The sequence below is a fragment of the Gambusia affinis genome, linkage group LG24 (genome assembly GCF_019740435.1).
Source record: "Gambusia affinis linkage group LG24, SWU_Gaff_1.0, whole genome shotgun sequence".
Lineage (NCBI taxonomy): Eukaryota > Metazoa > Chordata > Actinopteri > Cyprinodontiformes > Poeciliidae > Gambusia > Gambusia affinis.
The window spans coordinates 8,800,404-9,360,540 of NC_057891.1; the positions used below are offsets into that span (position 1 = coordinate 8,800,404).

At 39.2% G+C, this 560,137-nt stretch overlaps 26 protein-coding genes, 3 long non-coding RNA genes and 1 other non-coding gene across 71 annotated transcripts; 19 read left to right on the forward strand and 11 right to left on the reverse strand.

Moving 5' to 3' along the window:
• Positions 1-12,276: 12,276 nt before the first annotated feature.
• LOC122826894 (DNA-binding protein SATB2-like) lies at positions 12,277-36,727 on the reverse strand. Of its 2 annotated transcripts, none has more exons than XM_044109246.1 (12): positions 36,583-36,727; positions 31,171-31,419; positions 28,263-28,442; positions 25,460-25,586; positions 24,753-24,876; positions 22,378-22,480; positions 20,170-20,220; positions 19,505-20,037; positions 19,205-19,429; positions 18,292-18,444; positions 15,392-15,583; positions 12,277-14,370 (listed from the first exon to the last, which is right to left on the reverse strand). In XM_044109246.1, exons 2-12 carry the CDS (start codon positions 31,373-31,375, stop codon positions 13,753-13,755), a joined length of 2,511 nt encoding a protein of 836 aa, XP_043965181.1. In that variant the 5' UTR covers positions 31,376-31,419; positions 36,583-36,727; the 3' UTR covers positions 12,277-13,752. The 2 variants fall into 2 exon arrangements, with proteins under 2 accessions (XP_043965181.1, XP_043965180.1); XM_044109245.1 differs by lacking the exon at positions 36,583-36,727 and adding an exon at positions 35,587-35,664.
• On the forward strand, positions 35,668-45,986 carry LOC122826895. Its single transcript, XR_006369889.1, has 3 exons — positions 35,668-35,889; positions 36,698-36,758; positions 45,932-45,986. It is a non-coding gene; the product is annotated as an uncharacterized LOC122826895 (long non-coding RNA).
• LOC122826893 (potassium voltage-gated channel subfamily H member 3-like) lies at positions 41,656-72,813 on the reverse strand. 3 transcript variants are annotated; one of them, XM_044109242.1, is made up of 15 exons: positions 72,377-72,813; positions 63,273-63,506; positions 63,045-63,176; positions 61,812-61,957; positions 61,394-61,652; positions 59,942-60,099; positions 58,688-58,895; positions 56,939-57,310; positions 56,295-56,494; positions 54,920-55,169; positions 51,514-51,728; positions 45,187-45,461; positions 43,016-43,125; positions 42,879-42,931; positions 41,656-42,422 (listed from the first exon to the last, which is right to left on the reverse strand). In XM_044109242.1, exons 1-15 carry the CDS (start codon positions 72,450-72,452, stop codon positions 41,790-41,792), a joined length of 3,321 nt encoding a protein of 1,106 aa, XP_043965177.1. In that variant the 5' UTR covers positions 72,453-72,813; the 3' UTR covers positions 41,656-41,789. The 3 variants fall into 3 exon arrangements, with proteins under 3 accessions (XP_043965177.1, XP_043965176.1, XP_043965179.1); XM_044109241.1 differs by having other exon boundaries at positions 51,502-51,728; XM_044109244.1 differs by lacking the exons at positions 58,688-58,895; positions 59,942-60,099 and having other exon boundaries at positions 51,502-51,728.
• Positions 72,814-76,673: 3,860 nt separating this feature from the next.
• fam184aa (family with sequence similarity 184 member Aa) lies at positions 76,674-112,184 on the forward strand. 7 transcript variants are annotated; one of them, XM_044109251.1, is made up of 25 exons: positions 76,674-77,023; positions 81,916-81,993; positions 83,447-83,581; positions 83,674-83,772; positions 85,493-85,699; positions 86,161-86,334; positions 86,420-86,581; positions 87,545-87,680; positions 88,832-89,013; positions 89,101-89,286; positions 92,438-92,560; positions 92,635-92,796; positions 96,382-96,503; positions 97,378-97,528; positions 101,494-101,608; positions 102,122-102,219; positions 103,021-103,174; positions 103,786-103,913; positions 104,001-104,185; positions 105,538-105,684; positions 105,826-105,970; positions 106,311-106,415; positions 109,727-109,852; positions 109,976-110,091; positions 111,335-112,184. In XM_044109251.1, exons 1-24 carry the CDS (start codon positions 76,862-76,864, stop codon positions 110,081-110,083), a joined length of 3,390 nt encoding a protein of 1,129 aa, XP_043965186.1. In that variant the 5' UTR covers positions 76,674-76,861; the 3' UTR covers positions 110,084-110,091; positions 111,335-112,184. The 7 variants fall into 7 exon arrangements, with proteins under 7 accessions (XP_043965186.1, XP_043965184.1, XP_043965182.1 ...); XM_044109249.1 differs by having other exon boundaries at positions 109,727-110,091; XM_044109247.1 differs by having other exon boundaries at positions 109,727-110,079.
• Positions 112,185-114,826: 2,642 nt separating this feature from the next.
• Positions 114,827-122,905, reverse strand: pln (phospholamban). 2 transcript variants are annotated; one of them, XM_044109259.1, is made up of 3 exons: positions 122,664-122,905; positions 121,601-121,679; positions 114,827-117,229 (listed from the first exon to the last, which is right to left on the reverse strand). In XM_044109259.1, exons 1-3 carry the CDS (start codon positions 122,863-122,865, stop codon positions 117,145-117,147), a joined length of 366 nt encoding a protein of 121 aa, XP_043965194.1. In that variant the 5' UTR covers positions 122,866-122,905; the 3' UTR covers positions 114,827-117,144. The 2 variants fall into 2 exon arrangements, with proteins under 2 accessions (XP_043965194.1, XP_043965195.1); XM_044109260.1 differs by lacking the exon at positions 122,664-122,905 and having other exon boundaries at positions 121,601-121,851.
• A 3,552-nt stretch (positions 122,906-126,457) lies between these two features.
• Positions 126,458-155,031, forward strand: LOC122826898 (muscle M-line assembly protein unc-89-like). 4 transcript variants are annotated; one of them, XM_044109254.1, is made up of 21 exons: positions 126,458-127,271; positions 127,443-127,499; positions 127,573-127,649; positions 130,839-131,022; positions 131,214-131,420; positions 132,593-132,868; positions 133,055-133,128; positions 133,444-133,633; positions 136,747-137,022; positions 137,209-137,282; positions 137,633-137,822; positions 138,790-139,065; positions 139,252-139,325; positions 139,765-139,954; positions 143,461-143,736; positions 151,372-151,451; positions 151,762-151,942; positions 152,144-152,218; positions 152,828-152,905; positions 153,055-153,317; positions 153,505-155,031. In XM_044109254.1, exons 5-21 carry the CDS (start codon positions 131,339-131,341, stop codon positions 153,592-153,594), a joined length of 2,745 nt encoding a protein of 914 aa, XP_043965189.1. In that variant the 5' UTR covers positions 126,458-127,271; positions 127,443-127,499; positions 127,573-127,649; positions 130,839-131,022; positions 131,214-131,338; the 3' UTR covers positions 153,595-155,031. The 4 variants fall into 4 exon arrangements, with proteins under 4 accessions (XP_043965189.1, XP_043965190.1, XP_043965193.1 ...); XM_044109255.1 differs by lacking the exons at positions 151,372-151,451; positions 151,762-151,942; positions 152,144-152,218; ... (1 more) ...; positions 153,055-153,317; positions 153,505-155,031 and adding exons at positions 144,002-144,081; positions 144,395-144,575; positions 144,708-144,764; positions 144,859-144,936; positions 145,140-146,009 and having other exon boundaries at positions 126,487-127,649; XM_044109258.1 differs by lacking the exons at positions 126,458-127,271; positions 127,443-127,499; positions 127,573-127,649; ... (10 more) ...; positions 139,765-139,954; positions 143,461-143,736 and adding exons at positions 146,593-146,740; positions 147,597-147,684; positions 150,832-151,107.
• A 3,194-nt stretch (positions 155,032-158,225) lies between these two features.
• Positions 158,226-206,528, forward strand: ptgfrnb (prostaglandin F2 receptor inhibitor b). Its single transcript, XM_044109262.1, has 15 exons — positions 158,226-158,685; positions 162,249-162,361; positions 162,511-162,769; positions 167,997-168,410; positions 171,097-171,513; positions 181,467-181,613; positions 181,695-181,855; positions 181,939-182,059; positions 182,974-183,187; positions 183,280-183,467; positions 187,877-188,005; positions 202,050-202,236; positions 202,348-202,466; positions 202,551-202,601; positions 202,781-206,528. Exons 1-15 carry the CDS (start codon positions 158,640-158,642, stop codon positions 202,891-202,893), a joined length of 2,679 nt encoding a protein of 892 aa, XP_043965197.1. The 5' UTR covers positions 158,226-158,639; the 3' UTR covers positions 202,894-206,528.
• Positions 206,529-220,223: 13,695 nt separating this feature from the next.
• Positions 220,224-225,884, forward strand: LOC122826903 (sodium/myo-inositol cotransporter-like). Its single transcript, XM_044109268.1, has 5 exons — positions 220,224-220,305; positions 222,244-222,947; positions 223,045-223,240; positions 223,685-223,812; positions 223,901-225,884. Exons 2-5 carry the CDS (start codon positions 222,308-222,310, stop codon positions 225,106-225,108), a joined length of 2,172 nt encoding a protein of 723 aa, XP_043965203.1. The 5' UTR covers positions 220,224-220,305; positions 222,244-222,307; the 3' UTR covers positions 225,109-225,884.
• Positions 225,885-227,314: 1,430 nt separating this feature from the next.
• Positions 227,315-238,228, forward strand: ddx3xb (DEAD-box helicase 3 X-linked b). Of its 5 annotated transcripts, none has more exons than XM_044109263.1 (20): positions 227,315-227,832; positions 229,271-229,313; positions 229,880-229,927; positions 230,120-230,179; positions 230,462-230,665; positions 230,774-230,876; positions 230,961-231,074; positions 231,561-231,660; positions 231,752-231,887; positions 231,976-232,073; positions 232,606-232,704; positions 232,783-232,943; positions 233,037-233,181; positions 233,321-233,465; positions 233,940-233,990; positions 235,208-235,389; positions 235,463-235,580; positions 235,672-235,825; positions 235,906-236,030; positions 236,108-238,228. In XM_044109263.1, exons 1-20 carry the CDS (start codon positions 227,788-227,790, stop codon positions 236,185-236,187), a joined length of 2,211 nt encoding a protein of 736 aa, XP_043965198.1. In that variant the 5' UTR covers positions 227,315-227,787; the 3' UTR covers positions 236,188-238,228. The 5 variants fall into 5 exon arrangements, with proteins under 5 accessions (XP_043965198.1, XP_043965200.1, XP_043965201.1 ...); XM_044109266.1 differs by having other exon boundaries at positions 227,316-227,646; XM_044109265.1 differs by lacking the exon at positions 230,120-230,179.
• Positions 237,950-249,791, reverse strand: LOC122826905 (dTDP-D-glucose 4,6-dehydratase-like). Of its 2 annotated transcripts, none has more exons than XM_044109273.1 (12): positions 249,690-249,791; positions 245,651-245,717; positions 244,823-244,891; positions 244,650-244,740; positions 244,426-244,574; positions 244,254-244,352; positions 244,114-244,173; positions 243,998-244,041; positions 243,763-243,928; positions 243,640-243,695; positions 243,413-243,510; positions 237,950-243,265 (listed from the first exon to the last, which is right to left on the reverse strand). In XM_044109273.1, the coding sequence occupies exons 1-12, from the start codon at positions 249,743-249,745 to the stop codon at positions 243,174-243,176; spliced, it is 1,047 nt and encodes a 348-aa protein (XP_043965208.1). In that variant the 5' UTR covers positions 249,746-249,791; the 3' UTR covers positions 237,950-243,173. The 2 variants fall into 2 exon arrangements, with proteins under 2 accessions (XP_043965208.1, XP_043965209.1); XM_044109274.1 differs by lacking the exon at positions 249,690-249,791 and adding an exon at positions 245,872-246,045.
• gpr180 (G protein-coupled receptor 180) lies at positions 246,117-249,860 on the forward strand. Of its 3 annotated transcripts, none has more exons than XM_044109272.1 (10): positions 246,117-246,264; positions 247,716-247,862; positions 247,938-248,032; positions 248,126-248,231; positions 248,343-248,523; positions 248,819-248,868; positions 248,959-249,116; positions 249,267-249,464; positions 249,540-249,617; positions 249,705-249,860. In XM_044109272.1, exons 1-10 carry the CDS (start codon positions 246,243-246,245, stop codon positions 249,858-249,860), a joined length of 1,191 nt encoding a protein of 396 aa, XP_043965207.1. In that variant the 5' UTR covers positions 246,117-246,242. The 3 variants fall into 3 exon arrangements, with proteins under 3 accessions (XP_043965207.1, XP_043965205.1, XP_043965204.1); XM_044109270.1 differs by lacking the exon at positions 246,117-246,264 and adding an exon at positions 246,340-246,826 and having other exon boundaries at positions 247,719-247,862; XM_044109269.1 differs by lacking the exon at positions 246,117-246,264 and adding an exon at positions 246,341-246,826.
• A 2,516-nt stretch (positions 249,861-252,376) lies between these two features.
• trnas-cga lies at positions 252,377-252,458 on the reverse strand. Its single transcript has one exon. It is a non-coding gene; the product is annotated as a tRNA-Ser (tRNA).
• A 584-nt stretch (positions 252,459-253,042) lies between these two features.
• Positions 253,043-262,081, forward strand: LOC122826907 (small integral membrane protein 11A-like). 2 transcript variants are annotated; one of them, XM_044109276.1, is made up of 8 exons: positions 253,043-253,145; positions 253,619-253,828; positions 253,910-255,038; positions 256,043-256,135; positions 256,243-256,356; positions 256,524-256,598; positions 258,044-258,118; positions 261,933-262,081. In XM_044109276.1, exons 1-2 carry the CDS (start codon positions 253,131-253,133, stop codon positions 253,808-253,810), a joined length of 207 nt encoding a protein of 68 aa, XP_043965211.1. In that variant the 5' UTR covers positions 253,043-253,130; the 3' UTR covers positions 253,811-253,828; positions 253,910-255,038; positions 256,043-256,135; positions 256,243-256,356; positions 256,524-256,598; positions 258,044-258,118; positions 261,933-262,081. The 2 variants fall into 2 exon arrangements, with proteins under 2 accessions (XP_043965211.1, XP_043965212.1); XM_044109277.1 differs by having other exon boundaries at positions 253,913-255,038.
• rnasel3 (ribonuclease like 3) lies at positions 259,024-261,898 on the reverse strand. The gene is made up of 2 exons (XM_044109275.1): positions 260,678-261,898; positions 259,024-259,598 (listed from the first exon to the last, which is right to left on the reverse strand). The coding sequence occupies exon 2, from the start codon at positions 259,592-259,594 to the stop codon at positions 259,130-259,132; it is 465 nt and encodes a 154-aa protein (XP_043965210.1). The 5' UTR covers positions 259,595-259,598; positions 260,678-261,898; the 3' UTR covers positions 259,024-259,129.
• A 1,583-nt stretch (positions 262,082-263,664) lies between the features above and the next one.
• Positions 263,665-314,736, reverse strand: LOC122826908 (E3 ubiquitin-protein ligase HECW2-like). 5 transcript variants are annotated; one of them, XM_044109278.1, is made up of 30 exons: positions 314,184-314,736; positions 307,298-308,351; positions 306,102-306,209; positions 304,427-304,521; positions 300,050-300,125; positions 298,345-298,514; positions 298,009-298,151; positions 296,119-296,219; positions 295,137-295,963; positions 293,405-293,546; positions 291,755-291,856; positions 290,734-290,884; positions 290,370-290,473; positions 287,793-287,917; positions 286,266-286,451; positions 286,031-286,180; positions 284,913-285,015; positions 280,361-280,457; positions 279,436-279,519; positions 277,094-277,203; positions 276,895-277,015; positions 276,686-276,799; positions 276,447-276,599; positions 274,497-274,595; positions 274,199-274,328; positions 273,020-273,166; positions 272,807-272,921; positions 271,448-271,533; positions 270,981-271,093; positions 263,665-269,076 (listed from the first exon to the last, which is right to left on the reverse strand). In XM_044109278.1, exons 2-30 carry the CDS (start codon positions 307,701-307,703, stop codon positions 268,965-268,967), a joined length of 4,470 nt encoding a protein of 1,489 aa, XP_043965213.1. In that variant the 5' UTR covers positions 307,704-308,351; positions 314,184-314,736; the 3' UTR covers positions 263,665-268,964. The 5 variants fall into 5 exon arrangements, with proteins under 5 accessions (XP_043965213.1, XP_043965216.1, XP_043965214.1 ...); XM_044109281.1 differs by lacking the exon at positions 314,184-314,736 and having other exon boundaries at positions 307,298-307,399; positions 307,536-307,621; XM_044109279.1 differs by lacking the exon at positions 291,755-291,856.
• Positions 314,737-315,831: 1,095 nt separating this feature from the next.
• On the reverse strand, positions 315,832-332,539 carry gtf3c3 (general transcription factor IIIC, polypeptide 3). Of its 2 annotated transcripts, XM_044109284.1 has the most exons (20): positions 332,433-332,539; positions 332,190-332,343; positions 331,655-331,721; positions 329,523-329,830; positions 329,331-329,454; positions 329,071-329,262; positions 327,916-328,081; positions 327,696-327,843; positions 327,475-327,619; positions 326,900-327,000; positions 326,646-326,817; positions 323,635-323,837; positions 322,158-322,259; positions 319,604-319,736; positions 319,272-319,497; positions 319,137-319,191; positions 318,913-319,048; positions 317,374-317,498; positions 317,128-317,280; positions 315,832-316,641 (listed from the first exon to the last, which is right to left on the reverse strand). In XM_044109284.1, exons 2-20 carry the CDS (start codon positions 332,280-332,282, stop codon positions 316,519-316,521), a joined length of 2,772 nt encoding a protein of 923 aa, XP_043965219.1. In that variant the 5' UTR covers positions 332,283-332,343; positions 332,433-332,539; the 3' UTR covers positions 315,832-316,518. The 2 variants fall into 2 exon arrangements, with proteins under 2 accessions (XP_043965219.1, XP_043965220.1); XM_044109285.1 differs by having other exon boundaries at positions 332,190-332,529.
• Positions 332,540-333,091: 552 nt separating this feature from the next.
• LOC122826910 (protein downstream neighbor of son homolog) lies at positions 333,092-342,518 on the forward strand. Its single transcript, XM_044109286.1, has 12 exons — positions 333,092-333,577; positions 335,885-335,953; positions 336,036-336,245; positions 338,014-338,192; positions 338,273-338,348; positions 338,419-338,521; positions 339,571-339,676; positions 339,790-339,930; positions 340,039-340,237; positions 340,392-340,461; positions 341,974-342,104; positions 342,206-342,518. Exons 1-12 carry the CDS (start codon positions 333,098-333,100, stop codon positions 342,347-342,349), a joined length of 1,908 nt encoding a protein of 635 aa, XP_043965221.1. The 5' UTR covers positions 333,092-333,097; the 3' UTR covers positions 342,350-342,518.
• A 1,254-nt stretch (positions 342,519-343,772) lies between these two features.
• runx1 (RUNX family transcription factor 1) lies at positions 343,773-361,570 on the reverse strand. Its single transcript, XM_044109287.1, has 8 exons — positions 361,292-361,570; positions 358,191-358,342; positions 357,995-358,105; positions 354,809-354,965; positions 353,099-353,203; positions 349,541-349,744; positions 347,931-348,077; positions 343,773-347,854 (listed from the first exon to the last, which is right to left on the reverse strand). Exons 1-8 carry the CDS (start codon positions 361,317-361,319, stop codon positions 347,307-347,309), a joined length of 1,452 nt encoding a protein of 483 aa, XP_043965222.1. The 5' UTR covers positions 361,320-361,570; the 3' UTR covers positions 343,773-347,306.
• A 23,557-nt stretch (positions 361,571-385,127) lies between these two features.
• LOC122826913 lies at positions 385,128-410,377 on the forward strand. The gene is made up of 4 exons (XR_006369890.1): positions 385,128-385,205; positions 395,025-395,067; positions 395,334-395,427; positions 407,567-410,377. It is a non-coding gene; the product is annotated as an uncharacterized LOC122826913 (long non-coding RNA).
• Positions 410,378-412,588: 2,211 nt separating this feature from the next.
• LOC122826914 lies at positions 412,589-413,190 on the forward strand. The gene is made up of 3 exons (XR_006369891.1): positions 412,589-412,759; positions 412,844-413,059; positions 413,130-413,190. It is a non-coding gene; the product is annotated as an uncharacterized LOC122826914 (long non-coding RNA).
• A 5,220-nt stretch (positions 413,191-418,410) lies between these two features.
• Positions 418,411-421,649, forward strand: urp2 (urotensin II-related peptide). Its single transcript, XM_044110504.1, has 5 exons — positions 418,411-418,552; positions 418,655-418,689; positions 418,867-419,017; positions 421,087-421,297; positions 421,452-421,649. Exons 1-4 carry the CDS (start codon positions 418,411-418,413, stop codon positions 421,116-421,118), a joined length of 360 nt encoding a protein of 119 aa, XP_043966439.1. The 3' UTR covers positions 421,119-421,297; positions 421,452-421,649.
• Positions 421,650-423,694: 2,045 nt separating this feature from the next.
• Positions 423,695-434,153, reverse strand: LOC122826915. Its single transcript, XM_044109288.1, has 6 exons — positions 431,701-434,153; positions 426,265-426,374; positions 425,966-426,091; positions 425,428-425,534; positions 424,271-424,452; positions 423,695-424,191 (listed from the first exon to the last, which is right to left on the reverse strand). The coding sequence occupies exons 1-6, from the start codon at positions 433,903-433,905 to the stop codon at positions 424,030-424,032; spliced, it is 2,892 nt and encodes a 963-aa protein (XP_043965223.1). The 5' UTR covers positions 433,906-434,153; the 3' UTR covers positions 423,695-424,029.
• A 4,291-nt stretch (positions 434,154-438,444) lies between these two features.
• LOC122826916 (calcipressin-1-like) lies at positions 438,445-444,377 on the forward strand. The gene is made up of 5 exons (XM_044109289.1): positions 438,445-438,605; positions 438,723-438,875; positions 440,124-440,297; positions 440,547-440,706; positions 442,768-444,377. The coding sequence occupies exons 2-5, from the start codon at positions 438,738-438,740 to the stop codon at positions 442,950-442,952; spliced, it is 657 nt and encodes a 218-aa protein (XP_043965224.1). The 5' UTR covers positions 438,445-438,605; positions 438,723-438,737; the 3' UTR covers positions 442,953-444,377.
• A 1,840-nt stretch (positions 444,378-446,217) lies between these two features.
• Positions 446,218-459,463, forward strand: LOC122826917 (zonadhesin). Of its 10 annotated transcripts, none has more exons than XM_044109294.1 (12): positions 446,218-446,572; positions 446,809-446,878; positions 452,036-452,196; positions 453,562-453,709; positions 454,843-454,979; positions 455,386-455,510; positions 456,931-457,202; positions 457,296-457,460; positions 457,579-457,746; positions 457,852-458,004; positions 458,700-458,783; positions 458,860-459,463. In XM_044109294.1, exons 2-12 carry the CDS (start codon positions 446,818-446,820, stop codon positions 458,988-458,990), a joined length of 1,605 nt encoding a protein of 534 aa, XP_043965229.1. In that variant the 5' UTR covers positions 446,218-446,572; positions 446,809-446,817; the 3' UTR covers positions 458,991-459,463. The 10 variants fall into 10 exon arrangements, with proteins under 10 accessions (XP_043965229.1, XP_043965231.1, XP_043965232.1 ...); XM_044109296.1 differs by lacking the exon at positions 446,218-446,572 and having other exon boundaries at positions 446,734-446,878; positions 456,931-457,004; positions 457,119-457,202; positions 457,308-457,460; XM_044109297.1 differs by lacking the exon at positions 446,218-446,572 and having other exon boundaries at positions 446,734-446,878; positions 456,931-457,004; positions 457,146-457,202.
• Positions 459,464-463,314: 3,851 nt separating this feature from the next.
• Positions 463,315-480,579, forward strand: plcd4a (phospholipase C, delta 4a). The gene is given in 15 exon segments (XM_044109302.1): positions 463,315-463,390; positions 466,873-466,920; positions 467,087-467,245; positions 467,441-467,669; positions 468,515-468,644; positions 468,736-468,967; positions 469,039-469,240; positions 469,588-469,732; positions 471,495-471,647; positions 473,503-473,670; positions 476,203-476,359; positions 476,478-476,594; positions 478,479-478,787; positions 479,429-479,578; positions 479,863-480,579. Coding segments are annotated over 14 exon segments (2,268 nt in total). The 5' UTR covers positions 463,315-463,390; positions 466,873-466,895; the 3' UTR covers positions 479,955-480,579.
• An 828-nt stretch (positions 480,580-481,407) lies between these two features.
• slx9 (SLX9 ribosome biogenesis factor) lies at positions 481,408-491,728 on the forward strand. The gene is made up of 6 exons (XM_044109303.1): positions 481,408-481,934; positions 482,519-482,636; positions 486,229-486,297; positions 489,273-489,444; positions 489,610-489,675; positions 490,608-491,728. The coding sequence occupies exons 1-6, from the start codon at positions 481,758-481,760 to the stop codon at positions 490,732-490,734; spliced, it is 729 nt and encodes a 242-aa protein (XP_043965238.1). The 5' UTR covers positions 481,408-481,757; the 3' UTR covers positions 490,735-491,728.
• Positions 491,729-503,344: 11,616 nt separating this feature from the next.
• LOC122826920 (double-stranded RNA-specific editase 1-like) lies at positions 503,345-524,323 on the forward strand. Of its 4 annotated transcripts, none has more exons than XM_044109306.1 (10): positions 503,345-503,597; positions 512,209-512,283; positions 514,397-515,331; positions 517,277-517,391; positions 517,591-517,759; positions 517,944-518,098; positions 518,199-518,367; positions 520,575-520,713; positions 520,784-520,914; positions 521,613-521,695. In XM_044109306.1, exons 1-9 carry the CDS (start codon positions 503,510-503,512, stop codon positions 520,865-520,867), a joined length of 1,929 nt encoding a protein of 642 aa, XP_043965241.1. In that variant the 5' UTR covers positions 503,345-503,509; the 3' UTR covers positions 520,868-520,914; positions 521,613-521,695. The 4 variants fall into 4 exon arrangements, with proteins under 4 accessions (XP_043965241.1, XP_043965240.1, XP_043965242.1 ...); XM_044109304.1 differs by lacking the exon at positions 520,784-520,914 and adding an exon at positions 522,105-524,323 and having other exon boundaries at positions 503,350-503,597; positions 520,575-520,756; positions 521,613-521,791; XM_044109305.1 differs by having other exon boundaries at positions 520,575-520,914; positions 521,613-521,785.
• Positions 524,324-526,870: 2,547 nt separating this feature from the next.
• cep70 (centrosomal protein 70) lies at positions 526,871-533,973 on the forward strand. 4 transcript variants are annotated; one of them, XM_044109312.1, is made up of 15 exons: positions 526,871-527,002; positions 527,108-527,163; positions 527,462-527,483; positions 527,846-527,945; positions 528,050-528,173; positions 529,368-529,548; positions 530,602-530,802; positions 530,876-530,964; positions 531,613-531,685; positions 531,769-531,909; positions 531,982-532,125; positions 532,205-532,370; positions 532,443-532,530; positions 532,629-532,708; positions 532,809-533,973. In XM_044109312.1, the coding sequence occupies exons 3-15, from the start codon at positions 527,472-527,474 to the stop codon at positions 532,868-532,870; spliced, it is 1,461 nt and encodes a 486-aa protein (XP_043965247.1). In that variant the 5' UTR covers positions 526,871-527,002; positions 527,108-527,163; positions 527,462-527,471; the 3' UTR covers positions 532,871-533,973. The 4 variants fall into 4 exon arrangements, with proteins under 4 accessions (XP_043965247.1, XP_043965245.1, XP_043965246.1 ...); XM_044109310.1 differs by having other exon boundaries at positions 526,873-527,002; positions 532,202-532,370; XM_044109313.1 differs by lacking the exon at positions 527,462-527,483 and adding an exon at positions 527,529-527,600 and having other exon boundaries at positions 526,874-527,002; positions 532,202-532,370.
• A 588-nt stretch (positions 533,974-534,561) lies between these two features.
• On the forward strand, positions 534,562-536,725 carry LOC122826921 (ankyrin repeat domain-containing protein SOWAHC-like). The gene is given in 2 exon segments (XM_044109308.1): positions 534,562-536,100; positions 536,103-536,725. Coding segments are annotated over 2 exon segments (1,638 nt in total). The 5' UTR covers positions 534,562-534,782; the 3' UTR covers positions 536,423-536,725.
• Positions 536,726-539,359: 2,634 nt separating this feature from the next.
• On the reverse strand, positions 539,360-546,861 carry dhrsx (dehydrogenase/reductase (SDR family) X-linked). The gene is made up of 7 exons (XM_044109314.1): positions 546,714-546,861; positions 545,528-545,635; positions 545,158-545,226; positions 542,410-542,511; positions 542,104-542,311; positions 541,808-542,015; positions 539,360-541,738 (listed from the first exon to the last, which is right to left on the reverse strand). Exons 1-7 carry the CDS (start codon positions 546,811-546,813, stop codon positions 541,559-541,561), a joined length of 975 nt encoding a protein of 324 aa, XP_043965249.1. The 5' UTR covers positions 546,814-546,861; the 3' UTR covers positions 539,360-541,558.
• Positions 546,862-560,137: the final 13,276 nt, after the last annotated feature.

Here is a 560,137-nt window from a genome sequence, read left to right on the forward strand (position 1 = left end):
CACATGTTTTCCTGACACTGAATCGCATTAGCACAAGGAAAACGTCCCTTTTATGGCTTTCTCCAGTGGTTGTTTGTTCTTTTGTGAAAATGCCTCACCACAATGGTGTTGCATTCCACAGCAACACCCGATGATTTCTCTAAATGTAGACATATTATTTAGGGTTTTATATGCCGGGGCCCCGGCTGTAGTTAGTGGGTGTGCACACACTGACCTATAATAAAGTAAACATAGTCAACTGAGTTCTGGCCGGTGAATTCTCAGCAAAGACACGGTTTTGTATTCTTACTCTTAATGCCTTTATTGGAGGTAAAACATGTTCTGATTTAGGAAGGAAAAATATTAATTTAGGTTTTAGGGGGGGAAACACAAAAAAAAAACTGCAATCTCTCTAACCCTGGTTGTTAGGTGATTTACTGTAGAAGGGACTGGAAGTGACGAGAAAGTTTCATCTTCAAAATGATATATTCCTGAAAATATAAGGAAATTATATTTGATAACAAAGGATGGTTCTGTTCTGGAGACCATTCTGAAACTTCTGGAGATCACTATGCAAAGGATTCTCCATAAAAGAAAGAACATTACGGACAACTCTGAAGCAATTGATGAAAGCGAGCCATAAGATGTCCTTTTTGCTATTTCTCACATACGGAAGAAGGCTCCCTCTTCATCATATGAAGTAATGGTAGAGGTTTGGTGGTGGCAGCACGGTGCTATGGGGACACGTTTTGCTAAGCAGGGACAGGGAAGAGGACTGCAGCTGAACGTAGAACAATCCTGGAAGAAAAGCTGATGGAGGCTGCAAGTCTTGAGACTCAAACCCATGACAGTCCAATAAACAATAAAGTTTGCACTTAATATCTTCAAATTACAGTCATACTTTTGCAGGGCCTTGTCTATTGTCTATTGCAATCTCAACACTGCAGACTTTATCCTTTTTTTTTGTGCTTGTGAAAAGACGGAAACTTGAGTTTTTATGTGAGCAAAGTAATACTCAAACTAGTATTTCATTTTTGGTTTTTTGGTTCATTTATCTCATTGTTAAACTCTGGCCCAAAAAGATCCATCAAGGATCAAATCAGACAATTGCCAAATTGCAGCAGCGCTTATTTACCAGATTCTGCTCCGTGTTTCGTTCTAAATAAAACATGGTTCATCGGGGAGTGTGACAAAGACAGAGGGGATGACAAGTTGAGTCATTCCGCAGTCTTTTGGATGCGGGCTCATGAATTATTCGGCAGGAAGGTAACACTAATTTTGCATTAGATTCACGGCCCAGTGCACCTGCAGATTTTCAACCCCGACACACACACACACACACACACACGCACGCACGCACGCCGGTCTGCCTCTCCTGACACCCCATTGTTTTGTGTATAGTGAATGTAGGTCAGGAATGCGTGCGTTAGCGCGCTTGTGTGTATTTACTGTAAGGAATGCAGCAGACACACATTGTTCCATGAGAATCCCCCCCGACACATCTCCCAATATAAACCCACACAAACACACTGCAGCGGTAGGTCAGTTTAATATTTCATTTGGCTGATGGACGGCTACCACTGCTCAGTGAGCTAAACATCATTACGACACACTAAGTGACTTAACTCTAATTAGAGCTGAAAATCACATTAAATCTGCTCTGTGATACAGAAAGGAGCATTTTGATTCCCACTACCAATGCATATATATATATGTGAATATATGGGTTGAATTGATAAATGTTGAGAGCGTAAACATGCTTGAGTAACGCATGTTTAGACTTTGATTTGACTTGTTTTGGTATAGAAGGATTGCCGTGACGTTTATGTTTCCATTCTTCTGATTAATCTATGCTCGGGTCAAAGAGCAAAGACCAGAGCAAACCTGCAGGACGTCATTGTTCGATATTTAACCACCAGTTTCTACGAAGATGAAATAAAAAAACCAATAAAATAATTTGAAATCTATGAGGCGAAACTGCTGTGAATATAGGATTGAAGCGAAGCCTTTAGTAGTAACTTTTCAAAACAGAAATAAGCCTAAATGTAAAAAAAAAAAAAAAAAGTACATTGTTCACAGTTTTTGAAATCATTTAATCAACATATGTTTATTTGTGGTACCTTTATACCCAGCCTAAATTTGATTTGTCAGTAAGTTTTATGAAGTGATTAAAATGTAAAATGGCTCAAAATGTAAAGTAAATAAATACATACATTTAGCTTTTCAAACAAAAAAAGCTTATTAAAAATGGCAAAATGGAATATATTAAAATATGTTATTTTTGGTTTGTAGCTTGGCTTTCTTTTTGTCTTAAAGGCTGTCTACTTAAAAAAGGGATTTAAAATTTTAGTTTAATGTGACTTAAAATTGCTTTAAATGTTAAAGGACTAAAATGTTTTAGTTCCCCCCCTTTCTTATACAGCAGTTTTACTTTATACTGCATTAGCTTTGGATGATGTTCATTTAGTGACATTGTAGCTCTGATTTCTTGGATAAATAAACATTAATATTTTTATTTCATTTGCTGAATATTTTGTCATTAAACAAACCAACTAAAGATACAAGTAGACAGAGTTTCTCTCTTTTTTTTTTTTTTTACACTTTTAAGATGTTGAGAAAGGCAAAAGAACAAAAAAATTAAGCACGGATTCTTGGAAATATAAATAATAAATGTATATTTACAAAGATTTACATCGTCACTAACTTCCCTCCCCCCCACGTTCGCCTGCACAGTACCGTGCTTCACCTGTGGTGGGAGTCAGAGATGTCCTTGTTTTCTCCTCCCTCTGTCTCTTCGCCCCTCGCTGTGTTCAAGCTGAACAGATGCCAGTGCTGGGTAAAGTCTTCTCCAGAGGGACTGCCAGCAGCATATTGGTTTATAATTAATGAAATTAGGGCTGCTGTCTGTTGAGGAGGCTTCAGTCCCAGCGTAGGACAGGCTGCTGCTGCCTACCAGGAAGAGAGGCAACTTTAGAGAGAGAAACTTGGATTACACTCATGTTAATCCATGGGACGAACATCGGATCTTCCGAAATACAGTCAGGATCTCGTTGAAAACTGGCCTTTAGTCTCCATGTGGTAGAATTCTGGTCTTTCTCTGTGTTTTCTTTGGAAATCTGTAGTCGAGTTGTCATGTTTAACCTTTTGGAGAAAGGTTTCATCACACCATTTGCAGCCTATGTTTGATGAACTTTGATATCAAGAGTATTAAATGCCAACTAGGCCCCACAATGACATTTTAGGGTTTTTACTCTCCTGACTCAGCCTTAAAGCATCCACTTACTTCGTAGTGCACTATTAGTTTTTTTTTTTATACAGGGGGTTCCTGTTTACACAAAAGGGTGATGCATAACCCCGTGTGAGGTGACTGTGTGAAATAAATGTTCCCACAAAACACACGCAGACACACCCCTAATCAGGACCCACTAACTTGTTTTGTTCATGTTAAGGCTCTTTTCCTAACTGAGTTAAAGCTGCTCAATAAAACCCTCCTGCTGCGTCCTGATGGAGTCGAACCATCGGTTCTCCTGAACCCATATAATGCACCTTCAGCTTTATGTGAACCGAGAGTTTGGATTCTTTGTATTCCCGCAGTCCCTTTGTTTGCGTTTATAGCTTTCTTTTTGCCAATCTTTGTTCTGTCCTCTAATATTTTCTGCAGTTTTTCAACTTTTAAGGTGCGACAAGATGCTTTAAACTGACAGGTGAACTAACTGACATCGCTAACAGGCAACCTGATTGCTAACAGGGTGCAGCTAGGAGGGAAGGGCAGACAGGCAGACTGAGGGACAGTTAAAAATTAAAACTGGCAGCTGATCTGCAGTTCAATGAAATGGCAAATAAGGGAAGAGGAGGAATCAAACAGAACAAAATCCAATACGCAAAAAGAACAAAATACAAGAACACATATTATTTATTAGAAACGTGGATGAATTATTAAATGTAAATCACAGTTGTAATCTCAGTGTTATTTTCGGTCCTGTGGAGACTCTGTGTTTTACTTTATTTAGTCGATTTATTTCAGTCTACAGCATCAGAGTGAGATATTATTACCATTTCTGTTTAACTTGCAGTAAATGAAGACTGATTCCAGACCTCCTATTCTCCTCTCCTCTGGACTTTGGGTATCTACTTGGTAGTGCATCTTGTTTGTCTCAAAACTCCACTGTTATGACATTTGTGCTCCATCATATTACAAACAGGCAGAGTGGGTGCTGGCAATGCCAAACCACTAATGGTTGTAATTGTTAGCAGTTGTTTAGGCTGCTTGGGCTACACACTATCCGTGTATTTCTATGAACATGCTCCTGAGTATATCTTTGTGTTCGCTCTTATTTACACGTAAAACTCCTTTCTGCGAGGTTTTAACTTTCAAAACAGGTTTTCTGTAGCTCCCTTTTTGCATATTTACATATTTAAGATCAGTCAGACTTTCATCTCAAGCAAAAGAGGAAACAATCTGAGAAAAATAAAAACGGTTTATGAATGATGTTTACATTTATTTAGAAAAAATAATAATAAAAATCCAATCCAAACAAATCAGGCTCTGTGTGAAAACATAATCTCGAACCAACCGTGATTTAACAACAGAATCTGTCTGACAACACAAAGTAGATGAAGAAATCTCAAAAGAAACGCATCAAATTAACACATCTGACCTCTATCATTTTAGAAATCCACTTCTAAGACTACAGGACCCCCAATGAGAGCCATTATTCTCCAATGGAATAAACATAAAACAATTGTGAACCCTCCTGCCTATAAAAAAGGACTCCACTGGAGCTTCCATGACTCACAAAATAACTCAGAATAACATGTGAAGCTCTGCAGATGTCACTGGCCTCAGTTCACGATTCAACAATAACTAAAGGAGACTGAGGAAAGATTTCCTCCATGGGATAGTTCCTTGGCAAAAACCGCTCCTGTTCCAAAAAAACACTACAGTCGTCTGGACTAATGTGGAAAAAGGAAGCTGCTTCAGAAACAGTCAAACACGGTGGTGGTAGTGTGATGGTGTTGTGCTTCTTTGCTCCTTTAGGACCTTTTACGAGTAGCTTTACCATGTCATGCTTTATGCTACTACTACTTGAGTAAACTTTCTGGATACTCTACCCACTGTGAATAACTTCTTAAGGAAGAACAAACATGTTTTAAGCAAAAATGCACGCAAACTTTAATATTACTCAGGCTACCTTAAAGTTTGTATAATGATCTGAAACATTTAAATGCAATACCAGGAGGAATCTATTATTTAAAGAAATAAAAATAGGTTGAAAATCTAGATAGACTGTGAAAAAAGGCCATTTTTGAGAGTCATTTAACCAAAAAGGTAAAAGTTTGGTCAATTCATGTGCATCGTATTACAATACTAAGTAGGAATGACATCAGCATGTATCTAGGAAATCCTTGCTGCCATGAAGAGAGGTCAGTTTAAGTTTTCGTTTGAGCGTATTGGACAGGCTCAGGTGCAGGAAACCGGGCAGCTGAAGGGAATAAACAGAACTTTACAAACAATCCCTAATATGCTGCACATGCAGGAAGTCGAGGTAATGCAAAACAGAGCTCTGTGTGATAAACAGAAAAAAAATAATGCAACCTGTAGGCTTTGGACAAGGATACGAGACATGGCATAAAATCTGCAAACCCTAAAAGAAGAGCAAAATTATCAAAATCAAATCAGACAAAAATAGAGATAGAGAAACCATTCAGAAGCTGAAAGTTGTCTTATATTTTCCCCTGGCTGGATTTTCTTCCCATCCATTCCAGATCTTCGCTTTTCCAGAATCGATGCTTGAGGAGGAAACAAACAAACAAAAAAAAGGATGCTTTTTTCCTCTTTTAAGCAGAAAGAGCAGTACACACACGGAGAGAACAGGGGGGGAGGGCGTGGGGGAAGTACAAGTTTTCCTGGAAGCTACTCTCCTCAAGTGCATCGAAATAAACTTCAAACACTCTCGGCTGCTTGTGGTGTTCGGCGTGAGGGAAGACATGCAGTAAAGCATGCTAATCTGTCGGCCCGTGTGGCGCTGTGGGGTAACAGCCGGTGCCAATCCAACCCAGTAACGGTCCAGCAGGCCGCAGTGGGAGCCAGCGGAGGAGGAGGAGGGGAGGAGCGTGAAATCCCAAACACCTGGTAGCTCTTTCTGTACAAGAATCCGCAGCTGGTGCCGGGAGCCCGCAACCATTTGCCCAGCTGTGGTTCTTCGACGACTAGACTGGTTTACAACTAGGCAACACCAGTACTTACTCCGTCTGAGTTTGTTTAGAGGACAAAAAAAAAGAAAAAAAAAAGAAAAAAAAAATCAGCTGAGGTCCATTCAGCGTCAATAACACGCTAACTTATGTGAAACCGAATGAATACATGTGACACAACTAGCTTTTGTTTGACTTCATGCAACGACGAAGAACATGTCTGGTTATCAGCTGCAAGGATTTTTAAGTCAAGCTAAGTTGGCAGCTAGCATGTCTGTAACCATGGCCATTTGCCACAAATATCAAAGATCAAATATCAAAGTGGAAGAAGATGCTGAGCTTTTAGCCCTGAGTGTATAAAGGTGCCATTTTACGTTAAGTGTTTCTCTACTGCAGGGAAGATAATGACTACTCATAACTCAACCGACTGACTCTGATGACATAGATCTTCCAGAGCTCTTAAAAAAAAATCTTTTCTAAAGTCCTTTAAACTCCACAATATTCAGCTTTCAAGATAAGTTTGTTTAGCAATAAATTTCATCAATAAATATTCGGGTGACGACAAAGAATTTTGCTCTTTCGCCCGTTTCCTGTTTCTCAACCAATTGTGACAATAGTATTAATCAGCAGTCGTATGAAGCAGTTTGTTTTCATCCTTTTCTGTACTTTTTAAATTTTATTAAATTTTTTTCGGAATGTGTTGGAGTTAAAAGGGAATTTTGCTGCTTAGAAACCACAACAGACGAACCACTTCTGAAGATTATCATCAACACCCTTTAAGATTTAAAGGAGACAGTTTGTGAAGAAAAAGAAAAGCCTCTTCATAGAGCTTGTGGACATTTATTTGGATGTCTGAGCTTAAAAATGTCATTTTGTTTTTCTCTCCTTCCAGGATGGAAAGCATTTCTGTGACTGAGCATAAATTTGTTCCTCAGTGTAGAGCAAAATGAGTTGATACTGACAGGTAATTTACAACACCCTTAAGGCTTATTAACTCCGAAATCTTGAAAATCTTTAGCTTGAATATATCTAATCAATATAGGGTTAGTCACTGATTTTCCAGAATCACTGTGCTAAAATTAATATCAGTCCTGTTGGTATAAACGTTTTGTATAACGGATCCTTGTATGGAGCTAAATAATATTCATGGATGTTATGAACAACAACCAACCAAATCCAGTAGCACTAGAAGTCCTCCTCTTTAAAAACACAGAATATACACCATGTCCCAAATAATTATTAACAAATGATATATTCTTAGATTTTCATAAATGGTCAATGCAAATGATGATCAGTATAACTTTCAAGTCGTGAACTATTTCAGTATAAATCTAATTTTACTGAACAAAGCTCCGCATGAGAACAGTATTATTTTCCAAAAATAAAAAACTCAAAATGCACGGTTCCAAATTATTATGCACAGCAGATTTTCTAAGCAATTTGTGGATTATAAAGAACTGCAAAGAGTCATTCTTTAAATGTGCATTATTAAGTGGTCACATGCACTAACATCAAAAGTTACATGTTAACATAGAACCCCTTCTTTGATATCACCTGCTCAACTCTTGCATCCACTGAACTTGTGAGTTTGTGGAAAGTTTCTGCTTGAATCTCTTTGCAGGATGTCAGAAAATCTTCCCAGAGCTGCTGTTTTGATATGAACTGCATTCCACCCTCAGATATTTTGCTTGAGGAAACTGCAAAGGTTCTCAATAGGGTTGAGGTCAGAGGTCAGAGGAGGATGGTGACCACACCATGAGTTTCTCCCGTTTTATGCCCATAGCAGTCAATGACACAGTGGTATTCCTTGCAGCATGAGATGTTGCATTGTCATGCATGAAGATGATTTTGCTACGAAAGGTACTGCTCTTCTTTTTGAACCATGCAAGAAATGATCAGTCAGAAAGTCCATATCCTTTGCTGAGGACTTGCTGAGGACTGTGAAGGGGCCGACCAATGATTCTCTCCCCATGATTTCAGCCCAAAGCATGACTCCACCACCTCCTTGCTGACGTCACAGCCGTGTTGGGACGTGGTGGCCATCCACCACCAATCCACTACTACATCCATCTGGACCATCCAGGGTTGTACAGCAGTCATCAGTGAACAAGTCTGTTTTCCGGCACTACACTATCTGATGATTTTCATCAGCAGAGATCCTTTCTCTTTCCCATATTGCTTGAAACCTGTGGCCTGCTTAATAATGTGGAACATCCTTCTTAAGTAGATTTCCTTTAATTGAGCTCACCAGACAAACTAATCAACCAGCTCTCTGAAATTAATTATAGTGATTCAAAGAGCCCTGACACACAATACCATCTATAAATTTAATAGCACAACAAAAAATGTAATCCTTATGACACTTAAATCCAATTTGCATACTAATTTGGAACACAGTGTACTGTAATATGCATTAATACAACAGCGGGCTACGCACTGCAGCAGAAGCTAATGTATAAAATGTACAATGTTCCTTTTCTTGGCTTCTAGGGGAAGCCCTGTTGTGAACACCGGCCAAAAAGTATTTCAAATATCATTTTGTCTATGTATTTCAGTGTCCCTGGCTGCATTTTCTTTCAAATATTTTAGAAATGATGCACAAAATAAAATAAAATAAAAAATCAGCAAATTTTCCACAAATAATTCGGAGTCACATTTCACAGGAAAATTCTCAGTCAGCCTCGTTTAACATAAAATGTATCATTAGCTCTGATTGTCCTAAACACACGGGTCTCACTTGGGTGCCATGTTCTCTCGCGCCTTTAATTTTTCTGAGCGAGACAAAAAGAAACGACAGGCTGAGTCGTGTTATTTTATTTATTTATTTTTATTCCTGTCCAATCTGATCGAATTGAAAAATCCATGAGAAAATAATAATAAAAAAGTTCTCACAACGGTTTATTTTAAAGTCATTGTCAAGATTACAGGCACAGGATTAAGCAACAGCTATAAAAGATTTATTCATCTTCGTACTTTCCTTTTATGCTCACATTTTTCCCAGGCATGTCAATAAATGAGGGGTGATGCATTTCCTCACCAAACCATCCAGCAGAAACCTTCTGAGGGAACTCAAATCAATATTAGGTGGATTTAACACGTTAAATATTCTCTTGGCTGCAACAAACAAAATCATTTTTATGAAAACTTGTTTAGTTTTAGAGAAAACCAAAACATAACCAAGAATGAATCCATTTGTTGCACTGAAATGAGGAGCTAGCTCCATAATTTGACATAAAATCCATTTGGTGGCAAGTTTTTGTGTTTTCCACAAATGTAGCCTTTTATTACTCGAAATGGGACATTAAATTATCCGATTCCAGACTGTTAGAAGCTAAAGCCGTATTAATTTGGAATTTTCTTTTTCATTTTCCCTTTAAAGGGATTTGCTTTGAGTGTCTTTTTGTGGGTGTAAAAATGTTACTGGCTCAAAGTAACGCTATTTAGTGGCGCACATCAAAACCCGCCGCTCTGCCAATAATGCGGCATAGCTGCTATAATTAAATGTTTGTTTTTCAAGGAGATGTGATGTGGTTGTTTGCTGACTCGTTTCATCTTCGGTTGTTTTCAGGGTGTGTTTTACCATCTGTGTGTGTGTGTGTGTGTCAAAGTTTGTGTTACCATGCTCGGCCGATGGCAGAGAGAACAAGTTGCTGTTAATCCACACTTTGCCTCCAAACGCATCTCTAAAATTTCCTGAAAAAAGTCATTGCCCCTTTCCAAATTTGTTCTTTTTCTGCTGAAACCTTTTAGGTCAAATACAAAAAAAATATATATACTAGGCTACTACACAGTCTCAGCTGTTTTATAATTTCTTTAGCTCAGGGAAAGATGTGTTGCCTTTTGAAAACTTTAACCACAAGTGATTTTGTTTCCATTCTACAGGTCTGGGATTAATCAGGACTCATAAAACTGAACAAAACAAATTTTGGTTATCAGCTAATTCATGACTTAAGAAAGAAGTATGGAGGGTGGTGAGGGCTCTGAGAACGACCATAATGGACCTCTGCATCAATTTTATCAGACATAGATGCACACACACACTCACATGCAAATTTTTGGACAGCGAGACAAAGATTTTCACAACTCATTAGCATTCACACAGCAGACATGTCTGGTAAATCATTGTTTTTAAACCTAATTCAACAATTGGACTTGTTCTATTTGGTTCTTTTTCAGAACATTCAATCCAGAAAGTGCTTTTATTTTGAAGAACCTAACAGTGAGAAACTTAGGTCAATGAATCACTCATTATTAGACTCTAAACAGAATTTATTCTGTACAATTTTAAACAATACTGATATGAAGTTCATTAAAACAAATGACTGCATCTGCATAACATTTCCATCTCATATTTTGCAACGTTTCCTTTGTTTTAGTTTCGAGTCTTATTTAAGGAGTTTCTTGAGCTTTGCAGAGCTTCAGCGGCCACAACCACGTCTGTTATGGTCGTGCATCATAGCAAATGTTGCAAATTTGCCACAGTCCAGCAGAAATAATCCCTAAAAGCGCACCATCCAGAGCCGCGTGGTTTTTAATAGTTATCACTGAAAAACGGCTGAAAAATCTCGACTAAAAGCCAAGAAACAATTCGCCGAGCTGTTTCTTCTGTGAACAGCTTCCTGTACCTGTTCACTGTGTTCAGTCAACGCGAGATTAACTCAGAAAACCTCCACAAACATCACGCGCGAGCACTCCGAGCCATGTGTTGCGTTCAATGGTGTGTAAAGTGCTGCCACTGCGAGTATTAGCCTGTTTATCAGAGTGTATATTAACGTGCTGCAGTGCAGGAGCTGAGGAAACTGCGTGTGTGTGGGTGTGTGAACACTTTAGCAGGGGATCACAGGTGTGGCTGCGAGCTCCACGGAGAGCCTCCTTTCCCATATAACCTGAACACCCCCCAACTAGGGCATCCTGGGTGATATCAGCCCATAGAGCACCTGCGTCCCTGTCCCACAGCTCTCTGTCTCTCTCTCACACACACCTCTAATGGCCATGTATCAGCTCGCCATACGGCTCTAATAGCCAGCTGTGTGAGCAGGAAAGCGGTGGAGCGTACCGGCACTCACTGATGAGTTAACTGATCTCAGATTAGTTTTCATCACACTAAAAAACAGCCGATGAACACAAGGAAAAAGCGACATGAAAGCACAAATACTTCACGCAACGTTTACGTGACACGGAGCTCATGGACTTTTACCCTTTAAAACTCCCCATGTACTGTTCTCATTTCCTTTCCACATGATTTAAAAAAAAAAAGAAAGAAAGAAAAGAAGTTAAAAGTATACAACACATTTGCATTTTAAATCCAATATCACTGGAAGTCTGTGTATAAAAGTTAAAGTGAAGGCTTTAGTTAATCTGTTGTTCCTTAATCTGCTCTGAAGAGACAGCTACAGATTGCAGAGGACCTCACACGCCAACCTCCTGGCTCTCCAGCACCAGTGTGAAGAAGTAAAGCAGCATGTTCAAATTGTTAGCAGGTGTTCTGGCAAGTCAAGAAGACAAGAAGCTGCACACAGTTAGCAGGACTCATAAATTAATCCCTTCCTAATGATTCCCAGATCCGATAATTCAGCACAGACATCCACATAGCTGAAGATTTACTCCTGTTGGGATTCACAGGTATGATAGAGAGATAAAGCACAAGTTGAGTGAATCTCACTTACTGGTCATAGGAGAAAGTTAAATAAAAAAAAATAATAAAAAAAGGAGAAGTGGAAACTTTTGATATTCAGTTTTATGCAAAAAAAAAAAAAAAATAGGTTATGGGAGATTAAACATGGCTGAAAAATCCACCCAATGGCAGTGAACACTAGTATATGTTTGGTCTGTGTGTGGTCAGAGACCGCACATTCTTCAGATTTACTAGTCATTTTACAGTTTGTGAACCTTAAGTTATGGTTTGTAACGGAATCAAGAGCAGAATGAACATTTACATGCAGAACTATTATTTTTAAAAACATTTCAATGATCAGATACTCAAATTCTGTTGGGGGGGAAAAAAAGCTCAAATTATGGGTTCTACATGAAAATTTAATATTCAGTTTAAACCATTTGGCTTTTTAATAGTGAAATTTAATTGAAAAAAGGAAACCAAAACATGTCTTGGAGTGATGTTGTGAAACTGTTTTATTATCAACAGAGGCTTATGTGACAATTTCACATACAGATCAGTCAATGAAGAGTCTCTGTACAATAAAGGAACATCTCAGTGGACATCATCTTTGAAAACTATCAGAATTTTGTGCTCTAAAAATGAGCATATTTCAAATATTTATTTTTTTGTGTCAATTTTGATGATTGTGGTTTGCAGGTGATGAAAATCCAATATTCAGTTCTTTGAGAAACATGACCAATCAGAAAAAAATTATAATACATAAAGAATCCTTGCCTACCTGCCACAAATAACCAAAAAACAGATTTGATCTTCTTCTGCAGCTTACCCTGAGAGCTGCACCCAAAGCTATTAATGGAAAGTTGAGTGGAAGGAAAAATAAATCGGGGATAATTTTGAATCACTTCATTCTTTCCCGTGTAAACTACTGGCAGTGTGGAGAGGCACAGGATGGTTGACTTTTTATGGCTCTCTTTACAGCACCAAAATAAAGAAAGAAAGAAAAAAAGGACCAATATATGGTGTACCATCATTGCTACGCCGCATTGATGCTGTTGTTCATGCAAAAGTAGTCCTGACCCAGAACTGCATGGACGTTCTGGTCAGTATCTTTATACTTCTGTATTTAAATGATTTAGCAGTTTTATGCAGAACTCACATTTTGGGTTTTCACTCACTTTCAACCACTCAAAATTAAATGAAATAAATGATTAAAATAGAAATCACCGTGTGTGTGAAGATTCTAGAATGAGCAACTTTTTCAATTAAATTACTGAAATAAATTAACAGAGGATATTTACTGTTAGAGATGCACCTGTACAAAGGACATGGGTGAGGGAATGATTCAAATGATATATATATAAATCAGGTGATGTTTGGGCAGAAGTATTTCCCTGTTTACTGATACAAAACGTTAAACTGAAACATTGTTAGATTTACTAGTCTAACATAACCTGAGTAAGTGGTAGAAAGGATGTGAAATCATGCATATAACGTATATGCAAAATTTTATATTAATCTATAAATTACTGGATTAAAAATGGGTGGTGACTGAAACTGAATTGTTGGAAATGCAAAATAAATGGCAGAAAGGATTTACTTTGGCTGGTTTAGCAGCAGTTTAGACAACTGTTGGCGTTTCATATTTCGATATTTAACTAAAACATCAAACTTAATGAATCAATGCCTTCCATAAGAGTTTTCTCGTAGTTCAATTACAGTTTTGATGATTTCCAATCAACTTGGGGTAAAAAAAAAAGTGAAAATCCTCTGCAGGCCACGTCCAACCTCAAAGGTCCTCACACTACCTTCAGGCCATGTTTCAATCAGTCCTTGGATAATTATTTGTCCACAGTTGTTCAGATATTAACGAGCTCTGATCAGCAGCTCTAGTAAAGATGATAGTGATGATGATGATGGGAGGTTCTTCACAGGCTCTGGGGGTTCGATGGCGTCCTTCGCTGCTGTTATCTCTGCTGCTCAGCAGAGTGGGGGCTGTCCACGCTGCTGTAGGGAGACAGAGAGGAAGTTGGCGGTCCTGAGGTTTTCTCATCGTCTCCCTCTTCCTTCTCCGCCTCCATCTCCGCCTCGCCGTCGTTCACGTCCCGCTCTGTTCTGAACATCTCCACTGAACCCCTGCCATCCTCGCTGAGCTCCTCAGAAGGGGACAGGGCCTCCTCCTCCTCTCTGCTCTCGGCGGCGCAGGCGCCTCCTTCGCTGGGGCTGGAGCTCTCCTGGTCGTCCTCTCGGGTCTGGCTGTGATGTTTCACGTTGTAGCGCTGGTTCTGGAAGAACTTGACGATGGTGTGCTTGGGCAGGTCTAGCTGGGCCGACAGGGTGTGAATGGCCTCCTGGTCCGGGTAGAGTCCCACGTCGCCGATGAAGCTCTGCAGGATCCCCAAGGCCTCCAGGGAGATCTTCGTCCGAGATCTGGACTTCTTCGCTCCGCCTCCCAGGCCAGGACTCAAACCTCGCTGTGGCATGTCCTCCGGGCCCTGCAACGATGGCATCAGGGCGACGGGCTGAGGCTCTTCATGGACTGGCGATGGAGTGGTCAAAGGAGGAAGAGGATGTCTGTGGAAAGGCTGAAGAAGAGAGAAATGAGGACTCCAATCCAATTTTTGGATAAAAAGTTTTTGCGTTCGGATGAGGAACCAAGATAAATCGAAATGGATTTACTTTGCAAAACTGAAACACTTCACGGGTTACATGATCAACAACCTGATGTCACTACCAGCAAAAACAATGAAGACAGGAAGTAGGACGAGGATTATTACTATTTTTCTTTTTCCAGACAACATGCACAGTATGGCACAGTTCAGAAAAAGTTGTCATTTGCTTGTGTTCAGCTTAAATTACACAGAGGTAGACTCGATTTACTGAAGATGTTATCTGTAATCCAAACAATGGATTACATTATTGAGGTTTCCATTGGAGGAAACCTCAATAATATCAAAATTTGCTGTTGCAAGTTATTCTCATGGACTCTTTTTAAAGATTTATCATCCAGCTCAAAATTTTTCCTCCGCTAATAAATGAGCAGCTCGACTTGTCTGCCTCTGCTGAGTCAAAGGAAACAAAAAACAAGAGGAAGTGTGATTGACCAGCCTCCATCAACCTACGACATGCACTCTGAGCTCCCAAATTCACAAACAGGCAGACTACTACAGCCTATTAACAGGGTGGGGTGGCCAGCACACCCAAACACAGGAATCCGACACCATAAATCTGTGGTCCATCAAAATTAAAGGACCTAAATAAAGATAATGGCAATTCCTTTTTTCTCAGCTTCAATAATTACAGGCTGTGTTCTGAATAATATTGAGGTTAGAGCCAGACTGGAGAGCGTTTTGGTTTCGGGGAGAGGGTGGGATGGAGGAGTGTTTAGCAGGAAATGTGTGGGCCGGTCATTTACCACTTCTATTTTCAATGAGTTATGGGACAAACATGACAGAGAGGAGGGTGGTAGAGAGAAGCAGGTGGTGGGATCAGGCAGATATGTTTTCAGTGCCGAACCAGCTGATTTTACAGTGAAGCTATTTTTTTAAAGTTTGCACAACAGAAAGCATTTTCGAGCTTGAATGAGTCAAACTGAATCCCGTTTACCTGCTGATCTGGGATGTGCAGGACGGTGTGGAGTCTGTCGCTGTGCTGCTGCCTGGACTCCTCCTCGTAGACCTGGTCTCTGTCGACCTGCGGTAAGGCCAGGAACCGTCGGATGGTGCACAGGTTCTCCCACAGGGTGCGGTTCTCAGGGCTCGGACTCTCCTTCCACCTGAGCAGCTCACATAGCCAACCCTAGAACAAACAGAAAGAGGAGAATTTATTCATGTAATCTTAAAATATCTATAGGGGGGGGAAAAAAATAAAAATAAATCAGAGCTCGCTTTCTGAGGTTGCTAGGTAACGGCGCTGTGCTTGTCGGATGTGACGTATTGGGACGTTTTGGAAGCAGTTGATTTTCCAGACACCAAAAACATCAACTTGTTGCCAAAAACCGGCTGGGATGATTTTAGAACCGTTGGAAGATCCAAGTGGAAACACAAACACGTGCAAAACAAGAATTTCGCGTAATAGGTTCTCTTCTAAATCTGACCCTTTTTGGGATCCGTACACACAGGATGGTCATAATTCTTGACAAAGCACTTTACTGGCTTCATGATCATGTATTAGTTTGGACAGATTTTTCTCAATGCAGCTACAGAAACAGAAGCAATTTCATGGCAGCTTAATATTACAAAACCAAATAAAATTGTTGCTTTCCAAGTTTTTCTGTAAAGCATGTAAAATGACAGCTCCTCCGAGTTTATGGGCTTTTTCATACTTTAATAAATCAGAGGTTAGTGTCAAGCTGCCAAAAACAAAGTGGGAAAAATGCGTGACTTTCAGAAAATGAACTGAAAACTGTAAAAATAAAACTCATAACAGGTCAAGATGGCTCATAGATTAAAAAAAAAAATACTGAAGCTTTTGGAAAACGTGAGCAATAAAGGAAAAGCTTTTCAACCATGTTTGCCCTTCTTCATATTACACTTCTGAACTATCAAATATTAAAACAAAACCTGACTGCAAATTGAGACAAAATTATTTTTTCTTTTCGTTTTTAACTGGTCAATTTGCTATTTTGCAGAATCAAGAGATGAAATAGTTCTAAAAAACAAAAACAGAATGTTTTTAAGCTCCTCTGAGCGACTGATACTGTTTTCTCCAACTAATCAGAATAAATACAAACATTAGAGAAGGTAAAAAGAGCAAAATTGAAGGGAATAATGGATGCATTTTTGTTGTCATTAAATAAATTTTTTAGATGCATGTTTGCGAGCGTTTATTTACGAAGAACACGTAAAAATTTGTAGTTGGATCAAAGTGCTATGGAGTCAAATATCCCTAAAACACAAAGACATGAAATGGATAAAAGTAATCTTAAAGAGATAAAAGCACAGCTAAAGTTTACTGCCAATATGTAAATGTGATTGAAAAAAAGGGTTTGGGTTTTGTCAATTGAGCTGAACAAGCTGGATTTTCAATGTTCAGGTTAAACGAGGAATACATTTTTCCATTTTTCCAGGTTAAATAAGGACAAGGACTCTCCAAAATCAGCAGCCGTAAGACAATCTCATCGGGCATCAGGTGTTTGGATCGTCCAATCAGCTGTAGCTTAGTAAGCAGTGAGTTCCTATTGGCAACAGATCTGACAACAAGTAGCTCTGATATTATCAGATATACTGAGGATCATTGGTCGGACAAGTTTGATGCGTATACGTTATTAAACGTAACTGCATCAAACTTGTCCGACAGGCGCATTTTTGACTTGCATTATGCGTTTGGTGTGAACGCACCATTAGACTCAGCAGTAAGTGCAGCTGTAGGTTTCATAGTGACATTTTAGCATTTTTGGAAACCTCTTTTAGCATCTTACTGCCTGGTTTCAGGATAAACCTGCTTCAAACGTCCTTCATTTGTAGGCAAGACAGAAAAGCCGTTAGTACACCCATAAGCTTCTTCCTGAAGACCTCAGACACATTTAGATATTATAATGTTCATTCTGACTGCAGTTAGGAGAACTTAGAGAGCAAGTTAGAACGAATGCACGGGTGTTTCAATTAATTCCGTACGGGAAAAAGTATTAAATTGTATGCACCATTTTATATACTGTATTTCTTCACGACATGAGATAATTTCAGTTCAGCAACTTGTGGTCCATGTTAGCTCTTTAGCACTCTCCCAACACTTCAGAAGATAACAGCAAATGTTATTCCCACGGTAAAGGTTGGAAGAGAAGCAGAATCCGAGTCGAGTGGTGAGAATGTGCAAAGATCGCTTTCTCTGACCCAGAATCTGCCACCAGCTGTTTAACAAGCAGCTTTCATCTTATGAATTAATGCTACTAAACCGATCATCCATCTGTGTCTTGCTTCTTTTATGGCATCATCCTTCAACTCTCAGGCATTTTTTTTTTTTTTAGATGTTTTGTTCAGATTCTTTCTGCAGCTATGAAAATATGTCTGTTCTGCACAGAGAATCGGCAGAGATTTGTTATTTTCACTCTGAACTCTCCTGATGTTGTCTCCATCTCCAGCGCTAGACTGCGCTTTGATCTTGATCGCCCGCATTGTTTATCGGAGAACGCAGTCATGATGGTATGCCACAGCGGGTAATCAGATACCCCACACGCCCACACACACACCTCATCAGCTCCTTCAAACATGATCAACTCAGCTAGTGTTTCTATGTGTCTGTGTACATGATTGTATAACAGGAGTTTAATGTGTGTAAACATGTTTAAGTTGAATCAGAGAAGCCTCAGGTTTTTAAGCTTTGAATATTTTTGGGTTCATGTTTTGTTGTTTTTTTTATCTGGAGGAGAGTCTGTGGCAGCAGGACATCATTCATACAGGTTTAGACTTGAGTTTTTGTAGATAATCTGGTGTTTGTGCGTGTTTGGATTATCACAGTAACATCAAGAGGTGTGGAGGCGTTTTTTTGTTGTTGTTGTTGAAACTGACCTGACTCTTATTAGCAGCGACCTTAGCGAACAGAGCCTGGGAGACCTTCGCCCGCTTCATCTCCTGCTGGATCTCCTCGTAGATCCCCGATGTGATGTTGGCGAGCGAGTCGAGCTTCAGCTGCAGCTCTGGACCGGAGATGGTGCATTTAGTCTGGGAAGGGACAGAAAATGTAAACATGATTCAAAAAAAGAGAGTCGTACACTTTTAAATTATTCATATTTAGTCAAATTTGTATAGTTTTCTTTATACATAAGAATCTAAGAATCACATTGTATTGTTTAATTGTATTTAAACTTCAAGTAATTTGACCAATTTTGTCTTTGCAAACTTTCAAGCTCAGTCAGATTGGAGGGAAATCGTCTGTGAATATCAATTTTTATATCTGGTCACAAAATAATTCAGGTCTGTACATTGACTGGGCTGTTCTAAATATGTTCATTGAAAAAAACAAAAAAGTAAAACAAATCTAGAAAAGTTGTAAGTAGCTCTTCAGCAAAATATAGGAGCTTGTTTTAAGTCATTATTGATGAAAAAATAGTAACATTTGAAATAATTTGCCATTGGAAAAAAACCCCATCTTTACTTTTAATATTTGAAAAAATATCTTTTTCTACTGGTTGATTATTTCACTTGTTACTAGTACCCTTTGATCAATATTAAGGAACTGACTTAAAACAAGCTCTTTTTTTTGCTGCAAAATCACATGCAAGTTAGTTTTTGGTTTAACTTACATGTAGACCAAAAACTACCAAGTTAGTTTTGAAATAAGACAAAACTAACTTACAAGTTATTCAACATTTTAAAATATTAAAATTTGCTGTTGCAATGTATTATAATGTGATATGTGTTGAGCTAACATAACTTTAGCTAGAAGAAGAAAAATCCTTCACAGAGTTTAGTGTGTGTGTACCTGTGTGTGTCTGATTGTGCTGCTGCTGCTGCTGCTGCTGCTGCTGGAGATGTGGGTGGTGGTGTGGTTGGTGCTGGTGCTCCGCTCTCTCTCCTCCTGGTAGATGCGGTCTCGCTCGGCCTCTGGCAGGTTGAGGAAGTTTTGCATCGCCTTGAGGTTGACGAGCAGAGACTGCGAGGCCGAGCGAGGATCCTCCTCTTTCCGAAGGATCTCTGACAGCAACCCCTGCAGGAGATCCGGCTTCATTTTATGAAGTTCTTTTCTTTGCAACAGCATTAAATCTAGAAGAGCAACTCCTACCTGTGTGCGGTTGAAAGCAACGCGCGCAAACACGGCTTGAGAAACGCTCGCTCTTTTCAGTTCATTCCTAACTTGCTGATAGATGTCAGAGGAGACTTCAGCGCCCGAGCAGCTCAGGCCGGGGTCTGCAGCAACCCCAGACACCTTACAGGTCCGCGAGATGGGCGGGTGGTTGAGGAACTGCTGGTTGACTCCCTGAGGGTGCTGGTGGGCGAGCAGGCGGCTGACTGCCAGCTGCTGGTTGATGAGGTGAGCCATGGCGAGCTGCTGGCGAACGAGCTGCGGGGAGAGCTGGGGGGACAGGAGTCCGCCGTGACCCAGCAGGGTGGAGGCCTGCGGACGGAGTGGGGGTCTCGGGTGGTTCGGCCCGGCAGGATGAGGCAGACTGTGAGGCTGAGGGGGGGAGTGAGCGTCACCCAGGGTGCTCTTGATGGGAAGGGCTCCTGGAGCGCCCAACGGGGCCAAATGGCCGGGAGACGGCAGCAGAGGAGGAGGACGGTGGTTGAGGATACTCAGTTCCAAATCCCTCTCCACTGTAGCAACACACAGTAAAAAAAAATTAAAATTTAGAAATAAAACCCCATCACACTCCCTCCCAAAAAAGGAAGAAAAAAATTTTTTTTGAATTTGTGAATACTGAATATGGACAAATTAGGTACAAATACCTTTTATGTCCGACTTTTCCAGTGAGGACCACATCTTCTCGTTGTATTCACCTGGGGTGACATGACACAACAGCAGGTCTTTAAATAAAATTCACAACAATTCCTCTCAACCAGATTGCTGAGAAACATGCAATGAACCCGATTTAAAAAAACCTCACATTCTACTGATTTTTATTCAAACATTTACACTTTTTTCATACAGTTTTACAAATGCATAAAAAGATACAACAATTCAATTCCTTTTTCTAATACGAGAAATATTTTATTGCCTAAAATGCTAAAATTTAGTAAATCTGAACTAAAGCTACACATTAGCCAAAATTTAGTTTACAGACAAAGGTATTTTTATGTTAAATGCAAAATGTACATATTGTTTGTGCAGTTTTGAATTTTTCTTTTTCCACCCATCAGAAGTCGTTCTGAGTCTGCATACTCCAGTTAACAATTAATAGATAACTAAACTAATTTAGTTAATTTCATTGATTCATCTAAACATGTCAAGTCTACTTAAAATTAAAATGAAACTACCACGCTGTACGGATGTTGCCTTTATATTTTTAATGGTCATTTTCTGTATTTATAGTCACATTTTCTATTATTTGGCAACTTAAAAACTTGATACACCTTGGTAGGGCGTCAGATTTTCTCTTTAAGTGTGCGACTCTTGATGTTTGCTAGTTTAGAGAGACAGCGTGCGTGTGTGTATGTGGGGAGGAGGTACTGCTGTTTTCCATTAGGAGTTAAGAGCATTTAGTTTTGTCATGTGTATTAAGGGTGACGTTAATGTGAACCATGTGTGACAGTTCCTTCCTAACGAGAGCCGTCGCTGACGGACGTCTCATGCAGCACAGTCGGCACGTAAAGGCCGAGGTAAATATTCATATGCATACAGGGGGCGGACAGGGGAGTGTGAAAACATCAGGAAAATGAAGGCACTTGGGCAGGTGAGTTATTAACTTAAGACATGACAAGCAGTAAGTGTCGGTTTTAGAGTGTCTGAGTGTCTTTAGGAGGTTTCATTAAGTAAAAAAAGCTGTATAAACACTGCTGGTGGCTGAGGTGCAGGGGAGGCAGACTGTCAAAGTTTCTAACGTGACGGCAGGGAGACAACTTTTGAGGGAACAAACGTGACAAATGAGAGAATAAACATATTTTAAAAAAACACAAAAGAAACCAGTGCCAAGACAAAGGATTAATCTGGTGAGGAGTAGTTTGGCGTTAACGTCTGAAGCCGTTTTATGTGTTTGGATTTAGAGCACTTTGTAATCATTTAAGTAGAAGTTTATCTATCTTTGCGAGTCGTTTAAGGAATGTCATTATTATCAAAGATAGTGAATCTGTCTATCAAGATAGTATATAGGCATGCTGGAGATGACGTGCTGGAACTCAAACTGAAACGCAGGATGAGGGGGAAAATGAATTCTGGAAGACGGGGTGGTCAGAGCATTTCAACACTGATGATTTACTGGGATTTTCACATTCAGCCATTTTCCTGCTTTCCTGAGAATGGACTCAAAAATGACAAAGTACTCAGTTTGGAGAACAACATCTTGTTGATGTCAGAGCACACCACATGTGGCTGTCAAGAAGATCAGGAGCTAAGAGGTCAAGGAAAGTCCTCAAAATGTGATATTATGGTTCAGACTTTTTACTAAAACTTTTGTATAGACCAAATAGATCTATACCAAACATATATAGAGTCACCTTGCTAAAATTCATAGCTTTATTAAAAAAAAACAAAATGTAAGCTCACCCAATTGGACAAAACTAGTTTTTTTAGAAGGGATTTCAATTCTTACAATCAGTTGTGTACTACTTGAAGTCATTGGCAACATCGGGTAACCATAAACAAATTAGTTTTACTGAAACTGGTGAAATATAAAAGAACATTTTTCTCTTGAGACAGCTTTTAGTTAAAAAAAAGAAAAAAACAACAACAAGAAAAAAACATCTTACAACTGTAATTGATTCAGGAATTCAAATGGCATTAAGCACTGCAGCTAATTACTAACTGATCTGGTAAATCTTTGCATGCTGTTGTCTGTGACAGATACCAAACATTTCCAACATCGTTGTGTTGTGATGAAAAACGGGGATTTGCCTCATAGGGAGCAGAAACCTCAGAGGCTAACGTAGTGCTTTAGAGCTCCAAAGGATTTTATTATTTTATTAACTCATTTAAAATCAGACTATGGGTTTTAAAATTACCTTTGAAGCGTTTGTATCTCTTGTACCAGCGCCCAAACTCGTGGCATTTGGAGGTGGAGACGGTTGCATAGTAGGAACTGTTCACAATCGCTGAGATCATACTCTTAGGGAAAAAACAAACAAACAGAAAAACACATTAGCTGGAGCTCAATGGTTACTGAAGCTAAAGGAAGGCCCGACTACAGGGCTTTGTGTTCAAATCATTTGAACCAGTCTGTCAAATTGCATCCAGAAATGTGAGAAATGTCAAGGCTGAGACAAGCGAACAAAAAGTAGATCATAACTGAGGTTTTACAAATAAAAACATAAAGTGTGCGGTATGCATTTCCATTCAACTTTTTTTTAAATCCGACACCCTTGAATAAAATGCTGTTGACAAAACAAACCTACAAATACATTTTCAGCAAGCTGCAGGAGTTTGTTTTAAGTAAATAATTCCTTAATATTGACTTCCTGTTTATTTCAAGTGCACAAGCTTTGAATATTTTACAGTCTTGCTCTATCTATCATCTGAAATAGAAAGATTACGGCACTAATGTGGAGCTCTGACTAAACTGAGAGACCAGACAAGAAGAGCACAAGTCATGACAGACAGTTGTCTGCCAGATTCTCCAAACAAATGTCGTTCATTAAAGGGAGGCGAAAAGAAAGCAATAAAAATGCCATTTGCCACAAACCACGTACAGGGCACGGTAAACAGATGGAAGAAGATCCTCGGTCTGAAATTTAAGATCCTGACCTACGAGGACATCATACTCAACACACCTTTCCCAAAGTAAAACATGGTGGTGTCAGCATCATTATTTTTTGGGAGTGATTGCTTTCATTGGCAGGCAAGCTATCAGAGTTGACTTCAAGATGAATGGAGAAGAACATCCTGGAGGAAAACCCTGTTAGAGGCTGCAAAACATTCAACACTTCCTGCAGGACAACTAAACATACTGGTTTAGATCAGATTATTTTCATCTGTTAGGATGGACCAGTCAAAGTTTTTAGCCAGGGGTGTCCAAAGTGCGTCCCAGAGGGCTATTTGTGGCAACACAAAGTATTTGTCTTTTTACGAGTAGGCTTTTTGCCTCGTCTTTAATTTCATAGTAAATAGGACCACATCTATCCAGAGACTTTTACTCAAAAAAGAAAAAGACTTTGATGCACCCAAATCTGTGTTTAATTAGTTTAACTTTGTTTGAAAACAATTGCTGTATTTAACAAAGAGCAACCAAAACCCTGTTATTTCTGAGAATAGACTGTTCCTGTTTTTGTTTCCTTTAAAAAAAAAAAGAAAAAAGTAGAGCTCTTCAAAAAAATTTTGCAAACTGGACATTTTTCTTCCAATAAGGTAAATGTCCAAAGCCCTTTGAGTTTCGGCTCTACCTGATGTACACGTCCTTTTCCCACCAAAAAAACTGGCAAATGAAATGAAATGAAAGCTTGTTGAGGAGAGTGTAAATCAAAGTATATTCAAAGATGTTCTCCATCCAATCTGAGTGAGTTTAATCAATTTTGCACAGAGTGATGAAAACTTTCAGTCTCTCAACCTGCAAACCTGATGGAGGCATATCTTAAAAGTGCTGTCTCAGCAGGGCAGAAAATGAATTAAACTCTTGGATCATTTTGTTTCCTCTTTACAACCAAGCAACAATTGTTTGCACTTCTGTCACACGAAATCGCTGCAAACAATCAAGTTTGCGGTTGTGTCGGGACAAAACGTGAATACATTTTCACAAAAACAAATCTATTTCACAGTTCTTCAGAGGACGTCACTCTGCAGTGCTCCAAAACTCATCTTTGACACCACTTCACCTGCATATTTGTGCTGGGAGTGACGGCATTTTGGGACTCGGTGCTGATTTATAAACACTTACTGCCCTCCCTTCCTAATATAACCTGTGGTCACCTCCGCAGAGCAGGGGACGCACAAACCCAACATGGGAAATGCTGAAGATGAAAACTCACATGAATCAGGCTGCGAATGTACACCACCCACACGCTTCCCCTAATCACTAATTACATCATGACTAAGTCTTGTGTATAAATCACAAGTCGAAATGACACACTGGAGGCTAATGACTACAGGGTGTGTGTGAGCAGCAGGATAATTGAGGTGTGCGTGCTTGCATCCTTTCCCATGGGATGGTATCGATATTTTGCGCGTGTGACTGAGTCAGATTACATACTGCACTAAGTGTGTGGTGAACTGATGATGAAACATGTGTTTAGAGAAAATACTTAGCAGCATCTTGGCTATCTCTGCTTGCACATTTGTGTGAATCAAAACCTAACTCCACCACCTCGGAATGTGATATCCGAACGGATTTTTTTTGTTGTTGTTTCTTGCACCTGTCTATAGTGTAGTGTGGTCTTGCAGCAGATACCTGGGAGAGGGGACTCTCCTTAGCCAAAGTGCTCTGGTTGGTTTCTCTGAGGAGCTCTTTGAGCGCGTTTCTCACTGTGGCGTGGGTCCACTGCTCCGACGGCAGCTCCTCCAGCCGAGAAAAGCTGCAATATAAATATTCATTTGGAGCTGACGCGGGAAAAAACATTTCACATTTACACAGTTCTTAAATTAGTAAAAAAGGTTGGAGACTTAATTGGCGAACCACAAAATAGGACTCAGGATATTTGTGTTGCAGTAATTGGGAGATCTTGATCCTAAAGTTTACCTTTTATTTATAAAACCAAGCTAAAAATTCTCCTATTCTCAGCCAAGATTTTAGACAAGAACCACAAATCACAATAATGATTGAGTTAATCTTCTTTTCGGTTGAGTTTTAAAAGTTATGGCAAACCATCTCACCTCTTCTAATATGTTTAGGAATTAAACATACACTCAACATGAGGTTTAAAATGATTTATTTCAACTTTGCCTAGTGATCTGCATGTCGTTGACGTGTTTCAGTCATCTAAACTTTGCTACATTTTCCACCTTGGTCGTTCCTGACCTTTAAAATAACTCCTTTCGCTTTGGGAGAAACAATTTAGGTTGGCAGTGTTGAGGAACCATCATTCTGAGGGACCTTAGTATTTTTTTCCTGCTAGCTGAAGTTGAAACTTTGACCCGGTTTCCCTGCAGTGAGCTGACCTGTGCAAGAGAATCCGCAGCGTAACCATGTGGTAAACATCCAGCAACATGTCCGCCACTGTTGCTTCTGGAGAGTCCGTCAGGTAATGGATGGGCATCGGCTTCCATCGTCCTACTTTAATAATGCCTGCAAGAAAACACAGACAGAGCTCAAGTGTAAAAAATCTCCTCTAATCGGAACGTGCTTGTCCTGGCCTTGGAGCGTCGCCCAAACGCTCACCTGGCCTCAGACTGACCCTCGACTGGAAGCGCAAATGTAAACAAACCTAATCACATTAGGAACTCCACAAATCAAACACAGGCTGTGTAGCCTTGCAAGGCCTTGTTTGCGTGTGCATGGAGGCTTCTTTTAATTGCAAGGAGGAAAAGAGAAACAAAAATACTGTCTATTTGGACTGTAGTTGATTCATCAAAGGAAAAGTATGAAATCGGTGTAAAGATCCAGGAGTGAATCAAACCTGGAATGTGAGCAGGTTTCATCAATCTGCAAAATATCTGCTTCTCATTACTGCCAATGAGAAGCGCCTGGAAAATAATGCTTCCAGTCCAGTCTGTCTTTCTGCAGGCAACGTGCAGCAACAGGTAGGGGAAGGGCAGTGTTGGATTATGCTATGCTCAAATTGAAGGGTGTGCAACATGGATTTATTATAATTTTGTCACAATATTTTGTGGTATAATTGCAAGACCAATAAAAGCGACAAGAATGATTTGTTAAGACTTTTTGGTAATTGTATGACCAAATACTCCCTGACACACAAACAAATACTGCTCTTTAAAAATAAACATTTGTAATACTCTTCTTTAGGACAAGTCACATAAAATGCAATTCATCACCAAACTGCATTTAATAAATATATTTTTTGAAAAAAATGTAATAAAACAAACAATCCTGACAATATGGGTAGTTTTAGATTTTTAGAGAAGATTTTGCATCATTTCAGAAAAATCTTGAAATTCCAAAACTTTATTAGTAAAAGTCTTGAAAATCATCAGAGCTTTATGATAAAACATTTCAGCAGTTCTGAAAAATTTTAAAACCCCATCTGGCACTGAAAAAGACAATGAAAAAAAAAAAAAATCAACAACAGCCAAATGTAATTAAATTAAGTTTGTCAAAATTTCTACATTCTTTTACATGACAACTTAATATTTACTTGGGCAAACTTTACTTGAATACTTGCAGCAAATTAATTTTTTTAAAGTTGGATCACTTGCAGTGACTCAGCTTGTTTCAGCTATCGCTAACTTCACATTTTGTCAACTTATCTTATTTTGGCTGCTTGGCATTTTAAGCAAGCCAGAAGAAAATCTACAACTGCAGAACAATTTGGGATTTTACTGAATCGTATTTAACAGACTGCCGTAAAAAAGTTAGAAACCTTTAGCACTGTTAATCTTATGTAAAGACTCCTCAGGTAGTTTTGTTTTCTCTTGGAGCTGCTCCTTCAGCGGCTCACTGAGCCTCCAGTGGGAATGTTGGGCAGCTTTACATAAAACTTCAGGACAAATAGTTTCCTCTGTGGTCATTACTCATTAGAAATAAGGGTCTTAAGTGAGATTTACTTTGGTTTTATTACCTTTACTTGTCACCTCAGCCTATATAAAAACCAGAAGAGACTATAACCCTCCCCCCCACCCCCCAAAAAAATAACAAAACAAAAAAAAGAGAGAGAGAAATGGCTTCTTTTGGGCAACTACAGGAAAATCCCAGTGAGAATCAGTTGGGAGTTTAAAAATAATCATCCAGTCAGAACTCTGCAAGATGCAATTCAATCACGGAAGAAAATAGAAGAGACTCTGTATAATTTTGGTTGCAACCACACTGGAGGAAAAAATGCAAGACTCCAGCCAAAAATTATTTATTTGAAAAGAAAAGGCTTATTTTTCAGAACAAAACCTAGCTATTTAGGAGAGGTGAAGGACAGGGGGGAGGAGGGGACGGGTCGCAGGGCGTTGGCCACTTGGTTAGAGTGGCCTGTGTTTACGGGACACCAGGAATGTCAAACTGCTCTATTTTATGTGTGTGTGTCCTGTGCACGTGTCTGTATGCTTTTCCTTATCACAAATTGAACACCATCAGCTTCTAGGTTGGATCTCAGACTGATTGGGGGAGAAAAAAAAAAAAGAAAAAGAGTGGTGTTTGTCTGATATAAGCTTACTGTCGGGGTTAGCTATTATGATGCCGAGTGGGCAGACCAGACTGAATCGCAGGAAGAGATAAGGAAAGAGAAAGAAGACAAGTTTTATCTATAAAATACCTTTCCTGCATGTTTCATGTCGTCTGATAAAGCCAGCACATCTGGGAAACAGTCGCATTTTAACTCAGCCGCTTCCGTTAATAATTACTCATCAGCAACAACACAGTGGTAGGAAAAACTGTTTTCCTTTCAAGTGGATAAACTGAGCAGACGGCCACTTAATGTCTGGCATGTTGGTGGTAAAACTTCATATGCTGCCAAAGTACAGGCAGCTAAAACCAGTAGGCCCAAACCTATAGGGGAGAAGGGCTGTAGTTTTTAAAATAAAGCACTCCAGCTACATTTAATTTAAGTAAGGATGACTAAAAACATCAGTAAAGATTTTATTTTTCATTATTTGTTACTTTGTAAAACCAAGAAATGACCTGCAATGGAGTTTACTTAAACTTTGGGGTTGCTTTGTTAAAAAAAATAAAATAAATCATAACATTTTATTGGAACAGGTGCAAAAAATGGTCCTAATGACTAGTTTCACATCTTTTAATACAAGCTTTAAAAAAAATAAAAAAATAAATGAAGACCATTTGTATCTTCCATCAACTTACCCCGAGCCTGTGCTGCTGAGTTGTGCGAGTATCCCAGGGCAACGAGTGCCGTTTCCACCAGCTGTGTGAAGAGCACATCTTTACGGACCAGCACGAACTCAGCATGACGGTCGCTGCGGCTGTCGCAGTCGCCGGCTGCGTCGGCGTGCTCCACCACGCAGTAGATGGGGATCATCAAACCTGCCGTGAAAAGAGGCGTACACACCTTTCACAAATGGGAAATTTACACGTTTCAAAGGAAATATTGCATTTTCTCCCACATTCCAAGTCTTTAATTTGAACCTTTAAAGAGCTAAACATGAGATTCCAGGGACACAAATCAACCTGAATTTCTCCTTTGTGGGACAATAAAGGTTATTTCTGTTCTAGTGTTTGCAGCAAACTTTAAAAAGTTGAGATAAAACACATTGTGCTGCCCCAAATTCTCAGATTTGATCACGTCACATGCAAAGATTTCAGTTTTATGTGGCAGATTCATAGAAAGAAAAAAAATGCTTAAAAATAATTTTCCAACAAAGAAAAATCTGAAACGTTCATATCCATAATACCAGAAAGCCAGAACAGATCAAATTTAAACTTTTTTTTGCCAGACAAAACGCTGAGGGGCTGGAAAACCATCACTGTACATCACCCTGAACACATCATCTCTACAGTAAAACATGGTAGTGGCAGCATCATGCTTTTTACGGACACTTTCTTATTCTGTAATTTAGCCCCGACTATATCTTATGATTTTTACTTTTGTGAATCTAGATCCTTCTGCCATTTTACTCCTGACTCACCCGAATTCACCCGTTGAGGGAAAAATAAATGTTTTTTTAATTCTGTAAAATTCCTATGAAGCTGGTCAGAGAAGAGGGGTTGACCTTTAAACAGGACAAACAAAACTAAACCCACAACCAGAAGTAGAACGGAGCGGGTTAGAGCAAAGCATCTTCATGAGTCAAATCCAGTGGTTTTAGATTTAAATACTGATGCTCTGCATCATCTTGAGCCATGTTTGAACAAAGAAACAGCTGACAATGTTGAAATATCTAAAGTAGTATAAAATAGTTGCATTTTTTAAATTTATCACAACCTTCACCAGTATCGCATCTTTTCCTAACATAATCCAGCAGAATATGTAGAGGAAGAGGCTCTGGCTCACTTATTCTTTGCAATACGTAGAAAACAGATTATTTTAAGTTCATTTGTTACCAGTATTTCTCCGGAAGTCATCATTAATGTCGCCCTTTCTGTGTTTGTGTCGTCTGCTCAGTACAGACCATGTTTCTGCAGGAAGTCAGCTTGGTGGTCTTTTTGTACAACGACTGTGTGAATGCATTTCGCCGTAATGTTGCACAACTGCATTTATGCTTCAACCACATATTAAAACCCACATGGGATGAAACTCGCTTCCAGAACCACTATTAAAGCACTTCATCCAGGACTCAGGAGCTGCGCCACAACTCCAGCCGTACAACCGGTTTCAGCGGGTTGGGCCGGACTTGGGTTTTCTCTTATTTTTTTGGTTTTTCTTTGGGCAGGCACTCAGAGCGCCGAAGAGCTGTGCAGCAGTTCACACCCATCCAGTCCACCAGTCTGTCCCACAGGAGCTGTTAATTAGCAAGCTATCAATCCTTCTCCTGACGAGAACGGGACACATCAGCCGGAGCCAAAGCCGCAGCAGCACCAGGCACGCCATCGGCCAATAACCAGACAGCTCGGTGGAAGGGCGGAGGGAGGCAGCGGCACAACGCGTCCGTGTGTGAACAGAAAGTTTGTGTGATGATGCATGATGATGTTCTCTAGATTAGAGCGTTATTTCTGTATTCTGGTCAATTTGCTGCCCTGGTAAATAAAAAAAAGTGCGTTTTTTCTATATATGTGACTTTTACATCAGTATCATCCCTTTTACTTGACAGAGTCAGAAATAAGAGTTATTGACATTCAGCTCAATAAAGCTGAATTTTCATTTCTCGTCAAACATTTCCAGCATTTAATTTTTACCTTTTTTCAAATTTTGCTCAAAAACATGACTTTCTTTTCTCTGACAGCGATAAACATGAAACCTTGCCTGATTTAACCAGTGAAACTTGTTTCCTTTATTACTTGTAAAAGGAAATACACAATCACGTCTTTATAAACTCTTCTAATTTGTATGCACGTGTAGTTCTCTGGTCATTTTTCCAGTCCTCATGCAAAACAGGTTTGTCATGGTAACAAACTTTGCTGGACAATAAATTGTTCCAGAAATTATTGCAATAAAATAATATTATTTTGAGATAATTATTCACAATCATGATAATATTAATGGTCTTTTAATACAAGTACACCCACTCAAAGATCAAAACAACTTTAGTTTCTAAAGAACATAAAAAAAACTAAAACAACAATAATGAGGTTTTAGAATTGCAGTAAACAGTACTATTTTGAGACTATTTTTAGCTATTAATATATTAATGGCTTATTAATCCAAGTATAAAGATAAAACACCTTGTAATTTCAAAAAGGAACAAAAAAAATCCAACTAGGACTGGAAAACATTTTAAATATTCAAAATAAAAGCACCTGAAACTAAGTAAATTCGATTATGTAGTTTCAGTAACCAAAATTGCACAAAAAAATAAATAAATAAATAAATAATCAGTTTTGATGGGGTAAACGGGCAAAAGTGACATTTAGTTCAAACTAACTGGGTCCTACTGGGTGTCAAATATTTGAAGCGTTTCTCAAAACGCTTTTCATCGATATTAAAAGGTGAGCATCTCTTTTAACAACAGCTGTTGATTATTGCACTCATGTTCACTTATCTTGTGAATCATTGATTTATTGCTTATGCTCAAGCACAAGAAAATTTCACATCTAAAATATATATATATATTTTGATGTTCTCGCAGGTCTCTGTGTGGACTCCTTGACACCTTACCTCCTAATGGTCTCGGTGCTGTGCCGCCGTTCTGCTGGATCTGCGGGTTAGCCGGACTGCCGTTCACCTCCAGGCGGCTCATTTTGCACTGCGGGGGTCCGCTGCAGGCTGGGCTCTCGGGTTTTGCCCCCCTCTCCTCCGGGCTGGCTCGGTCAGGAAGGTCCGGGTTCTCCGGCCCCCCTCCTGCTCCTCCGCACTGCTCCATCCCAAGATAACCTTCGAGAGGAGCGCCCAGCACGGTGTAGGACGCTGGTGGAGAAAGGGGAAGATCTACAGTCGTAACTCGAGAAAGGGCCCGATAATTACAGCCATTGTATGAGGAACAGTCTTAAAACTTAAACACCAGCGTGATTTAATAGCATACGCAGAACCGTCACTTCTGACATGAGACTGCTCATATGTTTACTCACAGAGGATATATAATCTTTCTTTGCTTTTTTTTCTTTTTTAGTCAATACAACCAACCAATATCTTATTTATTTACAGAGAAAGGAGGCATGGAAGGCCACAGCAGACTAAATACAGAACCGTTTATTATCCTCTGTTTAGACACAGGAGTACACAACAGGCTACCATGAAAGACGTGAAGGCGTTTAAGGCGTGGACGGAACATTATAACAATGCAGTGTAGTTACAAATAAATACAACTGAGCTCAAGGAGTCATTTTAAGCCTCTGCATTTGATCTTCACATTTCTAGAAGGATTTCTTTAGCTCCAGCTGCACACAGTAACGCCAAAGTCCAAGTTCCTAATTCTGCTGATACAAATCAAATCCATAAAGCTGTTTTGTTTTTTTTACCCGAAAGCATTTGTCTATGAATTTTTAATGCAATAATCTTTGTTGAAAGTATCAGTTTATTGAAATCTAAGACCTGAATTCAACAATTTTTCCCCCCCATTGTTTCTAAACAACCACTCACCAAAACATGCCCACTGCTTTTCTTTTCTTTCTAAAAAACTCAAATTGTTGGACTCGATTTAAACTTTTTTCCTGCAAAAGTATGAAATACAAGATACTTTAAAAAGTGGGTTCATAACTTATGATCATCTGGAATAATTAATAAGCTCTAAATCTAACTTCAGGACCTGAAAATAACTCTGCTTTATGCTCTGACCGACTTACTTTCAGTTAAAAGAAACATTAAACAACAATTCTTTAAATCAGATGAAAAAGCGGCTAAATGAGCCGCATTTGCAAAATGAGTTAGAAATCGCCTTTAGCAAAGCTAACAGTTTGAGACCTCCCAAAAAATTATTTAAAGATGTAATCAAATGGCATATGAAGCTGTATGAAATGAAATTTTATTGTAGCATGTTGCAACTCTGTGTAAAGTGAATGGAAAATACTTCAGTCAACATTTACTGTTATTCATTTATTGCAGAGACAAAAGATCCAATTTTTGTAAAGTTTTAACTACAAAACGGCTGTATTTCTCCAACTTGTAGTGATTTTTAGATCCCAAAGAGGCCAGAGTGACCAGAAATTTTGCCCTTACCACACTTGTCGCTGCACACTGCCAGATAGCTGGCTGAAAAGAAAGGGGATACTACCCATTCTGGTCACTTGAAAGTACTTAAATATTTCGGAAACTAAAGGAACTCAACCCATTATTCATTGTTACAAAGCATCTTTAAAACTACAGTAGGCATCCGACTGCTGGCTAGCTGACAAACCAAGAAGCCCAACTAGCCAGCTAATAACAGTTTGTTAAACTTGCGTTACTCTATAAAGAGCAGAAAAGCAAAAAGCAAAAAAAAAAAAAAAAACTCTGCCCAAGATGCACATTTACCAAAATATGACTACATTTAGTGGTGCTTATCATTTCTTCAGTTTTTGTAGCAGCAAAAGATAAATGTCATAGGTAATCTGGATGCAAATATTATTTTTGTAATAACAGGAACAATTTTAGATCATATCTTCTTTTGCTGAACCTGATTTAAGACCGTGACAGTCTTATACCTGAATTGTCTAGAATTGACAGAAGTCAGATTTTCTACATTTCTTTAACGATCAAAGTAAAAAACAAAAACAAAAACAAAGAGCCAACGGCAAACTAAATGCTTCTTTCCTCTTTTTTTGCATCGTTTTGCTTCCACAATGACAGCAGTTTTGAGCCTCAAAACGCACGCAAAGTTAATACGAGCCAGACTCGGCAGGAGCTGCTGAAGAGAAGACAAGAGGGTCAATCCTCGATCATCACGTTGGAATAAATGCATTTAAAGCTCTCTGTTCTGAGTCAAAGACATTTTTTGATTCACTGCTCCTAAATGCCCAAATACAATCAAATGATCATTTTACAGTTGAGTTTCACACTTTAGTTGCACGTTGTAGTCAAGTGTGTGGCCAATTTTCCTTCCAAAATGTCCTCCCTCTTATGTTTCTCCACAACAGATGTTGCATCACTGAGAAGCCGATCTCCTCCCATCAGAGTCCCTCTGGGTGCAGCTGTCCATCCCACGCTGCCTTTTCTAATTCACCCATCAATCCTTTATCTTGATTTAATGACCCCTTCCACTAAAACCTAAAAAAAAATCTTCTACAGTCAACTCATCTCCTCCTACCCCCCATTTTTTTCTCAGTAAATCCCCTCAAATATGCATTTTAGTACAGCGCAGGAAAGGTTTGATGCAACTCAGACGTACAAAGTGCTCCCTCAGCTTGAGTTTCATCTGCTTCTAATAAACACGTTTTTGGAATATTTGGGGTAATGGATTATAATCGCCCCTGCCCCCCACTTCTCCCCTGCTTCATATTTCCTCCTCTAACGAGAGCAATTATCAAGCCATTAATGAGGGAGACATAAAATGTGGGAACAGAAAAAAAAAGAAAGATGGCTGTGGTGTTTGAAGAACACACAAGGAAAGCTATTGCATGAGGAATAAATATGCAACTTGAATTAAAAGGAGTGTCGTAAAAAATTTTAAGAGGTCAAAAAAGAAAAAAGAAAGAAAAATAGCCTTCTTCTTTGGAAACGTCTGACACAATGATAGAAGTACTGCTGAATAAGAAGGTATGGAATCCATCAATGACACGCATTAGAATAATACAGAATTTTTTGCCACTCATAATTTTTTTCTCGGTGAAAGAAAAATAAATAAAAATGCTGTAAGCTTGAGTCATTCGTGAGGGGACCCAAAAACATGCAGAGCCAGGCGAACTACGAGCGCCTATATCAAAATGAAAAGAAACACTAAAGGACAATTTCGAATTTTATTTTCTTACATTTTCAACTTAATTACTATCTATTTAAATGTTAATTGAATAAACACTCAAAATGAAAGCCTTGATTTAAGTTTTGGGCGGCCTAAAATGCATTTAAAACCCACTTCAAGCAACATATTAGGTGGGTGTACAGCTTAAGAGACCACACACTCCTAGCACAGACTGTGTTCACTTTACTAGCACACATGGAGGACAAATGTCATGCACTCGGTAGCCACTGATTGACAAAGCGCACATAAAAGTTGATTTATTAAGACAGGGGTCTAATGTAAAGGGTGTGTAGCAAAGGCTTAAGGGTCTTTCTGGGGGTCTGGGTCTGATGAAATCTCTCCTAAGTGAGTTCATATGATTTAAAGGGGATTTAATTGGATAGCAGGTTAATTAAACCTGGTAGGAAAGTTTCCGAGAATCCAAGCAAACAAGTTGGTAAAACAGCAAAGTATTTCTAATGAAAACAAGCAGTGGCTCCAAGTTGGATTACATTTCTAGAATTGCAATCAATTACTAGATGAGCCTAATTGACCTAGAAAATTTATATTGCTCTCCTGTGGATCAATTATAATCACACACCCCAAGCATATATCTACTTTAAATAAAATTAATATCAATATTCTGACTGAATCCACCTGAATTTATGAAACAGAGAATGGGATATAGACTATATGGGTAAACAAATATCAAAGCACTTCAAAATTCAACATTTCTCCCCCTAGTAAGCTACTTTAACTTATTTGAAATGACCTCATTCTTATATTTTGCTTATATATTTTATACTCATATTCTTATTTTAAATGACGTATTTCAAATGCCACAGTTCATCCTTTTGTGTTCAAGTAAAAAACGTTTTCATTTTTGGGTGATTCAACCGTGAACTTTTCAAACCAAAGCTATAAAAGCATCTTAACCTTTAAATGTTAGCCTGTTGACATTTTTATTTTATATACGTTTAAGAATTGTAAGCAATTTCGATAAGCTTAATAAGTCTCATTGTTATTTAATCTTGAAAAATTAATCAAAACAAATCCACCAGTTTTTCATTAAATACCAAATTCCCTTGAAATAATCTGTATTTATAGAGAAAAAGTCTCTGATAACAGCTAATTTAAGTCAAATTAATATATTTTACTATGCTTCCCAAATCTTCATATCCTTGTATAAAATTCGGCATACATAAATGCTCATTATCACTCACTGTATGGTCGTCGTCAGTCCTTTAATTCCAACTAAAGAGAAAGCGCCAAATAAAATCAGAGTTCGGTGTGCTACAAAAACACACAGCTGCGGCTAATAAAATCAAGCTAATAATGGCTCCGTTTGATCCAGGTGTCCCAGGTGGAGCACTAAAATGACAATGTAATCTTAATGTGAGAGGGAAAAACAACAAAACTGTTAATTATTAATGCTCAAGCGAATGCTTAATCAAACATATTAATAATTTTATTAGCTGCAGCTGCGTTTTACCAATTGTAGGATTCGAATGGAGAGCGCTTAGTGGGTAAGTGATTGTTGACATTAAAAACTGAAACATTCAGGTTTCTAGAAGTTAAATTGTACATGTTTAAGTAAATTTGAGTAAAAACAATTTATCTTGTTGTAAAATATTCTTCACTTGAGTCAAGTTTTGGGCAAAATGTTATTTATTGCCACACTGGCCCATTTTTATTTTATTTTTTGCTTTAAAACTAGGACTATTCAGGTTTTGAACTATTGCTCTGTCTGTAGCCCCCCTCTGTTTTGTGCTAAATTTGAAATTGCGCCGTTATTTTCAGAATAAACGCAGCGACTAACTTTAATATTTTCTTAAATTTTGAAAATGTGTCGACCAGAAGCAGACAGTAGGTATTGTGTAGTAACCAACCATTTAAGTGTTAATAAGTATAACTGTTTAAATAAAAACTGACAACAAAAATACAATATATTTTTTGCTGTATTGAAATCCAGAACATCTAAAAAACATGATGCGTTTGCCTGTAGTTAGCCAAATTATAACAAATTTCAAAACACCTGAGAGGTTCAATTCATATGCAGTTACATAGAAAGAAACAGAATGTTGTCATAAAGTATATAAGTGGAACAATTCTTATTTTGCAGGCTTTTCTAGAAGTTCACATAAGTTCTTCATTAAAAAAACAAGCAAATTTCTCAATTCCACACCTGATAGAAAAGTTTCCAGCAAATACTCACTCACTTTTTAGGAAGTCACTGTGCACGCCGGGCGACAAACTCCATCCATTGGTGAAAACAAGTGAATCCAGCCTGGAAAAAATATGAATTTCCCAACGTTTCCCCCTTTTTCTTGACAGAACACAGAGCAGGAGATGCACAGAGGAGGAGTGACAAGGGCAGACTGCTGCTGCCGACGGGGTAAGGAGATGTAAAATGACACATGTAGAGAAGGGAGGGAGGGAGCCGGAGGAGGGAGGGAAATCCTGAGGCAAAACAACATGTATGAACAACTGCATCTTTTTTCCTTCCAAACAAAAAAAAAACATTCTTTTAAGTAAAAAACAAAAAAAGCACCAAGTAAATGTTTAGCTTGAGATCTTGCAGGCTGGGATGGAATTTGAAGCGCTTCTTAATTATTTCAAACCATAAATGAGTAATGTGATGACAGATTTAGAAAAGCTTATTAATGTCCCAGATGCTGTGATGGCAGGAGAACAGGAGGAGGGGGAAAAAAAATATGATGGAAGGTGATTAATATGTGAACGTCACACCTTGATACTGTATAATTAGAAGTGGGTGCGTCTGACTGAACATCTATAATTTTCAAGAAAATACTGAAGTTTTGACCATTTTTTAGAAGTTTTATCTCGGCTTCACATCACTCTCAAACGGAGTACTTTGTCCCCTCTACTGGTGAAAAGGGAAACTATAAAACATACTTTAATTTCCTTGACACCACATTTTTGGATACAAGCTGGAATGTTCATATTCCTGTTTCCTGAATGCAATATTTCCCACAATCCTTTGTGCAGTCAGTGCCTCTTTTCATTTCTGACACTTTTCTGTAATGTATCCTTTTGCATTCATTAACATATCCCTATGTACACATATAAAAAAAAACTAGAATATCGTGAAAAAGAATTGTTCTCACTCATTTTCGAAAGCAAAGATGAAGATGACATCAAAGCAACCTTATCTTTCTGAACGCCTCAGCAGAACCACAAGCTCCATGCCACGCCGCATTGATGCAGTGATTCCTTCAAAAGGAACCTCAACCGAGTACAGAATGAATATATTTTTCAGAAACCTGATATTTCTTCTTAAAATATCCCATTTATTGATCTTATGCAATATTTCCATACTTGGATTTTTGAATTTTCTTTTTCTTTGAGCCATAATAATTATTGTAACAAGTGACAAAGGCTTGAAATATTTCACTTTCCAAAATGAGGAAGAACATTTTTTAAAAACTTTCTCCACAATATATATATATATATATATATATATATATATATTTAGGTGTACCCATAAATCAGCTGAAATGGCTTCAATTCAGTTTATTTATGTGGCTCCCTTTCATCTAACTACATAGAATCTGAATAATTTTACTAGAAATTATAATGCAGTCGGATAGAGTTAGTTAGTTACTTACCCAAAATTAACTGTAATAGTTCTGTAAATGCCTTTATTTAGGAAAAAGAGACAGGGCAACACAGTAGTGCTGAGTCAGGAGGATTTTCTTTTGGAAGTGGACAACGTTCAGAGAATACGGATATAGTGACAGTAATGGTCCTGTCAGTTGCACTCCTTGTAATAGAAACAAATGTATACAGCAAAGCACATGGCCAGCATTACTTTCTACGTCAAAAAAATAAAGAGTGCACCAGAGAAGCCCCTTAAAACTGAGTGAGGAGTACCTTTTTGTTTTCATTGTTTTCTTGATTTCTTTTTTAACGGGCTAGTATTTAGTTTTATGATCTAATTTTAGGAGGTACATTTTAATTGCTTCATGAGTTGTTATTAGTCTTTCTGCATATTGTGTTTTTAATTTTTTTTAGGGGAATGACTTCACAGGATCCATGTTGTTACTCATTTGCAGGAACTATGTGGCAGCTGGCCCAGCATGACTGGGAACAGAGGGGAAGCAAATAACATGACTGGTCAGAGGTTAAAATGCCTCAGCGAATAAATCATCAAAAACATATATCTTTTTCTTTTTACGGAGGGCAACAAAAATTAGGCCATCCTGATCGGGATTTCCCAAGTATGCGCAGGCTGTTCATCGCTAGCTCGTCCAAATCACAGGCCTGCTGCTAACCAACAGCGTGGTCAGCAGTTTTTGATTTATTTAAGATGGAGGAATCGTCACCTATCATTACCACTCAGCCCGTCTGCCTCCTCCTCTGTGGTTTTCGTTGCTGCCAACACTCCACCTGTGCAGCATCATCTTAAACGTGTTTGACATTCCACCCCAAGTCACTCAGCATCATGTAGGCTTAGCAGTGGCTTCCCAAGGCTTGAATGAAAGCAAGCCAGGGTCTTAACCTGCTTCAGCAGAGTCATGTTGTTCATCATCAGGCACTCCTGACTGTGCTTATGTTACCTAACTTACACACTGTGTATGAACTCAGGAGCAAGCACTTAAAACAATCAGAAAAGTCAACTTCCAGTACTAATTGGCTCATTTTTATAACTTTATAACTGTAATGTTCCTCTACATTAAAACATTTAATGTCAGGTAATAACAAATTTTGATTTAAAAAAGAAAATCTTGTGTGTGTGTGTGTGCTCTACTGGCAGCACACTAAGGACATGTGGGTCTGGTTGCATTATGGTGTCAGAGTAAATCATTTTGGCTCTTCCTCCAGTTGACTTAGATCACATGTTGTTGAAGCAATTTTTAAGTAAAAAGATGCGCTAAAGATAAGGAAATAGCATTGTATATTCAGTGGGGACAGGGGGGCTGTTGTGTACCTAAATTTTCAAAGTTGGTCCTGATACTAAGAAAAATACTTGATAATCAATAGCATTGTCAATACCATAGGATTATTTCCCCCACCCTCAAAAAATGCAATGATAGAAAAATCTAATCAATAGAGATACAAAATAATGTTATTATCTTAATTAGTGCCAGAGGTGGGAGGAAAGTTAGTAACCACATAGATAAAAATGAAATTATGCAAATAATTTATATTTGTATCCATTGTATTACATTTAAAAATAGGCATATAGTGTTAATATCTCAGATGGAAGAATGCATTTGGATTACAGTAGTACAATTAATTGGAAAATAGCTTTTTTTTTGGCTGAAGACGTTGAAGAAACTTTATGCAGTGCTGTATGTAGCTGATGAACGAAACGTTTGGTGGCAGGAAAAACTACAGGACAAAAACGTACAGTGGCAACAGGGACGGCAGATTAGAAGCATCTTACTTGAGGTTTAGGTGAAAAAGGCTCTTTTCAGATTTCATTTCACCTAAAATAATTTATGTCCCAGAACCTGGATAAACACTGGACAGGTACAGGATCCAAGTTGGATGGGGACCAGTGTGAAGTTTTCATAATCAGCGATGATGGATCAGTGCATTGATCCACTGCAGTTTGTACCATATTATTATTTAAATAACTACAACAAGACACAATAAACTAGATGTGCAATAGAATCCATCTGTTATAACCTCAAATTATTATTTTTGACTCAAAGATAGAGAGATTTCCTCTTTGCTGTTACAGCTCTAATAAAAATAGTTTTAATTTCTTCCCTAACAAATGTTCATCCTGCAGGAAACCTCAACAGGACCCCAGACTGCATTAGCGTTAAGTGGCCATCATAGATGGTAGAAATAGAAATGCTGCCTCACTGTGGTGACTCCGTGGTAACGGCGTTGAACCAAAGAGGGTGCTGCGTTTCCAAACTTGGATCCATAACATGCCAAATCTGTAACTTCTGATTTTTATTTGATTAAAAATGTCATCATATTCTTATATTTCCAGAACACAGTTTATTAAGTTAAAAACAGAAATTGTATAAATATGTGTTGCAGCATATTTTGATTGATAAAAGTGGGTTGTTTCCCATTGATATGATTGTGATCCACTTACCTGACATAGTTTAAAGCAGTCCAACTATTATTATCTTTGTTCCTCTCTTTTTTTAATCTAAGCATAAATTTAAACAGGAAAATCATCGTTAGAGGCGTCTGTTGATGTTACGGTTTAGTCAGCGCGCAGACAGCTGACAAGTTGATTTTTTTATTTATTTTTTTCCCTTCCCACTGCATGAGAAGTCCAAGACAACAAAGAACCTCTTTTTGTTTGAAATTCTGCACAATCATCAAAGAGTATGAGGTTTCCAGTACTTGAACTTATTTTATTTATTTTTTTTTTTTTTTTTGCGGAATAATTCCTCATCTTCTCTCTGGGGGCGGGGTGGGGAACACGAGCAGCAGTGGAACCGTGGAGTCATATTTTGGATCTGGTTCCCATGACAAAGCACTTGTCTCAATTACAGAGGGCTCAGATGGCATAAAAGGGGCCAAAATGAGACTTTACATAAACACATGCGAATATGCATCAAAGGAGACCACAAACAACAATCCTTGTGTGACCCGGCATCTAAAAAAAAACACTTCAGTTTGAAGGATTAAATATCTGATTAGAATCCTGCAGGATTTCAATGCACAGTTGTGTAAGTGTGTGCACACTTAACATGCAAATCTTGATATTTGCTTCTTACAACCTGCAAGTCTTTACCAGATTTATGAGTTTTTGTCTGAAAACTTTATTTCCTTCTGGCTAAACCACTAAAACGTTGAGAATATAAATAATTTTGGTAGTTCGAATTAAATTAAGACAAAACAAAAGTCTTGTGTGATGCAATTTGTCATGGGGATAAGGAACAAAATAGTTTGTTTTTTTCTTATTCAGTGTATTCAAACTCCTGCTTTCAACTTTTTTGAAGCCTTTATACATCATTTCGACCGTCTGGGGATTTTTAAAACAATAACAACAAAAAAAAGATCTAAACTCAAACTTTAGCACCTAATTCTGGTTTTAAATGCAGTTCACTTTCAGATTCTTCTTGCTGCAAGGCAACAGTGTCACCAACTGCGCCACCAGGCAGTCATAGTTACACCACTCCGGACGAAAATAGTTAAAATAAGTCATTAAAAGCCCAAACTTAACAAAGAGGAGCATCTGCAAAGTTAATAATTCAAATCTGAAGATGGAAACAACCTTTACTTTCTCCAATTCCCAGAATTCCCTTAATTTGTTTATAAAGTCCAAACACATGAAGTAAAACTGTTTAGCAAGTTTATTATCAGATTTCATACAGAGTGCTCATGAGAACAGCTTAAAAACATCGTATTTACGCTGTAACACGGCAAACTGTTCATCATGCAGTAAGTCGTGTCGCCTCCATCGGTTCAGATCTGACTTAAAGTCCCGTCACACTGATGGCCGTCCCTCATCGATGAAGCTGAGCTGCACATCATGCAGGTTCAGTATGGGCAGCTGGGAGTTTGTTGTTGCCATGCTGGAGGTTTGGAAAAAGGGCTGGATGTGTGAGTGGGATGCTGCTGGGAGGGTCAGGGTCTGCAGCTTGGTGCCTGGCTCTGGCAAATCTACCAGGAGTGGAGTGGTGACCGATGGGAGCGAGGGGATAGAGGACGAAAGGCAAGGGTGTGACACAGCAGCGTGCTCATGAGGGGAGCTGTTGAGCGAAGGCGGAGCTGAGCGATGAGAGAGCGGGGGAGCAGGGCAGATCTGCTGGGAGGTAAGGGGAGGGGAGATGGTTAGAGAGCAATGGAGGGGATCAAACTGCCCCTGAAATTCGGCGCCTGTGTCCAGCCGGGGTGAGTGGAGGTCAGCTTCGTTTCGTCTGTCCGGCGGATCCGCTGGAGCCTGTTGGGTTAAAACTGTGGGGCCTGGCGAGCAGCACCGAGGGGACACGCTGGGGGGCGGAGTCACAGTGCAGGGCATCAGCACCGTGGACGAGTTGTGGAAGAGAGGCTTGAGGAGGCGGGTCATTTCCTGCAGCTCCTGACTCACAGCTGTTACCTGGCGTGAGAGGACGCACATCTGGGGAAAGAGATGAGAGATGGAGGAGAAACACTGCAAGTTGTTGAGCATTTGTGCAAATCACTGGGCAATTAGTGAGGTCAGACAGCAACCGTATGATGTTTTATTAGGATTTCCTTCCAATCTGCATGGCAAAAAATGCAAAAATATTACTAAATATTTGGTGTAGTTTCTAGTACAAATCCCTTTGTAAACTTGAAATAAGACAATAAATTAATAGAGCATTTTGTATTTACTCTGATTTTATAATGAGTCTGACATCTGAACATTTAAAGGATAGAAATGGACCTCTATCACATATTCATCCCCCAGAAAAACACAAACTTGCTCGTTGAAAGTTCCTGGACACTTGAATGAACTAAAAATAAATAAAGTAAATAAGATCTATGCTTCTTTCTGTAAAAATGTATCATGAAAATTTACTATTCGTATTTTTAGATGGGGGAGCAAATTTACCTCATGTTTTAGCTTTTCAATAGTCTCCATGGTGTCACCTCCGTCCTGGGCTCCTGGGTACACATAAAACAGGAAGCTGTTAAACGTAGATCGACTTATTTGTTGCTTTTTGTAGTAATTTTTGTGCAAACTGTCACCTGGAGTGGCCAAATCAGGGCTGGGGCGAAAACTCTGCGTCGCACTGGGAGAAAAGTCAAACCTCTGAGCCGAGCTGGTGTGGTTTTCAGTCTCGATCCCATCCACAAACCTGAAGATTCACAGCAAAAAAAGATCTGGAGTTACACTGAGAGATCCTTGTCGGTAAGCGAGAATGTAGTTCGATTTAAATAACTATCATGCAGTAAGAAAGACTTTCCACATGGGGGCAGCAGATCACTTAAAACAACGGCACGCACTGCATTTGACTAGAATCTAAATATACCTTATTATCTCAAGAAAGACCTTAGTCTCCACAGCAGACGAAGAAAAAAATAAAAACAACACTAATTAGATTTAGCACCAGACTTGATAGAGAGTAGAGGGTCATCATTAGTGCTGTAGAGATGCTGTAATAATAAACCAATCCCACAGAGTTCTATTAAAGTTCTAATTAGAGATATAATTGAGGCACAGCCAGAGACTATCAGCAAACATTTCAATTAAAATTTTTACTCTCGACTTGATTCATGATTTAATCCACTGCCTCTCCTAATGGCGGACTCAAAACAGATTCTCCTCAAGGCTGCGAAGGCAACGTCCGTCCATCTGGGAGCAGGAATAGCCTCTGTCAATTTATGCTAATGAGACAGTTTGCAGAAAAAAAGTGGCAGTGCTAATGGTAGCCCTGTTACTGTTTGTGCAGGAATTTCCAACCAAAACATGATTGCAAAACATGGCTGATTTCTTATAAGCAGCATTTATAGTTGTGCCTAAAATGATTTAATCCCCTACACAGAATTCATCTAAAAAGTAGGCGTTTTGCAAATAAGATGCAGTTTCAGGAGCAATAAATGGTTTTATTGGCCCCTCTCATCTGTATTTGGGGTAAAACATCTCAAATACCTGGACTACTCATAGTAACATTTTGTTGCACATTAAATATATGATGATATAATTCTCTAAAACATTCAGAGAATAGGTCACAAACTAGACAAAGTCACTAAATCTTCCTGGAAATATAGTAGGAAGCATTTCTTGCTAAGAACAGTAGTTACAACAACTGGATTTGACAGAGAGAGGAAGTTAACTTCCACCTGCAGATTTCTCAGGAATCACTTGGTTACAAACTCCTGACTGACTGTTAAAGACTTGTATCAAGATATAAACATACACAGGACATACCTAAGCTTGAAGGATTTCATGCTTGAACTCCAAGCTGTACATCACTGTTGACCCGAAAAGCACAAGAAAACTCGCCTCCAATTTGCTTACAACTACATCAATAAACCAAAAAGGTTTTGAGATCGGAATAAAAACTGAAACTTGTCAGTTTTAAGACTGGTTCTGCTGATACTAGAAACCATGAAGGCCTTCCAAATGAAGTTGATAAGCTAATGAAGATACTTCTTGTCTGTGGTGTGGCTGAAACTGATGGTGGAGGTGCAGAAACCTCTATTTTTTAATAACTTCCCACTCACCTTAATCACCTGGGTGGATTTGCTTCAAGTTAATATCCTCTACCAGAGGACTGTGAGTTTGAGGATTTTGCTGTTTCTTAGCTGTTCCTTGGACTCTGGTCTAATGGTCTAATGGTCGAATCATTTGACTATGGTCTAATGGTTACAATAAACAAAAAGCCACTGAGACTTCTCAAGTCTTTACAAAAGAAGAAACGCACCTGGATCATGAAAACATTGTAGCCTTGCAACCTGTCTCTATTTTTTTCATCTCAATGCCAGAGACTTCCTGCACCTGCCTAAAAATGCATCATTACAAGGAGAGGTTTTCTGAGACGTTGTCCAGCTGTCAAAAGATGGAAGGTCAGAGGTTGTGCTCAGCGACAGCAGATGATGGACTGTTGGAGAGAAGCAGCACACACCTGCATGACAATTACCAGCCAGACTTCCATATAGCTTCAGACCTGAAGAGTTTGTCTGAGTGGCCTAGATTCACAATCTGTCTTCTGGGGTTTATGAATGGGTTTACTTCCATGCTAGACAGAGATGTGACTGTAAAAACGGTAGGATATATGCAAAGGTACCCATTCTTTGCATTTTTAAAACATACAATAAAAACATTCATTAAAGAATTTCTACAGGACTGAATCCTACTAACCCAGATCAATACCGGGGTGAAGTTCAACAGAGATGGAAGTTAATTGGCTCCTTACCGAGGGCTGAGGTCTGGCTGCAGGCAGCTGAAGCTCACCACGGGAATCTGCAGGCTGGAGGGTCGAGCCGGCTCACTTATCGGCCTGAAAGGTCGCGGTGGCAGCAGCGGGGATCGCAGCGGGGAGCGCAGAGGAGAGCGCAGACCTCGGCCCAACCTCCCCAAGGAAGAGATCTTAGGCAGAGGAGAGTGTTCCCCCTCAGACCCGGATCCCTCTTCATCCTCCTTGATGGAGGGGAGTTTCTTCACAAGGCCTCCGTTGCTCTCATAGTCTGTCTGGATGGAGGAAATCACAAATTGGAGAGACATTGTTGTCCTCTGTTCTAAAACTGATTCTCATATTCTTAACAACTTACAAGCTAACAGCTGCTGTTCGACAACCTCTTTTACTTACAGTTATGATAAAACAAGAGTAATGACCAACTTAATATAAAGACATCCAAAAACACAGCATGCAATACATGTAATACAATGTCTAATTGTGTCGTTTTTGTAGAAGATATACCTTTTGGTACCGTTGCCTCTACTGCATTGTTTCCACGAGTGCTATTTTGTGGTCTGGCCAATTCAGAAGAGCATTTCCACCACCGGTTGGACTTTTACTGAACAGGCCAGCTTAAACCCAAATACCTAACTTTTGTGACAACTTTGGTTGTTGCTGTTTTCTTGTTTAGATAGAGCTATAACAAGCTTGTTTATGTTTGCAGTTATTACATATGTTTACTCTTTGTTTTCCCTTTTCATAGAAAGTACTCATGCTACAAAGAAGTGTGGGGAAGAGACACCAGCTGCAAGTTTTTTTAAAACTCCCTGGCAGATTGGAGACAACATTGAACTGTAAGTTTTCCTGAGTTTAAACTAAACATTTTGGGTTCTTTGTCCTAGTTGAGGTTACCAAGTTTAAAGTTTAAAGTTTAAAGTTTAAAGCCATGTTGTGTGAATTGCTACTTTCTCTCACACATTTAAGAAATATACCTAATTTGTCTTATTATAATCACTTACAAAAACCTGCATGCTAAATGTCCCTATAATGTTGCTCATACTCAACGGTCTCTTTATTAGGTACACATAGAGTCATGTTTTTTTAATCATTATTTGCTCCTTAACAGTAATGATATATTTTTGAAACCTCTCATTCCTTTGACTACGGTTGCTGTCATTTCCCTTTATGGTCAGGAGGGGGTGCAGCTGAGTCACTAAAAGTAAAAGTGAAAGGGAACGAGCGCCATTCACAAGAGCCGCATTAGTGCTGATGTCCATTCAGCTTACAGACAGCACTGCAAAGTAGCATCTCCATTCAAAATCAAGCAGGCATGGAAATCGTTTGAGTTCTTAAGATGAAAAATGTGAAGGGCCTTGTTTAGTTTGTAAATCCCAACAAGTTGCATTAAAACAGACCAGCAGTCAGCATGTTGCTACATGCAAACATGTTTGTTATTTTTTGCTTTTTTTTTTTTTTTTTTTTTGGGCGGGGGGGCTATCTGCACATTTTCACTCAAAGCTGATTAAAACACAGCTCTCATTCTTCCCTTCACTCTTTATCCATCTCCCTCTGTCACCCTTCTCACACCCTCTGTTTGCTGTCTTCTCCATCCAGTTCCTGGCTCACATGCCCGACTGGTATTTATAGATCACAGAGGTTTAATTTTAGCAGAGGTTTGCCTGTGGAGGAGCAGTGGAGGGGCGGGAGGTGAGTGGAGAAGGGACTGTTTAGAATCAAGTGTCTGTTTATGTGAGAGCAGCACGTGCCACCCCAAAAAGCAGCGTGCCAACACAATAATGCATGTTTTCAGCTGTAAACGCGTGCTTTCTGCGAGGGTAATCATGCATGTTGACATGCAGGCACCGTGCATGCTTTTGCGAGCTGAAATATGGCCAGGAGTAGTTTCGGATTCCACACTGAGGATGAACTTTCGGTCTTTGTGCAAGGACAAATCTGCTGGGCTTCGCTATGTAGGTCTATGAAACTGTAATGTGGGATTCTCTGCACAGTCACATCGTGGCCGCTGCAGTGGCATGATGTTAATAATTTAATCTCAAGGTGAAGCATGGCTTGAGGTAAAGGGAAGGGGTGAGGTTAAGTCTTCAGGAGAAGAGTCTAATAGATCTAGACGCGGTGAAGACACGGCTGTGACTCTGTGTGGTGGCACGTGAATGCAAATATCAGCGAGTTTCTTCTTCTTTTCCTCCCCTGCCATTTCCCTTCATTCCTGATGTTCTATCGTCTTGTCTCCATCTGGTTGGTGCTCTATTTTTATCCAGTTAGGGATGACCCTGTCCCTCCCCCACCCATCTGACGGCGCTATTTTTAGTCTCTCACCGCGGTCGATTGAGGATGCACCACTGAATTCCCTGCACGTGCATATATATGTTGCATGTAATATGCTTACTCCTATGCAGGCAATTTCCCCTTTTTAAATCTTTTTTTTAAGTTCAGAACTGTTTTCAACATAGTCATATTTGCTCTTTATCAAATGAAACGCTGTGCAGTTGCGATTTTGTTGTAATACTTTGAAGAAATTACAAAACAAAGATTTTTAGTGCAGCAGGGCTTCATATAGCACAGCTTGAATGAAATTAGAGTACTGACAGGACTCTCTAGCAGACATGAAGCTGAAGTCAGGAGATCAGCTCAGCTGGCATAAAGACGGGCAATGAGTGGAAGGAGCATCAGGGCAGAAAAGAGTTGGGTGAATAACCTCCACCTGGCTGCTGGTTGTGGCTCCAGCTTGGTTTGCACGCTTCTAGTTCATGTTCTCGGTTTATATTCATTAAAATTGTGGTCACAATGTTTATTATTTATATTATTGCCGCACCTAAAGTTGTATCTAAAATTTTCTTTATTTTGTTAAAGTCCTGTAAGTATGTGTCTCAAGTATGATGTGTCATTGCTTGTATTGCTTAACCTTCTTGGGGTGAAAGTTAAATACTTTGCACACAGTCTATTTACGTCCCCCAAATGGACAAAGAATTGTTTGCTATGTTCATCAGAAAAAAGCAATGTCAGCCCCTATAAGCATTTAGCATGCAGGAAACGTCATACTTCAGGTTTTTTGTATTGGATCCTTGCATTCTGAGCGTTGCTTGGTTCTGGCTGGCAGTGTTTCAGAAGAAGAGCTGCTCCCGTTGGTGTGCAGTTTTTTTATTTTTCCTTTTTATTAAAGCCATCTCCTGCTCTCCACCTGCTTACCTCCTGGCTGAGGGCCGAAATTTGGCTCCACAACACCAAACCTGCACTTGCACCAGTGAGATTCTGATTTCTGAAATTAAACAGCGTCTTCTGTAAACAAAATAAAACCATTTGAAAAATGGGCTTCTCGTTTTAAGCGTCGTTAAAATAGTAGCTGCCAGCACCTTACATAACATCTCTGTAAGTTTATGCATTGTACCGTATAACTCTCTCTTTCAGTGAATCATTTTCAGCAGTTTGGGAGTGGTTATCCACCTTCTTCTACCGCAGATTTTTCTACCCAGCACTCTATCAACCTCTGTAACATCAAAGTCTGTGTGCCAGGAATCCATATCAAATTAGTTTCACTGAAGCAAAATCACTTCTTAGTGATATTTCCGTTTATTGAGAATGCACCTGCATTTCTGAGGTGAAAAAATAAACCTCTGAACATGCAGTAGTGATATTTTAATCCTAAAGCCAACACTGCATATTTCCCTCTTTCTTGATGCTTCCCTGGAACCACTGCTCTAATTAACATGTTTACTCACAGAGAAAATGTGACCTAGCTGTTTCCAACAGAAGCTGGTCATTCATGTGTAGACTACAGCTGAGATCCGACGCTAGATTCCCAGCATCTGAATCCGCAGCTCGTGTCTGTCATCTGTTGGCAGCCTCTCAAGCAGAAGCCGTGGATTCCTTTGCTCACCCTCCTCCCCACACACACAGACCAGATGGCTAATCCTTCTCAACTGAAAAGGCATTGTGGAAAAAAAAAAAAAATCAAAAATAGGAGGAAGAGGAGTTTGTAGATTAGAAAAGTCTAAGATGGAGAGGGTGCTGTGAGCGGTCATGCAGGAGGTGGAAAATTAAACCCTGATCAAACATCTCCAGTTGGGCAAAAGGTGGGATCCAGATGTTAGATGTAAAGAGTAGAGAGCCGTGAATTGCCACTAGTAGTTAGAAAATCAGTTTCTCTTTCACAAATAAAACGTGGAACACCTTGTCCGGCCAACAAAAATTACTCCAGGGAGCGCATCGGCTTTTGACGCAGGAGGTCACAGATGAACCCTGAACCCTGCAGACCTCATTCAACCCCTGACTAAAGACATATGAGCTATACATTTCTGACCTTAAACTAAAGCACACTGGGATTATGCAAAAATTAAGGCAAAAATATGCCTTACATATTTATGCGTTAAGTCTGTACTCAGTGACCGCTTGAAAAAGAAGTCAAATTCCTCATTTGTGAACCCAAGATGGCCAGTAAAGCAGATCCTAATTGTGAACTCCATTGATTAGCGTGACCTTAAAAAACCCCAAAAAGCATTCTGGAAAGAAGAGTGGGTCAAAAATCCTCCACATACATTTTTTTTCAATTAAGTATTTAATTTACTCAACTTAAACAGTTAAATGTGACACTATAAAAAGCAAAAAAAAAAAAAAGAAAAGAAAAGGAGAAACCTGTGAAGGTATAAATCATTTCCCAGAGTCCTGCATGTGATATAAGGCGCAATCAACAATCAGCTAACAAAAAAAAAAAAAAAAAAAAAAAGCATTAAGAGTAATTTGGATCACTGCAATTTAGCTGGTGGGAACACTATGAATTTACTGATTAAAATGAAAGCAGGCTGTTAAAAGCTCTTGATAGCAGCAGGTGGATAAGCGGCACCCAGAAAGAGCAAATGAAATGGTAACCGGAAAGACTTCGCAGTTCCAGACAAATCTTCTGATGTTTCAGCATTTGATGAGAACACAAGAGAGCGTGCCGAACGAGGAGAAAGCGGCTCAGCAGAGGTGGAACATGCTGAGGGGATTTTATAGTCCGTCTGGCTGAGAATGGCTTTTCTCCTGCGTTTCTTAGGAGACGAGTGCAAGTTTAAGCTTGAGGATTCTGCGTTTCGTCAAGTCAGGTTTATTTGTGTAGAACATTTCAGCAGCAAGGCGGTGCAAAGTGCTTTACATCATAAGAACAATACATTCTCACTATGAAACAAGCAACAGACATTACATTTTGTCAGATGTGTTAGTGCCCCTTGAGGTTCTCCATGTTATAAAGACCACAAACGTCAATGTACATTATTGGGACTCGTCTCATTCTGGTTCTTTTTGTTGCAAATTATTAATGCGTAATGTTAAAGAGAAAGGAAACATGTTTTTCAATATTTTTACAAATAAAAAACTTTTTTTGTTGTTTCTGCTAGTCTTCTCCACCAGCTCTGTAAAATAGCAGCGAACTCAGTAAGCTTGGCTCTTGCGACAAATTGTGAGTTGGATTTAGATCTGGACTTTGACTGGGCCGTTCCAGTACATGTGCTACACCTCAGTCTCAGGTTTTCTTCCATGTTTGCCCATCAACTTAACCAGTTCTTCTTTCTATGCTGAAAGCTATCCCCACAGCATGATGCTGCCTCCACCGTGTTTCGCCACAGAGCACTTTCCATTTAGGCCAAAAGGGTTGCTTTAGGTCTCATCAGACCAGGGAACCTTTTCATCTGTTTTTCTTCAAGCTTGTGACAAACTGCAAAAAGCACTTCTTTTTGCCTGCCACTCTTCATTGTTCCAGCGAAAAACGGTGAAGCGTCAGACTGAGAGCCGGCCAGAAAGTAGCAGCAGCTTTGAGAGAGTCTTTGAAACTTTCAATCAAAACTTAAGAAGGATTACGGGAAGGTCTCCCCTATTGGAAGCAAGATGTAGAGATATGAGTAATGGCTTGTGCACAGAACAGTCCTGCACACTGTGTGGTATGTTGTGATTCATTTTTCAATCTCTAACCCAGCGATTTGACCTCAAGCCATTCTAGGAGCCAAAGTTGCCCTTATCCCCAGCCTTACCTCAACCTAAAACTTCTAATTTCTGAGTTTAATTAGAAATGCGGTCCTTGTTTGTTGACATCAGTTGATTCATATTTTTGCTTAACAACTCAGTGACTATTGCCTCCCTTGTGCTGCTCCCCTAACCAATCAAAATGCTGGAAATCATCTCAACCGGGGAAAACGCAGAGCAGTCCTCACTCACCATGAACCACACATGCATAGAAAACTTGTTCTTTTTTTAAAAAATCTTTTAAAATCTGTCTTTATACTGCCGTCCATGCCAACAAAACCAACATCTTTATTTTTTTAAATTTTTTTTGCTGACAGCGACCTGCGGCTGTACCTCAGTGCTGTGTCCCTCTCGCAGGTTGTACGTCAGGTCGTGCTGGATCTCGGTGATGAACTTTTGGGCGTAGTCGGGGTAGAGGCAGAGCACCTCGCGGAGGCCTTTGAGGCTGATGTACTGCAGGTCGCAGTAGGTGAGCGCCTTCACGCAGGCGTTGGTCTTAATCACCTCCTCCTGGGTGAGGCAGTCGGAGCCGATCAGGTCACCCCGACCTTACAGGGAGAGACACAGAAACTTGAAGGCGAGCGTGAAAAACGAAAATCTTTTCTTTTTTCCCAGTGAAGTTGTGTCTCGTCACATGGATTCTAACACGCGGTGTGTTGTGGTTTTTAAAGCATGCATGGCATGGAAGGATCGGTATTAAGAATACAATGATTCAAACAAATATTGAATTATTAATACCTTCTAAAGTTTTTCTCAGTTTGCCACCTTAAAGCCACAAATTTTAATGCATATTATCTGAATCTTGTAAGGAGAAAGGATCATTTCAACATTGAACAGAATAATTGCCATATTATACGTAGACAAACTGAAATACGAGCAAATCTGTGTGCGCAATAATTTGGTTCTGTAAGTGTTCACAACCTTGAACTAATATCACGCCGAATAACTTTTTGATTCAGTTTTGGCATTCGCCGCTCTTTCTCCCAAGTCTGTCAGAATCCCACATTTTCACTTGGAAGTATTTGCACTCTGCTGTTAGAAAGGATGTGCAAGTCCTTGGATTATGAGACCATCCTTTCTCCAGATATTTTAATTCTCCCTTAACTTTCCCTCTCTTAAAGATTGGTGTTCGACTGTGAAGATGAAAAAAAATCAAATCTCTCTTCATCTTCCTTGTACACACCAGAGGCTTTTAGGTAAAGAAAAACAACTGATTGGTGTTGTTGAGTTGTATTTGCAGGGGTTAGGAACAAGAACCAAAATAACAAAAATACACTTTAGAAACCTTGTGTCAAAGTCTTGTCATGATTCCATGACGGCCAAATTTGTTCAAAACACGGCTAGTGGCTGTTCTGTTGTAAGTATTCATGTTTGTTCATTATTGTTCTCTAACAAACCTGAGATTACATTTCAAACAACTATTCAGTCATTAGGTGACTTCCAAGAGGTTTTTATTTGTACAAAACTTTCGAAGCCACGACTGATTGTGTTCTCTCTTCTGTGCGGAGTGAAGCAAAGTGGCCCAGTGTTGCTCGTTGTTGATTCTGCCTCCTTTCTTTGCGCACCGTTTCCACCTGCGCCGCAAAGCCGAAGTGGCACTGCCAAAGCCGCTCAGTGCTCACGTGGTTATGTAAGGGAGAACAACAACAAGGAAGAAAAGTAGCACATGCATTTCCTAATTCTCCTTTTGCACAGGAGAGAGTATTGTGTGTGTTGTGTGTGTGTGCGTGTGTGTGTGTGTGTGTTTCTGGGAAAACACACAAAGAGGAGGGAGCAGAAAGAGCTCAGTGCTGTTTTAATATCCACATGCCGGCACACGAGCATGAAACTAATGAGCACGGCATCTATCCTCTGTGGGCAGCGCTCATTTTATTATTTACAGCAGCTAGGCCTTTGGTTTAAAAAGCTGCGTTGGTAATTTTTGGTCGGCGCTTTGTGTGAGGCTGAACTGTTTCCAGGACTGTTTGCGCTTCTGTATTCTGTTTTATCCTTGTTCTGTGGACGGGAAGGAGTGTCAGCGTTCACATTGTGGGACATGACCCTGGAGAGGCTCTTTTATCTGGAGGAGTAATGCTGACACACGTCTGAGGCTTCTCAACAAAGTGTGTAGCTTCTCTTTTCACTTATTATTTTCTTTGGTTATGATTTTTTTGGTCTTTTTTGATCCTTTTGAATTACAGGTTGCACTTCTGCTACCAGTTTCTTCACTTTTTGCTTCTTTTTTTGTCATGTTTTAGGTCAGCAAACAAATTTTAAGATTGAACTTCAAAAAGCAGTTTTCAAATGATGATTCCATCTTTTGGGAAACAAAAGCTATACTAACCAACCTGACCCTGTGTGGAAATACAAGTGCCACTCTAGTTTAGCCACAAACTGGGATTGTTTTTCTTTTTGTTTTTTTGTTTTTATTTCAGATAGAATTCAAGAGATTACTGAAACAGCACCTGTCTCAGAAAGCGAAACTCTTGACGTTTGACGTTTGAGTCTGAAATTCAAAAACAGACTTTTACCAAAAACATCAAAAATATTTTGTGGACCGTTGAGACAAAAATGGTACTTTAAGTTTGACATTAAGCTAGCAAAGAGCATCATACCCACTGTCAAACATGGTGGAGGCAGTGTGGTGATGCGGAGCTGCTTTTCGCTCTCTAGCAGAAAATCCTGAACTGTTGTTTTTCAGTTCAGACTTTTACTGGCCTTTTACAAAAGCTTCCGTTTGTGCTCTTTCTTTCTACTATACTCATCATTAAACATTATGGAATATAATCCAATGTGCCTACATTAAAACAATTCTGCAAAGAAGAGATGAACAACATTGCTCTAGTGAAATGACTCATTGTCGTTTATGTTTATATCTCGAGCATCTGAGATAGATGGCAATAATCACAACATCATCAGTTGTGAAGAAGTGCCGCGCCGCTGATGTTTAGGGTCAAGATTCCAGACTCTGGTTTGGATTTTTCTATTCACTCAGCCTTTTTGAGCGTGACAAAGCAAGCAAAATCTGCGGAAATCTGTTTGGACTGGAGCTGGATTTGCAAACGGGAATTCATTTTCCAGCGTTGATCCCTGACAGTAACATTTAGAGTTTAACCAGTGTGGGAAAGTGAGTTTAAATTTCACATTCATGCAGTTCAAAGTTTATCAGGACCTCCGGGCTCTGCTAACCATCTCAGTGAAACTCCATCTTCCGCTTGATGGGGCGTGAATTGTTTTTCCAGAGGGGCAGCTTAATACCAACATTACTGCGGCTTTGTGAATACTGAGCCTGTGCTTGATTAGGTTCTGACTCTCTGCAAAACATTGAATGATCAGTGACTTCATAAGTGCTGAATGGCTTCTTTTTCTCACAGGTCCTTTTTACAGGTTGCAATAATCATTCAGAAAAGTTTGTCAGAACAGTGTTCACAGTGATTTTTATCCGTAGATAATTTGACTCTACTTCTTCTCGATGATGATGATGATGCAGCATTCGCTACGTTTTCTTAAGCCAAGCTCCAACATGTTAGTTTTTGAGTCACCTTCCTGCCTGAATCTAGGAGGGCTTCTTTGGTTTGGACTCCTCAACAAAAAAGACCTTCAAGATTCAGGTGGAAAAATGGCTCCGATTAGCGCCGAACGCCTGGCACGCACCAGATCTGATGAGCTTACCGACGACAGATGAAGCAGAACATAAAATCCTGGAGCTAAGGTGGACGTACGTTTTTGATGACTGTCACTGTAACACGGTATCATTTACCCAGAATGGCCAGAACGGTGTTATCCTTCAGAACCTCCATAGATCCTGAGCAGACGAAGTATATCGCCTGGAGAGCGTCGCCCTGGCGGATGAGGAACTCTCCTGGCGCACAAAAGGAGGTCTTGATGATGAGCGAAAGGGACCGGAGACACCCCCTGCTGGCTGACTCAAACAGCGGCAGCTGCAGCAGCTCTTTATTCAAGTGCATGGCTATGTCAGCTCTCAGCTCGTCTGGGAAGTCCTTCAGCAGCTGGAGAGAAATCCAGGAGAAAACCGTCACTACATGAGCTACACCCAAGTCTTTACGTTGCTTTAAGAGACGTCTTCTCTTTCTGCTTCGTTCTCTGACCATTTCTGTGTTCGAGGGGGGGAGTAACTGGCAAAATTGAACCTTTCACAACTGATACATGCATCTAGCAAAAAGCTACGCAAATTTACAGGAATCGCAAACGTGCCGGTGAATGCCTACCAAAAAGAGTATTGAAAAGGACCAGATTTTTTTTTACTTTCTTTGTTGTATTTTGCTTCACGACAATGCTCCAAATCATAAATATGATTTTTATATCAAATTATGGTAACCTGAGTAAGACTAAATGCCTTTTTAAAATAATTTCTACTTACTACCAGACCTACACTAGCACCTGTCTCACAACATGTAAAAGGCAAAAAATCTCCTGAATCTGTGGAAATTGGTTAATTTGGATAGAAAAATCATAATTAAATCAGGTTATCTTTGAGTTATATTAAAATTAGTTTGATAATCTGCCAAATTTACATGTGACATGAAGAAAAGAAAAGAGAAATAAGTCTGTAAGGAGACAAATAATTTTTTCAGAGCACAGAAAGTCAAATCGAATCTATGGAACGCAAGTTATTCCTTCTTCTTACTACACTGTCTGCTTACCATCGTCTGAACATTTAAAAAAAAAAAAAGAATTATCTGGATTTGAATTCCTGGAAAGGCCCAACCAAGTCTGAACTTCATGTCTGTTCATTAATCTGTTAAATTAAGAATCACTCCAGCATGATGGGAGCCAAACTTCAACCCAAATCCTCCCTGTCCACTGAAAGGAGGCGTCAGATAAAATTAATCCTATTGCTACATGCAAAGTCAATCCACATGACAACGTTTTACGCTTTTTGACACATTTCAAAGAATTGAAGTGATTGCTGGACATTTGGCCTTTCGAAAACCAAACATTTACAAACAGCTTTTCTTCTTAATAGTATTTATATTTTCTGAATGCCACATAATGAGAGACATAACATGTTGGAGTCGTTCCTGAATGTCTCGACGTTTGCGTACGTTACCTCAGCATTTGGTGTCTGAAGGTGCAATGTTCCATGTCTGGCTCATGCAGTTGAGCCCTCCTACCTCGCTGACGTCGATGCCGTTGTTGACGGACCAGGTTGTCTGGAAGCACTCCATCATGCGCTGCTCCAAGGCCTTCGGTAGCCGATGCACACGGATGAAGTCCTTCAGGTCCTTGGTGCGGGTGTGGTAGAGGGAACGACGCGAGTACATCCTCTGAATGATGGCCGTCACATTTCCGAAAACCACAGCATGCATTAAGGCTACGGAGGAGACAGCAGAAGGGATAGACTGGCTTTACACGAGCTCTTGTCTTGTTGTTTTTCGTATATTGTTTATATTCTCTCCTGCTGAAACCTCCACTAGAGGAGTATTTCAAAGATTTCATAAGGCAATTCCCTTTAATCGGGTTCTGTTGTCATACTTAGCGGTATGTTCAGAAAACGGCATGTGTTTGCATTTGTGATGTTAGGCTGATCTTGGTTTTCCTCTCAAACATCCAATTGACATATAATCTACATAAAACACCAGCAGAAGGAGCAGAAAAGCTTTAATGGTTGATATGAAGATTTGATAATGCCAGTGAGCTTTGGAGTGGATGTTAACCTAACTTAAAAGGAAAATCTGCCAAATGTATAAATTTTTTAACATATCACTCATCAGATTATGAAGATAATCCTCAGTACAGCTGTTGAGGTTTGGCTCACCTCCGATCAGCATGGTGCAAATCGAGAAGATCTTCTCGGAGTCGGTGTTGGCCGAGACGTTGCCGAAGCCCACGCTGGTGAGACTGCTCAGAGCGAAGTACAGCGACGTCACGTAGGAGCTCCTGACAGACGGCCCCCCGCTCAACATCATCCCCGAGCCGTTCAACATCCTCAGTCTGGTTCTGGTGCCGTTCCACTGGCTCGGGCCCGCCGCCCCCGTCACATTCAGCGCCTCCAGCCCCGAAGCGTTCCAGTGACTGGAGTTGGCGGCTGTCACTGCGCCGTGAGGGGAATCAGAAACGCCCAGCAGGGAGGTGAGAGGAGTCAGGAAGTATGGCGTTCCCAGACGTTTGGCCAGTTCATGGAGCCAGCCTGGTGGGAGAAGAGGGGCCGTCCAGAGGAGGTCGTTAGCTTAATGAGAATACATAGGTGACCTTTTCTTTAAGGTTTTGCAGTGAAAACAATGTTTGGAGTGCAGCAGGAACTTTGTCATGTTTGTGAATTCAGATAGACAGTAATGGCTCTCTAACATTTCAGGAGATTATCAGGATGCATTTATTTTTGTGCGTGGATTAGATTGGTCACCTATTCGTTTTAGTGAAGATGCAACATTTTTATTTATTGTTTGGAAGGAAACATTGGTAGAAATTAGAAAAATTTAGTTAGGTAGACACATACAGTAAGTAAATAACTTCCTAATACTGAAATGGTAAAAGGTTTGCAGCCTAAGGAAGCTCAGTTGATGGAATAGAGTCACTTCTTTTGGCGTGGAAACGAATAAGAATTTTATGGCCTTTACTAAACCAAAACTCAACGATTTCTTCCTCAAGACTTAATGGTTACTTGCCAACTACTTTCCTGGAACTTTCTGGCTCTTATCCCAGAACTTAGCATTTTTATTATTATTTTGTCTCGCCTTTAAATTAAGAGTTTATATTGTCATTAGATGGTTATATTTCACAGTCTGGTATGTTTTTAAAAGACTTGCTCACACTTATCACAATATGAAAGCAGCTGAGGCTTACAAATGAAGGATTCTGAATTTGTGATTGTATTTTGCGACGTTTTAAAAGCCATGCACCCACATACTCATTAACCCTGAGTGTAGGAGCACTGCTCTGCCCATCGGAAGCAGTTTTATCTTGCTCAATTACACACCCTCTGATTAATGGCTGACCCTCTTCACCATCTGCGCTGCAGCCCACCCCCAGTCTATGGTCATATTTGCATCCAAGCAGAGACCTTTCCATTTCTTCATGACCGGTCGCGACCTTTTTTATCACAGTTTTCTGATTTAAATCCCCGGAGCAGTACATATACACCTTCATTGTGTTGTTGTTTAGCACTGGTGAGCGCAGTGGGAGGAGGAACGGCTCTCCAGAATTAGAAGTGTTTTCTCAGGAAGAGAACAGGCAAACACCTAATGCCTGGATGCTCTGCTGGGAAGTAATTCACATGCTACAAACTATGAAGGACCATCTTATGTCTGGTGATACATGAGCTTTCTGGAAAGGTTCAGCAATTGAGTTTCTAAATACCAGAGACAGCCGCTGAGATACGTACATCAGTACTTTTGACTTTTCACTGAGCCTCAGGGAAAAAACTTCAGACTTTGAACAACAGATGAAGACAAGAGTTCAGCTAAGATGATGGTTGATCATCAGGACGAATGATGAATGACTTATTATGTTAGACGTACTATGATAGAAAGACATCCATCCATCCATCCAAGCAAACTAATAGACCAACCTATGTCCCAGGAGGCGGGGTTATTGGTCTCAATCTCGCTGCGCCCGATGAAGTACCAGACACAGGCCATCCAGTGTGCCAGGAGGGCAAATGTGGACATGAGCAGCGTGAGGACCACGGCGCTGTACTGGGAGTAACGATCCAGCTTCTGCAGGAGGCGAAGAAGCCGAAGGAGGCGCACCGTCTTCAGCAGGTGGACCCCAAAGTTCTGGGAAAAGGTTGAAGTCCAATAAAATGAAACCAGTAAGAAGAATTGGATATCAGGAAGTGATCAGTTATTCTGAGATGGAGAAAACTGTTTCTGACTTTAATCAGCCTGCAGTCAGAAAACGTTAGAAATTAGAATCAATGCCGTATAATAGATTAAATAAGCATCTGATCAGAGATTAGTGATGGATAAATATGTTTTTGCTGAAACTGGGACCCTGTTGCAGTTATCATAGATTGGATTTTCCTGCAGCATCATGTTTGTTTTTCTTTTGAGTAGCAACAGGTGGTCTGAAAACTAAACCTGCTTACGCTGAGGCTGAGTGGTGGATCTCTGCAGCTATTCCAGAGCTACCATGGGCCTCTTGGCTGCTTTTTTGATTTTCATTGGCAAAATGCACTACGTTGTGTTGGTTTATCGCATAAATTCTAGAAAAAATAGAGTCAAATTCCGTTGCTGTGACTCAACACAATGTGGAAGAGTTGCAGGGTTATAAATTTATTGTATGTTCTCTGATGTGTAATAATTTCATTGCCATTTATTTTGTAGAGGTCTAAAAGATCTAGTGATGCTCCCCACAGTTCAGTTTGCATTTTCAACAGCTTGCATCCGCTTGGCATCATTTATTTAATCTGGTTCCTTTAAACTGTAATTTATCCTCAGCCTCCTCATTTATCAGACTAATCACCAGCTAACTAATGAGGAGTTTCACAATGAAGCTTGAATTCTTCGGGTTTTTTCTGCCTTGAAGCAACAGTAAAACACACTTTGAAAGAGCTGGAAGTCAGGGAAATACTGTTGTCCACACTCGAATTGCGCGCACTTGATATAATTTTGTTGCCATGGTGTTAGCCGAGCATTTGCAGCCTTATTTAAAGTCTACTTAAGTCAATGCCTGTAGAGAGACTAACAGCGGTGGGAGGCTACCGGGGGTAAAAAAGAATGACATCTGCGCATTTAAGTGGGGAAAGTGAAGGAGTGACCTTTTGCGTTTCCTACAAGAGAGGCCTGTCGGCTTATGGACGTCTTTAATGCATCAGACTCACCACACTGATGTTGAAGGCGTACAGAAGGTCAAAGGGCAAGGCTGCAATCAGATCCACAAACAGCCAGGACGTGACGTAATGAATGCAAATGGAGCGGGCGTCGTACACGACCTGCCCAGATGTGCTAACGTAGGTCGTTCTGAAATTTAGTACAATATCTGCAACGTAAACACAGGGTGTATGAACAGAGAGGCAGCGACAGTCATAGGTGGATGCACAGTGCACTGTTGAGACCGAAAACCAAGTCCTGCTGAAATGGATGCAGATGACCATAAACAAAATGATTTATTGAATTTATTCTACATAGCTCCAATAACAAGTTTACAAATACTCATTATAGACAAGAATTTCATATGAAGCTCTTTTTTTAGGAAAGATTATTCTGCTGCACAAAATATTGGGACATGCGCTTATTTTTAAAACCTATTGTTTTGCCATATGGGGAATGTTCAGCAAAAACTAGTAGCTTGGCTGGCGAACTTTAATAAAACAAGGAGGATTGGGAAAAAAAATACAAATTTCCAAACCAAAACCGATCAAATCTAACACCACCAGAAGTAAAAAAAGAGCTACCAGATAGCCTAAATTTAAATTTACACAAACTTCCTGCAGCGGCTTTATGAAAGAAGCCATTTAAACTCCCATATAGCTAACAGGATCTTTACAGACACCATTTATACAACTTCCTGTGGCAAACAGTAAATTGGTGCCAGTGTATGTAGTGTGGTAAGGCTGTGAACAGTTAAATCAGCAGCACATAATAGATGTACAGTGCTGTAAAAACGTATTTACACTCTTACGCACTTCTTCTGTCTTTGAAATTTTGCGTCTTAGATAAACAAAGCTTTTATGTCATAGGAAAATAACTGAACACATTCAGCTTTTATTATTTATATATTTATTATTTAGTTATTTTCGTCCCAAGAAACTCAAAAAACATGGAAGATTTCATTGCTTTATGTGTACGACAAGTTATCAGTGAGTACTGAGTATTTCTCCTTCCCAAACAGAAGTTATCTTTCCATACACCTGGTCAGGTACCACAAATTTCACTCTCAGGTTGACCCAGATTACTGATATGAAAAAATAAAACTCAGGGGCAAACTGTGCTCACCAAGATCTGGAGTTTGTTATGGATGGGATGTGAGCTTGACCTGGTTTGTGAAATCGTTCAGGGAAATAAATCACTCGGACAGCCAACGGCAAATTGTGACAGAGGGAGCTGTTTCAAGGGCTGAGGGTAACGGATAACATATGCTGACTAAACTGTACAGCGCTTCAAGGAATCCGATTACATGGCACACCTCAAATTTGCGGTGTTGGAAAGGAAATAATAAGATGTAGGTAGAGTGCGATCCATCGTAAAAAAATAACCAAGGATGAAAGGTCAGTAATGCTTCTGCCAAAGTAAAACAATTGAATAAATAAATGCACATGAGACAGAAACCTTACCGATGATGAAAAGTATCTCCACCAAGATGTCGCTGACACTTGGAGGGTTTCTGGCCGCTGAGGCGCCGTCTTCTCGTATCTCCACAGCGGTGAAGCAGACGTTGTAGGGAACAGTGACGGCTACGTAGAAGGTGGCCAGAAGGATGAGCCAGTCCCAGCCGGCCTTGAACGCACCATAGTGAAGGAGGATGAAGCGGGACATTTGGACGTCGGCCACCTTATACTCTGGGATTGGGTTGGCATTGGCTCCGAGAACACTCTTCAAACAGAGAAGCACGTGTAACCAAAACATCACCCTAGAAACCATAAAAAGTTTGAAGGCTCAAAGCAAATACTTGTTCTAACGGGTCACCCCTTCAATCTCTCCCACCCATCCACCTGGATTACAACAATGATGTTCAAACACAGTATGTCTCACATTGTTGATTTTCAGTTTGCTTTTGGTTTTGTCTTGTTTCTGGAGATGACCAGAGAGATGGTAGAGGACGGCACGACTGCGCCGGCGCTCCATGTTGCACCCCGGGGGTCGACTGACCTGATGGACCTCCAGGCCCGTTTCCTCATCTGAAAAAAAATCCCCAAAAAAGTCCAACAAGGCAAATTATTCATGGTTCAGTATTCACGTAAAACCACAGAACAATTTGCAAATACTGAACCACAAATTGTACATGATACATTGTTAAATCTTATTAAGTCTTGTCTCCTTTGACTTCCATATAAATACTTCAAAAAAAAAAATAAATTAAATTAGTTTTAAACAGCACCCACAAAGCTTTCATTGGTCTCAGTTTCTGCATTTGCAGGCCTTAGCTTGTCTTTCAGTGTTGCATTTATCAGTTGCTTCTTCTGACTGCATTGCAAAGGCAGGAAGCAGCTCTGTGGAAACGCAATGCTATCTTCTTACAACCCTCTGCTGCTGTTGCAGGGATTAATGACTATGGTTGTCAAAGAGCCGAGCAGCATCTTGCAAGGAATGCGCAATTGTTGACTGCGGAGGGAAGGACCAGGGAATCCGGAGCGTTGACAAAAGTTTTCCTGGCCTTTCCTCATAGGTAAAGGCCAGACTTCCTCACGAACAAGCAGTATCAAATCAATCACCTCCTCAGAACAATCCCATTCCTTCCGGAAGCGTATATTTGCAAAGATTCTGGGTGAGGGAGAAAGGCTTACAGAAAGAAATGTAACATTTTCAGAAGTTTGTATTTGAAGATGATGGTGCACTTTCATAATTTAGGTCTCTTTTGATCGTCTTCATTCAGTTCTAATCCACAGAAAGAAAAGATGCAGACTGAACTTTTCCTACAATTCCTGTGTTTGCAAATGAAATACCACAGATTCTTTTATTATTATTATTGCACAGTGTCCACATTTTAATGTATTTAGCATATTGGCCTGGCTGCCATCATGCACAAATATCACCACCTTGGCATGTTTATTCACCAAAATGGGAGGAAGTCCTGAGCAGAAAGGAGGATTCATAACCAAAGCGAAACAGCTGGAGGAACCCAATAAATTTCTGGAATTTTTTTTTTTACTTCTTACCAAACTCCCTTCTTAATAAAAGCTCAGCTGCAATCTATCCACTGAATCATTTCATGTGAATTACAGTGGAATTGGATTTTTTTTTTCTTTTTCTCATTTTCTCGCTCACCGGTGTCAGAATCATTGCCCCGGTCCAGGTCCTTATTTTCTGTGATGTCCTTGTGCGAAACCAGGAAGAGAACCACTTCGCTCTTCTCATTCTTGATGGGAACTATGTCCAGCAGGCACCAGAACTTGGAGCCTTTTGTTGAAGAAGTGCAAACATAAACATCATCTTTTAAATATATATTTATGTGTGGATCAAAGATGATTGAGTGTGACAGAGACGTCCCCTTACCGCTCTTCTTGTACAGAACGATCTCAGTCTTGAACTCCCGCCGTTCGTCCAGAGCCTTCTGCATCTGTGAGGTGATCCGGTCGCTGGTCTCACCGCCGTACAGGAAGTGACACATGCAGCTCTTCTGCATCAGCTCGCCGCGGGCGAAGCCGGTCAGCTCGCAGAAGCCATCGGAGCAGTAGACGATGGGGAAGACGGACTGGACCTGCGCGTTTCCAAGAACGAAGTTACTGTCTGGGTAGACGGAAGAAAACAAAAACAGCACACAGAGAAGGAGAAGACAGTTAGTGGCACCACAGGGTTCGTGTTTTTGTTGTTGCTTTTGTCCCTTCACACTTAGTTGCTTTAAATCATCACTCAATTTTTTTGTGTGTGTCAGACAATGGTAAGCTAGGTAAATAAATTTTTCTTTTGGACAGATACGTGACAAACCAGACTAATGACATAAAGTAGACTGACAGAACAAATTCAAGAAGAGATGACAAAAAAATCAAGGCTTTTGGGGGAAAATATATTTTTTTTTGTATTGATGAGACAACAATTGTAACCGCGTAAATGTGATGAACAACAAAAACAACAGCATCATGTAATTACTGCGTTAATTTTCAGAAGAAACATCTGGGTTTTCCTTCCCGCTGTTCATAAACAAAGCCAGCCGGATGAATGTGGGGCAGTTGTGAAGCGCCTCTTTGTAGATGAATTGCGCTTCTCGCCCCGTCATTTTCACGCTTCTCATGATTTATTAAGTCGAGAGGTCTTGACCTACAATTTCCCCAGGATTTCATGCTAATTCACAGAAGGCAACATTTATGCAAGAACATCTTCTCTTGGTCTCCTTCTGCATTTGGGTCTAAGCTCTGGAAAGCAATTCATCCCACTTTGAAGGCGAGTCTTTGAGGAGAATTTAGCAAGCCTCCTGATTTTCAATGAACTCCACATCACTACCATTCTCTCCCTTGTTTCTCTTCTTATACGGTTTAGCTCACAACACCTCTGCTCTACCACCTCTATTCCCTCTACAGCGCTTTATTTTAGAGAAGCGTTGCTGCATAAATCCAAAAATATATTGCTTTGGGCTACAAAGATAACCTGTAGCGACGGGGCAGAGGGTGTTATAAGAAAATGTCATCAGCCTGCAGCTATTATAACATTAACAGGGTTCTCAAGGTCGGAATTTGGAAATTGTTATTTTTTTGTGCTCCATCTTATTATTTAATCTTTATAACATAAATTGAACATTTTACAGTTCAGTTTTCATCCACACATTCATTCCCACACCAGCAGAGGGATTTTTTTTCTCCAACATCCCTCATTCAGATTTCATTTATGTATATTTTCATACAGACAAAGAGTTTTCCTGAGGCTAAAAATAGACATTTAATTCCAAGATGCACAACAAAATGAAGAAAGTCCACACATAGATAAACAAGTAAATGTTGATCGACGATTTCTGCTGAGTCTGAAAATATAGTACCACTCAAAACTCCATGAATCCTTCTAGAAATATGGACAGTTTTGACATAAGTTCTACATTTTGAACTAATTGTAAAAACATTTCTACAGCTTTAGATGGGAACAACAACTCAATCACTTTCAGCAGACTTTTTTTAGTTTGGAAAAGAGTCAGAGCAAAAACAAGAATATTTTTTAAAGTTTTCCGCTGGCACTGATTGCGAATCAAAACGATTGCGTGCTCCTGAACAACTATAAAGTTATCAGGCAGTTTTGATGAGCGACTTGACAGCCTGAGGTATTGGAGCAATCTGGACTGAGGACATAATGAAATGTAAAGAGGTGAAACCGACGAATCATTCATTTTCAAGGGAGATAATTAAAGTCCCAACATAAATGAATCTGGAAAACTGGAGCGCTCGCTTTGAAGAATGCGAGCAATAAAAAGACAAGCGGAACAGGCAGGAGAATAAATGATGGGAGCGAGAAGACGAGCGGACAGGGCAGAGATCAGCAGAGACGACGAACGGCGGATAATGAAGTTTTATGATTTGTATATTAACAAAGAACGTTAATCTAAACACGAGTCTGACAAACAGCCTCTCAGTGCTGAAGGAAGCACGTGTGCAAGGGGGGAGGTTTTGTAGCTTGTAAATGAGAATTGCTCATTACAACATAGTTGACTTGTAAGTGATACGCTTCTAAAGTTAGAATAAATAATCAAAGATTTTATCTGCAACTTTGTTTTTGTTATGAAAAAGCAAATAATATGTAATCCTAGAGTTTGAAGTGAGTTGTATTATTTATACAGCAGCTGATCAAGGGTTATATGGTAATGCAGTGCAGTGCACACAAACATGTCAGATTTGACCTTTCACCTACTTTAATTACTTTTTTTTAAACCATTATAATATTTCTTTACCTTCAGGTTTTATTTGGTCTGGGTTCATTTGTGACAATGAGTTATCCACCTTGTGTCCTGACTGTTGTTAACAAAGTCTTGCAACAAGTGTGGCCCCTTCTGAGGGTTTACAGCAGGGGCCACACTGCTGTAGTGCAGGTGTCGATTTAAAAACAAAACAGAACAGGTCTTGATTCATCCGTTTGTTCAATTTTCAAACCTTTCTTTCCTTAAAAAAAAAAATTAAATACTGGACCTTAGATTTGTCAGATATTTTATAAAATTTGTCCATACAGGATTTTGAAAGCATCATCCACACCTTTATTACCTCACATCTTCATTATTATATTCTGTATTTCATGTCTTCTTTTAGATCCCTTTTGAAATCTCATCACTTTTTCCCTACAGTTCCACACAGCATGACTTGCTTGCACCTAACACTGTTTTTATCTGTTTTTACTTCAGCTGCTGTTTTTACTTATTCTCTTTATTGTCCTCTCTTTGATCAAACACTTGTTGTTTTTAAACGTGCTGGGTGAAATAAGTCGGATTGGATCTTTAGCCTTGAGGAAATACAGATCTGAAGCAGATGAAACAGTGACTGCTAACATCTTCTCCTCAAAACCCCACTTAAAAAGCGCCTGACTTGTCCCTGTTCAGATTCACCCGATTGAGCGGTTAAACTTTCATTTTAATAATTTTCCGTGTGAGCTATTAATCTTTTTTCCCAGCTTCTACCTACTGCTCAGGTCTTGCAAACATAATACAGATCTCCGAGCAGTAGAGGAACTTGGCACAGAACGCAAAGTGCAGTGAGTCAGACGGATTTAGGCCGACAACAGCGACGGCGTTGTCGTCTCCTTGAGCGTGTCATTTCCAGCAGGTGTGCTAAATAGACGGGGGAAAGGCTGTAATATTGTCTGATTGTTCAAGAGGCTGTGTGATGAAGCAGGGGGTGGAGGCTCACTGTGATTCTGAGCCATAAGTATGACGCCACCAGAGACTTTAAAGAGTGTGAGAGAGTATAATAGGATTGGATGAATCACTTTGCAGAGAAAAAAAAAAAGTCTTGTGCTTTTGGGAAGATTAACTGGCAGAAAAGATGAACATTGTATTGTTTAGGCAAAGTAACCCAGTCTTTGCTTGAGTAATAATTTTTTTTTACATTGGGCTTTTCTTGAGAGATTATGGGCAGTAAATATCTTACCTGTAGCAGATAACGCTACAAAGGTATCCATGTTAAAGATGTTAAAGTCTTAAAATTAGCTTCTCTTGTTTCTCTAAAGGGCAATATTTTTCCAGGTTCAAATGTTGATATTTGACCTGTGATTTTCTTAAAAAGAAGAATTAATTCTATTATCATAGGGGTATTAAAATAAATGAGGCTAAATGCAAATAAAAACCACACTTTTCAGATTTTTACATAAAAAACCATTTGAAAAAAAAAATCTTTTCTTTCACATTTCACAGCTGCACACTACCACATGTTGATCTGCCATGACAAATCCTAGAAATATAAAGTATATATGCTGGTTGTGGCTTGACAAAATGTAAAAAATAAAAAATAAATCATCAAGTATTGCACTCAAAGACATTTTTATTTCAACTCCTGATGCAATAAATGCAAGAACACGCAATAATACTAACTCAGATCTTTGCATTTAAATATTTTAAATTGTTTTCCACTCATTGATCCATTTGTTTTGTTTTGGGTCTTTTTGTAAAAAAAAAAAATAAAATGTGGTTACACTGTCGGTGTAATCGATGCTAAGCTTGAAGGTGAATCAGCATATGATGCCACATGGAATCACAAAAAATAAATAAATAAATAAGAGCAATCCAGTTCAGTAAGCGAAACTCAAACATGATCCATTACACACAGTTTCTTTTGATGATAATTTCAATAACATAAATTCACTTTCTCAATAAGTTCTAGTTACAAAACACCAATAAAAGTACAGAAACGCTTTAGTTAGGCCACCCACGAGAAGGTCTGTGCTAAAATAAGCTGGCTGTTCACAAGCATATGAATAGAAAATCGAGTGGAAGGAAAACGTGTGGAAGAAACAGTTGCAAAAATTGATAATTTGTGGGAGATCTACAAAAGATGGACCAACAGTTAAGCATGCTGGTGGTAGTGTGATGGTTTGAGATGTTCAATTCAAGCCCAGTGGGTCAGTGGGTTCTGTAACAGAACAATGATCTGCAGGTTCACCTATAAACAGCCTGAAACACTCCCAAGTGTGACTGAATTGCAAGGATTCTGCAAGTGGGTCAAACTTCCTCCGCAGTGATTATCACAATAGCTTGAAAGCAACTGTTTCACTTCCTCTATTAGATTTTTAAAATACGATGCCTTTTCGATGATGAAGTTTCCCTAGCTTTCCACAGCAATTGCAAAACCTCTTGATTCTACCAACGCTAACAGGAGATATGTTGTGTTAGCATTCATCCTCACCGCTCTGTCTCTAATGTGCGACCTACCTAGCGACGTAAAACTATGCGCTCGTCTTGTTGGGTTGCCCTGGGTTGCATCATGCACATTGGAAGAGACTTCAATCGTTCATTTTTTATTTTTTTGCTGTTATCTCAAACATGCACAGCGTACGGATATCTTTGCACATCAGATACTATGCCGTGTTTAAAAAAGATAGCAGTGGTCGCTCAGCATGACAGCGTTTGGAACTGATACTACGGTTCAGCTGCACTGGGAACGTTAGCGTCTGAATTAGAGATCCTAAATCCCAAACATGAGTGCTGATTTCCATGTTAACAGATCAGATTGTTAGTTATTTGATCCATGATGCACCTGTTCCTAACCAACGCTCCAGGAGAATAGGATTGATTTCCCTTCGGGATCAATAAAGTACTTTGGAATTTAATTTGATACTTGGCTTGATGTAAAAACCATCTTGGTGATCACTTGATTATACTTATCCATGACATTAAACAAAGGAACAAAGTTGGATCATAGTTTAACCAGTATTTCAGAAAATTGCAAGTTGTTTGCATAAAAGCCAGTTGGTGTTCACTGGCTAGACTTCTTTTTTGTCTGTTATCATCACAAATCTGTTGTGTTCCATTTTTCAGATGATGGTAAAATAGTTGAAGCATCTTCAGAATGCTAATAATTTTAAACTTTTGAAATAACATATTCGGTGGATTGCAATCAGACGCAGCTTTTAAATTTCTCCATAGGTTGCTGGTGTGTTAGGTCTCCAAACCTCTCCCCACTGTTATTTCTCAAGACTTCCTCCTCCTTACTGGATAAACTTCAGTTTCTACAAAACAAAAATTTGCCTTGGAGATTTTCCTCTCACTACTTTAGCCTTGGGCATCATTTTAGTTTTGCTTTGATCCCCAAGTTCAGCATTTCAAAAAAGTATCATCACCACGCTTCTGCAAGATAAGCTGCTTTCTTGACTTCTTTGTGCCTTTTCTTTTCTTTTTTTTCTTTTTAATACTTTTTCAAAACATATCTCAACACAACTACAAAGGAAAGTGACGATATAGTCTTTTGAAGTATTGCTATCTGCGCTCATCGTCCAGGTTTCTAACTTTTTCAACCCTCATTCGTATCACACAGTACAGATTTGAGCTGTTTTTTGTTTTTTTTTAATCCAAACGCAAAGTCAAACTGACACTTTAAATGACATCGTTTGCATTTTTATCCCGCCTGCATTCGCATCTAAAATATGTAAATATATATGGTCTCTGGCTGCAGATCAAAGAAACTGTAGGGATTGGGGAAAATCACAGTGACAAACTCGTATTGTCAAGGTTAGACTTCACCACTTCAGGACTTTATCTCTTAGGCAACCAGCACACCAACCTCTCAATGCACAGTGAAACCTTTTTCTGATTAAACACTTGAAAATGAGAGAGCAGAGAACCACATTGTGGAGGAATCCGAATGAATCAGAGGAGGCATGAGCCAAATTATCAGCAGCCTTCTCTTCAGGCTCTTGGGAATAAAAAATAAGCCTCACTTATCTACCTGCAGAACACACCTGCAGTCTGTCCAGAGGGACAATTTCATCCCTCGGGGTGATGTGGGGTTAGCCCGGATAACGCCTTAATTCGGTTTTTTGCTTGCAGCTGACTGCAGATGTGAGGCTCAAGCCACATCTATGTCACCAGGAATCGAGGAGGAAAGAAGACGGATCGCGATGATCCAGATATGAATTTCATTGAATGAACTGAACTGAATTAGGAAGGCTTGTGGGTTTAAATTCCCAAACTGGACTATAGAACTCTTTTCAAGAGTTTTTAAAGACATTTTGACACAATTAACTAAATAAAGGTTTTGAAATTGCTCAGGTTGCAAAATGTATGAAACCGTTAATAAATCTTACTCAGCTTAAGCTTAGCAATTGCGAATAAAGACAAACTGTCGCCATCAGCAATGAGCACAGAAGACGTAAGATGTAAATTAATAGTTGACAAAACTATTTAACTATGGTCAATGCTGAATAAATGGGTATTGATTATTGATTAGCTTCTAAGACAGACAGAAAACACAATTCTCCCAGATATCCCTGATCATCAGTATTTGACTGATTACTCCATATTATGGAAGCAAAAATATGACTGTGGCCAACACCAGCAGTGTTTATTTTGTAAATAAATTTATAAATATACATTTCCTGTGGTTTGGATCTTCATTTCAGAACAAAGCGCCTCCATGCTTGTTGGCATGCGCCTTCAGGACCTCGTTACGTAAGACGCTTAAACTGAAACAATGACGGTGTGCGTATTGATTGACAGGAGTCTCTTTACACTAAATGTGGGGTTAATTCTCAGAGGGATGAGCTGGGATTTGCAGCGAGAGCAAACCAGGTGAATAGTATTTGGATGAGAGATGTTTGGCAGTGTTTATGAATGACCTCGAGAACCCCCTCATCGTGTTGATTCAAATCTGCTCTGTTGCTCCGCTGATTGTTATTTTTGGAGTTATGAATTTCCAAGTCTTTGGCGAGACTTGGAAATTCAGCTCCGCAGATGTTCTGAGCGAGAGGAATCGGTGGAAGATTTAAGTCTGCAGATGTGCGAAGCTGGCGGGGTTTAACGCACAGCCAAGGCTTGAGGCCGACTCTGCGGCGAAGGTTGATTGAAAGTCGATAAAAACCGGAGTCAAAAACGGCTCAGGACATCGCCAGATTGGACAGGAAATGATTAAATCTTTGAAAAATTACACACTACAGCGACAGAAGTGGGAACAAGCTGCTAATCGGAGCCTGGCAGTCAATTTCTCTTTCCCACACCCCCTACCTGTCCTGCCCTGACAACCAACCGACTGACTGACTGGCATGTTTGGATGTGGATTAAAAGCGGCGCTGTGTGGAAGTATGACAGACTGTTGTCACCTTCAAACATTTCAGCATACGCCTTAGAATAAATTATAAATTAATTAATTACCACTATAGATTAAAAGGACGGTAGTACATTATGCAGGAGCTGAATGGATTCTCACCACAGATGCTGTCAGGAGACCAGACATTTGCATAGTAAAATGATGACCTGGTTTTTCCACTAAATTGAGTGTTTTTTTGGTTGTTTTGGGAGGGATGCGGGGGGAGGAAGCAAACTTGCTCACAATTTTAAAAGGTAAGCCTTCGACAGAGTGGCCTCAAATCTGGTTTGTCTTCTGATTCTGAAGACAAAATTTAAACCATTCATATTTCTCTTGTTGTTTTCTGCCTTGCCTCAGTCGCTGGTCTGTTTCTATGGATTGTGTTGGATCTTATACCTCAGGTTTGTAGTGTACTGAATTTATTATGACTATAGTTGAATGTAATTTGCATTTGATGAGATAGACCGACACAAAGTAGTGCGTGATTGTGACGAAGCTGGAAAAGGATACACAATTATTAGCATCCTGAGTATAAAGTGAATGCACCTTGACCTTTTCCTTTTGTGCATTTCTATTAACTTTGTTTCTCAATTGGATTTAGATCCAGACTTTGATTGGACCATTCTAAATGCTTCGACCTATGCAGTTCCATTAGTTATTTTCCTGCTGGCCATCATGATGCTACCGCCACCGTGTTTCACCATGTGACAGTTTTCCCCATTAATCTTACAGCTCTTTCATTTTGCTGTCATGTTCCTCCTCCATGGCTTGTCTTACAGCTTTTAAATTACACACGTTTGGACTTTAATTAGTAATTAGGTTATCGCCTTTGTTGGCGAAGAGAATGTGCACAAACAAGGAATTATAATATGTATGAACACTGTTTATTTAAATAAAGATAAGTTGAAATAGCTGGTTGCACTGGGTTCTCTTTAGAGGTATGCATGCCACACCTTACAGATTTTTATTTGCGAAAACGACCTTCTTCACTTCTCCACTACTTTATGTTGGTTTATCACATGCGAGTTGGTACTAGATTACATGTTGAAAAATATATGATTACTACTTTCTATTCTATATTTTTTTAATCTTTTGTGAAAATCCTTGTAGATTAGACAGGTCACTTAGCACTTCTTATGTCCATTTTTTTCACAACTTCTTTGCTGCATGCATAAGTAGGAATCTCTCTGTCTTCATATTAGCAACCAGACCGACACAAGTTTACTTCTTTGGATTAACTCACCATGATTTATTTCCCCAAATCAGCACGTTATTGTTTTTTTCAGAGTTTTTATATTTCTACAATAAACAAATCTGACCAAGAGCAGAAGTAAAAGAAGTCCCTAAAGTGATAGAAAAGGCGATTTCGCACTGAAGTACAGAGATTAGTGCACTTACGGGTCCCATCGAACCGAGTGGCGATGGTGTCCAGGAAGGTGTTCTGAGGCGCAATCAGACCCCGCATCACCGGCATCCGGGAGCGCGTCGAGCCGCGTCTCTCCCTGCGCTCCGAGCCATGGCTCTCCGCGGCGGTGGTCACGAAGCCCGGCAGGAACCTGGAGGAGTTCCCCGGCGCTCCTCCCAAGCCCTGGAGGAGGGCGCCGAGCCGAGACAGCCGGGACTCCACGGTCCGTGGTTGTTTCCGCCGAGCACCGCGCGGGTGATCCCGGCTCGCAGAGGCGGAGAGATGGAGCCGCTGGAGGCAGGCAAAGGGGGGCGAGGACGGAGGGGATGGAGGGATGGAGGGACCGCGGCGAGGATGGTCACATTTACGCACGGATGTGCTGCAATGCCACCCCTCTCACCTCCCCCTTTGCCTCTCTCTTCCTCTCCTCCTTTGCAGCTCAAACACTTTCTTCACTCCAAACATTCGCCCTCCTCAGCATGCTGACTGAAAAAGCTTTTCCTTTCTCTTTTTTTGTCTCCCCCCTCCCCCATTTTTCTGTCTCTTTGACATTCAGTCTTTCCTCACCTCCCATTCTTTAATCTCCTGGTGAATGATGGTGAAAGTTTCATTATTATTATTATTATTATTATTATTATTATTATTATTATTATTATTATTATTATTATTATTATTATTAATAATAATAATAATAATAATAATAATAATAATAATAATAATAAGATACTACCATCTCAGTCTGTCGCGTTTCACACTTGAAGCTGCTGAATTTGTCACTTCCAGAACCAAATGAGCAGCTCAGACAGGATTTGGCATATTAAAAAGATTCATCAAGACTAAATTAATTTTGCAATTAACGACTGAAATATGCCTTATGTATTAATGTTAATTTTTCATGTAGGTGTTTTCAGAGTCACTCCAAGGAGAACTTCCAGCTTAGGTATCATGATATGGAGATGTTTCCATATTAAGCTATTATCTCTATTATCTGTTATCTCAGGGTTTTATGGATTATGAACCCATGAAATCATATAGAATGGGTGAGAGGAAACAGGTGATCTGAATAAGAATATACAGCATATATACAGATTTGATCTGAGTTCGACAGTAAAGATAATCAAGTCATATTAAACAAAGTATTTGGATTCCCACTGCGGAATTTCACAAAATACAAACTTTTTAAAAGCGCACCAAAGTAATGAATCTCATACTTCTGTTTTACGTTTATCCAGGTTGACCAGCTGGTATTTTGATCCCAATTCTGAAGCTTTCCATTTGCTTTCCAGGTGCACCTCAACGTGACGCATTCGATTTTCTTTCCCGCTTCTTCCCTCTGCAGTTGACTCGGATGATGACAGTTGAGGCAGCACTGCATGGAGCCACCTGGTAAGGTTGGGTTCATCGTATAGCATAATATATAGAGTTTCAGCCAGGCAATCATTTTTGGAGCAGAAGTAGCAGATAAGACAGCCATTCTGCAGGAAACATCAGGACTTCTCATCTTAATTGCAGACACCAACCAGATTTCTATAAGTGTTTTATTGCGACTTGACTCAAAATGTCTGCAAAAAGACCTTTGATGATAAACTTTGCCAATTCCAATATGCCGCTTGATGCTCTTCACAAACCACTTCCATGTGGTTTATTGTTGCCAGATTTTCCTGAAAACCATTCAGGGTTGCCGCTCAACGTTTTCCTGCTGCACAACAGAATCCAAATAAACCTCTCCAAAGGAGAACTTTAATTAAGAACTTGATTAAAGAAGGAAAAATTCAAGTAGGATACAAACAGACACATTGAAACAGACCGTGATTAGTTGGTTTATGCCATCAGAAGGTTGATTAGGAGGCAGATCTTGTCTTGATTGATTAAAGAAAAAGTAACTTCAGTTCATCCGTACCAATTGTGTTTAAATTTGTATTTACATTTTGTTCATCTTCAAATGAAATGAGATGTTTGGTAACCAGCCTTGATGACATCAGTTCATCAGTTCTTCACTTCGACCATAAAATGTATTTAATTTACACATTTTTAACTAAGCAGAGGTACTGAGCATCCAAATTATATATTTCTTTGCGCATGGATTTTATTTTGAGCAAGAGAGCATTTTCTTTTGGTTTCAGCTGACAAGATCCCTTCTAGTCAGGTGGTCCTACATTTCTCTCACCTACAAAAAAAAAGAAAAGAAATGTGAAAGTTTACAGCATGATTATCACATTTATTTTACGTTTCAGTGTATATACCATAAAACTGCCCGTGGCTGTTTTGGGCTGACCAGAACCTTCATCCATTTTTGTAAGAAAAACTCATGTGGGAATCCCTGCTTGATTTAGAATGCCTCTTATATAACAAAAGCATCACTTTGTCATCACTTCAGAGTGTCTGGAACATCAAGGCTCTAAAGTTTTCACACCTGCTGCACTTTAGCTACTCCGGGATTCCCAAATGTCTCTAGGAGAGGAAACCAGTCTGAGTGAACTTCTTTTCAAATCACTTTCAAAGGCAAAAAGCGAGTTATGTTTGATGTCACTGACTGCTTTTCTCATTACATGCTGAGACGCAGACACATCGACTCATGTTGTGCTGTGAACAAGTTTTAACTGCCTTGTAGTAATTTTCCATCACACAGATTTCTCCTTTTTTTGCTCTTTTGTCACACTTTAATGTTCAAAAGAATTTTAATGTCCATGTATAGTCATGTCATGTCACAAAGTCAGGTCTTTAAACAAGACAGATGCTAAATTGAACGCTGCTACAGACCTGCAGCGGCTGTAAGAATGAAGAAAAAGCAGGCGCACAGGATGACGGACGTCTTGCGGGGCAGAGGTGACTTCCTCATGAAGGACAGGCCTCTCAAATGGGGGATAGAAGACGGAGATTGGGCTTGGGGTTGTGGGTGAGGTGGTGAGGAAAATTGGCTGCTGGTAGGTTAAAATAAAAATAGATTTGCTCAACAGATTCTCATCACTCCTTATATTTGCTCCTCTTCATGGCATCTGCAGCCCGTAAGTTTTATTGGCAAGGATGTACTGCCATCTGCAGGAAATGACGCACAATTGAAACGAATGTAGATGTGGAGAGCTCCATGTATGGCAAGCTATTTGGATATTTATCACTACCAAAAGTGATGTCTAATATCTTACTACATTTAACTAACAGGGATAAACAAGTGGAAGATTGTTTTGTGATAGTTAACTATTTGGGTTATAAAGCCGAACATGTAAGCTGTTCTGCCCAAATTCTGTCAACTACAAGCATAAAGTCAACTTCAAAACTATCAGCTACTTTGTGTTGGTATATTACAGAAAATCTGAATAAAGTATGTTTGAGGTTGTCTGTGTGTAAACATGTTAAAAAAAAAAAAGGTTTAAGGGTTATTAAAACTTTTGCAGAGGGCATATTAAAATCCAAAGTAAAAAAATGATGTATACTCAAAAATAAAAAGGTGAAAATATAAAGTTGAACAACTTTCACCTTGTTTTCTATTTGACAAGAAAAAATAATAATAAAATTAAAGTTAAAAAAATCTTATTTCTTTTTGTACTGTATTTAAAACTTTCAACCAGTAGAGGTCAGTGTAGGATTGATCGATGCTGCAGTGAACTATTTTGGCATATTGAGCCTACTCATATTTTATTCTCATTAATTTTTATGTGATTATTCTGCATTAAGATTTTACCCTCAAATAATTTGGCCTGGTTAAACCATTTTCTCCACATTTTAAAAAAGAAAAAAAAATTCCTTGTACTCACAATTAAAATAGTCTTATTTTACTTTAATTAGAAAAAATATAATTTCCAACTGGTTTTCCTCAGGAACTTTATATATTTTCTATTTATTTTTACGTGATATATTTGACAAATTGACAAAGTCAGTAATACCCAATTTTCAAACTTATTCTGTTGGCATTTTAATTGCATTCTCAAAATTGTGTTCGGCACATTCATGGCTCAACAGAAGGCTTCTGAAGAACATTGACACGCTTACTTTGGGCACTATTAATTTACAGATTTATCAAAACTGTAAAAACTGTTATCTATTTGCTTCTCTCTCTTTTTTTTGACGAAATATGTTTTCTTCTGGAAACAATTTACCTATTTAACTTTTATTGTTTTTAGCTTGTAGCTTTAATATTTTTTTATATTTTAGCCCATAAACGAAGTGAGAAATGTACAATATTTTTCAGAATACTTTGTTTTGATGTAAGTCATCTGGCCTTGAACGCGCGCTATTGGACCAGCATCTGGCGCGCGTCTCCGCCTCCCTCTCATCACTCCAGCCGCTCGCGCCCGCTGAGAATGCGTGCGACGGAGCGTTCTCGCGCCGCTCTCCCCGTCCCGAGCTCGTTTCCTCCTCTCTGAAGCAGAAAGATTATCTCTGCAGTCGCGACAACAATGGGAGGACTGGACGCGTGTGGCGGCTCCCGCTCCATCTTACTCTAATTCACACCGTCGCACTTGGCTTTATTCCCGGCGAAAATGGCGACGGGGGCAGGCTGGCAACCTCCGTACAACACCTCGACCAGCAAATACACCCAGTCTCCAACAGGGTCCGGCATGTTTTACGACGGGAGCTTAACGCTGGAATACACTCCAGACCTGCATCTGAAGATGAGCAAGAAGATAGCCCAGCTAACAAAGGTGTGTGCGTGGAAGTGAGTGGATGACGTAGGGTGTAGTGGTTAAGTCATTTAGAGCAGGTGGGGATGTAGATGGAGTAGTACTGGTGTGGGATGCAATGCTATTTGTAAACATGGTCTTCTACAGTTATGAAGCTATGTAAACATCCCAACTCTGCAACATGTATCAGTTTTAAAAGCATATCTCCATGTTTTTGCATTAAGCTTCACAAATAAGATTTAGATTTTAATTGGTGTCTATTTGTTAATTTTGAAATTGGTGCAACACATTCCAGGAGTAAACCTAAATTTGTGCACATCAGCACATCATAGTTTACTCTAATCACGTTCCATATAGTCAATAAGCCATTGATGCAAATTTTTCCTGTGACTTCAGCTGCTGCCATATCCCTGCTTAACCTGTGTGTGGTTCTCCTCCAAAGCCAGGAGGACCGATCTGAATTATGTAATCTATGGAGGGGCTGCAGGGGCTCGGCTGAGCTGCTTCTTTGTTGTCTACACCTGAAAACCATTGGAGGATGCAGAGATAGTATGAGATTCAAGGTGGCAGCCCCGTTTAGAGCTTCGGGGCTTCTGGTGTGACGCCGTTGCACCAAGAGAGACAAGAGCAGGAGTAGAAAACGGGAGATTTACATAACAGTTACGGTGATATTATAAACCCGAAGCGGGCATGGGGATGACAATCTAGGATTAGTGTCTGGGTAGTGGCACAAAAAATGAAAATTGACACTTGTGTGATGATATTGGGACTAAAATCCCTTCTTGTCTGGATGTTTTCCACATGTTTCCAAACTGTTAAAAGGAAGTTCAACTTGGAAAACCCTCTAATTGATTAAAATGTTTAATAATAAACTTCTCAGGTTGCTTCATTTTCAGTAAAAGAACTGACAGATTTGCTGCTGTTCATTGCAGAATTGTTTAAAGTTAGTCACATTCAATGGTTTTTGGGCGTGAGTGTTCTACTTGATCACACGCCACAGCAGATTTATGTTTGGGCTTTGACTAGGCCACTTTAAAAAACATTCTGTTGGACTTGTTATGATTTGAATAAGATCACCAACTGATTGTTAGATGGTCCTCTTCAGATTTTTTTATTTTTTAATTTTCTTAGAAATTACAACAAATTATTCAGATCCCGAAGCAGGAATGCCATCACACGACCCCATGAGCTACTTTCCATGTACTGCGATGTTTTATTTCTGTTTTACACTCACGATTCCCAGTGTGAGTCGGATTATTCTTGGTAGGGGATCCCCAGGTATAGACTGAAAACTAAGTGAAGGTTTCTGTTCTTCAGCTTTTGTCCACATCTTTCAACTTCATAATTAGGCTTTGCTCACTTCAGTGGTTGGCTTGCAGCTGTGGATCCCCCTGGAGCAGCAAAACGAGACATATTGCGGGTTTTAAAATACGGGACAACAGAAAGCAACATTTTGGAGAATTTCCTGATTCTCTATGTAATGCATTTCAGTCTGAAAGCGTTTTTGGTGTCAGAGGTTTGCTGTATGTAACTAAAAATGTCCATGATCTGGTGCATAAAAACATTGGACCAACAGGCATCTCCCCCTGAGAAACGGGCTTTCATTAATCCTTTAATTACTGAATATGATGTTAATCCTCTGAAAACAATGAGGGCACAGACGTAGAGTTACATTAGAGGCACATGCTGCAGTCGTTCTTCTCCTCAATATTTGTGGCCTTTCTCTCAACCTCAGTCAATAGCCGCTGACTGTGGCCTCAGAAGCCTCCCTCCTCGGTGAGCTGTTGTCATTTTCCTCATTCAGCCTCATCCATCCTGCGCAGAGCAGCTCTGTACTTGACATCTAGATCCTGATAAAAGTAGCACGACGCTAAATCCAATTTGGTATCGACGCATTGGATGAGAATATGCTGTTGGCTGCTTTTTGCTGCTTTTAATGAGAGGCCTAGTTGATTTGTAGTGTCATAATCTATTAAAAAACACTGAAGCCTTCCCATTGAGAGATTTCTATCACAAGCTCTCTATTTTGATTTGTTTTTTTCTCTGTAAAAGTTGGATGACTCTTTTTTTTAAATTTCAAAATCTGAAAACAGATGTCAGTTTTAGTTTAATTTTATTACTTTTCAGGTTTGAACATTTCACTTAGTGCTTATTTTTAAATTTCTCTTTCATCGCCGGGCAAATTTTATTTCATAGCAGTGGCGACAATTGTAGCTCTTTGAATTGAAAAGATTGCTGAGCCTTGACTTACCCCATTACCAATATGTCAGTCAACACCACATGGGGATGACAAAACTAAATCTCAGTACTCCGTCTGCCATTTTCTGTCATTCCTTGGGGATTTTTCTACTAAAATATATGAAAAGAAACCACGAGGCACCGGGTCCAAGCTGGATTTTGAACTCTTTGAGTCATATCCACGAGGAAAAATGTTTGAGCTCTTTTTGTCTTAAGCCTCTGATGACACGTTTCCTGTCAAAACTCCAGCTAAAATGGAGAAACAAGATTCATGATTTATGTTTATGAGAGAGATTTGAAAAAACTCACTGGCATTGTCTTCATAAACCTAACACCATGACCTGTTTTCCAGCTGCCACTTTCATAATAGTTGTTTTCACCTAGCAGGAAAGCTAATGTGTGTCTGACAGATACTGTAAAATCAGATTTGGTTCCAGTATGGTGGATATGACAGTTTTCAGACGCCATTTGTAATTTTTAGACATTATAACATAGCTCCCATGGTTTCTTCTTCTTCTTCTCCTTCTTTCTTCTATGGAGAATTTCTTTCAGAACATAATTGTTTTCATTCTTTTGTGCTTTTTTTTCTCAATTACATTTTATGACAAAATGAAAGTTTGCTCAAAAAAATTTACTCCAGAGCACAAATCCAAATCGTTTTCTATATTCACATTGAACTCTTCCGCTACATCGTCGTGCTGCAGTACGTCAGGATAACGAGTTCAGTCAACAGCGGAGTTTAGGATACCAGGGGATGTTTGACGGCTTTGTCAAATGATTATTTGTTGAGCGCCGTTTATCAGGAATATATTTCACTCTCTAACAGGATTTAATTGCACTTGAATTGAGAGATTGCAGGAGAATATTTATGCAAAGCCTGCTTTAGCCCAAACACTACTGCAAGGTGTCTCCATTCCTCTGAGATGGTGAAACAAAGTAGAAAGAGAGGCTGGAGAGAGAGAGAAATAAAGAATAAAAAGAGGGAGAGATAAAAGGATAAAAGCACAGGGAGAGTGAGGAGCCGGAGATGAAAGCAGCAGGCACGCCAGCGTCATTAAAATAATCATGTATAATTGAGGGAACATTTCCATGGGTGACTCAATGCTGGGAATCCGAGCTCAGAGTCAAGGAGAGGAGAAAATCCACCTTCAGTTCCTCTGCTGAGCCGATCCACGGTTCACCACTGAAGAAGAACATTCGAGCAGAAAATCCACATCAGCAGAAATCTGTCTGCTCTGGATGTGTAAAAGTTTATAGGCTGTTGATTCACTGCTTTCTGTCTCTTTAAGACTGCAGAGGTAAAGATGTTTTCTTTGAATTTCTTGGTTCGGACTCAGATGCCCATAAGAAAGAGAGATTGTGTTTTTTAAAGTTTTACGTTTTCATTTTTGTTTTATGTTGTCATAGAGATTCATCCCCACTAGCTTCCGTTTATTTATTTTTCCCGGAGATGTGGTTTCAATTTTATTCATGGCTGTTAACTGTAAAACACAAAGAAGGAAAAGTGCACTGTTTTTCAATTCGAGTTAGTTTGTTCCCGTGTAAAGGATCTTTTATGTCCTTTACATATTACAGATCATTTTTTTCTGTTAAACTCCAATAAATGCTGCAGATTATATGCCAGGGTTTCTCCCTGTGTATTATAAGTCTGGTGGGCTGCCAGGCTCTATTTGTGCCCCCACCAGTTTGCATTTTTTCAAGACCTTATAGTTGGTGCTTTGGTATTAATCTTCCGATCTTTTAATAACACATTTATCAAGTGATAGTTTCAAATTTCCTGTCAACTTTAAACATTTTTTAACTCAAAAACACGACGGGCCGCTGGATGAATGACTGCTAACATACATTTGCAAACTAATGGTGGAAGGTTTTAGTTTTGAATGGAAATCTGATTGTCTAATTGGTGCATCTCGGCTAAACGTCAGAGTTAGCTGCATCGATTTAAAAGTGGCGTTAAATGCCAGAAAGTCATTAATCTTTCTTCTCGAGAGGACGTCACCTGTCTAATGCATGTCGTACAGTATGTTTAAGTGAAACCCTTTTTAACTTCACCTGTTACTGGAGCAAATTTTAGACCGTCTGGTTCTGACAGGTCCGCGTTTCAGCTGACCGTGACCGAACATTAGCTGCTCTCCGGGGGCTTCAATTTGCTGGAGCTAAAGGGTTTTAAAGCTTCTTCATATCATTTACCTCCAGCACTCATAAAACCCTGCTTATATTCCTGAGAGCGAGCGCAAGCATGACTGACAAGATGTTATTCACTTACCTGTGCGTGGAGAGTGCAGCAGGAAAAGGAGGGGATATCCTGTATCCAGGAGTTTGTGCCGGGGACGAATTTCTCCTCATGTTTTGTCATGTCATCATGGTGACTTGACTGAGTCATGTTAATCTGATTGGTCGTGAAAAGTCCACATCTTTTCCAAAAGGATGGAGAGAAACTCAGTGAACAATGTTGGGTTTTATTTTGCATCACTTAGTGAGGCAAAGCTTTGTCTGCCTACAGTCTGGAACATGTCTGCCTCTTCCACTGATGTTATTGGTATTGATTTTTGCACAGTTGATCTTCTTTTTTTCCCCTCCCCCATCCTTCTCTATACAACTATCGATCCTATACTGAAGCTGTTAATAAGAGCTTTTGTTCCCATCTCCATGCTGTCATCTCCTTCTGCCTCTAGGTAATTTATGCGCTCAACACCAAGAACGACGAACACGAGGAGGAAATCGACTCTCTGAAAGAAGCCCACGAGGATGAGGTAAACTTTCCAGTCTCCTCTCTGTGTGTGTATTATTTTCCAGAACTGTAACTTTCTAATGTTGAATAACTCAAAGAAAAGTTGAGTCATTTGGAGCCACTTTATGAATAAAATATATATGGAGAGCAAGAGTTTGCCTGCACCTGCTGGGATTCATTTTAATTTGACTTTTGAGAAACAAAAGTTATTTTTACTTATTTGTCAGTGGCGCAGACGGCTTGTGGTAGAGAAGTGAATATCTAATTTATGAACAGCAGCTGTGCTTGACATTACTGTGACATGTTGTAATCAGCATCTTGTAGAGGTGTGAGGTGGATGGATCATCGCTAACAAAGATTGAAAAATATTTGAGAGAGGCCTTTTGTGTTTGTAGAGGAAGTCTTAAGTTTTGAATGCTGGATTTATATTTTTGTTGGATATATGACAGCAAATTATTGGACAAGATTGGAAACCTTCAGATTTACTTGGCCTTTATGGGTTGAATTAAATATATTAACATGCGATTTCAAAAACTCGACCATTAGGATCTTGACATCTTAAAATCATGAGTCACACGAAAACAAGTTTGAGAGCTATCTAACAGGTACTGATATAAAGAAATTAATCTAAATATAACAGGCTTATTAATTATTTTCTACTTAAATATATAAACTTCTTGTTCTTGATCTTGGGATATTGATTCTATAATTAAAATATGAGGTAAAAAAAAAGTGATTTTGTCTGGAAGCCAAACCTTTCGTACCACAATTCCTAAAAGTTATTGTCACCAAACATCTGCTATTATCTGCAGAAGATCATATCGACACAGTGAAACACGGTGGTGGCAGCATTGTGCTGCTTCAGGTTTTTTTTTTGTTTCTTTTTTTTTAGTTTATTTTCAGGTGGAAGTGATTTATCTTAGATTCAATGACAAGCTGTTCCAGACACTAGCCAGTTCTGACAGAGCATACATGCAGTTCAGCTCATATTACCTCAGGCATTTTGTTTAAATGTCACCTACTACAACACAATAGCTGCAGTGACATCTTCCTCTATATGACTGTTCACTCATAAATCTCATTTTATCAGCGTACAGAGTCCAGAATCAACCCTAAGTCAATAAAATGTAACACACAGGCGACTGTCTGTAGTGGTTTTCCTCAAACACTTCAGTTTTATTAAAGGAGCGTAGAAGCTAAGGCTTTTGGAGAGTTGTTTAAATGTTCATTTTTATTAGGATTTACTCCCGAGAGAAGCTGCAAGTTCACCATGAAATATGTTGTTTATGTAATTTGTTCTGAAACTTATCTGTTTTCAAGAAGAGGCTTTTCTCTCCTGCAAACATTTCATTAAGGCGACAAGTCCTGCGTGTTGCTTCTTTAATTATATTTATGTCTTATTGCCCAATTTTTATGTTTTACTTTTTAATTGTTGCCAGCTATGTCAAAACAAATTCCGTTTGCTTTTTGCTCAGGTCCAACACATAGTGACAGAAACCAGAGACAAGATCATGCAGTACAAGAGCAAAATGGCGGACGAAGCGGACCTGAGGCGGCGGCTGGCCAGTCTGGAGGAATCTGTGGAACTGCACGACCACATGAAGAGACAGGTCACAGAATGCCGCCGGCGTCTATGGCTTTGCATACATGAAGCTTCCCGTGTGTGTCCTGCCTGATCTCTTTTTTAAATTTTTATTGCCAGGCCTTGGCAGAGTTCGAGATGTACAGGCAGAGGATGGAGGACTCGCAGCTCTGCACCGAGGCCCAGCATACCCAGAGAGTGGTTTCCATGAGCAGAGAGGTACGGCCTTTTAAAGAAGATTCAAGAACGCAGTGAAACCTTGAGTCTGCAGAGTACGAAAATCGATTTGTGCCACGCTATTCATGCTTAAAAATTATAGCAATGCTAAAGTTGAGTAATCACGCAAGTGCACTCCAGCAGCAGCGCAATTTGAATTGGCAAAATGAAAAAAGAAAATGCACAAATTGTACAAAGATGAGCTTCTATTGCACACAGTGCCAACTCTTTACTTTGCAGAAATAGCACCACTAACTTTCATTGGCTCTGCTGGTAAAGATGTGTAAACAAACAGACGTGAAAGTCCAGGAGGACCTGGTACAAAACCAGTGATAATTATAAACTATAATGTCATTGATTTAAAAAGAAAAAGTCCTAAAATATTGATTCATTACACACAACGCGACACATTTATTTCTCTTATTTTGATGTTTATGGCTTGCAGCTAATAAAAAACCCAAATTCACACATCCAGGAAATTAGAATAGTGACTAAAAACTGCTTTAAAAGAAGGATTTGTAATTGATACATTTTATGTTTTGGCCCTATCAAGTCAAGATAACTTCAAATATTTACCAATAATCAGGGAGAATGTTAAAAAAAAAAAAAGTCACGCTGTTCCACACTTTACTTCCTGTATTTTCAAAAGTCCTAATGAGCCATTATGTAGCTCTTATTATTTTTCTGACTCCTAAAACTGAATTGCCGCTTTGAGCAAATTTGCATAATTTTCAGAGTGTTTATTTACACAATACTTCAGGCAGGAAGTGGAAGTTTGTTTTGGATTAATTAACTCCAGCAACTTAAAAAAAAAAGAAATTAGTTGAGACCGATGACTGGTTGTGAAAAGTGGATGAGAATAAAAAGCAAGAAATATCACATCATATCATATATCATATCACGCCACCAGCAAAACAATCACATTGTTTGATTTGATGACAATTGGACTAAATGGATAATTTAACTGTATTCTGGTGAGGCTGATTAGCAACTGTGTTGGCAGCAGTGTTCGTCTTGTACCCCATCAGAACTTCATGAACCGGATCCAGCCTGCTCAGCTCACAAAGCATTACATCACACGTTATATTTTTACATGTTTTTCATTTAGATCTCGAAGGCAGCAGGTTGGGCCGCTGAGCAGCTTTCAAAATGTAACTATAGTGTCACACCGCTTGAACTTTCCCTCTTTTTCCACAACTTTGAAGAGTTTTTTTTGTAGGATTTCATATGTTGCGACTAAACAATATACCACCTAAGTATTTCTATTTTTTTATTTTATTTTATTTGTCATTTCTCTCCTTCCCTGTGCCCCTGGAACAATCTGGAGATTGAAAGTTTTTGACTAAAACGTAGTCAGGTTGGATGGAGAGCACCTATGAACATCTATTTTCCACTTTTTTTTTGCCTTGACTTTTTGGTTTTTACTTTGACTAGGTCATTCTAGCGCATAAATATGCTCTGATCTAAACTAATTCATTGATTCTCTGGCTATATGTTTATGGTTGTCGTTCAGCTTGTCAATACTGACAAAAGTCTCTGTTCCTGCTGAAGAAAGCATTAGCGTAGTGGTTTTAATCTGTGGAAATTGTGGAAAAGCTCGAGCGCTGTGAACACCGAAGACCCTGCATGCACTCATGGCTCACAGAGGGCTTTAACCTTCTTATTTCTCTTGGTCATCAGTGAAAGTCCAAGCAGAATAGATCATGTTTCGTGGTTTCAATAGGTGGAAGAGATGCGTCGCGATTTTGAGGAGAAGCTTCGGGTGTTCAGCCAGGCTCAGGCCCAGTTTGAGGCAGATAAGCGGCGAGCGCTGGACGAGCTGAGGGCCACCCACCGACACGAGGTGGAGGAGCTCCGCAACAACCAGCACAACCACACCGCCACCTCTGCCGAGGACCAGGAGAAACTGGCCGAGCTGCATAGACAAGAGGTGGGCCACGACTATGAGACACAGGAAGCTATGTGTGCAGTTAAGGAGCCACATTCTTGATTGGCTTGGCTTACTCCGAAGATCCTAGCCTTAGTAATTTAGCTGGAATTGCTGTTTTTTGAGGATTTTTTTTCTTTTGTTTTTTAATGAAAACTGAAAAAAACGACAGCTTTACTGGTGCTGTTGTTGGTTTACGAGCATAATTTAAACTAAAAGTGGTTGTAATTTTGATCATAGACTTTTCGTTTTTACGCATGTCATTCCATTTTTTTTTTTTATCTCACCTCGTTTTATCATATGCCTTAAAAAGCAATAGGCGGAAATAAAACAGTGGGCAGACCTCAAATGTTTTCTGGTTTAGTTGCCGCAAATCTCCGATTGCATTCTGGCAGCCTGGAGCTACTGGCACGCCGGAGAACAACAAACAGATTTTCTTTCCACTTCTCCCACTCCGTGTGTAGGTGGAGGCTTTGATGGAGAGGGTGGAGGAGCTGACGAAGGATAAGGTCCGTCTGGTGGAGGAGTACGAGGCCAAGCTGGCCAAGGCTCAGGAGTATTACGAGCGCGAGCTGGAGGCCATGAGGCGGACGCACCAGCTGACCACAGAGAACCTGCTGGCTTGGAAAAGGACGGAGGTGACGGGGCAAAACTAAAAAAAAAACAAACAACTGATTCTTCTTCTTCTTTTGCCGTGGATAATACCTCTCCGCTCCCGTGTAGGTGGAGCTGCGGAAGGAGTTCCAGGCTCAGGAGGCGGCGCTGCAGCGGTCGCTGTCCAAGCTGAGGAGCGAGCTGCAGAAAGCTCAGGAGGAGGCCCGGGAGAACCGGGACAAAACCAACCGGTTGCAGACATCGCTGGCCAACGCAGAGGGAACCATTAAGGTGCTTCAAAGGGAACAAATCATATTTAATCTTGACTATCCAGACATGTGCAGCTCCTTTTGCCAAACAGGTTATAGGCTTTGTGAAATTGTGGCAAAAATGCAATTTTGGAAGAAATCTACAAGAGCTCAGTTTGTAGTTTAGAGCGAGCCAAGCAGAAAAATGTGTTAAAAAACAGGCAGTTGTCCTGTATTGTGAAAAAAATAATGCTTTTCTGTTTTTGCAAGTTTTAATGTCCTTAAGCTGTGAAGCACTGCATTTGTTTGTTTGAAGATTTCCTTTTTATGTATTAGAACAACCCAGTCAAATCACCGGCTTAAATCCAACTGAGGATCTTTGGCAAACTCCACAAAGAAGACTGAACGGAAGAAAGAGAAAAAAGAAACTCAACTTTCAAAAAATGTTGAAATCCATGTTTTATTTTATTATGCACAATTTGTGTTGACAAATTTTTCACAAAAGACCAAATGGATTGATTTTCAGCAGCTGGGCCAATCAAAACAAAAACAACACGTATGAAAGAAACACCAAGTATAGCAGCAGTAAATAATAGCAACAATAAAACCTAGTGAAACAGATTTAATGTGGTTGTTTTAGTGTTAAAAACTGCTAAAAGCTTTAAGAAGTATAAATGCTTTTACAGACCAGGGTATAGACACTCAGATCTGTTTGCAATATCGCAAGTATTTTCCTTTTTGGGCTCAATTAGGTTGTCATTTCACATCAAAAATGCGTAAAATTGTGCAAGAATCCCCCTTTATCTGGTTACACTCTGGTGAAAGTGGGTTAAATTGAATGAAAAACCACTGCTGAGAACAAAGGCAGAAGTAAAAGCCTCGGGGTGGAATCCGTTTCCGAGCAGGAGGAAAGGTAATGTAGTGTGCTCTGACAGAGCTGCAGGCTCGTGTGCACAGGAGAGGCTTGAACGGTAATATCACAAGTGTGTGTGTTTGTGTGTTGCAGAACCTGCACAAGCAGCTAGAAGAAGCCATCCAGGATGGAGAAATCTGGGTGATGCAGCTGAAGGACACCGAGTATGAACTGGAGAGCAGCAGGGAACGGGTGCAGCAGCAGGCCACAGAAATCCTCCACAAAGCCAGTAAGACGTTACTCTGAAGATTTCTGAGTCTGGACTGCTCATGAAATTTTGTCCAAGATGAGTACTGGCGTTTAAAAGCTGGAGATGAACCGGAGAAAGCATTGGTAGGCTTATTATGGGCTTTAAATTTTAATCTAGAGAAGAGTTTAAAAAAGGGATGCTGAATCCGAAAGAACATTTCTACCTCGTGTAACCAGTCAGCTTCTGTTAAAAGGAAGCACAAAGAATTTAAAAATTAAAGCATTCATTTTGTTATGAGGTTGCGGTGATTATGGTTCATCTGATGTATATTATGTTTGTAGTTCATATTCTGTCTTGAACTGAACTTCTGCATAGGGAAGAATTTACTGCACAGTCGACAGTGTTTGCAGATTTTCTTGTGCAACGTAACTTGAGATTATTTGTGTTCAATTCACAGAGCATTTTTGAAATATTTGCTAATTAGTTTATCATAATGTAAGTTGACTTTGAAACTATGTTACAGTGGTTAAGGATTAAAGTTGAAGGTATATTTGGTAAATCTGTCTGTTTATATCCATTCTGGGTTTTTTTCCGGTTCCTCATTTAAAGCGTGACTTCATGAATAAATGGTTAAGTTTGAATTAATGCTTTAAATACTTTAGTTACGCCATATAATCCTACATAGTTCTGCTGAGATGACTAAACAGCAGCTCTAGACACATTATTCACTTTTAGTTTCCCATAAGCACAGAGCTGATCCGTAGCCATGGCGACCCATCAGCTTAGATCAAACAAACCTGCCGTTACATGGGTTTTAAAAAAGGACAATTTTAAGTCAATTCAGTTGTTTTTCTGTATCAAATCGGTATCGGCCGATACAGATCCTCAGATATTGGTATCGGTATCAAAAGTAAGAAAAAGTGTATCCCTAATTAAAATAAATGTTAGAGTTGGAAAATATCTGGTTTTATTGCATAAGACACACAAACTAGAGGGGAGAATAAAGATGCTGCTCAAACCACAGGGCTAATTATGATTACTTGCAATTTAGAAGTATAATTTGGGAGCATTAGTATGAGGTAACAGATCCCAAACCAGATATCTGAAGGGCCCCACAGGAGAACTACGCAGCTGAAATGATTTGTTATGGTCTGATGCCTGATTCTGGTTTTTGACTCTGATGTTTCCAGGTCAGATTGGCTCTTTGCAGGCCACCCAGATGGCTCATGAGGTGACCATCAGGAACCTGGACCAGGAGCAGAGTCGCCTCAAGGAGAAGATCGGGCGGCTAGAGGAGGAGAGGGAGGCCCTGCTGAACCAGAGCCAGGCCGCCAGCGACCAGCACAAGCAGCAGGTGCTCAAACTGGAGCAGGTACGAGCTTTCCCCGTACGCCGCCGCTGCGAGAGAGATGGAGAAAACTGAACATTCAAACGGATAACTCTTTTCTCCATGCATCAGTCTCTTCGGGAGGAGCATCAGGGCTATGAGAAGGAGCTCTCCAGGCTGAGGGCTCACTACGAGGAGGAGACACTGCGCTTTAAGGAGGCTCAGGTCCGAGTGCTGGAGGAGCTGGAGGAGAAGCACCGGACGCTGAGGGAGGAGGCCCAGCAGGAGAAGGAGGACGAGAAGAAACTCCTTGTTACGGTGAGGCTGATATAGGGGTGGACGGCATGGATTTAGAATTTTATCACAATATTTTGTGGTACTATTGTGGAAACAAAACAAAACAAAGAATTAAATGCTATGTATGACTTATTTTTTAGTCTCTGTATGGCTATGACTGCATAGTTCAGCCTTCATAACACCAAAACAACAAATATTGCTCTAGAAAAACATTCCCATCTGAAATATCTTTCATTTAAAGAACATTTAATCGTATTTTCCTATTCACTGACACTCCTGTGGAGCAAACAATGAAAATAATTGTAAAAATAATATAATACTATCAGTTTTTATTATTCAAAATTAATTGAAATGTATTGAGACACAAAAAATCTAAATTCTTATGTCTTTCACTTTCCAAATTTTAGCTCATTTTACTGGTTATATGATAGAACAACACAGAGTACATGGGAAGTGTTTGTGGCCAAATCAAATTCTTGTTTGTAACAGAATGTGAAAAGTGTTTTTACCAATGTTTATCATGCAGCAAAACCCAAAAGACTTGCAACTGTAATTGCATTAAAACGCACTCTACAAAATATGAATTCAGGGGGGGAAAAAATGCAAATGCATGCAAAGATATGAAAACCATTCATTATTTTTCTCCCACTTCACAGTTGCGCTCTGCTTTGTGTTGCTCCATCATAGAACATTCAAATCCAGAGTTTGTTTTTTGTAACCTTCGAAAAAATGAGAAACTTTAAAGTGGTGTGAATTTGAATGTGATTTAAAACAATAAGTCATGTTGTGCAGCCGTTTCATTTTCCCCTTCATCGTCCTGATCTGTTCCAGGAACTGAGCAAAACCATCAGCCGGCTGCACACATCTAATTAGGTCAACATTAAGGCTAAGGCTTGAAAAACCGCATCAGCCTCCATTTGTTTCCCGCTGCGTCTTTCACTCTGTCATCAGTTCCGTCGTCCTTCCCTCTCTCTGTCGCTCCCCCGCCCTTTGCATTCTTCCTCCTTTGTGTCTCACAGTTTAAAGTGGCTGTGTGAGAGGAATACAAATGTCCTCTCTGCTGGAGGAGCAGGAAGAACTACTGATCACATTATGCAGGTTAAATTAATTTAACCTGGACCATTTACCGTGACAGTGTCTTGTTTTTTTTCTACCAGCGCTGGAACATCGATGCTGCTTTTTTTTTTTTCTTGCCGTTTAATCTGATCTCTTATAAAGAAGACAAGATCACTCTCAGCTGTTGTCGGTCCGCTTTTGTACTGTTATTGCATTTCGTGTTTCTCTCTGAATACACATTATATATTTTTTTGGATTTTACGAATACATTGAGGTGAACTAAGTTTGTTTACAACAGAGAGCAACAAAATTGAATTTGTTCATTTTTGTTTGTCCTCTTTTATGATCAATTCCGATTCTAAAAACAATCCAGATACAAGAAGACGTTTTGGTGTTTGTTTTGTAAGTGGAGATCAAATTTAAATCGGGTTAGGATAAATCACAGTGCGAGAAGCTGCAGATTTTTTACTCTCTGTGTAATTTCATTTACTGTAAACAGTGTTTCTTTCTCATTAATCTGCTGGAATCAGGAACATAAAATGTGCCAAGCTTTGTAAAAGTATTTTAACTTAACATTTTGTCCACGCCAAGCTGTGGATTTCTGTTGCTCCTCCAAAGTTTCCAAACAAAATGTTAGTTGCTAAAAATCAGACAGCAGCTCTTGAATAAAGACCCACATTGTGGCTGTGAATTAACCAAACACTTGTAGAGTGTTTTTCTTACCTCTTATGCTCTTAGTGTATTACAGTCACCAAATTGTTTTATTTAAATGCCTATACCCATTTTAAAACCAAATAGAAAAGCAGATTGAGATTTAACTCCGGTTTTCTAAAATATGGTGATAAATGGACATTAAGCTTTTGCAGCCGCTGTCACACAGAGCAGGACTTAGCCATGTTGAAAATTTGAGTGCTACGCTTTGAAACAAGGCCTGTGCAAGGACACCAATGCATTTCAATGAGTTAGTCTGTTGTCAAAATGAAATACAAAGAGCATGTAGCTGAGGTGAAACTTGCTAAGGGGCAAATATTTCGACATGCACGCTCAAATATATACACATTAATATACATGAGCTTAAGACAAGAGCCTCTGTTGTCACTTGTGGTAAAGATTTCTGCTCAGCTCCCATCTGGCCTGCATGAAATGAGCTCTTGCTTTGCGGTTTGTCCACATTACAGACAGAAATGCTCCTGCGGTCACACCTTCGCGATTCAGAGCGTTAGCCGTGTTTGTAAATTACTCGCCGAATCAATATTTATCCAGCTGAGGCTGCAGACTTTCAGGGATTTAAAATTGTGCAATAAAACACTCAGATGGAAACGCCTGTTTTGCGGTCGCTTCGTCTAGTTGGGGGGAAAAAAGTCAAGGTGGATCTAAGGCGGCGGTTTGCAGTCGATTTTTATGCATAATGTCACATCTGCTTCAATGAATCCATACAAGAAAACACATTAAGGAAGAGCAAATACAGCAGAAATGACATGAATAACATGAGCGGGATAAGGGGTTTTACACGTGCTCATAAATATTTAACGACACGAATTCAGCTTAATTAATAGTCTCCGAAAGGAAAGAGGAAAAACCCGCTTCTGTAAAGCCCCTGTTGCACAGAAATGCTTTGTGTGTTTTTATAAAATAGCATACGCCAATGAATTATCTGGAATAAATAAGAAGCGGACACGAGGAGGAGATTTTCACGAGAGAAATTCCGAGTGGCCCAGAAAAGGATTTGATGCTTCGGCTTGAAGGATTAAACCGAGTTGTCTCTTCCACCAGACGGCCTGTGAAAGTGCAAACGGCAAGTCATGTGTCTCCTCTGCATCCAGTAGCGCTGTGCTTCACCGAACGACTGCCAGGCCGCCATACTACGTCCCAAATGGGATTTACAGTAGGGGCGGCTTATTAAATCTGCTGGGGGTTTTTTCTGTGTAGATTTTATTTTTAGTTTATAGAAAGGTTAACGGGCCACAAAGCCTTCACTGTCTGTGCAGGCAGCTGATAAATTGTATCAGGATGATGAATGAAATGCTCCTTTCAGGGGCGATTCATTTAAATCTCACTGCTTCTTCTTCTTCTTCTTCTTCTTCTTCTTCTTCTTGTATTTTCCTGTTCTGTCCAGAAAATGAGTCAGGAGTTTGAGATTAAACGTCTGTCCTTAGAGGAGCAGAGAGATCGCCTTCAGCAGCAACTGGACAACTTGAAAGAGGAGCTCACGGCCAAACTCAACATGGCCAATCAGGAGGTGGGAAATGATTCCTACGCGTCCGATACTTCCCCAGTGACGATGCGGTAACCTCTTGGCCGGTGCCTCCTCAGGTGTCCCACCTGCAGGAGATCGTGAGGGAGGGGGAGCAGAACCTGAATTCGGCCCAGACGCAGATAAACTGCCTGAAGGAAACCCAGGAGAAGCTGCGGATAGAGCTGGACGCAACCCGAGGTCGCGTGCGAGAGACAAGCAACCTGCTCACTGACCTACAGGTGAGCGTCGGCGTCACAGTTCTCCACATGTTCCTGATTTTCATGGTTTTTACTCACTTTTGGTATTCTCATGTATATGTACATCAAAAGATTTTATTTTTCTGTCATGCATAAACTGCAAAGTAACATTTAAATTCAAATTTAAGTGGGTAAAGTTCCTAAAAATTGTATTTAAGTAAGAGTAAAAAAGGAGTCATCCAAGAAATTACCCATGTAAGAGTAAAAAAAAAAAAGTATTGGGTAAAAAGGCTGCTCAAGCTGATCAAAACATTAGTAATTTAATATTTAAAAATTACAGAATCAGACAGACCAAAATATAAAATAAATAAATACATTTATTTGTATATCCATTTACAATTACCATTAGGTAAATCAAAGGGCTTTGCATGAGATAAAATGTATAAAACACAAGGAATAAAAGAGCATAAAAAAAGAAAAACAAAGATTCCCGCTACATATTATTAAAAGCCATTTTGAACATATATGTCTTGAGTCTTGATCTGAAGACGCCCAGGTCAGAGGTCATTCTTATTTCAGCTGGGAGTTATGTGAAATTGTAGGTATTTCAAAGACCAAAATGAAAATAATTCATATCTATAACATAATTACACATAACAAAATTAGGCAAAATAATGTTTTTTTTTCTAACCAGTTTGTTTCAATATAAAACTTATGAAACTTTAACAAAAAATTCAGATATGTTTGGTGATGTTTTTTTTTAAACACCCTTGTTGGGATTTTTTTTTCATTTACTGAACTTACAGAGGAAAAGCGTACTGAAATTTTACTCAAGTAAGAGTAGCGATACTTTATAACTAAATTCCTAAAGTAAAAGTAAGAACAATGGCGTAATAAGAATACTCCTAAAGCAAACTTATAAAATATTTGTAGCACCAGTTATTCGCCTAAACCTCTTTCTTGCATCTATAATTATATTATAGATGCATAATTGTTGGCAAACTTATTAATTGTTACTAAAATATTAGAAAAGTCTTGGTCTGCTGCTAAAATTGATCTGATGATCAGAAACATTTAATAAAGCAGACATTCTGAGCAAGTTGCACAAGGCAGAATTATTAATATCAAAGTTCACTGTTGCATTAATTATTTGTGTAGTTTTATCAAGTTTAATCCATTTTATCAAATGTAGACCAGGACTTGCACCTTGAAACTCTTGAGAAGCGCCGCCGCTTCCTTGAACTTCTCCTTCACCCCTCTCCCGCGGATTTGATTCAAACTTTGCGTCGCAGGCGTTCAGTGAGTTTGCAGATGATGGGTAGGGGAAGTTTCTCGGTTCTCAGATGCGAAAAAGAGGGGACTGAAAAGTGGGGAACCGGGAGGGCTGAAACACATTTGGAAAGCAGAACCGGAGGAAGTGAAGGAAACAAGTGCTGCGCTGAAGGCCAGCTGTGGGATAATGATGATGAAGCCATTATGAGTTGAGTGGCCGCGTGTCTGAAAGGAACTCTTTCGGTGCAAGCCCTGTGAGCGTATATGTAGTGGGGAACATGCTGTTTACGGAGGACAGACTGTATATTTTAATGCTAATTCTGACCATCGATACCATACTGCATTTTTACTCCATTATAATAATTTTCCTGCTGCTTGAATGGAAAAGTAAATGAGGGAGACGTGGATTGCAACAGAGAGAATGAAGAGGGAGAGATGAAATGAGAAGCAATAATTAGCTGAAATTGCAGTGGTCTGCTTTTCTGTCTTAATAGTGCCTGTGTCTATATAAAGGAAGGGATTTGGCAGAGCTGAACGCAGGATTTTACCTTTTATTCGTTTTTTAGCTCATTGCGTTTTAGACAGAAGCACAATATCGACTGGGGCCAGATTAACTTTAAAATTAGAACATGCTTTGTTTTGTGGGGACTAAAGCTAGTTGGTTCTGTAGGATGAACTGAAAAATAATTTATTTTTAAATTTGAACCCTCTTGGTCCAAAAACAACTAAAGTGATTGGCTTGGATGCTGACAGTAGCAGGGTTTTCATTACAAATCTACACAAAACTTTGTGATATTTCACTAATGTCGAAAAAACCACAATTTTGCAATTATGTTGTTTCCATTAAGTAAGAAATGCAATTAAAATCCCACGTGAATAAGTTTGTTCATGCGATAAGTCATTAAAAAACATCATCCTCCAACTACTTCCTGTTGTCGTCTTCATTGTTTGCGCCGATGACAACTTCCGGTTGTTGATCACGTGACTCTTGTGATGTGGAAAAAGTGTTTCCGTTTCAGTTTTACCAAATACACCAATTTCGATGCTGCCAAAAATACACACCTCACTCTTGTTCCAAAACTTTTTATTAATAAACAAGAGTCTTTTCGAAAGTGGCGTGTTTTTATCGGGAGAATGTATTTTCGAAAAGTCAAATTGTGCATCTGCGTAAGTCAATGGAAACGCTGGCAGTGACGTCAAAAAGAAAGAGATAAAGCTGAACGTAGTGGACATGGTTCAGAGTGCGACTGCAGCTAGCGATTATTTTAGTAATAAATTATGCTGTTGATTGTTCAGATGATTAATCAGACGTAAACAATTGTCACGTTCTGCAGATTTTTTAGGTTTTTTAACACAATATTAGAAATACACTAGGGACTCCATTTAAATAATTTCATTCCTTGCAAAATCATAGAATTCCTTTAGTGTTCTTTTGACCAGATGCATCTGCAAAACTTATTCACAGAGGAAGAAGAGATTTTTTTTAAATTCTTAAATACAAAATGTACATATATATCCTGTATATATATATATATATATATATATATATATATATATATATATATATATATATATATATATATATATATATATATATATATATATATATATATATATATATATATATATTTTGCTTAATTACTGCTCTGATGGTGTTGTCAGAGCAGTAATTAAGCTAACGACCTGCAGTGGTTTAGTGCTGACTCCTTCTAATCGGGAGATAAATGTAAAGTGAGAACAGCTTTTCTGGAAAATAAATGACTTATTAATTGCTGCAATAACTCTCCAAATGATTCCTGTCATGATAAAGAGCTAGTTTAACTTAAAACAACTGAGCTCGTGGAAAAGAGGAAATAAACAACAAGCACACAAAGATGACGTCAGCATGTCTCCATAATGGATTCTCTCCAAACGTATAATGCATCTGTGCAGAAAGAATCGTTTTCAAGCCTCTCTGCTATAAGTTTCTTGTTTTTATGTCTTTTTCTTTATCCTAAAAGTGAAATTTAGATGCAGCAAAATGTAAAATGTCATCCCGACATAATTAGTTCTCAGAAGCAGCAGAGTTTGGATTTACCCACTCAAGCGGCGCTTCCCCTCGCAGCTAAAAATAAGAGCATTTAAAGGTTTATAATGAGCTCATCAGCACATAAGCTCTGAATGCTCTTCAGCTGCTGGAAATGACTGACCTGATGAAGTTCGCATCAAAACCAGCACTATAAAAATGGAGGTGGTGTGTCACCCGGGAGAATTTTATTTTTTTATTTTTTTAAAGCTTCTTCTGCTAAATTCAGAAAAAGAAAAAAAAAAAACAGATACAAGAATGCAGCTGAATTCCCCCGTTTGCGCTCGTAGGAGGAGATTGAGACCCAGAAACAGCAGCATGATGCCAGGGTGATGGCCATCCGCACGGAGGAGAAACAGAAGATCGACAAGATGGCAGATGACTTGGATCAGAAATGGAGAGAAGCTCTGCGGTGAGGAGGAAACGAATCCCATCTCATCCCTGTCAGCCTGTCGGTCTCAGCTGTCTCGTTAAGATTTTTCTATTTGTTTTCTAATTCATGTCTGTCGCTCCTCACCCTCCTGCCACAGTCACCCTTATTATGAGAGGGAGACAGCTTCTTGCCCAAGAACGGACGGCTGCTAATGAGACGGAATAAAAACAAACTCCAAAATTTCCCGACTGATGAAATATTTGCAGATCGCCTTATGCCAGCTGGAGAATAAGCACACAAGCACAGAATATTAATGCAGACGCATCTCAATAATTAACTTTGGCGGATAAAGTTTTTTGTATTATACAAGTAACACTAGTATAACTTGTAATAGTGTAAGTCGTAGTATTATGAGAAAAAAGTTTGCTTCATTCTCATATGACTTTATTTTCATGTAATTATGACTTTATTCTCATAGAACTTGATTCTGGTATTTTAACTTTGTTCTTTTAATATTATGACTATTATTGTACAAGTACATTCTCACTATACTATGAGTTTATTCTCATGATATGGCGTTATTCTTGTCATTTAATGACTTTGTTCTCATAATTTTATGTTTTTTGTTTCTTTTTTTTTCTTAGTTTGGCCCTAATATTACATCATAAGTATACAGTATCGCTAAAAACCTAATTTGTTTCAGTAATTCAACTGAAACTGTGAAACTAATAAATAAATCTCATAAAATATTTTAGACTTTATTTCTGAAAAACAGGATTTAATCTCTCCAAAAGTTAAAAAAAAGTCACTTAAGACCAACAGACAGGGACGAAAAATCTGTATTTTGAACTAAAAAAAGATGTCACTCTGTGTGTAATGTTTCTATATGAAATATTTTCACGCCATTCTCCAGGGAGGAAGTGCGTTTGTTGAAGGAGGACCTGAGCGAGGAGTACGAAGCCGACAAACAGGCGGCTCTCAGTCGGCTTTCCCAACAGAAGGAGCTGGAGCTGATGGCATCACGAGAAGCCTGGCAGAGGAAAGTGGAAGATCTGCTGGAGCAGGTAAAACACGGTGGCACTAAACTCACTCAGGCTTAATGAAGTGTTATAAAGTCTAAGGTCGTGACCCCTACTCTTCTGCACTTTTGCCTGTAAAGTCCCAAAGAAATTGTTGAAAACTAAGCAAAAATAAATGTGTCTCAACTTGTCAAAACTTAAACCCGACTGAATAAAAGAAACCCAAATGGAAAATATCTCTGCAGAAAACAATAAAAGTGAAACAACGAGCAAGTAGATTTGAAGAAACATTAGAAACAAACCAACTCTCTCTATCTCTCCCATTTCTTTTTCTCAGAACACGAAGAAAACCTGCAATTTAAATCTGAACCAAAATAAAATAAAAGCCAGAGGTTCGACACTGAGCTCTGGTTTCTCTGTAAAAGTGGACAGTGAGTTATTCCACACTGAATAAAGTACAAAAGCATAAACAAGCCAACAGGCTTTTAAAAAAAATCAACCTAATATGTACCACAAAAACGGAATTTTGTTTGTGCAGCAAAAAATGATTATAAGGAACAAATGTAGACAGAGTGAAGGGCTGCTGGAAATAGAAAGCTAAATTTGGACCAGATGGGAGTGGGAGGATGGATTTCTTGATCTTTTCTTTGGTTTTTCCGAACAAAGCGATGACCTTTGACCCCTCTGCCTCATTGGGAGTGTCTGTGAGTGACGGCTCCACTTGATGTCGCGGTCTGTTGACAGGCTGAGGCAGAATGGCCCGTCAGAGGAGACAGACATGCAACCAATCTCACATTCACAGGCTTCCCGTTCTGCTAGTGACTTTGTTAACTCCACTTTTGTCATTTACATCAAGAGACTGTCAAAGCATCAATAAATTAGTTAGAAAAATAGGGATTTAATTTGTTGTTCCAGGTTTACTCTTCTTCGCTCACAGTGATGGTTTTATAATTTTTTCTTTGCCAAAGCAACATGTTTTTACCTCTGTGAGGATATGCATATACATGCTGCATGTTATCCTAAAGAAGACCTGGAGTGTGTGTGTGTGTGTGTTTGTTTGAAACTGATAGTGTATTCGTTAGAGGCACGTCTGGTTTTTACCACAATGCAGCTTGCCACCAGAGAAACATTTGACGTCAGGTTTGAGCACGATTTCCACTTCTGTTAAAGAGCAATCGAACCCTTGAGGGCAATTGTTTTATTTTGCAGAAAGACGTACAAAAGATTGCTTTCAGTTAGTTTTTTTGGGCAATTTCAACATACTGCAGAAAAACTCCATCTTAGGATATGGGTCATTTGCAAAACAGACGTTTCTTTGCATTTGTCATTTTGTTTTTGGTCGAGGATTTCTGTAAATTTGAACTTAAAAGCCTACTTCAGACAAACTCGATGTTGCTTTTTGCACTGAGCATTTACTATAAAAACGCTAAATGATTTAGTTATCGTTTTATAAATAGAAACTGAAATATGTTTGTCCTGTCTGGAGGATATCGTGTTCTCCTGATGATTTCTGTCCTTTTAACATTTTTGTGTATGAATAAAATACATTTTGCAGATCAAATAGGAGTAAAAGAAATATCAACTTTCATGTCAAAGATTGGAAAATGTCTTGAAGAAATAAACTCTTTTTATCTATAATTTATATAGAAATAAAATTTCATTTGTGGTGAATGAAAAATTGTTGCAGGACTTTAAATCACTTTTTTCACTCTGAAAACAAAATTAGATTAGACCATAAAAATTATGTCTAAGTTAGTTTCATTAATATTCAGTTCATTAAACATAAACCTTTCCATCTGTGCCGTACAATGTACTTTGACTATTTCGCTTCGGTTGAGAGTTTTCTTTCTTGATTTATTCGTTACTAAATAGATTTTGCTGTTGCTTGTTGCAAAATCAATTACTGATGACATTAATTACTCATCCCGTTTACATCTCGGATTCTGTGAAGCCACAGTCGATCTGGTAGTTGTGTTTGCGGCCCGCGTAGCAGCTGGCCTCTGCTCTGCGTTCTGCTCGTCAGCCAGAAACGAGACGAGTTGAGGGAGACGTGCTCATCCGTTGCGTCGCGTTGACAGTTGTTGACAGCCGCGCACAAAGCTGCCGTCTTGCTTTCAAGCCACTATTCATGCACGGATCACACGAGAAAGTCGTTAGAGAGACGCCGTTTGCTTTCACAGACCCAGGTGGGAGATTTCTGCTGCTTATCCACGAAGATTTCCAAAGTTCGTTTTAAATCCCGATGTAAACACCGCTCATGTCTACACGAGCTTTAAATGAGAGAGAGAGAGAGAAATGCTCGACTTCTGCCTCGCAGCTTTCCTTTTAGCTGCAAACAAATTGTACAATGCACTTTCAGACTGGATATAAATATTGTATCATGTGTGCTGGATGCAGTGATCTTAACTGTATTGACCTAGTTACAGCTCCGCAGATACACCAGCAGAACTGCAGGCTCAGAGTCCTTTAAGGCGAAAATAACCTCATGACGACATGAGCTGTTGGCTCTTATTTGTAAAATCAGGCTCCCGTCTTCACATGATCTACGTTTGAAGATTTCTCTCTCTGCACTATTGATTCCGTTCTCTAATTAATTGTTCCAGGAGTTAATTAGCTGTGCTTTTATATCGCCGCTAACAGGTTCTGCATCAGTGATGCCCACGTGTGGCAGGTTGAACTCGCAACCCCGACTTCCTTTTATGCTGTTCATTTCACCAACGGTTTCCATGGAGACTCCACAACATGATGAGTCAGGTTGATGTTTACGTCCAGCATTAATAAATCACATTCGTTTTGGGCTTTGATGCAACCATAGTACCATTGCTCATGTATATTACAACCTTTGACTCTGAAGGCTTTTTAAAAGCAAGGGATTGATGTACAAGTTTGAAATTGTTGGGAGATTTCTCTGACACACACTGGGTCAAAAGTTTACATGCTACTAATAGTTGTTGAGGATATTTTGTCTGAGCCAGATTTAGGTTAAATCTGGTTACAGGTGTTGCCTTGAAGCTTGAAAGTTATTTCCAAGCCATATTCCCCTTTCCCATTGTCTAAATATTCCTTCCTTGCTTTCTTCCTCACCTATGTTCTTTTACTTTCTACGTTGCTTCGTTCTTTCCTTCTGCCGCCTCAGTTGTGTGTGTTTCAGTGTTAAAAGAAGTTATTTAGAGAATATGAAAGTCTTCCAGTGTTGCAGGCATGGCTGGATGTGCCATGATTATCTATAATGACATCTTTTTCATTAAGATATTTTAATTACCAAAGTCTCACCCCAGGCTGCAGCTTGTGTGTGTGTGTAGGCGTTTGTACTCTAGAGTGTGTTTAATTATAAACCAGAAGCTCAGAGGTTGCAGAACATATTTGCTTTATTCTCCCTGTGAATTCGAAGGACTATTTGTAAGGCGAGCAGGTCAGCTGGCTGCTCGTCCTTAAATCTTCAGCCAGTGAAGAAGCTCACAAATGTCTTCTCCATCCTAATTTCCCCCATCCTCTCATTTTAAATCCATCTTACCTTACAGCCTCTGCTCTTGTACTTCTACACCGATAAATCCTGCTGGGGATTTAACATCGGCGGCTGAGGAAACAGAGCCGATTCTCTCAGAAACTCTTGCCAGTCAGAGCAGCTAGCATCTCGTCAAACCAAGCTGTTTGTGCACAAAAACCCCGCTTGGCTTGTTATTCAGGTAACTGCGCTAACGCTGCTCTTCTGACTGGCTGCGAAGAGCCGTGAAATCTCAGCTTTTAGCTCTAATCTCTGTGTCTATCAACATCAGTGTCAGAAATCTGGACTGTCTCTGATGAGGATTATCAAGTGCAGGAGCGAATCACGAAAATGTTGATCTATTTAAATGAGCTGCTCTGCATTTTCTGAAACTCTCGTCTTTTTCTGCACCAAAGAAGTTCAGAGTTAGCATATTTGCTCCGTATATTAGAGGTGTTTCTTGTCTGTAATTTCTTTTAATTCTATTTCAGGCATTAGGTATGTTTTGTGTTCCTTTTTTGTGCAGATATCGCTCCTGAAACAGTCCCTGGAGCTCCAGCTGTCACAGTCTCAGTCCGCTCTCCAGCAGCTGCAGTCTCAATTCAACCAAGAAAGGGAGCTGCTGAGCCAACAGCTTAAAGGTTTTTCTGAATTTCAAGATTATTTATTTAGTTTTAATTTATTTATTTAAGCGAAACACTAAACGCACTCAAACTTTCATCCCACATATCAGCTGGAGTCATTTTTGCAGAAAAACAGAAATAAATTTGAAAAATAAAGCATCCATCAAAGTTTAAAATGCAAAATAATGTTTTGCAAATGTTTTCATTTCCCTTGATTAGATGTTATGAGCAACAAGTTCAGCATTTGGTGTGATTTTTATGTGATCAAAGAAGTGAAAAGAAAATCACAATTTTTAAAAAATTTTGAGAATAATATCTGAAAAGTGTGGTATGCAAATTACAAATTCAAATATCACATGAATAAGCTTTATTTTGGTCTGTCACATAAAGCCCTCATATCGAAGGTTATGGTTATGATGTAGTAAAGTATAAAATGTCCCCATCACGTTAAGTCTTCGTCCTTTTGGCCATGTTGCTTTGTGACACTAACTGCTGACAGAAACCGAACGTTTTCCCGTTTTCCGTCTGCAGAGATGCAGAGGGAACATCAGAGGAGGGAGCATCGGCTCCAGGAGGCCCACTGCTGCGCCCTCAGCACCATGGAGGAGGCCCGACAGCACCAGATCAGAGTACGACGCTCCCACGCGCACACAGAGATTCCTTTAGACCACATTTCACACAAATAAGCTCTTGCTGCCCTTCGCAGCAGCTGCTGCACCTCTTCTATCTGTAATCAGCAAAAGTCAGGAGAAGGTAAACCCCATTTATGAGAGTAAGAAAAAAAAAGATTAGCTGGCATCCAGCTTGATTGGTTGCCTCAAGAGGCCTCCAGTGAATGATATCAACCCGAAGTAATTTCCTTCCGAGAGGAAATTAAAACCTCTTTCTGTCTGGAGGGTGTAATCGTCGCTGTTGCTTTTGCAATTTTTTTTTCCCCCCAGTTTAGTGTTAAAGTGTCATGATTGTGTTTGTGTGGAGCAGCTTTGGGAAACAGCTTCAGTAGGAGATGCTGCGCAAACGGCTACAGGCTGATTAAGGGAGAAGCTTCCCCGTGCTTTAGTGCTTTTTAATGAAATGAAGACAAATATTCATGTTGTATTTGGCAACCATCAATGGAGAATCACCAGTTGGGTATTTATTGGTGCCCAAATCCTAAAAATGAATGTTACTGAGGTATTTTTAGAAAATGTTTTACCTGAAGTGTAAATGTGACATGCCTACTTTGGAGTACAGTGTAGGATGTGTCATGCTGTGAGCCTGTTCGTCTCCCAAGAACCCAAGAAACTGTGTAAAAGCAAATGCTCATTTATGTTAATGGGTTATGAAATTGATCTTGTCTGAGCTGCGGCTTCGTCTCTGTGAGTCACAATTACAAAGAGGAGTCTAAACTTTGATTTTCGACCTTGACGTTTCTTCTCTGCCCTCTGCAGGCCCTGGAGGAGCGTCTGAAGCAGGAGCAGAGGGAGGAGGTCCATGCTCTGAAGGAGGCCCACCGGAGAACCCTGGAAATCCTCAGGCAGCAGTCAGAGCAGGAGCTGCAGACGCTCAGATTTGAACTGGAGGACGAGGGGAAAGCGAAGCTGGGTAAAAAGAGCACTTCCCTTTTAAAACTTCACTTTTGGCTTTGATTAGTTTTTTTAGTGTTTATATTCAGGACTGTTTTAATCCACTGAAATGTTTCCACTCAGGATCTTTCTGTGTGTGCTCAGATTACATCGCCTGTGATTTCTTTGAAGTTTTCACCTGCTGTGTGCTCAGATATTATCAAAGAATCCACCTTATTTTCCTTTTTCTCAACTACAGCTGAAGAGGAGCACAGCCAGGCTGTGGCACAGTGGAAAAATTTAAAATATATATACAGTTTAGTGGCTTGTTTTGCTTTGATTACTCTCCTGATTGGAATAGTGCATGTGTGTTGTGATGGAAGGTGTGGAAATCACTATGTCTTTAATCAGTCTTTAATCAGCTTTAATTCTGATGAAAGACTTTTTTTGATTAATGTTGCACCTCAGAAGCAGAATGGTTTGTCTTGTCGATGATATAATCAACAGGGAGCAGAGTTAATTTATCTTTATTTTCGTTTTAGGTGTTGATTTTATCTGCAAGTTGTGGTTTGATCTCTTAAAGCAGTTGCTTTTCATCACACTTAGATCATTTGATCCCTGACTTTATCTCTGTTTACGTCTGTCTGGCAGCATCTCTCCGAGCAGAACTGAACCACCTCCACGCCACGGCCATCGAGCACCTGAAGCAGATCCACCTCAAGGAAAACAGCTCAGCTAAGAGGGAACTGGAGAAGGCGATGGAGCACAGCCGCCAGCAGGTAACCGTGAACATTTCTGTTCGGACCGCCCGGATTTGTCCTGAAGTGGTCGTTTGACAGGATCGATCTGCTGGTTTTACTTTTCAGGAGCAAGAACTCCTGGTTCGCATCTCCGACCTGCAGGGCGAGCTGTGTTCCCGTAGCAACCGCATCACCGATCTGGACCACGAAATCCACTCTCTTAACGAGACCATCGACACTCTGACCAGAGAGCTGGAGATAAAGGGCAAAGAGGTGCTGCGAGTTCGCAGCGAAGCCAACCATCAGATAAGGTAGAAACTCCTGCAGGTCGCCTGGCAGTCGCCGTCAGATGTTTGGTTAAAAAGTGCATCATCGTGCCAGCTGAGGAGTGACTCGACACTAACTGACCCAGTTTGTAAAACAGAAATCTGAACACAAATCATCGGGGAGTAATTATCTGAAGAACACAACATCCAGAGATGCTTTGAAACTGCAGGTCTTAATTACAGCAGAAAAAAGAAGTAAAAGAACGCTGGGTTTCTCCTTTTTTTTCTTTTCTTTTTTTTATGAAGCTTCAACTTCAAAACATGTTCCTTCTGTTTGCACAGAAAGCATATAAAACCCAAACATACCCTCATTAAAATGAGAAGTTTTTGTGTGGAAAAACTGGGAATAATTTCAGAACTTGTTCTGGCTTTAATCCCATATAAACGCTGTGAAAAACAAGCAAATAGGAGGGAAAAATCTAAATTTGCTACTGAACGTTTATTGAAGCATCATAAAATTAAACCCCAGTTTTGAGTCTGCCTGTCTTCAATTTAAGAGAATCTGCTCTGTCGAAAACAAAGTGTAGATGTCCTTGTAGCATTTTCTTTTTCTTTTTACCATGGCTTGACACAACAAAAATACAAGGACGAACAGAATGATGCCAGATTTTCTACACACAGACTCAACGATTGATGAAATCCTTGAAAAAGAAAAACAAATGTTAGTATCCAGCCGAAAATCTCCTGAAGTGATTCCAGCAATCTGTGTAAAGCTGCAGGCTGACATTACAACCCAGAACAGGTTAAATCGAGTATAAGAGGCAAGAGATAAATATATATAATACTGTCGTTATCCATCTTTAAGCACTAAATGGTGCTTGTTTGATATCATAAATACTCTTAATGATTTTTTTTTAGCACAAGTTGTGCAGCTGGCTGCTGCTCTGAAGGCACAAATTATTTAAAGACTTTTCAGACACTAATGGTCAAGCAATGCTCAGCAGTCTATGTTATTAACCTGCCTTCAGTAATTCAGCCTCTTCTGCCGTATGAGACTACACCATTTATTTTTATTTTTTCTACTTAAATTGCAGACAGGCAAATTAATACCCTGACACTGTCGCCATGGTTACCACTTCTTTTAAGCTCTGAGGGACTAAATTCGCTCCAGCTCCCTTACCTTCCAGCCAAATTCAGTTTGCAGCTGCACATCTGCTGTCACCCAGTAAGATTAAATAAAACGTGGTAATTGTTCCCCAGCTGGAGTTTAGTTAAATTAGATGGACTAAAATATCATAACGGTGGATAAATCCCTTTTATGAAGTGTAAACTTTGCTTGAGCAAATCTATGCCTTATCTCCGGGGCTAACGCTGAACCGTATCCGCCTCCGCCACAGAGCGCATGAACAGGACCTCATAAAGAGGCACGAGAGGGATCTGGATGAGCTGAAAGTGGTTCATCACAGAGAGGTGCAGATTATGCTGGCTGACTTCAACAAGGCCCAGGAGGTTCTCAAAGACAAGATTTCTGCTCTGCAAATCCTGTAAGTCACAATAGCTCTCCTCCATCATGGCGGTTACCTGTCTGTTCAGAGCTGGTTTTTATTTACAGGCAAAGTTTGTTGTATTTAAATGTTTCTCTTTTTTTCTTTTTTTTTTGGCTTGTGTGTTTGCTTTGTGCGCAGATTGGAGGGTACGGAGGAGAAGTTGAGAAACAGAGAAAGCCGACCGGAAGATCTGCATCTCATCGCAGAGCTCAGAGAGATGGTGACAGAAAGAGAAGCTCTGGTCAAGAAACTCGTCGTGAGTGGACATTGTAGCAGTTTCCAAGTATGAATACAACAGAAACAAAGTTAGGGTTTGCTGGCTATATTCCTAAAATATAAAAAGTTAAAAGATGAACAAAGAAAAAGTCCTTTGTGCATGTATTTCTAGTTAAATGTCATCTTTTTAGCTTTATTTCCGTTGGGTTCAACCTTGCTGTTCATGATACTTGTGTTAAGTATGCATAAATATTCTTTCTAGCTAGTAGACCTAGCAAACCGGCACCATACGGAGGGTTTTAAAAGCACTCTACTTGTCTGTAATGGTAGTAATTTTTGAAGGAGTTAAGACTAATTGATGGTGGTAAGAGTTTGGATGCTTTGTAACGTCAAACCTGTTGCTTCAGGATGACAAGAAGTTCTACCAGCTGGAGTTGGTGAACAGAGAGACGGGCTTCAACAAGGTCTTCAATTCCAGTGCCAACGTTGGTGTCATCAATCCTCTTATCAAGGTGAGCGCATCCTCACTATCCCCTCATAGGAAATCAGATTAACCACAGTCACTATGAAATATGGAAAAGTATGGAGTTGGTGTTCTCCAAGTCAGGATTAAAAAAAAAGTGGAGGATTGTTATACTAATTTTGCATAAGAGATATTATGGAAAGTGAATCATCGCCTGTACAGACAGGCGATGATTCTATTTTATCACAACTTTCCTCCTCTTGTCTGATGGAACAAGCCTCGTTGTTTTAATAACAGATTATGTTGTAAAAGCAGTTTGTGTGCTTCACTTTCTTTTCTCTTCATAACATTTAAGCTCATCATTCCGTCTCATTATGTCAATAAACCATTTGTCTCACTGCGACGTAAGAAAACGAGACCATAACAAAGAATCTCAAAACTTTTTCCACAAAAACATGACTTTTATCTTGTAAAATACAAATCAGCTGAAGGGAAATCTTACAAAAAAAAACGTATGAATTACATTTTCCTTTCAAAATGTAATTATTTTATTGATTTCGATACAACAGGTTGAGGTCCATGCAGTCAGAGAAGCCTCTTTTATCACATTAAAAGCACATTAAGCTGTGCTAAGTTTAACAGGAAATGTTTTGTGCTTTAAAAGCATTAATTCTTGCATTAATACCTGTAAGTAGCCAACTGCCATATTAAAACCAAACTGCGTGTCTTTCTTTGTCTTTTGCAGTTTAAAAGGCTTAAAAACGTCAGGAAATGTTGAAACTTTTATGTAATTTCTTTTTGTTTAACTTGTTTTTTTGGGGGGTTTTTTTTACATATTTGTGACAAATTATTTACAGAATACCTACAAATGACTTATTTTCAACAACATAATACAGAAGCACAAAAATAAAGCATTCCTTTTTATTGCACTTAGATTCTATCTGCCAACTTTTCATTATGTTCTCCTTTATATTGTCGAGATTTGTAGAGAATTACTGATATTCAAGGATTTGCAATTTCAACTGTCTGTGAGAGACGCACAATGTAAAACACGCAGAAACACATGGTAACAATCTCTGCAGCTCAGGCTTTGGCACCATTTGATGGCAAATAAAAAACACTCACCGGAAGATTTTTCACCGTAAAACTGAAAAAAGGGGAAAGCATCAACTTTTCTCTGCTTTGTGTGAGTTTATTTAGCAGTCCTCCCAGGATCCCTTCCATCATCCAGAACCACGGCTGTCGCTATGCAACTTAGCATAATTACCCACCATTGATCCGCACAGAACAAGAGGAGCCAGAATAATAGTTCATCTCCATTGATTAAGCTTCTGTATTATATTGAAATCGATTGGCGCGAAAACAGGAGACGGCCTGAACGTTCGTCTGCTGCTCTGATAGAAAAACGAAACGCTCATTTCTCGTTTTTGTGCTTCTGATACCCGCATGTCGCCTCCACTGCGAAGCACAAATTGACGTCGTTTTGCTTCGAATCCCGCAGCCTTTGCGAAGCCCGCTCGCGTCCTTCCATCAAGCCTGTCGTGAGGCCTGATATCGGCTTACAGAGCTGCTCGTCACACTTTCATGTGTTTGCACACAGCTGTCACAGCCGATGCCGCCGAGAGACAATAATGCTTGATTTCGAGTCACAGCATCAGCTCATCATCTCCTCGTTTTCTGTCCTCCCCATCCTGTGGGCTGCTGGTGTTGTATAACATGCATTCTCCATTTTCTCAACTACACCCCCGCCTCCAAAATGTAATAGAAAATTACAGAATTTCTGATGAAGCTATGAGAGCTTTCTTTGCTGCAGCAAGGAAACAAGAGAAGATTTTAACCTGATTTATGCGAATCAAGCAGCATCTTTGTAAGTTGTTTGAGGTTTTCCAAATGTAAAAGTTGATAGTGAGTGCAATTGAGGTGCTGCATGTAAGCCCAGCAAGCAAAAGATCACAACCAGGCCCAGTAGGTCAAGTTTTAGGTGTGTTTGTCAGGTTTTCTCTTTGCCATCGTAGCTACGTTGCCGCTGGTAGCACCGATTCCCTTCATCTGACCCACTTTTATCTCACACACTACCAATGTAAGTGGTGTTAAAGCTGGTTCTTTGTATTTTGTGCTGAATTTGGAGTGAAGGAGTTGCTTGTGAAACTAGAATTTCAGTCTTTGCTTTATTATTTATCTCTATTTTAATCAGCTTTTGCCCTTCTTCACATTTTGTGATGTTGCAACCAGAATCGTCCATGTATTTGTTTCTGTAGGGACGGCCGTTTTTAAAAAAATAATCTGCAGCTGTATGGCCACATGTTGGTTGGATTACATTTTACATCAAGTTTCACTGATGCAGCAAATTATTCTTTATGTAAATCCATAACCAACCTACCTCCTCACGATACTGCTGTGATGCTTTAGGCGATTAATTCACCCCCTTCATACTGCTTCTTACCATTAATGTTGAGCTCATCACAGATGGCAGGAGGTAAAAACCTTGTGCTGCCTCTTTCGATTACACAAAGTTAATGAGATGAGGAGGAACTGGATGCATTTTGTAAGAAGCGAAGCTGAAACGGAGCAGATGTTGGAGGGTTTTGCGTCACCTTAGAGGAATCTACGGTAACGGCGGGAAAGAGGATCCTCTCAAACGCCTCCTGCTTCAGCTCGCACTAGACACTGCTGGGCTCTGCATCATCACAATTGTCATAGCGTCATCCTCATCGACATGGGAACATGAGGGTCAAATGTGAAACTGGACAGCATCAGTAATCTAGAGCTGCTCTGACAAATCTGAATTGTGACGACTAAAGTTTGCAGCATTTGCAACCAGTTTTAGCGGATTTTAGTGTTCATAAGCCGTCTGTAAAAGTGCAGGTTCCAAACTGAAAGTTGGACACAATTTAAGATGGTCTTCCTGTGATACATAAGGCATTAGATCCTGAATTACTGTATTAGTCAACTGAATGTTTTTTTAGGTTGACAAATTCTTTTCTCTGTGACAATTTAACTCTGCTTTATTTTTCCTCCAGAGTTTGACATTCATTCACAGTTTGGTGCCGTTTTTGTTTCCATGTTTTGTATGGAGACGGGGAAGAACAAGATCGTAATTTTGCACAAACCTTTTTATTGCCCATGAATTTTCGAGAATCTGATAAAAGCAACGAGGAACAGAGCTGTGAGTTTGCCTGAGGCTGTAGAAACCATGAAAAGAGCAGATAAATATTTCATTTACTGAGAGGATTCACCTCATGAGAGCGGAGGTTGTGTTTAAATCAGAAATGTTTTGCTGTCAAGTCCAATTAGACCAGCATTTAACCCAAATCAGCTAGCTAGCCAGCATTCATGTGTCGCCTCTCTGTGTGTCTGTAGTCAAAAACAGGCAGCCAATCAGATCAGCGCCTCACCAGCTTCCCTAGCCATTCAGCTCTCCGATTCGTCAGCCCTCCCACCATGAGCCACGAAGGCCAGGAGGAGGGGCGGTGGGAGGAGGGAGAGGTAGGACCAGGGGGCCGCTTTGCGCTTCCTCACTCCCCCCTCCAGAGGTCCCTCCCAAGACATAAGAAAGCCCTGCCACTGTTCAGCCCTCTTCCTCCTCCTTCTTCTTCTCCTCTACCTCAGCATCCTCTTCCTCATCCCCCACACCATCCCATGCCAAGCCTCGCTCCTCCTCATGCTCCTCAGGATCCCCTCGCGCAGCATCAGGGCCTGCAGAGCTGTGGGAGGTGAGAAATGATGTGAGTTCCCGCCGCCGCTGCAACTCTCCACTTTGGTTTTCACCGCAAACAGATCGCGTGTTCACGTCCGCCGCACCTCCACCACCCGCATCTTTGACATCACTCGTCTCGTTTAGTTCTGTCTTCAATGCCCAAACTCTCACTTACAGGTTTACTGAACACACGGGCGCTTTACAGAGGCTTCATTCCTCCTGAGACTTTTCTCATTTATTTAGGTTGTAAGCTGAAGTTGAACAAGAAAAGAAGTGAAGTCCCAGAAGACATGAATAATGTTAACACCTTGACAACTTTTTGTGCAAGTTTGAGCGTCGGTAAATGTCCCAACCGGCACCAGTTGCATCGTTCAACCTACAACTTTCAGGTTTCAGTATCATCAGTCAGCATTGCTCGTGACGTTTTAAGATAAAGCGCCAGCTATATGTAGTCCTTTATGATCACGCCGAGCGTTAAAGAGTGTATCGAGTCTAAAACATGAGCCAGGCGGGATTGAAATTGGAATTTTAATGTGGGCCTGGAGCCATCATGGAGCCCGGCTCCGATCGACTCATTTCACACAGCGCTGCAGTCTTTTGCAGCCAGACTTCATTAGATCAGGGTCAATACACAAAAATAATGAATGCATAATCCCCTGTTTTGATCCGCTGTGTCTGAACATTCCGTTTTTTGTTTTTTTATTTCTCGTCCAGCCTCCCCATTTCAACACCACGGACAGTTTTGCCTCTCATCCTTAACTTTCATCTCCATCTGCTGCTGGTTGCAATAAATAAAAGAGAAGATAGGTGGGAAACTCAAAACTTTGCAAGTTCAAATCAGTCTCAGTGGGACCTGAAAGGGAGAAAACTGCACTGCGGCAGCTTAGGAGTTGGAAAACTTGAAAGAAAGAGAAGAGGGCGAAGAAAAAAGAAAAGAGCAGCAGCTGCTGCCTCTGTCTTCTGTGAACACAAAGCAAACAGATGAAGGAGCGCTGCTTGCTACTGCTGATTAGAAATCACTGGAAGGTTTTGCCGACGGGGGGGGAATAGACTGCAGTTCTTTCAAAGAGTCGGTGTGAAACCTGAGGATTTGTTTCTGGGCCATTTTTAGCCATCTTAAGCCCTCTGTGGATTTTGCATCACTGTATTCTGTCACCGGTTCGGTCCGCAATTCCAACACACGAGCCGATCGCCGTTACTTTCTGCCGCCTCTGTCTTTCTTTCCCTCCCCTTCTTCTTAAGAGCTGTTATGTCTCTTTATTTCCCCGCAGCCTTCCTGAAGCCAGCGTTCCCACACCATCCGACTCGAGAGGGATCGAGGCAGAAAAAGTCAAAGAATATGTCCCGAAAGAGGAAGACTTGTACTCGCTGTACTTCTCTTTCTGACTGGCAAAAAAAAAAAAGCAAAAAAAAAAACAAAAAACAAACACCCCAGTTCTGTCAAAAAAATTTAAATAAAGTAATGGGACAGGGAGCTAAAGTGTGACGGTGAATCAAACGGTGCGATTCGAGACGCTTGATGGGTTGAGATAACAGACATCCGGTCCTCATATGAGCATTTCACGTTTCCAGTCTGATTTTTTTTTTTTTTTTTTTTACCTTTGGGCTTCCGTACATGGTGAGCATGAAGAGCAGTGCCTGATCATTATTAAAAGATTGTGAATTTAACAAAAAGGTGTCTGTTGAAACCAGATTATTATCTTCACTTTATTTAAAAGTACACTTTTTTTTTATCTTGCATCAAATCAGAATAAACTTTTAGCTGTTTTAGGTAAATTAGAATTGAAGAAACATATTTTTCATTTATTGAATGCCAGAAATGGTGAGTTTTAAAATTTTGTTCACACATTTGACCCCAAAACACACTGATCTCTGGGACACTTGTTGAACAGTGTGACATTGAAATGATTAAAACTGATGAACATGTGTTGGATTAATGTCTAGGAATTCAACCAACCACCCCATGCAATTGATTTTATTGATCTGAACAAAATGCTGCTCTCTTACTGGTGAATTTCTTCTTGAAACTCTCATTTTAAGAGCATGAACTCTCCAATGTCAGATTGCCTGAACGGTACAAGTTTCACTGGTCAACCGATATTTATTTATTTTATTTTCTATTACTCTTCTACACCTGCAAAACTATTTTCCACATAGAAACCAGTGATCGATCCGTTTGTTTTGTTTTTTTTAACTCAGATCTGTCTGCCTGCATGCTCATGTGTGTATTTCCGACTTCATCACTCACGTTGGTTCTGGTTGTGCTTTTTGGCCTCTGCAGTAAAAAAGATACCAGCAAACAGACAACAAAGTAAGAGCCTCACATCGGCTCGCTGTCCCAGTGCTTTGACTGTGTACATACAGTACATGTGTGAAGGGCGTTTTCAAACGTCAGAGCTAACCGAGGGGCGCTCGGTTTACGCTTTCCGTCGTCCTTAACAGTCTCAGGAGGAGAAACGCGCAGACGGGCTGAACCAAGCGTCCCATGTATTTTTATTATTCCCACTATTTATAACGTATAAACACTGTTTTTCCTGTGGTCTGTTTGTTGTGCCACAGGACCAGAGACGTAAAGAGGAAGAGTTCTGCCTTTTTTTGTTGTTTTTCCTTCTTTTTTTGTTATTTAACGCCAAGGAGGGTTTAGTCCAAGTTTAACGACAAGCGTCAACGCTTGGTGTCCGGGTCTGAACTCCTCTGCTGCAGGTCTCTGGCTGTGCAGACAGACCACAGAGCATGTGAAAACAGACACACTCATGCTGCTCTCATTCACTTGAAATACTCATATCTTCTCAGTGTACTGTCCCATTTTTCTTCCTTTTTTTTTTTCCCCCCAAACTCAAAGGTTTACGTGCTGGACTCCATTCAGAAAACCCTGCAGTTTTTCCAAGCTGCAAGCTCATCTTCAACCCAAAAGAGGTTTGTCCTCGGAAAGAGTTTGACGCGTAAAAGTTTCAGTTCAGTCCGATGTCTTCCTTTAAAGAGCAAGTAGACGCCGCAGGAAGTGTTTGAAGTAATGCCAACTAAATCAGAAAATCTGCTAATTTAAACGTTGCCTGAATAGACTCTTAATTTGATGTTTCATTAAATGATTTAGCACCCTCCATGTCTTTTGGCGCTCCTATTCTTAATAATTACAACCATCTGAAAGTAGCATAGCACTCGGGCTGAAAAACCAAACCATGACTTAGTTTGTTAGCGTTAAATAGATTTTCAATTTAAACAGTCTCGAATTTCCCCCACTCAATAGGTGCAGCTCATGGTTTTTCTACGTTTTTGAAGTCTTAAAGTGTTTACACGTCTTTACTAGAGGTGCCAATATGAAAAACAGAGGGTGCTGTCGAAATTTTCCCGAGCCTATTTCAACACTTCCTGAAAGACTTTAAACATCCCAGAGGACCCAGAAATCTGTCCTGTATGTCATGAATGAAGCATCCAGTCTCTGAAGTTGTGCTGAATGTGCTAACTTGGTTAAATTGTAAATACTTCTATGTAAAAACGAAGGAATAAAGGAGAGTTCAGAGGATCTTAATGGGATTGAGGTCCAGATATACTGAACCACAGCTGGTTCATTGCTCCATGCACACTGTGAACTTTAGATTAATTTAATGACTATATAAAATATGGGCATTTTATCTTGGATATCGGCACTGTAATGTGCACAAGTCCTTAATTTTTTAGCTTAATATATTATCTCACAATAGTTTTTGCTTTTAATTTTCCTCCTGAAGCTCTTCTTATGAATGGTTAAAGGACCATTGCGATGTTTGTAACGCGTTTTCAAACCGTTATATTTAATGTTTTAAGATGTTGTTAATTTTATTGTATTTTTTTACTCTGTTATTTATTTATTGTTTCAAAAGTTTACAGAACTGAAATTAATACGATTGTTTAACTGAACTGAAAGTGATCTGAAGTTAACATGAAGCTCATAATTGCATATCTGTCGTGCCCTTTTTGAAGTAAACACATTGCGGTTATAACAATATTTATATTTATATCACTTCTGTTGTATGTTATGGAACAATAAAACACTGATTGTGAGAAATTAACTAGTTTGGGCTGTCATTTTCAGCTATAACTCCTTCCTGCAGAAATTATAACTAAACACTTTTTATTCACAGAAATGTTACAACTCTGGAGAAAAAGATTCTTGACACTACAAACAACGACTACGGTTTATTTTCAAGGTAAAGACTTTAATTTTCTTACAACTCAGTAGTTTTTTTTAAGGACATCCTCCACCATAGCTGTAACATAATGAAGAAATTAGGTATATTTTTATAATTTTGTCACATTTAAAGTTTAGACTGAGCAGTAGATGATTTATGACATTTCAAAACGAAAACTGCAACATCCTCCAATTTAATCTTTTGCCACTAGATGGCGCCTATGTGCTTACGTTTTTCCCTGTGGCATAGTTTTGTCCTTAGTGTTGTTGCATTTCAGGGCAGAAGACCCTGAATCCGTATTTAAAATGTGTTTGCATTTTATTCCCTGAGCCTTTTGAGACAGAAATCAACCCACAGCATCACAGGTCTAATACCATGGCTAGCAACAAGCATGAGCTGCTCTGTGTAGGAAGTTTCAGGTGGGAGTTCCTTTCATTTTCCCGTTCTTATGCATAATCAGGTTAATGCAGCTTTTCCCCAGTACGTCGTGCTGTCAACCAATCACACGCCAGAACGCGTCAGTAAAGTCGAAACCCACCAATCAGCTCCGAGCTTCCAGCTGAAGATTGAATTGAAAACTAAACACAATTCGGAGATTTTTGCAAATATGTAATTTTTATGTTTATTCTGTGCTTGACACATCTTTCTTACAGAAATTATGGAAAACGGAAACATTCTTAGTCTTAAATGTTTGTGTTATAAGCTGACAAGCAAATAATTTAAATCCTCTTAGCTAATGTGATGCTATTTTTTCTCTCTTGAGGACTAAAACTTCAGTTTACGTCACATCTTGTTTTTTCATTGTGTTGCTGGATGGTGCCTCAGCGAATCTCACACAGATTTCAAATATTTTGGTTTTTCAAGCAATTTCTCACAACAGTTTGAAATTTGACTGCAGTCTTGTGTGTTACGTGCATAATGTGATGTTAGTGCATTTATAGCACATTTTAAACCTGCTTTATTGAAGATGGATTTGTCGATTTAGCGAATGAATAAGAAGCCATTTATGGCATAAACAAAAAGGACTCCGTTGAAATCTTTTATGAATTTTTTGTGCAAGACGTCAGAAACAAAACAAGGACATTTTTTTCTGCTTCTGCTTAAAAAGACGCGTTTTTCAGGAATAACGTTTTAAATTTGAAATTTACAACCAGCTGTTCACTGCTGCGCCTCCACTTTTAGGTATTTGCCATTGGGTGGCGCCAAAGTCAACTTTTTTTTCCTGCAGTAGTTCATTATTTTTATTCTCCCATCGATGTTTTATCCTGGCAGCAAGCGCTTGTAAATGTTAACATTTTTATTTTCAAGTCAGCCTCTGCAACAGATCTTGTCAAACAGCGACATTAATGACTGTTGGGATGAAACTGATAGTTTATAGCATATTTCTCATCATTTCTCAGGTCGTTATTAAATTAGCAAATGTTTGGTAAATCTTTTCTTGTTATCCACATGACTGTTTATTTTATGTGACAAGAACTGAGATTTTTTTAGTTTCCATCAGACATGGAAAAAATTATCTTCAGCTGCTCTGCTCTTCTTTTTCTATTTTGAGAATCCTCAACCTTTCATTGCTTCAGCCTCTTTGGACCTTCTTCATTTTATATGTAGCTTGTGTACATTTTATCGCCACCATTTGGACGCAGCTGTATTAGCATTTTTTTAATTAAAATCCCAGAGAGTGTGGATGAAGATTTCCTCAAGAGGTCCTGTCAGTTTTTTTGATTAGTAGTAGTAGTATTAGCTTTAGCAGCCAGAATGAACGTGTAGCTCAAATTTTCCAGATATTTATTTTTCAAAAAATGTATTAACATCCCAGTTCCTTAAATGAATTAGTCATTAGTTTCTGAGGCCAAACAATAAAAATGAGACTTTAGCTCTTAGCTGAACAGTGCAGTTCTTTATGTTCAGTTTTAATTGTCACTGTCAGCTATTAACTGAGATTTTTGTTTGTCCACTAGGTGGTGCTGCTTTTCATACTTTTAAAGCCTGTAGCAAAATTCATCACGTTTTTACTGTTTTCTGCAGAGGTAGGTTGGCATGGAAAATGAGTGTGGGTCACTGCTGATGTTGCATAGATGTGTATTGCTGTTTTTTTTAACATAAGAAGGTTTAATATATTTGTAATGTTGGTTATTTTCAAGAAGACCCTACAGGAAACACATCAAAGCCAATGACTGACCGTCATCAGAACTCATCGAAATGTGTTTCATAGAAGGTCTGTCAGTATTTATTTATTCTATTCCAATGAAAATGTGGAGTTAAGTAAACAAAATTATATTTTGGGGTTCAAACCCCAAAAATATCTTTAATATTTGAACCTAGTTTTTAGGTGTGTGGGGAGGGGGGGGGGGGGGAATCAATTCATAATCCTTTTACGATAGCTTTTAGTAAATGCAGTAGACGACATCTTGAGGGTTGAAAATCTGTGCAGACTGTCTCTCAGTCAGAGCAGACAGAGAGAAAAATGTTCATGCAACAGGAAGCCAACCTCAGAGATGCATGAATGGTTTCCACTTCATGTGCATCGTGTTTAATGTTGCTCATACACAGTGGTCAGAAAACGTGGTGCATACACACAAACAGGATCAAAGATGATAAAACGGAATAAGAGAAGCAGAGATATAATGACTAACTTTTTTAAAATCTGATATTTCTCCGAACCCCTCCCCCCTTTTTTCAGCGGTTGAGCTCTGCCAGGCTCAGCATGTGTCCCTTTCTGCTCTCAGCTGCTCAGCAGGACGATGATGTAGATGAGCAGCAGGCAGATGAGGATGAGGGTGAAGTTGACAAAGAGCTCCTGCAGGTTCCTCTTGGCCTGGGGGTTCACCTCGATCTGAGATGCTCGACGGATGGCCGACTTGGTCATGTGCTGGACGCGCTCCATGAGGGCGGCGGACCTGCGGGTCAGTGGGTCAGTCGGGGTCGGGGTGCTGGGGCGGTTCAGTCCGGCTGTTAAAGCTGGAAGCGGTAAACTCTCTTGTCCACTCTTTGCGTCGTCTATTTCAAAAGAGAGAGAGAGAGCGAGAATTTTAGTCTCTAGTTCAACTTTTAGCTGGGGAGGCGTATTAAAATTGGTTTCTTTCCCAAAACTGCAGTGGAAACCCTTTTTTAACACAACAGAAATCACATGATCAACAACCGGATGTTACCACTGGCGTAAACCACAAAGAAGAAAACAGGAAGCAGTTGGAAGATGAACGTTTTGCATGTTTTCTCATGACTTTTTGTGAGTACAAACCTACATGTAATTCTAATTACGTTACTTACTTAATAGAAAAATTGCTTCTCTTTTTTTCTTTTTTGACATTAGCGAGGATACCGACTAAGTTTTCCACCCATTTTGTAACGTAAACACAGCTGTGCTCACTTTGCTTCCTTTTCATTGCAGCATCTCCAGGTTGAGATACGTGACCCCCGTGTCCTTCGGCGCAGGGTGTGACGATAACAGCTGAGGCCTGATGAAGTGCTAATCTCTGCTCTGTCTGGAGAAATGTCAAGACCACAGAGCGCTGGAGCCATTGTTGCAAGCAGGCATGTAAAAGGGACAAAGTGCCTGCTGATAGAGCTGTGCTTTACTGCGATTCTATCGGGGCTTTCCTTGGATCAGCGCTGTGAGGTCACTTTGGTTCCAGTGGTTCCTGCTAACCACTTGTAGGGTAGCATTGAGAAATTTCTATTTATAACTAGAAAAATAGTTGTAAAATGGTGGATTTAATTTGCACTACACCCCCTGAGGAACTAAACGCTTGTCTGTAGGGGTTTAAAGATTTGCATCTGACTGGATTTTTGCCGCAACTATAGCTAAGTGGTGATAAGTACTGACTTTTCAGTTCCCCTCCACAAGATTTCAGCACATCCTTCTCATGTTTTCACTTTTCTTTCTTCCTTCCTCGCCTAATCTGCCTTTAAGTCACTTGTTAACACTTAAGACCTTCATCCGCATCATCACCTCATGAAATGAGGCGAAGTTCAAGAGAAGTCGGTCTTCCGTAGGAAGACAGTCAGAGGGTTTTTACTCTTAAGCTCTGATAACTGACAAGAAACACTTGTTCTGTAAGCTGGAATATGATTACGGCAGAAACAGGCCGTCGCTTTAGGTCAACGCGTTTTGTTTTCTGTGAGATTCTCTTAGAGATTACCACAGTCCTGCAGGAGGGATTTATTTCAGTCTGCCCAGCCTTAATGCTGCCATTTATGGGATTTTCATGCTGTCCTGGAGGAAAACCTGGATATTTCATCTTCACAAAGCTCTCCCATCTCTTTGGAGATTTTTTATGCTGTTTTTTTTGGGGGGATGTAAAATGTGTTGAGGGTCGCTATACTCAGGAAGAACACATACTGAGAAGATTTTGAGCCTTTCATCTCAAAGCTGAAGGGGAAATTTCGTATCCTTTTTTTGTTTTGCAATCCTGCAGGATAAGTAGCTGTAACAACTCATAAGGACTGTGGTTTGTATTTGGGTATTTTACATCTACTGGTGTCAAAAATATCCCCACTCCTTGACTGAAATCAATACAGGGTAGTGCATAAATGTGAAAGGAAGGATATGGATACTTTTTTTTAAAGAAAAAATAATCTGAAATTGCGGCATGCATTTATATTCTGCTTCACCTGAGTGCAGTACGGCAGAATTGTTCCCATTTTTTTTCCAGTTATTTGGAAAACAGCTTAAGCTCAGCCTGTGAACACAGATTTTCAAGTCTTGCCATTGTTTTAGGTCTGAACTTTGACTAGGCCATAGTGACACCATAGATTTAATCTACGCCAAATCTGCCTGAACGTTTGGAAGGTGAGCCTCAAATCCCAGTCTTCCTTCCAGTAGTTTGTGTTTGTATTGTTTCACGATCGGTTTCTAAGGTTACATTATAAACTGATGGGTTGATACTGAGCACTTTATGTATTTATTTATGTTTTTGTTTTTTTTTTTGTTTTTTTGCTCTACCCTAAACCGTTTCCTTGTCATCACTCGGCCCTCTGCTCTTTTGTTTGCACATCTCGTGTTTCAGAGGATCAAACGGGCACAGCTGCTCTGTCTGCAGGGATCGGATCGTCCGTTAATAACCGGCGGTGAAAACGAAGCGCAGGTGGACAAATCGCAGCAACTGCAGCAGTCAGGCGGATCGCAGAGGATGGGCCGCCCTTGACTTCGACGTTAAGTGAGTTAACGCTGCACTCCGTTCGTCCTGAGGCTCTGAGAATTCCTCGGCTAGGAAAACGGAGGCTTGCTGTCTGAGAACAGACGGGTCGGCGCTGACCCCGACATTTTTCTTTGACCTGAACTTTCTAACTTTAACTGATTCCAGCCACAAGTTCAGAGCTGAACAGGAAGGACATCAGAGATAATGTAAATAAGTGTGTGAATGATAAACTCAAACTCAAATAATTGGAGTTTATTTCTATTTCCAGACTGTCTAAATGTTACATCCTTCCACCTTACTTCTTAAATTGATTCCTTTGTTTCTTCCTTGTCAACTTATTTCCCTCCTTGTATCTTTCCTTCCTTCCTTCTGTTATTTTTTTTGTTTTTAATCTCCTTTCTTTCTGTCCTCTTTTTATTTTCTTGCCTATTTTCTCTTCTCTTCTTCCTTTCACATTTCCTTCATTCCTTCCTACAAAATCATTTGTAGATAAACACTCGTATGACACCTAATCGTGTCAGATTTTCTGTTAGTTTATCTTTAAAAAAAAAAAATCCCTGAAAAGATCCACTTTTGTCTCATCAGTTCACAGAACATTTTTTTCAAAAGTTTGAATATTTTTAGTGAATGCCTTGAAACTCTCCCATGGGCGCCATTTTTGCTCAGTCTCTTTTCTTTTAATTTTTAAGTGTTGAATCGGGACCTTTGACCTTAAGCTTAGGAATGCCTTTGTAACTCCTTCCAGACTGTTGAACATAACATTTTCTCACTTTTTCTGAAATGTTCTGAAACCTTTTACCCTATTTTAAGAAATTTCTTGATTCCATTGACCTGGATGTGGCCAAAATGTTTATTTGTTCGGTTATTTCAAGGATTAACAAAATGGCGGTCACTGCAACGTCTCAGGCCAACATTTGAATTTGACAAAAGGCAAAAACATGTATTTGATCCCTTTAAAGTATCATATTTGCACTTTAAAGAGCTTTTTTTTTTGTTATTTTAGATAAATGTTATGGTGAAAGCACGCCTCTGCTGAAACATTTTCATGCTACTCTGATCTGGAGCACCCTGAAGTCTCCTAGATGCCAGTCATTCCTCCGGTGTGACTTTTATCTGCGTGTTTGTCAGCACATGCAGCTGTTGTGTTGAGCTTCACACACACACACACACACACACAGGTACTACGCTGAATCTATAACACATTTAGTGTGTTTGGTTTGATGCGTTTGTTGGCAGGAACTTTTACGATCGACACGTCGGGGGTATTTAGGTTAGACAGATGCTCATACTTTCTGATGCCGACCTAATATTCGAACTGGGGCAGCAGCAGGTTTGAAACCAGCTGTCAGGATGTCATCCTGCACACCCGAAAAAGGTTTTCTGAAGTCATGAAAAGAACATCATGAAGACCCCCAGTTGCAGTTTCATTAGAAAACCCTGAAGCAGAATGTCTGACCATCAGCTTGTGTGTGGAGTTACGCAGAAGGACGATGTGTCAAAGCAAACCAGCGAGTTCCACTTTGAATGGCACAGATAGAGAGTTTTCGGTGACCTAGTCAAAGTCCAGACTTTAATTTGATGGAGCGTGGAACAGGTTTTGCGACTGTAGAGTGAGCCAAAGCACCATGTTTCATTTCTGTTAGCAGTTAAACGTTTAGGAAGGTGAACACTTTCACACATCTGCGTAATAATCGCCTTCACTTATTTTTCTCTGTTTAGCTGTGAAAACATCTAATCTTGAAATCAAAATCAAAAGTTGGTCATTGTTGTGGAGGAGACAAGCTTCCCACTGGACTCTAAAAATCAAAACCAAGTGCTCGTTCTTCAGCTTCTAACAGAACGATGCAGCAAAATCTAATATGATTTCCTTTCCTCATGATTGTAGAGATTAGATTCAGCTGATTTGGCTCCTCGTCGCTCCGAAATAAGATCATGTGCTCATTCTGTGTTTATCCCTCTGGGAGGTTCAGTCCAGTTTCCATCCCCCTGCTGCTCCTCTTCTGTTTACTCTACGTGAATACTGACACTTTTACAATTCATCTCGGCATCGCAACGTTAAACATCGCCTCCTTTTTATTTATTTTTTACCCGCCAGATCAAATCTTAACTTCGGCGACCCGTCGTGCTGTTCCTAGTTTTTCTGCTCGTCCCCCCGGTTAAATCCGAGGACGTCTCCTAACTTCCCGAAATCGAAGGGAGGCAAAAGTTGGTAGAGGATGCTCAGTCTTACCTTGCAGAGATGAGAGCGGAGCCGGTTGGAGCTGGAGACAGTAATGTCAGATATGCGGCGCTCCGCAAGGCTGGAAACACTGAGGAGGAGGCAGGAGGGGCAGAGAGAGAGAGAAAAAGAAAGAGGGAGGGACAGATAAAGGGAGGGAGGACATCCCGGAGAGGATTTTAAGAGAGCCAGGATACCAAATTTGTATTTGTGTTTGCTGAACTCAACATGCTGGACTGAGGCGCCACTGCTCAGTTTAGCTGAATTGGAACAGAGAGGAAGCTGGAATCAAACCCACTTCTTTACCCACTGTCACCCCTAATTTTTTTTTTCTTTTTTTTTTGTGAAAACTTTTTGGCAATTGTTATTAAACCAGGAATAATCATTCTTTCCTTTCGTGTTTTCCACCCATAACGAGAACCACTAAAGAAAGAAAGACCACTATTTCTGTTTTAGCGACATTTGCAGTCATTCTGCACTTTAATTTATGATCTACTCCACTACAAAAAACAGAAACAAAACTTTACACACATGTTTATGAAAGGTGGGATCACTTTTAGGAGTATCTTTTACTACAGTTTGCATTTTATTTTTACTCTGGTAATTCATTTTTATGAAGTGTATCACTACTTTAGAGTCAAATCTTCACTCTACCCAGTGAAGTGAGTAACTTCACTGTGTGAAGAATAGACTTGTTAAAATTAAACTTCACCAGAAACACACACCTGCAGGTGTTAGATAAATAATCTGATTTAAAACAATCTTTATTTTTGCCTGATTTCCTTTTGTATTTATTTGTATGAATGACTCTCATTTTTATATTTAAAATATCAAAATGTCCACATAACTTTATACTTTCGGTCCACCTGGAGTAATTGTTAAATATATGATTATTTTGATCAGTTACTCAGAACTTGAGCAGTCGTTCAAACTACTGTTGTTTCTTGAAAGTCTTTTTTTAAAAGGAAAACGTCGTTTTTCTGTCTCATCTGTTAATCTGATTTGCGCTTCAGAGCCCTCAAAGCTAAAAGTTGGATTTAAAAAAAACAACAAACAACAATATTCTCATCTTGACCCGAGTTTCCTCCTCTTGTCCGCCCGGTAACAAATGGGTCACTGTGTTTGGACCGCTCCTTTTGTTTAAAGCGTCCGCTCCATGTGAGCCGGGCAGCGGCGCTGACGCATCGCAGAGATCCCTGACAATCTGGCGCGCGGTCAGAGATCGCAGCTGGACCCTCTCTATTGTCTTCATCCTCCTGGCATCCCCCCGCAGACATGCACGGTACCTCAACAGCTGATGACACGTCTAAATATACAACTTGACGATGACCGCACCGATAAACAGCCCGGGTTTTTTGGTGGTCCTCTGGGACAGCGGCATTGTTGAAGCCAGCGAGGCCAGAATCCCGTCGCTTTAAGATTCACTCTCTCGTTTAGATCCAAACGCACATGTGCTGCGCGTGCGTCGGCGCGCGTGGAGTCCTGGACATCGTCGCTTGGGGGGGAGGAAAACTAGAGAGAGAGTTGAAATAGTCCGGAAAAAGTAAAAATAACCCGGACGACTCGTCCCAGGAAAAATCCCAGCTGCCTCTTACTGAGGATCCGCGTGTAAATAGACCGTCAGTCACGTAAAGCGCAGTTGGATTATTGCCAATAATCGCTCACTTCTAGATTTCTCGTGGCATTTTCACTTTAAGTCTAGTTGTACTCGCAGTTACCCGAGTAAATACTAAATGCAGTTTTGAGAAGATCAATTTTAAAAAGCAACAAACACAAACAAACACCTACCTAGTTTGAGATCAAAAGCAAAACCCCAAAATATTGTGGTGGCAGTGTCATGATGTGGGACTGCTTCCATGCTCTGGGATGTTGACAACTTTCCATATTTGCTGCAACGATTTCTGGGGAGTTGGGATAGTGTGTATGCTCTCTCCCTACTATCTAATTGAAAAAAAAAACTTGAATTTATAATTTTCAATTTAGAGATTATAATTGACAGAGAAGATTAGAAAGTTTTTTCATATATATATTTTATTGTGTTACCAGATGAGTAAAGAGGTAAACCTTTAGCTTTTCTTGGTTGAAGTGACAGGACAGTGGTTAGTGATGGACCCAAGGTGAAGATATTTTAGAGGAACTTCCTCCAATCTGGGAGCAGAGGAGGTGTGAACGGTCCAGTTTTAAAACAAACAGCAGTAAAAGATTCAAACAAAAAATAATTACACCTCCATTTCCCCCTGACGCTGTGTCAGGTTCCTTTTAGGTTATAATAAACACAAACCAAAAGTCTAGAAGTATCTCTGGGTTTCCTTTTTAAATCATCATGCTCTTCCTGTTCCCTGAGACCTTGCGAAGACATTTATTTTTATAGCAGAAAAGTAATTACACAAAGTCTTACCAGGAGGAAAATAGTTTTCCCTTCACTGTTTTTTTCTTTCTTTCCTTCTCTTTTCTCTTCTTTTCTTTTCTCTTCTTCTCTTTTTTCAGTCAGAGGAGCGGCTCCGCTCTGCAGCCTTACATGGTGAAATACCACACAGCTCAGAGCGGGGCTGAAAACAGAGAAGAAAAAGGCAGAAAACCACAGTCAGCTCAAGAAAACAGACAGCGCCGATAAGGGCCTAGTCAAAGGCTGGCACGTTTAATCACCACTGATCAAAGTGCAGCTTACATAATGAAAACTAGAGAAGTTCTAACTCAGATTTTTTAAATTTTTTTCTAAATCAGGAAAGTTGTGCTGGATGTTTGCAGAACTCACGGGAATGTTCTGCCTGTTTTCTCTTATGTTTAGTTTGGATGTTCATGCGATTTGGACATTCCCGAAAAATTTCTGCTTCTTCTCCTGAAGCCAGCTTCGTGGTGTTTCTGACTTGTGCTGGGCTTCTAATAACATGCCAACAATTTAATCAGACTCAGCCGACTCTTGAATGCAATTTCACAAAGATTGAGTCATGGGAAAACTGAATTTCAAAAGTTGAGAAAAAGAAGTTTTACTAAACACAGTTGAGTCTAAACAGCTTCTATGGATTTCAAAGGTTTTAGAAGGCAGTTTCAAAAAAAATCACATCCTAATATTTACAATGTCATCAGCATACACATAAATACCCTGCATCTATTGTTGCAGAACTGCAGCTGTGCTTCAGAGCTCATAGACGGAGAGGTAATGTCAGCAAGGGGCTCATCGAGATTAAGGATGCCAGATCTAAGAGATGAACTGTTGCGTCAGAGCACAAGTCTTTTGCTGGAATTTGAGTGTATTTAGTTATTTCTATGTGATACTCTTGTTTCCCATGGAACCAATTTTTAGGGGTTTTATGAGTTCTTGAAATATGTCACTTTGTGTGCAATTAATCTTTATTATGTGAATATCATTTTTCAGTGACAACCTGATTTAGGAGCAACAGCTTTCTGAAAACAGTGAAGTACACGTGCATTTTACAGTTTGTAATTTAATGCTCTCCTGTCTGTCGAAACATATCCTGAATCAATGTTTGGCAACAATTTGACCACATATGTTCAACCCGAGACGCACAAACCAAACTAGCCACCGTTTGTTTCTTACGGTGAAATGTGACTAAAGTAAAACATCACTACGACTGCAGTAGTTGTGTCACAGTGACAAAGGAATTGACTTTAAATAGTTTTACCGATGCACAATAAAAGCTAAAATTAACCAGTGCATTCTGTGTTCGCAGCACCATCCCAGCACACTCCCACCTATGTTGTTTGCACCGTGCAACAACACTGCAAAAAGCCACTGCTGCTCAAGGTCCAAAATAAAAGCCCCGGCACCTGATCTGTGTGGTCCCGTCGCTAAAATACTCACCCAAATCCAGGGCCTCCAAAGGACGGCATTCCCCAGTGGTGCTTGCCTACAATCAGTCAAATTCACAATGCCCCCGGACCTGGGGGTTCTTAAAAATAATAACGCTAAGCCGGTTCTTAGACACACACTGTGTTCCTCCAAAAATGGAAATCCAGACTCACTGAAGGTATTCAAACTGACCTAAGATAATTTGACAGTACTCCTCATTGTTCCTGTGCGAGAAACAGGACTTGAAGGGGGTTACCTCAGGTTTGATGTGCAAAGATTATGTAAAAACACAAAGGAACATTGTATGGTTATTTAAACTGAACCTAAAAATGTGAATAGTCACACTTAAGGCATGTTTTGGTAAGGAACAACTAAACAGGGTGAGATTAACTTAGAAATGGCATTTTGAAAACTGTATTTTGGATGTACGCAGGTTATTTTTGTCTGATAAGGACATTTATTTGATGACGTGAAACATTTAAGGGATAAAAACACACAAAAAAGAACCAATCCATAGTCTACACTCAAATGCTCTTTTCTCTAAAGTTAATTTAGCTAATAAGGCAGTATTATTAAGCAGAGTGCCAATGAATCTGTAGCTTTGTTCCTCCAGTGAAGTCAGGGAGGATTACAGGAAGCATGCTGCACACAGCCCAGGAGACTAACAATGTAACTAGCTGCTCTTATCGGTGGCCTTCAGTGGGCATTCTTTCCACTGATACAGTATTGTCATCACATCAGGCCTATTAAAAGACTCCCTATCCTCAACAGCCGCTTTAAAACACAAGAAGGCAGACTGGATCATACAAGGTTCCTGTGAAAAGACACTCTCATTCTGGAGTTACTTTGGGTTTAGGAATCGTTATGTCACATACGGACTCGCTTTGGAACAGTATAACTTCCTGATGCAGACATGAAGGTGACCTTCATGGTAGGATTATGATGGTATGTTAGTGTTGGTAAACCAATCTGCATATCTTGCAAACACACTCTTTCAAAATGCCAGCTTAAAATTCACCAAGATTGTTCAATATTGAACAATAACATTCTATGACATTCCAATAAACTGTGAAGACGCTGGTTCCAGTAGACGGTATGTAATCTATATAGTATAATCTATTCACCATTATGTTTCCTCTCCTCAAATGCATTATAATCTGAATGGAAATCTGAAATCTAGACCACATAAACTGCTAGAACTGCTGAACCACATTTTTGTAGTGTCCAAAATACCACTAGTACATCCACTTTTTCCAGATCTCCCCAGTGGGACTCCCCAGCTTACTTTGGAGGATCCCAGCGCGTTCCCAGGCCAGAAGTGACATATAAAGTTTGACCAGTGAGTTAAAGGTCTGCCTTGGGGTCTTCTCCCATTGGGATATTCCCAGAAAATCTCCAAAAGAAGACATGTTTCGGCTATGACCCATAGCTCAAGACCGTATGAGGTATGGTGAAGGAACGTAGACCAATAAATCATGACAATCGATTCTTTGCTCGGCTCGTTCTTCAGTTTTACAGACTGAGCCCAAACTGTCTCCAACTCTACTCAACCATCACTCAACAACAAGACACTTAGACTCTCTGTCTTCAGGTAGAGACTAACCCGAATAGAGAAGCACTCCTTACTGCAATCTAACACCGTGGCCTCAGACTTACACCCATCAAGTCACACTAGCGGTGCAGAACATTAGGAATGTTACTGTTGAGTCTTGCTTCCTACTACTCACTCACCACTCTTGTCCTTCCATCCTCATCCTTGTCTGATGAATGCCACACCACTCTCCCTGAACTTCCTCTGTCACTGAGATCTTCATCAGGTCAAAGTTCATCCAAGAGGCCAGATACGTTACTGGAAAGCCGCCATGCCTGAAGGTAAGAGTGAGACTCTGGTGCAGGCAACAATAACAGATGCACAGCATGAATGGAAAGAGGAGTTTATTTGTTAGTGGGACTTGAACAGGTGGGAAGAGACCAGCGGGGAGGAACGACTAATGTTCATGCTTTAATGGAAAGTAAGTGGTTACCTTTGAACCGATTTTGCAGGTTAGGAGATGGCGGCGCGGTTCTTACAGTCCAAAGCGCGAGAAGCTGGACGAAGGAGTAAGAGAGTTACTAAGATTGAGTTCAGCAGAAAGGAGAGAACATTTACTGGTTGGTTGTTTTCCTGTTTTAGGACCTAGCCAGTGGTGATGGTGGTGAAGTTTGGACAGTGGACTGGCACAGGAAGAGCTTACTGGTGAATACTGAGCGGTGAGAAAAGCGAACACCTTACCTTTTATCCTTTATTTTGATTCCTAAAAATGAGTGGTGCCCAAAGTGGGTTCCGGAGGGCCAGCATCTTGCATGTTTTAGTTCTCTCCCTGGTTTAACGGACCTGGACCAAATGATGGCTCCTTAGAAGACCTAAGAAGAAAATTGACGTGCTGAAAAGGTTGTTACTACCACCAGGTAGAGAACTAGAACATGCAGGATGCTGGCCCTCGAGGACCCACTTTGGGTACCCCTGCTGTAAATTATATATCATCTGTTTGCTGTGAACATGTGAAAACAAAGTCAAATTTCTTGTTTGTGAACAGAGTTTTGACCTTTAAAGATGATGTTTTCTTTCTTGTCTGATGAATGCCAGAATCATCTTTGGTTTCCCAATAGATTACTGGCTAAATTATTAATAGCTATGAGGATGTTGCTGGTTACAAGTTCTCTTTCTTCTGACTTTGATTTGCTAACACTGACTCCTGCATCCTGAGATTAAGTAACAAAAGGAGCAGATATGAATGTATCTATTGTCTTTACGGGTCTCCAGTTCGACACAGGACGTGAAGACGTATCTTTAGTCTCCGTCTTTGATATTCCTCTCCTTTTTGAACTTCGCTTATTCCTCCTCTTAATGTTCTGACTGTAACATTTATTTTAAAGAAACCTTTGTTTCTGTTCATCAGCTGATGTGAGACTGCGAGCGACGCGGTTTGACATAACACATCAAATGTCTGATTTATTGTTGTTATTCAGAGCTGTGTGATTAGATTAAGAGTTTTTTAAGAGCTCTGGTTGGCTGTTCACGGCAAGACAGAGGAGCATGATTGGACGATTGGTTTGTCTGAAGGGTTTGTGGGGAGTCTTTGACTTATGTTCGGACGAGTTGGACTGGACCAGTGGAAAAATATCTGATCTATTTATAAAGGCCCATTTAACTGAAATGGGTCATCTGTGGCCAGCACAAGAACACAGTCCACATGTCGACCTCCATAACGAATATGTTTGTTGACATAATGCCATGCAAAAAAAGTCCCAGATTGTCCCAGAGATTTTCCTTTACGCATCCATTATTCCTATAGTCTGCTTGGACTTTTTCTTAAACTTTTTCCATATTTTTGGCTCATTACATTACATATTTTAATGGGACTTTCGCAGGTGGGTTGCGTTTAACTGTAATGTCAAACAAAAACAACTTCTTGTTTTCAAATGTGACAGCAAAAACCTGAAAAGTGTGGCATGCAGTTGTTTTCCACGCCATTCGTACACCTAAATCAAATCCAAAGCAACCAGTTTCCTTCACCAGTCACTTTATTTACTTTATGCCCAGTTTGCAGTTTTCAAGAAACCATATAAGGGACACAACAAATATGTAAATGTTAAATTTTATAATCGGAAGTCTTTGTTGTAAAGCAAAGCTACTTTTACTTTATTCATAATCTGATGTTAAGATTCTCTCAGGAAGGACATATTTAGCTTTTTTTCTGCCTTAACATTATTGTAAAGTTAATAATTCAGTAGTTTCACAGACATGAAGAGGAGTTGATGTTTTTAAATAACAAAGGCCGGTAAATAAATGTGTTTGCGCTTTAAGTGTTTCACATTAAACTTGCAAACTATAGTGAGAGAAAATGAAGTAGTGCTGCACAACATAGAGAAACCAACACACTAACGCAAAGTGCCGACCCAGAGCAGTCAGTGGGTCGTTGACTTTCACAAGCTGTTAAAAGTCTGATTTAAGCGCACCTGAAATTAAACACGGAGCCTTACAGGATGTTTTACAGCTTTTCGCCACACCGCTCATGTTCTTCACGTGATGTAGAACCGACACATCTCTCACAGAAGACTTTGATGAATTTGTTATTTATTTTTTTCCCCCCTGGTGCCACACACAGCCACCACTTCAGAGCAAGTTTCTGCTTTGTGCTACACTTAATTTATTGTTTTGAACGTCTCAACTGCATGCTGAGGTGGTAAAACAGCGCCACCCTGAGGAGAACAATATGAACTGTGTTGGTGTTTAAGGTGAAGTCAACTATTCGCTGCTTTTTGGGTTTTCTGTTAAATGTATCTTTATGTGAAATTATAATATGATGTGTCATTTACTGTGAGAACTTCACCATGGTTCTCTCACCCTTATGATCACATTTTACTCCAAACAAAATGGTGCATGAGTCAAAGTAGTAGTAGTATGTCTTTTTACACATTTAATATTTGACAAAATAGCAACAACAAAGAAAAAAAATCACACTTGTCATTAATGGGTGGCTTCATTTTGCTTGAAGAAGATGCGCTCTCTCAAATTTCATCCAAAAATGACAATGACTCCATTTTCTTAGAACCATCTTTTAGAAACCTGGAAGAGTTTCCGCAACCAGCAGGTTGGTCGATTCACAAATTGACAGAAATGAGTAAAAAAAACTAACAAACGAAGCAAAAAAGAAAGAAAAAACATTGAAGGAGGATAGCGCAGCCTTTTGTCAGCAGAAGTTTCCAGGACGGTCCAAATTTGGACTTCCTTTGTGAAATCGCACCATTTATATCGAACAGAATAGAAATGGAAATGTTTTTAATTATCCCTCAATGGGGGAATAAATAAATCTACTGGATTTGAATCAAGCTAAACAGAGATGTTATTGTCCGTAAGGCTGGAAAAGTAAAAAAAAAAAAAAAAACAGAGAAAAACAAAGAGAAAATGAAAGGTCTTGTGAGTTAAATGTGTAACCAAGACGACGGGAAACCAGGAAACAGCCTCTGAAACCACGAGGGAAATCCTACTTCATCAAAACAATTGAACTCATGTGAAACTGAAGATCAGAAAGAACCAAAACAGAAAAACCTAACATTTTATCTAGAAACAAACATTTACTATCTACTAGTTGATCAGTCATGTTTTTGGATACTTGTTACCCTCTCAAAACATCTTAGTTGACTTCCAACAGCAACTGGTTGCGCTTCAGCTCACACCCTGTCTCACTAAAGGCACAACAAAATATAATTTTTTTAGATTTTAACTCATAAAAAGGTTGAGAATCATGCGTCGTTCTCCTTCAGCTCAGCCCCACGTCCTCTCGCTTAAAATCTCGAGAAAATACATCGACGTGCGAGAACTTCGAAAGGAACGCCACGCGAGGCCGCGTATTTTTATTTTTCACTTTTATGGGTTTTTTTTTTTTTTTTTTACAGATCAACACAGATAGGAAAAACAAGCTTCACACCTGCTGGCCTGGGTTAAGCCGTGAAACCACAAGCAGATCTCCTCCAGCCGATGCATGCGAAGGTGTGAAAGTCTCCCTTCACAGTGGGACACTGCAACCAACCTCCACTGCCAGATCACAGTTTGCAACCATATCTGTGAGATATAAGGCAGGTAAAGTCACTGTAACTCAGCTGTTATCTGAATATTGTATGTACAATAATATTTTTTTAGACTTCATTGTACATTCCTGGCAACTTTAATCCTATCTAGTATTAAAATAAAGCTTATCGTGTCGACCTTTGTGCCCTGAGAGGGTTGATGCCTCCTAAAATATGCTTGTTGATGATGTTTTCCTCTTTAAGACGCTAGAGGAAGTGTGCACTGAAAAAAAAAAAAAGGAGAGACATAGAAAAGAAATGAGCATCGCTGCACACTTCTGCAGCAAGACAGGAAATAACCTCAATGCTGGAAAGTTCTTCTCAAAGCGATGAGGACGATGAAGAAGATGGCCTCGCTGCTGAGCGTCTGTGTGTTTCTGCTCTGCTGCTCCGCTGCCGTCGCCTCCCGAGGTATGAAGTGTTGGACGTTTTTTGAGGATTTAAAGAAGCGGGTCGGATGATGTGCGATTGCATATGTTGTTTCTCTAGCTTCATGTTTTGATCTGCAGATCTTTAAAGCAGCACATTTCTCAAATTCGGCTCAGTGAACCCATCAAAACCGAACTGAACTGTAACTTAAAAAAAATTATAATTGTTGAATTACAACATTTTACAGAAAAACAAAAACAGATTTTTTTTTTCTTTTATTTGAACAATTCAATGGTTACGTAACTAAACACTTTCAGGTCACAAACCTGAATAGGTCGTTTCCTGTGAATTGATGTGGTCTCCTGGTGTTGCCATCAAACAAGTTATTTTATTTTATTTTTCCTCAATTTATTTCACGACTGTCATAATTCTGATGGTTTTACGCGTATATTTAAGCTCTCATTTGAAATTTGATCCCTGGCAGTGCAACAGATTCATCTTTTTCTTAAAAAAAAAAAAAGCAAAACAATCCAAAGTGTTTTGTGGGGGAAGTAAATGAAAACATGAGCAATGATTTCACATTTCTTTCCCTCCTTTACTGTCGTTCACATTTTACCGAGACGCACACAGATCAGATAGGGTGCAAATTTGAAACCAGAACTGTGCGGCAACGTCGATGCACAAGATTCCAGTCTATGATAACTCTAGACTTTTAACTCAGGTCACTTGAATCTTCCTAAGGTGAAGGTCGGCTTTCGTTGAATCTCTCAGAACGTTACAGCTTTGGAAGAGTCAAAGTCGACTGCAGAGAGTTTGCGATTTCTAACACATTTCTCTGGACACTATAATTCTTACTTTGCTGTGCACACTGGACACCAGGCATGGAACATTTTGAAGTTGGACAAAACACAGAATTGATGTTTCTGTTAAATATAGATCACATTAAAGCAGTGATTTCTCTTTATGTAGTTCTAGCAGTGTCACGTCAGCTGCTTAGATGTGGTTTTCAGTGGAATCAATGAAGGGGAGGACAGCGTTTTGTTTTTCGGAGCTGGTTGACTGTGATGTGATTGAAACCTGTTTTTACTTCCGTTGCTCTTTCTAGCTTGAAAGATGCAGCCATTTTGTTGCAACAAGCTAAAGCGTCACTGTTTCTCTAGGATACAAACTGAAGTCTACTGATGAACTGACTCTGCTGTTTTTCTGATCCAAAGGTTGTGACCAGCTTGTTGCAGTGGGTGAAGACGTCGATGTTCCTCTGGGATATGAACCAAAACCTACTGATGCTCTAAGGTGGAAGTTTAATGGCAACATAATATTTTATAAAAAACGAGGAAGAATAATTCAAGGTAAAAATGATGATATTAATGATGATGGATCCCTCAAACTGACAAATCTGAAGCTGGACCAAGAAGGACTTTACACCAGTGAGGTTTTTGATGGCAATGGAAGACAAACATCCTCAAAGAGCACAAATTTATGTGTACTGGGTAGGTACAAAATTGGTCACATATTCCTCAATGAGTAAACAATAATCTCTATTTGCTCTTTTTCATCATCTAGTTATTAAAGTTCTTCATGTTACTGTGATTCCTGAAGCTGTCAGACATGTGCTGCTCACTGTATTATTTTCACAAGGTCACTGTCATTAATGTCTCGTGTTTGAACCCACACAGACCCCGTGAAGAAGCCCACATTAAATATAACCTGTCTGACCTCAGAGGTCGTCTTTACCTGCAGTCATGATCCGGTAAGGACAATTTTTTTATGTTTATTATTTAAAAAAACAAAACAAAAACAGGATAGAACAATATGGAGTTCTTTTAGATCTTTTTGTACTTAACCTTAGAGAGCTTTAATAATCCAATCAGATATTAATAGAAAATAACTACAATGCAGTAACTAGGACATCTTGAGGCATTTTTACATTTTCATGCTTGCAAGAGACGAGAAAAATGCAATAATTGATTAAAATACAAAAAACATATTTTCAAACAACATATTTTCCTTTTTAATTTATATATATATATATATTTTTTTTACATGTTCATCATTCTTTTATCAGCAACCTGATGGTACTAAACACTATGACACCATACATTACAAATGGCTCCAGAATGGCAACTTGATCAGCAATGCAACAGAAATCTCTATGACAAGAAAAGTTGCAGAAACTGAAAACCTGCTCGTTTCCTGTGAGGTTGGCAACGAAGTCAGTTCTGCAACAAGTGACTCTTTGACTCACACCTGCATTGGTAAGAACATCACAGCCAGTCGCCACTGATACATCAATGAGAAACTAGTGACACGTTATTCTGAAGTAAATTAAACCTCAATTCATCTTTCGTTTTGTTTGATCCATCAAAGCTAATTTAATTTTCCTGTTTGTTGTTGTGAGATGAAGCTAATAAAGAAATACAGAGGTTTCAAAACACAGAACATTAGAGGCTCGATGTGTTCATTGTCATAATTTTATTTTATTTTATTTATTTATTTTATCAATCTAAAATATTTTTTCTCTAGTTACATTAGGACCTGTGAAAAAGCCTGAAATAAATGTATCATGTAAAGATTCAGAGGCCATCTTTATCTGCCTTGCAGCTCAGGTGAGATTTTATTATTTTATTTTTAATTTTTTTAAAAGCAACTTTGGGGTCTTTTTGTGTAATTTTAGAATCTTTTGTTCAGCCTTAAATTCTCAGGAATCATCTTGTGACATAAATGAACGTTTTCCAACAACCCCATGAACGCAGAAATCTGTCTTTACATTCTGGAGTTATTTCTATTCATTTAATTCCAGTTGCCGTTATCCTGAAATGTTTTCCTCGGTTTTCCCTGTTTGACCTGAGCCTATCGTGACTCCTGATGGTCTCTTAACCGCGTTTTGACCTCGTTCCCCTGCAGCAGCCCGACGACGCGCAGTACAGGTGGCTCCGGGACGGCGAAGTCGTCATCAACCAAACCACAATGTCTCTGACGATGAACTCTGCGGAAAGCAAAAACATGAATTTCTCCTGCGAAGTTTACAACCAGGCCCGTTCTGAAAAAAGTGTCTCTTTGAGTCATCGCTGTGTTGTCTCTAGTAAGTATATACAGCATCTATTACATTATAAATGTAGAATTTCTGCATCTATAAATTGGAATAGTCACGATAATAAGCCATCTGTTATGTTAAAATGAAGTGTGTGTTTCTAATTTTATGCTGTGGTTCTTTTATTTAAGCTTTTCTAGGCCTCCCAGAGGAGCTCTTTGGAATTAGCATCTGGATTTACATTGGTGGTGGAGCAGGTCTGTTTCACTGAAATACACTCAAATGAACCTCAACAGAAGAAAATCTGTATAAATCATATATATTTATACATGCATCTCTGATTTTTTTTTATATTTGTGTGTGTTTTTGTCATTTTTAGGTCTTTTAGTTCTGATCATCATCATTATCACTGTGTGTTGTGTTCAGTGTAAGAAGAAAAGAGGGAAGAACGGTAAAGTGTTTAGTTGTTTGAATTAAAAGTTAAAACTCTCTCAATTAATGCAGACATCTTACAATCAGCTTAAACTTCTTATTCATTTCTGACATCAAATCTCTGGAGTACAACAAGGTTTGCTGCTCGGCCCACTTTTATTGTTTGCTCTCAGTAATTGCAAAATTAAACAAAATAATATATATAAAATTTAGCATTTTTGTTCAGACTTTGAACAAGAAATATTACAATGCAACAATTTCAACCATTGGCTTTGTTTTTTTAAAACTGTCTTTAAATGGTATTTCAAAAAGGTCACAACAAATCGAAAGTCTGTTTAGACTTAAAGACTAAAAATAAAGCTTCTGGTTTGATCAATAAAAGCTGATCAAATCATTAATATTCATTCTGTCAGAACTAGAAAATAAAAACTCTGCTCTACTTGACACTTAAGTTTATATTTTTACACTTCCTTCCTCTGTGAGCGCTGATTAACACCTGCTGCTGTTTTCTGAACAGATGAGGCGGAGCTTGAGTACCGAGCAGGACAGTCTTCATCACCAGCCTATTGCACTCATTGATCGCCCTCCTCTTCATCGTATTGTATGGAGTTACTTTTTCATCTGCATGACTCGAGTCCAACACTTCCTGTAGTTTGCTGAACTTTTCACCCGTTCCTCCTGACAGAGCTGGTGAAACACTCACTAATTCAAAGATAACTTTTCTTGTTTTTCTGGCATTTAGCAAAGTGGAAAGTTGTTGTTTGTTTTTTTTTTATAATATATATGTAAATATCTGGGTTCAAACTATGCATATGTTTATATATATATATATATTCTGTGAAGACCCCAGCTTTAGCTGTGTAATTTGTAGCTTGATCTGCTAATGAACAGACAGCAGTCTTCTATATAATTTTTTAAAGTCCTAACATTTTTGGTATTCTGAATATTTTTAATTCATTCAAGGGAATGTTACAAGATTCTGTGGATTTTCTTTCTCTATTTTTAGCTGCACTCTCTGATCATCAAACTTAATGTGAATAATCACTTTGTGTGTATATCCCTCCATGTAAAATATTCAGTTTTTATTCTTTATTATTCAAACTAGTTTCACCACGATGAGGGATTGAGGTCTCTGTGGGGTTTTTTTGTTTTTTTTTTCTTTGGCAGTTTTTATTGTTGCCTCGTGTCAGAATAAATAAAACCAAAAGTAAACTTGTAATTCCTTTAAATGCTGTCGAAAACCCTCCAACTGATCACATTTAGTAAACAAATGACAGGGCTGCCATATTGATAGAAGCAGCCAGAGAGCAGCAACGTCTGCCTCAGTTAGAAAATGTTATGAAAGTTTAAGAAACAGAGAATCAGTGCTGACTAGGAGGTTTAGGTTCTGGATAAATAAGATGATTTCCCTTGGAAAGCAGAAGCAGGACGCTGCTGGGCTGTAAGTTTTTTGCTGCTCTGTGTGTTCTTACTGCATTCAAATTGTGGTTTTGAGTTCCACTTCTGCTCAAAATCAGTAGCTCGTGGATATTAGTGGTTGCATCAGGAAACGTTCTTGCAAGTTGTTCTTTTCGGTCGAATGTGAGGAAGATGGCATCGGACTCTGTGGTGTGTTTGTTTCTGCTCTGCTGCTCCGCTGTCGTCTCCCAAGGTACCGATCTGTTCCATAAATCCCTTTACAATGTTGATAGGAGCGGACGTGAAATACAGTTTTTATGCTAAATAATTAATATATTGTCTTATGTTTGTATTTCTACAATTTTAATTGAAATCTGGTCCAACGTTTACTGCCATTCTGAGTTTTAGGTATTGGAAGACTGTGAGGTGAAGTGTCATCTATAAAATGTCCATCTTCTCTTAACTCTGTTCCTCTTCTGCTGTTTTATTTTTCTTTCTGATCCAAAGGTTGTGACCAGCTTGTTGCAGTGGGTGGAGACGTCGATGTTCCTCTGGGATACGAACTAAAACCTACTGATGTTCTGAGGTGGAACTTTAATGGCAACATAATATTTTTTAAAAAACGAGGAAGAATAATTCAAGGTAAAAATGATGATATTAATGATGATGGATCCCTCAAACTGACAAATCTGAAGCTGGACCAAGAAGGACTTTACACCAGTGAGGTTTTTGATCAAGATGGAAGAAAAACATCCTCAAAGAGCACAAATTTATGTGTACTGGGTAGGTACAAAATTGGTCACATATTCCTCATTGAGTCAACAATAATCTCCATTTGCTCTTTTTCATCATCTAGTTATTAAAGTTCTTCATGTTACTGTGATTCCTGAAGCTGTCAGACATGTGCTGCTCACTGTATTATTTTCACAAGGTCACTGTCATTAATGTCTCGTGTTTGAACCCACACAGACCCCGTGAAGAAGCCCACATTAAATATAACCTGTCTGACCTCAGAGGTCGTCTTTACCTGCAGTCATGATCCGGTAAGGACAATTTTTTTATGTTTATTATTAAAAAAACAAAAAAACAAAAACAGGATAGAACAATATGGAGTTCTTTTAGATCTTTTTGTACTTAACCTTAGAGAGCTTTAATAATCCAATCAGATATTAATAGAAAATAACTACAATGCAGTAACTAGAACATCTTGAGGCATTTTTACATTTTCATGTTTGCAAGAGACGAGAAAAATGCAACAATTGATTAAAATACAAAAACATATTTTCCTTATTGTCATTCTTCATGACTTTTTAATTTATATATATATATATGTATATATATATATATATATATATATAATTTTTTTTTACATGTTCATCATTCTTTTTATCAGCAACCTGATGGTACTAAACACTATGACACCATACATTACAAATGGCTCCAGAATGGCAACTTGATCAGCAATGCAACAGAAATCTCTATGACAAGAAAAGTTGCAGAAACTGAAAACCTGCTCGTTTCCTGTGAGGTTGGCAACCAAGTCAGTTCTGCGACAAGTGACTCTTTGACTCACACCTGCATTGGTAAGAACAATAAATAAAATATATGTAAATATCTGGATTCAAACTATGCATATGTTTATATATATATTCTGCACGCTCTGATCATCAAACTTAATGTGAATAATCACTTTGTGTGTATATCCCTCCATGTAAAATATTCCGTTTTTATTCTTAATTATTCAAACTAGTTTCACCACGATGAGGGATTGAGGTCTCTGTGGGTTTTTTTTTGTTTTTTTTTCTTTGGCAGTTTTTATTGTTGCCTCGTGTCGGAATAAATAAAACCAAAAGTAAACTTGTAATTCCTTTAAATGCTGTCGAAAACCCTGCATCTGATCACATTTAGTAAACAAATGACAGGGCTGCCATATTGATAGAAGCAGCCAGAGAGCAGCAACGTCTGCCTCAGTTAGAAAATGTTATGAAAGTTTAAGAAACAGAGAATCAGTGCTGACTAGGAGGTTTAGGTTCTGGATAAATAAGATGATTTTCCTTGGAAAGCAGAAGCAGGACGCTGCTGGGCTGTAAGTTTTGTGCTGCTCTGTGTGTTCTTACTGCATTCAAATTGTGGTTTTGAGTTCCACTTCTGCTCAAAATCAGTAGCTCGTGGATATTAGTGGTTGCATCAGGAAACGTTCTTGCAAGTTGTTCTTTTCGGTCGAATGTGAGGAAGATGGCATCGGACTCTGTGGTGTGTTTGTTTCTGCTCTGCTGCTCCGCTGTCGTCTCCCAAGGTACCGATCTGTTCCATAAATCCCTTTACAATGTTGATAGGAGCGGACGTGAAATACAGTTTTTATGCTAATGTATTAATATATTGTCTTATGTTCGTATTTCTACAATTTTAATTGAAATCTGGTCCAACGTTTACCGCCATTCTGACTTTTAGGTATTGGAAGACTGTGAGGTGAAGTGTCATCTATAAAATGTCCATCTTCTCTTAACTCTGTTCCTCTTCTGCTGTTTTATTTTTCTTTCTGATCCAAAGCTTGTGACCAGCTTGTTGCAGTGGGTGGAGACGTCGATGTTCCTCTGGGATACGAACTAAAACCTACTGACGCTCTGAGGTGGAAGTTTAATGGCAACATAATATTTAATAAAAAACGAGGAAAACTAATTCAAGGTAAAAATGATGATATTAATGATGATGGATCCCTCAAACTGACAAATCTGAAGCTGGACCAAGAAGGACTTTACACCAGTGAGGTTTTTAGTCAAGATGGAAGACAAACATCCTCAAAGAGCGCAAATTTATGTGTACTGGGTAGGTACAAAATTGGTCACATATTCCTCATTGAGTCAACAATAATCTCTATTTGCTCTTTTTCATCATCTAGTTATTAAAGTTCTTCATGTTACTGTGATTCCTGAAGCTGTCAGACATGTGCTGCTCACTGTATTATTTTCACAAGGTCACTGTTATTAATGTCTCGTGTTTGAACCCACACAGACCCCGTGAAGAAGCCCACATTAAATATAACCTGTCTGACCTCAGAGGTCGTCTTTACCTGCAGTCATGATCCGGTAAGGACAATTTTTTTATGTTTATTATTTAAAAAAACAAAACAAAAACAGGATAGAACAATATGGAGTTCTTTTAGATCTTTTTGTACTTAACCTTAGAGAGCTTTAATAATCCAATCAGATATTAATAGAAAATAACTACAATGCAGTAACTAGAACATCTTGAGGCATTTTTACATTTTCATGTTTGCAAGAGACGAGAAAAATGCAACAATTGATTAAAATACAAAAACATATTTTCCTTATTGTCATTCTTCATGACTTTTTAATTTTTATATATATATATATATATATATATATATATATATATATATATATATATATATATATATATATATATATATGTATATATATATATATATATATATATATATATATATATATATATATATATATATATATTTTTTTTTTTTTACATGTTCATCATTCTTTTTATCAGCAACCTGATGGTACTAAACACTATGACACCATACATTACAAATGGCTCCAGAATGGCAACTTGATCAGCAATGCAACAGAAATCTCTATGACAAGAAAAGTTGCAGAAACTGAGAACCTGCTCGTTTCCTGTGAGGTTGGCAACGAAGTCAGTTCTGCAACAAGTGACTCTTTGACTCACACCTGCATTGGTAAGAACAATAAATAAAATATATGTAAATATCTGGATTCAAACTATGCATATGTTTATATATATATTCTGCACGCTCTGATCATCAAACTTAATGTGAATAATCACTTTGTGTGTATATCCCTCCATGTAAAATATTCAGTTTTTATTCTTAATTATTCAAACTAGTTTCACCACGACGACGAATTGACAAATCTTTGTTTTTTTCCTTTGGCAGTTTTTATTGTTGCCTCGCGTCGCAATAAATAAAACCAAAAGTAAACTTGTAATTCCTTTAAATGCTGTCGAAAACCCTCCAACTGATCACATTTAGTAAACAAATGACAGGGCTGCCATATTGATAGAAGCAGCCAGAGAGCAGCAACGTCTGCCTCAATTAAGAAAATGTTATGAAAGTTTAAGAAACAGAGAATCAGTGCTGACTAGGAGGTTTAGGTTCTGGATAAATAAGATGATTTTCCTTGGAAAGCAGAAGCAGAACTCTATTTAGCGAGTTATTTCACCAATAACTCGCTAAATATTTGGCCTTGAGTCCTAATTTCTGCCTGTCTTTAATCACTGAACAGACGATGTTGAGCTTCCTTTGAAGCAGACGGATCCCGAGCAGCCGACATCATCGTCATCTTCCTCCTCTTCCTAACCATCATCCTCCTCATCGCCGCCAGCCATGAGCCAAACAATATTTCTACATAGTTTTTTTTTCCTGTCTCTGATTTGACAAAAAAAAACATTTTTGCAAAAATCAAAAGTTTTAGCTACTTCAATTCAGAAACATTAAAACTCATTGAAGTTTGTGATCTTGACTGATCTGAAAATCTTTTCCAGAGTTTTAACCAGACATTTTTGTCATTCTGGATGTAGAGAAACAAAACATGTTTCTGTGAACTGTTGATTCTTTAGTGAAGATGCTCTGTGCTATGCTTTGAGAGTAAATGTAATAATAATGTAATATTTCAATTGTTGATTTTTTTGGGGGGGGATTTCATGATGTAAAGCACTTTGAACTTCTTTGTTGCTGAAATCTGCTGAACACATAAACTTGACTGATTGATAGATTAAAAACAACAAAGGGTGAAGGGTGGTTCGCCCAGGGCGCCAAGCAGGTTAGGACCACATCTGTGGTGCAGAAATCATTTATTGTAAGGTTTTGCAACCTGCGAGATAAAGAGAGGAAAAATAATCTACTGTATCTTAACTGTGTGGCCAGAAATAAGGAAGTTTTGATGTCAATCTTAGTTCTGAGAGCTCAAAACACCGAAAGAACTTTAATAGCTTTAAATAAGATTTTGAGGTCAACAACACCTACAGGCCTCTTTCCGAGCTGGTTTGGTTTTGGTTTTTTTTTTTTTTTTGGGGGGGGAGGGGAGGGTCTGGTGGTTGCAGCTCAAATGATCTCATTATTGAATTTGTGGCACAATAATTACATTTAGTCAGTGAGGAGAGAGAAGTAAATCAAGACAGGCGCCTCTTTGTTGCTCTATAAACGACATTTTCTACTCGCTGTCTTTCTTAAACAAAGAGCTCGTGCACAAGACGTGAGCAATACGAGCCGCTGTGACAGAAAATAAACCTCGATGATGGAAAGTTCTTTTATTCAGCCCAGTGTGAGGAGGACGATGATGAAGATGGCATCGGTTTCTGTCGTCTCGGTGTTTCTGCTCTGCTGCTCCACCGTCGCCTCCCAAGGTACTGAACCGATAATAAATCACTTTTCACTGTTGGAAGGGGAAGATTTAACATTTGTCCTAAGGATGATGTTTATTTCCAGTAGTTTGTTCTCATTTAGTGGAATTCTAGATCTTTAAGCTCCTTCGTTTTCATGTTTCCTGAAGCAGATATTTGCTCTTTCACATCTCTAAAATACAGAAGAATTCACTTGTCATGTTTTCATCTTTTTGTTTCAGTTTTCAAGTGAAAAGATGAAACTTTTATACACAATGTACTACCTTGGAATGATAGGAAACCAGTTAATTTCTCAAAGAAAAGGTTTTATTCCTCAATTGAGGCAGGTCCATTAAGTGATTTCTATTCAGATTTTTCACAATTGAGTTTTTATTGAATAATTTTGTGTCTTTAGCGGCTGGAGAAGAAAACAGAGAAATCCAAATACCTTTGTTTTCCCATTTCTGTTCCGTTGGACTTTTCTTCCATGAGTTTCTCCCAGTAGTTTGTTGGAGTTCTGACCTGTTCATCATGACAGAACTGCTGGAGTCCAAAAATACACACACACACACACACCTTTTCGGATCTTCACACAACCTCTCCCTTGGACTCAGATCATGTCTTTATGACGGCCACCCCAAAACATTTACTTTGTTGTCCTTCAGCCACTTTGTAGCCGTTTTGGCTGTAAGTTGAGGTTTATCTTCCATTTGAAGACCAAACCGTGGCTAAAACTTTACTTGATGTCTTTCCATTTTGTTTCAATATTTCTGCATAATTTTCTTTCCTCATGATGTCATCTGTTTAATAAAGTGCACCAGTTCCTCCTGCTGCTGCTGCTGCTGCCACCCCCACACCCACAGGGTGGATTGTGGTTTTTAATGAAATATCCAGATATCAGTTGGTCCCTACTTTTTTGCACAATTTTATCCTTAATTTTTATTCTTCTGGTCTCACAAGTCGTAAGAGGAGCTTTCTACAAGCTGCTCAAATTTTATACAGCTTCTTATTTTCACACCGAGAGATTTTATATGAAACGGTGACTCAGGAAACGGTTTATTCACTGTGGGTTTAACTTCACAGAAATCGAAACTCGTTCAAAGTTATTCAGTAATTATGTACCATCTCTGTTCTTTAGAAAAGTTTCCATCCGCCAGAGGAACTTTATTATTAATATTAACCCAGCAAAATGACGCCGCAGTGGGCAGGATCCAGACGCCCCACAGTGAAGGGAGTGGAGGCTCGACTTTAACCCTTCAACTGTCACCCCGAATACTGTCACATGCAGGTCAATAGGGACACCAGCATCCTCATGGCAGTTAAAGGGTTAAAGTCAGAGAACCGTGTGGGAATATGTGTGTGTGTGTGTGCGTAGGGGTGTGTGTGTGCGTAGGGGTGTGTGTGCGTGTGTGCGTGTGTGTGTGTGTGTGTGTGTGTGTGTGTCAGTTTCTGTGGTCAGCGCAGAGCAAACAGGATGCAACACTCACAGCATCCAACAGCGGTGAGACGCTGAAACAAAAGATTGAACGCAGAGAGCTGCAGAGTTTCATTTTGAATCCCAGGTAAACATCAAATGAAGGTAGAGCAAGAAATATTAGAGGAGCTCCATTTTCTGAATGCTGTGCATCAGAAAAGTATTCACATCTTCAGAACCTTTTTCCGTTTAAAACGGGCAACTTGAATGAATGTTAACAGGATCTGCATCCAGTCATTAAAAAACTCAAATAAAAACCTAAAGCAACCTCTCTTAGTAAACTGTGAGGTGATTGTTGTCTGTTGTCCAGAAAGTCTCCATCTTCTCTGAACCCTGCTCTTCTTCTGCTTCCTTTTCTTTCTGATCCAAAGGTTGTGACAAGTACGCTGCAACGGGTCGAAGCTTCAATGTTCCTCTGGGATACAAACTGAAATCTACAGATACTCTGAAGTGGAGGTTTAATGAGACAGTAATATATTATAAAAGACCGTCACGTGTGGTTTCTGGTGAAGCTACTGACATTACTGAAGATGGATCCCTCAAACTGACTAATCTGAAGAAGGACCAAGAAGGGGTTTACACCGCAGAGATTTTCGATAGCAATGGAAAATTACTGAAAACAGTGAAAACACACTTATGTATAAAAGGTAGGTACAAAATATTACATGTGTTTTTTTATAGTTTTCTAAACATTACTATTCATATTTGAAAGCCCCTCATGGATCTTTTAAATTTCCTCGTAGAAGATGTCAAAATGTTAACAATTAATTTGATGTCATGAAACTGTGAGTTTATTGTTTTGATCCACTGGAAGAGCTTGAACATGAAACTCAGCAGATCACCGGTTTTTATTGGAATATCTTTTATATTCCCTCAATGACGTCTGGTGTTCTTGGTCCAATGAAACCTCAGATCCTGTGAAGAAGCCTGCAGTGGAAGCAGAATGTAAAGAAGAAGAAAACAAAGTGATCTTTAAATGCGTTACTGATAAGGTAAATTCTCATTTTGCCTCTTTATAAAAATCCAAAAACACTAAACGCTGACTCATGTTTTTCTAAAGTTCTTATCCACATTTATTCCTCCAGTTTTAAATCAACTCTTTCCTTCTCATATGGCTCTGTCAAAGTCAAAGCAACAGAATGTTGTTACCATATGATACATTTTGATCCTTTGAGATTTGCGTTACTGTGTGACTTTAAAATAATAATAATAATAATTTTAGATTGTTCTGAACAGTCCCACTTTATTTGTTTCTATGTTTTTCTTGAACTTTCCAATCAGTCTTTTATTCTTATTTCCCTTTAGACACCCAAGTCTGAAATCAAAAAGTACCAATGGCTTCGGAACAACGTCCAGATGGACAAAACAGTTCAGACCTTTATGTTGACGGCTGCAGAAACTAAAGACATCAAATTTGCTTGCAACATTTCCAATGATGTCAGTTTTGAGATCAGTGAGCCTGTCACTCATAATTGCGCTGAAATAGGTCAGTATTTATGTTGTGGTCATTATGGCTAAAAGCTGCACAACATGCTTCAGCCAGTAACTGCAGTTTAAAACAGGATGGAATAGCAATGAGTAAAGTTAATTGTTTTTGGTTATTTATTATTTTTTAAAGGTTTCCCAGAAAATCGGTGTGGAATACGTCTCTGGGATTTTAATGGATACAATGTTGGTATGTTTTTAAATTGACATAAATACATGAAATACACTAAAAAGTCCATAAATCATGAGCATTTTTAATAACAGTCGTGCTATAATGTTTCTAGTTGTTCTTCTTCTGCTGGCCATCGCCGCTACTGTTTGCTGTATCTAGGATAAAAGGAAAAGGAAGATGCGACTGAAGAGTAATGTGTTATTTCATTTTATTGATCAGTTGTTCAGAATAAGAACTTTGCAGATGTACAAAGAAATAAATTCTAATCAAAACGAGTGTTTGTCCTCTGACTTCTTGTTTAAAATAACGTCTTCACTGAGAATATTTCACCAATAACTAACTAAATATTTGGCCTTGAGTCCTAATTTCTGCCTGTCTTTAATCACTGAACAGACGATGTTGAGCTTCCTTTGAAGCAGCTGACATCATCGCCATCTTCCTCCTCTTCCTAACCATCATCCTCCTCATCGCCGCCAGCCATGAGCCAAACAATATTTCTACACGCTCAGGACAAAGATCTGTACATTAGTGAAAACATTTCTCCTTTTCCTAGAGGCAAATTAAGACTCGCAGACAAATAATTTTGTGGTTGTGGGATTGAAACGAGCAATAAAATGTAATGGATGAAATGTAAAAGTAAATAAAAATGCTTGGTGTCGCATAAAAGTAGAAGTGGGGCCTTTTGGATCACTTCCTTCTCTTGTTGGTGAGCTGTTACAGGAAATAAGATCATATTTGGCCTTCTTTTTCAAACACACAGCAGTAAATAATAATAGTAACAATAATAATAATAATGTTAATATTAGTGAGAAAACAGGCCTCAAAGTTTGTCTTTTTTCCCAGTGAGCAAACGGGTGTGTTTTTTTTGTTTGTTTGCTTTTTTCAAATATTCATCTTATTGGCTGAAACCAAAAACAAAAGCGTGTGAACAGCCAATGAAACGTTGTTAATATGTAAATCATCTGTGAGTTTTTCCCCACATTCTGAAAATGAACTCTGTAAACAAACTGAATTCAAACACAAAGATTACCGTCTCCAAATCTCTGAAACTGCAATTTAAAACGATTTCAGTGGCTTCTTAATAAATTCAACTAGTAAACTTTGCAATAAAAGAAATTCCCTATTCTCTCAGAAATTTGTGGGGTTTTTTTTACCATTTTCTTTGTTTCTGCCATGGTGACTTGTTCCATTTACTACCACATTGACTTTTCTTGTACATAATCTCAATCACATGCTTTATTAAACTTTATTGGTAGACCTTGAGATGATTGTTGTCTGCCATCTAGTGTCCATTTTCCAAAAATCTTTTTCTTCTTTTGCTTTTTTTTTTACTTTCTCTTTTATTGATCCAAAGGTTGTGATCAGTTTACTGCAGTGGGCGGAAACTTTGTTGTTCCTCTGGGATACAAACTAAATACAAACTAAAACCTCCTGATACTCTGAAGTGGACGTTAAATGGCAACATAATATTTTATAAAAATAGAGTGAGGGAAAAATGATGATATTAATCAAAATGGCTCCCTGAAGCTGACAAATCTGCAGAAGGACCAAGCAGGACTTTACACTGGTGAGGTTTTGGATGAAAGTGTTGTTGTCCAAATAGTAAATATTAAGTTCTCGGAAAACTTTAAAACACATGCAGAATATCAGCATATATCCTTAATGTCGTCATGAATTTGATCTAATTGAAGGTTCTCAGATCCTGTGAAGAAGCCTGAAGTCAATGCAACATGTCAGGACGCAAATGTGACCTTTCGTTGTGTTTCCGGGGCGGTAAGAACTTGGTTTTACTTCTTTTTAACTATTAACCACAGGACTTTCTGTGGAGCTTTTAACGTTTCTTAAAACTCCAGACAGTTCCTAGAACGATCAGTCACATTCTTTATTCCTCAACATTTCGAGCCCTCTGCTGTTTGGCTATATTTGAAATGTGAAATCAGCGTCTCACATGGCCGCGTCGAAGTAAAAACCACAAGAGGTTATTTAAATGTGAGGTAAATATATTCGTCAACTGATTTTCACCCTGAAGTTTGTGATCTTGACTGATTTGAAAATCTTTTCCAGAGTTTTAATCAGGCATTTTTGTCATTCTGGATGTAGAGAAATAAAATATGTTTCTGTGAACTGTTGATTCTATAGTGAAGATGCTCTGTGCTATGCTTTGAGAGTAAATGTAATAATAATGTAATATTTCAATTGTTGATTTTTTTTGGGGGGATTTCATGATTTAAAGCACTTTGAACTTCTTTGTTGCTGAAATCTGCTGAACACATAAACTTGACTGATTGATAGATTAAAAACAACAAAGGGTGAAGGGTGGTTCGCCCAGGGCGCCAAGGAGGTTAGGACCGCTTCTGTGTGCAGAAATACTTTATTGTGAGGTTTTGCAACCTGCGAGATAAAGAGAGGAAAAATAATCTACTGTATCTTAACTGTGTGGCCAGAAATAAGGAAGTTTTGATGCCAATCTTAGTTCTGAGAGCTCAAAACACCGAAAGAGTTTTAAATAAGATTTTGAGGTCGACAACATCTACAGGCCTCTTTCCGAGCTGGGGTTTTTTAGTGTATTTTTGGTGGTTGCAGCTCAACAGATCTCATTATTGAATCTGTGGCACAATAATTATATTTAGTCAATGAAGAGAGAGAAGTAAATAAAGACAGGCGCTTCTTTGTTGCTCTGAAAACGACATTTTCTACTCGCTGTCTTTGTTCTCGCTGCATTGAAAGTAGACCGGCGGGGGCCTCTTGGATCACTTCCTTTCTAAACCAAGAGCTTGTGCACAAGACGTGAGCAATACGAGCCGCTGTGACAGGAAATAAACCTCGATGATGGAAAGTTCTTCTTTTCAGCCCAGTGTGAGGAGAACGATGATGAAGATGGCATCGGTTTCTGTCGTCTCGGTGTTTCTGCTCTGCTGCTCCACCGTCGTCTCTCAAGGTACTGAACCGATAATAAATCACTTTTCTCTGTTGGAAGGGGAAGATTTAACATTTGTCTTAAGGATGATGTTTATTTCCAGTAGTTTGTTCTCATTTAGTGGAATTCTAGATCTTTAAGCTCCTTCGTTTTCATGTTTCTGAAGCAGATGTTTGCTCTTTCACGTCTCTAAAATACAGAAGAATTCACTTGTCATGTTTTCATCTTTTTGTTTCAGTTTTCAAGTAAAAAGATGAAACTTTTATACAAAATGTACTACCTTGGAATGATAGGAAACCAGTTAATTTCTCAAAGAAAAGGTTTTATTCCTCAATTGAGGCAGGTCCATTAAGTGATTTCTATTCAGATTTTTCACAATTGAGCTTTTATTGAATAATGTTGTGTCTTTAGCGGCTGGAGAAGAAAACAGAGAAATCCAAATACCTTTGTTTTCCTCTTTCTGTTCTTCCCTCTGATGGATTCTGTGCTTCTTTTTTTGTTTGTTTTTTTATTGTTTTTTGTTTTTGTTTTGTTTTTGTTTCTTTTTTATATATATATATATATATAAAAATTGGTCGGTTTGGAGTTAAAAGTGAAAACATTGCGAGAATCAGAGTTAGGGGAAGAGAGCTTTAGCTAATTGAAAAAGTTCCCGCTGGTGGAGGTGTCGGTCTGAAATGAGGTTACAGCGGACAAACAGGAAGACGTGCAAAAGCAGAAATATTGAGGTGATCCTGCAGAATTATGGTAATTAAAAAAAAAAACATTAAAGAGTTCAGGTTTAAAATTAAAGTTAAAAACTTTAAATATAAGAAACAGATCTTATAAAACCACAATTTTCGGATTATTTATGATCCATTTTGGGTCAGCTAAGCTCGGGTTGGACAATATGTTAAATTGCAATCACCAATGCAGAAAGAGGAACATTTATTTGAATACGATATTTAATGCATGCAAATTTTGCATTGCATTAATATTTTTATAGATTGGAAAGATTTTTATTTTTTTTCTTTTGCACTTGATGCACATGTCTTCAGAGGCCGAGACGCTAACAGGCACAAAATGTGTTGAAGGCCAAAAGTCCGGAAATGTGGCCAACTCAGAACAGCATCATGGGAGAGACTTCCTGGTGTTTGTTTGTTAAATTAAATAAACTTAAAATAATTTTAAAAAAGATTTTATAATTTAGTGTTGATCAAATCAATCAGTTTAATCTACAGTTGAAAACAGATGTTTAAGTGATAAAACGACACAAACACATTTTTTTTTCTCATTGTTCGACGTTAAATCAGACTCAACGTTTCTTCTTTTAGCTGAGTTGGAGTTACTGAAATCATCTTGATTTAGCAAGAACATTATTTAGGGTTTGTTGTTGTTTTTTGTAATTTTCCTCAAATTCAAAAGTTTACCTTCATTTCGGTCAGTATCAGAAACGACTGTCTTTTAAATGTTTTGGAGTTTCTCCCAGTAGTTTGTTGGAGTTCTGACCTGTTCACCGTGACAGAACTGCTGGAGTCCACACACACACACACACACACACACACACACACACACACACACACCCACACACACCTTTTCAGATCTTCACACAACCTCTCCCTTGGACTCAGATCATGTCTTTATGACGGCCACCCCAAAACATTTACTTTGTTGTCCTTCAGCCACTTTGTAGCCGTTTTGGCTGTAAGTTGAGGTTTATCTTCCATTTGAAGACCAAACCGTGGCTAAGACTTTACTTGTTGATGTCTTTCCATTTTGTTTCAATATTTCTGCATAATTTTCTTTCCTCATGATGTCATCTGTTTTACAAAGTGCACCAGTTCCTCCTCCTGCTGCTGCTGCCACCCCCATAGTTCTCACTTTGTTTCCTGGCATATAGAACACAGAAATAATTTTCATGATTGTATCTCAGCCACAAAAACAGGAGAAATTTGGTCTGATGTAACGTCAGACAGCGTTCTGACAGTGTTATTCAGAGTTTCTAAGTATTTACTGAGTAACGTGACGTGTTTCTGGTAATCATGGAGGAAAGTGGGCTGGACCTTCTAGCTGAGCTGTTGCTCCTGTAAAGGTCATGGATTTCGTAACGTTGCGTCTTCTCAGTCTGGTTTGAAAGTGAAACAAAGCCTCCGGCATCCACCGTCTTCTGGAGCTCAGGTGGAGGTTTTTCTTCAGGTTCTGCGCAGCGACCCGGTTCTACCTTTGCTCAGAACGTCACATCCTGTTCAGACTTTTCTTGTTTCTCAGACTTTAAACAGCTGGAAGGATTCAGAGATTGTGAGATCAGTTTTGAGGTTTGAAGCTCAACTGTTCTGGTTGCAGTCGGAGTGGATTGTGGTTTTTAATGAAATATCCAGATATCAGTTGGTCAGAGGTCCCTGCTTCTTTGCACAATTCATCTTTAATTTTTATTCTTCTGGTCTAACAAGTCGTAAGAGCAGCTTTCCACAAGCTGTTCAAATTTTATACACCTTCTTAGTTTCACACCGAGAGGTTTGATATGAAACAGTTTACTCACTGCGGGTTTAACTTCACAGAAATCGAAACTCGTTCAAAGTTATTATATAATTGTGTACCAACTCTGTTCTTTACAAAAGTTTCCATCCACCAGAGGAACTTTATTCTTAATATTAAACCAGCAAAATGACACCGCAGTGAGCAGGATCCAGATGCCCCACAGTGAAGGGAGTGGAGGCTCGACTTTAAAGTCAGAGAACCGTGTGGGAGTGTGGGAGTGTGTGTGTGTGTGTGTGTGTGTGTGTGTGTGGCACTCAGTTTCTGTGGTCAACGCAGAGCAAACAGGATGCAACACTCACAGCATCCATCAGCGGTGAGACGCTGAAACAAAAGATTGAACGCAGAGAGCTGCAGAGTTTCATTTTGATTCCCAGGTAAACTGAAGGTAGAGCAAGAAATATTAGAGGAGCTCCATTTTCTGAATGCTGTGCATCAGAAAAGTATTCACACCTTCAGAACCTTTTTCCGTTTAAAACGGGCAACTTGAATGAATGTTAACAGGATCTGCATCCAGTCATTAAAAAACTCAAATAAAAACCTAAAGCAACCTCTCTTAGTAAACTGTGAGGTGATTGTTGTCTGTTGTCCAGAAAGTCTCCATCTTCTCTGAACCCTGCTCTTCTTCTGCTTCCTTTTCTTTCTGATCCAAAGGTTGTGACAAGTACGCTGCAACGGGTCGAAGCTTCAATGTTCCTCTGGGATACAAACTGAAATCTACAGATACTCTGAAGTGGAGGTTTAATGAGAAAGTAATATTTGATAAAAGACCGTCACGTGTGCGTATTGGTGAAGCTACTGACATTACTGAAGATGGATCCCTCAAACTGACTAATCTGAAGAAGGACCAAGAAGGGGTTTACACCCCACAGGTTTACAATAGCAATGGAAAAGCACAGAAAACAGTGATAACACACTTATGTATACGAGGTAGGTACAAAATATTACATGTGTTTTTTATAGTTTTCTAAACATCACTATTCATATTTGAAAGCCCCTCATGGATCTTTTTAATTTCCTCATTGAAGATGTCAAAATGTTAACAATTAATTTGATGTCATGAAACTGTGAGTTTATTGTTTTGATCCACTGGAAGAGCTTGAACATGAAACTCAGCAGATCACCGGTTTTTATTGGAATATCTTTTATATTCCCTCAATGACGTCTGGTGTTCTTGGTCCAATGAAACCTCAGATCCTGTGAAGAAGCCTGCAGTGAAAGCAGAATGTAAAGAAGAAGAAAACAAAGTGATCTTTAAATGCGTTACTGATAAGGTAAGTTCTCATTTTGCCTCTTTATAAAAGTCCAAAAACACTAAACGCTGACTCATGTTTTTCTAAAGTTCTTATCCACATTTATTCCTCCAGTTTTAAATAAACTCTTTCCTTCTCATACGGCTCTGTCAAAGTCAAAGCAACAGAATGTCGTTACCATATGATACATTTTGATCCTTTCAGATTTGCGTTACTGTGTGACTTTAAAATAATAATAATAATTTTAGATTGTTCTGAACAGTCCCACTTTATTTGTTTCTATGTTTTTCTTGAACTTTCCAATCAGTCTTTGATTCTTATTTCCCTTTAGACACCCAAGTCTGAAATCAAAAAGTACCAATGGCTTCGGAACAACGTCCAGATGGACAAAACGTTTCAGACTTTTACGTTGACGGCTGCAGAAACTAAAGACATCAAATTTGCTTGCAACATTTCCAATGATGTCAGTTTTGAGATCAGTGAGCCTGTCACTCATAATTGTGGTGAAATAAGTAAGTATTATTTTGGTTACCGTAGATACAAGCTGCTGTTACTCAATGTGCTCCAGCTAATACCTGCTACCTAAAATAACATGAAGTACTGATCTTTTCACTACAAGTTGTGTAGATAATAGATAATCTTTTCTACAGAAAAGATGTATTTTCATGCTGGTCATCAGAAAAACATTTTTTTTTTCTTCTTTGTTTTTGAAGGTTGCCTAGGTCTCCCAGGTCTCCCAGATGAATTGTGGGGAATATGTACCTGGGTTTTTTTAGGTGGTGGAGGAGGTACGTTTTCAGACATAAGTTTCTGCTTTTTACCATTTATTGCACTACAGTGTAGAGACGCTGCACCTCTTGTGAAGATATGCAAAAGCTGAATTCAAATTCATTTAATTATTTATTAAATAATGAAATTGTTTTTGTTGAAACAGGATAATGCTAACGCTGAGAAATACTAAAATATAGTGTTTAAATGCAAAATCTCATCAATTCGTACAGAAGCTTTTTGCCTGGAGTCTCTGTTGGTCACGGAGGAAAGTCTTTTTTTTTTTTTTTTGCTTTGTTTGTTTGTTGGCCATAAAAATGTAAATGTCCTGATATTTAAAGAGTCCATGCAATGCACTCTACCAAGATCATACTATCACAAACCCTCCACTCTAACTACATAACCAAACTTTCTTTGCTTCAAGCTACATTTAAAATACGTGAAATGGCCTGTAAGAGATAAAAACTCTAAGAAACTCTGGTATAAGTTGATCATTGAACGGGAACATGTAGAATAAGCCATGCAAGTGATTTTTTTAAATGTTTTTCTACAGTTATTCTTGACTGAAACTGAATTGTTTGACGTTTTTAATCCACACCACTGACCAAATTTCTTCTCATCTTCATCAGGTATCGTTTTATTGCTGATCATCATTGTCATTGTTTGCTGCATCCGAACTAGGCGAACAAGGAAACTACGCCTGAAGGGTAATGTACTTTACACAATTGACTCAAACAATAAACATTCTTGTCATTAAAGGCTTATGGAAGCAGATTTGATTTATTTTATTTATTTTTTATTATCATTATTATTATTAAATCTCATTGAGATTCTGCTGTTCATACTCTTTGAACAGATGAGGAGGAGCTCCGTTTGGAGTGGACCAACACCAGTCACCATCCCAACCATCCGCCTCTTCCTGACCATCCTCCTCCTCATCATCCCAACCGTCACCATCATCATCATCACCACCAGCAGCAGCAGCAGCAACAAGAGCAGCAACAGGCACCAGGCAACACCGGCCCTCGAAAGAGCCGCTCCAAGCAAAACCTCCAACCTAGAGCCCGAGCCCCTGAACCCAACGCCCAACCCCAGCCCAGCCCCCGGAGAACCGGACAGGTAGGAGCCGCTTGGTTCCTTCAGAGCCCTAGTTGACTGGATTGTTAAGATTCAGTTTTCACTGGGCACTGCAAACATTTTCTTTTCTTCTAAAGAAAATGTTTGCAGTGCTCGATCTGAGCCTGTGTGTCTCCATCTGGTATATTTTTATGTTTTGGTCTGACCTTTTGGTTTTCACTTCCTTTAGGCACAGAAACCTGCTAGTGACGCCGATGACGAGCAGCCTCCTCCTCTTCCTCAGCCCAGGAAGAAAGGCCCCAAAACTCAACTAGATTAAAAATCATCCGAGATAAAGTTAGACACAGACGTTTTATTCCTCCTGATTTTCTGGGCTGCTCCACTTCAGGTTTATTTGTGTGTGTGTGTGTGTGTAGGCGTGTGTGCGTGTGCGTGTGTGTGTGTGTGTTCAAACTAAAAAAAAAACTTCAGTTCGTGCAGATTAACCAACTACAACCTGCGATATCGTTGAAAAGTTTTAACGCTGAACTCAAACTAAACATGTTCAAACTCTTTCTGACTTCTACTAAAATGTCGCTTTTGATATTTTCTATAGAGGATAAATCAACTTTCCCATGTACTGATGGGAACTTCCTGTCAACTGGCTGAAAAACTTGACAAACTTTACTGTCTCACTTCAAGGCACTTATTAAATAAGAGTTAAATACCTTTTCTGACAGAGTTAAATACCGTCAGAACGGTAAACAACTGCATCATCAGCGTAGAGGTGAACATTTGAAACGAGAGCTTTAATGTAGGTGATAAAAACACTGTGGGCTAAGGCCTGACCCGTGAGGGACGCCCATTAAAATAATCAGCAACCAACAAATGTAACCATCTGCCTGTACATATTCAGATGCACTGCACAATTAGTTGTGTAATTCCTACATTAAAAGAGTCTTTGCATCAATAAGTTCAGTCCATGTAACTAAAATAACAGTAATAAATGACATGAATAGCATCATATATTTTAATATGCTAGATTACTTTTTCAGTATTCTGAATTTTCTGTATATTTGAAACTGATAGTGTTGTTTTTGACTGAAGTGTATTTTCTGGATACATTTTTCAGTTGCTGCGTCAAACTGTGTGAGAGTTTCTTTGTCTGAGCGTAAAAAAAAAAAAATGTTGTCATATAACTAATGAATTCTGTTTACTTTAAGACAAACTCCTCTCAGTCCAAGAAATACTATCACGGAGCGCATCATGTGTTTAGTTTGCAAATGGTGGTCAACAGTAGAGACAGGCGGCTAAATTCACTCTTTGATGCGTGAAAATTTGGAAGTCTGAATGTTCTTTTTAAAAAACTAAACTCTTTATAATTTTTTTTATTATTGTATTTTTTTAGGAAAACAAATGTTGCATTTGAAAACTTGTGATGTTTGGCATAAACTGTTCTGACGTCTTCTGGGATTATTGGAGCGCTTCCATTTAGCCAAGCTATCTAAGTTCAGTTGAACTTTGTCTTTGTTTGCTTCTGTTTTCTATTTAAATGCCGCTTGTGGTGCACATTAAGGTACATTAAGGTTGTTCCTAGTTTTCCCACATGATGAAATAATGAGTTACCTGCCTTTATCTGGTGATACTTGTTGTTATATACAAACGACAAAAGGATCTCAACCTCCATTATTTATCTTTATTGTCTTTGTTCCATCATTGCATGCTGTAATTGTTTTTGTAAAAGTACAAAAATATTAAAAATATATATTTACCTATATATATAGCATGGTAGCAACTGCTATTTGACCTTTTTTCAAACTGACTTTTTCACCTTTGCAAGCGGCTTCATCTTCAGGTTGAGTGTGCAACCTGGTGAAGTCTGTATCTTTCATCATATCCTGTGCATTTTTGCTGAAAATGTGTTTGTGGTTTGCTGCTCTTTGTGCATTCGCGGCGCTCCGAGTGCAAGATCGCTATCGTGCTTTTGTGTCGATGAGGAGATGTTTTCCTGCAATGGGAGCAATCATTTTGACCGCCTTTCACATTGTTTTTTTATTTTTTATTTTTTTACCCCCCATTAGTCTTTGCATTCTGATCACCGGTGAGACTCAACGGGATCTGGTAACTTGGAAGGAGTTAGTCACATTTGGTGCATTGTGTTAAAATGCTGCTGTACCCTGCAGCTCAACACCCACACACAAAGAGTGTGTGACAATGTTTAATGTTCACACTTTTCAACAAAAAAAACAGAAGTAGCATCTTAAAAGGCTGCGGTATTCACAGTTTGCATGTCGCTATAGAGAAACAATTAGGTGTGCCTGCCCCCAAAAAATTAATGCAATTGTTTTCTATAAGTTGGCGACTGTTTCTTTGACATTTCTCAACCTTTTCAAAGATAATTTAGATGCTTTTATCTAAAGATAAGATAAGATTCTATGCTGAAGGATGGTGGTTTTCTTTGTTTTAAAAACATAATTGAATGAACCACAGCTAACCACTGCACAACATTAATGCCTTTAGTTTCTCATGGTCAAAACCTTAGTCAGTAAAGTAGTTTGGTTTTTTTTATTTACAGTGTGACACATTTTGCTAAATAAATGCAAAATATGGTAGCATACATTTTTATGCAACCAGAGTTTTATTTGTGCTGGAGGATATTCGATTGTTTCCTTCAGTTTGATGTCCGCATGTAAATTTGTAGCTACAAACAGATGCATAAAGGGAATATCGTCCGCGTAACATGGCAGATCATGTTATGTTTTGATCACTTGAGGAAGGCCCAGGGGCCAAAGCATAACTTTTTATGCTTATCTTTAGAAAATATTGCCACTTCTCCTGGAGGACGATGACTGTGACTAACATGGAGAAAATATTTAGTCAGCAAAAATCTGGATTCTGTAGAAAGAGGAACCTTTCAGAACTAAGGTTTTATGCAGAACCGTTTCTTGTTAATACATTTTCATCTAGGAAGAAACATGAAGCTTGATGGGAGCACTCACTCCCTCTGGTGGCTGTTTTTCTGAACTGCAGCAACACAAGGAAAGAGACTCAACTTGAGGTTAGCAGAAAGTAACAAAAACGTATCAGGAAGCAAAAACTTTCTATGAAACAACAGGGATCTTCTAATGATAGCTTTTTTTCATCATTTACTTCATTTACTCGTTTGCAAAAAAAAAAAAAAAAGTTTTTATAAATGAAGTTTTTATCCTTCATTGACAAACGAATTTATTCACGCCCATGTTGATGCACTTCAGAAATAATTCAGGAACAAGACCACTCATGATCCTGGAGGACTCACTCCCTCTGGTGGCTGTACCTTCGAACTGCACAGATGCCATAAAAAAAAAATAAAATAAAAAAAACAGCGATTAAAAAAGTAAATAAAAATTGAAAAAAATTGGCTCATAATCACTGGGTTGCATTAAAAAATCTTATTGTGTTGTCAAAAGTAACTCTCGTGAATAAACAGCACATGTGAACACATCGTGGACATCGTTTTGGTTTTAATTTCAGATTTTCTGTGGTTTAAGCATTTCTTTTGCAAATATTGTAATAAATATATAGGTTTTGATGAGTTATAAAAGCGGAATTTAGTGCACAAGTTTAGATTTGTTTGACCATTTTCTGGGGATATTCGAAGATTAGTCAAATAAAGAGAAAAAGGACGCCGTAGTGTTGCGCAACTTGTTCATAGCCAGAAGATGGCGCTCTAACGTCATATCAGCTGCGCTCTAAATCATCACAGGCGTAACTTATGAATGAAATGCTGAGCTTTGCCTCACATTCATTTAAATCTATTTTAAAATGTCCTATTCAAAGTATGTGAATAAAATAAATCAGACTGCGTCGGAAGCCAGAGAATGCTCTAACCTCCGTGTTTTGCTTGCTGTGTTGCAGCAGATGCTAAAATGCAGGGAGTGGATTCGCACACACACTAACACACGTCGTGAATTGGATAAGCAACCTTTGACCCTAAGGTTGCAACCCTAAACTCCTCCTCCTCCTCCTCTGCCCGCAGAGAGGCTGACTGAGGCTTGAACTTTGACCCGTGTAGCGGCTCTGGGTAGATTCCCAGCATGGGCCTAACCGCAGGACTGGAACTGACAACAGGAGTGCGTCATCACTGAAGAAAAGAGCGGCCATCAGAGAGAAAGTGAAACATGACAGCTTGGCTTGCACAACAACCGCCATCTTGGAATCTCCTAATATTAGGATGACAAGCGTGTGTTTTCCAGAGAGTGAGCTGCCGGCACGCACCATCATACTGCCTCCACCAAAAACTGTTCAGCATTGGAGTGTCAATTATAGTGTACTAATGTGTTTTTGTGACAACTGTGGCTCCATTTAAGAGGGAAATCTTAAACAGGATTTCCAATGGTAGAATATTTATTGCCAAGAAATATTGCTGACACTAAGCAATAAGTAATATTTTCAACTAAAATTAGCATTACTTCAACTTATTTTTACTCAAGGAAAAGTAATAAGCAGCCGACGTCCCAAGAAATTACTCAAGTAAGACTACAAAAGTAAGTCTACTCAAGTACTAACTGATGAAAATTGTCAATCATTTAATATTTGAAAATTACGTCATCAGATGGACCGAAATGTTGATATTTTGAGGACCAAAATGACAATAATTAGGATAAGTAACAAAACAATCAATTAGTCAGAAGGAAACTTTTCTAAATCAGTTCCTTTCAATAAAAAAAAAACGTATGAAATTTTAACAAAAAAAACTTTAGGTGTATGTCTGCCGGGAGAGTTTTTGGTTAAGACGTTTGTTTTTCATTCAGCGGTGAGACTAGCGAGACTTCATAATAAAATTACTCAAGTAAAACTTTTTTAAAAATGCAGCGTAATAAAATAAAATAATAAAAACTCTCAAAGGGAATTTTTTAAATGTAAATGTAACTACCTACTACCCACTTTATACTCGGTGAGTATTAATATGTCATGAAAAGCGTCAGTAGCTCCACCTGGGACCTCCCCGCTTCCTCCTTGCTCACCTAACTTCCGGCCTGTCTCTTTCTCTTCTCTCTCCTTTCCTCCTTCCCAATCAGCCTTAGTCAGTCTGTGGATGTGTCTGCTTCGCTCCCACACTATTAAAAGCAGCTCAGTCATGTCAGCGTGTGGAGAATCGTGGGAACGCTCTCGCCGGGTCTTCATTTCTTTGGATTAGGATACGCCGGGTGTGCGCTCGTTTTCTGGGCTTTTTGCGGCTTCGCTCGGGGTGTGTACGGAGCGCAGCGGACCGACCGCCAAGAGTTTCATTAGGGTTTGACCCTCTATCTACGGGAGGGCTGTTTTTTCTTGTCCCAGCACAGGACAAAGGACGTGGGGAAATTAAGGACTAAAGGAGGACGGCAGAGTAGGAGAGTGGTGAACATGGAACCCGGTTTCCTTGCTCTCGCCTTTGGTCTTTTATTAATCGGTAAGACACCTCTATATTTGCTTGATTGTTAATGACTGATTAACTCCTATGGCTCGTACCAGACTGGAAGTCATACGGATTCCCCTTTGGAAATATGCGAATTTAACTCTTTTGTTATTTCGCATGCTCATGAGTTGGTAATTAAGTTATTCAAAACAAAATCGCCATTGATACAGTCCATCAGACGATTCGGCACACACTGGAAGTGTAATAATGTCTTTATTTGAATGCATTTTAAACTTAAATCACTGTTACCTGGTGGTAGCGGCTCAAATTTTGGAGGAAAAGAATCAGCGACTGCAGCTAAATACCAGTGAAATTGGGCATGATTTAACGATGTTTATTGTTTTTCTTTTACCCGAACTGACAATGAGAACCATAACGCAAAATGCAAAGCAATAAGTTTTAGTTTATACTAACCATTATGCAATAAGAGGGAAATGATCTAAAAATGCATTTTTCCCAAATGGCATTTGGTGCATGAGAAATGATCAGCCAAGCCTTCAATTCATGACTGACAAACATGTAATATTACAGTGGAACCACTTCCTTTTGGTTTTGATCACATCTACCAGTAAAAAGAAACCTAATATGAATCTAATAAGGACGTAATATCTATTATATCTCCAATACCCCTTAAATTTTCTGCATTTTAAGGTTTTAAAAGCGTTTCTTGTTGAGTTAAAAAATCCACATTTTCATTGTTCTTTATTGTATTTAAAGACACAAAGTAGGAAAAAAATTGAATAGAAACACTTAAACTGAATTAAAACGACAACATAAATAACTGGGAAATGAGCTGAATTCTTTAACTTATCTATTCTTACTAAAGAAAAATAAAAAATAACCAATTTTGAGTGGTTTTGGGTGCATCACTTGTATGTTTTAGATGTCAGAACATCTAAAACATACAAGTGAATTTTATCATAGAGGTGTCAGTAAGGGCATACTAAGTAAATGTGAGAAAGTAATGTCCATGTTCTGCTTTACTTAACCGAAGTCAGGTGATAAACTCATCAACTGCTGAAATTACAGAGTCATCAGCAAAACATGAGAGCAGAGCAGATTCTGCACAGAGTAGGAGTTAATCTACAGGCAGAAATTGGGGAAATATCTCTTGGCAAAGTAAGATTATCGCCTCACATTTACTTAAACTGCACTTCTACACATCCTGTTTCTTTACCGTCTGCGGTGAGACGTCATAGTTGTTGTATTTTCCCTGCTTTTTGGTTGTTTTCTCAGGCTAACCTTTCATTAGCCTGTCGGACTGCGTTTCCCTCGAGACCAATTTGTCCAGAGTGAGGGGACAGGGCCCCATTAACCAGCCTTTAGTCAAAGCGAGCTGGACCTCTGTGATGAACAGCATCGTTTGTTTCTGTTTCGCCAACACCGCCCCTGTCACTTCCAGTGGGCTTCTCCGACGTGAACGCACGTGAGAGCGGGGAGAGAGTTGGCTTAAATTAGTTCTCAGGGAAAGACGATCAGATGTCGCTGCAGTTTTGCATTTCTGTACTTAAGCACACACCAGATCTCACAGAAGCCGCCAACTTTGATCTTTAGCTTCTAAACTAAAGTTTAATAAGGCTCACAGCATTTTTATTTTGCCTGTTCTGAGTCTCCACTGGCGAATTAGTTCCTGTTTTGTGGTCGCTCAAATATCACACATACAGTCAGATTCACATGAGAAAGCCGCCTGTTGGTCAGACTTCTGCTTTAATGTTTCTGCCAGACTGTATAATTTCTCTCCTGGAATAAACCGAGTGCATCAGCACAGCTTTTTAGTCATTCATGGCCTGAATCCAGACTCTAACAAACAGATTTTGATGATCCTGTCATGTTTTCTCACATTTTTCCTCCAGAATCAGCATAAAAAAATAAAAATAAAAACAAACTACAAATATTGATGAAGTTTTCAGGTGATATGTCTGCAGGAGCCAACAGGAATCAGGTTTTTCTCCGAGCTGCAGGAATCAATAAAGTGCATGTTTTCAAATGCTGGTTTTTCTAAAATGGTTGGTTTGATTTTTACAACCGTAGTTTATGTTTATTTAATGACCCCGGGGTCAGACCGGCGGCGCCGGGCGCAGTAAGAACCGCTGAAGCACTTTTTGCCAGAGTTAGAAAGTGAGCTCAATGGAAATGGAAGAGGTGCTCTGTGTAGCCGTTTGAGCTCAAATCAGAAATAGAAACCAAATTTGGACCCGTTGAATGTGAACTCAAATTATATATGTGTATATATATATAATCTTTGACTTCATTTTTTAGCTTTCAGCTCAAATCAGATTGGAAAGTTCAAATTTTGAATTGATAAGAGAGGAATTGTGTGGGTAAAACATGCGGCTGCCAGTCCGGCTTATCAGGCCTTGGTTTGCTTCTAACTGAACAAACAGTGTCTGCGTGAAGGACATGGCTGCTCTGTTTACTTCTGCCGCTACTGTTGAAAATTTGCCTCAACTTTTTATATTTTAGAAAGTGGGGGAAACACAAAAAAAAACCCCCACAAAACCCATTTGAGATGTGATTGTTCAACATCACAACCCACGCTGGATTTGCTTCCTTCGCCGTGTGAATCACGCTGTGGGCACGCTAAAGGTCCAGCAGCCAAGGAGTTAAAGATGAATCCGGCTATGGGGCACCTCCAGGATGCGCCGGGTTTCTTATTTTACAACATCTTGACTCGTTGGAAGCTGAAGAAGCCCACACTGTGCATGCTCACAGAAATAACAGCTGGCTCCCTTCCATAAGCTCCGATAGAGACGAACTCCTCAGTTTCACCCAGAGGCCTCTTCATGTGGGCATCTCCTAAAACCAAAACCGATTTAGTTTTCAGCTTTAGACCCAACGAGGCAGCAACTCGGTGCAATTAGCATCTAGACAAGGTGGAGCTTTTTGCCGCTAGATGGGAAATTTAAAATGTTTTAAAATCAAATGAGGTGAACTAACAGCTGACAACATCATCCAGGTCATGTTACTGCAAAAGAATGGCGCCCGGTGTGAGAAAAGCAGCAAAAGCTCAAATAAAGCTTTTTAAAGCCTAGAGACGTATTCACCTCAAAAAGTCATCTCGAAAAAAATTGCATCAAAGTGTGGCTTCTTAGAAAGAAACTGGAACAAAATGAGGGATGACTCAGCGCACTGCGTCAGAATCCGCGCACAGAAAGTTAGAAAAGTGCGGCCCCTGCTCGACTGGGTTTTGCGTCATGTCATGATGAATGTCCCTGGTCCGTGTTTCCCTCAGGTCACGACAAGCCCAGCCTGTGGCGAGTCTTGGTATCTGTTGTACGTGTCGAAACAGAGCTACAGTGTGAAAACATCACCCGCCTCCCCGTGAAGTACAAAACTCCACCTGTGAGCCGTTCAGGGAGCCACAGGCTGACTTTACCTGCCTGTTTTCTCCGCATTTTGTTTGTGGCTTGAACGAGCAAAACGTCTTGCAGAAACCGGCATAAACATCCACACATCAACTTTTCATTTTAAACATGGACAATGTGGGTGTTGAGTGCCAGACAAGTCTCTGTCGTGTATTAGAGGGTTAATCTGTGCTGTTTTGTCCGTCCTTCCAGGTGGATGCTCGGCCCGTGTGGTGACGGTGTCTCCTGGTCCGTTAATCAGGGTGGAAGGTCAGCCGGTCTCCATCCGGTGTGACGTCAACGACTATGGAGGACCCAGTGAGCAGGTAATGTCTTGGCGTTTATGCTAATTGTTGTTTTGTTTTTTTTGCTTTGCTGAAAATGATTAACCACAGTGATGATGGAAGATTGTTTGACTATATGAAAATGGCGGTTCACCGACCGGACGGCGGCGTTCTCCTCCTCTGCCCTGCAGGATTTCGATTGGGAGATGTCCAGGGAAGTAACCGGGCCAAAGATCAGGATCATCTCCACCTTCGAGTCCGGCTTCTCGGACTCTTTGTTCAGCAGGCGTGTCGCGTCCGGTGACATCTCGGTGGTGCGTCTCCAGGACAATGAGGCGGAGCTAAAGATCGGCGAGGTGAAGCTGACGGACGCCGGTTTCTACCTCTGCCGAACGCCGAGTACCGACCCGACCACCAGCGGCAACTACAATGCTCAGGTCCAGCTCAGGGGTAAGAAGGGAAGAAATCTGAGTGAAGGCAACATTTTTCCAATAAACTCTGTCCAAGCATCCCCACATCATGATGCTGCCACCACCGTGTTTCACAGTACTGGTTTTCAGTTGGTTCATTTAGCAGCTTTCTCCATTCCTCACTACAACTATCTATTTATATCCTCCTGCACACACGCTGTGTGAACGCTGGTTTTAGACAATTGCTGGCATGCACACACACGTAGAGCACACACTCTGGTGGAGGAGAGCAGATGTCAGGTGGGAGTATTTCGCTAATGTCAAGTTAGAACCAGAGAGATGGAGATTTGGAGAGAATCTGAATGACATTGTGCGACTGAAAGCGTTGGACGAAGCGGTCGTTCAGCACAAAGAGGGTTTATTTTTCCAGTTACTGTCTAATCCTGTGTTAGCTAATCATTGTGGCATTTTTGCAACTTAAAAGCACGCAGGTTCAGCTCAGTAAGTTGCAAACACTCTAGAAACATTTTCAAGGACTAGAGGTGAGAGTGCTAAATGTTGTCAAAGTTAGCAAAAACCCCTGATGGAAAAATTAGCTCGGCTATTAGCGGATTCGCGGAAATACGGCCACTGTTGTTTCATAGTAACGTTGTTGAGTCTGGTGATAAGCCTAACAAATGTTCATGCTATGTTGCTACACTAGTGCTGCTTTGCATTGGAAAATATTTAGTTTGTGGCTCTGTCATTTTGAAATTATTAATAAACTTTTAAGAGGAGGTCAAGAAAGGTCAGCCAGGCCCTCTCACATTAGCATTTTTCTGGGGTTTCCTAATCGTAAAGTTATTGTGTTATAAAATATGAATGCAGGTTGATGCATCTTGTGATTGTTGTTGATGTTTAAGTCGGTTTGAATTCCAAGCCAGGCTTCAGCCAAGACTTGCAGTTCTGCACTTTTTGTCTGGTTGTACTTCTGAGCCCAAGGTGGCTCTGAGATAAAAGTGAAACTTTGAGCTGAAACATAACAGCAACTTGGTAAAAAAAAAAAAAAAAAAAAAAAATGAAACTAAAACCACTTCAGAGAAGGTTCATGTTTAATACAGAACAACTCATTTGATTACAGATACAGAACTGGAAACAAATCCACCTCAGTTTGTTTGCATTCATTGTAAAGAGGAAGTATTAAGCCAGTATTACAATGAATGCAACCTGTTGGGCAACAGTTTACCCTCCTGGGAAAGTACTTTACTTTCCTTTTTTAATCTGATGAATGACATTTGCGACTCAAACTCGATATGATCTCAGCCCGCCTGATCCCAGAGGAAAAAACAACCATCGGTATTGATTTGCATGCGAGCGCCTCGGATTCTGATTTGAGATCGACGGTGACAAACTGGCTGCGTGGAGCTGAGACCATTCACGAAGTTGACCGTGCCGTCTCCACATATTCTCAGCCGATTCCCCTTGGTTTTAATTGGCTTTCCGTTTCATAATTAAGAACAAGCTTCCTGTTTGGTAACCCAGGCCCTGAAAACCAAAACCCTCTCCCAGCTCGGTACATTTGTTGCCTTTAAAGAAGCAAAACACCCCGTCTTGCACGGGAGGAGAAAGACGGGATCTTTCTCACCTACATTTTAGGAGAAGAAGTGACGGAGAGCGTAATCAGACAGCAGGTTAGTTATCTCCATAATGCACCATCATGTTCAGCCGCTCTCTGCTTCCCAGCTCAGCTCCCCAGACACCTTGTTAAATTTAGACCTGAATTAACAAGGCGGCCATGTTTGCATGCGAGCGAGCTCCTGGTGTGCATGCTAAGCATATGTATCAGCATTCGCAATCATTTACACGCGTGTATCCGCTCGCGTGCTTCAAGTCGCGGTGAGTTAGACCTCCACCGCTCGAGAGCTGAACAGGAACACGCGCGGCGTTCTGGTTGCCACGACGAGGATGTTTGTTTATGTAAGAACAGGGGAAGTTTGCTGAGCCTTTTAGGCTCGTTTTAATAGGCAGAACAAAACACAATTATTTGTACCTTCCTCGTTATCGGCTCAGTGCAGCAACATCAAAATGGATCCATCTTACTGTTATTATTATTATAATCTCTTGATAACTAACTTGAGCATCTTTGACGACTGAAAGGGATTGAGTCTCCAGGTCGAAGCATGCTGGACGTTTTGGTGCCCATTTTAAAAAGTGAATTTCCTGTTGCTACTAAAAGGGTACCACAAAGAAAATCAGTTTTTATTTTTTTTTGCTAGTTAAGCCTCATATTTTGTCCTACTCATTCAGAAACTACAAACTCTTCTCACCTGATTGGTCCGTCCTTTAGGGACTCTGGTATTGGCTTGGTTCCAATGACTCAATTTTTTTTTCTTCACTTCCTACAGTTTGTTGAGATTAGATAATCCTACAATACTTATTACAGACTCGTAAAAAAGGTGAGCTTGACATTCTGGTATTTCAAAAATTATAAGACTGCAGAAAGAGTATCAGGAAAAACGAGGAGAGGGGCTTGTTTTACTGATTTAATGAAGCTGTTGTGTCTGTTTCCTGCTAGACAGCAAGTGACTTCATCAACTTGAGAAAACAAGTTATTTCTCAGTTATTAATGCTAACATAAACTCTTGGTTAATATGAAAGTGAACTCCAGATCTTGATAAAATTTTACAGGAATTCCAGTAAATTAAATGGAAAATAAGGTTTTCTCAAGCTAGTAACATAAAATATACCTTTTACTATTTGATATTTTTAGATGTTGTATGTTTTCATTGATCTCTTTAGTTTAATAGCTCTACAGAAAGCCGTGTTTTCATTTGGTGATATGAGTTGGACTAAAAAAACAAAATTAAAAAAAAAATCTGAGTTTTTTTTAGTTTTTTGCGTCCAAAGCAAAGTCTGTCTTATGGGATGTAAATGCGCCGTCCGTGTAATTCCAACAATGCACAACTATGTTCTTCTTATTCTGGGCCATCTGCCTCTTGTTGGCCACATTTTCAACGTGACTAGAATCGCTTTCCAAACTGGACAAATTTAGAGACGGAGCTCATGAACGCTGGGAGCTGCTGGGACTTTGATGGGGCTAAAATAATGAGCTTCCTTCTACAATGGAGGAGGTTCAGATTTACTATTTATTTGTGTCGATAGCATGCATTGCTATATGGTTGTTGCTCACTGTAGAATGCTGTGCCTTTGTCACAAAGTGTTTGAATAAAAAAAACCTCCTGCTGTAATAAAACTAAAACGAACGGCTTATTCATGATTTTGTTCATAACTACCTCCGAGACTGTCAGATAAGGTGGTGGCAGTATCATGCCGTGGGAATCAGAAACCGGTGTTTTTGAAGGTTTCCATTGAAATGTGCATGTTACAGTTATTGTGGAGCCACTTTATTCAAAATTTGATGTAAAAAAATCCGACCTATAAGACTGGTGTTGTTCTTCAACCACCAAATTCGGGCATCATGCAACACAGAAACTCTGTCATAAAGTGAATATTTATATAAGGATTCATCCATTGAGGACAATTGGAAACTTGCAGGGATTTAGAGACTTGGCAAACGGGAACTCTTTCCAGGCATTTAAAAGCGCTTGTTGGTAAGCCTCGTCTGCCGTTGATTCACCTGGGTTGAGAATGAAACTGCAAGTTACAATTTGTTGCAAATCTCACAATAATCATTTATATTAAGGAGCCATTCAGTGATTAAATGTTTTTCTTGCAAAGTTTGCTTTTTCCACATAATCACTTTGTATTTCACTTGCGAGGGTTCAACTGTGACCTACAAATCTTTCTTTTTTTAATTTCTTCATCTACAAATCTTTCAGCAGTAAGGTATTTAGTAACATACTGTTTGGTCTTTTTTTTAAAAATGAAGCTTAGAGGCAGGAGAGGTTGTTACATCTTTAGATGACACCTGCAGTCAAATGTTCTCCTTCATGTGTTACAGAGAGAAAGAAAATGTCATTCTGCTTCTAGCTAATTTTCAGTAAAAGAGACACATTGTGTTGAAAATCTAAACATGTTGGTGGAGCTAATGAAGCAGAGCCCTTGTGCAGACAGGCAAACCCTGCTGTGAGGTTGCCATTCGGCATTATTAACTCCCCGTATCCCCGCCGCTCACATTCCCATCCTCAAAGCTCCCGTCTGTTCCTTCACTTTTCCCCATCGTGAAACGATGGGATGTGGATTCAACTGAAAACAGTCATGAAGGGAAGGGGGGGGGGGGAAGACGCCCCCGGTTTTATTTTAGACTTCTCGAAGTGAGTCATGTGGTTGGTTTCAGTAAGAAAATGGTCTCGGCGGTGTCACAGGCCGCTCTGTCGGAACCCGCTCGGACGCCGCCTGATCGCCGCACTGAGCTGTGAATTCAAAACAAAACAAGTCTGGCATAAAAGAGTTGAGCTAAGGCCGTTGTGTGGAAGTGAAAGGGAGAGTTTATTAGGTTACCTGAACACTCCCTGGGTGTGTTTTCTGCCACACATGCAATCAGACGTCCACTGCCTTCTACTGTAACCGTTTCATTACTTTGTTTCTGCTTTTAGCGGCGACCCTGGTCATGTTACCGCGAGTAGATTTACCAGCAAAGCTTAATTTATTTCTTATAAGGTGTGTGAATTGTGTCTGGTTAAACGGAAAGCTGTTTGGTGATGTAGAAATGTCTAAAGGTCATCGTAGTTTATGAATTCATTGCTCCGCCTCGTTAATGTCTCACCAACGGCTGAGAAACTGAGTCATCACCCTTCAGGTTAACTTTGTGTCACAACCAAAGAAATCTTCCTGTTACTTTTGGTGCAATTTATTTCTCCTGTGTATTGGATCGCACCGAGACTTACACCAAAAATAAAACTGCAAATGTCTTGCATTTTCCTTTGTCTTTTTTTCTGGTGCCAATGACTTAAAATAACATTTCTCGAGTTCTGTAAGTGCACAGTGTCGATGTATGAGTAGAAAAAGCCCTCACTAAAAACAAAAGACGTGTTCTTGCAAATGTAGTGGTTGGGGAATCGGATCATTAGATCGCTCGCTCAGATGGGGGAACTGAATGTTATGGTCTGCAAGCAAAATCTGTTGAGAAAAACCCTGAAGAAAACAGTCGTATGAAACTTGGTGATGGCAGCATCAAGCTTGAGGAAGACGGATGGAGCTAAATAACCATGCAGGGTGACCTGTTTGGTTGCACATGGTTCTAAAATGAATGTTCATCGTTTTTTACCTGGTTAGCGTTTTACTCATTCCTTCATAAAGTTTTGTCTTCCTGTTCTCCCCCCCATTAGTTATCCCTAACACCCTCAAGGTGACCCCCCAGACGCCGCCCCCGGTCGTCCAAGAGGGACACGACCTCACGCTTTCCTGCAACGCCACGCGAGAACTGGCCTTCCCTTCCCTGACCTACCTGTCCGTCGCCTGGTTGGTGAAAACCGGCGGCGGCTCTGAGGAGATCCTCACGTTTGGCCCCCAGGGAGACGTCGTCACGGGTCCGAGGTTCACCCGCCGCTACCTTGACGGGGACCTCCGCCTGGTTCCCGGCAGGAGCGGCGCCTTCCAGCTGGTGATTTCCAGGGTCACCGCGTCCGACGAAGGGACGTACGCCTGCACGGGGTCGGAATGGACGCATGAAAGCGGAGGGAAGTGGACGAAGATTGTGGAAAGCTCCAAGGAGATGGGGGCCGTCTCCGTCACTCCTACAAGTAAGAAAAACGACCCCGAGTTTGTGTTTTTAAGTCTCTTCGTTTTACCAGTAAAACTACCAAGTATGGAGTCTGATGTGGTTCCTTGTTACAGAGTGAGCTTAGCAGCTGCCTCCTAATCACTGCTTCAGGCTTTAGGCTACATTAGACACAATTTGTGTTAGAATCTCATTCCCAAATGTTGGCAGTCAGACTGCATTGTGGGTAATGTAAGCAGCAGGCTTTAACAAATGGGAAGAATGTGTGAAACGAAAAGATGCGAGCGACTGCACGACAGATTTTAGAGCACTGTGCTCAGATAGATGCTGCTGCTATCACCAGTTTGCTCTTTTATGACCGTTTTGATGTGGACAATTTAGATGAATTCATTTTATCTGCGTGGAAATTCTTGGATTTTTCTTTTTTTTTTAACACCCAATGCTTGTGTTCAAAACTGTCCATTTTTTTTGTCCTGCTACAAGTTTCAATGTGTTTTATTGAGCTTTTTGTGTGAGAGAGAGAGAGAGCGAGATAAAGCAGTGCACGATTGTGAGATCGACGGTTTGACAATCTGTCAGCAGCTCGTAGTTGTGCGGAAATCTGAGAAATGAGAAGACGGATGGAACTAAACACATGTCAACCCTGATGGAAGACCTGTTGGGGGGTGGAGGGACGTCTGGAGAACAGGGCAGAGGTGAACTGTGAACATACAGCCAGAACTCCACTTTTCATACTTTATTAAAGAAATCTTTTAACTTTCCATCAAAGTTATGCTCTACTTTCTCTTAATCTGTCATAAAATCTCAAAAACGTGCAAATGTAGTTTGTGGATGTCAGAAGATTTGAAAAGGTAGAGTATTTTTGCAAGACCTTGTGTCCATTATCCTTAAAAATGTAAGAGAGAGGAAAAAAAAAAAAGGTTCTTCTGAAGCATGGAGAACTCTGTAAATGTTGTTTGTCCAAAGCAGTAAATCCAGGATCTTTGTTGATGACTCTGATGTCTGCTGCTCAACCCAGAACTACATCTTACATTGTAAGATGCTGGCGTTGACACAAGGTATCCTCAGATTGTTTCTCTGTGAGGTGAAAGACGAGTGTTGAAGGAACACAAAGAAAGGGAGAGTTAATTTCCAACTTGCTTGAATGGCATGTAGAATCAATCTGTGTCGAATGGCACTTCATCAAAAAAAAAAAAAAAAAAAGAGTGACTCATTGCCTCCGTTGCTCATAAGCCCGATTGCCTTGTGGAGGAAATCAATTCCTGCCGGTCTGTGCCTTGATGCTCTGCGCTTTATTGCTCTCCCTGGGCTCCGTTTGTCCTTCGCCTCAAATCTGAATACCTTTTTAGTTCTGTTGCTTAAAACGGATCAAAGCTGGTTGGCAGCCCGCCTTCAAAGGATGCCTTTAAATGAAAACTCTGCAGAGTGAGGCTCGTGTGTCGTCAAGACATCTCCCTGCAACAGATAGTTTTGGAGTCGCCACGCGAAGGGACGGCTCCTGGTGCCGACGAGAAGTGTGAGAAGAGCGAGGGACGTGGGAGAGTTCCCAGTCCGTTGTGTGGCTCTCTTTGTTTTAGAGGGATTCTCTTCACCGAGCCTCTCTCTGCTCTCCATCTTGCTCTCTCCCAGGAGGCTCGTGACCCTAAAACGGCCCTCTTTCTGCCTTATCCTGTCTGCAGGACTGTGTCTGCCAGACACAGTCATTCACTGAAGTTGCTGTGGAGACCATATCTTCTGTCTCTCTAGGTTACCATATCCTCTTAAGTGCTGGAGAGCACCCAGTGGTTTCTAATGAAACCAAACATGAACAGCACAACCAGGTCTAGGACTCGAGTCATTGTGGCCCAGTCGCTTCGTATTGACTTACTGGCTCTGGTAAAGAGGATGAGAAAAGTCAAACAGAGTCTGCTTTGTCCCTTTTGTCCTCCTCCAGACTCCGCACACAGACTCCTTCCCGTTTTACTTGCTTTGACGTTGCTACTAGAGATAATATTCAAACCGCTGATCCTATTGATGGTGTAAAGATACACAGGAAAGACTGACGTTTTTAATATACCGGCCCATTTTTTATTTTTTTATTTTTTTTTTATCATCGGATGGGTCTGTAAATGTCATCTCTGCTGAAGGAACGCCATGGGAAAGAGTCCGCCTTTCACCCTTCAGTTTCCAGTTTGAGGTGTTGCTCTATTTTTAAAGCCACATCAGAGATTAAGTTTCATCATTTATTTTCTGTATAGATTCTGTCAAACACTTATGATCAAATAGACTCCTAAAATTAAACAGAATTTTCCACTGTTCCATCATTTGGACACCCTCTAAATTAAATTAGTGTTACTAGTTACAGTCTTAGCTACCATAACAAGAGAGCCTCCTGTAGTTTTACTTACTTTCGGATAAGAATTATATTTATAAACTTCTCTACCATTTGTTAAAAACCGGTCCAACTAAAATGTGAGTTCTGGACACACAGTTATCATAATGCTAGCTTTCATGTTTGAGCATGATGCTAGCGAGCCAAGCTAATGTAATGTTTATGTTTGTAGCATTTCATTGGAATCAAAAGTGTTTCCAAATTTTCCCTTTCCAAGAACCAAAACAGTGTGAAGTTAGCATCTTTTTTTTTTTTTTTCACCCGTTATGCAAAATAAATAAATAAATCAATTTTGTGCAACTTTAATCTGGATCCTGTGCTTTTCTTCTGTCCTAAGATCGTTCCCTCAATGTGAAAGCTTCATCTTCGCCTTCCTCGCCATCCTCCTCTTCACTGCTACTGTCTCCCGGCAACACGCTGACCCTCCTCTGCCGCGTCTCCGCCGGCAACCTGCGCGCCCTCTCCCTGGAGGTGACCTGGCTGGCCGACGATCGCGAAATCATCACCGTGAACCACAGCGGCGTGGTGAGCGCCAGCGCGGCCTCGAAAGGAGGCGATGCCAGCCTGGAGAAGACTGGAGACGGCGACTACAGGTTGGCGGTCAGGGGCGTGAGCGGCAGGGACGGCGGGATCTATACCTGCCGGGTTCAAGCCTTTATGGAGGAAGGACGCATCACAGGAGGAGGAGCAGGGCGGTGGCACAAGGTGGCGGAGAGAACCTCCAACCCCGTGACTGTGAAGGTCTCTGAAACCAGTAAGTAGATCCACAGCATGTTTTAACCGCTGTTATAAGAGGACTGAATGACTTTAGAGACTTGCATACACTATATGAAAAGATACAAAAGCAATTCAGACTTGAAGGAGCCAAAATTCCAGCAAAGAAGGAAACTGGATGGAGTTTAAATGCATTTACAGTGACTTTTAGAACTTTAATAAAGTCTAATAAAATATTTAAACTACCCATCACTATTATTCTGATGGTTACGTTATTTTGGTATTTCCTAAGAAAGGTTTACTCCTATTTAATGCCAGAAAGAGGGAGGAAAAAAGTGGTCCACATCTTGTTACGCAGTGCAAGTCATCTGCTTTCAGTTGGATGTGCTGCCACATCTTGTTTCTGAAACAAGGAACGAATGCAAACGCAACGTTGTCCTTTCCAGGAAGTGCTCTTATGCAGTATCTCACCCCCGAATTGCTGTTAAAAATGGTGATAAAATGTTGTTTATTAATGTATTCTGGAAGTGTTTCTCTCGTCTGAGTCCTGAAGCTAGATGAATATTTAATAAACTGCACAGCTTGATATTTTTTTGGAGGTGGTGGGGGGGTCAAATTAGAGCAACAGAGTCTATTGCTTTATGGTGTTGCCGTGGAAGTCGGTGCGCTTTAATTGCTGGTCAGCCTGGAGATTCAAGATCATTTCTGAGATCACCGCTCTGTTTACTTTCCGTTTACGTGTAAACCAACGACAGTACAGTAGCTCCGTTTTGTTTCGTGTGCGGACGTGCCGCAGAGCTGCGTGCGACTGTAGAATCTCAAGGGGAAACGCTCTAATCCTCCAGTCACCCTGTCGACTCCGGCTGCGAGGACGATTGATTAGTCGTGGCTTTCCTGCTGTCTGCTACCTCTGGGTGAGCCGTGGCTGTGTGCGCCCGCGCGCTGATGCTCTGATCCTGCTTCTGAGAGCGGCGATGTCAAACACGGTCGACGCGGCAATCAATTACCAGCATGGTGGGTGGTCCAACTGTCTGCGGCGGTTTCGCGTTTCAGTTTTCATTCCTTCTGTTTGAATCCTAACGTTGTACTGATTCTGTTTTTTGTTTGTTTTTTTTCCCCCCCTCCCTCTCTTTACACCAAGAAGTGGCTTTCTGGCAAGGTTATGCGTGGGGGGGGCAATTAGTTAGTGGAATTAGCTTTATTATCCCCGGCTAAATATGCAAAATAAGAGGAACAAGATCATCATTCAAACTTAATTTCAAGGTTGTTTTGTAATTGGACTTTTAAACAATCATCGGGAGAAGAGGAACTGTGATAAATAGACTTCTGAGGAGTTTTAATATAAGCACAGCTCGCAGACTTAGCTTTAGCTGTTAGCTAGCCGGTTTGGAATAAATTGCGGGGGAAAAAAAATCATAGTCAACTCTGTGTGGAAGATTGTCTCTGAGCTGTCAGCTTGTCACGAGGCATATGGCCGTAGTCTTCAGTCAGAAGCGTCTTCAGATTTGCTGCAACACTGACTTCTACCAGAGATCTTTTAATCTAATTTTCTTTTGGGTTATATAAAGTTTTTTTTATTATTATTGAATTGACTGCAAAGCACCGAACGGCTGTGGCTGCAACCCAAGCCCACATCATCACCCCTCCACCACTGTGCTTGACAGTAGGTAAATGGTGTAAATGCCCAAAGAGATGCTGTTAATTTAGACATTATAACCAAATGTTATTCATTTAGTTTAATAACTTCTTAATCGTGAACAGTGGAATTCCATCTTAAGCCCTAGCTTTTAAGATAAATTTTCTTTTTTCAGTCTTTTCAGGTATTACTTCCTGTTGCGGCTACCTATAATCATAATCATGGACTATACTCCTTTCAGCTCGGCTGCCTCGCTGCATTTTGCTGGTTTTGGGGAATTCTCGCCGGCCAGGCGTCGGGTTTCGCTCTGTTATGGTCGGGAAAGTGGAATTAGTCTTTTTGGCCTGGAGAGAATAAAATTACATTCACGGAGTCCGGTTTGTTTTTGCTGTGCTTCTTGGCTGCAGTATTGTCAGATCAGATCAAAACGCCTCATATTTTCCCTCAGTGGGATTTTGGGTGAATCGGTTGCCAGATATCGCCGACATCAAAAGGAAACCGGGAAATTTATTCATGGACACTCAGGCAACATGTCATTGAGCAGTGAGTCTGTGCACGTTAGGTTGGTGGTGTCCATGCTGGGTTTTTTTTTCCTTTTTGCTTTGCTGATTATTGATTATCATCATTAAGTCTGGATGTTCAAAGCACTTTTTAATACAATCCAAAGTAACTATTTGAGCTGCAGAAGCTCAAGCGATCTTCATCTGCTTCTGTAGACATCGTCCGACCATGACCTTGTTTCCAATTCAGTGGTTTTCTTTCATTGGTCCATTCTTTTTATTTTTTGGTAAAATTGGATTGCTGCAGGCTGGAGAAATCTAATAAGAGCTTGCAGACGTCTTGATCCGGTCGTCCATCCATCATGTTTTGCGTATTTTTTAGAGTCGTATTAGTTGGCCTTTTGTTTCTGTTTCCAATGTTATCATTAATACAGTCAAAATCAATGGCAAATAAGTTTTGTTGTTTTGTTCTTAGTTTTTTTTCCCCTTTATAATAAAAATTTCATGTTGTACCTGGAGTAGTTTTAATCAATTTGTAAAAAAACAACAACATCTATTTGTATCTGTTTTATGTCTTCCCTGCAATAAAATATTTACTAACACCCTAAGAAACCTCTTTGTTTGTCGATAAAAATAGTGGAATAAAAGCCTCGTAAAGTTCACAGAGTTGGATAAATGAAACAAACTCAAAGCTTCAGCTTGAGACAATTTGTGAAAAATACTCAGCTTCTTATATTCTGTTTTACAAAACCCAGTTTTAATCATAAAATCTCACGTTTGGTGAAGTTTGAAGCAGCTTTGCAGTCAGAGTCTTGATTTTACGGCATGTATTCAACTTTTGCTTTTCCAGTGGGTGAATCCTGGATTTGGACGTTTGAGCAACAATTTGAAAAACACGAGATGAATTTCCCTTAAACTCTCGCAGGATATTTACACAAATGTTTTGCCACAGACATTCAGAATACCAGTAGAGTCTTTCGAAGGATGTATTTTCTTCAAAACGCCTGAAAAAGTAAGGAAAAGCGCAGAACAACAATACAGACAACTCTGATTGGCTACCTTTTGTGATGTCGCCAGAGGAATGAGTGAATGGAAGCTTACTTTCAGATTAAGTGACGATTTAATACAAAAATAGCTGCCCAAAAATTTAAACTGAACATGGGACTCTGTTCTGTTGGTGACGAGCTGCATCTCGAGTAAGTTTGGTTGAAATTTTTTACAGTAAACTCTTGGTAGCTTTAACACCGTTCAGGGTAAAAGCCATGTTGGTTGCATTTCGTTCCCCTTTTAGAGTAATTGAAGAAACGCCGGCGGCTGACACGTCCAATCATTAAACACAAACATTTTATTAAAACCATCCTGTCTCTGTGGACGAAGCTGTGCCTGCCTGCCTGTGTGTGTGTGTGTGTGTGTGTGTGTGTGTGTGTGTGTGTGTGTGTGTGTGTGTGTGTGTGTGTGCGCGCCGCCTCCGCCACATCCTGTGCTGTATGTCAGCGGGAGCCGTTAGTTAAATTAACAGCATCCTCTTCTCCGTACCCAGAAGATTCCTCCAGCCTTCAGGTTCCGTGTTACATTTTGAAATACCAGCCGGGCTTCCCGGGTGCAGCCGCCATCCAAAGTCGGTTCGCATGAGGGCAAAGCCGACATATCAAACGGCACCATCACAGTCATTTGTGCTCAATCTCGCTGTTGATGCACAGCGGCATTCTTGAGTGCGTCCGCGGGTTTCAAGTAGTTTGGTTCCTGCCGAGTAAATGCCACATACACGGCCTTCTGTGTGCCCCACATACTGAGGGTAACCTCTTACGTTTTAGCCTGAGGGCGTGCATTCCTTCATGCTTCACCCCAAACACACACACACACACACACACCAATGAATCACCACTTCTAATTGACCAAATCCTGTGTATTAGATGAAACTCTCTGCTTGTCCACCAGTCACCTCCTGTTCTGCTGATCCGAAGCCGGAAAAGTTTTGTTCCCATAACGACTGGCTCAGGGCTCGGCCTTCCAGGGAGCGCAGGAAGACTTGGAGAACTAGTTTAGGAGGTTCCCTTTGGCAGAAACACACACATGCGTGCGCAAACCCTCGGCTATGCCTCCCCCAGCGAAGCGTGTTGTGTCAGCTGGAGTTATTCTCATGTCACTTAAAAAAGGGCAGCTTAATTTTTCATATGGACGTTCTGTTTTTGTTTTTTCTTCAATGAATGTACAATGTAAATATTTGTCCAGCTTCAATGTCTTTTTTTTGGGGGGGCAGCAATGCAAGCAAAAAAGCGTCTCGATGTGCATCAAGGTTGGTTGGATCACACAAGGGATTTAGATGTTTAAACCGGAACGGTGCACCGTGCCAAAAGCAGAGTTGGCAAATTTTATACGCACGACTTTGCTTAGCCATCGCTGTTCCAACAGCAGAGATGCAGCGTAGTTTGGTTAACCGATTTCAGCAAGTCTTTGAAATGTATCAGAGTTCCAGGGGGGAAATTTGTACAGATTGAAACCTGAAAACTGTTTTAGTAGAAAAAAATTTGCTTCAGACACATTTTTCCCCCCAGATGCTTTATCCTTTTAGTTCATTCTCCTTTTAAATTATATTTTTATCATTTTTAATAAAATCTTTTCTTTTTTTTTCATTGACCAAAAACAACTTAGCGAGTGTCTGATGGTAAAGATGTTTCCCTGTTCCACTGGCATTCGTTTGTATTCATTTCCCTTTACTTTCTCCACGCCTCTGAATAAAATCCATCCCAATTAGCAAATAGTTAATCTTTGTAGTTTAATCTGTGGAATTTAATAACGAGAACTGAAAATCACCGCAGCTGGCTGCACACGCTGCACTCGTGCGGTGAAGCCAACAGCTTGCATTTGGACTCGTTTGTTTGTGTTGGGCACACAGCTGTGCAGGAGGTCAAAGTTCAACCAGGAAGTGTTGAATGTTGAATGGTTTTTTTTTTTGCAGACTCTTCTTTTGTGTCCTCTTGTTTTTGTTTGGATAATTTTCTCTTATCCTTGCAGTGTTAGCTAAGGAGTTAATGTTTTTCCTGCCCACGTTCCGGCTCGTTCGACTTTGCGTTTCCAAACAGACAGGTGTCCGCATGCTTGCAGAGTCGCAGCGTTTCGCTTTCCGACATCGGCGGTTGAAAGGAATTTGATCGCAGGCCGTGTTAGAGGAACACTTTCCGCTCTTCTTCTCTCCACATGAAGCTTTCACTGCATGCCATGCGGGACTGCAGCTCAGCCAGCCGTTGCGTTATCGTCACAGTGACGTTTCTTGGAAGATAAGCGTGAGAAGGTTCGGCTTCTTGGGACAAAAGCTCGCGTCGGATTAACAAATATCTCAAAATTCAAAAAGCTTTATTGGAGGGTGGTTCAGCCCCTGTTTGAGGTCACAACGCTCTTCTTCTCTTCCCAACAAAGAAGAGAGTCGGTGTCCACCGGCTGACATTATTAGGTGTAAATGTTTGAAATATTACAAAACAAGGAAATGGAAAACTGTTTTTGCTAGTAAGCTGACCTCATCAGATGAATTTTTATTTAAAGTTTTTTAGAAACCGTGATAGAAACGTGCCTTTTCTTCCTCAAGATTCGAAGAGTTGGAACAGATTTTAGCAGATAATTGTCTAGTATCAATTGTCTAGTATATAATTTTAGAAATGATCTGATCAGGCCTTTCTAATCTCCTGTGTAGTAAATCTACTAACTGAGTTTTCTTTAAGAACTTAGTGGGAAATCTTGAATTATTTGTCCTGGGAGTAGAGGGGATGTCACACTGTGTGAGAGGAAGGAAAGGTCTATTATTGAAACACAAACTGTAATTTTGAAGCTGGCATTGTAAGCGTTTCAGTTGGCAGTTTTTAATTGATACTACTTACTACTGGCAAAGTTAAACAAATAAAATAAATGTCTATTGGGATAAAGAATAAACTGTATCACAATTCAGTGCAATATTAGTGCTTAATATGCAATTTGGAACAAGGACTAATAAAAACGTGTGAGCAAATAAAAAGTCTAAAATGATATATTTCCATAAAAATGTTACTACTGTAATTTCTGTTAAATGGCTCCATGGTGTCACTGTACTATAAATACTGCAGAGAAAAAAACAATGTTGTCTTTTTCTTAAAGTAGTTTCTTTGTAAACATTCAACTATGATTTTGGTCACATTTTATGCAGATGACACTGTTACTTAACAATAAAATGAGCTTAGTCCAGCTGATTGTCGAAGTTGGTGGCTAAACGCCTGTTAGCTGAGTATGAGTTTAACTTTATTTCACTCAGGATTAGCTGTGGAAAACACTTAAGATGCTTCCCGTAGTTTTCTGAACTCTGTGAAAATGTATCCTTCAAAGTTCAAGCAGCTGAATCCCGACTTCTCTCTCGGCTGCAGGCCTGCGGTTTTTGAAATCTAAGCTCTCACCCTGTTTGGCGCCCGTCTGTCCTCCTGAAACACCTTCACTCTTCCGCGGCCGTTTGTCCGTGTGAAATGAATATTTGATAGATTTCCACATTCTTCCCGTCGCATCTTACAGCTGTCTCTACGAGTCAGGAGTGAAACGTATCAAGTGTTCGAGCTTTAGAGCATATATGCGATTTAACATTTCAGTTGATTTCAAAGTGGCGAGTGATCAATATTTAATTCTTTTGGAATGTCAAGCGAAATGTAAGCCCACAGATCTCTGCGGGGTTGGATGTCTGTGTTTCGCGTGGCTTGCATTCATCTCTTCGATGAGGGTCTCTACGTTCTTTCCTGTTTGTCCTTGGAGACCCGCTGCGTCTTAACAGACAGCAGGAACGACTCAACCGGCTTTTTTCCCCACTATCCCTTATTACCTCACACACACACATGCACGCAAGCAAGCCCGCACACGGCAGTGAAACCGGATCGTCTCTTGTGCCTTTTCCTCGGTTTGGGTGAGTGCGCTCCTCTAATCTTTCTTCAACAGTTGAGAGGTCAAATCCCAGCCCAGCTCAACAACGAGAGCCAACGTGACTCTCACGCGTTCCCTCGCCGTCTCGTTCGTGATGATGGGAGTGTTGCTACGATGGCAGGCAGCCCACCTGTAATCGAGCCGAAGCGGGAAAGAAAAGGCAATCAGATTCCGGTAAAAGTCCAGGGTCACGCCTCCTGAACAAACATTCAAACCCGACTAATATGAGAATACGAACACATGGGCGTGGGTCGATTTTTGTTATTTTTGTTCTAAACTTACTAAAACTCCGCGTCATATTCTTCTTGTTGAAGCTGTTTATTGAGAAGTTGAGCGAAATCCGTAAAACTTTTCGTCTTCAGCCCCTTTAAGTTGACATTCAGCTGTGTGTGCCGACCCGCTTATCCAACGGAGGAGGGAAAAACATGTTGTGCCTCTAAAAAAACTAATCCCGTTTCACAAACTAAATAATCACCACAAGCAAGGTAATTACAGGGTCTGCTGTTGAAACAGCTAGCCTTCACCATGCAGAAAGATTACTTGTCTTAGAGAGACCACAACTATCAGAACATGAGCTTTTGTTTCTGTTATTGGTGACAGAAGAGCAGGAGATTATGAAATGTTGATCTGTAGGGTGTCTACAGTCTGGAAAAGTGTGAACAGGATTCCAGTCTTCCAGACTTGGAAACGTTTGGGAAAACAAATGTGGAAAAATATTTGACTTTCCAGATTTTCCATTTCATGGCCACACATCGTTGATTGGCTCCATTTCATATCCAGAAACCAAACAGTTTTGTGCCCATAAGTATTTGTCTCCCTACTTTCGCATTTTATTGAAATTGCGAAGATAAATAATCACAGAAAATGTCCAGATCTCTTCATTTAAATTTATCCCACATTATTTTAGGAGGAATTTGTGGTCGTTTTGTACCCCAATATGATTTATAGTTTTCTCTCACAATGGCCTTATAGTGTTGAAATATGGAGTTCTTCAGAAAATTGATCATCTCATTAAAGGTTTCTAATCTTTCTCTTGTTGTTTATACAATGTTCAGTTGGTTCTAAAAGGTTTAAATGGTACAAAGAGCATCCACTCTGCTGTTCTACCACCAGCAGCCTGAACCGCTGCTACAGAACATCCTAGTCGCCCCTGACTGAGCCGTGTGTCTTGCGGGCATGGTCAGTCTGCTCAGTTGAAGCTGGAGATAAATGGGCATTATGTGCAAATCCTCACACTGAGCATCCAAACCTGGCAACGCAAGACTCAACATCCGCCGCGCGGCCGTGCAGCTTACCTAAATAAGGCAAGGCTTCGGCGTGTGCGAGAGGGGTGCTTGGCTAATTGGCGGAGAAGCTTCACACATTCTCATTGATCAAAGTGTGTGTGTTTCAGAGCAGATGGTGACAGTGCATGAGTCAGTGCGTGTGTGTGTGTGTGTGTGTGCGTGACGTCCAACTGACATCACCCGCACCGCTAGCTGTGCCAAACTCACACTGGTCCACCTGTATTTATAGCTTTGATCTGTGTGTGTTTACTGACTTATACCTGATGTGGTAAAGCTGGTTTATGTCAAGCCCCCCCCCTTCTTCTGCTACAGTGTGTGTGTGTACTGTGTATAGATACACACCGTGTGTTTCAGTGGAGATCATGGTGTGTTTCCTGCTCATTGACGTGTAAAGCTGCAATCTGGATGTCTGGCTGTGAGGACCTGCCTCACCGCCCACACACACTCACTATTAACGCTGCGATACACACCTCTTCTCGCACAGTTAACTGTGTTACTTCAGGTCTATTTATGGTCCTCTGGCTCAGACAGCCGGCTCTACTTTATCCTGACACCAACTAAATAAAAAAAAAAACACGCAGGAATCACTTTGCATTCATAGGCTGATGTTGAACTGCTGTAACATGACAAAACGCTGGCATGTCGGACAGAGGGGGAAGATCTGCCTCTCTGGGTGAAGCACTGGAACTCTGTTTGTTATCAGGTTGGAGTATCACCCTATCCGGTTCCTTGCTTCAATTAAATTTCAGCCTGGTTGGCAACAGGACCATAAAACACACTCCACATAGTCCTGAGAGTTGTAGAGAAGATGGATCCTTCTGAAGCACAACATGCTACTAAATAAGATTGCTGTGAAAAGTAGGGAAAAAGCTTCAGCAGATTTGTGTTTGGCCAATAATTTCTTTAACATAGCAATGCATTTTGGTAGCTTGTGAAGGAAAATGTATTTTGCTGCTTGAACAGCCAAGCAGAACGTACAGAGTGGAGGTGAGGGATGACACATCGCTCACTGGACAAGAGAGCCTTGTCATCATTGAGGTAAAGATTGTAGGGAAAGCAATCTGGCAGTGCTGCCTTTGTTGACTGGACCGCCGATTAACGTCATTGGCTAAGCAAAGGTGGTACTTGCAGAAGAACGCAAGTACCACACACCATCATCAACTGGACGGGGCGACTCGCAACGAGTAAATATGTTGGTAGACTTCAAAGAAACTGGCCGCCCGAGGGCGCAGGCGCAAAACGACACCATCGGAACACTGACCACTGCTTTTGCATGCGCACGGCTCGCCTACGTACCTGCTGCATAGCAAAGAACACGCTGCTCATGAAGACGCACTCAACTTGACTAGAACCAGTCATTAACCTGCTAGAGCGAGACTCGACAAAAGAAAACGGGGCGACATTGGCTAAGTTGTAACAAACGGCGCTTAGAGAATGGGATCTCGTCTCACAGATCTCATGTGACCAACCTCAGGAGTTAGATTGGTCTAACTCTTATGACTGTGTGTGGTTCCTTCCTTCAAGACCTCTGTTAAACTGATAAGTCTTGTTTCTTCTCCTGTTATGGTGTATCTATGCCTTTTTACATGCAAGTATAATGTGACGGAGCTCATTTTTTCCTTCCTCACTCTTTTCTCCACAGAGCCGAACTTCACTCTGACCCTGGAAGCCGCCAAAAAGCCCCAGAAGACAGGCGAACCCATAGAGCTCTCCTGTGACGTGACCAACATCATCCAGTTACCACCAGGGGGCAGACTAGGTGTCAGATGGGAGCACAGCGGCCTTCCTGGTACTGCACAGTAATTACCCTTTTCCTTTTAAGCTGAAAACTCTCTAGGTGCGCTTACTGATTCTATCCAATCACTAATAGATAAGGGGACAAACGCTCCGCCCCCGAAGCTCATTGGCTCCTTGGACTCCTACGGCAACCTGGAGTCGAATTCGGCTTACAAAGACAGGCTGGACAGCGGAGTGTTGGGTCTGAGCAGATCCCAACCCAACACGTTCAAACTGCGGTTTCTCCGCACGCAGGCAAGAAGACAATCACCACAACCAGAGGATCCGACAACGTGACACTAAGTTCAAACCTGTTGAAATGTTTTATCCCTTTGCAGAAGATCGACATGGGCCAGTATGTGTGCGCCGTCTCTGCCTGGAGCGTTAGCAGCCAGGGGGAGATGGTGCAGGCCGCCGAGTACAAAAGCTCGCCGCTGACCGTACGGTGGGACACCAAGAGTAAGCCAGCTCCAGAACGCCGCCTCACATCCACTTTTATGACCGTTTTGATTGATTTAAACGAACGAAACCCGTCTGGGATCTCAAACTGAGAAGTCGAGGCTGTTCTTTTGTTTAACTTAATAGCTGCAGATTAAATCCTGGGCACTTCTGGTCCAAAGAGAGTTTTGACATCTGCAGCTTAGAGACACCTTGAGTGCTTTAGACGAAATGATTGAAAATACCAAACTCCAGTGAAAAGTGGCATTTTCAGCTTTCGCTCTGATTTTGTAGGTGTAGTTTCTGGACTTCACAAAAAAATCCCACAGAAGACAACTTGTAGTCTCAGATCCTCACCCACAATGCACGCACTCATATACTTCCTGTCCGCCGAGAACTTTCTGACCTCGGCTTATCTAATTGGGCCATGATGTCATCACATTTCGAAGTCTGCCTGCGTCGGTGCCGGCTTTGGAAAATAAAGAGCAAGGTTCCTCTGTAGTCTGTAAAAGTCTGGAATTTTATTTCAGGATTTTCCAGGTCTGGAGACGTTTGGAAAGTGGAAGTGTGGGTACAAAAAGTATTTTGAGACTTTTTTTCCCCATCACATCCCTTCCTTGAACACTTGGGTCTTTGCTTCCTTCCTCTCGTTCATCTTGCTTTTCCTTCCTTCTGTCTGTCTGTCTGTCTTACTTTACTTTCCTTCCAGTATCCTTTCTCCGTTCCTTCTGTGTATTCTTTTTTTCCTAACTCGCGTCCTTCTATCCTTCCTTCCTTCCATGGCCTTCCTACTATGGAAATATCCTCCATGATTTCATGATGAACTGGAGTATTAAAGTGTTAAAATCTCAGTCAACTTAAGGTTTTTCAAACCCAGGAAACGTTGTGTTGTGACCTCTTCTAAAGTTGATTTAAGGTCTGCTTGCGATTTTTAGCCCCCACTCTCAACGTCGCGGCCAAAACCATTCGTCAGGCCTCTGTGGGCGGGGCTACCTTTGAGATGAGCTGCTCCGCCGTCACCGAGAACATCGGGGACTGGATCGGCTTCGCCGTGTACATCCAATCACAGGGCAGCATGGACGGCGGCGTCAAAACCATCATGTCCCTTAGCCCCGACAACGTGGTGCAGATCACCGACCCAGCTAGGAGGTACACACACAGACACACACACACCGTCCCTCACCTTAAACAACACACTCCGAAGTTTGATTCTAAAGTTGTCCTTCGACCTGCTCCCAAAGCGACAACCTGGTTCTTTCCAAAACCGGCTCGGGAGAGTTCCACTTCCGCCTGGAGGGCGTCCAGGTGTCCGACAAAGGTTACTACTGGTGTAACGTCACGGCTTTCACCAAACAGCAGCCCGATCAGTCCTGGACCACCGCCGCCACGTCGGAGTCCAACAAAGTTAACATTGACTTTAAAGTAAACGGTACGTCCACATGCTTCTTCTTTTTTTTTTTTTTTACTTTGTTTATCTCTAGCCTTCTAAAAGGCTAATATTTCGAAAAGTAGATTTATTTCAAATTATTAGGTCAAAAACTTTAAATTCTCGATAAAGTCCACATAGACTAAGATGGTTAAAGCATTTATTGCTTTTAATTTAGAGGATGAACACAAATTAAGTTCTACAGACTAATACATCAGACCAGTTCAGGCTGGATCCTTGCATATTTTTGGAAAGTTTAGTGGAAGAAAAAACTGTGCCAGCAAAAATCTGCAGGACCATCTTGGATTTTTGTGACACAAGAATCCAGAAGCCAAATGTGATATCAAGAAAAGCTAGACTCCAATATTACTTATCTAATATTGGAGACTTTATTGTCATTTATGAAGCAGAATTTGCTTTAAGATGTTTAAAGGAGAATCACGTTTCATTTTAAAGCCGATAAAACACAAAAACAGGGCCACCATCTGCTCACTGGCTCGCTGGAAACCGACTCCTGCTCTCTGACCTGCTCATGTTTTAAAATTAAATCTGGCTTATATGGCGTCCCAGCAGGAGCTCTGTAAGAGAGCCATCTCATTTAATAAAAAAATCCAACAGAATCTATCATTTCAAAACAAACAAAATCCTTTCCTGTTTGCATCCGCATTCATTAATTATTCAAAGCCATTTTGCAGCCTGTCGGTGATTTATTTGCTTTCATAAAAGTCCTCAGATCATTAGTGGAGTGAACTAATGACGGGACTAAAGTCTTGCAGTAAGTGAAAGGAAGATGGAAGCAGCTCCTTTTGTCGGCATCCTAACACATTACAAACGCATCCTCCATCCACTCGCGTGTAAAATGAAGTCCCTAATAATGTGCAAAAAAGCACACACACCTAGAGCTCTTTGACGCCCACCACTGCCACTGGCCTACTTATTGTCTTTTGATCTGACTGGGAAGTTGGAAACTAAAAGAGGAAACTGGATGGGAGGCGAGGAGGTGATGGAGTGGACGAGGAGAAAAGAAGAGGAAGAAAGATTTGTTGGCGTGAAAGTAATCTTGAGTTCAAGAGAAAGGAAGATGGGAGGGTAGATAAGAATTGGAAATGTTTGCTGCGAAGGGAGTAAACAGAAAATGGAAATAAGTTGAAATTTTAAGGTAAGATATTAAAATGAATGGATTTTAAGTTCTATTTGTCAGCCAGTAAGATGTAAGAAACTAACAGAGTTTGTAAATTCACGTACATAAGCGTGTTTAGCGTAGGCTTCACTCATAAAAGTCTTTGCGTATTAAACGTGATCACATTCAAACAACCCTCAAGTCCAGTGTTTTGTCTCAACAGGTGTAACAGAAACAGAAAATTCAGAGCTCTTACACAATCTAGACATTCCTCCGAACAAAGAGGTCTTAATATTTGTCTGAAATATATATTTTTAATAAGATTTTGGAATCAAAAGAATGGGTCCAAATGTGAAATTCCCACATGTCAATATAGATATCTAGAGATTTCACGCAACTTTCTAGTCACAAACAGCTCTGCTCTTTCAGAATGCTACTCCAAAAGTTTAAATTACACTTTTGGTGTTCCTTGAATCAATTACCTTATGTAATTCATCAAAAAGGTAAATATCCAAAGAACAAAAAAAGCAGCTGCAATAACCCACCAATGCTGTGTTGAACTTTATTTACAAAATGTGCCATTATTATGGAGATGTGTGATTTTCTGTACATTTTTCGAGATGACTTAAAAACAGACTCGTGCTCCCGGTCAGAACTCTGCTTTGGAGCGGTTTGTGTCCCAGATTTGTTCCTACACATCGGATGCCATCAATTTTCGAATTATCTCCGCGATATTTGTAGGAGGCGAAGACGCTGGTAGGCTGTGGGAGCGGAGCGACGAGGTACGAGACACGTGGAAAACCAGATGATAAACGCAGGTCTGCGTTTCGGTCTCTCTCTGGGGAAAGCGGGAGCCTTCAGCTCCACGTACATCTCACGCTTTTTGTCCCTGCTCATCCATCCTTCCCCGTCTCCTCTCTCTCTCTTTGGGACGTCTTCAAAGCGAAGCCCTTTGGCCAATCAGCCGGCTGCGAAGATCTGCACCGCCGCTTTCGATTCCTTTTTCTTTTTTTTTCTTTTTTCCTCTCTCCGCTCTCTTAAATGTGTGTGGAATCTTTCAAATGTGTGTCCAAGTGGAATATTTTAAGTTGACCCCCCTTTATCCCCTCCATCCTCCTGCTAGCACACAAACACACCCACATAAACAGTGTGTCAGCGTCAATGTGAGCTGGTGGAGAGCCCCCATATGTTCGCCTGAGGGGATGGAAGCTCAGCTCTGTGTGAGCGTCCTCCACTCCTTCCTCCAGCTGTATCCTCGACGTTTCAGAGGTGTTGTCCTGTTTCTGAGTGTATGGAAATGTAAAACCTCGCTCACACTTTTCCCGTCAAGTCTTTCAGCTCGAATGCGATCTGGCAGAACCGCAAATATGGTGCAGAGAAGAGCCTGGATTGGTACGAAAGTGTCTTTTATTTTCTGGTTTTTATGCATTCAAAATGAACCTTCCTGTGTTTTTCACTTTGCATTTCAATGTGAAGTTGCTACATTGGCTAAAAAAAAAATGTAGCAAGTAAGGATTTAAGATGTGTTCCCTGCTTTTGGATTCCAACTCCTTTACTCTCTTTGTAAATGTCCCCGGAGAACCTGAGTGAGCATCACGAAGACCAAGGAACACAGCGGAACGATCAGAGAGAAGGCTTTGGAGATGATTTAAAGCAACATGTTTAAGTTTTAAAACTAGATCCCCCAGCGTTTGTACATGACGCAGCTCTCTGTTAAACGTAGCGTCTGAAACCAACTAGCCAGGCTCTGCTTCTGCCGGAGGTTCCTTCCTGTTAAAAGGTCGGTTTTCCGCTGCATCTCCATTACAGCCGTGCGTGAAACTTTGTCAAAATTCAGCAGAGTTACAAAGTTTCAGTGTTTAAACTGGTAGAATTAAATACAAGAAGAAAGCCTGTTTTAGGCAGCATTAAGACTTGGGAGTGAGATCATTTTCCTTTTAAAATCCCAATAAAATTATTAACATTTGTTATTGCAATGTGACAAGATGTGAGAAAGTGGAATTTTCCAACTCTCTGGATCCAATTTTATAATTTAGAAACATTTTTCACTCTTTAGATCACCTTCTTGATGCCCTGAAAGCACAGCTAGCATGTCAGGAGTTCCTCTTGGGCCGTTTTACAACACTTGTAAATGAACTGGGTTTCATGAATTTAAACATTAGAATCAAATTTTCTGAGACAGACGATGGGACTGGAGTTCACCAAGCAGTCGCTTGATCTCTCCGTCTGTCTTCAACGCTTGACTACAGGCCAAACTACTACAAGTTGACATGTGCAGCAATCATAGCCTAACCCAACCTGTCTTATCAATGCCATTCTGCTTTTCCTTTCACTTAATGTTTCCAGCTGAAATTCACAGTTCCTGTTTAAAAATTTGAAATTTTAGCAGTGTAAATGTTTGAGAACTACTCAAAAGTTGCACCAGTGACCCAATCAAACCTCTTGCTACAATATGCAGACGCTCTGCCTGCGCTAGCGAAGGATCAGTCCCGTCAACGGGCTGCACAGTTCTTTAAACCCTCATCTCAAGATGGTCGCCCTTTGTTTCTGATGCAATCCTCAGCGCCTCGCATTCATAGACAGGACCTGTTTGTTGCCACAAATAGCATTTTTAGCAAGATAAGGAATAGCAGCTTTTAGGGAAGGAAGGAACGAAATGTACCAGATTCGTCCCCCAGCCTCCTCCCTCCGACTTAAAAAAAAAAAAAATCTGATGACACGTGAGGTCCTACGAATCCAGCAGAAAAGGACCGAACAAACAGAAATAAGAGCTTATCACAACATGACTGGCTTTTCTTTTTTCATTATTGTTTTGAAGCACCGAAGGTCAGCGCTGCTTTTAACACATTTCACCGTATGGCTGGGCGGACTCGGCTGCACTTTCTTTCGCTCCTTCCACTGGGAGTATCCACTTGAAGCGCTTAGCATGCAAAAAAAAAATGCATTGAATAATTTACATTTAAAGCATGAGTAAAATGGAGAACAAACCCAGCAACCAGCTGAGAATCTGCAGGTTTTTGCAACGTTTAGAGCATCTGACTGGGTGTATGGATTCAGAATGGGGTTTTTTTTGTTGTTGTTTTTTGTTTTCCTCTCTAAATATCAGAGAAATCAACCCCCTTTTCCCTTTTTTAAGTGTGTTTACTCTCTGAAATGTGCTGATTCCCCTCAGGGGGCAACGTGGGTTTAAAAAATTCAGCCGAAATGAGTCTTTTTGATCACTTCCTCTGATGTGTGGAGGCCGTTGTTAAATGTTAAGCTTGACTGGAAACGATGCGCTTGGTGTTCGCAGGGCCGATATTCTCCGTCAAAATCCACTCCGACGCCAGCAGCGTTTATCCGTGGGAAACGGCCAAGATGGAGTGCTCCGTCGGCGTCTCCGGATCCTCGCCAAAAAGCGGCGGCGCGAACTCTCAGACAGGTAGAACACACATTGCTGCTCCTCTCGCACGCTCATTAATAAAAAAAACAAACCTCCCCCAAAAAATGGGGTCTTCATCTTGTTTTGTAAGCTTTTTTCTTTTTTCTTATCCGTCCATTTAATTGTTTGTTCATCAGTTCCCTCGTTCATCCATCTTCCCGTTGATCCTTCCATCGATTTGTTGATCAACTGTCTGTCCATCCCTTTAAAATCTGACAGCTACAAAAATATCTGCCATAAATTCATAGGCGACAAAAAAAATGCGAGAGCATTTTGACATGACAAAGTGTGACTGTACAACTGGTCATTTAGCGATGTGAAAGCAAAACTTTTATCTTCCTGATGTTCAAAATCACAATGACGACATCAACAACTAGTGCTTTTTTTTTTTTTTTTTTTTTTAGATCCAATATTTCTTGTATCAAACAGACGACAGATGTTTAATGTTCTTAAGTCAGGTGATGTGTCCAAAAGTAAACTCCAAAGGTCCTCGTTTATCATTTTATCAGCTTGGCATTAAATTATAGCCATAAAAGATTATTTGTATGTCTTCTCTGCCACAACTATTGATGAGCGTTGGAGGCTCTATATGTAAACAGAATGTACTGCAGTAAGTGAGCAGTCAGATGCCTAAAAATTCACATGGCAGCTGAAATGTACTGGGGCTCTCAGAGTTTGGGAACCATCTGAGATGCAGCCTTCTGTTTAACCTTTAAAGTATCTCCTCTTCCTCTTCCCCATATCTTCTTCCTCATATGGCATCATGCTGAACTCCCAACTGCCTGCTGCCCATCTGTCACCGTTCCTCTCCACTTCCTCCTCCTCCTACCTTTCGCCGAAGATTTGCTTTTTTTTTTCTATGTTTTTGTGTGTTTTCTGTATTGCGGATGCCACCTTCACATGTGGACGCAAACGCGAGATTTGCTGCACCTGTGGACCTCTGCTGGGTGAACGCAGGGGCTGTTCTTTTGCCTGTACGTAAAAACAGGTTTCCTCGCAGCAGGGGAGACCTGCAGGGGTTAGCGGGTTGCTGCCTTCAAAGTGTGCACTCGCAGACAGCTGCGGCGTGGAAGGGAAGCAGGCTTGTCGCTGTGACACGCGGGTGTTTAGCGTGCGAAGGAAAAGAGGACGCCTTTTTTGTTTTTCAGTAAGTTATGCAGACCTGTACTCAGTCGTGACATTTTAACCTGAGGGCTTTTATTTTACAAGCGCTCAACCGGGAACTAATACATTTCCCCCCCGCCAGACGTAAACGGTTTTACGAGGATGATTCATAAGATCGAGACGAGATTTTAGCAACATTTTTGACAGAAACTTGTAATACTCTCTCTTTTTTCTTTTTTTTTTTTAAGATTAAAGGTTTCACAAACTGTTGTAAAATCAGTCCTCAATTTAAAGTGATCTTACAGCCAAAAATAAGTCTCCGAATTGCACCTTTTTGTAATTTGCCTAAAGCGTTAAAGGCTGCATACGTTTAAAAACATGAGTTAAAGTCGGTGTTAGATGTAGGCATATTTTGCTCAGGTTTAAAGTGATAGACTCCTGCATCCTAGGTGCACAAATGAGCATTATTACAGATCCTTTACAAAATACAAAACATTGTGGCAGCTGTTTTACACTCACTAGTGTAAATCAGGGTGGAATCAAACACCAGAAAATGGATATAATCATTTCTATTCTCCTTGTTCATTCATTCTCTTTGCATTTTTCTTTTATGTTCAATGATTGCGTGTCTTAGCCGTGCTTTTGACTTGGCCTATTAATAAATGAACGCTCAATTCATCCAGATAATCTGCTTGTTCAATTAGAAAAAAATTGCTCTTCTTTTTATGTTGTTAAGGATCTTTAACGGCTGTGACTCTTTCATCTGTTTCACATTCATACTGTCTCAAAGAGCTTAATTCTGTTGCTGTGTTCTGTTTAATCCATGGAGATTATTTTTGATGGAAAGTAAACAGTGTGAATGGTTTTAATTTGTGAAACTGGCTTGTTTGCTAATGATGAAAACTGCTCTGCACTGTTCGAACCTGTCATCATTTTACAACCAAGAAGCAACAAACATTCCTGCTGGTATTTAGGAGCAGGTACAATTAGAAAATGCGGGTTTGTGAGAGGTTTGAATGGGGGAACATTGCTAGAGACACATTTCGAGGTTTATCAGAGCAAATCAGAGCTGAGACTGAACAATGGAAATGGTGTCATCATAGTTTACCCAACAGAGCAAATCCAGATCTAAGTTACCCTACTTTCACCCAGCTGAATAAATTTAGTTCATTTAAATCTTTGATGGGTACCAAATAAATTAGGAAACACTCCAGGAAAACACAGCCTTATGATTTTTGTTTGTAAAGCTGACTACTAAGATAAACAACTTTTTCATACTTTGACAGCGATCTACAAACTTCATTGCATTTGATTTGGTAAGTAGCAGCTAGTTGTCAAAGAAAGATGGCAAATACAATGGGTCCTTTATTTGTGGGGGTTGGAGACCACGACCGCCCTCGATTGAAGTTAGCTTGTCAATGCAGCTCCAGAAACGCTTACAGTCGCCTATTGTAGTTGTTCAAACACTAAATACACCTTAAAATTCATTGTGGAAACCGTCTTGGCATTATTTACACTCTTCCTTTTCTCCACTCTCTGAGGTTCAGCCAATCAGTGCCAAGGAAAACGAATGTCGCTTCTGCCTACAGCCAGTAGTGTCAAGTAACATCACGCCTTCGTATTTCAGCTTCCTAAACTCGATTTTCTTTTGAATATTTTACACACAAAAGAAATCCTCAAATAGAGCAATTTTCGACAAATAAGGAAGCATCCATGACCAGGGGATCTTGTGTTTGGACGCAGATCCACTGTGTTCTTTAAACTTAAAATCAGGAGAACCTGCAGTGCGTTGATATTCAGCCCTTTGTACTGTTTTATCACTAAATGAAATACTTTGCGGCCCTTTTCCTTCAGAAGTCGCCTAATTTGTAAAAAAAAAAAAATAGTACGGCGAAGCAGCTAAAACACTCGTGTTTATAGGACAAATATTAATGGTGACCTTTGTGGAAGAGTGGAGATAGAAAGACATCAGAAGTCACATTTACAGTGAAGGGAAGATGGATGGGGGAAAACCTGTTGGAAGTTGTTGGACTGGTTTTAGATCAAAATATGTAAATGAGGCCTAAAGCTAACGGTTTAAGAAGTTCAGTCTGTTAAATCTGCAGAGGTGGTTTTACAAAATGACTCATGAGAGATAAATAAAGGTGTTGCTCCATCACAGAAAATCCCAATAAAGAGCATGTGACAGTTTCTCAGGTGGATTACTGCATACAGAGAAAGCAAATCAAAGATGGTTTCCTGTGAGTCACTCGGTCATGTGGCCAATGAGGAAACTCAAATGGACTAAAGTCAACAAAGGCGAGGCGTTTATGTTTATAAATCTTAAACAAGCATCATCATGCCAACACACTTCCTGTTGACGGGCGTAAAGCCATCCCTTTGTTCCTGGAAGAACTTGTTTTTGAGTGTTACGAGTCAGTTTACTTCCAGTTGGACTTGGACTTTGGAAGTCATTGTTCGAGCTTCAGCAAAGGTTGAGCAACGGTGACGAAGTGAATAGCTGAGCAGAGAACATTCCTCTTCCCTCCTGCCGGAGCTTGTCTTTACGAGCCTTTCTGGGAAAAAAGAAGAAAATATCTCCTGTGATTCATGGTTTTGAGTCGGCTCTTTGTTATGAAACTGATAAAGGTCTCATAAGGAGACGGATTGCTCCGCGTGGCATACAGAAGGTCATTTCCTGATGTGCTTTTGAAAGAAGTTCCTTAGAGTAATTACAAGATTTCAGAATGACTGAAATGTCCTTAACCTGCTGGATTGGTTGGATTTGAAGCTCCTGCCTCTTGAGATTCTCCTTTACTTTACTCTGAAGCTTAACTTGACAGCATTAGGTTCTGAGATTTACCTATTTTTCTTATTGTTAGACATTTAGTTGAACTTTCAGAGCCTTGTATGTGTTCAAAGCTAATCGCATTACCAACCACTTCTCCTTCCTTTCTTCATATTTACTGTGCAGGTGCCGTAGAGGAGCAATATTTGGGAAAATAAAAGCAGTTGTTGTGCCCAAGTGCTCCAAAGAAGTTAAGACTTTACACCATTGTATTCATCATGCAGCGTCATACACTTTCTTTTTTATTAAAAGAACATGGAGAATGGAAAATATTTGAATTTCCAGATATTATCCCCTGTCCCACAGCCTAATGGTTGCGTCCCTGTATCTGTTCATTCATTATCTATTCATTATCTTCTTCTTTCTCTTAGAAAAACAAAAATAACACAAAGAGTTTTCCAATCTCGTTCTGGGCAAAACGATCTTCCGTATCCTCTCTGGATGTCAACACAACTCAGCCTCTGGTTGACGAGAAGAAATATATTCCTCGGAAGAATTCAGAAAAAGTTGGTCCGAAACATGAAGCTGGTTTAAGACTTATTAATATTTATCTCGTTTATTAGAGATTGGCTCAAAATAGGTGGAGAGGTTTCCAGTGGTGGGTCTTCAGCAGTTCAATTCAAGTCTGAAACTGTAACTCCTGTTGCATAATTTCAGTTTTACCTCAACAAATTTAGCTTTCTTGTATTTCCCTTTTCAGTGGCAGCATCCCATCTCTTTGGGACCTTCGTCGTCAAACTTGAGTCAAGGACTAAATAACGGCTGAAGCTGATTTCAGTGGTAGACTATAGAAACACGATTAAACTGTTTTTAAAAAAAATTGCCTTAGATGTAAATTCTCCAGCGTTCTATTATAGAAAATGTTGTTCTGAACCATCCTAGGAGACATCACCTTTTTTTTTTTTTTTTTCTAAGCCTCCAGTTTATAATTCAGGTGTAAATCCCTCTGAGAGCCTTTTTAGACTTAAAACTTGTTAATTTCCTCTTAGCACCTCCACAGAAAGAAGCCCCCACACGGCAGCTGGTGCTTTTCTTGAATCCTGTGTTGTGTGGGTGCCTGAAAGAAGGTCAGACATGATTATTAGCTTTGGCTTTTACTTGCGTTCAATGCCTCCACGGCCTTCTGTCTGGAAGAGTCTCCACACAGAGCGAAATGTGGACAAATGTGTCAGAGCTGCTCACTAACTGAGGGTTGGATATTCGTTCATCTCCTTGTTTGGAGATTACAGCTCACCTTTGTGCTGATTTGCTTTTATTTAGAGACTTAAAAAAAATGCTAATAACCAACAAAGTGGCCTCTGTAAATACAAAAAGCTGCTTTTTCAATTATTTGATTTATTATGCGTTTTCCAGTTATATGTGCAGAAAGTCCACAGAGTAATTTTTTTTATAATTTTTTTTTCTCTTCCATCTTTTTTATTTTATTTTTTATTTTTTATTTTTTTTTTTTTACTTAAGCACTTTTAGGTGCAAATAAACAAATCAATTCCTTTGTAAGAAGAGAAAATAAACATTTCATTGCCTAGAATGCAACAATATTTCTTGATTGTTTATAACAAAGTTTGCATCTGCTGCTAAAGAAAACAAAACTTTCCGACATCGCTCAGTAGCGCCGATCTGGTGATTATTTTTTGGATTAAACGATTATTAATCGGTTATTAATAACTTATCCTATTCTCTTTCTTTGAACAACTTGGATGCCTTTTAAAAAAAAGTCAAATCTTCACTTTACTACCTCATGTTGACTCTGGTTGTCAGCTTTTTTTCTTTTTCTTTTTTTTATGATGATCCACAACCTTTAAGTGGGACAAACGTCCTTAATGGCGTATATAAACAGAAAGCCGCTATGTTTCTTCCTTCTGCTTGTTTTTTCCTTCGAGTTTCTCAGCGTGCAGCCACACGCCGACCCGCCGTTCATTACAGACTGGAATGAATGGCATGTTATTGCAGTTCAGAAGCCTGTCAAACGCTGCACACTTGAAATCAGTAGTTGGAAAAGGAGGGGGGGAATGGATGACATCACCATTAGAGATGGGGGGGTTCTGCGTTTTGAAGCACTGTCTCTGACTCTGTGACAGTTTTGTTTTTTCTCCTCTCTCTCTTTTCCCTCACTCTGAAATTCTTTTGTAAAAATAACAGTATACCACCCTGTTCCTCCTGGGGGGGAAATAAAAAAACAAAAATAAAGCTTTGTTGCTTGCTGGGTCTCAGACACGGACTGAATGTTGTTTTCTCTTTGCCTACAAAGAAAGCTGCCGCCGCGATCAAGCGTCGCCGTCGCCTCGTAGTCGGACTCGAAAACGAGACCTTTTCTTTTCTTTTTTTTTTCCATTTGTATAAGAGCATAAAATGTGCAGACGGTCGTGCGGACAAGTCGAAGCGGGCTGAAAACCTGCAGGTACTCTTCCCAGAAACAGAGGGGAGTAGGTTTGGAGAGAGCGGCTGGTGAAATCTAGAAATCAGCCACGTTGGCTCAGCATCCAACGCTCTGTGTGCGTCTGCCAAAAGTCTCCCGTCAAGCCATTTTAATGTGAAACAGTGGAAGTATTGTTTGTTCTTTATTTATTACTTATTTTTAAACGCACTTGTATCCCAGTTCCAGAAGGAAAAATAAAAAAAAGTATCTAGATTTTGATCTGAACACTTTTTCTTCCCAACTACAGTTAAAATGTAGTTGAAGTTCTGTTTCGCCCGTTTTAGAAATCTCTTACGTTGCAAAATCAATAATGATCTGAAAAAATTAGTTTTTCTGCTGTTTTCTGGTTGAATTAACCACCAACTTTGACTCCACGCCGACTTTCTTATTAAATTTGTGACCCTAAATAAGCAAATATAGAGATGAGCGAGTGAAAAACCTAAAAAGTTGAAGGTCGACGCGATGCAATAGATACACCGGTGCCTCCTCTCTCAGCTCCACATTCAGTCTCTCCAAATTACCCAGCTTTCTTTGCAAGGCCGCCAGGCAGCCGTTAATTAGCCAATCTCACGCTCCGTTAGCCGGCCGGGGAGACAGAACGAGGTAGAGGAAGAATAGATTGCGAGTTGGAGAGAAGGTTGGGGTAAGTTGGGGGAAAGGAGAGGGACCAAGTTGGGAGCATTAAAGGGAATGAGGGTGAAAGGGAGTGAAAAGAGGAGGCGGGGGCTGCAGAGAGGCTGGAGAACGGTTTCCAAACGGGGGGAGAGGAGTGGATCTGAAGTGGTGAGGGAAGAGAGGGCTGAAGTGGTGAGAACGGATGGCGGAAAAAATGATTCTCACTCCATTAGCGGATCCCACTGAACCAAGAACAGCTGGGGATCAAAAACATGACCTGAATTAATTCAGGAACTGTCAGCTCACGTTACACTTTGTCGGTTTAATATTTGCTCACACTCTGCCGTGAAGGCCACCGGTACGCTTTGATCGGAGCAAGAGCGTCCTGATGGGCCGTTAATACAGGTTTTGTCAACAAATCTTTATTAAGACGGTTTAAAGAAACTTTGGAAGCACTCTTCAAAAGATGGTGAGAATTCTCTCAGTTAATTAAACGCATTTGCAACATAATAATCATAGAAAAGCATTTTATTCTACGCTACCGTTGGATGATTCAAACCAACTTTTTACTGTTAAATAGTTGAGAATGAAAATGCTTTCTAGAAACGTTAACACGTCGTCAAGCAAGCTTTGATTTAGACCATTTTTTAAAAAATTAAGTTAGCTTTCATTTATTTTTACTTTTGGGTACGTATTACTTGTTTAATGACACTTAAATTGAAATTAAAATTTGCATTTTATCTGTGAAGATGCCGTTTAATTCACTTGGATTGGCGTCAGTCTGCTTAAACTGTAGCAATTTTCAAAAACTTTAGCGTTAAACCATCGACATTTATAAATGACTAAATAAAATAAGCATTTTAAAGTTGATCAAAAGCTCAAATTTCCATTTTTATGTGCAGGACTTCTCAACTCTCATGCAGTTTGGACTCATTTAATCTAGTTTGAAGGCCACAAGTGAGAAAAGAGATTCAAATTAAAAAGTAAATTTTTGCCTTTCATTTTATGGAACGTGGTCAGATTAATTTAATTTACGTCGCGTTCATTTTGCCTCAGAAGTCAAACATGAGGGATGATAAAGTGATTGAGTTGGAAAAATTGTTTTGTTGCTCATTGCTATTGATGATTACATAATATAGTTGGAGATTAGCCTAAACTTCATCTGTTTTAGGAATGCATGTAAAGTAAGATTGCAATTTGGAAAGTCAGTGATGTCATGGCTTTGTTGGGCTCTGATTGGTTAATTAAAAGCGCTTGAAAAAATCAAGTCAAGACTCAGAAGAAGCCATTACTCCAGCAGTAATTTAGTATTCAAAAATCATTTGGTCGTCATGGATTCTTTGAAGATCTCTGTTTGTTTTAGTAAAAGCGAAAGACGGCAAACGTCAAATGTTTTCAGAGAAGAAAACCAAAAAAACAGACACACACACACACACACACAAAAAAAAAAAAAAATGTCTGCCAGCAGCCGGCCTTAAAGAGGAACGCAGATGAAGGGTATAAAAGCTGCAAACCGAGAGCGAGAAGAGACGAGTGGTGACAATGAAGCGCAAATTGAAAACGCAGAGCCGTTAGCGTCGGGGGGGGGGGGGAGGGAGGCAAAGCACCACAATCATTTTCACTCCATTAGCCGTTTGAGTTAAACAGAAGTGGGACACGACGACGCGGCTCGTTCATTTAAAAGGCCGGTTTGGGAAGGGAAGGGGAAGACGGTGGTCTTTAAACGAAGCGTTCAAAGAAGAAAGGTGACCCGTTGTGGCAGCAGACAGGAGTATTGAAGCTCACCTGTTTATGGAGAATTGTTGTGGAAATACGTGAGGACGATCCATCGCCTCAAAGAGACGATTCTTACAAAAACGCAACACATTTTGTCTTGTCGTATCGTTCGTCATTTCAAAATCCCGAATGTAAAACTTTGAGACGAAGCGACTTAAAAGTCTTTTGAGTTTGAAACAAAGTATTCATCTCTGTTAGGGTCGAAGTTCATGATTCAAAAGTGAAGAGGGGAAAGTGGGCAAAATTGGAGGTCAAAGGCCAAAACCACTGAAAACTGATTTTAAAAACCAGCTTTAACTTTTCACACAGCTTGTCATTTCTATACATGTTTGACACTTAAATTCATGAAATGATTTGAAACATCTTCATAATTTGGTAGGGGCCAATCACCTGTTCACAGATCTGTGTTTAAGTCATTTATTTTCTTTCGTATTATCTAAATGGCATATTTAAAACCTTTGTAGACATGATATCTTTTCCTTTATTACTCGTTTCTGTCCTGAATAAATGGAATAATGAAACCCTTAACCAGCTAATGAGACCATTTGAAGAGGAAACAATTCGAAAGTCACATTTTTCAAACGCTCGTCAGCATTTCGTGGGGGGAGGAATCTGAAAGACGTAGGTCTTTGCCTCGCGAAGCGTTTTGTTAAAAGGGCTGGCGGATGCAAAATATCCCAAAATATGAAGCGCAGCCTGCCTTGGTTTTGCTGGTGCTTCTCATTAAGGATGCTGAGAGTAACGAGGGAAACTCACTTTCCCAGAGGCTTTGTTTCTCTGCAGCTAAATGGTGTTTTTATAGTGTTTAGTATTCTACTCTTCCAGCACTGTCCTGCTTTATGGAGCGGAGAACACACACGCACACACACACACACACACACACACACACCCGCGCACCCATACTCTTGTGTTCATTAGAAGCAGTAGTCGTAATTGACGTTCTTTTGTGCTGGTGTGTCAGGCAGTTTTCAACTCCTCGGACCCTCCTCGAGGGATTAATCCAAAGAAATCCAATCAGACTGTCTTCATTTACACCGACGGCCATTTTAGTTTTATTAGCCAGGTTTTTCTATTAGAGACTCACTGTGGAGAGCACCCACCCCTCCCTTCCCTTCCCTTTTCTCCCTGCTTAATGAAGCTGCTGCTCCAGTTAAACTCGAGCTGGAACTCTGGGGCCGTTTCAACAAATCCTAAACCTACGCTCAAAGCCCTCGGAGATTACACAGGCGGCGCGAGAAAGCCAGAGCGGTCCGGAGCCGCGTCTCGGTTTGTTTTCTCGCCAATCTCGTCATGAGGGGAAAGATCACAGCTTGTGGACCAAATCTTTCAACCCCCCCCTTTTTTTTTTATCTATGTTGCACCGAGTTGCTCACATGAAAGGTGACGGAGGCAGTTTTGTGATGAGAGCTTCAGGGAGATGTTCAAATACTGTTTGACGATCCGGCAAGCGTTCTTTTTTTTTTTTTTTTCTGCGCATGCGACCGCCTTTTTATGTTGACATGTAGCATGTCAGACTGCGGAGCAGCTATTACTTGATACGGCTGGATTCCTGTTGCAAAACTCCCAAGTACACGGCTGCTGAAGTCGCAAAAGCTTGAACGTTTGTGCAAAAGCACATACCAATAATTTCAGGTCTCCGTGCTGCATTTTGCTCCGAGATGTTGCGTTCGCTGTTGATTTATGGCTGCGTATTAAAATCAAATAATCTCCCCCCCTCCGCCCCTTGTCACTGTAAGCTCTTCTCAATCCCCTCCCCTCACTCTCGGCTCGCTTCGCCGGCAAGAACAAAGAAAGTTACGGGCGGACTCGGCGAGAAGGCAGCGGCTTGCTAATAATAGCCTGAACGTCGGCGTCGTCACCGACACGAGCAACTGGAGTTCACACGTCAGTCCTGAGGAATTATGCAAAACGTGTCTTTGATCGTTGGGGGGCTAAAGTGGGAAACTAACCTCGTTAGTATAAGGAAAACACTTCCTGCTCTTATCTGAGCAGCTAAATGATGCAATTAGGAGAAAGTGTGGCCATTATTTCCCATAGAAACCGGCAGAGATGATGGAGAGCTGAAAACTGACCGGCAAACGTTTGTGGGACCTAAAGGGGAAGCAAAAGATCTTGTTAAAGTTCAAGTTTTCTTGAACCTTGAAAACCAGAATCTAACTTTTCTTTTGGCAGAACTCTTTAAGGTTCATCAACCATTAAGCTCTCTGCCCACTTTGGTTGGTAAACCTGGACGGATTCTCCTTAAAACATAAAAATAATCCAGTTACATGTCAACGACTGTGTATTCTCTAATTTCAATCCAAACTAGAATTTCCCAACAGATTTTTTTTGTATTTTTTTTTTTTGTAAAAACCTCCATAAAATACGACTTACCAGTTGGATTCATACCTAAAGCGTTAAACTTCAGTCGCTGATTATTAGAACAAAAGATGAAGTTTGCATAAAGCGCCGTTGCCTCCATTGTTTCATAAAGTAGGTCGCTACATTTTTATATAACTGTCTTCTTCAAGTGTAGCTTTGAGGAACTTGATGGTGTGAGAGCTCTTCATTCGCTCTGGTCAGCGAGTCTGGAGGGTTTCGTATGTGTGTGTGTGTGTGTTGGTCAGTTGACCTCCTTCACCTTCCCTCTTAGTGTCGCTTCCTGTTTTCTCCTCTTTGGTTGGACGGAGCGCTCGGCTACTGGCCTCTGAGGAGGAAAACTCTGCCCTCCTCCCCGCGCTGTCCCAACGTATCTCCATCAGCGCTTCCATCACTGTAACCAGCGAATTAGTCCGGCATTAACAACTTCTGCTAAGTTTCTGTTGGGCTCCTCATGCAGGAGCTGCAATATGACGTTTCAGTTTGATATTTTGTTTAAGGAAAATATTCTAGCGTCTCCTTTAGTTTCAGTCGGACAGAAAGTTTAGACCTTCAACTCTAACTAGAACCAAAGCCATTTTTTTTTTTTTTTTTTTTTTTTATGTTTATTTTTCCGTTCACCCGTCTGTCCATCGTTTCATCCAGTCTTAAAATTTGTGGTGACGTTTTGTTTTTTATTCTGGAGTGTATAGTTTGGGAAAAATTGCAACATGTCCGATTTTTACAAATTTTTTAATTTTTCAGGTTGGGGTCACGTTAGTAGAACACTGTTCATATTTAATAAAGACAAATTCTTCCCAGTTTTCCTGCAAATTCCCAGAACTCCAACTCATTTTCATTTAATCTTAAAACAGAACCTGAACTTTTTTTTTAAAAGTTTTTCCTGACTTTTAACAAAAAGAAGTTTAGGTTTTCTCCGTCAGACGGTTTCCTGGTGACCCACCCGTCGTCCTGTGGGTCGATTTGACCCGCCTTCGGTTCGGATTGGGCCTCCTGCTGTCATCCATCTGCCGTGCCCTCCTGCATCCTCTCTCCTCCGATCTGACTTTGCATCGAGTTCCCACTTCCTTTTTTCCCCACCATTTCCACTCGCTTCCTATCAGACTGAAGATGCTAATCCCGTGTGACCTTTTCCTATCCGGAGGTCGTCACCCAGACGATCGGCAGATTACGGAACATTTCCTGTCTGAGTAGATTAACTCCTAATGGTGTTTGAACTTTTCACAACTTTAAATGAGCTTTTCTGAATGGCACAATATATATATTTCTTTTTCCAAAATGCTGTAGTTCCATTTCTAGGTATTGAAGGTACTTTTCTTTTTTTTCCCCGTCCTCCTGGATGAAGTGCGGTCTTGCTGGGAGACCCTTCGCTCCCGGGGTCCGCTGCCAGACGCGGAGACAAATCGGCGGTTATTGCAGCTGCTGCTACTCCTGATTTTTAATGATGTCGCTCTTGAATATTAAAACCATTATGGAGGAGAGAGGAAGGGGGAAAAAAGAAAAGAAATTGCGATGTGATTTATTATTCTGCTCTGGGTGAGTCCCCTGCTCTCCTCCGTCTCTCTCTTCATTACATTCGGTCCGTTCTTCCGTCGTTCTTCCTCCCCCTCGTTTCTTCATCTCTGTCGTCTTTCGTAATTGTTTTTCATTATCGTTTTGTTGGGGGGGTTTTTTTGTCTGTTTTTCTTGGATTGTTGTTGGTAAATGTTCCTTTTTATTATTTCTCTCTCTCTCTCGGTTTTGCCTATTTGTCACCCCAATGACAGAGGATGACTCAGGCTCCGTGGGGTTTTTATTCTGTATGTGTGTATGTAGGAGGCGCTGTGCTAATAGTCCCTCTCTCCCTGACAGACTAATGAGTAGTTTGGGCTCCCGTCTATCTCGTGCTCTCCGTTTCCCTTCCTACCTCTGGCTCTTGGAAATGATGAGCTCACTCGCACCCGCTTTCCAAAGACTGCACCTAATATGACGAATTCTTTCAAGCTCGTGTCTCTTTTTTTTAAAATATATATATATATATATAAATTATTATTCTCTCTCTCTGTCTTGTCATGGCTGTCACTGTCTTTGTGAAGCTCATCCATCTCTGTCTTCTGTGTAGTGAAAGGAACAGCTGGTTAACATGGTCATTTGAGGGAAAATGCAGCAACTCAGAGCTGCTTCCATGAGACAGAGAGAGGAGTAGAAGATCTTTCTGCAAATGTTTAAGTCACATGGGGTTGTTTACGATGCTGGAAAATGAAGGAGAATAAATAAAATTGTTAAAAAGATGCATGTGAAGGACTGTTCCACCTTTAATTTGACATAAATGCTGAACAACTAGACTGAAAAAACACTTTTGATTGAGCTGCATGTGTTCAGTCCTGCAAAACTTCTTTATCTTATCTGAAGAAGTTTTGCATTCCCAAAAATATACTTAAATTTATATAGAAAATACAAATATTTAAGGATCTTTGGATTTTTTTTTGTAGAGAATATCTAATATATTATAAAAATGGAGCTTGGGAAACCAAAATACAAAGGCACAATCCTACTTGACGCGCTATTGGCCGACATTTGCGCAGCAACCAATCCAGGCGCGCCAACCATTTTCCTTTTTCCTGATTGGCTGAGCCCTAAATAACTGAAATAACAAAGAACATAGATGTTAGTTTTTGTGGTTGCACCGAAATGGTTTCCGATGTAGTTATTGTAGCATATTAAAGTATATTTAGCGATTAAATTTAGTTTTTAGAAGTATTTGTGGGTGGCTTTCATCTCCAAACCTTCTGTTTGGATCTTCTGTCACTTTTCCTGACAATTTGTTCAAAAGAAATAAGAATCATTTTAGAATTCAGCTTCAACATTCAGTCTGTTCTTATGGCTGGAGATGTTTGAACAACAGGAACTGAATATCGGAGCGGCTCGTCTCGTCGCTGACTGCTTTTGTCTCCTGCGTCTCCCCGCAGAGGAGCTGGCGTACGAGGTCAGGTGGTTTTTCACCCGGCTGCGCGGCGAACAGACCACGAGTCCGGTGGTCAGCGTGGACCGCTTCGGCGTCGCGACCAAGCCCAACCGCAACTCGTCCAGCGACGTCTCCATAGAGCGCAAGGACGCCAACACCTACGTGCTCAACATTTTCGGCACTCAGGACAGGTGAGAGTCCCTCCTTCCCCTTTTATCTGGCTCCAGTATTTCCACTTTGTGGTGATTATCAAGCCTCGACTCTCAGCTGTGGTGTTTAACGGAGTCTTCTGTGCTCTCCAGTGACAGCGGTGAGTACCACTGCATGGTGACGCCGTGGTACAAGTCGGCCTCATCAGGACTTTGGACTCAGGATAAAGACTATACCTCTGGCAAAGTCTTCCTCTCCGTCAAATTTGCAGGTGAAGAAATGTTAGAAAAAAAGTCACCCAGACTTACAAAATAATCTTTTGTCATAACCAATTGTTCTCTCTCTTTTTCTGCAGTATGGGACTCCTTAAAGCTACCTCTCCTATACGGTGCATCAGCCTCTCTGGGTAATCCTGCAACTAAATAACAAAGCCATTCATTGATATTTATTTTCTTGGTTTGGTTTTTTTCCTTTGTCTTTCACATCAGTTAAATCCAAAAGTGCTGCACACCTTCTGGAAATAATACAATTAAGATCTACGATAATATTTTAGTTTGTAAATAATATTTCCATTTTTGTCTTCAGGTGTGGGCGTCTTCTCTCTGCTCCTGGGCCTGATTTGCGCCCGCTGCTGCTGCCGCAACACGGCGCACACTCCCCGCTCGCGCAGCAAGCTGATGGACCTCGAGATGGACTGACAAACACTTTCCCCTGCGCCCGCGCACTGCAGCGCCCACAAGAAGCACCACCACGCGCAAAACAGACACACTCCCGTCGACGACTTCTGGGACACCCACCTGTTTGCCGCCGACGGGCGCTGGGAATGAGCCCGTCGTTTCGGGAGCCTGGCCGACCGATCACAGTGCTTATATTTTTGAAATAAAATTAAATCTAATAAAGGTGCTTTTTGGGGAGGGGGAACTTCTCCGCTCTGCAGTGGAGGCGCAGGGGATTTTTCACGCTCGCTCGATGGAGAAATAGCCTTTCAGACTCCTGCTTCGTTTTTTTGAATACGTTTTGTTTTCCCGATAGGATTTCTATCCGCTTTGAGAAACTCTGAGAAAGCCGGAGCTTCTGAGATGTCACTTTCCCGCTGGGACTAGAGGACCTCTACACAGATCTGCTGCTCTCTCTAACCACTAGGAATAACAAGAAAAGAAGAAGAAGCGCTCAGGCTGGATTACTTTCTTTTTCACTGCTTTTTTTCCATATGCCAAGGCTCATCGCAAAGTACAACCTTTTTTTTTTTTTTAATAGCGGATGAACCACGAAAAACTCCGAAGCTGGATTAATCGTACCTGGATTTATCTGATTTTGTTTTTTTGGGGGTTTTTTCGTTTTGAAGCCTGAGCCGTCCTTCTGCCATAAAGGAGTTTGTGGAGTAAATATAAAAACATGTTTCCAAATGAGAGGCGTTGCACTATACCATCCCAGAGTGATCCTATTTTAACAAAAAAAGGAAAATAACTAACTTTATTGTCAGGACTTTTCTCTTTTTCCTTTTTTTTTGTTATCTTTTGAAAATTGAGAGATTTTAAAGTGACATTAAAGAGACATTTTTAAGCTTTACAAAAAGATATGCAGTCGGTGTGTTTGTGTGTGAGATATACTGTACACAGTGCCAATATTTGTGGAGTGTGCTTAGTTCAGATTACCGGACCGACACTTGAACAGTCGCTACTGGCGGCGGAGGAAAACACTCCTCTTTTATAAGTATTCAGAAATGTATCCAGATGTTATTTTTGCCTGAGTCTTGTGTGTGTTTTGTACAGTGTGTGAGTGCTGTGCGACAAAGGGTTGCATGTACTGTTTAGTAACAGTATGATGTTTGTCATGGGCGACATAAATCTTTTCTCCTTCCTCACTAAAAGCCTGCTGCTTTCGGATTTTAAAAACTGGCTGCTGAAAATGCTAGCCAACGTGAGCACATGATGCTAATTCATTATGACACAAGAAACTCAGTTGCTTTTTTTCTTTATTATTTGCATTAATCATAGTTTGTAATTTTGCATGTCCATGAGCCTCACATGTTTTAATTTGTTTTTAAATAGTTTTTTTAAATGTGCTTAGCTTGGATTTGTTTAGCATAAAGACGAAAAGCAGAGAGACGGCTAAATCTGCTTGCTAACAGAAATCATATGGACAACCTACTTTTGTTAAATGACTATAAAACAGCTTTTGGCCACTATATGAACCCCAATTTTTATAATTTTTGTAACATATGTGAAGCTGTGAAAGTTTTGCTTTCCAAAACTATAACTTTTTACCTCAACTAGTAGTTAGCCTAATTAAATTATGCTAGGTTCTATCCCACTTCAAGCTGGATTTTATGCAACTTTTAAGATGGTCTATGGTTAAACTCAAACTAGGTTTAATCCCTGTTTAAGCGAGGCTTCAATTTACTTCAAGCTGTTGCCTGTGGGTCTGTCAAAATTCAGGGGCTACATTTGAAGGTTGATTATGTCACAACTCCATCCAAATTCAAAGGCCTCTTAAAAGAGTTGGGGGGGTTTTCTGCAGCGTTGAAGGACAGATACAACTTCATGCTGTGTATCAGGATTGGTTGTTTCCCACTTCAAGCTAGACCATAACCTGCTTCAAGCTAGGCTATAACCTGCTTCAAGCTAGGCTATAACCTGCTTCAAGCTAGGCCATAACCTGCTCCAAGCTAGGCTATAACCTGCTTCAAGCTAGGCCATAACCTGCGTCAAGCTAGGCCATAACCTGCGTCAAGCTAGGCCATAACCTGTGTCAAGCTAGGCCATAGCCTGCGTCAAGCTAGGATGTGTAAGGCTATGCTATATTCTGCTTTAATCTGTCCAAAAACGCATACATATTCAGTTTTGTTAAATTCTTTACTGATGGTTGTTAGTTGACATGGTAACCAGAAAACATTTGGAAAATGTAACCTCTAATATTTCCTTAAATTATTTAATATGTTTAGCTTCTTCTCATGATTTGCTCTATACCAAGCTGGCTGTATAATTGATATTTATGTTGCAGATTTTCTTTCAGATAAAAATTTTAAAAGAGGAATCATAAAATTTGGCATAATTTCAAAATATTATTCATGTAGTATAAAACCTAAGAAATGTTAAATTGTTAAATTGATCATTTCTGACGTGGACTTGGTGTAAGTTTGTGCTGAACATCCATAAACCCTGACAATAATTTGTAAGGAAAGCAAATCACGCTGAATTATAGCTAAATATCTAATGTAATAGCTTAAGACTAATTAGGTTGTTTTTACTTGGAGAAACAACCAAATATAACATATTACTGTTAATTTTATAAGTCTGTCGAAATACAAATTGGCACTGGAAGTAAACCGTATAAAGAAATTGACTTAATGACAGAATTAGGCAGCAAATTTCAACTTTTAATAAAGTAATAAATTGAGAAGTTAGCTTAGTCTCGGGCGCAAAAATGTATTCACAAGTGTTTTGAGTCAGTTTATGCAACAAAACCTGTTTTGTTTTTTGTTTTTTTCCATTAGCAGTTGAATGAACTTGTGGGGTTGACATCATGTTGAGTGGTGTGTGTGAACACACACTCACAGCTCCACCAACAACATAAAGTGACAAGAGTTTCAGTCCAGACCCACCAGGAGGCAACCAGCCTCTTCCTGGACTAAGAGGAAACTGTTAGTGTGTAAAGAGATGTTTTTAAAGTGAATTTTAATCAAATATTTAAGAGCAATAATCAGGTTACAGCTCAGAGAACGATGCACTCTCAGTCAGAGCTACAACACTCCAGGATGAGGAGATGATTACTTTATTCACCTGTAACTTTTTTTTGTTGTTCTTCTGAGGCGGCAAGTCCAGAAGGATTATTCCAACCACAACTCTGTAAGAATATTCTGTCAAACGTTGTCGTTTGTGGGGCCGAATTTGACCCAGATCCAAAACTTAGAACGTTGATTTTGGGAAAACCAAACGGAGCCGGGATAATCAGTTCCTAACACGTCCTCCGCTTGGGAATGAAAGTTGGGAGGAATGCTGGGACACAGTTTGTGTTTTGGCCTGACTGATGGTGACTCTTCTTTCCAGGAAGGTGTGTGTGCTTCTTTCTGCTGTCTGGGGTTTTCAGGATCCGTTTTGCGATCCTCGGTAAGCGGCTGTATAAAAATAATACTAATAATAATAATACTAATAATAATAATGATGCTTTGTGCCAAATGTTCCCAATTTTACACCACGGGAAGTAGCATTGATGCACACCACTGATCTTGTCCCAGGAAGGCTTCCATATTGTCTTTTTTTGGTTTGTTTTTATAGCAGTTAATATAATAAATCATGATGATTTTTTTTAATAAATAGATTTGTGATATGTACTCTTCTTGATGCTTTTTCTTGTCTCTGCTTTTTAAAATGTACAGTTAACATCAGATGTTTACATAGATGTCATAAAAGAAAAATACTTATTTTTCTTTTTCCTTTTGGTGGCATTAAATCAGACTCGACTCTCTGATTCAGGTCAGTTTTACTACAATTTTGCAGGACTGGATGTTTTCTGTGTTGCCACCGGTTGTCTTAATCCCTAAATTTGTCTTTAAAGTTTTTTTTGAAGAAGCGTTAGAGATTTAATACGTAGATTTAACATTCCAGATGTTTTGGCAGCATTCCTTATCTATTTTGTTTGTGGATGGATCAGCGTCTTGTCTTCAACATCACAAGGACTTGTCGTTTTAACAGATCTGTGCGGTTCGTATCCACTGGCAGTCTGCACTGGGGTTTGCTTAAAAAAAAAAAAAAAGACAGAGGGCAAATGTTTACACATTCCTTTGCTGTGCTGGCACCGGATGAAAGTTTACTTAGAAGTTGTTTCTGGGTTTCCATGGGAGTCGTTTTCCATCCGATTTGAGTAACTGGGTTTGCTTTGGTTGGAGATCCACTCCTGGTTGCCTCTTCGTTTCTAATGTAGCCAGTTCTTTTCTCTCTCTCTCTCTCTCTCTCTCTCTCTCTGTAAATGTGTGGTCAATACAGATGAACACCAGACTCTTCTTCATTCCAATATTACTCTTAAGTGTGTTACACACCTACTACCATTAGCGTCATTTGTAATTAGCTTACATCGCACCGCTGTTATGATGGCTACTCATTTTTGTAGCAAACTAAAAATATGATTTGGATTTTGAAATTCAGAGTGCTACTTAAGTGTGCCACATTATTTGTAACCATCTCAAAGCAACAGCTGATAAATGCTGAATTTAACAAGTTTAATATTTTCTATTTCTCCATTGTATTTGAGCAGCAACTAATATAAAATAGTTAGAAATTGTGTTTCCACCAACGCAATGGCACTTAGTTTGTATTATTGGATGCTTTTTTTAAAATAAATAAATCATAGATTTATAGTAAATATTTATTTACATATATAAGGAGAGATTTTTTTTTCAGAATCTTTGAGTTTTTTTCCTGCTCTTGGGGGCCTCCTGGTGGTATGGAGGTCCTAAGCAGCTGCTTAACATGCGGCAATTGGTGTTACTAAAAAAAAAAATAAAAAAATAAAAAAAGTAGAATACACACTTTCTCTATGCTCTTTGGGTTCTGGACATCAGCTGGAAGGACCAGTTTCACTCAAACTTTCAGAGCAGAATGGACCACAACCAGCATGTGCAATGTTTGCTACCTGTTCTTTCAGTGATTGGACTACGCCACTATTTTGAACACCCACGCCTCTTTTTTTATCAATTCATCTCTGCAGCTTCTAACTCCCCATTGATTTAAATGCAGATGAGCTTCCTAGCTTTTAATTTTTGCACCTCTTTAACAATCTCTCCATCCACCTCTTTTTTTTCTTTTTTTTCACCCACCCCTTCTCATCTTCAGCCCATGTTGAGCTAACAGGGATGAAAGATCCACTTTTGATTGGCTGCTGGCTTTTTCTAACATGCACTTGTTCTCTCTCAGGGTCCGTTTGACCCACTTTCCTGTCCCTGCATGTGCGTGTTCGTGGGCCATTTGTTAATGCGGCCTTGTCACAGCCGAACGCGTTATCTGCTTTAATTGAATCCGAGACCAACGCGATTAGAATAAGCAACCGTCACGGAACAGAGATCTCCGTTTTTCGCCGCCGATTTGGGAGGTGTTTCCCCACCACCACCACCTCCCGCCCGTCACTTCTGCTTCATCTGGAGGGATGCTCCACATACAAAAAAAAAAAACACAAGGAAAAAATTGAAAAATTTAGCAGCACATGGAAGCGAGTAAGCAGCCCGTTTTCCCCAGAGCCCACCACAGGCGACGCGTCTTCTGGTTTTCATTGTAATCGGCGCTGATGTTAACAGCATCTCCACACTGCAACACACAAACACACACTGCTGCCTGTAAAACCTCTTAACACGCTGTTAGCATCTCAGATGGTGGGGGAAATTAATAACTAACTGGAGTCGAGGTGTTTGTGCCAATCGTCTGGAAAAACGCTCAATTTCTTCACCTTTCCGTCGTCTGAAGCCGTCGGTGTGAGTTCTGCTGAAACATGTTTTTGTTGGTTTCATTTCTGACTTTTTTTTTTTTCATTTTTGATTTGTATTTTTTTGTGGAACTCTTTCGACCTACTGCTGATAATTTATGGATTATTTTAACCTTTATTCTTTTTTTTTTGTTGTTGTTTTGCTCCATAGACACTCAATGTCTACTTATTCATTGATGGTTTTGGTGCTGCTGTTAAAGTTGCGCTTTTATAAAAAAAGAAAAATAGTCACCCTGTTTTTAGCTGCTCTCTTTACAAAACCAAACTGTCGGTGTTCTGGTTGCCGCCAGCAGCAATGTTTCCTTTTTTATTTTCCTAGAAACGATTGCTGGCCCAACAGTTGTCTCATTTTTTGGCTATTTATACCATCAACTTTGTAGAAAATATAAAAAGTACACCTGGCCCAATTTTCTGCAATTGGCTCTAATTATTTTTTAAATATATCCCCATAATATGGAAAATAATGTGATTTAATACACTTAAAGGACAAAAAGAATCTCGTTTTACTTGTTAAGACTCAAGAGCTTAATAAAAATGAGTTTCAAACGGAGGTTTTCACAGATACCCATGTATTTTTAGACTCCTCTATTCAACGTGTTTGAAAAGGAAACTTTATCTACATGAGGCGACGTTTGAGTGTGTGAAAACTCGGTGTGTCTACAGTCTGGTTTTCATCAACCAATTCCCAGAGCAACTAATCGCCAGTAATCACATCTTGGCGCGCTCCAAAAAGATCTCATATCGGGGTCTGCGGGTCAAAGGTCGCCGCGTGAACACTCATCAGTGACTTAAGCAGGAAATGAAAGCCAGATAGCCAACTCTAATGCACTTTCTGTCCTTCAGTTTCAAGCTAACGCAGAAATTGTGTTTTAGGAGAAGATGATCTTAAAGAAAAATGCATGCATAAAAAGTTATTATAAGACAATGTGAACAATTATGTGAAGGTTGAATGAAGTTTTCCTGCTTCATTCTGGAGTTTAGTTTTAGAGATTTTATCTAGTTCTATAGATGTAGATCTAGAAGACAGAGATACGAATTCAGTATATTCTGATAGCTAAATGTTTGCTCTTTATTTTGGGGTACCGGAGTATACGGCAGGGAATGTGATAAAAAAAATTTTTGAAAGAAGCTAAAAATGGGAAAACATTAAATTTTTGCTCCCACTTGGCCCTAACGAGCCGGTTTAGTTCTGCTTAAACTCAAGCAGCAAAATTGCCTGTGTGTCATCAGACGTGACGCGTTTGAGTTACTGAGCACAATAAACACTCCCTCCTCTTGGGTTTACACACGCCGGGCCTCTGCTGTTGATGTTTGTAAATGAACCCACGAGTGTAAAGCGTCGTGGAGGAACCGGAAGGACAGAGGAAGGCCTCCTAGGTGTAGAAAATGTCTCTCTTTTTAAATTATTTTAATCGTGGAAGTGGCGGCAGCCTCTTATTGGGCAGGGAAGAGCTGAGAGAATGTTAGCTGTAAATGTTAATGCGTGTGTGTGCGCGCGCAGAATTGCAGCGGCGACCGCTCTTATCTCCATTGGCCTCACCATGGAAACAATGTCAACACACAACGTCATTGAGCCAGAGGGGAGACAAATCCTGTATGAACTGATAGGTGTGTGTGTGTGTATGTGTGTGTGAGATGTATTATTAGTTGGGAGATATTTGACCTCGCCTCTCCACAGATCTCTCTCTCTCTCTCTCTCGCTCTCTCTGGTGCATTTCACCAACTGGCCGACTCAGATATGAACTTCAGCGCAGTTTAAATCATTTCTAGTCACTTTTATGCTCAGTAGACTCTCGCTCAGTCGATTCATTAAACATTAAAATGCACATTAAGGATCTGACACTCTCACAGACGGATGGAAGAACAAGAAGAAGCAAAAAGGGGGAAAATAAATAATAAAAATACGGGCCAAGATTTCACGCTCACGCGATACAGGGCTGTGAAAAATATTTCTTCTCTTTCAGCTTTTCCACGTTTAATCTAAAAAAATAACTAGTGAATCAGAGATTTTATTTATTAGCTTTTATTAAGAACATGATATCTAAACTAACTATGCTAAAAAGTTGTAATCCTACATGGATGGATGATTTAACGTGATCAAATTAGTCCACTAAAACCATTGGAATCGCGATTTATCATCACCGGAAATGATTCAATATATCAAAAGACAATAATTAAAATAGATTTTTCTGTAGAACTTCGCCCAAAAAGGAGAAGGTGAAATACCTGGACGAAATGCTACTAGATGCGCTATTGGCCAGTGTTTCAAAAGCAGCCAGTCCATAAGAGCCATTCACTTTGCTTGTCCCTGATTGGCTGATCCGCCCTGTGATAAGGAAGTCTGTAAATGTTAGCTAGCTTCTGCGGTTCCACTGTGTGTATCATTGAACATTAATTTATATCTGGTGTTTGAACTATTAAAATAGGCAGATGTAAGAGTCTTTTGAGCCGATCTTAAGTACTCAGATTTCAGCTGTTCTTGGGCAGCTCTGGTCCCCCAGGCCCCATGGATACCTGGGATACGCTGCGCATATCAAAAGTTGGGGAAACTCAGAGATGTGGGTTGGCTCCCCTCTCCAAGCGTGATGCGGAGTCCGTCCGGTCGCAGCTCCATCATAATCTCTACTAAACAAATCTGTCAAAAGGCAAATTTTACTGTGGCTCATCAAGAAGCGCTTTTATAATCTCTCTGCACAGGAAACCGGTTTATTAGATGTCCAAGCTTCTCAGACACCGTTTCTCCTGCTTCCCGTTGATTAAGTCATCATATAAATCTTTATTTTATGAAGTGAAATTCAAGCTGGAGACTTTATTATAACCTTTCCATGTCTGCAGTTAATGTGCTGGACTAGTCTTGCGTTTGTAGCAATTTTCACGTTATGAATTAGTTATTCACCGACTCAAACCCTTTTATACGACTAAAGCACATTTCGTCCAGGTATTCTGATATGACTTTGACTTTCATTGTGCGAATTTCAAGAGGAATTGAAAATCTACGCAACTATACAAATGACTCTCTTTAATAGATACATATGTATCCATATACTATATATACTAAAAGAGCCTGAGAAAGAGTTCTGAGAAAGTGCCTGAATTTTAGGGATACAACTTGTAATTTCACACAAATAAAAACTTCAAACCCAGAGAAAGCAATCTTATAAGAATCAAGGACCTGGTTACAAATCACAGCATAAATACAGGACAGATCCCAAATGCACTGTGGCATTTCTGTAAAGTAAATCACAAGTTTCTAGAAGGTAACTTGTAGTTTATCAAGACGTAAACATGCGTGATCTGGAAGAGGAAACTGTAAGTGCCAGAAAATACATGCATGGCCCAGTTCACCAAACGATTTCTAACAAAGAACAAACTCCTCCCCATTTATAGTCTGTTCCGCTCACGTTTACTGGAATTGAATTGGAAGGAGGTCAATATTTTTTGGCTTTTACATTCCAGCAAAAGAACCAAGCCAATGAGAGAGGACACAAAAGTTTCTGGATTCCCAGAACCCAATTTATTTTAAGGTGGCCTTGAACTGGGTTTCTGAGTGGAAAATATCTGAGAACTACTTGCAATGGAAAATCGATGGGGATATTTTGGAAGCGACTCTCACGCTCAGTCTTCCTACAAAGCGGCTGGTTAAGGTCGATACTGTTAGATCAAGGAAAAAAAAACTCAAGGTTTCAATTTAAAACCCTGAAGATGATTATTGAGGATTCTCAAATTCTCCTCAAACAAAGCTAAAGGAGAGGTGGAGTCTGAAGCAGAGGCGTTTTCCATTTAATCTGTTTCAGAGGAGACATGAGACAGCAGCTCACTGATGTGTTTTAGTCACAAGACCAAATCTTCCAGCAGAAATGAGTTCAGATGCATAATATAACAAATCCTGCATTTTTAAAAGGAGTTTAAAAAATAAACCTTTTTGCAGAAATGTTTAAACTTTCAAACCAAAATGTTGTTGAACCTTTTGATTCGATTTTACTTTTGCTTTTTACTCTGTCCTTATGCAGAAACAGTTTCACTGGCATGCATTTATGTCCCCCCTTTATTATTATTATTATTATTATTATTATTATTATTATTATTATTATTATTATTATTATTATTATTATTATTATTATTATTCTACTAATGTGGAGTTTGTTTTATGTGCCGTTTTCTGCTAAATGATCCACTGCAGCATCTTTTTGACAGATTCCACGGTTCGGGTCTCTCACACATCCGAGTAAAAGTCGAACTGAGCCCGGGGGCGCCGGAAACTCCCGAGCTCCTTTCAAGTTCAACCCGTTGCCTCATCTACTCCTGTGCCACCTGAACAGCTCCCTGCTCTCCTGGGACGTTTCCTCCGTCGCGGCGTCGCGTGTCCTCTAGCTATATTCGAAATAAATAAGCTCGGCTTTATCTTATTGTGCGGAACGGCGCCCGCGCCCCCTCCAACCTGTCGCAGCCTCCCCTCCACTGTGTAAGGTCTGAACGCAATCCAGTTCGTGACGCCAGTTCCGGGTCAGAACGGCTCCCGCAGGTTATGCGGGCGTAAAGGTGAGTTTCCCTATGGTTTATTTCACAAACTATTCTCTGTCTTCCTAACCCTCATCGGACCAGCTGTGAGTATCCCAACCCTTCCCATCCGCCCCCCAGTGAAAACCAGTCTCGGCTCCCTCACAGCTGGAGGTTCGCGACTCCTCAACAACTTGCCTCCATGACCGGAGGACCTGTTCTAAACATAACTTCAACGATGAGACAAAGGATGAGGTTTTTTTTTTTTCCTCAACGCTCCCTGCAGCTGCAGCGTTTTGCCGGTAATGAATCATTAAGGCTCTGAATGCGGAGTTTAAACATCCAAGGAGTGTGAATCACTGAGATGTTTTCCTGCAGGTGCCGCACTTAAAGGTTTCTCCGAGAAGAAAAGCCTACTCCAAAAAAAAAAAAAAAGAGAAGAAAATACACCAACATCTACCCACAACCCTAGTTAAGGTACAGATAGTGTAAAGACAGTTTGACTGTAGTTATCCAGTAATTAGTACCTCAGTTGGTGGCGGAAATGAAGCGTTTTGGAGCCACATTCATTTGCAGCGTCTCAATATTATAGAGTTACATTCCAAATGTAACAATGAATGAAGCACCGTTAGTATTTATTGTTCTTACTAAAACTAAACATTTAACTATGACGTAAAGATCTGTGGCAGTCATATATCTATTTGAATGACGTCAGTTCTTGCGTTAAAGTGGAAAAATTCACAGTTTTCACATTTGAACTTTTACTGCTCAGGCTCTTTGTTGGTAATAATAAGTTATCGGGTTTTTGTTGTTGTTTGGAAAACGAGCCATTTCAAAAGCCTCCAAAATCACAAATCAGCACCTAGCAACCCAAGTGGAGCTCGAGCAGCTTTTGGTGTTACTGCTCTGTGTGCTGTACAATGGCTGCTGGAAAAAAAAAAACAAGTGTTTTGTTGTTCAGAAACCACTTGCTGCATTCTTGTTGATTGTGCAGGAGGCCCCACTTCTGCTTTTCCAAGGCGTACAGTTGTAAAATTGCACATCTGCTTTTTTTCATTTTCAAGCTGGGGGGGGGGGGGGCGTGGCCAGCAGCAGCTAACAAGGATTTAAAGTGACAGGAGGCCCTAAAAACAACTCTGATTAGGCAGAACTGAGCAGATTAAAATGTCGTTATCTAGGAAGGATTTTAACCTGTTCAAGGAATAGGTTTCAAATACATCCATTACTAATAATATCGTTTATTCTTACTGACCTAAAACCAGACAAATTTCATCTGATTTAACTTCACACAGTGAGGATATGACTGTAGGTAGCAAAAGTTTATTCTCTTGGGTTATTGCTGATATTTTTCCATTTTGTCCTTGTGTCAACGTACAACTCCCGTGCACCAGACCTGCAGACTGCCGAGTCTCCTGGTTTTATCAACGCTTGTAGATGACAAACCGGTTAACACGGTGCTTTAGTGGAAGAAGCTCGTCGACGTGCTTAATTTGTATCTCTGATGCATTTACGCTGGGCCTCAAAGAGCATAAATATTCGCGCTCCTGGAGGGCGCCGAGGTTATTTGAGTCCCCGCGCATTCGCTGTCACTGAGGTCAGCTTGCTCGCATACAGCAGCTGACTGCCCCTCGTCACTCAGATCGTCCAGATGACTGCGAGGACCCAGGAATGACCGGATTAATCCCACAGAGAGACCAGACGGTCAGCGAGTCCTGCTCCAGTCTTCCTTTAATTCTTTCGTTGATCTCTGCAACTTTTTGTGCACCACAGAATCCACCGTTGCCTTGCAGGTTGCAAGATGTAGTCTGCTTTCAGTTCCTTGGTACATTTTAATTTGGAAAAACAACCTTTTTTTTTTTCTTTGAAATGTTCTCTTTTTTCCTGTCTTTTTAAAAACTACAAACCGCAGCCTCCCTTTGATTTCCCCTTAGATTTGAAAATGATTGGTTGAATATTTTATTTCTATGTTTCATTATCTCTATTAATTTTCCCCCTGAGTGCCCTTTATCTTCCAAATAGTTAGGCTAATTAAATTTTTTTTTTTTTTTTAAAAACACCAAAAAACAGGCAGATGTTCGCTTCTACTTGACGCAGGCAGGAGGGACCTGCTGCGTTGAAATTATACTGATTCAGAACAGGAATTAGATTTTTATTTTATTACTTTACAGATAATCTCTTTTATAATAAAAACGCTGCAGGGTGGGAAAGTTTAGGCCTTTCCCAGTTTCCTTCAGGATTTTCTAGCAAAGTCTGCATAGCTTTAAAACTAACAAATGGTTAGTTTTAACTCCGCCTCCTTTAGCTAGGACTTTGTGACCGGATCCTCAAAATCTTTTTTCCACCTCCTTAGATCTCCTCTGCTAATTGGTCCTCCTGTTGTTGCCATGACCGCCAGTGATCATCAGGTCGCAACTCTTGGCATCAACCCCTTCCACCACATCCAGCTCACTTCCACATGGGAATCCCTCTTCACCAGAAAGTCCGATTCTTGCACCGCGTCATTATACATTATACGTAGGAAACCAAACCCGTTCAGATAATATGGAATATTTCTGAATAGTGGTTCATATGATCGGCTGTGAGGTTACAGGAGAAAACAAACCAGGAAAAACAAAAAAGACAAGAAAAAGAGGAAGGATTTGATTTATACTCCCGCATCCATCTGTCAAGTTCTGTCTTTGCTCTTGGAGAAAATGCTGCGCTGGCATTCAGTTGTCAGCATATTTGCAGGAGTGTGTTGAAGTCGGGGTGTGTGTGTGATATAGGAATCGAATGCTCCCCAGACAATAAGAAGCCTATATTTAAAATAACCGAGAGAAACTGTGGGGAAAGGACAATGGAGGAGTTTCAGAAACAGAAGAAAAAGGAAGACGTTAGAGCGAAGCTTCCTGTCGCTCCGTTTGCTTTCCTTCACTGTGAGTTTTCAGATTCATTTGTTAAAATAAAGAAATTTGTTGCTTCTTCCCATTGACAATCATCACTGATGGAAAGTTTCTTATCCAACCAATGAACTGATAGTCGCTATATTGTTTAAAATGTAAATTAAAACAGGAACATATATCTGTAAAATGTCTTTGCAGATGCGGTTGTTCAAAGGGAAAGCATCCATACTTGCCGAGGACAAAATTTCCGTGGCTCAACCCTCTGGGGTGGCTGCTCTACATGATGCCTGCAGGCGGGGCAGTCAATCAAATCCACTTTGTCCATGAAGTCACCCTGCTGTAGGTCGCGCAGATTGACGTCTAGTAACGTCCTGCCGAAATAACCACAGGATCCCGGAGAAGAAAATAACTGACCTCCACTTAAACCATGAACCCGAACCTCAATTTACAAAAGACGTTGACCAAATCAAGTTTTCCAGCGAAGGAAAAGGCGTTGCTGTGCAGAAGCGATTAACGGCTTTCTCCTCGCGTCGTGCAGTTTCAGGTTACGTTGAGCGTGGAATAGGCGACTCTGCTGAGTGACAATGGTTTGCCAAGATTCTTCAATGTCCACATGGGTTTATGGATGGCTGTGGTGTGAAGGGTTCGTCGTGAAGTGCTGCCCTGAAGAGAAACTGAAAGGTCAAGGTCATTCAATAATCCTTCGTGCCTCCTGCGCTTAGATTTCCTCACTCTACCTGAGGTCCTGTCCACACTGACGCAGCCTGCAGCCTGTCTGCATCAAGCAAGCGGCTATTTTTATTTTTCTTTCTAGACATGTGTCTTGCTTAGACCTCTCTATGTCAGCACTTGAAGGATAGCTTTTAAATGTGGGTCACTGTTGAGAGAAAGACACTACATTTTACCAAGTATTTTTTATCTGGTTTCTAGTACAAATATCTTGGTACACTTGAGAAAAGACAAAACTAATTTACAAGTAACCTTTCAGCAAGACTTAACCGCCTTGGACCTGGGATGTTTCTTAGAAATATTCAAGATAATTGCACTAGAAGCTAGACCAAAATACTTTGTGTATTTGCAGTTTACTAACTTACCTCCAGGGGGCAACTGTTTTCAAAACTAAAAAGGCCCCTTGCTACCAAATCTAAGCGATAACTCAGTGAAACCAACTAAGTATACGTTTGTCAAAATACAAAATTTGTAAATTATCAAAAATATTTTCCCTGAATGAAAGACAGAGTTTGCTCCAGCTTTAAAGATTTACTTAAACTGGTTGACGTCCGTTTAGGTTTGACTAGCTGTTAGCATTAGCCAAGGAGAATAACTACACCAGCAAATCCATGTTTATGCAAAACAAAGATGTTGAGTTATTGTAAGTTATTAACCGCTCATAACTTGCAACATAACCCTGCTTTGACTAAGTGTGAACTATCCTTTTAAGCTTAAATAGTAGAAAAAGGTTCATGATTTTGTCATCTCTCTTTCTCTGGTTGCTTGCATTGAATTCATAAATAAAGTCAAGGGTATATTTAGCTTTAGCCGTGAAGGGAAGAAATGTTTGAGCGTCTCATTTCTGTGGATGCTCATTTTCTGTCCCAGTATTTTCTGACTCGCACTTTTGCTTCAGTCTGTGAGAGAGTCCCACAGTGCCTCAATCTGTCAGAGGTTTATTTGCTGAGGTCACAAAGCCGTGTGTGTGTGTGTGTGTGTGTGTGTGTGTGCGTGTGTGTGTGTGTGCGTGTGTGTGTGTGTGTTTCAGCAGCTTCTCTGTCAAACACACCACACCAAAATACCCTTACTGTCTCCTCGGTACAGTCCACTTCACGCTTTCTCACACATTTTACCATGGCAACAATGCCATCATTCATGCAGTAGTACTGGCATAGGGTTATAAAGATTTTTTACGACTTATTTCACTGTTAGAGATGACAATCAATGGCACCGCCCACTAAAGAAAGAACTCATTTAGAAGGAGTCTGGAATACTTCCTATGGGAAAAGCAGCTGAGATAAAACACAGAAAGTCCAACTTTTACACTGAACTTTCAAATAATAATAACAATTTGTTCATCCTTCAGCATTTGGTCACAATCTATCTTATGCTATGTAATGTACAGGATGTTGCTGGATGTAGCATAAAATCAAATAGCCTCCATGCATACCATTTCTCAATCTAAGATTAAATCGTCAATAGTTTTTTATGTGACATCCTAAACGGTGTTCAACCTCATTTTAAACCAAAGTGACTGAAGGCACTTTCGTATTTCTTCCTGTTTTCCCAAAATTTAATCACGTTTCTCATTAACCCCAGGGAAATCTTCCTGCTCACGCTCACATTTACACACATACAAGCTCACTCCTTGACGACGATAAACATGTTGGGAGTGATTTTTTTATTTTTTTTTATTTTCCGTCTGCCTTTGATTCCTTTTGCCATCTGCTGTCGCCAGCAACTCGTCAAGCCACAGCTCCCTTCGGAAGAATGGTGCTTCTGGTCTTTTCTCTCAAGAAATCTCTCCTGCCCCGCCCCTGAAGTAGGAAATTTACCATTTTTTACCATCAATTCCTTATCTTCCTGTTATTCCTTTAACGATAATATGGTGTCTTAGTAGTCTGAAGTCCACAGCTATCAGCTCAGAGAATAAATGTAGTTGTGTTTAGCTGTTTGTGTCTGTCAATCATCCTAGCAGAAGCATTGAGGACTTGCAGCGTTGCTGAAGGATGCAACTGTTTTTAAATGTGATGCGTTGTTTTTGTTTTTGTTTTTCTCAGCAGGGAAGGCCGTCTCTGCACATTTGATTGACGCTGCCACTTCCTTAAATTTCATTTCAGTGCTTTTACCACAACAACAACAAAAAATATGTCCATGAATTTTTGATGGGTGAAGAAAAAAAAAGCATTGCCTCTCTTTTTTCAGGCGTTTGACAAGATATTCAAAGCCTGTAGTGAAATAAAAAAAAAAAAAATTTTAAACCACACATCTAGATGGGCTTAGGGTTTCCAATTAATCCACAAGTCCAAGATTCAGTCATTTTCAAACTATAGTTTTGTTGAAATAATCGACCTTAAAAATAAGCCCCAGATACAATAATATTTGAAATACTTTCTCTTCATTTAACATGAGATTATCACCATCTATGTGAGTAATCTACAGTACATTGAGATTACTTGATGAAGTGATCAAGGACATATAGGGGAGAGAAATGTTAATTCGCAAACATTATTTGCCTTTACAAACCTGTTGACTAATATTATCTTGGAGCTTTTGAGCAGGTAATATTTTTAGGCCAGTACCGCCAACAAAATTAAAAGAAAAACGGGGACGCAGCGCCTCCTGGTGGTCAAATGTGAAAATAAATTATTGGTGGCCAGAAATCTTATTTCATCAGAATGCTTTAGTGTAGGCAAACCTAATTGTGGGCTCAAAAATTAGATCTTTAATGGTTTTTAATGGGGCACGGCACTAATCCGAGGACTAATTTGGAGATATATGGCGTACAGAACAGCCAAAATGCCTTGAAAGAAGAATGAAAAATATATAATAGCAAAACAAATCTCCCTGATCTCTAGATTTTGCAAAGTAGTTTACAGATAGACCTGGGTTAGCTGGTCAGTGAATTTATAATCAAATGTTTGTATTTTTAATTTATATGGAGCATTATATCTGTCTATCACATTATGGACAGGATGTAAGTTGCAAACCACTTACGAAGCTGCCGACTGCTAATCTCAACTAATATGTACATTTTTTAACACTAGGGGGCGCATTAGTTCTTGCCCAGGTGTGGGAAGCTAAATCACATCTCTAATATTGACTTAGAACTGTAAGTAGCGACTCAATTTATGTAAATTTAACCGATGTTTCAGTGTCTACGCTCATTTATGTCACCACATCGACTTTTGTATTAATGGTTTGAAATCACCCGTGAACATTTTACTTATAGAAGACAACAGGGGACGGATTTAATGTTGTTCAGGAAACAGTTTCAAAGCAGCTGCGGTGATTTTTTTTTTTAGTACACTGAAGGTCTTGAGGGGTTTTCCGTTTGCGTTCACTCTCACTCTCACTCAACAAATGAAAGCTTTCTCGGGTTTTGCAGTGGCGTGGGTCTCCTCCTTCCCCATCCCCACGGCCTACTCAGGTGACAATGTTGCTGCTGTGGGCGGAGCTCTTTCTCCTAATAACCTGAGGGGTCCAACCACTCCACCCGTGAACTATGTATTAAAAGCCAACCTGTTGGAGGCAACAGAAACGAAGGTAAGTCTCATATATATACATACATATATATGTGTGTGTGTGTGTCTCATTCAGTTTAGTTTCAGCTGGTGAGTTCCCTTTTGGTCTCCTTAAAGAGTTTCAGAATGCATCGAGATCATTTTTAATTTCTGACATATGCATATACTCTCTTGTAAGTTAACTCTACTGCAACAAAATAGCCCATTTTAATCAGGTGAGTTGGTGGATGTTAATGAAACTTCAAGCTGAAACCCCCCCAGCATGGGCCATTTTAATTGATTATAATATGCAGAAGCAGTGCGTTTGGTCAGAAATACTCCAAAGTTTTTTAGTTTGTTAAAACTCATAAGAAGTCCCAACAATATTTATTCTATTTTTATGGGGTTTTTTTAGTGATAGTTTTGTTTCGTTTTAGAATTGTGCCATCGTCCCCGTCTTTGTTGCGTCCTTCCTTGATGTCTTAACTTTTGTTTTATGTAGTACTGCTTTAGAAAGCGACAATAAATTAGTCAAATCTCAATCTCCACCTCCAGCTGAGAAAACGCTCTGGCGTTGCTGTAATTAGAGCCCACGTTTGCAAATGCAGAAACGTATTCCTGGAAATTTTCCAGAACTGTGGAAAATTTCTGCATGTGCACTTTCATTTCGGTGCTTTCAGTTAACCCGATTTTCTACAAATGATCTCTTATGGCGAGTATGTCCACCTTGTAGCATTTCCTGTACCAGGATGCCATTTACAAACCTGAGGTTTTTTCCCCGTCGACTTTGCTCTTCTGAAGCTCCACACCTAAATAAAACCATTTTTTTGAGCCTGTAAATTCAAGAAGGATCACTTAGAGTTGAGGCAATTAGCTAAGGTAAACCCTTCAACATTTTTGTACTAAGATACCAAAATGTCACTCGATGACACACGGCAATTCATTCATGTTTGGTTGAAGTTAGATTTGCTTTGAGACTGCAGTGTGTGCCCATCTGCAGGAAAACTAGATGCTAATAATCTGGTGTAATCTTATTTGACAAACTTTCAGTTGGCTTCTTTTGGTCTTTCTTCAGCAGCTCTTTCAAACAGTGTTTCAGTTTGTAGAGTCACAAAGTAAAACAAAATTAACAGCTAGAATGTGGTTTATTTAACTACATATTTTTGATGTGGGTGTTTTCAAGGTCATATTGAAGTATGACTTTCAATAGATTACATGTAATCTATTGAAAGTTTACTTGAAGGATTACTCAAGTTATTTAGTGACTTGTAATCTATTTTAGTTACTTTCCAAATCAAGTAATGAGTAATTTAACTAACTTACTTTTTAAAAGTAACTATGGCATCACGTATCGGTCCTGGCTGGTCGCTGCATGCTGTGCGGTTTATTTTAGCATAAGCTGCACGATGCGATGCCACTGGTAGTAAGATGAGTGAGAAACCAGTCAAAGTTCAAAGAAAAGCCTATTGAACTATTGATTCCGACCACTTTATAGGATTAGAATGAAGTGTTTGGTGCAACGCTTAGACCTATGCAATGCTACCAAACATTATTCAATCATGTTTGTTTTTTTCTTGCAGGATGTGAAGTTTCTGCTGAGATCTCATTTGGTTAAAACCATCCAATCAATCAATCAAACTTTATTTGTATAGCACATTTCAGCAGCAAGGCATTTCAAAGTGCTTTACATCAAATCAAACACAAAACATACATAGAATCAACAATAAAAACACAACATCAATAAATTTGCAATTGATTACATTTCGAATACAACTCTAAACAAGTGGGTTTTTAGTTGAGATTTAAAGGAAGTCAGTGTTTCAGCTGTTTTACAGGTCCACCGACCTTTCTGTGAGCTGATAAATGTTAACTTTATGCTGACTTTCCAAAGTGAGCCATTAACTACTAAAGATCAGAAGTTAATTACAAAATCTGATTCTTACATGTGATTCTGAAAATTTTATTGTTTTTGTAAATGCAGATCACAACTTTGTCCGATTGGCTCAAACGATACTTCATCTGAGCGATCGAAGAAGTCTTCGACCATGGCTTCCAATACCACCATGGAAGCAGCAGACGTTGTTGTTATCGTAGTTTACTTCATCGTGGTGCTCGGGATCGGCTTCGCGGCAATGCGGAAATCCAACCGAGGCACGGTGAGCGGCTACTTCCTGGCTGGTCGCTCCATGAACTGGTTCACCGTGGGAGCATCTCTCTTCGTCAGCAACATTGGAACTGAGCATTTCATTGGACTCGCCGGGTCAGGGGCTGTTAGCGGGTTTAGCGTGGCTGCATGGGAATTCAATGCTCTGCTGCTGCTTCAGTTACTGGGCTGGGTGTTCATCCCTGTGTACATTCACTGTCAAGTCTACACCATGCCAGAGTACCTGTCCAAGCGATTCGGAGGGAAGCGCCTGAAAGTGTATTTTGCGGCTTTGACTCTGGTGCTTTACATCTTCACCAAGTTGTCTGTGGACCTCTATTCAGGTGCCTTGTTCATCCAGGAATCCTTAGGGTGGAACCTTTATGTTTCCATCATCGTCCTCATCGTCATGACAGCTGCGCTGACGGTCACTGGAGGTCTGGTCGCTGTCATCTACACAGACACAGTCCAAGCAATTCTGATGATTGTCGGAGCGCTCTGTCTGACGGGCATCGGCTTCGCCAAAGTCGGAGGCCTCGAAGGTTTTGTTTCTGTCACTTTTTCCACAGAGTCATATTTTTTATCAACTTACAGCTAAAGTGACGGATGCTAATGCTCGGCTTGTTTTGTCCGTTTTAGGGCTAAAAGAAAAGTACATGCAGGCCAGTCCAAACATCACTGCCATTCTTCTGTCTTCACCTAATCTGACATATTCTGAATCCTGTAAGCATCATCTCCACCCAAAACCAAATGCTCTGAAAATCCTGAGAGGCCCAAAAGATCCAGATCTTCCCTGGCCTGGTTTCCTGCTGGGTCAGACCCCTGCCTCCATCTGGTACTTTTTCTCTCTTACGTTTAATTCCTATACCACAAACTTCTCAAAGACAGTCTAACTTTAGCTGTTATTAAATCACAATCCAACCCCAGTGAGCAACTGAAGCAGAATTAAGCATCGCCTGTAGTTCCTGCCTTATAACTCATTACACTGAGCCAGCTTTAAAAAAACAACAAATCCAAATTTTAATTTGTTCATATGAGCCCTAAAATGCAGATGATATATGGAGATTATGTTTAAATGTTGTTATTTATACTGGCACTCTATGAAAGACGGAAAACTGTGTTTGTTTGCCATGTTTTGTGATTTATTTTACCAGTCATTTCTTGTGTTAAACCAGAGTCGGTGCTCGCTTGATTGGACCAGTTTACCAAATAATGGATGATTTGTTTGCTTTTTCAAACGTTGCTTCCCTATTTAACAACTTCAAAACATGCATTTCAGGTACTGGTGTGCAGACCAGGTGATCGTACAACGAGTTCTGGCCGCAAAGAACATTGTTCATGCCAAAGGGTCGACCATCATGGCAGGCTTCCTCAAAATTCTCCCCATGTTTATCATGGTCATGCCAGGTAGAGACGCCTTATTGCAGTTTGAAGAACTAAATCCCAACTGCTTGAATCATCCATAACCCAATGTTTGTGTTTACCTTAATCCCAGGGATGATTTCCAGGGTCTTATTTACTGACCAGTTGGCGTGCATCGGCCCAGACCACTGCATGCAGGTGTGCGGTTCTGCCGCCGGCTGCAGCAACGTGGCGTACCCTCGCCTCGTCATGTCGTTGATGCCCGTCGGTCTCCGCGGCTTGATGATGGCGGCCATGATTGCTGCTTTGATGAGCGACTTGGACTCTATCTTCAACTCTGCGAGCACCATATTCACACTGGACATTTACAAAATGCTGCGAAAGGACGCGTCGCCCAAGGAGCTGGTGGTAACCGGCAGGCTTTTTGTCGTCCTTATGGTGGCCCTCAGCATCGCTTGGGTGCCGGTGGTCATCGAAATGCAAGGGGGACAGATGTTTTACTATATCCAAGAGGTGTCTGATTATTTAACGCCCCCTGTGGCGGCGCTATTCCTGCTCGGTGTTCTGTGGCAGCGCTGCAACGAGACCGGTGCCTTCTGGGGTGGAGCGGTAGGCTCTGCTCTTGGCGCTCTGCGGTTACTCTTAGCCGTAGTTTACAGAGAACCGTACTGCGGCCAGCCGGACGAGCGACCATCCTTCATCAAACAAATCCATTTCATGTACGTTGCGGCCATCTTGTTTTGGGTTTCAGCTACGACGACTGTCGTCGTGAGTCTCTGCACGCCTCCGCCGGAAAAACAGCTAATCAGAACGACCACTCTGTGGGGGTTGAGGCAGAGAATGAAGTTAAACACACTAGCAATAGATCAAGGTGAAGAAAACCTCAACAAAACAAACGCGACTGAAAATGGAGGTGGTGTTGCTGGTGAAGAAACGCTCCAGAGCCACCAAAAGAAGCTCAGGAGAACTGATGGTAGAGATGAAAACACTCAATCGACCAATGGGAACATAATCCCAGCCCAGTCATCACTACGGAATGACTCGTATAATCTGATCGCTGAGCCTATGCTGGAGGGCGAGGGAAATGGGAGAGAAGTGAAGGATGTGGAAGAGGGGAAGGAGTGCCATTTGGGGGAAGGAGGAGACTCTGTGAAAGTTTGTGGGGGTATTTGTGGCCGCCGGAAAAAATCTTCGCAGACTCGGGTCATTACAGCTCAGGAGCAGGAGAGGATTGTAAATAAGCTTCTGTACGAACCTCCCAGAACCAGAATCATACTAAACGCAGCACTGGTATTGATTTGTGTGATTGGGATCTTTCTTTATTTGTACTTCTCCTTATAGACAGCAAAAATTCTCTTAAAATGAGGTACTGCTCCTAAACGTATTCCTTATCTCCTTGAATTTACAGTAATTTTATGACACCATGTTGTGGCATGTAGTGCACTGACACCACTTCAGATATTAATACTTACAAGTCATACGCAAAACTTTTTTAAATGCTTCTCCAACATATTTGTTTGTATTACTCACAACTTTTTGACATATTTTCCAGAATATCCCACACAATAAAATAAGACTGAAATTAACACTTTGTTGTACATGCTCTGAAATTGAACATCTCTGTTTATTTTGAACATAAGTAGTTGGACTGGGTTCAGTGAAGCAGAGGAAATGGAAAATATTGAAGATTTTTGATCAGATGTTCTGACAGACCGATTAAATGGCATCGATGTGAACACACGTTTGGCATGCACGGACTTGTTTGAGTACCCTAATCCTTCCTTGACCACACTTTCGTTTTTACTTTTAACCTCAAAATCAACCATGAACCTTTGATGTCAGAGAAACCCCTGTGACATCAATTAAACACCACCAGCCAATCACAGGACACCTTCCTGCTTCCTGCAGCAGTGGAAACTTACAGATTGGAAATGGAAAGTTACTTGTCGACTTTTCCACAAGACCCTTTTGCTGAAAGTTGTATAGCTCATTTTCAGCAGCAACAAGCCAACTCAAAGTACTTTACATGATGAAATGGAAACAACAGACAAGCAAAAACATCACATTGCAATGGCACCTCCAAAGAAATCTCACCAGCAGCTTTCCCTTATTTCTTTGTCAATATGATTGTTAACCAGCTTTTTTTTTTTAAAGGTTTTTGTATTAAAATGAAAAAAAAAAAAACTCATCCTAGATTATGTGTGTTCTCATCGATAAGAATAAGATGCGCATGAGCACATACTCTTAGTGTTTGTAGATTAAAACCAACAGGTTGCTGGGAAGTAACGTGGCTATTTTTATTTATTTCAACCACTTCCTGGAACAAACTGGGTCTGGTTGACCCATAAAAGGCGCAAAGTGTAAACGTAATGTCTAAAATGCAGCACCTCTTTCGGGAACAATAGTGAGGTGTGCTGCTTTATGAATGTGTGCCAGTAAATTCCCAATTCATATTACAAAAAAAAACAACTTAAGAACTTTCCCGTCAGTCCATCTGAGGGTTGACTTTCAGTAATGTTGACCTCAGGAAAAGTAGCACATCTGAATATTTGCTTTACAGCTGCTGCTTAGGAAATTACTAATCTAATGTGCGTATAATACATTTATAAAAGATCAGCCAAGTTGGGTTGGAGGCCGTCGTCTGGCCCATTTAGTTCTGTTGTTATCAGAACCCATCAAGGCAGACCACTGAGTTACACCTTAACACGTCTAACCATTTATTTCCTATCTCCATGATTCTGAGAAACTTACTTTTTTTTTTTGCTGACAATTTGATTTCATGCAATGAGTAGCAAACCCTGAAACGTGGTGAGTTTCAGTTTTTAATATATATATATATATATATATATATATATATATATATATATATATATATATATATATATATATTTATTTTTTTTTTCTTCTGGAAGTGAGGTGCAGCAATTGAGAAGCTTCAAGAGGAAGTAAGATGTTGTGATTGATAAGCACTGAGATCTCATAAGCAACAATCTGACTCAATTTTCAAGACACTATGACTTGTATTGAGTTGCAAACCCTTTAGAAGATTTATAGCATAAACATATTAAATAGAGAAAAGGGTCTCAGTGTTAATTTGAGGCACAAAATGTTACTCCTTTATTCCTAAAATTAGGTCTTGGAGAATGCCAGTAATATGCTGCAACACATTTTTAAAAAAAGCTACGTCACAAATTCAAAACCAAAACAAGGTCAATCAAGATTTAGTGTATCAAGTCACATCCTTAAATAACAACTTCTAATGTGTATTTTAAAGAGCAAATATCAATATAATAATCTATTAACTACTGCAAAAGTTAATGAAAACACAAAAATTTAATAACGAATTCATCATTCCATATTTACATATATATACACCGATTTGATTGGGTTTAATTTTTACAAATTGCCTAATCAAGGCAATTTGTAAATTGCTAATATCGCGAGAACAACTATTTAAAATCTCGCGATTTCTAGAAAAAAAATAACATTTTGGATGTGTTGTCAAGTTGGCTTCATTTAGAGATAAACAAGAAGTATAGAAGCCGGATACTTTCAAACAAAGCAAAGATATTTAAGTTAATCGTAGCTAATGCCATTATTATGCTAATTGAATAATTAACCGACTAATTTACAAAATTTGCTTTTTTCATAATAGATATATTTTTTACATTTACCTCCTTTTATTTTGAAAGTACCGGATGTGTTTGTATGTTTTAAGGCTGCTCTCTTGACCGACCGCGGACTGCTTCTCTGCCTCAGCTGAAGAACAAATCGACGCAGCTGGGCTTGCATCAAGTATCAACCCTGGACGCCTAAATTGAGGAATTTACCATCACTTCAAATTCAACAGCAGCATTTTTGCAGAGTTAAATAGAAACAGTAAGCAAATGAAATAAGTGTCAACTAGCCGTAACCACAGAAACAGGCTAGAGGCAAAGAAGCCAAAACAAAACATCAAAACCCGGCAAACAAAGAGGTCCTTTTTTCAACGCCAACATTTTTCCTCCATATTCAATAGTTATGAGTCATGTGGCCGTCGAAAATGCCCACGGTCTAGAGCAGCAGGTAAGCCGTGTCAGTTTGGTGTGCCAGAAGTGGTTCTTGGAAAGTGGGACAGCAGCGAGGATAAACATTAGCTTGCCGGCTAGCCTGGTACCGTTAGCGAGATGCTATCGTGCTAGCTAGCGCGGGGTGCGTTTGAATCTTTCACTCGGAAGAGACTCCGCTCAGACACTTAACCACAACTCTGAATTTATCTGTGCTGTGTCTTTATAATGTATAAAACCAATAATTTAAATGAATGTAGTATTTCAGGTTTTCTCATTGAAGAAAAAATTTTGTTTTTGCGAAGCCAAGCATCACTCTAACCCCATCAGCTTCTCCGTGTTGAACATATTCAACGCACCTTTTGAACTATTATGTTCACTGCGTTTTGTCTTGTCTAATACAGTGATAAAACGGAGGCACGAGAAAAATACAGCTAAAGCGAGCCTTGCAAATAAACAATGCGGGTTTTAACACCCGAAACCCGTGTTGCTAAAACTATAACCAGTATGGTGTTCTTGATGGTATTTACCCGTTCAGTAAATTTCTTCTGCGTCATCAAAAACATAGCTGTCTGGTCAGGCAGTTTGGATAGCAACAGAAAAGTACTGCATGTACTTGCATGATATTTTGATTATAAAAAGCCCTCGAAATGCTTTTTGTAACATATATACACATTTTCAGCACTTGCAAGGATGCAAAATAAATAAAAAGCTGCACTGGGAACAATTTGTTCAGAGTGTCATCCCCGTCTCTGCAAAAGCAAATGAATAGATAAACCTCTTTCATCCTGCAGCAGCAATGAGATTGATGCAGTTTTTTCAGTCCATTTTAAAACATGCTTTTTTTTTTAATTGAATGAACTGTGAGAAATAAGTTGATTTGCAAAATATTGCTTACAATAACTTTAATTTAAGGTAAATGCTATACTTGTATATTTTCCATATTTTGAATGTGATGGAATTAACAAACTTAAACACTGAAATTAGTAAGAAAAGCATGTCTTTTGCTCAAAATCTGAGTATTATAATAGTGAATACGAGCAGTGTACAAACAGTCTCCAAATCAGTTTCTCCCATTATTTTCTATTTTCTTACTTTCAGTTTGTACAAACTTTCATATCCAGATTTTGATGAATTTTGGAGCCCGATAGTTACAAAATTGCTCTCCTTTTATTACATTGAGTTAGACTTAATCATAATGAAATGTATTATATTCTTGAAGCCTTTATTGCACTGTTCCATATATATTTCCTGATCCTGTAGGAGCCGGTTCATTGTCACCAAATCCTAGAAATGAAATAAAAGTTTGGTTGACAATGTGAGAGCATGTCTACATCTAATAGTTCTTAGTTGTTGTTTTTTTTTTGTTTGTTTTTTTACATTTGGTCATCAGCATTTCGGTTTGTAGTGCTTTTGTTTGTGTAACGCGCTCATGTGTTTCTGTTCTGGTTCTCCAGCTGGCTGTCCTGGACTTGAGTGCTCCAGATGGACAAGGCGGAGGTACTGACAGTAAGATGTAGACGTGTTTTTGTTGCCGTTCTCTGCTTTTTATTTCACCTTGGGTAAAAACGAACAGTGGAACAAAACTCCGTCCCGAAAGTTGACTTTAATCTCAGCTTAATTTTAGTAGGTGCTGTATTTGGAAAACAAATGTATACTTTATAGTTCAGGATTTACTTGGGGTAAATAATTAGCAGATTAAGCACATTTATAGTGACATTTTAGATTTTATAAGGACTGTTTTTTGTAATGGCTCTTAGTTAAGTTTAAAAGCTTACTAGAATAACTGAGCGTTATTTGACATTACCTCCTATTTAATGAGTTTAAATCAGGTGCTTAATCCGGAACAGACCCGTTTCCTGTCTGTAAAGACGTACAAGTCCTGTTGTAGTTAAATTGTTTATTCCACTGTAAAAGACTTGCTTTGTACACGTTACATGGATGGAAGTTCAGAACTGATTCACAATGGTCTTCTCGTGTTGCATTACAAACCTGGCTAGCTTGCAGGGGTGTAAAAACTTTCCTCATCCACCCAAAGTAACAGCATGTGATTGTGTTTTGTCCAGGGCGATATGTTCCTCCGCATTTACGGAACAAAGACGCATCCAAGAACGGTGAGAAAAGCCGGATTTCCGCAGGAGTGTGTTGTCTTCATGTTTTGTCAGCGACGGTTGTCACATTAGTATGAATTAACCTTTTTAGTAAGCGTCTCAGTTTATTTTAGCCGCTGATTTGTAGGTTTGTCGAAATGCTTTTTTGCGTTACTGACCGCAAGCGCAATATAAAAACCGACTTGTCGTGTGCAGTGGGAAACGCTTTTGCTGCAGGACGACCGGGCGGGTACACCATAGCTCCTGCAGCAAATTGTGAGTAACTCTGAATGTTAACCTCATCACAAATGTGTTGTAGCAAACATAAGCTGCAGGCCAAGTGAAATTATCTTTAGATTTCACCCCGATGATGCAGAACTTGAAGAAAATCTCATATTTTCTTCTACCAATTTACTTAATTTGTATCGAACTTGTCGAAATACTAAAAATAATTTCAACTTGACCATTTTTTTGATGAGTGTTCCCTCTGTTTATAATCCTGCTGATGCAGTACTTGTTGCAACATTCCTTAATTTCCCTCTCCTCCTCTCCCCTCAGACGGTTGGGACGCAGGGCGCAACAACTTTGTCAACGGCTACCATGACAACCGCATGAGCGGGAACTCGTTCAACCGTGGCCCGCCACGCATGGAGCGTGGGCGAGGCGGTGTTGCGGGAGGCGGTTACCGTGGCAACAGGGGCGGAGCGTTCAACCCCATTAACCCCATTAACCCCATTAACCCCGCGCAGCCCATAAGCTTCGGTGGGTTTGACAGCAGCTGTGACGCAGAAATCGGCTTTCTTATTACGTAGAGTTAAACGTTTCCATGGGAAATTCTCCTAATTGTTTTTGTTTTATGTCTCTTACTAGATGCCGGTGGCTGGAACACGGCCAAAGACGCCTATAGCAGCTTTGGCAACAACCGAGGAAAGTCTGCGTTCTTCAACGACAGAGGCAACGCCAGCAGAGGAAGGTAGGCGACGCACATGCTTTAGGACACACCGTTGGATCAGAAAACTCAATAGAGTCAACTTTCCAATTTGTTCCCGGTGCTCAGGTTCGATCACGGTGGATTCGGTGGTGGCGGAGGAGGAAACAGCCGCTGGGTGGAGGAGTCCAGGGACGATGGCGACTGGTCCAAGCCGCTGCCGCGTAACGAACGCCTGGAACAGTGAGTCTGCAGAAACAACTGCACTTCCTGTGGGAGGGGAGGTGTTCCTGGTGGCAACACCAAGTTTGTTTTTTTGTTTTTGTTTTTAAGTGGGTAGAAATGAGCAGATTCAGTTTATAGGTCAATATTAAATGACCTCCTAATACTTATGAATACTGCTTTTGACCCCTTAACTATTTAACCAAAGAAACCAACTGCATTTACATTACAAATGTGTCAATATTCCCATATTGTTGAAAAAACACAACTTTGCAATTGCAGTGTTTCCATTCAATAAGAAACAGTTGAAATCACATGTGAATAAGTTTGTTGATGTGATAAGTCATTAAAAAACATGATGCTCCTTCATCTTTTTTTTTAATGACTACTTATTGTCTTTCTGTGGCAGCGTCCAGTAGCTGAGTTGAGTTATATCCGCTCAGCAGTAGAAAGGTTTAAAGGTATGTGAATATTTTTCTGAGACCAGTCTGGTCCCCGTCTCTGCAGTGAGCTGTTCTCCGGCAGCAACACTGGGATCAACTTCGAGAAATACGACGACATTCCCGTTGAGGCTACAGGACAAAACTCCCCTCATCACATCGAGAGTGTACGCCGCCACAGCTCACATCAAATCAGACGTTAACCAGGACCCTTCCACATCTGGACGCGTGTAATTTTCTCGTTTCCTGTTTTAATAGTTCCAAGATGTCGACATGGGTGAGATTGTCATGGGCAACATTGCTCTGAGCCGCTACACCAGACCAACTCCTGTGCAGAAATACGCCATTCCTATCGTGAAATCCAAGAGAGACCTCATGGCCTGCGCACAGACGGGTAACGACGACCCAAAAGAGGACATAGATCTGCTCAAGATTGAGATCCCAATCTGTGATATTGCATAAATTTGACCCTGTGTTGTCAGGATCTGGAAAGACGGCCGCGTTCCTGCTGCCAATTCTCAGCCAGATCTTCACAGACGGACCAGGAGAAGCTCTGAATGCAGCCAAAGCCTCAGGACAGGTCAGAAAAGCTAGTTCTCACACATTAGAATGAAAACTCACTGAGCTTTGAATGTAAAACCGTAGCAACGAGGCTTCCTGCACAGTTGGACCACAGAAACCTCGTCAAACTTTTTGTAACCGCTGGAGAGAGTCCCCCTGCTTCTCCCTCTGCCCACACTGCTGAACAAAGTGAAAACTCCTGCTCTATTTAATATGAAACCTTGATAGTTCCATCCATCACTGAGTGATTTAAAAACTGCAAAGCAGCATGGCTACCATCAATGGACCGTAAAATATAAGCTTAATAAGGAGGAAAGCAATGTTAAAAAAATTTAACGCAATAAATCGCTTTTTAGGTTTCTGCATACAAAAGTTCCAGGTTGGACCCTTTGTATTTGTATGTTACAAAATGACTTTTATCCCCCAAAATTAGGGCGGGGTATATATTTTTGCTGATTAAATCATATTTGCAAAAACTAAATAAATAATAATTTTAAAAAAGACATTATGCAGCCGTATGTGACGATCCCATTCCGTGATGATTGTTTCAGGAAAATGGGAAGTATGGCCGGCGTAAGCAGTACCCCATCGCCCTGGTACTGGCCCCAACCAGAGAACTGGCGCTGCAGATCTACGAAGAAGCCAGGAAGGCACGTCAACATTATGCTCACAAATTACAGCGAGGCAAGAGGTAGAAAATGAAGAAAGACTTATGCTTTGCGTTGCAGTTTTCGTACCGCTCCAGAGTGCGTCCCTGTGTGGTGTACGGCGGGGCAGACATTGGCCAGCAGATCAGAGAACTGGAGAGAGGCTGCCACCTGCTGGTAGCAACTCCTGGCAGACTGGTGGACATGATGGAGAGAGGCAAGATTGGACTGGACTACTGCAAGTAAGACGTGACCCGACGGAAGAAGTGGAAGATGAAAGACGTTCTGGATGCTTCCCTTACTCAAACTTGTTTGTTTGTTTTTTTCCCCTTTAGCTACTTGGTGCTAGATGAGGCAGACCGCATGCTGGACATGGGCTTTGAACCACAGATAAGACGCATCGTGGAGCAGGACACCATGCCGCACAAAGGCATCAGACAAACCTTGATGTTCAGCGCTACGTTTCCTAAAGAGATCCAGGTGTGTTTGTTGTGACTCCAGTTCCCAGCTCTTGAACGGCTTCCAGAGTGGAGTTCGCTTCAGGGCAGGAAACTGGAAAGACATTAAGTTCCTTTTAAAAAGGAGCCTGATGAAATAATGCTTTTTGCTTCTCCTGCAGATCCTGGCGAGGGATTTCCTGGAGGATTACATCTTCCTGGCAGTGGGCAGAGTGGGTTCCACCTCGGAGAACATCACACAGAAGGTGGTGTGGGTTGAAGAGAGTGATAAGAGATCTTTCCTTTTGGATCTGCTCAGTGCTACAGGTTAGAAATCTTTATTAGGATGAGACGTTTTGCATGAGGATGTAAGCGTAAACACAGTAGGATTTTCTAATTTCTTCTCTAAATATTCAGAAACCATTTTAAACTGATCGCATACCTGCCTAAATGTAGCGTTCTGCCTTTTCTAGCACACATAAACAAACTGTGCTCTATGTCTTTTTACAGTCGTGCCGTATTTCTCCCATCTCACTCCATTGCATTGTTGCACGTCTTGTCTTAGCAAGCCAGCACGATTTTTACCGTCAACACTGTTTTACACGTGTTTTCCCTTCGTAACACCTCCAATAATACAAACCTACAGTCATAAGTGGCTAAGATAAAATTCAGACAAAGATGTTGGTTTTGTTGCGGTAGGGCAGAAAATGTGCTTTCTTTGACTAATTTAGTGCAGTTGAGGCATTAACGCTGACTCGGATTAGGAATAGTTATAAAACTTTGATGTGGTTTTATCCCAAGTCATCCCCAACGAGGTACAGGACAATACTGGAGACAACGTAGAGAAACCTGGTAAGATCTACACTTAAGACGTTTCTAAATCTGTCATTTCATGTTTTACATAAGTTTCCTTGACCCTCATTATATATGTTTTTGTGGATGGAGAATTGTTTCTTCATTTAATTTCGGCCTTGTGTATCATCTCATGTGCTGAAATACACAAGCCAGTTTTCCTTTTTTAAAGATGCATCTTTATGCACTGTGTGTTTCTGTGGTACCTTCATGTCAGACCTGTAGCCTTGATGGAGAGAATCTGGTCATGATGACGGTTCCTTGCTGCTGAATGGGGGATCATTTTAGGCAAATGAGTGACTTTTACTGGAGAAAACCTTCAGCAGTTTGGACCAAGTCTTGCCATCAATGGCTTTAATAGTTCCTGCATGAAAACTCCCACATTATTTTGATCTGCACATCTTTTTGTTGTTTTTGTTTATAAAAAAAACATTAAATGTTGAATGTTTACTCAGTAAGCCTGTATGTATCACACCACAGACTAGGAGACCCTCATCTGACAGGGCTCCGAAATACATAGAATTCAGTTTTTTTCCACGTTTGGAAACAATTACGGGGAACAAGGGCATAATGTGAAATCTTTGTTTCCATGGGAAACAAAAATCTGCATTTTATCTAAAAGATGAAACCAGCTGTCCATTAGCAATTATTTTGTCCATTCTGTGTTTGTTGTCCCGTGGTCCTTCATGCATCCGTGCACCTTTTCAATCGTAAGCCAGTGTCTGGTCTTCTGCCCAATCGTTTGTCCACCATTTGGTCTTCATCTATTCTTTGATCCATCAGGTATCCGTCTGGTGGTTTTTAGCAGGTTTCATATCTAAAGACTGACCACAGCAGTCAATCTGAAATCAATTCAGTGGACTTTCATACCCATGCGATATAAAATGGGCTAAAGTATCCTGGAGACTCTCGAAAAGGACAGAAACTTGACATGAAACGTGTTGGACCTCTGTCATTAGTGGTGTGATGCATTTGACTGATCCAAATTTCACCTGTCACCGTTGAGCTCAAGTATTTCACAGCAACATGTTTTCACATCACCACCAGATGTTTTTGTTTCATGGCCATAAAATGAATGTTGGCACACAGTTCTGAAGCTCAAGGTCTGCTTTATGTTGCGCCAGACTTGAAGTTCTGTTTGATTTAGATGAATCTCTCCCGGCACCTTAAGTTCAATTCTAGTTTTTAACTCGTTTGTTTTTGTCTTTGCTGACCAGGGAAGGACTCCCTGACCCTCGTCTTCGTGGAGACCAAGAAAGGAGCCGACGCCTTGGAGGACTTCCTGTACCGGGAGGGCTACGCTTGCACCAGTATCCATGGCGACCGCTCCCAGAGAGACCGCGAGGAGGCACTGAACCAGTTCAGATCGGGAAAGTGCCCCATTCTTGTCGCCACGGCGGTCAGTACAACAACAAAACAAAGAGTGAGAGCGCACTGCAGGTTTATAATCTCAATATTCTCGTGTCGGCCAGGTCGCAGCTCGAGGTCTGGACATCTCCAACGTGAAACATGTTATCAACTTCGACCTTCCAAGCGACATAGAGGAGTACGTCCATCGCATCGGACGTACGGGGCGAGTCGGAAACCTGGGTCAGTGAGCGGCTCCGAAAACCGATTCACTGCAGCTCCAGCTAACAAACGACACGTTCTGACGAATCTGCGCGCTGTCTGGTCTCCGCAGGACTGGCCACGTCATTCTTCAACGACAAAAATGGGAACATCACAAAGGACCTGCTGGATATCCTGGTAGAGGCTAAACAGGAGGTTCCCTCATGGCTGGAGAGCCTGGCCTATGAACACCAGCACAAGAGTAGCAACAGGGGGCGCTCTAAGAGGTGCGGAACAGCTACTGTCCAGGCATCGTTTTTGTAATAAAATCGTCAGAAAACTGTGCTGAATTCCCCGTCGTCGACAGGTTCTCTGGTGGTTTCGGAGCTCGGGATTACCGCCAGACGGCTGCCGGGGGCAACGCCGGAGGGTTCGGGGGGCGGGGTGGACGCAACCAGCAGGGACACGGAGGAAACCGTGGCTTCGGAGGAGGTAGAGAACGTTGCGGCATTTACACGACTGCGGTTAAACGACACTCAGGTGAATAAGGTGTTTGTTCACATCAACAGGTGGTTTTGGCAACTTCTACACAAGCGACGGCTACGGAGGAAATTACTCCCACTCTCAAGTGGATTGGTGGGGAAACTAGGTGTCTCCATTCCATCTCTCCTCATCTTTCTTTCCTCCTTTGACTCCTTTTCCATCATTTCTCCCCAACCATGTCATCCACAACCCCTCCGTCTCGTCACCTCTACTATTCCCTGGAACCTCCATGCATGTTATTAAACTATTTATACTCATTTATATATCCCCTCCTTCTAGTCCCAGTCAGTCATGTCTTTTATTAGCTTTAGATTCTCTCGTGCTTTCCATCTTCATTTTGTTTCCTTTACGTTCTTGATCTCTCCTGGTAAAGTTGGCCACTTTTATAAAGGATTCTTGGATTTTGTTTTGTTACTTCCTAACAAAGTTCGAGTTGTTCTCAAAGCCCCTCATATAGGACGATTTACGGACATCTATAGGGCAGCATTCTTTTTTCTTTTTTTTTTTTGTGACCTTTAGATTTGAGTTTTAGCTTCATGTTTACCAGTCAGGCAGGCTCCCTGTGTAACTTTGTATTTAAGCGCATGGCCACATTGTAAATCACCGGCCAAAAATTTTGTAAAAGGCGGAGCTGGGCGAGACGGCAAGGCAAAATGTCCGACATAGGAACTTTATGTGTTCTCCTTCATTTCTAACCTGGAGTTTTTCACTTTTTAAAGCGTCGATATTTGAGTTACTGATGTCTGCCGAAGAAAACGACAAACTGACCCCACCGAACTCCCAAACCAGTGAAATGTCAGTTTTGCCCACTAGAAGGCGCTTGTTAAAACTTGATTTCTTCAACTCCAACCAACAATGTAGAGAATCCTTTTGTTTCTGTACTGTGCCTTTAAGAATTGAAACTCTGTGTATGTTGCTTTTCTCACTATAATACCTAACTGGCTGCAAGTATAGTTTTTAAAGGTTACTGTATTTAATGTCATGTGTGGGTTTAAACGCGCACTTCTTCATTCCCGTTTGGACGGAGTCAAACTAGGCTTGAACTAAATCAAACCTTGGCAAAAAAACACCAAAAAGAAACGCACAAAACAAAAACTAAAACGGACGTAACGAGGAAAGCTGAAACTCCTCATGTCCTCTTAGAGGTAGAAAAAAAAAATCACCAAATGAGCGGGTTTTCCCTGAAGCTTATGACCTCTGTAGAGACATTTGAACTTGTTCTCAGCTTGGTTGTAGGTTCTTTTTGTTTAGTTTTTTTGGGTGGGGGGGGGGATACTTGTATTTTTTTTTTTCTTCTTTTGCGTCAAATCCGGAGCTCAAACTCCAGCTAGCAGCTTGGTTTCCCCACAGCCTTTGTCACTAATTGTCGGCCTCCACTCCTCTGGCGTCATTAACTGTTGGTAAAAGCTGATCCAGGGGTTTCTTGGTCATCTTAAAGTCAAACAAACAAGACTCTTAACGCCCAAAATCGATAGTTTTTCTTTATCCGACTCTTAGTGCCGCCATGCTGTTGGGAAACCGAATCTGCTCCCACCTCAAACCTCAGTCTTAGTTCTTACAATCTTCCTGCAACTCTCAAAAGTAAGTTAAAGGGGGGAAAAAACCAACAAAAAAAACCATGCTCACTCTATCCTGGAGAGTTAAACAAAAAGCCTTCTCTTCAATAAATCTTTCCAGTTTTATTATTAATTTGTTCGGTCCTTCAAATCTGTCGAGGTAAAGCGTTGGAATTTTTTTTTTTTCTTCTTTTATTTTTACTGTAGTGACAACTGGGGCTTCCAGACGATGAAATGCTGCATTTCCAGAGCACATTATAGCCACAGTCTTAATGACTTTTTGTCCTAAGTAAGCTACTTGATTTTTTTTTCCCCCCCCCATCATTTTGCAGAGGTATCACCTGGTTAAAAAACATTCTCACCTTCTTTTTGAGGCTTTTTTTCCCCTCTCCAATTTAAATGTCCTCTAAACTTTAACCCTGCTTTAACTGGTTAAGTTAAAGCAGTCCGAACCAGAGCTGCTAAAATGTGCTGGTGGAAAAGCTGCATCCCCGGGGAAGTCCTGCTTGGCTCTGTCGCAGACTCTGCCAAACCGACTCTGCGCCGACATTATCTGCACTTCGTTTACTTGATTGAAAAAAAAAAAAAACACTTGTAAATAGTTGCAAACTTAAAGCGAAACCAGAGGGATTTCCACAGAAAATGTGACGGATTAGAGGCGTGTAAAACTCGGATCACTCAACACGGACCAGACTTTGTCTGGAAAGCTTTGTTCAGAGCTGCGGTGGACGGAGATGAGTTGCGTTTCCAGCAGTATAATTCGTTAATTTGGGCTCAGAACTTCCTAAATTGCCCACTGCCTCTGACAAAGCCGGACCAAGACAATAAAACATATGCAAGTGTTGTTGTTTTTTTGGTCAAGGAGTTAAGAATGCAGAGCAGACTGCTCTAAATCTAAAGCAGGCTTTAGTGAAAAATACCAGGCATGTTTTATTTAAATTTTACTTTTCTTCCGTTTCTTTTAAACATGTAATTCTTTAGCTCCAGTTCCCTCACATCTGCTCTGCCGGGATGTAATGGAAACTAGTTGGCTTTATCACGATAAACAAAGAGTTTTCCACTGAGAATAGAGGACTGCCTTTACAGGATGGAACGTCGCACTCCACCTTGTCTTATTAGTTGCTCTTTATATCCACTTATTAAATAATAAAAAAAAATAAAAAATGTAAGTTGCATTCTCGGCTTTATTTGTCAAAAATAAATGGCCCTTAATGAAGTCTGGTTAAATTAAGAGCGCCAACACTTGGTTATGCTCGGATGTTTTTAGCCTATCAGGGTTTTGTTTTTCATGCAGCAATGGTTGATAGTCTCCACATTAAACTTCTTCAGCAAATAACCAGCACCGAGATAGAATCTGTAAAGGTACAATAAGTTGCTAATGACAATCAAGTTTAAAATTCCCGCGTGAACAGAACCCTTTCCGTTGCGTGTTCAGTCATTTAGCCGCACATCTCGACATGCGGAGGTTTGGTCATGCAGCCGCCCCGACTTCAACCCGCGTCTTCCACGATGATGAAATTCCCAGAACTGAAACCACTATTGAGCTGTTGGAAATGTCCTCCACTACCAACCTGGAACTTTGACCTTGCGGTGAGCGGTGTTACTGTTGATATATTTACTGTCTGAGTAGGGATACTGTCTGTGTTTGTTACTTGAATCCAAAGCGGCTGCTGCTTCCAAGCAGACGTTCTTTAAACTTCTGTGTTATTGTTCTAAATGCTTGGATCACGTTCCTTGATTGAGTACAGTGCGGGGTCTAGAAGCTGCTGTGCCTTCTACTGACCACTAGGGGGCAATGAAGGAATAAGCACTTTGTTGGCAGCTGCATGTTTTGATATACTAATTTTATTTTAAATTCTGAACAGTGGAAGTGAAATGTTTAGCGTTTATGTTTATAGGCCACTCTTGTCCAATAGAAGTCGGATATGCAATGCATGTGCGTCTCATGAGCAAAATTCACTGTTAGTCGCATTTGCCAAATAAATCGAGCTAGAGCAATGCTTCACTACCACTGTGCCCTGAATCTCAAACCTTAAATACTGCTTGGCACTCAAATTTCTACCAAAGTGAAAAAAAGTTCTGTTCTGCTCAGATTATGTACTTAGATTTCTTGGTATTTATTTCAAACTTATCTTCTTATTATTTTTGCTACATTTAAATAAAACTGTTAGCGTGCTGCGTGCTAACATCCAATTTTCCAAAATGTGCATAGTGCCTTGTAATGACTGAATTACTGACTCACACATTGGTTAGGGCTGGGTATGTTTTCGGTTGGATACGATGTCCAAACTATTGCTCTCTCGATATGAAACTGTAGGCGTGTAAATGTTATAACTCTGCATGTGAATGTCACAGATTGACTACCTCAAGGTACGATTGCAACAACCAGAAGGGCATTTAGAGAGATTGCCATCTTCAAAGCTGGCGGGTCTCATTTAATGCTTTTTTGTACCAAAAGAAAAGAAATAAATTAGTTTATTCTTGTGTCGCCACTTTACAAAGTTCAATAAATTTCAGTACTGGTAGGTTTTGCATTCGCTCTACAATAAAGCAGCCATTTGGCACAAGTTCTTTCAAACGTAAATCAGGCACAAATTAATTCAGGTGCTGCTCAAAGCGTGTAAAATTATTTTGTGCCATTGATGTTCCATCTTGAACAGATTCTTGGGCTTTCTAGCCACATTTCTTCAGAAACTTTTGGTCATTCTTTATAGTCCCAATTGGAGTCGCACAAGGCCGACTCTCAGTGGCTCTCGCTATCGTTTCCGGCACTACTACCAACACATCTAGCACTTTAAAAGATTTAAACGCCTGCAAATCCCGTGTAGGATTTCTCGCTAATTTAGAAACTGCTAACATGCTAACTGCAGTTATTGCAACATGTACAAGTATTGCGAGTTTACACTTGACCTGTACCTATGCAGAATCCATTGTAGGCATTTATTCCCCGTCCCTCTCCCCTCCCCACACACCCTCTTACCGAGTGTGCGCGTAAGATATAAATATAGCTAATTTATTCAGATCATTTCAAGAATACTCAGTTTTTTTTGTTTTTTTTTTTTACTATAAAACCCTTCTCATTTCCAAATCCAGCACTTTAATTTTTTAAATTGTCGTTTCTAAAACCCATTGATGCCTTATATTAGTGGTGAATACCCAGCCCTAAAGGAGCAGAAGGTTGTTTGTTCCTGATGCGCTCATCATTTACGCTGATGACTCTGTGCTCTCTAAGTTATTCGCAAGAGTGCTTTTTTTTATTATTATTATTTATTTAAAAGACATGAAGAACAATTAATGGTGCTATGCTCCCATTGCTGCGGCCTGCAGGCCTCCCTGTTGTAAAATGACTTTAAATCGACAGTTTTGCCTAAAATACTGTTTGGTTAAGGCTTGTTTGTGTTGAGTCTTATGTAGCACACATCCTTCACGCCTCCGAGAGGTTTTCCGACTGAAGGTATCTGTCGTGTAGCACGGCCAGGCGAAGTTTGCCCACAGTTTAATGTGGCTTGTGTTTGTTGTAAGGAAAGGTCCTTCCAGATAGGAAACCGTTTTTACTTTTAACTTCTTCTTTTCTTTGGGGGTGTTTTTGTTTGTTTTCCATGGGACCAGGTGGAGCTCTAGTCAACAGCAACTGTAGGATTCAACTGTTTTTTGCCGCGTTCCTGAGTCGACTTTCGCTGCTAGTTTGTGTAATTTATCAAGCATTTTTGGGGCGATACGTTTATTTTTGTAAGTCTAAATACATAAAGCTGATGTTTTACAAAGTGACTTGACCAAAAGACAGTAAACAAAAACACTGGCACTTGAATGTTGAATGTCGTTGGTATGAGTGGAGACAAAAAAAAAAAAAGAAATCTCTATTTTTCTGGGGTAGTGTGAGCTTTTTAATGTTAAAAAAAAAATAAATAAAGATGCAATGAGTGGGGGTTTCACACTCATTATGTCACTGTAACAGGAAGTGCTGGTTTGTGCTTTCTTTTGGAGAGTGCCAAAATCACTCTGGTTTATTATTTCCATACTTAAGACGGGAACCTGTGAGGCGTTCAGGTCCCTCCGAAGAAATCCCTTTACTTTTTCCTTCACGTTCACCCTAAAACCAAATTTATTACCGTCACCATCTGTTAATATTAAAAGTCTTGGCCAGAGCCTATTTATTCTAATCACACAAATTCTAAACAGAAAATATCATCCGTTGTTAATGAAATAAAGTCAAAATTGTTCCAAGAACTGCGTCTCAGTGAAGCACTGGTCGTCGTGTTGCATGTTACCGTGACAATATGAAGTGAAACACCCCGCACAGGTTACCTTAAGTCATATTTATGATCCATAAACCTGTTTGTGCGACAGGCTCCGTCGCTAATATTAGCATTTAAACGATCTCCGATTGGCAAACGGATTTGAATAAGTTCCAAATATGCCAAGGTTTGGATTAAAAATATTAAAATGTTATGATTAAAGACCATTTTGTAAAAAATAAGAAAAAAGTAACATGCAGTACAAAAAAAAAGTATCCATATTCTCGTCAAGTCAGTTTTACTTTTTAGTGACTTCTTTTAAAATTATTATTTTTATTTTGGAATTGTAACTCCCCTTCTCCCTCTTCTTGTTAACACCCTCGTTGTGAATGTTTGGCAAGTGGCCGTCTTTAAAGTCTCCATCACGCAGAATTGACTGTGGTTATATTGCTACGTTGTTGTGATTTGCATATTTTCAGGCAACAAGTGCATTGATGCTGTCACAGGAGAGTTTCTGGCCAGTCAGGAAACATTTTTTTTACTTTTTTTAAAAAAAAAAACAACTTTTTTTTCTTTTATTTTTTTTTGTGGTTCTGGTTTGTTTTGAGCAAACTAATTGCACAAAAACAACTTTGTGACTTTCTCTGTAAAAAACAAACAAACAAAAAACAGCAAAAAAACACAAACAAAAAACTGCAATCTAAATAATAATAACAGTAATAAAAAAGTGGGGGTATGTTTCTGAGTGACTGTTGTTTTAGCGGGTGTATTTAAAAGACGTTGGGAGCCCAGTGCTGTCTTCATCACTGATTGGCCAGACCGCTCGACGTGATCTAGCAGAAGCACCAGCCTGGTAGTTAGTATTTGCTTTATGTATTAGTTTAGCAAGTGTGCACGAAGAGCACTGCACGAAAAAAAACGAACAAAAAAAAATCAATAAAAAAAAAAAATCTGTGCAACTATTCCGATTTTACCACAATTAAAGGTTTGGATTTGCAGATGTGATCAGTGTCTGGGTTGGTTTCTTCCTGTCGTTTCGCCGTTAAACACCCTGATGAGCACAAGAAGAGGACAAATGCTCGTCTTATAATGAGCAAAAATAATTTATTACAAAAACTCGAGGCGTTGATTTACAGGCGGCAACAGTTGGGCTCAGCCTTACTGTCGTCTGGCACATTCAAAACATAATTAACATTAATTTTGTTCCTGAGCTGAATGATCATCCAGAGCTGTGTTCCAAGTCTCATGGAGAGGGAAACGGGTGTTCCTGTCAGTCAAGCTGCAGGACAAACTGCGCCTGGTCATGTGTTTGAGGCTTTTTCAGGCTCTTTTCTGATTCGCTGGTCCTCGTTGACGTCCAACCAGAAGTCTGGGTTGTCTTGGTACCACTTCACTGAAAGACAAGCGCACGGGTAGGTTTTTTTTTTTATTTAATCTGTGATAGTCAATAAGTCCATCCAGCCTTGAACAAAACAATGGACTTCAGTCATGAAAGCTTTGTAGGAGCTCTGATCATTTCACACTGGGTGGATTATTGAACCTGTTTGTCTGATGCCTTCAGCCCAGGACGTCTCTGCTCTCCAGCCCAGCCGCTGCAGCTTCTCACTCCTGATTGGGTAACGAAGGTCGACCTGCGGCCTATCGGATCAAGAAAGAAAATGCATTGGCAGGGAATATTCTCGAAAGTATTAAATGCTCTGTATTGTGTGAAATTTGCTCTGGCTAAGTAAATAGAAAAAAACCTTTCTATTAACATAATTTCCTAACCTGCTGGAGACGAACTCAATCCAGTCATTGACTTCAGATTCAGTCACGTTCTTTACCTGGAGGAAGCGGAAACCGTTTCAATTCTGAAACCGACTGGTGCCTCACATATTTCACGAGACCCACCATCCTAACGAGTTCCCTCGCCAGCTGCACGATGGGAATCTCGACGCTTGTTCCCACGTTGTAGACGTCGCCCACCGTCCCTTTCTCCAGAACCAGCAGGAAGGCCTGGATGGCGTCGCTGACGAACAGGAAGTGGCGGGACATGGCCAGGGTTCCCTGAATAGTGCTGCAGCAGGAAGAACGCGTCAGTCGGCGTGCGTCGTGAGGTACGCTTGGTAAGTTTGACCAAACCTACCATTTGTTGTTGTTCTGCAGCAAGGTGAGAAACCTGGGAATCACCTGAAACATTTGGAAAAAAATGTAATACTCAGACTGCCTTAATTCCTTGAAATAGTTGTAGATTGACTATACCTTCTCTGTAAACTGCCTGGGTCCGTAGATGTTGTTGCTCCTGGTGATAATAATTGGAAACTGGAAAAACAAAGTGACGTTATTAATCTCAATAAGATTTAAAAAATAAAATAAAATAGATAAAATGAAAAACCCCAGACCTGATACTTGTCCCAGTAGGACCTGACCAGATACTCAGCAGCTGCTTTAGTAGCAGCGTACGGATTGGTGGGCCTCAGCGGACAGCCCTCGTCAAATGCCTGAAAGGAAAGAGAAACGCAATCTAATATGGAATCCGACCTGGTGGGAAATAAACATTAAAACCTCACTGACCTCATCCAGGCTGGTTCCGTACACTTCGTCCGTGCTGACATAGATGAAGCGCTGCGGCCGGTGTGGAGCCCGGTGGGCGGCATCCAGTAGAACCCTGGTTCCGTCGACGTTGACCCGCTGGAAAACGGAGGGGCACTCGAACGAAGACTCTGAGGGGGGGGAGGAGCGTATAAAGAACTGGACTGAATTGCTTATGAAGTGAAATCTGAACGGAGGCTGCTCACCAACATGAGTTTTAGCTGCCAGGTGAAAGATGACATCAATGTTTTCAGTGATGAAGATATGATTCACCAACTGAGGGTTACACACGTCTCCCTGTGCAGCATGCAGGCACAAGGTACAGGATATTTATTTAATTTCATATGCAATTTTAAAAAAAAGAACAGCACATTTTTACCTGAATGAAAATGTAATTGTCTCTGTTTTCAAGCCCGTCCAGACTCCTGGGACTGCAGCAGTAATCCAACTGCAAAATTAGACCTCAATTACTTCAGCAATTCTTTTGGAAAAAGATTCATAAACAATAAAACATGGTCACGCCGAAAGTGCCTCAAAATTATATTTTTTCCAAATCAAAAACGCAAATCTTCTTTTTTTCTTTTTTTTTTTTACCCACACTCAACCACAAACTAAATATGGAACTCTTTAATGAAACCAATTTATTATTTTGTAAGAAAAGGAACGTTTTTTTAAAAACCCCCCAAAAAAACAAAAAAAACAATGGGTTTTGTAAATTTGTCTAACGTAAAAGAAAGCCATGTAGTTTCTGTATATTTAGAGAGGGGGTTTGAATATTTTCTTAGTCTAGAAAATTCAATTTTCCCAAGCAGAATTTGGATTGTATTTGATTTTAAATACTTGTTTTATTTAGCCAAGTTTAATAAATCATAATTGTACAATATTTTACATTAAGAAGCCACGGATTCCATCATCAGTTGTTGGCAAGAATTGTTTATCCACCTCATTTGCTTTTGCTTCACTTCTTTAAATATCTCTGGCAGGCAGAAAGATCTCCAATCAGGTAAAATAGGAATCTATGATACTTAAAATACAGCTCCCAGATGTTTCTCCATCCAATATCAACTTCAACTGTGTTATAAATGAAAATGGACAAAAACTGATCAAACCGTGTTATCATTTTCTGTCACAAAAAGCCCATTGAAGCACATTTTGTGGTCGTGACAAATGTGGGACAGTCGAGGTGTATGTACTCTTGCAGACTTACAATATCCAAGTTAATAATCCTCCATTCTGGGTAACCGGCGACCAGCGACCATACCAGATGAGAGCCACTGCAAATATCGAAATTAGAGAACCAATTGAAATTCAGAACATCGCAATATCATACTCTATTTGCACGTCACATGCGTACAGCGTTATAACAGAAAACTGAAGCAAAAGGTTCCCCATATAATGCAACTTTTCATAGTTTTAATATTAACTTACATAAATCCAGACCCGCCCGTCACCAAAACCGTCCTTTTAAAGGTCATCCTCTGCTCTTCCTTCAGCTGTCATTTCTATTTTAGCCATAAAAACATATTTTTTGACGGACAATACAGAAGTTCTTCATTTTCTTCCGCACAGTAGAGGAATTGTGCTTTATACGACAGTTGTAAACCCTTTAACGGCAGTGTTGACACGTAGAAATTAGGCGGTGCGTTTCCGCATTGGACACTGCTCTCCGCAATTTGATTGGGTAAAGTGTATAACGTAAGATGACTCCCACGTTCTGGTTGGGTAAATCCTGAGTCTATCGAATTGTCAGCAGTAAATGGGATGAAAGGCAAGCCATTTCAAGCGAGATAAAATGTTTGATGATCCGGTATTCTTTTCAAAGTAAGTCTCAGAGGCTCCAGTTAAAATAGTTTTTTTTGTGTAAGAATAATGAGATTTAGCTGCTATATAATACATTCGATACATTTTCAGCCGCTTGACATCCATCTTTGTAGCTTCCAATATGAAGCCTGACTTTTACAGAAATAATTACAGTAAATTTTAAGTGAATTGGAATTGAGTAAAAGTTCAATGACTTTGGGTCTACAAAATTATCCAATTTGGTTTAATTATGAAATACGTGAAAGGATTAACGTCGTTGGACAAATAGTTTTTATTTTTCACCGTCAGCGGTCCATTTCCGGTTTAGTACTTGCTAACCACGGTTAACTCGACGCCGCTGGTTTACTTCTGGCTTCGTGGCTCATTGAACTGATTAGCCCGACGTTTTATTTCTGTTTATCGTTTCACCGCAAAAGTGGAAAAATGTCGCGTTTATCAGCGACCCTCGTCGTCGCGCTGCTGCTCAGCCTGAAGGTTTCAGGGAAGACTGTGAGGGGGGTCTTCAGGAGCGAAGCGGCGAGGCAGGAAAATGGCCAGTTCATCACCAAATTCATGTACCAAGGTAACGGTGCTGATGTGCAGCTGTGGCCGCTAACGTGTCACTCCAGCACGGGCATAAGCTGCTCATCCTCTCATCGGTTCTGGATGAAATTAATTGCGTCCGTTCGGTTGTAACGCCTTATTATCTACATAAAAGGGTGTAACCAATTGACTAATCAAGTTGGACTAGTAATGTCTGCAGTGATTATCATCACCTTCGGACATCTCTTAACCCTCCGGGGACCCTGTACATATAATTCAATAGTTTTGGTTGGCTGTTTTTGTAGAAATTCTATATTCTGTTATATTTACATCTTTAATTCCCTTTAAGTTAAATAGTCTGACTTTTTTTTTTTTTTTTTCATTGTTCACATTTCTTAGAAATGTTATCTATTGTTTTCTGCTAAGTGAAGATATGGAGGAAAAAAATAGACATAGATTTAGCAACTCCTTTTTAAATTTGATTTTAAAAATCTGATTAGAATGTTGCTGCCACCTTTTGGAAAAATAGACAAAATATGAGTTGGTGTAATTGGAATGGTAATATATATAATTGTTTTTAAGACTGAAACTTGTAAGTTGTTGTAAAATTTTAGAAAATTAATGAGAATTTATCATCTTTGAAGACTGAAAGTAATAAAGATTATAGATCAATTAATTTTTTTAATAACCTTTTTGCGTGTCAGTAAGATTCAAATGGAACACATTTTCATTCTTAATTGTTTATTTCATATTAACGTAGTATTTAGTCTTGCCTTTTTATTTCTTTAACTTAATAAACTGCCCAACTAATTTGATAAAAATCTTGTTTTTCTACCTTAATCTGTAATAAAGTATTACTCAATGTTAAAATATACTTTTTTAAAAATAGTAGAAAGTGTCTGATATTCTCTTGACTTATTTAATTTTAGCAGGTGACGGCGGGCTGCTTGTGTGTCGGCTGGACAACCCATCCCTGGGAACAGAGAAGGAGGCCAGGCTGCTGCTGTACCAGGACATGGACTCAGACCTGGACAACCTGAGCTGCTCCCAGCGACTCAGCAGAGCCCAGTTCACCAGTAAGTGTTCTAGTTTATTACCACGAAGAGATCAGGACGCCATTAACTGTCTTTTCTCCCCACCGCCTGCTTCAGTTTCCCTCAGCCAGGAAGAACACAACCGGACGATCCCTCGTCAGTCTTCGCCCACAGCCTGGCAGTTGCTATACGCTGACAGATACACGTGCGAGGTAACTGGGAATGCTGCGCGTTTCCACGGACATCAAGTTCAAACACAACTGTTGGCCTGAGGAAATATTCCCGTTGTTTGTTTTCTTTGTCAGGAAAGCTCAGCGACGCCGTCGTACGCTGACCTCGGCTTCACTCTCCTGCTGTTCAACCCCGACTCTGCTGGGAACTCGCTGGATCACTTCAGCGCAGAGGAAGCAGGTCAGACATCCCTGACACACGATGTCGGTTTAGGGGGTCGGCCATGTTTGCAGTTGTTCCAAACTCTTCCTGGTGTTTCGATTTTAACCGTATGCAAATGTGTTTTCTCAGGACTGCACAGTTTCTACTTCCTCCTTCTGCTCGCCTACTTCATCGCCTGCTGCATCTACTTCCAGCCTCTGTATCAGGCGCTGAAGAAAGGGGGCCCCATGCAGATGGTCCTCAAGGTGCTGACCACGGCCCTGGCTCTGCAAGGCTGCTCCGCCCTCTGCAACTACATCCACATGGCCAGGTAGCATCCATCAGTTCAGTATATAATGAGTTTTACTTCCAAAAATGAGCGATTAGAAAATATTCAACTCTTTCACTATATTCTGTCTATAAGATTTTGATCGCAGTAATGCACACAAATATTTATCCAGTCATTATTGACGCCAGAATGTCAATTCAATTTTTTGCTTTTGAATATTCTCCTGTTTTCTCTGGAGAAACGAAAACAATCAGAATTAAGCGTCAAAAATAAATGGCTTTGAACCGAGCTTTATTCTTTAAGTTGAACTAAAAACGAGTAATCTGGTGTCCGGCAGGTACTCCAGAGACGGTACTGGGATCCCCCTGATGGGCAGCCTAGCAGAGTGTACGTTACGCTCCACGCCTCACCTTAACTCTACTCACACATCAAACAACCCAACCTTTAGTCATGTCTTCTCTGTGTGTCGCCGTGCAGTCTGGGACATGGTGTCCCAGGTGTCCATGCTGTACATGCTGCTGAGCCTGTGCATGGGCTGGACTCTGAGTCGAGGCAGGAAGCCGCAGTCCAGACCTCTGCAGTGGGAGCGCTCCCCGGCGTCCACGGCCGTCGCTGTCGGCGGCGTGGTCACACAGGTACCAGCTTAAGGTTTTATGTGGCCGGGGTTTGTTATTATGTGGGGTGGGGAGTGGTGGTGTCCACAAAGAAGTTGATATCGTCGGTCACAGCAGGCAAAGAGCAATCCGATGCGTAGCCTACTCATTGACCCGATCTGTGGTTCCTAGGGAGTCCTGCTGCTGTGGGAGCAGTACTCTGAGTCAGAGAGCGAACACCACAGCTATCACGCCCAACGTAGCCTAGCAGGTCTCCTCCTCCTGGCTCTGAGAGTGGCACTGTCCCTCCTGCTGGCCTCCGTCCTCTACCAGATCGTCTCCACAGAGAGGAGCACCCTGAAGAGAGACTTCTACCTCTGCTTTGCTAAGGTGACGACTCTGAGCTCCACCGGCAGCCTCCGAGCCTGACAGCTGCCTTACCTCCAGGTTGTCTTCTCTCCGCAGGGCTGCTTCCTGTGGTTCCTTTGTCACCCCATCCTCGTCCTCATGTCTGTGGTCTTCAACGACCACCAGAGGGAAAAGGTGCGAGAACACAACTTCCAGAATTTCCCTGTCCCGTTCCCTGAAATCGGTCTTCATTACCTCTGTCGTTACCTTTTTGTTCTGTAGGTAATCACCATCGGCGTGATCCTCTGCCAGTCCATCTCCATGGTGATCCTCTACCAGCTCTTCCTGTCCCGCTCGCTCTACTGGGAGGTGTCCTCCCTCTCCTCCGTGTCTTTGCCGCTCACCATGTCCAGAACTAACCACAGGGGGCGCCTATGAGCACAGACACCGAGGTTAAGGTGAGAACTGAAGCGTCTCCGTCAGACGCAGCAGGAGATGTCCCCCTGCATCTGTCCGACGTTAGAGCTACCACTGAGCCGTGGACAGAGGACAGTACTTACTGCAACACACTACCTCTGACTTCTAACTGGAGCCTCTGGGATGCAAAATGCATGGCCAAGCATGCATCAGCTGGCGAGGTAGACGTCAGCAGAAAACCACGATAAAGAACTTCAGAGAGCGCAAGCAGTCACAATTAGGTTATTTTTAAAGGCTTTACCTGCAAATCGTTGAGTCGGCCACGTTTGGGGCAGTCTGCATGTGGATAGGCTATCCCCCGTGGATAGGCTTGTGGTAAAAGCTCAAGCTTTTACCACAAGCTTGAGCTTATTTTATTAGCGTTTTATGTGATAGACTAACATGAATTAAAGTGGAGCGCAACCGTGAAGTGGAAGGTCAAAAAATGGTGTTCAGTTTCAGTTTCCCAATAAGCGAGACTTCAATTCTGACCTGAGGCGTTCACAGAACATCTGGATTTATTGTGAAATGTAATTACAAATTAATGGATGCTGTTTACTAAATCCTAGTAAAGACAGTGGATTGTGTTCCAGGGTTTCATCAGGGTTAAGGGAGATGAAATCAAATGTACACCACTTCTATGTTGGTGGGCAAAAATGTTTTAGACCCATGCATAATTTTAGTTGCGTTCTCACTGAACTCCTCTTTTTCCTAATGAAATCCTAAGAAAATGTGGTTCTAGTGGGAGTGTTCAAGAAGAACAAAAAACCTCCAATATTGACTTTTTTCCTCTCAAAATTCAGACATTTGTCATAAAATTCTAACTTAAATCATAGAATGTCAGAAGTCTGACTTTTTATTCTTGATATTTTTCTAGAATTCTGTCATTAATCTGAAATTTTTAAATCTTTTTTTGTTCTCCACTGAATCTCAGAATTATGTTAATCTCTGAATTCTAACTTTTTCTCTCAGAATTCTAGTTTTGGTCTCAGCAAGATTGGAGACTTTGAGAGAAATTAAAGCGTCATGTGTCTTTGCATAGCCAAAGTGATTTTCCTGTTATTATGATTATTTCTATGTCACAAAAGCTGTACTGTTATTTAACTGTCAATGTAAATGTATGAGCCGACAGCATGCGAGATGCAAATCATTGAAACGACATAAACTCTCTGTAGCTGCAGCGAACTGCATGATGGGACCGGCAGAAATGGTGAGTTTACTAACAATCTTTTTCACACGAGCTGTAAATACATTCCTGTGATTATTTTTGTTTACTTCTGCCATCGGGCTAAATCTGACTTACGTTTGTGTCAAAACAAAACGGAGGATGGTGGGTTGTGTAACGGAGACATAATTTGAAAAACAAACATGGAGAATTGGAGCCAAGAAAGAAACTGACATATTTATTTGTCTGTTTATTTATTTTTTTAAATGATTAAAAAGAAGGCAGCATCCAACACCACTACTTATTCTGTTTGGTCATAGGCTGCTGATCTTCTACATGATATTTAAAAATATACTTGAATGTATAGCCTTTGTCAGCTGTTATAAATGCGCAGAAATATTAATTCATATTGCTTTGCACTGAAACGGTGCATGTGTCAAACATTGCGTTGTGTTTTATATACTGCAGCACAGAGACAATCTAGTATTTGGTGGGTTATGTAATTATTCAAACTTGAATGTCCATGTCTGGTATAATTTATGTCACTTGTGGAAATAAAACGAGCAAACATGGCAACTGTAACGAGTTCACTGAAATGATTCATTTAAAAAAAAATTTAAAGCTTGTAAACATTTCTCAATATCGTCATGGAGACCACATGGTTAAGAGCAGCAGAGGCTCTGCTCAGGTGGGATCCTACATGCTGTTACGAGACACAAGTCACTATTTTTGCTTTTTGAAAAATATCCAATTTAATATATTTTCATATTCCATAAATATTTCTTAAATAGTTATAACTGTTACTTTTTGTAAGTTAAACTGGACCAGCAAGGTTGAAAACCGCACTAGAACGCCCCCTGGTGGATATTGTTGTTTTGGTGACGCTAAAAGAGAAAATAGATCCAAGATGGTGGAACGCAACACCGAACAGACGAGATTTGTTCGTAAGTATTGGTTAATTGACAAACCTATTAAAAAAACAATTATTTTTTTGCTTTATGTAACCATGGTGTAAATAATTGTACACTAAAGTAATTTATGAAAATGCATTTTTATTTTAGCTCGCAGCAAGTATGGCTAATTTGCAATGTTCGTTTGCTAATGCTAAGCCTTGTATGCTACAGTCAGTCTGGCTGTCTAGCTGCTGAAAAATCGAAAACTCAGGACGAGGACAGCACAATAAACATCAATTTAATGAAACATTGTACACTTGTAATGTTACACTACTTTATATACATTTAAAACTGTGTTTTATAACAAAAAATTTGTTACCCCATAACAATCCAAACCTAAATGAAAACATTTATGCGACGGAAAAAAATAAATGAAACATCGTCACGAACAGGATTCGAACCTGTGCGGGGAAACCCCATTGGATTTCGAGTCCAACGCCTTAACCTCTCGGCCACCGTGACTACGCATGCCCTAATACGTCATCACGTCAGCATATAAACGTTTACGCACCGCAGGTGTAAAAGCGATGAGTAAGTGATGTTGAATGGTAAAAATTATTTATTTTACTATTTGTGCATCGTTTTGTAAGTGTATACTGTTAGACCATACGCTGATGGACACAATTACTGTTAGACCAGATATAACACGAGTTGCAATGTCTTTGTTCCGTCTTGCCTCCTAGTTTTAACCGTTTTTTAAAAAAATATTTGCTTTTTTACACGTCACCCTACCTCGTTATTGCATGTCCTTCGCTACTTACTTTCTGGAACCTTCAAGGTTGGTCCGAAATTAGTTGCACTCTCCGTGGTGGTGCATTCAAAGGCATTTGGTGAAAGCTGTCACTAAACATTTGACAGCAAGCTAAACTCCAGAAATAGTTCACCATCCTTACTAAGTTATCAAAGCAAACATCTCTCTATTTTAGTACCACTAACTATAATTACTAATAACAAGGTGTAACTATTTTAAACTATACTTTGAAGGAAAAGTTATCATTCGTCACGAACGCCTCACAGCTGACGCTTCGAACAAATGTCATTTCTATTGGTCTATCAGTCTAAGCCCCGCCTCCTCCTGACGAGCATTAATAGCGCTTGAGCAAAGCAGGCGAGAATAGCATTACAGCAGCGAAAATGATCAACTGGAAGGTAAATATTGTAAAAACGCGTTAATTCTAATCATGATATTTATATTTGATTAATAGCTGAGTAGGTTAGCTTCCTTTAAAGCTACCAGTGAATTGCATTGCTTTTTAAATTGTTGCTAAACACAATGCTAATGTTTTCTAAGCTAACCAAACAGAAGATGCCAGTATTAAATCTGATGCGCATTAGTCAGAATGCTACAGTATCAGATTTTGGGGTGAAGATCTGATTGCTTGTGGCTGTGTAGAATGTACGGGCTGTAGCTTTTAATACACATGGTCTGGAGTGCAGCTGCTTCTCTCTCTCATGCAGCCTCACCTCTCAAATTAACTTCCTCCTGCAGCCGACAGCTGTTGCAGGAGAGGGAGGAGGAGACGTTTCTCCTGCTCCCCTGATTATTCCAGAGATTTCTCCTACATCACAGTATTTAAAAATCCACCAGAAACCTAAAATTACTTCCTCGATCTTCTCTCCAGGCCCTGGACAACATCCCCCTCCTCTTCTACATCCTTGCCCTGAAGACGCTGCTGCTGTGCTTGGCCTTCGCCGGGGTCAAGATTTACCAGAGCAGGAAAGTTGAGGAGGCCCTGAAGAAGGAGCAGGCCGAGAGGAGGACGAGGCTGGCCCAGCAGCCGCAGGAACTCATCGACAACCTGAAGGAGGACTGAGGAAGTCCAGAGGAGCAGGTGCTGCTTTTACTCAAACGAGCCCACGAATTTTCAGCCAGTTTGAACGAATGTACAGAAATCTTTTCTCTTCCTGATCAGGAGGAGCTCCTCCCAAGAAGTCGAAGATGCAGACGGAAAGAGGAGAATCTGGAGATTCGCTCTTCGGCACTGGGATGTTGACGTCACGAGTTTTACTCCATATTGACTGTCTGTTTTTTTTTTAAATGCATATAGAAGAAAGGAAAACAGAATCTTTTCAGACATGAAAAAACTCATGGTCTGAGCTGAGCTTTGTCTACATGTGTGGCTGAGTTTTCACTGCCTGAAATATTTTTGTAACTATATTAAATAGTTTGCTGACATCAGTGTATTTGAGTAAGTTTTTTTTTTCTTTACTAATTAAGAAAAACAATTTATGGTAATATACTTTTAAAGAAAACCTTAGCTCTCAAAATGTGCTATTACTGTATAATATGCCCTTGTTTTTTTTATTCATTATTACTGATCTGTGTTTAAAATCACAATGTCTTGATTGTGCCGATTTGATATTAATGTATTAAAGGAAAAGACATGCCTTGAGCTATTAGTTCATGTATTTTTGGTGACCATTCTTGCCCAAACTAAAGATTAACAGCAGTTTTGAGTATATTTGTATAGAGGAAATAACTTTTGTAATTACTTGTTTGAGAAAAAAATCAAATAAAAATCCATCATGGCTCAAAGTAAAGTGAGTTAAAAGCATTTGTAAAATTACTATTATTATTATTTTTTTTAAGAACATTCTTGTGTGTGAATAGAAGTCGACTGGATCATGAAAGTAATTGTTTGAAATGCATCACTTTGTGTAAAAGAGTTTGAGTTTTGGAAGATATTCAGTGAAACTTAAACGTAAACATGCGGCAATAGTTGGTTTTTTTTTTAACCTTTCTCAAACAGCAGAGGGCGCTGCTGCATTCATATTCACTCAATGGGTGTAAAAGCAGGCTAACAAGCAAAGAAATGTGACGCTAAGTTTTTCAAAATCTTCGTTTTGTTTTCTTGTGTTTTCATTTCGGGCTAATGCTCTCATTTACATTGTATTTAAACCCTTGTTTCCTGTTTTATTTTGACGGTGCTGCTTTCCTTCCTCTTTCAGTGTCACACCAGATTCCGTTTTGTAATCAACCCTCCTTCAGCCTCTTGACTTCATTCGCTCTTGAGTATTTAATTTTCTGATTCGTTTTAATGTGTAAGTATTTCTGCTCATTTATTTAAAAATAACTGAGTCCTGCATCCTGCCACTTTCGGGTCCCTCATTCATCCTGCCCTGTATTTCCTTTCAGATGATCTGTCTATAATCTTAGCACTTCTATATATTATAACTAAATGGATTTAGATAGTAGGTCAGGCATTTGATAATATGAATTATCAAACTCCTCACAGGTTCTTCGAGATATATTATTGGATCATTTACTGATTTTACTCCAGCAACGCATTTTAAAACAAACGAGACGTTTTACTGCAAATGAACGTCCATGTCTAAAACGCTGCTATATAAAAGACAAAGGCTAGATTTGCACTTCTTTTTTTTTTTGATATCTTTGTCTTTTCAAAACTGTTATTTTTAACAACTCTTTCACCTCCATTTTGAAGGTTTTTATATGTCAAACAAAAAAGACCTAGACAATTTATAAGAGCAAAACATTTAAAAAACAGTCATTTCAGATTGTAAGCAATATGTTTATTTGGATTGAGACAGCTACAAGAAACATGCCAAAGCCAAAACATAAGATGGTAATAAAGCTCAAGAGAAAAGGCTCTCTGGAAGTTCAGACACAGTTGCATGTAGGGAAACAGATGACAATGTAAACAGAAGTAGCTTCAGATTCTACCAGGATAAACATGAGCGTCAAATTTTTATATATGCCAGGAATTATCTGATGTATTAAAAGACTTTTAGGCAAGTCTTTTAACACTTACATAGTTCACAACTTGACCATTTGCACATTGAAGGGTAACTTGACCTTTTGTATGTGCATTACCTTCATAGACACAATTTGCACGTGTTATTATGCGTGTACAGTCAACAACTGGAAATGTGGCAAGAGCCTGGTTCACATTTTGACAGGCGGCATTGACGGCAACGAGAGAAGCCACAATGAAGGTTTCAGCATGTTTGCATCCCCCCCCAATATTGACTTGTGCCATTTTTTCATTACATTGCTGGTTGGTCATGGCATCGACGCGTGTCAGTCCATCGCAGAGCTCGACAGCAGAGAGCAGCATCAGCAGGAAGCCAGCAACCTGGATCTTCATGATTACTGGTGGAGAGAGAGAAAAACAAAGGTGATCAACATTTACCTGTTAAAAATGGCTAGCAGTGTAATTTGTCAAGGATTAAATGGAAAAAATCCCAATGAAGTTACATACCAGATGTTATTTTTCCCTTTCAGCTGATTCCTTCGGTAGACTTGTCTGTCTGAAGCACAGAATGCTGAAGATCTTCAGTGGAGGAAAGTCTCTGAAGCTGCAGTCTACCTGATCTGGGCTTGTTATATAGGATCCAGGTGAGACCAGTTTATCCAATTTGAATAAAGATAAACCCATATCTGAACAGAAATCAGTAAAAAAAAAAGAAAAAAAAAGCATATTTTAAGATGGAAATCTGGATTATGCAAAACCTTTAAGGTCGGGGAAATTCCCAGAAAGCTCCTTTTATTGTTGTTGCACACAGGGAGCCAGGATCCTCTCTTTAACTGGAGCTGTTCTTCACCAAATGAGGCCTGAAATGCAGAGATCTTCACTGAAGGTACAGTTACAATTTATTCCACAATTGCAGGTAAAAATATGAAAAAGAAGCTCTTAGGATTAGGAATAGGATTCTTACTGTAGTATCAGGTCAATTAAAGAAGCATCATTTTAAATTTGTAAATCTGAGAAAAGAAGAAAAAAATCAACAGTTAGGTAGTTGCTACTATTTTTTATTTTATTTGAAGAAACAAATTGTTTTAAGTGTTTGCTGTTAATGGATAACTTCATCAAACGCCGCATCATGTTCTAATATAGCAAGAATAAATTCTTTGGTTTGATGTTTGTGTTGGTGAAGTAAGAACATTAAGTTTTATACGTTGTGGCAATGGGAATTTAGAGAACGCTTCCTTCACATTTAAGAAAAGCTGAAGTAGAAGTGAAAGGAGGGAAACCGTTTCACAAATTCATTCAAATCCAATTTGTTTTATCTTAAAGATTGTAGAACTGCTTTGAATAAAGGAGGATTCTGAGCCTGTCAGCAGATCCAATTGAACCAGATATTTGCATATATTGTATGAAAAGACACGCAGCATTTTCATTTTATGTTGGTTAGGATTAAAGGAAGTGATGCTCGTTTGAAAAATGCTAGAAATTGAGAAATCTCCATCAGGTTGTCAGGTTTTTGTTTTCACATCTTCAGATGGATAACGGGATGAAATATGAGAATCATGATTTCAAAACTGATGAGCAGCTTATAAGATCTGAAGACGGAACAATCAAATCGAGTTGCTAGAAACAACAAAGTTTAGGTGGAAGACTAAACCCGTCTCAAGTCTTTTCCATTTTCTTCTGGCTGTTTATTATAATCCAGGATTCTGTGTAATATTGACATTTTTGTTTTCTGAAACACTATTTTTAGTAGCATGAAATTCATGATCTACAACATAAGCACAACACAGCAGTAGGTTCATTATAATGACTTTATTCTGTTTACACTTTGAGGAAAAGACTTATTTGATCAGCAGTTTTTCATACGCCAAAAGAATGAAAGAGATAGTTGTTTCTTAAAATCCCTCAAAAGATGTATACATCTATAATTTTAAAAAGTTGCTCTAAAAAGGTTAGCATCTTGTTGTAAAGCATTTTCCTCACCACAAGGTTTAGAAGTGATCTCCTGCGTAGTGCACAGGTAAACCATCTAGGCAACTCACAACAATCACTCTGTTATTCAGACGTTTTCCATTGTATTCACATTTGGGTTTCCTGACTTGTTTCTTGGACGTACAAACCACAACTCTGAACTTCTTTTTGCTCTCTGTGTAATGACTAGCGTCATTATAGACCCTTTGACCCCTACAGACAGACTGGACTTCCTTGGGATCCGCGAGAATGAACGTGTTCGTCTTCTTTTTCCGTTTCATCACTGCCGTGCATTTTTTTGCCGTCATGTTTGTCTATGTGCTGCTTTCTGAACTTCGTGCCTTTTATTGTTGTTGCACACAGGGAGCCAGGATCCTCTCTGTAACTGGAGCTGTTCTTCACCAAATGAGGCCTGACATGCAGAGATCTTCACTGAAGGTACAGTTATAATTTATTCCACAATTGCAGGTAAAAATATGAAGCTCTTAGGATTAGGATTAGGATTCTTACTGTAGTATCAGGTCAATTAAAGAAGCATCATTTTAAATTTATAAATCTGAGAAGAAAAAAAATCAACAGTTAGGTAGTTGCTGCTACTATTTTAAATTTTTTATTTGAAGAAACAAATTGTTTTAAGTGTTTGCTCTCAATGAATAACTTCAAAAAATGTCACATCATGTTCCAATATAGCAAGAATTGATTTTTTTGTTTGATGTTTGTGTTGGTGAAGTAAGAACATTAAGTTTTATACGTTGTGGCAATGGGAATTTAGAGAACGCTTCAGTCACATTTAAGAAAAGCTGAAGTAGAAGTGAAAGGAGGGAAACCGTTTCACAAATTCATTCAAATACAATTTGTTTTATCTTAAAGATTGTAGATCTGCTTTGAATGAAGGAGGATTCTGAGCCTGTCAGCAGATCCAATAGAAGCCAGATATTTGCATATATTGTATGAAAAGACACGCAGCATTTTCACTTTATGTTGGTTAGGATTAAAGGAAGTGATGCTCATTTGAAAAATGCTAGAAATTGCGAAATCTCCATCAGGTTGTCAGGTTTTTGTTTTCACATCTTCAGATGGATAACTGGATGAAATATGAGAATCATGATTCCAAAACTGATGAGCAGCTTATAAGATCTGAAGACAGAACTATCAAATCGAGTTGCTAGAAATAACAAAGTTTAAATTTTTGTTTTCTGAAGCACTATTTTTAGTAGCATGAAATTCATGATCTACAACATAAGCACAACACAGCAGTAGGTTCATTATAATGACTTTATTGTGTTTACACTTTGAGGAAAAGACTTATTTGGTGGAGTGTTTTTATGCACCAAAAAAAGATATAGTTGTTTCTTAAAATCCGTCAAAAGATGTATACATCTATAATTTTAAAAAGTTGCTCAGAAAAGATTAGCATCTTGTTTTAAAGCATTTTCCTCACCATAAGGTTTAGATGTGATCTCTTACGTAGTGCACAGGTAAATCACCTAGGCAACTCACAACAATCACTCTGTTATTCAGACGTTTTCCATTGTATTCACATTTGGGTTTCCTGGCTTGTTTCTTGGCCGTACAAACCACAACTCTGAACTTCTTTTTGCTCTCTGTGTAATGACTAGTGTCATTATAGACCCCTTGACCCCTACAGACAGACTGGACTTCCTTGGCATCTGCGAGAATGAACGTGTTCTTATCCTTGCAGACGTTGTTGTCGTCGTAGATCTTCTTCCGTTTCATCTCTGCCGTGCATTTTTTTGCCGTCATCTGTTTGTCCACGTGCTGCCTTCTGAACTTTTCGTAGCGTGCGTGCGGGCTGCTTTCCGGGTCCGGGCTGCTGGTTGTGTTTACAAACTCGGAGGCGGTGGCCTGCAGGGGGAGCAAGCAGGCAAGCAGGCAGAACAGCAGGGCCTTCATGATTCTAAAAGAAGAAGAATATGGAATAATTTCAGAGAACGTTCTCCCACATATTTAGCTTAGCTCAAAGACGAGGGATTCAAAACATGGACGAAGTTGCCTCTTTTAAGAAAATTTTTAGGTCTGCCGTGTTTCATGTTCGAAAAATACTGCTTTTTATTATAAAAATGTAGAAAACGTTTGACTTAATCATAATTTCTGATTGATTTTAGCAAATAAGAACAATGTTACCTGGTCCAAAATGAGTGAAGCACTTTTTCCGGATGAACAAGAGGCAAAAAGAGAATGAATTCTTCTTCCTTTTTAGTTGTCAAAGTGAGGTGTGTGACAACAAGCTAATGCTTCAAAGTGCGTCTCCTGTAGAGGAGGAGTTTCATAGAATGTTTCTATTTTAAGAAACATTCTTATGTTGCTAAATACGCAATTAATTTATTTTATCCCGCCATGATCAATATTTATAATGCAATAATCCGCATAAGAACACGCAATTGGCTGCATAGAAAATGGCTCATAACAGGCAGGACCACCAGCTAAAAATATTTTTACTGAATCAAATCAGCGAGTCGAGTTATGAGAACACAAAACGAGAGTCTCTTTGAAAAGGAAGACAGATGAGATTTCAAAGAAATTAAGCTTGTAGGAAAAATTGACTGGAGTTGCATCTGTATATTGGACACAATATAAATACTAAAAAACGAGTCTCAACTGATATGTAGCGGTGAACTTTATCATGAGCAGCATGGATGGAGGATTTTCACTGAAAGGACCACAGAAACCACACCTGAAGCAGCAGTCACACATGCATGACCTGCATAGACTGAGCAGAGACACTGAATGTTGCATTTACCTGCAGCGAAATCTTAAGCATAGCTGTCGGTGTTGTTATTTTTAATAGCAAAACACTGTTTTTGCAAAAACATTAGGTGTAACCGATGGTCTCGACGACAGAAATAAATCTATTGTTGCCTGTTGGACTTACGTCCTGCGTCTTAAGGAATACCTTTCACCTTCAAAACAAGAAGAAAAACTGTAGTAGAGCTGTTAGTTTATTAGTTGAACTATTATAAAACGGTTTGTAATTACCTCTTCACGCGCCTCAGACTTTCTCATTAGATGATAAAACGGACCGATCTGGAGAATGTCACTCTGAACTTTTCTCCACCAGCACCTGCAGCTACAGAGGTTTGTTGTAGTCACCAATAACTATCTTTCCGACCATTGTGACCACAACACCACCCCTTTACAAGAACTGAACCTTCAGGTCTCATCTAGTAAATTCGTAGCCCACTATCTGAAAACTGGGCCGCTTATTGTTGTATTAGATCAACTGGAATCCTCTGAAGGGATAAGATGCTTAAAATCTGTAAAGTTTATGTTCAAAAAGCATTTGAGCATTTAATGTTCTCTCCAAAAGGTGCGTATTCATAAAGGGTTTCAAGTAATATTATTGACTGAAATTATGGTGCAAATTTTATGAAAGGATGCCCTATCATGAGGAAAGGAAGAGGCAAAGAAAGGCAGTAAATTTGACATGTTTTGCATTCGAGATGACTAGTTTTTAAATGTTTATGGCCGTCACAAACGTATTCTGATTTAAAACCTATGTTAATATTTTAAGGTTACATATTTATGTTGAATAGTTTCACTTAATAGAAGAGCTCTCCATCATGTTTGTTGGTTCAACTTGAATCCCGAGGAACTTTACGTGCATCTTGACGTCGCGACCACAAAATGTGGGCTTTTACGAGCAATTTGTGTTGCTGAGCGCATTGGGAGGAAGAACAGGACAGTCGGTATGATCAGATCAGATAGCGGTTTTCTTCTAATGCTCTTCTTCTAATTTTCAACCACTCGCGATGCACACAGATTCCTGCTTTGCCTTTGTATCACTTACAAAAGACTCCATAGTCTGAACTGTAAAGAAAAAAACAAGTCGTTCAAGTGAACAATAAGGCGTTGTTGTATTTTCCTTTAATGTTGACAGAATTGGCGCGGCTCTTTTTTTTTCTTAAGCATTTGGAGGATAGAACAAATTACTATGGTGGTAAGTGGACAGTTTGTTGAAGATCGTAACTGTAATGGGCCGGGTTTCTGGCAACTTGCATCACAGCCTTACCCAGTCAACTGTGTTGCTGTTTGGTGCCAACAATATTTCAAAGTTGCATCCAATTTTTCTCACTGCCTTTGAAAATTATAATGTGTATGTTGTCCAGAATAGAGCATATTAATCTGGGTTTTCAATGTTTTTTTTCTCCTCATGTAATTAGGAGAAGTACCACAAAAAGATAATTGCTGTTACTTTTTTATTGTTTTCGTTCAATTATTTTTCTCTCCACAGAAGCCGCACCCGACGAGGCATTCAGTTTCGGCTCCGGTGCCGCACCGGAAGAGGACGTCGGTTGAGATAATGCTGTCATCAGCAAATCCTTCTTCATACTCTGCTCTGAACTTTTTATGTACATCAAAAATAAATTAACATCAGTTCTGCTTTTTTTGTCTGTTGTGTTTTTTTTAGCCATCTGCTCCAACCCCCAGTCGGTCTTCGCCACTTGTATTGAACCGGGTTCTGCTGGAGGTTTCTTCCTGTTTAAGGGGAGTTTTTCCATTCCACTGTCACCACTTTCAAGATGGACCACTTTAGTCAACAACTCAATGAAAGTGTTGTTCTGCTGTTGCTACATGCTGATCCAGGAGTGGATGATGAAAATTAATCACTCAATACCATCTGCCAAATTAACCTTACTGTACTGTTTGATAACTAGAATCAATAGGAATGTATCTATGATACATAGCAATGAATGATTGATGTACTTTTTGTGTTGCAGATGCTGCCATATGGGCCATATGCAATTGCAATTTCTTTTTATAAGCAGAACGAACAATGTAAACCATGCAACTAGCAATGTTCAGCTAAAATCAGAGTCTGCAGCCTGAGAGAATAAGGTGGTGCCTTAAAATATTTCAGAAGAGATGAAGATGTAAAGGGTGGGTCAGTGACATAAAGCAATTCTAAAAATTGGGTCCTCAGTAATTACAATACTAATAACCCTGGATGCAAAAAAAGTAAATGTGATGTGAAACTTTACGTAAACATACAAAACATTTTTACTTGTTGTTAAAAGCCATAAAACATTACAGGCAGGTATAAAATGAAATGATGGTAGTGAAGCACATTCATCAAACGTGTGGTATTTGTAGTATCTGGAGCTAAAGCTGTCACTGATTTGGTTGTATAGTCAATGTGCTATTGAAAAACCTACTTTGTGTTTCTAGAAATTGAAGTGCCAAGGCTGCCAGAGTCTTGGTTGGCACAATGGATAAAGACTTAGCGGTACTTGTAGAAGTTCTGATGAGAGCAGTTGTCGTGTGCTCATATGGCACACCGGGTGAAGACCGTGCCTCGGTTCCGGTGGTATCTGGTTTAAGACCAGGTCAAGGTACGGTTTTAAAAATGTCGAGGGGAGTTTTTCCATTCAACTGTCACCACTTTCAAGATGGACCACTTTAGTCAACAACTCAATGAAAGTGTTGTTCTGCTGTTGCTACATGCTGATCCAGGAGGAGTGAATGATGAAAATTAATCACTCAATACCATCTGCAATTGCAATTTCTTTTTGTAAGCAGAACGAACAATGTGAAACGTGCCTATGTTCAGCTAAAATCAGCTAAAATATGTCACATGACTGCATGGCTTCTACAAGTATCCCAACAACTGTCTAACATTTATAAAACCATGCCTCTAGCTGGTCTTGAACCAGCCACCACCAGAACCAAGGCACATTCTTCATCCAGTGTGCCACACAAGCACACAATAATGATTTTAGTCGGAACTTCTACAAGTACCGCAACAACTGTCTAACATTTTTAAAACCATGCCTCAAGCTTCATCCAGTGTGCCACACAAGCACACATCTGACTGGCTGGTGGACACCAGACTGGCTGTTGAGCATGTATGACCTAGCCTTACTCATTCAATAAGATGAGGAATCCAGCTGATGAGGATTTTCATTAATTAAAATAAATATGCAAAGTTTTATATCCCTACAAAATAAATTGAAGGATAAAGAAAGTTGCATACAGAGATGATTTTATTGTAAGACTGAGACACTAACCAACATTTTTATATAAAGTATGATGCACTATACAGAAAGTGAAAAGAACCAGCATAAGTTACAAACTTTGGTACATTTTGGTTAATCAGACAGATTGTATATTCAGTAAGGGACATTTATCTTAATGTGATAATTGATGAAAACTGGCATTTATAGTTAAATAAATGTCCCTACTGGTTTTCAGTGACTGGTTTGTGGTCTTTCAAAGAGTAATCAAAGACAACAATAGAAGAATGACTGATTTAAAAATGTTAATATTTATTATCTGCTTGGCAGAAATCTTGCTTCTCAACCAATTAGAACAGAGGCAGCACCTACTATCTGTAGTTGCATGGAGACCTATCTGCATAAAGAAGGATAAAAACAATACACTTAGGGCCTGAACATAAAAGATCCCAAATAAAGAGCATTAACTTGCTTTTGCAAAGGAAATTGCATATGCATATGTTGCAGGTGATCTACAAAGATTGTGTGCACAATTGATTGTAGGCGCAAAGGTGGTGTAGACCATCCTATTTAAATGAAGATTCTGCATATCCTGATGGAGAGTGGCATTATGGACAGTGTAGAACAAGAGTGGCCATAAAAGTAATATGAAGTTAAAAACCATGGAGTTATAAGAATAACAACAACACAGGCCTATTAATAATAATAATAATAATAATAATAATAATAATAATAATAAAAACTTCATTAAGATAAGTAACAAGACAACAGTGAAAACATTTCAAAATCCATCATGATTAAAGCTGTAGACATGTGTATTTATTTACCTAGGCCAACTCAATCAATTCTATTCAACAGTTTGCACATAGTGGAATTGATGCAGGATGAGGTAATCCTGCAGCTCCAAATTGGCATTTCTGGATGACATTTATCTATATTTCACACTAAATATATAAATTTAAGTATTTTATATAAAAGAGGTGTTGAATGGATAGGACAAGTCATCTGGAATATAAATAAAAATACAAGATTACTTATGTCCCCCAGGTTTTATGATCTGTTTTCTGCATTAACCTGGAAAGATCTTACCAATTTATGCCAGTTCTCACAACAATATCAGAGTGGAGGCTTAGTCATAGACTCAATGTCAGTGCCCAATGTGGGAGCACAGTCTTCAAGAATAATCATTTCCCAAGTCTGTCTCTTGCCACACTGACAGCAGACATGTCAGTTGCACTTCCCTTTCAAACATGCTAAATATAGATCCCAGAACAAATCCCCAATCTGCTATTGTTTCAATAAATCACTTTGTGGGTGGTAAATCAACAGATTTTCAAAACCTCTGCCCAATCCTTTGCACATTATGACGCTCTGAATATGTTCTGCATACTCATGAAGGCACGCATGCTAAATAGTAATTTTGCTGACACAATCTAAATTGTACCTGTAGCTCAGGTGTGTGTGCCCACAAGTTTGGATCTGTTAAAAATTCAGGCCCCAAGTTAGTTTTAAAACAGAAAATATAAAGGTAAGTTTGGAAATATTTTGCTAATTTGTCTCTTACTAAATAACATCAGCAATGCAATAGATACTTCAAGGTCCAGGAAGTACTGTGCTGTGCATTTCAGACTTGTGTAGTACTAGTGAATTCTGCAGCAGTATACAAAGGCATGCTTTCTTTTTTTGTGCAAAATGTAATGAAGAAAACATCATGTAAACCTAATCTTGGTGGATTATGTTTACATAAACTGTTCTTGAATTTATAAAGATGATCTGACTAGAACACCAGTCTGAGGAACAACGGAACAGAGTAATTAGTGGTTACAAACACAAGGTCTAGATACATTCTCCAATAGAAAAACAAATAAAAGTGAAATGAGAGTGCAAAACTGGTAAAGAGCAAGAAGGCATTTGAATGCCCTTTTTACTCAGACCCTATTAAATCTATCATACCCCTTAAACTTTTGCTTCCAGCTCCCACATGTCAGTGTTTAGTAGAATAATCTTTTGTAGCAACTACAGCTGAATGTTTTTCATAATAAGCTCCTTGCAGCTTTGCTCATGAAGTTTTTCCCCATTTGATATTTGGATGCACTTTGAGAAAACAATTCTAACCAGGAGTCTCGAACTACAGTCCTCCGACTCAGGTTCATGTCTTCTTTAACCTCAAATAGGTTTAGCTTCATTCATCATCTCATCAACTCTACTCCAGCAACATTGAACCTGCTGAAGAAAGCAACACTTTTGCACCCCAAACTTCAACTCCCCCATCTCCAGTTTGTGACAGTAACATTAGGCCTCTTGGAATCAAGCGACACATTCTACATTTAACATGGTACAAATCAATTACATTGTCGGTCAATGTATTAACACTGGGTAGGGTCAATGTGTGGAGAAAAGATTGGAAAAATAAATTCCATTTTACTTGCATTTAAACAACATGGATTTCACCTGGGGTTCCCCAAACACCATTCCGTTTTATCACAACTTCTTGGTGCCGCACCAAACCATGCTTTTAGGTTTGTCACTGTTGGACAAACAATAAACTTAATTGAGTTTTAATGGCTTTGAATGTCAGAAAAATGCATAAATACATCTTCACATGAACAAAGTGTCACAAAGTAATTGTTTTATACATTTTCAACAACAAAGGGAAAAGACAGAAACTTTATGAGAAGGAAAAACAAAGCTAAAATGATGAAGAACCATCTTAAGCTGCAATAGAAGCTATTTTAGTGTAACTGGCCCTCATAAACTTTTGATGAGACCATGGTGAATTCAATGACTGTTGGATCCTCAGGCTGTGTCCCATAGAACTCCACGGTGAAGTGCTATGATGTCACTGCATTTGCTATGAAACTGCAAATGTGGTGACAAGGTCATGACTTCTGACTTATCAGTTTGCTGAAGTTGCAAGTAGACAAGTGAAAATGTTCAGTTCTAGAGTGTATTCATAAACATGATTGTCCTCTGGCATTTGAGCCTCGTCAACGTGTCTAATTAAATTGTATTTTTCTCCGAAAGAGGAAAGGGTAAGGGTTATTAGTGTGAGGAGCAAAGTTCGTTTGCTCTGCGCAAGCGAACTTTCCCCACTGAGGGACAAGTGCTTCAGCAACCACCACCAATATGCAGAGGGACTTTCTGAAAGACTTTGTCTGATTGAGGGTCAGTTCCTTCTCTCTATGGAAACGAGGGACACAGCAAAGCGGTAAGCTCCAAATAATGTTACAATGACAACAACGCTTATTTTAGACATGACTTTTGTGTGTTGATAATGATGTCTCGATTAGTCATTGTGCCTTCTGGCTCTGTTAGCACTGTGTGTTAGCATCTAGCTGTCTTCTTCAGGATATAACTGTACTGCATGTTTGGGATTTGGCTCTGTTTTGGCCGTTTTTTGTCTTGGGGAACACATGATCCTGTTAGCTAACCCATTAATTATGTCAAACATTTGTTTACTTCATCCATATTGTGATGACATTAAAATTTTAATAGGTATAATGACATGCATGGACTCTATGGTTAAATGACCCTCCATATTGTAGGTAGTCGGAATGGATGGAGAGGGTGGAAATAGAGAATAAAACCATTGCAATGTATTCGTAACTTGGGAATAAAAAGTTTCTCTGTTGGTGGATGACTGGTATCAAACTACAAAAAGGGCAGAATGGGGTGGAGTGGAACACAGGATGCCCTGGAAGGGGAAGGGCATGAAATGTCTCATTCACATTGTAAAACCCAGCAAAACAGTTGCTCTAAAACCTGCTTCAGAACAGGGTCTGTGGAGCTACAATAGTGAGGAATTCAGACCAAAGCCTGCAATTCTACTTTAGAAGAGAATGATTTAGATGTGAAAAAGAAGAGTTTAAAATGATATATCCACTTTAAAGGTTTCTGTTTGTGGATGATTTTCTCCACAAATTGAATGATGACCTTCAAATGCACTTTTGCTCATATAGGAATTAAATACGTTTTGCTTCTTCTCACAACATGGCTGTGACAGAATGAAATAAAACAATAACATTTTCTAAAACTACAAAATAAAATACTACTGTTGATCACAGTGCAAATCAAACTTTCAAAAAAAAAATTATTCCACATTTATGAGCAGCTATTGTCTGTAGCTCTGAGCAAATTACATGGTTGAAAATATAGACAACCGTGTACCAGATGGTGATAAACTGATACTTTGTGCATCAGTTAATCAATGCTTTTGATGTCTGTCTCTAACTGTAGCTTATTTTCCTGTTAAAGAAAAGGGATTGCCTTTGGAAGAAAGGCAATCCCAGCATTGACTCTGATGAGGATCCAGTTACTTACAGTTAATTATAGTGTGTATTGCACAATGAAGGATGTATGAAGACAGATGGAATTTGAATTTTTGTCATGTCATGATCTAAAACCTCCTTCCCATTCAATTTAAAAACTAATGTTCACTTCAACCAATTAACACAATTATATAGTGATGAATTATTTTGAAGGCTAAGGCTGGTTACATTCAGATCCCTCCGGGAAAGAAAATCCCATATTGTCATGGAAAATACTGAAATTTAATCCAAAATCGACTGTTAGCTTCTAGGTTCAAGTAGAAATTCCCACAAACGTTTGAGATACAGCATTAACAACTCTAAATGCTTTCAAAATCGACACATGCAGTTTCTAAATTGGGAAGCTCCAAATAATTGCTGTACTTGGATCTGCTTTTGCTGGACATTCTTGTATTTCAACAATTCATTCAAACTAAAAAAAAACTAACTCCATTAGCTTAGCTTTTGAAACAAAAAACTTACTTCCCTTATGTAATGTGTAAAAACAGGTGTCTGAATGGTCAGTGCTGGGCAGCGCTGATGTCAGTCCTGAAGGCAGTGTAGGGCTTCATTTGTCTAGTGTTACAAGTGAAAGCGTGCAAAATAGAGGAGTGCATCGTAAAGCATTTACCTTTTCAGTGGAGTCATTTCAAAAGGTCAGTCTTGATTTAAAATATCTGAGGCAAAGTGATTTTCAGGCTGAGTAGTGACACAGTCTATTCTAATCGGTCTTTCTCTTTTTTGACTGAGGTCTTGGACTGGATGTTACCTACCAACCAATCACTGAACATTGGCAGACGGTGCTTTTTAAAATGCTTTAAAACTGGGTCATTAGGTTTTTGCCAATTAAGGCTTTTAAGTCACCCTTTGAGTAAAAAACTGTTTTGAGTACACTGAAGGCTGATGAAAGGGCAATGTCTTTTCTTCTAATACGGCCTCCTCTCTTTACCAACAGCAGGTTCAAAAGTGCTGTAGAAAACTGGGCCAGTCGACAAAGACAGCGTCTCATTCTAGCCCAAAGGTGCTGGTCTCTTCCACAGCAGTCAGCAGCTTCTCATACAACATGGAGAAGGACTGGTATGGTGGCAGGTCCAATCGATTGAAACATGTGTGAGCTCTGAGGAAGAAACCACAGACGGCACAGTTAGAGATTAAAACTAGACCAATTACCTTTGGCAGAAGGTGATTTAATGCCTGCTCATACAAATTGATGTCTATTAACCAAAAGCTCCACCTTGACACTTCGTCCCCCAGCTGGGCTCCCACCACACAGATCGCTTTACCAATAGCATATCAATGTCATTATAGTCAGAGGATGTTTTATTTTTTCCGTATTAACAATATTTAGAACTTAATTTTTATTAACTTAACTTCATTAAGTTGTTCAGATTCTTTTAACAACTTATGAATCTATTGATCAAACAATTTTGATCAATAGATTTTCAGGTTTTCTAGAAGGAATTCAGAGTTTATTCAACACTACAGGGATCACCAGTAGTGAAGGTGATTCACTACTGGGATCATCTTCACTCCAAGTAAAGACGCATAGTCTTAATTATGTTATGTAGTCTTAACCATTAATGTTGTGTGTTAAGACATAAGAACTTTTGTTTGTCATTATGTTTCTAGAACATAACAAAATAAGAGTGGTACATCAGTGATAAATAGATAAATAAATAAAGTCTTAATCAGCCATTAGGGTGCAGCAAATGGGTGTGAGTTGGTCTGCAGGGGTAGACGATGGATAGATAAAGTCCTCAAGATTCAAGTCCTTAAAGAACTCTTTGAAGACTTGAAATTACAAGTTACAACAACATTTAATTTCCCTCTGGAATCAATAAGGCATTTTTGAATTTGATCCGACAGAGTTTGTGTTTAGGTCTTTTTTTTTTGTAACTGAATCAAGAAACATAATTCCACATGATGTCTACATGTTATGGTTGTCCAACTCAAGCAATAACAACTGAACTACTTCCTTCCGCTGCTATTGTTTTTTCTTAATTAAAGCACTGTATCCCTTTTTGTGTATCAAGTATACATTTAGGATTTAGTGCATTATATTGACAACAGCTAAAACCAATGATAGTCATTGTTAGTCAGCAGCTTTTGACCCCCAGCAGAGAGATGGGGGTGGGATCTTGAGCAGGTGATGTCGCACTGCAAGGGTCCATACATAGAACCAAGCTGGTTTAGATACTCAAACTGATTATCATAAATGTATTCAACCTGTTCCTTCCATTTTTATTATTTATCTACCAAGTCATTCATTTTTAATTTAGTGTCATTTAGTTTCTGTAAAATGGGTTTGGACAATAAACCAGATGTATATACATGTTGTGACAGACATATCAGTTATACATACATCTGATGAAATTGTCAGTAATTTCACCGAATTCCAATCTAGCATTGCACCTCATTCTGGGGGATGTAGGCAGAGGAAAGACTTCAGCCACTAAACATATCACAGGCAGCTAAACTAGGTGAGTGGCATCTGTAACTCACTCAATCTTTGATTACCAAGCAACAACCCTGTTGAGTAACTTTTACAGCAACAGTCTAAGATTTCCTCGCTGTGCTTCAAAACTGCTTAAATGTAAAAGTGAAAGCTGTGAATAAAACAAGAAATGTCACACTACCAATTTAGCAGTATTTCCAGATATTTAAAACTTAAAACTAATTAATAATTATCCATATCAACCAATACATAGTGCTGATATTTTGATACATTTTTAAGCCGTATTGTCCAGCCATACTGTGAACATTGTAGATGTCCCTATAAGAGCAAAAGGAGCAGTATAAATATGATTGGATTTGAGTTTTTTAATTATTCTTAAAGAACCATTGAACGTTAAGAATTGCAACTCTAATTCTCAAGGTGTCTTTTGTATTTCAAACACCTGCTAAAATTGATGGACGGGCTAAAGAGATGATTCGACTATCTGAATCAGGTGTCTTAGATCTGAGGACTAAATTTTCTCAGCCCTAATTAAACTGGATTAAAGTGTCATTCAGATCAGGCACCTGGGCAGTGAGGTGATCTTTCCCCACTTCTCCACACAGAACCTGCGAGGTCCATTGCTGCCACGCAGTGACGCGAAGCCCTCGTATGGAATGCTTGACGTTCCTGTCACAAACTCAATAGATGGAGACAACGAGGGACCAGAATTAGTGTGGAAAACAAATACATTTCAGCTAAAGTCTCTTTATTTATTATTTCGTCTGAAGAGTGAATCTCATTATAAATCCATTGCACATTACTCAATGATTTTGGATTACAGTCAAACTTCAGATTATCAGAAAATCTGAATCTTAAAATAGAAAGATCTGTTGGTGCATATTTCTTATACAGTATGTCCAAAATACGTCACTCCATGAACATTAAAAATAGACGTTCTTTACTTTTTGAATGAAATTATCTATATAAATAATTCTACTATGCTAATATTTAGCTTGGCATCTGCTACATTCCCATGTACAAACTAGCCTACCTGCAAGAGTCGTAATCTCTGCTCATTGTTGAACCTCTCCACTGCAGCCCAGAACCACCGGATCACAATATGGTTGTCATGGTAACCTGAAAAGGACACATACATATATCATATCAAAGTTCCATGCCTTTCAGTACCCAAGACTTCCCAGTTGTTCTCACTAAGAACAACTGGGATGCAAAACTACAAATATGGTTCAGTGTATACAGGCACAGTGAAACATATGGTTCCATATGTTGGCATTACATATACAACCAGAAAAAGGCAGAAACTGACAGATGGAGCTGAAAGAAAGGAAGGAGACAAAATAAAGAGGAAACACACAAGGAAGGAGTGAAAAAAGACAGAACAGCTGAAGATGGATCATCAATGGAACTAAATTTTCTTCAACTCAATCATAGCAAAACTCAAGTCATATTATTTGGTCAAAACCTTCACACTAAACATCCAGACTCGATACTTTGTTCTTTAGCTCCGTTTTATCGGATTTCAGCCAGGAATCTTGATTTGATCTTTGATAGATGTTTAAAATTTGACAAACAAGTTAGTTCTGTTGTTAAATCAAGATTCTATCATTTGCGGATTATAACAAAGGTTAAATCAGATATTTTTAAAGGATTTTGAAGGAATTATTCATGCCTTCATTACATATAGATTGGATTATTGTAATTTTTATGTAAAGGCATGAATAAATCACTGATACAGCGAGTTCAAGTGATCCAGAGTGTAGCAGCTCGGCTTCTTCCAGGCACCCAGAAGCCTGACCATACAAGTCCAATATTGGCCTCCTTAAACTGGTTTCCTGTTTCATATCAAATAGATTTTAAGATTCTTTTAACAACTTATAAAGTTTTAAACGGGTTAGCCATTCCTTTTTTTCAGGATTTTTTGAAACTTCATTCTTCATTTAAGATCAAACAATTAGCTGCTACTGAAAGTCCCTCGGACTCGCCTTAAGAGAAAAGAAAATTGGCCCTTCTATGTTGCGGCTCCTATTCTGTGGAATAATCTACCTATCCACATTAGATCTGCCCACAGCCCGATCATTTTAAATCGCTTCTTAAAACTCATTTTTATACTTTGTTATTTAATTGAGACCTGATAGTGTAGTTTTTTAAGTAAGAAAATATACAAGAAAGGAAGGACACAAGGAATAAAGGAGAGAAGGAAGAATAGGAAACAAAGTCTGTACATTTCCATACTGTAATTTCTCATTATTTGATCCAGAACTGGAAAAAACTTAAATCTAAATCCATAATCTTCCAGACTGTATTTCAACTAGAAGGAGGATCAGGCACTGTTATTTCTAAGAAAACATTCAACATTTTTTCAGAGATTACTTTATTAATCCCTGTGTACCTCCTCTGTATTCAGTATTGCTCCTCCAGTCTGATAAGTCAATCTCAGCAGTGCCAGCAATGACCAGCTCTAGCTCCCTGGCATCAAACACAGACACCAACCTCGCATCCACCACCTGAAGAAAAACATTTATTATAAAGGTAATAAATGTCCTGCAAGATTGAAATGGGCCTAACAAACCGTTTTGTTTTTACAAAGCCGACACAACCCCACCTCATAAAAACCTCTGACCAGGCTTTCAGTCTGCTGGACGACTCCTCGCTCTATCCTCCACTTCACCATCCGCTCAATGTACTCTTTCTTGTTCTTCTCTGAGACAGGGATGTTCCCTCCACCAGGTTTCAGCTCGCGTTCTGTGATCTACAAAAAGCATGTTTAGCTCAAAGCTAAATCAGTGTTTGAGTCTGAAAGTTAGATGTAATAATGTTTTAGCCACTTTCTAAAGCAGAATCCACAACCTCAGTGGAGCTGGGTTTGAGAACAAAGGGTACACTGATGAATCGGCCCCCATTTCCTTAATTTTGGGAGATCAGCAATTGACCGTTGCTTTCAACCGGAATTGGCAGGTTCGGCTTTTTAAAGATAAAAAGTCGGCATTCAGCCAGAAAACTGCACCCCAATTGGAAGCATCAGCATTAAAGTTAAGATGGGAGAAGACAAGAGCATTCACTGAATTTTCTCATTGAATTTTCACCCTGAAAGGTTACATGTGACTTACACTCCAGTGTGTCTCATATGTTGTTTTTCTTTCCATTTTTTGACTAATACGACTTATACTATGGAACAATATATTTTTCATCAGCTCAAACACTAAATATATCTTAATATGCATTACTGCACATAGCGGAAACAGTCTTAGCAAAACTGCAGAAGCTACCGTTTCATCTCTTGTCTTGAGGGTAAAGCCAATCATCACCAAGGAAAGTGAATGGCAGTCTTGGATTGGCAGCTTTGCAAACACCATCCAGCAGTTTGACAAGAAGCATTGCACCTAGGTACTTTGACTTTCAAGCTACATTTTCTTTTGAACATCTAGTAAATAATCTAAAAACAGCTAATTTGTAGTCTGCAAATAATATGGAGTCACATTACACAGAAAAACCCCCCACTTATGACAGGGTGCTGTGATGTTACAGGGGTAAAGCACAGTCCTTACATGGACGTCACAGTTTCCAGACCTGATGATCTTTGCCGTATATCTTCCCCTTCTCTTATTACCTACTTTTTTGTCTAACTGCTTGCAAATAAAAGTTATCTGAGCCAAAGAAAAAAAAACAAACATAAAAAAGGTATATTCGTGACCAAAAACCTTATTTCAGTATTTTCTAATTGATCACTTGTTAACAAGATAGCAGTAAGCATTTAAATATGTAGGTAATATCAGAGTCTGACCTGTCCAAACACTTCCTCATTGACAGTAAAGGTGAGGTCAAGCATGTCTTCTATATCATTGTCCTTCATCCACTGGAGAGACTGGTGGAACTCCTCATCCAGATATTCCAGGTCACTCAGATCGCAGGGACTAACGGATGGAAAAGGCAAACAATGAATGACTGCACTTGTGTGAGTTTTTGGGGCTTCCAGTGAGCGTAGCCTTTCAATAAACAAAAAAAAAAAATGTAAACAATTAAAATGCATATTGGTGAATGCTTTTTTTTTTATCTTCATGGTTAATTCTGGGTAAACATACATGCGCAGAAGGCCTTTATAGAAGGGTCTGGTGAAGAAGGCATCCAGTAGATACTGATGGATCAGAGCCAGACCCAGAATGCGGCCACTGAAACGGAACCTGAGGCACACAAACAAATGGATATTCGGCCTTGTGACTGTAGTGAACACAAACCTGTGGGATATTCTTGATAATCTTGGTCTAATTCAGTGCTTCTCAATTCCAGTACTCAGGCCCCCCTGCTCTGCATGTTTTAGATGTGCCCCTATTTCAGAGCAGCTGATCCAAATGATTGCATTACCTGTTCTGCAGGCATCAAGTACTGGAGAAGCCTGTTAATCACTCATAGATTCAATCCAGGTGTGTAGCACCAGGGAAACAACAAAAACATGCAGGGCGGGGGGGCCTGAGGACCGGAATTGAGAAGCGCTGGTCTAATTCAACACATTAACCAAGCTACACGCAATAGAGATCACACACTGGATCTAACTGTCTGTGTGAATATTTCCAATGTCTCTGTTACTGATGTTGCACTGTCTGATCATTTTGCTGTTATCTTTGAAAGCACAATCAACATTGGCTCACTTAGCCAAACAGCTACTATCACAAAACGTTCTTTCACAGACAACACAGCAGAAACATTTTTGGTTTTTTTCCCCTCCAGGGGGTCTTTTGTGGGCTATAGTGTCCCTTATATGACAGTAGGCCGACAAGAAGGGGGGAGAGAGAAAGGGAAAGACATGCGGCAAATGTCGCCGGGTCCAGGAATCGAACCCGCGACAGCCGCGTCGAGGACTCAGGGCCTCCAAATGTGGGCCGCGCTGTCCCCTACGCCACCACAGCACGCACCGACACAGCAGAAACATTTAATCAAATCTACTCTTTGTCCTCACCTGTAAGCTGCAGCGACATACATGAGTTGGTAGATAATTTCCTTTCTAAAATTTCAGGTATCATTGATTTCATTGCCTCCATTAAAGTGAAGATTATGCCTAGTAGGAACAAGTCTCAGTGGAGAATGCACAGTTAAATCTGCAAGACAACTATGTCTTGGTGCCAAATGCAAATGGTGTAAAACTGAGCTTCCCTTTTATTATGAAATCTACAAAGAAACACTGCGTAGCTATCACTCAACACTAAAACATGCAAGTGAAACGTTCTTTGCAGAATTCATAAACAAAAACATTAACAATACTTCAGTCTTGCTTGCAGCAGTTGACAGAATGACTGCACCATCTGAACTGCAATCAATGCAGCATGTAACAAATTTGCCAACTCCTTGAAGAGAAAATGTAAAAAAATCAAAGGTTTAATCTGCACATCCACACTAAATCCAGTACCAATGCTGTGACCAAACAAAACAAATGCAGAAAAAAAATACTCAATTTCAACAATTTAACTACAAAAGCCTAGAAGAAATTATAAATCAATTAAGCTCAAGTTCCTGCTATATGGGTATCTTACCTTCACTTTTCTTTAAGAAAGTCCTACCGGTCATTGCTACTGATCTGATCCAAATAGTACACTCATCACTCTCATCAGGCGTTTTCCCCCAGGCTTTGAAAACAGCAGTAATCAAACCAGTTTAACACACTTCATTCTGATTGTCTCTGTCAGAAACTCCACAAAACACAGGTGGAGACCTCAACAGTCACCTGGATTAATGTCTACCTGACAAACGGAACACGTTATGACTGAAGGGTCGTGTTTCTGACCAGGCGGCGAGAGGCACAGGAGCGCTACAAGGGTCCATACTCTCACCATTTCTTTTCACTCTGTAGACCTCAGGCTTTTCCAATCTTCTATCTAAGATTGAAATGGAACATCAGAACTAGCACTTGGACCATGAAACTATTTCTCCAGGCTGCTGAAATTACAATAACTCCTGATAACTCTCAGACATGCATCAGTTACATTATGGTAAATTCATTTCAATACAATTTGTGTTTTTGTGTTTGTGTAAATTATTACCATTCATGGTGATTGTCTACAAAGGCCGACATGGGACTGATCTGAACGGTGTAGGTGTCATTGGCTGAATATTCAAACAGACCATAATATGGGTTGAACAATTCCCTGGAAACCAGGAAGAAGAACTCCCTAGAAGGCCCACTGTAGTCCAAGCTGTAACACACACACAGGGAGATTAATACTTAAACCTCTTCTCTTGTACTTTCTTTTCGAGATTGGTTTCCACCTCAGTTACTCACCCCTCCTCCCCAACAAAACTGACGTAGAACTTGCTGCGCTGCAGGTCCTTCCGGGAGTAGCACATGATTTGGTTGAAAGCATCTTCCAAGAGATGGTCCCGACGGATAGTCACTCTTTATATGCATAAAAATGAAGATGACACACAAACTATAAGCCAAAATGAAGTGAGGATGTGTAACAAGATACACACAAAATAAATTCAGCTCACTTTAGCTTTCCAGGGCCTTGACCATAGCCTTTAGTTTCCAGTTTTCTGTAGAAGTTGCGGAGTTTTGCCTCAAAGTCCCTCTTGTAAGGAGCTGGGGCTCTGGCATTGGCTCGCTGAGTTCCTACAGTGAGACAGAAAGAAGGACTGATGGGTAGTTTCAGGGACATTGTTTGTTTTTGCTAATATTTCATTAAGATACCTGGTGAGTTCTGCGGGGAGGAAACAGGGGATCCCCGAGGTGACTGGCAGTAGCTGGGGAGAAGTAAGTTATGAGGAGGGATGTAGGACATCACTTCATCTTCAAACAGACTGCAAGGGGAGACAGAGAGAAAGACTTAAAACAATGAGGCAATACAACAGAGTAGCCCAGATGTAAACCACGGGTGGCAAACAGTTAGTAAAACAACCAAAAGTGGTGCATGGTGTATTACAAGAGGAAATAAACTAGTGATTTTTCTAGATCCATATAAACATTATCTACAACTGCAGCCTGAGTCTCCAGTTTGATTTCACAGATTTCCAGTTAATTTTTAATATGACTATACCAGACTAAAATTTATAGAGTATTTATTAATTTAGGTGCTTTTTACACCATAAACTAATAATGTTCTGGATAAATCAAAGTTATTATAGTTAACTAAAATGAACAAATAATGAAACCTGAAATTGAGAAAAGATTTTTGTTAACTGAAATAAATAAAAACGGATTAACCCCTCAGGTTGTACCTACACCCCTTAAACATTTTCTTAAATACAATGCATTGTAGACCTTTTCACCTTAAACAGTAATAATCACCTTTTACTTAACTTGGTTAATGTTTTACACTAGCATATTGGAGGTTTTACACAATGTAAAAGTCCATAACAATATAGTACACACAGGTATTTTCTGTTGGCTTAAAACACACAGTAAATGTAGCGTTGTTAATAACTGTTATTTACTACCGCCGGTAAATGCATCAATTTTACTTGTCTCCACCTTACTGGTCAGTCAAGGGCAAAATCAAGTTTAAGCATTTTGATTGGTTGTGATGGACTGGGGTGAGAACTGTATTGGAGGTGTAAGTGCCTGCTGCTACTACTGGCAGTAGGCCGTTCATGGACGAGATTGGGCTTATGTCGCTGTGGACCATTATTTTGTTTTGCCAACCAGTTGGAGCTACAAACTTTTTCTGAACGTTTTGTCTGGTTTTTGGAACCACAGAACCGGGACCATGCTCAAGGTGTTTTGCTTGAGATTTTGGAGCTGCAGATCTGAACCACGCTCGCGTGTCGGAACGGACTGTTGGACCGGAGTTGGAACAGTTTTATTGTCGTTCGTTTAAAAACGGTAATCCATGGTGGAGTGAGCAACCATTCCTCGTGGTTGTTCTGCGAGCCGCCATCATTGGAACTGCTATTCCGAGGACGAAAGCTAACAGAGTCCCCTCAGGCCTGCAACGTTTGTAAAGCTAGTAATTCAAGAAACTGAATAGTGTGGTTGATACAGCCAGTTTGCCTTGTTTGTTGTTTTTTATGTATACGTCTTGTTTAAAGCATTGTTTTGAACAGCACTGAGAGAGCACAGTTGCACTAAGTGTGCTTAAACTCTTATTACTAATCTATTGGGGTTGTAATATTGAGTTGTAGCACTTCCTGTGACTAATACCTAATTAATGGGTGGGATACATTCTGTGCTAGGGTGACCAAACGTCCGTATTTCCCGGGACATGTCCGTATTTCACGTCCTGTCCCGGGCGTCCCGGGATATTTTTAGAAAGTGAGGAAATGTCCTGTTTTTTGCAGGACCCGGTCCAACGTGTTGCGGTTTCTCTCCCCCTCGGTCCAACGTGTCGTGGAAACGGTCTCCCCCCCCTTGGTTTCCCTAAATTTGGGAGATTGCTGATCAGTCAATACTTGTGTGTGAAACCCCTCCTGATGTCATCTACCCAAGCAGGGATCCAAATATCGAACACTGTACTCTTCTGCTCTCCCATGAGAAAGGTCATGTCTGCATGTTTGCAGTTAACAATAATCACCCCACTTTTACTTTTACAAACTCATTCATTTTCTTGATATATTTAGTAACATTGCAGAGAAAAAAACACTTATCAGCCAAAATTGGGATCAGCATGCCAGGCTTTTTAAAGACCAGTAATGAGCGATTGGCAAGAAAAGTGGCGGACCTTTCCCCTTTTTTTTTCTCATGTAGATAATTTCACCACATTTAAAGCCACTGCATTATTACACTGTAGTTAATGTATACAATTCGTAGATTCTTATATTAGTCTGGCTCCTCATTATGCCTGTGTTGAGGCAACTTGCCAGCCCATAAACTCCCGCTATCAATTCAAGCCATTACTGGATTATGTTTGCCCAGGAAAAATTATGCTACACGAAGCAAAGAGTTCTATCAACGTCTGATAAGCAATATGTGGTGGGTCGGATCATATTTAGTGACCAGCTCTGGATCACTGTGGGCCATTAGGGGAATGATAACAATTAGGCTGAGATGGAAACAGAGAGACAGACAATGGATGTAAAACAGCAGGGATCTCTCACCTCAGCAGCATGACAAGGTCTGCATCTCCTGACAGTCGGGTCAGTCCTGACACACCATCTGTGCGGATCAGCTGGACCTTCTCCCTGATACCACATGGGATGTCTCCTTTTTTATTTGCATTTTCTCATTTTATATATATATATGTATATATATATATATATATATATATATATATATATATATATATATATATATATATATATATTATTTTTTCATTTAAAGAATTATATGAATTTGTAAATTAAAAGTACTTTAGTTTATTTTGAGTTATCTCTAAAATGTCTTGGTATTTCACTAATACAGTTAGAGCACAAGCTGTGAAAAGTCAACTAGTTCATACATTTCAACTAAAAAAATGGAAGAAGCTTGCAAACCTGAGATAACATTTCAAACATTTTGAAGAACATGGAAATATTGAAGCAGCACCTCAAATCATCAGCCAGGACACAAATAGGTCTTCCAAATGGACAATGTCCCTCAGCATACAAATTAGCAACATAGTGGCTTAAGGACAACAAATTTAATGTTTTGGAATCACAAAGTCTTGGCCCCAGAGACCAAGACCAAGACTTTGGTCTTCGTCTCTGGAGCTGAAAAGGTGTGTGTGAGCAATAAACTTCTGTCAGACGGAATGGGCCAGAATTCCAGCAAACTATTATGAGAAACTTGTAGAAAGATACTGGAAAAAAGGCCTCAATGGCTTTCTCTAGTCCAGAGAACTCCAGAGGACTTTAGCACTACATTCACACACACACCAACAGTGGCAAGCTACACTGTCGCCACGACTCCCCTGAAGCAGACTGACAGAAGACAGCCTGCCATGCCCTCACATTCTGACATATTACACTAAATTTGAAAAGCAAACAAATTGAGAAATACATAATGTAAAATATTGTAACCATGAAAGAAGACATGTTGGTATACCTGAGTACATGGTTTCGGCTGAAGTCCGGCTGTCTCTCCTGCAAAATCTCAAAGATGTTTGGTTGTCGAAGAAAAGCCACGATCTTGTCATTGTAAGCTAAATGAAACAAGAAACAAGCAGGTGAGTTTTATTAATTTCATTCAAAAAGCTACAAAGATTAAAAAGTTACAAATGTGTTACCTGACATGTTGCATCCTGAATTATGGACTAACTGTTTCTGAAGATAATGTTATGTTTTACTTAATGTAGGTACTGATTTCTGTTGATGGATGAAATTGCCTTTTTGGGTTAAATGTTCCATCTTAGAGCTGACAGAAATAATTTTGATGTTTTAAGTGGATGTTGATCTGTGGTGGATGCTCCTACCACCAACAGATAGAGTGAGAATTTATTTTTCTTAAATTACATTATTAGTTACAGCTTACATTATGTCATTTTATTTAGACGTATATTTTCTAATGGGTGCACACTTTAGTTAATATTTGTCTGAATGCTTTTACTCACACTTGTTCTTTTGTTTGAGGTGCTGCCAGCACAGACCAGCTGCAGGAGGGAGCCTGCAACATACTGTGTTTTTTTTTGTTGTTGTTTTTCTAAAAGACTATGGGTGGGGGGACTTTGTTGTTTAAAGTTTATTTTAATTATTTAATTTTGTCACTTAAATATTCAATTATTATTATTATTATTATTATTATTATTATTATTATTATTATTATTGTTATTTGTGCTAAGTTAAAGTTAGTTTTGCTTCATTTATTTCATAGAATGTTTTAGATAATTTTGTATTTGTTTGTTCCTTTGTTATGTTGTGTCTCCCTCATGTGGTGGATTTGAGTTACTCCACCCCTATTTAACACTAGAATTACCAGGGATTTCAACCTCCCCCCTGAAGTCCCGAAAGAGGGTCAAAAGACCCTGAGTCCAAACTGACGACTCTGATGGCTCAAATTAGCATCCCCTCTTCAAATGTAAATATGGCCATTGCCTGAGGAATCAGCAATGGGGGAGGAGAGCCATCAGGCCAGAAGGTAGGAGTGTGAATAGTCCATGTTGGGGGTGGGTGCGATCTATGATGGAGGCAGCTCTACAGTAGACTTTCCTGTAAGTAATGCTCTTCAGAGAGGGTTGGGTAGTTTTGAAGCATACATGAAGTGTTTTTGGAGAGATGTGACCTTTTGCATTATCCAGGACATTTTGCCAAATGTACATATAGTTTGCAAAACATACAATCTGTTTCAAGAAATAAGATTTTTCTAAAAGAAATTAGTAATGTTTTTCTTTTAAATAAAGCTAAGTGGGTTTAAAATGAAAGTTTAGAAATAAACTAACCAAATTAATTGTGTTGATCCACCTCAAAAAGTCATGCAAAAAGTGTAAGCAAAAGAGATCTGGGAGACTTTGCACATGCAAATTTGCATGCAGCCTTTTGTGCCGTGGAGTATAAATGGGTGACTGCTTCACCTATTTAGTTCACAAGAAACAAAATGCAGAAGAGGTTCGCCACTGAGAAGGCATTGGAACTGATTCTGAGCAGTGCCAGCCCTTGTGATTCAGATGGAGAAGACATAGACCTTCAACTGGATTCGGACTCTGAGCCATCTTCAGGTTAGATTTCTCAACCTACCTATTTTATTTTCCTGACTATTTTTTAGTTAGAACCAAACAAAAAGTTAATTTGAAATTGTTTATCTTGCAGATGAGGAGACTCTCCCTCTACCAAAAAAGAGAGCTCGTTTGGGGAGTGAGCCGTCAGAGACCGCAAAAGATGGCACAGTGTGGCGGGAAGAACAAGTGGGGACACATCTCCATTTCACTCCAATAGAACCGTACGCCACAGATGGAGAGCCAAGCGCTAAGGCCAGAAGAAGTATCCGGAGTCGCCTTCAGAGCTTCCTCTGTTTTATCACTCTTGACATGCTTCGTAGTATTCAAGAATGGACTATTCAACATGCACGTCACACGGAGCAGCTGGATTGGTTCATGGATCTCCCGGAACTAATGGCATTTATTTCAGTCATGATCTTGCGGGGGGTGACCAAGGTTCCATCACTATGTGACAGCTGGTCAGCAAACCTGGCAAACCCAAGGATCATTGCAACTATGGCCCGAAACCGCTTCCAAGACATCATGCGACACCTACGCTTTGGATCACACTGAATTCACCACTCAGGTGTTTTCAACCACTGGTGCCACGCTGACCGTGTATGCACCCAATCGGAAGAAGGCCGTTTATGTTCTCAGCAGCATGCACAGCGTGGTGGAGACTGAGGATACCACCAAAAGGAAGCCAAACACGGTCACACAATACAACAAAACAAAATGCGGTGTGGATGTGATGGACCAAATGGTGCTGCGTGCAGGAACACGGAGATGGCCAGTTGCCGTGTTCTACAACATGATTGACATGGCAGCACTGAATGCACATGTGCTTTACCAGGCATGCATTGGGGTGCAGGAGAGACGGGTGGACTTCCTGGTTGAGCTTGCAAAAGAGTTGGGTAACTCTCATGTGAGTGGGAAGAAGGCACACAAGGAGAAACTGCTTCGGCAACAACCTTCCACACCCAGCTCAGGCAAAAGAGCGAAGTGTCAGGTCAACCATCGATGTAGGAACAATTGTACAACTGTGAGATGCGTTGACTGCTACAAATACACATGTGGCAAATGCACCAGGGTCATACCCTGGCAGTGCCAGGTATGTTCCGACAGTGCAGACAGACTGCTGAGTGAGTGCTGAAATGCCAGTCACACAAGGACATGCCACACACGCAGCCCCCCACTGTGCCTAGTGTAAATATATGTGGAATTGTTTTATTTCTTGTATTTTTTGTATCATTTTTAATGACAAAAAGAAAAAGCATTTAAACAAATAACAGTTATTCTTTTGTATATTTCTCATGCTGGAATTTCAGTCCTCTTGACTTAGACACAAATACTTCTGGTCATTGCTCACAGCTGTACCTGGCTGTAAAATTTCTAATCCTCCATTTAAAATATTAAAATTAATTAATTTTGCTTTTTTGCTAAAATAAAACTAAGCTAAATATAATATATATAATCTTTATATTATAAAATACAATATACTGAATAGAACTAACTAGACAGTTAGTTGGGAGTTAAGCTTTCCCCCTTCCTTGGGTGCGCCAGTAATGGCCTTATTTACAGAACAAAAGCCCCTGTTCACACCTCCTTTTAGGATGCTAATTAGAATCCTTCAGGTCATTTGACCCCTCTCAGGGCACCAAAGGTAGAAATGTCAAATGACCCTTCTCTGGTAATTCTAGCAGTCTAGTTCTTTGTTTGCAGGCCAGTTCTGTTTGTTCAGTTAGTTTAGTTGGGCCCAAATCTGTTATTTCTCATTTGACTTATTTTTCGATGAAACCTGATGTTTTGTTAAACATTTTTGGAATTATTAAATTTATTTATTTTTTTGCCATTTTGAACACCTTTTGTCCCTATTTTAGTCTGGTCCCTTACATGATCACTAAATATAATTGAAAGCTGGGCACTTATTCTCAAAGAACGCTGAGGTTAAAGTAGCTGATGGTGAAATGGACTGAATATTTAGTTGGTAATTCATGTTGAGTCAGATTAAGGATTAATTCACACTGCAGCCTGAAGTGAATCAATGCTGATTTTTTTTCTTTGTGTCAAATCAGATTTCCTGGCTGGTCACACTTCCAAATATATGCGACCTGTATGTGTTCTCCAGTGTGAACAGGCAAACGACCTAAAAGTATTCTGCATGCGCAGTAGATGGCGCAATAACATCAGCTTTCTCAGGTTTTTGCCAACTGCCATAAAATGAAGAAGTGCTCAGTGTTTGTGGACGGAAACCTGGATGCTAACAGTGGAGCATAGCTTACACATTTGAAGTTGTTGTCCGACCGGAGCCAGCATATTAACAACTTAATCCTCATTATAGTCCGTTATGGTTGTTTTTCTTTTCACTTGCATCTATCAGGACGCAGAATAGGGACATTTGTTGAGTATCAGTGACATTCAGGTGGGCTTGGACATTAGGTCACATTTGAATCGGATACGTATCGGATAACCAAGTGGTTTGGGATTAAAAAAAAAATCTGACCTGTGGTGTTCAGACTGTCATGAAAAAATTTGATACAGATCGCATTACATCAAAAAAATTGGAAATGGGCTACTTCAGGCTGCAGTGTGAACGCAGCCTAATATTTCATCCAGATCTCATCGGAACTCAACTTTTTTTGTTTTTTGTAAAATGACTGTGAGTAGAGACGTAATTTTTAGAATTTCTGGAATTTCAAGATTTTTCTTAGAATTTTAACTCTGTAAGATTATAGTTATTCGCAAACATTTTAGCCTTTTAGAGAGTTTCTAATACAAAAAACATTAGGGGTAGTGAGGAGGAATTTTAAAGAGCCTAAGAGTGTCTTAAGCTAGAAAGACAGACAGAAAAGATAACATACTTCAAAAAGAACAAACATATGAACAATTTTTGGTAAGAATTGTTCACAATGCCTGGATTTTAACTGTCTGACTGAATGTGTGCTCGTCTGTCTGTATTACACTGACCAACAGGGACAACCTCTTGGCACTGCCCCCTGCTAGCTGAGGTGAAGGTACTTGAAGGTCGTGGCAAGACTGGAGGACCAGGGTGATGTGTTTCCTCACCCACCTGTAAAGAGAGGAGAACATACAAAAAACAATAAGATATAGACAAAATAATAATCTGACTCCACAACATGATATAACAAGTACATTTTGCCCATCAACCACATCTGTTAACACTAGGGTGCCTGTTTATTTTCTATACTGTGTTAGAAAAAGATTGCTGATCTTAAACACTGTTCTTCACTCCTTAACGAGGGAAGTATTAAACTGCACTTTCATTATAAATGTGCATAAAACTTTATCAATTTTCCGCTAATGTAGAAAAAAAAATTCACAATTATGGTGATTCCATTAAATAAGAAAAGCAATTAAAGGTTTGTGCACACAACAAGTCGTCTTGTTTATGCTACATCTTGGTCTTACAACTCCTGTCGTCCATTGGTAACATCTGGTTGTTGCTCATGTGACGCATGTGATGTGAAAAAGGTTTCCATTCCAGTTTTGCAAACCTTTTATTGACAACTGAGTTTTTCTGGAATTGGTGTGAGCAAATTGATTTTCAAAATACCAAGTTCCACAACTATATGGTCAATGAAAAAGCGGTTAGTGACTATATTTCTGCATCACTTTGTAAAATTTGTTACTCTACTATAAAGAAAAAAAATAAAAAACTATATTTTCCTGTTTCAATTTTGTTTGAATTTCTCACATAATTCTGCAACCCTTTAAGCAACCTGTCTGTAGCATGGCTAAATGGTAAGCCTTTAAAAGGCCCATGTAGCTAAATGTAGTCTTAAACCTAGAGAGTAAACATAGGTGTGAAGCTTGGTTTTGCACTTTATTAGTCGTTAGAGGATATCCATTTCTTATGAACGAATTTCTGCGAACATATCCTGGCTGTGAATTTTGTGAAATGATATTTGGTTAGTTTGATTGGTACAGATATGATGAACTTGTGGTCAATTGTCTTCAGTTGCTTTGCTAGTATGCGTCAGTTGCATAATCAGCTCTAAAACCACATAAGTTCTTGTTATCCGATGTCAAAGAACAGTGATAATTTGAAGTTTCTTCAGTCTTACCAGTTGCCTTGGACTGACCTCCCCAGCACTGTGACTACGTTGTCGGGTCAGATGTTGGCGGTGAGATAGAAGGCTTGGACGAGAGCTCTGAACAGGCAGCCGAGGGTCAATGAAGGTGGTAGCACGGCAGTTATGATCCACAAAGAAAGGCTACATGTGAACAAAATGTCATAAATTTAAGTTGTTGAGATTGCAATCTGTTAAGACAAAGTGACTAATTGTTTCTCAGCCTGACCTTGCCACTGTGGTCATGCTTCATCTCCCAGCCTCTGGGCAGCTCCAGATGTTTATTCGCAAACATGTTGAGAAAAGCCACCAGGTCACGGTTGTGCTGGTAGCGCTCAAAGTGGTGTGCATCTCTACGAACCTTACTGATCATATGCTTCAGACATGTGTTGGTGGTAAACATGCGATAGGCACTCTGAGTTCACAGGGAGAAGAAGAGGAACAATCAGAGAAATTAGCGATCAGTGTACAGTTATCAGTAAAATTAACGTTTGGTAAAGTATAAAAGAGTGTGTTACTGTGGCAGTGCATGGGATTTACAGTCAACCATATAATTTATATATAGTTTACTTTATAAAAAGGTTGTATATTTTATATTAAATCTGACTAAACAGTTTCTGCAATAGGTCAAGTAAGAATTTTTTTTTACTTGGAAAATGCAAAATGAACATTTTATTTACTTTCTTTAAAGAGGCAGCATTATATGTTTTCCATGCACATAGTGTCATTTTATAGGATAGTCAACTAAATAAGTTAACTTCAGCTATTATAAAAATGCTATATTTATAACAAATGAAACTTAAAATAAATTTGACATCGTCATTTAACCTGTTGAAACTGGGCCTCCGTCTCTTTAAAAACTCTTGCTCTTTATGAAACTCTGTCTTCAGGAAGTCATCACAACATTGTTGTTTCTATTAACACTTAAACAACGTTTTTACATTGCCCTGAGAAGTAGTTAGTATATCGAGCTCAGCAGATGAGCAGTTCCACCAGGTGTTTGCCAACTACTGCTGGGTAGTCTTAAGGAGCTGAGTGGTGGAGTCTCTGAGAAGTGCTGCTCTATGATGCAAAATCTTGGACACTGCAGCTCAGATGAGGAGCTGTGTCTCTAAGGCAGCAGTAGTTCCACCCAGGCATTTGCACAGTTGCCACGCTAAATAAAAGGATTTCTCAAACATGCATGGAAGAATCAAAGCACCAATCCAGGTCTGTTTTTTATGAGGGAGTAACATTATAACACGATGTACAGCTCAAAAAGTAGATTTTACATAATACTTTTCCTATAAAACTTTCTGACTTTGGTCATGTGTTTTGGATTTCCTTCCAAAAACTTCTCACATAAGTTTACTGGAATCTTGACTCACTCACCCTGAACTTCTTCACTGCTTCTCTGGGACTGGGATCAGGGCTTTGTGATGGCCTCTCCAAAACATTAAGCTTGTTGTCCTTCAGCTATTTTGTAACTAATTTGATGATATGCTGAGGAACAGCATATTTGTTGTCTTTTCCAACTATTTGGAAAAGACAACTGTGACCAAACTAACTTTGTGCTGATGTCTCGTGGGGTTGCTTTAATATTTCCACAACACATTCTTTCCACATCATCTATATTTTGTTGGTGATCAGCTGCCTTCTCTTAGATAGGCAATCTTTTACTTACAGGCATTTTATGATCTACTGACTGAAGCAGGTTATATACCTGGGCTGATTAGACCAGTTTGTATTGCAAAGTACTTTTGAGCAGCGTACATACAGGGTTGGAATGCAACACAGTGAAGAAGTCAGGACTGGTGAGGAACTTGGCGGTGGGGGATTGCAGCAGCAAGGAGATGCGAGACCTGGAACTGGCCTGAGCCACACCGTTTTCCCTCCGGAACTCTGAAAGGCAAATGAGCAATGTCAGAAAAAAAGAAAGCAGACAAGGAGGGAAAAAAAGCCTCTTTTCCTCATTTTGTCGTGTAACAACCACAAACTCAATCCACATAAAATACAAAAAAATACAGGCAAGTAAGTGAAAAGATCTGTCGTTTTAATCTTTTATTTAAAACAAACAAAACCCTAAGAAAGTTATTCATTTTATCAATTATAATTAATTTATAATTATCCAGATTCGCCTTTTTTTTTTCTTTCTTTTTAAATTGAATCCGATATAAAACCTTAGTCCACAGTTTGGTTTTTATTAGATATCCAAAAATAATAGTTTTACCTTTTCAATTGAGGGCACAGTACTTAACCTCAATGTGTGACTTGTGGCTATTAATGGCAAAATCCCAATGGAGTATAGATATGAAACAATGCTGCTACAAGATGACAAGAGACTGAGCATGTAATGGAGTTTGCAGAATTGAAGATATGCATTGATTTGTTTAAGAGACGTCAAACTGAGCATGGCACAGTGGAGGAAGAAAAACTGTGAGCTGGGAATTTCTTCCTGTTCCTCATTTCAACTAGAGAAACTGCATAGTGTCACCCCCAAGTAGCATGGAGGTGCAGGACTGCATTATTTTAAGATATACATTTCTTTAAAAAGTCCTCATTGTGAATTTGTGGTAGTGAACCAGATATTTACATGTCATGACAAATCTGGACACATTTGTAAACACATTTGTCATGTGTCTAGAAAGACAATTCTTTTGTGCGTCTTCCTGGAAAATCCCGTTCTAATGTATAATATGTAGGCCTGTCACAATAGCAAATTTTGCTGAGTGATCAATTGTCTCAAAAACTATTGCGATAGACGATGGTATTGTTTGAAGACCTTTGTACACTGATTTAATGGAAATTACATAATAATGCATGCGATTTCCTGCCAAAGATAGATGCACTTTATTTTCAAAAGAACACTTAACACTGGAACTGATAAAATAAACAAAATAACCAAAAACAAACATAAAATGGATTCTCAGTCTCCATTAACAAAAATGTACTTGAATAAAAACACCAAAGTGTAAATAAATACTGGATTCAACCAAAAGAGTCCAGATTATGAAGTGTGTGTAGATGTTGCCCTTCAGTAATCATTAGATTTAATAGAGAAGACGGGACTACCTGATGCAATAGTTCCCACTACACGTTAGTTCACAAATACATTTTCCCCTTAAGACAATCTGAGAACTTTGATTGTTCTAAGATTGTCGCTTGTGATCATCCTGTAGTGTGTGGTGTGTTATGGTCGTGGCCGCTCTGATTTAAATCAGGGGTTTTCCCCCACTGGGAGTGTTAACGCAGCCTGTTGAATGTGACAGGTAGCCAATCAGAAAGCGCGGATTCTCCTCCGTGTTTTCTGAGGGGAAATTACAGAGAGGAATCCCAAACAGCTGACACAGCGCAACCCGAAGTCCAGCATTAGAGATGATATGTGGAAACAACATTAATGTTTATTCAGCATTTCGTGCAAAGAATATAGAAATGACGAGGGGAGGAACTGGAGCGAAATTGCTACTGCAGTTGATGAACCCGGTAACTTTTCAGCTGTTCTTCATTAACGTGACACAAATAGGTTCTAATGATTTTCATTGAATAAGGACGTTACGCTGACACTGGAGCCACATGCGCTGCAGGTAGATTGTACTAAAGCATTGATTAATGCCTGGTTTTAAAAGGAGTTAAATGGACTTGTAGCCATTATTTTGTGCCTACTGTTGGACACCACATGGCACAATCGAACCGATCCAACCGTTATACCTAGGATTTCTTTTGGCTAATGTGTGATCTCTCAGGTTTTGAAAATGGGCCGACAATCGGCTGACAGCTCTAAGACGGTGTAGTGTGAACTGGACATTACACTGAGGAAATGAGGAAGGGTGGGTCAGTGGAGAGTAGCGGAGTTGAGCCTTTTTTCATTCAGTGTCATCAACAGAAAGAGAAAATGGCTGGAAGAGATGATAGAGCCGATAATTAAAATGACGTTGATAGTTTTGATTTATCATAGATTAATTGATTTATCGTTTATCGCGACAGGCCTAATAATATGACAGATTACATTGAAATTATAATTAAGAATTATAAATAAACTGGGTTTGGCACCATCATGTGGCCAAACAAGATAACTACACAATGGGGCAAGTTATCCTGTTGATAACTTCATGGGAGGCAGAAAATAATAATAAAGGACCACAAGGGGAAAGGAGGGTAAAACGGTTCGTTTCCCAGCCCACACAGGAGACTTGAAAGGTATGGACTGTAGAAACACACCACATGGTTCATATTTATTTTCCTTACAATTCCCAAATGTGTTCCAGTTTGTGCAGATTATACACATGGTTATAACATGACAAAAGGTAGTAAGTTGAGTGGTGTATTTTAACGGCAGTGTATGGTTGGATGCTACCTGGAACAGATGGATGCATATCAGTCTCATCCCCAAGCAGCTCACTGGCTGGCTGCTCCTCCTGTCTGTTGTCATTTGTTATCGTCCTTCGGATACTCTGATACCTGTAGATGTGCAAGTCAATACAAAATACTAGCTAAACGTCATGTAAAGATTAGTAGATTTTTAAAATCCATACTTTCATGTTTCATATGACTTTCATGACCTAGTTGGCATCATTTTTGCTTCTAGTGAAGGAAGAAGTTTAAGTGCCAGTAATGAGTGGTGATCGTCCAATCAGGACAAACCAGAAAGCTTAGAATAAGCTCTTTATTTTGTGAACATGATGACTATCACATATGGAACTGAAACTGTTGGTACTGACCTGCGGTTGAGCTGTTCCATCTGCTGTATGGAGCTGGACCTCTGTAGAGTCTGTGGGGCTGGGGGAGCAGTAGGCCGCTGCCATGTTGTTGTTCTGTTCACATGATCCACATAAAATATGCGACCATGACTGTCAATGCGAGCCTCCCAATCTGGGTTAGGAAGACAGTGGGAAAAGTTGCAGACTGATAATCACAAATCAAAATGAGCAACAAAAACTCAGAATGTCTGTAACAAATGAATTAAGGTAAAGGAAAATGTCTGCCCCTGAATCTGTCGCAGTCAAACTTTAGGAAATACTTAAGAAAATGTAACTTGGAGCAAACAAATGCACTTTTTATACCCTTGTTTCTGTTGGAACATTACATTTTATTTCTGTTCATTGTACTCTAATCAACAGAAATCAAGGTACAATTTCTGTCTCATTACAGAAAGTAGTAAAGAGATCTATTCATTTTAGTTGACCTGTTTTATTTTATCAAGCTAAACTAATACAGCTTCAACGTGAATTCAATGTTTCTGCCCAACTAGATTTTAATGATGATCCATATTTTGAATATTGTCTTCCCACTGATTTATTCTGTTCTTGCTTCCCCCCCTCTTAATTGTTTCAGATAATTTTAAATGAATGCATAATCAGACAAAGATCACCTGACTAAATACCAAAGTTGTTTCAAATTATGATTTTTTTTCCTCTGTGAAAACTATAATTGCCCTCAAGAACAGAGGCAAAACAAAGTCACTCGATATATCATCATAGAATAACTAATAAGCAATTTATAAGTATTTTTTTCTCCTAAGAACCACAATGTGGTAACATTTCTGCTGTAGTTCATAACTTCTGCCAGAAGGTGGCCAATTTGTCATACTGAGCAGCAGTCCGAAATAGAGTAAACCTGTCAACCTGCAATGAAGCTTTACAACAACAGGAAGTTGCTCTGAAGTTAATTTGAATAAAAACAAGCAACACATCAAATTATGAGTATTCCTATACATTTCATGTAGAATATGCAAACACCTACTAGGAGGCAGAGGCTCATCTACTCTCTGATAGCGGCTGATGTCATGGCGGATAGAGGGAAGGGACCGAACAGACTGATGACTGTTGACCTGAGCTGTGGCACCTGCATTAAACATACAATATCTGGATCAATTGCTAACCTAAAACGTATCATTTTAGCTGCTGATAAATTTTAAGGGTACTATTATACAGTTCAGTGACATATTGGATACATTGCATAAAACACATTGTCATGACACTGACATTAAATCATACCCGACTTTTCCTGTTTGATGTCAGTTAGAATTACATAAATTATTTCTTTTTGCTAAATGTCAGAATAATGAGAAAGTGTTTAATAATTTAATTACTTACATCAATTTCAGTAGATAGATATAAATTTGGCGACTAACTGACCTAAAACAGGTTCTAATCCTACTCTCTCTACATGGAGTTCTCTCCTTGTTCTCTGGTTTCCTCCCACATTAGAAAAAATGACTGAGATTAATTGGTCTCTCTAAATTGCTCTCCAGGTTTCCCTGTGATGGAATGGCAACCTGTCTAGGGTGTGCCCCGCCTCTCACCTGATGACCCATGGAATAGTCAAAAGGTCCTCCAAGTGACCTTGTAAGGATAAGCAGTTATTGGAAATGGAGGTATTGGACCATCTAAAGCTAAAATAAAACAGCTTCATGACTCTGTAGTCTTATTATTATCTAGGCTTATATTTTGGGAAAATATTCTGTGGACTGGTGTAATAACAATTCACTGGTGCACAAGCTCAAATAAGCTTAGCTGTTCTCTCTGCAATAAGAAGCATCACTCTCTCTGATTTTAATAAGGCTCTCATCTTTAACTATTCCTCCCTGATTTCTCTGTCGCTGGCATGGACAGATGCCATGCGCAGGACATTCATCCTAGAGGCAACTTACAGCCAACAGAAGTAAGTGAAAAATTCACATCTGCTGTCTGAAGTTAATATACTCAAGACTGCTCCTTCAGTGTGAAATGATTAGACAATATTCAGCTGCAATACCCATATTATCATCAACATTGATATTGTGTCAGTTATGGTTGAAACCCTGATGTTGATTGAACCTGCAAGTCATTGACCACTTTCAATATCATTTCAATGTCAAGCTTAAAAGTGAATTCAATGTTTCTGCCTAGATTTCCACGATGATCCATATTTTGCTAACTGGGATATTGTCTTCCCACTGATTTATTCTCTTCTTGCTTTTTTTCAGACAAAGGTCACCTGACTGAACACTAAATCTGTTTCAAATTATGTCTTTTCCTCTGTGAAAACTATAATTTCCCTCCAGAACAGAGGCAAAACAATGGTAGAATGGTAGAATCGGCGGACAAACATGCGCCAACGGGGGGAGGTAACACTATGTAATGTGTTTTGAGGCAGTTCACCAAAATCCCGGACGATTTTGAAATTCCCCCCGGACATTTTTTTAGGTCTGAAAAGTGGGACATGTCCGGGAAAAAGAGGACGTCTGGCCACCCTAAGTAAATTCAGCCATTAACGATTTAAATAATAAAAAAGACGCCAGCCGATCCGCCATTTTTAAACCACCCCCTGCCCCCTCTTGATGAAACTGAAAAAAAAAAAAGAATTGTGTGTGTTTAAATGTGTCTTCCAACATCTCCTAAACCCACTTACCAGCTTCAGAACTCTCTCCTCTGCTGACATCTCTGCTGCTGTTCGGAGCAGATGCTCCAACTGGCCCGTTCACCTCACTGCTTGATGACTCTGCCCCTTCCTCTTCTGCTTTTGGAGCAAGTTCTTTCCTTGCTTCAACCTCCTGATTGGAGAAAAGGAGAGGATTAAAGGGAAGAGCAAGGTTGGCCCAAAGTCAACTGTCGACACGATGTCTGTGATTTGTGGATGTTTGTTTTCGCACAGACCTTTCAGATCCCACCCCGCTACATTAACATCATGGTATTTGGTCGTGTGTGGTTTACAACAGTACAGTAAATACAACAATAACGGCAGAGAGAACGACTGTTACAAATTTACAAGTTTAGTAGGGGAGGAAGTAATTCCTCCCTCTCTGAACTGCAAAATAAAAGTGTTTTTATCAGATTATCAAAAAAAATAAGAAGGAAGGTGTCAGTGAGCCATACTCCTTCTGCATTGGACCAGAACTGTGCTGGGGGAGTTTAATTTCAGCTCTTCTACATCTGACCAAAACCTACGTTACCAGAGAACAGCAGCTCACTGTTTTCCCTATAAATAAACCCATTTGAATTGTGCGATAAGGCATAAAATTCATATCAGGATGCATGTTGTCATGGGTGGCGGTAACAATATATATCACAATATAATTTGTAGAAATCTTACAATAGAAACAAACAAAAAAAAATCACATACTGATTGATTTTGTATATATTTGTTAGCGTAAACACATTTTTGTGGAGGTTATTTGTATGTAATGTTTGTAACTGTTTTGTTTTATGTTGCTGCCTATCATTGCCAGGTCTTCCTTAAAAACAAATCTCATTTTAAGGTAGCATTGATGGGCATCAGCATAATCTCAAAGGTGGCTACCTGGTTAAATCAAAGCTAATTAAATAAATGAAAAATATATATAACATAAATGTAATGGATGTCTGAGTCAAATCCTGCTTATTCTTATGTTGTGACTGAAACTTTTAGTTAGCTGAACTGCTCGGCATTCAAGCACATACTTTTTTTGTAAGTTAGGGAAAAAAAAGAATGCTTGTATTTTCTCTCTTCCACACACTTTCCAGATTGCATGTTTTTGCTCCTGGTTTTACTGCTCAACCCTCCCACTGTCTTAAAAGAAAGTCATTTTCCTCTGTCTGATTTTACAAAGTTTTCTTTCTGGGGTTTTGGAAAGACCATCATTCCGTTTCCCCGCTGACATCTACCAGCCTCCTCTTGAGCATCATGCTAAGATCCTGGGAGGTTAAACATAAACCAGGTCCAGGTATTTTTAATATTTTGCACCTGCTTTTTTAACAAGTTCTTCTTTTGCCCTCTCTGCTATACTGCTTCCCACTTTCTCTGTTTTGATGTCATCAACAAGCATTTCCGTAGTTAGTCAGTAGACTACAGATATCTGTCATATGCCAAATTTATATCATTTCAACCATATACTGTTTATATCACGCATTCCTGAAACACAACTACAAAATGCAGACCAATCACACGATAGATTTGCATGGAGAGGGGGGCAAAAGGTTCATCAGGGAGCTTGTGAGACGAGGCTGAGAACAAAATTATGTGATTTTAATCACACAACTGCAACTATGAGAATTAATTTCAGCAGTTTGGCTCAACCACACAGATCCCTGTAGAGGAACTGTATATATGCCCCCCCCCAGATCCCAGCAGTTTAGGGTAGAGTAAAAAAGTCTCTTTTGCTTACTTGAATGGGTGAAAGAGGACCCAGGGAAGGGCTACAGGTTCCCATCCTGCTACTCTGCTCCTGACAGGAACATTGTGGTCCAGAATCTCCCTGTGGATCGGCTGCAGCAGCCTCAGCTCCAGGCTTTTGGGATGAGAAGACAGCTGTTTCTTCAGTCAACTGTGCTGCTCCAGCAGACCCTTCAGCCCCATCTACCAATGCTCTGGTTAGAGCACAAGCTTCGTTTTCGCCTTCATTTGCTGCTACTTCATTTCCAGCATTTGGAGGCTCAGTTGGAAGCTGACCCACAGCAGAAGGACCTTTCTCTGGTCCAGCTCCAATATTTTCCTTTAAATCTTCGTTCTGTGCAGGTGATCTGCTTACAGAGTCTGTGCTCTGTTCTGCACTTGTGTTCTGTGATAGGTCTCTGCGCTGCCCCGCTGTATCCTCATCCTCATCTGAATCAATGTGCAGCATGGCGTTGAGTCGTGTGTCAGTTGGAAAGCTGGAGCGCAGTTTTGGCAAAGGCGGCACCAAAAGTCGGTCACCGTGGCCAGTGGGGGCCTCAAGAGCGTCAAGGTAGTCATTGAGGGACACCTGTCGATGGGTATGATGCCCCTGAGCCGCAGAGGGCAGATCATTCTCTCCCTGTGGCTCATGCCACAGGATGTTCTCTCCGTAGCAACAAAGGCCATTCACCAACAAGGGGGTATTGTCGGAACCCATGGGAGAAGGTCCATTTGTGACACGAGATGATGAGGAGGCTTGAGGAAGATCTTCATCATCAGATGGGCTGCCAGGGTCTCCGCTGCCCAGGAGGCTTCCTTCACCAGCGTCTGGGGAGGCTTCTGTAGAGCAGAAGTGTGGGGTGGGTTTCATTACTTCATTACAGAGTTTACAACAAACCACGTTAAATTAAATAAATATTTCATTGGGAAAAAAAAAAAAAAAGGGCTTTTCTTTTCTACTGCCTCACAACTGCTGATTGGAACCAGCAGCACACCTTCTTGTCCGGTGGAAGTGATGTTCACTCTGAACTGAAGCTGGCCGGTCACATTGTCTGTCGGGAGGCGGCGACACAAGCTATAGCTGATCTGGTGACCCCTACAGACACACACACGCACGCACGCACGCACGCACGCACGCACGCACACGCACACACACGCACACACACGCACACACACACACACACAATCTGTGTTAATGGTAAATAAAGCTCTTTAAAGTACAATAATTATGTCTCATGCTAGTTCAGAAGTTGAAATGAATGCAGTCTGGTTCCTACTGGAAGGAATGAATGTCTGCAAGCCAAAATTAGAAAACTTCTAGTCATTTTGTCTGAACTTTCTCCTGAAAAGTAGATAAATTAATGTGATAAGGTCAGCTTTCCTGAATTCCCCTGGTGGAGTGAGGAGGAATCACTGGGCTACGACTCAGCTAGCCAGTCCTGCTGAGTCAGATTCATCAAGCCAATCCATTTGATAAAATCAGAAGCGTGTTGTGTAACCGCTTTATTCACAATAAATAAATTTTTTCTTACTGTGTTTTTTAAAACTATATTTTTTTATTTTAAAGTTTCAGCAAGCATCTTTTGCTTTGTCTTTACGGTTAAAACAAGAACCCATCGCATTCAGCAAGAACGTCATTCAGCACAGGCTAAATGACGTTCTGAACAGCACCAGGGATCTGATGCAACAAGACCTGAACCAAAAACAATGTGTGACTTTTTCTGTTTTCAGAACCTGCTGGACGTCAAAGATCCTCCTTTTGAATTCTATTTTGTATTCTTTTCCAAGACTTTCAGGCCTTTAGAAGTGCAAACCAAGGCAAATTTTTAATTAGAAGTCAAAAATACAAACACAAAATTCTACTTTTTTCACTTCACTTCTTCAATTTAGAAAAAACTCAAGTTTTCCCAATAATGCGTTTTAGTAGTAGGATGAGGTGGTTTTTTTAGCTGCATCAAAAATTTGTTTATTTTGCAAAACTGCAAAGGAAAAACACACCACACAAGTCATGTCATTAACAATCGCATGTTAGTACTCCCAGAAAAATGAAGAGGACAAAAGTAAGTTGTAGGTCAGGGGTGGGCCCTCCAGGACCACTCCTGGGTCCTTGAGGGCCGGTGTCCTGCAACTCTTCAATGTCTCCCTGATCCAACACACCTGAATCCAACAGCTAAATCACCTCCCAAGTGCAGTCAGGTTCTGAAGAACCTGACTGCACTAATGACCTCATTATTTGACTCAGGCGTGTTGAAGTAGAGATACATCTGAAAGTTGCAGGAGACCGGCCCTCCAGGACCAGGAGAGTCCACCCCTGTTGTAGGAGGATAATGGCACAGTAAGTCGTTTAATAACTTATTGTTTGAAACAATAAGTTGTTTCAAACAACTTATTGTTTGAAACAATAAGTTGTTTAACATTAACATTGTGGTGTTAATGGAAACACCACAATTGTGAAATTGTGTTTTTCAACATTAGTGGAATGTCGACATAACATTGTACACTTTTGTAATGGAAATGCAGTTAATGATAAATATTGAGATTCATGAATTTATGAACTTTTAAAAGAGCAATAGAAAGGCCAACATGAAGTATTCCCTGGGGAAAGTGTTCTTTGGTTCCATCAGTTCTTTGGTTTTCAAACCATAATCGTCAAGGCACACCAGCCTGCATGTTTTAGATGTTTCCTTGCTTCAGCTCACCTTATTTCAACTGACTGCTGATTAACAAGCTTTTGCTGAAATATAGTAAAAAAATTTAAGCGATGTGTTGTTTTAGCAGCGACACATGTAAAACACTCAGTGTGTGCCTTGAGGGTCAAGGTTGAAGACCACTGTTTTAGACATGTCAGTTGTACAGGACAGTTTTTTGTCTGGGTGTGAACTCACTCAACTGCTGGCCCCTCAAGAAGTCTCTGCACAGGGATGATCAGATGACCCAGAAAGCGTTTGATGATTGGTCGGCTCTTGGCAAACTTATCCTTCACTTCAATCTCCAACACATCAGTCATCAGAGCCACAAAGGTGTACTTCTATAGAAAACAGAGATACTAATTTTTCACCTAGATACTTAACAATTCTTAGTGGTAAATTGGCAGATAGAACAGGCAATAAAAAGTTTCATAAAAACTAACACATTTTTCAAGAACTGGACATCTGCTGATATCCAATGTCATAAATGCATGATCAGGGCCAATGAGTTTGTCAGAGTGTATGTGTGCTTACCTCCCCGTGCCACACAGGGTTGATGGTGTTGGCTATAATGGTGGAGCGCCTCTCCTGGCCATGGTGAGTGAATTTGGGGAGGCCGCTCCTCTTCCCGGGCAGGATGGACATTTTCAAGTATGGGTCAGGATTAAAAAACATCCCCTTCTTCAACCCCACTGCCTGGATATCTGAAACAGTAGCAGTTATAGGCAACTTTCTTGTCAATACCCATAGGGCTAGCATAGACATTACAATGTTGGCTTTCTGTCGCCTGAGAAACATTTCTAGCATTAAATAACTTCTAGAAACTCTGACAGATCTCAAAGAAACTTGTTCATATGTTTGTCACTAGTCAAACTGGATACTGCAACAGGTTTGCCTAAAAAGTTAATGAAACAGGTGCAGTTTATCCAGAAGAAAATCACCTCCATTCCTAAGTCCTTATACTGGCTCCCTGCATGCCCACTTTATTACTGAATTTAAAAAATCAACACAAAAACCACACAGTTGCTTTATTGAACAATGTCCATCATCTAACTTTGCGCTCATACCCCTGAACCACAGTACTCATTATGTTATTGCATAAGCACATAGTGGAGGCATTGTGTTAGTTGCTATAACAATTGGTCTGTGTGTTGAGTAAAGCTGACAGAGAGAGAGGAAAAGCAGAATATAAGTGGCTTAAAGATGTCTTACACTTGTTCATCAGCATATTTTTCCTCTGCTGTGGGGCACTGCAGCCACAGTAATTTTTAAATCTTCAATAAACTACAGACTGATCTAATTGCCTCACTGTTTGTAGAACATGGCAACAATCATCAATAGGATGAAATATTTCATAAAGTATAGGAGCTATGGTCTGTTAAACTTTAGCAAACTAATTTTAACACTGGCAATTATGTAAATAACATTTTAGGGGCAGAGCCTAGAGCACCAGTGAGCAGCATGCAGAAAAGGGAAAGAAAAAGAAGAGCGGCAGAGTTTGTACCGTTTGGATTTTGTGTAGTTTATCTCATTGTTTGCAGTTTGTTGCCACCTCATTTTGATTTGTGTGCATGGAAATGCAAGTAAGTGATATTGGAAGTTGGGAATTTTGTTAATTTAGTCAAATACAGGAGTTTTTACCCTTAATTGATAGCATGCTTTATTCACTTGCACATTTAATCAAACTGCAGGAGTTGAAAATATAACAAATTTTGCAATTTTGGTCCCCAATCGAATCTACCGAACTATCAGGTGTTGAAACTCAAAAATATTTTTGTTAGTTTATAAATCACCTTATGGATTAAAACCAAAATACATTAAAGATCTTTTGTCGTATCAACCTTCAAGACCACTCAGGTCTTCTTCTTCTTGTTTGCTCTGCAACCCCAGAACCAGAATCAAACACCAAACCAACATTCAGTTTTTATGCAACACAAATCTGGACTAAACTTCCAGAAAGCAGAAAAACAGCCAAAACATTGAGATTTTTAAATCAAGTCTAAGATCCCAGCTGTCTAGAATTGTATTTGACTAATAATAACTGGAATGTTGATCAATATCTTTGATAATGAGTATTCTTCATTTTGATGATGGCATTTGACAAAATTGAATATTTGTCGCTTGTTTCATAATAGTTTATTGCGTTATGTTTTTATCATGTAAATTATTTTAAACTGCCTTGTTGCTGAAATGTGCTTTACAAATTATCTCTACTTGTCTGTGCATAAACTCTTCTTACCTGACAGGGTGAAGCTGACAAGTTTTCGACAATGTTCACTTCCTGACTGCTCCTCCACTTGGCCTTCACTTCTCACCTATTTCAAAAACAAACAAATGCATGGAAAAGTGATTTTAGTTTAATCTCACTTCACCTTCAAAAACAAACAAAAAAATCTGCAGTGATTCTTGCCCGTCTGCCTGCTCTGTTTTCCTCCTCAGCTCTCACCTCTGCAATCAATCTCATCTGATCCACCTTCAGGCTGCTGTGCTACAGTGCAGTCATGCTCATGTCATCCACCTGTTCACCAGCCGTTATATTCAGCTCTGAGGCAGACAGTGTCAGATATTTGAAAGCCCATGAATGAGCCCAGCAATGCCTTCTTTATTTGACCACAGTCACAACCACATTTTCTCTTTTGGGTTTCCCTGTCTTGCCTTACCCATGTTGGATATTCAATGGACTGAATTATCTGGTTATTCTGTCTAGTGTGAAATCTCTTTCCCCTGCAGTAGTGATGGGTAAATGAGGCGTCATGTATCGTTTGGACCCATAGCAAAACTCTATTGATACTATGTCACTAAATACTGACACCTGCTGGACATTAAAAATCCCTACAGGCAACGTAGTTGACAGACTGATTTGATGACCTAATCTATACAATAAGATTTAAGTGATTGTATTTTATATATTGTATTATGTCATATCTTCAGCTAAATTCAAAATATATTTGATATTCTCAGATCCAGTCAATAAATAATGTGAACATGTACCAAGTGATAAAAATGAAAGTGAACGTGTTTGGAATGAGGATGCTTGTGGACTTTTTGTTTTCTTTTTTTTTTCAAAACGTTTTCATTCAAAAAAATACGTTTTTCCAAAATTTTGAACTATAGCCTGTTCTGTTTTTTTGACACAATAACTCCTGCTGTAGAAAAATATTATGTAAACAAAACATTTTTATGAAATAGTTTATAAAAAACAACTGAATAATTTGTAGAATGGCTGTATACCTGAGTTTATCCTGGGTGTATCTGGGACTTCATTCTGATGCCTGGCACTATAATGGCTCAGCATTGAGGTGGATTTATTTAAATAAAACTGATTTTAGTGACACTGTATATTGTTCATATAAATTAATTTTTTTCTGTTATATTTATTTTGTACGTAGATCTTTATGAATGTGTTTTGCTTTTTTATTTATTTACAGCGGGGTTGCTTTATTTTCTTTTTTTATGTCTAAAGATTTTTTTTAATGGAGGGTCATTTAAGAATAAAATTATGAAATGTATAATTTAAAAGGATAAACATATGCAACACATAACCTGCAGAACATAACATGAAAGTAAACTAAGAGTCAATTTCAGCTGAATTTGGATTCAGATAGATCAAGTAGAAACTGAAAAGAACCGAATGAAACAACAACAAAGTGATAACCAATGCCTTATTCTCTGACGTCAGATCAAAAGGGTCCCAAACTACGAAACCTTTCGTTTGTCTTGAGGCTCCATAGTTGACGCTGTACCGTAAAAGATCAAGAATTATTTTGGCAAAGGCATCCCGTTGAGAGATTTGTTTCCTTATAAACACAGTTTGGTACGTCAGTGTCATTTCTAAACAGTTTCTGTATCGGTCACATAACTTGCTGAAAGCAATACGCACACCGACGCAGGTTTTGGTCTATGGGCTTGACACATGCACCGATGCGTTGGTGTTGCTGGACCCATCACTACCCTGCAGTGTGTCTGGAGCTCACACTGCAGTCAAAGAAGGGGATCCGACCATTTCATGATGCTTCTGATAAATTTCAACAACTTGTATAATCATGTCAAGGTTGTAACATCCTCTGTTGATTAAACGCAATAACAAAATTGTAAAATAAACTAGAAAATTCCTGAAGAAATTTAACCGGGGCCTGGTAAAGTGCGCCATTCGGTTTAGACAAATCGTTCTGATGCTAAAAATTAGCATCAATGCTACGCTAAGCTAATTACACAGTAGTATGTGGAGAATTCCAAGAATGTTGACTAACATGGACTTGCACCATTGAGTATGTTAAAGTAAGTGTATCAGTTGAAATTAGCCAAAATGCTAATGTTAGGATGCATGCTGTCAGTAACATTTGGGAATCACTAGCATGCTGTCTTACATTCACTTCCTCCTCTGAGTATACTAAACATAGCTAATGTATAAGAAATAGCTGAAATACTTATGTTAGATTAAAGGTTCATAGTGGAAGGAAGTGAAATGCTAATATTTGTGCTAATGCTAATGCATTATCTTGCTGCGCAAGGCAGTGCATTAATCTCCTGAAGAACATTTCCAGGATTAAAGGACTAATGTCTCAGCCAGATCTAGAGAAACTCATCCATGCGTTTATCTTCAGTCGTATTGATTATTGTAACAGCGTCTTCACAGGTCTGTCCAACAAAATCAATCAAACAGCTGCAGCTGATCCAGAATGCTGCTGTTGGAGTTCTGGCTAAAACCAGGAAGATAGAGCACATAACACCAGTTTTAAAGTCTCTCCACTGGCTCCACTATTGCTCAAAGAATAGACTTTAAAATACTGTTAGTTTATAAATCACTGAATGGTTTAGCACCACAATACATTAAAGATCTACTGTTATTGTATCAACCTTCCAGAACTCTCAGGTTCTGGTTCTGGTTCTGCTCTGCATCCCCAGAACCAGAACCAAATGAGGAGAAGCGGCATTCAGCATCTATGCACCACAAATGTGGAACAAACTTCCAAAAAACTGCAAAACAGCTGAAACACTGACTTTCTTTAAATTTCAACTAAAAACCCACTTGTTTAGAGTTGTATTTGAAACGTAGTCAAATACAAATTTAATAATGGAACTTGACTTAATATTGTGTTTTGATTATTGATTCTGTTGCATTGTGTTTTTGTGTTTGATTTGATGTAAAGCACTTTGAAATGCCTTGCTGCTGAAATGTGCTATACAAATAAAATTTGATTGATTAACCTGAAAGAACAAGATAATGCAGGCTAATATTATTGCACCCACCATAGGCAGTGCACTAACCTGAGAGAATATCGAGGGTTTTATTTTGAAATTTTGAGTAAGCTTCATTTATATGGTAACACTAATCCCATGTGTAACAGTGGTTGGGTTAAATCAGTTATGTAATGCTCAAAACATTCTACCGTGTTGTAGTTCTAACATTCATCCTCCTTCTGTAGTCAGTCAGAGATCCGTTATCATTGTAGTTTTTTATCTGCCAACTCAGCCCTTGACTTAAATGACTGTAATTTAATTTTACTTGTAAGATATTTTTAAGTCATGATTAAAAATGTTAAGCCTGATAGAATGATGAAAAACCCTACTTAAATTAATGGTTTTAATATACCATTGAAGCACCTTGTCATAAAACCATAAACCCTAGAGAAGTTTCAAAAACATTTTATGGGAGCAGGCATGCGTATCATAAATAGATAGATAGATAGATAGATAGATAGATAGATAGTTTTGTTATTGCTGTAGAGCACAAACTGTCTCTGAGACGGTTGGTTCTTGTTCTGATTGCTCTGTATCGTCTGCCTGAAGGCAGCAGTGAGAACAGAGAATGTCCAGGGTGAGAAGTGTCCTTTGTGATGTGTTGGGCTTTCTTTAGAAATATCATGACTGAGTTTGATACCAATAGGACAATATTTGTGGTCGTGATGGTGATTTCAAAATTGCTTTGAGGTCAAAAATCCACTTAAATTCTCACTCTAATGGAGCTGCAGTTGGTGTCAGTTACACTCTGCGTTTTGGCAGTTGGAAACTTTGCTCGTTTTTCGCTTTTTACATCGCCATCATAACTCCGATTCCAAACAAAAGTAATAGTAAGCAGTGACTGACTTCCGAAGCAGGCCCCAATAAAAAAGGTCTTGCTCCTGGGTTTTTTTTAATCGCCAAAAGAATCAGTCTTTTTCTATCTTTTGTCACTTAACCCTGATAAATAAAATCACCCCACCAAACATGGATTTCTAGCACACTGTGTGTATTTATAATTTTTCATTGCTGATTAGAAGATTTTGACTGATGGCAGCTACGAAAATGTAGTCTTCCTGAAAAGATGAGTGTAGGTCTTCTGGAAAATTCCGTTCTAATGTAAAATATGACAGATTACTAGATAAAAGAAATTTCTAGTTGCTAATTTTTGGTGGCTCAAAAATCAGCCACCATAAAGGAATTTGAAAACATTTGCTCTTGCCAAAGTTATGAGGGGAAAAGCCACATATTTCTGCTGCCTGAAATGATCTGTAAATTAATTTACCTCCTTCTCTCCTGATCCCTAACCGCAAAGGTCGTGGTACTAGTGACAACCAACAGAACAAAACAAAGGCAATTTGGATATGGATGATAAAGTATGAAATCACACACTTACTGGGACTCCTGGGTTCTTCACAGTGATGCAAGGAGTTGTTGCTCTTAATGCTCCACTTATTCCATGATAATATTTGAAACAGATCTTTGTCTCAGCTGTAAAGAGAACCCCACCCCCCAAACAAAATGTCTGTACATGAAAATCATTCAAATACCAGAAGAATTACCTTAAAACCTTATAGCTGCTATTGCCGCCCTTCCATCAGATTTATATCAATTGCTAGAAGATATTTTACATATCTGTGGAGTTCTGACCCATTCCTTCATGGACAATTGTTTTAATATTGCATGAATTTACATTCAGACTTTAGGCTATTCCTAAGCCACATTTCCCAGCCATTTAAATGCTAATTTTACACCAGATTGAAAGACGCATACCTTCCACCAAGAATTTGTGGATATATTTTTGTATTATACTTACAATATGTTCTAAGCCGTACTGCCTATAATTAAAATCTTGGCAGGGAAATATGGAATGAGCCTCAATGGTAGAATAACAAATATCTATGACTTTGTCATGTATTGCTAATGGTGATCTTTCAGCTTACTTAATGTTAAACAAGTTCCACTTTAGGGATTTTTTTATTCTATGGATCAAGTAATCAGGCTCATGAAATTGAACTAAAATGTAACTTATCAGTCTTTCCATGATTTAACAAGGCTAGCAAACTTATTTAGAGATAAAAATAAATAAAAATAAATAAATTTCTGTGCTCAATTAAGATATGTAAAATTTTGACAGAAAATGGACTCTGACAGCTAAGCTGTATGAAGTGCTAAAGAACACTAGAGAATATGGTGCTAAGAAAAGAGATAGTATCTTGTTTCCACAGGCAACTATTTCTGTGGCAAAAGATAATCTGACAGATTGAGCTGACAGACTAGAAGTAATAGGAGCTGTCCACTCACATATTCAACCTACTGGGATAGAAACTGCTTTGGCATATTTTTAGCCTGCTGAGGATTGCTTCAGAAAAAACTCTCGCAAATAATTCATGTTAACCATGCAAGCAGACCTTTACGTATGGAAGACCAAAACTGACATAATTAAAAATAATTATATATAAAGCAGAAATATACATATATATATATATATATATATATATATATATATCTATATATATATATATATATATATATATATCTATATATATATATATATATATATATTTGTTTTTCATAATATTCCTATTGCATAAGTTTTCAGATGTTGGTAAACTGTCACAGTAGACCATCCTGTGGGCATTTCTTAATTCTGCCTTCAAGGACTCCCAGTGGGTTCACAACTTCAGGATGTCCAGAGACCTTCACCTTTCTGAAGCAGGAAACAACCCAAATGCACTGATGGCACATTAATTGAAAACAATGTTGCTGATGTTCTTGTAGCACTGGCATGCAAGGACAATCTCTATATTACTGGTTTTAAATAACTAAATAAATTTGATTATTTCTCATCTGATCATGTTCAACTAAACTGTATTCCTTCTAATCGGTGTAGTTCTAATTTAAATCAAATCTCTCGTGTCACATCTGTCATTAAAATGGATTGTTTGGGTCTTAAAGATTTTGTTAATCTTGTTAACAAGATTAGCAAAATAGATACAGCACTCCTCATTTGCATAATATATATATATACTCCAGACACTGGAGTAATGGACCTGATTAAACTCACTTACCCTCCATGAAATAGGGCTCAGGTTCCAGTCTCCATAAAACCTGTCCTTTTTGAGTACCATTTACTCCACGGTTCTTGGACTCCCAGACGTTGGCCACACATGTCTCATCTGTAAACAAACACAATGTAATTTATTTAAATGTTGTATTTTAAGTGCAGAAATCCGGGATTCTAACATTTATTACAATAAGCAAACTGTCATATGGACTCCTCACTTTTACTAAACTTAAAAAAACCCACTACCCACATCTAACCCGAACAAGTAAAAACAAAAACTCATCCGTTTATATTTGGTTTCATAAAGCCTGATAAAACTCCTGTGTCTATCTGTTTACCTTCATACATGGGCCATAAATGTTAAAATTTATATATTAAAACTTTGGGAATACATATTTATCATTTAGCTGGTCATGCACTAAGCAGGGGGATTACATTTCACCCTGCTGTATAAATCTAGAACCTCCATTCCCTTTAATGTACTTATCCTCTTCCATACATATTACCATTTTAGATCACAGTGATAAAGGTTTTGATAAATTGTGTGGATGAATCGCTATATAGTCTTTTTTTTACTATACAAATCTTGAATGCTTTTGAATGCTACTGAAGAATTTTCAGTAAAACTGATTTCTATAAAATAATGACAAATTAAAAAAAGGAAACAAGTAGGATATTCTAGTAAAAGGATTAGTGCATACATCTACAGCTTTTCAGGTTAGAATATTCGGATGAAAGAAGTGATCTTCTTGTGGTTTGTCATGTATATACTGGTAAATTGTTCCAATGCTAGGCTAACCCTAACTCCTAAGCTTCCACTTCGTTCCCGTCACTCAATTATCCAATATATTTAACATTAACACAACCTGCTATAGTTTTATATTTATAAACATTTCTGTCACTATGGAGAAAAACTTTGATGCATTTATCTTCTTTATGTGTGATGGGATCGGTTCAACTAGGTGAATATTAACTAAACTGCTAAAAACCCTATCTTAATGTGATTATGATGTGACAGGTAAAAATAGTACATGACCAATTTTCTTAATGTTGTCGGTCAAAATGACAGATAACAAAAAATTCCAGCGCAACCTCTGGTGTGTGTGTGTGTGTGTGTGTGTATACATATATATATGAACTGGGATTGCCCACCTATGGCTTACAGTATTCATCTGTTGCATTAGAGTTTCAGTAGCTCACCAATGTGATAAAGGCCGATCCAATCAGTGGCATCCACTTCCTCCTTTATGTCCCATGAGATCACCAGGTGGCCTTGACCGAGAGTCAGTTGGTATGTGGACGCTGTAAGTGATGAGCGGCTTTCAGAGGTCACAAGATCTGTGTCACTATTGGCCCTCTGCAGTCCCAGCCCCGCTGATTCCAGCTGGCTCCCGGATGGCACAGCAGAGGACGATGAATCTGAGGATCCCGCTGTTACCTGTACCGACAAACTGCTGAGGTTGTCCAGTCCCACTGTGTACGGCCGACTGTGCGGCACACGCCGGCGCACCACCGGCAGGTGGTCGTGGGCATTGTTGTTGGATGCCGAGGCTGTCTGTAATGGAGGCGATGCAGAAGAGGCGGATGCAGTGGCAGCCGCTGCCATGCCCACAGCTGGGGCAGAAGAGAAAGCAGGAGGCGAAGATAGCTGTTCGTGGAAGTGGGACTGAGGGAAGTGGTGATGGTGGAGAGGGGAGGATGGGGAAGAGGAGTTAGAGGATGAGTGGTGACGGGGGCGAGGGAGGAGGACTGCGGTTGTGAGGGATGGCCGAATGGTGGAGGTTAATGGAGTGGGTTCAACAGAAAAAAAGAAGGCACTAGGAGTTGTCTGTATCTAACTGAAACTGAAGAAAATTTAATAGTAGGGAAAATCCAGCATAACCATACAGATTAGGATTACCTAAGCAAGGAAGTCTTTGGTGCTGCTGGTATTCCTTTGGGAAAGGGAAGAGTACTCACGTTCAATTTGTTCAGATGGTCATATGGAATTAAAACTATAGGATTATTTTCTATACTAAGCTTCATGTCAGTATTTGTTATAGTCTGGCAGTAAAGAGCCAAACTGTGGCCTTCCTAACCTCAGCAAGCAAGCGATTCCTCCATGACTGCATAATGGCTGGAGAAGAGAAGTTCAGAGGTAGCTGAGATGGGGAATTAAGGAAGGAGAAGCAGACAAATTCAGAATTATCCAACTCTTCTGTCCAGGTAGAGGAGACTGAAGACAGAGTTATCCACACAGAAAGGAAGGTAAAACCTACAGGAGAGAGGGATTGAAGGATGAAGGAAGAGAAGAAGGAACATAATCAGAATATTGTCAACAGACAGTGAATCAAATCAAGCAAGACAAATACTGCATTCAGTGCTACAGGTTCATGTTTTCCTAATTGGCTGAGGTTAAATCAGATTGTTTTACACATCAATCTGTTAATACCATCTCCATTACATAACAAGACAGTTGCATTATGTTGAGGGTATGTTTTTCTTCTGTTTAGGTTGATGAGAAGACAAATGAAGTCAAACACAGGAACCCTGGAAGATCAGTTCTTCTATCAGCAGGACAAGAAGCAAAACCACATAGCCTGAACTACAAAGCAACAAAGTTTAGACCAAATCCTATTTATACATTAGAATGGCCCTGTCAAAGTTCTAACCAGTTGAAAGTACAGGGAGAGGCAGAACTCTGGAGGGGATTAATATATATGTAAGCCACAATCAAATCAAATAAATTCTAGTCTGTAGGTGTAGGTGAAAGCTTGTTTATTCAAAAACCTTGGAGTTGGTATGAAAAACCCGTTTGTCTCTAACAACTACTTCTCTGCTGGGTACTCAAAGCAACATAAACCTTTGCCAACTAGCCCATATAACATTCTACCAAATTGGTTGAATTGTGACAATTCAACCAAGGTAGATACCAAAACTATCCAAGGTTTCCCCCAGTGCATTGCAAGCTTGGTGGCCTTCCCACCAGGCTAAACCCAGGGTTATAGTTAACACATTGAACTGGCCAGGAGGGTGAGCGTGTCATTTATGCCATCAGGCTCTGTTACAGAAAAACATTTAAAGTTTGCGTTGAGCACAATTGAGGTGTGGCTTTTATACTTGACGTGTAGTATGACATATAGCTCTGAGAATAAACTTTATGAATGGTTTAGCACCACAATACATTAAAGATCTGCTATTATTATATCAACCTTCCAGACCCCCCAGGTCTTCTGGTTCTGGTTCTGCTCTGCATCCCCAGAACCAGAACCAAGCATGGAGAAACAGCATTCAGCATCCATGCACCACAAATCTGGAACAAACTTCCAGAAAACTGCAAAACAGCTAAAACACTGACTTCCTTTAAATCCAGACTAAAAACCCAGCTGCTTAGAGTGGCTTTTGAAACATAATCATGAAACATTAATCAATACTCTGATGTGCAAAATGTAATGTTATTCACAGTGTGTTCTATAACTTGGTATTTTTATTATGTAAAATACTTTAAAATGCCTTGTCACTGAAAGGAGTTACACAGATCAAATTTGATTGATTGATAAATTAATAGTGTAGTATTCAGTGGATTATCTTTGGAAGGTGTACTTCCCATTACATCTGGTATAAAATTAACAAATATCAGAAAAAGAACATAATTTACTTAAGTGGTGGTGGTAGTGTGATGTTTTGTGTTCTTGCAAGGCAGCTGTCACTTCAGGCGACTTCCAAGAACCTGCATGACCATCAACGTGTGACAACAAGCACGTTCTGCAAGACAGTGATCTAACCAACACCACAAAGTCCATCTATGAATAGCTCACATAAAGAAAAATTAAGTTTCTGGAGTGGCCTAGTCAAAGACAATGGCAAACATTAAACATTCAAAGTAGCTGAATTAAAACAACTCTGCAATGCAAGCTAAAATTTCTCCGTAGTGATGGAGAACACTCACTGGTATTTTTATTTATTTATTTTTGTAAATTCTTTATGGCATCCAGTTACTAGGCTTGGGGCAGTTACTAGTTATTAAGGGACAGCACATTGCTTATATCCAAGCAATAGCCTTGACTCCATTGGTGCAGCAATGCAGCAGTTATTAACAGTTATCCTCACACATAAACACATCTGGCCAGATAAGTTTTTAAACAGCACAAGAGTGAGCTCCTCAAGTTCTGCTATCTGGATGCCTTCAGATGTCATCACAATGTGCTTTAACAGTTTCTGCTTCTTCTGAAAATAACAAAACACTATAGCAATGGAACAACTAAACCACCCCTTTTTGTTTAGAAATGGAAAGTTGAAGCTCTCCAGGAGATTAAGTGTCTTTGATCCTGCACCAGGGTTAATCCAGGGAATGGTGAAGGGAAATTTAGTGTTGACAGATGGTGTTTCCTAATCCACAGCTGGAACAGTTTCAATCTGCAGCAGAGCCCTGGCTTTGTTTACATCGATCTGTCCCAAACATTTTTACTAATCAGGTTACTAGGGGAACTAGATAGAAATTAGGGGGTTTTAGAATAAGAATAGAGAATGGTCTGATTAATATTAGCAAGTGACATTTATTGTGTGATTCAGTTTCTTCAGTTGTGAGACAGAACGGCTGCTACCAAATAAAAGCTAAATATACCCTTCTTTTCTCATACATCTATGCAAATAAGTGTTTTATTTATTTGTTTGATTATTTATGGAAACGTTATACTCAATACTCAACGGGTGAAAGATGTGTCAGAAATCCAAAGACCAAAAAACCCCCAAATAACATTTTCTACTTAATTAAATTATTTTTTTTAAAATACAGGTTTTTTTAATATTAACACCTGTTCTTACAGTCTCAATGATTGTAAGAACAGTAATAAGACAAATATTATGTCCCAGTGATCATTCACATGATCATTCCTCTGACAAATAATGAGGCACCTTTTAGTTCTTCATTAAAACTTCTTCTGACCAGAACATGGTCTCCATGTCAGCCGTTCCCCCTCAGATGATTTGCGGTAAACTGCAAATAGCTTTCTTATGGTCACTATTTTATAACCACCACATTTGTGGAGCGCACAACTAATACTTTTGTGTCAATACATTCACTCAAGTATTACTTTCCTTTTTCTTCACTTCATTAAGTGTTGTTTATGTTGATCTAAACAGTAACAATTGTGACTGTTACCTAAGAGGATGTGAAAAAGTTCAATGGCTATTAGAAGTTTTGCAAAGTACTGTAAGTTAAATAGCCAAACTCTAATAAGGTAAAGCTAAAATGTGAATTAGGGTTGTTGTAAACTAGTATCTTAATATCCAAGTAATTTCTTGATTTTTCTGACAATTAATTGAGTAATTCAATTTAAAACAATTGATAAAATAAAATATTCATAAAAAAATAGCAAAATATAATTTAACCAAACTTCAAGGCAGGTAATTTGCCCAGAGGAATCATTCGGGGAATAATTACAGCTCTATGTGTACTGTCACTCACTTCCACAAAAATGAGAATATAATGTACACACACACTTACCGCCAGTCAGTCATAAATCCCTAGAAATTCAATTCTGACCTGGCAGGTTTGAATGCCACATTGAATCATTGTGAGTGGGTCTCCTGGAGCAAAAGAATCTGCTTTATTAAAGAATGGGAGCCAAACATTGGGTTTTGCTCTTAAAACTCAATGTTTGGGTTAATTGCCATATTTTACAGGACACTAAAAAATATAAAATTTGCTCAGTCATATGACTAGAAAGAATTAGAAATGCTAGCAGCAGAAAGGATAGCTGTAAAAGGACTTATGAAATAGGTATACAACCTGTTAATTTCATATACTGCATAAAATGACACAAACTTTCAGCTCACTGTCTGACATATAATCAGGCTAAACATTTCCTATTTTAGTTACCTGAATAGTGAGAGAGATATTTTTTTTCATAATCTAAAGATCACATGCCCCAAGATGAGTATGTCCATAAACATTTAGGAAATCCCAGATAATGATGTCATGACTTTGAAAGCTTAATTCCCAGCATCGTAGTTCAATGGATGGAGCCACACCAGTGGATGTATTTTAAAGCAATACCTCAAACAAAAACACCGTTTGCTTGTGTTACCATTAATACAATATAAGGAATCGTGGACCTCCACAGGTTTGGTTCATCTTTGGTTTCAATCTCCACATAACTAAAGTTCTACAAACCATCTGTTTAAACAATTACCTACATTTACAAACACCATGGGAATGGTCACCCATCATACTGTTTAGAAGGAAGATGGGTTCTGTGATCCAAAGATGTGTCTTATGTGAAATGTGTGAATTGCTAAGATGCTGCTGAAGCTTGTAAGACATTGTTATTGTCCCACATTGAAACAATCCTGTACAGACATGGGTGGAAAGGCCAGTCAGAGGCAAGAAGCCACTATTCCATGAAGAGAATAATTTATAAATGCAATGATGCAATCAAGAACAAAGGTATTTTTGTAACATATATTATGGTCTGATGAAACTATAATTAAGTGTTTGGACTTAATCACCATTGTTATGGGAGCATCATGCTGTATGAGTATTGTTGCTGTATAATCAAGAGAAAGTCATGAAGCAAATTCTCAAGACTCCAGGAAATTAAATTTTGGACACAAATGAGTCTTCCACATGGACAATGTCTCTAGTAAGGATTCAAATTAGTGGCAAAGTAGCTAGAGAACAAAAACGTCCATGTTTCGGAGTGTCCGTCACAGAGCCTTGATCTCAGTAGTAAAGAAAATGGTTAAGAGTTACAACTGGAAGGTGTGTCAACCTGAACATGTCTGTCAGGAAGAATGCATGGGCCAAAATCCCAGCAAACTATTGTAAAAAACCTGTGGAAAGGACCCCCAAAAACATTTGACTCAAATGATACAATTTAAAAGGTAATGCTACAAAATAGTGAGGAAATGAATGAAAACTTACAGTAAAATGTATTTCCTTATCCTGCAAATAGAAATAATTTTGGAAATCTTAACATTTCTTTGCATGCTTTAGTCTGATTTAATGTCAGACAGGGAGGAATAATAGCTATGTGCGTCAATCTTGTTTCAAAAGTATGTCTTTCAAAATAACTCCATTATTTTCCTAAGCAGTTCCAGTAACATGTAACTTTTGTGGAATGCCCCACCTCACAGACTGGACTGTTAACCCACACCCACAGTCTCCAAATAGATGTAGCATGATTGAAGAACAATGAGGCAGTCCCGTAAGAGACAAGTTTCCTGTCCCCAACACAACCATTACATCTGTGTGCCAGTTTGTATGCTTGGGATGAAGTGCATTCCTCTGCTCTGAATCTTACACACACCACTAACGTGTCTTTGTTAGTGAGCGTTTTACTTGTCTTGTAGCTTTTTTGTGCTATTATTTAGAAAGTGCAGAAGTGTTTTTTGTATCACTTCCAACTCTATCAGTCCAAACAAGATAAAACACAATGTTCACCATTTGAAATGAATAAAACCTTTTTTTGATGATATTCCAATGAACTGAGATTCACCTATACAGTCAGTGGGGACATCTCTCTGCAGCTTTTAAAAACTTTTAAGGTTAAAGTGTTAATGAATTGTGATCACTGAAAGTATATGAGCTTAAATTGGACCTGGTTCATTTTTCTGCAGATTACTGTGATTGGTCTGAACTTCAAAAGTTGCAGTTTGGAATACAGGAAGTGATATACAATACAAGACTAAATAAAAAGAAAAAGCAAGGCCTGGTCAGGCTTCTGTAAAGCTCCAACACTCTTGGATAAGAGAAAGCTGGATTGTGTTTTGAATAATAATTTTGTTTTTCTGCTGCCTTAAATCACTGAGTTCCAAACTGGTGAGAGATGAAGAAGCACATTTTATGGCGTTAGGTGCAGATCTCCACCCAGCCAATGAATGTGTTGCATACATCACCTGTCAAGCTGACTTGTTTTTGTCAGCGCTTCTTCCAGCTTTAGCATTACTTCATCTGCCAGCAACACCAACGCGGTACAAAGAACCAACAAACCAATGCAACTCGTTTTAGCTTGCAGAAACCCTTAAATACTTGCCCGCAGCTCAACCAGTAAGCGAGAATCTCTTTAGAATCCACAAGCTGTCATGGATGCATGAATCTCCTCACCTTTTACAGGAGGAATCAGAAGGTGCTTACAACACCCTGGTGCGCCGAAAAAAAATGCCACTAATAAGTCGATCAATCTCCAGTCATAAATGGCGGATCTCCACAGGCCCACACATCATCGGCACCATCCTATGGTTGCAGGCGGGATGTGCGGCTCCTGAAACGGGGCACAGCCCCGCAGCTTCCCGGTAGTCCGAACGAGAGCTTAAAGCAGAAACGCCCACGTCTTAAAGATATTTTCTTTGTTAGAGGTCCAGTTTTAAATCACTTTCCCATCTCTCTCGCTTACTCCACGGTAACGTAGCAAGGCTTCCATGAAGGGAGGAGATGCTTTGATGTTTTATTTACGGGATCCACTTTACGTCCGCCTCCCGTTTCGATCTATTTCAATCCTACTCATTACAGCTGAGGGGCACAGCTGCTCCCGACTACACGTTCGCTTTAAAACATCTGTTCAGGAACTTGAAAACAGCCAGGTCTTTTGTAGAAATTCATAGTATCAGAGCGGCTCAGCGTCAAAATAACGGAGCGAACACATCCTACCTCCGCTTCCACCCCGGAGTTTCAAAGCTGAGGGGCGTGGACTTTAACGGGCCACAAAATATGGTGCACAGTGCAAGAGAAAAATAAGAGGAAAAAAAATAGCGTATAAAGGCATTTTCTATTTAAGAGATGCTACTTTAATCTTTTTTCTGTTTTGCATTTAGGAGGTTGGTATGGCTGAACTGGACTAGGTGAGTTAAAAAGTGTATTATTTCCTGTGAGGAAGCAATTTATAGCTTTTGTGCACAGAAACCCCAGAAACATCCTCCAGGTCTGGTCTGTACATTCCACCCATTTGTTTTGACCGAAATGGTGGTAAATTTATTTTCCTGTTAGTCTGTAAAGCTCCATGCTGAGCATCATGTACAGCAGCTCACCGTTTTGTCTATTTGTCTGCATTTCATTTACATTTGGAATGTAGAAATCACAAGAGGTGATGAAGCTGAAGCGGACCAAACGGAGGAAGAGGACAGAGTTGGCTGTAGGATCTGATGTTTTGCTGCCGCTGCCACCTTCAGTTTCATAAATGAAACAATGAATGAGGGTTATCTCTGGTCGGCCTGTCTGTATTTCTATAGCTTTGTCTGGTCTTCGTCCATCGCTGCCTCAGAGCGCCATCAGCATTTAAAAGAACTTCCAGTTCTGTCAATCTGAAGTTCCTCTCACTGTTTTTCGCTCCGGCAGTAGCAGGGTTTAGGTGCTGTGTTTTAAGAAAAAACCAGGAAGCTAAAACATTGAACGGCGATCAGATACAGGACGCATTTGGTCAAAAAATAATTGGAGTTAGGTCACTTCAGGCTGCAGTGTGAACGCAGCCTTAGTTACAGAATTTTATGCTCAAACCTAATTTTACTTAATTATAAGCTTATGGGAGTTTGATGCTGTATGAAATCTAATAGAAATGTTCTGTATCTTTTCATCTCGTCAGTCACATAATTTAAACAGAATCTCTAGAAGGTTCGAATAGAAACATTGTTTTCTGAATTAAAAATATATTCTGATTCGAAACATGACTCTAAAAACCTGAATCACTACACACTGATTCACATTGCTAGCAACTGGTTTTATCCAGAAGCCTGCCATTAATCCCTCTATCAATATTTTGAAAACTGCAAAAGTCTACTTGTGACAATTTTCTAGATGACATTAAATAGTATCAGTACTCAGCTTTGAGGTAGTACAGCAGACAAACTGTTTGGTCTGTAAAAAATCATTTAAAAAAATTGTGTGGGTGCTGTGGTGCCAGGGGTTAAACACAACCCACATAAGGAGGCCTTAGTCCTCGACACGGTTGTTGCAGGTTCGATTCCTGGCCTGGTGACCTTTGATCCATCTCTTCCCTATTCTCTCATTATCCTGTCAATTCACTATCAAATAAAGGTCACTAGAGCCAATAAAACCTTTAAAAATAAAAAAATGTGTTGACTAGTGTACCACACGGCAGACATTGTGTTGCATCAAGGCCCTACATTTGTGAAAATTGCACAGTAAAATTTTCTTTTACATGTTATATCAGCATCAATATCAGAGATGACAAACCAAATTTTGACCATTCCGAAACACAAAATCCTTCTGCAGGTTACAATCAATGACAAGAGAACATTCTAAAGTAGCCATGGGAATGACAACTTTAAACATAAACTACATTTAATTTATTTACAATATTGGCGCTTCGTACTGTTGTTTTAGAATTTAAAAAAACTGTTGTTAATTCAAGTTGTCTCAACATTTTCACTGCAGGTAAAATCAGAAATCCCCACATTTGAAAGTGCTTGACAGAAATAGCACCTCATCATATAGTGCAATGAGTTCTGATGAGCTGCCGGGCCATCTCCATGTTCCCACTGGACTGATAGATGAGTGATAAGTTAAAAGCAATCTCTCTCCTCAAATCAACCTGATCTCCTGAGATTCCCTGAGAGAGGAAAGAGAAGTTTAGATGGAAACAGTCAGACCATCATTTTTAACTTGTAATTATACGACAGACTAGCCATACTAATAAAAAAATTAATTACAAGATCATTATAAAATTACAAAAATAAACTACAGAGAATAAACTTGCAATAATGAAAGAATAAAGTCATATTATGACAATAAAGTTGTAATATGAAAATAAAGTGAATATTGTGAGAATAAAGTTTTAATATTACCAGAATAAGGTCGTAAAATGACTCTGTTCTCATAATACACTTTATTCTCATTCTTTGACTTTTTTTCCTCGCAATATTATGACTTTTATTTTGTTTTCTAATGACTTTATTATTACAAGAATAAAGTCGTAACATTACCAGAATATAGTTATAATTTTATGTCTCTTCTAGTAATGACTTTCTCATATTATTTTGAATTTATTCTTGTAATCTGACTTCATTCAACATGACCAGCTGTGCAGTTCACCTACATCCAGTTTCCATGCAGGTAGCGACAGCGCCTTTTGGTAATAATGTATGGCCAAATGTGTAAGGCCCATCTGGTGCAGAGCTCGGCCCAGATTGTACAAGCTCTCCTGACACTCTCCACGCAGCTCCACGTATCGCCACAAGAAGGAAAATCCCTAAAAATACCAAGACACATTCTAAAAACCCCAATCAGCTGCAGGAAACGTAAGCCAAACAACCAGAGCAAAATGAAACAGAACAACATGTACCTGCAGTACTAGAGCATGACGTTTGGCTACATACTTCTGGGAGGCCATGTGGAAAAAGGTGAGACCCACATAAAGGCTGTGCAGTGGGTTTTCTGGGTGGGTCTTTAAAGCCTGAATGTACTGTCCTGAAAAACACAAACATATGAAACACTTTCAGCATATTACAATGCTAAAATGTAAAGTTTCTGGGTAAAGAGAGACAACAAATAATTTCAAAGCATGTTCCAAATTCAACAAGATATGTATTATGTTTAAATAACAAATCCATTAGAGAAATTTAAAAAACAGCAGCCACAGATGTCTATGAAATGTTTTTTTTTCCAAATTCAACTCTAGACTCAAGTCTTTTCATCCGAGTCAGTCAAATCTGCACTGATCAAAATCTAAATATTTTCCAGAGTCTGTCTGTATTCTGCATTCGCTGTAGTTTAGGAATTCTGCTTGTTTTGCAAGAGCAAAATTAAAATTGTAATCTTGAAATCTTTAGAAAAAACATGCATCTTTTTCTCACATTTAATTCAACGTGGTACAAGCTGCTTTGTTTTATAGTGAAAATTTATCAAATATATTTACTCTGTTGCATTTATAATAATATATGTTATAGATATGTTGTTGCATGTTATTTACATCTGGAAATTTTGCACAATTCTGCAGGAGAAAAAGCCTTTTGCTTGCCACCCATAACCGCTCTACTGTGGTAGAACAATTCCGATAACAAAATGAAACCTGAAGATTTATGTACTATTAATTTAGTGCAGTGCGCCACAGGAAAGAGAAAATAAAGCAGAAAATAATTATGGAAGTATAACTCAAAACTACTCCTTTCTTCTCGCTCTGTGTGTGTCTGCAACGAGTCTGTATGCAGACACAAACTTACCAGAGCAACTGACAACAAGGCAACTAATGTATAAGGATTCAACACCAAAAGACACAAACAGAACATTCAGTCCGTAACACTTTTATGTTTTCAGGCTTGAAGTTTATTTTGTGATTGAGTGATCGCTGTAGATTAGCTAACAATGCAGTACCACGGCCATGGCTAAGCTACCACAGCGGTGGTTGATTAGGGTTAATTAATTTAAACACCTGCTCTACTGACGATCTGTTTTAAGTGAACAGAAACACACCAAATTATAAGCACATCTACATGTTACCTTGTTATCTAGTTGTCAGAGTTGGCAATCAGCAGCAAAGCACTGTGTCCCTTTTTCTTTTATACATTAGGAATGCATTTAAGATTTAGTGTGTTCTGTTGACAACTCAACAGCTAAACCAATGGCAGTCATCGTCAGTGAGCACGTTTTTGCCTTCCAGTACAGACATTGGAGGAGGCGGGATCTTGTGGACCTGACGTCACGCTGCATTGTGATAATATTCTTTCTCAAATACATTTTTAGGAGGGAATAAAATACAGGGACATCTTATTTACTCCTGTTTCCACCTCAAGATGTAGTTGTTCATGAAATAAGGTAGCACCATTTGCAAATTTACCATGTAAGCAACTCCTAAACAACGCTAATGTATCCTAGCCTTACGTACCCAGAGCGTGCTTGAAGCTTCCAGACACCATGGCGTTGTGTCCGCACAGAACACACAGTGCATGGTTGTCAGGATGCTTTAACAGCAGCCGTAGACAGAAGCGGTGGTGGCGCTGGTGCTGGGACGATATTGTCAGCTAGTGAGAAAGAAACAATCAGGTAATACACTACAAGATGTAGCTGGCATGTTATTTAATATGTGAAAACAGAGATAAGGAAAGATACCTGATGAAAAATGTTCCAAAACTGAGGTAGATCTACATTTTCTATAAGCATTAATCTGATGAGGAAAAAGCAAAAATCAATAAAAACAAAACAGTCACCATATAGCATACTCTGCTTTTATTTCACCATCTGCACCTGATGTAGTTGTATGCCTTATAGTAGTTTTGGTTTAGGACGGTGGCAGAGAGGCCAAAGAACTCCAGCTCCTTCCTCCTGGGCTTGTTGTCATAGAAGGAGTAGAACTCCATGGCCGACTCCACCAGGAGATCCACCTCCTCGTAACGCTGCAGGTCACACAAGCCCAGCAGGCAGCTGAGCAACAGCTGCCACCAGTCCTCTTTGGATAAAACGTTGGTTTTACCTGAGCACAAAGATTAGATTAGACGGTGTTTGAGGACAACCTCCCTAAAAATGTGGAAGATTCAAATGATTCCAGTTTATCTGTCTATGTTTGATACTCTACATACACATGTTGTCCAGATAGGCACTTTCATGGTCGGCGATTTCTGGCAGCATGTCTTCAATCTTCACAAGTCTCAGGTGGTTCTGTCCTGCTAGAGTTACAGAACGAACACACACCTTGGCCCGTTGCATAGCAACCTGGAAACACACCCATCACGTTATTTGACAAGCTGCAAATGCAGGGAGTGAGAGGATTTCTCCTTCAAGATGCGATTAGAACAGGAGAGGCCTGGACAGTTTTATTGGACAAGAAATTCTCACAGTAATTATTACAGCAACCTTTAATGTTTTGAGACAATTTTTAGATAACATATTAATAATGGCACAATAATACAAGTTTGGCCTCTCAAAGGTCAATAAAGTGTTTCTAAGAAACACAGAGCACTGGAACTGGAAGTCAATTTAAATATGCAAAATAAAATGACAACCAAAATCAATAAATAAAATGGAAATAAATGCTACACGAGGAGCCGCGGAGCATATATGGTAAATATAGTCAGATATTTTGATTGGTATTTTTCTTAAACTGATGGAAAAAACTGAAGCTCGTCCGTCATTTTGACAAGTTCCAATTCACACCCCTGACTACTGGTGGAGATGTGGAACACTTTCAATTCTTTGCACATTGCAGAAGTAAATCAATCAATCAATAAAAAACATCCCTTCTGAATCTCATCTCTGACATGAACACTGAAGTAAATGCATCTTGCTGATGGGGAGCCCACAGTCTGCTGATAGGCAAGATGCTTTGGAGCATGAAGGGTTAAAAAGCACATTCCAAACTTTGTCTGACGTGGTGCATTTAACAAGTCTACTGTACATCCACAACAGAGAAATAGAAGGAGAAAGTTATGTTGTGTTAATCTGTTGATTGTTTAAATTGAGGAGTAGACAGTTTTGAACTTTTCAACCTTTTGCTGCTTTTCAGGCTTCAAACATAAAGATCTAAAATTTCTATTATTTTGTGAAAAATCAACAAGTTGGACATAATCATGAGGTGGAATGAAATTTATTGGATATTTTAAATTTTTTGAACAAATAATTCACTGCTAAGTGGGGCGTGTAATATTATTCATCTCCTTTTCTTTCAGTGCAGGAAACTCACAGTGAGGATCTCTGAATGATCCAATGTTGTCCTAAATGACTGATGATGATAAATAGAATCCACCTGTGTGTAATAAAGTCCTCTATAAATGCACATGCTCTGTGATGGTCTCAGGTTGTGTTTAAAGCTCAGAGAGCATCACGAAGACCAAGGAACACACCATGCAGCTCTGATACTGTTGTGGAGAAGTTTAAAGCTGGATTTGGATACAAAAAGATTTCCCAAGATTTAAACATCTCAAGGAGCACTGAGCAAGCAATCATATTGAAATGGAAGGAGTATCAGACCACTGCAAGTCTATCAAGACCGAGCCGTCCCTCTAAACTTTCATCTGGAACAAGGAGAAGAAAGATCAGAGATTCAGCCAAGAGGCCCATGATCACTCTGGATCTACAGAGATCTACAGCTGAGGTGGGAGAGTCTGTCCATAGGACAACAATCAGTGGTACACTGCACTAATCTGATCTTTATGGGAAAGTGGCAAGAAGAAGGACATTTCTCAAAGATATCCATAAAAAGTCTCATTTAAAGTTTGACACAAGCCACCAAGGAGACACTAAACATAGAAGAAGTTGCTCTGGTCAGATGAAACCAAAATCAAACTTTTTGACCACAAGGCAAAACAATACGTTTGGCAAAAAGCAACACAGCTCATCACCCTGAACACACCATCCCCACTGTCAAACATGGTGGTGGCAGCATCATGGTTTGGGCCGGCTTTTCTTCAGCAGGGTCAGGGAACATGGTTAAAATTGATGGGAAGATGAATACAGAAGCATTCTGGAAGAAAACCTGCTGCAGTCTGCAAAAGACCAGAGACTGGGACGGAGATTTACCATCCATCAAGACAATGATCCAAAACAGAAAGCAAAATCTATAATGGAATAGTTCACAAATAAACATATCCAGGAGTTAGAATGGTCAAGTCAAAGCCCAGACCTGAATCCAGTGGAGAATCTGTGGAAAGAGCTGAAAGCTGCTGTTCATAAACTCTCACTGAGCTCCAGCTGTTTGGGCAAGAACTTCAGTCTCTTGATGTGCAAAACTGATAGAGACAAAACCAAGCGACTTGCAGCTGTAATCGCAGCAAAAAGGTGGCGCTACAAAATATTAACACAAGGGGGCCAAATGATATTACAGTTTTTAATTGTTAGTTTAAAATATCCAATTAAATTTGTGCCACCTCACAATTGTGTCCCACTTGTTTTTGATTTTTCACAAAATAATCAAATTTTAGATCTTTATGTTTGAAGCCTGAAAAGCAGCAAAAGATTGAAAAATTCAAGGAGGCTGAATACTTTCCCTGTATGTTTCAGTAAAATAAAATAGGAGATGTCTCTGTAAACAAAAGTGCCCTTCAAGAAATATTATCAGAATGGAAATGATCAAGCTCCTTCTAATTTATCATGTGGTTAATAGATTTGCTTATTGTGACAGTCTTAGACAAGAGTTACCTTGAGAAGCATGGAGATCATGGTGATCATAGCGTCCAGATAATCCTCCATCTTACCCTGAGTCTTCAGCAGTGTGGAGCGATGCAGCAGCAGCTTCAATTCCTACCATTAAAACACACACAAACTAATTCATATAAAGCACTTTGAATTGCCTTGTTGCTGATAATGTGCTATATTAATACAATTGGCCTGCCTTACCTTACAGTTTGCAGCCTCTATTTTGTGTTTAGTCATCATTCCTACGGCAAAACATTTTGTAATGTGGGCCAAAACTATTAAGTTGAAGGCAATAGAGAGCCACCAAATAAAATGATTTTTTATTTAATTTATTTTAACTGAATAAACAAAACACTTTTAATAAAGAAGTGATTTCTGTAGAAAACGTGAGCTGTATATCATTTCAGAACTAAAACCTAACATCTGTTGGTTTTCCTTGTTTAAAAGGAAATCAAATAAAAAAGCTCCCAAAAAACAACGTTTCCAAACTCCATTTTTTCTATTGTCTTCATCTGGAATTTTCTGTTGAATTTGTTATGGATATATGATTCTGTGTCTCTTATCTGCTCACATACGCACTGCTGCATGCATAATTCAGGCAGGTCAAAGCTCTGAGGGAGGCTGAGGAATGAGGAGAGGATGGAAGCCGACCTCACGTCACAATCTTTGCTTTACTTGGGGTCACTCTGAAGGTGAGTGGATCCCAGTGCTGGGCTGTGAATGTCAACAGCTCCTCCCTCCTGGACTGTTCCATTTGTGTGATTTGTAACATTTGATCATTTTTGGCATTAAAGTCTCTTTCACACTTAACCAAATCTAATTATTTCTCAAGGTAATGACTGGGAGGCGTTTTGGTCTGGTCCCACAACTGGTAAACAAACCTGAGTGTTGTATTGAAGAGAAAGATGGTGCAGCACAAAAACAAAAATCCTTCTGCATTTAATTAAGTTAATTTAATCATTTTTTAATGAAATAAACACAACAATAGCTGTTGATGTGGAGCACAACATTATAAGCAAGCAAAGTTCTAAAAAACAAAGAACAGATCTCACTACCTGATACTGGAGTCCTACCGATCACAGCACTGAGCCATTCAAAAAACCCAATCGCTCATGAATAACATGAATGAATCAATCCTCTCAGCAGGTATGACTTGGCTTCCTCCTGCTGTTGTTTTCTTTCCACTGGTATCTTCAGTTTTTCCTTTGAGTAATCTGGTTTTAAGCCAATTATTAGTCTTTGACATTTTTTTAATCAAAATCCTTTGGTAAGCTAACTTTATGCATTGCACTTTGAGTTCACATCACAGCAAATGAACAGATCTTCACATGCAGTATCTTGCAGACCACTAGGGAGCATCCGTGGAGCAGCACTGGTCCGGGGACCACAGTTTGAGAAATACTGTCTTAGATGGTCCCCCAACAAAAACATCCCCACTTCAGCAGACATAAAAAAAGACATCCAAAGAACACAGCCTGACCTTCTGTGCAGCGGACGAATCCTGGGCCAGCGTGTCGCTATCGTACATGGACTCCAACGCTTTCAGAGCACAGTCCATCCGCCCCAGCTGCTGCTGCACCGTGGCGAGAGACAACCGGGCCTCCAGGTGCAGCGGGGCCATCTCCACCACCTTGGTGTAGCTCTCTGCTGCCGCCTTCATGTGGCCCAGGGCCTTAAGACACTCTGTGACACAAACAGGGGACATCACTTGAAAATAGACGAGCTGCGTTTCCATTACAAATGCGCTCAAAACTGATCAATATATTATAAATATTATCAGAAAAAATAAAATGCAATTTTGTAATTAAGAAAAGCAAATCAAATCATCACACTCTTAAGCCTCCCAAGGTCTATTCAGGGGTCCTGGAGAGGAGGGTCCGTTGGATAGTCAACCTCGGATTCAGGAAGAGCAGTGTGGTTTTCGTCCTGGTCGTGGAACACTAGACCAGCTCTACACCCTCAGCAGGTCCTGGAGGGTGCATGGGAGTTCGCTCAACCAATCTACATGTGTTTTGTGGACTTAGAGAAGGTGTTCGACTGTGTCCCTCGGGGAACCCTGTGGGGGGTTCTCCGGGAGTATGGGGTACCGGGCTCTTTGATACGGGCTGTCAGGTCCCTGTATGACCGGTTTCAGAGTCTGGTCCGCATTGCCGGCAGTAAGTTGGGCTCGTTTCCGGTGAGAGTTGGACTCCGCCAGGGCTGCCCTTTGTCACCGATTCTGTTCATTACTTTCATGGACAGAATTTCAAGGCGCAGCCAGGGTGTTGAGGGGATCCGTTTTGGTGGCCTTAGGATCGCATCTCTGCTTTTTGCGGATGATGTGATCCTTTTGGCTTCATCGGGACGTGATCTGCAGCTCTCGCCGGAGCGGTTCGCAGCCGAGTGTGAAGCGGCTGGGATGGCCATCAGTGCCTCCAAATCCGAGGCGATGGTCTTGAGTCGGAAAAGGGTAGAGTGCCTTCTCCGGGTCAGGGGGGGTGTCCTGCCCCAAGTGGAGGAGTTTAAGTATCTCGGGATCTTGTTCACGAATGGGGGAAGAAGGGAGCGGGAGATCGACAGGCGGATTGGCGCAGCGTCTGCCGCCAAGCGGGCGCTGTACTGGTCCGTCGTGGTGAAGAGAGAGCTGAGCCAAAAAGCAAAGCTCTCGATTTACCGGTCGATCTACTTTCCAACCCTCATCTATGGTCATGAGCTTTGGGTCATGACCGAAAGAACGAGATAGCGGATACAAGCGGCCGAAATGGGTTTTCTCCGTAGGGTGGCTGGGCTCTCCCTTAGAGATAGGGTGAGAAGCTCAGTCATCCAGGAGGGACTCAGAGTAGAGCCGCTGCTCCTTCATGTCGAGAGGGGCCAGTTGAGGTGGCTCGGGCATCCTGACCAGATGGTCAGGATGCCTCCTGGACGCCTCCCTGGTGAGGTGTTCCGGGTACGTCCCACCGGGAGGAGGCCCCGGGGAAGACCCAGGACACGCTGGAGGGTCTATGTCTCTCGGCTGGCCGGGGAACGCCTTGGGATTCCTTCGGAGGAGCTGGAACAAGTGGCTAGGGAGAGGGAAGTCTGGGCCTCCCTTCTGAAGCTGCTACCCCCGCGACCCGACCCCGGATAAGCGGAAGAAGATGGATGGATGGATGGATGGAAATAAAATCACTAGATCACTAGATGTGATTTGTTTTTAGTGCAATGTCAAATTGTACAATTACACGGTCAGTAGAAATTCTGCAAATGTCCTCCTGCAAAGAAAACACTGAACAAATACAGTACATCCAAACAGGCTTCCAACTCATTTTTATATTTCTGACTTTTCCAGACTTGAAAAAAGGAAAACAACAATGAGAGAATGGGGGCAGGATGCAGGGAAAGAAGAAAGGAGACAAAAATAGACAGTAGGAACAATGAAAAGAAGGAATGACATAAAGAAGGACGGAAGGAATAAAGTAAGGTTATTTGGGGAAAACCCAGATATTTTTAATAATTGTGGTCAAGTCTCTCTTTGAATTTTTTAATCCTGCTCACTATTCTAGGACTAAGTATGAAATCCTGCAAGATTTTGTGGAATTTCAGTTTTTAAAAGTAGGGTAGGGACAATTGTTTGGTCTCCGAGAACATATGTTAGACAAAGAAGTTTAGGGTAGGGTGCTGCAGGTGGGCTTTAAATCATTTGCTTTTCATTTTTGATTATTATGTGCCTAATGATGCACCTGGCAGTTTCTAGAGGCCTCAGATCTTCAAAAGAATGGGTTATCTTGTCTCATTGTTTGGAGCATGCTATTACTAACATTAGCATGATATATTAAGGCTGATGCTATGTTTTTGTTGATGACTATTTAGTTAATTTGTTCAACATTATTTGATGAAGGAGAGCTGCATATTCTCCGATGGTGAAATATTTAACATTTAGTTCTATATTACTGAAAATAAGGAGCCCTCTATTTGAATTAATGTCAATGTATTGGGTTTAGATAACCAGTTAAGTGAATCACTCTTTCTACCAAAGGCGGGAGAAAAAGCCTTCATTTAATTTGTTGTCTTGGGTATTTAGTTGATTTTTTTCAGAATGTTTTCCAGTTCAGAAGTGAAATGCTTGTTAGAAAGTGTATTGGTCTTCAACAGGCTGTACTTGCGTTGCTATGTCATTACTCTTATATTATTCAAAAAGAGACTTAAAATAACAACATGATCATTTATTGCAAGAATTTGTGGGACAATTTATCATCCAGAAAAATGTTATTGTGACCGGCTTATTCAAAAAAAAGAGAGAAACAGAAAGATTAGACAGGAAAGAGACCTACAACTATTTTTTTTTTTACCATACTCTTATTACCTTGGCCGTCAGTTATACAGATCTGGATTAAAAAGAACATCTCTAAATGTCCAAAGGACACTTTAAGATGTCCTTCTGACATAGACATACGCTCTGTGTCAGAAGGACATTTTAAGTTCTTCTGGTGGAAGGAATTACGGTAAAATGTTTGTCAGTGACTCAGCTCCCACCTGCGTGCCGCAGCCAGACCACAGCTAGGTCGTACTTCTCAGAGACGACGAGGGCCGACAGCAAAGGCAGAGCAGACGTGTAGCGTCCCTGCTCCAAGTAAGCTTCAGCCACGTCCAGGTACAGGTCCCCGATCTCCTCTGGACTCTGTTCCATCAAAGTCGACACTAAGCCCTGCAGAAACAAACAACCTGTACTAAAGTGGGCTCATGGTTTCTAAGCTGTGGACTGGTACAAAGTGATGACTTGTCTTTACCTCAGACGGTGAGAAAACATTTAGCTGTATGAGGCAGACAATGAGCTTGGCCCTGAGATCAACTGGGACACTGTCTGGAACCTGAACATCCAGAATTTCATCTGCAGGAACATCAGACATACAAATATTACTTATACTTCCCAACTGGTTACCAATCCTCTTACCTGTGAAAGATTTTTTTTCCTTCATTTCGTTTCATAGCAGACTCTAAAAACAGTCTAAATACAGACTCTTTTGTTAGAGTCTGTATACTCCAGCTAACAATTAGTTGATTAGTAAATTTGATTATTTCAATAATCATTTCATCACGATTAATTCAATTAATTGTTTCACCCCTAATATGTACAAAATCTATTAGAACACAGATGAAAATATTGTCTAAGTTTTTGCCTTTGGACACTGCAGCATTATAAAGCTGCGGGAGCAAAGTTTCCTAATTTTGTTGTAAATTAAGAAGCCTTAATGAACAACAAAAATCTGCAAGAAGACTTCCAAGCAGGAGCCAATGAGATTTTTGTTTCCACAAAGACCCATACTGACTGAACACCAACAAACAGGTAGGGTAATGATCTCACCGTTGTCCTCTGCAGTGTTTGACTTTGTGCCCTCTTCCCCTTCCTTCTGCTGCTCCTCTGTCACCATGTCCTTCACAGACAGAGCTGAGCTTTCTGATGGAGACGCTGCTCGAATCAACACAATGTCTGCAAATTTGACCAGAACCTAGAGTAGATACACACACCTTAGAGACAGAACACACTTTACTCTGACACTCCGTTGCATAGACATATATCTGAACCTGCAGGGTCTTCTTGTACTGGCGGTTGCAAATGTAGAGCTCAGCTGCCATGTTGAGGAAATCATCGCTGACCAAGCCAGGGTGTCGGGCCAGACCTTCCTCTATCACACTCAATGCTGAGGGCAGGTCATTGCTCTCATAGTAACTCCTGCAACACAAACAGATGAAGTACTGCCTATCTGACTGGATGCATGTGTATTCAGTCCAAAAAGTCCATTACTTAGCCATGTCTTTGGACAACTGCATGAAGTGCTCCCCATCCTCCTGAGGCAGCAGAGACAGGATCTTGCGGTAGCCGTCCATGCACTGCTTGTGCTCCCCCAAGCGCATCTGGAGACTGGAGCGTTCCCACAGGTAGCGGACATTGGTGGGATCATACTTGATGGCTGCAGGAAAGAGGCCAATCGGGCGTCACTCTGACTTTAAACACATTGCCTGTCTCCCACTTAGCACCGCTTAGACCAGAACATGACTAGGCTTCAGACAGACTCACTGATGTTTAGATATTATTTATATTATCAATTAGAATTGGCCTACTTAACTCTGATAAGTAATCAACAGCACTGAAAAAACACAAAATATTACTAAGTATTTTAGTCTAGTTTTTGCAAATATCTTAGTACTTGTGAGATAAGGCAAAATTAACTGATAAGTAACTTTTCAGGAAGATCTCTGTTCTTGTTTTCAGTGTTTGGGTAGACCTCTAAAGGGTTAATAGAGGGGCGATGTTGTGATGACTACCTGAAGGTGGAGTTTCAGAAAGACAGGAAGTTTTGAAATAGACAGAGAGTTATTTCAAGGTTTTAAACTACAATGTGAAATTTCTTTTAGCTCATATTTGATATAACCAGCATTTTTATAACAAGTGAATGTTAGACCCAATAACACATCAAAAATACTTTTCTGTCAGTTTTATTGTGCTTCTTATGCTTGTTTCATTCTTTGTGTAATTTAACGTTGATTTTTAGAGTACAGTGCTTTGCGATTTCATGTCTGTGAAAAGTGATTTATAAATAAACATTTACTTCCATACTTTACTATTTAACCCAAATCAGGCAGTTCTCATCAATTACACACATTATGAATATTAGTCTAGCCAATGAAAGTAATTATAAAGATTACCAAACTAAAATGAGAAAAGTTTATACTGATTTAATGTCAGACAGGAAGAAAAATGGCTGGTGTAAATATGTAGTGTAATCTCAATTCAACACTACTACAACTATCACAGAAGGTGCACCTGATCTTCCTCTTTTTTTGTAGAAAAGAGGAACGTTTAGAAAAACGTGGAAAAAAAACTAAATGGAACATTAAATGTAAGAGAAAATCAGACAGTGGTAAAGGTGAGGGACAGGAAGTGATGGAGATGGCTCACCTTTGGTGTAGCAGATGATGGCCTGTCGGACGTTGTCCTGCTCAAGAGACATGTCGGCCAGTCGGATCCACTCCTCACAGTCTGAAGGGTTGAGGTGGGCAGCGATGAGTCCAAACTGCAGCGCTTTGTCCACATCTCCACTGTCCTCATAGATCATGGCCAGAGTGGAGAATGGCTCATAGGCCAGAGGAGCTGAAGGACACATGTGAGGAGTCAGATCATCTACTTTTATGCAGGGAGTTCAATGAACAGCTGCTGACATTGTCTTATGATCTCCATGCACATCAAGATGGCATCCTCTTTCTCCCCCCGAGCGTAACGGATGTTGGCCTCTCCCATCAGCCCCCTGAGAGCCTGAGGCAGCTTGCTGCCATGACGACGCCCCTAGAGAGACGTAGTGAGTAAACACAAATAAAAAAAGGAGGCAAGGTGATCTTTGTTCTCAGTCTTACCTTCATCAACCTTCTGTTTTCTCGGTTCAGCTCCATCTCCAGCTTGAACACGTCTCCCACCGTCATGTCCTCCTCCTCCTCCTCATCCTCCAACTTGCTCTTCAGGCCTCTTTTGCCTCCTTGCCTCAGCCTCCTCTTCCTCTCTTTGGTCACTCCCTTTGCCTCCTCTTCCTCCTCCACATTGAAATCCCTATCATCTTTGTCATCAACATAGCTCAAGCTGTCCTCCTCTTCTGAAGACGCTGCTGCTGCCGTTTCTCCCAGAATGGAAGCAAAGGCTTGCTGTACTCCTGGGCTGACTCCGTCCTCTAAACGGAAAGAGGAAAAACTCTGCATGTTTAGGTCTGTCTACATTTAGGCAGTTCAAAAAATGACACCACAAAAAACAGACTTTATATAGCTTTATGACATACAGAGTGGGTTACAAGGTCTTTTAAAGAAAAAGCATCTGAAATGTTAAGACCTACATCATCTAAAGACTTTTTACTTTCCAGTTGTCCAGCAGAGAAACCCACACCCTCCACAAGGAAGGTAAGCCACTAAAAAAGCTGGACGTATACAGAATACTAATGGAATTATGTTTATAGAAAATTGAGTGGAAGAAAAAGGAGTGGTTGTAAAACATTCAAATGCAACTGGGACAACTACACCCTTGAGAGTGAAGCAAAGCAGAATCTATGGAATATTGTCAAAATGAAAACGAGACACGAGACGCAACAATGCAGATGACCTGAAGGTCACTTCCTGAACCACAAGCTGATCGCCTCCATGCATTGATGCAGTAATTCATGCAAAGGTAGTCCAGACCTACAGAGCCCCCTAGGGGACATGGAGATTTATTTTTATTTTTTTGTGTGTTCCCTCACAAAACCTTTTGCGTTCCCTCGCAAAACTGTACTGATCAGTTATGCGGCATAATTGAATACTGTAAGTCTTTCTTACAGTGGTCACCGTACTTTCTGATTTAATATAAGGTAAGTGTAAGGTTATATTGTAAGGTTTTTCCATGAATGTTAATATCTCGTTGTGAAATATCTGAAGTTTTATATCTTTCTTTAGGATACAAAGGCACCACAAACCTATGATATAAACAGAAACCTAACGTAAGTAGGAAAGAAATATAAATACTGTACATCCAAACTATATTTGATTGATACACAGACAGATGAGATTCCCCGAGTTAACCCAATACGGCCCTTTACCATAATTAGTTTGTCGTGTTTTTAATAATAAAACGTGTTTATTATTATTAAGTCTTTGGTGCAAAAAACTGATTGAAAATCGATTTATTTACTGCATGTTTATGTCTGTTAAGGTTGAGATGGAACTGAACATAAAAGCAGCTCTTTAAACCATTTAGCTAACCAACACAACAGAGACACAATCAAAACTGTCAGATGAGTTATTACGATAATAACTCAGAAATATAGTGTGGATGTACAGTATTTATATTTCTTTCCTACTTATGGAAGGTTTCTGTTTATATCATAGGTTTGTGGTGCCTTTGTATCCTAAAGAAAGATATAAAACTTCAGATATTTCACAACGAGATATTAACATTCATGGAAAAACCTTACATAACCTTATATTAAATCAGAAAGTACGGCGGCCACCGTAAGAAAGACTTACAGTATTCAATTATGCCGCACAACTGATCAGTACAGTTTTGCGAGGGAACACAAAAGGTTTTGCAAGGGAACGCAAAAAAATAAAATAAAAAAATCTCCATGTCCCCTAGGGGGCTCCGTACAGACCAGGTACTGATGGAATGGTTTTACCTTTTATTATGCCCACAAATTTCTACAAAACCCTTTTTAGATTCATTTTTCCTTGAAATTCCAATTTAAGACACACAATTTTGGGGTTTAATTAGCCTGGCCATTGTGTTTGTACTCTTAACATTAGAGGCAAATAATTGAATGATTCTATTAAGTCAGCTACATAAAACTTCAGAACTCCACAAGGTTGTGCTTTCTTTTCCCCTATGATTTGTAGTCAAAGAAAAAAAGTTCAGGAAGACAATCTCTCTGATGTGTAAAAATGCAAAACTGAATAGGAACAAACCAGGATTTGGAGCAGCTGAGGGAACGTTTGGTTTTAGGTAATGGTTGTGATCAGGCTAGCCGTCTTACCAATAGCAGATTTTGTTTGTGCCGAGGTTGAAGGTTTGTTTTCATCTTCTGTAAATTCCTCTGAGTCCTGGTGGAAAATGGAAAAAGGGTGATTAGAGGGAGATCCAAGACAGGGATGACTGAGGGACAGGGGCAGTCAAACAGAGACATGGAAGACATGTTCTACCTCTTAAATGGAGTTTGTGACACAAGCCTCTCAAAACTGCTGGTATTGGTTGCAAATGCACTTTATTAGACCACACGTCCTTCTTCCACTTAACTTTCCATTGATATGATTGGACAAAGCACTGAACCATGTTGGACAGCTGTTAAGTCAGCAACCATCTTACAATAAAACACCTCATTTGGGTGTTTTATTGGTCTTATAGAATATTCAAATTTTCTGACTTTTTATCAAAAGTAAGCATTAAAATGACTAAAGGTTGAAATAGACCGAATTTATGTGATAAATGTAAGTGATCAAAATAAATGCTTTTCTGTGATTTTTCTTTTTGATGTTCATTTGCATCTAAAACTGGCGCTGTATGAGGTGTACCTCCGCTTTCCGCTCGTCTCTCCGTCTGTCAAACTCTTCGAAGGTTATTCTACCTTCCAGGTAGTCGATAAGTTCTGCGCTGAACCCCGACATATCCGCTCGGCTTCGAAGATGAGCTTTATCAGATCACCTGCATTCGTATTGGACTGAAGCTCTATAAAATAGAACAGAGGCTACAGGCATTGTTGTTGTTCTTCTTCTTTTCTGTTATAGCGGACCACAGAGGTTATAGACATATTTTACCAGGAAGTTCTTCTTCTTCGTCCTTTTTTATGGCGGTTGACAAGCAACTTTTAGATGTGCATTACCGCCATCAACTGAAGAGGTTCTTCTTGGTTCCTTCTTCTTTTTATGGCGGTTGGCAAGCAACGTATTGATGTGCATTACCGCCATCTACTGGAGTGGAGTGCGGACCGGAATGCTACATTAGCCCACCCAAACAAAATCTAAATCCTATCAATTTCGACTTTCAGCAGAGAACAAAAATATTCAGAAGTAGAAATTTTGTCAAAAATTACTTGTATAGTTAACTGTAATTTATCATCTTGTAATCTACAAACTAATTCTCTTCTCTCAACAGAATATTTGGAACAGAACAACAAAACATCTTTAAAACAAAAATCAAATTTTTCTGTTGAATGTTTTTCCATTTTATATATAGCACTATTTAATCCTGCATAAACATGACGTAATCTGTTCTCATTACACCATCTTTTCTTTGAATACTGTAAAACCACCTGCCAGTTCTGTCTTCTTCCCACTGTTTCTGCCACCTGTCCTTAACCTTTTGTTGAAGTAATTTCCTAGATATTTATATCTGTTGTATTTATTTAGTTTCTCTGCTGTTTTTTTTTTTTTTTTTGTGTCCTATACTCCAGTCCAGCAGGTCGCGGTAATGCATCTTTACAATGGTTGCAACGTTAACAGAAAAAAAAACGACGGGAGTTTGCAAAGTGCGGAAGGCGCGTCAAATAAACAGAGTGGTGATTTTGAATTTGAATTATTTTGTTATATTTCTAGTGAAAGTTTTGTTTTTCTGCATGGCTCAGCAGAACGACTCCTGGTTCAGCTGTAAGCGGCCTGCTGAGGTCGTTCGGCTGAGGAGAAAAAGAGCCCGTAGGTCTACTGCCGCTGAGAGTCCCGGACCGAGCGGCTCTTCTCCGGCTTCTGGCCCCTCCTTAGCAACTCCCAGCCTCCACAGCCAGTCCACAAGCAGAGGGAAACGTAGGAATCCTTTTTTGACCTCGGACTACACTGTCAGTCGGCCGAAGAAAGTTTTAGTCGAAGACGTGGACTGTGAAAATGTGGGTACTTTTATAAAACGAATGTCCTCGGAGAAGACATCAGGGGACAGCAGAAGTGGTCCACCAGGAGACAGCTCGTTGGAGGTAGGATCAGTAATTCGCTCTGAGACAAACCCACAAACCAGTTTTATATCTGCTCCGCAAAACTCGTTGTTCCAACATGTCTGCCAAATAAACATGTTTCCTACGTACTGATTATTTTTACAACATAAAGCCTTTAATCAAGCCACTGTGCTGTTAAGCGCTCTGAATTACAACCATGATGCAATTCACCTAGAGCTTGGCAATAAATCAATAACAATACAATAAAGAAAACACGTGATCAATATCAATAGAAAATATATCTAATAGAACATTCAATACTGTCATTAAACTTCGATCCAGAACCGCACAGCATTCTGGGGGTTGTAAGCAGAGGAAAGACTCAAACTCTCACAGCAAGCTATAAATGTTGGTGTAGCATTTGCGGTACTCAGTCATGGTTTCCCAGCAGCAACTTGTTGGGTAACTTGCAGAGCAGCAGTTTCAGATTTTGCTGCTGTGTGAGATGAAACTGAAAACTCAGTACAACAGTTCAAGTGGAAATTGTGGATAAAACAGGAAAGCCATATTGACAGTATTTCAAATATTAAAAAAATATATACATACAATAATGATCAATATCAAACCTTGTATCGACTTCAGCCACATCACTTGTAGCTACAATTCAGTAGCTTACCATCATCAGTGTGAATGTGAGTCTGAATGGGAATGACTGATTTCATGTCAAGCATCATAAATTCTAATACTGAATATTTGTCAGATGCTAAAAACTGAGGATGTCTTGGAAAAAAGGTGACATGAAATTTAAAAAAGTTTCTATAATAATAATTGTAGATCTTATATATAATGCCCTTTGTCTTTAGATCTCTAAAATGTTGTTAAAAAGAAATGTCTTAAGGTCAGTCAGTGGATTGTGGTGCCCTCACAGTGTCAGGTAGATCATTCCTTAGACGTGGAGAAGACCCTGGCCCCCAAGGTTCTCAGTTTGGCTTTGGGTAGGTGGAGAAGGTTTGAGTGGGTGGAGTGGAGTGAAAGAGTTGTGTTTTGTGGGTTAAATAGTTCTTTGAGATAGTTGGGGCTATTTCCATAGATACATTGGTGTGTGAAGAGGGAAATCTTGAATTTAATCCTGGTGGAAATGAGAAGCCAATGGAGAGAGTGGAGGATGGAAGAGATGTGGTCATGTCTGCATTTGTAAATTAATATAAATAATATGTATTACTTTATCATGTATAAATGTAAATAAATAAATAATGTCACTTATTTGTTATTTTTGCTACTTACCTGTGTGAAGAGAGAAAAATGTAATAGATTGCAGCTACATGAACAGATGTTTGTTGTATCTACAGCCTATAACTAACATAAGGTTGGAAAAGTTTTGATGATTGGGGTATGAGCCTTTTTCAGTTCATTTTCTGCTTTAAAGTACATTTAACAAGTGAATTCAGCTGTTTCCACAAACCTCTTTAGTTTCAAAGTAATAACTGATTTCTACAAAATAACAGCTAAAAGATATTATATATAAAATAAGCTATTGCCTTAATTATCTGCCAACTGATTTATCTGTGCCCATTTTCTTCATTTTGGGAGATCGGTGATCAGCTGATACTTACATGTGAGGCCTAAAATATAAACTGTTAATTCAAAAACTATACCCTAGTGTTTGATTGTAATAAAACAAATTCTCAATTTCAACTGATCAATATTAGAAATATCCTTATTTACAAAATCAACATACCTTGTGCCTCTATCAAGGGGGCCTCTAATAAGATACATTTTTATAGCGCTGTCACAACTTGTCTTCCGTTCTTTTTGTCGTTAAGCTGCCGCCCTAAAATACACACAGCGGTGGTTGTTCTATCAAAATAAAGGCATCAAGTCAGAAACCGGAAGTCAGCTGTATATTATAGGAATAAAACAACGTAAAGGCAATAAGAGTTAAAAAGGTGACACAACAAATAAGGAAGTTAATTTGGGGTTACTTACAACTTATTTTAAACAAATGTTCAAAGTTTCCAGACAGAATTCCCCTGCCTGATAAACAAAAAATAAACAAGAAGTCAAAGAACAACCATGTAATACCTGGTACACCAAAGGCTATGAGATTGTTGAAATTTAGAACTTATGCTTATCAAGAATTTTACCAAAATATATATTTTTTTTGTTTCAACAAAAGACACAGTTTTTGTGAAAATTAAATTTTTCAACAAAATTAGAAAAACTAATTTTGTTGCTCAGGATTGAATTGCAAGAGCAATAAAAAAAAAGAGTCAAATGTTAAAGGTATTGCAGGGATCAAACAAAGAACACAAACATGCTGATGAAAAAATTGCATGTATTTTGTTGTAGAAGTCTCTGTCTGAAGAAAAGCCTCTGTTGGAAACAGAGGAGCAACATACTGACAATCTGCTGCTCAAGGTGAATACAAGCAGATATATAGCATCAGAATGTGAGTCTGTTGCCTTAAATGTGCTCACATGTCTTCACTGTTTTTCATTAGAACCCACTGGCCATCACACCCTCCTCCATAGCTCCTGTTACTCCTGTTAGCTGTGCAGAGTATCCAGCTGACTGGAGCTTGAAAACTCGGGTCATCTTCACCTCTCCCGTCTCCTTGTCGTGGACAGAGCAACCGAAAGCTCAGGAAGAAGCTCTGGGGCTCAGCAACAGCTGCAGAGCAAAGTTTCCCATGCTCCCGCACAATCTGCAGGTAGTTAATGTTATTAGTTCACCTCTGTCTGAAGCAAATTGCACTTTCCTCATTTATCTTTTTAACTTTACAATTGAATTTGAGGATCCTTTTTGAGAATTCCTTTTAATGTTATTGTGCGCGAATAAAGCAAAGCAAATAAGAAAAGCAACTCTTGAAGAAACACAGAAGCAATTGGAATGTTAAGAATAAATAAATAAATAAAGATCAGGTTTTAGATGGATTTGCTGGGCAACAACAGCTCTTGGGTAGAAACTATTTCTTAGTATGTTTGTCTTTGACTTTATTGTCCTGAAACGCCTCCCTGAGGGCAGGGTGTGAGGGGTCCTTGATCATACTGCGAGCTCTCCAGAGGCAGCGGGTTCTGTAGAACTCTTACAGAGATGGAAGAGGGCAGCTAATCAATCTCTGGACGGAGTTTATGACCCTTTGGAGCTACTTTCTCTGTGCCGCAGTGCAGCTGGAGGACCACAGCGAGATTCCATGGCTCAACACTGACTCTACAAAACAGAGATAGGAGGACACCAAAAGCTCAGTTCTCAGGTAGTTCTGAGAATCCTCAGGAATAGGCTGAAAGTTAAAAAAAAAATAGCATTTTTAATGATCAAAGGTTTTGTATTGATTCCTAATCAGAGTTTCTAAAACTCCCAGTGCAAACGGCAAACCTTGACATAAGAAAATGAAGCTCATGTCAAGTGACTCCCCCACTCAGTTCCATCAGACTAGTCAGCAATAATTAGCAACAGTTAGTAGGTGCCCCTGCGACAGACTGGCGACGTGACCCCGCCTCTCTAAATATATAATATTTATGAAACGTTCGCTGGAGATGGGCACCAGCAGCCCCACTAGCCCCACAAGGGTGTTAGGAAATAGATGGATGGATAGTAGTGCCCTGTGCACATACTGAGCTCATTATATGAACTACTTCTCAGTGCAATGCTGGTTAAAAATGTTTTTAAAGGATTAATAGAGATCCAAGATGTTGTGATGACTTCCTAAAGGCAAGCTTTCAGAAAGAGCAATGTTTTTAAAGAAACAGAGGCCCAATTTCAAGGGGTTACATACCAAAGTCACATTTATTTGAAGTAATATACACAGTTTACATATACTGTGTTTTTATAACAACTGAAGTTAACATAGTTACTTGATTGTGCTGTAAATCAATATTTGGTAATGTGACACCAACAAGTAAAGATCTCTGAAATGGTTCAACATTTTTTAAAGGATTAATAGAGATACAAGATCTCTATTAATCTTGTATCTTCAGATTAATTGATATACATATACAAATGTGTGTATATATATATATATATATATACATATATATATATATATATATATATATACATATATATATATATATATATAATATTTATGTATACATGTATCAGTGGTCTGTCTTAAGATATTAACATGTGGGCGCCTGAAGGCCTTGAAGGCCTGGGGACCTTCTGGAGCTGCTGACTTAATTTGGATTAAGTGAAAATAATTGATATTCATTTGAATTATATTTCTTTGATTGGTTATTTTTAAAACTCTATAGTTGTGGGTTTAAATAGAATTGTCTTCTTGTAATGACTCTAATATTTTTAGATTTCCTGTCAACTTAACATCTTTTAATACAAAAACAAGGTGGACCACCAGCGGACCGCTTTGGCGCTCTGACCACTGAGCTCAGGACGTTTTCTGGGGGAAACCCTGAATGTATTTAGTTAGTTGTTATTTGTTCATCTATTTCGCTTAATGTAATGCTGTGTGTGTTTTGCAGGAGCCCAGGTCCTGGTCCGACGCCCGGTCTGCCTTCCAGCAGAGCTTGGTGTACTGGCAGCACCCTTGTCTGCCCTGGCTCTCTTTGTTCCCCAGGATCAATGCTGAAAAGAACTTCTCTGGGAAGAACCTGCCCTGGACTCAGGATGAAGCAGTACATGAGAGTCTTGTGAAGGAATGGTGAGGTTGTTAGACGTTCTGCTCTCTCCTTGAGGTCTGGGAGGATAGCATCCAATAAAAAGCTGTTTTTCTCTCCTTAGGTCTGTCAGTTTGTCTTCTCTCTACAGCCTTTTAAAGATGGGGCTGTGCCCATACTTCTATGTCTGCTCCTATCAGGTACATTAACCTGCTTTGGTGTTTGATAGCTTCTGTTTTTCTTTCCCTAATTGGCTCTTCTTTGCATCAGTTCACAGTGTTGTTCAAGGCAGCAGGCCTTGGAGGGTCAGACTGCATAACTGCCTTAATTTCTCCTACGACTCGAGGTCTCAGAGAAGCATTGAAGGCTGAAGGTACTCATGAAAGATTAGCATGTACTAATCAGTTTAAGTTCATCTGTCACATAAGTAATGTAACGTTAACAAAATATTTTTAATATTTTATCGTTTTATTTTTGTTTTGCTTAGTTTTTTTTTTAATGACGGTAAAATGTGACGTCCGTCCAACATTTTGACAGGTTATAATGAACACCCTGGACTGGTGCACATGTGCAGACATTATAGACTTTATGCAAAGAGTTCATCACAAAGGAAACTAAAATCAATCAATAAAAAGATTCTTTCTGAATATTATCTTATGGACACTGAACTGAATGTGTCTTTCTGAGCGGGAGCTGACAGCGTGTTGAAGAGTTATGCACCGGATGCGTTGGTATAGAAACGAATTCCAAACATTTGGTTGAAACGGCATCTTTAATTCCAGTCTCCATTACATACAGAACAGAGAAAACTGAAGAGAATGCAATATTTTGGTAATTCGTTTACAGTCTAAACAGAGGAGCTGAGAGTTCATCATGAGGAAACAAATAAAGGTACAGAAGTTAATTAGACTGTAAAAGTTCACACCCGGACCACTCAGGATAAAAAGCTATCAGAGTTTATTGATCTGTTTGGATCAGACAGATCCAACTGACTGGTGAACTAGTGCAGATTTCTCTGCAGATGGGAACCAGGAGGGATTTGTGAGGATGTGCATTCAGACCCCAGCAGGTGAAGTGCTTGTAATTTAAGTGGAGTCGTTTAATTTAACTTATAAATTATTGGGGCCGCAGTCGGTGGTTTTTGTCACTACGGAGAAAAAGTTAGATGTGTTCATTTGCTTTATGTGTGATGGGATCTGGACTCATGGTTCAACTAGGTGAACATTAACTAAACCCCATGAAAAATGCAGCTGAACAGCCTATGTTAATGTAATTATAATTTGAGGAGTAAATATAATAAATGACAGATTTTTTTTATGCTGTCAGTCAAAATGACGGACAACAAAAAAGTCTAATGCGACCTCTGGTACCAACTATCCCTTGTGCTGCTGTGCTTCATCTGTGACCCATGTCTTTGTTAAGGTGTGGAGTTCAGTCTTCCCCTGCTGAAGGAAAGGAGGCGGATTAATGAGCAACATAAAAGTATTCAAAAGAAAGATGAGGAAATGGAAAACGAGAACAAAGATTTGTGAGACTTCTACTTTGTCTGCACTGTTGATGACGAATCTGAAGTCTGTGTTCTTGAATATGTTTAAAATAGTCTTTTTCTGGCTTAACTGCTTAGCTATGTAAATGTTGCAGCTTGCAGATGGATGAGGACTATCAGAATTGGGATGAAGAAGATGATGGATGCAGCCAAGGTGAAGACGACAGCTTGTCTTGGCTTAAGGAGATAGGAATCCAGGACAAACTCAGAAAACCTGAATGCATTAACTTACAGCTGTATCCTTCACTGCTCCTTGTTTTTGCAACGTTTCTGAACTAATACAACCTTGTTATTCTTGAAGTTAACAACAGTGAATTCTGAATGCTCCTTGACTGCTTATATAGACAAAAAGAAGCTCCAACTCTGTCTCTAGACCATAAACCTGAGTCGGCTGTATGTGTGGAGGGATCCCACTCCTTCAATCTCATCAACTTCCTAATCAACTGGAAGAGTGTGGTGGCTGCAGCTGGTTCTCAGACTGGTCTGCCACCAACCTTGCTGGCCCCCACTGCCTTCAGAGGGGCTACCATGAATGTGTTGAAGGTATAGGAGTTATTCATGTCATCGTTTCTGAGTCAATACACAAGGTTCTTTTTTTTTTAAGGACTGAAAATGAAATGTAAGGTCAACCTCTACTAATAACTCTATGTCTGTATTAACCCCTGGTTGACAGTCTGGTTTATGATGTGTTTTCCAGGGCCGCAGCGTTAATGTCAAGAACTTGGTCGATTGTACCTATCAGAACATTAGCAGTCTGGAGCTCACAGGTACAGAACCACAACTGGAAGCTTGTTTTTGACTTCTGAATTGCAGATGTTCTGTTCAGATTGATATTGTAGGGGTGGTATTATGTTAAATCAACTTTTTTGAGCTTTACATGATATAATATTAGTCCACATAAAGCATATGTGGAGTGTTGCTTTGATTCTTTCATGCATATCTGAGAAATTCTTTAATCTCCCATGGCTACCATTCAACTGTGCAAAACTCCTTTAGTGAACCTGGCAACGCCTCTGAAGCTCCTATACTTCAGAGCTTCCGCCTCACAGAGCAACCCCTCCCACAACTTCACCACCCACCCAGGTCCTTTAAACTACCAGGCAGCAATTAGCAAAAACCTGGTGGAACTGTGCATCTACTGAGCTGATTAAACAAGCTATGTGTAAGTGCAATGCTGGGTATAATGTTGCTAAACGGTTAATAGGGGAGCGATGTTCCTGATGGTGGAGTTTCAGAAAGAGCAGGAGTCTTAAGAGGTGTTAAAGTAAAGTGTCAAATTTCTTTAAAGTCACATTTGATATATTGTATTCTTATAACAACTGAATGTAACATAGTTACTTGATTGTGTTATAAAATGGCACTTTGTGCATAGGAAATATACAGTCTTTGTTTCACTGCAGTCATTTTGCTAGAATCTAAACAGTTAATACTATTTCTCATTAATGAACACTCAGAATCCCATCTTGACAGAAAACACAGAGATGTAGAAATTTTTGCAATTGTATTGAAAAAGAAAAACTGAAATATCAGTTGGTCAAAAGTGTTCAGACCCTTTGCTCTGATACTCATCACAACAAAAGGTGGGCAGCAGTCACATGTTGCCCATTTCTTCAGATCCTCCTATGAAAACCTGCATAGAGTTAGCCAAAAATCACATGAAAGACTCCCAGAATATGAGAAATAAGATTCTCTGGTCTCATGAGACAAAGATTGAACATTATGGTATTGTCACCTGCCCAATTCAATCCCAACAAAATAAAATCTTACCACACTCTGCATACTTTTTCCTGCTACTGTCAAGTTTTAGATTTGTAATTATTTTGGCTCTTGAACTGAGCTGAATGATGCCACCCAAATTCTCAGGGAAACTTGAACAAAAATACCAGCAGGTGGCAGTAGCAGGCGGTATTATCACATTTTAGACAGATTCTATTTCTGTGCCAGTCCCCTTTTCATGAAACGAAAAGAAATTCAATTCCAAATACAAGATGCTCATTAAGCATTGTTTAGTGTTTTCTGTGTTTGCTTTCTGTCCTCTCTAAGTCCTTCATAGATAACATTCTAAACTGAATTTGACTGCTTTACTTCACAAGATCAAACTGGACTGTATGTCAGTGACTCTAATCTGTGGATGATTGGATCTTACTGATGGGATTTTGATGTGTATTTCTGTATGATGGGAAACAAACGGGGCCTGTGTTTAAGTGTTTTGATATAACATTTGTTGTGAGTTGGTGTTGTACAAATGAACTTAAACTGACTTTCTTTTTGCACTTTAGGACCCATCCTTCCTTCATCGCTTCATGCCATCACAACTCTTCTTCAGAATGCACAAAAAGGCAACTTCTCTGCTGCTCTTTATACTCATACACCCACTGCTGTCATGAACATAGAAACCTACAGGACACGGGTATGATATTAATCATATATTAGATGCATGCTAACACTAATGTTGAATCAGTCACATGACAGTAAATATTGAGCAATTCCCCATGTTTCTGTGCTTTATAGCGTAGCAGGGCAGTGGGAGACCTGACTCACTGTGGTCTTCCTCCTGCTTCAATTAATCATCTCCAGCAGCCATCCACTCTTGGCAAAACTACCCTGACGCACATTACAATGAATAACTACAGCTACACCTGGAAGATTGGATAAAACAGAGACGGTGCACATCTGAAACCATCACACCTCAAGCAAAAAAAACCACAGCCTATGGAATTTCTTCAATTCTTTAAATTTTGTTGGTTTTTCATCAAGCATAGGTGTATTTTTTGTTAATTGTTTTTAAATAATAGTTCATAATAAAACCTATTTATGCAAGTAATGTTTCTACAGTTTTTGGTTTTCAGCAAGTTAATTTTATTAAGTTGTTGAAATTAACAATTTTATTAACATCAAACCAATTTAATGGTTTGAGGTTAATCTCTCTAAAGGAAAATAACGTCCCAACTTACATCAGCCAATGTGAAAAGGTGATTTCTGCCAAAACTTGAAAACTGGTCATTGGTAATTCCAAAGAGTTCAACTTTAGTCAGTCCACTTTTGTTTTCCCAAAAGTTTTAAGGGTCATCAAGGTGCGCTTTGGAAAAATTGAGACAACCCTTAAAAGCTCTCTTTGCTTGTCTTAGAACAAGTGCAACCCAGAAGAAAACAACTAAAAACACTTTTATTTTGAAAAGAAGTCTGATCCTCTTATAGCTTTATTTCCTGTTTAAAAAGGAAGCGTGATTCTGTCTTCTTAACTTGGAATGCAGGTCAGCTGCACTTTGAAGTTGTAAGGAAGCTGTAGATGACTGGTCTCAAAGTCCAGTCCTCCAGTCACTGTCGTGCAGTTTTTAGATGTGCCGCAGATACAAAACACTGGAATGAAATGTCTTAAATACCTCATCCTTGTGTACATCAGTTCTCCAGAGCCTTGCTAATGATCTAATTATTCTATTCAGGTGGTGCAGCTGAGACACATGTAAAAATTGCAGTGGCCCTCCAGGGCTGGAGTTTGACACCTGTGCTGTAGACAAACTGTGCTGAACTTTATGGGTATTATTAAAAATTAACAGCACTTCTCAGAAGCTAATTTTTAATATCTATTATGCTAAGTTGATGGGAGTGTGAGCTAGCGAAACTGTGTTGCTGTGTCCATTGATACCTGATCTTGGTGAGTTAGCGTTGTGCTAATTCTTAATTGCGGTTGGTCTTATTTCTGTTTAAAAACATTTTTAACAAAAATATTCTTTCTGTTAAAATATGATTTTACCCAGTCAAACTTAAGTTCACAATATTATAAGGAATCGTTTTAAGGGTGTTTTTTTTTTGCACTATTTTTTAGTTCACTGAACTGTTTATTGATCTTAAATAGATTTCCTTTATGATTTAACAGGAGAAAGTTTAGTAGAGTGATTCATTAATTTTATTTTATGATATAATTTACAAAACCTGAAAAAAAATTAAAATCAATTATTTCATTGGCTAATGGAACACTAATCCAGTCTATATGGTTAAAAAACTCATTTATTTGTTTACATAGTTAAAAATAAAATACAAACAATATTGAGTTAAAAACAAGAACATGCATGTAAGATATTACTGTGGTAATATGGGAACTGAAGCTATAAGAATGGATGAAAAAAAAGATTTTATTGACTGTATACAATAATGCCATTGTGTTTAGGCAAGTTAATTTTTTTAACAAACAGGTGTTCTGACTATCTGTGCTACCCATCCATCCGTCCTACCTCGTGGCAACGTGCGTTCGCACGTCGATGTCACATACTGCTTACTCAGATTTATTCCTATCGGAGGAGGTTTTCTTTCGTCTGTTTTATTTCATTGAAGATTAACGTAAGTTTTATCTAATTTATTTTGTACCTGGCTTTAGTAAGCTGTTGTATTATGCATATTTTAAGGCAGCTTGTAAACATATTTGTAAATGACTAGTTTGCTGTCTGCAATGTCTTTACTGTACTGAATACTGTAAACAAGAAAGTCATTGCTTGGCGTCAACCATGTGAATCAGGACAAAGTACGTTGTTTTGTGGGCTATGTTGTCCCTATACTTTAAAATATTTTAGTTTAATAACACTTTTTTAATTAAACTGTGCTAAATAGAGCAGGTTGGTAGCGATATTATGTGGGATTGAAGCTGTGTATTTCTATGGTATATTAAGATACCTTATCATTTCAGGTGCACAGTGACCTTTGACCTTTGGTGGACACAATCTGACTGCTTCATTTGTATATAAATATGACTAGCGGTTTTCAAAGGGTAGCACCGACAGACATAGCTGTGATAGTAGGAAAATTTAACAAGTTAGCACAGACAGTCAGGACACTGGGACGATGTGGTCATAACAAAAGGAAACATCAACAGTTTGCATAAACTTGATTCACTTGTCATTAACAGCTTATGGTTTATGAAATGTTTATTATAAAACTTCAGAACACCAGACACCTGACAATAAGCTTTAACAAGAGTCAAGCAGTGAAGTTTATAAAATGTGCATAAGGATCAAATCTTTTGGGAATGACTGCATAATGAATCCACTGCTGTGATGTTGGGAGATGAAGGACCCAATAAAAACATAGGACAACGATTTGTAGATGAAGACACGATAATTTTAAGAGTTCCATTAAGAGCAAACAAAATGGTCAGAAGAGAAAATCCAAAGGACAGCCAGCTGGGGGCAAGACTGATGGAGTCTGGACATGTGCAGAGGGCTTGGTGCATTTCTTGGACAACAGATGTTAAACATGGAGCTGCTGGTGATGAAGAAGAGGCTGCAGAGAAGATTGATGGGTAAAGTGAAAGAGGGCATGCAAAGTCAATGTGACAGAAGAAGATGCTTGGCTTAGTATGAAATGGGGGAATATAATCTGCAGTGGCAATCAAAAGGAGAATAAATATGATTGATTCTTTGTGTAATGAGTGTCATTCAGCCTGGAAAATACAATGTGCATCTGATGCACTAAAATATGGCCTTTGAAAATAAGATTAATACTCAGTTAATTGGTGTAGCCCTTGTTTTGTTTTTGGAAGGACTCCACTTTGCTACTCTATTGCATTTAGGCAGAAATATGATACCATTAAAGTGTTAAATTCAAGTTAGCTAACATAGAATAAATGTCTGCATACTTTCCAACTCTTTAATTGGCATCCAATGTATAGAACCAATGCCTCTTAACTTTGACTTTTCACCTCTTACTCTATGTGTCCAGATGTGAGACACTGAATCCCATACATTTGTAAAGTGAAACTCCTTTCTGAGCAAAAATGTAAAACAAGTCATTAAGTGAGTAAGTTGCACAAACTGACACGTTTCTTCACTGGTATAAAAACACATGCTGTACTGTTGGTGATCCACATTCACACAGTCCTAGTGTGAAACCAATTGGAAATACATTCACTAGAAATGACACCAAAATCTACATATGTGTGGTTCAGTAACATTTTGTAAACCTTACAGAAAGTGAACAGTTTACTCAACAGGTCAAGGCTTTTTTAAGAAAACAATACATTACTGGTAATGTTTGGAGATATGAGATAAAGTTATTTTGTGTATGTGATGCAAAAATCAGGAGGCCATAAAGATTGAATAGCTTATCCAATTCCAGTTTGACAGGGTGAAGACTTTGGCTTTTTTCAGTCTGTCAAACAACAGGGACAAACAAGGCCCAGTGCCCCTTCAGAACTGGTCCTGAACCCTGTTATGACCTCTGTAATAAAGTGATAATACAAAATCAATTTATGATGATATGAGACTATGTAGGTGGCATTTTGGGGAAATTGTAGTTAGTCATTTTACAGCAAAGATTCAACACGCTCTAATGCCATACAACTTTTATAAAATGTGAGATGCTGTGAGAGTTTTTGTGGAGCCAGCTGAACATTGTCCAGTTCCCCTCCCCCCAAAAAACAAACCATCATCCTTCTAGTATTTTCTGTCTTCTTCTGGTTTTCGCCAGTAGTAACATCCTGCCCATTACTCTTGTGATGTGAAAAAAGTCTTTCAATAAGGCCGAAAAACCATCTCATCCTAGCGCAAATGCTTTTTATCAAAAAACGTGAGGTTTTTTTACCAGCTTGAGATTTCATGAGATGAAGTGGAATTTATAAAATTTTGTTGTGTGAATTTTGCAAATTTGCTTAACAGATAATTGCTCAAATTGTCCATTAACCGTATAATTTGCGCAATTGTACGGTTAACAGAAAGGCAGCTATTGCTATGTTGGGCCAATTATGTTGGTTTCCTTCAGTTTTATTTTTACAATGAATTAATTAAAGTTGTAGTATGTAATGTTTATAAATAACATGTTTTTTACATAATTGTTAAAACTGTCACCATATCTTAACAGTACAAGACATATAATCTGCCTAAAGATGGACCTTCCTCCCTGAGCTGCCCCCGACCAAAAACAACCAATCAGAGCCAGGAGGGCGGTCTCTGTGCCATCACTAATCCTCATGTAATCGCCACTAAACGTGCTAATGGCAGAGAAATAAGTTACTGTTACAGAAAAACCATTTTACCCACTGCCATCAGTAGCTGTGCTAAGTAGCCTGAGTACTCACAACAGAATCTGCTGGTAAAAGCTGGCAGCACCACAGGACACAGTGAATGACAGCGCTAACCCTCACCTCCGGGCTCTGACTGGTTGTTCTAGTTTAGCTCTGCCTCATACCACAACATGGTGACAACTTCAACAAATATGTGAAAAATATATTTTTTATAAAGGTTTCATACTGTGGCTTTAAAGTGTTGCTCTTTTAGTTTCAGCCACATTGAGATAGAATAACAGTTTTCATCTGCCAGATGAAGAGTCTTCAATCTGCAACTCCGGACAACCAAATGGCTCTGTGACTTACTTAACTTATGAAATATTGCCCTGTTTTTTTTTTTGTTTTGTACTGTGCCTCAATGAAAAAGAACTGCTCCACCCCCTGCCGGTAAATCTAATCTAGAACCGCCACTGTCAAACAACTTAAATGTTGTAAAGATAAGACTCACATAGTCCTTGAGTTGTCATTATATAAAATATACTCATTTCAGGTGAGTCTACTCTTAGCAGCATTGGTGAGATAAGAGTAGAAAAATCTGTTGTCACTGTCTCAGGTGACTCAATATGGTCTCCATACAGCTTCAGCAGCAACCATGTTTGTTGGTGAGCTACTGTGGCTGGATTCCACCTCCACACCCACTCCCTCATTCTGATTAGGCAAAGAAGGGTGTAGAAGAGAAGAACCTGTGGATGCAGTGGTACAAGGTGGGAGGATACGAGGTGGAGAATGTGAGTCACTGCCTCCTCCTCCCCCTGCCATCATAGAGAACTGGTATGAGCCGGTGGTGGCTGAGTAGTACAGGTGGTATGGAGATGAAGTAGACTGGAACGGCCCATTCTGAGCTTGGTGAGGGGTGTTTGCAGGATACGGTGGAGGCAAATATGTATGGTACCGTCCTGTCTGGGTGGTTGCCATGGCTGTCGCCATAGTGATGCTGATTGCACCATTAGAGACTGGATTATGGGTTGGCGTGTATGTGAATGCAGCTCCTGTAGGAGGATAGTGCACCCGAGGGTTAGAGAAACGAGAATCCGGCAGGGAGGGAAGGGAGCTGAAAGGCCGCTCCAAAGCCATCCTGGGGTCACCAAAGGCTGTAAGGTCAGGACCTGAGGGAAAACAAATGTCACAGAATATCATCTGGTTGAGCCTCATGTATGCTTATGGTGTATGTGGATGTTTTACCTGTGAGTCTTGAGGACAGGTCACCAAGAGAAGAGCGACCAGGTGAAAGTGGAGCAGTTGTGTGAACAGTGGGAGTAGTTATCTGGCCAAGGTAGGGATAAGACTGATCATAGGACCAGGATGGAGAAGACTGTATCTGTCTGGAATCTGAGGCAAACAGAAATGAATTAAATGGTTTAGGTAGCAGAGCTGGATGACATCAGAATAAGAGAAATTATTCTTGAATAGTATAAAATTCTGATTCTAACATCTACATAATGTTTGACTAAAGGTCATTTCAGGTCAGTCAGTTTGAATTCATGGCTCTCCTGAAAAGATATAATGTACCAAATATTGCATCAAACCACTCCTTATTAATTGTGTTTGTGATTGCATTCATTAATATTGTGATGATGACTTTGACTTAATTGTGTAGTATTTCCTTCTGAGTGTTATTCCCACAATATTTGAATTTGTAACCATTTTTGGACTTCATTAGCCACTGTTATTGTACAGGCTTGAATTATAGCAGAAGTCTAAAAAAATAGGCGTCTAAAATTAGACTCTTATGCTACCCCTCCATCATTATACCCAGTGGTGAGGCGAGTGTCTCAGAATGAAGAACAGCCATCTTGAAATTGAGAACGTGTTACGTTGACTCAATTTCATAATGTGTTTATGGTCAAGGCACTTAAGTCACTGACTAATCTGGACTGCTTTTTTTTTTTTACCTATACCATCTGGTTGGAATAAATCCCAAAATGTTTATAAGGACGTCTTGGCAGCAGAATCCCATGGAGTTGAACCAGAGAATTTTTTTCAGGTAGTCTTTCAAACACATGAATATCATATCTAGAGTAGTATCCAAAAAATCCATAAATACAGTGGGCCCTCACCTATTCGCAGTTTAATATTCATGGATTCACCTATTTGCAGAAATTTAGCCTTCTGTTGAATGTGACTCCAAATTATTTGCAGAAAATCTTCTTATTCACAATGTTTTTTGTAGAGCACATATGATATAGTCAAAATGCAGCTTAGGAAGCTGAAATACCTACAGTAGGTGTAATGCAACCTCATTTGCATTTGGCTGCCATTTGCAAAGCAGTCAATGCAGCAAGATTTATTTTCCTTGCCACTAATTGGCTGCTCTCCTCCGTAGAAGAGATAAGAAAAACATGGATATGGATATTAGCTTCTGTGGAAGAGTTATGACTGTTTTCATTGTATGTATTGACGCATAATAAGGTAAATTTGGTGTTATATTAGGCAGTCGCACACATTTTTATAGGAGTTCTTGAGTATTCATAGATTTAATCTACATGGTTGTGGTCTCATGCCTGCAAATACCAAGGTCTGCATTAATTTTTGCTATTTGGACTAAAGCACAAGTATTTGTCCTGATTGCAAAGTAGTCACAGCAAATATTATGGGAATTATAGTTTTCAGGTATCCTGGACGTCAATTGTATAGAAGAAGCACCTCGCCATGCTGTCAGGAATAACAAATTGGAAAAGCCTTCAAATGAACAAATCTTTTAATAAAGTAGAATAAATTCAATCTGAATATTTTCTGATCCAATCTTTAGTTTGATGAAGTGCTGCAGTGCACACTCAGTTTTAATGTCTTACCAGCTGTTAGTCCAGAGTGTGGAGGGCTAGAAAATGTTGCAGAAGTGAGGACTGCAGATTGGTGGCTGTTTGCAGATTGCTGATGATGATGATTATGAGGAGGCGTTACTCTGATAGAGCTCCTTCTCAGCTGTTCCAGCTCTGTAAGCCTCTCAGAGAAAGCCAATGAGCCAGGTTTGACCTCGTCCAGCTTCTGACGATGACCTGGAGGCCAAAACATGAAGGTTCTCTTTTTAGATCGGTCAACAAAACAAGATTCACTTGTAATCTGACACAGTGCTGTTTTTTTACTCTAGATATAACCTGTAACTCTTTAGACTACATGTTAGTGATACAGCATTAATGCTGTGAAAAATATATAATTTAGTATATTTCAAACATACTTATATTTGTGTAAGTACATTTTAAGTATACTAAGTACTAAGTGTACTACATATACATAAATACAAAGTATACTAACAGCATGCTTGTACCAATTTTAACATAACTTTAAACACACTTAAATATATTTGTACCAAAATACACTTTTAAGAAATATATTAAAATATACTTTAAGTGAACAAAATATGTATTTGCTCAAGTGTACCAATGAAACAATATGCTTTTAAAATTTTTTGTGTATTTTAAAATATATCCTCAAAATAGATTTTTTTAAATTCACTTAAAGCTTATTTTAAAAATAAACTATTGAATACACTGAAATTTCAGTATGTTTTAATTTACATCTTATTGTATACTTTAGGAGAATGAAGTATGCCTTTTTAGGTGCCTTAAGCTTTTACTATTTTTTTAAAATGGCAAATAATAAAAAAAATAACAATCCTTGTAGTGGAACTTAGTGTAATGTTGTTTAACAAAGTAAATAATGTGTTCATGCCTTAAAACTTAGAACATTGACAGTTTAGTGACAGAGGTTCTACAACAAAAACAAATGTAAATGTAGCAGGTATCTTCAGTTTTACATCTCTCTGAATATGATCTATTGTTTTCAGTTTTTTAACTAAAACATGAAATCTATTTTTACATAATCCATCTTCAGATATGTGATGTATTAGTGAACGGCATTAGCTCCAGTTCACACTCCAAACCAGATGGTGGCGGTAATGCATACTTTCCCTTTTTTTCTTTTTTTTTTTTTTTGAAAGAAACGCGCCACAAAAAAAAACAGCATCACCGTGAAGCTGGGGTCTTTAAATTCGCCATATTTTCTTCCATAGTATTGCCTTAAAACAAGAGAGAGCCTTGATAATAGTTAGTAGTTTTGGTAAATTCGAGCTGGTAACGTCTTAGTCCAAATTAGACGAAAACACAACAGGACAAGAACCGAATGGAAATGAAATGTGGGTCATGAAAGGAGCCCAAAGGTGCGAAGGCTGCCAACATGTTGCTAGCTGGTGGTAAGTTTGCTTCAAAATGCTAATTATCTTCGATTAATTATAAACAGCGCAGTACATATATAAACACATTTGAGTTTATTTCAGAAATAGTCATATCTGAAACATTGTTATTATTGTTATTTTTCTTCTTATTTTTCTAACAACTTCATGTTATAACTGCCTGGAGGCTCTTTGTGTTGCGACTTAGTATCATAAACTTAACCTGGTTTTAATTAAGCTCAGTATGCCAAAGAGACTTTGATATTATGAGGCTGTTTTTACAACTCGCTCATCATTGTTTTTATCTTCAATATATTTTTGCAATAAGCATGATTTAATTTAAAAATGATTTGACAGAATTGATTCCTCTTGTTAATCTACCATTTCTCTTTCATACATTTTATTCATTGTTAGCTTTCAGGGCCCTGTGATGGACTGGTGACCTGTCCAGGGTGAAACCCCGCCTCTCATCTGATGACAGCTGGAGATGGGCACCACCTGCCCCCCCTCACCACCCTGCAAGAATCAGCATGTTCAGATCATGGATGGGAAGATTTTAAGGTAGTTTATCTCCCTTAAGTCCACACTTAAAACAACTTCATAGTTAATGTCAGCATCAACTGATTCTATGATATTACTGACTATTTTTTCTACTTTAACATAAACTACCAAAGAAGTCACCCAGAAATGTTTTTCCTCTCCAGGCATCCGGTCCCAATCATCATCAGTTCTGATGATGTCACATACATAGCGGATCCACGTCTTTAAATTGTCAGTCGTAGTTTTTTTCTTTGCCGTTTTTCTGTACTCTTTAAAATACAAGAACTTTCTCTGTATAATTGGTTTATTCTTTTTTTATAGGTTTCTGTAAAGTTCAGTGAGTGGTTCTGTCGTTGATTCTCACTGTTCTTAGGAAGGAGAAATGTCAGTTTGTCTGCAGTAATACTGGAATACTGTGACATTGTATTAAAACTATACTCTGTCCTTGGTGAAATATTGTTCACATTTGCTCTAAAGTGGACCTATTGTTTTATTGTGCTAATTTTCAGAAGCATGTTGTCTGTAAATTGTTAATATATTGATAATTTGTACAATTCTCTGATAGTATATTGGCTGTTGAGAATTTGTTTTGGGTTTAACCAGGATTTGTTTAGGACTTATTATTTGGGATATTATAATTTAATATCGGGTAACTATTTTAGTTGCAGTTAGTTCATAAATCTAGTTAACATTTTATAGTTAGTATCTGGTTCAAAACTGACTATTTGTGGTCGTTTAACAGAATGGACTCAATATCCCATGATGCTTTGCACAAGTTCAAGAAGTACTGGAGATTAGACGAAGAGGTAGAATTGAGGAGGTTCTACCGAGAAAAAGAGCTATGCTAGCCGAGCACCTACACTCTGTCGTGTATCGTTATGTATGATTCGTTCAGCCTTTTTTATTATTCACTAAAGTTCAGTTGAATTATCCACCCGACTCCTTTTCGTCTTTGAATCAGTCGAATATACAACATTGGCAATGTACTCTTGAAAAATGTGAATATATTGAGTACACAGTGTAATTGTTCTCAGTAATTGATCTTTCTGTATACTGTAGCCTGATAGGTTCGCAGTACTGTAGTATGTATGTATGAAGCATGTAATGTACAAAGTGGCAAAGCAAAGTAATAAAAGACATTAATAAGAAACTGAAGAGTGTACTTCATTAGCAATTATAATAAACCAAAAGTGTAACTGGAACTTATTGTGATCACATTACTAATATATAAAATAGTTGTTCCAAAGAAAGTATATGATAGTATACTTAGTACACTTTAAAATGTGATTTTCTATGGTTTAGTTATTATTAAAATACACAAAATTAGTTGTTCCAAAATGATCGGCTGATACTTACACATGAAGCTGAACCTGTACCCCTCTATTATCTAACTCAGCAAAGCCACTGTCCTCTACTGCTCTCCTGTGAGAGCTTTGACTGACAGACCAGCCCACCAGATCATATCTGCACATTTGCAGTTAACAATATTCAACCCACTGTTGTGAACTCAGGGATTTTCTTGCCAAAGAAAAATGGTGCTGGCCAGGCTTTTTAAAGATTGGTTACTGGCGATTGTTCAAAAAACTGCAATTGATGCACCCCTACTCTGATATATTTATGTAAGTATGTCAGGATTACTCACGTCGTGGCTCTCTGGGACCATCCACTGTGATTTTGATAGCTCTTTGATATGTAGCCACTTGGGGAGGGTTGGTGAACACTGTGATTGTGAGAGTGAAACTTTTTCCTAAAGAGGATAAAAAAAGCAAACATGGGCAAAGAATAGAGACAGGAAAGGTAAAATATAAGAGTAATTCCTTTAGATTTGGTATTCACTTGAATGTAACCAGGTTCGGTAATTACAAATGCATGTCACACATTTTAGAATTGAAGTTATTCATGAACACTGTTACAAGCTCCACTATACATGCAGACGCTGTAGGATTACAAAACAGCTTTAGAGCCTCATGGATCTTTTTCAACTCCATCAGCAAATTTAATAATGGCCACAAGGTGGCACTGAAAAAGTCTATTTATTCTACACTACATACTTTAACACAGTATATACTGCACATTCATTACTGTACAGAAACCAATCCATAGGAATATAAAAATATAATTTGGCAAAACTATAAGTTCATTCAGAGTTTACATACAGTCTGACAGACAGGGAGAGAAATAACTGCCAAAGCTATTGGGTTTGATTTTTGGAGGAGATGAACTAAGCTCTGTCTTTGGTTTAGTACTCAGATATTGCAAAACAAAATAATAAGTGTTCTGTTTAAAAGAGGAACTAGAAGAAAGACTGAAAACTTGTTACAAATGACACACAGAGACACACACAGATTAGTGTAGCATTGGGTACAGTAAGAACTTTGTGGATTTCATAAAAAAAAAAAAAAAATTAATTTTATTTTAACAAAAGCTGAGTTAATTCTTTATTTTAAGGAATTGTACATTTTAGGTGAACAAACAAGCTCAAAATGTTGCTAAGTGTTTGTTATGAAGAAAATGTATCAAACTACAACAAACTTCTCTGTTTGATGATGTAAAAATTTTTCATTTACATTTTGTGACATTAAAACTACAAACAGTGAGATACTTTCTAAGCATGTAGCATACATGTTGGTCCCATTAAATCCCAATAAAATCTGAAATTTGCACAACAGAGCCCGAGTTCAGCAAAATAAAGAAGACCAAAATGTCAGAGAATTACACAATTAGATAATGATTTTGTTACATATCAGAATCACATCTTACTTTTCAACTACCTGCAGTAATTCTGTTTTTAAGTGAATTGCAGTTGTGAAGTGATGCAGACATCCAGATCTTTAACTTGTATCTTTGTGGCCTGTAGTAAAGCTGGGAATCAACCACCTCAATGTTGCTTTTAACTAAAAGTGCATTAATGATTTTTTCTGCAGTACTGTGAAATCCCTCAATAACGTTCTGACAGTTGTGTCTATATTTTCAACAGGGCAAAAGACTAAGCACAGCTTTCAACATTCCTAAATGTGTGGAGGTGCAGAAGGAATTGTGTACACAGGAGTGCTGTTTTAAATAGATAGGTAGGGACATTTGCCTATGGCTGATTTAGAGTAACTGTGGTCCAGTGTTTCTGTTAGAGACAGAAATGGGGAGGGCGTGGCTTGGCAGAGGCAGGTTGATACGAAATGAAATGCTAGGAGGAAGTTGAATGAATGCTGTTCTTATTCATATGTACTTCCCCTATTTTATCCATTCAGCACTAAGTGCCTGTTCAAAACATGTCCATTAAAATTCAACCATGGAGAGACAAGAAGAACCCACAGAGTTTCTCTAGTATTTCATGTTCTGTGTCATGTGTCCATACCTCTCCCACTGCGGCCGACAAATCGCAGGTCATTGAATCGGGCCACTTGATTCTTGATGACCGCGGTGGCATTGCGAAGCTCAGCTGAATAGTTCTCATCGTTTCCAGCCATGACAGTTACCAAAGTACCATCAGGAATATCACCCAGGGTCACTAACTGGATGAACACCAAAGAAAATTATGACAGTCTAGAAACATTCGTCTTGTTTGTACATAATATTTAAGACCATAAATGATTTGTTCTTGTTAGACCCTAATACAAAATAAAATGAAATTATTTTTAGCTTTGTATACAATTATATTGTACTTACTGGGAAATGGATAAAAGTTCTGAAAGTTAAAACTTAAAGGCTAACATTCTAATGTTATCAATGAAACCTTTGGTTCTTACTGATCAACCATTAGTAAGAATGCTTAAATGTATCAGACACTTCAGTTGTGCTGGTCCTGCTTGGACACATCCAGACACATCTATCAGTGTCTGGAAGTCATCCCCAAGTATTAAAGCGGGAGAACTTTCCAGGTGTACTTGAGCTTTTTAAAAAATGCAATTCATGTAAAATGTGACTTGAAAGAAATTTTGCTTTGTAATCTAACGCCTTGAAATTAGCTCTCTAATATTTTAAAAACTCCTGCTCTTTCTGGAACTCTGCTTTCATGAAGTCATCACAAAATGGCTCCTCAATCAACCCTGTAATTAGAGGGTTAATACATATATATATATATATATATATATATATATATATATATATATATATATATATATATATATATATATATATATATATATATATATATATATATATATATATATTCCCCCCACCAGGGGGTTTATTGTGGGCTCTAGAGTCCCTTATATGACAGCAGGCTGACAGGAAAGGAGGAGAGAAAGGGGGGAAAACATGCCATGCGGCAAATGTCGCCGGGTCCGGGAATCCAACACGCGATGGCCGCGTCAAGGCCTCCAAATGTGGGTCGTGCTATCCGCTACGCCACCACAGCACGCCCAATTAGAGGGTTAATATAAATTCTCTGTGTTGGTCATTTTGAAATCTTGGTGTGACCAACACAATGTGTTGGTCTGTCATGATGTGACAGACCAAGACAAAGCAATGCATGATTGTGAAGAGGATGGAAAATAAAGATGTAGCGAAGCAACAGCCAAGAAGGATTGTGGTAACTCTGGAGGAGCTGCGGAGAATTATCGCTCAAATGGAGAAATGGCAAGCATGTGGAGGAAGGTGCTATTGTCAGATGGGATCAAAATTGAATTATTGGCAACATGTAAAGAAAAACTAACACCTTACATCACGCTGAATACGGCAGCATAGTGAGGGAAGCTGGTCAGAGTTGACAGGAAGATGGATGTGACTAAATTCAGTAAAAACTTGAAAGAAAAAAGGTTACAGGCTGTAAAACACTTCCAGCACCTTCCAGCAGGACAACAGATGTTTATGATGAACAGATTCATGTGTTACAATGGCCTCGCCAAAGTCCAGCCAAATTAATGGACTGATCAAACTTTTTTTATAGAGCACTTTTTATACAATCACACACTTCACAATGACACATTGCTTTGTGCCATTTTATCACATCTTGAAATCAACTAAGGTTTATGGTTTGGATGGGACAAAATCCCAAAAAAGTTAATGGGTGTGAATACTTTAGAAAATGTAAAATGAGGGTTTTAGAGTCCATTCTTGTCTTTAACACCTGCTGTTATTGAGCCCCAGCAAGGCTTATTTCCATAAAAACGCTAATCTACCATAGCTGTGCAAATGTCCGGGGTAGATATAGTACTATGGCTGGTTTCTCTTCTCACATTGGGCTCTCTAAGCAAACAACTGTAACCTGTGTTGACTGACAAGCTGCCACTAATCTGTGAGTTAAACATTGATTGTAATGTACTTCAATTATCACATGGTGATGTTTGCATTATGAGTTGTCAAAAAATAAATAAAATAAGGGCAGTCAAAGACTGAAAAATCAAGCAATAAAAACAATGCAACAAAATTTAGAATGAGCAGGTATCTGTAGAAAAAATTATGAAATACCTGTCTGCATATCCACCATATTTGTGCTATTACATACATTTAGATGGGCACTTTTATGGGTGTGCATGAAATGTGAATTATATGTGCATTACATCCATTTTCAGTAAGATGTAGCTACAGCCACTCATTATGCTCCATAATGATGCATTATGTTCCAAATTCACAAACAAGCAGAGAAATGCATGTGGGAAGACTAATGCATAAAACTCAATAAATCAATCTGCTGTGTGTTCTGCAGCTTAGAGATGCTGTTCCATAAATGCATTGAGTCTGAAAGAGGAGAAAAGCTTCCTACCATACATTCACATGTGAGTGAATACCCTGGAAACAAATAAAACACCAGACAGTGTGCTTTCAGAATGCTGAGAATGAATGAAGAGAACGAAGCGCTCATATAGGACTAAGAGGTTGAAATACATACGAAAAATGTTTGGAGATATTATCACTTTTCTATTAGCAGTAAATTATATTAATATATTTTTTCTAAATATCATAATCCATGAATTTAGTCCTGAAAAACGAAACGAGAAAATATTTTGAATACAGCTCAATAAAGAATTAAGTCCCTCATAAACAGATTTTCGGTTGATGTTTATGTTAATGAATGTACAGTGGACCCCCAGTCAGAGAACAGCTTTAGTCTGCGAATTCTGGAGTTCTCCTCTAAAACAATAGCCGCCTATTTTAGTAGTTCAAACACTAAATATACCTTAATATTGATAGAAACAATGGAAACCAACTTAGCACTGCCGCTAATAAAATGAACATTCACAGTCTTCCTTCTCTCCATTGGAGGGGTACAGATATTTCAAGTTTCCCGAGCTTTTAAATATTTTAAATAGTACTGAATGAAAAAAGCCTCAAAATGAAGTGGAAGTAGGTGGGGGTCCGCTGTAATGATTTTAACATATGAACTTCAGGTTGGAGAGTTACAATAAGGGCAAAAAGCAAAGGATCCAGTGCAAAAACTTTTCAGTGAGGCTTTGACTTTTCCTGATCCAAACCCCAGCAACTAAAAAAAATAAGTGTGCGAACACTTATTATTAGGAGTATTAGGAACACACATGCAAAATAAACTGACAAACACACTTACATATATATGCAGTGCCAATCAAAAATGTTTAGCACACACCTTAAAAGCAATGGGAAGAGTCTTGTTACACCTCCAGTGAGTAGGCAGGACAGAGCAGAGGAAATTTGGGCTGTCAGTTTTTACCAGCTCTCCTGGATGATCAGAAATCACCTACAAAGATGAAAAAGGGCATCACATTTTGGGTCTTCAATTATAAATCAAAGCACTTCAATTATTGAAGAGTTTGTTGCTGTACTTCAGCCATGCTGTGGTCCGCTATGCGGAACTTGCCCATCACGGTGGCCCCTCCACCAGCCTCCTGGGCTCCTAGAGGCAAAGCCTCGGCCATTTTCCCCCCTGAGGCGAGGGAAGTGGAGGGGGGAGTGTATCGCCTACCAGAGGCTGGATCTGGGAGAAACAGAACAATGTGAGTCATACTACAGACATACACATACAATAATACTGAAAACAAATAAATTCTTTAAAAAAAGTGATTTTTCTATTATTTAAAACATTTAGCAAACACATTACCAGTCATTTTACTATTAATTTAAAAATCACTGAATTTTAGATGGTATGATCATCTGAATTTAGTTGATTCATGTAGTGGCCAGTTCACAACAAATGCTGTCCAGAGGCACATTACAAAAATACATTTCAGTTCAGTCACACACATTCCACTTGTTCCTAATTATCAAACAGTGAATTAGGTGCAGTTTATTATTCCAAATCAATCATTGACTTGGAGCATTCACTCCTCCTGGATGAGAACGTAGCAACAGCAATCCCTCAGCTGTTAAGGGCATGTAGGAAAAAGTCTCCTTTATCAGCAAGAAACCTCCAGCAGAACCAGAACCCGGAGCAGTCACACCAAAAAGAAACCAAATAACTGATGCAGGAGTACTTTCTATATTAATGACATGCAACAAGTTAATAGAAGGAGAAGGAGAGAATGTAGTTGGTGACAGCATTACCTCAGCTGCTGATTGGAGCCCCTGCAAAGACTCCTGAAAAGTTATTGTCATCTTTTATTGCAGAAGCATAACCTCATAATATTTAGAATATTTAAATATACCATGTTAATGTTTTAAAAAAAACAAAACAAAAAACAACTTTCCTCAGTCTCAAATATCAACATGCTGTTTTTTTTACGCTAAATATAAACGAAGGACTTTTATAATTTAAACTATATTGGGTCGTTCTAAGCGTTGACACACTATTACGGAGCAATTCACAATTCCCTGTTTACCAGCGGGTGTGAATATGGTGTACCATAGATCCATATTATGAATGTTATTTAGGAAAATGTAGGAATGTTTGCAGGGAAACATTAACTCACCTAAATTTGCTCATATCTATAGTGAGAGCTATAAAAACTAACTGTAGCTTAAGAGGTGAATGAGAACCCACAGTGAAGCTAAATGATTCACAAACCTGGCAAATTAACTTAAAATGTTTTTTCATTTTCAAAAAATTAAGTACGAGTATCAGTACTGAAAAAAAAATCAGATTTTTTTTTTTTTTTTACATTTCTTTGAAAATGGCATGCTTCATATATATATATATAAGTTTTCTCAGCAATCAATAAAAAACTGCTTTTAGGATTCCAACTGCTGAACAGTTTTCTCAATTATTGGGACAATCAGTCTGGTGAAAAGCTCCAGGTCTTTGGGTTTCGAAGGCCTCAAAGCCATTACCCTAATCTTTAGCTCTATGCATAGTTTAAAGTCAGGACTGGGCTGCTATGAATCCTTTTCAACTAAACTGCAAATTTATCTTGCCACAATTTACAATAAGCAGGATGCAGGCAGCATATCTATCCTTGTTCTATAAAACGATGGGCTTTTTGCATTTATGTACCAGAACTTAGTCTTTAGGTCAGCGTCAGTGTAGTTTTGACCAAGCCACAATGAAGAGTGTGATCAAGGAACTAAAGGAAAAACAAGAATATGTTCATGATCAAAATCTGTTAATTTAAGCAAATGTACTTGAAATGCTTCCAGAAATCACAACATTTCTAAAGATTTAGTCGCCCAGGATCCTGTAAATAACTCAGTTTGAGGCTTTTAAGCCTTGGAATAGAATAAAGAAAAGTCACACGGATAAATTCTAGAGACTTCAGCAGCTAAATGAGAACAGACCCAGGCTGTAAATATGAAACATTTCTACTGAAATATGTTTGCATGCAACAGAAATATTTCCCTTCACTTTCACTTTTAAATTATTTCAGGTAAAATGTAATAGTTATACTGCAGCTCTTTAAGTAGCAGTCGTCTTATTAAAGGCAAAATCAGCCCCTCCTTCAGATTTTTGCTTCTACATTCACTAAATATCTTAATTGTTGCAACTATTGTGGCAACAAGAAATAGTGTTCCTACACACAACGCTGCAGTTTCTAATGCATTCTGCTCATTTATTGTGGAAGAGGATGTTTAAATGGAATTACTTTTTGGTTTGAAGTGTGGCTGCTTTTTTTTTATTACATGAACTAATTTTAATCGACTGAATTTCAATCAGGACTCATCAAATACTCATTACAATACATCCTAATTACAGAACAATGTTTAATTTCTTCAGTAATATTTTCAAAATGCCTAAGTCATATGTGTAATTCAACATGATTGCATGTTGTTTACAAGGAGAAAAAGCAATTATTTAAATATGGACGTTTACGGCTAATTTTCTATGGTCCAGATATAATGGGACAAATACCCTTAAAAATGATTAATACAAATTCAAATTTTGAGTTATCAGAATAATTCAAAATTTCATACCATGCTTAGTTTTACTTTCTTTATTATTCTGGCTTGCTGGAACTCTACACACCTAAAAGCATTGCATAAATACAAATTTTAGTTAAATAAAAAGGTACACAAGATAAAATGCTAATTTTATATAAAGAATTTTTACATCTGCATTAAACTTTTAGAATCCAACCATCAAGTTGCGCTTACTTTGAATCTGCGGGACAACTTAAGATATTTTTAGAACCTAATAATTTCATCAAAATTATTCTGAAATATGTGAGGATAAGAGAAAAGTTACGTCTTCATCCTCTACCAGAGCGTTATGAACAAAAGCAGAATTTCTCTGAACAGACGGATTGAGACGTTCCCGTCCTCAAACGAGCCTGTAGCGTTTTTCAGCGTATTTGTCAGGTTTCAAATTTGGACCGGGATTTCTGGGATCAAAAACACTAAAGTGCAGTTTATCGTTCCTTTTTTTCTAGCCTGGACTGATGAAGTCATAAAAAACACGTCTATTGTTTTGGGAGGTGGAGAGTTGTTAGTGATGGTTATGAAGTTGTTCTCTGCCCTGTTAAGAACAAGGAGCCCGGCTGGAGTCGTGCAGGCCTACCGTATTTTGCATCCCACAGAAACACCATCTGTGCGCCTCAGTGTCAGCAACACGACCTCAGAGTTCTCCAGGACCTTCGCCTGCAGTCCCGCAGTTCTTTCACACTACTCGGTACTCTTTAAAACCTGCAGAGGTGCTGGTTGTTATTTCTGGTATGTGGGTAAAATCCCAGACGCGCCGGTTGAGCCAGACTGCAAGCCCAAAGTGGCTCAGCTCTCCAAAACAGAAAGAGGTTTGTTGAGATCTGTGATCGATCTGAGAAAAAAGTGTCGAGCAGCTGCTGTGGAGCAGAAACTGGGCTTCCCAACAACTAGGAAGTGAAAGGAGAAGTTAGATAGAAAAAGGAGATGTGGTGAAGCTCTTTATCTCTCTCTGTCTCTCCGGACTTTTTAGTCTCTTCAACACATGAATGGCCATCCTGATGGAAACAACAAGCTTTTACCGGCATAGAGCACTATTTGCATACTGACAGCATGGCTCAGGTATTAACCAATTAGGAAGCTCATCACAGGTTTGGCTTAATGCAACTGACCAATCAGCGTTTCGTCCGCCCGAAACACTTAATTTCGAACCATAGCAAATGCAAAGCGCCTTGAAAGTCAGAAATGACTACAGTAAAGTTCACTGGAACCAGAATGTGCTTGTCACATTGACCAGAAACAACATGACGCGCTCTGTAGAGCTGCGCGTCAACGGCACACTTTCAGAACTGTACGGGTCCAGCAGGGGGCAGTAGTTCATGCAAAATTTGACGAATGGAAAGACTAAAACAAATTATTTTAACAAATTCAATCCGTAAAAATTACAATTCTCTATATCCTTACTCGTATTATAAATTCGTCTATTTATTTATTTATTTATTTATTTATTTATTTATTTATTTATTTATTTATTTATTTATTTATTTAAGTTTTTATTTTCTCAACAAAGGCACAGATAAATATCTAATCTTTATTTTATTTTATTTATTTATTCGTACATCCACATATCTACAGACATGTTATCAGTCTTTATATTTATGGTCTAATTCCAACAGCATGGAATTAATATCTAAATTATAATTTTCTTTAGTTATTGTTATTATTAATTTCCAAATAATTTATACATATTTTAATGGGGTTTTTTTTGCCTTAAATATCCTGTTTCTGCAACTATAATTTTCAGTCCTAGAATTAAGCATTTGAATGGCAATATGGGATAACTTGTAAATATTTTATTGCATTGAGAAATATAGATTATATTTTAATTGGGGTGTAAATGACATCAATAAAAACACCAAAGGAATTGTAGAAAACAAGTATTTTCATCCCTGTTTGTCCTTGAGAATAGCAGAACATTTTATTAAAATCTTTTTATGGACTTTTTTGCCAGGAATGAATCTGACATTATTACACAGTTGGAAGAAGTGTTGATATATTATACCTCATATCCATACTCTTATAGTTTTAGATAAAGGCCGCACTGTCTTTACATCTTCTGTCTGGAGCCACAGGGTGGACTATTAAAAATGTGGGTTAGACCTTAGATGAACATGACATGAATAGCTATTGCAAATATTCATATTTCTATTTTTCCTTAATTAGTTGTTAAGAAAAACAACTAATTATATTATTATTATTAATTATATTATAATTTGCTACTTATTTTAAGTAGCAAAATAAATAACAACCGTTAATAAATTAACTAATATTCATACTTTCCAAAAGGATTTACTAAATTAGTCTACACATTCCAGGCACAAACCTCAATGTGTATCACTTCATAAATCAGCAAAAAGAAGTTCTTCATAATAAAACTTTGTACATCCTTTTTGAAAGCAGCTCAGTTTCAGTCGGGGAACATCAGTTTGTAAATAGTGCCATAGATTTTCGGTTGGCTTTAGGTTCAGAATTATAATTCAAACATATGAATCAGTTTTGATCTAAACCAGCGGTGGGGAACTCCAGGCCTTCAGGACGGTTCCCTGCAACTTTTAGATGCGTCTCGACTTCAACACATCTGAGTCAAATAATGCAGTTATTAGCAGGACTTTGGAGAACTTGACTGCACTTGGGACGTAATTCAGCTGTTGGATTGAAAAGTGTGTTGGATCAGAGAGACATCTAAGAGTTGCAGGACTCCTTTGCCCTCCCTGATCTAAACCAGTCTATTAAATCTTTGGTTGTATATCATGGTTGACCTGCTGGAGGTGAACCTTACACCCAGTCTCTAGTCTTCTGCAGCCTCCAACAAATGTTCTTCCACAGTTGCCCTGGATTTAGCTCCATCCACACAGCATAATGCTGCCACCACCATGTTTCTTGTATTGCTTTTTCAACATACCTTATATCATTGGACTTCTTATGGCTTTCTTGTTTCTATTCTTCCAATAAGGCCAGATTTATGGGGTAAAATGTATCATATGGACAGATTCTTCTACTTCAGCTGTAGATAGTGAGCCACAGCCCTGACTGGCTTCACTGTACCTTACAGAGATACAATGTTGCCATCACTATGCTCTATTCAGTTGGTGTATTCATGAAGAAATGGGGAAAAAAATCACTCTTGTTTTCCCTTAGCTGACCATCATCTTCTCCATGTTTGCTCTGTCCTCTGCATGGCTTGTGATAAACTGCAAGCAGGACTTCTAACATTTTTTTAAACATTGTGTTTATTCATAACACCCTTATATAAAAATAGAATTTTCAGAATGCATTATGATGGTTGTTCTGTCAGCAGATTTTCTTAGATGAACCATGCATCTGTGTAGCTCATCCAGAGTTATCATGATCTCCTTGGTAGCAGTTTAGTCCAGAAACCAAGCAGCTCTAACTATACTCCAAATAAATTACGCACAGCTGAATTCTACTGGCTATGATATCTGAAGGTAATTGATTTTATTTAGTGGTACTGAATCGAAGGGGGCAGAATACCGTAGACTTTTATTTGTAAATAAATATTGCAGGATCATGTATTGCCTAAGGACACTTCTGGTTATGCTGTGACTAAACTGTGAAATGTTGGTAAAAGGAGTAGGATTACTTTTGTTATTTCATTGCCTACCACAAATACTTATCAGCATAAATGATTTATTATCATTAGTTTGAATGAATACATAAAAAATTGCTGTTGGTTGCTAAAAATTGTTACTGAATTAAAGATTTAAAATCTTATGCTTGATAAGTAAATTATTAGTCAATATTACTGAAGGTTTAAAAGTTGTCTAATAAAAATAATATCCTAACAACCCAAACGAGAGACGTTAAAGGAAATAAAGAAACATGACAGAGTGAGTGGTGTTGAGTTTCAGTCATCTAGCATTTCCCATAGGCCAGCTCGTAATACGATCTTCCCTGCTGTTCTCTGATCCAGAATCTATACACAGCCTTAATCACCTATCAAACTTCTTGAGAATGTTATTGGCCTTTCCCTTTGCTAATACAAAAAGAGTAAAAATAATAATTTCTTTTCTTCTTGTTTTTATTAACATAAATTATCAATTATGTGGTTTCCAAATTCTTTTGAGGCACGTCAGCTGATATTACTAAACAGATGAGTCATCGTCGTCTTCATCCTCAGTTTTATATTGTCATAGGTGCAAAGTCAGACATTCAACTAGACTTATTGTCATTGAACAAAGACATGACAGTGAATTTTACAATGAAATGTACCGGAGTACACAGGAGAAACACTGAAAAAACTATGTGACTATAAAAATATTTATTACTGGTGCATGTAAAAAGAAGAAAGTATATAAAAATGTATGCATTTATGTTCTGTGGTATGACTTGGGTTCTTATGGCTGCTTTGTTTACACCATTTACTGCCAACCTAGATCTCCAACAACAACACCACTTCAAGCACTAAATGCCCTTCTTGTTTTTAGCACAATTAGCTATGTTCTTAGCCCTGAGAACCATATTAAAACATGATTCTAGTCTAAGGGTTCCATCAGATCAAGCTCAATCACTTTCCATATTGTCTGGGGAGAAGGCAGGACCACATTTGTCGCATTTGAATTTTTTTGTTTGGTTTATTCTTTCACAGTGGTGTTAGAAGTAAGACACCATCAGCCAATCGCAGTGCAGACAATGGGTGTGATGTGGTAATCAGGACCATAGCATGGAACATGCTTCTCTGAACAAGATCAGAAAAAGAAATACCAATTCTTTTAATTTATCGTCATTCCACAACATGGAAAATGAGACACAACAGTTATGAGAACTTTACCAAAGAGTCCGCTGCCTGTGTGGCCTTTCCTCATCAGATACATGGCCCAGGACAGGGGCCCAGAGCTGGGGAACGTCCCTGGGTTCATCACTCGATCCTTTCCAACAGACAGGAGAAGATAAAAGAAAAGAAAAACATTAAAAAGTGGATGAAGAAATATTCCAGTTTTTACAGTTTGTATTTGAAACAAAATGGGAGCTGCCAAGAAAAATCACAATCTTCACTTCTACTTTTCCTCACCTTTAAAACCTGCTTTTATAGCCTTTTATAAAGGCACCCACTCTACCCCCTCTCTTTTACTTATCCTACATTTGTGAAACAACTAAAGAGTGGGAGGGATTATAAAAAAGGGCAAGAGGAGGGGAGAAATATCCACTGAAGCTTAATTCATTCCTTCCTTCTGCAAAGTGTAGCCCCAGGGGACAGAACTTCACTTTGCCCTTAGGCTCTTTAAGGCTGCTAATTTCATTTAGCTGTAAAAATGATTTTCTCCCTCCTTTCTCCAACCAACCCCATTTCTCTGTCACCATCTTTCTTTCACTAGTTTCAAGATCTGGTTAAAAATTGAAGACATTGCTTGAAAAAACAATGTATCACCCCTGCAGATGCTTACTTTATTAATCTGAAGATGGTGTGTTTTTATTATTATTTTTTATGTTTTCAAGAGCAAAGTGACTAATCGGTGTTATTTGTTTTCAGTGTTTTTAAATGATTTTTTTATTGAAATTTTTAAATACATCTTGTGGTTGCTGTATGTGAGGATGAAGGGAACATTTTAAAAATGTTGAAGGAAGTCCTTCAAACTTTCCCTACCCTAACACCATTAAATTTCATTACGATCAGATGAGACATGCAAACACTGGAAAAAAGTAAGTAGAATTTTTAACATTTATTGAGAAAGAGAATACTATTACAATAGATTGGATGGTCTCAGCAATGATAGATTAAAATATTTAAAATTGTTTAACATTTAATTGTGAGCCTTAAAAGGAATTAGCAAGTTTACTTTGTAATAGTGCAAATTACTTTCTTGTTTGGTTGTGTTGCATAACAACAATATTTAGTCTAATAGTTGGTTATTTGATGAGTCAAATAACCAACTATCAGCCTCTGCTTTTAAGCTCAGCCAATTCAACTTGGACCCCTTTCCCAGATTCCACCAAATGTACGATGTAACACCATTGTGGTGATGTTCTTAACATATGCTGTTGGCTTTTTTTTTTTCATTTGCCAATGCAGACAATAACAACAGATTGTTTCTGGTCTCCATAAATGCTGGATCTGTATGGAGAGGCTAAACAAATAAAGAACTTTGTGGATGCACCTAAACTCGTCTCTGTGGGGACAGTGCCATATAGAGATGAGATTGGCAGCCCTGGTATAAATGCTTAGTCCACTTTAATCAAACTCTAGCTTGTTTGTCTAGAAAGTCTAGTTCATTTGGGGAAGTGTGAATGCACTAACAACCTCTCATGCAGAACAAAAAAGCAAACTAAAAACCTTGGTCTCAGTTCAGTTTCAAAAGAAAAATCCTTCAACTGCTAAAATTTGACACCACTCTATTTTTATTTACATTTTGTGAAGAAGAAAGTTGTCTGAGGTTTTTGTATTGTTTCCTTCAATAGTTTCTGGTGCAGCGCCACCACAAGCAAGGAGGTGAACAAGATTTTCACTTAGTTTGGATCATTTGATAGTGCACTGTGAAGGTGAACAGCAGCTGATGAAAATGTAGCAAATGTTGTAATTTTGGTCACCAATTGAACCAAGTCTACCGGACAGCAAAGTTTGAAAACACCTTTAATGTTTTATCCCTAATGTCCGGTTGGAGGGGACATAAGAAGTGGACCCATCCAGTGGGGGCCCAAAAACCAACATGATTCAGAAAGACCTGGGGCCTCATGTTTTGTGCATATGCACAAAAAATGTCCGATGGCATATTTTACACACAAGTCAGCATGTATAAAGATGAAGGTGGCGTGAATGTTAACCCTAATATACACAAACTTCTGGGCTACCTTGAAAATGTGCAGCAGCCACACAAACATTTTTTGTGGACAATAAACTACAGAGTCAAAACTCACATAAATCCACTGAAATCTGAATACATTCAGTTATTTCAAACAAGAAGCATCAAACCTGATATTTTTTCATAATTTTGATATTTTATTGTTTGAACGTAAATGATAACCCCGGACAACATTTACCCTTAGACAATAACATAATAACATAGAAAGAACATAAAAATTAAAGTATGCAAAGGCTCTTGACAACGTAAATATGACTTTTCCTCAGTTTTTGTCTCTTAAAGATGTAATTGTTCTGTGCTCCGAAGTGCAGGAAGTGCATCTATGGGGTCATTTCATTCTGACTGAAAGAGAAAACAGCAGATTAACTCCAGACAGGTTTGATTATTTTTAAGGTAATCAACTTGTGTATACATTCACGTGTATATAAGTATAAAGATGAGCCACAAAAATGTGGAGTGCTTTGGCTCTGATGGAGAACATTGTCAATGGAAGGATTCAGAGGGAGCGTTTGTTCAGAGATCTTATTGATCTGCTGGGAAATGCTGATGATGGTTTATTAGTGTTTAGATTAATCAGACTGATCATCCTGGAGCTCTGAGCAAAACTTAAAGAAGGAGCCTTGTGGTACCGGTACCGGTCCAGCTGCAGTCATCCTTCAGTCGAGCCGGCCGCTTTGTGAATGTGACTTATGGACATAAAGCATCTCTATTCTGTAAATGTATAACTTATGGACATGATTCTAGTATTTAGAATAAACGTCCACATTCCCAGTCAGAGACTCTCTGTCTGTCTTTAAATCCCGGCTGTACGCGCTACTGTTCAAACAGGCCCTTGGGTCTCTTTGTTTTCTTTAATTTAATTTTTTTCTTTAAAATTTCTTATTTTTATTTTTTGTGAGATGACCTTATGTGCCCTGAAAGCACCTCTTAAACACAGGGATGTGTTTGGGCTTGTGGAGGCTAGCTTTGGGCTTAGCACTTGGGGGCTCGGACGGAGGCCCACTTACTGTGGCTGAAGCTGCGGCTGGTGCTGGAGGGGAGATTTGAGCTGTGGAGGGGGATAAAGAATGTGAAGTGACTTCCATCAAAGTCACTTCCTGGCTTTGATGGAAGTGTCTCCACAGCCATTACGACCAGAGCTACCTGCTGTTCCCACCTCGCCTCCTCCAACAGCTCTTTCAGGCCCAGAGAAGGGATGTGAGGTGTCTAATGCTCTAAGGCTAACACACATCTTATTGCTATTCCAAGGCAACCAGATGTGTGTTAGCAAGCAGAGTATGGTTTGGTAGTAGAGTCTGTGCAGTTCTTGATTGTAGATTTTACATATTTAAACTCTTTCTGAAAAAGCAAATCTACTGGGTCCATGTTGTGAATGTTTATCCTTTCTGAGACCTGATGGTGTTAAAGTTGGTCGGGTCCTTCTGTCATAAAGTGTGGTTGGTTGATAAATAATAATAATAATAATACATTTTATTTATAGACAACTTTCTAGATACTCAAGGTCACCTTACATAGTTTCACATAAAAACAAACACAAAATTTAAGTGTATAGTAAAAGTTAGTACAAAACAAGGTTTAAAAAGACAATGCAAATGTAATCAAAGACCGTAAACTACTTGATACAGATGGGTTTTGAGTTTGGACTTGAAGTGTGGCAAAGAGTCGATATTACGGAGATCAGGTGGGAGGGAGACCCAGAGCGGCTGAATGCTCTGCTCACATAGTGACAAGACGGATGGAGGAACAGAGAGATGAACAGAAGAAAAGGATCGGAAGGTTCAGGTGTAGCAATGTGAAGGAACTCCAAAAGATATGGGGAGGGGTGAGGTTGTGAAACGCTTTGAAAATTAGGAGTATTTTATAGTTGATGCAATATGAGATGCGAAGCCAATGGAGTTGTTGTAAAACAGGTGTGATTAATGAATTGAAGGGGTCCATGTGATGATACAAGCGGCTGAATTTTGAACCAATTGTAATTTATGGAGAGTTTTCTGTGGCAGACCAAAGAGAGGAGAATTACTGTAATCTAAACGAGAAGAGACCAGACTGTGGACTCACTGGAGTGAGGAGTGAGAGAAGGATGGAGAAAATGAATATTTCAGAGATGGCTGACCCAGTGATATTATTGACAAGGGAGGCAAAAGGCTGCCGTCAAGGATGACACCCAGACTTTTAACCTGAGGGGAGAGAAAAATTGAGGACTTATCAACTGAAACAGAGAAGTTATTAAATTGGCTTAGTATTGATTTAGTACTAATTAAGAGAAGTTCAGTTTTATTGCAGTTTAATTTAAGAAAGTTAAGGGTGAACCAGTGTTTTATTTCAAGAAGACAATTAGTGAGGGATGAAAGTGGAAGCATAGAATTAGGTTTGGTTGAGAGACAGAACTGAGTGTCATCCGCATAGCAGAGTACAAAGTCCAGGCAGCACAGGTGAGCAAAAGGCAAGTAGCTCTGATACTGGTAACAACTGGAGAACTCACACAGCTGGGCAGCAATGACATGATGTATGACTAGGACCCAACAGGTGGGATTAAATACACAGAGAGCAATCAGGGGAAACAAGGGACAGCTGGAAACAATTTAGGGGTAGATGGGACAACACAGGGACTAATTAACACACAGAAAACCGAATCCTTACAATTAGAAACTGCTCACTGTGTAATATTTTAGTGGTGAAAAAACATTATGTTTTGAGTTATTCTACTGGTGGGATCCTATTATGGAACCACACTGGAGTTTACAGAGCTCTTTCACAAATGTTTATCGTGACTGAATACTTTTGCCAGTTGTATTAGACTTAAGCTCACAATTAGTCATCTCTCTGCAGATTTAGATGTGGAAATATTAAAATTCAACCCAAGATTTTTTTTTTCTGTAAGGAAATGAGAATACAACATGTCTGAAAGGCAGTGAAGGAATGTGTAAGCAGTATCAGTATTGAAAAAAAAACACTGTTAATTGTTTTTAGTCACAAACAAAATGACATGCTAAATGATTTAACCTTCTCAAAGAAAAAATATATTTTGTGGCATTTGAGCAATCAAAACTTTCTTATAATTGTTGAGGAACATTTTACATGTTTCCTCTGGAGTTCTAGCAAGTTATCTTTGGTGATGTTCTCCAAGAGTTTGGTGTAAGAAGGCCTCTTTACCATCACTCTAATCACTAAAGTACTACAGAATTAGGTCAGGACTCTGCTTGGAATTGTGCTTCCAGCAGAAACATATAAGTTGTATCAATCTGCCAGTGGTATGAAAACTTTGGGCTTATCTGTAAATGTGCCACTTCGATATGATGCAAAGTGTTGTGAAAGTAAAGTAAAAAAAATTGATAACTTTTATAGGTAAAAAAACTAATTAACATTATTTGCTATATAGGAAACATTTTGTGCCAAGTCAGTGCTAATTATATATTTACACTAACATTATGCTCAGAGAATTACTATTATCTAATGTAACATCCAACTTTGCACCAAATGAATTTAGAAGTTACAGAATTGTTAGTTTAAGAAGAAACAAGTGCAGGCACTTTAATCAGTGAAGTAGAACAACAAAAACAAAATGACAACCATCCTCTCTGTGCCAGTAGCCACCCTGAGGCCAATCACAGCAGCAGAGATCAATACCACACACACACACACACACACACACGCACACACATCCACACACACACACACACACGCACACGCGCACGCCCACACACACACACGCACACACACACACGCCCCCAAACACATGCACACACGCACAGAATATCTTTTTATCTTCACGAGAACTTTGCATTGACTTCATTCCCTTTTCATTCATTTCTTCAGCCTAATCCTGACCTTTACCCTTCAGACACAATCACATGTGAAATATATGTGAAATATCACTTATTTGGGGATTCATTTTGCTCCTGGCTGGTCGAATTAACAAAACTCAGCCAAATTCCACTTTTAAAGAAAGTTGAAGATGATCTTGCTAAATAGTAATCTCTACCCATATTACTCATGGGAATGATTGTTTCAATAATGATGGTTTTGCCTAAAGTAAATTACTTATGCTCAATGATCCCAAGCAAACATCACATGACTGGTTTGGTTATCTGGTCTCCACCATCTCTAGATTTCTTTGGAAAGACAAACCCCTTAGTATTAGCTTAAAATGCTACAGAAAAGTAATGATAAAGGAGGATTAGCTCTTCCTTAGGAAACTGGAGTCTTAAGGCTCCAGAAATAGTGAAAGCCAACCACACAAACACCCCAATGTAGGGAAAAAAGGGCCCGGAGCTGGCAGAGGAAGTTGAGCAGGTTTGCTTTGGTGTACCTGTCAAATATCAAGTCATCACCTGGAATATATTAGTAGTTGGCTTCCCCTTGTGTTTAACCAAAGTGGTGAACAAAGGCCCCTTGAGTTCTCTCATGATAGTCTGTGTTGAATTCTTGCCAAAATCTTTTTGTGTTTCTCCACCTACGAAGAGACCCTCGAGTTGAAACCAAGTTTTATTCTATGTGTGCTCCTGGATTTCTCTGCCTCCAATGCTTCCATCTGCCTCCACTTCAGGCCACACCATTGCACCCTGCATATATCTTCTACAAAACCACTACACACATGCATGCACATGCCACAAATGCAAGCGCACACAGACACGCATGCACACACAATCCTTCGGACTCCCTGCTCCCCTAGGGGGATGAGAGGAATGACTTCCACTCATCCCCCCTAGTGTTCATACCCTTTGACGCCATGTCCCCAGAAAACCTCTTTTCCAAGACCTTCATCACATTCATTGTCCTCGTCTTTAAAGAAAGCCTTTAAACTGTCTTCTGGTCTTCTATCTGGTCTATTATTGTGCATGTGGGCCAGGCATTTAACCAAAACAATGACCATGGTGGACAAAGTACTCAACTCTTGTACTTGAGTTAAAATATTGCTATTTATGGTAAAATCTCACTGAACTACAAGTAAAAGCTGCTTGATCAAAAGTTCACTTAAGTTCTAAACTACTTTTGAAAATACTTTAGTATTCAAAAGTACATGCGTTTAAAAATACTTAAGTACAAATTATATGTTATAATATCAGTACATTGCGGTATTGTTTTCTGAATACCTTTCCAGAACATTGTAACTTGCTGAAACCACCTGGTAATACATTGACATGTGGAACTACTCCACTACAAAAAGACTACACCACCTGTAAAAACTTAAGCATCAAAATGTAATAAAAGTTACAGATATCTTAATCTTTTTTCTTTTAATTTGAAACATTCTTCCTTTTCCCACATAAAGGATAAAAAAACAGACATTTTCTACCAATTAACACCAACAAGTTAAATACAATGTTAACTTTAAGTCATGCCATGCTTAACAAAGAAGCTTACAGATATCTAACATGAGTGCTCTGGTTTCTCTGCTTGAGTTTCTCCAACTGTCTGCATTGCTGAGTTTTGAATGGAAGTGGGAGCTCAGCTCACAAAAATTTACAAAGATTAAATAATTCCAAATCCCAGGTGACTGTGATTGGTTCCCCGTTCTTGGGAGAAGGGCAATGGCATTTCAGTGAAGGAAAACAGTAACAGTAGATCATAGTTATGATTAACCAAAAGGAAGGAGTACCAACAAGCTACCTAGCAATGTAGTGAAGTTGTAAGTACAATATTTGTATTTAAAATATAGTGGAGTGAAAATCACAAGTTCCCCAAAAAATAAAAAATAAAGTAAAGATAATCACAAAATGTACTTAAATACTCTACTGAAGTAAATGTACTCCATTTGTGTCCAAAACTGATGTGCGGCCATAAATACATCTTTGCTTACAGGTTACAATAGATCTCAATGTGGTTAAAACCCCTTAACCCTCACCACTGGAGAATATAATGGAAAAACAAAACTCAGTTGTGTTCTGTTGCATGTTAAATGAAAGCCATTAACTTCACAGAATTATGTAGTTCCTTCAGCTGGAGAGAAAGTAAATTTGTTGATTTATTCAGACTCACCTGTCTAAGTCATGTAGTTTGGGGTTCCTGGCAACCAGGACCTAAGTTGGAATTTTTGTGTGACGTTCTGGTGGATCAATAACTCCAATACTAAACCCAGTTCAGCACATGGTGGCTCCAAGAGCAATGCTTTAGGGAATCTAAATCAACAGATAAGCTAGTCCTCATAGGCCAGAAGACTTTGGTGATCCCTAAAAACACTTTACATTCTGATTCTTTCTGTCACGTCTTCCTTTTTAGATATTTTTGGTGTTTGTTGGGAAGAACTCACAGAGTCACAGAATCCTCTGGGGCCAAACTAATCATAATTAGTGGAAGACAAACTTGGCTTCATTACAAATTCCTCTTAAATAAACCTTCATAATAAACTAAAATCAAGCCATAATTTTCTTGGTTCTATAGTTACTTGAAGATTTTTATTCTTTTCACTTTTTAGTAATTTTAGTTCATAGTTTATGTCATCTTTTGCTTAGTATTTTTGTTGAGACTTACTTGCTCAGTAAATTTGTTGATCCTGTTGTTGCACAAAAATGCTTTGTGGACAACCACAGAGACCATCACTTTTTGTTAGTTAATCAGATAAAAACTTAATAAAATACAGTAATGGGTTAGATGTAATTAGACAAAATGTGAAAAAGTCTGAGATTTGATTTGCAATGCCCTAAAAATAAAAAACCCTGCTCCTTACAATAAACAGTTATCTAGGTCAATATTCAAACATGAGAAATACTTATTGTGAGAGCAACAGTTTTAACCTCCACCAGTCCAGTCTTAAAGAAAATTAACTAAAAAGAGAAAATAATAAGGCAGAGATAATATAAAACAGTACTTTCCAAAATCGTCTAAATTATTTATAAAAGAAAAAAATAAAACCCTGCAACTAAAATGTGTACATCCATCCTTTTATGGAGTTTGTACTTACTTATTAAAGCAGCGTATGTCCTGACAAGTGTGTTTTATTCTTGGTAAGCTGAAATTGATTTTCTGACACATGAAATGAAAAACACACAGACTGGTGGGGGAACATACGCATTCAGTCATGCAAAGAGTCAAGGTTTGTTAAATGTTCATTCTTTCAATTGAGAAATGAAAATAAGCTAGAGGAAGACTGAAAAAGAGAAGTTTTCTATGTCTGGCAGAAGTGAAGGAAGGAGAGAAAATACATACTGAAGAAGAAAGCAGTAGATAGAAATGCCCCAGGCTGCATTTACTTCAATATGAATGACTGAACAGGTTCATTAGACCAGAAATGTCTCTCTCTCTTCCTCTCTTTTTATCTCCATAGATACACACGCACACACACACACACACGCACACGCATACACATGCACACACACACACACACACAAGTTTGTATTTCTACACATATTCTAACTTCCATTCATTTTAGCTACTGAACTTGTTCCAGACCCTGAACACAACCCCTAACTCTTGTGGCGATGTTTCCTGGGCTTCTTTCTGGCTTCGAGTTTCCCTTGGTCCTCCATGACCTGCACCAAGGGTCCTAGGTGAGGAACCAGACAAAGTGCAGCCTTATGATGAGTAAAATGTTTGGAATCAGTATTCCCTCACCCGGACACAGGTCATCGGGGCCCCACTCTGGAGCCAGGCCTAAAGGTGGGGCACTTTGGTGAGCGCCTGGTGAATGGGCTTTAACCCGTGGAGCCCGGTAGGGCTCAGCCCGAAGAGGAGATGTGGGTCCCCTTTCCCATGGGCTCACCACTTTTGGGAGGGACCAAAGGGGTCGGGGGCAGTGTGGGATGAGTGGTGGCTTTGGGCGATCTTATCCTAGGCTACAGAAGCTGGCTCTTGGGATATGGAATGTCATCTCTGGTGGGGAAGGAGCCCAATCAAGTGTGTGAGGCTGAGAGGTTCTGGTTAGAAATAGACACTGCAGTGATAAGCCACTTATATTTGTTCATTATGCAGCATTTTAGGGAAATTGTAGTCAGCGATTTTACTGAAGACATTTAAATGGCACACAACTTTTTATTAACTGTAAGGTGCTATGGTGAGAGCTATGGTGGAGCCAGCTGCAAAGAAAACAAAAATAGACTACCATCTTCCTACTACTTCCTGTCATCTTCTTTGTAGTTTTCACCAGTAGTAACATCCGGCAATTGCTCATGTGACTCGTGATAAAAGTGTTTCCATTATGTGAATACATTCAATATAGGACATTTTTGGTTAATGGAATCACAGTGTCTCCTGTGATTGTGTCTGAATGTGCTGATAAGTTGTCTTTGCCATCTGAAATATGGATCTAGTGCTCATGTTTTGATAACTGCACATGGTTTGGGCATTCAGTCAATTTCTTAGATCGTTATTGGAGGTAAGGAAAGGTTTTGTCTTATTGTCATACCAAAAGTTAGACAGTTATTTCACTAGATTGGTTCGACCCTGAGAAGAGAGTATTGACAGATGTGCAGAATTATGGTGCCAGATTTATGTGAAAAGTAGATAGGAGCACTATTTATATTCATCATGCGCATATGTTATGCTCCATAAGCACAGTGAATGTCCCATGTACGCACAATTCAGTGACCACGAGCACCAAATGTGTACTTTCTCAACACCTCTAACAAACTTGTTTCTCTTCTAATGAATCAATCTTTCTAGTAGTGTTTTAATTTAATTTTAATTTCTTTGGATGAATAGTGTTTAAAACTTTTGCACAAAGGTGTACAACCTGAAAAACACAAGATATTATATGTTGAACTGATTGAGCAGCAAAGAGAGAAAATATATTTAAAGAATCATTTTTTTTCCAAATGTTTGGTGTGCTCTCAGTATAAATATGTTTTAGGACTTAGTAACTTTATTTGATTTATTTGTAATGTAGGAAAGTTCCATCATCATGAAATGTTAGAAAATATATCCCAAAAACACTTTGACTTTAACACTATTATTCTCAGTAAAATTCACTATTGTTCATTGTGACAAACCAAAAATTCCAAGCATTACCCATCATTCCAGAGTACAAAAGTCAATAATTGACATACTAGATGATTCCTGACAGTCAAGAACATTTTAATTAGATATTCACACCCCTAAGGCTTTGCTAGATGCTTTTAGTTCTGTGTAAGTGTGCAAACATGTTGTGTCAACCCCCACCCTCCTCAACACACACAAAAAATAAAAATTTCCGAAAAACATTTTTAATTACAGTGAAAGGCCCCAGTTGAAGTGACCAATCAAATGGAGAAATTTCTACCTCAAAAGGATACAACAGTCTTAAACGAGCCAATAAATAAGTCAGGAAACACAATTTACAAGAGAGAACATAAGGTCGCTAATGGGTATAGACCACATGTACCACAATGTGGGGATTAATGATGAAAAAGGGAAGGAAGAGGGTGAGGAAGAGTGAGAAGAGGGTGAGGGACCTCTTTGCATGACTTCTTTGTTAACCACAAGACTTAAGGGACATTGCCTCACACACACAGGACGTCTGTCACATCATGATTTACAGACATGCACCATCCATTTTGCCCATTAAGGCAGAAGAAATATTAATATGGTTTGGAACGAAGAGGGCTAAAAACAGCTTTTTTAAATAAAAGACCTGAAAGTCAGAGAAGGGGTGTAGTGGCACTACATTCAAGAAACTGAAAGGAGATAATAAGCATCACCAGTTTGTGAGCTAATTAAGTTCTTTATGAACATTTTTACATTATGTCACTACAGTAACAAACGTGATATACCAGCTCAATCAAGTGCTTATATGGGCAGTATTGTGTAAAATTGACTTTTTGGGCTTTATGCTATATTATAATGTTATTCCCTCATCAAAAATGTACGTTGAGTGTTGCTTGGATTCTTTCACGCATGTTTGAGAAATCTTTTAATCTCTGTGGCAACCGTTAAGCTGTGCAAAACACTTGGGTGGAGCTACAAACAAAGCTCCTCCTTGGAGATACAGTTTCCAAGTTCCAAGCTTCCGCCTCACAGAACAGCCCTTCCCCACATTTATGAACTAACTGATTAATAATATTAGGAAGCATGAAATTATACAGTAAGTAAGAATAAACCCACATGTCCACATCTGGACAACTTTGATCAGTTTTTTTTTCTGCCATTTAAGCTCAAACTGGCACAGCTCCCTGGAGATCCTTATATAACCTGTTCTTCTGTTTGGCCAACAGTATCGGTGTTTATTTAACAAAATGCTGTCCCATTTATTTTGCTCTAATTTAAATCAGTTATGGTAAAACAAGTCCTCTGCTTAAAACTCCCTTTGAATCCAACTGCTTTTCTTGGTTTTTTAAAGTATTCAGATTTAATTCAATTCAAAAACACCTTTTCAATCCCAAATGGACACATGTCCAAAGTTCTTCAAATAGCTGCTGGTAGCTGTTGGCAGGAACAATCTCCTCTAATGGTCGACTGTCAACAACAGGCTGTCCTCAGTCTCTTGGAGAGGATCAGGGTGGACCATAATGTTCTTAAGAATTCTTCTGTGCAATATGATTTCCAGTGGGGTTTTCATAGATAATCCCAGAAAAGAGTCAGCCTCATTCATGAAGTTGTTTAACTTTTAAATTCACTCTCCACAACAGACATAAAGCAGAAATGTAGCATCTTACTGCAAACACTGAAGACTCCAAGCTGCCTCTAGAACTAAGCTCCACTCATCTCTGTTTTTTTTATTATATCAGCTGAGTAGTTTTTCATATCTTTGACCATTTATGAATTCACCTGAAATATGTTGCCAGACCATCAAAGGGCAATAAAGTGATAACAATTATGCATACACACTTACACTTAAGTACAACTTAGCGCTAAACAGATTTAAATGAATATATTAGCTGTGGAGCTCATATGTCTTTATTCAACAATTCAGTGCACACAATGACACACACATACACACGCCCACACACACACACACACGCACACACACGCCCACACACACGCACACACACGCACACACACACACACACACACACACTGTTCTGTATTTTCCTTCTATATTTCTGGTTCTCAATTAATGCTTTTTGCATTTTTAGGCAGAATGTCTGAAAAGTGCTTTCTAACTTCTCCTGGTGAGATATGTAGTGCATTACAAACATTTCTGCTTTCATCCCAGCACTGATGGCACTTGTTTCATTGTTTGACCCCACTTTAACCTAGGAAGTTGCAGCTGGAGGAGTGTTACATCTAAAACAAGGCAGGGGTCAGCTGGTCAGGAGCCTCCCACTGGGCTCTCCCAGGGTATTCTTTAACGCCTACATTTGTGATTGTATGGCTGATCTGACATCAAAATTAACACCAGCTAGTAAATTAATAAAACTTATAAAACAAAACTAATACTAGATGTTGTGAACAATAAAATACAAAAAACACCAAAACAAATAATTCAGAATCTCAACACAAATACCATGTGCAAAGATTATTTCAAAGTTAAAAAATATCTAAAATAATCAGCAAAAATGAATATGATAAAATTATGAATAACAAAAAATTAAATATAGAATAAAAACATGACAGATTATACCTATTAACCTCAACTAAGATTAGTTTGAGATGTCTTTAATGTACTTTATAAAGCCCCTGATTCCCAAAAATCTTGGTATCAGAGCCACAACACTGGCATCAAGACAAACATCCAAAAAGATAAAACAACAGATTATTTTATTCTAAGTAATGTGTGAAGGTTGACAACTATCTACGTCTGTTGTGACTTATACTGACACTTTGTTCTAAGACAAAATATCAACTATTAAAAATTACTAATTACTAGTTGCAACTAATATTGTCCAAGTTTCCTCAAACTTGGACAATATTAGATGGTGTTGGCAGGAAGGATCTTCTGTAGTCTGTACTGACTACTGACTAGTCTGTAGTCTGTTGTCCAGGTGATCACTGAGGTTTTTGTTTTGCTTTACCAACTCTCCACTTCTTCTCCCATGATGGAAACAGGATTGGACCTTACTCTGTTTCGCTCTAAATCTGAAATGATATACTTTGTTTTAGTCACATCCAAAATAAGATGACTGTTTCCACACCATGCCACCAAGTGCTCCTCTAGATCTCTGTCCTCGGCCTCTTGTACATCTCTGATACACCTGAAGACCTGAATGTGTACGAAGTAAAAAGGAGAGGTCAGAGTATGGCTCCCTGTGGGGCTCCTGTATTGCTGACCGTCAGGACCACAAACCTTCAGTCTCAAAAATCTTGTTTTAAGATTAAAGAGACCTGAGTCTGTCTAGGTGGTGATGCAAACATTGCTTGTAAAGTGCTGGTTCATATCATGTAGTCTGTATTATATGTCATTATGGAGCAATTTGTCAGATCTGTTTTTAGTTTAATGTACCTGTTGGCAATAATACTATTAATTATGAAGCAAGCAAACTAGGATGCTGCTGATACAATTTAGCATGTCAAAGAAATATGTGTAGTGCATTATCATGCAGCTAACACTATCCTTCAATTTACACAACGGTGGGATTATTTACTATAAATATTTAAATAATTCTTTTTGACTTTCAAACCAAAAGCTTTTATTTTAAAAAGTTATGTAGTTAGACACTGTTTGCTACATCTTTAATTTGAGCCTTTGCAGTTCACACAAGGAAATCATTTTGTAAGTGATGTGCTTCACATGTAGTAGGACTGTTGACTTTGGACTGACAACCAGCCCAATGTCACAATGCAGAGTGAAAGAGCAAGCAACACATCTTTAATCTTCTTTCTTTTAATCCAGGGGTCTCAAACTCCAGGCCTCGAGGGCCGCAGTCCTGCAGTTTTTAGATGTGCCACAGGTACAAAACACTGGAATGAAATGGCTTAATTACCTCCACCTTGTGTAGATCAGTTCTCCAGAACCTTAATTATTCCATTCAGGTGGTGCAGCAGAGGCACATCTAAAAGTTGCAGGACTGCGGCCCTTGAGGACTGGAGTTTGAGACCCCTGATTTAATCCAACTGAACTTGTGTCCCAAAAACCAAGCAGACCTGCTAGGATTTCCCAGATTAGCCTCGTTCTCTTGATTACTCAGTAATGGTCTGATACCTAAAGAAAATGGGAAAACAGGCAAACTCCTCACAAGAGAAGCCTCTTCCCAAGGCAGATTCAAAGCCAGGAATTTCACGGTTCCATCCATCTTACAGTTATCTTGACAAAAATGTTACACCACCGTTTTATTTGAAGTTCTATATAGTTTGTATGTCTAGGGTTGACATACTTTGATTTCCTTTTTTTTCTTATCAGCTTCACCTCGGCTTTAATCAGTAATGAAATTTTGTTTTGAGGCTTTATAAACTTGAGGTATGGGACATTTACGTTCGTAGTGACAAGAAAGTACACCCTCAGTTTATTTTAGTGATACTTAATCATTCATATCACCAAAATCAACCGAGGGTGTACTTTCTTGTCACTATGACTGTAAATTTCCCATTTCCTTCTTTTCCCTTAGAAATAGTTCTTTGAAGGTTGATTTGCATCTTTGTTGTTATTCTCTTTGCTAATTTATTTCTGTTTGCAAATTCTGAACAGTCCTCTTGAACAGTTTGTCAACCAATTTTTCTTTGCAACATTGCTTGGATTTCCCAGCCATATTATATACGCCTTTTCATAACCGAATCAGATTATCTCAATCCTCCACCTGCTGTGGTTATGTGTGTGAGGATCCAGAAGACAAAAAGAAAGCGTGTTATCAAGCAGCAACAGTGTTTAAAAGAGGAAACTCCACAGGTCTGGGACTTGCTGATTTAAAGGAGGTGATCCTGGAATATGTAGCAACATCCAGAAAGACTTGAATGTTCTGAGGCAACTCTGCTATTGGCGGTTTCTCACTTCATAACTTATCAGCATCAAACACCCATGTAGAGCAAACAATGCCTACCTGTTATGTCCATGTCTTTTCTGTGCTGGTCAGGCTCATGTTCTGTTTTAAACTTGATATTTTGTTTTCTGAATATTCACTGTATTCAAAATGAGCTTGAAAAGAGTGAACTGTTTATGATTAATGAAAGGGCTCAAAATCAGGATCAAATAAATGTCCTTCTTAAGTTTGTCACTGATCGCTTTGATTAACTTGGAACATGTATCACAAGAAGATTTAATCTCCAGGATTTTAGCCCCCATAAACCAGCCCACCCAGCTGCCAGGTGCACAAACAAGTAAATAGTAGTTTAAATAGTTTAAATAATAATTTGAAAGAAAATGATTTGTGATTAGCACAAACACAAAATATATTAACAGTTATTGTTAGGTTCTGGGGTTTCTGACTTGTTTTGGGTTTTGTCATTTTTTTGTTCCTTAGTTTTTCTCTATTTGTTCTTCCTTAGTGATTCTACTTTATTTCTTGTTTCTAGTTCTTCATCGTTTCTCTACCTTAACTGTTTCTTTGGTCTAGTTATTCTTTAGTGTTAGATTTATTTTCTGTTGCCTTGTTTACTCTCCCTCGCCCCCCGTGCCTCTCTCTCTTTCTCACTCTCTCTCTTGTCAGCCTGTCTTCTGCTCTCTCCTCACACCTGTAACCCGTTTCTAATCAGCTGTCTGTTCCTTGTTCAGTATCAACATCTGCTGTATAAAACTCATTCTCAGTTCATCCTTGCTGGTTCCTATCGTCAACGTCTGTTATATCTCCCTGTCATCATTTTGTTTCTGAATTTCTGTGTTTTGTTCTACTCTGGTTCCCTGCATTCCTTGTGTCTTCATGGTTTTTGTTGTGAGTTTTTGTTCTTAATTTTCATTAAAAAACACAAAATCTACTTGCTGTCTTTGGCTGCTGCATTTATGTCTACCAACAAACACACAAAATGTCAGTTTTGACAAATTGCAGCTTCCAAAGGTTCAATAAAAGTAGTAATTATTAAAGAAACACATCATCTCTTTATCCTCCAGTTATTTCCCATCCATCCTCTATACTAGTTTTTTCAACTATTTCTCTTCTCTTTTCTTCTTTTTATCTCTTGGTAGATCAAGAGCTCTCCCACGACATCAGAGCCTGACATGTCAGACCCTGTTCACAAGAGTCACTGTGCCGAGACTAAGGGGTGAGTAATCGCTATGTCTGTTCCTACCAGCTGCTAAAATACAGCAGTTGATGTGACCTTTGAGTTTCTGAATAAACAGAACAAAAAAAGATCAGATGAAAAGCCTTCTGTCTGATCACTGTGTATAAGCTCTTTACTTTCCTGCCATAAGCTCCCCAATCAAGCTGAATTTTAGATTCTTTCACTGAAATCCGAGTTCAAAACTGAGATCTGAAATACATAAGAAGGGGACTGAACCTGAGGGGTATTATGTATACACTTGTATGAGTGAATATTTGTGCAAGCTAGTACAAAATTATGTTGGTGTGTGAATAAGAGGATCAGACCAAATCTGACCTCAGTTATGGCACATTTTCTAAAACATGCTGTAAGAAGTTTATGTAGGGAGGAAGGGTTGTGTGTTTTACAGGCACACAATGCAATTTTATAGCATAATCAACTAAGAGTTAACTGCAGTTGTTTAAAAAATGCTATATACGTATGTATCTCAAATAGAACTCAAAAGAAGCTTTATTTTCTAATTTAACACTTTTAAATTGACCAAAATGGGAATGAAATTCAAAGCTGAGTAGTTATTCTTAGTGAAATTAGAAACTGCAGTTTTATTTGACATATATTTAGTGAATACATTCCATTGAAGTGTTAGTGTTACAGCACAGAATATGTGCCCAGTTTTGCATTAGTTTTAAGCAGAGTGTTGTTTAGAGAGGACAGCATTGCAAGAACCCAACAACCCGACCACATTGTTTACCATGGACATGCAGAAGCAGAAACTTCATGCCATCAAAGGCTAATGAGGGGAAACTATCTCGGAATTTGGTGCATCACTTTCTCTGTCAAGCCATGGATAAAGGAGGAGGAAAATGGAGCAGGGCAAATGTGATAATTGGTCCCATGTGTTTCTGTGTGTTTGTCTAAATGTGTGCATTTGTGTGGAAACATTCTATTTAATTCATAATACTTTTGAATAGGTTTGATGACAACAATGTTTTGATTGTAGACAACTGCAAACACTGGAAGACAAAAGGAAGAAAAAAGAAAGAAAGAAAGGAAGGAAGGCAAAAAGGAAAATATAAATGTTGGAATATTTTATTTACAAACACATCCAAAAAACAAATACTCATTGTCTCATATTATGTAGTGGCAAAACTGTTTTAATAATTGTTTTGAACCTCATTTTATCTCAATTTTTACAAAGAAAATGTCCCACTAACTAGTCAGTATAAAACTCCTCATGAGTGCAACATTTTGTCTCATTATCTGAGATTGTTCAAATCCAAATTTGGATTATATCACCTAACAATTGGTGCTTTATGAAGAAAGGAAGAACAAAAATAATGGAATGAAAAACAAAAAGCAAATGTTTGTTGTCAGTGTCATGAAGGCATCTCCCATAAAGACATAGATCATACATATACTGTTGAATTTCTCAAAGCTTCACTGCATATATAGTCTCCCTTACATACTAATATGTGAATATTTATTCAAATGTGATGTCAGGTTTGATAAAAATCAATAAGGCAATCAAGTTGATGCCATCAAATCGCTGCGTTTGCGGCATTTTGCATATTCACCGTTGCTCGCATCATTAAAAACAAATCCATCGATGCCACCACCACGACTTGCTTTTAATTAGTTCCAGCAAACATATTGAACAGTGTCTCAAAGCAAAACACACACACATGCACACGCACGCAAACACACTAACCTTTTTAAGTGTGTGAATCTTTGCCCAGCAATATTGCTGAATTGATAAAAAAAAATTGTCAAAGAAAATCCTGAAAGGTGGAAAACTTTGTAGTTTCATGCAAAGGTGCCAAGTACCTGATTCTCTTTTGGAGACAAAAAGTGTGCAAGAAAGACTTCAGCAAGAGAATACAATTGAATAACACTGAAAATATTGTACCTATTGTTTGATTCAATTCAGTTCAATTTAAGTGTGTAGTATGTTGGAGAGCTGTGTTACTTTTGCCAGGGTTTAGGTTAGGGTTAAGGTTAGGGTTAGGTACTATTTCAATGTATTTTTCCAGCACTCCACTTTGGGGATTAAAACAATACAAGATAACTAAAGAGAACAGTTTCAATTTACTTTCATATGATATCACTTATTACTGTTTTGCATTGTGTGGCAGTGTAGCCGAGTTAATTTTTTTTATTTATATTTTATTTTATGAACCTTCTCAAAACATTTTTATTTGCTTTTGGACTGTGGCAGGCTATTTCTGTTTTATACTCCTTTTATTTTTTTGCTCCTAATGTAAATAGTGTTCTGGAGGGACGGTTATTAGTGTTACTCAAAGCAGGGTTCTGTGACGTAGCTGCAGCAGCCAGGCAGAAGCTGCCAAACTGAGCTGCTGGTAAGATGCATGCTAATGCTACCTCTCACTTTAATAATGTTTATAATGTTAAAAATAGTTCTCACAGCTTTTGTTCTTCATAGAAAGTAATGTTAATTGTTTGAGTGTTTTAAGCAAAGCTTTGGGGTTGTTTAAAATTAAATTGTTACGTTAATAGAACTTGTATAAAGTTTTCCCTCCAAAATGTGCTTGTTGGGCCGCAGGTCTATTACTGGGACTGCATGTATCAAACCCAGTGGGTGTGTGTGTCCCACACTGTTTTATAGGGGGATTAAACCAACGCAGAGTTTGATTCCAGAGTGATTCCTTGATTCCTTTCCACAACCGTTACAGCAGGGACAAGGTAAATCACTATATAACAAACTTCAGTGATGTCTTTCTCACACACACCCTCCACCAAAAACCCGGCAAAACTTTCCAGTCATGCTTAAGCCTGAACTTAAGAAGCCTGAGAAATCTGCTTGAACACAAAACTGGACAAGCAGTGACCATATCTGATTTAAAAGTAAAAGAACGAAATTATATAGGAAATCTTTTGTCTTAAATTGCTTTTATAAGGGATGTTTAATTATGTTTACACAATTGCACTAAACAATTGGAAAGAGATGACAGGTGTTTATTTTAAATATTTATCAACTAAGTAAATGAAGCTATTGTTTTTTTCTTATTATTTTAGCTCTTTTATTATTAATTTTACATCATATTTACAATTCCTATTTTCACTTTCAGACACATTTTAAACAGGGTTTGTTGCCATTTATTTTTCCATGTTTGACCAAGGTAGACAATTTATTGTTTTTGTGTGTCTCAGTTGGTTGATTATTTGGTGTACATCAGCTGTTATACACCAAATTGCACTGACTTCATAAATTAAAGTTATTTCAACATGTTTGACCAAGCTTGTGAAGCTACTGGTATATTTAAATGTGCTGTACTGGTTCAGAGTTATCAGACAAACTTGTACTTCAGTACAGTTATATCTGTGTTCAACAGAGAAACCCTTTAAGTCAATTCACCACCTTTTCTGCATTGGTTTGGTATCAGTCCATTCTAAACCTCAGATATATGTTTTGGCATGAGAAGTGAAAAAAGAGGATTAGTGCAGCTCTAGTCTAAACCATCACTGGTTTCATTGCTGTCTTGTACACTTTTCTTTTCATTCTTGCTGACATGCTTATCACACCTGACACTCTTCTATACTCATTCCAACCTGCTTCACAAGCTTCTTCACCTCACTTCCAAATCCTCTGTTTTTCTGGACTTTAAGTATCTCAGGTGATCCACCTTCTTCTACTTACTTACAGGAAGAAAGTCTCTCATTTGACCTCTTAACTATCTTGAGGACATCTGTATCCTCATGGACCCTAAGCGTTTTGGGGGTGACTGTTAAGGGGTGAAGTGATGCCCATGTTTACATACATGTACATCAAGTCTTTATTTTTGAAAAAAAAAATTAAAAAAATGGCAACAATATACTGATAATAGACAGTAAGCTGTTTGGTGTAAAATTAGATTTTATTTTCCCCATTTCAACTGTATAGAACTTGTGTCCCACACCTGCCTTAGTTTTGACTCTGACCTCAGTTTGTTACTCTGGTGCTCCTGAAGTGGTTTTCCATGTCATCCCAATAGTAAGTAGAACTCAATGGAAAAAAAGTCTCTTGAAGCTGGACCTCATTTGTCTCTATCAGCTATCTGTATCTCTCCCCCTCCTCCTCTCCCCCTGTGTTTGTGTCCTTTGCCCACTGCGGTGGGTCTCCGGTTACCTTAATGGTTCCCAAGATGCATTGTGGCTTTGTGTGTGCGGGAAAGCAAAAGAGGTTTGTGAACGTATGTGTGTGTGGCTCACAGTGAGTTGATGCGGTCATTTTGACACTTGAGAGGTTATCCATCAGCAGCCAGCAGCTACAGTCTGAGCTAGCCATTTCCAAAGGCACTTACACACACAACCACAGAGCCAGAGATTTCTGTCACCCCACAGGAATCTTAGACATGTTAACAGGAAGAAAATTCACACATTAGATTAGAGTTAAAATTCAAAAGACGGTATGCTGATGCAGTTTGCAATGCATTCTTAATTTTAAAAGCCTCAACTTCGCTCCCCTAAAGATTTCTTATTATTGTGGCCAAGCAACTCGTTTTTTCCTGTCCATCCACACATTTCATAAGAAGCCATTTGGCTTGTGCATGTCGGAAACATCAAGTTGACCTTTACATGTAGAGATGTCATCTTTTCAAGTCCAAGTCATTTTTCTAGTCCAAGTGTCACAAGTCTCTGATTCAGAGGAAAGTCTCAAGTCTTTATTGACTGAAGTAAACGCTTTTCAAATCAAATCCATGACGTTCATGTCAGCTCACTATATCACTGTTGGTCACGATTCCAAACCTGTCATTTGTCATTTAGCCTAATTAACATGAACATTTATAGAATTATCTGTAAATCTTTTAATTTTGTCTTTTAATAATTTTATATTTAACTTATCAAGAAATCTGCAAAAGGCTGTTATTTATTTATTTATTTATTTATTTTTTGGGGGAAAAAGCTTCAGATGTAATATTTTGGCAGTTATTGCTCCTCCATCCACTCTACAAAATCAACAAAATACCATATCTTTATATTTAGATATATTTTATTTTATATTTTTTACCCTCTTCACAAACATTTATTCACCTTGTGGCACATGGGGGTCATGAGAACCTGTCAATCATTTCCTTTGTACCTGTCAGTGGATGGCACTCACATTTCAGTCAAATTTGAATTTTGTGTATTTTTTCATTTATATCCTACAATAAGTTCTAACTATGAAGGAGAATTAGGGCCACACTAAGAAAAATAAAAAAGTAAAATTACAAGATTAAGTCAAAATGTTATGAGAACACAGTTGAAATAATGTAAGAATAAAGTCATACTATTACAAGAAAAGTTTCATATAATGAGAATAAAGTTGTAATACTTTGACTTTATTCTCGTAAGACTCTGACTTTTCTTTTTGTAATATTATGGCTTCATTGTCATTATTTTATTTTATTATTGTATTACCATGACTGTAACACTCTATTGTATAAAGACTAAACACGTGTAATTTTAAGGCTTAATATTCATTTTGGGGGGCCATTTAAAAGAAAAGGTGGAAAGAAAAGTGAAAAAAAAAAAAAACACAGCAGGACTACTCATATGATCAAAACATTGTATGTTTGCAGGAATAGTTTTCAGTTTCTCAGGATGAGTAGCAAAACTTTGGCTTTTAGGACAACATTATGAGCTACAGCATTGCTGTGGCTGTGTGAGTGACATGACAGTGATGAGGCAGTGAGCAGTGCATGCTGAATATATGCATCTTAACGCCTAAAACAAAACAAATATCAAGTTGAAAGAAAACATAGTTTGTGTATATTGTTTTTCTCTGCTCATTTAAAGAAATCTCAAGCCAAGGAACTGGGCATCATGTAATGTTTGCTAAATGGTCCTCAGCCTAAAAAGGTTTGGGAAACTCATAGACCAGATCAACATGAGCCACTCACTACAAATTAGTCCTGCTAAAATGACTAGAACTGTTTAACCATATTATCACTGACAATGATTCCCAACAATGCAACATTTAGTTGATCCACTTGAAATTATTGTAAAATAATACAGAAAGATATTCAGGTCCACTTTATTGCACTCTATGTATCACAGGACTCATAAAAATGCAGAAATCTGTGGAAATATGATGATGTTGGGATGCAAAAAAAAAAAAAAAGAAAAATGGAGTAAATTTCCCAGTAATTGAAAAATAAACCCAACAGACAGGAGATTTCCAGTATGTGTTTTGATAAAGGCTTACTGTAGATTCTAATTGTATAAAAGATATTTGGAGTCTGGAGGACTGTCACTCTTGGCCTCTGTCCTTTCCTTTATTCTTCATTCTTTCACACTAACACAGTCTGTTCTTCTGTGTGTGTGCAGTTCTGATCTCTTTACAGTGACATTAAAGCAGAGCACTGTCTCCTCTTGCTTTCTCAGACTGGCTGAGACTTTAAGTGTATTGCTGCCTAATAAAAAGACAGAGGGGGAGGGAGAGCATTGTTTTCTGGAAATGGACTTACACACACAGTTCATCAGCAATCACAGTCCCAACTCACTGGTAATGCATATAGACACTGTGGGTGACTTATGAACACATTGGAATTATACAGTCAGTGTGAAAACATTGAAGGGTTTAAAATAAACAAAATTTCAGTGTATTATATTTCAATATGCTTAGAATTATTTTTCACTAACTTAAATGCAAGAAAAGGACTTGAAAGCAAATTATGAGAAAAAACATTTCACAATTCTACTGCATCGTCCACACACTACACAACACTACACAACACTACACACTACACTACACACTACACTACACCACACTACACACTACACTAACTACACTACACTACACAACACTACACACTACACTAACTACACACTACACTACAGTGTGGCTCAATCAGCAGTGAGTTACTACATTTCAACATATCAAACCTATATTTTCACAAAATCAACCGCTTGTAGAATATAAGCTTAAAACTATAATAAAATCCAACAATTGAAAAACTAATCTAAAACGCATGTAACAGGGACTTGCACATACATTTTTGTCCGTCAGTTGAAACCAGGCCATGTTAAGGGAATCTTTCAAGGCGCGAGGGAGATGATACTTCCTGGCTATCATATCACAATAGTGACCCTCTATAATTAGGTGTATGAAAGCAAGCCTGTTCCACTCTATAAACATACCTATTAAAATTGATCATTTTAACAGCTCGATCTACAGATAATCAAATATAAAAAGCACAACTCTCCCTGGAGTTTTATATCTGCACATTCACTTTCGAAGCCCTGACTTTGAACTCAACATATTTCAGTCTATCTCACTATCTGTGCTTCCATTACAAATTAGTGCAAAATTTTGCCAATATTCCGATAATGTCTAAGAAACACAAATTATGCAATTGCACTGTTTACATCAAACTTGTCAAATAATGTTACCATGGCAGTGCATAGAGGTGCAGCAGCCATAGAAACAGCTCCTGGAATTCAGCATTATTTTAATTCATATATGGCTGATTTAGGCACTAATTCAATGCCATGTTCATGGCTAAAGAACAGCTCAAACGAAATGATGGCTATTGGAGACATTTCAGCTGTTAATACACCACCGTGGCTGAAATCCACACTTGGCAGACAGCAGCTCTTAAGAACAACAGACGGGCGCAGCACAGTGTGAGGAACAACGGTCAAACGGAAACGTTGTGGCCGAAGACAGAAGAGACACGTTGGGCCAGCTGAAGACTAGGAAGCCACTGATTACAACTCTATTTCTGGTCAATGTTTGCTCGCTGAATAACAAAGTGGATTTGTTACATCTGAGGCTGAGTGTTTCTACAGAGAAGAACTCTGCTGTTCTTAGTCTAACAGAAAACTGGCTGCACAACAACATGCCAGACTCAGCCGAGCCGACCACGTCCAAAAACACAGGAGGAGGACCCCCTGTGGTCTTTCATGTTCTTGACCAATCTTCATTCATGCACATGAATGAAGTTTAGTGTATGAACTGTGGACTGATAAAAAGCTGCTGCTCTGAGACAATAGAACTTAAGACAGTGAAATGTCAACATGCTATCTGCCACAGGAGATTACTTTAGTGTTCATCACTGTTGTTTACATCCCACCGGGTGCTAACGGCAAAAAAAGCATCGAAGAAGCTGTATGACACCATTACCTCACTGGAGCCCCAACATCTCCTGTCTGGTCAGGAAAGCCCTCCTGTGTCTCTACTTCCTCAGGAAGCTGTGGAGAGCTGGACTTGGGAACTCAGTCTTGAGGAGCTTCTATTGCTGTGTGGTGGAGAGTGTTCTCTGCACTTGCATCACTGTGTGGCACGGCAGCTGCACTGCTGCACAGAGGACTGCAGGGAGTAGCTTTCCCTCCACCATAGACCTCTACAAGTCACGATGCAGAAGGACGATGCTCAACATCATGAGGACTCAACCATCCTGACCCCTTTCCCTCAGGCAGGATGCTCAGGAGCAGTCAGAGCAGGTTGAGGCTGAGGAACAGTTTCTTCCCTTCAGCCGTCAGACTGATGTCAGAATAAATAATTCTGTGTTTTACTTCTATCTCTTTTAGCTAGTTGCTAAGCTAAACCTGAAGGAAATGACATGTTAGGAAATGCAAATGAGAGCTAGGGATGGAATACTTTATTATTTCCCTTTTAGACTTCTTGATCTGGGACCTGAGTTCACATTTTCTACCACAAGCAAACAATTGTGAAATAGTTTAACAAAAAAAGCCTTTGACTCCTTAAATAAGAAACAGCAATTAGAAACCATGAATGAGTTTATTCAAGTAAATCATTAAAAAAACTTGTCACACCGTCATCCTCTTCCTATTTCCAGTCATTTTCTTTGTCTTTTCTGCCAGCAGTAGCATCCAGTTGTTCACATGACTCGTGTGATGTGACAAAAGAAGTCTTTCAATTGAAGTTTTGCGAAATATGCTGTAAGTTTTTTTAGTGCAAAAGATTTTATTGAAAAGCTTGAGTTTTTCTTTTAACTGACATGTTTTCATTAAGAAAATTTATTTTAGTAATTACAACTTGCACAATTATGTGGTCAGTGGAAATGTTGATCATCAGAAATAAATAACCAAACAGTTCTGGGTCTCTCCCAGTTATTGTTCTATAGATACCTGCCTGTTGAGCTGTGGTGTTACAAAAGTTAGATGAAAAACAGATGATGTGAACTTGTGCACCGGCATTCTCAAACAGTAAGACCTACACACACATACAGTACAAAGAATAAATACCTACAACGTTCTCCAAAATAGAATCATTTGTTAATAAAAAATACATCAACTTCCATTTAGAATACTCCAGTCAACAAACTCTTTTAACAAGGCTAGAAACATTCAACAAAGTGTTACTGTATTCCTGATAGAATAACAGGAATACAGTAAAATTAATAAAATACAGAAAGTAGTAAAAGGGAACAAAAAATGCACTAAAAGCAATAACAGTCACATTGTTAATTGACTGTTACTTTATTTCAGTAATTTGACTGAAAACAAAAACATTGCAATAGGCCTTCACAGCACAGCTCAGTTTTACTGCTTCATTAAACCGATGCAGAAATGCAATACAGTAATACATGTATGACCACACAATGTGAACATGTGAATATGTTCTTAAACTTGGTTTAAGAACCAAGGTTTGAAGAACTGGTCAAAATAGCATTCAAACCCACTAAGAACAATACTTGGGACATGTTTAGATGCAAAGCAGAAGAAAAATTAAACACTATTTTGACAGAAATATTCAAAAAATGTTTGCTGAATTAGGACATTTCACTGAGCAAAAATGATTTGTTTTATGAAGTCATGGGGATTCCAGCTGTGATTCCTCCTTTGTGGGAGCTGTGCACAGCTGGCGGGGAACATCCTGAAATGCTTGTAGCCTTCCAGCTAAAACTGGGCATTCTGGGAAACTCTTGTTTGTGTAGTGTGCTTCAGTCCATGGCTGAGTTCAACACACAATTCTTTAAGTGTCTTTCCAATAAGAGGGAATAAAGTTAGCTTAACTTCTGAACTGTGTTGAACTTTCTCAGAAATTTAAACCTATTAGCAGGTTGTCTTACACCAATACAAACAGCCCAAAAAAATGACTGTAACAAATATAAAACATGATCTCGAAGGGTTTTCTGTTGTATTGACTGTATATATTTTTATGGGAAGCACATGGACTTTTTTAACCTGTAATTTTCCAGCTACTGCTGGGTATTTAAGGGAAATAGCTCTGTGATGAGCAGAAAAGCAGGCAATTGCATGATAATATCAATTTCTGCTGTAGGAAACGTGAGCAGAAATCTTTAGAAGGCGGAGAGGATTCACATAGATCTCTAGGGCCACTTCTCAAATGTTTCACAATAGACTGTGCTGCAATTCAGTTTTCCTCCCATGTCTTCTTTCTACATCCAATCCCCAGTGAGTTTTCCAGTCTAACTTGATTCCCAAATACTTGAGGGTGTGTGACAATCCTTGTAATGCTGGTTACCTGCAATTTTTTCTGACATTTTAGATTCTGTCTTATTTCATATTTTGACTTTTTTTTTTCATAATTTGACAGTTTTTCTCAGATTTCTGACATTTCTTTCTTAGACATGACTTTCCACAGATTTTATTTTTCCCCTTAATTTCAGGAGGTGGGGTCAGACTTGTAACTTTTCTCATATTTCTGACTTCTAGGATTTCTAACTTTTTTTCTGGTTTAAATTCTTTCTAGATTTTTTTCAGATTTCTGACAATTTTTTGTTAAATATCAAAATGTTTTTATTTAATTTATTTTTTCTTAACTTCTATTTTAAGCCTGTCTAGAGGTCATACTGAGCTCCTTGATGCGGCTATGTTTACAGTAGGGAAGGTTTCTTCAGGGGGTTCTGGTTACACTGTTTACTTCTGAATCCAATTGTTTACACCAGGTTTTATTTAAGAATATCAGAGTAAAATATGTTGGAAATCCCAGATGGTTCAGATTTTTAAAAATACAATAGAATAGATTAGAATATACTTTATTGATCCCCAAGGGAAAATTGCTTAATTGTTGATAGCTACTCCATCTTATAAAGTTTGTAAAATATACTGTATATATACCTAAGAGTGATAAGTTCAAGATGACTAGATATAAATAAATAGATGACAAGCAAACACATGCAATATATGAATTAATAAATAACCTGTAAATGAGCGCAGAAAGAAACTGAATCAATTGGCAGAGACTTGGGCCTGATGGTAAAGCCTGATGGTAACAGACAGAAATGATTTTCTGTGGCGCTCTGTGGTTCACTTTGGCAAAATGAGTCTCTGGCTGAAGGTGTTCCTGTATCCGACCATCACGTCATGGAGTCGATGAGACTTGTCCAAGATGACCTGCATCTTGGACAGGATCCTTCTCTCTGACACCACAGTCAGAGAGTCCAGCTCCACTCCAACGACGTTACTGGCCTTCTGGATCAGTTTATTCAGTCTGTTGGTGTCCTCCACCTTCAGCTTGCTGCCCCAGCACATACAGGATGGCACTGACAACCACAGAGTCATAAAACATCCTGAACAAAGTCCAAGAGATGTTGAATGACCTCAGCCGCCTCAGAAAGTAGAGGCACATCAGTGTTCCTGTACACATCAGTGTTCTTGACCCAGTCCAGTTTTTTTGTCAGTGTGGTGTGGACACCCAGATATTTACAGTTCTTCACAATGTCCACACTGACCCCCTGGATGGTAACAGGGGTCACCGGTGTCCTGATCCACCTCCTCAGATCCACCACCAATTCCTTGGTCTTTGTCACATTGAGCTGCAGGTGGTTCAGTCCACACCATGTGACAAAGTTGTCCACAGTACTCAGTCTCATCACTCTCTCTGATACAACCAACCACAGCTGAGTCACCTGAGAACTTCTGGAGATGTCAGGTCTCAGTGCAATAGCTGAAGTCAGAAGTATAGAGTGTGAAGAGGAAGGGAGAGTGGACAGTCCCTTGTGGAGCTCCTGTGTTACTGACAACACTGTCTGACTCACACTGTCGCAGGCACAAGAACTGTGGTCTGTCAGTTAGATAGTCCACAATCCAGGACACAAGGGGGGGTCCACCTGCATCGCCGTCAGTTTCTCACCTAGTACAGCCGGACAGATGGTGTTGAATGCACTCGAGAAGTCAAAGAACATAAGCTTGGGCTGGCAGGCAAACTGCAAGCGGTCCAACTGTGTTTGGACCAGAGTCCGGACCTGCTCCAGGACGAGTTTCTCCAGGGACTTCATGATGTGGGAGGTTAGACCCAGAGGCCTGTAGTCCTTGGAGTCACAGGGGACATTCAAAATGAGGAATGTTTAAAAACTTCTCTGTGATTTTAGCTCACTATATCTCATAAAATTCCAGCACTTTGTGGTTGTAATGTTTAGGAAAAAGTTCAGGAGTGTGACTCATTTTGCTGATTTGTTTTCATCTTAGTATAGAGTTCAAGATTTGTAAAGACTCAAAGTACATCCATCTTAGTTAAACTTCCTTTTTTAGTCCAGCACTTTGATTTCACAAGTGACAGTCCTGGTTATTAAATGTCTCACATGTTCACTCTTTGATTGTTTATTTCAGGGATTCCACATTCATTGTGCACAGTAATGGCCAGTGAACCACAGTAAGTTTCCTTTCTTCTTTCCTGTTCCTGTTTTGGCATCTGGCTGTTGTTGTTTGTTTGTAGTCTGTTCCGCTGCGCCGCCTTTTTCCAGTGTGTCACAACCAAATGTCTAACCAAGCGCTAACAGGAGGACTCACGGGGTCTGAAAGTGTATGTGTAAGTGTATGAAAAAGAAACGCTTTTATTTTCATGCTGTAAAATTAAACGACACAATGTGTGTGTGTGTGTGTGTGTGTGGGTGGGTGCGTGTGTGTGTGTGTTTGGAGGGGGTGTGAGAGCTGTTTGTATGTGTTTGTGTTTTAGTTCTGTTCCCCAGGGTCAGTGTGAAGGCTTTAGCGCTCCGAAGACACAGTGTGGCAGGTAAATAAACAGGCACACACACACAAACACACTCCAGGACCTGTCTGTGAGTTAACCAGGTGAAACTAAGCCAGCGTGGGATAAGAAGTGGGCCTGTATGTTTGTAGATTTCAACATTTCAAAAGCTCTCATCAACAGAACACTCCGACACCATAATACAACTGTAAATTAGAAGGTAATTAAAGTCATGTCCTTAATGTTTACTTCCCAACATCCACCAAGCAAAATTTTAACCAAGTTAGTGAAGTTAATAATGCTAGGATTGAGGAGTAAAATTGCAGGATATTATGCCAGCTGCAACTTTACAATGTTGTGTCTTGATTCTCAAAATACTGAGCAACATGTTTTCGTAAATTATTACTTTTCTTCCTTAAAAATTAAAGTACATCATCAACACATATCTTATATGTGCTTTAAAAATTTTAGTAAGTAAAGTTTATGTATAAAGTTCTTTTCCTATGAAGGCAAAGCAGTTGTATTTTTTTTCCCTCCAGGGGGTCTTTTGTGGGCTCTAGTGTCCCTTATATGACAGTAGGCTGACAGGAACAGGGGAGAGAGAGGGGGGAAACACATGCGGCAATTGTCGCGGGTCCGGGAATCGAACCCGCGACCCTTAGGGGTCGTGCTTTCTCCTATGCCACCACAGCACGCCCAAGCAGTTGTATTTTTATTGTAACATTTTGAAAGGAAAAAAGCAACAAAAAAAAAAAAAGGAAAATCTTGTAACTGTTGTTTGGAGTATATGTATATTATTTAGAAGATATAAGACATCCATCCATTTTCTCTCCAGCCACGTTCCGGGCAAGAGGTGGGGTCACCCTGGACAGATCACCAGTCTGTCGCAGGGCAACACAGAGACATACAGAACAAACAACCATTCACACACACACTCACACCTAGGGAGAATTTAGAGAGACCAATTAACCTGACAGGCATGTTTTTGGACTGTGGGAGGAAGCCGGAGAACCTGGAGAAAACCCACCATGCACAGGGAGAACATGCAAACTCCATGCAGAAAGACCCCGGGCCAGGAATCGAACCCACGACCTTCTTGCTGCAAGGCAACAGTTCTACCAACTGCACCACTGTGCAGCCCAGGTATAAGACCTATCATCTTTAATTAGCTTTAGATATGGTTAACTTCCTCTGAGTTGTGATGGTTTTGTTTAATAAGGACAAAGGACAGAAGATAAATTGTAATGGAGCTTATCAAATTTATCTTATTATTTGACCATTATGATGTAAATAAGTGCATATTTTAAATATTGTGTGATTTAAACTGGGCATTTGTTTAATTTTATGCCAAAAATAAAGTTAATTTACATTGTAACCATTGTTATAAGTTAAGTTAAAAAGAATCAGTGACCATATTTTCTGGACTATAGAGCATATCTTACTATAAGCCTCCTCAACATAAAATCTGCATCATATGAACTTCTTCATGTAGTTTCCATAAACTAGCACCGTGCCGGCTGCTAGTTTATGCTTGTTCTAAATGTAAATTAGTGCTTTCTTCTTTGATTTCCAATTTTGACTTCCAATGATTCACTTCCTGCTAAAAAGCCCCCTGGTGGTTGAAGAAAAATCCACAGAAAAGCCTCGCCAGGCTACAAGCTGCATGGTTCAAAGTGTGGGAAAAAAGTAGCGGCTTATAGTTCAAAACACAGCCCTTTTTGTCAAACTAACAACTTTTCTGAAAAACCTTTTTGTTCAGAAACATAATCAATCAAACTGTAACAGAGCCCATATGGACCAATGTAAAATTAATTATAATATTTTCTAACATTATAATATTAAAATAATAATACTATGTAGAATAATTGTATTTCAATGCAAGGTGATATACAAAAGACCAAAACAGACAGATAAGAAAACAGCAGGGCGGGAGCTGTCATCGGTTGCCATGCCGGCCAGCCTGTGGATTCACTGCAGTCTCTGCTGGGGGGGCTAGCTGTTGTTCTCCACACCAAGAGTCAATTTTGCATTAACCTCCAGTCCCCGCCAACACTGTGCCAACTCCTTGACAGGATAGTTGTTTTGAAGAGCCCCAAATCTTTAAACCCAATCCAAAATTTGAGAACTATGTTTACAAACTGGTTCTGTGCCAAGAAACCACCGATTTGCCAGCAATTTACGTTTAAGAAAAGTGGTTATATATCCAACCAGAATTATGCCTTATGAAGTGCTTGCAACCTCCCATAATTACCCAAAAATTATTGGGTGTATGTATGTATATATTTGAGCCATCAGTAATTCTGACCATGTGTGGATTTCAGAATTCTTCAACGAATTGTTGTTTGTTGAATACTGTATTATTGCATAGATCTGCTTTTATATTTAAAATAAATCCAAACAGTTGGTTCAGTAGTCATGGTAACAATGGTAAAACTGTAACCTTCAAATATAATTTTACCTTAAAGTAGTAGTACTCAGAACAAAGCAACATTTAATAATCCTGAGATTAATATTTTGCTTTATTTAGTTTTTCTTGTCATTTGGCTGATTGAAAAGTCAATTTTCCCCATTTAATATAGAAACCTGTGACTTTATCTGTCCTTCTAATAGAACCATTTGTATTCCCTGTTGCCAGCTGCTTCATTAGCAACATGGTGACAAATAGTTTCAGTATCTCCTGCTCTGTTTTCATTTACACCCAATCAACTTTATTGATCCAGAACCTCTCACATCCACCAGTACAGTATCTTACTCTGCATGTTTGCTCTCTCTCACACATACAGAGGAACAGAGAGCAAGAGAGAGCAAGAAAGATAGAAAGGATGGGAGACAGAAACAGAAGAGAAATTCCAAAAGATTTGAAAAAGGGGGAAATAAAAGGCTAAGTGACAACAGGGAAACTCAATCCATCCGTCACCTCTGAGAGCCAGTGACCTCTGTGTGAGTGTGTGTTTGTTTTCCCGAGTGGCCCTTTGTGTCAAGGGATGCGAAACTTAAATCAGCAATTAAGGTAAATAATTAAACAGGTTGACAATGGATTATTAATGAGACGGATGGGCTAATTGCCCTCCACTTTAAATGGACAGATAACACCTGAAGATAGATAAAAAATACACAGAGAAAGCAGCAGAGAAACAATTACAGTCTGGGGTAAAGAAATAAAATAAAGCATTACATGAGAAAAAGTTAAAGGAAAAGCAGCTAATGCTTTTACTATTCCTTTTAACATAGATGTGAAACATGTGCTACTTTCAGGAAATAAGGAACAGGAACCATGATCCATGAGTGTTTGTATTTTGGGTTTCTGAGTTCCTTATCCTGGGCTGCACAGTGGTGCAGTTGGTAGAGCTGTTGCCTTGCAGCAAGAAGGTCCTGGGTTCAATTCCCGGCCCGGGGTCTTTCTGCGTGGAGTTTGCATGTTCTCCCTGTGCATGGTGGGTTCTCTCCGGGTTCTCTGGCTTCCTCCCACAGTCCAAAAACATGACTGTCAGGTTAATTGGTTTCTCTAAATTCTCCCTAGGTGTGAGTGTGTGTGTGAATGTTTGTTTGTCTTGTGTGTCTCTGTGTTGCCCTGCGACAGACTGGTGACCTGTCCAGGGTGACCCGCCTCTCGCCAGGAACGTAGCTGGAGAGGAACCAGCAACCCTCCTGACCCAATTAGGGATGAAGGGTGTATAGAAAATGGATGGATGGATGGATGGAGTTCCTTATCATTGTCATTTGAATTTTTCTATATTATTTCATCCCCTTGTGTTTATGCTGTGTTGCTGCAGAAGAACAACCCCAGTTAACTAAATGAAACCTGGAGATGTATATATTATTAATGTTAGTAATTGTAAGATAGTGTGGTCAAGGACCCTCACGGTGAACAAAACAAACTGCATCAGCCACCAGTTCCAGAGTTTTCTGATGAATTGTATTTGGTTTTTAACTCTGACAACCATCCACTCTCCCCTGAGCTTCCAAAAGCACTTATTCACTCTGATACTTGTTATGTTTTTAGGCTTAATGTATATTTCCTTATGTTGATCATAAATAATTGTTCGCTGTGGTAAATTTAAACACCTCTGCTGATGAGCTGTCAGAGTTGGTGTGTAGGTCATCTTTTTTATTTTTTGACTGAACTAAAACACAGATTTCCACATCACATCTACAAGTTCAGTTTGTAAAACTCAAGTAAGAATAACTGAACTACTTCTCTGACTATTTGTATTTATTAAAACTTTTTTCTGACCTTGTTATCCAGCGTTGACAATTAGCATCACAATACTGTACATATATTTAAGATTTAGCAGGTTATGTTAATAACTTAACAGCTAAAATCAATGGCAGTCATTGTCAGAGAACAGCTTTCTGCGGGAGATGTTGGTGGAATCTTGCACACATGACATCACACTGCATGGGGTCCATAGATATGTACATATTCAAGTGTATTTAAGTGTATACACTGAAAAAAATATAAACACTCCATGTCAAAAATAACAGTTTTATGAACATTTGGGTTACACAATATATAGAGAGACTCAAAATATATTTTCATCAAATATATTTTACTACAATATATTTTCATATCAATGCCAATATGTTATCATATTGGCATTGGTAGCATTGTGATATGCCCATTTATAGCAGGTTAACAGTCCTTTGAACATGATAGGGGTCAGGGTGAGGAATATGCTGAGCATGCAAATTGTGCTTCTCCTAGGAAGTTTGCCTACGAGAAGCACAACAGAGTATTGGTCTGTTGTGTGGACCAATAGTCTCCTCAGCTGTGTGTGTCACTGGTCTTAGCTGATCGTGGAGAAGGACGAGCCAGATGTGGCGATCTTGTGCCGAGTGGTCACATGTGGCCGATGAGGATGAGGTCGATTTGTAGTAGCGCCAGTCTGTTGGAAACAACCTCTTAAACTGCTGATGACATTGAGCCGTGCAGCTACTGCTCTGCTGGACATCCAACATGCCAATGGGAAGCTCCTGCAAAACTTGAGACATCTGAGGCATTAGGACTTGTAACATTTTGACACAGAACAAAAGACCAATCTTCATTTTACTCAAACATATACCTAAAAAAAATAAAATCAGAGAAATTGATTGTTTTAATGTATTTTTTCATATACATACACACACACAGATCTAAGTATACATATATATATATATATATATATATATATATATATATATATATATATATATATGGTCCTCTAACATCAATTGCCCACCCCTGTTCTAGATCATACACCCTCTATCTTAATTAAAGTTCCTCTCCTTCTCTGTTTTGTCTCCCCCTCTTTTCTTCATGTCACTATCTTGCCAGTGCATAATATCTCTCAGCAAGGAAGGCTGTGGCCCCCTTTTCCCTTCCAGAAGAGATTCAATTGGACTGGAAGCCAATCAGTCACTGAAAGTATCGAGCTTTGATTGGATTTGCTTGGGGCTGACGGGATGAGGTGGGTGGGCAAGGGGGGCCCAGCTTTGATTTTAACTCTACTCCAATGAAAGTAAATCTGATGTAATATTGCTGTAGACGCAAAGGACAGACGGACTTTGGGTGTGTTTAGGTGGAAGGGTGGATGGTGTGTGTGATTGTAGCTGACATCTGTCATAGCTTGAGCTTTTAAACTGGACCAGCTCTGACTGATGTCTCTGGAAGTTGAGCGCTGGCAATCTAGTATATTGAGTAGCACCGGACGATGTCTCTCATGCAACATTTTACATCTAAAGGATTAAAATAAAAAGAAAAACAAACCCTGGATGTGATCAGGGGTACAATAATTTTCTGTTTTAGATTGTAGGTATTTTAGTAAAAAAACTTTTCTTGTTATGGTTTAACCTTTTTGTAACTGAACAATGGCCATCATACCGAAAAATTATAATATAGACAATATATAATAACATGCTTTATATTGTCAAGGTATGCTGAACCGAGCACTGCTGTGGTAACGACTGCTCTCACCCTCAACACACCCATAACCGAGAACACTCACGACTCCAACTATTGGGCAAAACCAAGTGAAAACAAGGTCTTGTTTTTATAAGCTATAATAAAAAGCATAAACATTAGTAACCAATGATCTTCAAAGATCATCATAGAGTCTTATCCAATTCTATAAAGTGACACGCGAAACATTTCATTGCTTGTAAAAACACTTCTAATGCAAATGGACTTGATACTGTACCGCCTGTGGAAGGAACAAAGAATGAGCACTGGGGTGAGAATTATCTGGATTCACACATTCACGTTATAATTGAAGAGGCATATGTAAATTCAACTTTTTTGAGCGTTACATCATGTTATAAAGTTATTCCCTCATCAAAAAAAATACCTGGAATGTTGCTTTGAATCCGTCTTGCATGTTAGAGAAATTCTTCGTTCTCCTGTGGCAAAGTGCCTTGGGGATCTAACACCGCCTTTCACATTTCCATTCAGTTTTCAATCTTCCATGCTGCCGCCTCACATAGCAGCCCTCCTCTTTAGGGGCAGAGGCCTAATTTTTAGGCATTAAATTAGAAAGTAAAACTTCTTTTAATTTCTTTTATATATATATATATATATATATATATATATATATATATATATATATATATATATATATATATATATATATATATATATATCTTTTCTGACCTTATAAATCCCAATAAGTTAATTTACCCATAAGGCAGGGTTGTCAAACTCCAGTCCTCCAGTCGTTGTCCTGCAGTTTTTAGATGAGCCACAGGTACAAAACACTGGAATAAAATGTCTTAAATACCTCCTCCTTGTGTAGATCAGTTCTCCTGAGCCTTGCTAATGACTTAATTATTCTATTCAGGTGGTGCAGCTGAGGCACATGTAAAAGTTGCAGGACAGCGGCCCTACAGACTGGAGTTTGAGACCCCTGCCATAAGGCAACAATTATTTAAAGAGAAAATGAAGGCTGGAAGTGGTGATCTGCCAGCAATGTCTCTGTATGAAACATGAAGTCAGGAAACGTGAAACATTTCTATTCTACTGTCTAAAAGTAAAACAACTGTGGTTTAAAGATTTATAGATCTGATTTACCATAAATTGTTCCGGAGTTCCTTCATAATAGTAGAACTGTTTAGTCTTGTTTCCTCATGGATTAAGTCTTTGCTTGAACCTCTGGGACAAACTGATTAAAACCATGTGAAATTGTCAAGTGAGTTATCTTCTGTGGATACGACATCAGCTGCTTGTAAATTTTTAAACCAAAACTCTGTTCAAAACCCTTGATCTACAGTTATTTACAACAAATTAACCATTGGGTGTTTCTTTGCTTTGCTCCTAACTCTGTTTGCACTCTTACCATGTATCTGGCAATTTGCATTAATGACAAGCAGCTTTTCTAAGAAGATTAAATTAGTTTATGTAAACTCTCTGAGTAATGACAGCATACTCACACAGAAATGAGACTCCTTGCCAGTATATTATGACTGATGGTTGCATTAGGTCTGTGGAGAACCTCCTCCATGACAGTTATGATGCTAAAAGATCTGTAGATGTTTCTCACTGTCTCTCTTTCTGCCCATCTACACAAAAATATATAGAATCCACACTTATATATATATATATATATATATATATATATATATATATATATATATATATATATATATATATATATATATATATATATATATATATATATATTTCCATGAATTTGTACACACATATACACACTTGCACGCACCACCCGACATTTTAGCAGTTCTTACACCACAGGCGAATTGTAGCCACAGATAATGCTGTAAGGAGATGATCAATACTAATTCACTCATCCTAACCTGCTTAGGACTGACCAGTCACTCTGTGGGTGTGTGTGCATGTGTGTGTAAGTGAGTGGGAGAGAAAGGCAGGAAGAAATGTGTTTGCATGTGTTCCTTTTCAGTGTAAGTGAATGCATGTGTGTAACCCATTTAGAGCTCCCATACATATTTCTTTGCTGTAACATGAGCTGCAGCTGTAGAGCAGATCAATACAAATGTTTCTTTGTTAATGAAGATGAGTCTACAGTATTTGTGCTGTGTGTGTGTGTGCATGTGTGTGTTGTTGGCTGCGGGGTGACCACTTAAGTTGACCACCATGGCTGACCACTGTGGTCAGCTATTGGAGGATTTAAACTGCCCACAAAATCTCACCAACAAACACACACACACACCCACACAGACACCATATAAGGACACACACGCGTTGATCCATATAGTGAAAATTGTTTAGACATTGTTTTTGTTTTACCTGTCATTTTACACATCTTTTCTATCCCTTCTTATATATATGTGTGTGTGGTATATTTTTAAAATAATCCTCAATAAAAAAAACAACTCTCTCCCTTTCCTTAATTTAAATATACAGTTGAGATCAGTGTGAAGGTGTTCTAATATTAATAAGACTAATTGTTTAATCTTATAGGTCTGTTAAGATTACCAGAATAATTTTTATTTGCCAAATACCAAAAAATTGATATATTAAATTTATGTCCTGTGTGAACTTTACCTTTTCTCCTTTGACCATTGCAGTTCTGAACCAACTGTCCCTCTTGCTCTGACCACGAATTCTCTCTGGGGCTAAAGACTTTGTGATGGTAACTTCTCAGCAATGACTTTGTTGTCCTTAAGCCTCTAATTTAGTGGAATGTTTCGATTCAATACTTGAAGGCCCATGGTAAATTTAATATAGAATTAGCCACTAAACCTAAGTCCTTATTTGTATGTATTTTTTGGTATTGGTACCAGAATTTTCACAGTACACTGATTAGAGTACGATTTTTTGGTACACTGACCCACTTCTGTGTATGAATGATGATTGATTCTTTTGTTTTGTTAAAAATAGAATAGAATAGAATTCAACTTTATTGTCATTGCACTGTCACAAGTACAATAAGTGAATACAATAATAATAACACAATAAGTGTACAGCAATAAAGTAATGTGTACTATTTTGTGAGCAAGCCACCATGGTCAGCGTCCCTTGTTTTACTGTCTGAAAGAGTTAGGAGCCTAAACTCATGTGATGTCAAAAAGTGTAATAGAAAAAGTGTTTGTGTCACAGTTTTTTGAAATACATCTATTTTGATACAGCCAAAAAGCACAAAATCTTTTTATCAAAAAACCTCAATTTGTTTCAAAATTGGCATGTTTCTATGTTGCACATTTATTTTTGTAATTTCAAATTGCGCAATTTTATGGTGAATGGAAACAGACAATGACCATGGGACCATGGGAGATTTCCCACCGGAGACCGGAGTTTCTATCATAGTGATAGAAACTCCACATGGTCAACACATGAGACTTGTCTCAACATATGTGTCTGTTTAGGAATGTTTTGCTTACATGTTTTTGGACAGAGGGAGTAATAAATGCCAGAAAAATGTTTACAATCAATAGGACACATCTGGTTAAGCAGCAAAAGGGAAGAAAATGAGTAGAGAATTATGTTTTCCAGTCTACTCTAGTTTTTTTTCTTTGCTGTTATAACGTAGCCTATAGATAGTATGGGAAGCTTTATTAGCATTTCTGACTCGTACATCACTCATATTAGAGGCTGACTATGCACAAATCCTTTGGGTCAATATCTAATTTCTGCTTCATTAGCATAGATTCTGTTAGAACGAGCAAATTCTGTGTGTACTGTGTGTTTGTGCAGTGTGTATTCACCTGATGGTACCATAATGGGAGGGGTTAGAAAGTAACCCAAGATTCCTTTTTTTAAATAGAAACTGTAGAATTGTTTGAAAGTGCATCTAGAAAGCAAAGTACCATCACAGAATGTCACAAAATATTCACCTTTTCTACTTTATTCACTTCCATGTCACTGATATTCTAGTTGGTAATACAAAGAGTATCATAGTAAACAGTAAAGATCAACAATAAGCACTAGTTTGATGTCATCATTGGGCTGTTTGAAGGTTGTAGTGTGGACCTGGATGCTGTTTCATATAGGCCAATCAAAAATTCCCCAGGGAACTAAAATGCAGAGAAACGATGATGTTAGAGTCAAACTGAGTTCAAGCTGTGATCAACCAATCTTACTGGTTGTAAGAACAATTTCAATTCAAAAATCCACAAGCCATGATGAATGCTACCATAAAAGGTGAAGCTAAATAAACCCATCTAAATGATGAATAAATAAATAGAACAAGGTGAGAAAAATCATGGCTCTGATTAAATCATAAAATGTAGAGGAGATGTTACAGGTGAAAACCTATAGTGAAAGCTGAACAAACAACTAAATGAATGAAACATTGATCCTAATGAATGAATATCAGTTCAAAGATTTACTAAAGCATTGGGGATCCATTTAGAAAACGGTTTAAGTGTAGGAATGGGGTCTTCCATGTTGATGTGTGAAGAGAAGAGAAAACGATAAATAAATTGCTGCACAAATTTTTTACTGTATTCCATAAAACCCCCTGCCTGAGGCCAGAGAACTGCCTGCCTCACCTCCAATCTGTTCACTGGTTTCTGATGCTGCTCAGAACAGGAAACACGACACACACAGCTGGTGACAAAAAACACTGAACATTATATACATGAGAAAAGTTATGGAAAATCAGTTCATACATTAAATGTTTTTTAAGCATTTAATTGGTGACGTACAGACAGGAGGAGCGTGTTCTCATAGAATGGCAGCCAGTGCAGTTAGAGAGAGGATGATCAGTCCAAGGTCACCTGCTGCACTTCTGAGCATTTGAAAGGGAAATAGCAAAAATTCAGTGATCTTTGAAGAAAAAACAATCTAAATTGGCAAAGATAAATAAAAAATCAATACTTTATAGTACAAACCACAGGGTGAAAATAGCAATATAAATGATCTTCTCATTATGATGACATGATGACAGGTGAGGCTCTGCCTCTCTACATCACTGATATCTATGATATCTTGCCCCAACACACACCGTTAGCCTGGTTCATACTGCACAAGACTTAACCTTATGGACACTGTTCTTCCAGTCAAAAAGAAGTCAAATATGTTTACAGATCTATGACAGTTTTCGTAAATAAAATTAATATTAATGCCACGTCATTTTTATGTTTGTGGAAATATGGTGATGTAAGATCATTTGGAATGACTAATACCCAGAGTCTGCCAACTAAAGTGTATATTTAACAGTAGTGAAGAAACTTTAATGGTATATTGTGATAAGACCTATCAGCAGAAACTCACTGGTGAAACACTAAATTCTTCTAATGGGCTTATTCTAATTGCTTTAGATAAGATTAATAGTTTAAGTATACATGAATCAATATTGATTCCTAACATTCATTCACTATAAAAGAAACTAAAATGTGTATGTAGGTCCAAATTTAGATGAAGGTGGAAGATGGAATCAACATTGATCTGTTATGGTTGAAAACCTAACGCTGATTCAACAGATAAGTCATTGACCATTTTTTGTTTGATTTCAATGTCAGGCTTCAACATGGATTTAATGTTTCTGCCCAACCATGTTTGAACGTTGATTCACTCACATTTTGCCATCTGGGTAGTATGTCAACATGTTGACCGTTTCCTGGGGAGGAGCTGTCATGACAGGTGTTTACATCAGCCTCTCCTCCACCCATTTAAAATCTATTCACACAACATGGATATGTGAGCTGATGGAGAGAAGCCTCTGTCTGTTCCTCGTTCACATCCTAGGGCTGGAGGCAGGACTGTTAGTGGGGGGGATGGGGTGGTCTGCTTGTCTCCTGTTTCTGGGGGTCAGACCTGGGGATGGAGCGTATCAGTGGGGGTTAGGCCTCAAAGTCCAGGAATATTGCAATGCAAGAATTTCCACAAGTAGAATATATTAACTATATATAACTGACATGTTCTGTCTCTGAATATTGTGGCATTTAGCTAACAGAAATCATGTTGTTAATTCTAAAAAAAGACAAGTTTGGTCAGATTTCACTTCAGACTGAGTGAAGAGGTGAATGGTTTCAATCGTATCTACACTCATTCAGTTTATTCTACATCAGCAGCTGAATCACTTTGTGTTAATTAGTTCTGAAACAGGTGTCATCAATAAGAGTATGTTGCAGGAAATAATTTCTTGTAATTCTTTTCAACCAACAAAATATATTCTAATAAAAAGAACATAACATATATTCCTAAAAGATAATCTAGTGTTTTGTCTTCAATCCTTCCTCTCCCCTGGTCTTTCTTATGTTCCTTATTTCTCCATTTGTTTTATCCTGACAGGGCCATTAACTCATAAATCCAATACAGGCCACCTCAACACTATTTGTCTTCTGCCAATAGACAACAAGATGGGATGACGGAGCAGAGAGGAGGATCAATGGCTCCCCTGACTGTCAGTCCGCTCACTTGTTTTCACATCTATTTACCAGCTGCCTCTCCCACCTTATCTCCATTCCCTTCCCTTGCTCTCTTTTTTTGTCTGTTCAAAACCCAGGAAACTGTTGTGTTTGAAAGAAAATGTGTTAATACGTTAGGCCCTTGCGTTCCTGGGTATAAACCGAAAAAGTTAAAATATATTTTCTACTTACTATTACTTACTTAGAACCATTTCTGCATTTAAAGTGCTGCAGAATCTGTTACCAAAGGCTTGCAGAGAAGCTATAATTGATAATCATGAATCAACTGACCAAGTACTCAAGGAGTCATTTGATTCTCTATGGATGAAAAGATGCATGGACACTAGGTATATTAATATTCTAAAGCAGCATTAATACTGATCTTTTTTTATCTTTACATCAGGTTATAATGATGTATTATGATGTTATATCATAACATGTAACATGTTATAATATTACATTACATGTAATGTTATATGTGCAACTTCTTGATCTTTACATCATGTTATAACGTTAAATAACATTATATATTACATAACATTATAACTATATATATTTATATTTATGTGTGTGTGTGTGTTTATGAGGCAATATTGCCTCATCAATAACATTCCGGAAGTATTTTTTTGATTCTTTCATGCATGTTTGAGAAATCCTTTCATCTCCCTTGGCAACCATTCAGCTGTGAAAAATGCCTGGGTGGACTGAACGCTAACTTCGAGCACACTGAGAAGCGCATACACAAGCTTGATTGACAAAGCTTTAATCCTGGCTGTGGTATTTTGTTTCTGACCAGGAATGATGCATTTCTACAGACAGACATTTTCAGAAATGCATCACTCCTGGTCAGAAACAAAACCACAGGAAGAAGGCAGAGAAGCTCCGTTTCATCACAAATGCTCTGTCTCATTAACATACTGTCATGACAATCAAATTGTTAATAGAAGTTACATACTGTGGCTTGAAATGTGCAAACTTGGATCTTAATTTTCTCTCTCCCTGACTCTGTGCTTATCACACACACACACACACACACGCACACACACTCAGGTCATGCCCTTCTCATGTTTCCTCTGACACATTGTAATAGATTTCGCTGTTCTTCCACACCACATCTAAGTGGCCTCACCTTTCACTGAAAACAAATCAGTCCTTCCCTAAGTCTGACACACACACACACACACGCATGCACACACACTTTTTGACCACCACCTCCTTTTCTTCACACATTTCACATCTTTCTCTCCGTTTTCCAATGTATTCCCATCTCTGACCTTCCACGTCTTTTTTCTCTCATCTGTCTCCCATGGGTGTTCTCCTCTTCCTGTTCGTCAAGCCCACCATCCTTTTCTCTCTGGTCTATCTCTCCTCACTCTATGCCCTTCTGTAAACTCACTCTCTGCTGGATAATGTTTTGAAACAAACAGCTTTCGACAAACACTGAAATGGGCTGGTTGTGATTTTATTCTTAATTGAAATCAATATCATTACAGCAGATAGCATATTCAGTTGCTCTGTTTTAGTTTGGTATGAAAGTATTTCATGACTATTTAGAAGTAGACTACTTTAGAAAAATGATTTTAATTGGTATCAATTAAAAATGTATTCCTCCTACTTTCAGTTTCAAAGGTATTTTTAAATATTTGACCTTCATCTTTATGGTGCCAAACATGTTCCAACTAATATAGACTGGATATTACAAAATAAAATAATACACTTTTGCTGCAGCAGAGGTATCTTAAATAGCCACAAAATCGCTAAAGAGATTTTCATCAGTTTGTAATTATAATGTTATAATACAAATAATCCATGCAAAATATCTTTCATTGATATTTTGTGTATTGGAAATGGACAACATTTAGAAATATTACATGTTAATGTTTAAGAATTGATAGTATAATAAAATGCAAAAAATATAGTAGCTATATAATAATTACAAAATATATATGAAGTATCCCCTTTAGTGTCCAATTAACAAGATGCAGGAGATAAATAAAAATGCTGAACAATTAAGATTGTAAAAACTCAAGAACAATTCACTCATAAAATGCAGAAAATATTATATTATTAGTAATATTATTTCCCTCAATTAGCCCTTGTGAACCCTCCAGGTGAATATGGACTCTTTGTCTCCAAGTCTGAAATCCACCGGCGCCATTCTGCAGGTGAAATTAAATGGTGACATTAGATTGTAAATCCAAGTCTGGCCTTTTTGTTGCAGCTTTTTCCTGCTGTAACAAAAAGGCCGTTTTGTCCAAGTTAGATTTTTTAAAAGATCATCCAAGCCCACCCCTTAATCATGGTAACATGATTTATTTTCGGGTCACACAAGCTGCCCTCCCTCACCTTCATTTTGTCCAAAATGGAGCGATTTGTCTTTTCACTCTTTGTCTCGATCCCACAGGCATATCACTTCTGTGCTGAGTGCTCTTCACTGGCTCCCTGTGTGCCACAGAATTGATTTCTATATTCTTACATGAAGAATATAAAAATTTGTGAATGTTTTAATGGACTCGCTCAACTCTGTCTCAGACTTGCTTTACTCGTGCTCGTCTTCAAGTCCTCTGAGGTCAGCTGACCAGTTGCTCTCCAGAGATGAGGCCGAAGTTCAAAGATGACTGGACTTTTGCAGTATCAGGACCTAAGTTATAGAACTGGGATTCATTTTAGACCAGCTCCTTCACTGGCCTCTTGAAATCCTTTTGAAGACCCATATTTGTTCTCTAGTGTTCAATAAAGCATGAGGTTTTTTTCTCTGAGTTGTTGTGTTATCAATCATTGTCTTCTTAAATGGAAATTGCACTATCAATTTTTCCACTTTATTTTTATTTAACAAATTCATTAAATTACTTTATATTTTTACTTATTCTATGAATGCACTTTGTTCAATCATATGTTTTTTGATGTATTTTGTAACTAAATTAGGATTGCCAATTTAAACTATTGTAGCTTGATGTAATGTTCTAATACACTGTGACTGCAATATGAAAAAAATGTCCATAAAATTATGGAGGTATGGAAAAATTATTAAACAAAACTAAGAAAGAGATCTTTTAAGAACTGAAAAACGAGAAAATATAGACATATGTCTAATATTATGTGTGTGTCACTGGAGATGCATAAAAGCGGTCATCGTGGTCAACAATGAACGGCTGGAATTAAAAATCTATGGTGTCTTATAGTGCAATACTACCCTCTAGTGGTGAGTAGCATATAGACAATCTTCAGTAAACAAGATAAGATAAGATTTATTAGTCATTGTCATCAACAGATTACAACGTGCTTGACTTGAGTTAAAGTGCAGGTTGTATACACATACACAACACACAATATAAATATACATACATAAAAAGATGAAGAAACAAACAGTACAAAACAAGAAATAAATAGCAGCACCTGGAGGTATCACAGAGTAAAGAGAGTTTACATTTTTAACAGAGTGGTGTCAAGAGCAGAAGTTCTTATGCCTTTGAATTTAGTGCCATGATTTCCATTGGGTAGAAACTGTTTTTAGGCGATTTGTCCTGGTTTTTATTGCTCTGTATCTCTTGCCTGATGGCAGCAGCTGGAAGAGACCATGGCCAGGGTGTGAAGAGTCATTTAAAATGTCCAGAACTTTCTTGCGGAGCCTGGAAGTGTAAATCTGTTCCATGGTGGAGGGGAGACAGTTCTTCTGGAGGATTCTCAGAAAGTACAGTCTCGCTGTGCTTCTTCAGCAGCTCCTTGGTGCTGGTGCTCCAGGTTAGCTTGTCCTCCAACTCCATGCCCAGAAACCTGAACACTGGGACCCTCTCCACACAGGACACACTGATGGTGAGAGGGTGGATGTCCGTTTTGTTCTTCCTGAAGTCGATCACCAGCTCCTTTGTTTTGGAGATGTAGAGGAGCAGGTTATTGACTTTGCACCACTCTGACAGCCGCTTGACCTTCAAACAAGGAATTGTGAAGAATGTTTTCTCAGCTGAAGGCTGTAAAAAATAATAAAATGGAGATCTATTTATTTACATTAAAAAGCTTATCTGCAGTTTCACAACATAATAGTATTATCATGATATTATGTTGTTTAATTCTTTATGGCAATGTTTTAACAATGTTGCTTATGATTGTAGTTCATTCTGCAGCAACTTCTCTTATGAAATTCTGAATGGTCTGCTGATATTTCATGTATAGTTTTAGGTATTAGGCTTCAGGTTCTTAGCATCAATGTCTGAAAAAGCAAGTGATCTAAACATCTTCATGGCTGATTGGATGAAATAACATGTTTACAATGTTTTCTACTTAAGTGGAAATTCCTCCATTCACTATTTCAGCAAAGGTGTCCCTGGTGAAAAATAAATGTACTAACAATGTTAAATTTAGGAAACTTGAAGCCACACTAATCATCAGTATACTTGGAGTATGTCATTTTGGAACAACTAATTTTGTTTATTTTAACAATGATAACTATCCATCCATCCATTTTCTTTACATCCTGCTCCCTAATGGGGTCAGGAGGGTTGCTGGTTCCTCTCCAGCTACATTCCAGGAGAGAGGCGGGGTCACCCTGGACAGGTCACCAGTCTGTCACAGGGCAACACAGGACACACAACCATTCACACACACACACTCACACCTAGGGAGAATTTAGAGAGACCAATCAACCTGACAGTCATGTTTTTGGACTGTGGGAGGAAGCCAGAGAACCCGGAGAGAACCCACCATGCACAGGGAGAACATGCAAACTCCATGCAGAAAGATCCGGGCTGGGAATCGAACCCAGGACCTTCTTGCTGCAAGGCAACAGCTCTACCAACTGCACCACTGTGCAGCAACTAATAACTAAATCATAGAAAATCACAATTTAAAGTGTACTAAGTGTACTGTCACATACTTTCTTTGGAACAACTATGGGTATGTCTTGCTGTTGGGTTTGGAGGTCTAGTCTTGTGGGGAGCTGTTTTTTCCAGCAGGAGGAGCCAGGAGGTTACGGTTGGTTGAAGGGCGGTTCCCGCGCACCGGTGCGTAATTGGCACAATCATCGCCAGCATAAGAGGAGCGGGCGGCGTCTTCTCCGGCGCCAGAGTGTTGACCAGTAATGGTACCCAGAGCCCCAGAGTGACTTCTCTGAGTTTTTTCCGAGAATCCAACTTTCGTAATCTTTCCTTGTTTTCCCCGCTTCCAGGTGCACTTTTGTGACGCTGAGTACTCGACTGTTGAGAACCCCGTCCTGGCCCGTGGATTTCCCTCCTCGTGACGCTCGAACTCCCCTGTCCGTTACCCCTGAAGATTCTCCGACCTTCGGGTCCGGACCGGACTCCTCCACCCTCCCGTCAGCTTCCTAGGCTCCAGACGCAACCTGAGTTTTTTCCCCCCTGGCGGATGAACCTCACCTCACCCAGTAAGCCCGATCCAGAATCTGTTTAATTCCAGCCTACATTACGCTTACCTCTCCTCTTCCTTGCCTCCAGCACTGAGACGATACCGATCCAGTTTCCCCCAGAAAACATTTACCCAACCCAAACATTCTTCAGGTTTTTTCCTTTTTTGAAAAGAAAATAAACTTGATTTATCTGATTCCTTGTGTTTCTGCATGTGGGTCAAGCGCGTAACTCCAACCATGACACTTGCATACTTTAATTATACAGCTTTTTATGTAATCTAAACATGCTTGATTAGTATATCTTGTGATCAAATTACATTTAAAACATATTTAAAATGTCTTCTAAGTTTATAAGCAATGTATATTTTATATATTAGTAGTGTGATCACAATATGTTCCAGTTACACTTTTGGTTTATTATAATTGCTAATGAAGTACACTCTTCAGTTTCTTATTAATGTCTTTTATTACTTTGCTTTGCCACTTTGTACATTACATGCTTCATACATACATACTACAGTACTGCGAACCTATCAGGCTACAGTATACAGAAAGATCAATTACACTGTGTACTCAATATATTCACATTTTTCAAGAGTACATTGCCAATATACTATCAGAGAATTGTACAAATTATCAATATATTAACAATTTACAGACAACATGCTTCTGAAAAATAGCACAATAAAACAATAGGTCCACTTTAGAGCAAATGTGAAAAATATTTCACCAAGGACAGAGTATAGTTTTAATACAATGTCACAGTATTCCAGTATTACTGCAGGCAAACTGACATATCTGCTTCCTAAGAACAGTGAGGATCAACGACAGAACCACTCACTGAACTTTACAGAAACCTATAAAAAAAGAATAAAACAATAAAGCAATTATACAGAGAAAGTTCTTGTATTTTAAAGAGTACAGAAAAACGGCAAAGAAAAAAACTACGGCTGACAATTTAAAGACGTGGATCCGCTATGTATGTGACATCATCAGAACTGATGATGATTGGGACCGGATGCCTGGAGAGGAAAAACATTTCTGGGTGACTTCTTTGGTAGTTTATGTTAAAGTAGAAAAAATAGTCAGTAATATCATAGAATCAGTTGATGCTGACATTAACTATGAAGTTGTTTTAAGTGTGGACTTAAGGGAGATAAACTACCTTAAAATCTTCCCATCCATGATCTGAACATGCTGATTCTTGCAGGGTGGTGAGGGGGGGCAGGTGGTGCCCATCTCCAGCTGTCATCAGATGAGAGGCGGGGTTTCACCCTGGACAGGTCACCAGTCCATCACAGGGCCCTGAAAGCTAACAATGAATAAAATGTATGAAAGAGAAATGGTAGATTAACAAAAGGAATCAATTCTGTCAAATTATTTTTAAATTAAATCATGCTTATTGCAAAAATATATTGAAGATAAAAACAATGATGAGCGAGTTGTAAAAACAGCCTCATAATATCAAAGTCTCTTTGGCATACTGAGCTTAATTAAAACCAGGTTAAGTTTATGATACTAAGTCGCAACACAAAGAGCCTCCAGGCAGTTATAACATGAAGTTGTTAGAAAAATAAGAAGAAAAATAACAATAATAACAATGTTTCAGATATGACTATTTCTGAAATAAACTCAAATTTGTTTATATATGTACTGCGCTGTTTATAATTAATCGAAGATAATTAGCATTTTGAAGCTTGTTAGCTTGGATATTTTCTTCATCATCTCCTTGTCATGTTCTTTTTTTTTTCTTTGGTTCCTGCACTCTGCTGTCATCCATTCTGTTATCAACCATCGTGAGAAATCCCTCCACCCCAATGTGTAAGACGCATCAAACTCGGACCAATAACAATCAAGCATTCATGATGGGCGTTTGCCAGAACAAATCAGACAGTTTTTCACCACCAAATTCCTCTTAGCCAGTGATAAAATGAAGGCATTCTGACTTTATTCATTCACAAAAATACAAAGCATCTTTCCGTTCCTCCAGATTGCCAGGGTCCTGCTAAACTCCGGGTTTGGACGTTGGGGATAGAAATAGTGAAGGAATATCATAACTGCATTTTACAAGTTAGATTGAAGAACTGTCTGCTTTGATCACTCCATTTTTGGTGGAAATCAGGTGAATACATTTTTACTTCCATGTGCTAAAATCACCCAATCAGAATGTAGGGTTAAGTATTTTATACAAAACTGTTTTAAGGTGGACTATAGAAGTCACTACTTCAGTTGATGTAACCACTCTTCTTCCCGCAATTTGAATTACTCACAGAGCATTAGCATCAAAGATAAGCAGACAGACGAAGAAGAAGTGATGAGATGCTCTTGAGTTAACTTTTCTTCACCCAGCAACTGACGCACACACATTTTTTATCGTTCTTGCTTTTCCACACATTGACTTGCAAACCTCCTACATCATCCCTTCATTAAATGGACAAATTTAAGAGAAGGGGCATTCCACCATCACTCTGCAAATAGTTAAAGAAAAAACAAAATTTTCTTTCTGTCTAAATATTTGAATTTTCTCTGTGACCTTTGATGTTCACATCACACTTCATTTTATGATCAGTGTGTGTTTGGATTTATTTAAATTATAAGTTCTTGGTGTTTAAAGAGTAGTGTGTGTGTGTGGGTGTGTGTGCGTATGCATGTGTGTGTGTTTATTCTGAATGGCTCGAGACCCTCATGCGTCAGAGATCCTTTCTATTTCTATGGCCCCTAAGCAAACATATTAAGAACTACCTTATCACCGCTTGCACAGTGAGGGCCACACACACAAATGCAATTACACAAATACACACACACACCAACACATTAAATTCTGTCCTAAGCACACATTCCACATTCACAAAAAATAGCTTTAAGACCAATCACACTAAGCTCTTTGACAAACTTTCTAAATGTCACCAATCTACATCGTAGGATGGGTGGGCCTAGAGAGCTTTGTGGTCTTTAACTGGTTCCTCTCATCAGTCAGTTACACATTCAGCAAAAAGCTCCAGTTTATAAAGGGAATATTACACAAGTGCACCAGGACAGACACATATCCTTGACAAGCCTTATCTAAGAGGTGCAGCTTTGGAACATTTGCCTTAAAAAAGACCCCAAAACAGCAAATAATTGGAGGAATTTGGAGTTAACCTTCTGGATTGTTTTTTGGTCCAATGTGCTTAAAGTGACTTAGACATATCTTCAAACAAAAATCTAAATATTCTATTTTTGAAAAGCTTTGACAATTTAAAAGGACAACTTGAATTGATCTGACCACCAACTCAGCATCAACAAAACACCTGAGGAGTTTAATGCAACTTTTTAAAATATCACATACTGAGAAGCAGCAGAGTTTGTGGAAAGGAATCCGCAGTTTGAAACCTCAGCATACAGTGAGTTTCTTGTAACTAGCAATAGTGCTGGACTCTAAACTCCTCTGCAGACACAATGCATAGCAGAGCAGCAGCTGTTTTGGGGATGAAGATGGTTCTAATTAAGCTGATGCTGTTTGGAATCCAAGTTAACTCAGCACCCAGTGAGAGAAGAGAAGAAACCACTGAACTACCAGGTGAGACCAGCCAGACAGTGACATGTTAGTGAAATCAACAGTTCTCCGTTAATCATTTCCAATGTAGTACGCAAGATGATTCTGTGTATAAATGTATGACAACCATACATTTATTTCCAAAAATATTATTGGTCCTCACATATAATTTTGAGTAAGAGAGACAATCATAGCAGTTTAATATAGAACAGAAGTTGATGTAACATTTTAATTATTATATTTATAAGTGTTTTTGTTACAACTTATTGCTATGTAACATATTTATAAACTTAACATAAACATTTTGAAAAATGTTTATATGTTAACATTGTGTATTTTTTTATTTGTTTTTATGTATTTTAAATAACTAGCTGCTAAAATTAGCTGTCAGCTGACCAACAATTTACAGCAACAAGTAGAATTTGGTGAGTCCCTCTCTGACTGTATGTATGTTCATAACTATAGACATATTTCCATTAATCATGGAATGGCGCAAATTGAAATTACATTAATTTGCTTAATGAAAAGACGACAATTTCGAAAAAAAAGTTGTGGTAAGATGAGATAGTTTGTAGGCAATATCAAAATAGATGTATTTCACAAAACTGCAATGGGAACACTTCTTTTGCATAATAGAGTCACATGACCTCCTCATGGACTGCCACCTTTTCATGGCGGAGGGGGTTGAGTGTCCCAGTGATCCTTGGAGTTATGCTATCTGGGGCTTCGTGAAAGAAAAAATGGATCAAACCAGGAAAGGGGGGTACGAGCCTCATTCTGTCTCCTCGTTAATTAAAAAAATTCACGTAGACACAGTTACAGGGAAAAATATAGGGGCAGATTTTTTGTGAAATCCAAATTCTTTTGCATAGTCATTCACATTTCCAAATATATGCTATTTGTATGATCTCTCGTGTGAATTGCAAAGGATCTGAAGGTGTGCTGCATGCATGGTAGAGGGTCACACAGAGAGAACGTGTTAAGAAAACCACAATAAAAAAGAATGCTAATGGTGGAGCTTGTCTTCTCATGTTAAAGTTGCTATCCAACCACAGGCAGCACATCAACAACTCAATCCTCATGCTTGTTGTTTTTCTTCCTGCTTGAGCACATCAGGTCACAGCATAGTGACTTTTGTTGAATATCAGTGACATTCAGGTCAGATGAATCATGGGATTTATGTGATCTGATGGTATAGACACAGGTCACATTTGAAAAGATCAGATTAATATCAGATTTAGGACCACTTATCCAGGTGGTCCTAAATCTGATCTGTTCATGAGTTGCTTTAGAAAAAAATCTGATCTTAGGCTGTCGTGAAAAGATCAGATGAAGGCAGATCAATTAAAGCAAAAAAATCTGATTTGGTCACTTCAGCTTTTTGAATATTGCTATAACTTTGTTTCACCAGGAACCTTTTTCTGCATGCAAATTTATCTTTCAAGCTGACAAAGACAGGCATAGTGATTAATTGTGATTATTCACTGAAGTGACTAAGTGACTAATCTGATCCTTTTTTGAATTGATTGACAGCGCTAGTTTTAAATCATGTCTTAGGAGAATTACTTAAACCTTTCACTAAATGTACTTAATACATTTCAGACACGACTTTCAGCATGCACACTGTATCCTCTTTTTCTTTCTAGCAGGGTTTGGGACACCATCAGATCTTTTACAGCCTGGCACTGTACCATCATCTGTCCTGTCGAAAGCCTCCCCATTAAATACGAGTCAATGCATGAAATTTAGTTTTTTTAGCATAAAAACAGCTGGGCTTGATAAAATGACAAGAAATGCAGAAAAAATTACTCAACGAAGTAGCACTGCTGGGATTATGGCTGGAAGATCACAAACAAGTACAGACACTGCCAGGCCAGATAATCGAGCCAAGATACTGAAGATGATCTCAGTCCTCGCAGAGCTGCACAAGACCTTCAACAGCACACTGAGTTCACAAATCACTCTTATCCCTCATGGTAATATTACTTTATTTGTTCACTTATGTGGATTATAAAACCAATTTCTATTCTTCTTCCTGATCAGCATTTGCTATTTTTTCTTCTCTTTTTTTATGTCAGCAAACAGCAAAAATCCTAGAAGAAAAAGTAAAGTGGTAAGATCCAGTATTCAGATCAATGAACTTTACTCCAGTATTATGATTTACAGCCTACATCATATTTTGTATATCATGATAAAATATGATGTATATAAAAATCAGAAGAGCTTTTGATATGCATGATTCCTTCCAAGGATGTAAAACCTGTTGCCTGTTATTTCTTCCTGTGGGAAGCTCCCTGCTCCAGTAAAGACAACTGCTGCCTCTCTGCCAGCCTTGCTGACCACTGCTTCCAGGTCAAGCCCAGACTCTATTGCCCTGAGTATGCCGGACCGAAACTTCAGGAAGTCTCTGCCACCACAGACCAAGAAGACCAACAAAAGAGGTAAAGAAAGCCAAAACCTTTTCACTATGCATCTGGGTTTGACACTTTTTTGAAACTAGAAATAACATTTTTATTATTCATTATGCCACATTTTGTCATTTTGTTAGGGTGGCCAACAATATTTAAAGTACATTAAAATTACCCTACCCAAAGCATTACTTGATATGAGCAGTATGAGCAATGGGCTATTTTAACCTTCTGGTGGTCTTAGTATGATGATCACGATTCAGTCACAGCTGGGAAAAGAGGGGTCGTTCCGTCAGACTGTCAGTTCCTGAAACCACACAAATGAAAACCTTTGTAAAAGCGCACGCAGGGTCACTGTGGGCCCTCCAGTGTTCCCTGTCTCTTAAGACCACAGGAGGGTTAAACTGGCCTCAATTCTGGTATCCCTCTGAAACACTCAACATTATGTAGCATCTAATCTTATTAGCTTTACTGTGAAAACTATAGTGAATAATTAATAGCTAAAATGGGTGATTAGAGTGAAATTGCTCAACACCAATAATCCCCTCACTAAGACTGTCTGAAAATGCTAAGTTATATATATTTAACAATGTATTGTTATTGATATATTTATGTATTTATACACACTTGTAATTTTTCTGGGGGTTTTTGTGTTTGTTTTCTGTGCTCCGGTGGCCAAGCAATGACATTTCGTCGCCAGTTTCACTACTGTGTCTTTGTGCAGCAACAATAAAACAAGTCGAAGTCTAAAAGCAAAATACAATATTCTCAAATATGTCTGCACCTTTAAATCAAATCTAAAAAGGGTAGAATTACATTGTAGCATGGTGGGGTAGCTGTGCTACGTTAGTTTTGATTTGTTCTTTTTGTTTGAGGCATTACATGTTTGGACAAATATTTGCTCTGGTTTTGAATTCTGTGTAGCTGGAAGTGTTTTACTCAAATGATTTTATATTTGGACAGTTGTTATGATGCATAACCATGGCAACCATGTGTTGGCTTTACAACAAGGAGCAGCTAATTAAGCTTCTCAAAATCTCACATAAAACCTTAACTATGATCCCAAATAACACAACAGTTCAAATAACAGCTTCATGGCTGCAGAGAAGGGCCAGGAGCTAGAGATAGAAGGAGGACGTTCAAATGATCTCTTCTGTCTGTCATAATGGGTCATAATGGGTCATAATGGGTCATAATGAGTCATATCACTGTCTTTCTCCTCAACTTTTTAACCATACGGTCAGACAGATATTTAAACAGGAGCAGCAAAAGCAAATGAGATGGATGAAGCAATGCTTGCTAACAACTGGTGGTGACATCCAGCACATGTTGTGGAATATATTCCCTGTTGTCTGTTTTTCAAGACTGACCACTACCAAAGAGCATTCCTGCTCAAAGCATAACCATACGACTCTTTGAAGATACTTGGATGAAATGAGTTACAACAACATATAATTCTGTGTTGAGATAAATGAAGCGTTTGAAATTGATTTAAACTAACCTGAGTTGAAACAGCTATAGAATAGAATACACTTTATTGATCCCCAAGGGGAAATTGATTATTAGTTGACAAGCTATTTTATCCAAGGTGTTAAATAGTAATATTTAACACCCTAACCCTACTATCGGATATCAACATCAGTCCAATTTTTTATTTATGAGATCCTGCTGCACTCTTTCTCACCACCAGGCAGGGTTAGTTGTTACCCTAAAGTCTACCGTACTCCAGGCATCGCGCCAGTCATTTTAAGGATTCTTATTGGTCCCCTAAAAACATGATGCTAGCACTTGGCTTTCCTCAACAACTCATAGGGGAAAGTGTGAGCGCTGCGCAATGCAAGTGATGACCTGGCCGGAACACGGTGCTAAATAATAAAACATAATTTAACGAAGCTCTGAGGCAGAAAAATTTTCCTCGTGGAATTTTAACAATCGAGGAACTCAAATCATTACAGTACTTAATTAAATAGCAAGCATGTATCTGCAAATATGTTAATTGATAAATGAGTGCAGTGAAAATTTGATTTAAGTTACCCAGACTCAAGCATTGTAAAGTCTGAAATGTTGGTTACAGTCTAACCTCTCTTGTCTTCTGTTCACAGTGTGTTTCTGGAAGTACTGTTCCCAGAACTGAAGTCTCCCAGCTAACACTGGTGTCCACTCCCCACTAGTCACCTCTGTCTGATCTTCCTACTGGTGATGTCTTCTCAACTAATCATCAACTTAACCATCCATCCCAACAGAGCCAGCCACAAACAGTTCTCTTTTCTTGTTCTGTTCCTGTTTCATTGTCAAGAACTTTTAATTAGCAGTGTAAGGTTAAACTGGTTATTTTACAGTAATGAAATGGTTGCATAGAGGTTATCAATAGTGCAAACAGAAGACCTGCTACAACAATAAGTTGACTGCATATAAAATGGTGAATGTATCCTTTTCTCTGCTGTGTCTTTTCTCTGGCTTGTGCTAGGAGACTGTTGCCGGGCTTCAGAAAGCACCATGTCTACCCTCAGGCTGGCGCCGGTCTTGACGTGGCCCTTTTCATTTACTCATTTATTAACAAGACTGACCAATCAAAAACAGACGATGTGTGCTCGTGGTCTGGGCACATGAACAGATAGCTTTGTTAACCACATTCTGTTAAAGGATGGGCACCTGTCAGTTTTGTGTTTGTGCCATGTTTAAAATAAAATTCATCTGTTGCATGCCAAACAGTAGCCATGGCGACAATGTATGAAAAATGTAATCAACTTTCTGCAGTTTCACTATCAGTTTGATTCAAAGTTCATGCTTATTAAAACTGATGTTGCTGTATGAAAAGTTGCCCTTTTGGAGTATTTAGTAGAGTTTAATTTCAAAAGTTTGATTTACAAACTGGAACAAAATAAAACATATTCCATGATGCTCCTTCAGAACTTTGTTATTTTTCTTTTCTGTATTTTCAGGATATCTCACTGGATCAAACAAGCAGACAAGTCACACTGCATTAAACGGAAAGAGTTTTTATTGTAAACGCTGAAAAGCATTGCAAGATTTGACTGTAATTCAACCACCTGGTTGTAAACAAAGTCACATTTTAAACAAAGTATAAAAGTATAACAGAGTTTTTGTTTTTTCCTGATTGGCCAACAGTTTTACAGTTGAATAAATGGACATAAAATGCTTTTAAATCAGTTCCTCAAACTTTTTCTTCCATGTTTGTAGTTTGATAGCAGTAACACGATTATTCCCAGGTATTAAAGATGCCAGCATAGAAAGACTACTCTATCGAAGTTTAAGTGTTGGAACCAGAACAGGAGAATGAAGAAAACGAGACTGCAGGACCACGCTTTAATGAGAATGCATCACAATGTGGTGTCACTGTATTTACATGATGCAACACGGTAGGCAGCATCAAGTCTTTAGGAAAATTCCTCTTGATACTGGCGGAGGTTGGTGAAGCACCTTAAGGTCTCCACAACAGACTTTCTGCACTAAGGTGGGTACATTCCTGAGAAAAATAAAGTTTAACGAGGCACTTCAAAGAGGCTCTGATACCTGAGTTGATGTGAGGAATCGTGTGGGGGAATACACTTGAGAACCAAACATTTTGACTTGACTTCTCTGTTCTAGACAATATTCAAGACATAACATTAACCTGGTGGTTTAGGTGGTTTGACCACAAGGTAGGAGCAGAAACTGGCAAAGAGGCAAATTGACTGAGCCCTCTGCTGGACATCAAAAGTATTTTAGAACAATGAATATTAGTAACAAATGCTACACTTGTCATATATATTTAATTGACTTATATAATGAGCATTTTAATAACAAGCTTTAACTGCAGCAATAGATTGGACAAATCTTAGATTGTGCTTTGTCATAAAAAAAAATTCAGGAAAAATAATAATAATAATTCTTGGTGAAGTTATTTTTATTGCTGATGTCATTTTTTATAGAGGCATATCATATGAAGATGCTTCTTATCCTCTAATTTCTACTGAATTTTTCATTTTCATTCGGCTGCAAGCCTGTTTGTGGCTTTATTTTAGTTATCATGCAAAAACTGAATCACAGAATAACTTTTATAAAATAAATTGTGTACAAAGGATATTTTTGTTTAACACTTAACAGTGTTCTGATAACAGCTAACTCGGGTTAAAAAGAAAGTCACAATGTAGAAACAACTAATGTGTGGAAAAGGATTTTTATTTGCACTTCTACCTCAAATCTACAAATACTCAAGTCCCCCACCCCCAAAAATGTCTTTTTTAATACTTCAAGCACCAAATATACCTTATTACACCTTAGAATTATGCACAGTAAACACTACCTTAGCACTACTGCAAAGATAACATCTCTCCTGGTGGTACAGTTAATCAGCAGTAAGAAAAATGAACTGAACTCCTGGTTGCTTTGCAAATATCAGCCAATAGTGTGTCAACCTACATTTTCTTTAAAGCATTTTACAAAACAATCCATGAATGAGCAAATTTTGAGTATATGTTCCACAACAAATCTGACAGCAGATGACTTTATGAGTATACTAAACTAATAATAGGTGAGCTCCACTGTACTCACAGTCATAAGAACTAAGAAACTGTGAAGAAAAGAAATAAGGACACCAGATGTTTAAAGACCAAGGCCTTGACTTGTGATCACAGTACAACATGTTTCATTTCATTGTTTGTGTTATTCATTTATTTTGTTGTAAGTCATGCAGTAATTTTACTGTAAATGTGGCTCAGCCATCATGTGAGAGAAAAGAAACATCATGTGAAAAATGTTCCAGAAAATGCATCCCAACCGGTGAGTGCACAAAGACAAATCATACCTCATCATTTTTTAGTAAGTCTCTGTCTATAAAAACTATGAATTCACATTGGATCTTGTTTGGTAATAATCTGACTCTCCTTCCCCATCATCTTGACCCTAAACATTCAAACTAGCTCATTGTAGAACTTGCATCTAATTTTTCCATGTTGTCTTTTCTTTCTAGTAGGAAAAAAGACTTTTGATTTCTTATAATCAGGCAGTTTATTTCTCCAAACCAACTTCTGCTTTCCCCATTCCTATTTAATTCGTTTTGCAACATCCAGGTAGGCAAACTCAGTCTCCTGTTCTGCAGGGCAAGTGCTGGTGAACTCTTTCCTTAAATAGGCACAGGCCAAATATCTCCACACACCAGTCATTTCTGCAGGGATGTCAAGTCCACGGTATTTCTTCGCTACGACCTGATGAAGAAATCAGAGAATAATGAGCATAACAGATCACACAATCTCCAGTGAAGAAATTGAACTTTAGTGGCCAAACCTTTAGAATATGTAGCTTAGGTAGCAGGTTACAGTCTGCAAGGGTGAGTTCAGGCCCATCCAGGAAGCTTCTGGTGGACTCAGGCAGGTCTCCAACCGCATCCGCATCAATCTCCTCAGACAGGGGCGTCCTCAGGAAGTCATCAAGACGACGGAGAGACTTTAGCAAGGCTTTCTCTAAGGCTTTCATTACAGAGGGACAGAAAGAAAAAGTCTGAAGAATAAAAATAGATCGAGTTGGATTTTTCTATTCATACATTATCTGCATTTTGCAAACTGTGGAAGCAAAAGTAACAACAACTTCCTTTCAATATTTAAAGCTGCAGTATTTAACTTTGTTAAAAAATTCTTTTACATAAATGTTGACAGTCACTATTCCGTGACCGTATGGTATCAGACAGATAATGTGCCTTCTTCCAGTGCTCACAGTGCTGACTATAAATAACCAATCAGAGCCAGGAGGAGGGTCTTAGCACTGTCAATCACAATCTTATTTACTGATCATCTCTCCCTGCCTCTCTGGCTAGCTGCAGTTCTTTCTGATACACTGGCTGCTTAGCATGGGCATCAATGACAGCTAAATGTGGAGCGAAAATCACACATATGGAGACTTTAGGATGATGCACTGCTTTATTTTTGGAAAACACAGTAAATGTTTTTTTTTTAGTTTTTTTTTTTTACATATTTATACAGCAAGCAATCTTTGAGACGGCATCAGGTAAAATTCTCCTGATCAAAATTAGGAGGTGAAAGCCATTATGGAGATCACAAGGACATGTTCACAGAAAATTTTCTTCTGCTGGCAAATGTATTCTGTTGTGCTAAAAATATCACTAAAATAATATGAACCTTTATAATTCCTGCACTGTATTAGTGTAATAATAATCACAACTTTAACTTTAAATAACACCTTAGAAATGATGTTAACTGGTAATAAAAAAAACCCTGAAAGTCTGAGAAAAAGAACAATAGCATCAAAAACAATAGTTCATCCCCACACCAAATCAAAAACTTACTAATATTACTAAGCTAGAAGACTACACCACTACATCTGTACCACCTGAGGGTGATGTTTAGCTACTCTAAGCACAGACCCAGAGGATGAGACCAACAGTAAAGCACCACTTTCTTGTCCAAACCACATAATCTCTCTCTTACCATCATGTGTGTCTCTTCTTTGGTTTTTGATGTAGGCAGAAAACTTGGCAAAGATGTCGATTCCTGCTGTGTTGGCTTCAGGATGTTTGGGAGCTAGTCTGGGGTACCTGTTTTATCAAGAAACAACAAAGAGCTGAATAAACTGTGTGCTAGTATATTTTGGCAGCATAAGGAGTCAGCAAAGTGGGCATAAACATAGCCTGTGGATGTTTCAGCTCTTCTCACCTTGAGAAGCCAAGTTTTCCAATAAATACTGTGTTGTGAGAATTGCTAAATATCAAACCCAAGGACTGGGCCCTATGTTAATTTTTGGGTTAAGGGTTAGCTTTAGGAGTAAGGTATGAATTGAGTTTAGGTTAGGTATAGAGTTAGACATGCAGGGTAGTGATTAGGTTTAGGGTACTGGTCAGGGTTTGGCTACAGAAACAAATGGAAGTCAATGCACAGTCCTTGTGATAATAGACTTGTGTGTGTGTGTATGTGTGTGTGTGTGTGTGTGCGCGTCTGTGTGTGTGTGTGTGTGTGTGTGTGTGTATACCGTGGTGGAGTCAGTTTCTCCTCCAGGAACTCCTCTATCTTGTTAACATCAACCTTGACCTCACCATCAAATGTCATGAAAGGAGGATTGACCCCTGGAGCAAGGTCCTGTAGGTTTGTTGGCTTTCTGAAGGTACGCATTAATTGATACATGAACAATAACGTAAAAATGCAAGAAGAACCTTTTACACATGGATGTTCTTTCAATTGATTATTCTTGATATCTGCCTCCAAAGAAATTAAGAAAACAAATTTTAATTCTTATATTATCAATGTGAAAAGATGATGACAAGAAGTTACCTCTTAACATCCACTGTGGTGACAGTAAAGATGACTCCTTTCAGCAGTAAGATCATGAAGATTCTCTGAGAAAAAGGACAGTTTCCGATGCTCACTCCATCACTTCCTGCCTAAACACATGCATACAAAAATATGTTTGTTTTTTACATATTCTTCATATTAAGAAGGCACCAGCCCCCCGTGATCCTGTAAAGACAATTGGGTAAAGGATTACCATGCCTAATGGAAATTAAAAGTAATCAGCAGGGTAACATGTCTCACAGCTGGAAGAACTTAAATTTAAGGACTTGCTGAAGTTGGTTTTGTTACACTGCCCCAGGGCAAAAACTGTGTGTGTGAAAGGGTGAACAAAGGAATGTAGAGTGTAGTGGTAAACAAATGATACATTTTGCTTGAAGACCTTTTAGCCTTTTGCATTTTTTCTACATCCCCCAAATTCATCCCAGGCATACCCGGGGGATGTCCATCCATTGTCCAGTATGCCAAGTGGCCAGTTTTGCTTTGAATCTGGATGTAGTGTGATTGACTCAGACCTGGAGATTCAGAGACACATAAAGCTAATGACAAAGGTGGCATTTTTATCACCTGAAGTACATTTCCAGAATTAAAAGACTAATGTTCCAAAAAGATCTAGAGAAACTTTTATATTTAGTCGGTTTGGTTACTGCGACAGTGTCGTCACCAGTCAGCATAGAAAGTCAATCAGATAACTGCTGTGGATTCAGAGTTCTGCTGCATGTGTTGTAACTAAAACTAGGAAAATGGAGCATATCACTCCAATTCTAATGTGTTTACACTGGCTCTCTGTACCTAGGCTTTAAAATAAAGTGCTGAATGGCTTAGCACCAAAATACATTAAGGATCTGTTATTGTATCAACCATCCAGACTACTGAGGTTTTCTAGTGTAAGTCTACCCTCATCCCTTGAATCAGATCCAAACATGGAGAAGCAGCATTCAATTTTTATATTCCTCTAATTTAGATCAAGATTCCAGGAAACTGCAAAAACACTGAGTTTCTTCAAATCAATGCTAAAAACCCATTTCTTTAGAGTTTATTATTATTATTATTATTATTATTATTATTATTATTATTATTATTATTATTATTATTATTATTATTATTATTATTATTATTATTATTATTATTATTATTATTATTATTATTTAATTACAACTGGGAGATTATTAATTATAGCATGTAATTCAACTTTTCATCATTTTGACATTAGTCTTGTTTGTTTTATCTTGAATTATGTTTGAATTATCCTGGTGCTTAAATGTGCAATACAAATAAATATAATAAACCATTTTATTTTGAAATAAACAGGAAAGGCATGTCCACTCCAATATATATGGACAGGAAAATCGTGCCTCTGCTGCAACAGACTACTAGACTGTCTGATATCTCCCAAAAATCATCCAATACTTACATGTGAAGAGGATCTTATCCCTTGATCTTATTTATCTCGGCAAAGATCTAAACATCAACCACTGTCCTCTATTGCTCTGCTGTGAGAGTTCTGACTAATAAACTGGCCCACTAGGTTCTATCTGCAGGCTTACACTTAACATTTGTTGCTTTAATGACTGGTCAAAAAACTGCAATCGGTGCTCCCCTAGTAAAAAGAGCCTGGAGTAGACTCTGAGGTGTTACACACTCAACACGAATACAGTAGAAGTGAGTATTTGTGGTCAGCAGTTCTCCTCAGCATCAAATACTGAGTTAATCAGCTTATAGAGTGAGAATGGGGGGATTAACCTGCTCTTGGGAGCAGAATAACACAAGCACACTGCAAAGCCATTGGTTTTTATCTCCTAAATAAAGAGACAACCCTATTGCTGTCTCTAGATGAGACAATTTTGAGTCACAACTTGTCATATTATTGACAAATTGACCTGTACACACAACCAACACAGTGAAATCCAGTCCATGAACTCATTCCATAATATTTTCATCCATCTAAAGTCAATGCTCCAGAGCTCCTAATAAAAGAGGCTATTGTTTGAATGTGGGGTCTCGTGGTGTGTAAGCTTGTTGTGCAAATATTTGAGGCACAGCTCAAATACCCCGTTATTGTGGAGTTGGACCTTTGCTAATTCCCTCTGTAATTCAAGCCCTTGTTCCAAGGCTTCTGGTCTATGGAAGAGCAGAATGAGCTGCTCTATGGTGATGAGGGAAACTCGAAACTCTCCATCATTATAGAATAACTAGTTTCGTACACAATGTGCTATTCTTTCACTTATCAGGATTGCATGCCAAAGTAAAGCAAGCGATCTTGTCCGTTGGATTAGAACAGCACTGGTCTAATAGGATAAAGAAAGCAGTCTGTCAAACACACATACTGTACATGGACCACAAATCCTATAGGTGTGTGTTCTTACAAAAAGCAAACTGGTGTTGGAGCTAAATTCCTCAGTTCATATTACTAGATCTTTTGATATCTTCTGCTTAAAGTGTTTGTCTCAGTTTTGTGGTTGGTGATAGAAGAAGTCTCCCTATACTTTGAATTGCAAATGGCTTGGTTGCATTCTTTAAATTGAATTAGGTTCCAGGAAGAGCTTCATGAAGTGCTTGTCCACATTCCAGATGGCAGTCAAAGATGTTGTGATGTTATCTATCTATCTATCTATCTATCTATGCTATAGCTGCTATGGATGTTTCTGATAGTGGTAGGCTCCAACCAGAACTACTAGTTTAAGAAAAGTATGTTAAATTCTTCAGCCTCGCAAGCTTTGAAAGTATTTCAGTTCACCATTCAGTCTGCTGCTTTGCATAAGTATTCTTGTCCAAATTACTTATTGTGATTCAGCAGTCATGGATTCATCTATTCACAGAATGTAATGTGGAACATAGCTCCAAATTATTCGCAGATAGTCAACCTATTCACTTAAAGTATATGGAAATACATACTTCTTTAGTATTTCAGCTTAGGGACCTGGAATACATAGGTGGAATGCTAGTTGACATGTCATTGGCTAGTGTTTGCAAAGCAGCAAATACATGAACATCATTGATTTTCTTGTCACTGATTGATTGTATCTCCATGAGTGGGGAAAGGGAACACTATAAATGCTAGCTTCTGCAATAATACTGTGCATTATAATACATATTAATAGTGTTTGAACTGTAAAAAATTGTTATTAGTGTTTTTAGAAGGGATCTCTAATATTTGCACATTTTAGCCACAATTCTTTTACTGGGTTACGGCAGTTGCAAACGTTGGTGTAGATCCTAAGTTATCTAGGATTTGACAATCCTGGATACGTAAGTGGAATACTGGACTTTTTTTTTGCTTCTTGAAAATGAATACCAAAAGGTGAGTTGATTTTTGTCAAATTGTAACTGACTGTAAAAGCACCTGAGACAAGTCAGGACTGTAGAGTACTGTAGATGTTAGAACGATTACTTTGGAAGGTGTTTCCTCTTCCTCCTTTTAAATTTGTTTTACGTGTTGAAGATATATGGCTAATTTAATTCCTTTCTACAGCTGTCTTCCCTGTCTTTTGATTCATTGCTGCTTTTAAAGAGTGACCCTTATCTTTGACATGTAGTTGAACTGTAGACCTTGAACCAATGAGCTGGCTCTTCTGTGTTCAGGATTGCTTTTGTAAAACAATTTTGTTTTTCAAATAAAATTGCAAATGCAATCGCTGAACTGGACTGCATATACCACTCTGCTGAGCTTGTGTTAGGATCTGTCTAGTGTCGTGTCTGAAAGTGTTTGTTTTAATATGCACCAGAATGTGAGGCTTAATAAGAGTAGAGAGCCTTCTATGAGTCTGGGAGGGTGTCCTGCCCCAAGTGAAGGAGTTTAAGTATCTCAGGATCTTGTTGCAAATGAGGGAAGAAGGGAATGGGAGATCAACTGGCGGATCGGTGCAGCGTCAGCAATGAAGCTGGCACTGTACCGGTCCGTCATGGTAAAGAAGGAGATGAGTCAAAAAGTGAAGCTCTCAATTTACCAGTCGATCTACGTTCTTACCCTCATCTATGGTCATGAGCTTTGGGTCATGACTGAAAGAACAAGGTTGTGGATACAAGCGAACTTAATGAGTTTTCTCCGTAGGGTGTCTGGGCTCTCCCTTAGAGATAGGGTAAGAAGCTCAGTCATCAAGGAGGGACTCAGAGTAGAGCTGCTGCTCCTTCACATCAAGAGGAGCCAGTTGAGGTGGCTCGGCCATCTGGTCAGGATGCTTCCTGGACGCCTCCCTGCTGAGGTGTTCTGGACATGTCCTACTGGGAGGAGGTCCTGAGGAAGACCCTGGACACGCTGGAGGGACTATGTTTCTCAGCTAACCTGGGAACGTCTTGGGATACTCCTGGAGGAGCTGACCCCGGAAAAGCGGAAGAAACTGGATGGATGGATAAAAAACTTTCCTTGTTTCTGAGATACTTCAGATATATGTTTCTCTGTCTTTCCCTTTACTGGATTGAGTTTAGTGTTTTCTTGAAATCCTGGCACCTTAGCAAAGGCATAGTGAGGATACTTTCTAAGAAGTACTTTCCAGATAATTTTGTGTGCCTTGGCCTTAACTTTCATCACTGTAACGACCGGTTAATGTTCCAGTGAGTGATGACATTGAAAACCTTAAGTACTTGTCCATGTGTGCAGGATTTCTAATCCATGATCAGAACTACAGAAGCATTTTGTTTTGTTCTGTTTCTGCAGATGAAGTCCAATTGCCTTCTGCTCAAGCACTTCCAAAAGGACTTATAAGAAGAAAGTATGTAATCAGCCCTTCTAAAGCAACATTTTAGAGGGACCTAAGCCTTATTGCTGCTGTATTATCTCTGACACCTGGTAGTGGTAATGAGTGAAGCTCCAGCCAGAAATATCAGTTTTGAAAAAGTTATTTTAAACTTCAGCCTACACAGTCACTGTAGATCTTCTCATTTGAAAAACTTAATTTTCATTCTATGAAGGACAATACAATTAAATGATCTTACAGTCTTAATGAACCAGAATCTACTATTGTTTAGACTTAGTTTAGTATTCAACATAACATCAACTTGTAAATATTGATATGTACAACTCTAGAAAAAATTAAGAGACCACTACACTGAACTTATTGAAAACCTCATCTTTTACCCACCAAATATTGATTTCTGAACTCTTCCTGAGTTAAAATTTTACTATTGTTGTTTCTAAAAGAATATGAAGTTTTATTTGTATTATTTGAAATCGGAAAGCACTGCATCTTTCTCAATATTTTGACCATTTCTCATGTTCTGCAAATAAATACTAACTTTTTGCTTGGAAATTTGGAGCCATGTTGTCAGTAGTTCATAAAATAAAAGAACAATGTTCATTTTACTCAAACATATACCTATAAAAAGTAAAATCAGAGAAACTGATCATTTTAAGTGGCCTCTTAATTTTGTCCAGAGCCATGTATAGGTTTTGAAGTGCAGTGTGGGATCTCCATTCATTACCTTCACATAGAGAGAGATTTCATGGTTCTGATCTTGAAGTGTTCTGCTGTTTCTTTGTTTAGGATGTACTGGGCTTTCCACTTTTCTGTGGACGATCAGCTTGACCTCCTCTCTCTCGTCCGGGGTCATCTCCTCCCTCTGTGGTATATATGAATGGCCATCCTCCAGTAGCACTACTCGCTTCTTCTTCGCATGGTCATCTTTTTTTTTGGACTGGGATTCATCTTTGATCACTGACTTTAACTCTTTCATCCAATCCCCCTTCTTTGGTGAACTTTGCGGTTCTGGCACATTTTTTTCAATCATCCATTCTTGTCCTCTCCTTTCATTCTCCAAGACATTTTTTCGAAAAGGCCTCAGTTCTTTTCTCCGGTCGTTCACCTCCTCTCCACTCCCTTCATCTTGTTGGTCTCTTTTAATCCAGTCATCATCTTTTCTCATGGTTGACAACAGTTTCAATTTCCCCTGTCCTTCGTTCCAAAGTGGTTGTGGTTGCACCCCCACAGTTCCATTCTCTATTGCCTGCTTCAGTCCTTTAACTTCAAAGTCTTTCTTTATGTCTTTTAAAATCTGATAATCTTTTTTCTCTTCTTTTTCTTTTAGTTTCTCTTTCTCCCCCTCTTGTTTTGTGCACTTTTCTTTTTTTTGGACTTGTGTCGTTTTTTCCTCTTCCTTTTCTCCAGCTTGCACTGTCACTTTTTGAAGCTCTTTATCCTGCGGTCTCTCACTAGTTGTACCAACAGGCCATCTTATAAATGAAATGTTTGGGACTTCGATGGACTCTATAATGTAATCATCTAAAACAGTGACAGGTTCCTCTCCCATTTCAACTTCTCCTTCTATTGCATTTTCTTGTTCAGTCTTTTTCTTATCTTCAGCAAGTTGCCTGAGTTCCTGATTGTCTCCTGGATCTATTTCAGACATTCTGAGATCTTGCAAAAGATGCTCCTGCACTCTGCCTCTTTCAGTTGTTGTAGTTGTATTTTCTTTTAATGGGACTTCAGTTATTTTATTCATTTCAAATGAGTCCCTCTCCTTATCAAAAATCTTATCTTTGTGTCTATTTACAGACACATCCTGCACATGCAGCTCACCCGGTTCTACATGAACATCAACTGCCAGGTTTTCAATCTGATGAAACATTTCTTTTTCCATTTCATCTTTCCCCTCAAACACTAAGTCTTCAATAACTTCTCGGCATGTCTTTCTTTCATATTCCTCATCTTCCAAAGTCTCAGCCTGGCCAACTCTGGCCCCTGTTTTCCTTTCTGCAACCCCAATCTCTGTCAGTGATTGTGGTTCAAAGGTTACAGCGAGCAGCGTTCCCGGGTCTGTTTCTTCACCTGCTTCACTTCCTATCTTTGACTCAACATTGGAATGCTGATCATTAGGACCAGAAATGGTGTTTGTGTTTTTCCCGTTCTCATTGTTTTTCACCTCATCTTGATGGTTGGTTATTATCTGGTTGTCCTCGGTTTGGGTAAGTGTATTGACTTCTATGCACTCATTGCTTTGGCATTTATTACCCTGAGAGCTGACATTTTCTTTTACTGGAGTGAGAACTTGGGCCAAGTCTCTCTCTAAATGGTCAGGATCTTGGGTCGTGCCTTCTGAAGTTTTTCCAACAGAATATTTTTTCCCATCTCTGGACTGTCCCTGGCAGACGTCAAGACAGTTGACCTGGAGTTCTTTTAAACTGGAGTCCCGCATATTTTTTTCAATTGGATCTGTTTCCATACATTCTTCTGCATAGATTTCTTCCCTGTGGACTTCACTGCAGTCGGAAATTTGATATGTCTTAGTCTCTGCTAACACAGAAGAACTTATAATGATCTCACATTCTTTGTCTTTTGTCTGTTCATCTAACTTTCCTCGATCTTCATCCTCTGCTTCAGTTCCCTCATTTACATGCTCCTCTCCTTCCTCGTGTTGTAGTGAAGCCACTTCACTTCTTCTTGTGTCCTCATCTTCACTTTGCTGTCTCAACTCATTCACAGTGTCATCAACTTGCTCCTGTCCTGCCGCAGTTAACATCAAGACATCTTCACCTACCTCCTCTGCTAGTTCCACCTCTTCAAATTCCCCCATTGGCTCCTCATCCTCTTTACCGCTCTGTGTGTCCCGATCTGAACAGATGGCTAAAGGGCTGTAGATAACGGCTCTGTTTGACAGATCTGGGTGTTGGCAGGAGCTGAACTGAGCCATGAGGAACTTTTACTGAATGATGGAATTTAATCCAGAGCTAATGCTGCCCAGGATCCCAGGATACGATTGACTCAATTGATTAAATTGCTTTTTGTTCTGTGACTTTTAGATGAGTCTTTACATCCAGAACAAAGCAAAGATGAATATTTACCAAACCTTTATATTCATGGAAGTTCAAAATCCAGACTCCAAAATTTCAGAAATGAAGAAGTTCAAGCGTACGATAGGAATAATATCCACCTGAAGGATCTGCTTGACTTCTTGATGTGAGGCTCCTGTGCTCCTGTCTTCTAGCAAGTGCTGGATATTAATATGTACAATCTTACTCCCTCCTTCCCTTTCCCTTCCTCCTCCTCTTCTATGTCCTCTCTCTCTCTCTCCCTCTGTTCAGAGATTAAAACAAGGCTGATCCCCATATGACCAAAGGCTTTAATCTCTTTGCAATTCAAGGACCAGCACCATTTAAACAGAAAAAAAAAACTCAGCAGAACCTGCACTAAAACTTTTGCACCTCTTAGGTTTACAGTTTGTGAAAACAATCAGGTTAATTAAATTATTTTATTGAAAAGTTCATTTCTGCACAGTGGAGCAGTTGGTAGTGCTTGCCTTGGTTCCAGGGTTTGATTCCCTGCCCTGGGTCTTTCTGCATGGAGGTTTAATGTTCTCCCTGTGCATGTGTGTGTTCTTGGTTTCTCCTTCTTTCTAACAGTCCAAAGACATGATTTTCAAGTTGCTTGGCCTCTCCTGAGGTGTGCATGTGTGTTTGTATGCCTGTGATGGACTGGCAACCTGCCCAGGCTGACCCCGCCTCTCACCTGTTGATCGCTAGAGATAGAAATAGACATGCAGTTGACAAACTTGCAATGATTTTGTGACGCTTTGTTGTTAATATTGACCTAAATCTCAGAAATTATTTTCTGACACCTAAGTCTATGAGGGAAAGAAGCTGTCCTTAAAGCAAAGTGGGCTTCCAACCAGAAACTAGCATTGTCTACATAATGCATGTGATATTATTTACATTTTCTCTCCTTAGGCTGCGTGATGGAGGGGTTTGAGTGCCCCAGTGATTCAAGGAGCAATGCTGTCCAGGGCTTTATGCCCCTGGTAGGGCCACCCAAGACAGACAGGTCTTAGGAGAGGGACCACACAAAGCAGAGCCCGAAGACCACGAAGATGAATGGAAACTTTGGACTTGGTGATCCCTCGCCCGGACGCGGGTCACCGGGGCCCCACTCTGGAGCCAGGCCTGGAGGTGGGGCACGATGGAGAGCACCTGGTGGCCGGGGTTTTACCCATGGAGCCCTGCCAGGCTCAGCCCAAAGAGAAGACATGGGTCCCCCCTCCCATGGGCCCACCACCTATGAAAGAGGTGGTGGGTGCAATGTGGGATGGGTGGTGGCTGAGGGAGGGAGCCCTGGCAATCAGATCCTCGGTTGCTGTAGCTAGCTCTGGGACGTGGAATGTCACCTCTCTGGTGGGGAAGGAGCCAGAGCTAGTGTGTGAGGCTGTGAGGTTCCGGTTAGAAATAGTCGATCTCACCTTGCCGCATGGCTCTGGTTCTGGAACCAGTCTCCTTGAGAGGGACTGGACATACTTCCACTCTGGAGTTGCCCATGGTGAAAGGAGTGGGCATACTTGTTGCTCCCCATCTCGGCGCCTGTACATTGGGGTTTACCCCAGTGAATGAGAGGGTAGCCTCCCTCCGCCTTCAGGTGGGGGGACGGGTCCTGACTGTCGTTTGTGCTTTTGAGCCATACGACAGTTCAGATTACCCACCCTTCTTGGAGTCCTTAGAGGGGGTAGTGGAGAGTGCCCCTCCTGGGGACTCCCTTGTTCTGCTGGGGGACTTCAATGCTCATGTTTGCATTCCAACAACAGACCTGGAGGTGTGTTGTTGGGAGGAACGGCCCCCCCTGATCTGAACTCAAGTGGTGTTCTGTTGTTGGACTTCTGTGCTCGTCACGGATTGTCCATAACCAACACCATGTTCAGGCATAAGGGTGTCCATATGTGCGCTTGGCACCAGGACACCCTAGGTCACAGTTCGATGATCGACTTTGTCATCATTTCACTAAGTCTGTGGCCGTATGTGAAGAGAGGTGCGGAGGTGTCCACTGACCACTACCTGGTGGTGAATTGGCTCCGGTGGAGAGGGAGGATGCCGGTCACACTTGGCAGGCTTAAACGTGTTGTGAAGGTCTACTGGGAATGTCTGGTGGAAACCCCTGTGAGACGGAGTTTTAACTCCAATCACCGGTAGAACTTTGAACACGTTCCGGGAGAGGTGAAGGACATTGAATCTGAGCAGACCATGTAACGAGCATCCATTGTCGAGGCGACTTATTGGAGCTGTGGCCACAAGGTTCTCGGTGCCTGTCGCGGCGGTAACCCACGAACCTGTTGGTGGACACCTTCGGTGAGGGATGCTGTCAGGCTGAAGGAGGAGTCCCATCAGGCCTTTTTGGCCTGTGGGACTCCAGAAGCAGCTGAAGGGACTGGCTGGCGAAGCGGCATGCGGCTCTGGTGGTTGCTGAGGCAAAAACTTGGGCGTGAGAGGAGTTTGGAGAGGCTATGGAGAAAGACTTCACGAGACACCATCTGGTGTCTCAGGAGGGGGAAGAGGTACAGCACCAACACTGTTTATAGTGGTGATGGTGTGCTGCTCATCTTGACTCAGGAGGTTGTGGGGAGAGTACTTTGAAGACCTCCTCAATTCCACCAACATGCCTTCCATTGAGGAAGCTGAGCCTAGGGACTCTGGGTTGGGCTTTCTATTCTCGGGGGATGAGGTCGCCGAGGGGGTTAAAAAGCTCCTCGTTGGCAGGGCCCCAGGGGTGGATGTTCAAAAAGGAGGACCGGAGTGTGTGCTCCAATTATAGGGAGGCCACACTCTTAAGCCTCCATGGCAAGGTCTATTCAGGGGTCCTGGAGCGGAGGGTCCGTCAGATAGTTGAACATCAGATTCAGATAGAGCAGTGTGGTTTTCGTCCTGGTCGTGGAAAAATGGACCTGCTCTACACCCTCAGCAGGGTGCTGGAGGGTGCATGGGAGTTTGCCCAACTGATCTACATGGGTTTTGTGGACTTGGAGAAGGCATTCAACTGTGTCAATTGGGGAGCCCTGTGGGGGGTTCTCCGGGAGTATGGGGTACCGGGCCCTTTGATATGGGCTATTAGGTCCCTGTATGACCGGTGTCAAAGTCTGGACCGCATTGCTGACAATAAGTCGGGCTCATTTCTGATGAGAGTTGGACTCTGACAGGGCTGCTCTTTGTCACCAATTCTGTTCATTACTTTCATGGACAGAATTTCAAGGCACAGCCAAGGTGTTGAGGGGATCCGTTTTGGTGGCCTTAGGATCTCTGGTTTTTGAGGATATTGTGGTCCTATTAGCTTTATTAGGTCGTGATCTGCAGCTCTTGCTGGAGTGGTTTGCAGCCGAGTGTGAAGCAGCCGGGATGATGATTAGTGCCTTCAAATCCGAGGCCATGCTCTTAAGACGGAAAAGGGTAGAGTGCCTTCTCTGGGTCGGGGGCAGGGGGTGGGGTCCTGCCCCAAGTGGAGGAGTTCAAGTATCTCTGGATCTTGTTCACAAATGAGGGTAGAAGGGAGCGGGAGATCGGGAGAGAGAACTGACTCAAAAAGTGAAGCTCTCAATTTACCAGTTGATCTACATTCCTACCCTCATCTATGGTCATGAGCTTTGGGTCAGGACCGAAAGAACGAGATCACGGATACAAGAAGGACTAAAAGAGTTATCCCTGTAGGGTGTCTGGGCTCTCCCTTAGAGACAGGGTGAGAAGCTCTGTCATCAAGGAGGGTCTCAGAGTATAGCCGCTGCTCTTTCACATCAAGAGGAATCAGTTGAGGTGGCTCAGCCATCTGGTCAGGATGCTTCCTGGACACCTCCCTGCTGAGGTGTTCTGGACACGTCCCACCGGGAGGAGGCCCTGGGTAAAACCCAGGACACGCTGGAGGGACTATGTTTCTCAGCTGACCTGGGAACGTCTTGGGATACACCTGTAGAAGCTGGAACAAGTGGCTGGGGAGAGGGAAATCTGGGCCTCCCTTCTTAAGCTGCTACCCCCATGACACGACCCCGGATAAAGTGAAAGAAAATAAATGGATGGATTATTTAGATTTTCCTGGATCTGATTGTGTTCTTCCTGACATGAAACAGATCATGTTTTATTTTTGTTATTTTTTCATATTTAGAGATAATTGAAAAGAAATCCTCAAATTCACACATGAAAATTTTGTCGATCTACAATAGAAATAATTGTAGACAGATATTTTTCATGCCTTCCTAAAATAAGAAATTCTGACTTCAATCTAAGAACTCTGCAAATTTTGAGAATAAACTGAAGAAAAAGTGAAGATTCTGACATAGAATTTAAAAAACAAACAAAAAAAAACTGAATTATTTCCCCCCTTTTTTCAGTTGCGTCGTAGTAATGCTCCCTCTACCGTGATGAAAAATGCCATAGGACTTCAGCAGTATTTTTGTGGCGCTGATCTGCTCCAGGACTCTAGAGGGCGATAGCTTGCTGTGAGTGGGAAGCGCCTGGGAGAAAATGCATGGGCGCGTCATGTCCTTTATCCTGTGAGCAGCTGTCATGTCAGCAGACTCAGTATTTCTGTGTCTCCAGATATAATTCAGAGTTCATTTTGGCCTAGCAGCTCCGATTCAGTCTGACGCAGGTTAGTGTGGAGTCATTAGGCTACCAGGAGCTAACTCAACCGTCTGTCAGCTCAGACCAGCTTCACTCTGCGAGGACACTGTGTGTAAGCTCATCGTGATGTTGTGTCTGTGTGTAGGAGGAGAGCCTGGCGATGGAGCTGCAGCAGGCTGTGAACGGAGCCGAGCAGGAAGAAGAAGAGGTGGCTGTAGATGTTCAGGTCACTGATTTACTGAACGCCCTGATCGCCTTGAAGGTCCCGGATGATCTGTTCACCGTCAGCAGTCTGAAGGTAACAAGTGGCTGAAAGCCTACCGGGTTTTCCTTCCATGATCAAACTATGCAGCATACCCCGAAGTGGAAGAAAATGATGCATGATTTCAGGGCGATTTACCACTTATAAAGTAGAAAATAAATTCCTCCTGCTTGTACTTTAATTTCAGATTGACTTCAGATATTTGTTAGAGAACTGCAGAGATCTGAATCTGCTTATTTTGCTTCACACCAGAGTATTTGACTGCCCAGGTTATAAGATGTTCATTAGAGAAGCAGCCTGAAAGAAGAAACTTTTATTGGTTTTGAAACCGCTGCTTGTTGGAGTTGACCTGAAGGTAAAAGTCTGTGTCCAGGATGTGTGGAGTCTGCAGAGATGATAGATGCCCTCTTCCTGACCTGACCAGAGGTCTGCAACATTTACAGTCCTAAGAACCATAATTGCCTCCCGTCCAGCTAAATAACTTAAGAGCCATAAATGTTACCTGACTTACTTTTTCTATAAAGGATGACTTAAAATTTTGATAAATGTCTACTTAAGGATGTTTTTATTTTTCTAGATCTCTGTTTTATTTTTTTTTAAATTATTTTTTACATTTTATAATAAAGAAAAACATAAAACCTTAGCAGAAAAGAAGATGGATATGTTTAAATTTATGGAAAATGAAAATGAAGAAATGGTATTTAGAGCTGTTGCCTTGCAGCAAGAAGGTCCTGGGTTCGATTCCCGGTCTTAATTTAATTTAATTAACTTAATTTAATTGGTCTCTCTAAATTCTCCCTAGGTGTGAGTGTGTGTGTGAATGGTTGTGTGTCTCTGTGTTGCCCTGTGACAGACTGGCGACCTGTCCAGGGTGACCCGCCTCTCGCCTGGAACGTAGCTGGAGAGGAACCAGCAACCCTCCTGACCCCATTAGGGTGAACAGAAAATGGATGGATGGATGGATGGAAATGGTATATAGTTTCCAATTTAATGATAAATAGATCTAAAACAATACCACTTTTAGTGTCATTCTGTTGTGAGAAATTTATGTATTACATGAAAAAAAATGCTTTATTGAATTTATATTTAAAAGACTAGTTGATTCCTTATCATTTTAAACTAGAATTATTAATACCAAGGAATCATGGAATCTCTCTATTAAGGTATCGGTCAGTAACATGAAGGAAGAGTTGAGGGTGAAATAATTGAAAGGATTTGAGGATAAGCTACAGACGTTTGTCATTCTTATTTCATTGTCCTCCCTGTTATATTGATGTTTTCCAGGCCAGCTTTGAGTCCCTGTTCCGTTCATTTGACCCAGAGGCTCAGTTCCAGTACTTCCGGTCATTTCGACGGGTCAGGATTAGCTTCAGAGACGCTCTGGCAGCAGCTGAGGCGAGGCTCAGGCTGAACAAGACGGACTTCAATGGGAAAGAGATGAGGCTGTACTTTCCTCAGGTGATGCTTGTGTTCCAGACTGGAAGGTCTTCCACATTTCTTAACAGTTTGATGAATAAAAAGATAAAATGTGTTTAAGAAATTAGCTAGACAGCAACTTTTAGCAGTATTTTAGTGAATTTGTAAGCTTCTGTTAAACCTTTGTAACTTTCAATAATGTTTGATATTTTAAATATACTGATCTGTGAAACTAAAAGCTGCTGAATAGGCCGGTTTGTTCACTTGTTTGTTCATTTTTATTTCCTATAGTCTGTCCACATTGGGAGTCCTCGTCTGGAGCCTCCAAAGCCAGAGAAGCAGTTCCTCATCTCCCCTCCAGCCTCCCCTCCAGTCGGCTGGGAACCGTCTTATGATGCCACACCAGTCATCAACTATGACCTGCTGTGTGCCATCTCCACACTTGGACCAGGTACAGAACTCAGCTTCCCCTTCACCTTTAATGAAAAACAGGGGTAAGTAGGGCCTGAACTGGGACAGACGTTTTAAATCTTCATCTCATAAACTGGGCGGAGTGTCACTCCTGCACCCTGGGAACCAGTAGGCTTTCTCTGGGAAATCTTGTCAACCCAGTGGTAGAGCCACTGAGGCAGTTCACCAGTTAAAAAATGTTAAAAGCTGATAGGAAATTTGAAAATATGACCAGAAATTTATGTTATTGGAAAGAAATACTGACTTGATTAAAACATCAACTATAAAAATACAATTAAAATAAATATCAATCTTATACACTTCAGTTAAATCCAATGATGATGATGATGAATACTTTATTAATCCCCAACGGGAAATTCAAGGTCCCAGCAGCTCAAGACATTACACACAACATACACTACAATTCACACAATATACCACAAAAACACTAAATCACCAAATTAACACAATTACCAGACCAACATTACTAAGAGCTAAAAATACTAGAAAACACTAAAAACCTAAGTGCTAAATTAAATTTAAGACCGTTGCCAAAATGGAGGAGTGCATGTTGGCTAAAAATATACCTCACAGAGTCAGTCAGAGTACAGTTCCATCAGTCTGTATGACACTATAAGGAGTGTGGAGGTGAAGTCTGCTGTGTCGATGGACTAAGCAGAGAAGTCCACTTCTCCCCTGCCCTTCAGTGAAGCATTGTACAATAGTATGGCCCTTGGTACAAATGACTTCCTGAGTCTGTCTGTTGAGCATGTCAGGGAGCGAAGTCTCCAGCTGATCAGACTCTTCTGCTGCATGATGGTACTGTGGAGTGGATGACAGTCTTAATGATAGGTACAGAACTCAATCCTGAGTTATCAAGCCAGTTGATCTTAAAACCAGCTATGCAATGCTGGTCACATTTAGAAATACAATGAATTAAAGGAAATGCTAACAAGATGGACAATAATGAGTATTTGTATGCCTAACTAAATATTCTTAGGTTACAAAATCCAAGTATTTATAATATTAAATCGTTTTGTGTTTTCCTAACTCCCATCATTTCTAGTAATGTTGCTGGTTGTGATTGGTTGTTATTTATCCAATTGAATTTGCAAAGAATATTCAGACTGGATAAAAAACACTGATACTTTGTAAAAAGAAAAGGTCCAGCGTTTATTGATTGTTTATCGGTGACTTGTTGTTTTATTCACAGCTGTGGCTACGGAGTTCAGATAATTAAAATAACAAAAGACACCTGACCCCAGACTTCTGTTAGTCTTTCTGCCCAGCAAAGACTGTTCTTCCTGAGGGTTCTCAGGAAGAACAACATCAAGGAGAAACTGCTGGTGTCCTTCTACAAGTGCTCCATAGAGAGCATACTGACTTACTGTATCTGCATATCGTATAACAGCAGCACTGCGGCTCAAAGGAAAACTCTCCAAAGGGTTGTGAATACAGCCCAAAAAATCATTGGCTGCCCTCTCCCCTCACTGGAGGACTTGCACAGCGACCGCTGTCTAAAGAAAGCACAACACATCACAAAGAACACTTCTCACCCCAGACATTCTCTGTTCTCACTGCTGCCTTCAGGCAGACGATACAGAACAATCAGAACAAGAACCAACAAAACTAAATGCAATCAAAACAACCATTAATCATCACGAATGAAGTGTGTGTGAGAATGTGGCTATTCTTATTTATTTGTTTTTTTCATCAGTTATTTGTTATGTATCTCTTATATTGTGTGTAAATTGTCAGACAGTTATTTTTAAGCATATGAACTGACTGATGGCACTTTTAAAATTTTGTTGTTCTTGTGACAATGATAATAAAGATTTATCTTATCTATCTAGTTTCACCAAAGATGTTCTTTAGATATCTTTGCAGTCGCTGTTATTGGTGTATGTAAAAGGGTGTTTGAAATAAATAAACAAACAAACCTTAGCCTGGCGGTGGGCAAGCAAAGGGCTACCAGGCTTATTTATGCAGGACAAACCCTGCATTGTGTTTCCACATAATTATTATGTTAATGTTGCTAACTTGTGCTCCTTTTCCCCTGCAGGAGAGAAGTATGAACTTCACACGGCCACGCCCACTACCCCCAGCGTGGTCGTCCATGTGTGTGAGGATGAGCATGCTGGCAGTTCGGCGGCTCCCGACAGTGACCAGGAGGACAAGCCCTGTCCCCCCCAGCCAAAGATCGTCCAGACTCGACGCCCTGACTACACCCCCAGGGTGGAGCAGTGAACAGTGACCACAACAGAGTGCAAAGTTTTATCATGAAGTCATTGGTCAAGAGCTGACCACGCTCTCACAAAGATTCTTTGACAGGTTGGGGGATTTAAGAGCGCCTTCTAGGGAGCAAAGTATCCTGGCGAGGGGCGTGTCTTCTAAGATGGAGACAGAAAACTAGCTGCTGATTGGACTTCTGTCCAATGGGAACTACATTATGAGAGTTTCCTGTTAGAACCAATTGAGCTTAGCCAACAGATGATATTTAGTGTTTGGGTTGAAGGAAATGTTATCGTTGCATCATTGTAAAATCTTTGTCCTCATCCAGCTTGCCTGATTTTCCACTTTGGTGAAATCCAGTGTTAAATCAGGCCCAGCCTAAATCATCCATTCACTTTATTGTATGGTTGCATTAATTTCTGATATGAACAAAGTGTTGGTCAGCTGACTGGAACTGAAGGAGCGAATTCTTGCTGCTGATGAACTCTTTTGTTCTGCTTTGCCAGATGACTTTGCTACTGTTTCATCTGATGACTGAGCTTTACATATCTGCTCTGCTGAACCAAGCAGGCACCCTTACTTCCTGTGGCTGCATTTCCTTCTGCAACAGAAAGCCAAACAGGGGTGGCCTCTTTCCAGATGGGTGTATTTAGTGTTGGTAGGTTGGAAAATCCAGGCTCCAGAAAGCTTGTTTTGTTTCTGCTGGGATTTTGTGTGAGATCATCATAGGAATGTTTCCTGCAGCGTCACAGCATGACTAAAGTATTCACACCTTCTGACCTTTCAGCTTCACTTCAGAAGAGGGAGAACAAAGTAAAAGTTTTTTTTCTTGATTATTATTATTATTATTATTATTATTATTATTATTATTATTATTATTATTATTATTATTATTATTATTATTATTATTAATAATAATAATAATGTGGTTGGACCTGGACAGAATGTGGAGAAGCTCAGTGGGGTGTGAATACTTTTTTAAACTGTGTGTCCTGCTCTAACTGTTGACATGTAACATGTAACTGAAAACACGTTTGCACAGATGTAATTTTAGTCAGGGTGTGCAGACCTGATGTACCCGTGTTGTCTTCAGTGTTAGCATCGCTTAGTGAATGGCCATAACCACCAAGTTGTCTAATAGCTTCTGAAAATATGTTTATTAATGACAGAGCTCACACTCTGTAGAGAATGTTATTTTCTTTGTTTAAAAAGTGACGGTGATTAATGCCTATATAAATGCTGATCACTTGACAATGTTATATATGTGCAAGTTACAGGGAGCTCTGGATTAGCAGCACTGTGAGAAAACATGTCTACATTTGAACCCTGCACAAGGCTCTGTGTCTCTATTGTTTAGTCCTGGTACATTTATTTTGATAAATATTACTTACTGTTTGTGGAACAACAATAAATAGAAGTTTGACAAACTTCTTCCTGTTATCTCAGCATTTGATGATTATAGGCATATATATGATTACTTTTATACAAATCTATCTGTCTGTCTGTCTGTCTGTCTAATTCTTTCTTATTGACAAATATATCAATTGTGTGCAAGTAAATCTACTTGGTCTGCCATTTGCCCTGTTGATACTTGACTTCAACAATTCCTGACTGATTTTTCCATGCTGGGTTTTAGATGGGAGCAATTGTTCAGTTGGGATCCAAATTAGAATCTTTTCATCATTTGCCCAGTGAACCAGTGGTCCATCTCACTAGATAACAAGCAGGTTATTTCCAGGTTACTTCTTTAATATAGGCAACCTCATTAATGGTTTTTTCTCTACATTATCGATTCGGTCACTGGAACGGTGCTGAAGGTCTTTCCTTCACAGGATAAAGACAACAAATGAGCTTTGTGCTTCTGAGATTTTACTAAATGGTGTTTGAATGAGAAGTTGAGTCATTCTATAGAACTAGAGCGCCACCTGCTGTTTATGGACACAAGACAATCAGAGGTTTATAGGCACTTTTTAGTCCAGTAAACTCTTTTTCCAAAACAAGACTCGAACTCAGTGGGATTTTTTGTTATGCTTTTTTCTTTTAGATGTACATGCTGCAATTTTTAAAAAATATTTCAAAGGCTTTTATTATGCTGCATTGACTCTAACACCTCAGTGGAGTCTGGAAGTTTCTATAGGGTTTTCCTCATTCTAAAGATTAGGTCTGCACAGGTTTTCTTTTGATTGTCTTCACAGGACTTTATTAGTTTACTATTATGAAGATCACAATTCAAAAATGTCCATCAAGCAATGCTTTCTCCCAGTGATTGTGAATGCATCTTCAGTGGGTGTCCCTGTGGTCACATGAGACTCTGGAATCCACACGTATAGGTTCTGATGCCACTTCTCACTTTCCTCAATGCTTCTGGCATACATGTAATAATTCACAGAGCTCAGTGCAGAGATATAATTCCTGAAATGTTGACTGCACCTATGTAGCAAATTGAAATAGATTTTGAGCTAAAAGCGATTTTTTTCTTTATGTTAAAATCCCCTGATCATCTTACATCCAGAAGTTCTTCTCAGAGTTTTATTGCCATTCCAGATTGCACACAGCTCTTGACTTACTCTGTGGGCTCCACTATCCAGAGTTTCTTGCAACACATTTAGTTCCCTTCCTCCACATCAGTATTATTGATAGCTCTGCATTTTAAACATTATCCACATGCAGGAATCCTGCCACGTGCCTCTTGGTGTCAGATAACATGATTCAGTTGTCAGCCAAGCAAAAACAGCAGCATGTGCTAAAGGTTATATTCTTACCCTCATTATGGATGTGCCTGGTTAACATAAAGGAGCTTTTCAATCAGGTGATTGAATCAGACCGTCTTAAAGAGACAAACGTTTTCCTTATGGCAAACCTGCCATGTTTGTTCAGAGGGAGCAGATTTACCAAGCGGATCTAAACTAGTTGGACACAATGATTCACAATGTAATGAATCATTGTGAAGAAAGGTCTGTGATTCATGGACTTCTAATTGTATTTTGCAAAAAAGAAAAATGTAATAATGTGCCGTTCGTTGGCATTGAGCCCATCTCTAGTTTGTAGATCTGTCACGCTCCAAGTGTTTGGTTTTGTTTCTACCAGATTTGAACATCTCATACTAACTAAGACTGGATGGAGAGCTTCTGTAAATATCTGCTTTGAAGTCTTGTTACAAATTCTCCATTGGATTTAGGGCTGGACTTTAACTGGGCCATTCTAAAATGTTTAGGTTTTCCTCTGGGATTTCCTTGGATTTAGCTCCATCCATCTACTCTTCAGTTCTGAGCTGCTTCCCTGAACCTGCTGAAGAAAAGCATGATGCTGCCACCACCATGTTTCACCCTGGTTGTGAAAGCACCACCAGTGTTAGTCGCAGCTTGGTGGCAGAACTAACAATGCACATTCATGAGGACTGTCCAGTGTTAGTTTTCATGTGGAAAAGTTTAAGGAGTGTGAATTTTTGATGGTATACTTCAGTGTCGTTCAGACATGACCCACAACACTTGAAAGCAGCCCATGTTGCTCCTGAGACTTAAGGCTGCCGTGTAAAGTGAGAGGAAGCAGCTGGTGTTATTTTAAACATATGAAGGGTGACGGCAACACCCCAGCTCTGAAGGATTCATTTTTTTTATTCATGCAGCCATTTCCTGGTAAGAGCAGGTCTTGTTTGTGACAATTCAATGTAACGTTTGTATTATTTTGTTTTGACATAATTTGAACAGAACTTGGAACTCTGCTACTGTAAGGTGATTCAATATCATAGCACTCTTACACTTTGAAGACATTATGATCAATGTGTAGGAATGTGATGAAAAAACCAACTGTTGTAGTTTTGATAAGTAACCCCATGTTGAACCAGAATGTTGTGTTTTGTTCTAAACTCCAGGAGAACAAGATGTTTAGAGTCTGGGGTTTGGTGGCGTTTCTGTGTCTTCATCAGAGAACGTTCTGCAGTGGTGAGACAGTCATTCATATCATTCCATATCATTAAATCATACATCACTAATAATAATCAATGTCTGCTTTGTTGCAAAAAATATGAGCATCTTAAAGACAAGTTGCAAATGTGATATCAAGATACCCCCCCACCCCCCTCCTCCACCTGGAGGCCAAAACCTACCACTGGTTTTACTGTCAGCCAAACACACAGAGCTTTAATTAGAAAAGAAAAGGACATGCAGTGCTGTGCTGCTAATTGTCAACACTATAACAAGACAACAAGGATCAAAGGCATCACAAAATGTTTTAATATTTTTAAAAATGCAATGGGAGATAGGTCAGTTATGCTAGCTTGACTTTGACAATTTTAACATGTAGATGTGATCCAGAATCCTGTGTTTCAGTTCAGTTAAAAAAATAAGGCAATCTACATAATAACTGATCACCAGTTGAGTAAGAGTTTAAATTGGCTAATCAATCACCTCGGTGTTCAGAAGATTACTTATTGATCATCTCCAAACAAGTATCAAGTCTGAAGACATACTAACAGACTGAATGTTCTGTACTTTACATGTTTTTTGGATGTTGAATTCTAAGATACTAGTAGTAACTGAGTATTAAATTCTGTTTCTGTCTCCTGGACATATTTAGTCATTCTAAGAGCAAGAGTAGGTAAATCTTCTCTTCATGTCTGAGTCCTTGCAGTCATTGCTCTCCTGCAGGCAGAGCACAACTTCTTCCATCCAATTCTTTATGTATTTTGTTTTAGGCAGCAAAAGCACAGAGTTGCAATCTACAGAGTCAAATGGAGGCAATAATGCTGACATACAGGAATCCTTTACCGATCCATAGCAAACATCCAGGACATTTTTTTGTTGCTGTTGAAAATAATCAATTTCAGCAAAACAAATTGCTGAAATTTGTTTAGTATATGGTCACCATACCATATACTAAAGTCAGCTAGTATATGGTCTGGTGACTTTGGTGAAAAGGCTGGTGTTTCTGCACTACATCTCTAATAGTGTTAGAAACACTATTATACAATGTTAATGTACATTAACATTGTGAATGTACACAATGTTAATGTACACATAGTTAAGTAACGTTTCAGTTCAAATGAAAAGGTGATTCCTTCAGAAAAAACATTAGAGGCCCAGTCTTGTCCAGTAGGCCACATTTCTCTGAAAGCTAAAATGCAGCCATCTCTAAAATATTCCTGGAAACAAATGTTTCCCCATATATGTTTCCTCATTTATACCTCACAGACTTATGGTGGCTCAGATAAGGACTTTTTGTCAAGCACAGCTTCACACTTGTTCTTTTAGCCCCACTTCCTTCTGTTCCACCCACTGAGAATCTGTAAAGAATTTTTAAATAGGATCCAGTTGTTGTACTTTGCAGGGTAAGTTGCAGCAGTGACATTGACACCATGATACGTCGAGTCTGGATGATTATGTCAATAAAATACCAAAATAATACACTGGTTGTACATAACAGCACATGTATAACCCTGTTCAGCTTCACATCACTATAGATAGCAGACCTAAATAAATGTGTTGTGTTAACATAACAGCTTGGGGTCAGTGCTAATGATTACAGTACACAGTCCTGCAGCCTTCACACCTACTGACAAAAAGATATTCACCGTTACACATCTGGAGATCATCAAAATGGTCTTGGTAAATATGTAAGGATTTGTTTTTTTTATGCATGTTCCTAGTCAGCTGAGTCTCTGTGTTGTCACATTTTGCCCTTAATTGTCTCCTGTCTCTCGTTACTCCTCTGTGTATTTAATCCCACCTGTGTCTGGGTTGCAGGTCCTTGTTTTGTGCCAGATATCAGCCTGTCTCTCCCCAGTTTCTGTGTTGTGCCTGACCAGTTGCTACCAGTGTCTGAACTCCCTGCCTTGTTGCTCACCTGTGCTGCCTGGATTTCTGTACAGCTTGTTTATCATCATTAAGTCAACATCATCACTACAACCTGGGGTCAACCACGTCTCTCACCACCAAACACCCCACTTCATGACAGCCTTTGTGTTCTTTTGGGTGAGGAGTTGTTCTGGTTTTGAAACTCTCCCACAGAGGTTATTATTGCCCAGTTGCTCATATTGTGGAACTCTGACCCTTACTAAGGTGGTGAGGCCAGCAGAGCTTTAGACGTTGTTCTGTGACCTCAACAGTTCATTTGTTGATGAGCTTTTGGATTCATTGCCTTCTCCTGAGAAGGTTCTACATGTTTCATGTTTTTTCTGTTTGTGGATAATGGCTCTGACAGTGGTTCTCTGGAGTCCAAATGTCTTATAAATGGTTTTGTGGCCCTTTTCAAACTGATAGATGTTGGTGACTTTATTTCTCATCTGTTCTTGAATTTCCTTAGAATGACAGATGAGTGTGATTTTTATGGTACTTCTTGTTAGCAGGTTATAACAAATTCATTTTTTGATTCTTGGGTGTTTACAGGGTTTAACAACATATTATAGGCCATTTTTACTCAGGAATAAAAACTTTTTCATTGGCATGCAAACAACTTTAATAAAACTCTGCCATAAATGAAGAGCCAGTTCATTTCTTTATTAATGAACAAACTAAGCAAGGTAAGTATACATTTAACATGGAGTGATCATTTTAAACTAAATGGACATACACTGAAAAAAATAACGGGGCGGCGCAGTTGGTAGAGCTGTTGCCTTGCAGCAAGAAGGTCCTGGGTTCGATTCCAGGCCCGGGGTCTTTCTGCATGGAGTTTGCATGTTCTCCCTGTGCATGGTGGGTTCTCTCCGGGTTCTCCGGCTTCCTCCAATAACATGACTGTCAGGTTAATTGGTATCTCTAAATTCTCCCTAGGTGTGAGTGTGTGAATGGTTGTGTGTCCTTTATCTCTCTGTGTTGCCCTGCGACAGACTGGCGACCTGTCCAGGGTGATCCCGCCTCTCGCCCAGAACGTAGCTGGAGTGGAACCAGCAACCCTCCTGACCCCATTAGGGACAGGAGGGTTGAAAAAAATAAGTCTGGATGAACATTAAAAAATCATGAAAAGGTTTTCCACCTGTTTACTTTGCTTTATTTCAGCACCATGTAATTCTGTTAGTCCTATTTAAAGCAAATGTGTTAGGTCAACTTAATACATTAAGGTTGATTTAACTCATTTACTATAATGAGTTAAACAGTAGATTTTGGACCCAATGTAATTTAAAAGAGCCAGCCCAACTAATTTGCAATGCTTTGGACCAAATAATTTACTTGACTAAGATTAATGGCAGTTTAGTTGAAACAAACTTTTTTTTTTCCTCTGAAGAGTTTTTGCGGCACTAGTGGCTCATATTTTTTGAGACAGTTGCCAGACAGGGTGAGGACATGCGGCAAAGGTCGCCAGGACCGGGAGTCGAACCAGCAACGTCTGCGTCGAGGACTAAGGCCTCTAAACATGCAGTGTGCTAAACCCCTGCAACACCACAGCACACTGGAGAAACCAACTTATGTTACAGCGATACCTTCACATAAGTTGATCCAACTCATGAAAATTAAATTAGCTCAACAAACATGCTTCATGCTGAAAGAAAACTATTTAATCGTGTGGAAATCCTTTCCATGATTTAATTACGTTAATTCAAAGATGTTTTTTTTACGTTACATCACATTAAGTGTTTTAAGACCGGACTGGGTGAAAGGGTAGAAAGAACACTCAAGAATTAGAAAAGGTACAACAGAGCTGTATTTTCAAAACCCAGCCACCTTATTTTTATGCTGTAGTTTTTACAGCCATTTGTTACAGTGCAGTTCTTAATTAACAATAGTGCCCTGCACTGTACAAAATGAATTTAGGGGGTTATCAGATTAACAAAAGAATATCATGTACTTTTAACTAAATAATTTCATGTTTCAGACAAAAACGTGATACAATCATGTTGGATAAACAAAAAAAAATACGAGCCACTAGCGCCGCAAAAACTCTTCGGAGAAAAAAAAAAGTTTGTTTCAACTAAATTGCCATTAATCTTACTCAAGTAAATTATTTGGTCCAAAGCGTTGTAAATTAGTTGGGCTGGCTCTTTTAAATTACATTGGGTCCATCTATAGTAAATGAGTTGACTCAACCTTAATAAATTATACTGAGCCAACACATTTTATTTAAATTAGAATGACCATAATATATTGAGTTCAGCCAACACGTTTGATTTAGAATCAACCATAGAATAACCATAATAACATAAGTTGAGCCAACACAATAGCTTTACATTGGAATAACCTTAATGAATGTCAAGTTTTCTGGCCTCTACAAATCACCTTAGCTTCTGCCCAAACTTGACAAGGGCTTGCTCCCATCAAAGAAATCCAGGACCAACTTTTCTCAGTGTCATCTTTTCATTTTATTTCTCTTTTTTCTTTTTTCTTTAAATCACTGTACTTTCCAATACATGACACCCAAGCAGGCTGAAAACCTACAAACAAACAAATTACAAATTACTTTTAAGTCATCAAAAAAATAAACAAAATAAACTACTTTCATAAATCAATTTTTGTAAAGCCAGCTAAGTCCTCCAAATACAGGTTTAAAGTTCAGTTCCTACCAGTGGTGTTTCTGCAGGAGCTTAAAGATGAGGTCTTTGTTTGTAGAGATTATTGCAACACAGGTGTGCTGAGTTGCCTTATAGGCTCTTGAAGGCCTGAGTGAGAGACGGGTGTGCTTGATTTTCTGTGAGCCACATGCTAGCTGGGTGGAGATGGTATTGCACCTCACACAAATACACCATTTGCTGTTTTAACTTGACAATGAATTAAGTTGACCTAACACATTTGGGTTAAATAGTAGTAACAGAATTACATGGTGCTGAAATAAAACAAAGTAATCAGGTGGAAAACCTTTCCATGATTTTTTTATGTTCATCCAAAGACGTATTTTTCTCTGCATGCAGAGAAAAACAAATATCTATAGTTTATCCAACATGATTTTATCACGTTTACGTTTCAAACTTAAAATTATTCTGTAAAAAGTACATGATATTCTTTTGTTAATGTAATAACTCCTGAAGTTAATTTTTTTCAGTGTACTTGTTTTATGTACATTTTGTTGTATGATTGTGTCATCATCTGATTTTACTTGTTCATACTTCTTACACACCATTTTTTCCAAGATTTTATATCATTCTCTCCTGGTGTTTTCTTGTTTTTGTCCAGCCTTTCAAACTTCACGGGTGGAGGTGCAGTATGGGGATCTTGCTGTACTGCACTGTGACGGCTCAGACTTGAAAGAAGATGGGGTGGTGCACTGGGAGCTAAGAGGAGAGGATGTGGTAATTCTACGAGAAGGAGAAGCACAAGTTTCTGAAAAATTTAAGGTCAGATTCTTGACTACATTAAAATGAGTCTGATTCCTTAAGAGACAGTTTGAGGCATACAGAAGCTCTCTCTCTCTCTCTCTCTCTCTATATATATATATATATATATATATATATATATATATATATATATATATATATATATATAAAAAAAATTCCCTTCTCACCCACCGCGGGTGGTGATTCTTCTTCCTCTTAGCTCGGGTCCTCTACCAGAGGCCTGGGAGCTTGAGGGTTCTGCGCAGTATCTTGGCTGTGCCTAGGACTGCACATTTCTGGACTGAGATGTCTGATGTTGTTCCTGGGATCTGTTGTAGCCACTGTTCCAGTTTGGGGGTGACTGCCCCGAGGGTCCCGATGACCACAGGCACCACTGTGGTCTTCACCTTCCAGGCCCTCTCCAGTTCCTCCCTTAGGCCCTGGTATTTCTCTAGTTTCTCATGCTCCTTTTTCCTGATGCCACAGGGTTCAGTACATGGGCCAATTATATTATAGACATTATATATATATATATATATATATATATATATATATATATATCCATTTTTGTAAAGACATATATATATATATATATATATATAATGTCTATAATATAATTGGCCCATGTACTGAACCCTGTGGCACTCCACAGGAAACCCTGGAGTGTGAAGATTTGTCATTACATGAAAAAAATCCCTACATGTTTAAGCCTTTTTAAGAGACTATTGTGATCGATTCTGTCTGAGATCTAACAGAACTTACAAACAGAAATCCATTATCTGAGGCCATGACAATACATAGTGACTTTAACCAGTGGAATGAGTTCTGAAACTAGACTGTCTGAGCTAATGAGAATCAATTCACCTCAGCATTCTAAATGCTTGCTGTACCTACAATATTTTCAATATTTCACCTTCTAAATATTAAGGATTGAATAATATTACGAGACTGTAGCTTCCTGGAAGTACATTTTTTAAACGTACAATCCATTCAATAATTAGCAAACAAAATAAAGTATATGCAGTCACACAACTAGTTTACCTTTGACTAGGGCGGGGGTGCTGTGGTGGCGCAGGGCTAAGCACAGCCCACATAAGGAGGCCTTAGTCCTCAGCTTGGCCGTCGAAGGTTCGATTCCTGGCTTGGTGACCTTTTTTGCATGGCTTCCCTTGCTCTCATTACCCCACTTTCCTGTCATAGCACTTTCAAATAAAGGCCCTAGAGTAAAAAAAATACCTTAGAAAAATCTTTGACTAGGTTACATATTTCAAATACTGTACAGCGTAAACCATGACTGCATTTGAAAGCTGTAATAGAGCCAGTAGGGTGAACAGCAGACAAATTTGAGGAGTAATTGTTTTCAAATATTTCTGATATATATCCCAGGGTCGGGTTGAGCTGCCTTCAGAGGAGCAGATAAGGGAAGGGAACTGGTCTTTGGTCCTCAGAGAAACCAGATTCCGAGATGCTGATATGTATGAGTGCATCTTTGGAGGAGCAACTACTGTATCAACTGTCTGGCTCTCAGTCAATGGTGAGTTTGATGATTTTATTTAAAACGAAATAAAAAAATTAATTTTATATATATATATATATATAATATACAAAATATATATATGTTAGGTCAACTTAATGAATTAAGTTGACCTAACACATTTGCTTTAAATAGGAGTCACAGAACTACATGGTGCTGAAATAAAGCAAAGTAATCAGGTGGAAAACCTTTCCATGATTTTTTAATGTTCAGCCAAAGACTATATATATTTTATATATATATGGAAATATATATATAAAATATATATAAAATCAAGGGTAAATAACGGTAGCATTGCTTTAGCACAGATGTTTCCTGTGGTTCTGATGAAGCCCTCGATTAAGAAAGTTTAGATATATTTCACACAACATGATAGTGGCTAAAGGGATTTGCAAATCTTTGTCTCCTCTCCCTTACCTTCCAACTAAGCAAAAGAAGGTGCAGGCTAATATGTTTACTTCCAGCATTTAGCAAACCCAGCTATGGGAAATACAATGGTGCTGTAGTTATGCGTGATGAGCTTTCCTTTTAGAGTTAGTTTATCAGAGATGTTTTTTGCTCAAGCACAGCTCCAAAAATTGCTCTGTTGGCTACATGAACTACTGTGGTTTGCTTTGATTGAAAAAAGGAGTTGCATTTGGATAATAAAAGCCATGTGCCACAGATTTGATTTACATTGAGTGATGAATTCATATTTTTTGAAGTTATAAGTAAGTGTTCTCTTACCTGTGATTGAAAACAGTTGTATTACCATGTATTACTTTTTGGAAAATTAAGTAAGACCTTGTAGATGGTGGAAAAAGAAAATAATTACAGCAGTATTATTATAACAATACATTTTATTTGTGTGCCGCTTTTCCTGGGGAATGTGGTTCGATCAGTGTGTGAGCAAAATGAAAGCTTGACATCCGTAAGCCGTCATCTTCAAAGTGACAAGAAATTAATTCTTGAAATGTTCCACTTTGTGTACTGCATCTATTTCACTTTCTGAAATGAGTGACAAAAAAAATATTAAATATTTTCTTAGTATTCTAATTTTTGGAGTCGTACTTGAAGAAAATTCTAACGATACAATCATTGTCCTTTCTCTCCATGTGCTGACCTCGGTCCTTTTGCTCGGCTTCTCATACAAGAGCCCCATGTGAACACGTTCATCACTACATTTGAGGACTCTGAGGTGGACCTAGCATGCTTCATTAAACCTGAGAGAGAAAACATAAAGCGTTTTTATTGGACTATGAATGGCAGATTTCTCATTCAACATGACCACGTATGGTATTCTCCAGATGGCAACTCATACATGTTTACTTATCTTTAGTTGATCCTTTGGAAACTTTAACATACAATAAGGAAGGAGGAACAAATGGAAAATCAGCTAAATTTGCACAAGCTAATAACCAAACCATCAAATAATATTAATTAGCTTATTTCAGATGCACAACATAGCAATACTCGAAAGACAAGTGAAAATATGGGGTCCATAAGATCCAAGTGGTGAAAGTCAATTAGTTGGGGCCAGAGTTTTGCCTATACATTGCATTTAAATATAACAAAATATACATCTTCCTTTCTTTGTAAGTTATAGAACTGCACTGTTTCTTGTTTAAAATACTTCTAATCTTCAATTATACCACATGTATCATGCTGGATGATCAGCATCTCTTTTCTATCTCCAGCAAACCCTTAGCATAACGACGTACAAGTTTCCTAAATCAGTGAAATTTAATGAAGAAGAGTTTCATCTTTATTTGAGACCAACTAGGAATGAAAGTGGGAAGTACCAGTGTTGGTATACAACTGGGTAAGAGTCTTCAACTTGTTTGGTTTGTTGTTTTCATTAACAATGATAAAATTGTTTTGTCAACGCCAAATGTTTCATGTCAAAAATAAGAAGATGACAACTAAAACATGATGAAATATCTGAGTTTATATAGACGAGACATTTTGGTGGTCAGTCAGACATCCAAAATGTTTGACATTTCTGCCATTGTGCTAATTTTCCACATGGTTTTTCTTATCAAAGATTTCTGCCTCAGTAAACCCAGCAAATTAGTCAGAAGCTGAATTTCCATCACAAATTTATGCACCTCTTTGTTCACATTCTACTTGTCAAAAAACAAAATTTTGCTAATGTGGTGTTTCCATTAAATAAAATGAAATTAAAATCACACATGAATAAGCTTGTTCAGGTAATAAATCATTATGAATGATGGCAACGACAGATGTAAACAATTCCATGAAATATCTTCATAATTCAGCTGCTGTGCTTATTGTCTATCAGCCATCAGAGGAGACGTCGACGTCTTATTCAGGTGTTGGAGCAACAAACTTTTTATAAACTTTGTGAACTTTGTGTGAACTATGTTTAACAGAGAAAATCAAATTTCCTCTTCCTACTACTTTGCTGTTTCCATCTGTTGTAACATCACGTAACTCTTATGATATGAAAACAGTGTTTTCATTTCAGTAAAGTAAAATCTAATCTAATTTGATATGAACAAAAAACCACCTCATCCTAACACAAAAAACGAAAAACGGTTGTCAAAATTAGTGTTTCTATTGAGTAAAAGTATTTTTGTAATTTTGATTTACACAACTCTGTGGTTCATAGAAACAAATCTGTTGACTTATAACAATGAGCATTATGCAATAGTGAATATGTTTAGTGTTGTTGACTTGGTAGCAATGCCTATTGCCAAGAATGTACTGTATGTAACAGGAAGAAAACTCCAGCAGATTCTGAATGGGGCTCAACGTCATCAACATCTGCTGCAACTAAAAAGACAAAAACAAAACACAGCAGCACTGATCTAAGACTACATTCTCAGATTGTACCCTGTCTTAATAAAAGAATCTAAAATAATATCTTAAATTAATTAATTTAAATGTGACAGACTGGCGGCCTGTCCAGGGGGACCCCGCCTCTCGCCTGGAACGTAGCTGGAGATGAACCAGCAACCCTCCTGACCCCATTAGGGACAAGGGTGAACAGAAAATGAATGGATGGATGGATGGATGGATAATTAATTTGAGATATATTAATTTGTGTCTATGAAGTTTATTTAGAAAGTCCTGGCTACACTGTTACATTACTAGCATCTTATTTCCTGCATGATATTTGTAGTCTCTTTCAGTAGTAAGACATCTTCTCTGTTCTAATGGGACCTTATAAAATTGTTAAAATAATGTTCACTGAAAACCTTTTTATGTTGTCATTTTAGGGAGTCTGAGAGTCCTAAACTTGCATTACCTGAAAGCTACACACTAACTGTGGATGGGCTAACCACTGATCCTGGTAATCTTGATTCCTTTAAAAAAACTACAGATGTTCTCCCCCCTTCAGAAACAACTTTTGACATGGAAGAGACAAATAAAAATGTCTGGGGGAGCTCTGCTATATTTTTGCTAGATGTGACGACTGCTGCTGGGATTTCAGAAACACCTACTGGTCATCTACCAGTTACTTTGGAAATGTCCACTCAGATAATGGAAGGTGAGTATCTGAAGAGAACATGGCCCTTTTTTGTTGAGTGCTATAAACAACCCATGAACATAGATGAAAATAGGAATTTTAACAGATCTTTAGCTTTTCACACAGCTACAGAGTCTGTTGAGACATCCTCAAAAGAAGAAACTAGAACATCCCAAGAGACGGTGACCCTCCTTTCAGATGAGGTGAATGCTGTTGAAGCCACTGGATTCCCCACTGAGCTTCCTGGTCTACTGGAAGACTCCACCCAGCTGATTCAAGGTAGAATAATAGAATGAATGCATGTAGGCTTTATTAGCTCCAACCTGGCCCTGCTGTGCAGTAAGATCATTTATGCAAAAACTACATCTGTAGTTTTTTCCTTTAAAAAAATCTACAGATGTTCTCCCCCCTTCAGAAACAACTTTTGACATGGAAGAGACAAATAAAAATGTCTGGGGGAGCTCTGTTATATTTTTGCTAGATGTGACGACTGCTGCTGGGATTTCAGAAACACCTACTGGTCATCTACCAGTTACTTTGGAAATGTCCACTCAGATAATGGAAGGTGAGTATCTGATGAGAACATGGCCCTTTTTTGTTGAGTGCTATAAATAACCCATGAACATAGATGAAAATAGGAATTTTAACAGATCTTTAACTTTTCACACAGCTGCAGAGTCTGTTGAGACATCCTCAGAAGAAGAAACCAGAACATCCCAAGAGACGGTGACCCTCCTTTCAGATGAGGTGAATGCTGTTGAAGCCACTGGATTCCCCACTGAGCTTCCTGGTCTACTGGAAGACTCCACCCAGCTGATTCAAGGTAGAATAATAGAATGAATGCATGTAGGCTTTATTAGCTCCAACCTGGCCCTGCTGTGCAGTAAGATCATTTATGCATTGAACTGTAATTCTACAGTAGGGGTAACATAAGCAATGTTTTATATTTAGAATCACTACATAAAGGCAGCCTCAGCTTGGTCACTAACATATATCAGTATATATTTCAGGTGATTCTGCATCCATTCAATCAGAATGAGTGTAAACATGACTGTATGGATAATATAATATTTCTAAATAAAGTTGTCTCATGGTTCACTGGGATATTTCTAAAAACCAACCTTCCCCTCACACTCACTTGCCTTCTTCTTTAATAAACTTATTGGCATCAAGTGTATTTTACTTGTGCACAATTCATGGGAACATTTTTTGTAATTGTTACAAATTATCGTTAAATTTTTCTGTCAGGTTGGAATCACCTAGAACATCTAAATACAGACACTAGAAAGGACAAGAGGGTTAGTCTCTTTTAGCTGGCGAGGAGAACAGACAGAGGAAAAATCATCCCCTAGTTACAATGCATGTTTCAGCTCTTATCAAAACATTTTCTTTCTAGTGTGTTTGGGAAGTGAACATTAACATCTAGAGAAAACAAAAACTCTAGAACTGATCATGATCTGTGCCTTGCTCAGGAAACTGATTTTGATTTTACTGATTGTTTCTGTTTTGTGCTTCCAGATGATGGGAATCTGCTTCCCAGTGATCTGACCAACACACAGCAGATGGAGACCGTTGAGGAAAAAGAGACATTTTCAGATAAGGGTCAGTGACGCCATCTGAATAAATGTTGGAATTATGGCTGGAGAAAAATTCTGACTTGTTTCCTTCTTTACTGCAGACGACCTGGATGCAAGTTGGAGTGTTTTGCAGCTTGGGGATTTCCCCTGGGTTCGGATTGGGATCATTGGTGGAGTTCTGCTGATCACAGTTGTGGTTCTGTGTGTTCTCAGAGCTCTGAACCATATTTAGTTCACAGGAGGGGACATGGATCACCGCTTACGATGCTCAGTTTAGTTAGGGACGAATCAGTAGATCAGTGGCCACGACAACCAACACAGCATATGCATGGGAATATTTGGGAACTGCAGAAACGGTTGTGTGGAATTTCTGAAACACATCGCTCTGTCCTTGTATGTGAGCCAACAGAGCAGAAATCAGCAGATTGCTGTTTGGGCTGCATATTCACGTTTACAAATTCTAATTCTTTTAACAATAGCAGAATATAACAACTTCTCACTAAAGAGAGTGGAGAAGTCCCAGATGATTTAGAAGATCTAGATGATGTGCTGCTTTGTGACACGGCTGTGATTAAAATAAATTCTACTTGCTCTGATGAATTATTTCAAGTTGCTCATTCCAACTCCTCCCAGTGTATCTATAATTTTCAACGCAGTTTGAAAGTTTCTTGTATTTAAAACAATTGATTAAACTCTAACAGGCGGTACCAACCATGTGAGTATTGGTGTTTTTGAAGTAGTAGAGTAGTGAGAGCTAAGCACAATTACCTCCCACAATTTTTACATTTTTATTTGAAGAAACTATTTGAATCATTTTGATTATTAACAGACATACTACAATGAAGATAAGAGCTTAACCGTGGAATCACTTCATTCTAAATCTAAATCTAAAACTAAATCTTTAGTTCCAAACTAAATATGTTAGCTAATTATTCAGTTATTTTCAGATTATTATGCAGATAAACTTCTATTGTTGCAACCCAGAAAAGGAACCAGAAGGAAATTAGAATCCAGAAAAATTCTTCCAGAACATGAACATTTAGTTTTTATTATTTAGAAACTGTGGAGTACTCATTACTTTTACAAATTTAGAACATACTTAGAAAGTCCAGAGAATATTCACTTATACTTATTTATCAACCCAGAACAGGGTTGAGAACAAACTTAGAATCCAGAAAAATGTCATGTTAGCATACAACTTCTGTTCCCTTTCAGTGGATTCACTCAGTACAACACAGAGTATGGGACATATGTACACTCCTTGTGGAGCAGCTATCAAACCTAAGACAAAAGCACTGAGTTCTAAGTTCTAAGTTCTAAGTCAGAGAAATAGTCTCCACGACCCAATGAGAGAGTCTCTGTCTGGACAGAGCCTTGCCTCTAGCTGGATGACAAAATACACAAACAGCTGATCACACCGTCGCACATTCTGAGTGTGATTGATGTAAAGACTCAGTGCACATACTGGGCACAGAAAATACAGCCTTCCTTACTCTTCAGAAGCAAATGGAGAGGGATAAAAACTAGATAAAGACTAGAAATCTCAATGGTCATTGTGCTATAATCCAAAGAAATCACCTTCGGGAGATATGCAGCATTTGGTCTTAAGGTGGCCTTTAAACCATTAAAGGCCACCTTAAGACACCTTAAGACCTTCAGCTATGAACTGTGTTCAGTTCAGAGCTGAAAACTGAACAAAAGAGGAATGCACCAAAAGTGCATGCAGGTGCCCAACCCATTTTGTAGTCGCCAAAGCAAGAAGCAGAGCTGTCTTGTATGATAGAAATTTCAAATCAACCATCTTTGTAGCACTCCATGTGAATGCTGCAAAGAGCATCCCAGACCACAGTGAGATTCCAGGAAGGAACATTAGATTTTATCCCTGGTCACAGTCTACTGACCCCTTTTAAGAAACGCACAGCAGGGGATGAGTACCTGGTGTCCCTCCATCAAGGCCAACATGACAAGCAGAGATGGAAGCCAAGGAAACTTTAATTGTGGAGAAAGACAGACCTTTATCCACTAGCCCCTGTAGGAATGTAAAAACATCCACAAAGGAGCACTGGAAGGGGGAAATGCTTTTGCTGACGCCACTGTTCAAAAACACGCCATTTATAGGCATATAAACCCCTCGTGGAAGCTGCTCTGGAACTCTGAATAGTTGCAACCACATCTAAAGGAAGGCCTCTAATTAACAAGCTGGACCTCTCAGTAGTTAGTTCAAACTGACAAAAGTCGTAAAAAATTCTTTACTGACAAACTGATGAAAGTCAGACACTGCTTTTAAATTGTGGCTCAATTAAAATGATGGCAGCTAAAACTTATTAGCATGTTTGTGTCTGTGACCAAAGAGCTGATGGACTTTTGTCTCATTTCTCCCAGAACCTGTCTGGTAAATTCAGCCTCACTTTTTTATAATTTGCTTTCCTCTTTGGTCATTTCACATGAAGTCCACCTTGACCTTGAAGTTCACCTTTACTTTCTGGACTTGGTTGTTCTGGACTTTTAGTAACCATTCATATCATAATTCTCTTGAATTTGTCCATTTTCTTCCTGCAGCCACAGTCAGAGAGATCGACTCCAGTCCTGTGGACCTTAAGTTTCAGAATAATCTGTACAACTTTAGTCATCTTGGTCTGTCATTTTCTTATTCTGTTGAACCTCAATTAAAAACAATGTCTGATTTTATTGGTTAATTTTCAGTAAATTTTTATTTATTACTTTTGTCGGTTTCAAGTTGTTTCAGAGCCACTGTGGCTTTTTCAGTCATTAACAGAAGAAACCAACAACTTTGTCCACCTGGGAATGTTGTGCATGAATGGACACATAAATGTCCATAAATACATGAGGTGTGTGTGTAAAGTTATGTAGCTGATATGTAAGGACACTGTGTGTGTTTGAGATGAGTGAACTCTGGTCAGGAAGTCCACCAACATGAGTTCATCTCTGGTTCTGCAAACCGTCCTCAGTCTGAGCAAAAGATAGCCGTCAGTCAGATGTTTTCAGAAAGATAATTTGATGTCCCACAGAGCTCTGGAAGCCAGCGTTGAAGAAAATGCAGCACGGATGAAGAGGAAGAGATGTGAAGCGCAGAGTGAGATGTGCAGCCCTGCAGGCTGGATCCGTCAGGATGACTGGCCCGTCAGCATCCGTAACGTAGGAAACACCTGCTGGTTCAGTGCTGTCATCCAGGTGAGAGTGAACACCTCGCGTTACGTTTGTGTCATTTCTGTAAACCAGAAGCTTGTAGTGTGCAGAAGCTTCCAATAGGTGTATGTACTTTATGTGGCAAAGTAGCTCTGCACAACTTTTCCACTTAACGCCTCCGCTTTGCAGAAATTCTGTAAAAAGGAAAAGAAAAAGAAATACAATATACAATTTGATCGTGGGTTCTCTCTGGGTTCTCCGGGTTCCTCCCACAGTACAAAAACATGACTGTCAGGTTAATTGGTCTCTCTAAATTCTCCCTAGGTGTGAGTGTGTGTGTGTGAATGGTTGTGTGTCCTTTATGTTTCTGTGTTGCCCTGCGACAGACTGGCGACCTGTCCAGGGTGACCCGCCTCTCGCCCAGAACGTAGCTGGAGAGGAACCAGCAACCCTCCCGAGCCCATTAGGGACAAGGGTGTATAGAAAATGGATGGATGGATGGATGGATTTCATTTATTTAAAAAGAAAATTTGAAAGTAAATTAGTCCCATTCACTCTAATAGGTTCAAACTAGGTTCCACAATGAATTCAACAAAGTATTGCACATGAAAAGTTTAATAAACAATCAAAACAAAAAGCATAGACTTTTTTTCAAGATGGCAGAGGGAATAGGAGCATAGTCAGCTAGCTCTCCAAAGTCGGGTTAAAATGCCCACAGCAACATTGGTACTCGATAGATAAATCTAAAGCATGAGTGGGATAAGCAAGAGAAGAAGCCGGAAAAACTATGAAAAGCAAGACAGAACCGAAAAACTGCCTGTAACGGAAGAAATCTCCGAACACGAAAAAGCCCCAGCAGAGAGCATGGAAGAACACGATAACACGGAGACGCTGCAAAATGGGCTCGCAGCTTTCAGCGTCAACATTTTGAATTTGTACTTGCGAAGGTGCTTGTTTAATACTCTTAAATCCAGGATGGGACGTAGCCCACCAGCCTTCTTCGGAACAACAAAATAGCGGCTGTACTAGGGTGACCAAACGTCCGTATTTCCCGGGACATGTCCGTATTTCATGTCCTGTCCCGGGCGTCCCGGGATATTTTTAGAAAGTGAGGAAATGTCCTGTTTTTTGCAGGACCCGGTCCAACGTGTCGTGGTTTCTCTCCACCCCCGTCCCCCCCACCGGTCCAACGTGTTGCGGTGTCTCTCCCCCCCTCCCCGGTCCAACGTGTAGTGGAAATGGTCCCCCCTCCCCCGAACTTTTGCTGCTTCGGTCCCCACAGTTGTGATTATAACTGATTAGAACCGGGGTGGTCTTATCTGAAACTGCAACCGGTAACCCGCAGCAACGGTCCTTTCTATCAATGGGGAAAGTGTGCATGCGCGCCAAAGAAATACACGTGCAGCCAGACAGCTGACCTGACGCACTGTTGGCGAGGTGCTGCCCTCTGCTGGAACGGAGAGGAGCAGCTCCGTTTGACTGCAGGTCGTGGTACACAGTGTTTTGATTTTGATGTTTTTGGCAAAGGAATTACACTCTTTATTGAAACATGTGGAACAGTTATACAAATATTCCAAACATTTTCTCTCGTTTCTTGAGAAACGTTAAGCCCACTTAAACCTGGGGCTGAAAGTGCAAACTCTGTGTGCGTTGGGGTGTTGTGCTTAGGAGACTGTGTTAGGAAAACGAAGCGCATCTTGGGGATGGAACCCTGAACAGAACAAACAAGATGCTGTCGAACTGAATAATGACTGTGATGGGGGTGTATTTATATGCAGGCAGGGCCTGCCACCCGTCATTACACGTCATTTGCCTAAAGGCGTGATTAAAGGTGTCTTCAGTTAGGTCACACAGGGGCGTGAAATCCCATAATCTGTGTGTTGTACCGAGTGAATCGACTGAAAGGGAACTATCTTAGCAGTTGGGTCATTCTCTAAATTCGGTGCATTTTGTGTCTCACAGGTTTATCTCAAAGATTTTCATATTATGCAAACAAGATTTTTTGAAAAAAATCAAGAAATGGAAACATCCATGTGTCTTGGTAATATAACATGCAAATATATTTTGAAATTTTTATGGGTTGTTGAAGTGTAGAAGTCAGCCAAATGAGCTTGTCTCCGCTGACCAATATTAAGATTTCACTGAATAAAAAACAAATAAAAATAGCCAGTAACTGCAAGTAATTTCTAAACCCTAGTTCAATTTTAAACAAATGAATCCAACTAAATGTGTATATTGGGTAAATTATGTCTTTTGATCTAAGTTGAAGGTGACGCTTGGTCCATTTAAGATCATCATGAAGGAGATCTGTCCACTTTGGTCTTGGCTCAGTGTGTGTAATCTGAGGTGTGAAACTGAGCTGAAGCTGTGGATTATTGATGAGTCTCAACCTTAGCAGGGAGCTTGGCAGAAGCGTGAAAGAAGAATTCAGTCTGATGAAAAGAACCTCGTCTGTGTGTGTGAATCATGTATTTCATGACTCCACAGGGAATGTGGATGCTGTAAGCAGGAACTTATGTTCTGGTGGTGCTGTCCTTCCAATCCTGAAAACTGTGCTGATCAAAATTTGATGAGCAGATCTTAGTAACCTGAGATGTGACAGAAAACATGTTGGATCACTGTGTGCTGGGGTTCCACTACTCCTGAATGGATGTAGAGGGGTTGTGTGGTCCTCTAACACTGATCATGTAGAATGAGAGGAGCAGCAGGTTTAGTCAAACAGATTGTGATGAAACCTTTAAAACGCCACATAATTAATTTCAGTCATTTTCCATAACAACAAACTTGAACTTCCTCTGCACCAGAAATATGATGTGTATCGCGATTTGGTAAATCAAAACACATTTCCAGACAATTTACAGTAAGGCAACAGTTAGACAACTTATCAAACAGCCGACTGAACACTGAACCTCTGCTTTGTTGCAGATGCCAGAGAGAGAGAAAAAAAATGAGAGGGAGGGAAAAGGGGGTGGGGGGGAGGAGGGAGGAGGGGTGACTCTGCTTTCCCATGTTGCTGGACACAGTGCAATGCGACAGCAGCAGAACTACAGGATCAGCTACCAGAATTTAGGAATGATCATCCAACAGGTCAGACACATGTTTAGTTTCTAAACATTTCTGTTTAAATTTCAAACTCTTATCATATGCTGGGTTTTCTACTTTTGTACATAGACTTGCTCAACTGTGAACAAATATTAGTTTTCAGCATTTATGTGTAGACCTCTGATTTCATTTTGAAAACAAAATTCAAGTTAAGTTTTTAATGTTTTGAACAGATACTGAGCTAGGATGCTTAGGTGGGCCCCATATGGGACAAATGAGAGCAAACAATATGGGTCCCAGAAGGTTTTGTCCGTGGTTTCCATGGTGGCTCTACATGGGTTTGCCCAGAGAGATTTTCTATCTGGGTGATTGTTGGCATATTGTTAGTCCTCACCTATCCCATATGGGGCCCACCTAGGTTTGCTGGCCAGGTAACATAAAAGTTTTTTAGCCAAAAGTATCAGATGAGTATAATTAAGTGCTTGATTTATATGTTCAATTGAAACTAGATATTTACATACGTTGAGTAAAAAGACAAACACATTTTTTCTTACTGTTAGACATTAAATCAGACCAAACGTTTCTTGTTTTAGCTTAGTTAGAATTACCAAAATTATTTCTATTTGCTAAATACCAGAAAACTTGGCAAGAACATTTTTTTAGAATTTTTTTGTAATAACTTCTCATCAAACAGGGTATATTTAAATTGAATTAGTTGGTTTACTTGCATAAGCATAGTATCCAAAATGTTTAACACTATATGGGAACTATTTAGCTCCCATAGCTAAGCAGTTTAGCTATGGGAGCATGCATAGATTAAAGTAAAAGTAAAAATCAAAGAAATGCAAAGCCATGCACCTAAACGTTTATTCGGTTCATTGTTGCAGTGGAATGTCGTATCATCATTTTACACTTCGGGTCTAGACAGTAGGATCTAGACTTCTGCATGAAACTCAGTGTGGGAAACAAGCAAATGTGCTTCTGTTGCGATTCTGCAGATGAATCAACTTGCAGAGATGACCAGATGCTGCTCTGGCTGAGTGTTGAGGTCAAGAGTGAAGGTGACAGGGATTTGAGAAGATTAGTCGGCTTAGGCAGCTTTTCAAAAAGTGAATGCAGTGAAACACAATGGAGAAGCAAAGCAGTATCAACATCAGCTTTAACCGTCCCCCAAAGAGGCACAGGCTGAATATTCCCCCTGCAACTGAAGATGAAACACACAGTGGTGGAACAGCAAACTGAGTTCACCTCTGTTTTATAGAGCATTAATGGTATTAACTGCATTAGTTACAAAAGGTGAAAAAACACAGAAGATATTAATAAAATAATGAATTATTTGAAAATTTATTTAAAATAAAGTAAAAATAATAAGTTGATGTGTCTGGGGCGTCTGGTTATGACGCCTGCTTGGTGAGGCGTTCAGGCCACGTTCCACTGGGACGAAACCCAGAAGCAATTGTTACATCAAATTCTCCTCTGTTAGACCACACACATTATAAAATAGTTTGCAATAAAGTAGTTGGACCTGCTTCCGTATGTAACTGGCTTTTATGTTAAAGTACCATTAGAAAAATGCTGCACATAACAACACAGAGTGTCAACACAACCAATTGTCTAGAACGATGGTGGCACACACTCACACACTCACAGAGACAGGGCTGCCATGCACTGACTGGTGCCACCAGGCTGACCAGGCCTTTTGACCACCACCAGCATGGAAGGTGTGTGAAGGGTCTTGCCCAAGAAGACAATGAGAGAGGGAACGGGGATTGAACTGGCAAACTCCAACCACAGTCACCACCATCACCAACAGTTAATATTTATATGTATTTATAATCTACTAAAAAAACCCTGTAAAATGTTTTATGAGCTTCATTTTTGTACTTGATCTGGTCTGTTACTGCCTGTTGTGTTCTTCTGCTTAGATGGCTCTATAAGACAGGAGGAGATGGCTTCCACAGAGGGTGGGCTCCGTAAGTCAAGTCAAACTTCTAGTCTTCACATGAGTCTAAGAAATTATGTTTAACAATAATGCATTTTATTGTCTTCACTTACTAAACTAAGCTTTCCTCTGTATGTGAATATTCCCAGGAGGACTATCAGTTTATCTTAGCGTCTCTGCTTTTCTTTTCTTCTCAGGTATTCAGGGGGATGAAAACCTGCAGTCCATGCTGGTGGGGACAGTTATGAGAAAAATTAAGTCTCGTACTTGGAAAAAACAACGATATTTCAAGCTCCAGGATGACTTCATGACCATCTGGTACAAATCCAAGAAAGCTGGCAAAGCACACTCCACCTGTAAGAGTTGACAATTTAACAATATTGCAGATGGTTGCAAAAAAGGCTATAATTATCTTGCTTTAGTCTGGTCATAGCGCTTGGTTTTGAATAGAGAAAAAGCCAATTTGTGCTTTTATGTTACGGTCAGATCTTTTTCTGTATATTAGGTCTGTGGTTTATCCATGTGATACTTACACGGTGCTTTGTGTGCAGTTTCTATGAGGGATGTGGAGGTAGTGCGAGAGGGCCATCAAAGTGAAGTACTTCTCAGCATCGCAGACGAGTTCCCTGCTAACCGATGCTTCACGGTGGTATTCCATGGTCGCAGAGGAAACTTGGACCTGGTGGCCGAGTCAGCCGAGGAGGCCCAGTCCTGGATCAAGGGCATGAGGAAGCTGATTGAAAACCTGGAAAACATGGGAGAGAGGGAAAAACTAGACCAGTATCCTTTCTTATTTGTAGTTTGCTTATAAAGCGTTTCTGCATGTTGCCTCAATGTAATGTATATTGCCAAAAGTACAGGGTCAGCAAATCATTCAGTTCATGAGATCAAATCACTTCCGTGGTCACAGATGTATAAAATCCAGCCCCTGGCTTGAAGACTTCTTTCAAAAATATTTGAAAGAATGGATTGCTCTCAAGTGTTAAGTAAATTCAAGCACGGCAAGTTGTGCAGTAAATTCAGTAATTAAATGTTGCTTCTAAATATCGCAGGGCCAACTAGTGGTCTCATAGCAAAAAGGAAGCAATGACAAAATACAACAATTTTAAAGTTGGAAGATTTGGTCATGTGAAATCCCAGAGTTGGAACAAGGCAGTCTGATAAACAAATCTGTGTTTGCCGGGAAATTTGTAGAATGATTTTGGTGGAAAGGTGTTTGGTTGATTTCCAGGGGTTGGCGTCAGTGCCTTGTTTCCAGTAACAAGAAATCTAAATATGCTAAGGCATAATGAGGGATGTTGGACAGTACTATGCTCTTGACTATGTGGGAACTGTTTTAGGGATATTCCAAATCCAAGTGTGCACTGATGAACTCCAAAAGAAATTGATGTTGGGGTTGTTATGGAGGAACTTGACCTCAACCAAACAGAACAAATTTGGATTCAATTAAGGAAGATTGTGAGATTTAGACTTTTGACTCCAAAAAGTCTTCACAAACCTCCCATGGAGGAATAGATTTCCTTATTAATTTATAATAATTTCCAAGAGTGATGCTTGGTATACAATTTCCCCAACTAACTGGACAAGAACACAGTGACTGTTCCTTCTTTAAGCATGATTCCCAGATGGATAGGTGACTGGTTCCAAAAGGCTGACAAGAACAACGATGGCAGGATGAACTTCAAGGAAGTGCGAGATCTCCTGAGGATGATGAATGTGGATATGAATGAACACCATGCTCACCGTCTCTTCACAGTGAGAGCCTTTTGATAAAGAGCCAGGATGTGGGTCTGCAATGACTGTGTTTTTGACAGTCACACCCTGATCATTATTTTCTTTTCATCAGATGGCAGATAAATCACAGACTGGTGCCCTCGAAGGGGATGAGTTTGTCTTGTTCTACAAGATGTTAACCCAGAGAGAAGATATTTTGAAAATTTTCCAGGAGTACTCATCTGATGGTCAGAAGTTATCCCAGAGTGACATAGAGGACTTCCTGAGAAAGGAGCAGCTGGAGGATGTAGATATCCAACACCATGCTCAAGAGCTAATTAGATACTATGAGCCCTCAGATACAGGTACATACTCAGGAATACATGTTGCCTTTGCCTTACAAACTCAGAGCTTATCAATTCTTGTTGCATTCCAGCAAAACAACTGAAGGCTATGACATTTGATGGCTTCTTGATGTACCTTGGTTCTGCTGAAGGCTCTATCTTCAGTCCAAAGTGCAGGGGCATTTTTCAAGACATGAGTCAGCCTCTGTGCCATTACTTCATCTCCTCCTCCCACAACACATATCTGATGGAGGACCAGCTCAGAGGACAAAGCAGTGTGGAAGGATACATCAGGTAGCTCTCAAAAGTCAGATTGTACAAAATGTAGTGTTGGAAGGTGGAAAGCTTTGAAGAAATCTTTTTTTAATTGTACATTTGTATCACATGAAGTGTAACAAGATGCAGTGATATTAAAATGTGATGAGATTTATCATAAAATTAGAGTCACAGTGACCTTGCCCTTAACCTTAATTGTCTATGATTTTTTCTGAAAGCTTTGATGTCTAAATGATCCAAGTTGATTAATTCTGTTTCATTACTCTGGTATTGGGATTAACAGAAGAGATAAGCTCTGCACACCAGCTTTTTTTCTGATTAACATGAGCAAGTGGATAAAAGGTGGATTTGTCGTCATTGTTTAGGGCTCTTAATCGCGGCTGCAGGTGTGTGGAAGTAGACTGTTGGGATGGTGCCAATGGAGAGCCCATTGTCTATCATGGACATACATTCACCTCTAAGATCCTCTTCAAGGATGTGGTCAATGCAGTGGGAAAATATGCTTTCAAGGTAATCCTATCTGTCATTTATTGTCTTTGATGGAAATATCTGGCTGACTGAAATTATGTTGCTCCAAAATATGCTTCCATGTAGGTTAAAGATTTAATACTACGTCAAACTCATAGCTCCAATTTATAACTCCTTCCCACCGGTATGTATTGTATTTGCCTTACTTTTCTATGATGTGTGAAGATATGCATCTCTAAGTGAATAGTGTTCCAGCATTGCCTTCCAATAACTCTGATGATGCAGCAAATGTAAAAAGGTTTACAGTTTTTGGTGGAAGCCTTGTGATGGTGGAACCACTCTTACTGGAAAAATAAGGTTTGTCAACATATCTGGGCAACCTCATTCCAGATAGATATTGAAATTAGATTTTGCAAGCACTTTGTAATGCCTTGTTGCTGAAAATGCGCTATTTAAATAAAGTTACCTTTACCTTTACCTTTGTAACCAGTAACCTCATATCTTCATAGTCTGGAACCAAACTATTTATCATCGTGTTAATTTTCACCCTCACTGAATGGGGTTTATCACAAACTACCACCAGAATTTAGGAGAAAAGACCATGGAAAAGCCATTCAACACTTAGAAATTCAGCCAGGGTGTGCCAGAGTGACAAACGCAACCATATTGACTGACTTCCACCAAATACTGGTTGAGGAATGGTTGGTCATCACACAGCAGTGGGTGAACAACGTGGCAACCAGCATGAGTATGAGGTTCCAGGTTGTGGGGTTGTGTTTGGCATTCCAACAAACTACTGAGGTTCCTGTTTGTTGGGTTAGTATCATGTTCAAGGCGTTAAAGTACGAAGTCAAATTTCTTCTAAGTTATGTTTGATATATGGAGCATTATTTTCATAAACTGAATATTGTCCATTTCAACCTTCTAGTTGAAATGGATAATTTGTAGACTGTGTTGTTCTATGAAATGGCAGTATCTGGCTTTAAAACATATTATACTGTCGCCTTAAGCTAATAAATTGTTAAATTGATAATATGTCAATCTGCTATCATCCAAACTAATAAACAACATTAACTGACTTAAAATAAGAATAAGCTGTTTTTTCCTTTTGACAGAGAAGAGAGGGTAAAACTGTGCAATGATACACAATAGTTAAAGCAAAAGCACTGGCCAAAAAAAGCTAGCAGAATTATGTTCATGTCAAACAGTATTTCAATCCGGCAGAACATGCTGGCTATGTAACCGTATGTATGTTTCAATGTTACAGTGAACAAGACAATGTTGTGCATAGTTCATGAGTGGAATTTACAGTTTTGAGAATATGCTGTTTTTCAAGCAATGAGAGTACTTAGCTCACCCTGACATTATTAAATTGTAATCTGTTTGAGTGTGGATGAAAGATTGTCTTTGCATTTTTTCGGAGTAAATATTTCACAGAATAAGAGTAGGAACATATCTTTTGAGGGCTTAGTTTCTGTGTATCTTAGTGTGCTGAGTGAATAAATGTGCATGGATATCCTGTTTTGGTCACAGGGTTCTTCCTTTATGCCACCTTGACTTCACATTTACTGATGGATCAAACTCTAACCCTTAAAATGATAACGCTACAATGAGTGTTTTTTCCTATAATGAATGTTTAAACTGAATTTAGAGCTAGTTTCTGTTAAGACACAGCTATCACAGAACTAGCTGTGCTAGCTGCTAGTTAGCTGTTAAGGAGCAGCCTAGAAATTTAGCTTGGGAAAGGTCTATAGTTTCCATTTATGGTTCTGCTCTCCTTCTTTTACTCTTTTTCCTTCTCCAGATATCAGAATATCCGGTTATCCTGTCAATCGAGAACCACTGCAGTGTTGACCAGCAGAGAGTCATGGCCCAACACCTCAAGCACATTCTTGGTGACAAGTTGCTTACAGGAATGTTGGATGGCAGGGCCCCAGTAGGGCTTCCATCTCCTGAGGTGAGCTATCTGCCACTGTTTGTTTAGGGAGATTTTAGGCAGTGTAGATGTTCCATAGCTGGGCTTTAAAAACATGTAGCTGCAAGATGGTGCATGGATAGTGTGTTGGTGTAGTCTAGTTCAAACAGAAATAGTGTAATTTATTCTACTTCCTGTGTAATCAGAATTTTAACTTGCCTATCTCAGAGCATAGTATACATGCAGCTAACCCAGGTTTTTGCTAAAGCGGGTTGGTTCATTTGTTTAGTTTTGTTTCCTTAGTTCCAAGTCAGTAAGAAATCAAATAAAACACAATATAATGTAATTTCTTTAAACTTGATAAGAAAAGAAAACTAAATACAGAAAGGAACAAATATTTTAGTTTTATTTAAATTTAGAGATAATTTGTCAATATCTATCCATGACTTTAGCTTAATTATTTATATTATACATTAAAATCCCTAAAATCATCACTTGTGTAGAATATGGTGGTGTCATCCTAAAATATTAATTATCCCAAATTATTTAGATACATCAACTACATCATTTATATATATATATATAACAAATATGGACCCAATACAGATCCCTGTGGGACCGCTCAAGGAAATACCTGTTGTCTTCCTGCTGCTGTCTCCTTATTAAATACATATGAAACCAACTAAAAGTCAGAGAGACAGGTCTGCACTTTGTGAAAATGTTTGTTTCCAATCTAGAGGTATTGCTTTTGTAATTTTCATATACATTACATGTATACATAAGGTTTATGAGATATTATGTATATATGAACTATTATGTATTTTATTAATGTTGTATCTATAGCATAAGTATCAGTAAATGATTTGTTTTTACAGTTATTAACTATGTCTATTCATTCTATCTCAGTTACTCCAGAGAGAAACCTCTTAGGGATTTCATCTGCCAAATCTGACCCAACATATACAAATTTTGTTAAAACTATTTACAACTTCATTCATTGTTATAATTATCACAGTTGTTGTCACTGAAGGAGTCTGGATATGAAATATTTTTAGATTACATTTAATAACAGTATTTAGTATTCCCCAGACCCTTTTAGTGTTAATCTTATTATTATTCAACAAAGTGGTATAGCATCATTTCCTACGAGTTATTATGCCAGGTGATTTGATATATTTTATACCTATAGCCAGACGCATCAGTCCTTGGTATAAGAAATTTTCAATGTATTTTTCCTTTCAAACATTCTAATTTATTTGTTAATCAAGGACATTTTATATTTGTGTTGTTTTATCATTATTTTCCCTAATTTGATGGATTGAAGGTTTTTTTAAATTGTATGCTATTTGAAAAATATCCAAAAATATATCAAATCCACAAACCACAAATTTTCTACATACTATAAACAGTATTCCAGTCCTGTTCTGTTAAGTCATGATAAAGTAACGTAATAGTACATGTTTACATATGGATTTTTGAGATGTTTTATGGTAATTACAGTTGTCATCATATTATGCATTGACTGGAGGATGGTCAGTTATGTCACAAATCATAGGCATTTGATATAGACTCCATAATTCACTGGAATCAGTTCTTGGGAATAATGTTTCAGGATAGCTTTATCACAGAAGTGGTTTTTGTCAAAGGTTTACCAGGAGCTTATAAACATACTTCTGTAGTCACATATCAGAGAGATTGTTACTGCAAACAGTAATTCTTAGCTTTACCAGGAAATTGGTGAGTTTTCCCAGGTGATGTTGTCTATATTTAAAAATGATCCCCTAACAATTTAATCTCCTTCAATAACAGCATTTTCCTCTAAATTCACCAAGAATTATTGCAGACACTGCTTACAAACAGCACCAGAGTCCATGTCTCAGTATTGTATCTTTTTCAGGAACTTAAAGGGAAGATTCTTCTGAAAGCAAAGAAAAATGGTGGTTTAGAGGAAACACTCAATGGGACTGTTGAAGACTCACTGACAGGAGAGGTCAGTGATGAAGATGAAGCAGCAGAAATAGATGAAGATATTCTACATCGTGAGAGTATCCGGCGCAGAGTTAAGGTGGGTTTGCTCACATGTTCAGTTTCTGTGTCTTAGACCCAAACTGTCTTTTCACAGTCTGATAATCCTGGCTCATCTACTCTCAGAACCATCTGTTTTATTAGATTTTAAGCCGCTGTTGAGCTTTTAATCAGGAAGTGGCAGGTGATGAATGAATTAAACATTTAATAAATTAAGGTAATCCCCAATATATTCACCCTGTTTTGATAAAGGACATCAAAATAATTGATTGCTGTCTGGCCCATTATATTTCCTGGACTATTTTAGCGTTTTCTATAAATTTAGTATTTATAGAAATTGTGAGGGGGGGGAGTAGAATTTGTGGGGGGTGACAGGCAGGTCAGACACCCATCCATATACACAGACTCATAACTAGAGGCAGCATAAAGCAACAAGTTAACCCAAAAGTCAAGTTTGTAGACTGTGGCAGGAAGTCCCAGTACCCAAAGAGAACCTAGTTGGCAACCTCTTCAAAGACAGACCTCAAGCTGGGATTCCTTCTTGCAAGGAAGCAACATGAACCACTATGCCACTGGGTAACCCCTCCCTACACTTCATGAAAAATAAAAAAGGTTTGAAAGGCAGGAAATAGACAGAGGCTGGTACATGATGTGATCAACTTTCACACTGGTGAACCACAAATGCAGAACAGGCTTTACTCCAGCCTGTAACATGTGACAATATAACCAAAGAAAGAACCACTGACAAGCAAACCAAACTATGATAACAAAAATAATAGGCACCTTAGTCTTTCAGATTTAGTGTCTTAAACATCTAGATGCAGACGGTGTCTGGTAAGGTAAAGGTTTTCTCCTGCTGAAAGGAAGACACAATACTTTGACTACAGGTTTGAAAAGTTTGTAAATTTGAATAACAGTGCTAGAAAAAACATAGTATAATATTCAGTTCTTGAATCTCTTATTTTATCTTTAGGTTCTCTACTGCAAAGAACTGTGCCTCTTGGAGTCTCAAACTCACTCACTCAACTTGTTTTGTTAAGCTTTGGGTAAAAGTATCTATTTGAGTGGACACAAACCCACAGAGCACTCACAGTCCTGTTTGGTAAAAAGCATCACAACAAAACAGAAACTGCTACAGAGACTTGTTAGCACATTCCTCAGAGGTGAGGCTTTGGACAGTGACATAAGCTCCTCTGGGTCTCTGTTCATGGTTTAGGTGTCTGTGTCTCCGTCTTATAGACAGGTGAAGGTGATAGTGCTGGCAGAGGGCAGGAATGCCCTCCCAGATTGTCTTTCATGTGAAAGCAGTCAGGAAGGCAGGCATGCGTACAGAGGTGCTCTGACAGTCTCACTATCCAGAACCTTTGGTCTGAGCAGCCATGACAGAAACCCGCCGACACGCCTCCTTCACATTGCAGTGGGTATCACTTCCACTCACCATGGGATTTGTTTTCAGCACAAGGGTTCACACTATCATGTGATTGGACTGAAATAACAGTCAGGTGATGTTAATGCACAGCTAGTTCATGGGTGTAATAGAGAAACCTCATGCTGTGAGAGCGATTAAACCTCAAAGCTGGAACATCAAACAGAATGGCTTTGAGACAGAAATATTCACATTAGATTAAACAAACTGGACCTTTATAGGACAATGCTTCCCAGAATCCAGAACTAAGTACCACAGAGAATTTGCAGAACTCACTTGAAGAAGGTTGTGGACTAGAGATGCCTGACAATCTGACAGATGTTGGTCTTTTGGAGTAGTGGACAGATATTACCAATCCAAGAAGAGAGATGTTTACACATTCCTGCCAAAGAAGGCTGAAACATCAAAACTAAATCTAAAGGTGTTTTCAACCAAGTATTTGTTTAATGACGGGAACATGCCTGAGTTGTATGAGTTTTTCACATTTTCCCTCCAGATTTGCTTCTTATTGAGTTGAATAGTACAAGCTTTATGTTTCAGTCAAAGCGACTCTAGAATTTCAGTTTCTTCTTGTTTATGTTTATCAGCTTGGTTTTTAGCTGACACGTTTCTGTTCCACCATGTGCTCTTGTGTTTGTCTATGAATTAAAGAAATATTTACAACAAAAAGCCTTATGAAAGGTGAAAAACTGTATGGAACCAAGCTATCTACTTTACATCCATTTTATTTCTGATCTGTCACGCAGCGCTTTTCACATCATTTTTCAAGTATCTCCACTAGATGGCGTTTTTACATAAAAACATACTAAAAGCAGATCTTTTCCTGTTAAGAAAATATCTAAATGTACAAAAGATATATAATAATCACACTCAGTAATTAGCAATGTTACAAAATGACAATTTTTGTCTTTTACATAAATGTTTCCATATGTGGAAAGTTTGTAAATAATTTTGTTAAATTTCAAAGCCCTGGCACTTTAACTGTGGTATGTAGAGCAACGACAGCGGGCCACTGCTCACAAAGAGGCAGCGTTCTGCTCCCTTTGTGAGCAACACAGTGATTAAAAGCTATATATGTTTCTCTCTGCTATCAAAGTAAAGGTAGGCTGTGACAGTTGTATTTCTATCATTTGTTTCTGTCCATAGAAGTCAAAGCAGCGTTTGTCTAAAGAGCTGTCAGACTGTGTGGTCTACTGCAAGAGTGTTCACTTCAGGAGCTTCAAACATGCCCGCATCCACTCCAAGTTCTACGAAGTGGCCTCTTTCACAGAGTCCAAAGCTCGCAAGCACCTACGAGAGGCTGGTTAGTTCTATCCATCCATCATAAATATCATAAAGTTTTCAAATGTAGCATTTATGTCTGCACAAAATAGCTTTGTTTGTGTGTTGTTGTGAATTGCACTGGATCATTTCCTTTCCAGGAGCAGAGTTTGTGCACCATAATGCCCGTCAACTGACCAGGGTATATCCCACTGGCTTCCGAACTGACTCTTCCAATTTCAATCCCCAGGAAATGTGGAATGCTGGGTGCCAAATAGGTGACTACAACCCAAAGATTACTGGTCCTGATCAGACAAATCACACAATGTGCTCTGCCTGCTATGTATTTGCTTGTGGCTGAACTGGGTGCAATTTTGTATGATGAAATCTTCTGCAAGACTTTTATTTCTAGGGCTCTGTACCAAGGTCTTGTAAAGTATGCACAAGAACTAGCCTTTAAAGGGATCTTAAAGGGATCCACAATTAGTTGAACATGTTGGCCTAAAAATAGCTGTTTGTGATACATGAAAAAACTCATAATTATTTTTAAAAAATTGAATCTTTTGTTATGTTTTTCACCCATGAAGGTTGCCATTTTTTTAGCTGTGCAATGCATGATGGGTTGATGATGCAATTGGATCTGTACTGGAATCTACAGAGTAAACACAAGAAGGCTAACTGTACTACAGTTTTTGTTTATCATACTGCTTTAAACCAGTGTAAATTTAGACAGTCTCATACTCACTGTTGGCTGTAATTTGAAAAAAGAAATAATCTGGTGAGTTTGGAATATTTCTCACATAAAAAGAAGACAAGTGCAGGAGAGAGCCAAACACAACTTTCTATGGACATTTATGTCCTCAACACTTTTCTCCAGAAGATTTTGAATCATTTGTTCGAGTTGCTGGCCACCAAGGGAAAGTCACTGGGCAAAACAGCAGAGATAGGCAGCACTGGGAACTATTTTAAATGACAACGAAGCTATTGCTATTGCCACCGGTACTGACCTTTAGAGTATCAACCACCATAAAACTTGAAAACACTCTCAAAAGAGAGTACTGTTTTCCAAACTTGGTTTTTATTAGCCTAAATGTTGATTTCAAACTGGCTGCAAAGGCCTTACCTGCAAGGTGAAGAGTCTGACTACTGACCTAGCAGTTTGACCTTTGACTTTCTTTTCAAATTGTCTTGCACTCTCTGCCAATTTTTTTCAGACCAACACCAACTTGACTGTTTCTCTATAAATGTCTGAGAACTCTGTATAAGCTTGCTCAACAATCCAGTAAGAATTTGATGTTAATCAACTGAATTTCTTTCAACATGATGAAGCAATGTGGGACAAAACCAAAGTGATACTCTAGTGTCTCAGAGTCAGGGATCAAAACTTTTAAGATCCATGTTAGGAAGCTTTCCTGATTTTAGTTCAAGTGACGCCCATTTAGCACTTTTCACTAACTCAATACATAATCTCAATATAATCCTCTGAAACAGTGCTGGGCGATATAATAAGTATATCATGCTCTGAAATATGATAGTGATAGATATGGATAGTTTACTGGCCACATTGTTATGAGTTAATCTTAAAAAAAAACAAAAAACATTGTGCATTTACATGGCTGCTCTTCCAGTCACTGAAGATTGTTTCAACGTTTAGCTCGTTTGTGTGTTATTATACTGTTAACTGCTTTTGTTCAGTTTTTGTTTTTTGCTAATAAATTTGTGGGTTTCGTCACTTTTGCATGGTCTAATGATTAGTCAGAGGGATTTGTACTATTTGTCTCATATCATGGGTTGTAGTGTATTTTTGCATGATGTGGAAAATGTGATTCAGGATTGGAGTCTGAGTTTACAGTTGGATTTAAGTACAAATATTATATCTAGTGTTAAACTACATCCTGATAATAATTGTGGGCAATATCATCCAACTGTATTTTGAAACATATTTTTTTAAATTAAGGAACTTCATCACTCCAAAGAGATAGATGGTAAATAAATCTACAAACAACAAAACTCACTGATTTTGGGGGGAACAAATCAGAATTTCTCAAACATGTTGGTCATGACAGTCCAGTTCCACCTTGTGGTCGGTTTGGATCAGCTTTATGTAATGTACTGAGAATTAGAATGAGCAACATCATACATTTCGTCACTTTTCCACCCAGTTGCACTGAATTTCCAGACAGCTGGAGAGGGGATGGATTTAAATGATGGCCTGTTCACCTCACCATTCAGGTACAACCCACCTAAAAGAAACAGTAATTTTTGTTCTCAGGATTGGCTTCATAGGCTGCACTGAATCCTGCATTGACTGCATGTGTTTTACTGCCCTCTCATAAAGGTGATAAGTGGCCAGCAGTTGCCTAAAGTCAACATCAAAGAGGATTCTATAGTGGATCCTCTAGTCAGAGTGGAGATCCATGGAGTTTTAATGGACCAGGCCAAACAGGAAACCAGACACATTGAAAACAATGGTATGACATGTTGAGCTCTGCACTGTTCATATTCCAATGTGTAGCATTTAAATGACCCTACTGCTAGAAATTCAGAACTAAGTATTTCTCAGAATTTTCTTTACGTTTGTATTTTTCATAAGAACAAAAACAGGCCTTAAAGAACAGGAGATTACATTACATTCAGATTACATCACACACGGACTCTGTTTACTATTGTTGATGACTGGGGTAATTGGTTGGATTTTACACATTGTGTTTGTAAAATAATAGTAGAAAATCTCGTATCAACTTCTTTCCAATTTGTGTTGGTTGGACACATAAGTCATTGACGTTTGTGCTTTTAATCCAACAAAAAGTCTAAACAGAAAAGATATGAATACTTCCATTAGGTCCTGTTTGTGTGATAAGACTTTTGTTCCTCAAAAGCTCAGTGATGTGTGTTACAGAACACATATCACATAAAAAAGTCAATCATTTGAATTTCTCTCTTAGACTGCAACCCCCTTCCTCCATTATTATTATTATTATTATTATTATTATTATTATTATTATTATTATTATTATTATTATTATTATTATTATTATTATTATTATTATTATTATTATTGTTATTATTATAGTCACAGTTCTGATTACAGATTAGCTGATTTGTTTTCTAGGATTCAATCCCCTGTGGAATGATACTCTGCGCTTCACCATCCACTCACCTGAACTGGCTCTGGTCCGCTTTGTGGTGGAAGACTACGACAAGACATCCAAAAACGACTTTGTGGGGCAATTTACACTCCCACTCAGCTGCATGCAAAAAGGTAGGTCTTTTTAATCACCTTGTTCTATCCTTCCTCTTAAATCGAAGAACAAAAGGAGGAGGGGTTACCAGCAAATCTGTTATTGCATAAAACATTGCAGTGCTATTTTTCCACCATTTTCAACAGAGAATAATAAAGTAGACAAAGCACAGTCTGCCTGAAGGGTCATTAGACTCAGTTATTCTTCCTACAGATGGATGTTTAAAACAACTAAAGTGTTTCTGTCAAACAAACAGCTGCTTCCACTCCTGCTAATGTCCGTGGTTTGGTTCTGTGTTCTTTAGGTTATCGTCACATTCACCTTTTGTCCAGAGACGGAACCAGGATTTCTCCCTCATCCTTGTTTGTTCATGTCAGGATCACTGATCTGGAATGACCTGAAAGGATTTTCTGCAAAGAACAGCTTTCCACATTGTATTTAAAAATGGAAGTCCATTTATATTTGTCTCATAAAGCATTAGATTAAATGTTAGTATTGCAATATTCTTATTTGAAGTGAATCGAAATTTTATGCCAAATGTGAAGAGATTCTAAAGAGCTGATGCAAGGATGGCTGCTCTCCATCTTATAGTGTGTGTGTCTGTGTGTGGGTGTGCATGTGTGTGTGTTGGATTGTTAGTGACTGCATGCATGTGGATTTCTGCTGTTCTTGTTTATTGTGCTGTAGTGGAGAATGTGCCACCAGATATCTGAGTCAGGAAATTCACTCCCTTGCTTTATGTATCCGTCTGCATTCCTTCTGTCTTCAGTTCTGCTCCTACTGTCATGTCGCCCATGAAAGAAAATCATGATGGAGTTCTTACACACACTTTCAGTGGACAGTGTTTTTCCACCTTCTCTTTGAAGCACATTGGTCTGAGTTGAAGCTGAAGTGAGGAATTTCTCACAGTTCAGTGTGTGTATATAATAAAGAATTGTGTGAATTTATTTTTGTATTTATACCATGATATTTATAGCAAACTGTAAACCTTTTTTGTTTGTTTTGTATTGGACATATTTTCATTGAGCACAATTAGGAAGAAATAAAAGACTTACATTGAATAGTTCCTTTTCTTTAAAAGGTGGACTGCAAATTTTATCATTCCTGGTGATGTCACAGTTATCTTGGTCAAACCAACAGAGCTTGAAATCTCTCAGAAACAGTTATGGGTAACAGTTAGACCCCGAGTCTCACTCGGTTTCAGCTGATGATTTAAATGTACAAAAGAATTAAATATCCTTTCAAATCCTTAAATAGAAATCATTATGCTCCATATTCCTGCTACAATGTAGCTAATTCAAACGTCTGAATCAGCCTTTCATTATATGCCAGCTTCTTCATCATTCATGTGATGCTGACAATGAGCTAAAACTTGCAAGAAACCTTAAAATTATCTGTTCACATATTGGTCTGTGCTAGGTTCTAACCTATACTTAACACAGTGCATGAGACAAACTGTGCTGTAACTATACACTATGAAAAACCTCAAATTTTGTGTTCCAGTTTATATTGTAATTCAGCATGTTGTCTTTACGTCAGTACTTTGAACTTCTGGTCTAGAAAGACAATTTAATATTCTTTTGACATCTCATCAGAAAACATAAATGGAAAACGTCCTACGTACTTGTAAGCTAAAACATTCATCAAAAGTATTATTATTATTATTATTATTATTATTATTATTATTATTATTATTATTATTATTATTAGTAGTAGTAGTAGTAGTAGTAGTAGTAGTAGTAGTAGTAGTAGTAGTAGTTGCAGTTTTGCACATTTTTCCCTGTGACAACATTTTTTATGCTGGACATGCGGAACGTTTTTAATTTGTTTCCTAAAGACGGAGCAAACCGTGACACAATTGGCGTCATGTTGAACTCAACACAACACTTCCGTCAAGTGTTGTCAAAATAAAAGATTTGTGCTTGTCTTACAGTTTTAGTATCTTTCTCGTTTCCAACTCGTATTGCTAAACAAGTATTAATCAAAAATGTTATTCACTCTGAAATTGTCAGTAATGAATTTAGCTAATGTTCGTCTGAAGGATGTACATACGCGACATTTAAAATGTAAAAACATGAACTTCCGATAGTTCAGACAGTCAGACCCCACGTGGTTTTCAACGCACTGTTAGTAGAAACGACAGGTCCAAGTAGTCTGGTCGACATAAAAGAAAAAACTGGACGTGCTGGAGATGTTAATATGGTTGGGAAGGTGAAACATGTCCGTCAGAAGCTCCATCAGGAGGCCGTGAAGCTCCACGGTCCCCACATCCTCACTCAGCCCAGCGGGACGGAGCTGTCCCAAAGCCCGCTAGAGCTCCACAACCCACCGGCGGCGCCACCCGGGGACAAAGAACCGACCCAAGGCGAAGGACAGGTCAGACATCATCTATCAGAATGTCAGGTTTTAAAAGTCATCTCCAGGAAAAGACCAAATATATAATATTGCTATAAATCAACTTTGTGAAACATCAATTGATATTCTGCTGAAATTGTATAACCGGGTTTGGAAAAAGGGAAAATACGAGCCAGCAACCCGGGGAATTAACGGCCTGTTGCATTAACTTCTAATATGTGCTAAAACAATGGAGGTTGTTATATAGAAAGTAAACAATATCTATATGCTAAAGTAGTTTCAGAAAAGGAAGGAAATTTGTGGATCCGCCTGTATGTGGACCATAACATTAGTAAAGCACAGATAAACAGAGAAAGTATGGTGGCTGTACTTTAGATATAACGGTTATACAATAATGTGGAATTGAAGACTGACCAACTGTCCAAGTTGGTTGTTAAAGGTTGGATGTACAGGTGGTTAAAAGATTTTCTAAGAGGAAAACAAAAAGGATATTATAAAACTGTTCAAGAAAAGATATTATTGAAAATTGAGCCCCTCCAGGATTCCTAATAAGCCCTTTTCTCTCAATGATAATAATGTGTTTTGATTTCATTACATTTTTTCAGACTATTTCTCAGAGCTTCTTTCCTTCTGGGATATTTGCTGCCACAAAGATCTCTGCAGAGTCCCTGGTCCAAACACTCAGCTTTGAGGAACGCCCACAAGTTCAGCCCAGCAACACAGGTAAGATTGACGCTCCGCTGCACCTTACCGAAGGACACTATTCCCAAATGTATTTTCTCAGCCATCCAAATGATGGGAATTAGGTGTTCTAATCATTTCCAAGGCCACAGCTGTAAAAATGAAGCACCTATATATGCAGACTGCTTTTATAAACATTTGTGAAATCATTGACTGAGCTCTCTCAGGACAAGTCCAGTCATGATATTTCTTTGTTCCTAAATATTCCACAGTCAGTTGTATTATAAGTAGAAGGAAGTGTTTGGGAACAACAGCAACTCAGCCACAAAGTGGTAGGCTGGGTTCAGCAGGGTCAGCGGACGCTGGAGCTCATAGTGCAAAGAGGTCGTCAACGTTTTGTAGAGTCAGTCACTACAGACCTCCAAACTTCATGGAATCCTGTCTGATGTCCCAACTTTGAAGTTTAATCGCTCTCACAGCATGAGGTTTCTTCATGGAATGGGTTTCCATGGTGATCAGCTGCATCCCAGCCATACATCACCAAGTGCAATGCACAGCATTGGACGCTGTGGTGTATGGCAAGCCGCCTCTGGACTCTAGAGCAGTGGAGGCTTCTTTTCTGGAGTGACGAATCACGCTTCTCCATCTTGCAATCTGATGAACCAGTCTGGGTTCGGTGGTTGCCAGGACAATGGTACTTGTCTGACTGTAAAGTTTGGTGGAGGAGGGATCATTGTGTGGGGAGGTTTTCCAGGAGCTGAGCTTGGCCCATTAGTTCCAGTGAAATGAACTCTGTATGCTTCAGCATACCAAGACATTTTGGACAATTCCATGGTCTTCACTTTGTGGGAACAGTTTGGAGTTGGTTCCTTTCTCTTTCAACATGACCCTGCATCAGAGCACAAAGCAAGGTCCATAAAGACATGATGGTAGAGTCTGGTGAGGATGAACTTGACTGGCCTGCACAGAGTTCTGACCTCAAACCCATGGAACAGCTTTGGGATGAATTAGAGCAGAGATTGAGAGCCAGGCCTTCTCAGTATGTGACATCAAAAATGCGCTTCTGGAAGAATGGTTGAAAATTCCCATAAACACTCCTAAACCTTGTGGACAGCCTTCCTAGAAGAGTTGAAGCTGTTCTAGCTGCAAAGGTGGACCAGCGTCATATTGAATCCTATAGCTTCAACATGACAATGTGTCACTTTAACTCTTATCTAAGTGACAGGTGGCAGGTGAGCGAATCCTTTTGGTAATCTAATGTATAGTGTATTGTCTCCTTACAACCACAAATCACAACAGATTTTATGTGATAGACCAACACAAATTGGTGCCTAACTGTAGTCCTATGGATTTCACACATATTTATAACATTTGCAACATTGTTTTTTCTAAGAAACGACTGAAATCTGTGACTTGAATTTGTATTCAGCGAACCTAAATAAATCTAATAGCCCTTTGATCAGCCTAAATAAAGCCACAACTGCTGATAATCTTCAGAAATCACCTAGTTAATAAAGAGTCCAGCTTGTCAAAGAACATTAGCAAACATCAACATCTGGTTTGACTCAGTCCAAATTGAAGATACATACCAGATGTTGTTGCTGTCTTACAGTTTGCTTGGCAGTCTGTGTTCCAGTTTTGGGATAAAAGTTTGTCTGGAAATTTTTCTAAACTGTCCAGATGTGTTTAACAAGCTCACGCTCGAAAAGGATCTGAATTTTTATGCCATTAACGCTCAGGGCTTGGTGCAGCAGAAAACAGTTTAGATTTTCTCATCAGCAAGGAATCACAACAAACAGGTACAGTCATTGTTTTAGACTGGATGATGCTCTAATAGATCTTTTTCCAACTATATTATCTACAATAAAAAAGGCCAACACATTTTAAAATCCAGGTTTATTTAAATATTCAACCTGTGAATGCTCTGACTGGAAGAAACCAGCAGGGGCCGCCAGCAGGCTGGTCACTGAACCTGTGGACTATTTGAGGGCTTGGTCTGAACTTCACTCCACACATTTCAGCAGCAGTGGTTCATTTGAAGGGATTCTGCTCTTTGGCCACTGTTTGGTTCCGTTTCTGGATTTTAGGATTCAAGGTTATTGAATCCTTTGTTTTTAGGATTCAGTTGTCTTTATTGTCTTTGTGGCTTGTTTTTCTACTGCAAGTGCAATAGACGTTTTATCACAAAATGTCTTTTGCACTTTCTTAAAACACGTCTCAAGATGAAGTATGTGTGTTGAATTTGCTGGCAGTCCAGATCAGCAGAGAGTAAACATGAAGGTGTTTCCTGATTAAGACCACTGCTTTAAAGACTCAACATACACAAGTGATGCTTAAATATAATGATGCCAAACAAGTCAAGTTGTTTGTGTGCACTTAGTGTGAAATAAAATAAGTTCATTTCAGCCTGTCTTCACTTTTACTTCTCACAACCAGTGAACCTTCAAAAGACTTCAGATGATATTTTTCTGTTTCTCTGTCGTTGATAAAGTGACAATTCTGAAATATGGTTAGTCATATTTCCTGTCTGGTGACTGTCAATAAAACCTCTAGAGCCAATAAATATCTTTTCCCAGTTTTTGCTTTCATTAATGAAATGAATCAGTGATCTGTACAGTGCTCCAGTCCAAACTTGACTCCATATGGTGAGCTTTTAAAGCTCACCTGATTCTAGGTGGTTCTCTTCACGTTTCCTGAAAATGGCTAACTAAACAAATGGCCCAGACATGAAGCACATAAGCAGATTAAAGACTTGAATACGTCTTTAATTTGTGTCTTTTTTTTTTTTTCCATTGAAACAATTCAAAGTGTGTGGTTTGGAGGGTGGCCTTGTGTCCATTCAGCCAGAATCACAGCAGCTATCAATTTCATCTAACAGTAGAAAGCTGACTCTCCTCATGGGAGCAGAGTGGTGGTAAATCCCCCCCCCCCACCCCCTCTTATCTATCCTGGTTCTGTAGTCAGCATCAGATGCTTATCTTTACCTGTTCTGACTGCAAACACTTGTGTTGTTTGGTTCTGTGGTGGCAGATAAAAATCCCAGCGTGTGCAGAGGACTTAACTACTGGAACCATTTTAGCCTCAACCTGCTGAGCTTTTCCTACCACTCCTTTTTTATTTTATCCACCTCAGTTATTACTTGACAGAATGCTGAGTGTTTTTGTTTTTTTTTTGTTTTGTTTTTTTGTTGTTGTAAGTTTCTGTTAAAAAAACTCAACATTGGGCAATATGAAATGCTATGTTTACATTCTAATGAATCTAGAGAGGGATCACCGGCAGTTTTGGGAGTTAATTGTCTTTTTTTCTAAATTGAGTGAAAGTTGCTGAATGTTTTTGGTCCCGTTTACTTTTAACTGAAATTGAAAGAAAAAGTTTGATTAAAACAGAAGATGAGAAGTTTGAATTCATCACTAGAGCGTCCAGCTGCCTGTTCTCACTGGTCAGATATGTACCTGCAGTATGGGGCCCAAACAAGATGATCTACAGACCTCCAATTGGCCCCTGTGCCACACTTTGAACCTTCTTTATCTAGATAATTGAGTGCAGGTCAGCTCCGTTCTCTGCCCCTAGAAACGTCTCCTGTTCCACTGGGTTTTATACGTGCTGCCATGTAACTGTGATTCTGTTTCCACAGGACCAGTGGAGAAAAAACTCAAGTCAAAGAAAGAGAAGATGAAGGAAAGAAGAGAAAGATGGCTCAGCAGTAAGTTCATCAGTGCCTGAAGAACATGTTGCTGTTCTTCACTGAAAACAAGCATGCTTTAATGTCTGCCTTCATTCAGAAAACTTTATTTCTCCACATTCAGCTGAGAGCAGATAACATGTTCCTGTTTTAGCTACCATTCTACATTTTATTTACTAAGTGCCAGAATTATGATGACTTTCTTTAAATTCAAAGTTTTTCACATCATTTGCCCTTTAAATGATCTGTCAGTGCAAACTGTAATCTAGTTTTTAATGTTGCTGTTTGAATAATGGCCTCTTCCTCTCAGTGACCTTTCAGCCTCGGACCTGATTCACTGTAGCTCCAAATCGGATGCAGTAAATGGCATTTGAAAATTGTTGTCTATTCTAACGTTCAGAAACTCCAGAAAAATGAATTTATCAAAACTTTGCAGTATAACCACAGATCCAATCTGCATGAATCAGGAGAACAAGCACGGGTCGCTGAGCTGTTACTGGTTATCTGTAAAGAGTTTTCTTAGCTTAAAAAGTAGCACTGTTAGCGCTAACCTAACATTCAGAAGTGTTTTCCTCTTCAGAATCCATCTATAAATGTCACACATGCTGACTGCATGAGTGGGTTTGGGATTTAGGAGCGTTATTGTGTCTCAGTGTAATTATTGCTGCCATCATCTCCAGTAATTGACATGAAGCCTGTAACCAAAGCCTTCTGCTGAGCCCATCAATTCCTCAGTAACACAACCCCCAGCTTCTTCACGCGTATAATTAGGTGCTAATGGCTGCTGCCTCAGACCCGCTGAAATCCGAGCCCGGCTCCACAGAGGACGCTTTTCCAGAATTAGGGAAGAACTTAGAAGGACAGCTTGTTCTGGGTTTGCTTGGTCTACAAAGAATGAATGTTTGAAAGGACAAAAGAAAAGCATGACTGACTCACCTAACAGTTTTACTGCGATTGACCTGAAATATTTATTCATTTTCTAGTAATTCAAAACAATTGCACTCTTATGGTTGGTTGTATAGTTGGGAAAAGAAACATTTTATTTAGCTTTGATTCTTCAAGTGTCACCACTTACAAAGAGTGATGAGGTGTGTAAAGCCTCATCGTAGGTCCATCTCAACTGAGAGAGACTACCTAAAAATACTTCAAATCATAGTATGATTTTTGAATAATTGTTATTTTTAGTCACTGCTCTGTACAACAAAATCTTAAGTGATTTCAAAACACTCAAGAGAAAATATTCTTTGGCCAAACAGAACTTTTATCGATATTTACAAAGAAAAACTTTTGTTAACTTTAAAATTAAGCCTCTTACTGACAAGAATATAAACCTAATGGAAATTTTTATTAATGCCTATAAATCAAAAATTAAATGGAAAATTAGTTCACTTACCTATAAAACCTATTAGATCTCAAAATCAATTCAACCCTACATATCAAAGCAAAGAGAGGGCAATTTAACAATAATGTGGAGATACCAATGGAAATATAATAAATCTCTACAATGGAAAGAATATGGATGGAAAAATCTGGTAAGATTCTTTATTACCTGCTCAGAAACATCACTATGATGGAAATCCTCCTGCATGTTGGAGAAAATGTAGAAATCAAAACACAAACCATCATCATGTCTTCTGGGACGGACCGATCATAAAACATCACTGGACAGAGATAAACAGGCCTTACAAGATATTTTCAACAGAATATTCCTTCAGAGATCAAGATTATATAGTTTGGCATAATTCCTCAAGTAGCTTCAGAAAGAAACAAATATCTGATGACTATTTTATTAACGGCAAGTAAGAAAAACATTAGAAAGAAAATGATTATCACAAGACAAACCAACTTCAGACGACTGGATTGATTTAATATTTAACATGCAGAAAATGGAAACAATAACAGCCTCTAGTCACAAGACTGAACTATTCAGTCAGTGGAGGCAGATTATGGTAGATTATGTAAAACTTAAAAAATCTGATTTCATTTTTAGAGAACAAATTTGATTAAACGTTTTGATCCACTCTCCAATGAGAGCCATACTTCATAATTATTTTATACTATGTTTTTTGTTGCTGTATTTTTATTTTTGTGGTTTGCTTTTTACATTTCCAACTTAATATTTATCTTTTCTTTGGTTTCTTTTTTTTTCTCCTTGCTTTATAATCTCTCTCAGGAAAGTGAAGTTCCATTTTTGTTTTGACTATAATAACAGAATAGTTATAATTTCTTCTTCTTCTTGAATCAATTTGATCAACTAATAGAATTTGTGGTTTAAGAATTAGATTTTTGGAAAACTTGTAGATTTTCCAAAACGTTCTATAGTTCAGTCATTGTGACATCAGCATTTACAGCTTTACTACATCCAAGCTGTAAAGATGTTTGCTTCACGGCCTGTATTTAGTTAGGTTTGAATTCAGATCAGTTCCCACAAGGAATGATTGAAATAAAACAAGTTTTTGAAAATCTTTTCTGTTATTTGTGTTTAAGGAAGGAAAGGGAGAAAATTGATTAAAAACAAAAATTAGATTTGGTTTGAAAAAAACAAAATCAGAGATGTTAGATGCATCATTCAGCCCTGACAGGAACTTTTGTTTACAGATGTTTCCTTTAGTTCTTTACTAGTTTTGCACGAACTGTAGCGTGAGATTCTTCTTGTGGAGCTTTTCCTTCGAGGAGTTAAATTGCTGCTGGACTTTCTCATAACTGTGTTTTTCAGTTCCTCAGAGAAGAAACCCTCCAGAATCCACAGTTTCACATTTAAAAAGTAGAAAACATTATGGATTTATGTTTTAAACCTTTGAATGATAATAGTTCAGGATCAAGTTAACTGACTTTTGATCACCATGAAAAGTAGCAACTAGCAGTAACTAGTCATGAAACAAGCATAAAGCTGCTGTTTGGATCAGTTTCATTTTGGGTCTCCTGATTTCTGATGCTGTGGATGATAAACATGCTGGCTTGTTTTTATGCTCATTGTTCTGTTTCTGTTCTCACAGAGATCAGCTTCATCAGGCAGGCCAAGGAGAAGCAGGCGGCGGAGGCCCGGCGGCGGGCCACCCCTGTTGTGGGAGACCTCAGGCCGCTGGTGGATGCCCTGCCGGAGCTCTGCCAGCTCATTAGGCCCCCTGCTGCCTTGGGATCCCGTCGTAAGACAAGGAAGAACAAAACGTAAGTAACCGTTCAGAGCTTATTCTGTTCAGCTCTTAACGGCAGGTCCAAGAAAGAGCAGGAAGAAAAATGGAGTGAATGTCCAAACTTCTCTTCAGACACTCCTAAATCAAAGAGAAGGTTGTGAGATGTGTCACTGTAACATGCTTTGTTCTTGTGTTTCAGGCCCATGAAGAGGCCAGAGCCCACAGACTTCAGCCAGATGAAACAGTCCCAGAAACATAAACTGCTGTAAGCATCACTTTTCTGTTTGATGATGGAAGTCTTTCTCAAACTGCGGTACCCTTACTGGCCCGCAAGGTTTTGCATTTGCTGTAACATGATCTTAAAGAGTGTGCTGTTAGCTTACCTAAGAATTGTATTTAAAATAATAATGAGTAAGTGGCTTATATTCACTCAGAAGAAAATCTGAGTACACCAGTGGAAAGAAGACAAAACCCAGACTGCTTGCATGAATATTTTTCAGTTTGTTTTTGCGGGTGATTGGCAGAGCGTTTGTTTTTAGAACAGACCTAGACTGTGGCCAGGTCTGACCCTGACCTGGAGCTGCCCTGCTGCCGCTGGGCTGAGTACGACATGACAGAGACCAGGCAGTGAGCAGCGCTGCGCCCCACGCTGACTAACTACATTTTAACATCTCAAATAAAACAATTATTCAAATTGAGCTTTCTTAGGGCTAAGAGAAAAATATTTGTTTCTGCCATAGTAACTTATGTCTATTTTTTATAATGCTTCTAATTTACAAATTACTCTAAACTTTTAGTAATGCACACAGCACTTGTAATAAATAACTTCTTTTTGGATTTTTATGAGTTTTTCATCATTGGGAAACTGTCTGCTCTTTTGGAATCTGTAAACAAGTCAAAATGACAGAGTAGACTCACTCATGGTTCTGTTGTGGTCAGACACATTTACAAAATAGCATCACCCTTCTCATTAGGACCAACAAAGAAGACAACAATACGTCTGTTAAGAGGCTAATATCTTAACTTTAGGTTGTATATATTAAGATGATGTGTTATTATAGGGGCAACTTCAGTTTAGATGGTCCATGAGTGTTTGTTAAATTAGTAGAGTGATCTTCAGCCTGAAAACGTTTGTTAAACACTGGGTTAAACAAAGGGCTCGGTCACCCAGGGTCAACCTGTTCTCTGCTTCCACAGGGAAACCGAGAGCAGCCGCTTCAACGACGCAGTCAGGATACTCTCCGGCAAACAGAACCCACTGCTGGACATTGGAGAGCAGCTTAAGAAGAGGATGAGGCATGAGGAAGAGCAGGGCCCCAGTTAGTAGCAGGTGGACTCTCAGACTGCACCACCTGATGACTGTAGCCTTCTGCTTCCCATTGTGACTCTGAGTATTTTTCAAAAAAAGCTTCCAGCAAGCGTCCACTTCTGCCTGTCTCTCTCAAACATCTTTAGAGAGTCTTCTTGTTCTTTTGTTGTTCACCAATATCAGTTCTCCATGTGCTGGAGCCATCATCGTCCACAAAGATGTTCAGCATCTCAATGTGTTCCTCTGGAAATGTCATGTTGAACTTCTTCACAGCTGAAGTTCTAAGACCCTGAGCAGGGTCTGGGTGGTAAGCTGTGTTTAGATCCGAGGTAAGACAAACCTAATCAATAGGAGCGTCAGGGCTCATGTGGACCATTAGTGCTCATTAATAATGGATGCTACGGGAAGAGCATAGGCTCAAATAAAGTAATTAGAGCTTTGCAAAACCAAACATTGAATTTCTGAACTTTCAGCTTGCTAACGTCTGACTATGTTGTGTTATGTTGTCATTTTGGTATGATTGGAAGCTTCAACAACAGATTTTATTGGGGTTTATGTTGAGTGGTGACGGTATCTTAAGCCAGTGTGTCTCAGCCCTGGTCCTCCAGCCATTCTGCCCTGCATGTTTTAGGTGCTTCTTTTCTTCAGCCAAACTGATTTCAGGCATTTGCTGAACTGCAATCACCTGAATCAGGAATACTAAGGCAGGAAGCTATCTAAAAGATGCAGGGCAGTGTGACTTGAGGGCCATGCTTGGGAAACACAGTCTTTAAGCACTTCACAACTTTCTCTTTTCAGATAAAGTCCACTGAAGTTTGGAAAACACACAGAATCATGGCAATAAACTGATGAACATGTGTTTTTTTTTTTAAACTAATTTGTGTAAGATATGAAGCAGCTATTCTGAATGAAGCTGAAGAGATGATCAACACCTTACTCAAAGAATGATAATGATGATGGTGGGAGGGGCTTTAAGAATAAACAAGTAAATAAAGGAGTAGTTCATTGGTGAGGGCCTGACTAGAGTCATTTCCACTGAAACTGAAGTATGCTTAGATTTATAGCCTGAACTCAACTGCAAATTTAGCTCCAGCTTTAATAAGCCTACAACGTACAGAAAGCCAAACGAGACTGAGCCAAGTGAAGCACTGTTAATCTACCTACTATAGCCTAAATAGACAAGTAGGCAGCTTACCCTGTTGATGAAAGATAAAAAGTAAGGTGAAGATGTTCATTAGACTTTAACATAATTAGCATTAGTGACCCCACAATTGCCAACTCAACAATTCTCTTACTTCACTGAGCAACATTTCAGTCAAAAAAATGGTGTTGCCCAAAATTGGAATCGAAAGGTTAAGCTTTTTAAAAGATCGGTGATCGGCCAAAAAACTGAATCGGTGCAGCCCTAGTTACAATTAGATCAGGCTTTTTTCTGTTTTACCTTGGGTCAGTTCTTAGCTGCTCTAATGTGTCTACATTTCTTCTCTATGTCTAGTTATTTGTTAAATTCATTTTACAAATCCATTTAACAAATATTGATTTGTAAAATATTTGTAAATATTTTTTGCCATTCTCTCCCCTCACACCTGCAACCCATTTCTAATCTGAATATCAAGTTCCCCAGTATTTATGTCATTTATTCAGTCTCACTGTTCTGGCCCCTCCCACTATGTTCATGTTTCTTCCCTGTAAAAACCTGCTCTTTTTCTACCCCTGATCCCTGTTTTTGTTCTACTCTGGCCTTGAGTGTGTTTGTGTGTGTGTGTTTGTTTGTAATACCTTGTGGGGACCATTGTCCTGACACATACAACGTTGTGGGAACCCACTGCTCCTTGTGAGGACCTAAGCCCAGTCCCCTCAAGGGGAAGCGCTGTTTTGGGGTCGGGGGTCAGATTTAGGACTAAGGTGTGATTGAGTTTTGGTTAGGGTTAGCAATAGGTTCGGTTTAGGCTGTAGAAATGAATGGAAGTTAATGGAAAGTTCCCACAAAGATAGCCACGCAAACGTGTGTGTGTGTTTGTTTTTTTAGGTCTTTGTTCTTCATCTTTTCGTTAAATATTCATTCCTCTGCTGCTCCTACATTTGGGTCTTACACCATCACAACAATATAATATTTCCATTTCAATCGTGCGCAAAACTTTCTCAACTTTCCACTAATGAAAAAAAAAACACAGTTTTGCAATTGCTGTGTTTCTACTAAATAATAGACGAAATTAAATCATGCATAAATAAGTCTGTTCATGTGGTTAGTAAACCATCTGGTTGTTCATACTCAACCTCCAGTTGATCATATTTTGTTACAACCAAAGAATCACCACATCCTTACGCAAATGTTTTTGTTTATCAAAAACCTTTTTTTGAAATTAATATGTTTCCATTAAGCAAATTTATTTTTGTAATTCCAATTTCTGCAGCTTTTCTTCCCAATGCAGCTTAGCATTGAAGCACCAAACTCCTTATACCTCTGAGAGGAGATGTATCCATGTGGCGTTCTGAGAAAATGACAGAGGGCGGTTTTACAGATCAGCTATGGATTCCACACTTTCAAATGACTCAACCTTTGATCAACTGTTAGACCTCTGGTGCAGCCAGCTGCGTTTCATCCTGTTAGTCCAGTCCTACAAATAAGCTGCTGTCTAATCAGACACACTGCTGCTTTGTCCTCCCACCCCTTTTCTTCTCATCCTGTCTCCTCCTCTCCAGTCCCCTCAGATAAGACAGGCAGGTCCTGGAGGAAAGAGAATGAAGCAGCCGGTGTTGGGATCTACAGAGCATCTGGAACCTCCTGCACACAGTAAGTACCAAAGCATGGCTCACCTCTGGTTCTGGTGGTTCTGGTTCAGAAGACTACTTGTCCAGATTTTGCAGTCGGACTCACATATGTGAAAAGCCTGAACAATGTTCTGGTTTGAACTGACAGCTCAGTGTGTGTTCTACTTAATGCTCAGATGAATCTAAAAGAACTTTCTTCAGCGTTGATCCACCACAGAGAGCAGCAGGATTTACTGAACAGAAACGATAAAACAGTTACTGGCCGATAAAACAAACCTGGTGGATTTAACCAAGAAAAGCTGGAATCATTTTTACTGCATTCCTGAAGATAAATAAACCCTTCAGTGAATTTATTACAAGTCAGTTGAGTGATTTGTTTAGATGGATCTAAACTGACACACATTTTTTCCTTGCTTAAAAAAAAGGCAAATTAGAACTAATTCAGCAGGTCTATTAAAAAGCTGAGCGCAGCAGAGCGACGATTAAACTCACCACCTGGATAGACTCCTACTGTTACAGCTTTACAGCATAATGAGGAGAACAACAATGGCTGGTGACATTTGTATAAAAACAACTGAAAGATTGATAAAAAAAGTGGCTTATGTGACGGTTTTAATAGGTGCTGTTTTAAATAAAGTTCACATTAAATGTAGAGGGAGAAGAACTGTGACTTGACAAGAAGAAAACGCGATCATAACCATCATATGATGTATATTTAGGCAGATTTTTGGTATTTTATAACTAAATTTGTGTATTAAAATAACTTTAAAGAGGAAAAAAAAACAAAGTGAACCGCAGCATCAGAGCAGTGATATCATCCTAACAACCGCACAGCAGGTGTAATTACAAAGGATTGTCCAACTAATATATGATTAAAAGTGACAACTATTAAAAGAAAATATGCTGATAGTGATCTGATAAAAGAAGGTACTGATTTGTTTGTTTCTAATAATACTAATTTCTAATAAATCCTTCTGAAGAAATGTTTCCCCCGATGGAACCAAAATGGCTCCAATCTGAACATGAGAACTATTTACAGACTTCACCTTTAACATGAAGGATTCAGGGCAGCTCATCAGGACGGCCTCAGAGGTCTCTATTGTTTTCTTCAATAATTTCCATATATGAATCTTTTTTTTTTGTGGGAAATTTGTGTCAGTTTATCAGATTTAAATTTTAAACATTGAAAAGTCACCTAATATACAGTTAAGCTCAGTATTATTCATATTCCCATCATATATAGAATTTTAATTGAACTTAAGTTAGTTGGTAGAGACAACCCACATTAATTAACAGTTTTGTAAATGTGCCAGAATTAACCTAAAGGCTGTCAAAGGTTCACTAAAAACAATCCAAAGCTATGCAAACAAAATTAAAATTGACTACACAAATTTAGTAAATAAATGCAAACAGTAAATACACATCCTGTATATTTACTACAGTGTTATAGGGAAACTAAAACACAGTAATAATTAAAACTAAATTCATCTACTTTCATTTAACTGAAAAGTGTCTCTGAGGCCTTTGTCTCTTCAAGATAATAAAACAGATACATATAAAAATACATATATTTATCTGTTTTTATTAAAACATATAATGTTTAAAGTGATTGTAAACCTTCTAAATAATCAGAATAGGTTTTATTGTTATTAAAACATTTAATGTCTTCCAATAATTTTCATAATTTATTTTTGCTAATGAGCTGGAAAGCCTCCTTATCATCACCCTAAACTCAAAATGTAAAAAAAAGGTCCCAAAACAACACAATTTCATCTGAGTATGTGTTTTGAAAATAATAAGAATCATGAAAATGTTGGTTTAATTTTGTGTCAACAAAGGAAAAGCGCAAGAAGGTACAGTAATATAAATGAATATGTTTACAGAAATAAAAATATTTACACAAATAAAGTACTGATGTCATTAACAGATACAGTTTTTTCATTATATTTATTATTTGTGATAAGATTTTATTTTTGTTTTGACAATTGAATCTTTATGGGATGGAGATGCAGCAACAATCTACACTTTAAACACTTCAGTTCAGACAGTTAAAAATAGCCAAAGTAGCACTTATTTTAATTCATGGTTGATCATTTGTTTTCAGCCTAATAAAAAGTGCTGATGTTATTAAAGAGGAGCATCATGGTCAAACATATCTAGAAAGGAGCCTGGATTTATTTCAGTTTTACGGCCATAAAACTGTTAAAAACTTTTCAATGAGCATCTTTTCTCCAAAAGCCTCAAGTTTCAACATCTGGATGTTCTGCAGTGTGAATGTGTGTCTATGACTGTGTAATAATTTAAAACACTGAAGCAACATTGCCAAATTCAGCTTGAACCAGCTTAAACCGTTAAAGTGGAAGCAATTCTAAACATTGTGTAAAAGGATTTTTTTAGACAAAATAACATTTTGGATTTCTGATAACTAGAGAGACTCCAGTCCCACCTGGCCTCACTTTTACACATATTTTCCAATGTCAAGCTGTAGATATATTTGAATGCTTAATGTACTTTTCCCACAAGAGTCATAATCCTTTAAGAGATTAAGGAGACATTTTGAGTTAAAGCAAGTTTCAAGTAAGTCATGCATTAAAACCTCTGGATAGACAGCAAGACAAACAAAGGTCACATGACCTGCATATGTTTGTATGATTGGGTTGAGTCTAAGGAGATCATTTGAAATGTCAAGAATGTCTTTTTTTTGTTTTGTTTTTGTTGTTTTTCCTCATTCTGCCCAGTAATGATGGAAACATTACTGCTGTTCTTGTTCTTCCAAGAACACCATAAAGCTCACTTTTACATTCTTCAATCTTTAGGTCTGACGTTTTACAAGAACAACTGAGTGGACAGAACTGAATGGAGAACTAGATTAGGGTTCTGTGTAGAGAAAGAAAATGGAAAGAAAAATCAGTTGTGAGTTCTGTTGCTCCGGGGGAAACAGGAAGTACTTTGTTAGCAGGATCATTTCAACAGAATATTTTATTTTAACTTTAGTCACTTCAAGTCATTGTAGCTCTGATCAACTCAACTAAATCTTACACATTCGTTGATTAAATTTAACTAAATTTAACTGAGTACAATTAGTCACAGTGGGATATTTTGGGGCAAAATGAAAAATTTATTCTCACATAAAAGAGTGTTTGTTCTGGATCGGATGGAGATCGACTTATATTTTATAAAACACTGGTACACAGATTAACTTTAGTTTGTAATGTTATTTCATCTGTTTTTTAATGTCGTTGACAAATGAAAATCTCAAATCAGATCCAAACTAAAAATGAAAAATAGAAGAAAATCAGATCAAAGAAGTAATTGTGTTTGCTGGACTCTCCCTGAATAACATTCATATTTATGGAATGTGAGCATTTTTCTTGCAAGTATCACATTACTGTGAAATACTCCAAATGAAATAGCTGTACTTGTTAAATGATAATTTCAAAGGTTTTAAACAGAACAAATAAGTAAGGAAGTTTGTTGGAATGTGTGGCATTTTTTGGTTTGTTTTTTTCAAATGTAAAAATATAAGTGACTTCCAGGTGATGGAGCATAAAAATGCTACAGTAATTATTGTGGAGGTGGAATATATTTCATCATTAGTTACAGGTGACCCCTGCAGTTCAGTACTTGAAGATTATTTGCACGCTACAAGAGATGGTTTTTTGTTGCGGGAAATTTCCTGTTTTCCATAAAATATTTGACACAAATAAAAATACAATCTGGGAAGCTGAAATATCTGCAATTTGCAAACTGTTAAAACAACTGATTTATGTTAACTTGTTGATTTTCAATATGTGCGTTACATAATGGTAATTAAGGACTTATTTATAGACTATTTTTATTTTTTTCCAACAGTCTAGAAAAAATGTCCTGTCAGTTTATACATATTTTTATTTTATAAGTTTGAGGTTTAAATTGAGATTTATGAAAACTCTTTGAACTACTGGTTGTCGTTAAAAAGCACCTTAATTCAAAATCTTTCCAAACTGAATGTTGCACATGTCATAAAGCGGCATTTTAAAAATCATAGACAAGTTTTGATTTCATTATTGAATTAAAAACAAATGCTAAGTCAGGTCGCTCCTTTAGTAACCGTAGAAAAGTCCTGACTCGACTCCTCTGCGTTTTACTACAGCTTCTGCAGCTGTTCCATCAATATTGCTTTTGCCGTCTCTGAGACGCTGACTGGAATATTTCTGCAGTCCTTCGTTCAGTCAGCATTTCCTCTTGGGGTTTTCCCGTTTCGTCGTGTTTTATTACTCTCATCAGTTTCCATGCATCCAGAAACAGGATTTATGTCTCTCTGCTGCTTTATGAAACCCAAAGAGTGACTCGTGAACAGCAGTCAGGTTATCATTATTTCTCTCTGGGATTTCTTCCTCATGTCCTTCTGATGTCCTCACTGAGCCTGAACTCAGTGCTGCCGCCTGCTGGGACTTTAGCAGAGAGTACTTAGCTGCAGAAGCGTCGCTGCTCCTAGTTTTACTGCTTTCTTAAAACAAGGTCCAGATTGTCTGAAGATAGTTTTCTTTGCCTGTTCAGGCCACTTGGCACAGTTTGCCTTCATCCTTTCATTATTGGGAGATCAAATTTACTATCCACTGATGTATAAAAGAAAATTAAATTGGTGTTTAAAACAAGTAAAACTAGAACATTTTTACTAGAACTAGACCCAGCAGGTCGCCCCATGCACCCCCCCCCCACCACACAGACATCACTTGATGTGGGCTTTAATATGTGTTTCAACCCAGATTGTAACCTGCAGCCTTCTGATTCAGAGCAGTGTTTGATTAACTATTATGTTGTAATTGGGCAAAAATATCAAAAATCCGCTGCAATAACTTTTCTTTCTTTCTTCTTTAGGTTATATTGTGCCAAGTTTTATTGGGCTCAGAGTTGATCTTAGGGGGCGAGATTGGTTTTGGCTAATGCATTCTTCATGGCTCTTTGCTGACAAAACCAAAAAAAACAACATTTTGCACAGTGCCTCATCTGTTGAAGAATCTTCCTAGGATTCTTTGCTCATATTAATTTTGTTAGTTGTATATGCCACTTTTAAGTTCTAAGCATAAATAACTATTTTCTACCATAGCGCCACCTGCAGGTGCACATACCTGAATCTGTGTATCTCAGTAGTGGTGTGGATCCTGATAAAAGTTGTAATAAGCTGCAGTATGAGTTTCAGCAGAGAACATAGAATAAGAAAAATGGGAACCCGTAGTGAAAGCAGCAGGGTACGCTGCTCCGTATCTCCCACTGGCCGTCTGCTGGATCCCACGGCCTCAGAACCCTAATGACTGTAGAACAGAAGCTGAACCAGTGGAACAAATATCCCACTGGTATACTGCCATTACTTTGACCGCACAATATACAGTTACTGAAGATGTAACTGTGGCCAAAATGCCCATTAGCTGTAATAAATCTGATTTCTATAAAAGTACATCACCTGGAAGGAGAAAATAATCTTTGTAGATGAGATAAATTAGAATTAGACTTAGAATATCAAGACATTTTTGGGGGTGAACTTAGTTTCTATTGTTTCTATCACCATATCTACATATGATAAAGTCCAAACAATGTCTTTTTTGTTTCATAATGAGCTGAAAGGCCACTCAGACAGGAAGAAGACATTATTCCAACAGCAACAGAAGAAGCCAGATTACAGTTCTTTAATGTCCTTTGGGACAAAGACCCAAGTTTCTGGTCTGGTGAAAGTAGGTCTAGAATTTGGACCACTAGATGGATTTGGAGAGGAAAAGATGGCAACGTGTCGGCCTCTAACAATCTAAACCTAACTGCAGCCAAGCCTAAATGTATTCATACCCCTGGCAGAATTAGATTTAAAATTCTAATTTGAATAAGACATTTGTTTCTGACAGAAAATCTGACAGAGATCTCTCAGATCACAAGTTTAGAAAAAAGAACAACAAACAAACTGGAACTCTAACAACTGTGATGTTTGCTTTAAAGTTATGTGTTCATTTTTAGATGGTATAAGAAAAAAACATTTGAGATTGGACTTTGTCGGGCTCTGAAATTACTGTGCCATCATGTGAATGGTACCATGTTTACCTTCACTTTTCTCCTTGGTATAACTTTACAGTCTCCCGTTTTGGCCACTAAGTATCGTTTCTTAACCCCTTTTCCCGCCGTGCTCTCGTACTAGTATTTATTGCGTGAGGTAAGTGTGTGTGGCCCGACACACACTTTGACCCCGCTGCTTCCATCAAGACGGATGTTTTCTAATGCGGGAAGAGACAACCAATCAAATGGCTTCATTCAAGAGTTCTCTGGGGACTCGTTCAGAGGAGCCAGTGTCCAGATAAACGCTCCCAGCATGTAGAGAAAACCCTGGAAGACGAGACACTGATGCATCTATATGAAGAGAACTCAAAACATCTGTCAGCCAGAGGATGAAAATGAAGAAGATCTTAGAGCCGTCTAGCTTTATGTGTAGCCGGCTAGATGCTTGCTGCCTGTAAGACTTGGATGACATTTTGTGGATTAAGTAGAGCATCAGAACATGATAAAGGAATGCAAAAGGAGACATTTATTTATTTAAAATCACCTGCCTGTGTTCTCTAACAGATTCATTTCTGAACTTTGATTGGGCAGCTCCAAACTATTTATATTACTTCTTGTCAGATGAAACATATTGATCTGATTAAACGATCAATATGTTGATGTATGAATATTTGTACTGAACTGAATGTTTCATTAGTAAAAGCTCTGATTAATTCCCTTCACACATACAGTGTGAAGTTGCGTGGCAACCCATTGCTAATCCACGGGGTTAAATAGAATGTATGGACACCCTGCCCAGCTATTGCAACTTCAGGAACTCTGGAAAGGGTTGTAACAGATTTAGAGGTGTCTGTATGGACGTTTTGACCATGTTTTCAGAAGTGCATATGTGAGGTCAGGCACTGATGTTGGACAAGAAGACGTAGCTCACAGTCTCTACTGTCATTCTATAAGGTTGAGTTCAGGAATCTCTGCGGAACAGTCAAATTCCTTCACACCAACCTTGCTGATCCATTTATTTTTGGACTGGTGCTCAGTTATGTTGGAACAGGAAAAGATTATCTCCAAACTGTTCCAACAAAGGTCAGAGAATGAAACTGTCCAAAATATTTTGGTATGATAGAATGACTAAGAGTTGCTTTCATTGGAACCAACAGAGTGAGAGTGAGCCCTACCCATGGTAGTCATCCGTCCACTAAACTTTAGAACTGACACACTGAGGTCAGACAAATCCTGTCAAATCAAAATTCACAGAGTAACAAACGGCTTGTTGTGTGGAAGAGTGGAACAATAATGCAGGATTAACAAAGTAGGATATTTGATGGCAAAAAAAACAACAAAAAAAAACATCAAAGGTCCTAATAATCTTATCAGAGCAGCAGTGTCAGCATTTACAGTAAGTACAGAAACTCATCCACAAACTTCAATAAATCTACACAAACTGCAGTCCAGAGTTGGGACTTGTTGAAGTGAACAGTAGGTGGAGCAATTTCTCCAGTTACTGTATTCACGTGTGACAGGCAGCAGGAGGCTGCTGTCAGACGTTTTCAACTATAAACAAACATAAACTTCAATGGTTTGTGAGGATTTTGTAAAAAAAAAAAAAAAAAAAAAAGAACAAAAAAACTGAATGGTGTGGCATGCATTTTTATTCAGCCATCCTGATTCAATGCTTTGTGGAAGCACATTTTGCTGCAATTCCAGCTGCAGCTCTCTGGGGTCTCTACAGGTTTTGAGCATCTATAGACTAAAATTTTGGCTGACTGTTCTCAGTGAGATTGTTTGGAGAACAGATGTTAATCTCAGTTTTTAGCTCTTCCCACAGATCTGGTCATTTTAGGTCTAGATTTTTCCCAAATCACACATCTGCAATGTACCAAGTGGTTTCTCTGTACAAGAGAATCTTAAAGTTCATTACAAAAATAATCTTTTGTCTCACGTATTGAATACGGTTCATCAAACTTATAATCAGTTTTTTATATATTTTATCCATAACTTTATTTGTAGACTAGTCTAGCCACTGTGCAGATTTATTGTGCTGGTGTAAATTCAATCTGAATGGCCCCACTAGAAATATTGAAGCAGAGATAAAAGATGTGTTTAATGCTAATTTATCAGCTGTATTTATAGCTTCTCATTTAAAAGTATGTTGTCTGGCGGGTTACTGGTTTAGATTGATCCATCCTCTATGAAAATGTAACGATTTATTAATGACTTTTAAAGTTCACAGCCAGATTTATTGTAAAACTGGGATGCTGGTGCTGTAAATATAAGGGAGCTTCATTGCATGAGACTTGTGTAAAAGAGATTGGATTTACTGGTTAAAAAACTGTTAAAGAAATTTTAATAAGTTCAGTGAATTTGTCTTACTGTGGAAAAAATAAGAACCTGCATAACATTCAGTTTTCTTTTTTAAAATTTGGACAACACAGTAGTTGTAATCTTTGGAGAAGAGCTTTTCTGTTTAGTTGAGTGGTTTAGAGCAGCCATTAGATGACTGGTCTCAAACTCCAGTCCTCCAGTCGTTGTCCTGCAGTTTTTAGATGAGCCACAGGTACAAAACACTGGAATAAAATGTCTTAAATACCTCCTCCTTGTATAGATCAGTTCTCCTGAGCCTTGCTAATGACTTAATTATTCTATTCAGGTGGTGCAGCTAAGGCACATGTAAAGGTTGCAGGACAGCGGAGTCTGAGACCCCTGCACTAGACTCACTGCTTCTGTGACTGAACTTTTGTTTAACGTAAGCTCTGCTTCTGCTTGATGTTTCTTCCTGTTAAAACGGACACTTCTCTGCTCAACTGTTGCTGTATGCCTAATATGAGGGATTGCTGCAAAGTCAATGACACAATGTAAGTGAATGGTGCAGTTATGACTAGGATCAATACATGTATAACAAATTAAAAAATGTTTGAAGTCTTTTATTTCAGTAATTCAGTTGACTGTGAAAGTGAAATGTGATCTAGATTATTTCCACACAGACATCTTTATGAACAGAAATAAAATTGAAGCCTTTAGTGAAATAAAAGGTACTTTTATTCTGATAAATCAGTCTCATTAGAATGCATATTCAAATTTTTTAATGTATCTGTACTTTTAAGACTTGTTATTTTTTTTGATTACACTACATAAATTGGATAATGTTTTATTTGTAACATGCCTGGAGACAATTATTACAAATTGATGTTATATTATCATCTCCTGCCTGAGGCTATAAGGATGAGCAGCTCTCGACGGATGTTGAATCATACATTATATTGACATTCACTTTGGTTTTATCCTTCAGTATTTTAGCTATAATCCACTGAAACTATATTATTCATCCTCTTATCTCATGTTTAATTTTCCTTCTCATGTCTGTTACATATCTTCATATATATATATATATATATATATATATATATATATATATATATATATGTGTACTATATGTATATTAGTACTATATTTAGTACTAATATCTGTACTAAATATAGCTTTGTCCCAGTTTTTCCTTTTCATCTGTTTTACTCAGAAATTGGATCAGACCTGTTTCATGTGCTTCGAATATTCTCTGGTTTTAAACAGTAAATCTTCATCCCTCCTCTTCACAATGATGCTCTACTTTGTGTTGTTGTCCCACATTGTGAAAAGGGACAAAATGTTAAAACATTCATTGGATGTGAATACTTTAGGAAGACACTGCTTCAGGTTACATCAAAAATTCAATCTCAAGTGGACCAAAACAAAATGGAGATAAGTAGAAAATGAAATGTTTGGAGCCCTAAAATGAAAAAGGGTGAGGTGGAGCTAATCCACAGGTCATTAGTGTTGTTAGCAGCGACGTTTGATCCATGTGTGGGATAGGAAGAATCAGTGTGGCAGGCGGAGGAAGGAGGTGGAGAAACATCGCAGCCCATTCATCTGACAGCCGTTTACCACATCAGTCCTCTGCTCCTCCTCCCTGTTCAGTCCAAAGTTGTCGACAGTCTTCCAGAGCCTGCAGGGGAGATCAGCCATGGCTCTGCTGCTGGATGTGGCTGCACACTGCTGCCTGATCCGCCGGCGGTTCAGGAGGAGGAGGAAGAAACGCTCAGAGCGTAAAGGTAGGAGTCTACCTGCTGCTCCAGCTTCATCCTTCTTGCATGAAGCTGAGTTTAGAAGCTGCTCTTCACTTCACAAGAGTTTTAGTTGTATTTGTGCTTCATTGTAGCAAAGCCAGTGTTTAGTCATAAAAAGACACTGGCAACAATTAAGGTGTGTCTTGTTCAGAGGAAAATATCTGTTCAGTCATTGTTCATGTTCAATTAGTGGTGCTGCTCTAGTTAAACCACTGAGCACAAAGACAGGATGGATCTGTGGATGTGATATTTTTGTCTTTCTTGTAAACTCGGGGAGGAATGTGCATATACATATATATATATATATATATATATATATATATATATATATATATGGTTTAGATTTGCTAATTTCATTATTATTCTGTTTCTTTAGTCTCTTGTTTCCTTTCTTGGTGATAGTTTGCTGTAGTTCTGGCTGTACCAGGACTGTTGCCTTGCTGGAAGTTGAACCTCCACCTCAGCCTCAAATCGTCTGCAGGGTCTTGCAGGTTTTCATCCAGAAATGTGCTGCATTTAGTTCCACCCCAACCCCAGAGAGCAGTGATCCTGTAATCTAAGAGTTGGTGGTTTGATCTTAGCTTCACCCTGGCACATGTTGATGAGCTCATTTGAAAGGCACTGAGCCCCAAGTTCCCTTTTGATCTGTATCCAAGTATGAATGGAATGTTGTAGATAGCATGTCCAGGGTTAGTTATAGTTTTCCTTCCACTTCACCCATCATAAAGAATCTGGAAATTTATTCCAGATCTTTCTTCAGTGTTGTTTGGAAGTGTGTTCTTTGAGTGAACAGACCAGAGTACCAAACTGGACAACACATCTTATTAACAAAGTTATAAACATTTTCCCAACAGCAGTCATTGTCAGACACGGATGTTTCTGGACTACTGGAAGTTGTTGAACTTCTAGGATACAGTTAAAGAATCGTACAGCGTCATCAGCTCCTTCCTCTTCATTGGCTTTGGGTGAGATTACAAACAACAACTAATATCCATTCGGGAGCAAATGCTCAAATTTACTTAATCCCCACATTTATTCAAATTTTAGCTGCTGCACCAAAAGCCAAGGCAGCAGATTTGTCGTGCTTCCTCATCCCTTTATTAGTCTAATGATAATTCATGCAGTGTGGTAAACAGCAACATCATATAAAAAAAGAAAAACTGTACTCAGCCATACTTTGCATGCGGGGAGAGTATAAAGCCCATTATTTTCATGTCCCTGCTAAGCGAGGTGTTGGGAGATGAACTGAAGTGTGAGTTTAATCTACTGGGAGCAGAAGTGATTTTCAGACGAGCTCTAAGCCGATGTGCTCTGTGAGGCGTGCATGCCATGCCGCTTCCATGGGATGTGCCTGTCGGCCCAAAACTTGATCTGTCTCACACACAGGTGATGTGCAGGAACTGATATCGCCCTCACTCCTCCCTTCCTCCACCCTGCTGTTCAGCTCTGTCACTCTGTAACCAACAGGTCTGTTAGACTTCCTCCGTGACAGCCCATCAGAATACCTGTTAAATCTCAGACTCACTTTTTATTTACATCAATTGTCAAAACACACATTAATCTGATTGATACCTGAAATTTTTCTTCTGGAAAAAAGTGACCTTCTGAAATCTTTTGACTGTGTTGATATTCCCTGTTTGTTAGGCTTCAGAAAACCTTTACCTGCCCTTCCACCAGCTTCTGCTGGCCTTAAAACCAGCAGTAGCTCCTAGGGAACAGCAGTGGACCTGGCCTGGCATTGGCTTGGCATGGAAGAGCAGAGATAACCGTCTGTGGTGCACAGTGAGCTCAGTGATGCAGGAGAACGGGGAAGAGATGGGTCAGTGGATGGCAGCAGGAATTTGAAATCATTCCTATGAACTTCTCCATCTTTATTAAAAAGCTGAGGTGAAGCAGAGCTGGGTTAGGGTTAGCCTGCACCTTTTTGGATTGTTAGTATTCCACTATATATTTCCCCTCAGTCAACTTGTTATCACAAAGATTGAGTTTTTCTCTGTCAATCTGCTCCTTAACCAGCAACACATGCTGCAAGCTTTGAAGGTTGTGATGAAACCATGCGAGATGGGAGTCCAGCAACTCTTCTGACTCTGCATCCGTCGCTATAACAACAGAGATGTGTAGTGATAATTCACAAGACACAATCCAAAAGTCCATGTACTTGCAAACTCCTTAATTTCTAAATTTAATGAATGTTTTATGAAGAAGGAGAAATCTTTTTAGGAATTATTATAAACTTTTCTAGAACTTTTTGCCGTTCAGTATTCTCAGGTTTTTCTATGAAATGTGACTCAGCAAGATTTGTTCAAAATCCCCCTAATCATGGACTTTTGTCATACAGCATATCTAAAATATTCAAAATAAAATGTAGCTTGGGAAGCTAAAATACCAAGGCTCAATGCTCACTGCTGCAGTTTGCTAAGCAGTAAATCCAGGAGTGTCATTTGTTGTTTTTGGCTCTAACTGGCTGGATCCCAACATGACTGCAATAAGCAAAGCTGCAGATATTCTGCAGTTACTATTTATGAACTTATTGTGCATATTATTGAATGTTTAGGTGTATTTGAGGTTTGAACTGTTAAAATAGGCACTTACATGTGTTTTTAGACAGAGTCTCAAGTAATCCAAGATGTTAGTTTTTTGTGGGTGACAGTGATTCTTAATTCCAGCAGATACTGGGGGTTTGCTGAAGCTCAGATGACTGGGAACACATGTTCAGACCTTCATAGTCCATCAAAGAGTTCTCTGTCTGCATCTTGCAAAGGTTATCTTCTTGTCAAAAAGTTGCTCAGTTCTCCTCGGCTGCTGTAAAGAGACCACTACAGCGTTTTAACTCACCTGCTGTCAGCAGCACTAATATCTGTAGGTGGGGGTTCTGGTTTGGGGCCAGTGTGACTGCATGGTAACCCTGTTAGCTCTAAGTGGCATTAGCACCTGAAAATGACTCTGGCCCTGCAGCGACTTCCTGAGTCACACAACAAATTAAAGCTGTCATAAAGATTTCACAGAGCAGAAGTTTGGAGGATTGTGTTCATTGTGACCCAGCCAGAAACTCAGAAGTGATTCACACATGTCACCCAACCTAAGTTGGAGAAAATAATTATCCTAACATTCCTGCCTTTGGACTGCAGCTGAAGTTTCCACCTACTTTCTTAGTAATTGGTAGAATTGCCTTTTAAGCTATAGGATTTGGGTCAAATGTTTCAAGCGTTCTTCCTCAAGCCACTCAAAATACCTTGCTTGGAATTATAGGCTTATTCATCAAGCTTGACTGCCTGTCACTGGCCAAACTGCACTGAAACAGAGCTTGTTGCAGTGCTGTCTGCATTTGATAGATTGTGCAGTTTTCCAACTGTCAGTATTTTAGCTTAGGAGGTTGTAAAAAAATGTTTTCTGTCTTTTGCTGAAACGTTAGACGGATCCTGGTCTGGTTTCCCTAAAATCTGCATTAAATGTCACATTTCCATCCAAATCTAAAAGCCTGTGAAAAGTTAAGTGAATTTTAAACAGAAGCTTCCTGTGAACTGCAAGTTAACCAGCTTTCTTTATGTCCCGTTCAAGCTGAAAGGTTCAGGCAGTAATCTAGAATTAACTGAGCTTTACAGAAATATCTTTCTTTGCGACATTTTTCTTCATCACTTAAATGTCACATTTCAAAGATTTGATTTGTTTCATTTACATTCTAATTAAATGCCGAACCACAGATGCTATTATCAGATTTAGAAAAGTGGGTAACAGTTTATTTGAAGGGATGTGTGTGAGACTGACATCATCTTAAACACAGCAACACCTGTTATGAATATGAAGGAGACTTCATCAACGTTTATGACTGATAAAATGAATTATTATTTTGTAAGAATATGACTTTAATATGACCCTATAAAACATAAGTTGTTTTTAAATACTGCTTATATGCTTAGACAACAAATTTAGAGTTGGTAACTAAAATATGTAATATTTATATTGTGGCCTTGGTTACCAGAAAACGCTGTCATCACTTGGCAACTGCTTAACAACAAATATTGTTATTGTTCAAAAAACAAAAGATTTCCTCTGCTTTTATAAAATATTACTCATCTGATTCTACTTAAGAATTGTCAAGTTGGTGAATTTTGGAGAAAAGTGAAAATGTTTTTTTTTTTACCATTAATGGTACACAGACATTGAACACAAAAGTAAAAATCTAATTTATACTTTGTGACAGTTTGTTACCAGAAAAGGAAAAAAATGCTCATCTTTTAACACCAAATTAATGTTATATTATTGTTTATAAAACATAAGTTCTTTTAAAATACTGCTTATATGCTTACAGAACAAATTTAGAGTTGGTAAACTTTGCAAAACTAAAATATATAATGTTTACATTGTGGCCTTGCTTACCAGAAAACGCTGTCATCTCTTAGCAACAGCTTAAAAACTAATATTGTTATTGTTCAAAGAACACAAGATTTCCTCTGCTCTTTTAAAACACTACGTATCTTATAATACTTAAGAATCGTCACTTTGGCGGATTTTGGAGAAAAGTGAAAACGTTTTTTTCTACCATTAATGTACACAGACATTGAACACAAAAGTAAAAATCTTATTTAAACTTCATGGCAGTTTGTTACCAGAAAAAAACACTAATCTCTTAGCATCAAATTAATAAGGAATAATATTGTTCATAAAACATAAGTTCTTTTGAAATACTGCTTATATGCTTACAAAACAAGTTTAGAGTTTTTAAACTTTGAAAACCTAAAATATGTAATGTTTATATTGTGACCCTTGGTTACCAGAAAACGCTGCCATCACTTAGCAACAGCTTAACAACAAATATTGTTATTGTTCAAAAAACATAAGATTTCCTCTGCTCTTTTAAAATACTAATCATCTGATTCTACTTAAGAATTGTCAAGTTGGTGAATTTTGGAGAAAATTGAAAATGTTTTTTTGCCATTAATGGTACACAGACATTGAACACAAAAGTAAAAATCTTATTTAAACTTCATGGCAGTTAACAGAAAAAAAACGCTCATCTCTTAGCACCAAATTAATAAGTAATATTATTGTTTATAAAACATAAGTTGTTTTTAATATTGCTTATATGCTTAGACAAGTATAGAGTTGGTAAACTTTGCAAAACTAGAATATGTAATGTTTACATTGTGGCCTTGGTTACCAGAAAACGCTGTGATCTCTTAGCAACAGCTTAACAACAAATATTGTTATTGTTCAAAAAACATAAAATTTCCTTTGCTCTTTTAAAATACTACTCATCTACTACTACTACTCAGAATTGTCAACGTGGTGAATTATGGAGAAAAGTGAAAATGTCTTCTCTTTTTTTTACCATTAATGGTACAGAGACATTGAACACAACAGTAAAAATCTCATTTATACTTTGTGACAGTTTGTTGCCTGAAAAAGAAAAAACGCTCATCTTTTAACACCAAATTAATAAGGAATAATATTGTTTATAAAACATAAGTTGTTTTGAAATATTGCTTATATGCTTAGACAACAAATTTAGAGTTTGTAAACTTTAAAAATCTAAAATATGTAATGTTTACATTGTGACCCTTGGTTACCAGAAAACGCTGTCATCTCTTAGCAACTGCTTAACAACAAATATTGTTATTGTTCGAAGAACACAAGATTTCCTCTGCTCTTTTGAAACACTACGTATCTTATAATACTTAAGAATCGTCACTTTGGCGGATTTTGGAGAAAAGTGAAAATGTTTTTTTCTACCATTAATGTACACAGACATCGAACACAAAAGTAAAAATCTGATTTAAACTTCATGGCAGTTTGTTACCAGAAAAAAACGCTACTCTCTTAGCATCAAATTAATAAGGAATAATATTGTTTATAAAACTTAAATTCTTTTGAAATACTGCTTATATGCTTAGACAAAAAAAATTTAGAGTTGGTAAGCTTTGAAAAACTAATATATCTTTTTTTATTATTATTATTTATTTATTTATTTATTTTAATTTTCGATTTGTTACGATACAAAGAACAAAGAAGAAACCTGTGCTGCCACAAATAAAAAAGAAAATTAAAAAAAGAAAAAACACACAATAAAATACCCCACATGAACAAGAAACGAGGTGTCAATCTTCTCCTCCAGTCCACATCACCCCTTAGCCCTCGAGAGAGGGAAACCAAAAGCAGGCAAGAATAAATAGAGCTACAAAACAAAACAAAAAATAAAAAACTAAAATCCTAGGGACCAAGCAGAAAAGACTCAAGGGGACCCCAAAGTGTTAAAAATGTGTCTGATTTGTGATTAAGATCATGGGTCAGCTTTTCCAAAGGAAGGATAACAGATATCTGTGTGAGCCACATATTTACTGTGGGGGCAGAAGGAGAAGTCCATTGTAACAAAATACATTTCTTGGCAAGAAATCGAAGAATTGTAAATAAGGATTTAGAATGTGCATCCAAATGATTGGGGGAAACATTTAGAAGATAGAACACAGGAGACAAAGAAAAGCAAACACCCAAAACCTTTTCAATCACCAAATGTACCTCCCTCCAAAAGGTCCTTAATAAATCACATGACCAGAATAGATGGAGTAAAGTACCTCTATGCCTCAAACATTTGCAGCACAGATTAGAATGGTTGGGGAACATTCTCTGAAGACAAATAGGGGTAAAGTAAGATCTATAGAAAAGTTTGAAATTCTGTTCTTGTATAGAAATAGAAGTGCATTGAGGAAAGGTTCGATTGCAAATCTTAAGCCAATCTAAAGGACTGAACTTCATCTACAGATCACGCTCCCACAACCGTTTGACAGAGTCAAAGCTTGAAGGTACAGAGCTGAGTAAGAATGCATAGAATTTGGAAATCTGACCTTTGGGAGAATTGGTTTAAACCAGAACATTTTCTAAGTCCGTCAGTTCCCTACGGAATGCATTGGACTGAAATAATGAATCCATAAAATGCAGAATTTGAAGATATTTGTAAAAATCTTTCTGAGGAATGTTGCTCTTGTCCCTGATTTGGTTAAATGATTTGATAGCACCAGAAATCAACAGATCAGAGAAATCATTCAGACCAGAACAAGACCAGTTCAATAGGCCAATACTTCTAATAGAAATTGGTAGGTCCGGGTTTAAAGTTAGGGGGGATCTAATTGAGATAAAGGGGGGAATATTCAAGTATTTCCTTATGTCTTGCCAAGCTTACAAAGTACTATAAACTACTATGTTTTCCTTCAATGAATCCAACTCATCTAAGTTATTGATAAAAGGGAGAGAACTTAACCTTCTAGGACAGCATGATAGAGATTCAAGGCTCCGCCATAAGCAGGTGTCTCTACTAGAAAACCAGTCTGACATAATTTTCAGCTGAGCAGACCAGTAGTAAAACTTTAAGTTGGGTAAAGATAAACCTCCTAACTGCTTGGGTTTAGTCAGAGTGGAGAACCTAATTCGTTGATGCTTATTGTTCCAAATAAAATGAGATAAGGGATTTAAAAAATGTAAGGGACAAGTAGCAAGGAAGGTTTTGAAAAAGGTAGTTTAAGCGAGGGAGAATATTCATTTTTATTGTATTAACCCTACCGAAAAGTGATATAGGTAAAGTAGACCATTTCGACAGATCGTTCTTAATGTTCTGAACTAGGGGGGGAATAGTTTGATGAAAATAAGTCTTTCAGATCAGGGGTAATAAAGATGCCCAAGTACTTGAAACCTCTTTTAGATGTATGAAAAATAGGTTGTAGCACCATATCTTGAGGGATATTGAAAGGAGAAGCGACAGACTTGCCTAAATTAACCTTATAGCCCGAAAGAGCACCAAATTTATCTATGGAGCTAAGTACAGCTGGGACCAATTTATTTGGGTTTTTCAGGTATAAAAGGACATCATCTGCAAAAAGAGAGATCACATGGTGATCTTCACCTATCCTAATTCCAGATATGCCTGGGTTAGATCTAATAGCCACAGCTAAAGGTTCAATAAACAACGTGAACAGCAAAGGAGACAAAGGGCAACCCTGTCTACAACCCCTCTGAACAGAAAAACCGTCTGACAGAAGGCTTTAATCATGTTAATAAAATTAGGGCCCATGCCAAATTTCTGTAAAACTAAGAAAAAATGGCCATTCTACCCGATCAAAGGCCTTTTCTGCATCAAGAGAGATAAGCAAAGCAGGGTCTTTATGTTGATTAAGATAATGGATGACGTTTAGAGAACGACGCACATTGTCTGTTCCATGTCTAGATTTCACAAAACCTGTCTGGTCCGGGTTTATTATCTTCGGGAGAATTTTTTCTAGTCTCCGTGCCAACACCTTTTCAACAATTTTGTAATCAACATTAAGGAGACTGATAGGTCTATAGGATGAGCAATCCAGGGGATTCTTGTCTTTCTTCAACAATAAGCTGATAGAAGCAAAACTCCCAGATGGAGGCACACCTCCTGCTATTTTTACAGTTGTGGTTTTGACCGGTCTAATAAAATCCCGAGTCCTCAAAGTCAGAGACCAACCCAAGATCGAGACTGGTCTCGAATATTACAACATTAAAAATTGCATCAAGTAGTAGTTAGCAACATGAGAAACGAGAGAATCCAATGAAAACTGACTAAAGTTTGTGTTTCCTGCAGGTGGATCAGGGAACCGGCCGACCCGAACCCAGCAGAGGCAGCCCATCACAGAGGGGATGGAAACACAAAGCATGAGTGAGTCCAAACTACATGTTGATATCTTTAAGTAAAGTTCTGCTTTTATTGGAGAATTAAAGTAACTCTTTTTGGCTCCAGTTGCTTTCTTTTAGCAGGCAAGCATTCTTAGCAGGATATCATCACAAAATGTACCATTGAAGTTGTTTAAGGGGAAAGAGATAGATTAATTTGGATAATCCAGATTCAAATTATGTATGAATTCCATACTTAGTACAAAAATAAAAACTACAAGCTGCGGTGAACAATGACTTATTTTGGAACATAGAGAGGATGTGGAACAGATTTCATTAGGGCTCATGCATTAGTTATTACCCCAAGTCCATTCTACCTTAAATAACACTCATGATAGTTTGAACTGGTGATAACATGTTACCATATTTTCAACTAACACAATGTGAATTTGAGGTTTGTAGACAGAAGGAAGATGTTTAATCCGACAGATAATCCAGCTCAACCCAGTGCAACAGACTGAGACAGTCAGGGAAATGTAAGTGAATGATGATTGCTTTCAGTGTAACAGTGATAGTGCAATTATTCTCCTCTGTGGTGTAGCTGAGCCAACAGCTTATTTGGCTCAACACTAACATGGAGCCTCCTTACACTGGTTATTAGTGCTGGGTAGTAATAATCCCATCCCTGTTGGAGGAACATGTGGATTATGGCTGACAGTTGTAGAGCTCAAGGTTATTGAAGGGCTTAATGCAGCAATTTGTACAGGTTTCACTCAATGTGAGGTAATCCATCATATTGTTAAACATGGTTTGACAATATTATCATATTGCTTCACAATAAAAAAAATTCTTGCTGAACTATCCAGCTGCTTATTTAAGAGGAGTAACTTCCCCTCCCCCTCTTGTTGCTTAGGGTTTTGTCCTTTTTGTCGCTCAGTTCCATCCAGCCCTTCTGACTTTCTCATTGTCTTTACATGCCGTCCATTTTGCTGCTAAAACACAAACTTTGTCCTGTTCACTGCCTCCACTCCTGTAATTTAGAGTTCTTATTGGATTACATGAAGCTGAGCTGGTAATAAGTTTTGGTTAGAAATTGGCCTCAGTCCCGTTTGATCAATCTGGACCCAACGGGACAAAACAGGACATCAACCTTTAGGAGTGGAAATAAAAGAGCAGCAGTTACAGAACCACAAGATGTGACATTATTCCACTTTCAGGTTAAACAATGTTTGCAACAGAATTACTTGATGATTCTTAACTTCCTGGCCATCAAATTCATAATGTCCACTCATTACTTTTGTCAAGATAAAGCTTGAATTAAACTGAATGATTCTTTTAAAATCTAGATTGCATAGTAATTAATTGCTATGACAATTTGAATATTGTGCAATATAAGATTGGACAGGTTTTTATACAGTTAGAATAGAATGACTCCATCCAGCAGATGCTGACTGCTGAATTGATATTGATCTGTTCTTGCTGACGTGACGAAGATTTCCAGAACACAGAAGTTTATTCTGCTGAGAAGCAGAAAAAAAATTTGCTAAATAATTTAGTTAGATTTCAAACAAAACTTGGAATTTATCCATGAGGATTAATAATGTTTAAATGTTGCACAGTTGGTACATTTCGTTTTAGGTTTTTTTCTCCTTATCCTGTTTTTTTTCTGACAAGCACCAAAAGCAGTAACCTATCAAGCTTTTGCTAGAGGATGTTATAAATGGAAATTTATGTAGCATTCCAAGGACTTTGTTAACAGGGTGTGGTGATATGTGTTCCTAAATGCCATGAATGACTTGAGAAAGAAGAAACAACATTCAGTTGGCGTTTGAGCTTTAATTTTCATATGAATTTTCCAGTGTAGGTGCAACTGAGATAGAGGCAGCATTATTTTTGTCTGTAAGAATAACTCTTCCTAATAGTTAGTTTTAGCAATTATGAAAATACTATTACACTTCAGTTGTAAATTTATTCTAAATATGTGGTCAGACTTTCATTGTTTACACTGTTAATACCCTAACTGAGTGAGAATTTGAGTTCCGTTTGGAGAACACACATCACTGAGCTCAGTTGCAAAGAGATAATAAAGTACTCTAAATTTTACATTTACAAGATCCTGCAACGAAGGCATTGTAAGTTACTCTTTCTGGGCACCGCAGGTTCATGCAGCACAGATGTTAAGGAAAATCACAACTTGGACAACCTCTTCTCAAAAGAAGGGGTTGCATCTGTTGCTGTTCAGCCGAGCAGTGGAAGGACGGGCAGAGGTAGGAAACGTCCCTTAGCGGAGGGTAACAATGGCCGCACACATTGCAAGTACTGGCCGAAAAAGCGTAAAAAGGTCTCAGGACCCATTGTGCCCAAGAATGCCCTCATGCAGCTGAATGAGATAAAGCCCGGACTTCAATACAAGCTGCTTTCTCAGTCTGGCCCAATCCATGCGCCTGTGTTTGTGATGACTGTGAAGGTCAATGGGCAGGTATTTGACGGCTCAGGTCAGACAAAAAAGAAGGCCAAGCTAAACGCTGCGGAGAAGGCCCTGCGTTCCTTTGTCCAGTTCCCTAATGCGTCTGAAGCCCACATGGCCATGGGTCGGACTCTGGCTGTTCACACAGACTTCACCTCAGACCAGGGGGACTTTCCTGATGAGCTCTTCAATGCCTTTGAGACATCCAGAGCTTTAGGTGACCCGTTATACCTGGCCCCCAACAGCAGGAGATCTTTCACTACTCTGGGAATAGAAAACCCATTGCTCCCTCCCCCTACCTCAAACATTGTTCAGTCTCCTCTAACCCCAAATCCATTTGCCTTCACTTCCTTGACAAGTGGCAAGAACCCTGTAATGATTCTTAATGAGATGAGGCCAGGACTCAAATATAATACTGTGTCTGAGAGCGGGGAGAGCCATGCCAAAAACTTTGTCATGTCAGTGACAGTGGACGCTCAGAACTTCCAGGGTTCTGGGCGGAACAAGAGGCTGGCCAAAGCTCGAGCTGCCCAGGCTGCCCTGTCTGTACTCTTTCATATTGAGCTGGACCAGGTATCGTCCCGGCAACCCATACCCAAAGAGGGATTGCAGCTTCATCAACCACAGGTGAGGATTTTACTTTGTTTTACTGTCTGTTTAACTATACCTTACTATAAACTAGGGATGAAACAATTTATCATGGTGAATCAATTATTTAAATAATCATCAACTAACATAGTAATCGATTAATTGTTAACAGACCTTAAAAACAGCCATTTGCTGAATGAACAACTAGTCAGAGCTGTTATGAAGCTGAAAGTGTTTGTCTAATGTAGCATAAAAGTGATTTCAATGAGAAATCTGCAGAATTGGACATTTTATTTTACCAGATCAGTCAATTAGTCAACAGAATAATCAACAGAATAATTGATTGAATAATCAATTACTAAAATAATAGTTAGTTACTACAAACTGATTTTCACTTATAGCTCTGTGCTGCTACATCAGCACCTTCCGCTGTTAGGTCTCTTGTTTCTGATCACATGTGATTTAAATAAGTAGAATTAAAGTCAGAAAACTTCATTTATATAGCATCATTAATCCACAAACTGTATTATAATAAAATGGATGCAAAATTCATGTCTGTGCCTCATCATTGACATTTATCAATTAAGAAAATCTAGTTACCTATTATAAACAACTTACTAACACTTTGTAAACATTTATGTTTTAATTAATTCTTTGTGTTATAAAAATGCAAAATAACTATGATTTCTTTCTTTAATTTGTTAAAGTTAATATTTCAATTGTTATTTCAACATTTCCCATGATTTAGCTAAACTCTGATTTGCCAACAGCAAATTTAACTGATACTGATTTCTCTTTCTGCAAGTGATTAATTGTTAATGTAAGCTATTCATCTATAAAAGCACTTTCTTTCAGTTTAACATGATTCATACACTGTCAGGAAGTGCGGTATGATGAGGTGGTGAGGCAGCAGGCGGGAGACCCAGGATGTGTAGAATAATGTATTTAATGAACAAATAATTCAAAAAATGTCCAAAACCATGGCAGCACTGCTGAGCGGAATCCAGGGCTCACACAGGCAGCATCGAGGAAATGGACACCAATGACAGACTGTAGAAACATCAGACATAACGAGACGTAGGACCCGACATCGACACAGACACACAGGTGGCAGTAAATACACAAGAGGTAATCAGGGAACAAGACACACCTGGGAACTAATCAAGGGGAGACAGGACAACAGGGAAACTCAGACACACAAGAAACTCGAAATAAACACAGAAAAACTCGGAACATGACATACACATTGTGGAAAACTATATACTATGCTATATGCTTCAGTAATTTCCAGGAGATGAACATTGAAAAAGAAAATACACTTAAAAATATGCATTTGAGAACTGAAAAGTCTTTCCTACCTGGTTTTCTGTCAGGTTTCACGTAAACTCCACCAGGTGTAGAAATGTCCATGGATATTTATGAAACTGAAGGAAAACTGGAAATTTGAGTATGGGATCATATGGAATTACTAATTGCTATTTAGAAAGAATCATTAAGAGATACCTTCAACTGATAATAGTTTTATTCTAAAAAAGCTTTTGTTACGACCAGTTTGACAAAATATAATTTAAGGTGACTTCAGGAGAGTTCAATTCACTGGGAGTGTATTTATACATAAACTGATCCATACCTGTAATCCCTGCACTCTGATAACAGAGCTGTTATCTTAATTAGTATCACCACCATGGTTGAGTGCTATTCAAACACTGTTCTTCATCAAGCTGCCTCAGAAAGTCGGTGAGCTCAGCTCTCGGAGCGCTTCGAGTGGAGAACCTGAGGGGTTCTGTGCTCTCTGCCTGTCATTTACACCAGCAAAAAACTTTCCATTCAAATGAAGTGCAGAAGAACTTTTATAGCTTTTTACCTTTTTTTAGCGCGTTGTCTATTGCTGTTTCATAATAGACATTATTCATAATGAGATGTAAATGCTTTCCTTTCTTTCAGACGGTTTCTGGAAGCTTTGTGTCTTATTATGTTGCTTTAGGTCCTGGCTGACGCCGTCTCTCGTTTGGTTGTCGAAAAGTTCAGTGAACTAACTGATAACTTCACATCTCCACATGCTCGAAGGAAAGTCTTGGCAGGTGTCGTCATGACAACAGGTGTTTTCTTATTTTCTTTTTTCTCCACACAGTTATACAGTTAACTCAGTTTGGAGGACTTTTGATTAAATCTGTTCCTTGTTAAAGTACTCTGTCATTTATTTGGCGCTCTGTCAAGAATAAAGAAAATGTAAAAGATAAATATGGAGAAATTATGTAGAAACTGTTGTTATCTGAGATTTGGATTTTCCCCACCCAGGTTCAGATGTAAAGGAGGCACAGGTTATCTGTGTATCCACAGGGACAAAGTGCATCAATGGTGAATACATGAGTGACAGAGGACTAGCCCTGAATGACTGCCATGCTGAAATTATAGCTCGGCGCTCTCTCATCAGGTTCCTGTACTCCCAACTGGAACACGCCCTCAGGTGATTTCTGCTGAGTTGAAGAAAAAGCAAAAAATTTAATTATGTCCAATACTCCCACTTGCCAATTTTAATAGAAGAGAACTGTGATCTTTGCCTTGCATCTGTATGTGTTGACTCAGTTTCATAAGCCTGATACCAGTTTGAAACTAAACTTCCTGTCTGTTTTATGAATTTGAATCTTTAGTCCCAATGAAGGGGATCATCACAAATCTATCTTCAGCTGCTGTGATGACAAACAAGGTTTCAGACTGAATGAAAATGTCCAGTTCCACCTGTACATCAGCACCTCCCCCTGTGGCGACGCCCGCATCTTTTCACCTCACGAAGCTGCTGTAGAAGGTGAGGACTAGTTCTTCAGCTGCCTTTAGCAAAAGGTTTTCTCCTCATTCCTCAGAGGCTGTTGCTCCATTTTCCTTGCTTCTCTCTTTGAATCTCTCAGATCAGAGCGACAGACACCCTAACAGGAAAGCCCGCGGGCAGCTGCGGACTAAGATTGAGTCTGGTGAAGGAACCATCCCAGTGCGCTCTGGTACCACCATTCAGACATGGGACGGGGTTCTTCAGGGTGAGAGGCTACTCACCATGTCCTGCAGTGACAAGATTGCCAGGTCTGTCTTCTGGCCCCCACACTCAAACAACTGACTAACTCACTTTTGTTGTAAAGCTTTTTGACACCTTGTGATTCATCGGACTCTGTTTCTAGATGTCTGTACTTTCTGTATTATCATTTTAATTATCCACCTTTTGTTCAAATTCTGGTATAATATGCCTTGTGAATGTATTCATACCTATAAAACCTTCTTACCCAAAATGAATAGCCCCTAACCTTTGTAGACCAGGTGATTGCATGCATCATGTAGGGATGATGAATTAATCATTCTTACTCTGAAATAATGAAATAATATCAGACTTGCATTGCGCTTTTCAGGACACTAAAAGATGGTTCACATGATTGTGCAATATCACCCAACAGGTTGAAGAGCGTCTCTGGGTCAGGGGTCACCAACCTTTTTGAGACTGGGAGCTACAAAGGGCTACTTGTTTGATACAGACATAAATATTCCTGGCTCAGCCTTTATAACAATAATTTATATATGTAAATATGATTACATGCTGCCTGATCATATTAACGTTAGGGACTACTCACAATAGTTATCAGTAAGGACAGCTATGGTTAATTACTATTATGTGATCAAAAGTTCTTAGTTCACAGAGGTTTAAGTTGGTGAGGTGGGGCAGCCAAAGCCTAAATCTTATTGGTCAGTTTGCTTTTGTTTATTTCATGGATTAGCGTTTTTCTGTAAGCTGAACATGAATGAGTGGAAATTGAACCTCCCGTAGTTCTAAGATCCCGCCTGAGCTTTTTACAGTGTACGGTTCTGGTGGGTCGCCGGTTTATTAGTCTTTTTGTGGTTTTGCTAACTGAACAGCTGACGGGTCACCCGCTGGCTGACACCAGCAGATATCGAAGAAAAAAAAAAAAAGACGTCCAACAGATCGGAGGGTAGCACAAAACTATCACTGCACCTGACCTGCAGGAGCACAACCACCTCCCCACTGTGCAAAAATCAGCACAAACCTAAACTCAAGAGACATATTTTTTTCAGACAATGCTAAATTATAAAGACATTGAAGTGAAGTCTACCCTTGTGGTTCACGGAAAGAGGAGAGTGTTGATCGCAGGTTCAGGTGGTGTCAAGACGTCCAGAGGACGAGAAGGTGAAGCAACATTATTTGCTTAATTTCTACTCTTTTGGCTAGATTAAATTGTTTAACCTGCAGTCACTCAGGAAGAGCGGCAGATGTCAGCTGACAGGTGACCCATCAGCTCTGCAGTTCAGGAAACGTAAAAGAAGCTCATAAACCGACGACCCGCCAGAATCAATCAATCAATCAAATTTTATTTGTATAGCACATTTCAGCAGCAAGGCATTTCAAAGTGATTTACATCAAATCAGACACAAAAACACAATGCAACATGGAATCAATAATCAAAACACATTAAGTCAGACGATCGCTCTTACAACTACAGGAGGTTCAAGGTTCAAACTCCTGTCATTCATTTTTATCTTACACAAAAAGTGCCAAATAAACAAAAGTAAACTGACCAGAAAGGTTTAGGCTTTGGGTGCCCTTTGACCCCTAGAGACTCACACTGATGTGCGCTACGTACACAATGTTTTGGCACAAAAGATCTTTTTTTCTCCACAATTTTGTTAATAGTAAAGAGGGTTAAATAATAAAAAATCCAGAAATTATTCTTTTTGTTTTTACTTCAAGGAAGATCTCAAGTTTCACAGAGTGTGTGCAGCCGCACAGCTGCAGGCGCTGCTGCCCTCCAATAAAATCCTGCAGACGTCTGTGCAGTTCTGAACTTTAACCGTAGGAAAGAGTTTTATACATAAAGCAATTTATTTTAAATATTTTTATCATTTCCTTTTTTAAAACTCTAAATATAAACAATTATTACTTCAATGTAAAAACATTAAATTCAATCATTTCTTTGGCAGTGCTGCCTAATGACAATGGCTATTTTTAGAACTTGCTCCGAGGGCGACTGACAACATCCCCTCAGGCGACCGGGGGCCCGCGGCATCGTGTTGGTGACCCCTGCTCTAGATTATGTAGATGTCTGTATGCAACATGTTCTCAGATTATGGTTTTTTGATGAGTCAGCAGAAATTTTCTTACAATTACCTAACCCTGTCAGAATTTCTAGGGTACATTTTCATTGCAAGATTGTTCAATGGGTGTTGTAGATCTGTGATTTTCTTTGAGCTTCTTTTCTGTATTTGTCTTTTGCCATCATGAAAAGGTGGAATGTGGTTGGATTCCAAGGCTCTTTGATGACCTACTTCACTCAGCCCATCTACTTCTCCAGCATCATCCTGGGCAGCTTGTACCATGCGGACCATCTGTCCAGAGCCATGTACCAGAGACTTACTGAGATGGAGGTGCTACCGCTACCTTTCAGCTTGAACAAGCCTCTGCTCAGTGGTAACAGATGTCATACTTACATCCTAGAGAGGTGGCCACGTCTGGACCTTGAGAGCTACTATTCTGCTACTCTTAGAAGCAATCCTTCTTCAACACCCCAGAATCAAATGAATGATTCATTACCAGACCTCTGTAGAGCTAAAGGTCTGCTGATGGAGGTGATGCACATACGAACTGCAGGATAGTTCTTCTCAAGGACTGGTCTTCCTATGCTTATTTGTGAAAACTTAAAATTAACCATCTAGTTTGTTGCTGTAGTATTATTTTACACTGAAACTCAATTACAATTCAATATCCATTAACTTTATTTATATAGTGCCAATTCTTATGTCATCTCAAGGCACTTTGCAAAAATGTATTTCTATACAATCATACATACATTTCAAATGATCCTAGTTATCAAACAATGCAGTGAAATTCTATTTATTATTCAAATTTGTTTAAAATTGGTCTATTTAAGGATATTGAATCAATCTACTCACTAAGTCTGCATGTAGTAACTCTGCACTGTCATGGTGTAAAATAGCTGAATAAGCAAGCAGGACCAAGACAGTAAGGAGAAGGTTCTGTTTCAATGCTAGACATTTTTAGTGTGAAATGATGATACTGTATTGTGTCCTTCACCTGTTTTATCTCTCTCACTATACTGATTGATTTCTAGATTCCGTAAAAATCAGAATACTTATGAGTTAAGGGAAACATTTCTAGTTTGAGCCTTGCTTTGAAAGTCATGAACGAAGCCAATCAAATTTGTAAGCTGTGCAGTTAACTCTGTTAGAATGTTTTTAGATCTAACCTGTACAAAAGACGGAGCCTGATGAAGAACCAGAATGAGCAAGACCCTGATTTTCTACAGGAATTAGTAACACAGAGGCTCGTCAGCCTGGAAAAGCCCCAAACTTCAGCGTGAACTGGACCATCGGAGACCAGGGTTTGGAGGTGATTAACGCCACCACAGGGAAGGATGACCTAGGCCGACCCTCGAGACTCTGCAAGCATGCTCTGTACACCCGCTGGATTGACTTGCACATCAAGGTAACACATACTGGCCTATGAAACAGAACCCTGCATGTATTGTGACAGAGCAAGAAATATGAGCAGATCACATACGGAGGTGATCCTAATGCATTTTATCTTGCAGGGTAACAATAGCTCACCTGAACTGAAGCATGTGTTAGCAAAGCCAGTGAGCCTTACAAGGCTTATCCTGTTTGTATTCTCTAAACACTTTGCTTCATTTGTATTCAGCCCTGATGTTGTGCTTTTTATGCAAGAGCAGACTCTGTGAAATTGTTAATCTTTTATGAACTTTTCTTGAAAACATCCCTTTTGTTTCTATGCTTAACAGCTGTCGTCCACCCTGCGCATTCAAACACTGCAGCCCCGGAGCTACCATGAAGCTAAGCAGGCCGCAGTGCAGTACCACTCTGCCAAGCAGACTCTCTTCAAAGCCTTCCTCAAGGCCGGACTTGGGGCCTGGGTTAAGAAACCTGTAGAGCAAGACCAGTTCTCTTTCAGCAATTGTGTGTGAGCTGGTCATGGATAAGTAGAGAAGTATGTTCCCTATTGATTTTCTATAGACTGAACTCTTAAATGATTCCATTTGTCATTATTAGTATGTTCAATGGGAGATAGAATAGAGGAAAAGCACAAAATAAGACGCAGTCTGCAGAAACAGAATATAGCTCTGTTCTGCTGCATGCTTGACTGTAGGATGCAGCTTTACATTTAAGATAACGGCAGGACAGTGGAACCATGAAATTGAAGAAAGTAATAAAAGGTTGTTCTCTGATTTAACATTTAACAAGTAGAAATAGTTTTGGTAATCTTAACTGACCTAAAACAGGGGAAAGAAATATCCAGTTTCACATCAGAAATAGAGAAAATACCAGCTATGTGTATTTTTATGTGGTGGATTATTGGTTCCAGTTGTGGTCAAGGCAGATGGAAATCCTGTAATCTTAATATCATGACAGTAAAGATGATGTCTTATTATTGACTGAAGTCTATTTTAGGCTAATCAACATCACATGAATCTTAGTTGACATGGTTATGATTATTATTTGGTGTAAACTAAATTTTAATGTTAAATATGTCTTCATGGTCTTCATGGTATTGTAAATACAATATTGTATTTATTGACTCAAATATACAATAAAAATAAGTTCAATTTAGTGTTTATTTGATGACCCACTCAGATCTAGTGATGTGATTTTCACAGGCTTAAAAGAAACTGTTTCACAAAACCAGTGATCAGCTCGGATGGAAAGTAGTACACATGCAGACAAATGGAGGAATTCTGAAGTATTTTCAAAGAGTTAAAACAAGTGCCATGTGAGTTAACAGTGGGAACATGATGTCTTCTGCTCACACTGTCATAGACGCTCTAATCAAAGATTTGGTATCCATGTTTGACATCCAGTTTTTGTGACGCTTTGACCTGACAGTACTGATCTTAGCCAGAAATGTTCTTATGGTTCTGTAAGAACCGTAATTATATATAAACGGTGTTCAAAATGTTTTCTTTCAGCCTTCCTGTCAGCCCTCAGTGATTTACTTCAGAAGCCAAGGTGACATCACAATGTGCATGATAATAGGAGTAACTGGAAAATCATGTTTCAGAACAGAGACTGTTTAAATTGACATTTAAAGCTTGACTTAGCATTTTATGTTAGCATTCTGTGCCTCCTTCATGGTAAACAGCAGAGCTCATGTATATTCCCTACTGAATGTAGATCCTTTAGCTCTGAGATTAGGAAAAGGTGCCAACATGTCTAAAAGTTACAAAATGGCAAATGAGCTATCTCATACTTTATTTAAATTATTGCTCCTAATAAGCCCCTTTACAGTTTTAGGGTAACATTTGGGTAGAAATTTTATTAGGATGGACCAAACATTTTAAAGGATTTCTTTTGATTGAAGTCTTTATGCATGTTTTATGTCTGTTTTAATGTTTAACTTATTTTACAAACTCAACAAAAGTGACGCAAGCATCATTAACTCAAGAATCCTCATCTTCCTTGTTTTTATTAGTGTTTTCTGCCTTTAACAATAATTTGTGAAACTTTTTATATGTGATGTGGATTTAATGTAGTATGATTTACCCCTTACAACATTAAAAAACAGAATAAAACGTTGAGCATGTTTTACTTTGTATTTGCCTTTCCAGGACATATTTTATCTATAAATTAATTCCTATATGATATTTGTATTTAACATATTTCACTCATTTATCCTATTGTTTCTGACTAGTTTCTTTTTGTAGTCCTGTTTTCTTTTTGTAGTCATGCTTTTCTTTTATAGGCTGGAGCTGGATATTTGCACAAATTCATTCACTTTAATTGCATTCTGCTTGCAGGGTGATATGTTCCTGACTGTAGCAAAGTGCATTGGAGTGGGTGAAGTGAATGGAGAACGATGTGTTGGTTCTTCATTAGCAGAAATAATATCTCTGTTTGCTCAGAAACTACCTCTGTGGATTAGTCAGAAAACTTTGTTGCTGATTGTTTTCTCAGTGACATGATAAAGTCAAACTGTGAGGCACAATGCATGAGCTCTACATTGAAAGCACAAATATGCTAATATAAAAGTATATGTAAATTGACAAAATGTTTAATAAAATAAATTACTGTCATTTAGTCTGGTTTTGTTGTTTTTAACTAGTTGTACTTTGAAACAAATCTAAAAATATTTATTCATTAACATATTTATCCGTGCATTATTTTCTGTACACCCTTGTCCCTTGTGGGGTCAGGAGGGGTGCGACCGGTACAGGTCACCAGTCTGTCACAGGACAACACAGAGACAGACAGGACAAACAATCATACACACGCTCACACCTAGGCAGAATTTAGAGAGACCAATTAGCCTGACAGACCCTTTAACCTTAAATTTGAACTGTGGGAGGAAGCCAGAGTACCCAGAGAAAACCCAGCATGCACTGGGAGAACATGCAAACTCCATACAGAAAGACATTGGGTGGATGGCCATGTTTGGCCATCCATGAAGAAAGTAATGATAGTGAGAGTGGGAATGGGTATAGATGATGGTTGTTTGGATGAATTGAATGTCTATTAATTGCAATTTATAGCCAAACCACTGACACCATTTCCAAGGATGTAAAACACTGCGTCAAGAGTCCAGTCTGCCTCTAACGTGTCATGGCAGATGAATTTGGTTTTTAATTTATTTCATTTTGGCAATGGGCAAGGTACTGTCTCAATGGGGTAATTTATAACAGTAGAGAAGCTGCAGAGGCAATTTCTCTTTGATTTCTCCGTGCCTTAAACACAATTGAGCCTGATTTGTTTTGTCATAAATTCCAGAATACGCAGGTGGAGGCCTCAACAATCACTTACCTCATGACTACCTCACAAACAAATCACAGTTTGTGAAGTGTGTCTGACCAGGAGATTAGCAAAAAAGGGGCATCACATGGAGCTGTACTCTCAATGTTCCTTTTCACTCTGTACACTTCAGACTTCCAGCACAAGAGTTAGGGTAAGGCTTAGTGTCTTCATTTCTCAGGTGGATCAGAGATGGACAAGAGGCTGAGTACAACTGGTGGACTGAAACAATCATTTAATTGTGAATGTAGACAAAACAAAGGAGATGACTGTTGATTTCTGGAGAAGCAAAGTTAGATCAATCCTATTTTCATCATGGGAGAAGAATATCTTGGTATTCACCCGGACAACAGACTGGACTGGATTCGCAAGCATGAAGCATCTCTAAGAAGGGACAGAGCAGGCTGTACTTCTTGGGGAAGCGAAGATCTTTCAAGATACAGGTCTTCTATAAGTGTGTTGTTTACAGCATCATCTCTTCTGTCATTTGTTGGGGCAGCAGCATCAGAGCCAGGAACCTCAAAAGGCTCAACAGCCTGTTAAAAAAGGTTGGTTCTGTTGTTGGGACTGTGGAGCCTATGGATATGATGATGCCAAGGAGGATTCTTCATAAAATCAAGAATATTATGGACAACCCTGACCATCCTCTTTATGAAAGTGTCTTGGGAAGTACTTTAAATTACTTTAAATACTTTAAATTTTCTGCAACAGAAACCAACTCTTCTTTCAGAAAGACCTTTGTTGTCTTAATTTCTGACAAGAACGTTTTATAACAAGAGATCTGTCCCACAGCAGTCACTATCAACAATAACTATTTGAAGAATCTCAGTTAATATGAGTTACTACAACTTTTAATTTCCCTTTGGGATCAATACAGTATTTTTGAATTGAATAATCTATACCTTTGCTTCAGGACATCAACTAGATGACCATCAGGTTTAACCGTATAAACCTTAAACTGTTTTAAACCTGATGGTCGGACAGACGACAGCTTAACTGTGTTAAAAAGCATATGTATAAGAACGACCTAATCAAAGTCCAGGACTAAACCCAATTGAAGGTCTCTGGTAGGACTTGAAACTCATGTTCTCTAGCCTGTCTAACTGAACTAGAGCATTTTTTTTTCTATGAAGGAAGGACAAAACTCTTCGGTCTGTAGATGTAACTTGGAGATAGTTTTACACATCAATCGCACAGGGGGGCCGAATATAAATGTGCACTTTTTAATGGTTCTAGGTTGCAGTGTCAGTAAGTTGGGGGGGGGGGGGGGGTCCAGGCTGCATCAAGGTTATGTAAGCAGTTACCACAAATCATAAAATCATACAGCACAGGTCAAAGGAATCCTTGACTCTGTGAAGGCTTAAATTTCCATTTTAATTTTCTGCTCAGTAGAGATGATGCATGCAGGGACACAGTGAGTGGCCAGACTCTCTGCTCTCATCTATCCATTAATAAATGACAATGACCTTTGCTTTCTGACTCCATGGATACTACATTCCCTCTGCTGAGCACACCACTATACTGACATAAAAGACTCCCCCTGCTAGAGACAAGAAAGGTCAGACATCATAGAGGGAGATCCTTTTATTATAGTACCTTGATGTTTTCATAAACTGTAATATCAACCAGAGGTGTTCATCTTTGTAAATAATATTCTATGATTTTCGTTCTATTATTGAACAACAGCCTAAAATAACCCATAGTGAGCCGTCATTGGGATAAATTTAACTGTCATGTTACCGCCATCTTGTGGTCGTGGGGCAATAAAGAGCCGTTTTGTTGATTTGTCAGCCGATTGGTTAAAGTCCTTTTGTTTACAATTATTGCGTCAGGACGCACAGTTTGAACTGCGGAAGCGCGCTGCTGTTTGCTGCAAGTTTGTATGGAGTTAGTTGGCCAGGTAATTTATGGCGTTTTGTATTTATAAATGTTTATTATCATTATTATACCTTATGTGCTATTTTATTGTTAGCTACAGATGCTATTCTGTTCGGTTTCTCTTTAGCTAGCTTAACTCACGAGAGGCAGTGCCAAGACGCCGGAGTTAGCGTCGTATTTAAGGTCTGTTTCACTTTTTTAAGACGGTTGAAACTTAAAATGTATTAGTAAAAAGCTCATTAAAGGAATGACATTAAAATTCAACTTATGAGTCAGCTGTAAATGGTATCAGGTGTTACGTAAACTGATAAGAGAGTGATTGTTTAAAATTTGATCTGGAGGAGTTCATTCTGAGAGTTTTTCTTCTAGAGCAGCACCATATAAAAAATGGGTCTGTACTCATTACACTCGAAGGCATCACTTATTGCCGCAAAAAGAGGGCTGTGATATTGATCCAGCTGGTTTGCTTTGTTTCCTGCAGGGACCTAAAGATGATGAAGCCGGTAAGACTCCTCCTCACCTTTTAATGTGTGTGTTTGTGTGTGAAGTGGAGGGCCCCTCCCCTGGTGGATCAACTTTCCTCCATTGTCGAGTTGTAATAGCGACCTCTGCTCTCAGAGGTAGGATCACTGACAGGAGGGTCAGCTCCTGTACACATTGGAACACATTTATTTAGGAGTTAAACTGGTAACTGCTGCATACTGCTTATGAATGGCTACAGAAGCCAGAACAAGACATTTTCCATGCATTACAAATAAGACTTATGTTTATCTGTGGACCTATGGGCAGTTTCAGGTACCATTTAAATCTTCATTATGTATGTGCAGCAGGTTTGAGTGATGCTGATTGTGACTGTGTGTTGCAGCAGGAGCAGGTAGAGTGGGATGACGTGAATAAACTGTTGCAGCATCACGGCTTTAAGCCTGTGTTCTTTGCGGATCCTGTGGAGAATAGGAACCTCACAGGTGAGGAGATTTGTTTCTGAAATGGATGATTCACAGCTGCAATGTCTGATGTGGTTTTTCTTTTTGCACATTTCTTCATGATGGGACCTGTATGTGTCCTACAGATTTGGTCCTGCTGGACAAGAAGTCAGCGAGTGAGTTGAGGATGACTCTGAGGATGATGCTGATGGACTCTGAGAGGAGACAGACGCTCATCCAGGAGCTCGTCAAGTCTAACAACCAGCTCAGGTACGTCTGTTACTCAAAACACCTTGTTGGGTGATTCACTACTAACTGTGCCGCTCATGGCTGTGGCATGTGTGAGTACAATGTGTTCCAATAATATTTGTGAATTGTTCAAACATTGAATGTTTGGAAAATTCACAAAAATTCCTTCTGGTGTTTTACGAGTCTTTATTTTTTTTTACTTTAGGACAGTTGCTATAATGCATAACCATGGCAACATTGTGGGGTTTCTTTTACAACACGGAGCCACTTATCAGATTTTCAAAAGCTCAAATAACATCTCAACTACAAGATAAAATCCTAGCTGAGCCAAAAAAGAAATCTTCAGTCAGAAACTTCTTGAGATTTGTTGACTGACTGCTACTGGAGATCCTTTTTGCTCACAGCATCCATAACAACTCTTTGAAGACACTTGGATATAAATTGCGGCAACATTTCATTTTTCTTTCAAATAAATCTGATATTTTTTTTATTTAAACAGAAGAGCACCGGTAACTCTGGAGGAGCTGCAAAGATTTGAACGGATGCCCTCAAACACAGCGTGATACAACTTGGATGTCTTCTAGTACATCCAAGTTATTTGGATGTACTAGCCTGATTAGGCATTATATTTGCAATTTCTGGCAGGACTTGTGAGAAAGCACAGCTTTGAACTCCAAAAAGTAGAATTTGTTTCAAACCAGCTGTATTTTTTCAGAGTATTCAGATAATCTCTTATGTCTTGAATTTGATGGCATTACCTTACTTCAGAGTAGATGATTCAGCCAATAACCACAGTGTGAGGTTTAGAAATCTAATGGGCACCAAAAATAGTTTTGTATCTCTATTTCTTCACCAATATTTAATCTACAATATGAAGTAACTGAAACCATCAGTTTGGTTGGCAGATTTCCTCCTGCTGGAGAACAAACAGCAGTTAGTGTCGTTCTAAGCTCCGGCTCTTTAATAATGGATCTGGTTCTGTTTGGACCACCTGTCCTCCTGTCACCCAATCTCATCAGCATCTGATGGGTGTTGAGTGGTAACCATGGAAATCAGCAATTTTCTCTGCAACCTTCAATGCAACCATCTCTCACTCTACATCTAATAATCTGTCAGATATTTAATTTCCTCTTGATTAGAACTACATAGATATTTGAAGATATGGGGACATTACAGAGCAAAGTAAGTGACACTTTTCTGTATGTGTGTTGTTAGAGAGGAGGTACAGAAGCACATGAGTCATGCAGCTCAGCAGTCCCAAAGAGCCACAGAGCTGCAGGGGCTGCTGGATGAGGTGAAGAGCAAAGTTCAGCATCTGGAGGAACGCTGCCTGGGGAAGGCGGTCCAGCAGCACAGCCACACCCAGCAGCTGCAGAAGGAAAACAAAGAGGCTAAGGTGGTTTGCTGAGTTTTTGTTCTTCCCTGGCACATATATGTTGGCTGTTGGCCGGAAAAATTACTATGTTGCCTGTGTCCAAGTATTTACAGAAACTTTTAACTGAATACTGTAAAAAAGGAAAAAAAGTTCAAGATTTTCTGTCATTCAGAAGGTAATATAGAGCATTTACACACAGTGAAATATTTTAAGTGTGTATTTCTTGTAATTTTGATGGTTAAAACTTGCAAAGAAAGAAAACCCAAAGTTCTGCATCTGACAAAATTTGATAATTACATAAAACAGTATGAACTGACAAGAAGAGCTGCTTATCTAGTGAAAGGCGAAACAAAACTGAACTTTTGCACAGAATTAGGCCTGTCACAATAAAACGTTTTGCTGGACGTTAAGTTGTCCCAGATGTGTTTGCGGTAAACGATAATATTGTTGTTTTGAGGCCATTTTGAAATATTATTATTGTAATAGCTTAATAATCCACGAATGCCTTTCAAATATAAATAAACTTTAAATTCTGGGGCGTGCTCCGGTGGCGTAGAGGGTAGCGCGCCCCACGTTTGGAGGCCTTCGGTCCTCGACGCGGCCGTCGCGAGTTCGATTCCCGGACCCGACGACATTTGCCGCATGTCTTCCCCCTTTCCTGTCAGCCTACTATGCAAAAAGGGACACTAGAGCCCACAAAAAGGGTACCCTGGTGGGGGAAAAAAAACAACAACAAAAAAAACCTTTAAATTCTACTCAACATTTAACACTGAAACGGGAAGTCTTTTCAAAAATCCAAAATAAATAAACAAAACAAAAGAAACAAATTAAATGAATTATGAAGTCTTTGTAAACAAAATTGTGCTTCAAAAAAAGGCTAGTTAAGGTTTAGTTATCCAGTTCTGGCAGAAAGAGACAAAAGAGAAAATGGATAAATCATGAAAATGGAATTTATTGAGCTCGTTTTAATTTAATTTAATTAATGCGACAGGTCTACTAGACGTCCAAAGTCTTCTTTTCATTTACTCAGCTGTGGGAGTTGGCAGTTGGGATGACACCACTGTTTGTTTTTAGACGAGGTATCTGTTGCTGGAAAAGAAAGTAGCCAATCTGGAGGAAGAAACGGCACAGCTCAGGAAGAAACTGTATTTGACTGTCAAAGAAGAGGAACAGCGACTGACTCGACCGAGTCGATTACAGGAGTCCAAACAATTGGATCAAGCTACAAAGAGGACCTCCGCCTCTGTCTCCCCGTCTTTCAAAACCATCCTCAAGGTAATTCCCTAAGCTGTTCCTGTTGCTCAGGTTGTGTTATCAAAGCAGGTCTGATTCCTCGGCTTGTGCCCAGACATATCAGGACCAGCAGAAGGAAAGCAACTCTCGCATACAGGAGTTGGAGGAAGAGGTGGAACGGCTCAAGACAGAACTGGACACAAGGTGTGTTTGTCACCAAAGATGGTTTTGAACTAGACGTCATGTGACCTGTGTGTGTTTAGGCCAAGAAAAGAGACACCAGATAAGATGGACATCTTTAAATAGGGTGGAATAAAACCTTTATCGGTCAAATGGGTCATGTAAGGGTAATACAGTATTGACTGAGGTTAGGAATCACATTTATGAATATCTATTTCAATAGTACAAACAACAAATAAAAACACACTAACACACACAACACACGTATTAACACTTTGCATATTAATGTGCATTAATATGCAAAGTGTTAGCCATCTTAGCTTTACAGCAGAAGCTAACACTTACAGGCTATGTTATCTCTGCAAATCCATACCAAGGAAAATAAATGATGCTTCTGGATTAGCTGCTTTGCTAACGCCAGCCAATAGCATATCAAGGAGCGTTGTGCCTAGCTATTTCAGCTTTCCAAGCTACATTTTATTTTACATATATTAAATAAGCTCTTGGGAAAAATCTGCAAATGTTAACAATAATTTGCTTTCCACTGCAGTGGTTGATTGATTCAAAATGTGTTTGACTGAAGAGGGATTTACTGAAGGATTTATCTAAAGCTCAGAACTGAAACAGGAAGTAGTTTTGTTTTAAAGCACTCTGCTTTTTTGCACTGATTAGATGTAGAAGTGACCTCACTGGGAACAGCAGGGACCAGTCCAAAACCTCCAGGCAAAGGGTCCAGTATCACCATGTATGTGAGCGTTTCTCTGAGCAGATTACTTTGTGGTAACTTCCTGTCTGTCAACGCTTTGTTCCAATTTTTCTGTTCTTCAGCTGTTGACTGAGATCAACACGCTCATTATCAACCCCAGGCTGCACCAGTATCAACGCTGGCCCAGAGAATCGGAGGAAGCAGAATTCCAGGCTGTCCTTCCCACTCTGGAGCAGTGGTCCCAGCAGCTCCACCTGCTCAGGGTAAATACTCAGACAGCCTCGGTGTTTACTCAGTGCTGGAAGCTGCTCTGACCAGACTGTTCCTGTGTTCAGGATCTTCATTCTCGACTGAATAAACTGAGTGCCACACTGATGCCACTGCAGCCCTGTGATGCTGATGCAAAAGCACTCAAGGTGGAGGACATGATAGGTCTGGTGGAGGCGCTGCTGGAGAATGCCTCTTCTGACGATAAACAGGTTAATCTTTACTTTTCTGAGATAAGAACTCAGCTTTTTGTTCCTGGTGCTGAAGTCTTCATGCTTGTCCTGCCAGAAGCTCAGGAGTCCAACTCGATACACCTTGGCTTCCATGGTAGGTCACTTCCAGAAACTGTTTGATGTTCCCTCCCTCAGTGGAGTTTACCCTCGAATGAACGAGGTCTACACACGACTGGGAGAGATGACCAACACTATTAGAAACCTCCAAAATGTTCTGGACCTAGGTGACTTTAAGCATCTGCTTTATTTGTCCATGTTTCACGTAAAGCCTTGCTAACCTTTCCATTGGATGTTAGACAGCAAAGCTTCTCCTACTGAAGTTGTGAACCAGGTCTCCAGACTGGTCTTCTTGGATCCAGGACTGGGACGGGCAGACATTGACAGGTTCAGTATTCCACCAGCAGCACCTTGTTTTCTCTTGTTCCAGGTTGTGTGCTGGTCTTCATGAAGCTGCTTTTCTGTTGTCTGCTTTTGTTTTTCAGCATCATTATCAAAGTGAAGCAACATGATGAGTTTTTTCCTGCTTTCCACAACCTTGTGACAGAAATCTTAAAGATTCTTGGTATAAAAGTACTCTGCTTTACTATAGTCAAACTTTAAAGTGACTACATGATCTCCTTTCCTCTGCATGACCTGCTGACATGGCTATCTGTGTGTTGCAGGTGTGAGTCACCTGGACGACATACTTCCTGCGCTACAATCTCTGAAACAGACGGCTCAGTGATCCTCCTTCCTCCACTGGATATCTACTGATTACATTTACTTATTATGTTGTCATCACAACTGCGGCCATCAAGTTTCAGACATTGATGGCTGTAGAACCACCCACTGAGCTTAGTAGTATGTTTCTCAGCACACAATGACCATGTGCCTAAAATAAAGCAGAAATCCAACTGAAAATGTTTAGTTTCAGATATTGAGACAGGAATTGCCTGAGCTACCTTTCCCAGGAACTAGATCTGTACAAGATTAAATTCCTGTGAATGACTTACACAATCCTGCCAGGATTGCACCATAGCCTGGACAAACATGGACTTAATTTTAAGTCATTTCAGTGATGTAATGATGGAAAAATCTTGAAAGCATATTTATAAACATGGGTCAAATCATTTTACTCTACATAACATGCATTTTGCAAACAGGGCTCTCTCTTTCCTTGGAAAGTTATGTGACAGTTTCCAGAACAATGCTTAGAAAAATTGGCACCAGAGACAATGTTATGTTCCTCTACCTCACAATAAAGAAATGAGCAAAGATTTTAAATTGTAAGCAATGTTTTCCAAATGTCCAGAGCTCATCTAACTGATAAAATAGTTTTAATAAATGTCATGGTTCTTTGAAGAACGCATGGTGATATCTGCTCCTCATTTCTTTTAAATAATTTGTTATATATGGACAGTGATTGTGAAAGCCTAAATTAAAAAACATCTAAGATGGAAATTGTATTTTCCACCCAGGAGGAGAAGCAGTTTGATGTGGAACTTGACTAGCTGGGCTTCCTGCCACTAAAGACTGATTCACAGGTCTGTCAGGAGGAATGCTAACACACCCTGTCTGCATGTTAATACTACCTGCAAGCATAGATGGTTGCTACAGAGCAACCAACCACGTTTCCCCACAACAAACAAACAGCTGATGTTATCTACTGAACTGAATAAGGCTCAGCTTAACGTCCACTTTGAGCATGGTTCTCCAGTTCTAGGCCACCTTCTCTTTTTCTTGTATTTGCTCCCACTTAGCTTTAATCTCGGAAAACATGGAATTGTTTTTCATTTGTATGCAACTCTCAGGTCTATACTAAAATAAATAAAATGCCTTTATTTTACATACTTTGGAACTGTCTTGATGTTGTTAAAGCCTGGATAGCACTTAGCTTCCTGAATATTAAATCAATCTTTTCACCTTGACAATTGACACACTTTGAGATGCTAATTTTAATTATTTTGTTTTTTTGTTATTTTTATGTATATTGTCATGGCTGTTTGGAACTTCTGTGCATTATGTTTTTTTATTCATCTAACTGTAGCATTTTGTCTCTTATAAAGTCTCTTATAAAGTTGTATTGGATTGGTTTGGAGCTGACCAGGATATGTTTTCGATCATTACAGAAGCAGAAAATTAAACCGTTTGTTTCAGGACATAATAATATAGAATATAATAATCTATTCTAAAATGAGGTCATCAACATTTCATACGTCCAGTTGCTTTAGAATAGAACTTATTTTCTAGGTTTTGGTAGCAAGATCAAAGGTTTCCCACTTCTCTTATTAATTTTGAAACAAACTATTAAGTTCTAGAATAAACAAAATGTAGAATAAATAACACGGATTGCTTTTGGTAGATATTCGGAGGTAAATGAACTCACCTGGTCCTTATTTTGATTTATTTCAGTAGTAAAACTAAAACAATTGTTGAAGATAAAAACCATCCCGCGTAATTAGTTCACAGTAATTTTTGAGTTGTTATTGGGAAACTGTCTGAGGCCCAGACCGGAAGTCTCCCGTTGCTAGGAGGCGGAGAACGCTGGGGATAAAATGCTGCTTTCTGCTCTGCTGCGTGGAGGATCGGTTTGATTCAGGGTGCGCTGACTGTCGGGGTGTTCTCAGTCTGTTCGTGCTCCAGGGAATGTGTTCCTCATGGCCAGCGGCTTCAGCCAGGACTCCATAGCGGACTTTCTGAGGCAGAGAGGAGGCACCGTCACCAGCCCTGAGCTACTGGAGCATTTTAAAGCCGTGTTCCCGCAAGAGCCGCACAGCAGGGCTGCTGTCCGCAGCCTCTTTAAGTCTTGCGTGGACAGCGTGGCTTTCGTAAAGACAGACAGCGGAGTCAAACATGTCTGTCTGCGGAGACAGTTCCGTTACTGCGCTACATCCCCCTCACCTGACGACCAGGTGAGCCGCGATGACGCAGCCGCGAGCGTTCAGGTACAGCAGAAATCAGCGCGCGACTCAGGTTACGGAAATGACTGGAGGGCAGTTCCGCATATTATCACTGCAGAGAGCGACCAGCCGAACAAACCGGAGCAGGACTGTGGACATCAGGGGTTGCTTGGTGTTCTGGATGAAGGGGCTGGCAGCTCAGCTCACATGGGGAACTCTGGGAGCTTCAGTACGCGGAGGAATGACTCCAGGAAGGGGAAGGTCGGGAAACTCGCTATTCCACAAATCACAGTGATTCAGGCTTCGCCGCTCCCTGTGGACGGATCTGTCTTCATCCTGCCTGGGCCTGAGTGTTCTGCAGCTGCAGCTCACGTACACACCGATTGGACGCCTAAGGGCCTGAAAGAGGAAGAGCAACAAGGTCCTGCGTCTAAGCAGACGTTCCTCTCCACCAAGGAGGACTCAGAGGACAAGGAGGATGAATGCATTAGCTTGTCTGGCAGTGAGGACAGCTGCAGTCCGAAGGGCAGCCGAAAGCACTTCATCCAGGTGATGATGAACACTTCTCTTGAAGTGAGGAACAGTATAGAACTCCGCAGCCCCGTCTGCCTCACCCCCCGGAGCGACAGTGACTCGGCCTCGGTGGGCTCTGCCAGCCTGGACGTGGACAGGACCTCCGTCACCCTGGACCCTGCGGAACACGAGTGGATGATGTGTGCATCGGATGCAGAGTGGGACAGCCTCCATGCCCTCCTCAGCAGCGAACCCAACCTGGTTCTGAAGAAGGACTTTGTCACTGGTTTCACCTGCCTGCACTGGGCTGCTAAGCACGGCAAGCAAGAGCTGATCGCTCTGATCATCAACTTTGCCAAACATCACAACCTTCCCATTAGCGTGGATGTTCGCTCCAACATGGGCTACACGCCGCTGCACATAGCTGCCATCCACAGCCACATGGAGGTGCTGAAGCTCCTGGTGGGGGCTTACAACGCAGACGTGGAAATCAGGGACTACAGTGGGAGAAAGGCCTGTCACTACCTCACCAACAACGTGAGTGTGGACATTAGAGACATCATAGCTATGAGCTTGCTGAATCCAAAGGTGCAGAGCCTAGGGTTGGAGGACGCTGGAGGTTCTCTAAAGTCCTTCAGAACAACCTGAAACCCATCCACCGGCTGAGCCTCGGAGACAGCGAGCTTACGGGCGGGGAGGACCATCTCAGGAGCAAACCCGTCCGGAGGAGGTCTTCGCTTAGCAGGATGAAGCCCAACCTGCAGAAGATACGCCAGAGGGCGTCCCAGCTCGTTCACAGCACTTCTTTCCGGGATAAACGGGAGCTGGATGAATCTGAGGAGAAACCCTCGAGGTCCAGACCTAAAACCCATTTCCTAGGTTGAGCCCAAGTCTGCTACACGATGCTTCTGATGGATTTGGATTAATCATGTTAGCAGGAATCTTTGATTACCTTCAGTGGTGTCCCGCTCTCCTTGACTGCTACACTGCTGGCCAGCTGGCTGAAAGAAGGCTTCTGATTTCTCCATTGCATATGACAAAATCTGATTCATCTGCATAGAAATATTTCAAGCCATGAAAAGCAGGATGCACCACTTATGACCTCTTTAAGTTCGCATTGCTGTTGAGCAACTGACTCTAGACTGCAACAGAGCAGATAGCCTGACTAAATAAACAACTATCAGCTATTTGTCTGACTTTATGAAGAGCAGAATACACAAATGAAACTCAGTCCTATAGTTTAATATGAACCAGTTTCGGATGGTATTTTAATGGGGGTTTTCTTTTTGTCCTAACTGGTTTTGCTTAGTTACAGTCCAAAGTTTAAGTGACCCATAAGAAGCTGACAAACTAATCCAGATTAGCCAGCTGTGACATTCTGACCCGGCTCTGGGTTGGCCTGCTTCCTTTTATCCGTCCTCAGCTGACAGCCTCCGTGTGCAACCTGGAGCAGGAGCCATCAGGGCTAATCTGGATTTCATGGGGTTCATTAGGTAACGCTGATTTTGGTGTGCATGTTTGTGTCCCTGCACATTTTTAACCTGAATTGACCAAAGTTAGGACAAAGAAAAGTTGGTTCACAGCTAATGCTTTGGATTTTGAGAGGTTCATGATTAAGAATGCTTGTTTACAGAAATTAGTTGTAAAAGGTTCTAAGGTGCAGGACACAGTGTTAATGTACAGTGTCCTGTTTGTATTTGGCTTGGGCTGGGCAATAAATCATTAACAATATAAATTGTGATAAACAAACACATGCTCAATATCAACAGAAAATACATTCAGTAGAATATTCCAATAATTTCAATGAACTTCAATTTAGAACCGCAATGCATTCTGGGGGCTGCACAGTGGCGCAGTTGGTAGAGCTGTTGCCTTGCAGCAAGAAGGTCCTGGGTTCGATTCCTGGCCCGGGGTCTTTCTGCATGGAGTTTGCATGTTCTCCCTGTGCATGGTGGGTTCTCTCTGGGTTCTCCGGCTTCCTCCAAAAACATGACTCTCAGGTTAATTGGTCTCGCTAAATTCTCCCTAGGTGTGTGTGTGTGTGTGTGAATGGTTGTGTGTCCTGTATGTCTCTGTGTTGCCCTGTGACAGACTGGTGACCTGTCCAGGGTGACCCCGCCTCTCACCCAGAACGTAGCTGGAGAGGAACCATTAGGGACAAAAGGGTGAATGGATGGATGGATGCATTCTGGGGGATGTAGGCAAAGGAAAGACGCTAGCTGGTCAACTGCTCACTCAATGGTAAGCTAGCGATAATTTGTTGAGTAATTTGTGCAGCAGCAGTTTGTTGTTTTGCCAATGTGCCTCTAGCCTGGCTTTTGCCTTCCTACAGGAATTCTGCTCAATTCTCACTTCACAGAAAGTTTGGTTTTCTCTCATTCACTTGGATTCCTTCAGTAGAATTTCTACCGGGCCAATCAGTATATAGGAGAAATTGTGAAAGAGGACAAAACTTTTCTGTATTCTGGCTGTAGCTTTAGCAGTGGTAGCGGAGATTGTTTACAGTGCAGGCAATTTCTGTCACTTTGAACTGGTGCATTATATACGTTATGGCAAAACGTTTGTAACTGGGTAAAGTTTCAAACTTAACAGAGCCCACACCACCAGGAAGTAATTGTTTCTCACCATCTGTACGAAGCAGAGCTTAGGCGAACAAGGGCCTTTTTTCACCAGGTTACCATTGGACTAGGGTGACCAGATGTCCTCTTTTTCCCGGACATGTCCTACTCTTCAGACCTAAAAAAATGTCCGGGGGGAATTTCAAAATCGTCATTCACCATAGTGAATCTAGAGCTATGTGCAGGATTAGCTTTTTTCCTCTTCAGTGTTTTGCTTATAGGCCAGAAAGTTCAATTTTGTTCTCCTCAGAGCAGAACATATTCTTCCACATGTTTGTAGTCAGAACTTCTGGGGACTTTAGGTTTTATGTTGAATTCCTCAGTCTTTATGGAGCCGATGTTTGTGGGTGTTGTGGGACAAAATGTGCCCTTCTCCGAGCTAACAGCTCCACTTGAAGAAATTCATTATTCACCAACGTGCTGCGTCATGTCAGACATCAGCCTCGCCCACACGCTGCACCGACTTCTCATTCCACATACCAGCTACTCACCTGGAACTTTCCACAACCAGCCTACAAAAACACTGTATTTTTCAGGCAGAAAGGACTTCCTCTGTTGTAGACATTTTAACGCCACCTGTAAGAAACTGGATCAGACACTGAGGAGTCAGGATCAGAATCAGCTGCTATGCAAGTTTCTGAGTAAGAATTTAAGGGTTCTGCTGCCCTCTCGAACTTATGTTTACGCAATGCATTTTAAAATTTATACTTATAAGGGCTGTATGTGTCTTTTTGGGAGCACAGATAAAAATATATATTTAAGAATTTGTGAGTTATCTCTGAAGAGGTTTTGATAAAAACCTATAGAATTTTTTTTTTTAAATAAATTTTATTTGAAAACAATGCAAATCATCTACTCTCCTGTTGTGTTTTTTCCCTAAAAGTTATGTAACTTTGTTGCTGTAATAAATGATATATTAAAATGAATAAAATATTTTAGGCTCATTCTCTGTTGTAATCTCAGGTTCCCCCACTAGGTGTCAGTGTAGGACAGCAGTGGAACATCAGTGCTGAGACTGAAGATCACATTCTGATGAATAAGTGTTTCATGTCTATATTGATAATTAGAGGAATACGTGATACCTATACTGACATCTAGTGGAAGATCCTGAAAGTACAACTGAGAATGAAGCTGAAATATTTCATTTTCACACACAGACACACACTCACAAACACAAAAGAGGGACATTTAAACAGTTTCCAACTTACAGTTTAATTATTTTGATTTTAAGTTGAATAGTGTTAGCATAAAAATAGTTACTTATAAGCTGTGCTAACCTAAACAGGTTTAGTGTCTGACTAGAAAAATTTGCCTGTGTCCTAAACCATGGTAACAAACAACTCAGAGTAGTCACATGCAATTTAATAATTTTATTGAATCTCTGACAGCAGTGCAAAAAAAAAAAAAACATGTCTACTATATACAATAAACAGATGAAGTGAAGTGTGTTCAACTCTTAACAGCAACCGGTGAGACATTTCCTATACATAATTTATTCTTTGCTGCTTATTTACAATAAAAACATAAAGAAATATAGAGTACAAGTCTATTAAAGGAGAAATGCTTTGTTAAAGGACTATGTAGTAATACAATGCTTTGCAAAAGTATGCTATGTTTTTTTAGCATTGCAGGTCATGGCTTTACTTTAAACTTGTGTTTAAATATGTCCTTCATTATATCTGACAGAAACTGAGCCGTTTTGTCTCAAATCAGGAAGAGGCACACATTAAAAACCTTCAGCAGAATATTACCTGAAGTGGTGTTTACAACACTTTACGTTGTGTGTGTGCCTTTTAAAGCATGTACTATTTTTTCCCACTTGACAATTCTGTGCAACTTTGTGCTGGTCTGTCATATTTAGGTTTGTGGTTGGAACAGGACAAATGTGGAAAAGCTGAAAATGTAAGACTTTTGCTAAATGTTTTTGGTAACATGTTACACTATGACACAAAGAAGACAGAAAAGGTTGCAAACAAATCATGTTAAATTACAAAGAAAGTTTTCTCTGTTCACACCCTAAAAGTTCTTTCTTGCTGCTTTCTTACATGATCCATGCAAAAATGGAAAACATTTAGGTAACTTTTTATGTACTTTAAAAAATACAAAAAATAACAAAAAGGTATTAACAAAAAAGGGAATCAGTCAACACTAACTGTTCAGAAACTGTTCACTGTTCAGTCACTGAGTCGGCATGAGGCTTTCTGTATCCTGGATTCAAATGCGAGGCCACTAGTCTGACAAAAATACAATAAAATAATAAATAAAACAATTATCAGGCTTAAAGTTCAGACTGAAATGCTGAGACATTCAGATGGCAGATGTGGAAATAGTGGTCTGCAAACTTCATTCAAAATTAAGGTAAGTGTGTCAAAGTTCAGGGAACGTGGCAGACGTCATCTTAAGGCAACAGGATCTTTGTCCTCAGAAGAATAAAACAGATTACATATCTGATTTCTCTGCATAATTAATGGGATTTGTTTCTTGTTTGAGGCACATTAAACAGGACTTGAGCATAAAATCACCACAGAGAGTTCAGTATGATCTTTTGACCCTTTGCATGAGATGCCGTGCTCATGGGCATGACGGATATCAAAACAACTTCTGTGCACGTTTAACATTTAGCACTCCTGTAGAGGTTGTCCAAAAAAAATTAATTAAAAAAATCACATAGTTGATGTCACAGTAAAATAGTCACAAATGCTGCACAGATTAGGATGTAAACCAAACTTGTCATTTGATCATAAACCTTTGATGAGGAAACAAGATGGCGATGGACAGCAAAGTGTTGCTTGAAAGGACTGGCAGCTCTTGGTGCAAAAAGATTAACGTTCATGTACACTTTGTAAGTAAGCAGTATTAGTAAGATGCAATGAAATATTGTATTATGGAGACAATGTATGCTTTAATCATTTGCAACCATCAAGGAAAAACATAATGTACCCAACCATATACCAAAAAAGCATCTACATTTTTGATACTGTTAAAGGAAATTGTTATGTATAAGTCATGTATTATGACTTCAGGCAAAGTCGGCGATTTGATCAAATCAACAAACACCTCAGGACGAAGAAGTCATGGGCCGATTTCTAAGATAGCTGTTTCCAACTTTAATAAATACTACCATCTAAGAGCCACGATTAGGTCTACTACGTCTGCAGACAAATTAACTTGACTGGACACTTTGAACTGATTTGTTGCTGAAAAAGTGCTATATAAATAAAATGTCTTCTTCTGAACAAGTAGAAGTCATGTCTGTATTGGCAAAAACAACTTGTGAACACAATCACAGTTGCTCCTAGTGTCACTTCCGACAATCATCAAAGTGCTTCAATGTTTTTGGGTGACGTAGTTGTGAAGAGTCAATGAAGGAGAACCATTGTGGACATGGGAGTTCTCCAGGTATCAGGCTTGGAGTCCCACAAGCTCGCAGCTCTTTTTCCACAGCTTGGCCTGCAGCTCAGAGTCGTAGGACAGATCAGAGGACTGCGTCTTCTGACCGTTGTACAGGTAACAGCTGCCCACCCCTTCCATCTCAGAGGCAGCTGCAGCATACACCGATATGGAGGCTCCCTCTGCTGGAGTCTGAGAACAACAGTACAACCAGTTCTAAACTAGCCTTGACAAAGTTAGATTAAGATTTGAAAGACATACCCTGAACAGAATACTGGCCACTGGTTTCTTCATCATCTGCGCTAGTGTCCAGAGGTTATCGTACAGTGCCGTGTCCACCATCCCAGGGTCCACAGCATTGACAGTGACAGAGAATCCCCCAGAGGTCAGCTGCTCTTGAAGGTAGTAGGTGAAGAGGACCAGCGCCAACTTGCTTTGGGAGTAGGCACCATGGGAGCTGTAGACAGCTCTGTTGGGAAAGGGGTAATAAACAAGATGATGTACAACAAACAATTTACCGTTTAGAGAGTCTATGGTGGTTTCATGGTTGCACATACTTCCTGTTCAGGTCCTCCAGGTTTATCTCTCCTGCGTAATGTGTGGCAGAGGCCATGTTGATAATTCTGGAGCAGCGACCCTGCCTTCCAGACGTCTTCAGCAGGTCCAGCAGCATGTTGGTCAGCAGAAAGTGGCTCAAGTAGTTCAGACTGAAGTGGAATTCAAAGCCGTCCTCCGTCCGTCTCTCAGGAACCAGCATGGTTCCAGCTGTGTCAAAATGGAACATTGGCTGTCTTTAGAGTCAGACAACAAAGCGTCTGCTGTCATTAACTGTGACCATCTATTGAAAGACGTGTGGAGCCTACCATTGTTAATGAGAACATGCAGAGGCAGAGATCTTTCTCTGAACTTCTGGACAAAGTGTCTGACTGATTTCAGGGAGGTCAGGTCTACAAAGATAAACTCAGCTGGAAGCAGAAAAGAAATGCTTCAGTTAGGGTACCATAGTTCTGACAGAACACTGCTGAACTCCCAGTCCAACATTCTGGGTTGAAATCACAATCACTAACAAGAGAATTATTAAACAAGCAGAAGGTCTGATCCACTGTGGGGAAGCTGATTCAATATTCAGACTAGAAATGATTCTAGCAATAACTGGATTTACACAGAGCTGATGAATGAAGAAACATCAGAACACACTGAGAAACCTTCCCACTGCCTGACACCACCCTGTGTGCACAATTATTAGGTAAGGTTTAGTTTTTTATACATATTTTCCAACTCTAAGCTGTATAAACTCGAGTGCTTATTGAATTTAAACATATCAGCTAGTTGTTTTAATGAGGAAGGGTGGTCCCTATGGAGAACAACATCCTATATTAAGGTGTGCATAATGTAGGATGGCAGCTTCTTTTCCTGTCAAAATGAGCCCAAAGAGCTTTAAGAGACTCTGAAAAGTCCAAAATTGTAAAGTCTTTCAGTTTGATGCAGCATTCTTTAAACTGTCATCACAGAACCATCAACTGTTTAGCTGTGAACAGGGTCGCAAGAAACATGTTGAGAAAAAAAAAAGACACAAATTAACTGGCAAATATTTGAGAAGAATAAAAAGTGAAGTTACCAGGAACCCATTATTTTCCAATGCTGTCATTTTACAGAACCATCGGCACCATCTCACCTCTAGGACAATATATGTCAGCAACCATTATTAAACTGATCAATTTTACTGAGGTTACAGGTCATTTCTGATTCACAAACACATTCAACATGATTATTACTGATTCCCCTTACCTGACCTTTCACCTAGCATCTTCCTCCAGCACAACATCAGTGATCTTTGATTGCAGTTACAAATTTTCCATCATTTCAAGTTCATCGTCAAAATCACATGTAGAACCTCTTTAGCTTCTCCAATTCAGCAACAAAGCAACATTAATACAAGTATTTTGCATTGGTTCTTATTCAGTTACTAAAAATGTTTAGACTTCATTCTTAAAACTTTCTGCAGGCTGGAAACGTTTTCAGAAAGCCTGTGATTATAACTTTCATTTCTTAGAATTAAATACAAAAAGAAATAGAATTAAAGCAAAGTTTGCATGACACACAACATAAAAATAATTATTGAAGTTCCAGACTACTGTTAGGTCTAGATGTTACTTTATAAGATTCATTTTACAGGTAATTTCATGTATTATTACAGCTAACCCAAAATGTCTTGCATGGGGAGATGGGATGATCTGGACATACTCCATTATGTGGTATCCAGTAAAGGACTTAAAGGGATCCACAATTAGTTATAATGATAGACTTTATTTGGCAAATATTTATTTTGGATGTAAAAACAATACAGTAATAATACTGTAGGTTATTTCTTTTTTATAAATTTTAATCAAATATTGTAACAGGAACATTGCCATATGCATGCTGCAATGCATTATGGGTAAATGATGTCAAATGGTCCAATTGACTGGTTCCATCCATCCAAAACGGTCATGAGTAACGTTATTAAGTCTTTTTAATTTGAACCGGAGCGTTGAAATGGATCAGAACGTAGAAATCAGAAGAGGTGATGAAGATGAGGAAGAGGACAGAGTTGGCCGTAAGAGCTGCTGGGGTTTTGCTGCTGCCTTCAGCTTCGTAAATGAAACAACGAATGACACTAACGGTCCAGGGGTGGGCAATCCTGGTCCTCGAGGGCCGGTGTCCTGCTAGTTTTAGATGTATCTGTACTTCAACACACCTGAGTCAAATAATGAGGTCATTAGCAGGACTCTGGAGAACCTGACTGCACTTGGGAGGTGATTCAACTATTGGATTCAGGTGTGTTGGACCAGGGAGACATCTAAGAGTTGTAGGACACCGGCCCTCGAGGACCAGGATTGCCCACCCTGCACTAACCTCTGGTCGCACTGTGTGATCTGGTAAGTACCTCTGGAGTTCTACAGGGTTTCTCCCAGTGTATTATAAGCCTGGAGGGCCACCAGGCTTTACTTGTGGCTAGACAGGCTAGACACTGTTTATTTATTTATTTATTTAACAATCACATTTTTATAAAAATACTTTATAATTGTTTAGGTTTTAATCTTCCACTCTTCCAAGCACATCAAATGATATTTTCTAATTTTCTGTCAACTTTAAATATTTATTAACTGATAACTGATAACTGAACACAGTGAGCTGCTGGATGACTGCCGTTCACCAGGCTCAGCAATGAAACAAATAAATAACTCAAATTAACAGAGAAATCCACATAACTGAAATTATGAATATATAAAACAAAGAAACCCAGAATAACATCACTACATTTCTGCAGGCCTACTGCCTAAGGTCAGAGGTCATGATTCAACAATCAGAAAGAGGAGGCCAAAGTGGCATAAAATAGCATCAGTTTTTTCCACTTAATATACAAAATCAATATTTGAAAACTGATTTTTGATTTTCTCTGGTGCTCAAAATGCTTTGAAGAATTTAAATGAGACCAAAAAAAAAAAGCAAAAACAGAAGAAACCTGTAAAGGAACAAGAATCTATAATGTAATAATGTAAATTAATGATATTTCCCTTTAATGGTTTACATATGTAGTAGATCTATTATTAAAATTAGTAACTGATTACCTTTTCCTTCATTGCATTCTTCATTTATCCTCCTGACAGCTGCAGCGCCCTCTTCTGGCTCGTTCCCAGCTGGAGATCAGAGAGATCATAAAGAGGCTTGGTGGGCTGATGTCCAGGATGTGGTTTACTTTAACTAAACCCTTCTGTCTGAGACATCAAACTGATCACATTTATGTATTAAATGACAGACCATTGTATGCAAGACATAAACTAAAAAATAACTTAAGAACAGATGTCATGAAAAATCCACACATTGCTGTCATCATTGCCTCTGCTTTGCAAGAATTAGAGCAAAAGGAAAACATGTCAAAATCATAATGATGGATAGATCTGAAAAAAAGAAAATCTTATTAGCGAGGCAGCAGCCTACCTATGATGACATGCATGCCCAGGCTTGCCAGGTGTCTTGCAGTCTCAAACCCCATTCCTCTGGTACCCCCAGTCACTATGGCAACCCTTCCCTTTTGCTTCGGTAAGCCTAAGAAAAGAATGTGAGAAGAAGCCATTCATTTCTAGATAAAGAAATTGAGTTAAATCACAGGTGCAACAAACTGTTTTAGGCCCACTTTATTCTAAACAAGTTCAGGGTTTTATTGGGATGAAACTACATTTCACACTCACTGTCCAAGTTAAGTTCACAATAGAAAGTTTTATCTAGATTTTAAAAAAACAGCTGGGCACCAGTAGCTTCAGGTTGGACAGAACATAGAACCAGTACCAACCACTACTGGGTAAATCTGTTTGTAAGAATCTGTTTGTAAGTGTTGTTGCACTTCGTCACACTTGTTCCATCTGACTGTGAAATGTAGAAGGAACACCAATGGATCAGAGGTTGATCCAGTGGTTTTGATCGTCTTACAATTTCTATGGTGGATTAAAAGTTTTAGAAAGGTCAAACCCAGATAAGAAAACTGCATGGTGGGATCACATGTTCTGTAAGTTTACAACAGAACATTTAAACCCTTGTTTTATCATCTGTGTGTACAGTCAAGCTCAAAAACATGAATCAAACTAAAATCCATTTAACACAAAAGTAAAACGGTTGGAAAATCCCCCCATTCATATTCAGCCGCTGACATTCTTGGGAAGATTTGTAAGGGACTAAGGGAACAGTTCTTTCTTTGTTTCCATCAGGGACGTGTGAGAACTTTCTCTTCATCCAAATTCAAATAATGAAATCAAAATTATCCACTTTTATTACTACGACTACAACGATTTTGGATGATTTTAGTCTGATTCACTAGTTAAAGTGAGAAAGTCTGCCCATTGTTTTTCATCTATAGTTTTACAGAATATATACATTTATATTTTAAAGTGAGCTCCCATCTCTGAACCATTCCTATAGTCACAGCAGTGGCGGCTCCAGAGTTTTTATTTCTGCAGAGGGACGTGATAGGGTTAGAGACTCAGCTATTAAGGATCATTTGTTACTCTTCTCAAGACACAAAAACAGATGTGCATTCACAACTCAAACATCTACAACAGTCAAAACAGCAATACAAGTTCGTTTCCTGTTGCAGTTCAAACGTGAAAGACAAACAGAGGTTGGATCTGACCTGGCATCTCAAAGGTTCGGTTGAACATTTGGTAGAGCAGAACTTTGATCCCACACAGATACAGCCTGAGGAGAGGAATCAGCACTGACAGCAGCCACATCCTGCAACCTACAGCCTGTGTAAGCCAGTGTGACGTAACGCGGCGCGGTGGTGAAATGAGTCCGGCTCTCCGTTCCAACAATATAACATCTCTGTGGTTCCGCCCCCAAACATTTCCGCTTTACACGTTGGCATTTCCGTACTTTTTTGCAGCCCTGCATCTACAGAACAAAACATGATTATGACCGTAATGGGAAGAAAAGCAGTCTTGACCAACTAAAGCCAACCATCAGATATGGTGTGGTACATTCTGAAAAACTGTTTATGTTTTACTGTTTCACATTAGACCATTTTATTGGCAAAATTATTTCTTTATAGGCCTACCTCCAAATTGAAAACATTAATTTGTTACCTAGGGCAACGTTGTGCAAGAAGGGCATAAAAAGGAATAATTCCGAGGTCATAAAATCTAGAAAATGTCAGCAAAGTATTTGCTACGCTGCTGAAAAAACACTAACCATATTGTATAATTTGACATAAGAGTGATTTTCTTTTTTCTCCGATTTTTTTTTACGGCGCTATTTTTGTGGCAGTGGGCAGGCAGGAAGGCGCGTGGGGGAAGGGATGCGGCGAGGGTCGTCGGGACCGGGAGTCGAGCCCACGACGTCCGCGTAGAGGGCTAGGGCCTACAGGCGTGGGGCGTGCTGCCCCCCCTGCGCCACCACAGCAGGCCCCAGAAGAGTGATTATTTAGGGTGACCAGACATCCTCTTTTTCCCGGACATGTCCTACTTTTCAGACCTAAAAAAATGTCCGGGGGGAATTTAAAAATCGTCCGGGATTTTGGTCAACTGCCTCAAAACACATTAGCTACATAGCTTACAGTGCATTGTGATTACTACTCCATTCCAGGTTTGTATGGCAAAGGAATCGGTAGCACATGTGCCGATTGTAAGCCCCCCCCCCGGACCCCCCAACCTTGTCTTTCCGAATATAAAACTTTTGTTCAGACACAACCTGTAAAGAAGAGAACTGTGAGGCTGCCATGCACCGGCCCTCTCACCACCAGCAGGCAAGGTGTGTGACATGCCCAAGGACACAACAGCAGAGGCAGATAGAGCAGGAATAAAACCGACAACCTCTGATTGAGTGACAAACTCTTACCACTGCCTCCACCATCGTCCCAAAGAACTGTTAAAAAGAGCCTTCAGGGAGGAAGACAGATAATTATTGAAGAGTACATAGAAGCAGCTCAAAGTTAAGATTAGAGGCAGCAAAAAAGAAGATGTACAGTAGGAAGAAGGAGAGCAAATTTAAAGGAACAATATTAAAGATGTGTGGTTTGGGATGAAGAAGATCACAGGTTTCAAGCAAAATGAGGCTCAGATAGATGGAATGTGGAGCTGAGTTGACTCTGTCCAGCTGAACCTATGAACCAAGAACCTCTCATGGCTGCCCACAGCCTCTGCAACGACGATTTGAAGAACTTCAAGTTACAACATTTATTTCCCCTAACCAACTCAAACCCCGTCCTCACTGTGACGGCTGTCTCTGCCGCTGGTTCCGGTTCCGGTCCGGATCTGCAGCTCGTTTCCACCAGCGAAATGCTGTTTATTTATGTCATTTGATGCAAATCCCATCAGCTTGTCTAAAAATGTATCACCAATACCAAGAGTTTGATATTTTATTAATTCAAATTAATAATTGAATCAATTTAATTCAATTATTTGTTAATAATTGTATCAAAAAATTCAATTATTTTTAAATTTAATTGTATTGACATAATACTTACCTTTAAAATTGAATGATGTAATTGACAGAACATCTTGTTGTAACGAGTTAGTAGCACTGTTGCCTTCCAGCAAGAAGGTCCTGGGTTTGATTCCCAGCGCGGGGTCTTTCTGCATGGAGTTTGCATGTTCTCCCTGTGCATGGTGGGTTCTCTCTGGGTTCTCTCCGGGTTCTCAGTCCAGAAACATGACTGTCAGGTTAATTGGTTTCTCTAAATTCTCCCTAGGTGTGAGTGTGTGTGTGTGGTTCTGTGTCCTGTCTGTCTCGGTGTTGCCCTGCGACAGACTGGTGACCTGTCCAGGTTGACCCCGCCTCTCACCCAGAACCTTTGCTGGAAATAGGCACCAGTACCCCTGCTGACCCAACTAGAGACAAGGGTGTAACTAGATGGATCTTGTTGTTATTGTTGGTTTATTTTCCCCCATCTTGGATTATAGCATAAAAAATATTTTTACAATATTTTTCTTTTAATTGACATATTTTTTTGTCTACCTAAATTTAATTTAATAATTTAATAATTAATTAAAAATACCCCTTTTCTTAAAATGAATAAATCAATATGTCCTAGAACAACTTGTCAACTTTATTACCATATTGCATGAAATGATCTCACTTCCTCCATTCTAATAAAATATTTGCCTTTTTCTGAAATTTAAATTTAAACAGCATATTATTATATCATAAGAAAAACACTATTGATTTTTATTTTGAGAGATGCTCATTTAAACGTTTTCAAACTCTGATTTCATTAGGGCACTAAAGGGGCAGTGTGTTGCTAATGCAGGAACTGATGGTTTCTAGCAGAGGGGTTTGTATACACTGAAGCAAAGACAAATATAACTGAAAACAGTGAACACTACAGTTCTTGGTACATTTGTGGGATACAATGCTGCATTAGATGTTCCTTCATTCTGCCTGTTGCATGTGGTTTTGGCTAGTCATATGAAACAGTAATCACTTGGGATAAACGTCACAGCCTCTTGAGTCTCTTTGAGTGTGAAGAACATGCAAATAACAAAACTGTGTTTCAATGACTTTAGTTGGTATATCATGAGACGAGGAAGTCAAGGCACCTCCTGTTCTCTTATTTGGTGTGTGGTGCAACCAGAAATAAGCTTCAAATTTGCCCTCAATAAGTCAATAGATAGTAAGATTTATACACTATGGAGGTTTAATACTTTTTAATTAGTGTTACATGATTTTGACTTATCACATGAACAAACTTATTGACATCATTTTAATTGCGTTTCTTATTTAATGGAATTTCACAGTTGTAAAATTGTTTTTTGACATTAGAGGAATATTGGCCAAGACTTACTGAATGCAGCTACTGTCCCTGGACCTGCACAGTTCATTAGCCTTTGTTTGGCTAATGAACAACTTGTAAATGTTTATCCTTTTGATTGCTTTGTGTCTTGCCTGTATCTCACAGGCACCCTATGGAGAAAACTCATTCGATTAAATCGAGAGCTTTGCTTTTTGACTCAGTTCTCTCTTCACCATGACAGACCGGTACAGCGCCCACTTCACTGCAGACGCTGCACCGATCTTTCCTCATTCATTAACAAGATCCCGAGATACTGCTATGTGTATGAGATTAGTGATGCTCTACATCATTTTACATTTATTTTACATTAGATGATATGGACTTGCTACAAATGTGTCTGGAATCTTGAGAACAAGGGAAAACGATGACTACACAATATCGCATTTACCGAAGAGGACCTGGTTTATGTCTGGACCAGTCTGAACCTCAAGCAGCAAAGCACTAACAACCAATGGAAGTGGATGACCAGTAGAAGTTGAAATAAGCTTGAAAACTGAAAATAAGATCCAAAATGTTCAGTTCTCAAACATGCAGACAGCAAGCAAAGGTATAGATATAGAGGAGTTATATTCATGTTCTGGGCTGTGAACATGAATATATCCCTAACCATAAACCTAAAAATGGATTTGGTTATTCATGGGTATGTCAAAGTAAGGCAAGAAAGATCCAGTCAGTCTAATGAAGCTCACTGAGGAGCTGTTGTTAATTAATATTGCTTTGTTGGGAAATGTTCAACTGATTGCAGGCTTTAATGGGATTTAGCAGCAATTGTTGTGAAGACATGTCAACTGCAGTAGGTTTTTCTGTAGGGAATGGTTCTATAATGTAGCAACAGCATTGAGTAACATGAACTCTCTTAATCTTAACCAAATGTTTTCTGTTTGTTACGAAGCAATCTTTTGTCATCATGGTCAGGGTCTTTCCTAATTCTCCTCCTCTAATAACCCAGCTGTCTGACACGCCCAGTCTGCTCTTTAAAACCAACGCCTCAGGCTGAGTTTACATTGTGACATCTGTCGTTACCCGGTGCATGCACTCAAAGGTCCAGCCAACATGACAAAGTTTACCCTTTTTCTGTTTCTACTTGCTGGAATATCGATGGTCCAAGGTAAGAAACATCAAGGCAAGAAGCTGCCCTACAACAGAGAGGTGGTTTATGTGTCAAAGGAAAAGGAAAACCTTAGTAATTACCTTCATGATTTGTATGTTTTATGGGGTTTAAACCTTTCATCTACCACACTGCAGATTGACACAACATTATTCTGTATTTTCTCCATACAGGAGAAGATCTGCCTGGACTCATTAATCGTGGTAAGAGATTTTTTTTGGCTCCACAATCATAAATAGTTTTATCTTAAAGTGTATAAAAGAAAGGTTGAAGTTGTCTTAATGCTTCCTTGTACCTAAGACATACATGGGGGAATCCATAATTTTGTTGATGTTGGGTAAGGTTCTTATTCTATGGAATACATTTTGTCATGCCATAAAAACACAAAGATGAAAAGCGAAACACTGGAAATAGGTTGAAACGTTATGACCCTTGAAATATTTTGTGTGAGATTCAGTAGAAGTATAGGCTTCTTTTGAGGGCTGCCTCATACCTGTAGGCCCAAAGCTAGAGCCGGTTTCTGACGTTTTGCTGGCCGAAGTCCTTCAAGACGGCTCATAGTTCTTGAACCTGTTTGTGGAAAGAATCTGAATTGAAGGTTTCTGGTTTGGGAACCTCAGGGTCCTATCTTTGTTCTTTGCATGTGATGTTTTGTTGCTGACTTCAGACAATAGGTCTTATATTGATATCTGATTTACTAAGATAAACTAATTTTATTGTCAGACAAAGAATAAATATAAGTAAATCCTGAAAGCAGCTTTCAAATGATGAAACAAGCTATCCAAACCAACCTGGCAACATATGAAATAGTTATGAATTAATTATGATTAATCATATTTTGGGGGAAGCTCAGATCAATTTCAGAAGTCGGAGAAGGTTTACAATCAAGCTGATTTACTAAGATGTTTCTATAGATTTGGAACTCCAAAGAACCACATGAGAACCTTCAAATCAACACTTAAATTGTTGATTTGAAGTTTCCAAGGTGTCCCCAGGCCAGAAGATGTTCAGCTTGTTCATCAAGCATCTTCCTCTCTGTGGACATTCCCAGGAATGTCGAGGTTCTTTTATTTAAAGAACCTCGATTCAATAGATTGAATATAGAGTGAAATGGATGCAGTGCCATAGAAATCTTGATTCACATTATTTATGAATATTTTTCTACAGAAGAGCCTGTTCTTCAGATATTTAGATGTTTCATAAATCACAGTGTGGATGTAATGTGCAAAACTGACTATGTTCTAGAAAACCTGTGAGATTTGTTCACTTTTGAGATCACAGACCAAGACAACTACTATTAGCCAATATAAAAAATATTTTTGTGTGTCCATTCAAACACCAAAAGAAAACTCCTTCTGTCTTTCAATGAACACTTGAGAGTACAATTTTTCATAAACACTTAAGGTTAATATGTCTGCCACTAAAAATGTGAAAGCATTTTAAAACGCTTTCATCCATTAAAGTGGACCTCCATCCATCCATTTTCTGTTCTCCCTAATGGGGTTAGGAGGGTTGCTGGTTCCTCTCCAGCTACGTTCCTGGTGAGAGGCGGGGTCACCCAGGACAGGTCGCCAGTCTGTCGCATGGCAACACAGAGACATACAAGACACACAACCATTCACACACACACACTCATACCTAGGGAGAATTTAGAGCAGGGGTCCCCAATCTCGGTCCTCGAGGGCCGGCCTCCTGCATGTTTTAGTTCTCTCCTTGGTTTAACGCACCTGAATCAGATGATGGCTCGTTAGAAGGCCTAAGAAGAACATTGGCATGCTGAAAAGCTTGTTGGTGCCACCAGCGAGAGAACTAAAACGTGCTGGATACCAGCCCTCGAGGACCGAGATTGGTGACCCCTGATTTAGAGAGACCAATCAACCTGACAGTCATGTTTTTGGACTGTCGGAGGAAGCCGGAGAACCCGGAGAGAACCCACCATGCACAGGGAGAACATGCAAACTCCATGCAGAAAGACCCCGGGCCGGGAATCGAACCCAGGACCTTCTTGCTGCAAGGCAACAGCTCTACCAACTGCGCCACTGTGCAGTCCTTAAAGTGGATCTTTCCATCTCAATAGCGTCACCTATCAAATTTTTGTATCCAGTCTGTTGACTATTTCTTAAAGATAGAATATTCTGTAAGAACACATATAGTGACAACATCTTGCTTTCCTGACTGATCATATCTACTTTGTAGTCTAGTTACTGTTTAGATCAACAGCTGACCGGTTCTGCCTCTGCGAGGACTAAGCCCCATAATTCACTGCTATTCTTTATAGACAAAGACTTTTATTGTTCTGACTTCCTATTTAACTCCAAATGACATATTTTCAGTCAGCCAGTCAATAGTAATTGGCTTGTTGGAGGAATCTGTGTGTCTATTGTCTGTCCTCCTTGACCCGTTGTGAAGTACTGACTGTTGCTGTTTCTCAGGTCTGAAACAGAACCTGGTTTTGAGTCGAGTCAAACGTTGGAATGGTAAGAAAACAAACAGCTCACACTTATTTGTTTCAGTTGCTTTTAGAATTGCAGAGCAAGTCACTGTGTCTACCAGGGTGAAAGCTGAAACTAACTGGAACTCCACACTGACTACTCATATTGTATTGCTGGCAGCCAGTTGTGATACAACAGTGTTTGAACAAACTCAGTGACTAATCCAGACCTACATTAATCTAACATTAACCTACTTTAATCCATCTACATTCCCAAACATGAGTTTGTTAGTTTGCAAATGCCTCAAATCCTCTGTGGGTTTTATTCCAACTGAATCTGGGAGTGAAAGATTGGAAGCTAACTGTGTGTTTTCTTTAAACAGGAATCAGCTTGTTTGATTCTCTTCGTGGCAATGGTGAGTGAACTATGTAATGTTTAAATATGGTGGCATTCAAAGATATTCACCCACAGTCAGTGATTTCCTTTCAAAATCACTGACTGTGGGTCATCCACCCTTCCATCCATCATCTTCTGATTATCTTACATATAGAGCAACATGCCAAACATCCCCGTCCTCAGTAACAATATCCAGTTCATTCTGGAAGTTTCCAAGGTGTCCCAGGCCAGAAGATGTTCAGCTTGTTCATCAAGCATCTTCCTCTCTGTGGACATTCCCAGGAAATTCCCACATGGAAACTCATGAGCTTAAAGGACTTACTGGAACAGTGAGACTGAGTTCAGCCACTACAATCAAGTATTTCTTTTTCTGGATCATGATCCTCTTACATGTGACTATAGTTGAGGAAGTGAATGCAAGCTGACTAAAGACTGGAGAGGTTTGCCTTAAGATAAATTTTTTTCTTTACATAAACGTTTCAGGAATACTCAGACTACTCATAAAGGGTTATTCAGTTTTTTTTGGTTGGCAATTCTCAATATTGCAACATTGCAGTTCAAAATTTTATTGAAATGCAAAGTTATGCTCAGAATAACTTAGCAATGTGACAGAAAATGGTTGTATTAGGCAGCAAACCACTGATAGCAGACACATTTCTATCTTCTTCCTTTGCAAAAAGAGAAAAGTGAAAAGGGGGAAATGTCAAAGTCATCTGTGAAAAAGTAAATGTTTCACATAAAACACCATAAAATGCCAAATAAACATTCAATCATTTTGACAGCATCTTATGATCTAGACTAAGATTAGAAACAACAATCTTAAGTACCATTCGCAACTGCAATTTTTTCTTCTCCATTTTGGAAATAATTGTTGAATTCAGTTGAAATCCAGATGTACATAATACGCAACATCCATTTCTTTTTGTCAAATTAAGACACTTTTGAATATTTTAGCAGAACTGCCATCTGCCAAATGTCTGTTTCCTTCCACAAGTTTCTCACAATAGTTTGCTGGAAGTTGAGATCATTCCTCCTGATAAACATGGGGGGGTCATGTTTGCTCACACAGACCTTTTCAGCTCTGACCACTGATATTTTCTGACCAGACATGCTGTTTTGATATTTTCACATTGTCTTCTTTTCTTATAATGCCACTCTTTATGGTGAAGTGCACCAGTCCCTCATGCTGGAAGCCAACTGGTGTTTGTATAGTTTATGTAGCTCAGGATTTTGGGCTCTCCTTTTCTCCTCCAAATGTAACAATTTTCAATTTGGTCAGAGATCTCAACTTAACTTTCAGCAGAGGACATTTCTCCAGAGAGCTAACTCTTTGTCCGTGAGTGCAATTACAAACTGTAAGCTGTGTTTTTATGTTGCTTTTAAAGGACTGACCTCTGATGGTTGTAGCTTTTTAAAATGGGATTAATTTGTTACACCTACTGCAAGACGAGCAAAGCCTCAGTCTGCTATTGGCAGAGAGATGACGTGTAATTACTGAGCTTATAAAAGAACAGCTGTTCAGTGTTCTTCTGAGCTGTCAATGACTCAAAATGTTTCTCTAAGATATTTCTTTTTTACAGGACACTCCTCAGTGACCAAGCCAACTAACCCCCCGACATCAGGTCAGTGAATCCAACAACGTTTAATCTAGCTTGACTTTTGGTCAAAGTATTCATCCCTGTCTAAATGTGTGTGTGTTTTTTTAATCTCCTTCATGTTCAGCTGGCTCTGGGTTCAATCTGGCAGACGCTCTGAAACCAGGTAGATCCCACCGATTAGTTCAGGAGTCTTTGATGTTTCATGTTACTGAAGGACAGGATGGGAGATGAATATGGATGAAGATGTACTTCAGTGCTCCGTTTGGATCAACATCATGTGAAGCTGACCCAGTCTGTTCTTGTTCTCAGGTCCCCAAACTTCCAAGCCAACTGGAGGAAGTGAGTCTGATCTCCTTCAGATTATATTAAGATAAATCAGAACCCACATGTTTCCCCCTCAACCTGACTTCATACAGGGTGAGATGTATCAGACAGAAGTCCCAACCTGTGTTTCCAAACTGAAAACATTGTATGTGAACATGAAATAATCCTCATGGTTATCTAATATTACCAGTACTTTCTCAAAATTTGACAAAAAATGGGATTCTTTAGAAGGAGACATGCATGAATAGGAGTATTTGTGTCTCAAAGGGAAGAGTAGTTTTCCTGCAGTTTAACAGTTGTGGGTTCTGGTCCGGAATGTGTTGATGCTCCTGGGAGAAGAAATTCACCTGAACTTTCTGCTCTGTGTATGAATGTGAAAGTAGTTGGAGGATTTTTTGTAAACCCAAATATTTTCAAGTTAAAATGAAATGAATTATCTAGTAGGTATTATCTAATTATTAACTGTCTGATGTAATTCTTATTATCAGATGACTCTGGATTCAAACTAGAGGATGCCCTGCGTCCAGGTAAAGCTGTCAGTCAGATGTGTGTTTATCAATATAAATCCAAAATTTGCTTCAAAATTTAGGGCTGCACAGTGGTGCAGTTGGTAGAGCTGTTGCCTTGCAGCAAGAAAGTCCTGGGTTCGATTCCTGGCCCGGGGTTTTTCTGCATGGAGTTTGCATGTTCTCCCGGTGCATGGTGGGTTCTCTCCGGGTTCTCCGGCTTCCGTCAGGTTCTGTCAGGTTATTTGGGCTCTCTAAATTCTCCCCAGGTGTGAGTGTGTGTGTGAATGGTTGTTTGTCCTGTCTGTTTTCTGTGCTACCCTGCGACAGACTGGTGACCTGTCCAGGGTGACCCCCGCCTCTCGCCCGGAACGTTAGCTGGGGATAGGCACCAGCAACCCTCCTGACCCCTTTAGGGACAAAGGGTTAATAGAAAATGGATGGATGGATGTTTCAAAATCCAGACTTTCTCAATAAATTTACTTCTAGTATTTTTACACATCATCCTGAACAGCTGTATGAAACGAGTGGTGATGCATGAGTGTTTATTAAACAGCTCAAGCAGCTGTTTCTGAAGGGATAGTTAAAGCACCATATTTAACATTTGTATTCAGCACCAATTAATCGGAACCACTGCATTAGAGTGAATCAGAGTGTAAAGACATTATGATGTATGCTTGACATCTATTTAACTTGTAATAAACTGTTACTGAATGAGGAGTTACTGTCAGAAGGTAAAAGATTTATTTTTGAGCAGAGGGCGCCACCATGTGGACAGATTATCTAGTTACTGCATCCCAGATCTCCTGTAGATCCCTGTATTCTGGGTCTACGTTATTCTTTCCAAATCTTAATTTTTCAAAACTCTGAAACATAAACAGCTGAAATAATGGAAAAAATGACAACGATCTATTTTGATTACTTCAACTACTTCTAAAGGAAAAGCCACATATCTTATATTCTGTGTTCTATTCAACAGTTGATGTCGACTAAGAGAAAATCAAATTAAATTAAAATAAATTAAAAATACTTCATTTATCCAAAAGGGATATTAAATATCTTCATAACTCATATCATCCAGGTATCTTCAAAGAGCCGTTGTGATGGTGATGTTGGACAGGAGGGATCTCTGTCACAGTCAGTCCTGCAACAAATCTGAAGGGAAATATTTAATTTGAGCTTTTGAGATGCTAATCAGCTGCTCCTGGTTGTAAAAACAAAACTTTGTTGCCACAATTATAAATCATAAAAACTGTCCAAAAGCAAAAAGATTAGAGCAAAAATGTTTCCAACAATGTAGCATCCAAAACCAGAGGGAATCATTTAGTAAAGATGCAACATCTCAATCAAAAAAATAGATAAAATAAAATAAATGGAAGAACAAAATTCTACAAAGTTTTTCCATCTGTTATAGTAGGATGTCCTTGAAGGAAGGACTTCCAGAGTAGGAAGCAACACCTTACCCTGAGGAAGAGGCAACACAGACACATGGGGGAACCTATTGCTGATTTTTATTTATTTTCCTTTTATTTCCCTGCTTTTGCTATTTCTTCTTCATTTTTTTGTTTTTTCTTATTTTCACCACTTTTCATGTTTTCCTTCAATCTTCTATTCTTCTCTGTTATCTTTTTTCTCTTTCCTTGTTTATTTCCGGTTTTCTTTTTCTTTATAAAACCTTCCTTTAGTCATAGTACGTATTTCTCTTTATCTATCTTCTCTGTTGCTCTATTTTCTAGTCATGACATTGTGACACACTGTGGCCTACAGAGGGTAAACCACAACATAAATATAACTGATTACACAGAAGTGGAGGAAGTTGTGAGCAATTTTAGGGAAGATTTGAGAAATTTAGCTGCAGTCAGAGGAAGAAGCTAAATCAAGTGATGAAGAAAAAGGAGCTGCAACAGAACAGCAGTCAGAAGATACAAATGAACCTGAAGTGACCAGATTACCTCCAAACAGAGTTCATCTGTGTGTATGAATGGAGTTGTTGTGTTTATTATATTACATTACAGAATAATCAGCAGACAGACGTCTTTCAGTAACACTGTGTCTACCTCCTGGTATTAATGATGTTCTAACTTGTTTCCACAGCTGTGAAACCCAGAGGAGGAGGTGAGTCTCGCTTCGTCTCAGACTAAATGGAAAAAAGGAAGCCATCTTTGTTGTTAGTAATGCATCAGACATAGCTTGGGTTAAGTGGAATGAAATGTGAAATGTGTGTGCAGATGACCAAGCTTTTGTAGTCCAAAAGCTGAACACAGTGATAGAGAACCAGAACCAGGAGCTGCACCTGCTGCAGCTGCTTGCTAACCGCTTATGATGAAGCAGGAAAATGAGGGTGAGAAAATCAAGCTGTTCCCTTCATTCTGCTCAGTTCTGTATCGTCTCTGTTAATTTTGGCTGTTTGTGTGTAAAGGTTGGACGGACAGAGGGATGAAGATTTATTAAACTCTTCTGAAAGCAAGAGATCAATATCAAAGCATGCACAATATCACCATAACAAGACATTTATAAGATGTCCTGCTTCAAAATGCCACAATAAAATCAATTGTGGCAAAAATATACAATTGTGGAATTCAGAAAATCTGACAAGGTCAAAACATCTGGCCAAGAAAACAAGCTGTTCTTTTCAACAACTTGCAGTGCCTCAAGGCCTTTGAAAGAAATTTCACCGTTTTTGTTAATATTAGGTGGATTTTGAAACTAATTATAATTGATATTTTCATATTTCTACCCACAGGCAATTTCAGAAAGTAATTACCTTAATCTTTGTTAGTTTTACTTTGCACTAAACCCTAACCCTACCCCTAGTCTCACCAGACTTCAGTCAATGTTTTAGAAGCTAATTCATCTTTCTTCCTGACCTGACTGCTGTGTTCTTTGGTCTTTGTAACAGGTTTGTAGTGACGTACAATTACTATTTTACTTAAGTATATTTTTCATGTATCTGTTCTTAGGTAGATTTAACTGCGAGTGCTTTTCACTTTTATTCCACTACATGTTACATTAAGTATCTGTACTTTCTACTTTTCTATGTTTCTATAAGTTGTTGCATTACACATTACTCTCATGTCACATCGCAACTCCATGTGGCTCAAGATGAGGCTGCAAGTTTTGAAGATTGTGTCAGTAAATTAAAATATTGCTCACTTGACCCATTAAAAAAAATTAAAAGTATTTTTTTTAAGTTGTTGACAATTTGGAGTTGAAATTGAGTGCCTTGTTAGGTTTGTCTTTGGGTGATCTTTTGAGGCAGACGACGCCTGAATGTGTTTACTGCAGTTTAAAAACATATTGTTTTTGCTTTGTGTTAAATAAAAACTTTCCAAGAATAATCTATCTTATTGAACTTTATTTAATAATGCTGAGAGAACATTGCAAGTGCAAACCTAAGTTGTTTCTATTACCCCAAGCCTTTATTACCTGTACTCTTAAAAAATAAGTTCACTTTGTATTAAAAATGTTGAGTTTTTTTTTTTAAATAAAGTGTCTGTCTCCTGCATATGGCTCTGGCCTCCTAAAAAACAAAACAAACAAACAAACAAACAAACAAACAAACAGACAGACAAACAGACAGACAAAACAGTTTGAGCTCCAGATCATCCCAGAAATTCAGATGCACATAATCACAAGTCCAAGTGTAAAATGTGTCTCAGAGTGTAAACCTTTTAAAAAAGTATCCTTTAGATTGCTTTTTTATTTGAACTAAACTAGATGATTTGAGTAAAACACATTACACATTTGTTAAAACTGTCACTATGGACAGTATGAGACAGTCTGTGAAAAGCTCCATCTCCTTCACCTCCTCCCTGAACTATATCTGTCATCTGAAGATGCACCACTCTGATTCTTCCCGATCTCCAACAACCAATCACAACCAGGAGGCGTGTCTTATCACTGT

What these genes read in the sequence shown, in the direction of transcription:
- LOC122826894 (XM_044109246.1), bottom strand. Translation starts at nt 31,375, where the DNA reads ATGGAGCAGTGCGGAGGAGCAGGAGGGGGGCCGGAGAACCCGGACCTT. An exon ending in GAGATACAAACGCTTCAAAG is followed by an intron (nt 20,221 to 22,377) that starts GTAATTTTAAAA and finishes ATGTCACCCCAG; the next exon opens with GTGAATACAACGAGAAGATG. An exon ending in GCACAATCAGACACACACAG is followed by an intron (nt 18,445 to 19,204) that starts GTACACACACAC and finishes GTCCCTTCCCAG; the next exon opens with ACTAAATGCACCATCTCCGG.
- LOC122826893 (XM_044109241.1), bottom strand. Translation starts at nt 72,452, where the DNA reads ATGCCGGTGATGCGGGGTCTGATTGCGCCTCAGAACACCTTCCTGGAC. An exon ending in GCAAACTGAAAATCAACAAT is followed by an intron (nt 61,653 to 61,811) that starts GTGAGACATACT and finishes CTCTGTTTGAAG; the next exon opens with AGTGTTCTCGGAGCCAATGC. An exon ending in TTGCACCATGCTGATCGGAG is followed by an intron (nt 56,495 to 56,938) that starts GTGAGCCAAACC and finishes TCTCCTCCGTAG; the next exon opens with CCTTAATGCATGCTGTGGTT.
- fam184aa (XM_044109247.1), top strand. Translation starts at nt 76,862, where the DNA reads ATGGCGACGGGGGCAGGCTGGCAACCTCCGTACAACACCTCGACCAGC. An exon ending in AGGTGCTCAAACTGGAGCAG is followed by an intron (nt 89,014 to 89,100) that starts GTACGAGCTTTC and finishes TCCATGCATCAG; the next exon opens with TCTCTTCGGGAGGAGCATCA. An exon ending in CCCGACAGCACCAGATCAGA is followed by an intron (nt 102,220 to 103,020) that starts GTACGACGCTCC and finishes TGCCCTCTGCAG; the next exon opens with GCCCTGGAGGAGCGTCTGAA.
- pln (XM_044109259.1), bottom strand. Translation starts at nt 122,865, where the DNA reads ATGTCTGCGGGGGGATGCCAGGAGGATGAAGACAATAGAGAGGGTCCA. An exon ending in GACAAGAGGAGGAAACTCGG is followed by an intron (nt 121,680 to 122,663) that starts GTCAAGATGAGA and finishes CCTCCTCCTCAG; the next exon opens with TGTTTCCAGCCTTGCGGAGC. An exon ending in TCCGCTCTCATCTCTGCAAG is followed by an intron (nt 117,230 to 121,600) that starts GTAAGACTGAGC and finishes CTTTTGAAATAG; the next exon opens with ACGACGCAAAGAGTGGACAA.
- LOC122826898 (XM_044109254.1), top strand. Translation starts at nt 131,339, where the DNA reads ATGAGGACGATGAAGAAGATGGCCTCGCTGCTGAGCGTCTGTGTGTTT. An exon ending in TTTGACTCACACCTGCATTG is followed by an intron (nt 139,955 to 143,460) that starts GTAAGAACAATA and finishes TCTGATCCAAAG; the next exon opens with GTTGTGACAAGTACGCTGCA. An exon ending in TTAAATGCGTTACTGATAAG is followed by an intron (nt 151,452 to 151,761) that starts GTAAGTTCTCAT and finishes ATTTCCCTTTAG; the next exon opens with ACACCCAAGTCTGAAATCAA.
- ptgfrnb (XM_044109262.1), top strand. Translation starts at nt 158,640, where the DNA reads ATGGAACCCGGTTTCCTTGCTCTCGCCTTTGGTCTTTTATTAATCG. An exon ending in TGCTCAGGTCCAGCTCAGGG is followed by an intron (nt 162,770 to 167,996) that starts GTAAGAAGGGAA and finishes CCCCCCCATTAG; the next exon opens with TTATCCCTAACACCCTCAAG. An exon ending in GGAGCACAGCGGCCTTCCTG is followed by an intron (nt 181,614 to 181,694) that starts GTACTGCACAGT and finishes AATCACTAATAG; the next exon opens with ATAAGGGGACAAACGCTCCG.
- LOC122826903 (XM_044109268.1), top strand. Translation starts at nt 222,308, where the DNA reads ATGGCTTCCAATACCACCATGGAAGCAGCAGACGTTGTTGTTATCGTA. An exon ending in CAAAGTCGGAGGCCTCGAAG is followed by an intron (nt 222,948 to 223,044) that starts GTTTTGTTTCTG and finishes TGTCCGTTTTAG; the next exon opens with GGCTAAAAGAAAAGTACATG. An exon ending in CAGACCCCTGCCTCCATCTG is followed by an intron (nt 223,241 to 223,684) that starts GTACTTTTTCTC and finishes CATGCATTTCAG; the next exon opens with GTACTGGTGTGCAGACCAGG.
- ddx3xb (XM_044109263.1), top strand. Translation starts at nt 227,788, where the DNA reads ATGAGTCATGTGGCCGTCGAAAATGCCCACGGTCTAGAGCAGCAG. An exon ending in GGATCTGCTCAGTGCTACAG is followed by an intron (nt 233,466 to 233,939) that starts GTTAGAAATCTT and finishes TTTTATCCCAAG; the next exon opens with TCATCCCCAACGAGGTACAG. An exon ending in AACAGGGGGCGCTCTAAGAG is followed by an intron (nt 235,826 to 235,905) that starts GTGCGGAACAGC and finishes CGTCGTCGACAG; the next exon opens with GTTCTCTGGTGGTTTCGGAG.
- gpr180 (XM_044109269.1), top strand. Translation starts at nt 246,688, where the DNA reads ATGTCGCGTTTATCAGCGACCCTCGTCGTCGCGCTGCTGCTCAGCCTG. An exon ending in CTGACAGATACACGTGCGAG is followed by an intron (nt 248,033 to 248,125) that starts GTAACTGGGAAT and finishes TTTCTTTGTCAG; the next exon opens with GAAAGCTCAGCGACGCCGTC. An exon ending in TCGGCGGCGTGGTCACACAG is followed by an intron (nt 249,117 to 249,266) that starts GTACCAGCTTAA and finishes TGTGGTTCCTAG; the next exon opens with GGAGTCCTGCTGCTGTGGGA.
- LOC122826905 (XM_044109273.1), bottom strand. Translation starts at nt 249,745, where the DNA reads ATGGAGATGGACTGGCAGAGGATCACGCCGATGGTGATTACCTACAGA. An exon ending in GGATTATTAACTTGGATATT is followed by an intron (nt 244,892 to 245,650) that starts GTAAGTCTGCAA and finishes CTAATTTTGCAG; the next exon opens with TTGGATTACTGCTGCAGTCC. An exon ending in GGCAGCTAAAACTCATGTTG is followed by an intron (nt 244,575 to 244,649) that starts GTGAGCAGCCTC and finishes CCCCCCCCTCAG; the next exon opens with AGTCTTCGTTCGAGTGCCCC.
- rnasel3 (XM_044109275.1), bottom strand. Translation starts at nt 259,594, where the DNA reads ATGAAGGCCCTGCTGTTCTGCCTGCTTGCCTGCTTGCTCCCCCTGCAG.
- LOC122826908 (XM_044109278.1), bottom strand. Translation starts at nt 307,703, where the DNA reads ATGGCAGCGGCTGCCACTGCATCCGCCTCTTCTGCATCGCCTCCATTA. An exon ending in GATCGGCCTTTATCACATTG is followed by an intron (nt 306,210 to 307,297) that starts GTGAGCTACTGA and finishes GTTTGTTTACAG; the next exon opens with ATGAGACATGTGTGGCCAAC. An exon ending in AGATGAGCCTCTGCCTCCTA is followed by an intron (nt 290,885 to 291,754) that starts GTAGGTGTTTGC and finishes TTCCTAACCCAG; the next exon opens with ATTGGGAGGCTCGCATTGAC.
- gtf3c3 (XM_044109284.1), bottom strand. Translation starts at nt 332,282, where the DNA reads ATGTCGGGGTTCAGCGCAGAACTTATCGACTACCTGGAAGGTAGAATA. An exon ending in AAACACTGCAGAGGACAACG is followed by an intron (nt 327,001 to 327,474) that starts GTGAGATCATTA and finishes ATGTTCCTGCAG; the next exon opens with ATGAAATTCTGGATGTTCAG. An exon ending in AAGCTTCAAGCACGCTCTGG is followed by an intron (nt 317,499 to 318,912) that starts GTACGTAAGGCT and finishes TGTGTTTTTCAG; the next exon opens with GACAGTACATTCAGGCTTTA.
- LOC122826910 (XM_044109286.1), top strand. Translation starts at nt 333,098, where the DNA reads ATGGTTGCAACGTTAACAGAAAAAAAAACGACGGGAGTTTGCAAAGTG. An exon ending in CTGACAATCTGCTGCTCAAG is followed by an intron (nt 335,954 to 336,035) that starts GTGAATACAAGC and finishes GTTTTTCATTAG; the next exon opens with AACCCACTGGCCATCACACC. An exon ending in GAAAACGAGAACAAAGATTT is followed by an intron (nt 339,677 to 339,789) that starts GTGAGACTTCTA and finishes TAAATGTTGCAG; the next exon opens with CTTGCAGATGGATGAGGACT.
- runx1 (XM_044109287.1), bottom strand. Translation starts at nt 361,319, where the DNA reads ATGGTGTTTCTGTGGGATGCAAAATACG. An exon ending in TCTGTGGGATGCAAAATACG is followed by an intron (nt 358,343 to 361,291) that starts GTAGGCCTGCAC and finishes TGTTTCTCCCAG; the next exon opens with ATCCAGCCTCTGGTAGGCGA. An exon ending in TGGTCCCAGAGAGCCACGAC is followed by an intron (nt 349,745 to 353,098) that starts GTGAGTAATCCT and finishes TTTGGCCTCCAG; the next exon opens with GTCATCGTCAGAAGCTGGAC.
- urp2 (XM_044110504.1), top strand. Translation starts at nt 418,411, where the DNA reads ATGGCTGGAAGATCACAAACAAGTACAGACACTGCCAGGCCAGATAAT. An exon ending in AATCACTCTTATCCCTCATG is followed by an intron (nt 418,553 to 418,654) that starts GTAATATTACTT and finishes TTTTTATGTCAG; the next exon opens with CAAACAGCAAAAATCCTAGA. An exon ending in CAAGAAGACCAACAAAAGAG is followed by an intron (nt 419,018 to 421,086) that starts GTAAAGAAAGCC and finishes TTCTGTTCACAG; the next exon opens with TGTGTTTCTGGAAGTACTGT.
- LOC122826915 (XM_044109288.1), bottom strand. Translation starts at nt 433,905, where the DNA reads ATGGCTCAGTTCAGCTCCTGCCAACACCCAGATCTGTCAAACAGAGCC. An exon ending in GAGAAACTGACTCCACCACG is followed by an intron (nt 425,535 to 425,965) that starts GTATACACACAC and finishes TTGATAAAACAG; the next exon opens with GTACCCCAGACTAGCTCCCA. An exon ending in AAGAAGAGACACACATGATG is followed by an intron (nt 424,453 to 425,427) that starts GTAAGAGAGAGA and finishes CTGTAATGAAAG; the next exon opens with CCTTAGAGAAAGCCTTGCTA.
- LOC122826916 (XM_044109289.1), top strand. Translation starts at nt 438,738, where the DNA reads ATGGAGCTGCAGCAGGCTGTGAACGGAGCCGAGCAGGAAGAAGAAGAG. An exon ending in TCACCGTCAGCAGTCTGAAG is followed by an intron (nt 438,876 to 440,123) that starts GTAACAAGTGGC and finishes GATGTTTTCCAG; the next exon opens with GCCAGCTTTGAGTCCCTGTT. An exon ending in TGAGGCTGTACTTTCCTCAG is followed by an intron (nt 440,298 to 440,546) that starts GTGATGCTTGTG and finishes TATTTCCTATAG; the next exon opens with TCTGTCCACATTGGGAGTCC.
- LOC122826917 (XM_044109291.1), top strand. Translation starts at nt 446,770, where the DNA reads ATGTTGAACCAGAATGTTGTGTTTTGTTCTAAACTCCAGGAGAACAAG. An exon ending in TTCTCATTCAACATGACCAC is followed by an intron (nt 454,980 to 455,385) that starts GTATGGTATTCT and finishes TTCTATCTCCAG; the next exon opens with CAAACCCTTAGCATAACGAC. An exon ending in CTCCACCCAGCTGATTCAAG is followed by an intron (nt 457,461 to 457,578) that starts GTAGAATAATAG and finishes AAAAATCTACAG; the next exon opens with ATGTTCTCCCCCCTTCAGAA.
- slx9 (XM_044109303.1), top strand. Translation starts at nt 481,758, where the DNA reads ATGGTTGGGAAGGTGAAACATGTCCGTCAGAAGCTCCATCAGGAGGCC. An exon ending in CGACCCAAGGCGAAGGACAG is followed by an intron (nt 481,935 to 482,518) that starts GTCAGACATCAT and finishes ACATTTTTTCAG; the next exon opens with ACTATTTCTCAGAGCTTCTT. An exon ending in AAGAGAAAGATGGCTCAGCA is followed by an intron (nt 486,298 to 489,272) that starts GTAAGTTCATCA and finishes CTGTTCTCACAG; the next exon opens with AGATCAGCTTCATCAGGCAG.
- LOC122826920 (XM_044109304.1), top strand. Translation starts at nt 503,510, where the DNA reads ATGGCTCTGCTGCTGGATGTGGCTGCACACTGCTGCCTGATCCGCCGG. An exon ending in CAACTGGAACACGCCCTCAG is followed by an intron (nt 517,760 to 517,943) that starts GTGATTTCTGCT and finishes TTGAATCTTTAG; the next exon opens with TCCCAATGAAGGGGATCATC. An exon ending in TGCAGTGACAAGATTGCCAG is followed by an intron (nt 518,368 to 520,574) that starts GTCTGTCTTCTG and finishes CATCATGAAAAG; the next exon opens with GTGGAATGTGGTTGGATTCC.
- cep70 (XM_044109310.1), top strand. An exon ending in GGAGAATAGGAACCTCACAG is followed by an intron (nt 527,946 to 528,049) that starts GTGAGGAGATTT and finishes TGTGTCCTACAG; the next exon opens with ATTTGGTCCTGCTGGACAAG. An exon ending in AGGAAAACAAAGAGGCTAAG is followed by an intron (nt 529,549 to 530,601) that starts GTGGTTTGCTGA and finishes GTTTGTTTTTAG; the next exon opens with ACGAGGTATCTGTTGCTGGA.
- dhrsx (XM_044109314.1), bottom strand. Translation starts at nt 546,813, where the DNA reads ATGTGGCTGCTGTCAGTGCTGATTCCTCTCCTCAGGCTGTATCTGTGT. An exon ending in AGAATGCAATGAAGGAAAAG is followed by an intron (nt 542,512 to 545,157) that starts GTAATCAGTTAC and finishes TTCTGCTTCCAG; the next exon opens with CTGAGTTTATCTTTGTAGAC. An exon ending in CTGGAGGACCTGAACAGGAA is followed by an intron (nt 542,016 to 542,103) that starts GTATGTGCAACC and finishes CTTTCCCAACAG; the next exon opens with AGCTGTCTACAGCTCCCATG.